At 30.2% G+C, this 537,584-nt stretch overlaps 34 protein-coding genes and 2 long non-coding RNA genes across 88 annotated transcripts in view; 17 read left to right on the top strand and 19 right to left on the bottom strand.

Moving 5' to 3' along the window:
* Simj (transcriptional repressor p66-beta simjang) overlaps positions 1-6,279 on the top strand; it is a 12,760-nt gene extending 6,481 nt beyond the window's left edge. For 8 of the 11 annotated variants that reach the window (XM_072909780.1, XM_072910055.1, XM_072910404.1 and 5 more), the window contains 5 exons: positions 1-270; positions 527-592; positions 1,187-1,617; positions 1,825-2,129; positions 2,296-6,279. The exon at positions 1-270 is cut by the window's left edge and continues 19 nt beyond it. In XM_072909780.1, coding sequence (XP_072765881.1) covers positions 1-270; positions 527-592; positions 1,187-1,617; positions 1,825-2,129; positions 2,296-2,555 — 1,332 coding nt within the window. In that variant the 3' untranslated portion in view covers positions 2,556-6,279. The remainder of the gene's footprint in view (positions 271-526; positions 593-1,186; positions 1,618-1,824; positions 2,130-2,295) is intronic. The other 3 variants (XM_072910194.1, XM_072910330.1, XM_072910269.1) reach the window with 3 other exon arrangements.
* Positions 2,788-10,959, bottom strand: LOC140675838 (uncharacterized). The gene is made up of 3 exons (XM_072910495.1): positions 10,686-10,959; positions 9,387-9,504; positions 2,788-7,670 (listed from the first exon to the last, which is right to left on the bottom strand). The coding sequence occupies exons 1-3, from the start codon at positions 10,842-10,844 to the stop codon at positions 7,480-7,482; spliced, it is 468 nt and encodes a 155-aa protein (XP_072766596.1). The 5' UTR covers positions 10,845-10,959; the 3' UTR covers positions 2,788-7,479.
* A 1,419-nt stretch (positions 10,960-12,378) lies between these two features.
* LOC140665218 (uncharacterized) lies at positions 12,379-19,011 on the top strand. 5 transcript variants are annotated; one of them, XM_072891074.1, is made up of 9 exons: positions 12,379-12,591; positions 12,671-14,656; positions 14,741-14,831; positions 15,657-16,310; positions 16,414-16,647; positions 16,758-17,134; positions 17,737-17,988; positions 18,101-18,287; positions 18,591-19,011. In XM_072891074.1, exons 2-9 carry the CDS (start codon positions 12,717-12,719, stop codon positions 18,624-18,626), a joined length of 3,771 nt encoding a protein of 1,256 aa, XP_072747175.1. In that variant the 5' UTR covers positions 12,379-12,591; positions 12,671-12,716; the 3' UTR covers positions 18,627-19,011. The 5 variants fall into 5 exon arrangements, with proteins under 5 accessions (XP_072747175.1, XP_072747149.1, XP_072747166.1 ...); XM_072891048.1 differs by having other exon boundaries at positions 12,671-14,831; positions 18,591-18,635; positions 18,817-19,011; XM_072891065.1 differs by having other exon boundaries at positions 12,379-12,557; positions 12,671-14,831.
* Positions 19,012-23,526: 4,515 nt separating this feature from the next.
* Positions 23,527-47,896, top strand: LOC140672217 (ATP-binding cassette sub-family G member 1). Its single transcript, XM_072904150.1, has 10 exons — positions 23,527-23,787; positions 32,205-32,663; positions 39,745-39,862; positions 42,120-42,315; positions 42,571-42,718; positions 43,382-43,621; positions 44,133-44,252; positions 45,121-45,384; positions 46,466-46,722; positions 46,912-47,896. The coding sequence occupies exons 2-10, from the start codon at positions 32,441-32,443 to the stop codon at positions 47,248-47,250; spliced, it is 1,905 nt and encodes a 634-aa protein (XP_072760251.1). The 5' UTR covers positions 23,527-23,787; positions 32,205-32,440; the 3' UTR covers positions 47,251-47,896.
* Positions 47,897-48,152: 256 nt separating this feature from the next.
* On the bottom strand, positions 48,153-58,675 carry LOC140672203 (uncharacterized). 3 transcript variants are annotated; one of them, XM_072904132.1, is made up of 12 exons: positions 58,508-58,675; positions 56,618-57,408; positions 56,328-56,533; positions 55,844-56,199; positions 53,243-55,743; positions 52,521-52,703; positions 52,125-52,424; positions 51,853-52,044; positions 51,360-51,473; positions 51,182-51,274; positions 50,912-51,034; positions 48,153-50,490 (listed from the first exon to the last, which is right to left on the bottom strand). In XM_072904132.1, the coding sequence occupies exons 2-11, from the start codon at positions 57,389-57,391 to the stop codon at positions 50,933-50,935; spliced, it is 4,821 nt and encodes a 1,606-aa protein (XP_072760233.1). In that variant the 5' UTR covers positions 57,392-57,408; positions 58,508-58,675; the 3' UTR covers positions 48,153-50,490; positions 50,912-50,932. The 3 variants fall into 3 exon arrangements, with proteins under 3 accessions (XP_072760233.1, XP_072760224.1, XP_072760241.1); XM_072904123.1 differs by having other exon boundaries at positions 48,153-51,034; XM_072904140.1 differs by lacking the exon at positions 50,912-51,034.
* A 1,826-nt stretch (positions 58,676-60,501) lies between these two features.
* LOC140672221 (ATP-binding cassette subfamily G member 4) lies at positions 60,502-71,009 on the top strand. Its single transcript, XM_072904165.1, has 10 exons — positions 60,502-61,368; positions 63,640-63,757; positions 66,962-67,145; positions 67,543-67,688; positions 67,817-68,055; positions 68,369-68,622; positions 69,153-69,321; positions 69,470-69,726; positions 69,933-70,087; positions 70,306-71,009. Exons 1-10 carry the CDS (start codon positions 61,236-61,238, stop codon positions 70,496-70,498), a joined length of 1,848 nt encoding a protein of 615 aa, XP_072760266.1. The 5' UTR covers positions 60,502-61,235; the 3' UTR covers positions 70,499-71,009.
* Positions 71,010-72,641: 1,632 nt separating this feature from the next.
* LOC140675104 (ATP-binding cassette sub-family G member 1) lies at positions 72,642-84,633 on the top strand. 2 transcript variants are annotated; one of them, XM_072909215.1, is made up of 11 exons: positions 72,642-73,095; positions 77,457-77,770; positions 78,492-78,665; positions 78,795-79,005; positions 79,318-79,434; positions 80,986-81,128; positions 81,206-81,374; positions 81,633-81,733; positions 82,471-82,626; positions 82,798-82,916; positions 82,997-84,633. In XM_072909215.1, exons 1-11 carry the CDS (start codon positions 72,930-72,932, stop codon positions 83,223-83,225), a joined length of 1,899 nt encoding a protein of 632 aa, XP_072765316.1. In that variant the 5' UTR covers positions 72,642-72,929; the 3' UTR covers positions 83,226-84,633. The 2 variants fall into 2 exon arrangements, with proteins under 2 accessions (XP_072765316.1, XP_072765400.1); XM_072909299.1 differs by lacking the exon at positions 72,642-73,095 and adding an exon at positions 73,150-73,512.
* On the bottom strand, positions 83,559-99,390 carry LOC140674894 (ATP-binding cassette sub-family G member 4). Of its 4 annotated transcripts, XM_072908852.1 has the most exons (15): positions 99,253-99,390; positions 98,983-99,095; positions 98,646-98,891; positions 91,150-91,455; positions 90,699-90,882; positions 90,319-90,442; positions 89,552-89,697; positions 87,317-87,440; positions 87,012-87,126; positions 86,630-86,758; positions 86,353-86,468; positions 86,040-86,208; positions 85,680-85,936; positions 85,416-85,549; positions 83,559-85,152 (listed from the first exon to the last, which is right to left on the bottom strand). In XM_072908852.1, exons 4-15 carry the CDS (start codon positions 91,370-91,372, stop codon positions 84,933-84,935), a joined length of 1,941 nt encoding a protein of 646 aa, XP_072764953.1. In that variant the 5' UTR covers positions 91,373-91,455; positions 98,646-98,891; positions 98,983-99,095; positions 99,253-99,390; the 3' UTR covers positions 83,559-84,932. The 4 variants fall into 4 exon arrangements, with proteins under 4 accessions (XP_072764953.1, XP_072765191.1, XP_072765023.1 ...); XM_072909090.1 differs by lacking the exons at positions 98,646-98,891; positions 98,983-99,095; positions 99,253-99,390 and adding an exon at positions 95,460-95,623; XM_072908922.1 differs by lacking the exons at positions 98,646-98,891; positions 98,983-99,095; positions 99,253-99,390 and adding an exon at positions 95,321-95,453.
* Positions 99,391-101,823: 2,433 nt separating this feature from the next.
* Positions 101,824-104,040, bottom strand: Rpl9 (ribosomal protein L9). The gene is made up of 4 exons (XM_072897422.1): positions 103,941-104,040; positions 102,655-102,793; positions 102,063-102,390; positions 101,824-101,972 (listed from the first exon to the last, which is right to left on the bottom strand). The coding sequence occupies exons 2-4, from the start codon at positions 102,790-102,792 to the stop codon at positions 101,866-101,868; spliced, it is 573 nt and encodes a 190-aa protein (XP_072753523.1). The 5' UTR covers position 102,793; positions 103,941-104,040; the 3' UTR covers positions 101,824-101,865.
* A 2,290-nt stretch (positions 104,041-106,330) lies between these two features.
* On the top strand, positions 106,331-128,339 carry LOC140671780 (carboxyl-terminal PDZ ligand of neuronal nitric oxide synthase protein). 4 transcript variants are annotated; one of them, XM_072903378.1, is made up of 12 exons: positions 106,331-107,321; positions 110,077-110,224; positions 114,449-114,520; positions 114,618-114,707; positions 116,294-116,355; positions 116,645-116,753; positions 123,754-123,961; positions 124,139-124,263; positions 124,707-124,892; positions 125,228-125,413; positions 126,572-126,850; positions 127,094-128,339. In XM_072903378.1, the coding sequence occupies exons 2-12, from the start codon at positions 110,117-110,119 to the stop codon at positions 127,580-127,582; spliced, it is 1,914 nt and encodes a 637-aa protein (XP_072759479.1). In that variant the 5' UTR covers positions 106,331-107,321; positions 110,077-110,116; the 3' UTR covers positions 127,583-128,339. The 4 variants fall into 4 exon arrangements, with proteins under 4 accessions (XP_072759479.1, XP_072759503.1, XP_072759489.1 ...); XM_072903402.1 differs by lacking the exons at positions 106,331-107,321; positions 110,077-110,224; positions 114,449-114,520; ... (1 more) ...; positions 116,294-116,355; positions 116,645-116,753 and adding exons at positions 117,801-117,913; positions 123,012-123,463; XM_072903388.1 differs by lacking the exons at positions 106,331-107,321; positions 110,077-110,224; positions 114,449-114,520; ... (1 more) ...; positions 116,294-116,355; positions 116,645-116,753 and adding exons at positions 120,883-121,438; positions 123,012-123,463.
* LOC140671802 (uncharacterized) lies at positions 111,980-118,391 on the bottom strand. Its single transcript, XR_012047793.1, has 5 exons — positions 118,139-118,391; positions 117,853-118,033; positions 113,350-113,490; positions 112,787-113,277; positions 111,980-112,162 (listed from the first exon to the last, which is right to left on the bottom strand). It is a non-coding gene; the product is annotated as an uncharacterized lncRNA (long non-coding RNA).
* A 151-nt stretch (positions 128,340-128,490) lies between the features above and the next one.
* LOC140671761 (transmembrane channel-like protein) lies at positions 128,491-142,038 on the top strand. 3 transcript variants are annotated; one of them, XM_072903348.1, is made up of 19 exons: positions 128,491-128,841; positions 129,040-129,191; positions 131,602-131,749; positions 131,922-132,171; positions 132,852-133,089; positions 133,756-133,944; positions 134,077-134,312; positions 135,066-135,257; positions 135,368-135,616; positions 135,679-135,748; positions 135,892-136,060; positions 137,404-137,736; positions 137,995-138,249; positions 138,738-138,841; positions 139,035-139,330; positions 139,539-139,718; positions 140,403-140,523; positions 141,123-141,463; positions 141,593-142,038. In XM_072903348.1, exons 2-19 carry the CDS (start codon positions 129,099-129,101, stop codon positions 141,726-141,728), a joined length of 3,600 nt encoding a protein of 1,199 aa, XP_072759449.1. In that variant the 5' UTR covers positions 128,491-128,841; positions 129,040-129,098; the 3' UTR covers positions 141,729-142,038. The 3 variants fall into 3 exon arrangements, with proteins under 3 accessions (XP_072759449.1, XP_072759458.1, XP_072759467.1); XM_072903357.1 differs by lacking the exons at positions 131,602-131,749; positions 131,922-132,171 and having other exon boundaries at positions 128,491-129,191; XM_072903366.1 differs by lacking the exons at positions 128,491-128,841; positions 129,040-129,191; positions 131,922-132,171 and having other exon boundaries at positions 131,632-131,749.
* An 89-nt stretch (positions 142,039-142,127) lies between these two features.
* LOC140671732 (uncharacterized) lies at positions 142,128-198,346 on the bottom strand. Of its 6 annotated transcripts, none has more exons than XM_072903311.1 (13): positions 197,901-198,346; positions 155,077-155,285; positions 154,032-154,595; positions 152,054-152,930; positions 150,967-151,815; positions 150,670-150,882; positions 147,783-147,988; positions 146,522-146,779; positions 146,203-146,358; positions 145,650-145,935; positions 145,334-145,565; positions 145,108-145,261; positions 142,128-142,755 (listed from the first exon to the last, which is right to left on the bottom strand). In XM_072903311.1, the coding sequence occupies exons 2-13, from the start codon at positions 155,236-155,238 to the stop codon at positions 142,495-142,497; spliced, it is 4,218 nt and encodes a 1,405-aa protein (XP_072759412.1). In that variant the 5' UTR covers positions 155,239-155,285; positions 197,901-198,346; the 3' UTR covers positions 142,128-142,494. The 6 variants fall into 6 exon arrangements, with proteins under 6 accessions (XP_072759412.1, XP_072759406.1, XP_072759397.1 ...); XM_072903305.1 differs by lacking the exon at positions 197,901-198,346 and adding an exon at positions 192,102-192,625; XM_072903296.1 differs by lacking the exon at positions 197,901-198,346 and adding an exon at positions 182,673-182,981.
* LOC140666410 (uncharacterized) lies at positions 184,462-185,777 on the bottom strand. The gene is made up of 2 exons (XM_072893577.1): positions 185,620-185,777; positions 184,462-185,162 (listed from the first exon to the last, which is right to left on the bottom strand). Exon 2 carries the CDS (start codon positions 185,045-185,047, stop codon positions 184,541-184,543), a length of 507 nt encoding a protein of 168 aa, XP_072749678.1. The 5' UTR covers positions 185,048-185,162; positions 185,620-185,777; the 3' UTR covers positions 184,462-184,540.
* A 15,248-nt stretch (positions 198,347-213,594) lies between the features above and the next one.
* Positions 213,595-248,665, top strand: LOC140662938 (uncharacterized). Of its 6 annotated transcripts, none has more exons than XM_072886719.1 (10): positions 232,101-232,329; positions 232,693-232,999; positions 242,158-242,247; positions 243,823-244,688; positions 245,099-245,370; positions 245,510-245,885; positions 246,124-246,650; positions 247,211-247,508; positions 247,576-247,701; positions 247,784-248,665. In XM_072886719.1, exons 3-10 carry the CDS (start codon positions 242,166-242,168, stop codon positions 247,940-247,942), a joined length of 2,706 nt encoding a protein of 901 aa, XP_072742820.1. In that variant the 5' UTR covers positions 232,101-232,329; positions 232,693-232,999; positions 242,158-242,165; the 3' UTR covers positions 247,943-248,665. The 6 variants fall into 6 exon arrangements, with proteins under 6 accessions (XP_072742810.1, XP_072742820.1, XP_072742805.1 ...); XM_072886704.1 differs by having other exon boundaries at positions 232,101-232,364; XM_072886695.1 differs by having other exon boundaries at positions 232,101-232,364; positions 232,531-232,999.
* Positions 248,666-249,054: 389 nt separating this feature from the next.
* On the bottom strand, positions 249,055-268,602 carry Ir93a (Ionotropic receptor 93a). Of its 6 annotated transcripts, XM_072886752.1 has the most exons (18): positions 268,347-268,602; positions 268,096-268,254; positions 266,885-266,980; positions 266,423-266,566; positions 266,094-266,317; positions 265,653-265,817; positions 265,295-265,462; positions 264,201-264,434; positions 263,962-264,135; positions 262,501-262,719; positions 261,421-261,568; positions 260,870-261,221; positions 260,444-260,575; positions 260,064-260,221; positions 259,793-259,970; positions 258,288-259,654; positions 257,276-257,724; positions 255,825-255,922 (listed from the first exon to the last, which is right to left on the bottom strand). In XM_072886752.1, the coding sequence occupies exons 1-15, from the start codon at positions 268,438-268,440 to the stop codon at positions 259,873-259,875; spliced, it is 2,565 nt and encodes an 854-aa protein (XP_072742853.1). In that variant the 5' UTR covers positions 268,441-268,602; the 3' UTR covers positions 255,825-255,922; positions 257,276-257,724; positions 258,288-259,654; positions 259,793-259,872. The 6 variants fall into 6 exon arrangements, with proteins under 6 accessions (XP_072742863.1, XP_072742897.1, XP_072742879.1 ...); XM_072886762.1 differs by lacking the exons at positions 260,064-260,221; positions 260,444-260,575; positions 260,870-261,221; ... (9 more) ...; positions 268,096-268,254; positions 268,347-268,602 and adding exons at positions 249,055-249,194; positions 252,160-252,358; positions 252,684-252,869; positions 253,195-253,406; positions 254,163-255,402 and having other exon boundaries at positions 255,636-255,922; positions 257,287-257,724; positions 258,288-259,900; XM_072886796.1 differs by lacking the exons at positions 260,064-260,221; positions 260,444-260,575; positions 260,870-261,221; ... (9 more) ...; positions 268,096-268,254; positions 268,347-268,602 and adding exons at positions 249,055-249,194; positions 252,217-252,358; positions 252,684-252,869; positions 253,195-253,406; positions 254,163-255,402 and having other exon boundaries at positions 255,636-255,922; positions 257,287-257,724; positions 258,288-259,900.
* Positions 268,603-271,109: 2,507 nt separating this feature from the next.
* On the top strand, positions 271,110-274,271 carry Dok (docking protein homolog). The gene is made up of 3 exons (XM_072905960.1): positions 271,110-271,661; positions 272,024-272,197; positions 272,305-274,271. The coding sequence occupies exons 1-3, from the start codon at positions 271,590-271,592 to the stop codon at positions 273,715-273,717; spliced, it is 1,659 nt and encodes a 552-aa protein (XP_072762061.1). The 5' UTR covers positions 271,110-271,589; the 3' UTR covers positions 273,718-274,271.
* A 93-nt stretch (positions 274,272-274,364) lies between these two features.
* Positions 274,365-276,736, bottom strand: LOC140673198 (uncharacterized). The gene is made up of 2 exons (XM_072905939.1): positions 275,711-276,736; positions 274,365-275,299 (listed from the first exon to the last, which is right to left on the bottom strand). The coding sequence occupies exon 1, from the start codon at positions 276,288-276,290 to the stop codon at positions 275,751-275,753; it is 540 nt and encodes a 179-aa protein (XP_072762040.1). The 5' UTR covers positions 276,291-276,736; the 3' UTR covers positions 274,365-275,299; positions 275,711-275,750.
* A 1,603-nt stretch (positions 276,737-278,339) lies between these two features.
* On the bottom strand, positions 278,340-286,175 carry LOC140673154 (uncharacterized). Its single transcript, XM_072905860.1, has 6 exons — positions 285,802-286,175; positions 283,960-284,114; positions 282,404-282,632; positions 281,196-282,259; positions 280,811-281,112; positions 278,340-280,612 (listed from the first exon to the last, which is right to left on the bottom strand). The coding sequence occupies exons 1-6, from the start codon at positions 285,869-285,871 to the stop codon at positions 280,540-280,542; spliced, it is 1,893 nt and encodes a 630-aa protein (XP_072761961.1). The 5' UTR covers positions 285,872-286,175; the 3' UTR covers positions 278,340-280,539.
* Positions 286,176-286,656: 481 nt separating this feature from the next.
* LOC140673163 (uncharacterized) lies at positions 286,657-288,427 on the top strand. 2 transcript variants are annotated; one of them, XM_072905881.1, is made up of 3 exons: positions 286,657-286,797; positions 287,078-287,250; positions 287,350-288,427. In XM_072905881.1, the coding sequence occupies exons 1-3, from the start codon at positions 286,657-286,659 to the stop codon at positions 288,425-288,427; spliced, it is 1,392 nt and encodes a 463-aa protein (XP_072761982.1). The 2 variants fall into 2 exon arrangements, with proteins under 2 accessions (XP_072761982.1, XP_072761973.1); XM_072905872.1 differs by having other exon boundaries at positions 287,078-288,427.
* Positions 288,428-289,643: 1,216 nt separating this feature from the next.
* LOC140673206 (protein CWC15 homolog) lies at positions 289,644-290,878 on the bottom strand. The gene is made up of 3 exons (XM_072905949.1): positions 290,711-290,878; positions 290,105-290,320; positions 289,644-289,762 (listed from the first exon to the last, which is right to left on the bottom strand). Exons 1-2 carry the CDS (start codon positions 290,876-290,878, stop codon positions 290,147-290,149), a joined length of 342 nt encoding a protein of 113 aa, XP_072762050.1. The 3' UTR covers positions 289,644-289,762; positions 290,105-290,146.
* A 388-nt stretch (positions 290,879-291,266) lies between these two features.
* LOC140673173 (uncharacterized) lies at positions 291,267-292,845 on the top strand. 2 transcript variants are annotated; one of them, XM_072905893.1, is made up of 2 exons: positions 291,267-291,449; positions 292,078-292,845. In XM_072905893.1, exons 1-2 carry the CDS (start codon positions 291,267-291,269, stop codon positions 292,585-292,587), a joined length of 693 nt encoding a protein of 230 aa, XP_072761994.1. In that variant the 3' UTR covers positions 292,588-292,845. The 2 variants fall into 2 exon arrangements, with proteins under 2 accessions (XP_072761994.1, XP_072762003.1); XM_072905902.1 differs by lacking the exon at positions 291,267-291,449 and adding an exon at positions 291,466-291,859.
* Positions 292,846-292,967: 122 nt separating this feature from the next.
* LOC140673183 (exosome complex component RRP43) lies at positions 292,968-295,065 on the bottom strand. Its single transcript, XM_072905913.1, has 7 exons — positions 294,919-295,065; positions 294,526-294,562; positions 294,316-294,453; positions 293,789-294,080; positions 293,588-293,708; positions 293,375-293,481; positions 292,968-293,236 (listed from the first exon to the last, which is right to left on the bottom strand). The coding sequence occupies exons 1-7, from the start codon at positions 294,933-294,935 to the stop codon at positions 293,133-293,135; spliced, it is 816 nt and encodes a 271-aa protein (XP_072762014.1). The 5' UTR covers positions 294,936-295,065; the 3' UTR covers positions 292,968-293,132.
* Positions 295,066-295,204: 139 nt separating this feature from the next.
* Positions 295,205-297,341, top strand: Fkbp12 (peptidyl-prolyl cis-trans isomerase Fkbp12). The gene is made up of 4 exons (XM_072905926.1): positions 295,205-295,438; positions 295,799-295,846; positions 296,188-296,374; positions 296,566-297,341. Exons 1-4 carry the CDS (start codon positions 295,402-295,404, stop codon positions 296,621-296,623), a joined length of 330 nt encoding a protein of 109 aa, XP_072762027.1. The 5' UTR covers positions 295,205-295,401; the 3' UTR covers positions 296,624-297,341.
* A 342-nt stretch (positions 297,342-297,683) lies between these two features.
* Positions 297,684-303,169, bottom strand: Stma (Protein EFR3 homolog stmA). 2 transcript variants are annotated; one of them, XM_072894785.1, is made up of 16 exons: positions 303,035-303,169; positions 302,840-302,916; positions 302,496-302,611; positions 302,052-302,214; positions 301,818-301,970; positions 301,598-301,704; positions 301,390-301,533; positions 301,189-301,267; positions 300,973-301,108; positions 300,543-300,814; positions 299,546-299,718; positions 299,051-299,411; positions 298,739-298,938; positions 298,509-298,608; positions 298,230-298,385; positions 297,684-298,062 (listed from the first exon to the last, which is right to left on the bottom strand). In XM_072894785.1, the coding sequence occupies exons 1-16, from the start codon at positions 303,039-303,041 to the stop codon at positions 297,910-297,912; spliced, it is 2,397 nt and encodes a 798-aa protein (XP_072750886.1). In that variant the 5' UTR covers positions 303,042-303,169; the 3' UTR covers positions 297,684-297,909. The 2 variants fall into 2 exon arrangements, with proteins under 2 accessions (XP_072750886.1, XP_072750890.1); XM_072894789.1 differs by having other exon boundaries at positions 297,684-298,047.
* Positions 303,170-303,480: 311 nt separating this feature from the next.
* Nnp-1 (Ribosomal RNA processing protein 1 homolog Nnp-1) lies at positions 303,481-307,128 on the top strand. The gene is made up of 7 exons (XM_072895821.1): positions 303,481-303,740; positions 303,920-304,143; positions 304,228-304,398; positions 304,490-304,672; positions 305,171-305,433; positions 305,530-306,493; positions 306,590-307,128. The coding sequence occupies exons 1-7, from the start codon at positions 303,503-303,505 to the stop codon at positions 306,818-306,820; spliced, it is 2,274 nt and encodes a 757-aa protein (XP_072751922.1). The 5' UTR covers positions 303,481-303,502; the 3' UTR covers positions 306,821-307,128.
* A 698-nt stretch (positions 307,129-307,826) lies between these two features.
* Scm (Polycomb protein Scm) lies at positions 307,827-312,228 on the top strand. Its single transcript, XM_072894482.1, has 8 exons — positions 307,827-308,186; positions 308,440-308,730; positions 308,819-309,054; positions 309,239-309,806; positions 309,949-310,137; positions 310,238-310,777; positions 311,296-311,450; positions 311,531-312,228. The coding sequence occupies exons 1-8, from the start codon at positions 308,159-308,161 to the stop codon at positions 311,663-311,665; spliced, it is 2,142 nt and encodes a 713-aa protein (XP_072750583.1). The 5' UTR covers positions 307,827-308,158; the 3' UTR covers positions 311,666-312,228.
* Positions 312,229-312,974: 746 nt separating this feature from the next.
* LOC140665539 (thioredoxin domain-containing protein 9) lies at positions 312,975-314,586 on the bottom strand. Its single transcript, XM_072891769.1, has 4 exons — positions 314,445-314,586; positions 314,068-314,246; positions 313,698-313,899; positions 312,975-313,611 (listed from the first exon to the last, which is right to left on the bottom strand). Exons 2-4 carry the CDS (start codon positions 314,242-314,244, stop codon positions 313,349-313,351), a joined length of 642 nt encoding a protein of 213 aa, XP_072747870.1. The 5' UTR covers positions 314,245-314,246; positions 314,445-314,586; the 3' UTR covers positions 312,975-313,348.
* On the bottom strand, positions 314,445-333,373 carry LOC140665544 (lysosomal acid lipase/cholesteryl ester hydrolase-like). Its single transcript, XM_072891785.1, has 14 exons — positions 333,335-333,373; positions 332,440-332,622; positions 330,969-331,149; positions 330,436-330,550; positions 327,373-327,616; positions 326,455-326,613; positions 325,516-325,740; positions 320,917-321,097; positions 320,384-320,498; positions 318,287-318,530; positions 316,764-316,919; positions 316,419-316,646; positions 315,553-316,301; positions 314,445-314,681 (listed from the first exon to the last, which is right to left on the bottom strand). Exons 1-13 carry the CDS (start codon positions 333,356-333,358, stop codon positions 316,146-316,148), a joined length of 2,211 nt encoding a protein of 736 aa, XP_072747886.1. The 5' UTR covers positions 333,359-333,373; the 3' UTR covers positions 314,445-314,681; positions 315,553-316,145.
* Positions 333,374-342,576: 9,203 nt separating this feature from the next.
* Positions 342,577-350,743, bottom strand: LOC140667551 (uncharacterized). Its single transcript, XM_072895616.1, has 8 exons — positions 350,416-350,743; positions 346,482-346,781; positions 345,966-346,395; positions 345,719-345,849; positions 343,831-343,957; positions 343,524-343,649; positions 343,032-343,359; positions 342,577-342,937 (listed from the first exon to the last, which is right to left on the bottom strand). Exons 1-8 carry the CDS (start codon positions 350,574-350,576, stop codon positions 342,780-342,782), a joined length of 1,761 nt encoding a protein of 586 aa, XP_072751717.1. The 5' UTR covers positions 350,577-350,743; the 3' UTR covers positions 342,577-342,779.
* Positions 350,152-355,904, top strand: LOC140667558 (uncharacterized). The gene is made up of 3 exons (XR_012047047.1): positions 350,152-350,191; positions 355,514-355,694; positions 355,780-355,904. It is a non-coding gene; the product is annotated as an uncharacterized lncRNA (long non-coding RNA).
* Positions 355,905-356,775: 871 nt separating this feature from the next.
* Positions 356,776-361,333, bottom strand: LOC140667543 (uncharacterized). The gene is made up of 8 exons (XM_072895603.1): positions 361,033-361,333; positions 359,924-360,223; positions 359,415-359,844; positions 359,168-359,298; positions 358,021-358,147; positions 357,701-357,835; positions 357,207-357,540; positions 356,776-357,112 (listed from the first exon to the last, which is right to left on the bottom strand). The coding sequence occupies exons 1-8, from the start codon at positions 361,191-361,193 to the stop codon at positions 356,955-356,957; spliced, it is 1,776 nt and encodes a 591-aa protein (XP_072751704.1). The 5' UTR covers positions 361,194-361,333; the 3' UTR covers positions 356,776-356,954.
* A 4,365-nt stretch (positions 361,334-365,698) lies between these two features.
* Positions 365,699-372,407, bottom strand: LOC140666769 (uncharacterized). Of its 3 annotated transcripts, XM_072894293.1 has the most exons (8): positions 372,030-372,407; positions 368,992-369,291; positions 368,483-368,912; positions 368,230-368,366; positions 366,976-367,102; positions 366,642-366,776; positions 366,129-366,465; positions 365,699-366,034 (listed from the first exon to the last, which is right to left on the bottom strand). In XM_072894293.1, exons 1-8 carry the CDS (start codon positions 372,188-372,190, stop codon positions 365,877-365,879), a joined length of 1,785 nt encoding a protein of 594 aa, XP_072750394.1. In that variant the 5' UTR covers positions 372,191-372,407; the 3' UTR covers positions 365,699-365,876. The 3 variants fall into 3 exon arrangements, with proteins under 3 accessions (XP_072750394.1, XP_072750402.1, XP_072750413.1); XM_072894301.1 differs by lacking the exon at positions 366,129-366,465 and having other exon boundaries at positions 365,919-366,034; XM_072894312.1 differs by lacking the exon at positions 365,699-366,034 and having other exon boundaries at positions 366,255-366,358.
* A 3,544-nt stretch (positions 372,408-375,951) lies between these two features.
* On the top strand, positions 375,952-458,412 carry LOC140666241 (sex-regulated protein janus-A). The gene is made up of 4 exons (XM_072893201.1): positions 375,952-376,059; positions 376,264-376,434; positions 455,311-455,438; positions 458,178-458,412. Exons 1-4 carry the CDS (start codon positions 376,023-376,025, stop codon positions 458,268-458,270), a joined length of 429 nt encoding a protein of 142 aa, XP_072749302.1. The 5' UTR covers positions 375,952-376,022; the 3' UTR covers positions 458,271-458,412.
* On the bottom strand, positions 379,470-441,474 carry LOC140663641 (phosrestin-2). 8 transcript variants are annotated; one of them, XM_072887964.1, is made up of 12 exons: positions 441,163-441,474; positions 440,885-440,965; positions 432,201-432,500; positions 431,465-431,652; positions 411,529-411,579; positions 405,317-405,452; positions 403,795-403,947; positions 393,364-393,511; positions 392,123-392,323; positions 391,567-391,730; positions 380,940-381,221; positions 379,470-380,127 (listed from the first exon to the last, which is right to left on the bottom strand). In XM_072887964.1, the coding sequence occupies exons 3-12, from the start codon at positions 432,288-432,290 to the stop codon at positions 379,837-379,839; spliced, it is 1,704 nt and encodes a 567-aa protein (XP_072744065.1). In that variant the 5' UTR covers positions 432,291-432,500; positions 440,885-440,965; positions 441,163-441,474; the 3' UTR covers positions 379,470-379,836. The 8 variants fall into 8 exon arrangements, with proteins under 8 accessions (XP_072744065.1, XP_072744074.1, XP_072744084.1 ...); XM_072887973.1 differs by lacking the exon at positions 440,885-440,965 and having other exon boundaries at positions 432,201-432,618; positions 441,284-441,474; XM_072887983.1 differs by lacking the exon at positions 440,885-440,965 and having other exon boundaries at positions 441,284-441,474.
* A 1,898-nt stretch (positions 458,413-460,310) lies between the features above and the next one.
* LOC140663244 (uncharacterized) lies at positions 460,311-469,077 on the top strand. Its single transcript, XM_072887302.1, has 7 exons — positions 460,311-460,388; positions 460,906-461,022; positions 461,398-461,508; positions 465,870-465,926; positions 466,574-466,780; positions 467,308-467,469; positions 467,683-469,077. Exons 1-7 carry the CDS (start codon positions 460,311-460,313, stop codon positions 469,075-469,077), a joined length of 2,127 nt encoding a protein of 708 aa, XP_072743403.1.
* Positions 469,078-537,584: the final 68,507 nt, after the last annotated feature.

The following is a 537,584-nucleotide window of genomic DNA, read 5'->3' as shown; positions in this document are numbered from 1 at the left end:
CCCTTGCTTAGAGGTCAACCTGCACCAAGCAGAAGTAGCAGTTTACACGCTCCGCCACCTGGCATGGTACTTCCTCCTACAGCTGGTCGAAATGCCATTCCGAGTACAGGAATGCCTCCTAATATGGTAATACCGCAACCTCCTCATCCTAGAGGAAGACCGCCTTCTAGTGTAGCGGCTGCGACTGTTTCGAGTTATCATGCACCGACAGATAGAACAGAGAGGTCCACGAAAGATCCAACACCTGCCCCTGCGCATCAAGTAAGTAAGGTACAAAAATCACAATTTTATTACATTTTTTAGTTATAAGTCTTAAATATAGCTTTAATAAAATAAGTTAAAAGTAGTTGAATCATCTTTTATCAAGTGTAATTTTAAGAAAACATTTTACTAACACTTTCACTGTTAATACATCACTGATACATTTATGAGCGAACGCTCTAACTGGCCGTGAAAGTGTTAAATAATTTTCTCTAATTAAACAACATTATATATAATTCATTATTGTGTTTTTCTAAACACAAAGCTGCTTGCTGGATCGCAAGAAAATAAAACCACCGCATCCTTAAGCACACCTGTGAATTCGGAACAGGTATATTCATTCGTCGATAAATTTGTAACGTCTTTCCACTTGTTGTGTGTTGTCTAAAAGCTATTAATTTTTTTTTTTACATTAATTATTAATTATGCCATTTTAACCTTTATTTCTGCCTATGCTTTTTGTTTCTAACAGTTCTTTATTAAAACAGAAAAACTACATGTAGAAAAGCAGAATATTATCTATAGTTTTTATTATAATATATAATGTAAGTTATATATAATACACAATATAACTAAAACACTAACACAATGATATCTATTTTCCTAGTATGTCTATGTTACAATATGAAGATATCATGCAAAAAAATTGTATTTGAATTATAATTGCATGCAGTTATTGAATATTTTAGTACGTACTGAAATATATGCTAAAATATAGTACACATCCATTTTATATAGGTGCTTTTATATAAACAAATATTGAGAAATCATCAGATTTATTTTCAGTTCAAATTATTTAAATACAACTCTTATTTTATACGTTTGTATTTTTTGATTTGTTTATTCTTTGTGCTATTAAAAGATTTAGCTGCATACACAGTAAGTTTGTTTATCAAATAAAATATATTCTGTATTTTTAATTTAGGAGAGAACAACGCGGGATGAGACACCTGCTCAACGTCAAGCAGCTGCCAAGATGGCCTTAAGAAAGCAGCTCGAGAAAACATTGCTACAAATACCGCCACCGAAACCACCGCCCCCGGAGATGCACTTTGTACCAAATCCCTCCAATACGGAATTCATATACTTGGTCGGCTTGGAACATGTAGTCGATTTTATAACGAAGGAACCGGCCGTGCCACCTCCTCCTGAACCGTTTGAGTGCTCGCAGTGTAAAACGGATTTCACTCCCGTGTGGAAATGGGAGAAACCTATGCCCGGTGGTAAGAAAGACAGTCCTAGGGGGCAACATGCTACCTTCCAACGACCGTCAGCGGGTCGCGATCCGAGAGTTATATGTGAACATTGCGTGACCACCAACGTGAAAAAAGCTTTGAAAGCAGAGCACACTAATCGGTATGTTTTTACATACATAATAGTATGAAACTAATACTCTTTCTTTTCTCATTATTTAATTTTTGGACAAAAGACTCGACAAAATATTATTTAAATGTACAGATAGATAATAATTGATAATTAAATTACAAAATAATAAAATGTAAGAACGATGCTATTATTGCCTCTCGTTTGTAACGCGATGCGATTTTATAATGCTTTTTACAGATTAAAAACTGCTTTCGTGAAAGCGTTACAACAAGAGCAAGAGATAGAGCAAAGATTAGCGCAGGCGGCATGTCCGAGTCCAGATCCTCCGGCACCGAAACCAGTTCCTAAGGCGGCCACTCCTACGAGAAGAGTGGCCACGCCGCCTGCGCCGCCGCCGCAGGTACCACCGGCGCCTACGTTAACGCCGACACCTCCAGCGCCAAAGTTACAAGAACATCCCCTGGTAAAACTAGCCGAGAGTGGGAAATTTAGTCCACATCATGCAGCTGCCGCGGCAGCCTTGCAACAACAATTGCTCAGAGGTAAGAACAATTTTACACAGCAAAAAAAGAAATTATAAAATTCTAATTTTATACAATAATAATAATAATAATAATTTGCGTAAAATTTTTCACACCACGACGTATATATTATTGTTACAATCTGCGAGATATCTCTAATCTCTTCACGCGATGGTTGATGTTACAGAATTGGCGAAGAATCCAGTACCGGCTATATCGCCGCATCAACCGCTTCCTGCTCACATGATGCCGCATTTTACCTCTATTTTGTACCCCTATCAATTAGCAATGGCACAGGCTGCTGGTGGTAAAGGTCTCGTAGAATTACAACGACAGGCGGCAGATCTCCAACGCCAGTATCTACTCGATATGATTCCGTCACAAGCGTCCCAAGCGCAAGGCAATCAAGCACCGCCGAGAGCTCATCCGCACAACTGGAAAACGTAACCGAACGCATCTAAGGGATGATGTAACGATAAATGCAAATAAATGAGACATTACTGAACCCGCGTGTAATGAAGGACTAAGGGAAATTAAGGGAGATCCAGTAAAAGTGCATCTGGAATGATTATGCTGTGTACCAGCGCTAATGTCTCGGTTAAGGTGAAGCTCAACTTGATACATGAAAGGGACGAGAGACATTCGTTAGTATTGTATAAAAAATAATAACCGTTGTGAATATGTCAATTGACGTGTAAGTTTATTGTTATTCTTTCTTAAGGGTCAAGGTTTTATTTCCGTCACCGAAACATACACATAACGTACGTACGATTTCGCAATCGTGGTGACGTCGTTATTTAGTGCAGATCATTACAAACTTTCCACGATTGTCCTTTCATTTTTCCTTTTTTTTCCTCTAATCTTTCCTGTGTACATAAGGCATATGTATACATTATTAGTTTTCGTTAATGTTGTTTAATTAAATAACATAAATATAATAATTGATTTAAACATGTCGACATGCATATTATAATATTAAATACGATTGCTTGGATTATAAACAACGCGGATTTGCCTGACTAGGCGCTTCGCGCCATCCCTCGCTTGCGCTCGATCATATTGCATCACTTCCATTCTTTTATCCGTGCTCTTCTTTCTCTTATCTTATTTACAAAAGCACAGAAGTTGTTATTTGTAAAGTAATACTCTCTACTTGTGCATTTTAACCTATTACATTTCTTCTGTGTTTTATTCTCTACATTTATTCTTACATTTCTTATTCTTTATTCCGTCGTTTACTTGTACGAGATGTGATATGTGATATGGAAAGCTGCAAAGTGCTCGTTCGCTCGCGTGACATAAGTTAGACAGCTCTTTGTTATATACGATATAATATAAAGAACCAAATAGACACTTGCAAGGCACTAAATAAACCAATAATAAGTGTAAAACGAATTGGATGGTTAAGAATAAATAGGGATAATTGCGGAGGCACGGAGAGTGTAACGTGAGATGACGGTAAACTGGAAAGGATCTTTTTAGGCCCTTAGATAGTTAAGACGATCTTTTTGCCGCTGGTTTCAACGAGTTTTTGCGAACCACCGGCAGTACCTGTACTATGTGTATATCTCATTATTTTCTTCGAATTGTATTTTTAAGGCGAGTTTAACGCAAAATAAGGCTGTAGCTATACACGAAAAAAAGAAAAAAAAAAGATGCTTGTAAGAAGACACGTGTGAGCAAGCCGGCATATGTGAAATGTATAGCAATTGTTTTCTCTCTCTATCTCTCTATTTCTCTCTCTCTCTATTTCTCTCTCTATTCACGACAGAATATGCATCGGTGAATTTCTAACAAAGAATGTCATTCGCGCGCATATAATTTTTTTTTTTTTTTTCATGGACGGTACAATCAAATGTTATAAAAATTGGGCCCGTGTTACGGTATGCGTGAGACACGATTTAACTTGGACTATTTTTAGACGCCGAAAATGAAACTCGCAGACGAATAGATTAATGAGGATAATCGGGGGTTTTTCGAGTTAAACGGCGCACGATTGATTTCATGTCACACATTCGGTGTAAAGATATTTAAAGAGGACTAGAGGAGAGATTTTTAATGAATAAACGAGAGTTTTTCGTTCGGTTTTTTTTTGTTTTTTTTTTTTTTTTTTTTTTTTCCGAATTGTTACAACACGGCGACCGCCGGATTTTTACGACGTCTTATACTCAAGTCTGCACTTGAAACGAGTTAAAAGTATATCCGGCACACACATTCTTATCCCAGTAATAACAATTAATTACCAGTCTCCTCTTTCCCTTTCCCTTCTCCACTAATAGTCTGATTTCATTGATTCTGAACTAACCGATCTTGGTCATACACATTTCCGAATCAATTAAATATATAGTACTATAGTCTTGATATTTCTTGGGGTATATGATACACAACTTAATAAACTAAAATAGCGCATAATCATCTCTCTTTGTACTAACGTGATAGATTTTGAACTCGTACTTGATATACATGTACACCATAATAAGTCTACGATCGCATAATAGATCAAGATCTGTGTTTTTTGTGTAAGAGAAAACGTAATAATATGTCGTTAACTAATTATGTATCGTCATCGGGGCACTACCGTCGTCGTCGTCGTTGTCGTCGTTATTCTAAGGTGAAATCCAGGAGCGAAATAGAAAGTATGACACAAGAATAAAAAAAGGAGGGAAGTGTAAATGTACTTCTCTGAGAAAATCGAGCAATACTTTGTATAATTTTAATAATTAATAATAATTGAACAATTATTTGAAAGCCGTCTTAAGTGAAAAAGGAAAAATGAAAAGTTAAAGTTATGAGTAACTAAAAAGTTTACACAAAAATCATATAACATTGATTAATTAAATATAAATATATTAAATTATATTTAAAGAGGGAAGAGGTATTCTCCAAAGTTATATAAACGTTTAAAGTAAATAAAAGTGAAATTTTTACAATTTAATTTTATATATTCTTGAATTCTTTTTGTTCTTTTGCTTTTAAAGAAAATAGAAATTAGTCTCATAAAAATAATGTAGTATAATATGTGGTTTTTAATTAAATTCTATACTGGGTCGATTTTTGCCATTTTTTAAAATAATTTGCAATTTTTGAATCTCTTAATTTTTTTTTTAACTTAACCAATGTTAGATAAGATGTGTATTCTCTCGAGTAATAATGAGATTTTTATATATATTACAAATTATATATATAAAAATATGTAAAATACACATTGATACGCATTTTTTTGTGAAGATATGTATTTACAATGTTAGCATATGTAAAACATACATTTATAAGTATATGAAATCGTTAATTATTATATCGTTAATCATTATTCGCTAATACATTCCAGCTTAATTGCTTTTAATTTTTTTTAGAAATATATAGTTATGCGTTCTAAAATTTGAAACAATCTAACGTAATTTCACGTATAAGTGTTAAAAATTTCGCGCAGAATCATTGTCAAATTACAATTTAATATTCAAAATTCACGAATTTTGTAAAAAAATGATTATTTTTGAAAAATATAAATTTAGAAATTTATTATCAAGTTTTTGTACATATTTTAATAAGATTTTCTCTTTAGACGGCTTTAAAATAAGATCTTCAATTCCGCAATCGCTTATGATATATTTTAGTTAAAACACGAAAGACTCGATATTGTGCGGAAAACTTGAATTTGAATCTGTTCTCCGTTGTATAAACGGAGATTGAACTTTTTCTATAAAATTCTCTCTAATGACGCGAAGATGTGCCTGATGTGTGACTCTTGAAATTACACTGTTTCAGTGGAAAACAGAATCATCGTCATTAAATCATTATCATATTATTCGGTAATCAGAGATCGTGTCTCGTTTTGTTAACGAAAAAAAAAATACGTTTCCTTCTCTTCTTTTCTAGTCTTATCTTTGACCTCTGTGTGGTGCTGTTAGCAATTAAACACTTTTCAAGAGTGCGAGAGAATTTTATATCCTAAAAAAAAAAAAAAAAAACCTTTTGCTACACGACGGAAACGAGGGATTGCGAATATTTAATAAAACTGGAATTCTTTAAGTGTTTTGCAAAGTGGAAAAAAAAATAGGAGTCAAGTCTTTGGCTGCACTTACGTTTTTTACGGGGACACGAACATTTTATGTTTATTATGACAGATCGAATCGTCAAAGACTGCATGTTATATGCGCACATATTTTTATTTTGTTAAAGAAAAATTGTTGCGAAATTTATACACACCGAGATTTTGGAACGTCTGTCTGAACAAAAAGCTGTGTCCTCTCACGATTTATAGAATTAGTGGATAAATAACGGATTACCGAATATTCTCTCTCTGGAAACTATACAAATAAAGCTTACCAATGATTGTATTAAAAGGTGATGTTTATTTATCTTTTTGTATTTGATTTATCTTTTTTATTCTCGGTTTTCTTTTTCTTTTTTTTTTAGATTAACATATTTCCGAGACTTTTGTTAATAGTATTTTGGTAATTGAGCTATGGTTGAAAAGTCCAGGATTCAGTGTGTTGCGTATCGTTATGATTATTCTTTAATTATTTAATGTCTTGCCAAGAATCAAAAAATGAAATGCTGCTATAATGCGCACGCGCGCGTAAACTTATGTATTTATACAAATTTATAAATGTACAGATGTGTACAAGTTTACTCTATGGATCTCGATATACATATTTTGATATGGATATTTAGCAAAAAATTTTTAATTTATTCATCTCTATGTATTGTACATGGAGACAAATTTTTTTTTTTGTAAATATCCATAACAGATATTTGTTTAATATTTCATCTATCACCTTCATTTTAAGATATATTTTACGAGATAGAATTTGGAATAATTTGCACTTTAAAGTAAGTTTTTATAAACGGCACTTTTTACAAATTTACTTTATAACAAGCATTGACTCTCATATATGTGTATAATATTTTTAGATAATTGAAATAGTTTATATACTTTTCTAAATAATAATTCTACGTATATCATTGTAAGTAATATCTCATTCCACAAATAATACAATATAAATGTTTATAGATTTATCATTTAATATCAATTTTTCAGATAGAATCAATTGCTGAATCCCCTCGTACGAAATCGTGCTCAAAGATGACTGGGTGGAACTAATCTAACGACTTTGAAGATAAATGCTATATTTAGAAACATGGCGTTAAAACTTTGGTTGCGCAATCTGTGTGATACTATTCAGTTGAGTGTCCTTTAATACCGGTGACATTCGGTCAGTTTGATTACGATCGAATTTTGACAATTTGATGACCGCGGAAAGAACAAGTCAAATAATTTTGCATTGCAAGATCATTGATGAGATGATCAGACCACCGGTAAACCAACTATGTATCACAGTTGAGATTGCCGGTAATCTTGATATGATCGCTAATTCTCCTGTCTCCTCTCGTACTGCGTTAAGCATTTCTTAAAGTGCTTCGCGCAGAAAGGATATAGCGTTGGATGATCGCATGTCCTGCAGGCTGCAGCGAGATGGGAACAGCATCTCAAGCTTTCACGGCAGCAAGAGGCCCATAAATCAGGACCGGCCGCGGCGCAATCGTAACAGAAACAGTCTCCTGCAATAAATTATCCACATAAAACACGATATATATATATATATATCGAATTTATTTATAATTCTATATGTCGTATATCCATTTTTTTAATAATTTAATTATAATTCAATTTATCAATTTGATTTATTCATATCAATTTATATATATAAATTGAATTATAAATAAATAAAATTAAATAAAATAAATATAATTAGAATATATATGTAATTAAATAAAATTAAATGAAATTGATAAATCTATGATTGATTGAAATAGAAATTTTACATGTGTGTATGTCTGCGTTTTTGCACTTAAATTTTAAAAATAATTTTGAAATTTGAAACCTTTTTGATATAAGATTTGTAATTGGAAATCGATACAATTGCGTCTCGATACTCTCACTGTATTACTTACTTTCCCCTATCAGTTATGTACAAACATATATATATATTATTTTATATTTTGCATATGTCATGTAGCACACCTGCAGTCCTGCAGTAATGTATAAACGCGATCGTTTACGCAGAATGTTAGCAAGGATTCAGAGAATATGAAAAGGAAAAGTTTTCTTTTTTTTCTTCTTGAATATCGTATGTACTTTTACCTTCCTTTGCTCGAAATCAAAATTGTACGCAATGAAAAGGCATACATTTGCGACTTTTTAAAATGACATTTGCGAGACAATACCTACTTCTCAATTGCACGCTTTTATGTAAATTAAGTAAAATTTAATACATACACATTTCTAATACAGGATTAAATAGAATAGAAAATAAAAAGATAGATTTAAGCGCGAGGTAATTTTTGAACGGATATAAAATATTTTATACTGTTTAAATTTTGTCATTTCTATCGAGGACCTAATAAAAAAAGACGTTATTTGCACACGAGATAAAATAAAAAATTATATTCAATTCTAAATTAATCTTTAGTTGGATTATATAACTCGTATAAAAATTTGGAATACGCACCTCGTATCGAGATATTTTATATAATACGACAGTAATATTCCTCACTCGTATAATATATATTTTTTGAGAATCACTGTTATAATTCGCCTACAACTAATCAATTACGTATTCGAAAACGTTTGTGTATGTGTGTATCGGCTGGTTATGATAATTAGACTTTCTAATTAGTCTACGCATACTTTGTGTGAGAGATCTTAATATTGATTGTCGCAATATCATTTTATACCACGTCTCTGCAACCACGTTATTTCACGATGTAATGTGCGTGCGTGTAATCGCCGCGCGAGCTGAATCGTCCTCATTTAAACGTATTATATAGAGAAAGGTGCAACGTGATATGCAGGTCTAAATATCGTACAATTACCGCGCTCTCTTTCTGAGATATACATCGAATTATCTCAATTATTAGATCGTCGAGGGAAATAGATTCTTTTAATTCTACCGTTCCATTCGTCTCTCCTCGGCAGAATTTTTTTTTTTTTCATTTTTAAAATAAACGGTAAATTTACAGATTTACAGACATAACATTTCTCTAATGATATACATGCGTATACTGTTTTTAGGGATGAGAGGCGAGGCATTAACGCTGCTGCGCGCAAACATATAGTCATCTGGGAGCGGCTATTGTCAAGGTCAGAATCTCTATTGTTAAAGAGCGAGAATAAGCGACATTTTTCATAATAGCGAGGAAGCTCGCTAAACGCATGTGAACCGCGGAATGCGGTCAGGATGTTTTACATCTATCTCGGGTGATGGGGGTTTTTACCTCTGGGACAGTCGACCGATCGGCGAGCCTCGGCCCTTCGGCACTCCAGACCCTCCTCGCCCATCGGACAGCTCGTGTACGACGCCTCGATAGTATTCTCGCCAAGTATCGTGTCGATCTGAAAATATATTTCGTCATCGTGTCACTATTTTATCGTGGAATTCCGTCGCGAACACTTGTCGTTATTTCGAAACTCCTATTTCGATGACAAACGCTAATTAATTCGTAAATATCTTGAGATTATTTTTCTACTTCTTAAATCCATTTCTCTAGTTCTAAATTCTTTATCGCATTTTTAGTTTTCAATTTAAAAGTCTTGGAAAGTTTGAACCTTTCTAATAAATGAATATATAAATATTGTACGACATGTGAAGTATTAAATTTTATGTATTAGATTATATCTGAATGTGTGGGTGCTGAAGAAAAATTTTTTAACTCGAAAAAATTTTACAGTGTTTTAAAGAAGTATGATGCATACAAAATGTTTTTTTATTACGTTTATTTTTTTTTTTTTTACGAGATTATCATCATTTTATAAAATTTCAATCTTTTTATTATCAATATAAAATTGCATATTGTAAGTCACAATATAAAATTTTAGTAAAATTTTTTTGAGATTAAGATTGAAGAATATACATAATTTTATTATTTATACGCGTTATATATGTAATTTAAGAAAAAAAAATTTAACAGTTTATGACTAATCGTACTCCATGACTATCGTAATCCATTGTTTCAGCATTTTTGTAAAAAAATTAATCGATTTAAAGTTGCCTGAAAAATATGCAATTTAAAATTAAATTGATAATTATCGAATAATTTTGTATATTGTTTGCATAATCAAATGCAATATGCTTGTATAATTTGTATTATAAAATATATTTGTCGTATATCATTATGTGCAACACGTAGAAGATATCGATGTGACAACTTTTCTTCCCATACAGTGCGCGTGATCATGGTGTCTATTTCTTGCGTGATGATTGCGTATCACGTGCGAAACGATTCGTTCGGAATTGTAAATTTTTGACTCGCGAAAGAAATTCCAATTTCATTTCGACTAAGTATTTCCGTCGCTTATGTAACAACAAATATAACAGATACATTTGCGATTTCTCATCTTGTGTAACAACTTGAGATGAGTCAATCGCGAGTGTTAAAGTATGATTAGTACTTTAGTATTTCGTCTCGAATTATTATAAAGTTTTATTATTATAACAAAGAGATATTGTATTTAAATAAAAAATCTTTAAGCTTCGCGATGTAGAAATTCCAAGCTTGACACATCTCGGGGCTTACTTGCTTGAACGCGCCCGGTTTGGAGAACATTTTCACCAGCTTCGCCAGCGCGTTCTCCGTCTGTTCCGCGACATCGGTGACATTCACGTCACCACAGTGAATCTCACGTGGCGGCATAATCGCCAGCAGGCAAAAGACAAATATGCATCGTCCGAACATGTTGCGACACAATGAAAGAAATAAAAAAAAAAAAAAAAAATAATAAAGTAAAGAAGCTCGGCAAGCTCTCGTTGAACGTTTGATCGCCGCGCGATTCGAAACTAACGACTGGCGGTCAGCTGGGAAATCGCCGATCGCCGGTGCGGATACTCGCTGATAGCACTCTGGTGGGGATATTCCACGTCGACGTAGAGAAGCATCGTCTCGCACAAAATCATCGCATATAAAATGCAAAATTTACTCAATCTGCGAGAATAAAAATAAATATTTTTTATCCAATACAAAATGCTTTAAGCGGACTACAATAAATCTATCTATTTAATATTATATATATTATTTTATGTATAATTTTAAATTCTTGCGCGCATTATTTATCGCACGATAATGAAAAAAATATGATAGAATGAGAAAAATAATATACATGTAAAGGATTTAAATCGAATGGTTCCGGTCTGAATGGTTATAAGATCCATTTCGGAAGATCAAAAGGTTGCATGGGATTCGACCAATCAGATCAAATTACGTTTACTCTCAATTTTCAGTGCAGTTTATATATGATCACTCGTTGTCAGATTAGCTGTCTCTTTTATTTTTATGCGTATATTCTAATAGCATTTTCGACTGAACGGATTTTAATCTAACTCTCGGATCAATTAATTACTATTTTATTATGCTTTCAAGTCTTTATTGACAGAGACAATATAATGATATGTCATTAATCGCTCTCAGAGCTACTTCGATCATGCCCCGATTAATTCGTTTTCCTTTTCTTCCTAAAAATAGAAATCCATAAAAAGGAAAAGGAAAGCGAATTAATTGGAGCTTGATCGAATAAATGATCCTCCCAGCGGTTAAACCTGCTTCAGTCAAAAACGATTGAAAATTGGTGATCTAAAAATATATATCAATCAGTGATCGCGAGCTGCTCACTTTTCGCATTTTCGTTATGTTATGTAAAATGCATAACTATTGCGTTGCCTAAAGCTGAAATCACATGGTGCGGAATAGAAGTACGGAATACAGAGTGCGTCATAGAAACAGCCAATCAGAACTGTGCCGCAATGTCTACTTAAGCTCTGATTGGCTGTTTCTATGACGCATTTTTTATTCCGTACTTCTATTCCGCACTACATGTGATTTCACCCTAAGGCTGAAATCACATAGTGCAGAATATATAATTTTTCCGATTTGACCAATCAAAAGTGGCTATCTCTTGGCCAGACTCTTATTACGGGGTCTCTAGTTATACTATGGTTGCAAGAACTGCAAAGAACGCTTCGGTGTCACTATAGTGTATGTACACTAGTGCAGAAAGTTTGACAATAAAGAACAAACCTCTATGCACAGATAGATACAATGTCACATGATTGGCTGTTAAATAGGAAAATTTTCGGCACTTAAAAAATTCTCTATTTGATAGACAATTGCACGATATGTATTAGGTTTATTCTTTTGAAATTTCTTGCACTTTTTTTCGTTTTTCTTCTCTTTTCTTCCAACCTTGAAATATATATATATATATATATATCTATCTTATTTTATTTTGTTTCAGTGCAGTTAAGAACGAACCTATTTAGTCCACCTGTCATTGTGTTTATAGTTAAAGATTTCATATATGTTGTGTTTTCTTGCTAGAATGTAGAACGATCCCTGATCCTTTTATAACGCGTTGAGACTTGTAACTGCTTGTAACGCCTTGGGTAAAATTTGATGGTTTGTGCAATTTATCGAGAAAATATTTGTATATGTACGTTTGTAAATTGCTTGTAAATTTTTGCTTATATTTTTTTGCACGGTATATTTATGTTTTTATTTGATTCTCACAGATACACATTTTCATTATAAGTAAACAATTATAGAGAATTGAAAACTATGCGAGATCAAGTTATATGCAAGAACATCTATGCAGAGGCTCAAGAGATAAAGAGACGTCTGTCGATTAAAGGACAGGACGTTGATGAAACCGTAATATGCGAACTTTTAGAGACCTTAGATCCCGATCACGAAACAAATAGGATGGAATATATTATCAACTTGATCATGGACAATCAGGATTCTGATTTTCAAAAATCTCTAGATGAAGCAGGATCGTCCATCAATAATGAGTATCAATCTGTAGTGCAAAGTGATACCAAGAAATTTCCTAAACTCGAAGCAAGCAATTCTTCTGTGAAAAGTACTGAAACAATTGATGTTTCGGATTCCGAGGATGATCGAGATTATTATTATTATGATTCTAATTCTGATGATATTTCAGTTATTGATAGACCTACCGCTACCTGTGCATCATCGTGTTCCATTTTGGACACTATGTTGAATCAAAATATAAGCAATAATGAACAAACTACAATAACTGTCAATATTGACAGAGCTGAAGTAGAATTCTTAGAAAAGAATAATAACGATAGTAATGATGTGATTTATATGGAGAGTTTTACTCATGAGAAGACTAGATCTTCTGAAAGTCCAAAACCAGGTTGCAGTAAGGATTTGGATGGCACATCTCAAAATCCTGAGGAATATTGTCACTCCTGTAATTACAATGAATTGCAAATAGATGCAAAACGAATACATTCTCTTTTACCAAATTTTGATTGTGATTTAATCTATAAAATACTCGAGCATAACCAGTTAGCAAAGAATCGTATTGAGCTTACATTGTGGGACTTGTTACCAGAGAGCAGACCAAATCCTCAGTTAACGTATAAATATAAGCGAAAATGCATGTCCTCCTATGAGTCGCGTTGCATAAAGTATAAAAAAAATTCTGCTGTTTTATTAGAGAAAAATGTGGCGGATGCAAAAACGATTGTGGAAAAGGAAGAACAAGCATGTGTAAGAATAATTTCTTCTGAAATAGAAACTATAGATGTTGAACTGAAAAATGAAGAATCTATGCCATTAATAAATAAGACTGATATAATGAAAATGTATATAACGGAAGATGCACTAGCTATAAATAACATGAATGATGATGTAAATAATCAAGAAATTGACACTTTAAATTCCGAGTTCCAAATTGGTGTGGCATCAGAAGCAAAGTTGAATTATTTGGATACCTTCACTGATGATATTAACATGTGCAAGATTGTGCAAGATAATTCAGAGAAATTAGATTCATCACAAAATGATACAAACAACGACGAATTGCAATTGCCTATGAATTTAGTAGTGCCACATAAGACAAAAATAGACAACATAGACTTTACAACCATATCAACTGCTATTCCAGGCACTGCTGTACCTAATACTGTTATGCCAAATACTGCTACGCTAAATGTTGTTGCGCCCACTACTACTATACAGAGCACTGCTGTTTCGAGTACTGCTGCCTCGAGCACTGCTGTCTCGAGCACTACTATGTCAAACACTGCTGTGCCAAGCATTGTGTCAAGAACTGGTGTATTAAGACCAGCAAGGTTTACAGTTGTTACAACAAGATTACCATTTACAGCAGTATCGTCATCATCAAAACAATCGGCTCCTATTTTAAAACCGCCAAAATTAAGTATAAGACAGGCAATGCAAAACCTACCATGTCATCAAAAAGATATAACAAACATCTATGAAATAGAAACTACGATTAATACCAAAAGTGAAGTAAATGAAGAAAAAATGCCTGAATCAAATAATGCATTTTGTAATGAAATTAAAGAACAAACTCGGATGTTTTCATCCGCAGTCAATCCGTATTTATTTCTTTCGCCGAACAAAATGGTAATGGTACCTTTAGTGAAAACGGAAGAAATAAAAATTCCTAAGGAGCGTTCTGTACCATTGATGAAGCCTACATCTTCCGCCCTATCATTGAAGTTAGCAAACAACAATCTATTTCTTGCACAATCAGATAGAAAAGAAGCATCTTCATTTAATAATTTGCAAAATTTCCATTTAAGAAAACAACATAACGACGATGAAACAAGTCATTTAAGACAGCTAGACGTTAAAAGCATGCTTCAGGCTCACGATGTGAAAAAGGAGAAACAGGTAAAGTAAAACATTTGTATATTGTATATATTGTATATACGATTGTGTATTGTAATTGTGTTTATTTAGGTTAGTTAGAAAAATTCTAAAGTTAGAAACTGAATTTTATTTGTATTTTATATATACGATCATTTTTAATCGATTTTAAACAAAATAATTGAGTAATTAATTATCGTTTTGCGAAAATATCGATGTTATCTATTTCGTCTATTTATTAAAATTTCGAATTCACCGAAAAATGTCGGAAATGTATTCTCGGAGGCAATATTTACAGTTTACATTCTCGCGATCTCTTCCGCGATTTTTTTCTTTAAAAGTTTAAGTACACCTAACCATAAGAATGAATCAATAACTAGCATCCGTAGCTTAAGAGCTTCGGATTCAATGAATGTTTGTTATTGGATGATTTTTAACGTTTTTTTTTTTTTTTTATTGGCTATGATTATGGTTATGGTTACGAATTTTATATACGTTTTCTAGTCTTTAGATTTTAGATGTGTTCCGGCTTGTTTGTTTAGCCGAATGTGTATTTGTTTCTTTGATGCAGTTTTGACAACAGTAAAATCCTGATCCAACGTCTTACAGTTAAAGATATCTAATGATAAAGCTCGAAAGAAGAAAAAAATTAATTCGTAATATTTATCTTTTTTTCAACTGCCCGAATTCGTATATTCTCGTTTTATAAACTCGTCAAATTCACAATAGATTCGTTTAATTATTTTCAATTAAACATCACAGTTTAAAAAAAAATAGGGATTTTTATTTATAGTTTTATTATTATTATTGATATAAATGAATATTAATTAATTATTTTTTTCTATTTAGAACTTTGTGTATGATATGGAAGCAACTGCGAATAAGCTTGTCTGCGCCAAGACAAATACAACAAATAATACTGGTCATGAGGAAATAATATTAAATGAGGCAGCTCGCAAAATATATTATAAATTAATACCCATGTTCCCGTCTGTAGATACTGCTTATATTAAACGACTGTGCCAAAACTACCTCATGGATGACAGACAATTATGCGATGAAACAGTATTGCAAACTTTAGCTGAATATTTGATAGATAATGGCCAAAAGTATCCAACTGTCAAACGACCAGAGCAGTTACCAGTTGTAAATAATTTCAATACTTATGACTTGAACGAGCAGTATGCCGATTTATTAGGAATATTCCCAGAGGCAGATCCTATGTATTTGAGAAAAGTAGCTGAAGAAAACTATAAAGATCCTGAGAAAATAAAAGAATTTGTCCAATCAAAATTAGAAAATCCAGATTATCCAACAAGAGCGCAATATTTAGCTAAAAAGAAAATTACAGAACAACAAAAACAGTATACTACAGACTTCAAAATACAACAATTCTTAGAGCTATTTCCAGATCCATTTTCTCATTTTGAAAATGCAGGTAGACAATGCAAGTTTAATCCACACGCAGTAGATTTTTTGAAGCAATATTTCAGTAAAATCAGGGTAATTGCTCAATTCAATATATATCTTGTATTATATAAATACATATAATAATAATATCAATAGAATAATAATACAATATTTGAGTGACCAATATTTTTCGTAGGTAAATACATTAGTGAATACATACAGTGAGAATTTACATAATTTAAGCCTAACTGTTAAGGCCTTAGAATTGTTGAGTCCTGATATGAAAACTAGACGAACTCATAGTAAAATGATGCTAACAGAAGATATACCACTTTTACAAGAATGTGCTTTTATACAACATAAAGTGGCACTTAAAAAGTATCTGACTGAATTAAAAAATCAAGAAGAGAAAGAGTTTCAGGAACTTAAAGTATGAAAAAAAAAAATATATATATATATAATATATATATAATAAAATAAAAGCAAAATATTTTTAAAGACATTATTTTTTATAATTACATATAAATTTTTCTCTTTTAGGCAAACAACGGATTAATTGAGTGTTTATGTTGTTATGATAATGAATGTATGCCATCAAAATGTTCTTCATGTGAAAACGGACATATATTTTGCGATACATGTATTGTAAAAGGTACAGAATTAGTTTTAGCAGATGGCAAGGCGCACGTTGATTGTTTATTAAAGTGCGGCAATCAGTTCTCATTGTCTGTACTTCAGCGAGTATTACCACCAACAAAATTCAGTATTCTTCTTTGTAAACGGCAAGAAGCGGAAGTAATGGCCGCTGGATTAGAGGGTTTGGTATCATGTCCGTTTTGTCACTTTGCATCTATACCACCACCTGAAGATAAGGTGTTTAAATGCTTAAATCCTAACTGCATGAAAGAATCATGTCGGTAAGTGTAATCTTGATGCTTACATTACATATTCTTTGCTATATTTTCTCAGATATTTATCTCTTTTTTTTTGTACGTTTTATTACTTAGAATGTATAAAAAGTGGAAATATCAAGGAAACTGCAAGTTTTTATTTCAGAACAGTTTAAAATAAAAATAAAAAGTTAAAATACACAATATTTTTTATTTTATAAAATACTTTTTTATGTATTTTAATGAAAATTTATGAAGAAACATATATGCATATATTATTATGTATATTTTCTTCAAATAATGTCATATATACTGCATTTTTGAAAGCACTAAGTTCTCAGTACTTTACTTGTTCTCAAAAATATAGTTAGAAATATAATTTTAGAAAAATAACGCAGAAATATGGGGATACCAGAGTTGTTCTACAATATCGATGAAAAATAATATATTTGCTTAATATAAAAGTTTATACATACTCTACGTCATTTATTATTTCTTATGTATCTTATTTTGTATTTATAAACTGCAAAACTTATATTAAGCAAATATATTGCTATGTTGGGTTTAATTTTGATTAGTAATGTAGCATGACTCTAGCATCCTCTTTATATATTGTTTTTGTATATTAGATTATGTAAGGAACTCAATCATATACCTCTTAAATGCAACGAAGTGAAATCAGATGTTGCACGTTTATACTTGGAAGAGAAAATGACTGAAGCTCTTGTACGGAAATGCTATAAGTGCGGACGAACATTTTTCAAGGAAGAAGGCTGCAACAAAATGACTTGTCCATGTGGTGCTCAAATGTGTTATATTTGCGATAAACCAGTAATCGATTATAAACATTTTCAAGGACAAGGAGTTCAAAATTCAAGTCTGTAAGTTTTTTTTAGTAATATACAATTCAATTTTTTAATATATGTTTGCAATCGAACTAATATTATCTCAAGTATACGTTTTTTTTACATTTTTTTTATTACATGTATACAGCTGTCCATTATGGAGTGATGATCGTCGTATGAACGCAGAGTCGGTAATCAAAGTGTGCCATGAGACTTTAAAACATATTAAGCAAAAAAATCCTCAAGTCGATATAAATGTTAATAATCTTTTACCGAAGCTACCGCCTAAAAGGAAAGGTCCCCATGAAGATGTTGCTTATGCCAATATAATGCCGGTACGTTGAATTCGAGATCTATGATAACGTCAATGGTTTATCAAGACACAAATGTTACATACCTAGAAAACAGTTTTTTCAAAGTATATTGAAAGAAAAACACGTCACATATAATTTTTTTGGGAATGCAATAGCTCAAAATAGGCCAACAGTTTTTATATACATACATGCAATATTTTTGTATTAAATCATTGATATATTAGGAATAAGTAAGATTTTAATTTCAATTCCTTTTTAAGAAGACTATTTTGTTTTATAATTGACATTTAGAATCATTTTTAATAAATTATCTTCTATTTTCAGGCACACGCTGAAAGAATTGCAAGACAAAATCCATGACAACTTTATGTTAGTGTTAAGAAAGTTATTAAAGAAGAGATAATTCGTCGATATTTTCTAAACTTTGGTTTATTATATATTCATGATTAAACATTTTCTTTTAAATACAATTTACAAATCTTTTTTTCACAAATTACTTATTTTATTATAATTATAGATAACTGCATGTTATTATATTTTTTGTTAACAGCTCTTGCTAGTCCTCTGCAATTATATGCATATTTATGATTACAAGAGTGTAAGTATAAAAAACGATATTAGATATGCAACCAAGTGTCATATAATTTACAAATTGAGGGATTGAAGGCAATAAAAATGTAATATATCTTTATGCAATTTGTGAAAGATGAGTTTTGAGTTTGAAACTTTAGACTGAATTGAAAAAGAAGAGCAAGAGTGGAAGGAAGGTGAATAAATTTTAACTTTTCTAATTCATAATAGTCAGATTTGTTGTGCAAGACATTTAACCTTTCACAACATTTAACATCGTTATTGCAAATGCAATTCCTTAATTTATTTTATTATATTAATTAAGTTAAAAATATAAAGTATAATAATATAAAGGAAAAAAATAGCAGAAGAAATTTTAATCTTAGTGATTTCATGTTTGTTGTGTTATATGTAAGAGAGATTGCAACATATTTTTTTACGAATTCACACCTGAAATATATTTGTTCCTATTTTGCAGAAATAGAGTTTATATTCTATTAACCAGTTTATATTCTATTAAATACCATTTTCTATCACAATTATTTTTGTCTACCTTTTAATTATATACATTTTACGTACGTATTTTCTAATATAAGGAAATACATATGTATAGTGTAATACATTCTTCTGTTTGCTGTTACATAATGGAATTGTTATTTTTGCTCTTGATGCTTCTTAATTTTCTTTTTCTTGCTCTTTTCTATTTATTTACTTAAAACAGAAAGCGAGTAGAAGATAAATAAAAAAATAATAGAATATCTGTGATATTTGTGATGTATACATATAATGCATCAATCATACGTGTTTTTTTTTATACGGTTTACAGAAATAGATAAATTTATACATAATTTTATACACTTTCTGATGTAAATAAGTTTTTTTAAATGACTGGGATATTTTAAAATATTGTATATTCTCTATATTCACGAAGATTAACATTGAAAAAGTCCCTGGGAAAAAAAATTGGCCATATATGGATTTTATCAATATCTAATCATGTCTTACCAAGTATAGTCATATATCATATATGATTTTTTTTAATTATCATATTATTATATATAACTACATTTGGCAAGATATACTCAGATATTGACAAAATCGATATATGGCCAATTTTACATGGACTTTTTTTTCCCGGGAATGCAAGATGAAAATTTTTACGTTTAAAATAAACAGCTAAATAAACCAATGTTGTCGTTTATGATTTTTAATCTTGGCTAATCAAATTTTCTGTCATTGTATTAAAAAAGCGCAGGAAAAAGCAATATTAAAATTGATTAAACTGTAAGAAACTACTGGGAATTAATTGACACAGCAATGATTATACTATATACATATATATATATATATATATACATAATAATTGTTGATGTGTGTCATTTAATTCCCAGTAGTTTCCTACACTTTGATTCAGCAATTTGTTTTTTTTTTCCTTTACGTTTTTTATACAATAAGATTTAATTTGCTAAGATAAAAACCATAAATAATAATTGGTTTATTTGATTGTTTATTTTAAACATCAAACATTTTTTTCTCATTAATTAAACTGTTTACTTATTTAGTTATTTACTCATCGATTATTCACACATTTTACTTTATAAAAGTTTCTGGATTCTACAAATAACTTACTATAAAATTCCTATAAAAAGTCTTCTCGTCATATATGTGAGAAGGAATATACAGGTTGTTTCATTTGACGTAAGATTAAAAAAGTTATTAATATATATAATTAATAAATAATAAATTATAAACTCATATAATTAAAGATACAGTTACATCTTATCAACTCGATTCAAAATCTCGTTGAAAATTCAGTCCATACTATTAGTAAAAATTATTTATGCATAGCAACGATAAATAATATTTAATTAAAGTAATGCGTTTCATATATTCGGAAGAAATTGTAAATATGTATTGTAAGTTACACGCACTTTTTTGCCGCAGTTTTTTAAATGTATTTATATGTATATATTCAATTTCAAAGATGTATTCGCATTAATAGAATAACGGATAAAAGTAAAATGCAAAAGTAAAAGTAAATCTCGGTCCTTTATGTTATTACGTACTGTTTATAAGAATAAGCAGTGAATGGAGATCGCATGATATATATATATATATATATATATATATATATATATATATATATATAAAGTAAATACAATCATCGCGAAAGAAGTTAAATTTTCGATCAAGTAAACGTCCTTGGTATAATAATGATAAATACTCGGCTGATATATGTGGATGTAAAGCCGGTTTCCTGAATATGTATAGCGATAAGACTGAACAAAGTTCTGACTGATTTAATACAGTGTACGAAATCGAGACTATTCCAGTACTTTTCCAACTTTCTGTCTCATCTCCATAAAAATAATAGATGTTTATAAATACTTATCTTTAACAAATTTATTTGTGTGTTGTGTGGTGCATTTTTAAGAGAGATCCAAACATTATTTCTATTTTTTCGGATGCTATAGATGATATCTGCATTTCAATTTGTTTTAAACTGATGCAATATTCGAAATATTACTTGGCTATTTGCGTATATTAAGACTCTCTGGGATGACTCTCATATCAAGTGACAATTTATTATATATAAATATATATTTTTTTTTAAATTAAGTATATATATTTCAAATGAAACACATATAAAATGACTCTCGCATTATAAAGAGAATTTATTATATTACAACGTTATTCACCCATTTTACTCCACACATTTTTAATATAAAAGTTTCTGGATTCCACAAATACCTTACTATAAAATTTTTATAAAAGTACTCTCATATATGTGAGAATGAATAAAATTTCCATGTTGTTTCAATTTAAATGCAAAATATATGATGATGTCCCTCGAGATTTTCGTTGAAGAAATATCGTCTTTAAATGATCTCAAGAATTTGCTATTAGCAGATTTTTTAATCAATTACAGGACACCTTGTATAATAAATTCGCGAGGATCACTTTATAGGGTTTTCATTTTAAATGATATATGCCACAATGTCTTCTAAAACTATGTACATTGACGATATCGAAAAATATTTTAGATGAAAATTGAATTTATATTTCAAGAGGAATACATTCTTATGTCAAGTACGTACGAAATTAAATGTTAGTTTGTACTCGCGAATACTATACTTTAATTGCGTTCCGATATCCATTGTCAATAAATTTCACTGCCTGATAATCTATAGTGTACATAACGTAAACTATTGAAAAAAAACACGATCATAACTGTCTTAAAATCATATAATTTTTGTTTGAAACATTTTTTAATATTACTAATTTGAAGAGTCAATTATTTCGAAGATATTCGCGTGCGTCATTTAAAATGAAACAACCTGTATATTTTCCTTCTCACATATATGACGAGAGGACTTTTTATAGGAATTTTATAATAAGTTATTTGTAGAATCCAGAAACTTTTATAAAGTAAAAAGTAAGTAAATAATTGAATAAGTAAACAGTCTAATTAATGAGAGAGAAAAAAATTTTTGATGTTTAAAATAAACAATCAAATAAACCAATGTTATTATTTATAGTTTTTATCTTAGCAAATTAAATCTTATTGTATAAAAAACGTAAAGGAAAAAAAAAACAAATTGCTGAATCAAAGTGTAGGAAACTACTGGGAATTAAATGACACACATCAACAATTATTATGTATATATATATGTATATAATATAATCATTGCTGTGCCAATTAATTCCCAGTAGTTTCTTACAGTTTAATCAATTTTAATGTTGCTTTTTCCTGCGCTTTTTTAATACAAATGACAAAAAATTTGATTAGCCAAGATTAAAAATCATAAACGACAAAATTGATTTATTTAGTTGTTTATTTTGAACGTAAAATTTTTTTCATCTTACATTAATTAAGCAATAATTTATTCGTTATAGTTATCAATTGTCTTGTAATATGCAGACATTGTTATCTTTACTACGTCCTGGATTTTAAAAACAATACTATAAAATTCGTATAAAAGCTCTCGTCAGATGTGAACGAATAAAAATATATACAGGTTGTTCCATTTTATATAATTATATTCAGATATTTATTCGTTAATATCTGACAAGAACTTTTATAAGAATTTAAAAAAAAACGTAAGTGTGTGTATATACAAGATACAGGATATCCGGTAATAACTGTATCACCTGTCATAGGTGGAGTGGTAAACTAAGAAGAAAAGTCTTTTACTATTTTCCGACTTTCGCAATAATAATTAAGAGATTAATTTAAAAAGATCGACCAATTCGTGCGAGTGTTAGTTGAAAAAAATAGCCTATTGTTCTGCAATTGCTAGACACACGGTGAAAAGAGACAACTCGCTGTTGTGCGGTCGCGCATGTCAAAATTTTGGGATGATCGCTCTATAAAGTAATAAACGACTAGATATGTACATATATACGAGCTGTGTGCGAATTAATGCTGGATTCTGGTGTCCTAGTAACCGCGAAACAATGGGCTTTCTTCTTCGCAAGCTAATACTCGCGCAAATTCGTCGATCTTTTTAATTAATTTTGCATTAATTACCGCAAGAAAAATGCAAAAGGGTAAAGGACTTTTCTTCTTGGTTTAACCCGCTCTACCTGCACACGAGAGGAGATACGGTTATTACCAGACACCCCGTATATTCACGCACACATGTTCACACATACACACACATAACATTTTTTATTTTTTTTTTCCGAGGAGAGAAACGTACAATTAAGGACTAAGATAGGGGGTTAATCAACGCCGAAGGAATTGGCTCGTTCTACGAGCCAACCACAAATGCACCACCAATCGTTATGAAGCTCGTAGAGCGTAGAGCGTTGTTCGCCAGCTGTTCGCCAGTCATCGGCGTGCTCTCGGCTATGACAGTCGCGCTTCCACGCAGACTAGTATTATAACGGAACAACGACCCCCCCGGTGCCTGGTTTAGATTCGCAACATCGCGTGCACTAGAAACCAGTACGTACACATCTATTTTCTCTGACTCTCACAGACACGCAGACCGCCGGAAATATCGATCGCCTGGCCATTGGCATAGCAACGGCTAGGTTTTGTGCACGTCACTTGTGACACGTCGTTTACGACTTCGAAAGAATCAACCGTATATGTATCACGACTTCTGATGCTCTTTTTCGCTTTCGCGCGAAACTGACAACGAGAATATTTTTATTACAAAGGATTTAATTAATATTATTATTTTCTAAATATATATATATGTGTGTTTCTCTCTTTTTTTCTATAAATGTCGGTGCGTTTTCATTAAGTTGCACCGCTTTGCTGCTTATACTGTGGAACGATTTCGTGCCACTGCATTTAGTTTGCATGCCGGAAATGACTTTTCAAATATGTATACTGTAACTTGCAACATGCATATATATATATATATATATATATATATATATATATATATATATATATATATATCCATCAAAGCACGTTACTCCCTCTTATGTCGACAAAATATTTTTAAAATAATGGAATATTCTAAAAAAAAAAAAATACTGTTTCTTACGCGCGGATCAAGATAATAGAATTCGGATAAAGACATTTGTACGCAGACTGTCGGAATAGAGTTCGAAGCCCTTGAACTTACTTGTATCGAGCAGCTTGCCAGATACCGTTGGAGTGTCTGACCGCAAAGTAATTTCTAGTAAAATTACGATGTGGGGAGTCATTGTCTATTATTTTTATGGTGTTAAGTTACAGCATAACTATGCATTATCCATTTATAATTATCTCTATTAATCAGAAAAGAGTATCGTCATGAAATCAGAATTGGCAATATGTAAAATTATTTTACATACATATACTGTATGCTTTGGATGCTATATATGTAGTACACGTATATACATAAGTATATATATACACATACAAGATATTTCAGAAATAGTCATGTAAACGTGAGTTCGGAAACGCTTCCTTTCCAAGTTATAAACATTTTTTATTTATAACTTTGGTCAGAACATTTTATTTAAAAAAATTGTTGGAAATAATTTCCTTCCGCATCCATGCCTTGCATCGACGTTTCATGGATTGTCGAAGGCGGATAAAAATCCAGGAATATTTCGTACTTTGTGAGAAAAAGTGATAATACGAAGTATCATAAGACTCTTTCCTTTTTCTATTTTTTTACTTCTAATAGGTGGTTCTACTTTTAATAGGAGGCGAATAGACAATCCATGAAATGTCGATGCAAGGTATGTTGTCTGTGATAAATAAAAAGTATGTGTAACTTGAAACGTTTTTATTTGAAGCATATTTATATGATTTTTCCTCCTTACATTGAGAATATATTCTCTAAAGTTTGGCCACCTATTTCTGAAACATCCTGTATATATATATATGTGTATGCATATTTGTATGTATATATGTGTATGTGCGTGTACGAATCTACATGGTTGACATTAAATTGTACATTGATATAAACCAGTTCTTTTCAAAACAAAAAAAAGAGACTTCCGCCTTTCGATTTTTAAATTGACCAATTAATTTTAACTAATAAGCTTTGAATGCTGTTCGACATTTATTTTATATGCTAAGCAATTTTTTTAAAAAATAAGTAGAAGAAGCTTTGCATATATATTAATTTTTATATATTTATTTTATTAAAAAGAAAAAAAAAATTGTGATGGAAAAATATGCAAAATATATTCCTGTACAAAGTAAGAGAGAAAGAAAGAGAAAAAAATTTATTCGTTGTTATTAAACAATTATAAAAATTCGTAGCAATGTTTAAGTAGTAATTTTTTAAAAAAGATTGCAATTTTTTGGAATTGAATACATGGAAGTGAAAATTCATGTCGAGAGTGTTTATTTTGTGAAAGTAGGACACTGCTTATTCGAATCTCTTTTCAACACTATCTCTCTCTTTCCTTCTTATTCACTTTCTCGGTTTAGTCGCGTTCTATTTCCGTTTTGAAATAACATAGATTTTCATTATCCTCGGCTATTACATGTTTTCCATGTAATAACTGAACGTTTTAAGAGAAAAATGGAAATTAAAAAGATTAAGTAACTGTTTTTTTTTATAAAAAAAACCTTTGTGCAATTTTTCCATAAAAGTTTCTATTGATGTAAATGACGTAAAACAGAATTGCGTTTATTTCCGCGCATTTAATTGCAATAACCTTCATAGTTATCGCGAGACGATAAGAGAGAAGGAGGACATTTTATATGGTATATACGTTATATATATATGAAAAATATTTTTATTTCCTTTTTACGCGATCACGTTTTGAATATCCATGAAAATATTTATAATATAAAGAAAATATAAAAATATTATTGATTCTTTAAATATATGTACATGTGTGTATCTCTCGATATATTGGAGAAAGTGAGGATTAAATTTTTATCTCAACATACATATTATTTTTCAATTCAATTAAATCGGAAAAAATTCACGAATATAATTATTTATCATTAATTATTTTCTAATTTACTTAAAGCAAAATGTGTGATAGCGAATTCGGAAAAGATTAAATTATTGCTTTTATTGCATTTGCTGCGAAGATGATTCAATCGATGAAACATTGTGTGCGTGTCTCGCATTCGCAATATTCGTGATATAAAACACATTAAGGATTGATTTCTTGAGATTTTGATAAGACTCGAAAGAAATGTAAATAAGAATAATTTGCAACAAAAGAAAAGAAAAATATGCGGATGCTCTAGAGCTCTAGGTCATGTAAATTTTACGCAATTCGTTTAATTAATTATGAGTGGAATTTGACTTCTCTCTTTATAGCTTAAAAACTTTTTTCAACTTTTAATCTTATATTATTTCGATAATATATGACCAATAAACAAGATAAAAGCAAGATAGAAAAAAAATCTTATCTTGAAAAAGATTGATGTATTTATTTTTGCATTAAATTATGATATTTGTTGTCCAAAATCTATTGATATCGACATATGTGATTTTATCCACACAAATGTTGGACGTTCTTATATGAAAGCCTGAAGTTTATAAGAAAATATAGGTTGAATCATAGAAACCTGACGATTTTAAAAATGAAAAAAATTAATGAAATATAACTTATTTTTAAATATTTATTTCTTTTTAGGTAACAATAGGATACAGAATGCCACTTGAATATATTACGTGATCTTATATTTAGTTTTTAAAACTATTAAAGAAATTTGCGAAGATGATTCAATCGATGACACATTGTGTGCGTGTCTCGAATTCGCAATACGTGATATAAAACACAGTAAGGATTAATTTCTTGAGATTTTGATAAGACTCGAAAGAAATGTAAATAAGAATAATTTGCAATAAAAAAAAAGAAAAATATGCGGATGCTCTAGATCTCTAGGTCATGTAAATTTTACGCCATTTGTTTAATTAAATATGAGTGGAATTTGACTTCTTTCTTTATAGCTTAAAAACTTTTTTCAACTTTTAATCTTTTATTATTTCGATAATATATGACTAATAAACAAAATAAAAGCAAGATAGAAGAAAAATCTTATCTTGAAAGAGATTGATGTATGTATTTTTGCATTAAATTATGATATTTGTTGTCCAAAATCTATTGATATCGACATACGTGATTTTATTCACAACAAATGTTGGACGCGTTCTTATATGAAAGCCTGAAGTTTATAAGAAAATATAGGGTGAGTCACAGAAACCTGACGATTTTTAAAATGAAAAAAATTAATGAAATATAACTTATTTTTAAATATTAATTTCTTTTTAGGTAACAATAGGAATACAGAATGCCACTTGAGTATATTACGTGATCTTATATTTAGTTTTCAAAGACTTAAAAGTCGTCTTTTTGGCAAAGCGAATAAACGTATTCAAAATATTTTCTCGGCCAATTAGAAACAGTTATTATTTAATATTATTATTTTATATTTATATTTGACATTGAAAACTTATTAATTAAAATAAAAATTTAGCTAAAATAGATGTCTAATTAACCAAAAGTTGACTTACAATCGCCATAATATTGACTGAAAATTGGCAAAAATATGTTGACTTATTGGCTGACCTACTATAGTCGAATCATTTGTCAGTTACTAGTCGACTATAAGTTGACATTCAACCATCAGACTTTGAAGTCGACTTTAGATTTCTTTTGTCGATTGACAATCAACTAATAGTCGACTTGGTGCTGTTTGGAACGTTTTCTGGTGTATCTGTAATTTTTTTCTGCATACCGATCTTGAGTTTGTTAATATAAGTATACAGGAAAAATTGTAGTTATTCCAAACAACACGGTGCAAACATCGATGCACCTGCGGGATAGATTAATACAGCAATCTAGGATAAATGTAGGGGACATTTGATAAATGAAGTTTTTTTTATTTTTTCTTGAAAAAAATGAATAAGATCAAGTAATATATACTCAAAAATGGCATTTTGTATACTATTTATGCATTTTGAAAATCAAGTTCTTCTGACTCACCTTATATGTAATTTGATACAAGTTATAATCGTAATTAGGCAGAGTATCTACGTGTATCTGTTTATATACGCACTCATTATCTTGAAATATACATAACAATTGCGAATTTGGGAATTGCCGAATCATGCGCGTTAAATGAAAGAGAACGAATCTTATGTAGGAGTTTGGCGTGTTTTAAGATTGCAAGTTAACATGAATATATTATATATTTTATTCAAACAGGAAGTTTCTCTCTCTCTCTCTCTCTCTCTCTCTCTCTCTCTCTCTTATTTTTTCTCAAGATGAGAAAGTATAAATAGTAATAAATTTCAACATTCCTTAATTTAAAAAAAATTGCCATGTTGAAAATACCAGACTCTATATGCTACTTTGTCTCATTAATTTTATAGTAATTTCTCGTAAGGTCACGTCCGCTTTGTGATGTCAATTTTTATTTACAACTTATCAGTGCTAATGACCGTAAAAACGAATTTCTGAATGTGAATGAACCATTGTGTTGCATCAGGTTTCCAAGATTAGCATAATGTGTAATCTGAGATCCTTTGTGCGTCGTGAATCATCTCTGACTCGGATGTTTTAAAGTCAACCTCACGGTATACGGATGACAATTCAAAGCTAATGTACGTTAATGTTATCACTGTAACGTGTAGAGTGATCTCGAGAGACTCTGAATTTATAACTTTCTGATGTATGTTTGTATTTGAAATATGTAACCGTAACTAAAGTCACGACTTTGTTTGTTTGTTTTCAACTTAGGTCTACTCCTGATGTAAATTTTGAAACGGATATCATTTCAAATATATAGTTTAAAGCAAGTAGTTGTTTTTAATTCAAAAATATAGTTTAAAGCAAGTAGTTGTTTTTAAGTTTTCTTAATCTTTTATGATCTAATTAGCTTATCGATAATGAAATTGTAGTTTAATACATTTCGCATTTTGTAATTATAAATTAAAAGAAAACATAGTATTAAAAAATTTAATATATGCACATAAGGATAATTAGGTTAATGATGAATTTATTTATTCCATATGTAAATATGAGTATCAGAATTTTTTTAGATTACATAATTTGTTTTATAAGACACATTTTTTATAAGACTTTTACTTATTGGAGAAAAATTTACGCAATTATCATTTTGTTTATGATCCTTATTACGCATATATAATAAACTGCATATTAAATGCAGTTTTGTAAAATATGCGCATAATTTTTTATAACCTTTATTACACATAGATTGTATATAATAAGCAGATATTAAATGCAATTTTGTAAAATTATGCGTGTACTAGTCATACATATACAGAAGAATTGTTTTTAATTTACTGATTACCTCATCTTAATGATCTTTTTTTCAAAATTACAATGAATATATTAACTTTTTGTGCTTGTAAAATTGTATACAATTAACGTTATAAAACAATGTTATTATATATTGTAGTTGCAAAAGATATTTAACGCGAATATCAGTTATATACGCTGCGTTTATCATAAATATATAAATTCTTTAATTTTTACATAGTTGCTCTTACATTGAGACTATAATGAATGATTTAATCGTCGCAAGTGGACAAAATGTCAGCTTTACAAAGAGAAAAAGAGAGAGAAGGAGAGAGAAAGAGAATACTTTTTATTTTATGACTGCTCGTGTCAGGAACAAGTTAAAATAACTCGATTTTAATTGAGAAGATGAAAAAATCGAAGTGTCAAAAAGTTCAACATTTATACGTTTATACGTTTTATTTATATAAGGAGGATAAATATGCCATTTGTACACAAAACACCCACAAATAATTCGATATCTTTTTTTTTACATACATTTCAACAGCCTGTCGGTGACTCAGATTTCTTTCTTGGTGTTTTTATTGCAATGCAATGCAATTAAGAATCAGACTAATAGTCTGATTTAAGCAAGTCACTTTTCCGCATGATACGGTCTTTATTCTTTGTATGTTACCGGCTTCTCTAGATTATATTCAATCGCTGGCGTAAACAATAAATAATATATGTCTTTACGTCAAATTATCAGCGTGAAGTTTCGAATGCGAATATCGTAATGTAATATATGTGACGTCGTACACGATATAAATTGGTCGTGTAATTTTAATCTGAAAAAGAGACATAACAAAATTGAAAAATTTTATTTTTATATATTTCATTTACAACGAACGAAAAGAAAAGTATTCTCTTTTTAAACAAAGAAGGAGAAATTATATAAATATAATAGAGCATTTATGTTTGTTATGTATTAGATATTTAACTCTTACTCCGTACTGATGAATCATTTTTGTCTGTGATTTTTCTAACAACTTCTCGTCAATTTCTCGAAAACAAATAATCATAAAATAATATATTTAAGTAAATTATTTTTCAAATTTTATTTTTCAAATATTATTTTAGTCTTTATTTAGAATGTTCAAAGAAGGTATATGTACTTTTTTCAGACTTTTTAAAACACTTTTACAGATTAATAAACTTATCGAAAATACGCTGACCCACCTGTACAGTTAGAAGGTGTCAAAAATAACAATACGGAGTAAAGGTTAAAAATAAAAAGTTAGTATGTTTAAAAATATACTACTTTGATATTTTTTACTCCTATGCAAACATTACACTAATACATAGTCTTGTTTTTTAAAATACATAATATTATATAAAAAATAAAAACCTCAACACAAATTAACAACAAATTTAAAAAGCGAGTGACAGTTTATGATAAAAATGTTTTATTGCAAAAACTTTTTCTTTGCTTTTTTAAATTAAGACTTGTTGTTTCAACAATTAACTTATTAGAAAGAATAATGCTCTTGAAAAATACAGAATTTTGACATTTCTTAAAATATATAGGTATGTTTAAGAACATTACACAACAATAAATACTTTACTAGCGACTGGATTGATTAGGCTCATATACATATCATTTTGTTCCCATAAGCTCACATTGATAATAATATCTATAGCATGTTTCTATAAACTTGCAAATTCTGGATTAATTTTCAGTATATTTCATAATTATTAATTATCTTATTAATCTTATTAAACCGAAATATTCTTTCCATTATTTTTGCTTTACCAAATAATCTTTATTTCTATTTTCCTAAATAGTGTTCAGACAAATGCTGTTTGCCTAGCAAAATAACATTTGACACAAATAAATGAATGCAAGCCATTTAACCAGCTAGATAGCATTTGCCTAGTTAAAAGGTATTTTTCTAAAATAACCATTTGCTTACGACATACATACTCCTGTAAAATGTAAATATTTTCTAGTATTAACATTGCGTTTCTCATATATATGTCAAATGTAATAATTATCAACTTTATTTAATATGGCAAGATATAGATTAGGCAAAATTATGTGATTAAACACAGTAAATGTTTAATATTCAGCATGTGTTCTCCGATAACCCTTGCAACAGATTTTGCAACGATTATTATATATATATTTTTTTTAACTACACAACATTTTAACAATATTTATTTATAATTTTTGACGCAACAAATTTTTTTCATTATGTACACATGTATGTGTATATACATATACAGAGTGTTCCCGGGTTAAATGGCCAAACTTAAAATATGAATTTGGGATCTCAAAACAAACAAAAATTTCCTCTAGAAGTTTGCTCGCAAAAGCTTCGTTCAAAAGATATCGATTTATTAAGTTACAGAATCTAACCATAGGAATGAATAATAGCGAAACAATCTAGGTTTATCTCTTTACACACACACACACACACACACACACACACACACACATATATATATATATATATATATATATATATATATTTGTTTAGTCAATCATCTTTATGCATATCATTAGCTGTTAAGCGATGATTATAAAATAATTTGCTTATAATAAGCTGATAATAATCAGTTGTTTATATTTTTTATACTTGAAAAATTATAATATTATAAGTGTTTTTCTAACACTGATGTATACGTTTCTGATTGCAGATAAGCTGGTAAATTATGTAAAAAGGGGAATAAAACGGCGAACAAATACAATAAAATTTGCAATCGTAATCGAACGAGAGGTTTAAAAAAGTGCAGTGAACAAACATGCGCGTTTAAAGCGAACCGAATGATACTTTGAGATTGTTGTGGCGTGATCAGTTTTCTTTCGAGTAGACTCGAGTGACTAGGGAACTGAAGCAATTTCGAATTTCGCATCGCGCATTGCCGTATTCGCGATGAGCACACCGACGCACTGTTCGCCCTCGCGATCGTCTCTGAGTTGCTGCCAATTTGACCGCATCAGTCAAGATGACGTGCGGGATCCGGCAATTATCGGTAACAACAATTATTTTCTGCAACAAGAGAAGCACTCGTTTCCCAAGAGGCCTCAGCTTGACTTGTCATTTCATGACATACGTTATCGCGTCAGAGAATGGAGTCTACGTAAATTTTCAGCTAGTGAGTATCGAGAAAAAAATAGTAATAATAATATATATAATATATAGAATCACATATAACCCATTAACTATTACTAAGCCAAGTTATTGTTTAAAATTTGCGATTGTGACGTGCATGACAATCTTTCTTTTCTGTTGAAAATCGATGATTTCTTTAATGCATATATTATACCGTTATATTATACATATATATAATATTAATTTGTATAATAATAATTGTGATAACAATTTCGAGTATACATATATTCTTTTTCTGACATATCATACAAATTAATTAATAATATAATATATATTATTTTTTTAAAGTTCTGACATATTTTTCTATTACACACGTACCACACATACATACTTTTCTGACATTATTGACATTTGATCCTGATTAGGTTATCGATAACACTGTAAAGTTAAAAATTACATTTATTCTTTTTTTATTTTATATCAGCATTAGTGTACAATTATTAGAAACATATTTCCTAAATATAATTTTATTATATAATTATATAATTTTATTATGTAATTATATATATAAATATAATAAATCCTACATATAATAAATATAATTTTACAATTTTTTAACGAATTTTGAAAAAAAGATATCAACATTAATGCATGTGTGTGGAGATTTATAAATGCATTTCAATTATATTACGATATTATTAAAGTACTACTATTTCTAAAAGCAATTATTAAATATATAATAATAGGCTTGAACTTTAGTCGACAAGTGAACAAAAGAGAGACGCAAAACAAGCAACTTTGAAAGAGATCTTTTTAAATTTATAATGGATAGTTGCACGCAAGTGAAAACAGGCTATTTTCTACACTACACGATAGTACTCGCAAATTATTCAATAACGACGATTTTTTGTGTAGTTTTAATAATTAACGTCATAATAATTACTATGGGAAAAATTTACATCGAGAAACGTGATAAATATGTATATATTAAAAGTTCTTTAAAACTTTTGAAATTTAAATTGAAAATCTTATTACCTATCGCGTTATTTTTATAAAATATTTGTATTGAATGCAACATTAAAAAAATAATTAAAAATAAAAAAGAACCGATCGCTTTAATAACGACAGTAGTATTGTAGAACTAAAGTGAGAGACTTTAAGAGAAAGTATTTGTAACATGCCACACGCTATATGACAAACGAAGAAAGTTTTAAATGGAGAAAGTATCTCGCTACGTGTTTTGAAAATATAACGAACAAAAGTAGTGAAATCGTGGATTAATAGCAATTCTCTTTATATCGAGATATTCCACCAATCAAATACATGGGTAATTCTGTTTAATATAATAGCCATCATTTTTAACAATTTTTAGAAATTGGAAGATTAAAAAAATATTTAGTAAATAAACAGAAAGAGATTTTTTACATTATTCAAAAATAAATTATAAATAGATGTTTATTTAAAATTACGATCATGAAAAAAATGATTGTACTGCGAAGTGTTAGATTAATTTCCAAAATTAGATTGCCGTGTAATGTAACTGTCATTTTTCTCGTTATATTGCTTATAAATTCATTTGATAGGGAGATGACGATGATCGTATATTATTGAAGCGTGTATATTATTTCCATAATGTGACTGCTCGCAGGATTTTGCATGACAACTGTTTGTCAGCAAATACATTAATAGCTACTTAAATCCACATTTATATATCTCTTATTCTATCTCGTTTTTACAGAAGACAGGTACATTAATTAATTACATATTTATACAGAAGAATATACTACTGTTACTTATGTGTTGACCCACTATTATTATTTTATCTAATAAAAAGTGATCTTTATTTGACATCTTTATTTTATATCTTTTATCTTTTTATCTCTTTGTTCGTAGAATGCTATTATTCTATTATTCGCGTTTTTACACTTGTTCGAAAATAAAATCAATTGATGATTGAAAAGAAAACTAATGAAGCAATTATTAATTCGCAGTTTTAGTAAGTATTTATTGGCAAGAATATTTACATAAAAAAATATATATAATACATATTAATATAAAAATTTATTTAATATTATAAGCGTATATAAAAATTTAAAAAAAATATACATATACATTTTCAAGTAGGCGAAAGAGAGAAACGCGATTCTGGTATATATATGTGTCTACTGACAATGAGCATGTGATTGTTTGTTTAATAGACAGTTTTTGTAAGACAAAAAACTAAAGGAGGTAATTTGCATGCGTTTTCAGAATATCTAGTTATGAATGAAGCAAGCACTTTGAAAAATACGAGAGTTGTACATTATGATTTTATTTATTTATATGATTGATATATTTTGATCGTCTCGGATCTAACGAGGGTTTAAAATTAAAAAAATAATGATGCAAAATTTAAAGTATATTTTTTTTGCTACATTGATTGCGCTAATTTTTAATAATATTATATAATAATCATATTAACACTATTGCTTTTAACTACAATAACCAATAATAAATTACGTTTTTTTTAATAAAGCTCTCTATTAAATTAATAAGGAATGTATAAAGACGTGAAAGAGAGCTAAACAAAAGTAATTTTTAAAAACAATAATTTAATATATTAATCTATTAGATGGAATAAGATTAAATAACATAATAACAACGCAATTAAATCAAATAATGAGCATGTCAATATATAGTGATTAAACGGCGGATGTTTTGGCTTGATTTTCTTCGGCGCAAAATGGTGTAAGATAAGAGTCAAAAGATTACAGTATTAGTACATTGAGATTAAGTCAGATAATAAATTTTTTATAAAAAAAAACATTTTATTATTCAAAAAAATAGTTTATATTGATTTATCATGGTTTATCATGATTTTTTTAATAACAATGTCATTATTTGTGCAATAGTACAGCGTTATTATTCCAAATAATACTATTTTGGGAAGACACCTGTTAATATTTGTGTATGCGTTTATAATCTTACGCAAGAATGTAAATATGATTGTTACGGTTAAAAAAAAACTGAGTAAAAAAATCTTATTTTTTCTCGTCGTGCATTAAACGTAGTATTACGTCGATTGTAACTCACGAATGATGATACCACATCCGCTATAAAACTTCGATGCATTAATCATGATCCGAGAAAGGAAGTTGTGCGTCATAGACAATGTAAAAGAACTATACAAAGTCTTGAGTTAAACTGTGGAGTTAAGTCTATAAAAATTTATCGGTTTATTTTGTAACGTCGTCAAAAATAGAATTAAACAAAGGAAAAAGGAAAAAAAAAAAACAATATAAGGTAATTGTCCTAGTTATAAGTCATTTAAGATTGATGCCTACAATTTTTTTTATGTTTAGAAAAAGGAGTATATCAAGTCAAATATATATTTTACATAATAATTCTCTGAACTTTTAGCTATTATATTTAATTAAAATAAAAAGGTTTTTATTTGTATATAAAATAATTATTTAAATTTTAATAACCGTCTATTGATGACGGTGAAATGAATTAATCATTAAACATATTTAAAAAGAAACATTATTACACCATCTATTAGTAAAATATCACATTTTTAACTTAGCTATAATATTGCAAAAGTATTAAAAAAAAATTTTTAACTGGCGATGCTTTTGTTTAATCTGCAGTGTAAATGTCAATAGTAAGAAAGACTACATATTTTGTAAATGAAATAAGTTTATATTTCTTTGCAAAATAAGAGGTATGTTGTTTCGCATTGCAATTGGGACAAAAAGATTATAAGTGACTTACAACTGGGACAGTTACCTTATATATATATTTAAAAAATATAGTTAAAATATATATATTCAACTCTGTATAGCCGATGTGACTCAAGTCACATATAGTTATATATTGACATTTTATTGATGTATAATGTCTTCTTGGTAACCATAATACATCTTAAATAGCGGTTATCAACTTTAATCTGTGATATCAAAGTAAATGTAAATAAATGTAATTTTGTAAATTTGTTGTTAATTTGTATTTAGAGATTGAAATTTGTTGATTTCACGTTACGTAAATTTTTTTATAGCCGCAGAAAAAATTCGGCCTAATTGCTTTATCTGTTTCTTGCATCATGCTTATATATATATATACATATTTTTATTTAATATTTAATTTATTATTTAGTATTTAATTAATATTAGCGCGAGAAAAGATTAATTTTTATTAACATTTATTTTTATCAAAATGTGTTATGTCTTTTCAATCTTTTATCATTCTTTTTTTAAACTGCTATTTTCATCACAAAAATTATATATATACTGTATGTTAATTTTTATGAGTAAGTGGAACAAAAAATTTTCACATATTTGAGCGACGATATTTATTCACAATGCACGATTGTAGCAAAAAGTTTTGTGGAGACATACTCTTTTATAGCTTTTATTATTGATGTCTGTCGTGAAACAACTTGCATGATTTACAAGCGAATAATTCAAGAAGCAAGCGTTGTGAAAAATAGAAGATTATATAGTTATAGTGAACTATAAAATATAGCTTTTGTATCTATCTTTTTGTAAAATAGAGTAGGAAATAAGTCAGAACAAGAAAGGGGTTTGAATAAATTTCGTTCGAACACGAGTTTCAAATTCGGGTCATTACTTTTGTTGGCCGCATGATGTAAGAAGCAGATGAATCAATTAAGTTTAAAACAACTTTGAGAAAAGAAAATAATTTTCTCGAAAAATATTGTATAGAATTATTTTATAGAATTATTTTTAAAAACAATAAGGCTCTGTATGTTATAAATTATATTGCAAAAAAGAGTTAATGAGAACCGAGCGGAAGGTCATGCATGCCTATTAATTAAAATGAAGATACACATTTATCATATATGCATCTTTATAACAAAGATGTGATCTCGAATATATGAAAAAAATTAATTTTTTATTAAATATATGTTTCAATCTTATCCTATTTCAGACTATCTTCGGTATTAGAATATAATAAAATAAATGTGTCAAAAACGTTAAAAATAAATAATACATTATTTATTATATCTTACAAATTTCTCTAATGTTTTTGACATATATATATATATATATATATATGTATGTGTGTGTATAGCATATATAGTATATATAATATATACACACACACATATGTATATATGGTATATATTATATACTATATGTATACATATATTAATTTTTTTAATATTTAGTATTAGTTGTGTGAAATATTTTTCGATTCTTTACTCAAACCTTAGTAATTATATAATGACAACGCAAATATTTATTAGATTTTTAATTACTTCACGATTAACGATGTATTGCCCATCGTACTGTAAATTATTCGACGCATGCTAAATTAATATAATTAGCCTTGAAAAATAATTAGTTTTAGGCTGTATACGTTATGTTCTTTTCTTTTATTTAGAAATTTAAATTTTTAGACCATTAGACAAATTAATGAAGATTGTTGGTTATTCAATCTATTAAAGCAGTAGGTAGTTCTGTGGTAATAATATACATACATACATATATATGATACATATTTGAAAGTAAACGTCGAAATGATATATTATGCGTGATTTCATTAAACTATAGTACATGTATGTTTGATAATTTCATTAATTCTTATTAATTCTTTTTTTTTTCGTGTAATTTTTTTTTTTTTTTTTTTTTTTTTGAAAAAGAGACAAATAAAGTTTCGTTTGTTCATTTGACATTCATTATTATATTACAGTTCTGTGGACATTATTGCGTACGGAGGGTATTGCGTAGGCGTAGCGTTACGTAAGATTCCGGTCGAGGAAAAACACAACTTCGATGCCATTGTCCGGTGACAATTACTGTACAGTGCGAAGAAAACGGCATTCGTCATCCCGCGCTTACGTGGCTGTGCTTCGCACGGGAGCGCTACGAACTATGAGCGAGCTCTTGTCTGTTATCAATTCATCGCGAAAACAGTTCAAGGTTTATTCGGATAAAACGCAAGGTTGAAAGAAATAATCGGATCGCGTTCTAGAAATGTTATCTGTTTTTGCACCAACTTTTTCTATTGTTCGTTCGTTCATCGTTCTTATCGAAAAACGAGGAAGAGAACACGGTTTTCGAGGGCGATTCGAATCTTGAGCTTATTTTTGGCTCTCTCTCTCTTATATTTAATGAGTAATTTATTTTATAAAATAAGATACACATAGATATTAAAGTAATATTGCGAGATTAAAAAATTAAATCTGAAAAAAAGATGACGAAATAATTTAGTTTTATATTTAATTTTAAGATGTAAATGTCAATGCGTGTAGGTACACGTCTCATATGCGTCATTTTGATGAGATCTTTACTAAAGACACTGAATGAGACAATGTTTTTCCCCTAATGGTAGTAAAGATTAATGCTTGTATTAATATTGATATTTGTGATGCATTACTCAAAATATATTACTGGTAAATATATATTGCATATGCATATGTATTAAACTGGGAATAACAACATCTCTTTGTCACTTATGCAAATTTTAATATTTCATAAGTATGACACCTTAATGAATTAATTATTTTGCAATCCACGCAGGTAGTAAGTGTTGACTTTTAATTTTGGAGAATCATACAAACTGCGTACAGTTCTAGCTTGAGAAAAAAACTGGAAAAATTGTTTCTTGAACTGTGGTATCTTTTTTGTAGCTGAACGAGGAATAGAATACTGCGCTTTTACATACATATGCTCACACACACACATACACACACGCGCATGGACTAATAATCTAATGACTAATACTTATATAATCGATAATTTTTTTGTAGATTTTAATCTCACTCACACACCCACATACCTGTGCTTCTCCTGTAACTTTACACGAGTAAATTAATCTCGTCAACGTTTGGAGTCAACGATCTTAAATATTCTTGAAATGATTGCGTTTACATGAAATAAAAAAAGAGTAAATCTTAATACAGTGTGTGACACAATTCACATAGATTTAAATTCATAATGTATCGATCGTGACACGTGTTTTATGCATTTTCTTTGTCTCATTTTTACAAGTCAAACAATAAGCTTAAAGAATTAAGTACTGCCTCGCATGCACTTGAGAGTAAATTGACAATATGAATCATCACATGAAATCCCCATGATGCAATCGAGCGTTGCATTTGTAATTTTGTTTTGTTATAGACGAGAAAGAAATTCTGCACGGTGTCAGCGGTGAATTTAAAGCCGGCGAATTAGTAGGTATTATGGGACCATCCGGAGCTGGAAAATCGACATTACTCAATGTTCTCGCTGGTTTCACGTAAGTATTTGAAAATAAATATATAATTTTTTTATCATAATTCTCCAACACGCACATCAAAGGCGTAACCAGGGGAGAGCTATAGAGGTTTGAGCCTTTCTCCACTCCCCCAGGCTTTTCCCAAGACTTCACACTTAATTGAAAAGCCCAAGAAAAAATTTTGTAATTTTCAATAAAAAATAAACGGTAGTCCAAAGATGTAGAAATATTTGGAGAAATATTTTTTAGCTGTTTCCTCTCCCAAGAAAAAATTTTGTAATTTTTAATAAAAAATAATTCCAAGAAAAAATTTCGTAATTTTCAATAAGAAATAATTCCAAGAAAAAATGTTGTGATTTTCAATAAAAAATAATTCCAAGAAAAAATTTTGTAATTTTAAATGCAAAATAATTCCAAGAAAAATGTTTGTAATTTTCAATAAAAAATAAACGGTAGTCCAAAGATGCAGAAATAATATTTGAAGAAATATTTTTTAGCCGCCCTATCTTTCCCTAAAGATCTGGCTACGCTTCTGCATAGTATTTTTAACGTATTCGATTCTTATCGATGTTTAAAGCTTTTGTTGATTAAAGATTAAACTTAAATGTCATAACGTGAAATTATATATGATAATAAAATCGAATATTTCCATGACGAAATAAGGCAGACATGAATTGAACTTGAGATAGTAATGTATACAGTCATTATTTTTTGTTGTGGAATGCGGTATCAAACTCACAAATTTATTAATGAGCGATCCGTCAAATTTAACAAGAGTCTAAACCAATCTTCCCTTGATGACATTACGAGATTTATCGCTTTCACAAATAGAATTTGCAACACTATATCGCGATATTTGCAATAATCAATTTCTGTGTCATGCGTATTACGTAATCGTGGTCATGAGTAATTGCGTTATAAGTATAATGAGACTTCTCTATCGCAGTAGAATATTAATTAAACGAGTTCAATAAGAACATGCATTGACTGAACAATTTCGATTAACTATTTTCTTGTTCTATTATTTTTTGTGATATTCCGTGACATTACATGAGACATTACTCGCGCTTCATAGAGGTATATCTCATGGAAATGCTCGTGCGTATCGCAAAATGATTAATCACAATATGCTTCATTAATTAGCATATATTTGTCACTCATCCTTTCAAACTTGATAAGTTTACTCCTTGAATTATAAATCTCTTTCTTATTCATTGTTAGTCGTGTTTGCTCAGCAATTTTTTGCATCCGTATGGAAATTTCTTTATGTTTCTTTTATATGTTTTACATCAATATGTAAAACTTATATTTTAACCTTTTATATTTTTTATATTATTGATGTCCCAAAGGTAGCACATGTTGATTTCGTAAACGTTTCCTAATTGTATATAATGTTAAATTTTGCAAATCTTTATGCATAATAAATATTTCTTATTACAATCTTTTTCTCTATCGTAACGATCTTTTTAAGATTGCTATTTCATATAATTATCACGGCGAATATATTATTCATTTGATAGAGCGGAATTGATTTAAATAATATTTTACAGAATAAAGTAGACCTTGATACTCACACTATAGATTATAATTATAAATCAACGGAAAATAAACGTTCAGGTATGATTAGCCTTTGCATCTCATGCGTCTCTCATTATATATATCTCTCATTATATATATATCATAAATATTGTAAATAATATAAGGAAAAGATTTAATTTGTGCAAAAAACTATTGATTGTCTGTACATTTTCTGTGAATATTATTTATGTTTTAATATTATATAATTTACGTAATTTTCTAGGCATGTTTTACATTTTAGTATGCGATAATGACTATAATGATAAGTTCGCTAATATATACATATATGTATAACAAAAAAGACTCTTTTCTAGAATTTTTTAACTAATACTTGACTTTTTGCCATAATTAACTAATAAATTAATTATACACTATATAAAATATTTACTGTTTTAATATTATTATACGCGAGAATCTTAAGTAAAGGTAATTGAAAAAAAAGTTTATCAAAATTAATCGCTTAGAAATGGCTGGCAACAATAAATAAGAGGCAAATAAAAATTAGATGCAGATTTATGTCGTAACTATATATATTTAATATAAATATTATATTCAATATAAACATGAATCACAAATCGTATATGTAAAAGAATAAACAGGCAATTTACACTTTTTTCCCTGATATAAGAATTATTTCCTGACAGCTTCCGTATTTTTCGTTAGAGTGGTATAATTATTCCTACATTAATTAAATGCGCAGAGTAAAAGGCATGAGCGGAGAGATTCTGATCAATGGCAAGGTTCGGTTACCGTACAGCGAACGATGGAAGAGGATGTCGTGTTACATACAACAAGATTCTATTCTACGTACGCGGATCACCGTAGGAGAAGCCATGACTGTGGCAGCTCATCTGAAACTCGGTTGCACAATCAGTTCCGCCTACAAACACACTCAGGTTCGCGATATATAATAATTAAACCACTCGCTTTGATGAGGGACACATTAATATGTATGTGCTGTTCGTCGTAACAGTTTTATTTTTTTTCTGTATCATAAAGAAAAAAATAAAACATGTTTATCGACTTTAGAAGGAAGATTTATATGTAATAAATCTCTGATAAAAAAAAGTGGTTTTTATTTCAATAAATTAATGTCTGTTGTTTTTTTTTTTGTCTGGAATCCTCAAATTTATATTTCGCTTATGTATTAGGTTTTGGAGTTACTGGAGATGTTAGGACTGACCCATTGCTACGATACGTTATGCGGGAAATTGTCGGGAGGACAAAAGAAGCGACTCGACATCGCTTTGGAACTTCTGACCAATCCGTCAGTATTATTTCTCGACGAACCGACGACCGGTGAGCACTAAAACTTTTCACATAAAGATGAATATATTTTTTCTTGACGATTTTACGACTTTGCAGCATTGTGTATAAAGAATATTTTGAAATAAAAATATAATTATAAATACAAAGAGAGATATGAGATGAAGGCTTAGACGAGAGATAAGAAAAATAATAAAAGATTCGATCTCTAGCAATTATGTTTAATAGTTAGCGGACGCTCGATCATAAATCAATGCTCATCAAATATTAATTACAATTAAAGATACATCAACAATTTTGTCTGCAAGAATGCGGCTAACAATAATTTTCTACGATGTGCACACACATGGCAATCTAATATTTCGCAATGATTGCAATGTAGCCATTTGCATCATAGTTTATAATACAAAAAGGTCGTGTGTGTAATTACGTCGTTCCGTGACAACCAAGTTATGGATTATCTTGCAATGACTTGCCTGGCAATTCGCGATGTGTGTTTTCAATTACCTCATTCCGCGTTTCCAGTTTCAATTATGCCGCGCTTGCTTAATATTATAATATCGTTGCGCGAACTTATCGAGATTGCATCATTCCAAGATCTCTTTATATCTCTGTGAGATAATTTTCTGAAAAAATAAATAAATAAATGTGCGTAGATGATTGATTTAATTAATTCTAGTTTAAACATTCTTTCAGGTCTGGATGCCGCCTCGTGTAGCCAATGCGTCGCTCTTATGAAACGATTAGCGAGATTAGAGAGGCGTACGGTAATCTGTACGATTCATCAGCCAAGTGCCTTGCTCCTCGAAATGTTCGATTCCCTATACGTCGTAGCCGCTGGTCATTGCATATACAAAGGCCCGGTTAGCTCGTTAATATCGCACTTGGCTTCCATCGGCGCCAATTGTCCATCTTATCACAATCCAGCGGATTTCGGTAAGTAGGACAGCCTTGACTGATAGTCGTTCAACTGATTGCGCGCGCGAGAAGCTGCGAGATCGAAATAAAAGGCATCTCTTGCGGATGAGTTATCGCTTTAAGTGTACACAAAAATCACGTATATCTATAAATTTTATAACAAATTGTACGATTTTAGAAATGACTCGACGTTTTGCAATAATATTTAAAAATTTTAATGTTAAAATTGCGGAAAGAATTTAATGTTGTTTTTCAATAAGAATAATTGTTTAAATATATTACTTTTAATTCTCACGTCGCGTCGTCTAATTGTGGATTTGCTTTACTATCGCGATAAACTTTTTATTCGACATATATCTATAAGAAGGATAATTTTTATATTTTATATCATGTACGAATGGGTTGATTATAAATATGCAACCGATATATTAAACTTGCGATTAGTATTCAATATAGCATATGGGCTGGCATAAATACCTTTGTTCGAAGAAACAATGACTTAAAAATTAACTGTATGCATTTATTTCAGTCCTTGAGGTGGCGATAGGCGAATATGGTATTTCGTTGGATAAGCTGGTAGCGGCAGCGGAAACGATGCAAGTCGATCAGAAGTCGGTCGCTTTTACCACGCCGCTGCTGTCTGAAGAAAGTAAGTTCTCCTTTTTTTAGAAATTTTATCTCCTCCATAAAAGAGAGTACTCAAGTGCGCGGATATTAATGTCTTGGATAAAGCGTTTATTCATGGAATCCATTATATACACATATATATAAACGTTCTTTAATTTGATTGATTATTCGCTCATAAAACGCTAAAATATTCGTTTGTAAAATGAGTGGATAAGTTCAAAGATATTTATTTCGAGTTTTTAAATATTTAATTATGTTAGTAATTACATTCTTGTTTATTGTGTGCGTGTTTTGATGTCAGATTATTTTTTTATGTCTTTTTTATATCTAGATTCGTAGTTGAAGAAATTTATGCAAATTAATATATGTATATGTATATATGCACAATTATATATAATATATATCTCTGCTCGCTAATAAGATATTAATCGTTTGTCTTTTTCTACACGGTAAAAAAACATTTTGTATTTTTGTTGAAATATTCTTGTGTAGAAATTTTTGTGTTAAATTTTTAACATACTCTTATGTTAATATAACATACTGTCGTTATATTATTTTAACTTTTCTGCATTGAGTTAATATTCACCGTTTCTAAGAGTTAAAACAACACAATTAACAAATAAATCTTACACTAATTCACATATTTGTGTTAATTTTTTACACATTATTTGTGTTATTTGTTTACATATTTGCCTTATGTTAAATTAACATTAAAATTAGAGTGGATAAATTGGGACACGAGAAATGTGTTAAATTGAACACAAAATTTTTTACCGTGTACGAGGTAATTAATTATCGGATATAGCTATGAAAAAAACCTATGAAAAAAAAATTCGTATTTCAAGAAATATTGTCAATGCTGATAATTTTTTTATATCCGTCATTTGCAGAAAATGCTATCAAGGAATCACCACCGCCTGCCGGTTTCCTAATGCAATGCTATCTCCTGTATAAGAGACAGTTGTTGTGCTTAAAAAGAGACTACACACTGTTCATGGCGCGATTGCTCTGTCACCTGCTGATCGGCATGCTCTTTGGATATTTATATATGGGAAGCGGCTATCGAGCTAACGGTATCCTAGCGAATTGTGTATATATATATGGGTCGTTACTACTCCTCGTCTATACCGGAAAGATGGCCGTCACTCTGGCCTGTAAGTATTAATTAACAATTGTATCTAAAACAATTAATTTGACTCTTTGATTACAGGCAAGTTATGATTACATATAATTGACTGGACTCTTCGTGTTGTCAGGTAGAATGAATTTTTTCTTCGCGAAACACCAAGTTGTGAATCGAAGAATATCAATATCAAATTTTCTTTTGAAACCGGATTTGCTATTTGACCTACTAAATATTTCATGTGTGTATGTGTGCTGTATGTGCACATGGTTTTAAAGATTTATAAATTTAATTGGATATTGAAAATGTCAGCAATTACAATCTACAACTAATCAAACATAAGTCTGCCTTTCGAAAGCCCGCGTCATTCGACGGTAATTACCTTCATCGTTGCTGTATTGACCGATGTAACATTCGGTGAACGTTCGTTCGACCGTATCGTACGGTCATTACACCAGCAAGATGTGGGTCAAGGAAATGCGAATATCCCGACATTCTACAACAATCGAATTTAGAGACGTTCGCTCAACCGTTAGTAATAGTATTTCTCATAGCGTTTCTTTATCGAAACGGGTTTGTACCGTTTTGAGAGTGACGCGATTAATGACGTGATAATTCTGCCTCTTGCAACTAATTGGATACGCGAGGCGCGAGTAACTTATATTGACGCGCGAGTCGCACATTCCTCTATGTAGAGATTTTTAATTCAAATGAATGACGAAAATACCTTGCAACACATATTTTAGGACGTGCGCAAATCTTGCAATTCTGTAGACGTGAAAGTCTATTTACATATTTCTTTCATTTGCATACAGAGAATACTCTCTCACGTGTCATGATTACTTTTGGTTAAAAATATTCTTAGATCATAGAATACATCTCATTACATTATTTCATACACACACGTACCATACACACACGTACCATACACACGTTGTATAAAATATTAGTTTGTTTTCCAGAATCTTTATTTCTCGACGAAGCAAATATGTTATTCTGAGATGTGATATAAATATTCAATTGCGCGTGTATCTTTAAAAAAATGAAGAATATCTATTTCAGGAAGATTAACGCAAAATACACAAAAAAAAAATCCAACTTATATGTTTCAGTTCCATTAGAGATGCAAATTCTCATGAGGGAACATTTTAATCGCTGGTATCGATTAGCACCGTATTACATCAGCATACTGCTTATCGAAGTACCTTTTCAAGTAGCGTGCGCTGTCACCTACCTTATTGTGAGTTACTGGTTAACTGGTCAGCCCATAGAGACGAGTCGTATAATATTCTTCATGGTAGTCAGCATAGCTTCCAGTCTAACGGCACAGGCATGGGGTTTCTTTATTGGCGCTACGACACCAATTAAGGTAAACTTATTTCGCCTTCGCAGATATAATCTGCGAATGTAACATAAAATCTGAATATTTCTCTGCGAATCTGCACATCTCTTTGAATCCATTGAGTAGTTAGATTTAGATCGAGTATGCGCTTAAATATTTAACTTTATTCACAGAAGAAAAGAAAGATATCTTGACCCTGACCTTGATTCTTTGCAGATTGCGGTCTTTATCGGCCCCATAATCGCGGTGCTGTTTTCCATTTTCGGTTTCTGCATGCGTTATGTGGATACCCCATTTGCGTTCCGTTGGATGTTCCACATATCTTATTTCCGTGCAGGCTTCCAAAGCGTGCTTTATAGTGTATACGGATTTAACAGGCAGGACTTACAATGCGATGACTTTTATTGTCACTACAAGAATCCCAGCAAGTTTCTCATAGAGATAGATGGCAACGACGTAAACGTGGTGAACAATCTGATACTGATAATTGGCATTGGTGTATTGATGCATCTTCTAACTGCCAGTGCGCTTTGGTGTAAGCTCAATAGGAGATGAGCCAAATACACCTCGTCAGTACAGTATTGCACGATTAATATGTAAAATATTTAGAGGACACTTTCTCTGAGGAGATTAAGTTGAAAATTATTAAGCGATAAGTGAAAGAATTGTCAAAAGAAACGAAATGATAATTTTCGCCTGTTTTTGTCTCTTTTTGCGTTCTATAAATATTTTCTACAAATTATTTTCAAGGACTTTTCAAGTTTTATTTAGTGAAATTAGATAAAATATCGGGATTCTTTTGTATTAGTCTCGTAACAAGATGAATTGCTAAATTAAAATCGATAATATATAAATAAGAATTAAAGGATCTAATAAGATTTGTATAAAGCCGAGTGTCCATGTGTACATAAGCTCGAGTGATATTGAAAGGCAAACCTGATACAGTGTATCTGTGTGTGAGCGTCGCTATTATAAATTAGTTATATCATGACATATTTAAAGCTTTAATAACGCGCTAAACAATATAATGTATTGTAGTACTAGTTTGTAAATTTTTATGTATATTTAATTCACGTTTTTGTAGTATTATACTTACGGATGCATAGTTATCTAAATTATCTATATAAATGTTAACATTTTGTTAAAATAAATATATGCATATATGTATATACTATGTATATATATGTATATAAACATATATTTGTATAAAATATATCTTATAAATGAAAATATCTTTTCTTTGAAAAAATATAAAACAGAACCATATTAACATATATTAATCATGAATTTTTGGTCTTATCAATAAAAATATAACCTTTTTTCGAAAGAATATAAAGTAGAACTATATTAACACATGTTAATCAAGAATTTTTTCCTCTGAGAAAAAGTGTTTATTATATAAAAGTGATATTTTTTAACATGATTAAAAAAAAAGATAAATTAATATATATCATAAATTGTTAAATTTCATTTAGTTTCTTATCTTTATTCCATCACTTGCATTTCTTTACGTCATTTCTACATTTAAATATATATCATTCGAATTCTTATACAATGTAGAGTGAATCAATTTCATCGTTCAATTTCAATTATTATAATTTAATCCTAATACACATTTGTGTTATTAAATCTTTTACTATAATATAATCTGTGCTATATAATGTATATAACTTATGTACATTATAATTTGTGCAAACATTACATGTAATTATAAAGTATTATTATCTATTAAGATCGTGATTAATTTTTAAAGATTAATAAAGATATGTACATATAGCTAGCAATGAACAATGTTTTGCATTAGTAATTTATAGTTTGAGCAACGCGAGCTCTATCGATACATATGATATTTCTGTGGAAATTAGCTTATACAATCGCAGTTTTGCTTTAAAAATTTGTTTATTTATATGACATATGTGATACTTTTTTTCTTATAGTCTATATAATAGAATTTACGTCCAGTAAAAGCATTTAAGCAATTACTGTAACTGACGAACTGACAAATAATTTATTGTAGATATTTATACGTCACTTTAAACTTAATTCAGTACGCGTATATCAAGATATTTTAATATATTCATCATTTTAAAGAGCACATACTAAATGGCTAAGCATTACCTACAGAATAATTACTTCTGTCGTATTAATAACAATTATAACAGTAATCGCAGTCTTGTTCGTTACTCGTATTAACGTATATTAACATAATTCTTGAGGATATTTTTTGTTGCTCGTCACATTTTCTTATATATATATAAACTGCACGCACACAAGTGATATCGAGTGATATTGCTATTGTAGCTTCTACAAGGAAGATAATACTGTATCTTTAACTAACTTATTCTCTCTTGTAGCTTTAAGTATTAAAATAAAGAATAAAAATAACGACTAGAAATAAAATTAGGGAAAGACTCGACAATGTAATAATTTTTCACAATGTTAATTACATGGAGCTGCAACAATTCACATGACATTTACTTAATACCCATATTACAAACTTTGTAATTTTTATATATATTATGCGTGAATATAAATTAAGACAAAATTGGAATAAATATCTTTTAAACATCTTTAAAACAACTTTATAATCTTTAATTTATCGTTTTCTCTCAGAAATTCTGTATGATAAAATAATAGCAATAAAACATAATAATCACTCTCCGAATCTTCAGAGTTTTATTGATTTCTATTTAGATTCTCTATTTTATGTTAGTGAAAAAATGAACTACTAACAAAATTCATAATTTTAAATATACCTCAAGAGTTTTATGAAAGATCGTTAAATTCTTTTTTAATCTTTCTTAATTCAGCACAGCTTATTGTTAAATATTTGATCTTGATAAACGCAAAACTTGTATAATACGATTACATTGCAACTCTATATACTAACATATATTTTTCTAAATCAAATAATACACTAATTATAATATCATGTCAAATTATTTACTATGGAAAGATTTATGTAGGTACTTGTATAGACGGAGACACAAATGCTTTCTCACATAAATTTATGCATATATCAATACATTTATATATTTTATATATACATATGGAAAATGCATATGCATTCCAATATGCATAAATTCATGTGAAAAAGTATTGATGACTTTCTGTACATTTAAAAAATATTTTGGCATTTCTTCTTCATTGATATATATTGTATCATTTTGTTATACAGTAGATTGTTGTATCATGTTTTAAATTTCTTTGATTTGTAACTTGATGGATTAAATTTAATGAATTGAATTTTCTGTATTGTAAAATGTGTTTTTGATTTTCAGATAATGCTTTATCACTTAGCAATGCCTAAATATTTAAAAAAAAAATTGAGAAACACATCATTAATGCACAATTTATTTAAACCAATTTTAATCGATGGTACCAATGAAAAAGAGTTTGATGATTATAAACCTATATAAGTTTTTATTTACAATTTAGATGTTTCCTTTCTGTAAAAATGAGAAAAAAAGTAGATTATAAACTCCAACTCTACTCAAATTTATGTCTCAAGAATTTTATTTTACTAGTTCTGGTTTTTTTTTTTTTTTTCTTTAACAATACACTTTTTAGTATAATTTAACTTCAAATCAAAAAAGTTTTGTCCAAAACTGCAATACTTAAATATCTTTCATTGGTGCCGTCGAAATAGCAGTTATGCAAATAGAGTACAGTGGGACAATTTGGAGATAGTGAAGTATTTGAATAATATTAACGTACGTGCTTGGAGAAATGCTGTATTGTTTGCTTGAGTGATGCGAAAGGAAAAGTCGAATGTTTATGCTTTGTTTAGTGGCGCTATAACAGTTATAAAAAATTTTAAATTAAATTTATTTTATTCAAATAATCCCGCCGTACCCTATTTTATATATATATATATATATATATATATATATATGTGTGTGTGTGTGTGTATATATAAATAATACTAATAATATTAATAGCTACATTGTACATAGAATACCCCTCACAATTTTACAGGCACAATACTGTAAATTAATAAATTAACATGAATGAAGCATAATTTTTATTCAAAACATTAATTAATTAAAAGAAAAATTATGTATAAGGAAAAATTAGAGTTTTTATGTTTATCTGACGAGTCTAAAATTGAAGTCGAGGAGAAGACACACAAAATTACAATTATAAGATATACTTGTTATGTCTACTATTTACAACATAAGATTCTGTATACTGCTTTTACTTAATAATTATTTACAGGTAAAAATCAAACTTTTCCTCAATCGTAAGCTTTCATTGTATGTTTCACTTTTCTTTGCGCCTCCGTTACATCTTCTGTACCATAAAGATGACATCGGTGCTTCATTTCAGTCGCAACAGACTTTAATAAACCAACAGAAAAACAGAGAAATAAACATAAGAACATAAGTGTTAAAAAGAAAAAGGATAAAATATATCAAAATAAATGAAATAAACCACGTTGATAGAGATGCTATCCATTATGATAGTAATCTCAGACTAAACTCACCAAACGAGAACGCACTCTTTTTGGCATATCTTCTTGTAAACTGTGAATTTCGTTGCGCTTTAAAACGAGTTGCGAGCCGTCCTCGAAAATCACCTAAACAGAAAAATTGCGCAATTCGTTATTAATAATTAAGCGATTAATAAATAATTAAATTTTATATTGTAATATCATTACTTACAGTAAACATTATCCGATGATTTGTACCTTCAAAGACACCATCATATGTTTGTCCATCTGTCCAATTTACAGTCACCGCAGCTCCGGGTGGCGGTGTATTTCCAGGATCATAATTCTAAACAGATTCCAGAATACAATAGATGTATAAAAAAATATGTCTAAAAAAATAATTATATGTATATATTTTAAAAAAATAATATTTTTATTACAATTATTTTAGAACATATTTATAATTATATTTATATATTTGTAAATGTATTTATATTTCTTTACAATTTTTTATTTTTATAACTAAAGAATAGAACAGAAATAAAACTCTTCAATTGTAGACAGAGAGAGAGAGAGAGAGAGAGAGAGAGAGAGAGAGAGAGAGAGAGAGAGAGAGAGAGAGAGAGAGAGAGAGAGAGAGAGAGAGAGAGAGAGAGAGAGAGAGAGAGAGAGAGAGAGAGAAATTGAGTTAATAATACGACAAAATAGAATGTACAAAAACTTACAATTATATCAGAAGGATATAAATCATCGCTGAAGCTGTTATCATTAAATGTAACCATGTAAAAAAGAATATCTTGAATAGATTCGACTTTGGCTTGATAATATCTGGTATTTCGATGTTTTGCCCAAACGATTTCACCCTGCCTTATCTGCGGTATTTTTCCCTTGCCCTCGTCGTGTCCGTTACATGTTACCTATGGATGACGTAGAGTAAACATTAATATTTAATCGTGCTGGTAATCGTCTGGCTTATGATTATTAGACAATGCTGTACCTGAAGTTTTTGCGAGTTGTATACCGGTATAATAAATGTGGCACCCGCTGCAAGACCACAAGAGGGATGAAACACGTTGGTACATTGATTACATTTCAGACACGCTCCGCCATCCTGTCCGCAGAAGTAACATTTCTTGTGACACGAGTCCGCCATAATCGTCAACACATTGATGGGATCTTTATTTATAGCATCCTTGAAAGTAGCTCCCGGTACCATAAGCGTGCACAAGATGTGTGCCCATCGGCTGTCGCTGGTACGTTTCAACGGACCGCCGAACATCGGGCATAAACAACACATCTAGTTTGTCGTGACAATAGAGCGAGATTAGACGAAACGCACGTTAACAAGATAAAGAAAGAGGAGAAAAAGTAAAACAGGTTTTTCAACACGTACTACATCGTTTCTACCGGCTTTACATCTGTCGCAGGCCCAATTTCGGATATCTGTAGGTAATATAGTTATACCGTAGCAGGACGCGTGAACAGTCACGTGGCACTCTCTACATCGCAGGAGTTTGTTGTTTTCCGGCTCCATAGCCTGTTCCTTAGAATTGGCCGCAAAAATACTGGCAGATATCTAATGTGCACATATAAATTATTTATTCAATATTTTTGCAATTTGTTGCGTATATTTATATTGAAGAAACGAATTAAGGCTCCCGAGTAGTCACCGTGGACATATTGGATCGTGACGTCATAAGCGAGAAATAAGTCAAATTATTCTTGCGTGCCATTTTTAAATAAAAAGATATTTCAATGAAACAATACCATAGATCGCTTTAGCACACTTGTAAGTGTCCGAAAACTAAGCTTAGGAATATACTATGTGGAAAGAACAATTTCCATTTCTTTAGAGAGCTGTCAATGGCCGCGATAAATACAAAACAAAAAAAAAAAATTAGACAATACAAGATAAAAAGAGAGAACAATAATGATTTGGTCATTTCTACCCCGTAGTTTATGGTTGTTGCCACCGTCAACTCAGAGTTTTCGGCGACTACTCGAGAGCATATAATTTAATAATTATTAAATTAATAATTTTTTAAAATATATAATTTAATATATAATATATAATTTAATAATAATAATTATTACATCAATAATATTTTTTCTTACCCATATCGTCGTGCTTTCAGGTAATGTAGTTGATTGGCAATACCTCCAATCAGGTGGCATTACTCTACTGTTTCCGCTCGTAGAAGAGGCAAAAGTGGCGCACACTGCACAGTGCGAAACTTGGGCGCTCCAATAATTATTAAACGCTCTCAATAGATCGTTATTCGGTATATTCGGGTAAATCATCTCTGAAATGTGTCCCGGTATCATTGATGTAACTGGTTGGGAATTGCCACTGGATTGCGAGACATCGGCAAATTGGGTTGACATTGCATCGATTTGATCTCTCGTAACTTCAACAGCAATAGTCGTCGTTTGCTTTTTCTTTGTTGTAGATTTCTTCGACTTTTCTTTGGATTTCTTTCTCAAGATAGATATTTGTTTTTGTTTCATATTAGATGGGGATAAATTCGGAGTATGAACCGCCTTTATTAAGTCCTGCGCCTTATTGTCGGATATATTGGAACTTGTTATATTTTCGCTTTCGCTAGGTTGCGTAAGTTCACTTACAGCCGGTTTCTTTTCGCTCGAAGAATGCATATTCGAATATATTGTCCCTTGTGTATTTGTAATTCGCAATAGAAGATCCGTGTCCGCATTAGGCAGATTATAGGTCAATGCAGGTAGGTCGATAGGATGGTTAACTTGTGTTCCGATGGAAGTACTCGCGACATTTGTTCGAGTCGTATTTATAATTGTGTTATTGTTCGACTTGTTATTCTTCATAGATGACTTTTTACGCGATGTTTGTCCTTTCTGCGACTTTTGGCGCGATACACCCTTAGTTTGTTTCGGGCTGTTTGGAACAGTTACGGATACAGAATTCGCAGTAGTCGATGTATCAGTACTTTGTAAATACGTCATGTTGTTATTGACAGGTCCAATTTGAGGATAACTACACATGGCAGAGCGTGACATAAACATTGTATTTGTCTTTGGTAACATAGATAACGGCGGTTTTTGAATATGAATAATGCCTTTATTTACTATGACATCAGGCATTTGAACCGGTTTAGGAGCAACTCTCGAATAACGAACATGCGGATTATCCTTCCAGAATTTTCTTGCGCATTCCTTGGACGTATCAATCGTAGACATTGGCTTGCCCAACGGTTTTGATTTCAGATTGCTGTATTGATTAAACGTCGACGGAGACAAAAGATTATTCAAAAACAAGGAATTATTACCTTCTGACTTAATAACTGGAAAAGTAGTAGTACCAGGTATGATAAACGAAAAATCCTCTAATTGTGGTATATTTTCTGGTGTATTATCATTTCCAATATGCGACACTTCTAATTCATTCTGCAAAATCGGAGGATTAGAATTTTGAAAAGGAGGGTTTGCGTGATGGAAAGTTGTATTTGGATAGAGTAATGAAGGTGGAGCATGTATTATATTTGTGGATGCAGGTTGCGAATCTGACAAAATCGTAATATTTGATATATTCATATCAGCAGTCGAGTGCAAACTACATGCAGCAGTATTTTCAGGCTGTGAAACCCTCGGTGATAAATGAGACGGTACACTTAATCGAGGTGCTTTTATCAGATTTTTATTTTTTATTGATCCATGTTTTGTGGACGTTGCAGTAGTTTTGAACTTGGCATATGTATTTTGTTTCATAAGAGTAACGTTTTTTGTACTTTCATTTTGATATCCAGAAGTTTTTTGTACTATAGCATCATAATTCCTTTTCATTGGACATTGGATTTTGCAAATTGTGTCATTTTTTATGTCTTTCAATAAACTATTTGTCGCTCTATCTTCCACTGTATTGTTTATTAACATTTCTGTCATCCCTTTATCGTCGTTACAGCCAAAGTTTGTTGTTTGACCACTGTTGGTTATATTTACGATAGTTTTATCCTTCATATTTGTCATACTGAGCTCATTACCAATCGAAATAATATTTCCAGGTAATGCATTAATTTTTCCTTGATAGTTAGATATATCTTTTACAGTATGAATACTATGAACATCAGGTAGCGCTATATTTCTATGTTGCACACTGACATTTGAACCATCTAAAGTCGATGTGTCAGTATAGAGTGATATATTATCATGTTTGGATTTATTTTTGTACATGTTTGAATTTATTTTTGCATGTCTCAATCTTACGTTCTTCTGCCCACTCAAATGCTTCTTCCTCTTTTTGATAGACTTGTCGACAACTTCAGGTAAATTTATCTTCAGAGGATCTTCTATAGGATCTTCTAAAGGATCATTTTCTATTATAATATTGTCATTGTAATTTCCTTGAATCACAGGAATTTCGTCGCTATTTTCCTGGGACATGTCTTCAAAAGTACTCATGTCATCAACTTCAGTTTTTATTTCAAATTTAACCACATCCTGTAGAGTAACAATTTTGTTGGCTTCCTTTTTAGATTTTGATTCAACCTTCAATTTTTTTTCTCTATTTCCGCTTTGTTTTCTCTTCTTCTTTCTGCTCTTCTTACGATTATAACCATCGTCATACACAGATGCCTCGTCAACATCTAAATTAAAAAGTATTTCATATCAGTAAAAAAAAAAAAAAAAAAGTGAACAAAGCTACACTGATTAAATTGATTAAAATAAAAATATACAATATTTTACCCATTTCTCCTGCTTTTAACCAAATATCTTCTAAAACTTGTAATTGTTGTTCATCCGGCTCATCTATTGGCTCTTCTATGTCTTCAAATTCGAGTAAAGCCTTTTTAATATCCGGAGGAATATCCGCACGATTCACTAACTCTTCCATATTAACACCAGGATGTGTGCCCATATTCTTTTTCTTATGAATCATATGTCGCTTATTTTTTGGTGCTGCATTCAAATAGCTCTGTGGCAATTGACCATTGCTATTGCTATTACATAATAAATCCATTTGTGATGGCATTGGTGCAGCAGTTTGTCTAGGATCCTCAGGATGGGGACCAACATCTTCACCACGTAGCCATAAATCATACCTACATTATCAGAATATCAAGTTATACATGATACTACATTATAGGCAGTATTTTAACATATATGTAATTCACGTTGTGTATATAATCATATAAAATTAAGTGGTCTTAAGCAAATATTATCTACATACCTTTCTGGTTGAAAGCGTTTGACAAACGTATCCATAGATATCTTGACCATGTCCTTACTGCAAGAACACTGCGTAGCTCTTTTCCCATATTCTACCCACCTAGGTGCCGCAAAATTAGTGGATTCGGCGCAATTAAATCCATGATTAAAACCAGCATGATAACCATATGGAAAGGTAATCATTATTTCTCCAGCTTCTTGCGTTATCTGTGAAAATAAAATAAAAGCTATAAAGTAACTAAGAGCAATATCTAGAATTTACAATTGTGGTATAGATGGAGAAACACTTACCTTGTTGCATGGAATAGAATATTGTCTTAATATTTGAGGGGATATGAGAGACATTTTGTGACGCAAAAAGGCCTGGCAACTCTGATAACTCGAGGGGAAAAATCCGCTGGCTAGTCTCTCTAATCTACGTCCATGTTCCGGAGGTATGGCATACCATGTTTTAGGCGCACCAAAATGAAGATAATTTATAGAATAAAGATCCATGTCCTCCGTGTGCCAGGCAAATGTGGTTTTCCACATTCCAAAATACAGATAAGCTGTATTGACGCCATCAATAGATATACCATAGTCTTTGTTAACATAATCCAGAATTGTCCCCAAATGATTGATATTCCACTCCTTTACATCCGGATCAGTTAAAGAACCAGATACATCCGCACCATATATTGGCGCTACATATGTTATGTTCTTCCAATATTTCCTCTCTAGATCCTCATAATCAAAGTGACGAGGAGTGGTATAACGTTCAGAATTGGCCAATTTACTATACTCTTGGACGGTCATTGATTTCTTTTGAATATTGATCTGTTGATAAAGGCCTTGCTTTCCAGTGACAACTTGACAGATCGGTGCTGGGATAATGAGATCTAGATCATTTAGGTCATAGCCCTTTTTCCTTGGAATCCATTCTGGTGGTGGTATTACTTTTGCCAAGCCAGCTTTATGAGCTCCTTGACTCTCCATATATTCCACATATTCTGTGAAATTTTTAAATTCTTCATATGTCGGTCGAAAGACCTGTATGCGAGGTATTCCTCTTGAATTATTGGCCATTGTTGAATTTATTATTGCTGTAAATGAAAGACAATTTTAAGTACCTGATGAAGTATATAGTAATAATTAAAGATAGTTTTTAAATAATTTTATAGTAATACTATAATTATTTGTATTTTTATAGTACTACCATCATTTTTTATCTTTTTGTATATTTTATATAAAAAGAATGTATAATATTTATATATGAAAAATTGTTCAAATTAAAAAAAAAATATCTACTTTTCCTCATCTCCTTTCTCAATATATTAAAAAAATATTACATCTTTTTTTAAAAGAAATTTTTAAGATATTAGATTTCACAATTTTATTCACTTCTCCCTGTAACTAGATTTTACATTATAAAAGTAATTAATTTGTTTTATTACTTAAAAAAATCGAAAATAAAAGTGCACCCCGTAAAAAAATTTATTGCTATTCTTCTAGCGCAATCTATATCTAGATAATACTTAATTTAAATTTGATTCATCTTAATTCGATTTGAATAATTATGTACGATTCGATAAATATTTATGTACATATATTAAAACACGTTTTTATCACGATGTATACAAACGCTCATTACGACGCGTTTCATTCATGGTTTATTATGTGATAGATACACGCAAGTAGTAACCATGCATCTGATCTGTCAGATCACGCAAAGTAATTGCATAAAAATATCAAGGAAAACAGACAACAGTTACATAGAATATAGAATTAAGAAAAAAAAACGCAAGAAAGTGAATACACGAGATTTTTTCCAGAAACACTCTGAAATTATAGGTATAAGTTCGGTGAAACGAAACATGAGGGCGGCAGAGAAGGAAGAGGAGGGGGAGCAGAGAAAGGGGATCCATAAACAAAATGGTAGTTATCTATTGTTACGGGATTCTCTCTCTCTCTCTCACTCTCTCTCTCTCTCTTTCGCGAGAGTAAGAATCCGTTCGACTCTCGATCACGGGATCGCGAATGTTAAATGTTTTGCGATTATTCCTTCTTTGAATCAGGGCTGAATCAAGGATGACGAAACAATAGCTCGATCGGCTCGTAAGCTCGAGGAAAGCCAGGACGGATAACAAATCGCCCTTCGCAGCGGGTGGCGATCGCTTATTATCAGGACAGATGGGTACTTACACACAGCCGATGTACAATCACCTCTCCTGTATCAATAGCATCGTCCGCGAGAGGAGAGATACCTCGCCGAGCAAAATAATCACACACAATTTTTGACACACGCAAGTTTTTTTACGTGCAGCGGATGAGCCGCCACAGCGTCGTCGTCGTCGTCGAACACACAGTGAGGTGGCGCTTGCGTCGGTTTCGCGACCGCTAGCGACATCTACTAACCGCGTGCGAAATTCGAATTTTCGCCATTTGTCACGTAGGCCAAAGCCTAACGAGCGAAATAGATGGAATATATATCAGACAGATATCTTCTGACGTGTATATCTTTCTGTACTTGAATTCGAGATAAGAAATTGACTTTACAATGATTATCACGTTTCCTGAATCACGCTCCTGCTGTCAATGGCCGATATTCATAGGCCGTTCTTATATTTAACATCATCTTAAGTCGTCCAATTAGATCGCCGGATGGAATCTTAAGAAAACATAAGAATGGACTATGAACACCGATCAATGATCGGATTAATTTGCGAATTCCATAGAATCTCGATGGAAACTCTAGCTGACAGCCAATCGCTACGCTCGACATACGTTGTTGTATGAATATAATATCAGTCGAATATGAAAGCTACGTTTGAAGAGACGCTAATATATATACTAGCGTGTTCTGTCTTTGCTTAACTTTCAGTAAGTAACAAAGATAAAACGAGTTATTAGCACAAATAGCATTTTCTTGAACCACCGACGAGATATTATTAATAGTATCTCGTCAGTGCCTGAACACGTGTCCGACAAAAGTCAGTTCTCTCTCGTATTGTTCGCAAAAAAGAAACTTTGCATTTTTTTTTTGCCACGTGTTTCGTCGTGAATTCTCTCTTTTAAAGAATTACCCTTCTTTGATGGAATTAAAGTTTGTCGTGACATTCTTTTTACACGTGAGACAAAGAAGACAGTGTCATAAGAATGAGATGCGCGCAGATGTTCTTGAAAATGATAAATCTTATCTGGACGAGACTTGACGATAACGCACAGCCTTTGATAATAGACAGATTCATGGATTTTATAATCGTTATATTTGCTTCCTATACAAGAGAACAATAAAATTTGATCTTTGACGATCTGTTCTGAGACTCGTTCTATTAGTTACGATGAAGTTGTGTGTGTCAAAGAAAGTATTGCGTAAGTTTTTCTAGTATAGAGACTAAACGCAGTCGCAGAAAAAAGCGCCTTACAGTGATATTAAAATAAATCAGATTTAAATAGAGATGCAGCGTTCGATCAATCAGAACGAGATCTCTGGAATTTTGGTTCTAATTAGTTGATTAAATTTCGGAGGGAAAGGAGATATATAATTCATGAAATGCATCTCCCTCTTCAAAAAAAAAAAAAGTACAACAATGAATAAACATATAAACGTAAATGCAAAATGACATATTAAGATTATCTTCCCAAAAACAAACATTCTCATATATTTTTAGCATTAAATTTTATAAAATTATAAATCCTGTTTATAAACGATTAACGAGACAATATGATATCTTTAAGACGAGAATAGCGAAATTAAAAAAATAAAAAAAAAAGATTCAGTTTATAACAGAACATTCCTATTGCGTGATATTTCCACTGTATACATTTTTGTTGTGTGCCCGTTAGATGCATTATAAAGATAAAAATTGATTTTTGAATTTTATGAAATTATAATCTCGTTTATAAAAACGCGATTAATGATGACATCTTTATTACGAAAATAACAAAATTCAACTATCAAAAAAAGATTGTTTATATTAGAACATTTCTTTCTTTTTATTTCGCGATATTTCTATTGTATAAATTTTTGTTGTGTTTATATAGATATATTACTGATAATAAAAATATCAATTTTTTCAAAAAAATCTTACGATTTCCTGTCATATTTCTCCCTCTCTCTCCCTCTTTCTCTCTCTCTCTCTCTCTCTCTCTCTCTTTCTCTCTGTATATATATATATATATATATATAGAAAAATATGACAGAAAATCGCAAGATATATATATATAATGTATATTTATATACAATGTGTCCCAGAATTCGCGAACATGGAATATACGGCGTGATTATTCGTGCTAGAAGAAACAACTTTTTCCTCTGGTAAAATAAGGTTTGAGCAATATTTTTTAAATGAGAGCAACTTAATACTAACGGTTGAATGACCGTAACCATGTGTCTTACGACAAACATTGATAGGACCTTATTTGAAGATTTTAAGCTCTATAAAAAAGATTTCATGCATCTTTATTTTAGGATTCATGGTTACGGAGATACGGTCACTGCTTTCATTTAAAAGGTAGTATTTAGATGCAAACATTTTGCGAGAAGAAAAAGTTGTCCCTCTTTTGACACGGACAATCATGCGGTGCATTCCGTGTCCTCGAATTTTGGGACGTCCTGTATATATATATATATATTTTTTTTTTTTTTTTTTTCACGTCGATTACAAATTATCAAACTCGAGCTCAGCGCCTGAGACACGAGCACAGGCGCCTGCGCCGCAGAACAGGTGGGCACTGATAAAGGCGCGGGTAGAATCGAACGGCGACGGGTTTTAACATCAGGCAGAGTCGGTCGACGGAAGAGAAAGCGGGGCGCACGAGGGAGATGTGAATATTACGTTACGTGCGCGCCAGGAAAACACGCGGCGAGAAAATTCTCTTTCTCTCTCGTGGAAGGTAGGCGGCAACGGGACGTGGAACGGATCGAACGATGAGCGGTGAGCTGGAATTTGCGGAGAACAGACGCGATCCGCGGCGTCGGTCGCGCACGGACGTCGACAGGTCGCTTTACCTGCTCTTCGAGGATATATCCTACAGCGTGCGTCGAGGAATTCTGACTAAGGGTACATATAATTTTCAATTCACTGATACAATGATGTCAAGCAAATTATATACAAATGTATGTATATGTATGTATATATATATATATGTATGTGCGTAAGCGAAAATATTTGCGCTAAGCAGCGACGTGCGTGTGAATATTACTATTTCAATAAATATTGTTTTTATAATTATTTGATCATAGAATATTTTGCTTTACTATGATTGTAAAAGAAATAGTAATGTTTATTCGTAATAAAATATCAAACTAATTCATGTAATAATGTACATTAAACATAAATTTTCCTGTAAAGTCTGCCTAACTTATTTGTATTATATATCATAAAGTGTACTTATATAACGCATGCATATAATTCATTAAAAACTAAAAAATAGTTTCTGTAAGGATCAGAGAGAGAGAGAGAGAGAGAGAGAGAGAGAGAGAATATTTAAAAAATAAATGACTCATATAAACATGGTTAACATAAATCATCTATGAAGGATTGAATTATGTACTGAATATGAATTACAAATTCTAACTAAAATGGTAACGCTATGTGTGGACGCTAACAATCTCAAAATGTATGTATATGATTACAACGTGTCGCATTTTTTATGTATGTACTTGCATTAATACGCATTTATACAACATAATAATAACACTTAATAAATCTTAATAAGCCAATACAAAAATAAAAAATTGTTATGATGTGCGTAAAATAATTTTTATATGTAAGTATATGAAAAAATCTATATATAATTTGTTCTGTAAGAAAAGAGTCAGGAGTTAAATTTTGCAAATAAAATCAAGAGCAATTATAACAATAACGATAAATTTTTCTAATATACGTACATATACAATATATAACGTAATTTGATAAAAAAGGTATACAAATCGAATTTCTTTTAAATAAATAACTGTATTTGTAAGAGAGAGTTCGCACACGGAAAAAATAACCTTCACAATCAATCATAACAAACGAATAATTGAAATCTTATCAATATTGATTTTAGACAATGTATTGATAGAAAAAATGATAATAAATTTCACATTCTGGCGCCCTTGCTTAGTAAGTATAAAAGCCGAGATAAAAATCTGAATGTGAATAATTGCTGTCAGAAATAAAATATAAAAAGACATATCAATCATTATCCTGAAAGTACTTAAAAAATTTAGAAATTGATAAGATATATGTACATGCGAGCTATTTATTTGATTTCGTTCCAAAGTGTAGCAAGATATATCGTATGCTTTATTAATCTTAAGATTCGGGTATTTAATGTATATATTTATACATCGTCAAGATTAAAAAATCGTTCTCTTAGCTGCAAAAAATTCTAAAAATTCCCGGAGATAATTCGAAATAAATTTATATATTTTTTTTCAAGAAAATAAAAGATTTTTATATAAATATTAACATTAATACAGAAAATATTCAAATAAAGATGTTACAATATTTGAATAAAAAACTTGCTTATTATATGTCTATCATTTAAAATTTTAAACCACTAGCAAGTTGGCAATATTAATCGAAATTGACAACAAAAATAACATTAAGTTCCTCAAGCAGAAAACAAAGTTTCCACGTTTAATATTCAAATTGATTAAGTATGACGTAGAATATAATCATTAGATCATATACTAGGTTTCGGATATTAATATAAAATTATTAATAATAAGTGTGAATCATGTATAAATCGATAAAATTAAGAACAAAAACAATACAGTATTTAGCTATTGAATTATTGAGAACGATTAAAAGCTATTGAGAATAAGTAGATAAAATATTATATGTATATATCAAAGACACATTACGTATTACTCACATTTGATATAAGGATCAGATTTTGATTCAAAATGTCAGTGCGTGTTAATTGCCATACTTACTGTTTTCTCATTAATTTACCGAAATTAAACTCTAAGCTAAATCAAGACTCGCGATAGTTCAATTAATATGGAAAGCGTACTGAGAATGAGAGGAGTATTTAACGGTTTTTTAATATCGATTACACATATATCAAGATTTGTCATTTAATTAAATTGAGAGAATTAAATGATCAATTACGATATCTTTATCGTAAATTGTTGTCCGAATAATATTATTATTCCATATTAATATAGCAATACACCGTTGTTTTTACTCGGTGAAATTTTCACCTCTTGGCAACTATTATTTACAATTAGATCGTATTTAAAACATTAATTATATTGTGAAAATATCAATATTATTATTTCGCGAATATTCCACATTATTTTTTTTATGTAAAAACTAACTATCTATTTTATTTCGTAGAGAGAAGAGAATTATTACGGGACCTTAATGGCGATTTTCGACCGGGTGAACTCACGGCCATTATGGGTCCTTCGGGTGCTGGAAAATCTACGCTAATGGATATCTTAGCAGGTTTTACGTAAGTATAAGCACTTTGTATACTACATTCTGGTCAATCACATGACAGGCGAAGAAACGTAATTACATACTTCTAAATCTTATTTTCTATACGTGAGATAGAAGGATGAGTTTGGGGGACTCGTTCGTTTATAATCATCGAATATTCAAAACAATGCGTGCATCATGTTAATCAATTTATATAATTAATATAGCGAGTTTATAGATATTAATAAAATTTGCGAAATTTTGTTCCTTTGCTCTCTTGTCAATAATTCAAGAAATACAATATAGAAGATAGAAGACAAATGTATCGAGAAAACAAGATCTCTTTCGTTCAAACAAATTAAGCTAGTTGAGTCCTTTCAACCTTTTTGAAGATAAATATAAATTTTTGTTAATATAAATGATAATATTAATTTAAATAATTTTGGCGCAATTTTAGTAAAATTTGTCATGTAGGTTTTTAGTAATAGCGATTTGGAATATAATGCAATTTAACATGGGCGCTTATGAACGAATTGACACCTTTTGGTACTGTATTAGAAAAGATAAAATTTTGAAAAAATTTACAATAAAAAAAGAAAAAATTAGGAATAATTTGAAAATTATCTAGCGTCCAGGTTTTTTACAATAATTAATTTTTCATGGTGAGCAACCAGCGCATGTCAATAGAAAATTGCACTCTGAAACCACATATTTTATTACCAAGGCTGTTGCATTCATTACGCGTGATAATTTGATATGAATTTATTCATCAGGCACTGAGGTGACTTTTTTTTAACAGCTTTGCTTGCATTTTATAACATAGGTCATGATATGCACATGTCAAGCGAAATATGTATGTCAATTAATGATTGAAAAAAGATTAAGAAATTCTAATAGTGTTTATTATCATCAAAATTAATTTTCAATTATAAATAGTAATATTTTTATTAATAATATTTATTATTTGTTTACACATTCTCGCAACGACTGGAATGACAAAATAATCTAACTACTTTAATAGTCCCAGAATGCAAATAAATGTCAAGTAAAAAAAAATTTAATAGAATGTTTTTAGCTTTTTATCGAACATGAGAATCAAAATGTTAATTCAAAAGACAGCCTTGCGTATGTAACGAACTGCGAGACTCGCATCTTATTACGAGTTCATCATTATCATTGTCGCTAAGAATGGATTAAGTACACATGAGAACGAATCTGTCGCGTGCGAAGTCACAGTACGCGTGCACCAATTGCAATTCAAGGTTGCACGTGGCATAAGTACTTTTGTCACTCGACATCAATGTCGAGGTGCATTTATCTATATTTTTGATGCATAGAGATATTACATTCTGCATAAATAAACTCGCGTGTTTATCTTTTGTTCTTATCTCGCTTTTTCTCTTGAACATTCTTATACAATCTTATTTTTCTCTTGTTTGAGTGTATCTCTCGTAAAAGGATGTATAATCAATTCATTATACAATTATATAATTAAAATATATATATATATATATATATATACACACACACATATATATATATATATATATGTATGTATGTATATATATATATTTACCAAATATATTTATCAAATTATTTAAAATTATATAATTGTTTTAATGATACACATATATATTTTATATAAATTATACCTGACAATTATATCGCCATTTATTATTGTTAGATATGTTAGAAGAGGTTGTTCTGCGTAATTCCCCGCAAGAATCAAGTGAAGAACGGATTAATTTAAGAGATATAAAAGATACAAATTAAAGTTTGATAATTTTAATGCTTTTTTTTAGGTATAATAAACTGATATTAGGAAGTTTACACGTCGTACTAATGTACTATTTAATATCTTCTGAATAGAAAGAAACTTTGTTTACATTATTTGGAAAATATCTACATGATTACGGATATTATGTTAGCGATTGCTTTTGCCTATTTTAAACAGTTCATTAACAGCTATCCTCGTGGCTAAAAATAAAATAAAATAAATATGTTATATCCAGAGCTTATTATTTTTTTTACTTCTTATTCCGATAAATGAATATGTATTTCTATTGTAAAAAATATTATTTATCGCATGCATCGGCAAGAGAGGCCATAAAATCAGTGAGATGTAATCTTTTATGCATATCTGCTAATTTGATTAGAATACGTTCAATAAAGACCACTTTTTTGTTTCGGCCGAAATCGAAAACAAATATTTCGACTTTTTCCAAATTTTGGCCAAAACGAAAACCGAAAATCAAAACTTTTGAAAGAATTTATAAAATATGACATGACTTAAAAAATCATTAAAAAAGTATATTTAAAAATTCTATATTCTTTTATAATTATTATATGTAATAATAAGCTTTATAATTATTACATATAATTATTATATTTAAGATATGCTTTTATTTTAGAATTTATTAAAGTATTTATTAAGTATCTTATAGAAATATAAATATATTTCTTATAAAAAGTCAACATTATTAAAATTATAAAATAAAATATGATATTGCATTTTCAACTTTTAAAGTTATAAATTACAGTTAATAAGACTTATTGTTTAATAGTTAAAGTTAAATAATTTTATGTTGTAACATAAAAATAAAAGTTTCTCGGCATTTTTGTCCAATAAATTATTATGTCTGCATATATCTGCCCAGCAGAGCTAAATAATTGTTCGTTTCTTTGCAGCATTCTGTAATTGCGATATGTACAGTTTCGGCTTACTCGCTGAAAACTCTTAATTTTGGCTGAAACCGAAATTAAGCCGAAATCTAGATTTTTAGCCGAAATTGACTGTAATCGAAACCGATACCGAAAGGACTCTAATTAGATTTAAATGAAGAAATGACAGGGAAAACTTTTACAAAATTCTCTCTCTCTTTCTCTCTTTATATATATATATATATATATATATATATATATATATAAATAAAAAATGAATTGTCTCATTAATAGAAATTATAAGTACATATAATTATTATTATTATTACATTAGAAGATATATATATATATATATATATATATATATATATCTTCTAATGTAATAATAATAATAATCATATGTACTTATAATTTGTATTAATGAGACAATTAATTTTTTTATTTTTATATATTACCAAATAATATAAACACACACACATATATATATAAATGTGAATATTGTGATGCACACACTTTAGGATATATACATATATATATTGTATATACAAGCTAATCAAAACAGATTATTGTGTCTCAGGACAATTTCGGTCACTGGCAAGATTCTGGTGAATAAACGGGAAAGAGATATGTCGGAATTCCGAAAATTGTCCGCCTATATAATGCAAAACGACAATCTACAACCACTTTTAACCGTGCAAGAAGCGATGTTAATCGCCGCCGATCTCAAACTTAGATTAAACCAATATCAAAAACTACAGAGGGTAAGTTTTTTGTAAAGTGTTAAAGGTACAATAGTATATTATTCATAAATGTAAGACCTTTCGTTTTGGTGAAGAAATTATCTAATGTGAGAGAGAAACGTATATATATATATATATATATATATATATATATATATATAAAATAATTGTTTTCTATAGTGATTTCCATTCCCATTGGATTATTTTATTAAATTTTATTATTTTAATAAATTTTTCACAATTAATAGATTGTATACGATTATAACAACGCTCTCATGAATCACGATAATGAATGGCTCAGCATTTTATTATTTTAATAACAGAATTCAATAAATCTTTCGCAATTAATAGATTGTATGCGATTGTAACAATGCTCTCGTGAATCAAGATAGTTAAGAGTTTATTAATTTCACGTCAGATCAACGAAATATTAACAGTGATGGGTCTCAACGTGTCTCGTTACACGCTTACCAGCAAGCTCAGCGGAGGTCAAAGAAAAAGACTCGCCATCGCGCTGGAATTGATCAATAATCCGCAAATCATGTTTCTCGATGAACCTACGAGGTACTATCGAATGTTTATCTCTCATGTTTTTATCGTGTATCTTTTGATCTACATTTATATCTATTTTATTAATCTGCGCGATTAACTTAAAATATTTGTTTTGATGTGTATTTCTTTCCTTTTTTCAGTGGTTTAGATAGCGTTACCTCGAAGCAATGCTTAGCGCTTTTGAAGCAATTAGCGCTAGAAGGACGAACTATAATCTGCACGATTCATCAACCGAGCGCGACGCTCCTCAATATGATAGATCATCTTTATGTAGTCGCTGATGGAAATTGCGTTTACACAGGCAGCACACACAATTTGGTACCATATTTAAGTAGTTTAGGATTACACTGTCCAACACATTATAATCCCGTTGATTTTTGTAAGTTTAAAATATTTAATATACATTCTATATAAAATAAATAAAAAAAAATGATATAGTGAAGATACATATTCTAATATAATTTCTTATTATACATATAATTAATATAATTAGAGAGTATTTTAGGAAAAAATTTTGCCTTTTAATTGGTGTTCAATTCACGCTGTGCGAACGATGAATCGAAATATAATTTAATTGAACTGTGTTGCATATAAGTAGAATATAAAAAAGCACTGCAGATAATTTTTACGCACGTAAATTGGCACGAATCTCTCATTATTATGTAGCTCAAAATTCTCTTTTCTCTCCATAGTGATGGAAATATGCAATGGCGATTATGGTTGTCACATATCTAAGCTAATGGAATCGATCGAGAATGGTAAGACTAATGCGTGGAGATCAACTTTTTATTTGAACAAAGAAAGTAGTATCCCGCAACAAAGTCCTCCTGCAAGATTATATTCTTTTGAAACGGAATTCAAGCAGACGCCGAATTATGCTGCCAGTTCCTGGAAACAGCTTGGCGTTCTTATCAAAAGAAATGCGGTTAAAATAATTCGCGATAGGGTAACATTGTTGAACATTATATTAGAACTTATTTATATCCTTGTCATATTATATATTACGCAAGAAAAAAATTTTATGTTTAGTTAAGTAAATAAATAAACAAAAAAGAGATTAATGAAATATAAAGAGATTAAAGGTATTAATATCATCGATTTATTAAAATCTTTTTTTAAATTTAAAACTATATTTATCATATAATTTACGCTTAATATAATGCTTTGAAATACGTAATGTTTGATATTTTCTGACACTGCTATTTTATTCAATTCAACGTTTTTAATTTTTCCAAGTGAAAATTTTTGAAATTAAAGATATACAAGAAATTTACTCACTATACTTGCTTGTACATAATAATTGTATTCGAAAATTTTGCATCAGTGATTTTTTGTCAACTTGTGTCGAATTATATTACATTATGCGAATACAATCAATTAATTTACGCGCATCGATATAATTTATTTTATAACACCCCGATAGAGTAACAGTAACATAAATTAAAAATTTCTTCTTTTAATTTCTTGTGTGTATAGGTCTTAACAGTCTCACGGCTCTTAATGAATTTGATAACCGCTCTGATTGTTGGTACTTTATACTTCCAAATCGGTCAAGATGGCAATTACGCTTTAGACAATTGTAATTTGTCGTTTTTCAACATTATGTTTCTGATGTACAATGCTTTTAGCGCCACAATGATCACGTGTAAGTTGTTTACTTGTATTTAACTTTAATCAATTTAATCTTAATAAGAGCGCGACAAGCTTTATATTTGATGTAATATTATACAGTAATATAAATATCTCTCGCTGCATCGCTATATAAACGTGATACCATTAAATTTTATACACAGTTCCTTTGGAATTACCGATACTTGTGCGTGAGCATTTCAACCGTTGGTACAAATTACGAGCATACTATCTGGCGAATAAACTGGCCGATTTTCTTGTCCAATTTATTGGCACGTTTATTTATACCATCATAATGTATTACATGAGCGGTCAACTTCCCGAAAGTAGAAGAATTGGACTATATATGCTCATGTGTTTTACGATTAGTTTGGTTGGTCAAACGGCTGGGTTCATAGTAGGGTCTGGTTTAAAAGTTCAGGTTTGTTTATTCGTTTTTGTTTCTTTAAAGTACTTTATTATCTTAAATTTGGATTTTTATTAAGAAAAATTTTTTAACAAATCGGAATAATATTGTTTGTTTTTTTCCTTTTTATTTTTATTTCAGGAGAATTAAAGAAAGTACGACTAAATTTATATAAATGCTACTTATATAATTTGTGTAAATTGAGGAATGATTTATTTCAGAATAGCGTAATTTTTGGACCATTTGCGATTATGCCGTTCCTAATATTTAGCGGTTTTTTTTTACGAATGAAGGATGCGCAACCCTATTTACAGTGGCTGTTTCACATATCGTTTCTGAAATATGCTTTTGAAGGACTCATAATAACGATTTACGGGTAAGACTTATTTCTCTTTTATTTTGATATTTTGACAGTCGATGATCAGTTAATACCTACGACATTCTCCTTTCTTTATTATTCTAAATTATATATATGTATATATATATATATTTTTTTTTTAAGATAAACGTATTACAAAAAATAAAATTAAGCTAAGTTTTTGCCTCTTAATAATTAACTATCGAAATATGAGAATATCATTTATAATATCGTAGCTACGATCGAGCGAAATTCAAGTGTTCGACAACTTATTGCCATTTTGCTATTCCCAAAATGATCCTCAAGGAACTGAATATGGAGCACGTAGATTACTGGTTCAATATGGCAGTACTGATATTGATATGTATTACCTTGGATATTGTGGCATACATTGTATTGAATTTAAGAGTTAAGAAACGTATATATTAGTAACGTATAGTTTGATTTTCAATTAGGGGAAAACTTTGTATAAGTGGTGCTAATATGTATGGCGGGCGACTAGTATAAATAAAAGAACCCAAGAGGGTCTAATTATTAAGACTGACCTAACTTATTTTTTATCGAATGTAACTAATTATATAACATGTACATTTATGTAATATATGTATATGTATATAATGTACATTGTAATGTACGTTATAAGCGTGTATAATAAACTAATAATTATATTAGATCATTACTACATTTCATAAAGGAATAAAATACTTGCATATTTGATTCATTAAATTCAGTTATAATAAACATTTTTAAAATTTGCCGGGCCATTAAAAGTCAAACGCCAGAGTCATACAGAACCGTAATAATACCTTGTCTAATTGTAATATTTTATTGTTCTAATCTAATTTATTCTATTTGATAAAATGCTAAAAAAGTAATTTTTTAAAAGAACATTAAAATTTAATGTTGTACAATAAACTGTATGTGTGTAATATGTTATGTAAGTATCTCATGATATAAGATTGTTTCATTGAAAAAATTTATCATAAAAACAACACATTATTTGCGATACAAATGTCATAAACGTATGCAAATTTATTGTAATTTTTAGTAAAAATCATAATAAATATTTATACATTTGTAAAAAATGTATGTTAAGTAAAAAATGAAACGAAGAATTTCTGCATCTCGAATTATACATCTCCATAAAACAGTTATTTATCATATTGAATAATTTAACAGTTTTTACTTTGTGTGACGCACAGTTTTTAACTCATAATATATATCTATATCTAATATTCTAACCTATATCAATTTATAATATCCATCTACAATACACCTTGTAAGTAAATTATTTAAGCGTGGATCCCTAATACGATTGAAAAGAAAGAATACAATTTTGGAAATTTTTTTTAAAGAAATTATTAAGCGAATCTCTTTGGAACTTTTAGAACGTTTTATTCGATATTTCAACATAATACAGGCATTTTTACAAGTAAAAATAAAGCTCTGAAGTCGAGTTACAGGCGCTCGACCTTGCTATCGATATGGTAAAATTGCGGGAAAAATACAGCCGCTAATTTTTATCTGAAACAAAAAAATCTAGAATTTTTTTATTCTTTATATAATTACATAGTTGATGAACTTCAGACTTTGATAAAAAAGTCAAATTAAATAATTTTTTTTATATAAGTAATACGAAATATTTTGGTAAAAATCACTACTTTTTCTTTATGGTCCCACCATTGCTATACATTTGCACTTGCGCTTAGTTTTATAGGTTCATCAACTATATAATTATAAGTATAAAGAATAAAAAAATTTTTGGTATAAAGTTTTACCATATTTTATTTACCAATTTTTAGTAAAAGTTTCTCATATCGGTGGCGAGGCTTTGTGGATGAGCGCCTGTAACTCGACTTTAGAGCTTTATTTTTACTTGTAAAAATTTCTGTATTATGTTGAAATATCGAATAAAATGTCCTAAAAGTTTCGAAGAGATTCGCTTAATAATTTCTTTAAAAAAAATCCAAAAGATCGGCTTATTTTTAGCGTTATACACAGAAAAAAGAATATTCTTATATTTTGACAATATATCTTTAGCTTCAAAATGTAAATCTTGAAATGAGATTATATTGCGTTCAACAAAGAAAATTTTTTTGTTGAAAAGACATTTTATATAGTTTAACCAAGAAAAATATATTCTTGTTATTTAAGAATAATTTTCTTGAATAAAGAGGAAAAAATGTTGGATAGAAAATAACACATGTTCAAATCGAAGATTATAATTTTCTTAAAGTTAAAATAATTATTTTATTCTTGAAATGACAATCGTAGTATTGAAATAAGAGTATAATACTGTTAATTTAAGATTTTTAAATTCTTGCAAGAAGATTATAAATTATTGCGTATATATGAAACAATAAACGCGTTCATATGAGTATATATAAATTTTGATTTGACACTTACTTTTTTTTCTGTGTAATTTAGAGATCCCCCTTTAAAAATGACTTAGGTGCGTCAATTAAAAAAAAAACCAAGAACATTAACATAACGATATTCTGTCGTTTCACGATTATTTATAATAGTAGTGAGTGCGTAAGTCGGTTCGTCGGCGGTTGATTAATATCCTCGTAACATATCCAGCAGTTGCGGCTGGGGATTCGCGAGTGATACTTCACGAGTGGATTCGCCTTTCGTTCTTTTAAAGCGCGACTAGAACTACATAAAGTTGCGTAACTGTAAACGAACAACAAGTCGTTCGAAAGAGCAAAATCGAAAGTGTGTCGCTCCTATGTTGGCGATAGAAGGAATTTAAAGATCACCGCGTCTTTTATCATATGCTCGCCTGCGAACTCTGTACAGTGTAAGCATTCAATTTAATCAATTGACGTAGCGGACGGTTAGTTAGGAACCGAGAGAGATGTTGGAAGCTAACGATAATAGTCAAAATGATGTGATGATCAAAATGCTCGACGACGACCGTAAGATCAAGTTAAGTGAGTCGGAAAAATTGGCACCTCCAGAAGAGCGAAAGTCACAACTGCGTATCGAATTCAACCATCTTAGTTATTCAGTTTACCGTAAAGGTACGTTTATTTTTACATTGTCCTATATATTTGTTTCTCTCTTTTTCTCTGTGAGAAAGTACCAACTGCAATTTCTCGTAACCACATGCTAACTGATAAATTTGTTTATATAATTTTTTGAACGGCCTTAGAGACGCTTGGTGTTGTGGCTTTTAAGCCTTATCTCTTTTATAGTTATCAGTTCGCTTTAACCTATCGTAAAAATATATTTCATATCGCGTTCTACATTTTATATATGTTTGGAAAGAAAGGAGACTATAATTTACATATTAATTTCGTGTACTACCATTTTACCAAATGTGAGTCTCATCTCATGATAATTCTGCACAATGAAACACGACGATTAGTGAAGAGAAAATTGCGAATCATTTCGATGTCACGTCGTTCAAACTTGCGACGGGAATGTCCTCGCTACAAGTAAGAAATTTAATTACAGCTGGTTCTTCCATTGATACAATAAAACAGTAACGAATTTTAATTGTATATTGATCGACTTCAAACTATTAACGGTTGAAAAAAAATAAGCACTTCTGCTTCTGACAATGAAAGATATATGGTACACCAACATAGTAGTCAGATAAAGCGTCACTTTCGTCACTGACGTACAAAAAATCAAATATAATATACAAGCTCTTTTTAAGATATAAAATTAAGTTAGAAAAATGGCGAGTAAGAGCAAACGCTGTAATTAGTGCGCAAATATTTTATTCTAACAATAAGTAACAAATTAATCTATTATACTAACTTATGGAAGAACACATCAACTCAACAATTTCTTATAATTAAATTTCATATTTAATTTTAACCGAGTGACTAAATAATAATGTTTAACTTTTTCTGAAACTTTTGTATAACTATTTGCTGGTGTCATTTAATGATAAGTTAATGTACAGTTATATACATTAACTTATCATTAAATGGGGCTTAAAAAACCCCAGGGTCAAGCACACTTTGACGTCAAAATATGATCAGTTCGAACCAAATATGACGTGATGTAATGACGTAAAAATGACTGAAAAATGACGGACTAATAAAGTAATTATATTAACTTTATTTTTAATAAAGTTATATAGTTATATAACCTTAAATAATAAATTTCACGTGTAATTTAATTGTATATATCATACAAACGCACGAGTTTAAGGAATATTTATAAGAATATTTATAATATTTATGTCGTACAATCTTCATATTTAGCCCATCATCAGCCACAAATTGTAAAAATATATTTTCATGCATATCTGTTACTAAACTTTTATATGTCCTATCAGATGTAGTATTGAGCGCTCACTCAACAAAACATTCAGCGAAATTAAACGCTGAGAAATAGAGCGATGTCACAACTGTTTTGTGCGCTGAATGCGGCCAAACAGACCGATGACATTTCAAGACGTTAAAAAGACGTGACTTTATGATTTTAGACCTATTAGTGACGTTTTAATGACATATTTGATCATGAATCTTTTCCTCTAGCGTGAACTCGTGAAAAGTGAAAAATTCACAAATATTGAATTTGTTAATGAAACTTTTCACTTTTCACAAGTTCACGCTAGAGGAAAAGATTCATGATCAAATGTCACGATTAAGTCTTAAGTTATAGAGGAAATTCATGTTAGGGCCCTGAGGTATAGAGAATTGTGAATATTAAAATTATACACAAAATTGTTTGAATAATTTAAGATATTACAAAAAATTAAATGAGTTTTTAGTTAAAATGTAGTAATACTTAGGCAATTTATAATAATGACTTAAGAATCATGATATTATGACGTTCTTTTACAACATCATTAAGACGTCACAAAAAAGATGTTTTAAATTAGACATTATTTGGTCACGTGACGTCATTGAACCAGAAATGACCAGTTTTCGACGTTAAAATGACATGTGCTTGCTATCTGGGTTCTCATCTGTTATTGTACTTTTGCGCTGAAGAAGGTCATAAAATTGACCGAAACGTTAGTATAATAGATTAATTTGTTACTTATTGTTAAAATAAAATTTTTGCGCACTACGTACAGCGTTTGCTCTTACTCGCTTTTATGCAAAAAATCAATCTGCTTTTTTTCTGGACAGATCGCGTATATATTCTCCGATAGATAAATTGCGAAAACATTTTGAAAACACAATAATAACATCATGACCTGACAAAAATTTCTTAATAATTGCACTAAGATGATCTCCATAACGAAACAGAATATTGTCAAAATAAAATTTTGTGAATAATTTTTCTCAAAAATTAATTTATAAATATTATGTATTTTAAATTTTTAATATATGGCAAATATTTCATTATAAACTTTAATACTTTATCACAAACTGCTTCACTTATCACGAATGGAATATCAACAATATAAATAAAAAATAGAACGTCATCAAAACATCGTGTTATCAGATTATTTTAAATCTCAAATGATCTAAACAAAGAGCTTCTAAAAATTAAATTCACATGAAAACCATTTTGAATCTTTATTTAACTATTTATTTTATTTATTTTACTATTTTATTATTCTTAATGCGTAATATTTTATGTTGCAATATTTTTATATTATTATTTAGAAAAATAATTGTGTATTTTTATAAACATATATGGATTAATGTGATTGCTTCATATTTTAAACATGATATAACTGAAATATTTTTCTCAATTATTTAAACAATTTCTTTCTAAATTTAATTTTGCAAATATATTGCTAAGATAATTCGCTATATTGTTATATAGTTTTGCTGAAATATTATTTAAAAATTAATTGCGCAAATAATTATCATTATTTTCTAAAAGATCAATACTTTTAAATCTATTTTTACAAATATATCTTTATATCTTATAATTGCAAATCTTAAATTTTATGCAAGATTTCGTCGTACAATTTTATAAATGTAGTTCTATGGGGGTTTTTGCGAGTCAATTCGCGTCTCTAATAAAGAGTATATCATCCGAGTAGTTTAGAGTAATTATTTGTTATGGAAATGTCAGTGAATTCTTAATTCGTTTATTAGAGCCATCAAAAAAATTTGTTTTTCTGTACCTCCATTTTAGTAGATCGTATGCATTTGAGATCTAAAAAAATCGTCAAAGTTATTCCAATGTAATTTTAATTTAGATGAAGAAGGAAGTGGATACCAGTTTTACATTTCGAGATTCGTGAATTTGATTGACATTTACGCGAAGCACTTTTTAGCCTTTTAAAATATAAAATTAAATAATTAATTTATTAAAGTAAAGATTTGCCTTGTAGAATATAATTTAATTTCTAAATTGTAAATATTACCTTATGTCGCGAACTAACTTTTTTATAATAACTGTACCACGAAAGTTTTATAGTGACATAAATATTCATGAAAATTTTAATTATACAGAATAAATTTTTACCTTAGCTTACAATTTAATTAATTATATAATGTCAAATTTCATTGTCAAATCTCGAAATATATTAGATTTAATAAATTACACCTAGCGCAAATCAACTTGCAAATTAAATTTGTTTTCTTCGAAGTAAAAATAAAACAAATAAATATTCCTGCAAGAGAAAAATTTATAATATTTATAATATTTATTATAATATTAAATTATAATAATATTTATAGTATTATATAAAAAGTTAAATTATCAGCATAAAATTGTTTACTATTATTTATATTCTCACATTTTTTTACAATTTGATTTGGAATTAATAATAGGTAAATGTACATTGTGTTATGTGATAAATATAAATCGCGCTGTAAATTTTGCTCTCCCGTTTGCTCTGCAATTATTGTGTTTAAAAAATATATACAATTAATTAATACAACTTCCTTGAGATAATGCATGCAAATAGTTCTAGAATCATTTTTACCCTTGGCTCGAACAAATCAGTCAAAAGCTGTTAACGTAATATTTTTCTAGAAATCTTTTTTGTTACTTAATAATTTTATTATAACTTTATATTTATTTATTACTTTTGCGCTAATTTTTTTATCAAATTATTTTCTATATGCTCTATTATTAAAACAAAAAAATCTTTTCTAATTTACACATCACATTCTAAGAAAAAGTTATTAGAAGATATTTCTGTTTTTCACTTGGTTACACTGACTCAACTTCTTTAAATACAAATAAATAATGAGCCACAAAATTTGTTTGTTTTTATTTATTCTATTATTTCAAAATTGATTAGATTTAAATACTAATAGGTATATATTATTGGAAGATAATCTACAAATAAATAGAAAGAGATAATCTTAATAAAAAGTAGCATTGATATCATAAATTTAGATTCATGAGAAACAAAGTATGTCCTCTGTTCATCTCCTCCACGTATTATACCTTACGTCTTTGTCGTTATAAAGTAACGAGTTATTAACAAAGAAATGTTTAACGATAGAGATAAAAAAAATGATCTTACACGATGTGACCGGACACTTTGAACCGGGAAAAATCACGGTGATAATCGGTCCTTCCGGTGCGGGAAAGACGACGTTGCTAAAAATCATCTCAGGCGAACGATGGTCAAACGTTAATGGCACAGTCGTTGTAAACGGCGTCGAACAGAACAGAGGAATGTTCCGTAAACAGATGTGTTACGTGCCGCAACAATTCTCCCTGATGCCATTTCTTACAACGAAAGAAACACTCTACGTAGCGGCTCGACTGAAGCTCAATGTTAAACAAAGCAAACAAGCGATTGCTCATTTGATCGTAAGTACGTTCGAGTACGATGAAAAAAATGCTAAAATACATTATTCGTTCTTCGAAAGGTAACTGGAAATTATTTGTCAACCATCATAGAATCTGTCTAATACAATTTAAAAAAGACACGGGAAAAAGAGCAAATTTTCTGCAATTTTTGGATGTTAAACATGAGTTGTTCGCGAATTAAACAGAATTAGAGATAATTAGAGAGAATTAAAGCATTTTACGCAGAGCGTTCCAATTTTTTGCTTTTTTTATCGCATCTTATTTTTCATATACAATTCATTTACAATTTTGGAATTTAGATTCCTCTAATTAATTTACAAAATTTTGCAATAAAAAATTTTTATTAATTTTAGAAGATAATGCATGAGTTATCCTTTTTAACTGTCTAATGTTTTAATGTGTTGCTAAACAAAACTTGTTCAACGCATCGTAAATTACATTAAAATAATTCTTCTTTGCAAATGCGATTGCAAATTTTTTGCAAAATCGTGACGTAATATAATAATAATTACAAGACCCGAAAAATTGTAAAAAAAAATTATCGAAAATGTCATTCTTTTTCTTGTATTTGAAAAAAGTTATTTTTTTGTAACTATGTAGAGTTACTCTATCGTTGAATCGATTATTTTTTTTTATTACTGTACACTCCGTGACCAAGTAAAATGCACATCAAAATATATCATCCACCGAAGATATTGAGTTTTGCTATTACTTCTGTCAGGTGAACGAAATCGCTAAGAGTCTCGGTCTATCGAAGTGCCTGGATACCCTGACGAACAAATTGAGCGGCGGCGAACGGAAAAGACTTTCCATCGGCGTGGAAATGATCACCAAGCCGTCCGTTTTTTTATTAGACGAACCGACAAGTGGCCTTGATAGTGCAGCATCTAATCAGGTAAACTGCTACAATAACGATCATTATACAAAAAACGTTATTCGATACAAGCACGAGATAAACTTCTTTTCCTATGTTTCATAAAATAATAATATTAAAATGTGGGGCGGGGGGGGGGAAATATTTTAGCTCATTAATGTGTTACATAATATGGCGAGAGCAAGCTGCACTGTGGTCTGCGCGATACATCAACCCAGCAGTCAAATGATTTCACAGTTTGACGATATTATGGTACTTGACAGAGGTAGATGTATGTACTGCGGTCCAAAGAGCGAGATATTGAACGTGTACGAAAATGCTGGGTTCAAATGTCCACGCTTTTACAACATAGCTGAATTCGGTATAATATAATGCTTTTGAGCCAGTTTGACGAATAATTTATTAGGAAAAAAAAGAAGAATTAAAGAAATAGCGTTTACTTAAGAATCCCAGTTTTGCGTATTTTTTTGTCATGTCTTTTTCATACAATTTTGGAATCTAGATTCTTCTGATTAATTTCAAAAATTTTTATCAATTTTAAAAGACAATGGAGTTATCACTCTTTTCCGTTATCTAATTTTTTAGTTAAATCTGCTAAGCAAACGGAAATGTGTTCTTAACTGACATTGAGACAATGTACGCAATAATGACTTACAATGTTCCCTGATTGCAGTACTCGAGGTAATAACTGAACAGAGAGATGGAGATTTGGAGCGTCTATACAAGATCTGTCGTCGTGAATATGAAAAGTCTAAATCAATAAACATACACGATAAATATCCTACGAATGGTAAATTATAAACGTAATATATATACATATATTTTTATATATTTATATATATAGTAATTATTTTATATATAGGCTAAAGGTGCCAATTATGAAATACTTTTTTTAAAAGCTTATATTTTTTTTAATTGTAATTTTTAACTCAAAAACTTTATGTGGTTTTATAGCTAGTACGTTCAAGTTTTACCACTAAAAAGCTTTATATTAATAGCTCAAATGTGTATTTTATTTGTTACAATGATTTTTCTTAGGTTTGAAGAATTCGTTTGTTTTTAAAAAGGTATCCTAATATGAGATAGTAAGGTTTTCTAATATGAGACAGTCTTATATTAGAAAAAAAAACACACTTTCAATTAAAAACCGTTTCATTAATTTTTTTATATAAATGTAACATCACAGGTACTTTCTATTATTAGTTAAATGATATAAAACTACAGAAAACAAAAGCTTTACTTTTTGCTACCAAAAAAAGATTATAAAATATTTTTAAGATATTTTTTATATCTTGTGTATATCTATAATAATCTAGAAAATTAAAATAACATATCTTAGAGATTCAAATAAAAATGTATCTTTCTAACAAAGAGCGCACAAAAATAAATTGCAATAATAATAACGTTTTTAATATTTCAAAAGAACAACAAAAAAAAAGTTTTACTTTTGGCATAAAAAAATTATATTTTTTAAATATTTTTTATACCATGCGTCTGTAAAATTAGAATAACATATCTTAGAGATTTAAATAAAAATTTGTCATCCCAAAGAGCACACAAAAAAGGTATTATAATTAACGTTTTAAATATTTCAAAATAAAAAACCAACAAAAAAAAAATAGAAAAAAATAGAAATTTACATTTTTGATAATTCATTATCTTACTTGTGGGAGAAAAATCCTAATATGAGGTATCTCATATTAAGAACTATATAAATCACATATATATGATAAAAGTTGCGCGTACAAGAATCTAAAGTAATGATCAAACACCAAGATATAATAATTGTTGCATTTGACGTTAATAACATACAATAAAAATAAATATGTTATTAAATTATGTTGTTTGCAAAACCGTCATACACTCGTCCGTACACGTGCGCTACGCTGCTGTTATTTACTTACGATTTCCCGGTTATCTATTATCAACATGAAATAGTAACATTTATAAAGAAAAGTGATTGCGTTTGTAAAATAATTGGAGGTCTCATATTAGGAACCCCTCTCATAATAGGCTACTTTACCCTATATATACAGTCATATCATCAATATAACATATTATTTAAACTTTTTTTTCTTGATTATCTTTACTATTTCAATAATTTATTTATCTCGTTTTTTTTATTAATGACAACATATTTTTTTGCCTTCGATGTCTGTGTAACAAAAATGTAAGTGTATTTTATATGTATTGTACATATATGATATATACCGCGTCAATTTCTATGAGCATTTCGATTACAATAAAGAAGTAACAAATTCAAATAAATCAGATCAAAAAACAAGATGAGAGAATATAAAGTGAGCGTGAAATTTCAAGCAATAATTATCGAATTTTGCAGAAACGAAATCGTCGACTTCTAAACATAATTTCGAAAGAGATGATGTACTTACATCCGCGAATGACACAAAACAAAGATTGCCAATGTGGCAACAACAAAAGATATTATTTTTAAGGGCTTTAATTTGCATCAAGCGAGACACAGTGAGTAAAAAGCTAAGAGGCGCAAACAGTTTGCTCATACGAAATTAACAAGCTTCTGGGATTGTTCAATCTTTCAGACCATGACAATGCTGAGATTCGCAGCACATGTGATAGTAGCATTATTATTGGGAATGGTCTTTTATGACTTTGGCAATGATGCGCAAAAAGTCAACAGCAACATAGCTTGCTTATTCTTCTTTCTGCTGTTTCTATATTTTGCAAATTCAATGCCGGCAGTGCAGATGTGTAAGTAACATAGATCCTTTTCCTAAGATTTTATACTCTTAAGTATAACATTATAATTTACGTGAGTTTCTCTTTCAAGTAATTAAATCAAAGATTCATTATTAAATTAAATATTACACTGACATTTTCCGAGTTAAAAAAATGAAAATTTTTATGGCAACGTTCAAAACTTGTATCGTAACAAATATTGTACATGAGTTTTATAAACGTTAAACCTTAAGATATATAAATGTTCTATTTATATCGCGTTAATTAAAGTTCCCACAGAAGCGGCAGTGTTTCTACAAGAGCATTTAAATAATTGGTATTCCTTGAGATCCTACTACAGTGTAAAGATATTAACGGATCTTCCGATGCAAGTATGTTTTCTAATAGAGTAAACTCGGGTAAGATGGCCATAATAGTTTTTTAAAATGCAAAAAACATACTTTTATTTTTGTTATTTTTTAATAATGTTTGACATATTATTTTCACTGAAGCTTAAATTACGTAATATTATCGAAATTAAAAGGAAAATATTTAATAGAAATTTCATATTATCAAAATAGTATAACATAAACATTGGCCATCTTACTCAACTTTTAAGGAAAAGAGGACCATAGTGACGGAAAGGTGGCCATAATATTTATGAAAAAATAGTGAAAACGAAAATAAAAATTATAGATCATATAACAATTTACATATCTTTATAATATGTCTAACGTCGATTACGATAGCTTAACTGTAATTTATTCGACGTTATAACAGTTTTTAGTGGACAAATGAAAAACTTTGCAGGTAGTCAAAAGTGAAAATATGATATAAGATTCACAATATCGTTATTTCGAATAATGTATGCATATAAACTACTGTAAATATCGATTTTCTTTGATAATGACTAAAAAAGCGCACTATATAGCGAGATTATTGAAAAAATTACAGCCTATGGCCATCATACCCTACTTTACCCTACATATATCTCGAAAAAACATATAATAATATTCATACAATATTTATATTGTTAATATTAGAAGTCACACATAATTGTGGACGTCTCTTGCTTTTAAAATCGGATAAAAAGATTTGTTTTATTTTTTTTTAATAATTTAATTTTTAGATACTTTGCTCCTCGTCTTTCCTGCTTATATCGTATTACATGACTGGACAGCCGATGGAGCCTGACAGGATTCTGAAAGCGTGGAGTATTGGTGTATTGATAACAATTCTTGGACAAACAGTCGGGATTCTGACGGGTTCGGCTTTCGACACTGAGGTGTTGCAACACATCTTTCGTATCTAATCTTCACAAGGATGATTCATTTACGATAACAATTAAGTTTATCAGAATCCATCAATCGTTTATCTAATTATCTGAATTATGCTGTTAATTAGTATTATATAAAAATAACGTAAGTAGGTAATGATGATTTATTTATTTTTTCAGATAGGTATTTTCTTAATACCGGCACTAAGTATACCATTGTTGCTGTTTGCCGGATTTTTCGTGAAGATAAATGAATTATCGGTGTACGTACAACCTTTAAGCACCGTGAGCTTTTTCAGGTGAACAATTAATACTTTTTCCTATGATATGAGTTATTTTTTTCAGGCAATTGGAAAAAATGCGCAAATTTTTATTGCAGATACGCGTTCGAGGGAATGATGCAAGCGATCTATGATCTTGATCGGCCGAATTTATATTGCTCGGAGATTTATTGTTACCTTCATTCGCCAAAGGCAATTCTTTCGGCGATGAACATGCCTACAGTGTCGTTCAACGTAATATTGACGATACTTGGCTTTTGGATATTCTGTTTGCATGTTATCATTTACGCAGTGCTTTGTTGGAAAATTTATTACGCGAAAAAGTGATGTATAAAATTAATTTTAATAAAAATGTACTTACACACTTTGCCTCTCTATATTAATCATAGAACAAATAGTTTTTCTACCAGTGAACAAAAGAGATAAGAAAATAAAAAAAAAGAATGTTAGGCGATGTAAATATGAATTTTGTGACATTTAATGGTTATAACACATAATTGATATAACAAATAACAACATAGTAAAATTTATTTTTTATAATTAATTTTATAATTATATTGAGTATAATTAATTAGATTAGATTAATTTACTAGATTGTAAATCATTAATATTGTGCTGTATAACAAAATAAATTAAATGTAACAATATTACATAAATCAAAATATCTTAAGTGAATAGGTATTAAAAACCACCGAGTTAACAAAGCTATCGAGAATATCAAATAGGCAGTTGGATGGACAAAACTTTTTCCCTCTCTCTTTTTCTTGTCTTATTTTTCTCGCATAAATGTGCATAAAATAATAAATAGCATACAAATATGTACTAATAATGATACGGCGATAGTAATAATAATAATAATAATAATAATATATAAAGTATATATAATAAGTTTACAAACTCTTGAGCGACGATTCACACAATATTTTCAAAAGATTAAAGTTAAAATAAACGATTAATGCATCTTACTAAATCAACATATTTTTTCATGATGTATGGAATAATTTGGAAATGACATTTTGATAATACGGTATTTTACGATTGTTGTATCAAAATTCTTGCAGAATATTATATAAATATACTTGATTAAACGTGTGTTTTTCATCTTAAAATTAATATTTCTGTGTCCTTGTCCGCATATTTTGCGTATCACGTTCTTCAATGTATCTTATCAAATATGTATAATAACATGATTCAGCTCCATTTGACTTATTTGTTTATCAATCTCGGGTGAATTAAAATCATCAGCTGTCATAGACGGGCTATAATAGACGCAATTAAATCCAGTTTAAAAAGAATATCTTACTAATTCACCATATTAATGTCACATATACGTCACCACGCACAGCTTTCTTACGCAGCATCTATAATATCACATTCGAGCAAAAAGATTAAATACATTGTATCATCTATTAGTTAATGTACCGATGCGTACGTACATCTCAATGAAAAATGTAGATCAAAGAAGCATCTATTGTACAGATGTCTGTTATTAAATGTCAAATAGCCGATCTGTCATTTTTCATTGAAATCATTATTTTCAATATCCTTCGGTATGCATTCAGAGATATGTCTGTATATATATGTACATACATACATATACGAGTCTACACAGTCTCATGTTTTCATCCACTCGCGATTATCACGAGATTACAATCTCGAGGATTTAAAAAAAAAAAATATATATATATATATATAAATCACATTTATATATATATATATATATATATATATGTATGTATAAAAAGATTATATATCTTAAAAAATTTATGGCACTCTCTTCGCTGTATAAATATCTGTTCGGGAGCAAATTTCGATAATAATAAAAATATATACGATCCAATAGAGACAAAATAAATGACTAATCAATTATTCAATTAAACGGAAAAAAAATATTCGGCTTTGACGAGAATATGATTTCATTTCAGAAATAAATTCGAAAATCAAGCACGTACGACTCGCAACCACGTGTAATTAGAATGCAAAAAAAAGATTGATAGTTTTATTTTATTGCGAAGATCCTTCGGCACATCGGCTTTATCGGGACGATGCAATCTTCCATCGTAGAAGCAGATAGGCACCACACCGTGTGATGATTAGTATCATGGTTAGCGCGATGATGTCGTTCCAAAATTGGTCCCCCCTCATACCGATGTCGGAGAGAAACTTGGAGGGATATCTATAGTGACAATACAACTCGCCTTTCTCTTTGCAATCTAGGATCGGTCTGTCCAAACCGTAAATGGCTCCAACAAAACTGTGAAAGAAAATAAATTCTCGTTCTCATAAGCATATAAAAACTTACGACTTTTTAAATCACCATCCATTGTATTAAATTATATACAAATGCCGTGCTATAAATATATAAATAAATTAAAAAGTTGAAATTATATAAATAAATTATTAGAAACATAAAATAATAACAGATATTGTGGATGTAAAAATAAATAAGTAATATATTATATTTCTGTGCTTAATAATTAAACACCAAATAAAGAATTTATAAAATATAATTCTTACCCTTCTAGACCATATCTTAAGTAACTGACGTAACTGCCCCATTTAAGGTAGTTTGGTAGATCGCGTAACGACACACCAAATCCGGCAAACATCATCAACGGTACTGCCAATGTTGGTCCCATAAATGTTCCATTCTAATAGTTGAAATGTTTTCATTAAATTTCATTTAGAGAATTAAATGTGATTTTTAATCACTCAAAAGTCTTATCTTGAATTACTATTATAAATTATTACAATAACAATTCTAATTAATTATTCACTCACCACGACGTTAAACACAGCGCCTATCATTAGACCGGTACCTTGTCCTATAAACATGATTAACATACTGACAGCGAAGAACATGAAAAATCGAATCAGTTCTAACGGCTGCGCCGACATAAGGTAGACGATTATTGAAAAAATGATGCAGCATATTATCGAAATTGGCACGTCGATCAACGTTATAGCGGTGTAAAATGCTTTCAAGCTGTACCATCTGTTGAAATGTTCCTTAAGTAAGATAGACATCTGCATCGGAACTGCAAGTCAGAGACATTTTTTTTTATATATTATCACTCATCCAAGTGCACATTTATCTTCATATTTTTATTTCCACATTTTTCGTACAAATGGCACACTTACACGTTACTATAGTGAGCATCATCGTCGTCATCATGTGATGAATCAGGATCGAGAAGAGAAGATTGTAGTTGTCTAAAACGCGAGCACCATCGGCGCCGGATCGCAGGAAGACCGAGCCCAACATTATCCCGACGAGCACGTTGACCGCGATGCGTAAGTGAGTCAATGTCTGCGAAATATATACAAATGTATATTCTTGCATATCTTCGGAAGAATATTCTCTCTTTCATTTTAAACGAAAGCCGCAAAAACATCCTTGCATGATCTTTAGAAACTGACTAATTAAATGGCTATTAATGTGCAACGTCCGTACCGTATCTCGTTTACACATGATAAACCCTCTTCTTAGCAAGATTTTGATTTGATGAGCGAGATTGGTCGCGTGCAGCCCGCTGTTATCTTCGAATCTATTTACCAAAGGGCGCGCCGCTGAAAGCGTAATGAAAGGAGTTAAGTATTATATATATATAAATGCTCTCTAAAAATGTAAATCAAATTAATGAAGCTATAACGTTTATATTAATTAATGCAGAAATTCCATCACAATTCATTGCATAGTTAATCGTTAATCTATCTTTCAATCTACCTACCTCTTAAACTTTTCGCATCCATCAGATCTGCTGGATTTTCAAAAAACTGTAAATTGCTTCCATTTTGTGATCCCTTTATCAACGTGTTTATTTTATCTTCGCCGTACTCTCCGCAAGCGAGTTCAATTACTGCAAACGCATATTTTACAATATTATTCTAAATAATATTCTATAATGAGTCTTATATATATGTATATATTTTTGCTTTCGATATTTTATATAAAGTCAAATGAGATGTGTAAAGAAACTTTTATAAAATTTTAAAACATAATTATATTACTCTCTTATTTGTTATTCAAAATTCAAAGATGTGGATTGATAGAAAAAATAAAATTGTCAAATAATTTTTTTAGGGAATTGTACTCTGAATTATTCTACGTACTGTAATCGGCTGGATTGTGATACATAGGACATGGTAGTTTTATGTTCTCCAAATAAGACAGCAGTTTGCTCGTCGTTCCTTGATACAAGCAATCCCCCTTCGCCAAAACATACACCTGTAGACATTTTTTTTAATGATTAATATATAAACATGATTTTAAAAATAAAAATTTCATCGCATACGTGATGTTCATTAAAACATTTGAAACATTACATTATTAATTAATTATATATTTTATGTATCTCCTTGTAATAATATTAAATTTTGTAATATAAAATACAGAATACATTTTATGTGGTACTCACTTGATCGAAGAGTTGAAATAAAGACGCACTAGGCTGATGGATAGTACAGATTATTGTTCTCCCTTGTCGTGCTAATATTTTCAATAAGTTTACGACTTGCATGCAAGACGAGCTATCTAGACCTCTGTAATAAATAAAAAAACAATGATAAATATAAAAATATATATACGATTTAATAAACACTTTTTTGGATTAAACCAGTTACGCATTATCGATCATATGTAGTTATTCATATACTTTTGTATAAATAAGTTGGAAAAAAATTAAATATTCAAATGTATATTCATATTTAATATAAATAAGCGCTAATGTTGAAACGCTTGTGTCAATTTAGCATACAAATCATTAATATATATGTAATATACAAACATCGTTTCTCCAACTAAGACGTAAAATAATGTAATTATCTGTAAATTAACGGTTAAAGCGCGAGACGAAATAATAAAAAATATTGCACGTATAAGAAAACCGCTAATTAAAAAACCGTGATAATAAATTATATTAAACGCTGACATTTTTATGTTAATTATGCTTATAAGTCGTTACTGTAATCTGTAAATATGCATCGAGTCTTTTGCCAGCCGAAAAGAGAATATAATTATTTCAAATAACGATAATCGTGAAACAAAATAATGAATAATTAAAGACACTGCTTAGTAGAGAAACCGCAAATTAAAAAAAAATGTGATAATAAATTGTTAAACGTATTGCTCAAAGTAATGAATACTCTCTTTATGTATGTTGCAAAAAGGTGTACATAAATCAAAGGTTAAATAGATAAAACAAGAAATAATAATACTACATCATAAACACGCTCATTAAAATTTGCGAATATAAATATGCAATTATTATAAAATATTGTTGATAATAAAATATTATTAATATTATTAAAATGTTAGATTATATACAGGGTTATATAATTGATGAAAAATCTTAATGGCAGATTCTTGAAATCATTTGGAGTCGATTTTTCCTCAGCGAAAATATCGAGGGACGTCATCATTTTTTGTAAGTTTCCAATTTTTATCATTATATATCTTTGTAATTAAGCCTTAAAATTCTATTACAGTAAACTCTATCTGAAATTAACTGAAAAATGTAGTTTTGATAATTTTTTAACTTCAAAAAGTTTAGTTTGCGAAAAGCGCCTTTTTTTCAATCGCTTATAACTCGGAAATTATTGATGCCTGGACATTTTCGCTGAGGAAAAATCGTCTCCAAATGATCTCAAGAATCTACCATTAGCAAGTTTGTCACCAATTACGGACACCCTGTATATACATATATACATATTATATATATATTGAAAAAAAAATAGATATTAAAAATATTAAATGATCCTTTCAAAAGCTAATATATATAACAAATATATATATATATATATACTACTGTCAAAAAGTTTAAGACCAAAAAATTTATAAATTTAATTTATCATTTTTTCCCAAAAAGTAATGCAAACTATTTTTACTTCTGCGGTATTATAATTCTATTATAATAATACCATAATCTTATAACTACTAATCAAAAAAGAAACAATCAGTAGAATGTCATGCTTCAGCGTGTAAAAACAAATAATTTTCTCGACGAGCCTAAAAAGCCGTCGTTAACAGTTAAGTGAACTGAAAAATCTTTATGGGAGATACTAAAGAAGAAATGAAACGCTATAGAGAATGAGACAATAAAAAAACTAATCGATAGGATGCCTAGACTTTGTTTGAAAGTTATCGAGAAAACGGATGGATTTTTTGATGAGAAGTGTTCAATGATTTTTCATAAATTAAAAACTATTATTTGTTTTCACTACTGTGTATTTCTTTTAAAAATAAAATTTAATTTGTTTATAATTTTAAGCATTTCTATTTTGTATCTTTTCCGTCATCTTTATTTATTACTTTGAACTTAAACTTTTTGGTATATTAATATATATGCAGGGTGTAAAGAAACTTGTACATATGGTATTAAAAATCGTTTCAGCGTTTTCTTAAATTTTCGAAATTTTCATGGTACTTTTTAACTTTGAAAACAAAACACTTTAGGACATACATTCATAGGATATTTTTTTAATAAAATAAGCTAAGAAATATACCTTTAAATTTTTTTATACTTAGTAAACACTCTACGTTATACATAACACTAGCGTTTGAAGAAACGATTATTTAATATTTTCGAAAAGAGTGTATAATAAATAAAAAAATTAGACGAAGTAAAAAGATCAATGCTACATGTCACGCTTACGTCGTCGGCTCGTCGAGGAACATCACCGTGGGATTATTGACCAATTCCAATGCAATGGACAGTCGTTTTTTTTGTCCGCCACTTAATCTACCGGATCTCGTATACATGTGTTCGTATAAACCAAGTGTGCTAAGAATTTCTTCAATCTGGAACATGCGTATAATTAATTAACTTATATAATAAACTTATATAATAAAAGACTATTTTCATCTCAATAGAGATAAGAAAAGAGATAAAGAAGGGTGGAGGAAGGAACGGAAGGGGAGAGGGAAAGAGAGAGATAAATAATTGATTATGTTTTGCCCAGTTCTGAATGAGTTTTTACAAAATACTGCGAGTGCACTTTAATCTAGTTTAAATCTCTTTTTTATTATAAGTTATATAACAAATAAAGACAAAAAAGTATGACAAGTATGTTTTTGTGCTTTTTTCTAAATAATAATAATTTAAATAATTACACAAAGTATATTTTACAGATTAGCACTCGTATATTCATGTATCAAGCGTTAAACAACGTAACAGATATGCACATGAAATCTCTAAATACATCCCTTCTAATGATGCATGTTCTGTCAAATTGATTTACATTCGGAATAAAATTAAAATCTGAATTATTCATATAATATACTAATTTAGAGGATTCCTTTATCTATTATATTACATTGCTATAATTTTTTAATTATTTCACGTAACATATGGTAAATTAAAGTGATCTGAGAGGAAGCATCTGTATGATTTTGTGCAACGATTGACAAATTTTTACTTACGATAATTTCCTTCTCGTGTCGCGTTGTTTTGCACGGTAGTTTTAAATCAGCAGCTACTCTCATATTTTCGATCACAGTGAGCAGCGGTTCCAATCGATCATCTTGTGTAATGTACGCACTACACCTAAGGCGTTAAACGGAAGTGAGTAAAATAAAAGAAAAAGACGCGCTTCACGCACAGTAATCAGCATTGATTAAAAAATATTAATAGACATCGCTGGTTTGGAAAAAAAAAGAGATACTAAATTTAAGAGAGATCTCATAAACTCAAGGATATCTATTAATTATATTTAATTATAGATATATATCTCATATATATTATTTATATTTAATTTATATATATATTAATAGAAGATCAGTACATATTGCTATCCACTTACTTTCGGAACGAGTTGAGATGCCGAACGCGACCATTGATTAATACAATACCATCCACGCCGGTTATGCGATATCCGGACAAGATGTCCAGTAATGTGGATTTTCCTGCACCAGACGGCCCCATCAAGGCAATCAACTTTTTGCCGGGCAGCCTCCCATTGATCCCGTGCAAAATCTCTTTGTTGCCTGAAATTTTCAGAATTTAAGATCGCTCGTGATGTAAAGGCGCTCGTGAATATTACAATTTCATAATACCCTTATTTAACTTTTATTTTTACTTGATTATTGCAATTAATCGATTGAATCAAACGTAATAATTTTTAAGATACGCATCAAAATTTGACACAGAAGGAAACGTCATTTCTTAATAAGCAATAATTACCGATACGTCTGTTTGAAAAAAAAAAAAGAAAAAAAAATATCTTTGTCCTGAGAAGGGTAAGAGAAAAGTACCTTTCCTAAAGCCAAGGTTCACCGTATAAGTGATATTCTCGAAGATGATGTCGATCGACTGTTTGTCATCTTTGTCATCCGTACGCTTAATCTGAGATTGCGTATCATCGGTCTCCCGTTTTATTTTGGACGCTGATTTAAGGTCGACCGTGCAAGTCGTTGGCTCGCTCGCACTGATTTCCTGCCGGTTACTCGCTTCGTGTATCAATACCTCCATCGTCATATGCGCTTTATATGCGTACCCGTTGAGTGACAGGGGAGATTATGCACGAACGGTCATCTGTTGTTCCAACGGATGCGGGCAACCTGGAATAAAGAAGAACGGGCAAAGTGTTAGAGAGCAACGGAAATTTACAATAACTGATAATCAAGAATGATAATAATCGTTTTTTATAGCATATATTATAATTATAATTTATAGCATATTTACGAGATTTGAATAGATTATACTATATGTCTTCATTTTAAAAGGTAAAAGCCAATTAAAAGACGAGGTCAAATGTGGTAACGATTTACGATTTTGCTCTAGGCAGTAAAGCTATACTAAACCTGTTGGTTTTTTTTTATTCTTTAATTGCCATATAATTACATCTTTTAGAATTACAGACAACTCGTGTATCGATACGTCATAACAGGGACAATATTATTCTGTGATTTGAAGAGGAAATCGAATATTTTACGGTTGAATCTTTTTGTCAAAACTATATAGAATATTACAACTTGTAGCTTTACAATATTAGAGCGAATTTTTATTGATGCTATAAAATTAATTCTATCTTTAGGATAGCATTAGTCACGTAAGTGAAACGTAACTAACGTGACTAATGATAAATTTGTACCAGTCTTTTTTTTCTCTCTTACGATTAAAGTACAAAAATTTTTTATCGATTAAATTAACATAGTACGTAAGTAACAAATGAACATATCATATAAAAATTAATACTTATTGTTATAGCCGAGATATGTAAATAATATAATTATTAATTATTAGGTAAGCATTGTTATTTATAAAAAATTTGAGGACAAAGTCTCATGAATCTTGACATCAACATATATGTATGAGTGTGTGTGCCATTCAAATATACATTAAATATTTATTAATTGACTACAAAGATATCTTTTTCTTTCTTTTTTACACAACGATATTAATAGTTTTAATAAAATATGGCCCTTTTTTTATTATTCATATAGATAAGATAATAATAATATGCACAAGTGTATTAGAAGGAAAATTCGCCAAGATATTAATTTATTACGTAATTTACATATGTGTTTATTTCTTATGAGCTCAGCAATGCACTCATTTTATGCGAGAGCAAAGGTAATTTTATATTTATCAGACAAATCTTTATTCCTGCGTTTCACGATTACACATTAACGCGAGTCTCATTCTGATGTACGATGCAGACACACAGATACGTACGCTAGTCGTCCATAACAATTTTTTATTTCGAAACAAGATTTAAAAGGGTTTGAAAGGTATAAAGGATTAAGAAAGATTACAATATTTTTATACGTATGTAAATGTAGTTTATTAAAATTTGTGCTGCTTTATAAAATAAAATTTTATCACACACTCAAGAAAGATAAAGAAGCCTAATTAAATTAAACAATACGAAAATGTGTGAATTTATTCAATTTATTTACATTTACAATCTAAACAAAATAGTCATAATATATTAAATAATTAGCAATTACATCTAATATTTAATTTTTAATAACACGTAAAATCACGTGAAAAGATATACTAAAATAAAAAATTAAATATTCTACTGTTGTCACCGATAGGAAAAAAAATTGAAATTTGCAATAGCACTCAACGATTATGCGGACCGTAATCTTTCAACAATAATCGACTTCGCGTCAACAAGATCGTATCACTTTAGCTACGGAGAGTACTAAGTCCAGTAACCTTTGATGATTTCATCGACAAGAGAATCATCAATCTTATCTAATCGTAAACGGATATATAAAATACTAAACTAATATAGTTGACTTTTATTAATATAGTAGACTTTTTTATTGAATTATTTTTATTCAATCTTCGCAGACAAGCCTCGTACTATTGCGAAATAAAAATCAACAGAGCAAGGTGATTGTTAATTCAGTAAAGAGTCTTTGCAATAAAGAAGCAGGAAATGAGAAAAGATAATTGATGAGTAGTACGTAGTTCGAGTTTTAGAATTGCGTCAGACATGTGTATTATCATCCACGCGCATGTACCGAAAAAAAAAAACTGTCACCAATCCGAAAGAATAATTTTTCATTATGCAATATGTCGTTTCTCCTATTCGAGCGTAAACTGTAAACTGCGATAAGCTAAATACGGAGCAAAATATTTAACTCACTACACGAGGTTATTTCGTAGGGTTTGACGTCATGCGGATAAAAGCAACGTATGAATCGCCGCTCGATTATTGACAGTAAATCATTTTATTCTTAATACATGTAATTTGCAATTATTTGCAAGAATTATTTTTAGATCACACGTCTTCATTTGGTCTCCATCAAAGGTTTCAAAGACATCTCTTGTTCTTTTCATACTTTTACAGGTGCCTTTTCATTTTTTCGAATACCTACATCAGAGAATAATAAATGTAACGAAAAATTATTGCGTTACGCGAGCAAAATTAATTTAATCTAATTACGCAATTTCCTTTATCGATGTCGACAAAATTTGTTAAAAAAAAAAAAAACAAAATCTGCCATTAATTTACGTCAAGGACGTAATGTCTCGGACGGGAGTCTCCCGAGTACAAGTTACCGCTCTAGAATGCATTCTAACAATAAATCTGTTGCAACAGCGAGGTGAAAGCAAGGTGGGATAACTTTTAAAAAAGGTACAGAGTGCACATGGCTGACGTATGCGTGTACTTGTTCGTCAACTTTTACACGATCGAGAAAGTGTTTACGTGCATGTTTATGTACCACATCATCTATCAAACGGAAAATGAAGTAGATGCATACGGCGACATACGGCGGTTACGCACTTTTCCCGAGTCATATCGTTGCAAGTCAAGTAAAGTGTCCGAGAGGAGAAATAGCTTTCTCTATGTTAAATTTTTTATTACATTTGCAACGCGCTATGATCGTCTCACTGAACGTTTTTTCAATTCGAAATCTTCAAAAAAATACACATTTGCGATATATGTAGATCGTGTCGGCAATGATAACGAAAACTCTATTAACAACATGTATTGCTGTTCAGATTTTTGATTAATTTAAAATTTAAACATTGAATTAAGTCAGTGATATAAAAATTATTACATAAAAAATATAAATTGAAAAGACATCTGCATCTATAAATATGTCTAATAAATATTCAATAGACACTTTTTCATCTATTTTTCACTTAGATATGTTACTGTTGCATTATGCAAATTGTTTCTTGCATAATTTTTTTTTATCACATCACGTTTAATGTAATATTTGAAGATTCGCAATATTATTTCCGCCTAATTATATAATAATTCTCTAAATAAAGACGATATATATAATAGTATAACGTCGTTATGTCCAATATATATTATCATAAAGTAACTATTAGTAGTGGCATAATAATTGTAATAATTATTGTGCCACGATTATGTCATAATACAGTAATTAACTTCAGTTTTTGCGAGTCCTTCTAACAATATTGTTGCAACAAACAGATCTACAATTCCACTTATTTTTTGTCATAATAAGTGGCTTATTAACACTGATCAACATTAATTGCAATGCTAAATGCAAGGTTGTGACTATTCATCAAGATTTTCCGTACATTATCTTTGTAATTGACGATTTAAAAGTTTGATTGAAATAAATTTCACTTTTAAAAAACTCGATTTTCTTAGCATCTTACGACACACTTTTATATCGCGACTCGTTCTTAGAGATTTTATAACTCAAAAAACAACTCTTTTTTTTTATTGATATACATTTTAATTTATTATGCAATACAAGCACTATGCGCGGAAGCACTTTTTCTGAAAATTCCAACATTCTAATGTTAGATAGATTAAAAATATGATTCTTGCAGTTTTGTGTGTACTTATAAAGACGTATAAAATGTCAAATTTTGCGAAACAAACTTACGATTACAAACGTTGATTAAGAAACATTAAGCAAGGACCGACAGACCAAGAATGAAATGTTTTTGATTGCGCACTTGTATAAACGTTTCTACTACCTTGGCACGTAAAATTCTCCGCGCGATGAATACAATATCCGAGAAGACGAACTTACACTTCGCGTCAAGGAAAGAACGAAACTGTTCGATGTAACGACAATAGTCGAATGTTAGTAGGATGCGAATTGCCAGTACTTACGGTCGCGAGACAAAGGAAGATATGCCCGGTTAAATGAATCAACGACACGCTGATCGAGTAGAAAACATCGCTCGTTATCATTGACGCGCATGTTTTGCGCCCCCTTGATAAAGGATGTCGCGAACGTCGGAAACGGGTGCACGGGCCATTATCAGCGCATCGAAATTTTCTCGAGAAAGCCTCTGTTCAAAAGCACCCATGTCCTCTTTAAACGTCACATTGACAGATAAGCAGCTGATTAATTGCATACACAGAATGAGTAGTCGCGTGCAAAGTTCACGAGAGAGACAGAGAGAGAGAGAGAGAGAGAGAGAGAGAGAGAGAGAGAGAGAGAGAGAGAGAGAGAGAGAGAGAGAGAGAGAGAGAGAGAGATCCGGACCGCGTGCGAGATTGGACTTTTACGTCTCTCGGGAAAATCGCTCGATTGCATTGTCACGTTTTCATTCGCGATGTATTCGCATTACACGAGTTGAGTGACTTATATTTATGTGTTGATAATGCCATTGTATGTTTTGTTCGATAAATTATGTTCCGCGCGTCATTAATGTATTTGTAAAATCGATTTTTTACAAGGAGCAAATTACAAGCTAATCTAATAAAGTTCCAAGACGCAAGAACATAGAAACAAAAATGTAGACTTTGATCCTGACGCAAATAAATATTCATTAGACATGATGATGTTACGAACTCCTTGATTCAACATTGATTTTATTACGTGGGTGCAGTGTTACATATGAATTCTTCCAATAATAAGATATTCCTTCAAAACAATAAGATGCGATGTTACACATAAAATAAGATTATACTTATATTAATAACATTAATAATTTTAATCTATGAGTAATTTTAGCTAGGAATATAACATGTATATTGATAACACAGTTGCACTTATTGATAACATAGTTACATTTATTGATAACACGCGAGAAAAAAATGACCATTTCTCGTGGATTTTTTTACGGCTTTCAAATTACTCCATCACATCATATTTTGAGAAATTTAAAAAGTTAAAAAGTTGTAAAAATGAAATAATTTAATATAGTTTATCATATATTATGATAATGTATGTATGTAATGTATTGAAGAAGTTTTGTTGCAATCAAAGTTAAAAGTACATTAAAAATATATTATTGGCATTCTTAGTCTTTAATTAATAGATTATGTTGGTTAATAAAATATTTACTATTAAATAGAAATCTATTAAAGTGATTAATTAAATTCAAAATTTATCAGATAGTTTTTTATGCTTATGCAAATTTGAATGTTTTTTAAATCGTCGAACGAGTCTGACGTCAAAATCAACAATTTAAAAAAGCCAGATTTGTAACCAATGTTGAAATTAGAAACTTCAATTTTTGCCGAAATTTACATATATTATACTTGCAAAATTTTCTACATTTATAATTTTAAGCACGTAGAAGAAAATGATAAGAGTTGTTTTAAAAACATTTGTAACAGTCTCCGGAAGAGTGTAAAAAATTTATAATGATAATCGTGTTATTTCTCACAAATTTGGAAATTGATATCCATTGATACTGGATATTTTTATCATAGATTGATAAAATATTAATACAAAGTACATTATAACATTTATGTACGCGAGTTAGAAATTTTTTATTCTCTTGAAAGAGGCACGTAAAATCGAACATTGTATTTTACGTCTTTAATATTATTCTAAAAAATTTAGAAATACGCAGAACGTTATAAAAATATTTAGAAACTTGATGAAACTTTGCAATTGCATATAATATTTTACATATATGCATGAATATATTCGTTCTAAATCGTTGACTTAGATAATTATCGTTCCATTCGAAAGCACATGTGTTCAGATATATTTTTAGCTGCTTGTCTCTTTATAAAAAAAAAAATTCTATCAAACGATCGAAAGCCAGCTAATTCCCCTCGTGCGGAAACACCATCAAAGGGACAATGACCTTTCGTTAGGCACGATTGCAGTAGATCGAGATCATTGAAGATTTATCTGGAAAAGAGGCTCATTGTTTAACGTTGAGAGTAATGAGCCTTTGAAGCAAAATGAATACAACTCAATAACGGAAAAAAGAAGCTATGTGTGAGTATTCACACTTTTTATTGTATTTATAATAAACAAGAGAACGATAAAATCGCTGTATTAATGACAAAAGCAAACAATAATTTGCCTGTCTGGATGACTGTGAAATTACTTGGCGTGACACAAGTCATGAATAAAAGGCTGTTGAATGAACAGAGTAGAAGAGAATTATTTCTTCGAAATGGGAAAAAAATTAAATTCTTACATCGTGGACACGCTTTTGACAAATTTGTGAATTGTATGAGATGTTGATAATAAGATGTCAATATTGATTTTTGTCACTTTTTAGGTTTGACTACGTACTTAACCTTTGAGATTTAACACTTGATGAATTTGATAGATATAATATCTCGACAGATAATTAATTCTACATAATATTTTTTCCATTGTTGTGCATAAATACACACACAATTTTTTCTTACAATTTATAAATATTCACATATAGATTGTGCATATACAAGTATGAATTACATATATAACGCAATATTCTAAAAAAAATATATTTATTAATCAAACCTTTCGCGCAAAAAATTTTTCTAAAGAAATGAACTTTTTGTCTCACATGAGGGACGCGGAAAGGATAAACCACTTAGTCTTTTAATGAAATGTCCGAATCAATTGAAGTCTGAATGTCACGTGGTCACACATTCCATTTTCACAATATTTGTCCGTGCATATATTTCATATATCTGGAATTTAAAGCAAATCAAAATTTCACGTGTTCATCGGAAGTTTGATAAGACAACTTGACTTGTAACTTTTGACATCTGCCTTTTGACAATCGTACTTCCAGCTTCTAATGATAGAGATAATGCTGCGAAAGCATTATGCGATATGCCTGACGCATCAAATGCACATGAAACTTACGATAATAAGTGAACGGAATGTGAAAGTGTGTATATATACATATATATATATACGGAGAGTATGAATGTATATATATATATATATATATATATATATATATATATATATATACATTCATACTCTCCGTATATGCAATATTATTACTCCATTTTGTGTGCATATATATATATGGAGTAATAATATTGCGTAAAAGATTGCAGAGTAAAATTGTAAAGTGCTCTTATTAAAAGTAACGATGTACTTACGGAACAGACTATAGAACACGTTCTTCAGAATTCTTTCTCACAACAAGACTCCAGGACGCGAACTGTCGACGACCGAGGATGAAGTACCGACTCGAAGACACCGATTCCCGCTTTTCTTCCTCTCTCTATCTCACTCGAATCCCCCACCCCATTGAATGGTCTGCGTGTTCTTTCAATCTTTCTCCTTTCTTGCGATCGCTGATGCTCCGGAACGTGTATTAAAATATTTGCACTTTAAATTGCAGTCTAAGGGATTTTTATTTTTCATTTATTTTCTCTCCAAAATAATATTCAAAAGCAAAGAAGATTGATGAATTTTAGAAAAATGTTATTCTACCAAAAGAGTTTAGATGATAGGAATTCCATTAACAGATAACACAATATGTGCTGATAAAAACAATTGTTGAAAACCTCCTTTGGATCGCCTTTATTCAAGCATGTATTGCAACACTAGAATAAAATTAAATTTTAGTACGACAATAAGTCTTACCCACGCGTGATAATCGTAATCATTGAATTGATTTATGCTTATTTGGCTCGTTATTTAATAAATAATTTATAGAAATAAATAAAAATATCTACATATGCTGCTATATAGTTTACTTACTTATAATTAAAATGATGATTCTATTTAATCTGACAATGTGAGAAAAGTTTGAGTAAAATAAATCATGAAAGATGCAAATAAGTGTAAAAACGACACATGTGTGCATTTTTATAAATTTTTGATGACACAATTTTCTACACACACACATACAAAACTGTCTCTCTCTCTCTCTTTTTACACACCATATGTATAGAATTTTTAGCATTTTGTTTACAAACAAGCTCTACTTGTCACGTTAGAATATTACTAAAGTTGATTAGAATGTTTTGAGGTCGGAGGTCGTCTGTACCTGTCGGGTATCAGTCCAAAAATTTTTGTATATCTATTAATTGCTATATATTAAAAGCACACATGATTTAGTGTACGAAGAACACAAAGTTTATTATAATATAAAAAAGGGAACAAAGATTGTTGCAAGATTGAAATCGAGATATACTGTGGACCGAAGTTAATCTTATCAACAAACTATATAAGTCCAAAGGTACAAATCGAATGTACAATGAGCGTTGATCACTTACGCAATGCATTCCGGTATTCGACGCATTGTTATTAACATAGATGTGCATATAGAAACAACGTGTTATACGACGTAAATAAAAAAAATTTCTTATAATTTTTCTAGTACCGCGAATGTCTTAAAGTATATTGGTGCTAATTGAAAACGAAAAATTAAATCTTTAGAAAAAAAAAAACGTGTAAACGCATTTTTTTATTTTACATTAATTTACATTAGCATTTAAATATACATAATCATTCTTTTCGAACAAAACATACTTAATGACAAACATTATTTAACAATAACATGTTATTTTGTTTTTATTCTTAATATAGATAATTTATAGTATCTTACATATAAACATTGTAATTGAGAATAAAAACGAGAAATTTAAATAAATTCTAGTCATATCGTAGTTTCTTAAAAAATGCACTCTCTATCATTTATTTGATCGTAATAATCTTTTCCCATTTTAACTTTAACGAGATACTTAATATGTTTTGTAATTTATCTGTAACACATGAGTTCTAACAGTACCGTGTTATCTTTTTTTTCCGTTTTAATGTTCTCCAGGCTATTATTCCTATGTTACATATTGTAGCAAAATTTAGTTCATTCTTTCCGTTCTCTTTAGCTTCTGTACTTTGGCTTTATTTGATCTTGGTTTATTATGCCACGCTATTGTGATATTATCGACGTATACATTATATATTACACTGATTTTTCAAAAATATTCTTACATTGTATGCGTAATCAGTAGTCAACGAATAGAAACGTGAAAGCCTCGATTGATATTGCGAGATCATAGAGAGGAACTCGGACTTTTGTATCACTCTTTTTGCTCTTTTATTCCTTTTCTTGAATCGTTTCTTGTTTTTCTTTTTATTAATTGAATAAAAAAAGTCTCTTATAATATCTATATCATAATGTATACACGGATTTTCTTATTAAATTCATGATTTGATTTTTACAATTATGTAAAACTGCAAGCATATGCACATAGGTTTTATAGTCCGTAAACAAATGCCTTTTGCGCGTGATTGAAATTTTGATTATTCATAGTTTTATATTTACAGAATATATTAAAAAATCGTTGAAGAGATTATTACATTTTTAAATAACGTACTACTGCAAAAATAAAATAAATCTTATGTCAAAAAGAGAGTAATCACTTTGTCTTACATTGCAAATGTTTTGTTTCCGCGTGTGAAATGAAATAATGTCGTTGATATCGCTAAAATAAATGCAATTCGTTGTAAACGATGTGATATCATTACAATAAATTGCGTACTTTTCAGAGTGACCGTTGACCCGATCTTGCATTTTTATCAAACATGCATCTATGTACTTCTTGTTGCAATTATTCTCCCTACGATCTAATTAATAAAAATGCGTCAATAACATTTGTACGTACACGTATGTATATATGTCAATTGACAAATGTTATTGACGCATTTTTATTAATTAGGTCGCAAGGAGAATAATTGCAACAAGAAATACATAGTTATGTAATTTAAATTACATAATATATATATATTTGCTTAAATTTATTACTAAACTTTGTTTTTTACTAAATACAATTATTATGTAATTTAAATTACATAACTATGTATTTCTTGTTGCAATTATTATAATATATATAGTATGAGCTTAATAAAATGCACAATAATGTAGTGTGAAAATTATAGGTGTATTTTTACTTGAATAAAAAAAATTATATATATATATATAATATATATAAAATTTCTAAACTATAATATACTTGAATAAAATCATATATATAAAATTTTTTTTATTCAAGTAAAAATGCACGCAATGCACTTAATGTGAGCACATTTCAATTTCTTTTTACATACATATATGAATGGATGGAAAAAGGAATGCCTTAATAAACAAATTTAAATGCATGTCAGATATATATGTTTGATATGTATATAAATTTGTTAAAACATTTTTATTACTGAGTGTACAGCTAAATCAAATCTATTAGGCTATCATCAATGGAAATAATAAAAAAACTGTACATTTATTATGGCATTAGGTCAATAATGATTAATATACATTAATTAAATTCATTGTTTAGGTATAATTGGAAGAGAAATTTTTCTCAAAATTTTTTATTCATCATCTTGTACAACCGTAGTTTTTTCAGATACGTATAGTCCGTCCAAGAATTTTCTTATATCTTTATTTTTCACTGTCGTTGACTGTTGGATAAGGGCAGCTAAAATAGAACCATATAATATTTATAAAGTAATTATTCAAGTTGATTTTTTCACATTTATTTATTTAAAACCATTTTCAAAGTATTTACCTGAACGAGATACGTCTTCTAACGAATTTCCTTCAATGATCAGCTCGTCCTTTTGTTTCCCAGAATTTGCAACAGTTACACCAGCTGCCATTTTAACACGGCGTATATACTTCTCGCCCAAAAAGTTACGAATTTCTATAACTGTGTTGTTTTCTGTAGTCACACAGTTGATAGGGAAGTGAGCGTATACAGCTCGCATTTTGTATTGGTAACCTTTGGTGACACCCTTAAGCATGTTCTCAATATGAGAACATACAGTACGAACAGCAGCTAATTCCTTCTTGGTTCCAAACCATTTTTCTACTTTCAGCAATCTTGGACTTATCATCTAGAATACATAATAAGAAAATATTTATAAAGTTAGATATATTACATTTTGATTTTGGCGTAAATCACAAATATTTCAGCTAAGAATGTGTCATTTATGAAAAATGAAGGGGAATCCAGATTATCATCATAAATAAGTATATATATTATTCTAACATTGCAATTAATCAGAGTAATTAATAAAAAAATCAATTAATAAAAAATCTTATACTAAGATATTATGTTGTGATATTCTTATAATATATAAACAAATTGTTTTGCTTACCCGAATATCGAGTGCGAGATGTTTGAAGGATCGTTTCAAAACACCTCTTGGTCCTTTTACAGTCACTAAACGAGACTTGACTGTAACAGTCAATCCCTCTGGGATTTTAACTGTTTGATTAGTAACAATTTGCTTCATTCTGCAAGTATAAAGAAATTTATATATAAACATAATTCTGCAATAATATATAACTATCATAATAATTACAGCTATAAATATAAAATATAATAAAAACAATAGTAGTGCAATCACTATTTGTTAAACTTTGAAAGCATCAATGTCATTTATATTATCAGTGAAAGAAAATTGTAAATATAATTAGCAAAGAAGATTATGTAAAAATATATTTTCTATTCAGCTTTATATGTAAGTGAGATTAAAATCTTTGTACAATTCTTTCTTTATTTTATGTCAAGATACTGTTATAAATACATAATAAAGAACAAGTTAAAACACAAAGTTACAATTAACACGCTAGCTTCTCTCAACCTTGTGTCTTGTTATGTTGCAGTTAAAAATTAGTATCTCTACCTTTGAGAGAAAATTTATTGTTGCGTTATATTCTAAAATGTAAAAAATTAAATATCATATTGATTCTTTGCCTAAACGAAATAGTTTGTCTCAAGCTTTCACTGTGGAATATAAAAGGAAAGATTATTTATACACAACATATTATACTGAAGGTACCAAATTTTGGCTGCAGTATTCAATGTGACATAAAGAGGTAAAGGAATGGAGAATGGGCATGGTAACTGTACATTAATATTCCTAACTTGTTTAGGTCAAAAACTTTTTTGGATTTTAATTTGTGTAAGAGTCTCCTTTTTTTAATTCTAACATAGCATCCAAAAAACGTAATAAAAATATACAATTGTGAGTGCACTGTTAAAACACAACATGCCTTATAGGTCGATAAAGTTTATAGGTTATGACAGGTTATTGGTTATAGTGTTTACATAAATCAAGATGAATCAGTATCAGTAATTGTATAATCAAAAATTAAACTATTAAACTTCTCACAAACTCATAAAATAATTTCTCATACATAGTGATTCTATTTTTCTTTTTATTTTTTTATTTCAATAGTACGCCAGCAACACCTCGGGAGCAAATTGTTGATAGATATAATCGCAAAGGTTATATCTCCCGTCGTTGCATATCATATCACAGCTAAAGTAGGGAGAATAACGAGTGCTAGGAATGCGTAAAAACAAATTTCATGCCTGACAAATCGACGGATTGCTACCGATTTTATAAAATATTGCTGCTGACAAGAATTTCCATACCTGCAACACGCGCCGTACAGTAACCGGAAAAGACCAAAGAAGATCGAGGCCACAGTATGTATACCAAAGAGAAAAGAAACTCATGTCACTAGAGATATTATGAATACCTTTCTCTAAAGGCGCCTTTTCATGCAGACGCTCGACGCTCATTTTTGGCGTCAAAACAGATCACGTGATCAAAATTGACGAATTGGTATTTTTACTTTTGGTCACGTGATGTCTTTTGACGCTGAAAATGAGCGTCGACCGTCAGCATGAAAAGGCACCTTAAAGCTATCTATATTTAATATATCTATGGAAGCAACATAGAGAGGTGTAATTTTTCTAGTTATATTTTAGTGACTTTCACGTCAAGATGGCGCTGCGCACGTTGAAAGACTTGTCCACGGTGAATGGAATTAGTCAAAATTTTTATTCTCTATTAGTTTTGTTTCTACTTTTTTTATGCTTTCTCTCAAATATTATTATTATTCAACGGTAGTCTGCTCTTTTTCGATAAGTAATTAGATATAATTTTGAAAAATGTCATTATATATATTATATATACCTAGTCGCATTTAAATATTTAAAAACTCCTTTTGATATTTTTATTTACAAACTCTAATCAAATGAATTAGTTATCTCTAATAATAATTGCGTATGACATATATATCAACACACGTATGATAATGTAACTAATATTAAAACACGTGACTCGAGAATAATAATCGTGCCACTTCAAAAAAAATCATTGCCTTACACGTTCTTCGGATGTTCGTGTCCGGGATATATTCTCCTTTCAAGCAAGGTAATCGTAAAGAGGCCCTCATACTCGAGGTGGAAATAAAAAAATTACGCGGGTAAGTGGTTTGCCCAGGTTCACGCATGCGCCTGTGTCAAGTACACGCTGTGAGTACACGCTACACGCGTATTCTGTCAATCAAGGAGGGACTGCTACGGGTCAGCTGTAACAAAAGTTAAAAGATCTAAATTATGTATATATTTCGAGATTCATAAATTTAACAAAAAGCATTTTTAACTTTTTAAAATATAAAATTAATAAAATTAATCTTTGATTTGAGGTAAAAGATTTACCTTGTAAAATTATAAAATTTTTATTCCATGAATTTTTGTATGTACAGTCCACCTATAAAATTTGTGTGATTCTACACGGCAAATCTTTACTTTATTCAACTTATAAATTATTAATTTAAAATTTTAAAAGATCAAAAGTTGTTTTGCACAATATGTTAAAAATTTATATGAATCTTGAAAAATGTATCAAAGATTCATTAACTTATTTTTACATATACTTGGTGCAACGTATTCTCCTTAATTTAAGTATTATATATTTATATATAATACTTATATATTAATTTGATAATTTATTCATATATACAATAAAATAAATGACACTTCTAACAAACATTAATACATTTTGAGAATTGATTTTAATCAGTATTTTAATTATATAATGGGAGATTATTAGGAATTTAATTATGTATTATTGACATTATTTTTTTTTATTTAAGCAAAAGTAAAATATATAAATATATAAAACAAAATAATTAGATGAGTAAAATCATATATAAAATCTACAATTCTTCTACGATTAATTATACTTTTTAAATATTTCATTACATATATATATATTTGACACATCCTTATCGATAAAAATACTAATTTTTCATCTACTGAATCTACGTGATCTGTTAAAGTAATTAATAAATCTAATATATTTATGCTTTCTCTCAAATATTATTATTATTCAATGGTAGTCTGCTCTTTTTCGATAAGTAATTAGACATAATTTGGTAAAATGTTATTATATATATTATATATAAAAGCTAGTCATAATTTAAATATTTAAAAACTCTTTTCGATATTTTTATTTACAAACTCTAATCCAATGAATCAATTATCTCTAATATTTATATATTACAAAACTCTAATCAAATGAATTAATTATCTCTAATATATATATATATATATATATGTCTAATTACTTGTACTACCGTTGAATAATAATAATATTTGAAAGAAAGCATAAATATATTAGATATATTAATTACAGAGATCATTGGTAGAAGAAAAATTAATATTTTTATCGAGAAGGATGTGTCAAATGAATTTGACATATATGTCAATGTGAAATTCATGAATCTCGCAATGTCTTGAGATTGATTAACTTTTGACGCAGCTGATCCGTGCGGTTCTTCCTTTCGATCGAGAGGAGAGGTAAACACCGCTTCCCCGGGAGCGTGGTCGGTCGCGGCGGTTCGCGACCTCGCACGCGAAGACCGTTCGCGTTCGGCTTCCGAACCGAGAGCCGAGGCAGTGCGCGCGCTGCCGCGCAGACCGGCTATATACAGGCTCGCGGTAAAGTCTCTCAGTGCGATGCCGGTACCGCGCGCGGTGGGGATGGCTCCTCCTCGCGTGCCGCGTTGTCCGTAGGTGCCCTACGCGCGGCTCACGGTGAGCGTCGTCGTCGTCGTCGTCGTCGTCGTCGTCATCGTCGTCGTCGTCTAGGTCGACGCACGCTCTCGCATTTGTATATATCGCGTTGTATGTCCGTTTTCGCGAGTGTACGAGAGAAGTACGCTCTCTCTCCCTCTCTATCTCTCTTTTTCGGCGCGACATAAAAATGTAAAGCGAGCGCGGAATCGAACGAAGATATAACGCCGAAGTGGTGCTCCGAGGTGCTATGCTAGTATAAATATTATCCTGCCGCTCGCGCGAAGAACAGCTTCTTTCTTCCTCTCTTTCCTTTCTCTTACTCATTCCCTTTTTTTTCTCCTCTTTCTCTCTCGGTCGAGAAGAATCAAGAATCCCCCTAGTCTCGTCGCGCGCGCGATGCGAGTGACTCGAGAGTGTCTCGTCGAGCTCGGTGTCTCGGTTCTTCGCCGAGTATAACGTACGCGAGTGATAATATTTCCCGTGAGACTTTTATTACACTTCTCAGTGACGTGCATTCGGGTCGTGCAGTATTATTCTCTGTATACTGTATACACATCCCGTGGAACGTCCGGTAAGTTTACAGCGATCGAGCCCCGTTCCTGTCATCTGTTTCCAAGAAGAGAGCAGGAGAGAGAAGGAGAGAGAGAGAGAAGGGGCCGCCTCTGCCTGTCTACCTGTTCGTAGGAGCGAGCGAGAGAGGCTGCGTGTATGTGGTATGGCTCGTCGTCGGTGGTTTTTCGCCGCCTTTATTACAGCGAAACCCGAATGCGTGCGCGAGCGTATCCCTCTCGTCTGACCGGCCTACCCGCCACCATAAGGCTGCGTTCACACATGCGAGATTGATTTTCCGCGCGAGGACTGTCATCCGGCTGTTGCTCGCCGAGGATACGCATTACCTCAGGTTAATGAGAACCAACGCCGGTCGATCGTCCAATCAGCTGTTAGGTAAGAGCTCCGAATTCTTTGTATTCCTTCTCCCTGCCCCCGCCCCCTCCCATCCTTTTTTTTTCCAAGTGTCAAATGAGTCCGTCTTCGAATGGCATTCCAAAAAGGACTCGCTCTCAAGACGGCCAAATTTTTCCGGTTCACCGAACTCGTGCGGGCAGAACACGTGGTTGCCCGCAGCGAGAGATCTTTGATCTCTCATATGCTCCTATGTATTATTTATAAATGCGACACACGACGGCACAGCTTTTCTGCTAGAAAAGCGTCAATCTATCAACTGTGGTTGACAGTCGGTTTTCGACCAAAATGATTTCACGAGTCGTGATTGTTCTTCCTTTTTTTTTTTTTTTTTTTCAATATAATTTACATAACGCGATAAATTATATATAACTTTCCTTTTTTTTTATCCTCGTGAATCTCAGTTTAAAAGAGTATGTGTACTGTTTAATATCATCTCGAGTGGTTCGTATCTAAAGTCTCGGAGGTTCGTAAACAGATGATCCGAACAGATCACTTTATATACGTATGCATCGCACGTGCAATCTCGCTGCGCGTCTCTGCTTGACGCCGTCAACTGCATCCGTAAGCGTTGTATCATCCTTTGTTCGACGCGCTGAACGACCGATATGAACGTCGCTTAGCCAGGTGCGCGTGCACAAAGGGGCATCCTGCGATGATGCGCGTCTCTCGCCGCTGCATCTTGCGGTGCAAGAAGCGATGCGCAGATTCTCGCGTGCGGTGTTCCCTGGATAAGATTTTACAAAATGCTTTGCAACGTTATACTTTTATTCAGCGATGCGCGCGATAACACGTGTATTTATTAAGAAGAAAAAAGACTCTCGAAGCTTCGGACAGAGCTGTTTACATGCGTATATTTCACGTTGAATGTATAATTTTTTTCTAATATTTTTTTTTAATAAATTATTGTGGCTTAAATGGATTATTAAGAAAGATAGGTTGTTCACTTAGGGTATCTATTTTCTGGAAAAAATACAGAAAGCCTAGAAAATTTTTAAGGATCTTTTTGTATTTAGAAAAATCATTTAGGAAATTCCCGTGAAATTTTATTGAGAATTTTTTAAAAAATTCTTTATCTTTGATCACTTTGCTCTCATATATTGCAAATAGTTGATAAGCCATGTTAATTATGTATATAAAATATATTATAAATATTGGGTTGTTCACTTAGGGTATCTATATTCTAGAAAAAATACGGAAAACTTAAAAAATTTTCAGGGATCTTTTTGTATTTAGAAAAATCATTTAGGAAATTCCCGTGAAATTTTATTGAGAATTTTTTAAAAAATTTTTCGTCTTTGATCATTTTGCTCTCATATATTGCAAATAGTTGATAAGTCATATTAATTATGTATATAAAATATATTATAAATATTGGGTTGTTCACTTTAGGGTATCTAGAAAAAATACGGAAAACCTAGAAAATTTTCAGGGATTTTTTTCTATTTAGAAAAATCATTTAGGAAATTCTCATGGAATTTTATTGGGAATTTTTTAAAAAGTTCTCTGTCTTTGATCATTTTGCTCTCATATATTGCAAATAGTTGATAAGCCATGTTAATTATGCGTATAAAATATATTATAAATATATACCTTTGTTTTTATATATTCAATGTTTTAACAAAATATTGAATATGCAGTGTACATCTTTTTTTATTATAATTTTTCTCGATAAAAATAATGAAAATATTACAGAAATGAATAATATTATCTTACGAAAATTATTCAAATGCTTTCAGTACATTTAGAAATTTAGCACTTGAAACTTAAGGAATATTTTTTGTATTAATGAAAAACATTAGAAAAACGCATACAATAAAAATGGAATTTTGAACAAAAATATCTGAAAAATAAAGAATTTTTTTTATAAGATTTAAACATCCTGTCGCTACACGAAGATATACCACGCTTTCTAGAGAATATTTACTATACAAGTATCTTAACTAACTCTATGTAATACTTTATAAAAAGTGAATCTTTATGAAAAAGAATTAGCAAAATCTCCAAATTATTTTCTACTCACGCTCTAATAACACTGTGGCAAATCGCGTAAATCGGATTGATATTTGAGTGAGCTATGCGCCTAGACGTGTGTTTCGTGAATGAAACAACATGTGTTTACGATAGGAGATTAGTACTTGCGAGTTATCATGTATCTTTAAATAAATGCATCGAAAATGACTACATACGCAGTTCGATCACGAATGTGATATTAGTCGCACGCATGTATCACGCTTGCTGTTTCGATTTACTTACTTTCATCTCGCCGACTCTTAAGAAACTGTTTATAAAAAAAAGAGGAGAGAGAGATTAAAGTATCGTTTTTCATAAAACATTCCAATTTTTAAGAATAAAATGTATACATATGATATATACATATTCTAAATTTTCTAGAATAGTACATAATATACATAATTTTTATTAACTTGTATTTATGCAAAGGTTATATAAATAGTGAGTATTCGAAAGAGAGAGAGGATCTTATAATACACGTTGCGAAAAAAATTGTGCGAAACGTCAAATATTTTTGCCATACTTAATTTTACGATTTGCAGTACACTTTTAGTCATGTAAAAGTTTTCACATATGTACATACGGTAGATTTTTTTGTAAAATTCACCGTTCCTCTATCTTGTTTTATTTATCCCATGAAATAAGCGTGGTCACTATATATGTACATAGGAGCATTTATTCTTACGCATGAAAATGTTAATGGGTCGTATGATTATAATTGCAGCCAGGCTGGACGAGCATAGTCGAATGCAGCTGGGCTCAGCATGCCCTCTAAGAAGCAGTACAACCTCGTACATAATGACGAGTACGACACGCGAATACCGCTGCACAGCGAGGAGGCGTTCCATCGCGGAATCGTGTTCCACGCCAAGGTAATCTGGAGTGATTTCTTATCCACTTCGGGTCCGCGTACCCTCCGCTCGCATTCGTTTTTCTCGCTTTCCGGTGAGTTTGTTTTCAGCACGCTCGCTGATCCGAGACGTACCTCTCGCGAGCCTTCCGTTTTCAGATCTCTATCTCCCATCTTTTCTAATTCAGTCCTGAGAAATTTCACTAAAGATATGGATTTTCTTTTAAGATGTAAAAAAGTGCTTATCTTCTTTAATAATATAGAAATTTATGATTTTTTCAAAAATATGAGAAATTGATTTTTTTTACTGATATTTAAACGTCAGTATTTTTTAATCTTCAGCTTCTTTGTTCAATAGGGATTTAATGCTAGTTCTCGTGTAATTGTTGAAATGAAAAGAAACTCAGTCTAGTTTTGTTCCCTAGGATATTTTGAAAATGCTAAATCTAATTTCATTAGAAAAAAATTAAAATAATAAAGTAGCATGAAAAATTGATGATTTTTAAAGGATTTTTTCAAGAATATTAGAAATTGGTTTTTTTTATTGATATTTAAACGTTAGTATCTTTTAATCTTTAGTTTTTTTTGTTCGATACGGCATGTTACTTTGCGTGTAATTGTCTGAAATGAAAAAAAATTCTGTTTACTTTTGTTTCGTAAGATATTTTGAAGATATTAAATGTAATTTCATTAGAAAAAATAACAAAATAGTATTATTTAAAAATTAAATATTTCAATTTTACTGAAACATTTCTTAAAAGTTAAAAAAATATTAAACATTAATTTTTTAAATTGTAATTAAAAAATTAATTTCTGTTATTCAAAAAAAAATGCTTAAGATCATCAATTTTTCATATTATTAAGGTAGACTGGACCCTTAAGGAATAATATATAAATTTATGAAACAGATTGTCGTTTTGCAATGAAACTAGTTGAACAATTTTATGTGAAATTCGTTCATGCTTGAATATATAATATCTGACTCTTTTTGCTTTTGTGCTATTAAATTGTTTCAATAATGATTAGCCGTGAATGTAAATTTCTAATTGCAAGAAAACTCTCTCATAAACTGTGCGCACTTTGAGAAAATAGTAACGGTCGATAGCGTCTCACGTCAGAGGAAAATGTATGTCGACTATAAACTTCATGTGCTTCATTCTTCCAACAAGCAATGGGAACGAAAGCATCTGTTTTTCCATGGTGTGTTAAAAAGGAGTTTCGCACTTTCCCTTTATTTTTTTTCCTTCGGTTCCATTTTGATAAAGTATTGCACTACATAGTATTATTGTACATATTAGTATAATAGACACACGGGGGGAGGGAGAGGAATGATCAATTTTAACTACACTGGGGCAACTTTGGGGACGGTAAAAAATACCGCACTACATATCCTATAAGCGAGTTTGTAAGCTGCATAGAGAGAGAGAGAGAGAGAGAAAATGTACGGTTAGTATCTCTGCGTGCTATTTCGCACACTGGGAACTAAAGGCCTGCGGCGATTTATTTACAACGGAGCTAAATCGCGAGTGGTAAACTGTACTTACATTAGTCACCGATGGGAACGAACGCGGGTTTAACGTGACGCAAAAAGAGGACATTCCGCCGCGACAGACACTCGGTGGTGGGATATATCTGACGTTTTCTACGTGACGAAATTCGAAAAACTCGCATATATATATATATGTCATAATCGCGATGGAGGGAATAATAATAATATTTAAACGTCGCCGCGCGCGTATCGATGGTGCAACAATTGCGACGACAGCACGATACCGGCGGTTTATTTCTGAACCACCGCGCTCTCCGTGTGACGTCATCATACATCGCGCACGTGTTTATTTCGGTGGTACTTCTCTTCTGGGAAAGGTTAAAGCTTTTTGTACTGCGCGTCGTAAATTGTGCACGCAGCGTGAAGTCGCGGATTTCTTCGCGTTTGGTTCGCGCTTTGGATCCCGAACACCTATCAAAGGAGAGATGGTTCAGAAAGCATCTAAAAGACTACATCTAAAAGAACACGGTTCTAAAGGAGATGTTCAAGTCAGCGTCTCTTGTAAACCTTCTCGGTTCATGAAACTCTGAGCGATATTTCATTCATGTTTTTTTTTTTTTTTTCGGTACAGTCTAAAAAAAATATCTTGAAAATAAGATTTCAAGATAAAACAACAAATGAAGCATGTTCGTACGTTGTACACAACGGGACGCCACTATGTCTGTATCGTAAAAGCGTCGGAGAATGTAAATTCAAAAACTTATTTTTTTTTTTTTTTTTTTTTTTTCATGAAAAGACCGCTCAGAATCTTATCCGAAGACTTTCAAGATAAATTTTACATAATGTACGTATATTTTGGCCAAGAAAAGACGTCTCTAAATTGGCTAAAGAAGTTGCGTTTAAAAGGATATTCGGTTATTTCGAGACATCCGATGTTGCTCATGTTTATTGTATCAGTTTTATTCACAAAATGTCTCTTAAAGTTTCATAAAAACATATATAATTTAACAAAAAATTTAATCCATTAAATATATTAAATTTAATCTAAAATTTTAGGATGTCTTCTTTTACTTTATAAAGTCTTTTAGAACTTACGTTATTTTCGAGAAACAATTCAGTTTACGTCGTCCTCTATGGCAGTTTATCGCAATCAACGTAGGATAAAGCCTCGAGCATGATTAACAATGAGTATCTCCGGTTTATACGCTTCGTGGAGACTGTTCGTTCTAGTAAAGCCACAATCATTTTAGCAATGTCAACAGCAGAAGAGAGTAAATGTAAATGGTACATGTGCGATGCTCCGGCACAGACAGACTTGTTTATGCAGTAACCAAAGTTGTTCGTCTCGTGTGCAAATTATTTGTAAATTGAATCTCAAACTTGTAAGGTGAATTTCACGTAATTAAACTTTTAATTAACGTACAATTTCACGTTAATTAAACTTACAATTAACATACAATGCGTTAGTAATTTGATTTTACTGTAATTCATGATTATGCCAACACGTAATAAATCTTGATAGATCTTGATCATGAAGTAAGATTTACGTCGTTTTTTTTCCAGGGTTTTTTTAACAGGACAGAGATCTACAAATAATATTTTTTCATACATTAGCGTTGATGTAAAAAGTACTTTTATACATCTTATCTAATTTTTACCTATTAAATTTTCTTTAATCTACTGAGGCACTTGTCATAAAATTATAAGTGAGTCGAAATAACTAATAAATTACGAATTATTATATTCAGTGTATTTTCGTTTTACTGTTAGAAGCCATTCCTCAATTTGGTTCATCTGATCTGAAAATTGAGCGTACCACGTTGTTATGGCTTGAGAATCCGATGCCTACATTTAGTGCTTAGTGGGGTATAAATGCAGATCGATATACTACTAGAGAATTTGTGCTATTAATATTCCATCAGCGTACTGTGCATATTTCTTACGAAGTTATAAAGTAGGAAATATTCCGAGGAAACAGAATTTCTCTCTCGATGTCTAGTATATTTCATATCGATTTTTCAAAGAGTAAAACTTTTTCTACGCGCAGACTGTTATATCGATAGATGAGGAATGAGAGCGATAAAATTTCGCGACGTGAAAATTTTCAGCTAATACGCCAGCACATTTTTTTCAGTCACCGACAAGACCAACCGCTTGTGTCACGCTGTTATCGATCGCAAATTTTTACGAAAGAAAGACTCTGTCGTATAAGAGCGTATGCGTGGGAGAATACCACGTGTACGTAGAATCTTCCTAGAACGAACACGTGGCTAAGACCATCGCTTCAATGGGGGAATTCTAAATACAGATCGTGTCAGACGTGTACACCTATAACGCTCCTCCCGCGCTATGATTATGGCAACCGCGTAACTGCATGTATGTTTGCGGTGCATGTGCAAGCGGGGCGGTTCGTGCCATCTTCGTTGAAATCTTACCACATTTCGTGATATTAAAGTCCCTAGAAACGATTAAATTTATTTAAGAATAAGAAATTATCTCTCACGTTCTTACAAATCCTTCTGGTTTAAAAAAAAAAAATTGTCTGGTGACAGTAGTCTTTTCAATTGAGGAACCGTGGTTGAAAGACTTGAGAAAATGAATTTTAATTTCTACAAATTAAAAGAGAAATAGATAAAAGAAATTTATCAAAGCGTATTAAATATAATTTACTCGAAGGAAAAGTCGTATTCGCTCTATTGTTTATCCTGTCTATTTTCATCAGTGTGATACCACTATACATTCTTCTTCGTATTTCAGTTCATTGGTTCTATGGAGGTTCCGCGACCGACTAGCCGAGTGGAGATCGTGGCGGCGATGCGAAGAATCCGCGTGAGTAATAGCTAATTAACCTAGTTACGGAGGGCACTATGGTTTAACTATATCTCCGTTATCTCCTCCGATTAATCTTGATTTGTTTGATCCGCAGTACGAGTTTAAGGCCAAAGGGATCAAGAAGAAGAAAGTGACACTGGAAGTCTCGGTGGACGGGTTGAAAGTGACCTTACGGAAAAAAAAGGTAAGAAATGTGTTTTCCATTATTATATAGGGGGTGTTTATTTGAAAATTTTCCACATCGTTTATTTTTTGATTGTTAATTTTTTTGCAACATTTTTTATACAAAAGTTTTGTGACTTTGAAAGGAACATAAGATGGTTTGAGCTTTGGTATGGATGCCAAAATTAGTGTGAATTAGGTTTTTAAATTAAACTACTCTAATTTTTTAAATATAAATTAAATCTTCGCAATATTTTCTGTGTAAAAAGTTATAAAGGTACGATAGCCAAAAAAATGCAGTTTACGAGATATTTCATACTTTAATTTGACATAATTTGACATATATATATTATGAAAAATAAATATTTCATAAAATATATTTATTTTTTGATTATCTAATCTCAATATTTTTATACGAAATAATGAGAGCAATTGGTACAAAAGCACAGTTGTTAAAAAAAATTACGTAGCTGCTTGTTGTAAATTTATATTTTTTCTTAAAAATAACCATGTATTTTCTTTATATCAATTAATCCCTCTCTGATTATTCTGTGTATAAAAGTATTGAGATAAGATTATCGAAACATGAATATTTTATAAGCTATATTTCGTAGTTTATGTCAAATTATATCTTATAAGCTTTTTAATTTTTGACCATCATACTTTTATAACTTTTTATGTACAATGCGAAGAATCGATTTATAAAAAAAAAATAGCATGGTTCATAAAAACTAGATTAACTTCACATAGCTTTGGCATCTACATTCAATAGCACCATCTTATGTTCCCTTCAAAGTAAAAAAAATTTTTGTAGAAAAATTTTCGGTCACAAACTAAACGGGATGGAAAGTTTTCAAATGAACACACTGTATATGTACATGTTAGCATAGGCTTAATAGGCTAATAGGGTTGAACGCGTTAACTTATTAACTTTTCACCGGATAAATTAATTCTCGCATACATGAGTGGATAAGATGAGTCTGCTAGACTCGCGATGGTATATCACACAATTTAAAGAAACGAAAGAAGAGTACAATTGAACGCGAACAATTTGAGCATGCGTTACAATAAAAAAAAAGTTTGCAGCGTTTTTCTACGAACGATATTCTTGCATTATTGTTATAAAAAGATTTTTTTATTGGACTCAGCTGATTTTTATTTCTTGTAGAATTGTAGTAAAAGTAAAACGTATCTTTTACATGATTTTTTTTTTCATTAAAGGACATCATAGGATTTTTCAAAGTGAAAGATGTATGTATATTCGTCCAGGAATCATAAGCAAAATCTAAAAAAAATTCTTTTTTGACATTTAACAAAAAATATTCGCAATGCTCGCGTAAGACGAGAAAAATCAGCGTCTTCCGCGAATGCCTCGAGAGAAAAATCACATACGTCTGATGACGCGCAATTTCGTAACAGTTGCAATTTATAACGAGAAATGATTTTGGATAAGCGCCACGTTGTATTCGCACTGATACACATGGGTGCCATATATTTTCGATACTACATCATATATACATCAGCAGATAGTAGTAATAGCCAATATTAGCTAAACAATATTCTCGAATGATTGCTATAATGACTCGCCATTTGCTATCGTTTTTGCAGAAGAAACAGCAGCAATGGATGGATGAGAATAAAATATATCTGATGCACCATCCGATTTACAGGTGAGATGGCGTAATTTTTTGCCATTGCCTCTCTCTCTCTCTCTTTCTCTCTCTCTTTTTTTTTCTTTTGATGAAACGATTTTATTTACGTTTATCGAATTGTTATAAATAAATATTACAATTGTATGGAACAATATATTGTAGATATCTCATTTTTGTATCTTTTTTAGTTAATAATTAATTATCGAGAAAAAATAAATAAAATTTGCATATTTTCTGTCAAAGATGTCGCTTGAAAATGACACAATTTTTGAATAAAACAAAAAGCGAATGTATGATTTTTTTTCAGGATATTCTACGTCTCGCACGATAGCCACGATTTAAAAATATTTAGTTATATCGCTCGTGATGGGAGCAGCAATACGTTTAAATGTAATGTCTTCAAATCTAGCAAAAAGGTAAGTCGCAGATTTTTATCCATACACAATAATAATTTGATTAAATCTTGATATCGAGAGATTCCTACATCGGTCATAATCTCGGACTTTGTAAGTCTGGATAAAATTATTTAAATCGAATGCAATATGCGAATCAACTATTATTTTGAAAGAGAGGATTATTTTTTATCTTTTTTTTATATTATTATATTGTACGTACAATACAACTATACCTTAAAAAAGTGAAAGTTGATTAAATTAAAAATCAAGAAGAGGGACGAGAAGAGAATATATTATATATAATAAGACTCAAAATATATACATATTTCATATTTAAATAAATGAAGAATTTATAGAATTTCTGAACACAATTAAAGTCGATTTTTCTCCTTTCGCGAGTCCATTCCACATGGCTACTAACCGGCATAAAATTACGTCGCGCACGTGCGTAAGTCGTACGTACATATACACACACACACACACACACACACACACACACACACACACACACACATGTGCCGCGACAATTCACGCAGCCCGCGTCGCCTGGCGCTTTATCAACTTACTTTATTGTAAATCTATAAATAAACGCCGGACTCCTTGGCGATCTCCTCTCGTCGCATCTTTTTCTCCGTTGTGGAGACCGTACTGTACGAAGGGAGGGTGGTCGCGCGGGTGGGGATCTCCGCGGGAGCTGCATCCCTGTCAAAGTAGAGAGAGAGCGTATTTTCGCCTTTTCGTGGGTGGAGGGATGGTGGCCCGGTGAAGTCTCGCGGAGTTGGGGGCGGAGGGGACGTATCGTTTTGTCGTGTATTTGCAGTAGCGGCTCGGTGCCGTTTGGCACCGGGTTATTAAAATAGTCCGATATAGGCCGGCACGATCTTTCGCGACGCACGCGGCTGGCGGTTTCTTAGATCCGGAAATTTCTCTCTATTAATGCTGCGAGAAAGATTCGCACAACTACGTGTATATGTGTACGACACGCACATTGAAAACGATATATCTTCTTTTGTTCTTTTGTTCCCGCAATAACTTTCGTATATGTAAATATCAAAATGTTTTAGAAAAAGAGAAACCAAGCTTTCAACATATTCGATACATTGCCTGTGCGTATACTTACGTGTGTGTTTGTGAAAGAAGGAAATGAAAAGGAGAACTTTGATTCACTCATTTTATCTCTTGTATGTATTCTTATTATGTAATATATCGTGCAGTTAAATACCCTCGATACTTATTGGATCGTAGAGGTCTTCCCTCATCTTCTTTGTTGATTATTTGGGGATTCCGGTCGCTTTGAAAATCTGGGTGAATCCAGAAATAACCAACGACTATAAGAGACGATATATCTAGGATGCCGCAGAAATATCCAGCTTGAACGAAGTTTTAAACTCGCGAGCGAAACTTACAAAAAGCTTTTACTGGTTCCCCTGTGTACGTTGATAGTCCTGTTTATACTACCGTCGACTTTTATATCAATTCTTCAGGCTACGACAATAGACATTGTTTACTCTTCCAATGGACAGAATTTCTATTCTTTGCCTTATCTTTTCCTAAGGAAAAGAACTTGTGTTTGAAAGTCTCCTTTAGAAGCTCTTTCTGCTCCTAATAAATCTATTCAATTTTATCAACGATATAATTTCATTTTATAATCACTCTGTATTAACACAACTTGCTTTGGACAGTTCGAAATATAATAGAATTTTTATATATTATTTATTGTAAAGATCCAAAGAATTTTTTCAGGCGAATTTGTTACGTTTGCTTATTGGTCGATACCGATTGGTCGGAGGGGGTAGGAACTATATAAGATAATTGCAAATTGTCACAGAAAAACGCTTGACACACGACTATATATAATTTATCGGTCGGGGAACAGGAGTCCTGACCTCGGCCGACCGTTAAATGACGTGCTGCACATCGCCGAGGTCAGCTATAGAATAGCGTTCGGCGCAAATTTCGAGCGCACGTCTCTCGCTTTCCCCATTCTCTTCAGTCCATACTCCGAATTTGCGCGTTCAACGTTCTTATGGAAAAGCAACTATTATGTGAGAGAAGGTAATATAATGCATCTGCAACATATAAATATGCTTATCTACTTTAACGGTATGACAAATTGACAAATTGATTTTTAGGATTTTGTGAAAGAATATTAAAAATTGATCTTTTTATTGATATTTAAACGTCAGTATTTATTTAATTTTTTTTGTTTAATACCGTATGCTACTCTTCGTGTAATTGTTGAAATGGAAAAAAAACTCAGTCTAGTTTTGTTCCGTAAGATATTTTGAAGATACTAAATCTAATTTCATTAAAAAAATTAGAATAACAAAGTAGTCTCAGAAATTGATGATTTTTAGAATTTTTTTAAGAATATTAGAAATTGGTTTTTTTATTGATATTTAAACGTCAGTATCTTTTAATCTTTAGTTTTTTTTGTTCAATACGGCATGTTACTTTGCGTGTAATTGTCTGAAATGAAAAAAAAATTCTGTTTACTTTTGTTCCGTAAGATATTTTAAAGATATTAAATGTAATTACATTAGAAAAAATTAGAATAAAGTAGTATGAAAAATTGATGATTTTTAGAATTTTTTCAAGAATATTAGAAATTGGTTTTCTTATTGATATTTAAACGTCAGTATCTTTTAATCTTTAGTTTTTTTGTTCAATACGACATGTTACTTTGCGTGTAATTGTCTGAAATGAAAAAAAATTCTGTTTACTTTTGTTCCGTAAGATATTTTAAATATATTAAATGTAATTTTATTAGAAAAAAATTAGAATAATAAAGTAGCATGAAAAATTGATAATTTTTAGAATTTTTTTAAGAATATTAGAAATTGGTTTTTCTTATTGATATTTAAACGTTATTTTTTAATCTTTAGTTTTTTTTCAATACGGCATGCTACTCTTCGTATAATTGTTGAAATGGACAAAACTCGGTCTAGTTTTGTTGCCTAGGATAATTTGAGGATACTAAATCTAATTTCGTTAGAAAAAATTAGAATAACACGTAGTATGAAAAATGATGATTTTTCGAATTTTTTAAAGAATATTAGAAACTGTTTTTTTTTTATATTTAAACGTCAGTATTTTTTAATCTTTATCTTTTTTGTTTAATACGCCATGCTGCTCCTCATGTAACTGTCTGAAATAAAAAAAACTCGATCTAGTCTTATCCCGTCGAATATTATGGGATACTAAACCTGATTTCATTAGAAAAAATTAAAAATAACAAAGTAGTATATTTTAGTATTATTTTAAAATTAAATATTTTAATTTTGCTGAAATATTTTTATTTCTTAAAAGTCAGAAAAATATTAAATATTAATTTTTTTAATATCGTTCAATTGATCAATTTCTAATTTCCATTTCTTGAAAGTCAGAAAAATATTAAAAATATTAAATATGAATTTTTTAATTTTAATTACAAGTAGAAGATTAATTTCTAATATTGTTTAAAAAACTCCAATAATTTTTCGTATGAAAAGCCAACTGCGCATTATGTGTCGAGAAAAGCCGCTGTAATACGCCTGCAAGATATAAACTGTATTAATATACATTTAAAGGAAAATGAAAATTGTACCGACATGAAATTGTACGACTGAATTGAAATAAGCGCGACATTAAACAGTCTCGCCAAGATTGATGCTTTGTTCTTAAAATAGTATTACAAAATTAAAGTTTAAAGCAATCATTTAGAACGATTATTTAAAGAATTATAGAATGCGATTGTACAAGTAACTCTCCTCAATACAATTAATTCGCAAGTATTCGAATATCTTTATTCTGTGCACATTGCGATTCTTGCGTCACAGAAAAACAATCGATTAATCTAGAATTCTTCAGTACATTTTTTCTACTATTTACAACATCCATTCTTTATTTGCTGTTCCAATTAAAAGAATATTAATTAAATAATTAATATTCTTTTAATTGGTTTAATTAATTAATTAATCAAGAAAATAGGTTTCGCTCACTCTTCATTGCTTTATTTGCTTTCATTGATTTAAAAAAAAATTATATATATATGTATGACGTTCGCAGGAGCAGCTCATGATAGTTTAAAGAAAATGGCTCGATTATTTAACTGTTAACGAGAGGTGAAAATATGGATTAAGAAAGAGACGAAGGGAGGAGCAGACAGAGAGAGAGAGAGAGATGGAAAAGTGCCATTGAGCGGACCGAAAGCGAGAATATTAATGCGATTATAAATAAACTCGGAGGAAAAATCCACCTCTGCACGTCGTCGTCCAAGAAACCGCGGTAGGAAGCCGCACGGTTAACTTCGGCTCTCGTTCTCGCGTTCCCCGTTTATACACGAGACGCTTATACACAAACCGTCTCTGTCTGCCTCTATTTTTCTTGCCTCCCTCTTTCGCGCGTCATTTCCTTCTTTTCCTTCCCTTGTCTCTCTCTCTCTCTCTCTCTCTCTCTCTCTTTTTTTTCTCTCTCTCTCTTTCCCTTTCTGGATCCCGTTAGATATCCCAATAGAATGAGTCGGGTGCGACGATGCGCCATAAAACGCGGACAGTCTCGATGGATCTCCGGTTCCCGAGGAAGTGATTCCGCGTTCCATCACGGAGATTAAATATCGTCGCAATCTCGCTCTCGGTGATTGATCGTTCGAACAAGAATTGAGAGATGCAACGGGGTGTGGGATCGTCTGATTACGAGATGCGATTACGGTAACATGACAGCACTCGGTAAGGGATCTGTGAATATCGTCACGATATGTAAGAGAATACCTTCGACGGAAGAAAAGAGAGGAATTTTCAATCAAACTTACAATTAGTGATACATTAAGATATGTGATACTGATATAGTGTGTGTGTGTGTGTGTGTGTGTGTGTCTGTGTGTGTATATTTGAATAATTTTTGTCATTAAAAAGGTAAATTTGGCAATATTATGGGAAAAATATTATAAATATATATTTGTGATAGCATTTATACTTAATTTATATTAATCTCATATAATGTATTAAATCTTAGATTATATGTCACATTAATTTTTTAATATCTCTCACTTTTTTAAAATGATAAAATATTATAAACATGTCGAGCGTTCATAAAAATTTCATCACTTTTAATGCCCAATATAAATCTTTTTTTATCGTGAAGATGATGTGGATATAAAGTCCACATGATCCAAGAATCTAGATAGAAGTATCTAGATAGAAATAGCTAAGTGAAATACGCATGTCTAATGTGTCACTTTTTCTTTTCATCTGTACATTTTTTCAAATCTGAAATTCTCGAATAAAATTCCTTACGTCAAAGTCGAGTCACGCGACGAAGAAATTGATAAACAACGCGCGTGTATAATATATGCGATATCGTCTTTGCGGAAGCGACGCATGCGTTTTCAAATTACGCACGATTTAATGGGGAATTTGCCAGATTGAATAGTCGCGTCTATTTATACAAATGAAAACGACGTACAGATCGTCGCCAACATTAATTATTTCAATCCACGAATAAACTTTTGTCTTTTTCACTTCAAGTGTAAAATATATTCGTGATGAATATCGCGTCAGATTTTGAGTTATGATCATCCTTTATCTACCTATCGACGATGCATCGTCATTATGCCATTACTATTGCAGCATTTGCAACGTCAGGGATAATGCATTTTAGACATTTGTAAATGTTTACTTAATGTAATTGGTGTCAGATATACGACCATTTCACTTCTTGCACGTGTCAAACATGTTACACGGAGATTACAATTTGAAGTTTGTATGTACAATTATATGTTTATATATAGAATGTCGGAGAAACATACTTTTCATATTTACGATATAAAAGAATCGTGATTTTATTTCTGAAATGTTATAAAGATGATTTTGTAATCAATGTGTATATGAGAAATGTTTAGGATAATTATTTTATTTTGAAAACATTGCGGAAAAATCTGCAGACTATAATAATAATTAATTTTTTTCATTATCATTGAAATTTTTAGACGTGAAATAAATTATGCTTTATTTGAAATGGAATTGAACTTTATTTTAACTTCAAATGGGAATTTTAAATTACGGAATTTTTTAAATTACAGACTACAATGAGAGAACTGTTGAATTAAAATGTCGCGACAAATAACAATCTCTCGAGATTTTGCTGTATTAAAATTTTTACGCTGAGAAAGAGAAAGATTGTGAGAAATTGACTAAAGTGAATCCACACCCTTAATATCTCATTTTGTGTCCACATTATATAACTGCGATTCACTCGATAAAATTTTATACCTGTTTACTCTTTCTTTATGACCTCGACAAGCTGAAATAGGTTCAAAGAAACTCTCAAAGTAAACAGTGAGCCTTTGTGACGAGAGCGTCGTCTAAACAAAGAAAAAGAAAATGTAGTTGGTGAGACCGCTGCCGGGATGGATGACAGCATCCGCAGCTGTGAACACGTGAAAATTCGAGGCGGATCGTGAGACGAGGAGATCGCGGGGAGCCATGCTGAAAAATTCGTTCAAGTCGGCGATGGCTTCGACCGAGTTGTCAATGTCAACGAGCAGCCCTAGCCCTGGCCCTGGCAGCCCTCTGGGCTTCGAGACGCCTAGGCCGCGCAAGAAGCTCTCCTTTAAAGAACCGGAGATCTTCAACTACTTGAAAATGCGCAAGCCTTCGGTGCGACCCAAGCTATTACACGCGCAAAACAGCGTCGATCTTAGCTTTGACGAGAATCCTTTCGAGGAGGAGAACGAGGATCTCGATGAGCTTGAGGTAAAGGATGCGCGCATCTATTCTTCTCGACATTTCATTAAAAAAAAAAAAAAAAAAAAAAAAAAACAATACCATTCTCCTATGATTTTATCGAAAGAACGAATCTCGATGAATAGAATTATTGATATATGACCGATGTAGGAAATTCACACAACGTAATAATATGTATAGTGATTTTTAAATCTGTAATTTTTATAAATACTTGGGTATTATAGTAATTTTACCCATTACATCATTATATTAACCAACTCTATAGACAAAGATAAAATAAATTAATCCTACTTGATTAGAGTCAAGCGATGAGGGTGGTCAGAACGGTCGGGCAGGCTTTCGAAGTGTGCCATAAACTAAGTATAAATAATACTACGGAGGATCGCGATCCTCGAGGGGACAAGGACGGGGAGAGCCACGGTGAGAATTATCACGGTGATGTTTACGAGGACCAAGACGAAATTCCCAACGAGCAATCCCAGCCCTCTCCGCCACCGGTGCATAAAGGTGAATAAAGCTTCTGATAATCTCCGATTTCGTCTCGTCATTAATTTCTTAATTTCTGAAATTAATGAGAGAAAGAATGTTAATGTAAAAAAATCATCTATCGACAAAAAAATCTCTGGCTTTTTTTAAACTTTCCATCTCTACATTTAATAATTTTTATCTCGATATTTTTTTCAGACATATCATTATTGGGGGATACTGAAGATTCGGTTCCCGAACAAACGTCCGTTACCTGTCTACTTCGATCGCACGATGGACCGGCGACAACGACCTCTACCTCACCGATCAGACAGTCGCCATCGGTAAGATTGATCATAATTAGGAACGTATCAAGAATATAGAGATTGGAGCGCGTGTGCTATTTTAAAGGATACTTTGCAAAGTACTTTGGCAGCTCTACGAAGGAGTCAAAGTCTTAAAATAAGATGGCTTGTTACCGAAAGCTGTTTTGCTCTACGGTAGCACATTGTTTATTACTTTCCAAGTTTATTTCGTCGGTACGGCTCATAAATTTTAAACCGTCTCCTTGCGCAATGATATAATTTGCTCTATTATAGATTTCAGCAAGATGCAATTCAGACGCATTCGAAACAACTCTTACGTCTACACCACGTGCTTCTCGTACTTTTTTGCATATTTTTCTGTCTTCATATCTTCTCCCTAGTTTAATTATAACTATATGTGTATATAGTTTATAGAGAGAGGTTTTTGATTTATTTATTTTTATTTCTTTTTTTTTTTACAGGGCACGGTAACTTCCGAGTGCGGAGGTTTATTGGTGGGTGGCGAATTAACAGCCCTAAAGCACGAAATACAGCTTCTACGTGAACGTTTGGAGCAACAGAGTCAACAAACCAGAGCTGCCGTTGCCCATGCGCGACTTCTTCAAGATCAACTTGCGGCAGAAACGGCAGCGCGCGTGGAAGCTCAGGTATAAATAAGTGAATCAATTACCAGAACGCATAAATATTTCGCTCAGCACTTGTCCCCACGTGATTCATCTCATTGTATAATCGAATATACAATAATTTATCAAAGTAGCGGAGACAAAATAATTTACTGTATTCGATGAGTATTATTTTTTTATTATTCTTTTTTAATGCTTTTTTTCTTTTTGAAATCATTCATTATTTAAAAAATGCCTGTCGAAATGGCAAGAAAATGATAAAAAAATACATGTTAATTTAATCTCATCAATTTTAACAAACATTGCGACAACTGAAATATTTCACTTGGACATGATACATGATTCTTCTTCTTGTTTAGGCGAGGACACATCAACTCCTAGTGCAAAATAAGGAATTGCTAGAACATATAAGCGCGCTGGTGAGCCACCTGAGGGAACAGGAGCGTGTTTCCGGTGGTCACGTCACCTCGCAGTCGCAAATACCGAGTACGCCCGCGTCCATGCAACAGAATGCGGCGGCTCCCGATCTGTCGAGCCTCGGCCAGGTAACGCTCTACCGAATTCCATGACACTTGAGTACTCTGGTGGAGCATGGAACCGAAGCACCGACTGATCGAGCGTTGCATCTCTCAATTAACGTTTAACAGAATGTGCATCTTGTATTTTTCCTTTTTTATTTCCCTCTCTTTTTTAATACCCGTTAACGCCACGTTTTTGTATCGATTTCCCTTACCTTTTTTAACTTTATAATAAAATATTTTATACATACACAAGTTTTTGTTCCGCACTCACTCACTTACACTACACTACACCGATTGCGTTCGAGAACGAGACTTGTTTTTTTTCTGTGCTCCGATAAATATTTAGCAATGCACGCGCTACATATGTTTTAGGCGTTTTCGTTTGGTGCCGATAAGACGTCGAAAACAACCGTAGCCTCAACTATTTGCATTGTTTGCGCGAGTATTTGCGCCTCGACCCTCACGGCGCAAAAAATACAAGTCGGAAAGCTTGCCGATACTAACATCGATAAAAGTCAAAGTCTTGTACAATGCGAGTGATTTGATTGACGCCGTGTGTTGCGTGTATCTCTTCTCTTAATTACTTACACGTTTAGATCCGAGGTATTTTATAGTGAGAAAAAAAATGAGATTTTCATCCTAAGATTAACAACTAATATAATAACAATTAAGCACCAGTATGACGGTGTTGTCTAACAGGTCTTCGCACGGGATTTCGGAGTACACGCTGCCAACCAATGCTAGGTAATGTTTTATTAATTATTATTTTACTTATTGCTCAAGATCTGTCGGTATAAGAACAAAATCTTAATTAGATATCGTGATACTCAGGCCCATAATTTCTGACAAAGTATTTAAGAATTGGAAGAGGTAAGAGCACAAATATATACAAAGGATAAAGAATATAAATATGAACAAAAAAATGTTTCAAAAAAGACTTCTTAGTTTATAACATATGAATTTAAAGATTCGCACACAAATTATTGAATAAATTAACAATTGAATATTCAAAATTGCAAACGTGATCGCATGTGTTTAAGAATATATATGTATAAATATAAAAATATAAAAATATAAAAAAAAAGAGAAAGAGACGAGAGAGAAATATTTGTCTCTTTCTTAAATATATCGCGAAAACTTTGGAAAGATCTTGTTCCCTAAACTGCGTCTTCTCGAGTGTAGTGTAGCCAACGGACCGGAGGTCAGGGCTCACCATGGGAGCTGGATCCACCGACTTTTCCTTACTGCTCGTATCTGCCGGATACGCTTTATTCCGGCGGTCTCAACGCCATGGGTATCCAGGGTAACAACGTCAACGCGGATCAATTGCAGTTCCAAACGCAACTGTTGGAGAGGCTGCACAACCTAAGTCCATTTCAGCCACAAAGATCGCCCTACAATACGCCGTCACCGTATGCGATGGGTCCAAGTCTGCTTTTACCTCCGTGCAGTGGACCAACGGTGAGTGTGATTCCTCGACTTCCTAGATTTGCCTACGCAAGCGTTTCAACTGAACAATCAAAAGAAACTGATTATTGAACAATATTTTTAACAGTGATCACAAAATTAAAGATTTATCTTAAGCGTCTTAATTTTTTGTTATGCTATTTGGAGAGAAAAGCAGGGGATCTTTAGGCTTAATGTCTGAAAAAATTCTATTACAAATTTTATTAATCCGCAATTTTTTTTCAATTCTGAATTTAGAATTCAGCTCAATTGTCCCCAAATTCAACGTCCTTGCGAGTCTCTCAACCGAACAGCTTCTCATCGTCGCCAATCATGACTCACAAGCTTGACAACTATGGAACGGATAATTCGGAAGCGCATCAACATTTCATAAAACCGTTGCCGTGTACCAACGAGAGGAATATAACTCATTCGATAGCCGATGTTAAAGGCAAACACCAGGAACGCTCGAATCCGCCGGATTCCATCGATATACCTCCGATAATCCTGGATCCTCCGCCGCAGGGCAGACGCGTAGACAGTACGGCTAAAAAAGCGAGTCCGAAGCAAAGTTCGATGGCTCAGAGTATGCAAGATAACAAGAATAATGCGCCGAAAAGTTTGGCGACCATCCTGCGAAGTTCGGGTCCACCGCCTTCTCGCACAACGAGCGCTCGATTACCTTCACGCAATGATCTGATGAGCGAGGTGCAGCGGACAACCTGGGCTCGTCACACGACCAAGTGATCGGAAACTATCTCATATAATAATGCGTTGATAACCTTTGCCCCGACAAAGGATACATTGTTCACATATATCCCGTTAGTTATAAATTATGAAGAAATTATTATATGCGTGGGTCGAGGACCTTTTGGTTTAAACGGATATAACAGGGTTTGCATTTTTCCTTCTCGGTCGCTCAAACTCAAATTTTCGAATAATGTATCTAGAGTGTAAAGTTTATAATTTTCCAGTGCTTGAAATTGGATGTTAGAAAAACGTCTGAATTAATTTTGTCAGAAAAGAAAAAAATTTCGTACTATATATATATATAACTTAATATAAATTTTGAGAAAGAAACTTTTACCAATAGATTACACAAACGTCGTTCAATATAGTCAATAAATCATTGTAGTGGATTTCTACGACATGTAAAAAAATCACAATTTCATCAGATTGTAAATTTACTTACCGAAGTAACATCTGTGGAGTGTTTGTAAAAATTGAAATAATAGTCGCGTTTCAGTCAATTTAGTGAATTTATATCTTATGCACGTCTCCCGTGCGTATTCAATGGGACGAATCGTGAATACGTACACTGATTCGTACATTTATTCGTGTCGCGACATATATGTAGCGTACTCCTGTGTATGAGAATCGTCATCTAGCAGACGAACCTGTGCCAAAAGTACCAATTGTGTCAAGAGAATTTATTTTCAGTATATTTTTAAGTAATGTAAATAAAAGAAAGAGAGATACGCGCGTGATCTCTCACAGAGTACAATACGTATTTATTTTCTTTTTCCATCCTTACACATGTATAGATCTAGCATAATATCGTGTCATAATTAGCTTTCATTTGCGTACGATTAAATTTATAAAATTAATATAATATTTATTACAAAAAAATCCGTGTGTAAACATACAAATGCGACCGTGATAATATTCTATTATGTACGATTATTCCACCCTCTTTCTTTCATTGACCTTGCCCTTAGTTTTATGCTGAATAACATCCGCACACACATTCACATTCACATACACATATGATATGATCTAATATATCATCAGAATAATAACGCGTGTTAAATTAGCGTGCGACACAAAATGCTAATGCGACAAAGAAAAATGCGTGCTTTTAACGGCTTTTAGCATGCATATGTTAAATGGCAAAACAACTATTCATTATCGTGAATGGTTTCTCAACCTTTAGCTAACAGTATGTCGGGAGATTGTCGCGCGTGTCGGATCGGATCGTTTCCGATAAATATTAAATCGAGTGTCAGGTTCTCTTTTGTAGATCTTATTTCATTTCTCGTTATGCACGTTAATTGATGATACTAATCAAGCTTGTTTTGATGTACTTGCGCAATTAGTTGATGTTCTCTACTCGACGAAAACGGGTCGAGAAAAAAAGTTTTAAGTTCCGGTTTTACATGCAACCAATAAGACCCATGTAATATATGTACTGTGATAATTTTTAGAGATATATAAATAATACAAGTATTATTACTCATCTGTGCAAATCGACTCGATTTCATCAATGGATCAAAAACCGATAAGTCCTGGTATTCTGAGGGTAGACAAAACGTCGCGCTCCTCCGAGTTTGGAGCAGTCTCTTCGTCGGCTGTACAGGTATTCCATTCTAATAAAAATTATTTATTAATATAAAGAGCGTTTTCGATATCTCTTTGATATCAATTGACATATTTAAGTTGTTATATTAAATTTTTCTAAAAGAGACTACAGAAATAAGAGATAGTTTTAAAAAAATAATTCTTTCATAGAGATAGCTTTAAAAAACAATTGTTTCACTCTCTTATTTCTTTTATTATTACAATTCTTTTATTATTTATAATTACTAGAACATTTTAAGCGCGCGCCATTTATTTTATGTATGTTTATATTGTGTTATATGGTTGTGTGTATGCTTCTATAATTGTGTATGTTAAAGTTAAGCGTTAAAGTTTCTTTTCTGCAATGCTAATTGATTGTTGAATATTTAATTTTAATATTTACGGTTGACTTTAAGAAAGCATTCTTTTTTCTTTTTCTTTCTTTCTCTTTCTTTATTTAATATTATATCCTTTCTTCTTTTTTTTCATCTTTTTTTTTTATTAATTTCACACAAATATAAATTACATATTAAATATACATATAATATCATGGGAGTTTATATATAGGTTTATCATATATAATACATACATATATATAATATATGTACCTTTTTTTGTGTGTTTCTCTTTTTCTCTTCTTCGTTTTTTTTTAGTTTTTTTTTAACTTTTCTTTAATTTAATTTTTTCACAAGTTGGCACATAAACTGTCAAAATTTGACAGCTACAGACGACACGTGCGAAGCAAGTCGCAATAACGCACTTGACAACGAGACATTGAGACAACCAATTAGCATCTTGGAAAAGAGACAATAATATGTAAATAACATGCCTTTTTTAGAAGAGGGATATTTTTTTTTATTATTATAATTATTTTATTATTTATAATTATAAGATTATAGCTATATATTAAAAATTAAGATAGTGGTGACAGTTTCTCTTCTTTGATGACCTTAGTCTTATTTCATTTGTCGTTTCGAATAATTATTACTTAGACAATTAGAGTTTTGAACAATTTTATAAATTAGAGCGAGACTAATCGATCGCGCGAGCATTAACGAAAATTACTGCCGGCGTGCGAATGATTTTCGTGGGATCGCGTGTAGCACGTATACGAGATAGTAATCACTCCCCTTGAGGAAAGTGATTACCTGCGAAACAGAAGGGTGGAGTCGCGTACAAAGAACGAGGAATGTATATGGCTTATTAAACATGACTCACACTTTTAGGTTTTTTTTCATAACTGATGCTTTCTGAACAAGCGCTGAGAATTGTAAGATTATGTTAGAAGTTCAAATTTGCGTAAATTTAAATTTTAGTTCAACGATTAGTTTATTATTCGATGGTTCAATATTTAAAAAAAATAAAATAAAATGTTATTCAATGTAAAATAAGATAAAGGCTCGTGATTTATCTAAATCTAAAATTACAGATTACCTGTAATATGTATATCTTAAAAGTGATACGTATAATGTATGTAGGTTAATTAAATGTTTTTTTTTTAGTAGAATATATATATATATATATATATATATATATATATATATATATAATATATTCCGTCAAAAATGTTAGAAAATTTTTAGAAAAATTTGAGGAGATAAGTTTTTGCCTGGATCTAATTTCTGTTGCTCATCGATGGAAAGAAGCGTTATATTTTTTACGAAAATAAAATCGTACTTTTTGAGAATCTAAGGAAGAAATATTAGATTGGCCGAAATTGAGAGAGTTAAGAATCTAACTATTGGTTTAACAAATTAAAAAAAAAATCTCTCTTTTTTTAAGGCTATCTGCGTGAATCATTAATATTGTACGTTTCTATACAATATATAGATGTAAAATAAGATGTAATACCCTTTTATTATGTTTGATCAAGTACGCAGGTATGTTGATCCAATTGAGTCATATAATATGTAGGTGTGTCGCGTCGCGTGCGACCTCGGATTACCTAGAAACACAAAGAGACGTTCCAGTTAAAATCGAAATTCTGTCGAAAAAGAATGGGTAAAGGGAAGACAATCTAAATCATAGGAAAATCCAGGATTTGGAATCAAAATTTTTTTAAATATTTCAACATAATTTATAAGCTATAAAGCTATGAAAAAATTTAAATCTATTTTTACTCTGTAAAAAAATTGTTCTTTTAAAAGAAAAAATTTGCAATATTAAAATTAGATTTATATCGAGCTTCGAGACGTAAACTAAATGCTCGACTAAGATTCTTTTCGTATATTTTTGTCTCTTGTCTTGAAATTAATAAACTTGATAAACAGCTCTTGCGAAAAAATTTATACGAAATAATTTTGACATAAAATGGGTCTCTCTCTCTCTCTTTCTTTCTCTCTGAGGTCGCTGAGCTCTTCATTACTCGCGTGACTGAAGGAGATTTATGATCGCTGTTCGAAGACCGTAATTGGTATCTTTTGCCCTAGGTGGGTCCGTCATCCCCGTCGCAATCGCACTCGTTGACCAGTCGACAGTCGGTTACGTTTGGTACCGTCGAGTGCCAGAGCGACGAAAATTCCGCGGAGGCAAATTCGCGGAGTTCCCGCGACGACATGCAGCGCATCTCCGTCGCCGGTTAGTGAAAATGAAACTGATACACACACACACACACACACACACACAGTTGCGCGAAATATATTTGCAGTTACGACAGATCTTACCGTGCCACTTTTTACCTGTAAATAATTTTTTTTCCGTATATGAGTTTATTTGCACATAAATAACTCCATCGATTATCTGCGACAAGCGATAGCCATGCGAGCGAATCCTACGAGTGAGGCCCCGCAGAATCAGGTACTACCAACGGAGAAGTCGACCGTGGAAGTTGACGATGGAAACGATAGCGAGGAAGATTACTCGGCCTCGGTGTCCGCGATCATACATCGACGGAATTCGTTGCGACGGCAGAGCCGAAGGAAGAGACGTCCGTCCTCTCCCTTTGGCGTCGACAACGTCGCGCGTCGTCGATCCTCGGCTTACACCACGAGCTCGGGAGAGTTAGTAAATAATACTGATCCTCGGAAAGTAAATCAAATCGTAATTCGTAAGGCTCGCTTCAGGCGTGATTTTATTTCTTTCAGAAATTCCGCGAATTTAAGCTGGAATTTAATTATTAATTACTAATTAATTAATTATTATTTCAATCCTTCACAGTCTCTGGTGGACCAAAGCATTCCATCACTATTTCTCTCCATCTATCACATCTATCAGATTTCTCCATCTTGTCAGGAATCATGTTCCTCGAATCTACTTCAACCGCATTCAATCATCTTCCTCTTCTTTTTACCTCTAGCATTCTATACAAGAAGACTTCCTTTATCATTCTTGCCTCTGTCATCCTTTTCAGATGCTCCAACCATCTAATTCTCTGCGCCTTTACGTATCTGATAATACTTTCATTATTTATGAGATTGTCCAGTTCGAAATTATATATCTTATCATATAATTTTCATCTTTATTGGGCCGTATATAATTAATTATGTATCTAAAAATTTCTTGCGAACTGCGAGATTTATTCAATCTGGCTCTAAACGTTTAATTTGCAAAATTGCAAGTTGTTATTATAGCGAGAAAGCTGATATTTAGCAGGTGTAAAATAAATAGAATATAAACAAAATATAGAACATATTTTACAAGTTTTAATAATTTGATCAAAATAAATGGATAAACTTGATAGCACGGTAATCTCGATGGAGGAGAGCGGTAACCAGGAGCAGATCTTTGAAAATCTCAATCTGCACAAGGAGGTCTTGGGCGGGGTGAAGCAACAGCCTTGGCCCCTTCGGCGTAAAATTAGGCTCGTTCGACAGGCTAAGGCCTATGTTAGGCGACACGAGGGTGCCCTGCAGGAGAGACTCGCTCAAAATCGCAACACTAAAGATGTCATAGCGCGTGTTTCGCTCTTCGTGACCAAGGTACATATTTCGCTTCTTTCCACATTAGTCCGTCATGTAAGATTTAAGAGTGTAACCGAGAGGGAGATCATTATAGATGTGTACATAGGGTAAATTCGGGTAAGATGGCCATAGTTTTTTAAAATGCAAAAAACACCTCTTTATTTTGTTATTTTTTAATAGTGTTTGACATGTTATCTTCACTGAAGCTTAAATTACGTAATATTATCGAAATTACAAGGAAAATATTTAATAGAAATTTGATATTATCAAAATAGTACAACATAAGCATTGGCCATCTTACCCAACTTTTAAGGAAAAGATGGCCATAATATTTATAAAAAAATAGTGAAAACGAAAATAAAAATTATAGGTCATATAACAATTTACATATCTTTATAATATGTCTAACGTCGATTACGATAGCTTAACTGTAATTTATTCGACGTTATAACAGTTTTTAGTGGACAAATGAAAAACTTTGCAAGTAGTCAAAAGTAAAAATATGATATAAGATTCACAATATCGTTATTTCGAACAATGTAGGCACATAAACTACTGTAAATATCGATTATCTTTGATAATGATTAAAAAAGCGCACTATGTAGCGATTATTGAAAAAATGACATGTAAGATGACCTATGGCCATCATATCCTAGTTTACCCTACATACCTCATTTCTTTTAGAAATGGCAGTATTTCCGACGTGAGCTAATCAATCTACAAACGTGGCTCGTGCCTTGGGAAGTCCGTATCAAGGAGATAGAGTCCCATTTTGGATCGGCCGTTGCATCCTATTTTACTTTTCTCCGTTGGCTCTTCTGGATCAACCTTGTCATCGCGGCGACTCTTACGGCGTTCGTCGCGATACCTGAAGTGAGATAATTTTAATTGATAGGGAAATTCTTTTCCTCGCGGTTTTTCTCGCGCAACTATATTTTAACAAATATATTTTTCTTTTCCAACGAGAAAAAGGAAATCACAATCTTTTGCAATGTTTTCCGCCAGATGTTGACCGCGAATGTGACGCTCGCCGGCCAGAGGAAGATCATGCTTGATGAGGAGAAAGCCAAGTCGAAGCATCTGTTAACCCTGTGGGAATTTGAGGGCGCGCTAAAATACTCTCCGTTCTTTTACGGATGGTACACCAATCAAGACTCCAACAGCAATTACCGACTACCTATGGCGTACTTCATCACCAATCTGGTCGTGTACACGTACAGCTTTGTCGCGATTCTCCGCAAGTACCTAGATCTCTTTTTGTCGTTAAATCTCATAGAGCCCAGCTTCTCTTAAAAAAAAGTAACATTCTTGAAATTTTTCATTCTTTAATTGTACAGAGTTGACAAAGACACATCCTGTCACCGAAAAAAATTATATTTCCATCTTAAGAATATTTCACTTATCTTTATAATATTTTTTTTCTTAAATAAAAACGTCAAAAAAGAATCTTTTTAATTTAAGAGAAAAATTCTCTAAAAAGTATAGAGAATAGTTCAGATATTCTTAATATGTAAAAATATACCGATGAATGAAATATTTTCCATATTTACCATTATTTTATTTAATATGTGAAATTAAATAATATTAAAATTAATAATTATTAAATAATATTAAAATTAAATATTAATTAAATTATTAATCTCAATAATAATAAAAAACATTTTTACAAATGAACATTACTATTTATCGAAACTTTGACAAGTTAAATGTACAATTTTTATTTAATTTATAAATAAGATATATCAAAAAAATATCACATAAAAAGGAAAATATATATATTCTTATTTATTAAAATTATCTATTAAGGGAGCTTATAAAATACATTTCGAGAATACAATTTTTTTCGGTGGTGTGCCACTTTTTTACAAAAAGAGATGCTGTGTATTTTTTTAAACAGATGTATTATGGAGTCGCTTCGTTATTTTTTCAATTAATCTGGCAATATATTCTTGTTGGAGAGTAACGAAGCGAGTAGCATAGATACCTCGTTTCAGAATGGCAGAAAATTCGCGTTTGAGCAAACTGACCGAGAAAGAGGACGAGTACGTCTTTTCGTGGAAACTCTTTACGGGATGGGACTTTATGATCGGTAATCCGGAGACCGCGCACAATCGTACGGCCAGCATCGTTCTAGGCTTCAAGGAGGTCCTGCTCGAGGAAGCGGAGAAGCAAAAGGATAAGAGAAAGTGAGTTATCATAAAAGTTTATGTGATAAAAATTGTCATATTTTCGAATTTTTTTCCCGTTAAAAGTTTTCGTGGAAAATCCTTTATTCAGCTTAATCCGTACTTTGTAGCTGGAAAATCATATCGATGAGGATATTCGTGAACATCACGGTGTTATCTTTACTCGCGTTATCGGCCTACGCCGTGATCGAGGTGGTTGGACGAAGCATGACGGAGATCGATTCGCATACCTGGTGGCGACAAAACGAGATCACGATCGTCATGTCGTTGATCACGAGCCTCTTCCCGATATTCTTCGAGATCCTCGGCTTCCTCGAGAGTTATCATCCCAGGAAGCAGCTTCGCATGCAACTGGCGCGGTAAAGTCGTCACTTAACTAGCAACGGAAAATACAAACGATACACTTGACTGCTCGTTTCAGGATAATGGTCTTGAATTTGCTAAATCTCTACTCGCTGATATTCGCATTGTTTCGTAAAATAAGCTCCATGGTGCGTAATCCGTGCGTATATATTATCGTTCGTAGAAAAGCCTCGTAGCATGTAGAGATGAAGAGAGGGTGTTAGTTGTGATTTTATCGATGTTTTACACGCAATCACAACTATAACTACATATCACCGTATTTTCTTCGCAGACACACGATCTTTCCGACTTCAAGCCGACAGACACGAATTGCGTGTATAAATTGGTGCCATGCGGTGACGAGCTGACGCGCACGCAACAGATCGCGACATTGGCTTTGGGTCTTGTTTTAATAAACAACGTCACCCATTCCCACGTTAAGAGGGAAATTACAGAGCCAAGTATGATGTACTTATCAAGAAATTTTCAATAGAATACATACACATGCTTTCAATTCAGCTTTGAAATCTCAAAAAACATTTAAGTTATCAATAATTATTATATTAATTATTAATTATATTATTAATATAATAATTATATCACTAATAATTATTAATTATTAATTATCGATTATTAATGATTAATTATTAACCCTCAAACTGAACACGTTTTTTTTGGCGCCGTAATCCTGAACGCGTGGGTAACTGGAGTTCAAGTTAATTTTTGTACTTCAAATTACTTAAAAAATTCTAAAAAAATTTACACATCTTCTTTCAAGTTTAAACTAAACGTTTATGTAGCAGAGTTAAAGAAAATATATTTTTAAATACTATATTTTTGTTATTTGTTAGATCAAGATTTGGAAACGTAGATGTTTTAATATAAAAATTAATAAAAATTTGAAAAAATAATTTTGAACAAAAAGGCTTTCAGGAATTTTTAGTTTAAAGTTTAAAGTTTACGAAAAAAAAATACTATATGTCCACGACTTTAAAAAAATATAATTATTTGAATGATCGAAAATGGGTAATTTTCAATTTTATAAAAAAATGTGTCTTTTCTGAGGAAAAATTTTTTTTTAATTTTCAGGTGATTTATTTAAAAGAAAAGTTAAAACAAAATGTAATTTACATTACAATCTACAGTATAAAAATTGATTAATACATACAACCTCTGTTTGTTGCTCGTTATCATTAACAAAAGCTACTTTTAGCATGAAAATAAATGAACACAATAGAAATTGAAGCAATTTGTTTCTTTTTTAGAGAGATTATCGTTGTAAATTTGTAACTTATTTTTTTTATAAAAAACGATTAACAACAAAAAAATATTATTTTTAAAAAATTTACTTATTCACCCTTTCTTATTTAATATACATAAAGCGAATATGTGAGTCATTTCTGTCCGCTTTAGATTTAGATTCACCAGCACTTTGCACTGAATAAACTGTTTAAATTGTTCTTTCAGTTATAAGTTGTCCCTTTTGACACAAATTTTTTTGGATAAGTTTCCAATCTTGAGATTTTATTAATATTTTATTTAAACAATGGATTAAAAATGGTACGGAGATGAAAGACCCACGTGATCAGTTTGAGGGTTATTTATACTTCAATTATATAGCTTTTAACTTTATGAGTGATACTTTATAAATTTACGACAATACGAAAAGAGATTATTCGGAAAAAATTAATACCAAATGTTTATTGCTTTTTACGGATATATTCTTCATTTATGTGTGACAATATAAAATATTCGCAACTTTGCCCGGCAAGAAATTTTAATAGGCACGATCATTTTTATTCAGCATTACCATCCGTCAGACAGGAAACGTTCTTTCTCAATCCCTTGCTGGACAGCGACACGTTATACGAGGATTTCAACAATACGTCCGATTATTCGAACGTTGAGTACGACAATGATTACCTGTACGAAACTTTGAATAGCAGCGACGAATCCTATTATGAGAAACAAGATAACCGACAAATAGACGAAGGTGGAACGTATAGCTACGACGCAAGTTCTACTGTAATTGCAAATTTTCTCACTGATCCGACAGTCACCGAAGATGTCTATATAAATTCTACTTCCCAGGATGAAACCGTGACGTCGACAAACATCGAATTGAACAGAATAAAAGGTATCTCTATCTTAAGTTACAGTCAAATTGTAAATTATAATAAAGCTATTATATTGTTTAAAATTTATTATGTAATCACTTGGAAAGGAATTTTGATTTTAATTTTGTCACATGTCGAGAATATATGTACATATAAATTTTTCAAATATTTTAAACTGTAGATAACAAATCAATAATTATACACATTGATAACAAAAATAATAAATATAATAGCTCTGTAATATATATATATATATTATAATATAATCGGAATTGCAGATTCATCAACGAAGACTGCCGATTTTACTGAAACAACAATGATTACTTCGTCGTGTTCAGATGACGAAGTGTCGCCTACTGGAAAATTTGCATCTTCAACAGTAGAAGTTACATCTGGAACAGTTACAACGATTAACTCGGAAAATAGCCTTTCTACTTTGCGATCAAACATACATACGGATCCACTTTTGAAAGAAAATTATACGGTGAAATGCTTCGAAAAAATCTGTACCACTACATCGTCGAAGAATTTAGGTAAACGTTTGTCAACTCTGTAACTACCTTACTATTCTTCAACACCGAAAAAATTATATTTTTATGTTAAGAATATTTCACTTGTTATATTTATAATATTTTTCTCTAAAATAAGAATCCTTTTAGTAGAGAGAAATCTTTCAAATCTTTTTAACATGTAAGATTATATACTGAATAGGATATTTTTTTACTATATTGTATCATTTAATATTGAAATTATTAATTCCAATGATGATAAAAACAATTTTACAAAGGGACATTTATTATTTAATAAAACTTGAACAAATTAAATATACAGTTTTTACTTAATTTATAAATAATAATTTTAAAAATATCATATATAAAAAAGAAAATTCTTATTTATTAAGAATATATATATATATATATATAAAGAGGGCTTATAAAGTATACATTTCAAAAATATAATTTTTTTCAGTGAATTTATCTCCGATAATTTAAGATATATAGAATAACTTTTACGCTTTCAGCCAAGTCTTTAGAATTAAATTTAAAGACTCTTAGAAAGTTGCGTCGATTGTGCTGGGAAACCATGTTTGGCCAGGAACTCGCCAAGCTCACCGTCATGGACTTGGTAAGTGAAAAAAGAAAAATGCAAGAAATTACATTAAAAATAAAAAATGTGCATATTATTAATGTTTCAATATTTAATTTGTCGTATATAATATATTATATATTTCTTCGATAGATATTTAATCACGACAGAAACACAGATGTACACGTGATATTTTTCCGATGGCTCATCCTGTTTCTTCTTCATTTCTCAGATACTCACCATATTAACTACCCTCAGCATGGATTTCTTCCGCGCCGTTTTCGTGCGTTACATGAACAACTGCTGGTGCTGGGACCTGGAGAAACAATTTCCGCAATACGGTGACTTCAAGATCGCCGAGAACATACTTCACCTGGTGTACAATCAAGGGATGGTTTGGATGGGCATGTTCTTCAGTCCCGGTCTGACGGCGCTAAACCTTCTCAAACTCGGTATCCTGATGTACCTACGTTCCTGGGCGGTTCTCACGTGTAACGTGCCACACGAGGTGGTTTTCCGAGCCTCCAGGTCAGTTCTGATTCATTGTAACGCGGTATTTGTTACAGTCACACTTTTACAGAGCACGTACACAATTGTGTGTTAATTAATTAATTTTAAATAAATTATATTTAAGAGATTCAAAACATTGTTATACATGATATAATATTATGCGCGCTCTGTCCTTTATCAATCATTTTGTGCATATTTCTATTCTAATACACTTTTCTAATCGCAGATCCAACAATTTCTACTTTGCGCTTCTACTGACCATGCTGTTCCTGTGCGTGTTGCCGGTCGGTTACGCGATAGTCTGGGTCGAACCCTCGTGGCATTGCGGTCCATTCTCCGGTTATCCAAAGATCTATAACTTGGCGACGCAGACTTTGATAAATTCGCTTCCGCAAGTGATTCAACGGTGTGTCTCCGCTTTTTTGTCAATTAATACTATTACCCATAGAGCACCCAAAAAATTGTATACATATTGCAACAATCTTTCATCGCAATATTGCAATATTGCAAAATCACTGCGAAATGTTGCTGCATAATTGCTGTGGGATTGCAACGTTAAAATGTCCGCCTTTAGGAAGATTGCAACGAAATATTATAGCAATATTGCAATATTATGAATTTGTATAAGAATTTTTGTTTCTGATAGATAAATATTAGAAGCATTTGGACACATAAAATATGAAAAAGTTGAACTTAAAATAATTGTTTGCAATAATATTTATCTAAGACATATTATATTATAAATTTACATAAAATTATATGTATATATATATATATATATATATATATATATATATATGTATAATTTATTATACATATATTTCCTATACGTTTTACCCTAAAAACATATAATTATAAAATTTTGATTTTGAAATTTTTCCGAAATATTTACGTTATGTTGCAACAACTGTACTGATATTTTGTGGATTTATATCTCTGCAATGTTTTTGAAATGTTTCAATGCAATTTGCAATATTGCAACGTTGCTGCAATGTATGTAATTGCAATAATCTGTGTTGTATGATTTATATATCATAGAAGATTTATGTACAGGGTAATCGATCACGAAAACTTGAATCCTCGTTTTTAGGTGTCTCGATTACGTCGCGTCGCCTGGTATAATAATACCACTGCTCGTCCTGATGACGTTAATTATTTATTACATGGCGTCTCTCGCTGGATCCTTGCGAGAAGCAAATAACGACCTAAAGGTGACAAGAATCAAAGGATATATTGAGTTGTTCAAACAGTCATTGCGTTTTTTTTCGATGATTTTCAAGACCGTTTATTTTATACAAAGAACTGACATTAATCAATGATATATTGCCCTGTTTGTTCGATGACCTTCTGTCATCTTTTGGTGAGCTTCATGGATCCCATTCTCGAAAAACTTCCTATCTTTATTATCCAAAAACTGATCCAAGTGCCTTTCAAATCAAATTGAAACTGATGTTCTTTAAGGGCTTTGTCACCATAAATTTAAGCAACTTGTCACAAGCCTGCACGTTCTTTCTTTTTCGGAAATAATAAAGTAAAACTTGGCGAAAATGTTCGTGTTGACTCTCTATTTTCAAAACGCTATAGAAAAAATAATTGTTCATCGTTTCGCGCACTTTTTTTTATGGAAGCTAAAAGTGTCAGCTATTAAACGCATTGGCTCATAAATATAACAATAATACAACTAACAATAAGTACAAATACAGTTAAAGCCATTTATCGGAAAAAAACGCCAATGACTTTTTGAACAATCCAATATTTCGAATGTGTTATATCGATAGATCGAATTGAGAAATATGCCATATTGTTCCAGATGCAACTGAGACACGAGCGTACAGAAGAGCGTCGTAAATTGTTCAAGATAGCTGAAAAAAGGCAGAATGTGGCCGACGCTCCGCTATCGAGGTGGAAAAAGATTCTGCCGGCGTTGCCGCAGGCAACGAAATTGCCTCAAAATTCGGAGATAACACGAAGGGACGACGTGCAAATCGCTATCGGGAACTCGAGCGACGCGATGGAAGGCAAAGGATTGACGAACATCAATACCGAGGAGGATTCGTCGCCTCAGAAACAGATCTCATCCAGTTGTAACAACGAAAAACAAACTTCAGGGGAGAATGATATGGAGTTAAATGGGACATCTTCCGACAAAAGGTACGACATTTTTAAAATAATTAAATAATAATTTTTAAAATAATGGAAAGGTTATTAAGCAAGTAAACCCCTTCTATACGAGTTTAAAATAGTGCGTATGTTAAAGATTAAATAATTTCTCACAAACAGGCCGATAAACTTTGTTGGACACTCTTGGGACTCGCAATCGAGCGAACAGAGCGTTATACCGGAAATCCAATTAAACGACGAGGAAATGGATCACGTGGAGTTGAATAACGTGTTCGAGGATCGAGAGACAAGCTAGTGAATTATTTATAAAAATATTAATAAAAAATCTGAATGTGTGTTGCAAACTTGTTTTTTCACCGTCTTATTTAACAAAATCTGATCGACTCTGAATCGTCTTTCCATTATTAGAGAAACATTTCGAAAGTTTGCGATAATATCTTTGTTATACTTACATTCTATTATAATTGTTGAAATACATGCAATAATATAATATATCTTATTAAATATCTTATAGTTATTATATTTATTTCTACAAACGTAGTATAAAATATATATAAATATTTATAAAATTGTCAATTGTGCTAATAACGATGTGAAAGTGTTATTTCTAAACCGGACTCGAGATGGATCATTAAAACAGCGCACATAATCGAACACTGTTTACGTAAAATCATATTTCGATTGAGCATTGGCATTTTCTTATAAATACCTCGTTTATATTAGATATCATACATTAGGTACATATATGTACTTAAAAATATTCATAACATTGAGTTACTCGGGCATTAATTATACGTAATATCAATGTATCTTACATATTTTCCCACATTAATGTCACAATGAACGAATTACACATCCTCGTTATCTCAAAATATATACAACGTGTATTATAAAAAGAGAGACGTGATAATAAGAGATGTAAACTGTAATTATACGACGAAAGAGTTATTATATTATTGCAATGTTTGCGTTATCTTTGTATTTGGATATTTATCCTTTTTTTTATACTGAATATTTAATACAATTCGCGATAGATACATATATGATGGAGATTGTATTCTTCAGCATTTTCGCGTCAAACGATTATGCTGTTCGTCCAGAAGCATCGAAGCCTCGCTCATAATTTTGGCAGTGGTCCTAACTAAGAATAATAATTGATACTCGTCTATAACTGTCAAAGCTGCCTTTGTCTTGACAAGAGCGTGGAGCACGTTTGCCCTCTCGAGATCGAGCCACCGTTGAAGCGCCACTTCCCTTTCCCGTGGACCACCGAGGGGCACGTCGGCCGGGCCCCATAGGGAAAATTCCAGCACAGATTTCACCTAATGATCGAATCAATTAATCTCGTATGAGTCTATCGAGATACGATTAAATAAAAATGAAATATATACAGTAAAAAAATGCTAATTTTAATATTCTTTGCATGTCCCAGAAAGTCCACTCTAAATTTTAAGTTAAAATAACTCATTTATTGTGTGTTATTTATTGACAAATTAAAAATATTAAGTAGTTACAATAACTTGCGTAAGAAATGTTGATAGAACATTTTAAAGTTCATGATTACTCGAAAATTTATTTTAATCTTTCTTAGAATGTTAAATTGATTTTGAAATATGTTGATTGTTTCAAATAATTGATTAATGAGGTGTTAAAAGCACTCCAAATAATATTCCGTTTCTAAGAGACGTAGATAAAGTGTTGAGTTATGAAGTTAACTTAAATGTAACACAGAAAAATGTTATAAAAATAATAACATATCAGCTGTATGTTAATTTGACATTGAAGCAGTAATCAAAATATAATAACACAAGAAAATTTTAACATATGGCCGTACAACTTTTTACTGTAACTTTAGATGACGAAAATTGAATATGTTCAATAAAATCAATCTATGAAGCAAGCGTGCAATTATTTTTGACATAATAAAATAAATTTATAGATAAATTGAAGAATCTTTTTGTACAAACTGCTTTACATACACGCACGGTAAAAAAAACATTTTGTATTTTTATTGAAATTTTCTTGTGTAGAAATTTTTGTGTTAAATTTTTAATATACTCTTACGAGGTGTGGCAATAAATCTTACGAGGTGTGGCAATAAAGAAACCGGACTTATGCTCTAACCCTTTATTGAAAAAAAAAAATCAGACAATTGAAATGTTGTTCCCTTCAATGTAGTTCCCTCCACGATCCCTACACCGCTCCATGCGAATTTTCCACTGTTGGAAGCAGTGCTGTAGGTCCTCTTGTGTTATGCTGTTCAAGAGTTGCGTCGCTTTTGCTTTCACTGCATCCACGGACTCGAACCTGGTTCCTTTGAGCGCAGACTTGACTTTTGGGAAGAGAAAAAAGTCGCACGGTGCTAGGTCCGGCGAGTACGGTGGATGTTCCATCACTAGAATGTCGTTTTTCGCCAAGTACCTCTTCACAGATAGCGTTGTGTGCCGGCGCGTTGTCCTGATGAAGAATCCATGAGGCATTCTTCCACATGTCTGGTCTCCTTCGTCGCACACGTTCACGGAAGGTATTCAAAACATTTTTATAATAAACCTGATTGACAGTCTGACCTTCAGGCACCCAATCAATGTAGATAATCCCGCGGATATCGAAAAACAATCATCATTGCTTTGTATTTGGACTTGCTCATGCGCGCTTTCTTCATTCTATTCGGATCTCTTCCAATGCATTGTCGCTTAATCTCTGGATCATACTCGTATTGAAAAATCCAAGTTTCATCACACGTAATTACGTTTTGGAGGAAATCAGGATCATTTTAAATATTTTCAAGAGTGTCAGCACAGCAATTCACTTGATGTTCCTTTTGCTCGGGTGTGAGGATTTTTGGCACCACTTTTTGGCAGCACACCCCTTTTTCATGCCCAGATCGTCGTGCAAAATCTGTCTGACAGTTTCCTTATTGATGTTGGTAAGTTCAGAAATTGCTCGAATGCTCAGGCGGCGGTCTCCTTGAACAATTCTACCGACTTTCTCCACATTCTCTTGAGTTTTCGCAGTGGAAGGACGGCCCGATTTTGGATCGTCCCCGACGTCTTCCCTACCCTTCTTAAACTTCTTAACCCATTCGAAAACTTGCGTGCGAGATAGACACTGATCACCATAAACTTCTGCCAACAAATTGTAAGTTTCTGTGGCGGATTTTCCAAGTTTTGTGAGGAATTTGATGTTAACACGTTGTTCTACTTTAGCACTTAGACAGAGCTCAGATACACGATCCATTTCTAACAACGGCCACGGTCAGACTAACCGCAGCGCATGCGTGAAACTTTGTGTGAGAGGGTAGAGGGGAGTCCACAAATCAATATTCCACCCTTCTCTTCGTCATCGACGTGGCCGAAAATGAGTAAAAAACTCAATCCAGTTTCTTTATTGCACACCTCGTATGTTAATATAACATACTGTCGTTATGTTATTTTAACTTTTCTGCATTAAGTTAATATTCACCGTTTCTAAGAGTTAAAACAACACAATTAACAAATAAATCTTACACTAATTCATATTTTTGTGTTAATTTTTTACATATAATTTGTTATTTGTTTACATATTTGCCTTCTGTTAAATTAACATTAAAATTAGAGTGGATAAATTGGGACACGAGAAATGTGTTAAATTTAACACAAAATTTTTTACCGTATATCTCCGGAATAAGTCCTCACCTGAGAAAGGGTGACCGCTTTCTCGCGTATCAGTAGATCCTGTACGAGGGGTAAATCGTTTGTCAAATGCAATTGCCGCAGTGCTATCAGAGCGCATTCGCACAGAGAGACTCGTTCCTCCCCAGGTTTATTGCTTGGGTCTATGTTCAATCTTCTATAAAATGGGAATTAAAATTATTATCAAGTTGTCATATCGCGAGAGATAATACTAAACTATGTAACTGACCCTTGCAGAAGGTACAGCCGATAGTAAACGTCCTCTTTGCAGAGTATAACGTCGTTAAGGGATCCGTTGATGTCCTCGACTCCACGTGCCTGAAGACTCTTCAGCGCGTTAACCAGTTGAAGAAGCACAAACGACGCTTCCCGTTTTGCAGCCTCGTTGCTTATGTCCCTCGACATTGCACCGAACGATTGTATGGTGGTCACGTGCATGCACGGGAGGACCGAAATCGTGGCTGAAATTACGAGAGAGAATTATAAGAGATTATTATTAAATATTCAAATTTTATTGGTCGCTGAAAAGCAACATGCATTATTACCTTCGACGTCTTCGTTGGCGGATGGTCGAATCTTGTCGAGCATCTCTTTCGGCGCTCCATCTATAAATTCTATTATAGGCGTCAGATAAAAATCTTTTTGCGGCATAGGCATAGCTAGATCGAACGTCATGCAGAGAGTGACGTTTTGATCGTTCCACGTCGCCGAACAAAATATCCTCCTGCCGATGGAGATGGACGATGTTACATCGATATTGAAGTGCTTCAGCTGTAGATTCGCGTTCTTGAGGGCACGCAGACCTGCCGGCAATTGTACAGCTTGATTTTCCTAAAATAAAAAACCACAAGTTAAAAATAATGATATATCTTATTTATTTTTTATTTTATTATTTTTTTAAATTATATTTATATTCTATTATTAAACTTGATATCTCTACAAATAAATGGAGATAACTTTTTAGGTTTTGAATAAAATACTATGTAATAAAATGCACACCTTTCATTCACGATAATCAATTATTTTTTGATTAATTATTTTGCTTTAGAATTTTAGATCTATTCTTTTCAAATTAGTTGGCAACAACAGGCCTGATACCTGTTCGAGAAATTGAGCGAGCGCTTCGTGATTCGCCACGACCACCGCACCATAATTGTCCTCGAGACTCCGATGAACGATGCTGCGTCCTCTGCGTTGTCTCAAACGACCCATCCGCGGCTCGTCGTCCTTCCAATCCTGATCCTCCTCCGCGCCCTTAATATAATTTCAAAGCTCTCAGTTTGATTACATAAAAGATTACATATATGCAAATTCGAACACTGTAAGAAAACTACTGCTTAAGAATTCAGACAAAAATGTGTCTAAATTCTTGGACATTTTTTTACAACTTTTGAAACCTGCTGGGGGAAATGCGTACCTCGTCGCCGGTGTAAAAGGTGTACGGTGCGTAAAGTTCGCTCTCGGTCTCGCTACCGCAATACGGCAACGAGGTCGATCTCACGAACGGCTGGTGATGATGAACCTTGGGCTCTCCGCCCATCGCGCTGCTGTCTGACTTCCTCTTGTAGGCGCCGCGGAATCCGTCACCGCGTCCACCGCCGTGACGTAGCTCGAGATTTGAATCGCATTCAGGTGAACTCGAGAGACACTCGTACACGTGGCTGTCGTTGGACGTCTGTTGAAACGCACGATTACATGTTCTGTATAGTTGTAAGTTACTAAGTCGCACTCTGAGTGGCAATATGAATTTTTATCTTCCTTTTCTACGTCAACTTTAAATGCTTATTTATTTTATAATGTTTTTCATATTTAAAGATATAAAATTAATAAAGATATAGGGTGTGTCAAAACTGAAAGATATATTACGTTTTTTTTTACAGATTCTTTGGCTATTTGAAAGTTATGCCTTCGAAAACATTAATAACTTTCAATTTATAAATAATTTATTAATAATTATTAAAGAAGAATTTTAATTTGAAATTTATAGTAACAAAGGGGAAACATGATGACTACTTCCTCGACATGTTTGCTAATGAAAAAAATCAATTTCAAATTGGCTAGAGAATCTACTGTTAAAAGTTCTCCGGAGCGGAAAACTTTTCTCTCAGTGAAACCCCATACAGCACAGATCATTGCAATTACATTGCAGCAACGTTGCAATATTGCAAATTGTTGTTGCAACATAACATAAATATTTCGGAATAATTTCAAAATCAAAATTCTATAATTATATTTTTTTAAGGGTAAAACTTATAGGAAGCATAAAATATGAAAAAGTTGAACTTAAAAGTTACATGTTCTTAAAATAAATGTTTGCAATAATACATCTAACTAAGAAATATGATAAATTTATATATATAATTTTATGTAAATTTATAATATAATATTTTTTAGACAAAAAAATTATTACAAACATTTAAGTTCAACCTTTTTTCCACTTTATGTGTCCATATGTTTCTGATATTTATCTATCAGAAAAATATTATTCTTATATGCAACATTAGTCGACGATTGCAGTAACATTGCAATATTGCTATAATATTTCGTTGCAATCTTCCTAAGGGGGGCATTTTAACTGCTGCAATCTCACAGCAATGATACAGCAACATTTCGCAGTGAATTTGCAATATTGCGGTGAAAAATTGTTTGAAATCTAGACGAGAAGGAGGATCTCTTACCGGCGAGTCGGAAGTGGATCTTACGGCCGCGAGGCCGATGTCGTAATCTCGTTGACGTTGATTCACCTCCGTGGCCGACGTAACGTCGTCGCTACGTGCCTTTCTGGGGACGGGCTGGGACACGGCACGGTCCCTCATACTGGCGGTACGCTGCGGTTTCGAAGGTGCCAGGGCGCTGCGCACTTCACCTGTAACATCCTCCGCTGCTGCAGGCACACACGTCCGCCATTCATCAAACGCCACGGGTTAGTTACCACAAGACACAAGGCATATGTCACGAAACTGGGGCCAGGCTATCTAGGAGGCTAACTAAGTTCTGATGCACGCTAAGATGCACATACATATATGTATCTCCGCACGTGTCGCGCACGAAATTGCAACGACAAACGTTAGTTCACCCATCCACACGTATCACGACTAGTGCTGTCAGTATAAACAAAATTATTTTTTTTTTTTTTTTTGGTATCTAAGCGGTTTTTTATATACTCAGCTAATAGTAACCAAGTATCGCTTCCAGGGAATGGATTAAGGTTATTCGAACACCCTTTTATAGAGACGTAAAAAAATTCTTTTAATAGAATTTTCATCATTTTTATTAATATAATGAAAAACTAACATTTCTTAGGTTTTTAATTTATTTTTCTTCGAAAGTAATTTTATTGAATTAATAACTTTTGAGACAATTTACGCCAAACATAACATATTCAATTCAAATAACTTTCAATTAGGTACATAACACGAATTTTTATCATGCATTTAATTGGAAATTATGTTGTGTTTGGTATCATTTGAATTATAAAAATCTCATCAATCTATTAAAATTATTTATTTTCAAGAAGATAAAGTAAAAAATAAAAAGAAATTCTCTTCTCTTCGGTATTTCTCTTTAATGATAATAAAAATATATGAAAGTTAAAAAAATTAAATTAAAAAAAAACAAGGCTTGTCGGTTCACGAAAAATTGTATAAAAACATTTTGTTTTTATCTATTTACATCTCTACTTTCCTGTCAAATTGATTTTTCCTGGTACACAATCCAAACATTTGTGGTCACAAAGTAATCTCAGATATCCGAATTCCGACGATTTTCGTCGCTGATATGAGTGACTCACATATTTATTCATGTATTGATAAATATCAAGAATGTATTTTATGCAGTTTTACTTTTCTGAAAGTATATTAATATAAATATTAATCGCGACAAGATATAAACAAACATGAAGAAATAATTACCCAACATTTAGGGAAAAAGAAGCTGAAATAAATATCTAAAATATGTATGAGTCACTCAAGTATTTCATTATTGTAGATAAGTCGTTCTTTTAACTAAATTAATTCGATCGGACGAATCAAAATTAACTGTAATTCTTTTAAATAAAGTGTATCTTGTACATACAATTATTTATTATTTCTAGCAGTACTGCTGATGTCATGTTCCAGCATTCGCAAATAATCGAGCTTGCCACATGCCCGAATACATTCGAGTAATATCCAGATCAAAAGGTTCAATCACAAATTGACAGCACAAACCACGCGAGGAAGAGTTTTCCTCGCCGACGAAAACTTTTCGACGACGACTGTATTATACGGTGTACAAAGTTTACAAAAAGCAGGATCACACACAGGACTCTTCGCAAGCGTACAACGTATACCAACGTCGTCCAACTCCTCTTAATCGATTTAAACTTTAAAGGGCGATGATACAATCGCAGTACGTGCAATATGATGCATGCGGCGTTAGTTGCACCCAGCTTCGGTTAAAAGGAATCCCTCGAGGTGGACGAGCAATGTCATACGCACCGTTACGTAACTAACGTAAAATGAGAGGAAAAAAAAAACGGAGAGAGACGTGAATATGCGGAATTCGCGGTTTCACGCTTGAGTGGAGCCGCGCATTTAACGTTATTCGCGTTAATGAGGGGACGGGGGGGGGAGGGAGACGGGGGAGCGGCACAGATGCGAAGGTGCAACGAACAAGCCACAGCATCGGTGGGAGGGAGGGAGGAGAACGAGCGAGACTTCAATGATCGAAAGAGAACAAAAAGACTCCCTAATTTTTTCTTTTTTTTTCTTTTTTTTCTTTTTTTTTTTTTTTTTTTTACATAATATACGTTTATTTCGGAAACACACAAAATAGCGAACTTTTACAAACAGCATCTTTTATATCGGTATAGATATAGATGTATAACAAGTAACGCATTCATATATTTATGACCAGCCATTCTCAAACCTTTTATCGTAAGTCTTATAATAGACGGATACATTATTTGCTTTAAGAAACAACTTTTTTGTATTTCGATCAATATTGCTCGATATTACGTTACGGTGTTGACGATACCAATGCTTGACAGTCAAATCTCGTCCAAAAGAAATAAAAAATAATTTCTTTCAAGAGAAAATATTTTTTCTCTTTTTTACAAAACACGTCATTATCGATATAACACATGTATCACAGAATACTTTCAAAAAATCAGAAATTTAACGTTTCTTCAGGATTTGAGAAGCGCACGATAGTTTGTATAAATAAGTTTTATATATTTTTCATTGTTAAAAATTAAGAAAAAAAAAATGTTGATATCGCGCCTGTCAAAATGATATTTTAGTTTCAAGCTTTCCTACAACTTTACTGGCAGGATCTAATTAAATGCGACGCGTTAAGCGAAAGATTATTTGTTCTCCCCGAAGATGCGAATTAAGTGCCGATCATCCACGGTACGGATCACGTGGCTCGATCGCTGTACCCGCGCAAGAGCAAAGAGCGACGTCTCTCTCGTTTTAAGAAGCGACTGGCGCGAGTGGGTCCGTGTGAGTATGGCTGTTAACATCGAGAATGATCCGCGGAGAGCGATTGTGATTGCTCAGTTGCACTGTATGGGCCTAAACTTACCCAGATTCGCGTAAATCGAGTCCGAGGTCGTCGCGGTCGTCGGCCTCCAGGTGGCTTTCGAGGACATCTTGTCACCCCTGTTCGGAGAAGCGACGTTCGCTGGTTTCACCGGCGGTCTGACCGGCTTGTTGGCCGGATCCAGCCTCGACCAATCCTCCAGGGACTGGTTTCTCGGCGGCGGTGGTGGTTTTCCGGGTCTCGCTGCGAGAGAGACTTGATGAAAAATTGTCTTCGTAATCTTGAAATTTTTTATTCAAATTACGATATCTAAATAATTCCTTTCTTCCGCATGCTTACCTGCGGACGACGGGGGAAACCGCGTTGGAGTCTTGGAGGCGTCGTTCTTCGCGCCGCAGGAATCCGTCTGATCCTCGCCGACGATTCTGGCGGCGACCCTGTCGTTCCCTACCACCACCTCGACCGCGGCCCCGTCCAACTCCAGCGGATGGATTATCTCCAATCGCGGTTTCGGTTGCGGCGTCGACGGTATCTCGTCGTTCTTCCCGCCTTGACCGACCACCACGTCCATATCCTTCCTCGAGCCCATTCTCAGAAATCGTTTCAGGGAGAAACCTCGTCGGTTCCTACCCCTCTTCTTCTCCTCCCGCACCTCCTTCTCGTTCGTCAGACTGTCCTGCGATAAGGATATCGTTCTTCTAGGCACGGACTCGACTGATTGCTTGGCGTCCGCGATCTCGTTCGTTGGATCTGGCAATTCGCAGACGGCCTTGCGAAATTTTGGACTGCACGAGGACGATCTCTCTCTCTTCTCTTTTTCGCGAACGACCGGGGAATCGGATTTCAGATTCGCCCCCGGATTCCTGGCGAACAGAGAAGAGACTGGCAGTGGGTCCTCCGTGGTCTCTGGCGGTCGAGGAGCCATCCGTCTTTTGTTCGGCGAACGTACCAGCTCCATCGTGGAAACGGAAACAGGAGTGATCTCGGGGAACTCCTCATCCGGCGTCACGTTCTCTATCTCTCCGTTATTCGAATGATTACTTGGATCCGGTGATGTAATTAAGGAAGTAGATAACGGTGGAGGAGCGGATTCTCCAGTGTTTTGAGTTATAGTCGAGCAAGTCTCTGATGAAATCCCATTCGAGATGTCCTTCTTCACTGAACGTCGAGAACTCATGTCCTGCGTACCTAGAGAAAGATCATAACATGCGTCATCATTATGATATAAAAAACGAATAAAGGAAATTTCTTACGTGCGTTTTTTTCGATTCATTTTAAAGATGAATAATTGAAGTGGAATCAAAGATGATCTTTCAAAGATTTCTGCTGTTATTTTAAATTAATCGAGAAATAAAAAAAAAAAAAAAAACTATAAGTATCTAAGAAATAATAAATGATTCATTTTAGACAAATCAATCTCTCTCACCTGGATTCTGAGCGGATCTACCGGCGACATTTTGCACCGACGGTGGCGGCGGTACATAATCGTTGGGAATTTTCCTCACCACAGTGAGGGGACCATCGTTCAGGCTCGCCTTCATAGAAAAGGCCACAGGCTTCTGCGGTACAGCAGGCTTCACTCTCGCGTCGTTATTAATAATATTATTGCCATGCAAGAAGGAGGTCCTCGGTTCCGTAGAAATCATGGTTGGTGGTGGACTTGTCGGTAACGCCGGCGGTTCCGTCACTTCCTCCTCGTCCGCTCTGCCATCCGGTTCCCCAGCAAGCTCTCGGCTGTTCTCGAAACAGAATTGCTGTTCCTTCGCGTCCCCGCCGATTTCGCGCACTCGCGGTGACGTCACCTTGCTGTCGTTGACGATTACCTTGTCATTGATGATTGCCTTGTCGTTAACGATGCCCATCGAACGATCGCTTTCTGGTGCCTCCTCGTCCTTCAGAGATGTCAAAGCGAGCTCGATCCCTTCCTCTTTTCCCTTCTCGTCATCTTCTCTCGGACACTCGCTTCTCTTCGTTTCCTTTATGCTCTCGCTCTCTTTTACGCTGCCGGGGAAAGGTATCCTTGACGGCGTCTGGGCTTCAGTCTTTTTTGTCGCTGAAACGTTGTTGTCAAGGGGAACATTTACGGCGTTTTTCTTATCGATCTTACAAAGGGACGAGTATTTTTGCGTCGTCGTTTCCACTGATGTTTTCACCGCATTGACATCCGTTTCCTTCCGCATGACCGAGATCATATTGGCAGAGGTGATCAACGGCATATCTATAATCTTTCCTAGTTCCGAGGTAGGCTTTTGTTCTTGTTCGTCCGCCCTTTTTCGTTCCGCTCCATTGAGTTTCTTCGCGGCCTTTAATATTAGAAACAAATAAATTTATATTAATCCTCAAACCTAACACGTTTTTTGGCACCATAATCCTCAACACATGGGTAACTGGAGTCCGAGTTAATTTTTGTAGTCAAAAAATTCTAAAAAAATTTACACATCTTCTTTTAGGTTTAAACTAAAAGTTTATGTAATAAAGTTAAAGAAAAAATATTTTTAAATACTATATTTTTGTTATTCGTTAGATCAAGATTTGGACACATAGATGTTTTATATAGAAATTAATTAAAATTTGAAAAAATAATTTTGAACAAAAAGGCTTTCACGAATTTTTAGTTCAAAGTTTACGAAAAAATACTATATGTCCACGGCTTTAAAAAAATATAATTATTTGAATAATCGAAAATGGGTAATTTTTAGGTATAAAAAAATGTGTCTTTTCTGAGGAAAAATTTTTTTTAATTTTCAGGTGATTTATTTAAAAGAAAAGTAAAAACAAAATGTAATTTACATTACAATCTACAGTATAAAAATTGATTAATACATACAACCTGTTTGTTGCTCGTTATCATTAACAAAAAATACTTTTAGCATGAAAATAAATGAATACAATAAAAATTGAAGCAATTTGTTTCTTTTTTAGAGAGATTGTCATTGTAAATTTATAACTTATTTGTATAAAAAACGATTAACGACAAAAAAACAATATTTAAAAAAAAAAAAAATTTTTTTAAATTTCCTTATTCACGCTTTCTTATTTAATATAAATAAAGCGAATACGTGAGTCATTTGTGTCGGCTTCAGATTTAGATTTGCCAGCACTTTGCCCTGAATAAACTGTTTCAACTTTGAGAGTTTATTAATATTTTTTTAAAACAATAGATTAAAAATTGCACAGACACGAAAGACCCACGTGTTCAGTTTGAGGGTTAAACACCATTTCATTCAGAATTAAAAACTTTCGATTATATTAATATTCTTTATACATCTGAAAACTCTCTTTATCTAATACTCTAAATATATCTAATTAAATATAGCTACTGTCTAATTTTACTTATATGCTGGAAATCAAAGAATCTACTCAAAATAGTTAACTAAAGAAATGATATTTTCATTATCACTTACCTCGGTAATGTTATCCAATGTTCCTCCGTCGGCGGACTTACATCTGGGGGGACTGGTTTGCAAGTTGAGCTTTCGATCGTTGGGTCTTTTGGCAGTGGGTACAGATTCGTCCCCGCCGAAAGGTGTGACGGACACCAAGAGGGTCGTCTTTCTACCGTCAGCGTCTCTCTGTATTTTTCCTAGCATCAGAGAAGCAAAGGACTTGGAGGGCGTCGTCGTCATCGTCGTCGTCGTCGTCGTCGTCGTCGTCGTCGTCGTCGTCGTCATCGTCGACAACGACGACGACGATTTGGTCGTGTCGCTGTCCACGACATCTGACAAATTCGCAGTGATCATATTGAAGTTCGTGTTCGCGCGAGTCAGGTACAATAACTCGCGTTCTTCCTCGCTGTCTGGCACCAGGTCCGCCGCCTTCGCGGACGAGTCGATCTCCGCGTCCCTCTCCTCCTCGCCATCGGAAAAGTCATCGCCGCCGTAACCGATCACCTCTATGAGGGACTCCGGGAAGCCGACATTCTTCTTGCGTTGATCCTTCCGGCAGATAGTTCTGCTACGAAGGATACTCTGCAACGATCAATCTTATTATTCCAGACGCATGTCATTGTCGAAACTAGTTTCGATAAACTTGATATCATTTCCGTTAATTGGACGTAATTATACAATAATTTCAAAACCAGTTTGTCTCCTAATCAAGAAAACTAGCGATAGTGGTGCAGTCTTCGTAGAAATATTGAATATTTTAATATTATAATTTAATATCATGTATCAATTTTTCAGATAAATATTTATTATTATATAATTAATTTAATTATAATTATAATTAAAATAATGTTTTTACATAGCATTATATGTAAATTGAGAGGTAAAAAAAAAGTAAATCGCGAATGAAAATACAGATATCACAGTATGTAAACAAAATATTTAAGACAATTAATACACTTAATTTTATGAAATACAATTTTACAAAAATACTATATTTTATATAAATAAATTTATATAATATACAGAAATTTAAGTATATAAGTGTAATTTATGAAATAAATACCTGTAGCTGAAGATGACCAATCTTGAGATTTGTAGAAGCCTTTTCGACGTTCAGTCGCAGGATATCGTCGGTCGCCACGTGTTCCTCCCTCGGCTTGAAGCAGTTGGAACAGAGTTCCTTCTTCCAGGCATTTTGCACGAAGCGATTGCATTGTGTGGACATTGTTGCCTCACCCACAGCGACAGCGAAAGTCCCGTTACATCATCACCCTGGAAATAGTAATCGTTCGATTCTCTCTTTCTCTTCGAGCCGGTGCAACGATCAGCGCGATACATTGCATTGGTTAAAGAACGTGATAGTGCATGAAAAGCTATTTCGTTCCGGATCACGAGATTGCGAGAGAGTTACACTTTGAATGTATAAAGCAACTCACTTTTTTTTTTTTATAAAGCGGTTTTTTATAAAAACGACGACAAATTTCTTCAGAGTTAAGCTAGGATACAAATAATTGACCGTCTATTCTATTCTATTTTTTAATTAAAACAATAATTGAATCAAAATTTAAAGAAAGTGGCAAAAATTTTTATTTAAAAGAATAATCTTTGTAATTATGATTAATGTTTTGTTTCTAGAAACGCTGAAGGCGATTACTTATTTTTATTTTATTAAAAATATTGGAACTCGCTATACTTTGTTGTAAAAGTTATCTTTTATTTTTGTTTTTTTTTTCAAATATTCTATAACACAATATATGATATAAAATTTGAATTATGTTCATTGCAATCTTTCGAAAGATTTTGAAAAAAGTCATTACTATACGAAATATTAATCAAACATTTGGCTAAAGCTTCTTCTTCAAATACGCTCAACGATAAAGTGTAGTTCCATCAACGAGCGATCGTGTCAGGTGGAGAATATTAAAATCAAAACGAAACGAGTGACTACATTTTCCTGTCCGCAGCCTCGGTCAGCGCGATAGTCATTGCGAATACAATCGGGACAATTGACTGAAGCTGCCCGGCCAGCTGAGTAATTGCTTTACTTCCGGTCTTGGTTTTATGTGCAACAACGATGGCCTCTGGCTCGTCATTAGCAAGTAATACTATATAAAAATACTGTACCATCACGAATCCTTTTTTTCACGAACAGTTTCCGGCACAAGTTTATGTAAAAACGGAACAAGAATTTATTTCGTGCTGCATATCCGTCATCTTCATATTTTACATTCTTTTTCATATCTCCTTCGTTAATTTCGAAGTTTAAGTCGCGAAAAATTCATTTTCAATTATTAATAATCTCGGCAAACTGTCATTTCTTTGTGAAAACAGACGAGTAAAAACCGACCTCAAGATTCTTTCACATCATTAGAGATTATATTAATTATTATATCAATTATTGATATAATTATTTACATCAATTATATCAATTTATTAATTATTATTTATATTAATATTTTTTCATTTAAATATCAAGGAATGACGTTTGAGAAACTTGCTCATCGTCATTGTCGACAAATATTCATCCCGGAAGCTGCAGATATCTATTCATCTCGTTGCGTTCTCAGGGAAACATCACGAATGTACCGAAACGTCGTGGACATGGGGACGTCCCATTAGCATGCGGTACTCGCGAGACCAGGATACGAGGTACCGTTGGCAATCTCGGTTGATCCGTTACATCTCTCGCGTTCTTATCCGGAAGCCTCTCGCGCGCGTGAAAATTTTGCGTCGTGGTCGCATAAAGATTGACGATGACAAGAGCGTGCTTCACGGCTGGATGGTAAATTTAAATTCCACGCTTCTAACAAAGCTAGAAAAAGAATTTTTCCAGCTGTGAACCACAAAAAGGACTGATATCACAAAAGGACGACTTTATAGCATCAACTCAGCATTGTATGACAGAATTGAGATCAAAGATAATCCTCTGACAAAAACTTTTACAGCTGCTTAATATTTCGGGTCCAGCCTTGGATAGAACGGCCGGAATTTATTTGGAAAACTCATTTTTATCATTTAAAAAGCAACGTTATTGTGTCTATAAAAGAATTTAACTTCTAATTTCTATATAATAAATACATAATAACTATACTCAAAAATTGCAAATTAATTGTGATTGGAGACAGAATTATATTTTTATATGTTATTTTATTACTAGTTTTATATTATTTTTATTTTATTATATATTTATTATATTATTATTTCATTATTTTTGTATATTATATACATATATTTTAAAGAAAAAAATGATTTCTTATCATTAGAGAGACTATACATTTTTAATTAAATTAAAAAAATATTTATTTTTTTGGAGTTAATTCAATATAAAAATCTCTATGTGTTAGTTTACAATATTTTTGAAATTTGATTTTAAATTAAGTCTTCTAATCTGTCACTGCAACCTAGGTAGAACAGAAAGTCACAATAATGTGAAAATATGTCAAAATGACAAAGAAATGATTGAAAAGTGAGTTTTTGTAGTCATATTCTCGTTATTTTGACGTCATTTGACGTTACTTTGATATTATCGTGACTTTCTATTCTACTTGGGAAATAATGCCGTTGCACGTAATTAAATTATGTTTAATGAAAAAAATAACACGGAACCTCATATATAATTGATAGAAAATTTCTTTCTCATTGAAATGAGATTTCATGCATTTCTTTGCAAGTTATTCATAAATATTTCTTTTTATTACGGTTTATAACTAAACATAGGTATTTACAAAAATTAAATTAAAAATTACTTATTGTTAGATAGCGTAATGCGATTTCAATCTCTTACAAAATTATAATGTTTAAGCGACGAAGAACTCGTGCTATTCTCTTTGTCTTGCGCAGAATTCTACCCAATAATTAGTACGCTTTATTTTACTCAAACCTGGAAAATCGTGTTGGAGCTCAAGATGAATAAATCTCTCACGAGCGACTCTCAGTAACCGCGGACTTATAGTAACGCCACTTTGCAATCATTACAAATTAACGGTTGCAATGTAACTATGTATAACGGTTGCTATATTGCGGTTATTATAAATTAACTTCCCCTATGTAACTGTACATTTCGTGACTGAGAGAGGTAATCCCTTCGCATTTGTACGTACGCAAAATGAATCGTCCGCAGAGTCTCCTTCTTGGAAGAGGTACGGTCACGAAGGCGGACCTCGACTTCTCTCATTCCATTCAGATGACGTGCCAAAGCGAGACGAAGGGCGAGGCCAATGAATTTTACGTATCGCGATACTCAAACGAACCCTAACGTGAAGGTATTCTCGTGGCTTTATTATTTTTTTCTCTACACAAAGTTTTTATTATTTTAAAAATCTGATTATATTATTTCATTTTTTGTAAAAATTTATCCTCGTAAAAATTCGTGATAAAGTTGATGCATTTACACAGTAAAAAGTTGTGCGGTCATATGTTAAAATTTTCTTGTGTTATTATATTTTGATTACTGCTTCAATGTCAAATTAACATACAGCTGATATGTTATTATTTTTATAACATTTTCATGTGTTACATTTGTATTAACTTCAACAATTTGTATGTCTCTTAGAAACGGAATATTATTTTGAGTGCTTTTAACACATCATTAATCGATTATTTGAAACAATCAACATGTTTCAAAATCAATTTAACATTCTAAGAAAAATTAAAATAAATTTTCGAATAATCATGAATTTTAAAATGTTCTACAACATTTCTTACAAGTTATTGTAACTACTCTTTCATGTAGTTTTTAATTAATTTGTATGTTATTTTTACATCACACTTAAAGTTACAATAACAAAAATAAATGTAAAGTTTTGTATCAACTACTTAACATTTTTAATTTGTCAATAAATAACACACAATAAATTGAGTTATTTTAACTTAAAATTTAGAGTGGACTTTCTGGGACATGCAAAGAATGTTAAAATTAGTATTTTTTTTTACTGTGCATTACTACGTGATATGTAAACGTCGTTTAGAATAGAGGTTTGACAACTTTCTAAGAATTAATTCTGAAATGCCAAATTTTCGAGGGTAAAAGTTGTAAAAATTAAAATAAAAATCACTTTGCGAGAAATTTGAATCAATTAGTTTGATTAAATTTCAAGTATATTCATCTGAAAAAAACAGTTCAAATTAGGTCAAAAGATTAGCTAAACATTATATCTAACATCATTTTAAAACAAGTTCTGATTTCTTTGAAATGATCTTCTCGTAAATTGCACCTTTACCACAAATTAACCAACTAATACGAGTACTCAATTGCATTAAAACGAATTCCACTCTGTTTGGAGTATCTTTACGCGGAAATGAGAACGTGGTGACAACGCGTATAGTCGAGCAGACGATGTGTGAATCATTCTGCACAAAGGAAAATGCTTAGTGTGTCGTGAAATAAATGTCGACTTGCTTTTAGTCTCACGTTATTTCCCACGGTAATGAGTACTGCCAACATATGTAGGAGATACGAAGCGAAATTATCACCCGCGGTTAGAAGCGTACACATATCTTCGCATATAGATACAAAAAAAGAAAGGAAAAAAAAAAAAAAAAACCGACGGTACGTCAGAAACCCTAATGTAACGAAAAAGAGTAATAACAAGGATCCTCGTACTCTTATCGTGGTGGAGGTAAAAAAAGTTATGCGGATATTCCGCTACGACGCTCCTTTTCGTGGTACTGCAATAATTACTGTTCATCTACCGCTTGATTGCGGGCATTAAACTCGCCCTAACCGTAAAGCGTCTGGGAATTTCGATGGAATTACGTACGTACGAAGAATTATACTCGCAAGAGAGGAGAGGAGAGGGAAACGCGGACCGTTCGTTCGAGATCGCAGGGTCGATTCGAACGTCGTCATTCGAGAACGCTCCAAAGGCAAAAGACTTAATGGGTCAAGTGCGAGGTAATAACTGGCTGGTAACTAGTCATTCGAGACGCGTATTAACGGCTCGGATTACATCATTTCATGCGAGATGGCCGCTTTGCAGATAGTCGCAATTGAAAAAAATTCATTGTGCTGTAATTTTCATAATTTCAAGAAATTAATTTGTATTTTTCATTTATATTTAATTTTAGAATAGAAAGAGAGTATTTGTGACGAATTGAATAATTTATATGTAGCTATTATAAATAAATAGATTTTTGTTTCATCATAAAATTAAAATTTAAAATTTTTTAAAATGTGACAATGACGTGAAATTATATATCGCAATTTTAATTAATTATAATTTTCTTAGCTTGACGTTTTTATTATACGTGCTTTTTGAAATATCCCTTTTAATTTTTCCGACCGCAACAGTTTTCGTTCAACGATAATTAAAGTCATGCGAAGAATCTGAATAGAAATGCAATTTACAATTTTGATATTTGAATACTATTTGCAAATTTTATAAACGAGTAGCTACGGGAATTGCGCTTGGCTACGTGCGCCATGTCGATCTGAGAAATCCCTGTCTAACAGTAAACCGTGCAACGGTTTGGAAACCGTTGTCACACGATTAACAATCTTTTTTTTTTTTTTTTTCACGTGACACCTGCATCGCGCAAATAAAGACAACCATGCTGAATTCATTCGGTGTTTGTGATTTATGCGGCAGCTTTAGAAAATCTATGTTCGTACAGTAAGTCTCTACAGACATTCATCTTAAATGAAACGCTATTACAATAGTGTAACGCAATCTTTTATGAATGCGATTATTATCAGCAATTCAACCGCTTTCTCATAAAATTACAGAATTATATAATTATAAGTAGAAATCTTTGATATTTCAAGTTTCTTAGAGTTATGTACGAGATCATTCCTGACATAAGTTACAATTTGAATTAAAATATTAAATTGTTTGATATCAAATTATTGAATTGAACGCAAAATTATTTGATTCATCGAATTGTTCTGTTATATATTTTACGCAATTTTTTATGAATGCGATTATTATCAGCGATTCAACCGCTTTCTCATAAAATTACAAAATTATGTAATTACAAGTAGAAATCTTTGATATTTCAAGTTTCCATTTCATAGAGTTATTTACGAGATCACTCTTGACATAAGTTACAATTTGAATTAAAATATTAAATTGTTTGATATAAAATTATTGAATACAAAATTATTTGATTCATCGAATTGTTCTGTTAAATATTTTATTTTCAATTGTCGTACAGTAAAGAATCTCGTTACATTCTAATGGATATATTGACTGTGGGGAGTGTTATCACGAAAGACATTTGACGACAATTGATATGCCGATCGACGACAATGCACGTCGCTATGCACTTTAGCGTAACTGCGTTTATCGAATTAACTTGCACAGGTGCCAACCTTACAAAGTCCAAAGCGCAATAATCACGTATCGTTGTGAAAAATACAACTTGTTAAAAAGAAAAAAAAAAAAAAAAATAATAAATTATTTAAATAATTCGACGAGGAAACAAAAAAAAATTAAATTCCATTTTAGTTTCAACGTTTTGACAAAAAAATGTCAAGCCCCGCTTTATTTTTAATATGACTCGTAGAGAATTTTTCCTTTTTATATCAGCTCGGGCACTTCATCTGGGTCATCTGACGGCTAATTACTCGCGTTTCACGTAATTACGCGAAAAATGAGAAGAGAGACGCTTACATTGTATATTTCCTGGCGCGATTAAATGGAGAACAGGATGTCTGCGACGGAAACAGCGTCGCGTTTTGATGTCGCGGGATTTCCCTTCCTTCCGCGAATATCGCGGATATCAGCCAACAGAGAGACGCCTTTACTCCGTTTCGATTGTATTTCAGTTTATCGTAGGATATATAAATGCGTGCTTATTAGCGCTGAAAGTGACGGAATTCACACTGACTCAAACTTAAACCGGTTTCCGATTACGAGACCCGAAGAGAATCGTTCTATTCTCAGATATACACCCTCTCGAGGTACTTTGCATTTCAAAATATCAATCTTATAATAGGACTTCTCTCCTCCCACGCAAAAAAAAAAAAAAAAAAAAAAGAAAAAAACACTGGATATTTTGTGAAGAACGACACAGGAACTCTCTCTACTGCAACATTACGATTTGTAGAATGTACGTATAGAGTGTTCGTAAAATACGAAATCAATAAAGAACTAACGGGACGTTTTGTGTAGAAAATAGCAGTACGCTTTGAATAACGCTAGGCGTAGTTCTCGCCGAAACAGGATATACATATTATTCGTTTCTTTGTTTAAAAAACAGGAATGGCTACGGTTGGCGTTTAATATTCGAACAGCTGGCTCGTTCGAGCCTTTCGAATTTCAAGGGCGACATCGCACCACGTGTAGAGTAATATTCTTTGTCAAAAGTCCTTCGATGAATGGGAAAACTTTTTAGCGCGAGGAGGCATAGGCCAATCTGAGGCACGTTTCCAGGGAAGCACCTTCGAGACGGAATAAATAATATCACGTGTTCACGTATTATCTCCACGCAGCTTGATAACGAAACTTATTATGTGTTGTTGTACGAGCGAGAAGGGAAGCGAAAAAGTTGCTGCCCGCGGTATCTGTGAAGCACAAAACGCGCGAAACCGATTTTATGTCCGCTTCTTTTCGCCGAAGCGACCACGGCCTCGCTTGTATTATGTATTACTCTTACCGGTCCTAAACGAGGTCGACCAGCTCCGACGAGGTAACCACACCTCCTTCGACTAGACTGTACCCGTGTGTATTTGATCCTTTTGCTCGAGATTCGATCGGGATACGTGAGGTAGGTGGGTACCCTTTCCACCGCATTCCGAATCCCAAGTTGGGTCAGGTGTTTTAATACGTTGCACAATATTGTACTGTCGATTTATTATATTAATTGAAAGAAGAGGTATCCTCGTAAAAACAGTGAGAAATTTTTTAGGGTTTCTTGACAAAATAATACTCTCTCAATATATAATGAATTATATAAAATATAAAATTACATATTTAATGTATAATTATAAAAATTATAAAAATATGTGTGTGCAGAAAGACGGTGTGATATCTATCTCTAAATATTTATTAGTTACGGTATACGCGTATATTCTCTCATTAAAGCTATGTGAAATTATAATGCAATGTTAGTTAAAATTATTTATTCCATTCCCAGTCTAGCGAACAAAAAAAAAAAATCATTATAATCTCGCTTTCGTTATTACGAAAGGGGGATTAATATTGTTATTATACTTTCATTTTTAATTTCTGCTAATATAAATATTCGTCTCTGAAAAGCGTTGAATTATGAAACTGCCGGTGTGCTCTAAATCCGCTCAATTTCTCGCCTTTCTTCCCGACTTTGCTATTCCGTAGAACGCCGAGAGATTTCTCGGCGACCGGCTTTCCACGCATTTTCGCAGTTGCAGGGTACATACGCATATAACGCACGTGGGTTACATGCAACATTATTACCGTAGGCTGCGATGAGTGCGCAACGCATCGTGTCGTAGATTGCACGCTTTATCCATATGTATGACGTTTCTTTTAATGTCGGGCTCCTCCTCTTTCACTTTGAGAATCGGAATGCGCAAAACCGTGTGTGGGTGATGCACGTGGATGCATAGTGGACTTTCCCTCGTAACCTTGCGATCGCCACCACTGGTATTATCGTTCCACGCCGCCTTTAACCACCGCGTTATCGTCTCGCTACGATTATTGTATCGTCGATATTAATTTATCGTGGTCCTGGTAAAATCGACGAAAGAAGAATATCGTACCGTTTATATACGGTCTCCTGATAAGATAACGTAAAGTCCCACAAATCTCGTTAAATGTCTTTAGATTATGTTTCAGCAACGACAGACGCGATATAAAATGTTTTCAGCCCAAACAAGGCTCGATTTCCAAATATGATGACCCACTCCTTATTTACTTGTTTTTTTTTTTTAATTTATTAACCATGTGAATCATCGCTTAGGTCACAATTATTTTTGTTAATATATTTAAACTACAATCTCTCTATATTTTTTGGCGTATTTTTTCTGATTGGAGGATCCAAAGATTTAGATGATTTAAATATTTTTGAAAAACTATTTATTATTTTTTATAAATTTCTACAATTTTCGATGTTTAATTGTTTTTAATTTTCATCAAAGTATTAGACTAAATGACGATAAAGTTTATAATTCTGTGATGTTTGATATTGTTTTTTTATTCGAGGATATATAAAAAATAGTGTAGCTCTTTATATCATTATCGAACATTTATACGTGCAACTTTCTTTTCAAGTTATAAATTCTTCTGGATGTGTCGCTTTAACTTTGTAGATTTCTTGATTTCATTGACATCATATTGAAATATTCTATTTTGCATTTTAAATATAAACGTTTGCTACATGTAATTATGCGTACGTGGGTCTGCATACTTGAAGCTACAAAATATATTTCCTAATAAATGTCGAATGAGCGAGGATAATTTAATTTATTTATGAGAGAACGTGAAGAAAGTAACCGTAAATAAATGATAATTAAAGATTTTATTATTTTACGATAAATTAGAATATCAACACTAAAGCAATTGATAAATATATAAAAATTAATTTACGAGAAATAAAATGTCGTCGAAATAGATTAACACATTTTCCAACACAAGTGATCAAAAGTTTCGTTTTAAGGTTTGCGAATGAAAGACATCCTACTTCAACTAGGTTGGGCAAAATGTTTCGAGCTGCGTCTCGGATCTAGTGCTCGTGTGATGCGCGCCAGATTTCTCAATGCTCATAGAAGGCGAACAGAGGAGAAGAAGGCAGAGTGTCCTCGATATTCCACATATATAGAGGAGAAAGAAAGAGAGTGTATTAAAGAGGATATATACTATATATGAATCAGCTATGTCAAAAAATAATACATCTAATACATTTCGAGATTCATTAATTTGACATTGCGCGTCATTAGACTTTTAAAATATGAAATTAATAATTAATTTGTGAGTTAAAGTAATGATTTGCCCTGTAGAATAAAAATTTGCATTTTCATAAATTTTTGTGCACAGTTACTATAAAAAAGAATTAGTTTAATATAAGATAATGTTAACGATTTTGAGACTAAATATTCTATAAAATAAATTTTTATTTGAATTTATAAATTATTAATTTTACGTATTTTTTTAAAGGTTAAATAAATCTTTATTTTAATTCATTTTATATTTTAAAAGGTTAAACAAACCTGTATTCTAAATTATATATATTTTAACTCAGAAATTAAAATTATTAATTTTACATTTTAAAAGTGCTTTGTTTAATTCATGAATCTCAAAATGTATTAAATGTGTGTATTAATTGTTGACGTAGATCCTTCTTAAGTATGTATGTGTGCTTCGCGCGATTCTTTCTATTCTCTCACATCATCGTATTTTGCTCGCTGTCATCCGGAAGCGTCTCTATAAAATAAAAGATGTTTATGTGTGACAAATTCACATCGAAATCAAAGTCCCGCTCGAGAGAACCATATTTACCGCATCTACATCATAAGAGTCCGGTCGCAAAAAACCTGACTCGACTGTCGCGATACCGTTTCTAGCGTAGCCGTGCTCTTTTCCTCCCTTTCTCTTTGTCCGCGATATATTATTAACGGTGTCGAATCTTTTCGTGTCACATATAATTTGAAATCTCAGTATAAGATGTGTCACATATAAATTTAAAAAAATATTATTAACTTATATAAAAACTGACGTTTTACATATTTGTCTATATTTAATTGAAGAAATTGTTCAAGATAAAAAAATTTCAATTATTATTCAGGATGTTTCAGAGTTAAACGATTATAAACTTGCATGTTCTCTAAACAGAAATAATACAAATATTTTATAAAAATAGATCCAGATTTTATCGAAATTTTATAATAAAATATTAAACATAAATAGTGGATTCGCTGTTGATATATTACGGTGTAAAAATAGCGATATTTAGGTATCTAAAAAGGATTAATTGTTTAGCTCCCGAGATTACCAGATCTTAGACTTTTATCTGTTTGGAAATATGAAAACGATAGTGTTACCGTACAAAGGTCGGCTCGTGATAGGAAGTGAGAGAATCAATGATGCATTCATTGAACTAAAGCAAGATAGATGAAATTTGTAGGATATTAAACGCAATTTTTCAACGATGTCAATTTCGTATTAGAAACTGCGATATTTAAAAATGGAAAATTAAACAAACTTCTTCTTTTTCAATGTAACTTGAAATAAAATGTTTCTGGATCTTTATATACGTAACATTTTTTCTCATTTCTATTTATACTGGCAAAGTTTAATCGTTCAACTTTAAAACAATCTATAACATATTGCGTATTATATATCATATACAATATATTGTATATGCAGTAAAATGTAACATTTTTTTATAAATAAAGTAATAAAAACATATTAAATTTTTTTATGTAACAAAATTATTAAAATATTGAGAAATATGATATTTCGAATTAATAAGAATAATTCTTAGTTTTATATCAAATTTGCCGACATATTTTTTTTGCATTTTTATAGGAAGAGTCAAAGAAAAGTCTTAAAGATTTGAATAAATCAAAGTTAATTTTAAAATTCTTTAAACTTGCTCAACTTAATCGTATTAGAAACTGCGATATTTAAAAATGTAAATTAAACAAACTGCTTCTTTTTCAACGTAACTTGAAATAAAATGTTTCTGGACCTATCTTTATATACGTAACATTTTTTCTCATTTCTATTTATACTGGCAAAGTTTAATCGTTCAACTTTAAAACAATCTATAACATATTGCGTATTATATATCATATACAATATATTGTATATGCAGTAAAATGTAACATTTTTTTATAAATAAAGTAATAAAAACATATTAAATTTTTTTATGTAACAAAATTATTAAAATATTGAGAAATATGATATTTCGAATTAATAAGAATAATTCTTAGTTTTATATCAAATTTGCCGACATATTTTTTTTGCATTTTCATAGGAAGAGTCAAAGAAAAGTCTTAAAGATTTGAATAAATCAAAGTTAATTCTAAAATTCTTTAAACTTACTCAACTTAATCGTATTAGAAACTGCAATATTTAAAAATGGAAATTAAACAAACTGCTTCTTTTTCAACGTAACTTGAAATAAAATGTTTCTGGACCTGTCTTTATATACGTAACATTTTTTTCTCATTTCTATTTATACTGGCAAAGTTTAATCGTTCAACTTTAAAACAATCTATAACATATTGCGTATTATATATGATATACAATATATTGTATATGCAGTAAAATGTAACATTTTTTTATAAATAAAGTAATAAAAACATATTAAATTTTTTTATGTAACAAAATTATTAAAATATTGAGAAATATGATATTTCGAATTAATAAGAATAATTCTTAGTTTTATATCAAATTTGCCGACATATTTTTTTTGCGTTTTTATAGGAAGAGTCAAAGAAAAGTCTTAAAGATTTGAATAAATCAAAGTTAATTTTAAAATTCTTTAAACTTGCTCAACTTAATCGTATTAGAAACTGCGATATTTAAAAATGTAAATTAAACAAACTGCTTCTTTTTCAACGTAACTTGAAATAAAATGTTTCTGGACCTGTCTTTATATACGTAACATTTTTTTCTCACTTCTATTTATACTGGCAAAGTTTAATCGTTCAACTTTAAAACAATCTATAACGTATTGCGTATTATATATGGTACACAATATATTATATATGCAGTAACCGATCTTTCTTCTTCATAATAATACACGTATTGTTCTACTTGCAAAAGAAAAGTAAAACGATTCGGGGAGGATGATACCGAATGACGCAAAAATACCATATGCTGTCTTTGGTAGAAAAAAGAATGCGCACCGAAGAATAATGATGGTTTATTTTCTATATAACGTTTAATCATATTATAGCATTTATGTATCGGTCCACAATTGCACTCTTTTTCTCGGCCGCGTTCCTTAATCAATCGCGATGTCGACCAAGTAGGCTATCTAGGCAGTTTTCCCAGTTTCTTGAAAGAAATCGGACACGCGTATCGTATCGCGATTTCTAGGATCATCGATAGACGCGCTTTCTTTTTTTCTTCTTCATATATGAAGTTCCTATAGCTTTCGCGTTCGATCGCGTAAATGTAATTCGATTTCCACGTGTGTTTTAGATCGACGTGTCGACTCTCTCGTCGGCTTCGTCCTTTCCTTTCCCGCTCTGACGGACGCGCGAAAAGAGTATCGACTTATTTGCGTATTTTTCGAACACGAGATAAAATATCGAAAGCCTTCCAGTTTTATCTACGACGACAATTTCCTGCCTTTCGATTCAACTTTCCTCTTCTTCCGATTCCGCGTTCCTTACGCTAGCGTCGTAAAGTCCGCGACTCGTGACATAATTAATGCAAAGCTTTATTACAGCGACCCGCATGCACGCAACCTGAGAACTTTCTCCCTTTCTTCGTGACTGTGTCTAACTGCCTCTTAAACGGAATGAGTCTCTAATAAGGCAACTTTTTTTTTTATTTCCTGGGATTATAATAGACTCGCGAATTAATTAGCGCGTCGTTTGTTTGCAATGAAAATTTGCAATTCTTGTGCAGTTGAACAACACCTATTTGTCGTGTCGTGTGACGGAACTATACCGCTTCTGGGAGCGATGTCCGGTGCATCTTTGCAATTTATTATCAAGTTAATATCGACGTTAAACCATTTCCGAATATTGTAAACTTTTTTACAACATATTATTTATATTGCTTTAAAATATATAAAAATATATAAAAATAAATTATATGCAAATAAAAGATGTAATATATGTACTGTACTGTACTGTATGATAGAACATAAAGTGAATATTTCAAGAATTGTTAAAAGACGGTAGTTAATGGGACTGTAATGGGTTTGTGCGTGACCGAACAACGTGTTATTTTCGACCGACAGACTGATATGACCGCAAAGTGGCACAAGGACTGCGAGATTTCCTTCCTCAAAGGTAGAAATCTTGTTCTGGCACATCCTTGCAAATCAATGGATAGCTGTAAACCGGCTACTTAGAAGATAATCCCGTTCCTTCTATGAAGTAAAAAATTATATTCTAAGAAATTATAGACATTTTAAAGCTTCCTATCAATTATTCTGTTAGAATATTTCGTAATAACTGCTGTAAAAATGTAATATATTTTTTTATAAATAAAGTAATGAAAATATAATAAATTTTTCTATGTAACAAAATTATTAAAATATTGAGAAATATGATATTTCGAATTAATAAGAATAATTCTTAGTTTTATATCAAATTTGTCGACATATTTTTTTTGCATTTTCATAGACAGAGTCAAAGAAAAGTCTTAAAGATTTGAATAAATCAAAGTTAATTCTAAAATTCTTTAAACTCGCTCAACTTAATCAATCGTTTGTTCTTTCAAATAAATATTTCAAACAATAAAAATTTTTCTTCATTCTTGTTGTAGAAACGCTTTATGAAGTGAACAAAGCTGAGGCTGTTACTGCGGTCGAAATGCTGCGAAAGAGCGCATGCACACAAAGCAATCCGAATGTGTGCAACGCGTGCCTTTGTGCTCGGATCGCCTTGAAAGTTTCAACGAGAAAGGTTACCGCTGTTTCACGCGCTACAAAAATCTAAATATCGTTAAAGTCGCTTCAGAAATACCAAAGACTTTTTCGTTTTAAGTGAAAGAACCAGTTGTCCGTATTCGAGCGATGCAACTTCTTCGCGACCATGGTATTTCTTAACTCTTTTGCTGCTCAAATTGCAAAATTACTTGTAATATTAACAAAAGAATTTCGCAATTTTGTAAATTCATTTTCTATGATTTGTACTCGTACATAGATAATTTGCATACATATTATTGTATTTCCTCTCCACTCGTACCCACGCAACTCACACCTTTTCATAACACAAATAAAAAATTATCATTTTTCAAAGATAGAGAAAAGAAATTTCTTGCATTACAAACGTTAAAATTACAAACGGTGTAATTGGAAAATATTTTTCATATCATCTTTTTATATCATTTTCTTGAAAACGGTAAAAATTAATTATTCTATGATCTATATTTAATATTTCAATTTAAACCGACACTAATCAGATGGGAATTATATAAATATTAAAGTGCAGCAATTTAAAAATTACAATTTTTGAATTATATGTCATCTATATAAATTAAAAAGATATAGTATTTAATTGCGCATCACGTTTATCATGTCACACTACGAATCATGTCAAACTGCATTTTCTAGATACTTCTTTTTATCAGAGTTTCTAATTTGAAATCTGTAACAGCACAGTTCGACAAGAGCTGAATAAGCAACGTTACGTCAACCGGTACTTGTATTTGAACTTCTGATGTGTCGACATACCACACCTTTAAATTGGTGTTTGCATTCCAGAGATTCTTTAATATATATTTCCCTTCGATAAATATTATTTAGGATAATAATATTAAATTTATTTTTTATTGATGAAAAGCAATGTTTGCAATTAATAGCGCTAAATTTTCTTACGTCACAACTTAATTCATAGATATTTAGCGACGTGACATAATGCACCCACGCGAATGATAACCATAAATAGCATCACATTGTTCTCACAAAGAATACTAATGCGATCAAAGAAAAAAAAAAAAAACACTAAACTTGGAAAATATCTGCGAAGGTAACGTTGTATTGCACGCAATAGATAGTCTTCTTACAATTAGTGACTTGCATAGTGATATGCCGCGTCATACAAGGTGATAAGAGATATCATCACATATCGACACATATGAATCGCGAGTCTTAATTCAGTTACATGTATTGATTCGAGTAATTCGTCGAAATTCAATTAATACGGAGCTTCGATGATTATTGAAACATCAGAATGACGGATTCCAAGAATTATAATTTTTACACCTATATACAGGGTGTTCGACAACAGATGGGACAAAATTTAAGGAGTGATTCTACATGATAAAATAAGACAAAAATCAAGAATAAAAAAATTGTTATAAAGGCTTTCTTTTTTAGTTAGAAATATTTGAAAGTTTATGTAAAAGGTATCTAAAACTCATTCAGTCGATGTAGCCTACGCACGCCAAAAATTTTGCGGATTACCATGCTTTGGGCATCTTTCACACAAATTTTCAATATTTATAATTAAAAAACAAAGCCTCTATCGCAATTTTGTTATTCTTGATTTTTCTCTTATTTTATTATGTAGAATCACTCCTTAAATTTTGTTCCACCTGTTATCGAACACCCTGTATATGTATATTCCACTTCTACGGAAAATTATTCCACGTTCAAAGAAATAAAAATTTCGGTCTATAATATAATTCTTTAAAACATGGGACAAAATTTAACAAGTAATTCTACATGATAAAATAAGACAAAAATCAAGAATAAAAAAATTGTTATAAAGGCTTTCTTTTTTAGTTAGAAATATTTGAAAGTTTATGTAAAAGGTATCTAAAACTCATTCAGTCGATGTAGCCTACGCACGCCAAAAATTTTGCGGATTACCATGCTTTGGGCATCTTTCACACAAATTTTCAATATTTATAATTAAAAAACAAAGCCTCTATCGCAATTTTGTTATTATTGATTTTTCTCTTATTTTATTATGTAAAATCACTCCTTAAATTTTGTCCCTGTTGTCGAGCACCCTGTATATGTATATTCCATTTCTACGGAAAATTATTCCACGTTCAAAGAAATAAAAATTTCGGTCTATAATATAATTCTTTAAAACATGGGACAAAATTTAACAAGTAATTCTACATGATAAAATAAGACAAAAATCAAGAATAAAAAAATTGTTATAAAGGCTTTCTTTTTTAGTTAGAAATATTTGAAAGTTTATGTAAAAGGTATCTAAAACTCATTCAGTCGATGTAGCCTACGCACGCCAAAAATTTTGCGGATTACCATGCTTTGGGCATCTTTCACACAAATTTTCAATATTTATAATTAAAAAACAAAGCCTCTATCGCAATTTTGTTATTATTGATTTTTCTCTTATTTTATTATGTAAAATCACTCCTTAAATTTTGTCCCTGTTGTCGAGCACCCTGTATATGTATATTCCATTTCTACGGAAAATTATTCCACGTTCGAAGAAATAAAAATTTCGGTCTATAATATAATCCTTTAAAACATTTCGGCAACAATCTCTTTCGACTTTCTATCCGCAATTTGGCGTTATGCAGTTGACGATGCGAGACTGCCGCGCCGGTACCATGCGCCTTCGCGTCCCACGTGCGTGTTTTATACACACACACACACACACACACACATACACACACACATACACACACACACACACATGCACGCGTGTGTGCGAGCGCGAGCTGCCAAAGAGGTCAATGCCTCTTTCTCCCGTTCATTTACCACGAACGTTCCGATCGCTCCTCAGTCCATGGCGCGAAATCGCAAGCGATATCGGAACTTTGATTTCGGTCATCGGGGACAATGAACCGTCCGAAAGGATGCCGCGGAGAACTTGCTCCTCTGCTAACCGTTTTAAATTCGGTGACATGTGAAAGCAAAGAGAGATATACGATTCGCGAAGGATAGTCGACGGCTGGATAGATAGATATTAGACGTGTCTTGACATTTTTACAAATTTCTCCTGTACATGTATTTCGCGCGTGTAAATAAAAATATGTTTTTTGCACATAAATGTGTAATAATGATATATATCATTATATCATAATGCTAATATATTTCGTATATAAATAAGCATGTTATAATATTTTTTAATTATTTTGTAAATATTCAGAATTTATAAATTAGTAACGTATAAAAACTAAGGTTGTAGTATGTAATGTGAATTATATATGGAAGCGTATAATACATATAAAGGCAACAAATAACAGAATCAGAACTCGTTCTCGATTCTTGGAAATTCCTTTGCAAATTATTCGCATTATCAATAAATTGATATAAATAACCACGTAACAACTAAAATCCATCGGTAAAATTCCGTGGCAGTATATATGTACAGAATATACTGTACGAATGCATTTCTCAAACAAATACACTCTAACGTGTTCTCGAAGAAAATCCGGGACCAAAGAACGGAGTATGGGGCAAAGTTCCGCTATATGTCAGAGCGTTTAGTATTGACTCTATTAAAGCGCACATATCGCCACGTGATTCGAAACATTCGCATTTTCCATTAAATCCCGTTCTTGAACAAGTATATATCCTTGGGTATATTTTATCTCGCATCTTTACACATATGTATTTAGACATCCATTTAAATTTCTCGTTCATTAAAATTTCCTCGGGCATAACGATTCAATTCTCTGACATCACCGTAGAGTAGGATGAATGAATTTTTTTGCAGATATCATAGCTCGATAGCGCGAAACGCTATTCGACGAATGTGTTCGTTAACTCGATTCTCGCGTGCATTAATTAGACACGGGTGCGGGTTAACAAGTTCCTCTCTCTATTCGGCCCCCGGTAATTAAGTGAAAGTTACACGGACGCATTTCGCGAGGTCCACGACAAGGTTCTACTTTCGTGTATCCCGGCATTGACACTGACAGTTGGTGAGGGGAAACGCATTCACGCCTTCGCGACGCATTCATGCGTTTATTATAGCTCGCCCCAGCGTTTCCTAATTTCATTCGGTCATGGCCTCAGTATTCTTTTATTAATCAAGTAGAAACGATAGATCGCGAGTAAATTAAGGTAATAAATAAATACATAAATAAATACACGAGGCTGACATTTTAAGAACGTGTTGGAAAAAGAAAGAATTGAGAACGGGGTTTGATTCTGTATTTGTTGCCTTTATATGTACTACTACATATAATTTATATATACGTGATTTGTATATTTATATATAATTTATATATATACTACAATCTGTTTTTATATATACTTTTATATAATTTATAAATCCTGAATTGCATGTTAACATTTGAATCGCTAATATTTTTTAAATATTTAAACATATTATGACACATTTATTATATATATTTATGTATATATGAAATATAATATCATAATGATATATTATTATACGTATCAAGTCGCACACTTCGAAAATTACTCAAAAAAAAAAAAAAAAAACATGGCGTACAGAGAGAAAGAGAGAGAATGTTTTCAATCATAATAAAGATTTTCTCGCGTGTAAACGACACTTTTACTGTATTTTTGAAGCTGCATCTCTTGCCGGAAGGCGCATCGCCGTTTCTATTTAAAGGAAACACACATTTGAACGATTATTTATTCACTGTATTTACTCGAATGGCTCGTTATTTTCAACAGCATCGCTCGATTGATGTTAAAGGCGCGGTGAAAAACTGCTTTCACTTGCTTTCCCGCCTCGATTAGATTTCCTCGCGATGTTCCTTTTGTACGTTTGCACGTCCCAATTTGGCTCTCCGATCGTTATGAAGTAATTTAATCGATTACGCTTGACCATCCGCGAAGGTTGAATCTCAGCCTTCGTCGAAGCATCTTTCCGAGAAAGCGAGGTTCTTAGTCTCTTTTTCATTCGCTTCTTTACTTAGCTTTTACTTTACGGTGTCTGACGTCTCTCATGTTTTATTTGCTTATGTCTATTTGTCGCACAACCATCTATCATCGTGTGTGGAAAGTACAAATTTCATTCTCGTCGTGATATTTCAATGCAACATCGTTATCTCTCGCGAATCCGATCATCTTCTTTCCGCACCTCATTATATATTAATGCGAAATAGCGAACGGTATTTCGACACGATTATATTCGAAGAAGAGTATAAACCTCAGTTATATGTATATATCATTAAATATTAAAATTTAATTATACATATAAGACTCTTTTTATGCTTTCTTGATTTATTGTCAGATTGGCTATATAATTTTATGTTACTCAATTAGCGATTCAATTCATAGATTTAATCTCAAGAACGTAAACTTAATCGTGTGAAACGTAGAATACGTGTTCGCTTCCTGTTCAAGAGAGTATGCGCTTCATATTTTATGGTAAAAAGCATTTCTTTCGTCTTTATTTGTATGCAATTTCTACTTTGTATCTATTGTTGCATGAGTGGTATGTGAATCCGTATTTCTTATAACATTATATTGAAAAGAAGAAAGAGAGAGAGAGAGAGAACTTGGACAGAGAGTCAATGTCCTAATAAACTGATTGTTTGCGGAAAAACTCACTACTATAGCAGCAACAAGTTTCCGATTAACGGCACAAGTCGATAATCCTACTATCATGAGAAAAGCTACGTTAACGTCGGTGAGTGAGATGACCTTTGAGCTGCATCGGCATTTTAAATGTCTATCTTGTACCCGCAAGAAAGCGAGGGAGATCGTTTCGAAACAAAAGCACGTGTTTTATTGCATCCATTGCATCAAGAGTTATCGTCCGGAGTTAACAATGAAACTATCTGTACTTTATGAATAGAGAAAAACCTAGGAGATTTCAGCAAGATATTATTTTACGAAATTATTTAAATAAAAAATAGTATTGATAATTTATTGACATACGCACAAAAGTCTCTTCAATTAATTAATGAACAAGATGCGTGTGTTTACTCAAGTGCTTGCTAAACAAATTATCAAATTATTAAAAATTGTTGTTCATTTTTTATAAACTTAAGAGTCAGATATAAAAAAAAAAACAAATTTTGATCAATTTAATGTAAAATTGTAAATTACAAACTAAAAGATGATAATACTAGCGAGCAGAAATAGAGAAAATAAAAATAATATTAAAATCTTATATTTATATAGAGATTAATACGAATACACATACTGCTATTTTTGTTTTTATCCGTTTCTCTTACGTTGCTTCAAAAGAGGATCATCGCGAGTGCATCTTAAAGCATCCGGTTGAAAAATTTAGGGAAAGGAGCAGGCCGATTTCTAAATTTAGAACTCGACCCGAAGAATCCTCTTTTCTATACATCGGAAATTGTTTCATGATGCGTTTCATGTTGCAGTTTATTTCTGGTATGCTGTGTATACTGTGAACCATATAAAAAGCAACCTTTTACCGTCGAAAGATTTTACCCTCATCACTCATGCGATAACATGAAAAAAGAAATTAAACACATTATCGATCCCTTCATCAGTTTTCGATACAAAACGATTAAAAAATTACAGAAAAAGAGACCTATACTTTTACTGAAATAAAAACTTTCTTTTAATAACTTTAAACCGTTACAAGAATAGCATTCTCTCGCTTAGTAATTAATTAATTTATTAGCATCCTATTATCTGTTACAGTAGAAATTTACAGTTTTACATATTTTAACGTACAATCATCAAAATTTTTAAAACTTATATAGTTAGTAAATGTCGACGTCTTAAGAAGGAACTGAACGAATCAGTTATGTCAAAAATTAACAAATCTAATTTTGAGACTTATGAATTTAATAATTTTGTTTTTAAAGACATAATTTAATAATTTTATTTTAAAAGACTAAAAGAAATATTGCGCAAAACGCAATAAAAAATTAATAATTAATTAGTGAGTTAAAGTAAAAGATTTGTCCTGCAAAATGTAATTTAATTTCAAAATCATAAATACTATCTTATATCGAATTAATTTTTTTTCATAGTAACTAGGATTAAATCTATGAATTATGTTATCTTATCTTGCCTTGTGACATTTCTTTTTGTGGAAGAAAGTTATCTGAGCAAGCAGAAAAAAAGTGTTACAATTATGCAAAAATTGTCATAAATTAGAAAATAATCTATAATAACGAAAAAAAATACTTTTTATTTCAATATTAATTTTATTAACAAAAGATAATTTTTTTATCTCCAAAAAATAACTTTTTACCTTCAAGAAGATCCCTCATAATGTGAAGCTTATATGTATATATAGCTTGTACGTAGATCCGGCACTGATAATAACTGTATCACGAAAGTTTTATAGTGACTGCGTACACAAAAAATTCATGAAAATAAAAATAATTAATTCCACAAAGCAAATATTTACTTGAACTCACAAATTAATTATTAATTTTATATTTCAAAATATCAAAAGTGCTTTGCGTAATGTCCAATTCATGAATCTCGAAATAGTATTAGATTTATTGCCTTTTGACGCAGCTGATTCGTCTAGTTGCTCCTTAAATCAAGATAACTCTCTTTCAAATCTAGAGAGAGATATCGCGACTGGAAAGCGTAGTACACGCATTACACGCCAGCCTTACAAGACACTCGATTGAAAGTTTGATCACTGATAGACGCATCGCGTGAAGATGCGTTATGTTCTTGTGAAACATCGCCCGCTCATGGAGAGCGATGATTAAGCAGAAGTTTCGCCACCTCTAAAAACTGATTCGATCTACGTAATTATTAAATTATGTGGCTTTCACGGCTAACATCATTCGCGCGCATTCGTCCTTCTCGCGGGTAATTAACACAGAGAGTTATTAATCTAATGAAAACGTTGCCACATACATGCAGAGTCCGACTAGTTCACCACCCAGGGTGAAATATCGATCCGCAACGTTGATCGATGCTAAATCATCTGGAAATGCACGATCCGTTTCGCCCAATTCGTGCAGCTGCGAGATCGGAATGCCATCGCCGTTAGCGGAACGCATAACTGCTCGCCAAGTAGTTACGTCACAGGACGGAGAAAGCATTACAAAGATATTTTATTATATTACGAAAAGAAGATGCAAAAAAAAAGAGCTCTAAAATTGTTGACTTTTCCTCGATCGCTTAGAAAAATTATTTAGCAAAACTTCTTTCTCTCTCTTTCAATTTTTCCCTATATCTTGCAAATGTCATGTGACGAATTACCATTACATTGATTTAAAATAAACTTAAGCTGTTGTAAATAAGAAAACAATAAAGGATGAGAAAAACTTTAATAAATTCTTTTGAGTTATTTTTTATCGCTATTTTTTACGCTATTTTTACAAAAAAATTCCTTGAAAGGTCTACGAAACAGGGCTACATTTTAATTATTATCATTGGAATTTATCTCGAATACCTGAGCCTACAATAACACATAAACGCCTAAATCCATACTGGAGACGGACATTTTCTTCTTTTCGAAACCTTCATTCAAATCTTTCGACAGGATATTTTATTACGATACTAGAAAAGAGAAACAACGACTGCAACGACTCTGTTGTTTCTCTTCTTTACAACGCGTGAATTCTCTCAGATATCGTCTTTAGTCGATTGAAAGAAACAATGCAGTCGCACACGGTTCTCGCGAGAATCTTTCCGTTCCATTTAATTCGTTCGTTACCAAAGGCTATAATCTCCCAATTAAAACAGATGTGAGTACAATAATTCACAGGTTTTATCTTCCATTACTGTCACATCTCAAGTCAAAACATAAAAATTTCGCGCAACTCTTGAGATCTTAGAGTAAACAAAATTTTATAATATATATTTATCTTTATGCTATTTTGTTTTATAATAAATTCATGCAAGAACAAAATAGAGATTTTTCGTTAAAAGTAGCACGCTTAGAGAATAAAGTGTACGAGACGAAATATGACAAATTAATTCAAGTGCTATTAAAAAGGAGAGATTTTAATGAAACGTTTCTAATTTTGAAATTTTTGATTGAACGCGTGACGCGATTATATTATTTCAGACTTCCGAATTTCCATACGTGTATTCACAAGTAGGTAAGCGTTAGGTTAGTAAACTCGTTGGATTTGCTTTCTGGGGTTTCACTATCTTCATTGTGGTGCACGAATGCGCGATATAAACAATGATAAACGAGTCGAACTTTCTACGCATTCGGTGGCTTCCGGGGCGTTTCTAGACGATGAGTAGAAAATCCCGACACGAGAAACGCAATGGGGCGTATATATATATGTATTAATTGAATGCACGCATTTCATTTCTATCGTCGACTGAAAGTCCATAGATTAAATCGTAACTCGTATGGCGCTCGCACTCTTTATCTTATTTAATTGACAGATTGCGAGTGATAAAATGAAGAAAAAAAAAGCTAAAGTAGGAGAAGCCCCAGCACCTTTATAATACACTATCGCGAAATTTTTTGCTCTGGAAGCAGAATTCTGCAAAATCAATCGTTCTTATCTTCTTCTATAAATCACTCGCTCTCACTGCCACTTACATTTTGCAGTAATTATATAGAAAGTCTGAAAAGAGGCGCGAGCGGCAAATGCATTATTAATTTCTTTAACGATACTACTAATTGTTCGAGTATGGATTCCTTTTTTTTTTTTTTTTTTTCCATAAACCGGAAACTAATCTCGTATATACAACGTGAATCTTCCCTCCACGATATTACAATACGGTAAATATTTTAGATTACAGTCACATACATTACAAACGTTTATTTCGATAATAATGATTTCTAAACCGCGAGTGAAACTTCAGCATTGTTATGCCAAGTCTATCGCGCGCGGTCATGCTTTTGCGGATAAAGATACGAGTCGTTTCCGTTGATTATATTGTTACAAGAGACAAGGAAAGAAATTAAAAAAAAAATAAATAAATATGTTAATCGTTATAAAAAAAAAAAAAATTTGGCAAACTGGATAGGACATTTTTGCACGTTCGAGGAACATTGGAATGCGTATGTAGAAGTTGAAAATGTTCCTTACGTAGCGCTATCGCAAGGCAACGTGAGACTTTGCATTCTACGCCGGTCGCAGTACGATGGCAACAGTAATAATATTCCGTATCGAAAGACGCAGAAAAAAATTTTACAGCGGGAAATTCTACTACGTGACGCGAATGATCTCGGATATAATCATCGTGCGTAATTGTTCGCGCATGCTGCGCACGCGTTTTCACTCGTACAGGATGTTTCTCAATCGTGTTTTGTGTTTTGTCAACGTGTTTCGAAAATTCTTAAACATTTCTTTCAAATTTTCAGCTCTTAGGAAATAATGTCCGAAGTATTTATTCATCTTTTCTCGTTCTGTTCCCTTGAGAGAGAGAGGGAGAGAAAAAAGCCATTGTGTGAAAAGTATTGGCAGTGTGATTGAGAAACATCTTGTATATCTATACATACTTATTGGTACATGACGTAGAAAGGAAGTCGTAGAACGCAAATTGCGTGTAATCTATTGGCGTATAAATCAAGTTGAACACTATACATCCATTATAAAATAATCCCTATATGAACAAAAATAATGTAATACCATGCAAATAGAATTACGAGTTACAAGTTTAATTACGAGTTTGACAAACGGGAGAAACAGAAAGAGAGAACGAGAGATTGAGGCAGAACATGGTACACAAATGACTCACGCACGCGGAAATCTGTTGGGAGATAAAACAAGTTAAACGTTATGTGTTCTGCCTTTATTGAGGAATGATTAGTGCGACTAACGTTATTACATTATATACGTAAACATAAATGATTAATTGTACGTTGATAAACGAGGACTATCATCTTGAAAGTCGGGGATTAGAGAGAGTGTATACTGCGCACAACGAAATTTGCTAAGAATAAATCAAGTTGAAGTTTATGCGCTGTCTGCGTAAAAACGTTTTTATGTAATAGATAAAAAAAGAGTTGAATTGATTAACCGTTTCTTCGATTTGCATAGATATATTGGAAAAAATTTATTATCCAATAAAGATGCATAACTGCAAATAATTCTAATCGATAGAATTCAAATGATTGAATATAAATAGAGCAATTATTATGACGTCAATAATTATGACTTGGTTTAGCAATGTGCAAACTGTGCTTAAAAAGAACTCGAGCGTTGCTGAACTCACGCGGTAAAAGAATGAGTAAGACGCTTAAGAGTCATCATGAATGACAGTACGCAGAATATAAATAAATTCTAATTTCTGACATGAATCTCGAATTTTTTATTCACGATTTTGAGTCACTCCTAATCGCAAGGAGAAGAATGAAAAATATTTATAACATAAAAATATTGGAGAAATCCGAAAGACAAGGTCTAATGGAGCACATATAACTTACATCAAAGTGTATTCGTTGTCTTTCTTAACTTACTTTATGTATGACAAACACATGACATATCGCAAGAGAGAATGAATTGCGGTAGCGGCGTGAAACGTGGTATTAAAGGAGCGATTTAAGGATTTATTCGTGCGTAAATCCAGGCGCACGTGCTTGTCTAACCATCGCGTGCACGAACGCGGTTTATTCGAAAGTAGAAGCCCTAAGTTTTATCACACATTATCACTAGACATTTTATTACAACGATGCGTAACACAGCGTGTCGCGAGAAATGCGCTCACGAAAGCCGATAGAAACACGAATAGTGAAATTTAAAAAGGAAATGAAATCAGACTTTAATTAATCATCGCAGGTATGAACGGAAGTCTTAAAACGCGACTGTTCTATCATTTACTTTTTTTTATATGTAGAAACTGTGCTGAGATAAAAAAAACGAAAAGAAGAATATTTATCTTATTTTATTACCATCTGATTGTTTTTTTATTATTATCTAAGTGTAAATTAAGAAGTAAAATTAAAGATTTTTAGAAAAAAGTGTAATATACAAAGAACGTTTAAATTATCTTTATAAATATAAATCGCGGAAAAAAATAAACAAGAACATTATATACATTTGATAAAAAATTAAATTGTACTACACTAATGTCAAGAATAATTAATCTTGCAAAAGGAAAAGAGTATAAAACAGTGAATCATAAAAACAATAAAAAATGTTAATTAAACAAATAATTCTAAGAATGATTACAGACGTGCGATAAAAGTTTATATATATTTTCACTTTAACATTTTTTATTGTTTTAACAAAATGATGAAATTTATGATACACTGTTTTATTCTCTTTTCCTTTTGCAAGATTAATTATTCTTGACATTAGTGTAGTATAATTTAATTTTTTATCAAATGTATATAATGTTCTCGTTTATTTTTTTCCACGATTTATATTTATAATAATAATAATTTAAACGTTCTTTGTATATCACACTTTTTTCTAAAAATCTTTAATTTTAGAATATTTTATACAAATTTTATACAGATATAATAATTTTATTAAATCTTAAAAAGATGTTCTTGTTTATTTTTTCATACTCTCAATGAAGTATCTAAGATATTGAAAAATTCATAATAGATACGAAGAAATAAAATGATTAGAATTTCTAGTAATAGACAAATAAATGACTCATATACTCTCTGATCGTATACACATGTATCACACTGCTTGTGTGATAAAAAAAATATTTTAGAATTTATTTATTGTATGATGCATTCTAACAATAGTTTTTGCCTTCTATTATTTTCTCATTAAACATATACAGAGAAACAACATCTTAAATGATCAGAATTATTATCGGTGAGGAGATAGTCATAATTCAGTAAAGTTTTTTTTTCCATCAGTTTACAATTCATATATACGTCGTGAACATGCTTATCTCATATTTGTCCTGGATTATATTGCGATTGCGATGTCTGCTAAACGAAAATTAAGAAAAAAAAAAAGGGAATACGAAATTTCCTGACTCGAAAGATTGAGGTTTCGGACTTGTAATTTCTCACACCAGTTTTCTCTAAAAAAAAAAAAAAAAAAAAATTACAAGCCGGAATATATCGTATTTACTACTGCCGATATATGTAGCGTATCAGTGTGAATCAAGTCCACAATTTAAGATCCGCTTTAGACATCCACAATTTATATGCGTAGCGGACCTCATAGAAATGCCAGACTGCTTGATTCGCTCCAACTCCGAATCCCTGGCGTATATATACTCGAATGCGAATTTTATAGACGGCTCTTTTCTTTTTTCTCTCTCGCAAATATAAAGGCTTTCGCGCTAATTGACAAGATGAACGAAAAGAGTCTTTACCTTGTCAGAAAAGATCTCGGAGATGGCATCCGGTGAGGCGCATTTCGCACGATAATCCCGTCGGTGTGAGCGAGCCCTCTTTGGAGTCACTAGATCGAAACACCGCACATAGAATAGGAAGGAAGAAAGGGGGAGAAAAATAAAATATAGAAAAGCAAGACGCCCACGCGATCGCGCGGCACTCGAGCCTCGAGCCGAGAGCGACTCGCCGACTGCGACTGACTGACTGACTGACCGACTCCTTCCTTCGGTCTTCGGTCTCTGCTACAGCCACCGCACTTGCATCAACACACATATACACGCCGTATATACGGTGGACTGGCATCCAGTACTCCCCGCTCGGCGAGCCTTTCGTTTCCAGTTCCATTCCAGAGCCGACCCAACCCGATGGCCCCCGGTGCCTCTTTTGTTGCATCTCGTTCGTTCCGCACGCGGCCCGCTCGGTCGCTTCCGACCGATGTTATTTCTCTTTATATCTTTATATATGGATCACTCTATATATGAGGATATATCCCTCGAAATCCTGCGAGTGCAATTAGAATCGATTTAGAGTCAATTTAATTTAATTTAATTGAGTAAATTTTTGTTTATCTGCAAATTAGTCACACCCAGATCTTAATTGTATGTAATTCAATTAGTCGTTGGGAATTATTAATATTCTATTATGTTCTTTGTTATCTGTTAGTATCTAAATAATATAAATATTTGTATTTGATATCTGCTTTCTAGTAATTTATAACTAAGGGGAAAAAATCATATCTTTGTTCAGAACACTTTTCGTTCGTTATAATTAAGATATAAAAAGTTTAAAGGTTAAATCAATAATTAATAATTTATAATACGATGGCGTTACATTTAATATAAAATGCTTAAAGGACGATATTTTATAGCTGCAACACCATGTGGTTCTATACTGAAATTTGAAACTTCAATAACAATCTTTGCTGCCTAAACAATTCTGACGCATCAAGTTGCATCCAAGCTCCTTCAACGCAATATGTGATACTAGAATCCACATAGTGCACACAATTTTTCTCCTCAGAAATATAATACAAGCGTAATAAATAGCGAGACATATAATTCCATAAGTCACCTAATTATCTGTTAAATTTCTTTGTGAAATTTAATTGTTATTTATTTAATAAATATCTATTAATAATTATTTGGTATTCTTTTGTGAAATTTAATAGATAATTAATGGCGTTCTTTTTCGATCTAATATCACAAGTTTGATCAACTAAATGAGATATAAATTTTTTTGAGAAAATTTTGACTTAATTATTTTAAAACCAAAATATCAAGAATCTAATTATAATAAGAAATAATCACAAATCGATGTGTTGGGTTTTAATAGCGAGCTTATATAGTATACAGTCAGTCAAATATCCTGTTTTCATAGCGTTTTTCATAGTTCAGTTGAACTGGAACGCGTTCCACATATTCGTAACTCAAGGTTACAGTTGTATCTCTCGACGTGATCTCAACTCACTCATCTTATAGGCAACCCAATATACCTCTCTGCAAAACTGACAATCATCCACTTGAACTAAACTCAAGCTCTTGTATTTTTTGAATACCTATATCATTATTTTTATCACAACAGACAAATGACGATGCGAAGAAAAGGAAGATACTGTCTAGAAAGAGATATTAATATAAGAAACTTAATATAATATTTAATCAATTTAATTTGTTAAATTATTTAATAAATTAGATTACAAAATAATTATTAATTAACAAATAATATAAATACTCATAATTATATACGCAAGATTAATATAAATAACACAAAATTGTATAATATCGTGTCGTAGAATAATTATAAAAGTTTTTTGTATAATTTTCAATATTTCTCTTTTAAATCTCTTTTATTGTACATTTAAATTCTCCGATACGATAATATTTTTTATTCTTTCATTTATATCTAGCTCGTTATTATCACTTATACGAAGGTACGAAGTTTGTTCCAAGATATCATATCCGATGTCCTGTTGCGGGGGATTCGCGTTACAATTTGCTTCATTTTCATCACTGATATCTAAATTGCTCAACTTACGCGTCACGTCGGGTCTGATGTGTACGGTAACTTCGGATATGTTTTCTCGTGTCGGGCTTCTATAATTATGATCGTAAATTGATATGGTTGACATGCCTTTGATATAATCCATATAATCAATCCCTGAATCCGTTGTAATTCTTAACGTATTGAGATTAATCATAGCGATGGCCTCCAAAGTAGCGTGCATTTTGTCCCGTTCCCACCTCCATCGCATATGTTTCTTAATTTCGCGACCCACTAGAATCATTTTTTTTCTCCTCGAAAGGCGCTTAATTTTTATAAACGGTCTCGGTATTCTCTTCATCTTCCCCATCATACGCCAAACAGTGTTCTATCGATCATTTAGCGACTGTATCAGCACTTTTTTCCCAAAGTCAATTTTAAAGTCACACATTTCTTATTGTTAGTATTTAATTTCGTTGAAATATGCCCTGCAAGCAAAAACCGCGTTATCCTAATCAATTAATTATGCAGCATGTGTATCTACTTCGATCATTGAAATTGTAATTATTCCGTCTATTATATTAGTGCAATGATTAAATGTAACTTTCTAAATCCAATTTTTATTGCATTTAATAATTTAGTTTCACATTTAATTACATTCAAGTGCAACAATCATTATATTTATAGACTTTATATTTTTTAATTGTTTAAAATTTAAAACATAGAGTCACATCGGCCACTTGAGTGGTCAATTAATTTTCACAATATTTCATTCAAAATTCAAATTATATCTCGATAAATCGACAAATTCGATATATCTCGATTGAATCGAATAAATGGTAGAAAGGTAGTTATCGTTCAGCTATCGCCACCTATAGTGGCTGGAAATATTATAACCTGTTATAGCGTCTACACCATCAGTACACAATATCAAAACGTACATACCTATCAAAATATCTGTCTTTGGGGATGTTGTGTTCAACAGATGTCGTATGATGGAACTTGTTAGATTAATTAACTTCTTGGACTAATGTTATGGAACGAATTTACGCAGTACTTATTGTGATCTACTGCAGCCACTGTGGCTGACTGCTAACTGTTGGAAATAGTATAGCCTGCCATCTATCCGTGTTTTGTTAACCATGATACAAATTCAGCAGTTATCACTCTATCATTTTGATACTGTATTATATATATTTAATAATGTTCGTATCAATTTAAAAATACATTTTATAAATCGTAAGCGTCACGAGAATCAATAATATTTACTTTGGATAATTCTTAAAATTGTAAAAAATCAAAATAAATTGAAAATTACATAAAAAGAGACGTAAGAAAAGGTTTATTAAAAAATGTTGAGAAATATACATTAGAATAATTGAATAGAATATTAATTGAGAATTATTTTTAATTTCTATTTATTAAAAATATTTCTAAGAATATTTTTATATTTCTTGTTGCTTTTGTCTTGTAATATTAGTTTAAGAAAAATGTTATATTTATTAATATTTAAATATTAAGAAGAAAAACTACTATGTTATTATGCGTAGAAAATTTTATAAAAATTATTAAGTTTAATTAATTTTGTAACGGGACAGTTAATTGATTATTAGAGAAAGAGAAAGAAGCAGATATGACAGACATTTTTACAACAGTTTTCAGTTATGTAGAACCTGAGATGCGAATTTCACGACAACACAACCACAATATAATTCGAGTATTCATTTTAGATGACCGCAATTATTCTCGGTCTCGCTTGCCGACAATGTGAAAGTTTAACAGACATCTAACAGACGTCCTAATCTTTCAAATGTTCTTTTATGGACATCTCGGACATTTTAAAGATTTTTTTTTTAGCATTTGTGTTCTCTAGACTAAAGTATTTCTCTAAATCGATAATATCTCAAAATAAAAATAAATCTAAAAGAAATTGAAAAATGACGAGCATATATTGTAAAATCCTGATGAAAATTTTAAAATTCGAAATGTAAAAAGGACAATTTCTATGTCTACTTTTAACGATGCAGTATATATTCCTGCATCAAAAATTGATTCAAAATGTCTAAGCCTTCACAATTCGATATTTCATGTTTTTTTTTTTTTTTTTCAAATTCTCGAAACAGTTAAATGTAATTATTTAACAAGCTACTTTATTTAAATATTCATAAAAAATTCTAGAATAAAATATGTTTAATAAATCATCTTTGATAACGATTCTTCGATAATAAAAATTGATTGTTACGTACAAAATATTTAAGAATAATCCATGTGCTAAAATAAAAAATAGTCCGTATGTGTACGACGATGGATTAATTTATTAATCTAAAATCGTTGAATAAGACATATACGTAGACAAGAGTAGAGGGAGCACTTCCGCGCTTCAGCCGCATCGGGCGGAAAGAATCTGCGCACGTGCACCGAGTGCGGCCGACCTGACCTGACTGGAAGCGAAGGGATGATCAATAACTTCCAGGATATATAAGGCTCCGTTCCGGTAGCGTGTAGCATCTCTTTGAGTTCACGTGATCGGTTTATCGCGCACCAACGGACCCCTTGGCCCACGATCGCGTTGTCGGTCGACTGCGTTTCAAATTGGTCTGTACGTCAGATAGCATCGGAGAGGTATTACATCTATACCTGGGTATACATATATAAGTGCTTAGCGTGTAAGATACGCACACCGATAAATTATACGAGATTTATCGGTCATAGTAATGTAAGGTCTCCTCCGTTCCGTTACGAACGATCTCGGCGGCTTAAAAGAAAAAGAAAAAAAGAAGAAGAAGAAGGAAGAAAAAATCGGGTAGGTACGACGATATTTACTAAAGTGATGTGCATTTCGCGATAACAGTGAGATAAAATAAGCGAGAGGCACAAGCTTCAATTTTCCATTGACGGATCATTAACGTTGAGAAGCACGTGCACGATCCGTCTGTCACGAGAAGTACGGTAAATATGATTAATCCTCCGCCTACGGAGGATTTTATATAAATTTAAATTTATTCCTAAAGGCACGCGTTTATGTAATCAATTACAAGAGCAAGATTTTACTAGCTCGTATTATTTTATGTGCACATCCAACGTCTCGTCAAATATTATAAAATACTTTGACTCGATTACATTATAAAACTTTCCAAGAGAGCGATCGATAATTTATATAAAGGTTAATTAAGTTGTCTGATATCGTAATAATATGAATCTGCAATCTACTATCGTTACTAAGATCTTATCACGATGCAAATACTAAGCCTTGCCGATATCGTTCGCGAACGGTTAACGTTAAACTGTGTCAGAAATATGAACATTCTTACGAGGCTTTGCGCACATCTCCACGAGCAATTGATTGACAATAAAGCAACGATTGCGATAATTACAACGTACAGTACTTCTGTTTTCGCACAATCGCGTATTTCCATATATTTCCATTTATTTTCCACACGTCTACTAAATATGCGTGTGGCATGGTGTAGGCCTCCTGGGGATTCCCGCCATGTAAAAAAACGGGAACGCGTCCGAGCACGGTACCTCCTGGGTGACGAGGAAAGCCGTGCTGCTCTTTGTCTTTTCTCTGCTAATTACCAGGATTCATTCATAAGGAAATCCGTGCTTTATTCTTTCTCATTCGCGATTTCTCGCAGCCGTCATGTCGCTCCGTGTGCAACTTATACACGATGACGTGAGGAGAGTGCGGCGCTTCGAGAAAGTCAGCACGGTTTTAAGCAACGCCAATTAATTCGAATTCGCGAGCGAACCTCCTCCATCGTAGATCTATTGTTTCGTAATACCTGTAGCGAGGAATGCTACACGAGTCTAGCGTTCCACTAATTTGGGCGCGGCTCTGCACTAATCGACTGTAAATAAGCTCTAAACAACCGTTTTTCCGCGAAATAATTACGTTACTCCACATCGCGTTTACGTTATCGTAATTTTCCATCGTCGTCATTAATGTACATAATATAATTCATATTTCTATTTTTTTTTTTTTTTTTTTTTTTTCTTAATTAAGATCGTATCCACGCTTCATATCATATTTTTTTTTTTTCTTTTCTTTTTACCGCAAAACGGTAGACGAGCGGAGGTATGTAACGTAACGGGGCACGCCGGTAAATCGAGTTTCGCCCGACTCGGTATACGACAGAAAATCTCACTTTAATGAGTGAAACCTGTATCTATTAAGGCTTAACGCCCGTCCGCGTTCGACCTGATGTTACCACGGCGATCGCCGACGCGATGCCGAGCGATTAAATTCACCGGCAGAGAAGCGTTTATTATCGTTATTGTATATACGCGCAAGTTTTGCTCACGATGTACGACGCATTGTTCGCGGGGAGAGAACGCAATCAGACTCGGAGGCGGTTATCTCGGCACTCTGAAAAAAAAAGGAAAAAAAAAGGAAAAAAAGCGGCACCGAGAGCATCTTCTCGCGCCTACTTACCCACTTATACCCAGACGTTCTCTCTCTCTCTCTCTCTCTCTCTCTCTCTCTCTCTCTCTCTCTCTGTTTTACAGCCCCCGTATTTCTCGAAAAAGTCCTCCAATACCCCTTCGGCCGCGCGGACGAATCTCTAAAAGACGCACGGTCATCGCGGCCGTCCCATTTCGTTAGCCTGTTTCCGTCGCTAATAATCTCCCCCTCGCCGTCGCTCTCGCTACTCACGATGATTGCGAAGAAATTATATTCGCGCGACGTGGCGGCCTCGAATGAAAATGACAACGGTCGGCTCTCGTGAGGAAGCGAGAATCTCGCCGGGGCGAGATCCGATAATCCTGATCGAAGATATCAACGATCCACTCGAGTGAACAAAGCCAGGATCACGAAGGGTCCTCCGTTTTCAATGCTTTTTTTTCTCTCTTTTCATACCAAAGAGTATTATAAATGCTAATATATGCACGTTTATATTCTATTCGTTTCTTTGCAAAATATGCATGCGACTTTAAGCTATGATTCGCGGTAGTACAAGATTTGATACAGAATTTTATTTTATCCTGTCGCATATAATGCAGAAATTAAGAAAATAAAACTATATATCATAATATAAAATATTAAATTATATAATTAATTGAAATAATTTTAATAATTTAATTATTTAAAATAAAGTTAAATTATATAGTTAATATTAAATAGATGTATTAGGATGCATTAAAAAATGAAAATCATATAAATATAATAATCACAATAATTATATAAAATTGTAAAAAGATTCATCTTGAATTTTGTATGACGAATTGCAAAGATTATTATCGTCCAAAACGAGTCTTGTATTATGCATAGTACAAATTTCAATTTAATTTCCTTACAAGTAATTGTATCTATTTGCGTGCGCTAGGTTCATGATATGTGATATTTAGCTTCTCAAATATTTAACTAACATCTGTGAAGTTATAGAGAGATTCTACGAATGCAATTTCGAGAACACGACCTATTATTAGTAGATGTATTAGACATTTGCGTGTGCATATATGCCTCTATTTCCTTCGAGTTGATACAAGCGACAAGCAATATAAACACCCACGTAACAGGATGCATTAACCTACTCAGGCAATGTATTATATATTACCAATCGATCCTCGAGTAAAGGGTACTTTAGAGTTGTCGCTATTCCTTTCATCTGTAAATGCTGTAGTCACTACTCCTAAATGCCATAGTATTCACAACCAAGTTCTGATTATATTTTAGCTAATAATAGATGTCATCTGAATTGCCTCTACAAATTCTGTATACTTAGCTATTGTAAATTTTCTCAATATGGAGATCGCTTTTTTTTGCGGCTGAATTTAGGTTTGTTGGACGAATTGACACATGCTGAGAACAATTTGTGTCAGACAATTGAAACCCTCTCTCTCTCTTGCCGGTTTATTTCTATTATCTGCGTGAAATTGTGCGGTTTCTATTAAATTGAGAAAGCCAAACACGAGGAATTCCACGTTTCCCGCCTTGAAACCGCAATAACGGAAAAGCTGATAGTCGTATCACGTTGTCATGTCGAGATAGTTGATTTTCCAAAAGACAGTTTAGTTTGCAAATCTAGTTTTGACAATTTCATTATATCCTTAAAAATAACACTGTAACGTGAGTCTTAGTGATATATCATACGCGATGTGAGATTTCTGTCTCCTGTAAATGAGTCAAATAAAAAAAAAGAAAATATGTAAAAATCGCGAAGAAAAAGAAGCGAAAAAATACGGCCGAAAAGTATGGTTTCGTGAAGCGTGTGATGTTAACGTTAGAAAAATAGACACGGAAGAAAATAAATATGCTCGTCCTCGCAAATACGTTCATCAGGCACGAGACGTGCAACGAATGCCTCGCATGTCCGTCTCAAGTGCGTGCACAACTTTCACCACTATAGCCATTGTCGCTGTCATCATACACTCACAAAGCACCGCATATATTATACATACATATATATATATATATTCACATAGGCATAGCTTTCGTCTTGTGTCAACGATAATTTATCCTTATCAATTCGCACAGTCTATGCAACTCTGATTAATTTACTTTCAGAGCACACGTTGAAGTATATATTAACCAAATATTTAAAAAAATAGAAACATACCCCTCCGCACTATTTTTCTTCTTCCTCTGTAGACGTAGACGTTATTTGAATCATTAATATTAATTTAATCAGCATTTATCAGCTACAACGTGTTGAATTCTCTCACAACATATGCGACTGTACGAAAATCAAATTATAACTGCGTTAACCTAAATGTCTGTACGCCGAAACGAGTGCTACGGTAAGATGCCAGTAAAGTGGGTAATATTAATTAGGATAAGTCCGCCGTTGTTGAATTATATGATTCCGAGTGGCCTATAATTGCTTCTTCTTCCGAAGAGAGGCGCAGTTGAATTAATTAAATTATCTTCGAATTAAAATTTAGAGAGCGTTCTTAAAAGTAATTCCTTGCATTATAACTTAGACTCACATCACACATTATCGCATTTTTTTACTAAATAAAATAATTAAAATGTTTTGTAATTATAAAATATTTCCTGTATTTCTATTCAAATATGCGCATGCGTAAATATGCGCATGTAATATAATGTACATATAATTTTCTTTACCTTTAGAATATATCTCGAAAACTTTATAATTTTATAAATTCAATTAAAAAACAATACATTTTTTTATATTACTAACTGTTTTGAAATTGTTCGCAGTTAAATTTCTTATTAATTTAATTTTGAAACAAATATATTTAATAAAAAAAAATAATTTTCAAAGAAAAAATATTCTTTCCAGATATAAATTTTTATAAAATATAAATGTATAAATAAATTAATAAATTTATAAATCTTAAACATAATGTTGAAATATTTCATACTTATACATTACTCAAATTTAATTTTGATCCGCAAAACTAAATAATTAGCTTTACGGAAAAAGACAAATTATAAATTAAATAAAGTATAAATTGCTCACCTCACAGTTACCTTATCGTCGATCGACGTTTTTCTATATGTTTCCTAGCAAATACACGTCTCATTTGATATCAAAATAACTTTATTTGATATTCAAATGACATCAAATGTCAAAATCGCAAGCGTTTGCTAGGTTTTAGCTGTTCTCATAGTTCTTTGCTACTCTTTTATGTTATTATATAACACTTATATAACACTTATTTGCAAAACACGTTTACTTACTCATATTACTAATCAATAGAATATGATAATTGTACGACACTTTGCACGGCATTTCCGATTATTAATCGCATACATATGATACGCCCTTTATTTTATATATTAATAATGTGAAAATCGGCTATCTAAAGCTTATATCTGCTTATTGAAAAATCACGCGATCAAATTTGCACATTGCTGTTACTAACAAATACACATCTTTGTTTTCAATTAATTATTACTTGTATTACAATACAAATATGAATAAATATACGAATCAACAATAAAAATCAATAACCATAGAATATATAATATCTCAAAATATATTATTTTGCTATGCTAATTATCTGCGTGAGAAATTTTGATAAAATAAATTATGTATAAAATATGTATTTAAAAAACTGATATACAAATACCGACTATTTGCTACTTGATTGACGAATATTAAACACAATTAACAACACACATTAATTATATACCTTAATTAAAATTAACAACAATTATATTCACTAATAAACTAAGATCTATTACTATAATTATTTAATACCAATAATTTTGTTATCATTCACACAATGTCTACCGCGTCTTTTGATACGTAACTGTTGTTGGCACAAAACGCGTAATTGTTTTTACCCGACTGTTTTGCTGTTATTCGTGCGACGAGCTCGATATGTAAACAGCGACGTGTGTCGTTTGAGAGAAGTACTAGAAGACGTTACAAACGCTGTAATTTGCTATGATCATTATATAATTATTTTTAATTAGTTTCTAAATAATTAATTTCCCTCATAATTTCCGACAAGTAGTAAAGTGTTTATCAAAGCAATTATTTCACACAATTGATTCATAAAATAAAAATTGAAGCGATAAAAGACGGCAATTATAAATTATTATTTTATTCTGATATTTACAGTGATAATTATTTCGAGAAACATACACTTTCGCAGATATTCATTTTATACTGCGATAAATATGGCAATAATTATGTACCTAATAATTACGTAATATCACTATTATTTAGTTTACATATCAAGAATATGTAAACTATCACTGAGGAATATTATGCAACATTGCTGGAGGAACTAAACGATGTTATTAAGACTAATCGGCCTGATTTGGCAAAGAAAAAAGTTCTTTTCCATCACGACGATACACCCGCTTACACGTCTTCAATTGCAGTTGCAAAGCTCCAGGAATTGCATTTCGAATTGTTACCACACGCACCATGTTCACCAGATTTAAGCCCCAGTAATTTTTACCTGTTTTTACACATGAAGAAACAGTTCCGTCGGAAGAAATTCAGTTTAAACACGGAAGTTATCACTGAGACGAACCTTTATTTTGAAAAGTTCCCGACATCATATTATTCTACGGGTATAAAACAATTAGAACATCGTTGGTCAAAGTGCATCGCGTTGAAAGGAGACTACATTGAAGAATAAGAAAAATTTTCTCAAAAATTATGTGTTTTTTTGTCAGCCCGAGAACTTTGCAAACTACGTACAACTTTCGTAACTGACGTACAACGCGTAGTTGTTGCGCACGATCGTTTTTTTATTATTCGCGTGAGATTCGAAGGTATAAACAGTGACGTGTGTCTCACATGCAGTATTTGATAAACTGTGATCGAGAGAAGTACTACGAGACGTTAAACACTGTGATTTGCAATGATCATTGTAATTAATGATTATTGGCTTGTAAATAACTAATTTCCGTTATAAACGATATGTAATTGAATCGTGATGATGCCTATCGAAGCAAATATTTCGATTGATTTATGAAATAAGAATCGATAAAAGATTACTTATAAATTATATAGTTTTATTTTGATACACGGTGTTAATCAATTCTTTAATTCTTACATTTTTTTAATATAATCTCGTATCACGGTATAATTTTATATAAATTTCTCACCAGTCTTCTCTCTCAGATAAAAAATGCGAACTAATATATAAATCGTGGGATCAAATAATTTTAATAATGTACAGCTAACGTATCGATTATTTATTTTTTAATGGTTTTTGTTTATTTCAAATTGTTAAAAAATTGTATTTTAAAAATTTAAATTTGTCTATTTTAAATATATTGCACGTGAATACAAATTATACTGAATGTCGATTGAATGTATATTTTTCGATAGCATATCTATGAGAATCTAATAATAATAATAAAGATCTAATAATAATTTAGTAATAATCTGCGTTATATTAGCTTCGGTTATATTTCGAATTCGCGTGTTATTGTTTTCTATCCCTTTTTTTCGCGTTTATTATTGTTGACGAGCGAGAGATTAATCGCGAGACAAATAGATATTGGTCGAACAGACAGAAGACTTTGGACGATATACGCGAAGTAACTGTAACAAGCGACGACGATTTATTTTATATTGTTAATATTATGCTTTAATATTCATTAATGATGTAACAAACATTAAGCATTTGTAGATCTATGATTTGTTAAAATATGTATATATTCTATTTAATTTAATCGTTTAACATTTTTTTAGATAATCATACAATAAAATAATATATATTTTCGGATACTTATCTCTATTTTTAATTCATACATTTATATATATGCATACTTGTAACATCTAATATAATAGTGATTTTAAAACAACAATTTATTTGCTAGCAACAACATTGTATGAAGTATTTAGTCGCGCAATTTTTAAGCAGATCATACAGCTTCTTAGCCGTGATTTTCGCGTTTTCCCCTGTCCCAATATAAAATAAAATGCACATTACATGTGTGATTAAAGTCAACAGTGTCGTGTAAAGTGTCGCGCGATTGTCATATTCTGTTGATTAGGATGCAAATAATTGTAATTAAATATGTTGTCGCGAGAGAATATTGTGTAAGTACCATGAAGAAGCAGTAAAGAAGACCAACAACAGAGGAGAAAGCGAGAGGAAAGGCATCAAGCGATGACAGAGCAATCATATGAAGTAAGTAATTTATAATTTTCTTTATCGTTATCAATACATGTTTTCCTTTTTGGTGATCCATTTTAAGTCATTGTGTGATTTAATATACGCACACTAAAAAAAATGATCTTACAGCTTCAACAAAAATTTTTTAGGTGTAAAAAATTAACTGAAACAGATAAATTATTGGCAAATAGTGTGATACTGCATATATTTTGCACCTAATTTAAATGACAGAGACAGAATAAAATATCTGTACTATTAGTGTAATTTAGACAGAAAATTTTTCTGTTATGCCTATCTTTAAGGCCTATTGTCAAGAATAATTATATTTGTGATTAATATTTGACAATGGGATCTAAATTTTCTAGAGGTATTGCTAGAATATTGCTGCTATAAATTCTATACGTGACAACGATATTCTAACAGATACAAAAAGTAGCGATAAATTTTAATTGAGTCATCTAGAAATTCATTTACATTGGCAAAATATTTTTCTGAGTGCATATAAACAACACAGAATACTTGAAATATTTTTAACAAAATATTTACATTAAAATTAAAATACATTTAGCAATATTAACTTTTTTATATAAATATTTCATATAATATTACATATAAAAGAGCTTAACAATTTTAAGATTTTTTAATTATTTGTTTAAAATTTAAAAATTTACATTTGTTATATCTTTAAAAATGTAGATTAAAGGAAAAAAATTTTTCCGAGAATAATGTAATCTTTTTATAAAATCTATTTGTTTAAAGAATAAATAAAAATCCATTTCTCTAGTTTTAATAATGTTTGCGGTTATGAAAACTTTTCTTTGATAAGTGACATAATCTGATAGTCACTCGTACTTTTCTCGGTATTACATGCTTATTTGGATATAATATTTATTTTCAATAATTTAATTTTCCAATAATTCTTATTAATACTTACTTTAATAATGTTTAAAGGTACAATCGTACAAATAGCTTTTGATGGAATTATCATATCAACGTAATATACCTAAAAAATATTATTAAATCATTTCGATTTATTTCAAGACACATTAGAATAATATCTCTCAATTGGTTGCGCCATGAATTTTGTGTGTGTATGTGTGTGTAATATGCGATACACCCTGTATATCACTAATGTAGCGCTTATGATTATGGATACGCTCCATTTGGCGTGTAATATTTCAATTAAATATTTCAATTCGGTTAAATGGGACAATAATTTTTTATCTTGATTGGTCAATTAAACGCTATTATATTAGTCTTAAGAATTATCACGCATGATCCGAGTTATAATTTAGGTTAAGTGAGAATAAATATGCGACCACAAATTAATATGTATATGTAATATGTAATATGTGCGTAGTAATCGTAGTATCGGGAGTGGCGAGATGCAAATCTCGGGTGCTTCGTCATATGTATTATGTATATTATACGTAGTTATATGTACAGTGTATTGTGTCGAAGGCGCCAAAGTGAGATAATTTCATCATGTTCGTCAACTTAGCGTATAGCTGCAACCATATGTACTTCGACCGTGTTAGCTGAACATCGTTAAAATAAGTATTAATAAAATTACCGCGAATAAATAAAAGCGTGTAATGTCGAGAAAGTTATTGTGCAATCACATCAGTAATGAAAACGTGCAATAATTCCGTCCATTTTGCGCAATCGTAATTGAAAGTACATTTTGTTGAATGTATTTATTATTAATTAATTAATTAAATGATTAATATTTAATATAAAAATATAATATATATTATAAAATATTTAATAATTATACTTGTATGTAGTATACATAATTTACAAATATATTCTGATATATATGAATAATATATTAATATTATGTTTAATATAAAAGAGTTTTTTTTCCTCTCTAATTTTTTATAAAACTCACATGTATATATTTTGTTTTCGGACTACAATTTTTTCAGTACACGGTTCCTTCGTCTCGAAATGCATAAGATGTACGAGTTTCGAAAAACATCGAATAAGAATTTTTTGACTACACTAAATTTACTGCTATAAAAAATTTCCAATTGAATTATACGATTCCGAGTGGCCTATAATTGCTTCTTCTTCCGAAGAGTGGCGTAGTTGAATTAATTAAATTATCTTTAAATTAAAATTTAGATTGCGTTCGTAAAAGTAATTCCTTGCATTATAAATTAGACTCACATCACACATTATCGCATTTTTTTATTAAATAAATTAATTAAAATGCTTTGTAATTATAAAATATTCCTGTATTTCTATTCAAATATGCGCATGCGTAAATATGCGCATGTAATATAATGTACATATAATTTTCTTTACCTTTAGAATATATCTCGAAAACTTTATAATTTTATAAATTCAATTAAAAAACAATACATTTTTTTATATTACTAACTGTTTTGAAATTGTTCACGGTTAAATTTCTTATTAATTTAATTTTGAAACAAATATATTTAATAAAAAAAAAAAATTTTTAAAGAAAAAATATTCTTTCCAGATATAAATTTTTATAAAATATAAATGTATAAATAAATTAATAAATTTATAAATCTTAAACATAATGTTGAAATATTTCATACTTATACACTACTCAAATTTAATTTTGATATGCAAAACTAAACAATTAGTTTTACTGATAAGAGACAAATAATAAATTAAATAAATTATAAATTGCTCACCTCACACTTGCCTTATCATCGATCGACGTTTTTCTATGTTTCCTAGCAAACACACGTCTCATTTGATATCAAAATAACTTTATTTGATATTCAAATGACATCATTTAATGTCAAAATCACAAGCATTTGCTAGGTTTCAGCTCTTCTCATAGTCTTTTGCTACTCTTTTATGTTATCATAAAACCCTCATATAACACTTATTTGCAAAACACGTTTACTTACTCATATTACTAATCAATAGAATATGATAATTGTACGACACTTTGCACGGCATTTCCGATTATTAATCGCATACATGTGATACGCACTTTATTTTATATATTAATAATGCGAAAATCGGCTATCTAAAGCTTATATCTGCTTATTGAAAAATCACACGATCAAATTTCCGCACTGTTGTTACTAACAAATACACATTTTTGTTTTCAATTAATTATTACTTGTATTATAATACAAATATGAGTAAATGTACGAATCAACAATAAAAATCTGTAACCACAAAATATATATCTCAAAATATATTATTTTGCTATGCTAATTATCTGCGTGAGAAATTTTGATAAAATAAATTATGTATAAAATGTGTATTTAAAAAACTGATATACAAATACCGACTATTTGCTACTTGATTGACGAATATTAAACACAATTAACAACACACATTAATTATATACCTTAATAAAATTAACAACAATTATATTCCCTAATAAACTAAGATCTATTACTATAATTATTTAATATCAATAATTTTGTTATCATTCACACAATGTCTACCGCGTCTTTTGATACGTAACTGTTGGCACAAAACGCGTAATTGTTTATACCCGATTGTTTTGCTGTTATTCGTGCGACGAGCTCGATGTGTAAACAGCGACGTGTGTCGTTTGAGAGAAGTACTAGAAGGCTTTACAAACGCTGTAATTTGCTACGATCATTATATAATTATTATTATAGTTTCTAAATAATTAATTTCCATCATAATTTGCGACACGTAGTAAAGTGTTTATCAAAGCAATTATTTCGCGCAATTGATTCATAAAATAAAAATTGAAGGGAAATACGGTGATAATTATTTCGAAAGACATACAACGTTTCGCGTACATTTATTGTATAGTGCGTTAAATATATTTTAAACGGTAGTAATTATATAATAATTATGTATTAAGGGTCGACAGGATCGACGAAAAAATTTCAGCGTCACTGTCACCAATATTGAGAAATGAATTCTCATTCAATGTGTTGGTGTATGTCTGCACATACACGCACGAACCTTATTGTATTTCAAGCAGACGAAGATGACGTTATTGTTTCTCATTGTCTCTTCTTAGCAAGCGGTGCTACCAACATCGATTCGTTAGCTGTATTTTAGGTACAGATAGCGATATTCGAATTTTTCGTGTTCAGCTTCGAAAAAGTTATATTTCTTTATGAATTTTTTTTAAATATAAAAATCGCAAGGTTCCTAAAGAGCCGTATTTTGCAATTTGATTCTTAAAAATTTATAATCAATTTAATTCGAATTCAAGGAGCAGCTACACCTGATTCGCGGTAATTCGCGGTCAGCAGCACATTTTTGGAAATTTTATTTCGACTTTTTTTTCAAAAAATCGTTCTTTAGGAACCTGCGAACAATGTTGCTGATTAAAATTATCATAATTTTATTGCGATTTTCTCTAAATTTTAGCTGTAATACGACAAAAACGAATCCGTAGTTCGCAGTCGGCCGATAGGAGTTTCCACAGTGCCTCCTGTCGACCCTTAATATGCTATATTCTTCGCGCGACAGATTACCGCATCTCTTGATACATATGAGGGTAGTTATAGACTTAAGAAATATATAGACCGAGTCCAAAGTGTCACTTTAGGCGCGGGGAGTGAAGCCTGAAGGGTGAGAGGAAATCTCTGTTATGGCCATTTTGGTTGATCATATATATAACGTATATGTAGACTCAGATCTATTTTCACGTCATATGACGTGATTTTAAATTTTAAATTGTTTAGCGATTTTATATGTCATCCGTCATTTTCGGGTTACCACAAATATTTCTATTATAAAAATATTTCTGTTATAAAAAACGGTGCTTGCATTACACACAACGCGTTTTCCAAAATATAATTAATAATATGCCTGATTGTTGGGCAAAAAATTGCAAAAGTAGAAGAACCAAAAAACGGAAAAATAAAATACAATTAGAATGGGAACATTCCCACGGCAAAAAAATTTTATTTCACAGGTATATATGTTTAAATATTATTGATTATTGCGTAAATATTATAAAGAGAACGTGGCGTCGTTTTGAATTTAAAAATTCTTTTTATTTGTCGGCTAGTTGGCGTCTAAGAAGCTAAGTTGCACTTATTATTAATAACATTAAATTAATAATAATAATAATTATATTAATAATAATAATAATAATAATAATATTAATAGTAATATTAATATAATAATATAATATTATTATAATATTAATAGTAATAATATATCCAATTCAGTTTATAATTCAGCATTCTTTCCAAGACGTTAAAATAGATTATTCCATGAAATTAGTCGTTACTTCGCCATTTTGGTTGATCATATCCGTTACAATAACCTTTCAAGTCCCCTTCCTCTATGGCTTCAACCCCCCTCAAAAGTCTACCCCCTTGAAGGGTAGTTCGAAAAGTTCTCGGCCTAACATATAGATGACGCCAGAAATATGAAATGATTATGATTTCTCATAAGTTTGATCCTATAGAGGGCATTGACGATAAAGCAATAGTAAAATTTCAAACAGCTACAGTAATTCCTTTGTTACGATCGAGTAAAGCAAGCAAGTTGTGGTAATTCTCGAAAAATGGATAAAATCGAATTACGTTCAGTGATAAAATATTTTGTCATAAAAGGTTTATCGCCAATCCAAATAAAAGACGAGCTGGATTCCACTTTGGAAGACTCTTCGCCATCGTATTCAACAGTATGCAAATGGGCTGCTGCATTCAAACGTGGTCGTTCGTCAATTTATGACAAGAAATGTGGTCGCCCAAAAATCCCTTCTGAGAAAATCATCGCAGAAATCCGCAATATCGTGTTAAATGATCAAAGAGTGACAACGATTCAGCTTGTTAACATTGCGAAGATCTCAAGAGACAGTGTTAGAAAAATTTTACGCGAACATTTGGATATGAAAAAGCTTTCGACGCGATGGGTGCCGCGTTTGTTAACGGTCGAGCAAAAAAGAATTCGGATGAACGTTTCTCAGGAGTGCTTGAACATATTTAAACTCGATTCAACCGATTTTCTGCAACGATTTATCACAACAGTTAAAATATGGATGCACTATACGCCAAAGACAAAACAACAATCCAACCAATCGATAGAAGCAAGTGGAAGTGCTCCAAAAAAAGCAAAAACAGTTCCGTCAACCGAAAAAATGATGGCGATTGTTTTTTGGGATTCAAACGGTGTCGGGCTTATAAATTATCTTAGTCTAGAAAAAAGCAAAACTATCACTGAGGAATATTATGCATCATTGCTGGAGGAACTAAACGATGTTATTAAGACTAATCGGCCTGATTTGACAAAGAAAAAAGTCCTTTTCCATCACGACGATACACCCGCTTACACGTCTTCAGTTGCAGTTGCAAAGCTCCAGGAATTGCATTTCGAATTGCTACCACACGCATCATGTTCACCAGATTTAAGCCCCAGTGATTTTTACCTGTTTTCACACATGAAGAAACAGTTCCATCGGAAGAAATTCAGTTTAAACACGAAAGTTATCACTGAGACGAACCTTTATTTTGAAAAGTTCCCGACATCATATTATTCTACGGGTATAAAACAATTAGAACATCGTTGGTCAAAGTGCATCGCGTTGAAAGGAGACTACATTGAAGAATAAGAAAAATTTTCTCAATAATTATGTGTTTTTTTGTCAGCCCGAGAACTTTGCAAACTACGTACAACTTTCGTAACTGACGTACAACGCGTAGTTGTTGTGCACGATCGTTTTTTTATTATTCGCGTGAGATTCGAAGGTATAAACAGTGGCGTATGTCTCACATGCAGTATTTGATAAACTGTGATCGAGAGAAATACTACGAGACGTTAAACACTGTGATTTGCAATGATCATTGTAATTAATGATTATTGGCTTGTAAATAACTAATTTCCGTTATAAACGATATGTAATTGAATCGTGATGATGCCTATCGAAGCAAATATTTCGATTGATTTATGAAATAAGAATCGATAAAAGATTACTTATAAATTATATAGTTTTATTTTGATACACGGTGTTACTCAATTCTTTAATTCTTACATTTTTTAAATATAATCTCGTATCGCGGTATAATTTTATATAATTTTCTCACCAATCTTCTCTCTCAGATAAAAAATGCGAACTAATATATAAATCGTGGGATCAAATAATTTTAATAATGTACAGCTAACGTATCGATTATTTATTTTTTAATGGTTTTTGTTTATTTCAAATTTTTAAAAAATTGTATTTTAAAAATTTAAATTTGTCTATTTTAAATATATTGCACGTGAATACAAATTATACTGAATGTCGATTGAATGTATATTTTTCGATAGCATATCTATGAGAATCTAATAATAATAATAAAGCTCTAATAATAATTTAGTAATAATCTGCATTATATTAGCGTCGGTTATATTTCGAATTTGCGTGTTGTTGTTTTCTATCCCTTTTTTTCGCGTTTATTATTGTAGACGAGCGAGAGATTAATCGCGAGACAAATAGATATTGGTCGAACAGACAGAAGACTTTGGACGATATACGCGAAGTAACTGTAACAAGACGACGATTTATTTTATATTGTTAATATTATGCTTTAATATTCATTAATGACATAACAAACATTAAGCATTTGCACATCGATGATTTCTTAAAATATTTATATGTTTTATGTAATTTATTCGGTCAACCTTTTTTTAAATAATCATACAATAAAATAATATATATTTTCGGATACTTATCTCTATTTTTAATTCATACATTTATATATATGCATAATGTAATATCTAATATAATAGTGATTTTAAAACAACAATTTATTTGCTAGCAACAACATTGTATGAAGTATTTAGTCGCGCAATTTTTAAGCAGTTCATATAGCTTTTTAGCCGTGATTTTCGCGTTTTCCCCTGTCGCAATATAAAATAAAGTGCACATTGCGTGTGTGATTAATGTCAAGAGTGTCGTGCAAAGTGTCGCGCGATTGTCATATTCTGTTGATTAGGATGCGAATAATCGTAATTAAACGTGTTGTCGCGAGAGAATGTTGTGTAAGTGCTATGAAGAATCAGTAAAAAAGACCAGCAACAGAGGAGAAAGCGAGAGAAAAGGCATCAAGCGATGACAGAGCAATCATATGAAGTGTATGAGTAATTTATAATTTTCTTTATCGTTATAAATACATGTTTCCCTTTTTGGTGATCCATTTTAAGTCATTGTGTGATTTAATATACGCATATAAACAACACGGAATACTTGAAATATTTATACCAAAATATTTACATTAAAATTAAAAATGTTTAGAAATATTAATTTTTTTATATAAATATTTTATATAATATTATATATAAAATAGTTTTACATTTTTAAGATTTTTAAAATTATTATTTAGTTATTTGTCTAAAACTTAAAAATTTATATTTGTTATATCTTTAATAATGTAGATTAAAGGAAAAAAAGTTTTTTCAAGAATAATGTAATCTCTTTATAAATTCTATCTTTTTGAAGAATAAATTAAAATCCATTTTTCTAGTTAATAATGTTTAAGCTTGCGGTTATGACAACTTTTCTTTGATTAGTAGCATAATCTGACAATCGCTAGTACTTTTCTCGGTATTACATGCTTATTTGGAAATAATATTTATTTTCAATAATTTAATTTTCCAATAATTCTTATTAATACTTACTTTAATAATGTTTAAAGCTGCAATTATGCAAATTGTTTTTGATGAAATTATCATATCAACATAATACACCTAAAAAAAATATTTTTAAATCATTTCGATTTATTTTGAGGCATATTAAAATAACATCTCTCTTTTGGTTGTACCACGAATTTTGTGTGTGTGTGTGTGTGTGTGTGTAATGTGGGACACACCCTGTACATACATTAATGTAGCGCCTATGGTTATGGATACGCTCCATTTGGCGCGTAATATTTCAATTAAATATTTCAATTCGGATAAATGAGACAATAATTTTTTATCTTGATTGGTCGATTAAACGCTATTATATTACTAGTCTTAAGAATTATCACGCATGATCCGAGTTATAATTTAGGTTAAGTGAGAATAAATATGCGACCACAAATAAATATGTATATGTAATATGTAATACGTGCGTAGTAATAGTAGTATCAGGAGTGGCGAGATGCGAGTCTCGGGTACTTCGTCATATGTATTATGTATATTATACGTAGTTATATGTACAGTGTATTGTGTCGATGACGCCAAAGTGAGATAATTTCATCATGTTCGTCAACTTAGCGTATAGCTGCGACCATATATACTTCGACCGTATTAGCTGAATATCGTTAAAATAAGTATTAATAAAATTATCGCGAATAAATAAAAGCGTGTAATGTCGAGAAAGTTATCGGGCAATCACATCAGTAATGAAAACGTGCAATAATTCCGTCAACTTTGCACAATCGTAATTGAAAGTACATTTTGTTGAATGTATTTATTATTAATAAATTAATAAAATGATAAATATTTAATTTCAAAATATAGTATATATTATAAAATATTTAATAATTATACATATATGTAGTATACATAATTTACAAATATATTTTAATATATATGAATAATATATTAATATTATGGTCAATATAAAAGCGTTTTTTTCTCTAATTTTTTATGAAACTCACATGTATATATTTGTTTTCGGGCGACAATTTTTCAACACACGCGGTTCCTTCGTCTCGAAATACATAAGATGTACGAGTTTCGAAAAAAATCAAATAAGAATTTTTTGACTAAATCAAATTTACTGCTATAGGAAATTTCCAAATTTTATACATATCGCGATTCGCACACGCTCGCATTTACTTAACAGCATCTCTAGTCTTGTTTTATCTCGTTCGTTTCTCACGCATAAACAGTGAACGATTTGTGAGAGTATCGTTAACTGTTCACCTCAGGGCAGGCATTTTTTTACAACGAGCGGCACTTAACGCTACAATCCCCGAAATTGCATCGCTGCACGCGAAAGAGGGGGGATTCGATGGTGGACAATCTGATATTGCCACAGACCTTTCTGTTCCTCCTCCCTCCATTCGCGTTCGTAACCTTGGACCTCCGATTTCTCCGGCAAATTACAAATCTTATTTTACTCTGCACTGTAAAAAAAAGTATATCAAATTACATAAATGTTAAGTACAAAATCATGGAAACGTATAACATTTTTATTAATTACCTTCTGTAATTATACACTTATTGATGTAATTCCAATAATCTGATGGCGCTAGGAGACTTTTGGTTCTCCTTTCCTTTACTGTGTAAAAAAAGTATGTAAAATTACATGAATATGAAGTGCAAAGTCATAGAATAGATAATAAAAAGATATAATATTTTCATTATTTATTCTTTAATTATACACTTATTGTAATGTAATTTCGTAATATTTTTTTGGCAAAATATAGTCTCAGTTTGTGATTACGCAGATTATCATCGAATAACCGAAAGAATTGTTTTAATGCAATCTAGTCAAAAGAAGAAAAGGCAAACAATCTTGCATCGATTATCGAAGCGCATTTTTATTTGCGCTCCTTCTATTTTGCAATTATAAACTTTCCGATTTTGTTTTCGCGAGCAACTCTCTCGCGACGTTCCGCAAGTTTGCATGCGTTAACCGTAGTAGCAAACAATAGAACCGGTCATTTCCGTCTCGCCGTGCGTCGCGCGCGCGCGCGCGCGACAAAGGCGCTAAAACTTAATAGCTCTTTCAATGCGAAGTTACGAAAGGACGAAAATTTTCATCCGGTGGACTCTCGATTTTATTGTCGGGGATTTTGCGTAATACGTTCGCGCGAGAGTGTGTAACTTTCGCTTCTTGGATTTACCTTCGCACGAGCATTCCCATTACGCATGTATATTCCGAAGAAATGTCACACGTGGCGGCTGGTCACGAGCACGTGACTATCAGCTGATCGGTAAACATCGGCATTTCCTTGCGGTTAACAATCGTACCGTAGGTTCGTTAATCACAACCAACTATTTTCAATATTTGACTGGCCCAGAAGCATACTTGTCACAAAAATACACACACACAAACTCGTTTTTCTTTTTTTTTACTGTTTAGATAAAATATTAGAAATGTGGGTTAGCCACACGTATGGCACTTAGTTGAAGCTAGTCAATTGACTTTGTTAGAACGACCCATCTTTTTTTCCATCTCACACCATGTGAGACTTTTTCAATTTCATAAATAACTTTTTATAAATTATCATTGGCCAGTAATTTAATTGTGTCGGCCGTAAACATTCTTAGTCTCCACAAGTTTTTCTGAAGTTTGTAGATAATCAAGGACATGAATTATTTTCAAGCGAACAAACGAGAAGCCGGTAATGGGCTTTAAGTTTGTCGTGTTCCGTGGCTCTCTCTTAGCGCGTCCCGAAATTCCGATGCATTAACGGTGGATCAAGGAATCCGAGGAATAACGGCACGCCGGCGAAAAGAGAGAGAGAGAAAACCGGAGAGAAGCAACTATAAATATATAGCTTTCTTTTATTTAAAGATAAAGAAGTCGATAGGGAGAGCGAATTAAGAGCGATGTGCCGAATGTCGTACATTACTTACGAGCGATCCGACGCCGCGGTTTTACAGAACGGAACGGAACGGCAGCTTCTCTCGTTTCCTACATTTTAATTGGCCGCGCGATGATAAATCCGTACATCTCTAATTGAACCTCGAGAGCGAAACGATGCGGTGCGATATGCGGCGGATATACCAAGTCAGACATCAAGTAAACGTCAAATAGATTTACAAGCTGAAAAGAAGTCGGAGCGCATCATCGTTATAAAAATACTATTGGCATCCAGCGGTCGATGTTGTCTCAAAAGTATTTGTATTGGCCTACAACATTATCTTTACTTGGATTTTTCCGCGAGAAAGATCCAAAATTTATTTTGTTAATTTTATTTTTACACATATGTATATATATATATTGCTTTTTATAATTATATTATTTTCATAGCTATAAATAATGTTTTATTAATTTTATTTTTATATGTAGTATACCTTTTTTTATAATCACATTATTTTAATTGCTATAAATAAATTTTCTTTCTTTTATATATATAAATATATATATATATATATATATATATATATATATATATATATATATATATTATGGATAGAATTACAATTTACAGAGCATAAGAGATGGTAAATTTTGAAAATTTCGTGCTTGCTGAAGCCAGACAATTAATACAACCTAAATGCTATATATATATATATATATATATATATATATAGTTTAACTTTCTAGTGGCCTAAAGCCACTGTTTGCTAAATCAACAATGTCTCTGTTTATATGGAATCAAAAATTGTAGGGTAAAGAGAGAGGATAATTCTGCCTCTATTCTTCTTGCGCAATTAAACATTTTCTCGAAGAAGCAATGAAAACGAGAAACTCTTGGTGAATTAGATAACTCGAGAAAAGAACGCGCGAAACGTAAAGCTGCAGTGAAACATACACAGTTATTCTGTCATAAATAAAGCCGAGTCGTTATTGGGACCAGCTATATGTTGTCTTTGCAAACTGGACACCTCGCTGGACTGACCCACTTCTTTGAGCCGGGAATACGATGAATGGAACAGAAGGAGGGAGAGCGGAGATCCCGATACAATGCGACTGGTTTTATACGACTGTCGAACGCAACAATCCTTATAGCTTATAACAATATCTGTTAATTTTACATTTTTAATATCGAGATCTCAACGATCTGTACGGAAAACGTTATACTAGCAATTTTTATTGCAACAAAGTATAAGAAGATAGGTAGCGACATCGTTTCTCATTTCTCGTCTCTTGTTGTGACATGAATAAACGTTCCAATTTCCGAGTTTTATCGTGCCAACTTTTTTATGAAGTTTGAACTTTCGTAATTCAAAAAGTTATAAATTATATATAGTGTGACAACAATAAGCAGAAATTCATGTCTTAAATTTTATATCGTCGTTAAATTTTATGTCATAAATTTTATATCAACGTAAAGAGAAAATAGGCAGAAATTATTATGTTTTATATGATATATATTTGTTATATTTTTTCGCGACTAAAAAAAAAGAAACATTAATTTTTGTCTCATATATTGCGCTAAAGTACATTTTATGGTTGACATTCTGCTTCCCAAGTTTAAGATAGAGGGAGAAAGAGAGAGAGAGAGAGAGAGAGAGAGAGGAATGAGAGAAAAACGAGCGGGCTACCCGACGAAACACATTCGCGGACTGTCATTAAAGTCACTGAGCCGTTTAAAAACCGTCTCCCGTCCATAAACCCAGAAACGTGAGTATTGTCTCTTCCGTTTGACCGCGGCCAAACTCTCTTCCTCGCCGTCAAAATCAGCTATAAAGCTGCCGCGATATAAGTGTACCGGGACGATTTGTCGCTCCGAAATACATACACTGTCGAGGTACCGGTTAATTAGGGACAAGGGAGGTAACGAAAAAGGCGATTGTGCATTACCCGTACGTTGCGAAAGAGAAAGAGGGTGGGAGGGAGGAAGATGGGGGAAGAGAAAAGAGCATCCGTTTTTCGACAGAGCTCTCTTTACCGGAGAAAATAAAGAACGTTACGCGGGATTGTGTCTCATGCAGACTGTATTATTATGCAGAGAGTCGACGACCTGCCATTATTCGTTCGCCCTGTCGAAAGTGTGTACATCCCAGGCGAAGGAAATCTGTTGCGAAAGAGTGTGTATCGTTAGCGGCGCGTCCTGATATTCCGCCGTCGATGTTGTTAAAAAAGAAATATCCTTCCTCTTTTATACCCTTTCCTTTGGTGCGCGTTGTTGCCCTTATAAACGAGTGGGCAATTAACGAGCCCGATACCAGTCTAACCAGTAATTTTGGGCATTTATCAGTGCGTAGTCCGGGGAGTAGTGGTGGGAGGGAGAGGGGGATAGGGAATCTTTCTAAGTTTCGTTGGTGTGGTGAGCCCCGGTTATACACCGGGCTAATCACTCGAGGTGCATGCATCTCCGACGAGGGAAGGGAGAGAGAGAGAGGAATGGGGAGGAAGGGGAGGGACGGGAAGGGCAACGGACTGCATCGAAAATGAGGCGATTTTCTCCAGGGTTCGAGGGGATGAGGGAGGGGGATCGTGTGTATTGCATTAATCGGTACCGGCGGCGGTTCCGAATTACAAATTGGATTTTACGATTTACATTTCGTCATGCATATATCATCGCGCGCGCAAAATTGGATTTAAAAACTTGTTTGCGCGACAAGTTTTTCGGAGCCGGGTTAAAAAAAAAAAAAAAAAAAAAAAAAAACAAAACAATGGAGTTTTGTTTGGGCGCTAACTCTGTTCCATGGTGAAATCGAGCCGTTCGTCTTAATTAATCGTGTCACCGCGTATAAAGTTATGGGGCAACAGCCCGATAACCCATTTAACGTTTTCTGGAAAAAAATCTCGGTTTCATCAGGCATTTATATGCATTTCCAGTCTGAATCGCAAAGCATATACGCGGCGAGAGAGCCTTTCCCGCTATTTGTCGGGATATCTAGCTCAACAATACGTCTCACAGCTCGCCTACGTGTGCAATTAGTCGGCGTATTTTAATACAAAGATGCGCACGCGCGCGCGTTAATTAACGCGAGCGTTTTCACGGGCAGAGAGGCTGTATTGTCGGCGAGAAGAAGAAAGTACCACTGTACGTTTGTTAAGCTACTTTGGCTGCAATTGTCGACTAATTAGCGGCGCGAGAATTAAAGCCGTTTAGACCCTAGTATATAAGTTTCACTCGCGATTAACTGCCCTTCATTTGCGTCTGTCACTCAATCATTTATATTAACTATACTTCTCTCTTTATCGTTATATAGAAAAGACTTTTCTCTCCCAATGATGACTTTATAAGCTATGACACAGTTGTCAATTTTTTTCATATACATTTCATAGACTTTTAATTTTGACCTTTAATCGTGTATATTTTGACAAAATCAAAATGCGGTTTTTTTTGCTATAATAATATTTAAAAATAATTTCTATGAGTTTTGAAGTTAAGATGTTCTTTTTATAAATATCATTATTTACAAAATTAAATGTTTGAATATTGATGATGAAATAATAGGAAAAAAATTATTTAAACAAATAATAGATAAACAAACAATTTGTATGTTTAATTTATTTTATAAGAGTCCGTATATGATATTTGTAATATTTCAAGCGCAATATAATAAACAAATTTGCAAAGAAAGAATTTGTAAATTTATACAAATGGCTTATTCGCGTGACTGCTTGGTTCATTTTTATTTGTACATTATTTGAATATAACTCATCGTACGTTGCTCGTCAAAATCTGTGTTTTCCTTCCGTTCTCGAAACGTCAGGCTGTCCAAATCACTGATCCGTAATACTCCTTTCCAATGACCCTGTTTCGCTTTATCGTGAGAGGCAAGATGAAGCTGAATCTTACGTCTCGACGAAAGCGAATTTAGTTGCAATACATGCTTGAGTTTTCCAGAAGACATCAAATCGATAATTAAGAATAAAGTCAAAGATCTTCTCTAATTAAGATATTTAACTTGAATAGAGGATAAGGAATGCAATTGTCTTGTTGCTTAATAACGATTTTATCAAGAATCAGCTCGATTAAATCGCATAAATCGTTTATTATTAAGTTAAAATAAAAACAGTATTCTCATTAGCTCGTTAGTAAAGGACAGTTATTTTTATAAAGAAATATATTTTATGTATGCATAAATTTTAATTAAGGCTCCCGAGTAGTCACCGCGGCCATATTGAAATCGTGAACGTCCTAAGCATATAAGCGAGAAATAGCAAGAAATGATACCCTGATTTATGTTGCGACTGACATGTAAATAAAAACATATTTCAACGAAATAATACTACCAATTTCTTCAGCACACCTGTAAAAATGTACGGCTGGTAATCCTTTCTCCTGACAATTGATAAATAATTGTAAATATTGAGTCCGAAATGAACCCTTGAAATGCGGAAAAACACGCGATTTGACAGTTGTCGAAAGGAGAGGAAAATGTTACTTTACACAGTTTATTCCTTACACAGCTTGGCAGCCGTACATTTTCACAAGTTTCATAAATACGTTGTACATCACAACACTAGCAAAAAGCAAATAATTATGACGTAGGTCGCAACATAAATTGGGCTGTCATTTCTCGCTTCTGCCATATTTCCCAAAAGAGAGAAAAAGACAGAACTTCTTTTTACATCGATTTTCTGTAAAATGACCTCGTTGTCGCTCGATAAACATGTATGCGATTAGGTTGAAACGATCATATTGTACAAAATTCGCTGGAAAAGTTCAGTGAGTGGAAAAACCTATGAGATAAATTCCGATTTTTATTTATCCAATGAAATAAACTGACAAAAACTGTAAAAATGAGTAAAATGTGACACTAAAATATATTTATGTAATTTTATGCAAAAAGATATTTTTTATTAATAAATCATACTAAAATCACATAATTTAAAAAAATTAAACTAATCAATATATAATAATAAAGACTTTTTTAAATGTGATTACTATGTGAAATACATTTTTAAAAGAAAAACTTTGAAGATATATACATATACATATAAATAATATTAAATATTATATTATTTTATATAATTTAAAATATAATGAGAAAAATGTAATAATAATAGAATTAAAAATTTTGATAAATCTGAGTTTGCGTGTATTGTTCAACGTTTTGTAATAAAAAAATAATTTATTTGCTTGTCGATTCTTAATTTATTACGGGGTTTTTATTTTAGATAAAGCTGAAATTAGAAAACATTATAAACATTTTAATTGATAAATAGAATATTGATAAAAAGATTTTCTATTTATTTTATTTTATTTCATTTTTAATAGGAAATATTAAAATTGAAGATAAATTTGATTTTTTTATAATTTTTACCACTGGCATGGATTTTACCCCAAAAAAATGTGGAATTTTGCCAACCCTGATATCCGATGATATTCCGGATGACATGCCTCGCAATTCAATCGGCAAAACGTGTTGCGGTTTTATTGGCGGCGTTTTCCCCGTTAAGTTAAGGAGGATCGTCCACGGCGAGACTCGCGGAAAACGATTGACGCGGAAGTAGATTGGCGGCCGACAGATACTAACATAAGAGAGAAGGCCGGCAGAGCCATGTCGGCCGTCGGCCCCTCGCCGACTGTTCTCTTCAGGAGGACGACCCACTTCGTCCAAAAGCGAGAGGGACGGCGATACCGGCTGGCAATTACGCGCATATACACTTATACAGGTGTATATACGTAAATACGTTCATTATCTCTCGCCTTACGTCGTCCTTCCCCCCTCCCTCCCCCCCCCCGTCGCGGTTGACTCTTCTCCGTTCGCGTCGCTGGTTGAACTGATTGCGACGACGAGGCGAGCGAAAGGAATTTCAGCAGCGGTTTTATCGTCACCGCCGCGTGTCGGTGGCACTCGACATGGAAAAAAAAGTTCTTCAGCATTTCATTTTATCACGGTTTTTTTTTTTTTTTTTTTTTTTTTTTATATATCAGCAATGTTGATAGTTTTTTCTTGCTGATTAATCGTAATCCGATACATAAGTATCTAACGGACGAGTTTCACCGATGGATTGTCAGTTTTTTTTTTTTTTTTTTTTTTTTCAATAGGGAAACCTTCGACGAGAGAATCAAGATTAAGCGTTCTTGTAACAATAAAATGCATTTTTCATACGCGGTTTCAGATCCGAGAAGATGACAGTCGGTGCTGAATGGTGTCGAGAACAGAGGGAAAGCTCATTTTCACTTCGTTACATAAAATGGCTGAAGAAGCTGAAGGTTTGAGAAAAGTAGTCATCTTTTTTATGTCGCTTAAATAAATTTGTTTATCTTGTCACAGAGATCTGTGATTATACGGCAGAATTATCAGCATTATCCTGTCGTCCACTCCCTCCCGTCGATGTGATTACAGTCTAATTTAATGGTAGCCAAAGTGGCACGCGAAACTTTCCTCAGGGTACGAGCCCGTATAATGATATCCCAATTTTCGCGTTATAGAGTTATAACGTTAGCGACCGCTAATCGGAGAGATAATGAAGGATCTCGCGCAAATGTCAAAAAACTTAATTCAACGTAGATATATAATATTAATCGCGATTCTCAAGAAATCGCTACGGCTGTGAGGGAAATTTGTCCTCGTGGAAAAGTGCGTGAAAAAGTGCACGGTTTCTCTGCCACGACGAGGACGGCCGTGTTGCGATGACTCCTCGAACGTCGTCGTCGTTTCCTATCCAATCGCATCCGGCCCGGCGCGGCTCCCATGCCACGATGGGGATCCATCTCGCCGATGGAATCCTGGCGGGAGACGACACGTGGTTGTTGCGCCTCGGCACGAGGCCGCCTGCCAGTTGCGACGGCTCCCTACTACTCTACCTTCCTTCTCGGCTTCCTCGTCCACGCTGGACGCAATGAGGCGATCCGCAAAGCGCGACCGGTAGTCGAACCGCGTGCACGCCGAGGAAGTGCGCGTACCACACGCGGCTGCGCGAACAATATATCGGCGAGACGTCGTCGAGACGGTTTCTCTCTTTTCTTTCAGACATCATCGTTTCATTTCGCGATCCATGTGTTTGACGGCCGCATCCCAGCTTGTCATGTGTATCGCGCGCGCGTGTGTCAGATCGTCTACGAATACGGCCGCGTGTTCGTAAGAACGATCGATCGGGGAAGATGGGCCGGGAATAACGATCGATCGAATGCCTTACGACTTACGATATAGACGACTGCACTGCGAGGAACGTTTAGCTCTTCGAAATTGGTGAGTCGATTCTCGAGATATGTCGAGTATTTATATAGAGAATCGAAATCACTCGTATATGAATCTCATTAGGAATTTGACGAGAGGTGACAGGTGTCGAGACGAGTTAAAGTTCCAGTAAATCCTTTACATCGGATGTTGTTGTAACATGTGTTGTTAACTCTAATTCTTACACATTAAAACGATAAAGTAGCAAATTATATAGAAATTATTTAAAAAAGAAAAGAAACGAAACTAACTCGACTTTTACTCGATGTGTAACAGACGAGCTTCGTGTATACTTAATTAATTCACGATCGTTTACAGTGAATCACGCGATGATCCGATGAAACGTGATGTAAAAGATTGGAAAGTTTTAATCTCGCAGTATCGATAGAAAGTCTCACCGCGCCTGACGCGAAAGCAATTTTAAGCGTTAATATACTTGCATCCGTGCGGATGAAATTAGTCTCCGGAATAGATGATCGATCAGTAACGAGCATTATCCGACTGCTAATACAAGAATTATCGCCGCTTCAAGAAGTAGGCGAGCGCGCTAGATTGAAAACAATATAATCAATAGCCGGAGGTTAATATTATTAGAAAGTTTCGATCGAATTATAAACGAATACAGTTTTGAATATAGATATCCTTTTAGACTCCCTGCAGATGCTAATATCTCATTTTGCGTTATTTTTATTTTTTTTGTATGCAGAACTCTTATTAATTTATATATTGAAAGAATAAAATCCAAAGTGAAGTTTGTTGAAATAATTTTAAATTCTAGTTTTTATTTTTTTGCTAAAAATTTATTGATTTCAATAAAAAAAGCATACATTATATAGAATATATATATATTAAAAAAAGAACACATAAAATAATGTAGAAAAAAATGTAATATATATAATACCTATTAATTTGGCAAAATTTAATTTCCTTTCTTCCAAATTTACTAAAATACACGTAAATTTTTACTATTAAATACTATATATATATAATCGGTAGTATGTAACGTTTTTTTATTCACGAATAACAGAACACTCAAAAAAATGATCTTGCAACTTGAACAAAAATTTTCTAGATGTAAAAAATTAACTGAAACAGATAAATTATTAGCAAATACTGTGATACTGCATATATTTTGCACTTAATTTAAATGACAGAGACAGAATTTATATCTGTACTATTAGTGTAATTTAGACAGAAAATTTTTCTGCAATGCTTATCTCGAAGGCCTCTTGTCAAGGACAATTATATTTGTGATTAATATTTGACAATGGGATCTAAATTTTCTAAAGGTATTGCTAGAATATTGCTGCTATAAATTTTATACGTGACAAACGATATTCTAACAGATACAAAAAGTAACGATAAATTTTAATTGAGTCATCTAGTAATCTATCTACATTAGCAAAATATTTTTTTGAGTGAAGCGTCTTGCTTTCGCGTCCATGCATTTATATGACTTTATTATATTATATTTTTTTCTACAAATGTTATATTGCACAATACACAGAAGTCGAAAAGTCGCGCGAAGAATTACGACGTATTTTAGAAGCCTTTACGACGTCTTTGACATTTGTCTTGATTGACGGAGGAGAAACGGCAGAAGAGGAAAAAAAAAAAAAAAAAACTGCGAATTCTTACCTCTATCCTTCTCTCTCGATTGATTCGCGAATTAATAGAGGAAGTATTTTATCAAGTTGCGGAAATGTGTATATTGCTCTGATAAAAAGTGGGAGAAAAACCTAATTCACTTAGGAGAAAAAATCCTTCGTGAGGAGAACGAGACGGTTTTTCTTCGTTCGGTTTTCGCGATCATGATCAATTCACCAGTGATTAGTCCGCCCGTGGCGGAATTCCTCGTGTGAATTGGGTCAAGTTGATTCCTTCTTAAAATAACCGTAACCACTTGCCGTGATCGAACACGCCACTTTCACTGATTAGTCGCGCGCGCTTCCTAAACACGCGCGCTCTACCTCGCGTCGACTCAGCCTCTCCATATATCTTAGGTGTCCTAGTCTTCTCACCCTTTACCGACTCTGGACTGAAACTAGAAATCCATTCACCGTTCAAGCGGGATTTTACATCGACTACGGAAATAGGAAATCTTTTCAATTTGTTTGGAACCTAATCTGTTTTCACGTCTTATTTATCACATTGTTTTTTTTTTAATAATTATTTTTGTTAATATAAAGTGTCAGAATCATCGATCGATGGTTAATTAATTAATTAATTAATTGACAAGCGATCAATTTTTTTATTAATGTAATGCTTTTAGTATATTTGTTTTGTAAAGTTTACTTAACTCTTGCTTGATTTAATTATATTAAAAGAAAATTTAATGTGCTTTCTTGGTTAATAATATAATATACATAATATATAATATAAAATTGCTAAATCTTTTCGCGAGAATGATTTTTGCACAAATTTTCATGAAAATCATTTTTTATCGAAGATCCATTTAGTCGGCAGAAGGTTAATAAAAAATACGTTACGTAAGGAATCGAATCTTTATGCTAATATATAATAGGGCCATCTCTCAGATGAAAATTTCAAGTCTAAAAGTGGACTGATTTTCTCGTGATTTCACTTTCGTCGAAAGCCACCATCATGTTAACGTCGTTGGTATAGTAGCGAGATGCAATCAATTATTTCAGCGAATATAGCTCGGAGATGCATTCACTTGCGCGCATCGCTATTTCGTTCTAGTTTCAAAGCATGCATATATGTGTGTGTGTGTGTGTGTGTGTGTGTGTGTGTGTGTGTGTGTGTGTGTGTGTGTGTGTGTGTCGGTTCGGAACAAATTAGAGCCGCTTTTGTTCGCGATGGATTTGGGTCTCTTTTCTCGGAGCCGAATCCGTTAGAGCGTTTCGCCGTCACGGTCCCTGGGCCATAACAGATCTGTCCTGCATACACCCGACTGTCCGACCCAAAAATCAAGGGATTAATCGCGCAAGGGGGAATCATCTCGGAAACTCGAAACGAAATGTGGTGTATTAATGTGCCATTTGTATGCGCTTTCTCGAAACGCGAGCGCGAAAGCCACGTCGATTAACGAGCCGCTGATGCTGATGTACACTCCGGCCGAATAAACGAATGCAGAGCATGAGAAATCTGCTGTTATACGCTAATGACGAAAATGTTGTTTGCTATCGTTTTCACGAGATAAAGCTAATTCACGATGGGTAATCGCGACTTGATTGCATTTCTACAAGTAACACCTTGCTTCTCTATCCGCGAAATTGAACGACCTATTTTAGAGTCATCCTACAGTAATAATAAACAATCGGTTAAGAAATAAAGTTTCATAAATGACTTGTAGCTTGTTTTAATCACTCGATAATTTTTTAGGCAATTTGTAGTCGTCTGTGACACGTGCTTGATCGCGCGCACGTGGCACACAATGCGTTTTTAGTGTCATCGTGAAAATAGATAAGTTTTACGATGTACTAAAAAACATGGTAATAAATCCACGACTACACATGTTTGTTCCTTTGTGTTTTCTCCCACGTTAACAACAGTAGGACAGTTTTACCGAGGCAGATTTAGCTTACAGGTAACAGAAAACGAGAGGAGATCCTGTCGGATATTTATCACGTTAGCATTATATTGTTAGTTGCATCGTCGCACGCGTATAATATACATGTAACGATGCTATAAAGTTTTCCTTTACGACGGCCGTAATTTTCTGCGATTGCAATTATAAATAAATTGGAATTAATGCGCGTTACCGTAGGCAGGAACTTCCGTGAAAGCAACTTCATTAGCGACGTACAACGATGCATAAAGGACGATGTTTTACACCGTGCTAATTCCACGAAAAACGTTAAATATTCGGATCTACCGTATAATTTCTGATCTTAATCATTTGAAGATTTGAAAAAAATTAAATATCGGATTAAATCGCGTGTGCAATGAGTACAAAATGCTTTGAAATACATTCACTCAGAAAGATGAAAAATTTCACATTTAATCTGGAAATATGTATATATACAGGACGTTTTAATTTTAATGATATATTAATATTAAAATAAGAATTATTCTATTTTAGAAGAAATGTCAGACTCCTGTTAAATTCTTGTGAATTAAACATTTATATATCGAGCAAATTTTATTTCAAGTGTTACCTGATTGCATAATTTTATTAAAGAATTCTTAAGAGACATGAAAAAAATATCACGCAAAATTAATTGATTCTATTAAAAAAAATATAAACAAATTCACTGATATAATCCTCACAGGTGAAATATTTCACATGAGCAAATTCCATTTGTAATCTCTCCGTTTGTTGTCTCTCCATTTTGCAATAATGTTTTATGCATGCATATAGCTTTCTTTTCGTGTAATTATACGGTCTAGATAATTAATTTTTCGATAGATAACGAACGAGCCGTTTAATTGCGGAAGGTGCCCCGCGAAGTTACAAATGTATGTCAATCGCGCAACTCGACTCGTTAACGCGGTTTCGAGGTGGTCCACTCTGTCCCGACGAAAATCGAGTGCAATAAAATTTAGTAACCGGAAACATTTACCATTGGGATCATCGCGGGGAAATAACGCCGCATATCATTAATTTTATTATACGGTTTCTTTCGCAGCTAATTAAAAGATCGAAATGACACAACTCGGTTCGTTCGTTTTAATGATTATTTATGTGAGATTCTGATTTGAGATTTCTTACGAAATATATCATTTGCATATCAAGAATCGGCAAATTTGCAGAACAAGCTGATAACGGTATAATATTTGCGGGGAGGAACGCTCTCTCGGAACGCATTATTATGCCGATATAGGATTGTCGATTAAACTCAAAGCGTGGAAAATGATTAGCGTACCGTCTATTAAATCCTCCGAAACGTATCGGCGGCGAACGAGAAATGTGTGCCGATTGAAAGTCGATTTCTAGGTGGCCCGATCTTTGCCGCGCCTCTCTTGCGAAAATTCACCTGCAGTAGCTGTAATATATCGTTCCGTTTGATGTTAATGAACCCTTTCAAATAATAATATAACAAGTATCTATCCATATATACCTTATATTACCGTCAGATTTACATTTCTCGCTGAATTTTTAGACAAGTGTTTTCTTACAATTTACAATTTTACATTTCAAATTTTTTAAGAACCAAGAGATTAACATTTCTATGCATTCTACACACAGAGAAATTACTATAATTTATGCGAATATATTATTATTTCATACACACACATACGCACATAATATTATACATAAATTGATGAATAAATTTTTATCAATTTTAGCAACACGAGTTTCATGTTTATCAAGATACGTGCAACTCGGCGCACAATATATGTGTGTATCGACACGAAATAGCAGACAAATTTCCTCGGGACATGACACGGGACACCCCATTGCCACGAGAAATCATATCCGTCGGCGTTGCCGCGACGATACGTGCGCGCGAGGTGTTAAAGTAGGTCACTTTTATCCCCTGTAGCAAACGATCGCGATCAGAGATTGGGATCGACCGTAGCCCACGGAGAGCCTGACGAACGATCGCATACTCGATATACGCCTTCAGAAAATTTACGCCATTGTTACCCACTGCCATTGTTCTCCGATGCGGTTCTCCATTTCAGAAATTGTTATTTTTTTTTTTTTTTTTATATCTCAAAGAAAGACCACGAATTATAAGATGTCGATAACGTCTTCCGGTTCTCTCTCTCTCTCTCTCTCTCTCTCTCTCTTTGTTTTGTAAATATTATCACGAAAGAAGAACGTGCCGTGCACGCCCGCAATTCGAACGAAATCTAGAGAGCCGATCCGTAATTTCGCGCGCTCGCTCGTCCGACTATTTCCGCGACTAATGAGCAGAGCCGCGAATAATGAAATTACGCTTGTCTGGGCAAGTAGCCCGCTCGTGAAGCGAGATTCAAACGCGAGTGGCGAGTCGTGGACGACCGAACGTGGAGAGGCGATAAGTTTGATCGCGAGGAAGATCGTCGTGATCGATGATGACAAGTTGTGTTGCTTTCATCGCTATCAGGTTGCGAGACCCGTTCGTGTCGCGCTCTTTCAAGTAATCGCTCTAGCGTTCGCAGTCTCGGTGTTAGTCTCCCTTCCCAACCCTCTCCTTTCGCGTCGTCAATTTTAATACGGACGTGATACGACACGAGCAAGCTGCTCCAAATGGCTACGCGAGATTTCTATCGCGACAAAACGGATCGCGCGCTCAGGATCTAATCTTGACGTACAACTGTCGATATCTCCCGTCGATGTAGACAAGACTACGTGTATATACGTATATATATATATGTATGTATGAGCTTGGTCAGAAGTATTAGGCATCCTTAAATTTTCTCTATTTCTTATTTTGTTAATAGTATATAAATATTAAAAAGATTAACAAATTTAAAAAATTATCGATAGCACTTTAAAGCTGAAATTTCAAGCTATAAAATGTTTTTTTTAATTTTTCGCCCAGTATCGACATGTCTGAAAAATGCAGATTTAGTTTCAAAATTATGTATCTTGGGCAAAAAAAATTATAGGAAAGTTTACAAAAAAACATTTTGTAGCTAAATTTTTCGAGAAAAATTTTTTTACCGAGTTGCAGAGTGTCAAAAATACAATAAAATTTTGAGAAACAAAACATGTTCTTTTTTAAATCACAGAACAAGGAAAATACCAAAATTTTTTAAATTACCGATAGCAACTTTAATGCGTTATTAGTACTCTGCAGCTCGGTAAAAAAAATTTCTCGAAAAATTTAAATCAAGTTCCATAAACTACATTTTGCCTACAAAATGCTTTTTTTAAAACTTTCCTATAATTTTTTTGACCGAAATACATAATTTTGAAACTAAATCTGTATTTTTCAGACATGTTGTCGATACTCGGCGAAAAATTATGACAGACGAAAAATTAAAAAAACATTTTAAAGCTTGAAATTTCAGTTTTAAAGTGCTATCGATAGTTTTAAAAAATTTTTTAATCTTTTTAGTATTTATATACTGTTAACAAAATAAGAAATATGGAAAATTTAAGGATGCCTAATACTTTTGACCATAGCTGTATATATATATATATATATATATATATATGTATGTATAAAGGCACGTGTCGTGAAGATGAAAATATTAGGTACACACATGCTGTTAGAAGACACGACGTTTTGCACGTCTCACCTTACGCGGTTTTACCTATACGTGCGCGATTATAATTCCTCTCTTTTATTTCTTTCTTTCTTTCTTTCTTTCTTTCTTCACTCCCAAGTCTTTTCATGGCGTTCACCCATCGACCTTCTTAAGAGAGATCCGTCGACTTTTCCATCGGCCTCGATCTCGATACACACTCGACGACGTGTGTATCTAAATGCGGGAAGAGCGGCTACGTCAACGCGCAAGAAAATATGTGAGGTCTAGGTAGATGACACGAGATAGATCTACAGATCGCGGATAGCATGCTTTTCGACGACGACCCCCTTTAAACGCACTTGAGGCGTTTTTTTAATTCTTAGATTGTGCAAATAAGTCTGTGAGAGACGTACGATTTTACATGTGTATCGCTTAAAAAAAAAAAAAAAAAAAAAAAAAAAAGATTGATTATATAAAGATGTACTCTCAATTAGAGAGCTAATGTTTGATAATATCTGGAATTAATTGATTATTAAAACTTGTAGATAAAATATATACACGCATATCTATGATTAGTTCGCTCGTCGTTTTCCACTTGCAATTAAATTAATTATATTTGAGAGATGGGCCTAGGGCGATAATATCTGACAGCAGTCAGTAGGCGATTGTGCGACACAGTGGGATTCGCAGCAGGATTTCGTGCCGGTGAATAATGCGCTGCCATACGAAACGGACAGTGATATGACACACAAAACGTGAAAATAAGGATGAATTGCAACGTTGTTGTCGGGTTCCGCGTGTGGTCGAAAGGTTTCACCAAGGTACCTCGCGAGCTTTCTCTCGGATGAGAAAAATTCAACCGGCGACTCGACAAAATTTCCAAATATGCGAGACGTATACGCATAAAAATACGCGGTAAAGCTTTATTACTTTGAAGACCTGAAGAGCGATTGAAAGTATGTCATATATAGCGCGACGCGCGAGAGGGGAAGGTTGGAAGAGGAGAAAAATTCACGTAAACCTCTTTCCGCGCGTGCGAACCGAGCGAATTTTCACTGGAATTTGCATTTATTAATGCCTCGCCAATTACACGATGCTCGCTAGTTATTAACGTATTTACGAATCGTCGCATCGACCACTTCCCTCGGTACTTTCACTGCCTCCATAATCATCGAGCGTGCATATAAGGCTGAAGGAAGTGCCATATTAACGTTACATCTAACCAGAACGAAAGTCGACAAACATCTGCGATGTACGCGTATCCATTGTCCCATATTCGATGTTTTATGTCCAGCGTCCAGCGCATCTTTCTACTAGAGTTCGCAAATTGCAGACACGCGCTTACATCGTGGAATTTGATACTTGATTTATATGATTATGTAAAAAAAATTTCTTTCACTTACTATAAACTCTGGGTGTAAGTATGTTTAATTTCCAATATTTTATTTAAGCGAAGAGAATATAAATTTGTCAATATCTATTCGAACGTAAAAAATTATGTATGAATTATAAGTACTCTTACGAAAAATATGTCCCTGTAAATATTAATTGCAATTCAATAAAATTTTCTGGATTTTTTTGCCTCCTTTAGATTGAAACAAATAGTGAGTAAAGGTTCCATTAACTTTAACGCTTGTAAGATTTATAGCTTACAATCAGCTGTTCTTTACGTATATAATTTTGCCTACATTTCCTAGAGGATTGACAATGATAAGACTGTTCAAAGTCATAGCTAGCGAATGCGTTAATGAAGTATGCGTAAACAGCGTTAGTTGAAAGCCGATTAACGTAAGACGCACGTGTCTCGCATGTGCATACATACGGCTGAGTGTCCATTCAGCGTCGATAATGACGACTATTATGTCTATACTTTCTCCAAATTAGCGGTAAAACGTCACGCGGCCACGCTCGCATTAGATAGGGTTGCGTCCGCGCGATTTTCCTTTTACTTTCAAAGCTATTGTAGGATGCGAAAGGAGAAATGGAAAACATTAGGTGCATGACAAAATATACGTGTGTATCTCCTAAAAGAGCACATTCTTGTGTGCCTAAAAGAATCCAGAAAAATCTACAAGAGTCTACTAATCCTTTAAATTAGCTGCGAAAACGATCTTTGCGTGCATCATAAATTACTATATTTTAATTATTTTATTGAAAAAATTATAAAATTATAAAAGTAACTACTTTATAATAATATTATTATTATTAAGTATTATAAATAAAATCTAACACTCAAAAAAATGATCTTGCAACTTGAACAAAAATTTTCTAGGTGTAAGAAATTAACTGAAACGGATAAATTATTAGCAAATAAATTAATTTTTGGCAATGGGACTTAAATTTTCTAGAGGTATTGCTAGAATATCGCTGCTATAAATTTTATACGTGACAAACGATATTCTAACAGATACAAAAAGTAGCGATAAATTTTAATTCAGACATCTAGAAATCTATCTACATTAGCAATTAATAAAATATTGTTTTGAATGAATAATAATATTTACAAAAATATTAAAATATAATAATATTATTATAAATTATTATTAAGTAACTACATTAAAATAATGATGAAGCGCACATTGTAAATGACAGGATTGAATGATCAAATGGATTTAATTTAGAATGCAAGACTCTCGACTAATTTCAAAAATTAATTTCTTGACTCGACTATACTTGAGGATTAATTTCTATCAAAATTTCCTTTTGCAAGCGATAACTTCCTCTATTTGCATTATAAATCGCCGCGTCCCACAATGAACATCAGATCAGATTATCGAGGATAAACATCTCTTCTGGGATGATAAAATCAACCGCGCGGCTTCCTTTCTATATTCGAACGAACGCCGTAACGTTTAAGCTTTACGCGTCTTCCCCGCGGAATAGATTACAATATATTATCGAGTCACAATAGCCAGATATATCCTTTACATTGGGTTATAAAAGATGGTCGCGCGCGAAGTGCGGATTCATGTTATCCGCTTTGGAGCGAGCCGGTTGACGTGATTTACGGCCCGCCCAAAAGCTCTTCGAGAGAGAGTCTCCCTTTTTTTTTTTTTCCGCTTCCTTCTCTCTCGAAAAACCCGTGACATAGATCCCGGGTACGACTTGGCGAGCAATAACTGCATCATCTTCTCTTCGATACAAGCCGACCGGTTGCGATATTCTTGAAACGCGAAATATACCGGGGACGACTCTCGTGACTCGCGATAAAACGAGCCGCGGTCGTAATTGCCGACACGGTCGAGCGTTTATATCCGTCCGCGGACGGATGGATTCCGCGCGCGGGACTTTCGTTGAGGATTAGTAAGAGTAAAACGTAAATGCTCGGGGGACATCGATTAACGGTAACGGTAAACGACTTAGCGCGCTCGCGTATTCCAGGCACAGTTCCCAGCTGCCAAGGCAGCTTGCACTGCCTGCCAAGCCGCTAATATTGACTTTCGCGACGACTGTTCTCGTGAAAAGCGTCCGATTAATCATTCCGATTAAGTGCCGCGATTAATTAAGATCGAACACGGAAGGAATCGCGACTCCAGGCGACGCGAGTGACGCAACTCGACTTGCTCGCGTTACTCGTATATATTATAATATCGCGGTTGGATTATGTTGCCTCTCTTAAGCCCTTGTCACACGATTATTCTTCATCTTGTCGGTATAATCTACTCCTTATCGGATCTCTTAGACTAAATATGTCGACGTTGCGAGACGGTTTATCTCAAACTTTTTGATTAAGAAATAATAAATGTGTTACTTCTCTCTTATATATATATATATATATATATATATATATATATATATATGTATATGTATAGATATTTTACATTTTCCGACGATATCCGACCTACAAATCATTCAAAAAAGTATTTTGCCAATGTAGATAGATTTCTAGATGTCTTAATTAAAATGTATCGCTACTTTGTGTACCTGTTAATATATTGTTTGTCACGTATAGAATTTGTAGTAGCAATATTCTAGCAATACCTTTAGAAAATTTAGAATCCCATTGCCAAATATTAATCACAAATATAATTGTCCTTGACAATAGACCTTAAAGATAGGCATCACAGAAAAATTTTCTGTCGAAATTACACTAATAGTATACAGATATAAATTCTGTCTCTGTCATTTAAATTGATTAAGTGCAAAATATATGCGGTATCACGCAGTATTTGCTAATAATTTATCTGTTTCAGTTAATTTTTTACACCTAGAGAATTTTTGTTAAAGTTGTAAGATTATTTTTTTGAATCGATATATTATAAAATCCTGTTCATCGATATTCATATATATTTATATATCGCTTTGATATTGCAAGAAAGATAATACAGTCTCAGAATTGAAAGAATTATATATTTTAATATTTTACTCGCGGTATAATATAATAGAGGAAGAGAGGAGAGAAAGATGTGTTTATGTGTGTGTACTAATAGCGATAGTCCATTCCGTAATTAAAGTTTCTCGCCAACTGTAATTCGATAGAGATGTGGATAAGGCGCCGTGTCACGTCGCCTCGCGTCGTAGTATTAACAGTATATTAACCCCTTGCCCTCCACAACTACCAACTGGGCTGGGTTTAAGGATTTATACGTTCCATTCAAAGTGTCAACTAGGAGGAAAAAAAATGAATAAGATTATTTATGAATAATTTATAGTTTAGATTATTGTATGTAAAATATTGTAAGTCTAAATATATGTAATATTTTTCTTATACAATATATAATTTAAATGTTTGCATATTAATAACTAATAAAAAAATATATATATATATATATATATATATATTTTACGCAAAGGATTAATTTTTATGTAAACAATTTTTATATAAACAATTTGATAAGAAATGAAAAAAATAAAAATAATAAATTCAGAAATGTAAAAAATTATTTACAATATAAAGTTTATGAAAGTACGCACACAAATACGTAACAATTTTTTTCAAAATTTTATTCTAGAGATGATTCTGCACTCAAAAAAATATTTTGCTAATGTAGATAGATTTCTAGATGTCTCAATTAAAATTTATCGCTACCTTTTGTATCTGTTAGAATATTGTTTGTCACGTATAAAATTTATAGCAGCAATACCTCTAGAAAATTTAGATCCTATTGCCAAATATTAATCACAAATATAATTGTCCTTGACAATAGACCTTAAAGATAGGCATCGCAGACAAATTTTCTGTCGAAATTATACTAATAGTACAGATATAAATTCTGTCTCTGTCATTTAAATTGATTAAGTGCAAAATATATGTAGTATCATGCAGTATTTGCTAATAATTTATCTGTCTCAGTTAATTTTTTACACCTAGAAAATTTTTGTTCAAGTTGCAAGCTCATTTTTTTGAGGGTAGATTTGGTTCAAGAATTTGGAATCAATTTTCTCCAAAGTGATATTTAATAATGTCACAATGTTGTCAGCTATATATATATATATATATATGACCTGCTTGCTAAGTTGGTTATCGAGATATGACTGTCTAGACATGATTGAACGCAAAAAATTAAAGTCCTCTATTATATTACAAGTAGTATGTCATCCTAACGTTCTCGCCTACTCTCGTATGCAAGAAAAATTCTCGTACGATCTAAATGTTATGTGCATAACTGTTCCACCCTCTTTTGTGATAGACATCGATTGATTAAATGAATATTAAGCACGGTATTATGCACTAGCTAATTCAAATGTTGCATGTTTGCAGTTGCTTGATACCGCTCTTTTTCACATTTTTCATACTTTTAAACATATCAAACGTAGATATGTATCGCGAGGTCTCTGAAGAAAATCAATAATATTTCCGAGAAAGAAAGCTGCGGCAAACATATTCCATTACTCATCATTCATGCGAATGTCCACCTTCTCCTCGGACGTTGTAAAGAGATTAATGTGGCAGGAGCGATTTTTCGACCGGTTCTCATTATATGTATATCACTTTGAATCGATTAGAAGGGGCGCACCTTTAAAAATTCGTGTTTAAGTAGCGGGGGCAGCGAGCCTATCGAGCGAGAATGCCCGTATGATAATAAGAATAAGATGCCATCCGCGATAGCGCCCACAGCTTTCGCTACCCCGGGACCATAATCACACTCGGACATATTGATGCATGGACCGGTCCCCATTCCACGCCCCGCATTAATGACAGGTTTACGGGCCGTCATTGAAATTTCGATCGATTACCTCTCCGTGACCGCTGCTCGTCGCTATAAAAACACACTTTCCTGCGCGCACGTCGGGAGCAGGAGGGAGGCAGGGGGGAGACTTTCCGGAAAGGTTACAGTCAATCGCGAGGAGAGATTTGGATTAATCTTATCTCGTTAATTAATCTGAAATATTTTCAGTTGCCCCTTGTTTGGCTCGGATATTTTTTATACATTATTTATACGAGAGAAAAAAAAAAAAAGAGTTGAAAGATGCGAAATCTTTCCCATATTTACATTACAAAGAGACACAGAACTGTTTATTAATATCGTGGAATTAGAATGTCTTTTCTTTTATATAAAGAGAAAATATGAGATCTCTTTTTCTGCAGTTATCCCTTCGCTTGATTACTGTAGTTACGCGTAATACGTGTATGATTGAACGCATTCGAAAAGGGTCTCAGTCGCAGACGCTAATTACGAGCTATACGGTACTCAATTCAGAAGAGGGGGGGGGGGAGGGGGTTGAGAGACGGATTAAAAGTTACGTTGGCCATGTCATTAGAGAGTGTTGGGCTCGTGTGTCAGCCGATAGAAGAGGGATTAATCATCCCATCGTTCCGTCTTGCTTATACATACATCCGCGGATCGCTCTCCGATTCTCTCTCATTCGCGACGCACGCTCTTTGGCACTGATGACTACCATCGAGACCGAAACGTTTCTTTAGGGCATAGCGGCAGTTCGCTACAGTCATTTAAGCCCATTGGACTGCAATCGATTCACTACGGAAATTACTCCTCAGTTAATAATGCCATCATTAACCAATCTCTTATGCTTGTACGTCTCTTTCTCTTTCTCTCAAAGTGAGGTACTTACGTGGCAAATTAATCACGCCCGGAAATAAGTATTAGAGCGAAGAATTTTATCGTATTTTCCTTTCCATAAAAAAGGATATTAGCAAATGACCATTGCAAGAATTGCATGATTATGCAATGTAGAATCAATTTCAAAAATTGCAATCTTTTTTTTCATGTTAGGATTCCAGGAAAAAATTGTTCAATCACAATCTAAATATTTTTTTAAATTATTCTCTGTTAGAATTCCTTCCATCTCGAGTGATTACATAGATTTTTCAATAAAGAATCATAAATTTTCTAAAAATCGTTCCATATCATAATTAGATATTCAAATTAAGTAATTCATAGATTTTATAAATGTATAAATTTATTAAATTTTTTAAATAAATAAAGTCCCTAAATGTAATCTCTATCAATAATATTAATCTTGTAATTAATTTAACATCAAAACTTATAAATTAAAAAATAACTATCAAACAAAAATATTCAAGCTAATAATTCTCAAAACAGTCTTAAAGATAATAAAATACATATAAATAAATTTATTATTATATTTTTTTTATAAAATAAAGCAAAGAATTTTATCGTATTTTCCTTTTCATAAAAAAGGATATTAGCAAATGACAATTGCAAGAATTGCATGATTATGCAATGTAGAATCAATTTCAAAAATTGCAATCTTTTTTTTCAATGTTAGAATTCCAGGAAAAAATTGTTCAATCACAATCTAAATATTTTTTTAAATTATTCTCTGTTAGAATTCCTTCCATCTCGAGTGATTACATAGATTTTTCAATAAAGAATCACAAATTTTCTAAAAATCGTTCCATATCATAACTAGATATTCAAATTAAGTAATTCATAAATTTTAAAACTTGAAATTAAAAACGTTTTATAGATTTATCTATATATACGTATATAATTTATAAATCATATTAATAAAAAAAAATTATCTATAAATATATAAATTTATTAAATATTTGAAATAAATAAATTCCCTAAATGTAATCCCTATCAATAATATTAATCTTCTAATTAATTTAACATCAAAACTTATAAATTAAAAAATAACTATCAAACAAAAATATTCAAGCTAATAATTCTCAAAATAGTCTTAAAGATAATAAAATACATAAATAAATGTGTTAATATATTTTCTTTATAAAATAAAATCTCATCCTTTTTATTTCTTTAATAAATATAATGAAATAGTCGAAATAAATTAATTAGGCGTGAAATTAACACGCATTAAATCAATCGTATACGTAACGTATAAGAAAGACAGACAGAGATTCTCGTTGACAACCTCCCTAAAAAAGATGCGAGTATATGGATCGCTTATTCCACACGTCTCGCTCCTCCTTATCCCGATTCGTCCGTACTTAATGCAGATAGGAATACACAGCAGCGAGGAGAAACCGCGTGTAAACTGGCCTTTACTTGAATGGGACACGGCTATTGCTCCTCGCGCCGCGCGTCCGAGAGAGTTACCGCTAATCTGTACTTACGCTCGACTGGTGTTGCCTCCGTGCTTACACGAGCGGATCAGCCTACAAACGGGTATCGGCCGATCGGAAATTCAAACAATTCCACGACAGGTTAATCGACTCATTAATCGATGGACAGCGCCCATCTGTTTTTTTTTTTCACCCATGAGTTTGTATTTCGCCTCAACGTTTTTCTTATTGATTGTACAAAAAGAAGGATACGTGAAAAAAAAAATATATATATATATCTACTGGACATAAGGGTGACATATTTTAAAGGTAAAAAACGCTCTTGCATCACGCTTATATAAAAACGCGTTGCACAAACGGACCACGTTGAGGACCTAACTTGTTCAACACGTTCGCACTTCAGTGAGCATCGACGGTGACCTGAACTTTCCACTTGTGTCGTGTCAGACACCGGTTGGTGACCACCAACAGGACCCCAAGTCAAATATAACTGGTGACTTTGTATAAGCGAAACGGTTTGCGGTAAAAGAGTGTTAAATCCGGATTATTCGGGATATAGCGAATCGAGCGTCGGATGAGACATTTGACCAGGACTCCTCTCCTGACGCGATAATCCTAGGATGATATTGTTCCAATAAGATGACAGTTCGTATCTCGCGCTAGTTAAAGGAATTTCCTTTGGTATGCCATCTACGCCACGACGCGGTAATCGACGGGGTAATCGAGGGTACTGAACGGGTTACTCGGGGATTAACAGCCACTAAAAATTTTCACCGTTCTCCTTTTTGGCGGAAGTTAAACTTCGATACTCTTTTTTTTTTTTTTTTTTTTTTTTTTAATTTTACTGGCAATAGAAATTAATAGATAATAGTCTCAGATTATGTTCTAACACGCTTATTACTTTTCAATATTCATTTTCAGCTAATCATTAATGTTTCATTAAACGTGATAAGCATAATTTTATTTATTTTAAATTTATATTTATATGTACTATAAAATTAAGAAAATATATATACATATAATTAAAAAAAAATATATATATATATATTTATCGTGTTTAATGAAATATCATTGACTCAATATTGAAAACATTAATGTATATAATAATTTATATATATAGTTCTTAATTTATGTAGCAATTTTGATTTTCATGATATTATGTAATTTCAATAATCGCGGCTGTTCGACGTACAAATCGCGTGAGTAGCGCAAATGATAAGCTATCTTATTGAAGTAATTCTTAAGACACAATTGCATAAACGTGATGTTGCAATTGATAAAATTGCGGTGCAATTTTCGAGTTCCATGCTGAAGGCGAGGATTTTATTCCTTCCTCCTCCATCGACTTGGATAACGCTACCGACGTACGTGACTACGCATCCGTTCATCCGAGGCGACAGATTAACGACGAATTATCGTACAATCTTCATTGACGAACTCATTTATGTGTGTGATGACACTCACTTAATTTCTCAATTTCTTCTTCACCTCTCGTATACCGTTTCTTGTCTCTTTCTCTCTGTTCCCCTCCCCCCTTTCTTTAAATCAGACTTTTCTCTCTCGCTCTCTGGCATCGGTCGCCTTTTAGCCACGTCTCGTTTCTTGCCACGCCACACAACCACAAGTTACTACGGGTCTTTGGGATGGAGAAAACGGTGCCTCGTATATATACATACGTTCACGTTTCCGAAATCGGGCTCACGCTTCTGCCGCTGGATTGTATACGTCTTTTTTGGCACGCATTAATTTTTTTGTTTTTTTTTTTTTTTTTTTGTTTGCCAAGTGTGCCACAATCGCTTGAGATTTTAATTGAAGACTTACGAAGGAGAATATAAATGTTTTCGAGAACAATATATGATGATGTGTAGGTATACATCGCACGCGTGACACCGACGCTTCTAGTATCATTATAAATAATAATTATCTCTTAATTCGTTAATATTATCTTCAGAATGGAGAAGAGAGGTGATGGGACACGGCGACACATTGTAATGCCTGTGAAGAAAAAAATAATAATCACGTGAAAACTCGAAGGAGTCACGCGACCTGCCGTTCCATCCTGCATGGTACGATCGGGCTCTATTATATATAACTATTATAAAATAACGAAAACAATTCCTCTCCCTTCAACAGTGGCATAACGGTAGCGAAGCGGAAGCTGAAAGTAACGCAGGAGCTCCTGCCACCCTTCCTTCTTCCTGGACGTATCTCGTGATATCGGACGTCCCGCTAGATCTGTCCATATCCTCCGTTAGAGTCTCCCGTTATCGATCCCTGTGTTTCGCGCTCGCGTCCGATTTTGACGTTCGATTTTCAATCGGCAACCTTGCGAGTAGCCTGAAGGCGGTGCACTGCCTTCAAGAGCATATGTATATACCTAGGTTTGTGGAAGAAGGTCGAGTGTGACGACGGTGGCGATAATAGTTAGCGGTGGACGAGGACGCGGTGTGGACGGTGCGGAAGAAGACGGCGAACGGAGAAAGAGTAAGAGAAAGAAAAAGAGAGAGAGAGAGAGAGAGAGAGAGAGAGAGAGAGAGAGAGGCGGGAAAGAAAAACAGGAGTAGAGAGAAAGAACGAGAGGGAGAGACCGGTGATGGCTGCGATGATGACGGTCAGTGGTTGTATATACCGGTTAAGCCGTTCAGTACCAGCCCGACGTCCGTCACGGCTAAACCTCAACCGTTCGGTTTCGTCGACCCGCTATTCTATTCTGACCTCGCGCATCGCAACGATCGAATTTCTCGTCCCTCCCCTCTCTCACCCCTCCTCCTCCCCCCCCCCGTGATCTCGTGCGATTTCTCGTCGCAAGCTTGAATTTCTGTGAATGGCACTTTGATTCAACTTGTCTATGAAGGATCAGGAGAAAAATTCAGACGAAATTAATCGTACGCCGAATAATTTTTAGGATGACCATCATCAGGTGATACACAGACTAATGCACGTGAATTAGAATTATCCAAATCATTTAGGAATATATATATATATATAGATATTTGTCGGTGTGCTGTAGAAGAATTCGGTGCCATCGTTGAATCTTTTTCTTTCCAAACGATTGCATCGTGCATCGTGCGTTTCTAATTCAACAGAATGCGACGGCGATCAAGCGATCATCGGCCATCTCGAGATCTATTTAATCGATCCATCGGATATTGACACAAGCGAAGAGTCTATTTCAGAGACCATTATACTTGAATTTCCACAATTTATTCAAAACAGTAGCGATATATATTGATTTTTTTTTTTTCAAGTGCACTCGAAAATTAAAATTTCGCCAAGATGAAGAACTAATTTTCGGCGAAATCGGTCCCAGCGGGCGGCGCCGAGGAATTCGTTGGTCCTGATCGTGAATCACGGTGAATCACGATGGTGGCTTCCCCGTCGCGTTTCGATCGTGTTCGTTCTCGTCGGAAATCCGTGGTTGTCGTTGCGTACCGGGATACAAGATGAATCGCGAGGATAGAAGAGAGTCGAAGTGAGCGCGGATGAAGTGATTACACGAAGACCCGTGGATTTACTATATCGCGGACCAGCTTGGTCCTCCGAGAGCGATCGAAGGTAATACTTCCGTTTAGAAAATAGCAATAGTACGAATTACAATTAATAAACACGGGATATTCTTTTGATAATTTTTTAATTTTTCCCTTGACACAAATATCGAGAAGAATCATCATTTTTTGTAAATTTCCAATTTTTTTCACATTTTTTGTAACTGAGTTTAAAATAAAAATTCCATTAAAATGTAAAACGCTTCACTTGGAATTAAATAAAATGTTTTTTACTTTATAAAGTTTTATGAATATTTTTTTCGATTATTTATAATTCGAAAATTATTTATGTCTCGATAAAAAAAGTCGTCTCTAAATTAGTCAGAGAATCTGCTAGTTAAAAGGATATCCGGTGTTTTGGAGACACATCCTGTGTATGTGACTTTCTTACAATATTTATGATATATATATATATATATATATATATAAACATTTATTTTATAAACACAATATTATATTGTTACTTTGAAAATAGCAACGATTATAATTAGTCGATTAATATCTAATATTAATTTTTTCTAGTTTTGCATTTACAAATACGTAAGGCCAATCATCGCAGATTAAGAAGGCTCAGTTATGTTAAAGGTTAATGCATCTAATACATTTCGAGATTTACAAATTTGACATGGCGCAAAGATTTTTTAAAGTATAAAATTAATAATTTGTGATAATTATAAAATTAATCGTTTATGATAAATATTAATTTGTGAGTTGAAGTAAAGATTTGTAAAATTAAAATTTCCATTTTCATGAATTTTCGTACAGTCTTTATAAAAAGAAGTTAGATATAAGCTAATACCATTTTGAGATTAAATTATATTCTACAATCAACTCTTATTTTAAATCATTATTGTAGAATAATTATTAATTTTATATTTTAAATTTATTTATGGATCTCGAAATTAAATATAACTTGATCCGTACAATTTCTTCTTAAGCAAAGTATAATACATTTTTCGTCAACTATGGCACTTATCGTAACATGGAAGATGTGTGCGTAATCTTCAGTCAGTGACCGAGACTCGACGACGAGTTCATGTCAAGTTCGACTGCAGAAAGGGTCGCGTTATGGGTAGCCGCACGATCGGGAGGCGTTAAAGCGTTATTACGGCTGCTGTGATCTCTGTGCGCAGCTGCTATGATCTCCGACAGTCGTTCAAAATACCGTCACGATGTCGAACGTGACTTCGGTCGAGAGCTACCGTCGATAGGTACCCTCGACTAGCTTTGCGAGACCGCGCGCGCATGTTGTGTGCGTGTGCGTGTTGTAAATACGTTCCGTAGTGTCGATGGGACGCGCGATTTCCAGTTATCCATTACCGTTGTCATACTTCCGGAACACTAGCTCGTCGCGTCCGTCATTCGTTGTCTGATTTACAGACGTCAGCGAGTTTCTCCCCTGCGTAAACAGCTTGTTTACACTGATCCTTCCTGCACTATTATATTAATTAAAAGTCTTTATTATAAGGCTCTAATAAGTGGTCGTATACTATACGAGACGTTTATAATTCAGAGGTCGAGTCTGTAATTAACAAGATTTTCTTCAGGCACACGTGAATAGGATCTCTACTTCTTGAGAAAAAAAATATGAAAAACTTAGAATTCTCAGGAATTTATTTTATACCTGAAAAATCAGAGAGTTCTCATGGAACTCTATCGAGACTCGGAGAATTTTTCAAAAAATTATCTCTGACAATTTTGCCCATATATTGTAAACAGTTGGCTGTTGAGTTGTAAACTGTATGTTTAATACATTGTATAATAAATAAATATTGAATATATATATTTTTTATTATATATATTTTTATTTTTTATTTGTAATTTTGTGATAAAGACGTGAAAATGTTATGCAAATAAAAAATATATTATTTTACGAAAGCTATTCAGATTTTTTTCAGTACATTTGCAAATCTAACACTTGAAACTTGAGTGGCTCTGTGTTTTTCTTTCGTGTCAGTGAAGAGCATCAGAAAACATAAATAAAAAAACCTATTTTATAAAGTTACATCAAAAAAATCTTCAAAAAAATATTCTTTTTATTTGGAATTTTGAACAACAATAGGAAGATATCAGAGGAAATTTTTAGTGAATTTTTTTACAAGCTTTGATTAGATACTCTGTTAAAACTCGATCTAGTTTCTGGAACTCGGCTCGCAGAAAATTCTCTTGCGACGTCATTAGGCGAGTGTTTTCAATCTGGATATCCGCCGAATCTTGGCACAGGATATCCTTCATTCGAGTAAAGTTTTTGAATCCGACCGGCATCGTCAGGGTAGTCTTAGACCGGTACCGGTACCGGCAACAGCGTAGCACGATCGTTCGTCTGCTCTTCGTGCGCTTTTATCAGACTGGCCATAGCGCTTCTCGGTCGGCTTCCTCCACGCAACGGGATGCTTGGATTATGGAAGTGCATCTTTTCAACATGGTCTGGCGTGTCCCACCCACGTGTGATATATCGCACATGACATTTTATCGCACTGCTAAAATATTGCCGCATTCTCTACCGTGCAATGAATTAATATGTCTTATCCCGTATTTGTAGGACCTCTCAGATGCAGGCAAATTGTACTCTAAATTATAAGTATCTTTTTGACAAAATGCGTCTGGAAACGTTTCGTTATTTTTTAATTTATCCAACGCATGCATTCGCTGCTTCTTGATTATTTGCGTAGAAATTTTGGTATATTATTTATATATTTATAGTGAAAGATTTTTTGAATCGACAAAACAAGTGTCTTTATGACGGCAAAATATAATACTTTTTGCAGTTGTCAATTTGAAAAAAATAAAATATTTTCAATAATTTTATTATGGAAATTTAAATGTATACATTAGACTTAATTATAACAGAATATAATATATAATTAAAAAACGAGATCTTGAAAACGTTGCATTTCCGCCAGGAAATTTTGCCAGGGAAGAAAAAGGTATTGCATTTTTTCTGACAAGAAATGAATTTTTCTGACAATGGTACCAATCTATGGTTCATGCCCTATTTATATGGGACATCCTGTATACTAGTTTGCGTACGTCATATACGACGATGATCGTTTGCCGGCCGGTTCATCGGCCACATGCTCGACTCGGTTACTTTACCGCGTAAAGTAAAAGAGACGACGTGGTTTCTCGTCGTTCCGATTTGCTCCAATTCACGCACTATCACGCACGTATATACGCATCGAGCTCGGCGTGTTATATACACATACATGTATATCGTGTGCGAAAAATATCATCGCATAATCCGAACGTCATCGCGCTTGTATAATCGCGCTTTATTTAATCGAAAGAAATCGCGTCTGCAGAGAAACTCGGGGAAACCTTCTCCCATAGCAACACACCGAATATTCTTACGTAGCCGCGGAGCGAATACTCGCCGAGCATTCTGTTACTCCCCCTAATCATCGTCCATTTCCTCTGCTGGAGGAACTGTTACGCCCGCTCATTAAACTTGCCAACGCCGCTCGAACGTACCCAGGAAAGACATAAATTAAATTACTCGGGAATTAAAGCGCCGTGCCGAGCCTAATTCACATGGAAGGGCGCGCACGCACGGTCGAGAGGAGCTCTCCTGAATCCCGACTCCCGACTCGCCGAGTCCGAGTCCGAGTCCGAGTCCGAGTCCGAGTGTTGCCGCGATTTTATTTCGTCGCGTTGATAACCATTCACCCGTAACAATTGAAATAAAACAATCATGATACCGCGCTCTCGGGTACGAGACTCGAACTGCAATTCTCGAAGAGTGAAATCATTTTAGGAGGAAAATTGTAGGAGATTCTCTGCAGATATACAGGAAGTGACGTAGGGCTATTGAAACGTGCTGTTTCAAAAAAAGAAAATAATGTGAATTAATATAATACACTAAAAAAATATTTTGCTAATGTAGATAGATTTCTAGATGTCTGAATTAAAATTTATCGCTACTTTTTGTATGGGTTAGAATATTGTTTGTCACGTATAGAATTTATAGCATCAATATTCTAGCAATCACAAATATAATTGTCCTTGACAATAGGCCTTAAAGATAGGCGTCACAGAAAAATTATCTGTCTAAATTACACCAATAGTACAGATATAAATTCTGTCTCTGTCATTTAAATTGATTAAGTGCAAAATATACGCAGTATCACAGTATTTGCTAATAATTTATCTATTTTAGTTAATTATTTACACCTAGAAAATTTTTGTTCAAGTTGCAAGATCATTTTTTTGAGTGCGCGATTTTTAATACATAAATTTATAATTCGTTTAACTGATTTATATAAATATTGTAATTTTTCAAAAATTTATTATAGAGAAAAACATAAATTATATAAATTATATATACGATGATTCAGAAAAATTGATCTTTCCGGTTCGAATCTTCTCTTCTTCGCGTGCGCTTTGAAACTTTTTCTAGACATTTATTTTCGATGCAAGAGGCATGCGGCCGAACGGAACGCGTATAGATCGCGCCAACTTGTTACGAACGAGAATCTCGAGATCCATTTGCTGTCGGATGAGAACGATTAAGCAGAAATGAGAGAAGAGACGAGTAACTATGATGACCGCTAGTCGTTACGGAATATTTCTTTGGACGGTGACGTGCGTCGGGAACGCGGTTATCGCACTGAACGTTTTTCTCGACAGGTTCTCGTAGATGCGAAATAACTCTAGACAATGGACACGTTCTTGTCTTTTATCCTGAGACAAGAGATTCGTGTCGTTTTTATCGCATTCAACCTCATTCATCGTACAATACCGTACCGTCTCACTTTGCGATTTGCTTCCGTATGTCTATCTTAATTATTATATTTTCACACATCTCTATTATTAATTCGATATTTATTGATTATATTTGTTGTATTTGCAACATCACAAAGCGTCTACTGTCTGGAAAAACATGAAGGATCTAGAGTTCTCACGGATTTTTTTATACCTGGAAGAATGAGAAAATTTTCATGAAATTTTATTGGAAACGTAGGAAATTATTTTAAAAAACAATTCTCTCTTTCATAATTTTGTTTTTATGTTATAATCAATCGGCAATCCATCGTTGATTCATCAAATTATGAGTTATGTGCATTTAAAATATATTATATATAAATATTTATCTATCTTTGTTTATATATTTATTGTCTTAACAGATATAAAATATACAGTACCTATATATTTTTATTGTAATTTTTGGTGGTAAAATAAAAATATGCAAGTGAAAAAATTTATCTTACAAAAATTATTCAGTTTTTTCAGTTCAAATCTATCACTTGAAACTTAAGTAGTGCTTTATTTCCTTTATACAAATGCATTAGAAAATGCGCACCATAAAAAAACTTATTTTACAAAGTTGCATTAAATGTCTGAAAATTCTCTTTACCTGGAATTTTGAAGGAAAAGCCTTGAAATATCAGAGAATTATAACAAAATTTTTCTACAAAATTTAGATAGACACTGAATGCGACGATTACATTTTGAATCACTAAAAGATTCAAAATTGTCTATTTCGCGGTGTATCGATATTTGCGTGTATATTCTGCATAACAAGCATGAAGAGTTAGGTACGTTTGATTTATACGGTGTCTCTTTCAAATAGTATGTATACATCTCACGCGTCACATGGCACGTGCCTGGGAACTGAGAAGTCAACAGAGAGAAGATCCTGCGGGCGTTACAAAATCTTGTCACGACCATGAATGCTAATGGACTCGTACACTTGACCGATTCGCCTTTTAGTCCAATGTTAGTAAATATATGATCGGAACCTACGTAAAAATTGAGTGATTAAATTTTTTTTATAACGGCCGTATCTTTCGTATTCCTAATTATTTTAATAAAATAGGAGAAATACGTAAATTTGATAAATACAGTTATAAATCACGCAACTTTATTAATATTTATTCATATTATTAAAACGGTAATACACACAGTGGTGCTTTTTTCTTTTTCTCTCTTTTTTTTTTTTTTTTTTTTTTTTTTTTGGAAAAAAGTTGGATAATTTAATTGCTGTATAAAAATATATTTTGTACAAATTATAATTCAAATTTATCTATCGTATTTAAATCTAAGACACAAAACTGCCTCATGCAAATTACCTGTATTACTTTCCTTCTAGAAATTCAGAGTTGTTACAGATATTAAATGTCACGAAAAAATTGCACACTTGCTCTGCTGTAAAGTAGCTTCAATACGCGAGACCTCAGACGTATTGCGGCTAATGGATGATCCGCTATTGATGGCGTGGCTCTTTTTGTATTATTGTACATGACTATAGCGGTCACGATGAAGAAGATCGATAAGCGCGATTTGAAATCCGCGATCACTGGGTCATCCGGCATCTCTTCTTGCTCGTCCTTGGTACATGTTCTGCCTCAAGTGGCAGCGACCGCAGCTACCGGTGGCAGTAAAAGAAGAGTCGTGGCCGGCTAGCCAGCGACAGTTCTATATTCTGCTTCTTGACCTTGTCCCAGAGCGGCCTCCGACGCGAACGCACTATCCCGAGCATGCAGAATAGACCTCGTAGATCCGATTTTACAGCGGCGAATTAGTTCGAGAAACCATGTCTATCGCACGTGTACTATCGCATTAAAATCCACTTTTCGTTTGGGAATGCAGCAATTTTTAGATTTGAATATAATTGTAAAAGAAAATCTTTTGCAGCCAAATTAAGCGCCGGCCTCTATTCGCATATCGGTTTTCTTTTTCATATAATTCTTATTTAGACACAAAAAAGAGTGCAGCTGCAAAAATAATATCAGAAAATTCCCATTATATTTTATAAAGCTTTAGACGATATATAAATATTTTTCGCGACAATAAAATTCAAAGTGTCATAATTTTACGTATGTATATCATGATATTTTGTGTAATGTTCTATATTATTCGCGATGTATTACATCATATTTTAATTGGAGTCAATACATCTCTTGAATAAACTCAAATCACTTGTTGCGAATTGTCTAAGGCAAGAAAAATATAAACAATTGACCTAATATTAATCTGTAGAGAATTTAATACATTTTATATATATATATATATATATATATATATATATATAGTAGTTTATATATTTAATAGGTTTTATATATATATTTGTTTATGTTTAGCATATATATTTTAATAATTTGTTTCGCGCCCGTGCAAAAGTGTAAAACTTAAATTTTTTACAACTTGTTTATATACATAAATCTAAAAATTTAGAATTTAAATATAGATATCTATGAATATCTGACGGGAAAAGAAGTATCCATTTATATCAGAATATCTGACATGAGCATCTATCTTCTCTGAGATATCGAGAAAGTTATTCGAGTTATATATGGGATATCTATATCCGCAAAAGTTACGCAAGATGCGACATGTCGAATAGAGTTCTGTTCAAGAACTATATTTGAAATAACCGTTTCCAAAGAAATTACAAAAAATTAAATTTTATACAAGAAAGAATTGTTCGAAAATTATTAGTAGAATGTTTTACATAAAAATAACACGAATACATAGCATATAATATACAAAGGTTTATAAATAATTTTGTAAATCTAACAAATTTCTCAAATTTAAATGTGTCTTTTATTGACGTCTCTTAGACTTTTGCGTTACTTGAACAAAAGAATTTTATATTTCAATTTAATAAAAAATTCAATAAAAAATACACATCTCCTTATAAGAATACAAAGCGATCATTTAGACGACGTAATATCGATGAAGATAATCGCGACGATAATGACGAAACAGATTCAAGATGACAGTATCCTCGATCGAACATTCGAAAGCGAGAGATGCTGCATCGATGACCTGGAATGCGGGACCAGAATTCGGTGACAGGTCGGGCCAGCTTTTTGCTCCTCGCGATATGTCTTAGCTTCGCATTTGACGCTGTCGCGTCACCAAAATACCATCATTGATCTCAGATTATTGTCAGCGAAATGATAAATTAGAAATGAGAAATTTCTTTTCTCAACTCATGAAATATTTTAACAGTTTTTATACTATTGTTGATAGCGTTCACATCGAATTTACAATTATAAATAAGTAAAGAGTTATATACTTTCTTAAATTTAATTAATACATTAATTAATTTAATATATTAAATTAATAATTAAATTTAAAGAAAGAAAATTAACATTTCATCATCAAACTATTTAAAAAACTGTAAGATAACAGATGAAAAATATAGAACCGAACAGCAGGTGTACGAGCGAGCAAAGTATATTTAAATTAAAAAACAATTTAAAAAATTATAAAACCATACGTTTCGATCCTCTTCAATCATCGATTAAATTTAATCTATAGTTAGAAATGGAATAAGTTTAAAAACTGCCAAATATATTTTAAATCTATATTTATGTTACAAATCTAGATATTTTATTTTAAATGAGTATCTAAAATAGATTTTATTAATTATGCACTTGTTCCATTTTTGCTCTAAATTTCTCAGTTATCTTGCATAATATAAATAGTGTAAAAAATATTAAATTTTAAATTATCTTTAATCAAATGTTGTGCTACCGTTTTATTGACGATGGAGATGTACAAATTATTATTTAATTTTAGCCTTGTATGTATATCTCATCTTGTATGTATATCTCGCTCTTAAAAGAAGACATCGCTAAAAGTAATACACGCTGTGAGGATTTGAAAGACGCATTTAATATTCCGGATGACTTCCTGTCTTTCGTAAGTAATAATATTATGTAAATTGAAACCGCTTGAAGTGACGTTTATAGAGAAATTATAAAGTTGCGTGTGATATCATCTATACGATACACTCATAACAATTTACTTATTCGTAGTTTCACTGAGAAATGAGAGAAAAAGCGCATTGTACATAAATATACGCGTGGGATGAAATACATCTCGTGCATTTCTGAAAAGGGTTAATATGAAAAGCGTGCATCAGCAACGGGAAAGTGAATTAGAAAGGAGCGCACACATACACACGTACCTATACACACATACATATGCACACGTAGCAGAACAATAGACAATAGACGGGACGAAAGAGTAGACGTAAGCGTAGATTTGCTCGCGCACATGCGCTCTCCTTTGACAGCGCTCTTGATAGAATTATAAAATCTACCATATAGTGTAGCAGAGCTGGCTACCAATCATTCTCGAAAAATGAAAGTCTAAATCAACAATTACGTAGACCAGGAGAACAACACATCGAATAACCAATGACATTTTTGTTTTCAGGGATCAGGATGCGGTGGATCGGTTACGTGGCCACGATTCTCTGGTGGTCGGGCATCGCCAGGTCTCTCAGCACGCTGAATCGAGGTCACAGTCAGTAATATACCTTTTGGTGATTTAAACGCGCTTCTCGTCGGTATCCGCGGCATCTCTCTGTAGTCCTTTCGGCCGCGAAACGCACCGACGCGACGCGTCTTCTCTTCTCTTCTCTTCTCTTCTCTTCTCTTCTCTCGTCTCTTCTCTTCTCATCTTTTCCGCGTGCACTTTCGAGCGAGCCGTTTGCAGCTGCCGTTCTTCCTTCTCTCTCTTTCTCATTCTTCTTCATTTCTCTTCGCTCGCATCCTCCCTTCAACGCAACGTCTCCCTCTTTCGCCCGAAGGTTCTCTCCTTAAATGTGTAACGCTTAATTGGAAGGAGAACTCGGTCAAGGTGCAGTCGGTCGTGCATGAGCGTGAGAAAAGAAAAGCGAAAGAAGGCGCTACTTTCTTTTTTTCTTCCCGATGAATTTCCGACCGAAAGGGAGGAAAGAGAGTTTCTTTCCCTGTCTCCCTATTATTTCTTCACCAGCTCATAGAGGTGCACAATTGGCCGCCTGCCGGCGAAGATCAGCTGTGATCTTTGACGGATGAGATGCAACGTGTTCGCGTGCGCGAAGAGAATACGAGAGTGCATTTTAAATCGGGTCGTACTCGCGATGACTTCGCTGTCAGACTAACAAATTGGAAATATCTAGCGGCATAATGCCAACTTTCACAATCTGTAATTTTCGTAACGAGAGACCCCCTGTCTCTCTCTCTCTCTCTCTCTCTCTCTCTCTCTCTCTCTCTCTCTCTCTCTCTCTTTCTCTCTCGACGAGAGTATCGAGAACGGTACAATTACATCGATCTTTCGAGCCGAACGCGAAGGTCGATGGAAAAAAATTGCTGCGTAAAGAAAAAAAATCTTCCCTCCTTTTGCGAGCTTCCCTCCGTAACATAATGCAACCGTGACACGATCGTGTCAGTCTCCAAAGCGGAGAAAGCGACTACATCGTGAAGCTACATCGCGCGCGGTGCGGTCGTAATTCACGTTACCCGAGTCTTGCCATGACTCGGTTAATGACACGGGCCCAGGTCTACGTACTCATCCTTCCAGCAATTAAGTTTCATTTTTTTTTTTTACGCGATCTCTCACAAGCACGCGTTCTTCGACAAGTAGTACACTTTCACCTGGCTTGATAGACCCGGCGAGATAGATCTCGGGTATGTAAGACATGTAAGACAGTCTAATTGTCATGACCTATCGTGTAGTATCAGCGCGACAGGACGTCACGCGATATTCATTCCTTTAGCGCATCTATCAAATTTAATGTATGTAATCTCATCGCCCGGAGCATGTTTCCTTTCACGATTCTTTCGAAGCGAGCGCACGTGAGTAGAAACGTCGTTAAATAATTATCAGCAGTGATAATGAAGGTTTCAATGCGTACGTAAAGTCCGATTTTGAATGCCGATGCGAAAAACCTAACGCGAACGTGAAATTACAGAATTACAAACAGCATAGATATTTCTAGTTTGGCTCTGAAAAGAAAAAAATACTGCAGTTTTTTAAGATTCTCTTTCTCTATCGATTATTAAAAATATAAAACACCTAGAGAATAGCACGATCTCTTGTGCATTTCACATACAGGTTACAAAATCAGTCCAAAGCCCTGCAAAGTGCCCGGTTCCGAGAGCAAGGAAGGCACGTGCATGTTCGTGTGGGAGTGCATCAAGTCCGAGGGGACGCACGTGGGCGTGTGCGTGGACACGTTCATGTTCGGCAGTTGTTGCGTCCACAACACGACGGTAAACACGATAAGCGCGTCTCACCATCCTCATCAGCAGCAGCAGCAGCAGCAGCAGGACGATACGACTACGAGTACACTTAGGCCGACTCTGTTTGGCTTGGCGGTGTCAAACGAGACCACCAGGCTGACCACGTCGACCTCCTCTCTCTCAAGCTGGAGTACAGCAAAACCGTCGAGCACGGCGAAACCGAGTCTCTACCAGCTTTCGGGGTCTCACGGCTCGACCAGGCCGTTAAAACCGTACTCGCACGGTGCCGCGAGACCCCTGCAGAAGAGGCCGCACGCGAAACCGACGTCCGAGCACGACGTTGATAGGCTGCAAACCCCCGCGGTGTCTGTCTCCGCGTCCTCCCCGAGCACGTGGACGGAAGACAGGCCGCAGGAAACGAAGAGACCCGGAAGTCATCACGGGAGTCACTCTCATCATCAGAAAACGAGACCGAACGAGGGAGCGACGAGCGAGAAACCTTTGTCCGTTCAAAGCCAACCGGGCTTCAAGGACAAACCGGAGACCCATAACACGCTAATAATACGTTTGCCGGGAAAGGAGCACGCCGACGACGGGGTCACTGGTTCGAGCAAGCCGGCCAAACCGAGCAATCAGAGACCGTTTGAATCGAGACCGGACGACGGAAAGACCGGCGACATCGATCTCAGTGTGCAGGAAACGATAAATCGGCCGAATGTCAATTCCGTTGTTGAGAACGTAAGAACTCTTTCACTTTGGACTCTAATTATCAGAATAAATTGATTTTTTGTGCTTCTGATGTATATATATTAATATTTATTACTTATAAGTTTCACGACGGAATATTTGCCTAATTTTCTAAAGACGTTTTTAATTGTAATTTTTGTTAATTTTAACTAATTGTGGCTAAAAAATATTTATATAAAGATGAAAGTAATTTAAATAGTAAGTGTCTTGTCTTAATGTAAGTCTTATATCGACGAGCGTTTTTCTTTCTTTATTTATTTTGCAAATCACTTGAGGATAAAAAGGCAATGCTTGATACAAGTATTCCTTCAATACTGCAAAGTATCGCCACTAACAGCAACCGCTATTTTTCGCGCGATGAAAGCACCATCGAGTTTAATGGAATATTGATTTTCCACCAGGAAACGGCAAAAGAGCCCCATTTGAATTTGAATTTCATACACACCGAACGACCCCACTGGGCAACCAAGCCAGCACAATCGAAACCGTCGTCGACGGATTTCCCGAAGCCGTTCTTCTCGGTCAAGACGACCACCTATCGACCGATCTCGATAAGTAGTCAGGCAGATCAGAGACCGAATTTCATCTCGAAACCAAACGTCTGGGTGTTGTCCACAAAAACATCAACAACAACGACCACCAGGCCGACTTATGTCAAGCAACCTTCCACCAGGTATGCAACTTGTCTTTGAGTCGTCGCAGACAGTGTCGTTCTGTATTGCAAAAGAAATTTGTAAAAAAAAAAAAAAAAAATCTAATTATTCGCGTCAATTACGTATCGGACATAACGTAAAATTTGTCTTTTATTCTAGCGCAGCCGGATCCATACCACAAACTTCTCATTGGCAAGTAACTACAGAACCGGTCTTCGTCACTAAACAGAAACCATCGTCGCTATCCTCATCATCGTCTTCACCGTCGTCGTTTTCGTCAACATCGTCATTTTCATCATCCTCGTTCCCATCGTCGCTAGCATTATCGTCCTCGTCATCTAAACCAATGACCGCGATTACTGTATCGGAGACTGTACGAATACCGTCTTTAGGTACGAGCTCTCATTTCTGGTCGAACAGCTGGACGCCACCTAGACCGTCCTTGAAACCGCACTGGACGGACACTCCTGGTCTTCAAAATGGACCGGAAACCTTTCCGTCGCGACCGAGCTTCAAGCCGACCGAGTCGCAACAAGTAAGTCCAAGTATTATATTTTCCCTCTTTGATGATTGTTGCTCGTTTATCAACATTATTCAATATCGAGATAATTATATATATATATATTTTGTTTAGCGTTTAATCGCGCAAATGTATTAATATTAAAAATATTTTTTGTCGAAATTCTTTCTTTGTCGAAATTTGAAATACTTTCCAATCAAAATATTTATTGTCATGTGATGAGATATTTATACGCACTATGCGCTTTGCGTAGAGCACGGAATATCAGAAACCCCTGGGTTCGGCGCACTACATAACGACGTCCCACTTGGAAACGTCAACTAGGCCACGACCCACGAAGAAAACCACAATGCTGAGCACAACGTTGCCGACTACACTGCCATCCTCGACAACCATCCGCGCTACAACTAACCCGACGACCGTGATGACGACAGTGACGACCACGACGAGTAGTACGATCAGTACTAGCACCACGAGTATCGTCACGACGCAAGGATCGAGCGAGCGGGAAGGGTCGACGGCGACGACCGAGAAGGGTACGGGCTCGGTGATGACAGTCGCGGCCGCCGACGAGAGCAAGAACATGCAATGTGGCATACCACCGTTGTTCCCGCGACCGGAAACGCGGATTGTCGGCGGGAAGGACGCGCCGTTTGGCCGATGGCCCTGGCAGGTGTCCGTACGTAGGACGTCCTTTTTCGGCTTCTCGAGCACTCATCGGTGCGGTGGTGCGGTGCTCAACGAGAATTGGATCGCCACCGCGGGTCATTGCGTCGACGAGTGAGTACTCGCCAGGTTTCTCTTTTTGTGAGAAATTTTTCTTATCGCTTTATTATCGTCAAGTCGCTAAAGTAACTGTCCCAGTTGTAAGTCATGTCTCAATAGTAAGTCGCTCTTGCTTTAAATATATTTTATTAAACAATTAATTATTTAACATATTTAAAAAGAAACATTATTACACCATCTATTAGTAAAATAGCACATTTTTAACTTAACTATAATATTGCAAAAAAATGTAAAAAAAAAAATAAGTTTATATTTCTCTGCAAAATAAGAGATATGTTGTTTCGCATTGCAATTGGGACAAAAAGATTATAAGTGACTTGCAACTGGGTCATCAATAGACGGTTATTAAAATTTAAATAATTATTTAATATACAAATAAAAATCTTTTTATTTTAATTAAATATGATAGCAAAAGTTTAGAGCATTATTATGTAAAATATATATATATGTTCGACTTATTATACTCCTTTTTCTAAACATAAAAAAAGTTATAGTCATCAATCTTAAATGACTTATAACTGGGACAGCTACTTTACTCGACCTTCGACTTTCAGTTTGTTGACGTCGCAAATACGGATACGAGTCGGCGAGTATGACTTCTCGTCGGTCCAGGAGCGGCTACCCTACGTAGAGCGTGGCGTTGCCAAGAAGGTCGTGCATCCCAAGTACAACTTTTTTACATATGAATACGACTTGGCGCTAGTACGGCTCGAGAGTTCCTTGACGTTCGCTGCGCACATCTCGCCTATTTGTCTGCCAGCCACGGACGATCTCCTGATCGGGGAGAACGCGACGGTGACGGGTTGGGGAAGATTGAGCGAGGGTGGAACACTGCCTTCGGTGTTGCAAGAGGTATAATTATCAGAGTCGTGTAATCTCTTTTAGCCCACTGTGCTACACATTTTTATCATTTTTTCAGGTTTCCGTGCCGATAGTGAGTAACGACAGGTGCAAATCGATGTTTCTAAGAGCCGGTAGACACGAGTTCATACCGGACATCTTCCTGTGCGCCGGTTACGAGACCGGCGGGCAAGATTCGTGTCAGGTAAGCGCGTGCGAATGATGAACTTACACTTCTGTCATTAAGAGAAAAGCATTTGATTATTCTTTTATTCTTTCACACATAGGGCGACTCCGGAGGACCTCTCCAAGTACGCGGAAAAGACGGTAGGTACTTTCTCGCCGGTATCATATCGTGGGGGATCGGATGCGCCGAGGCCAACTTACCGGGCGTCTGCACGCGGATCTCCAAATTCGTACCGTGGATCTTGAAGAACGTCACCTGATCTACTTCACGATAAACGTGACTATGTTAGACATACGCGAATGACAGGCGGGAACTTGGCGAGATCCATGCGCGAATAAGCGATTCGCAATTACGAATATATTGCTTCGCGCGATGTCGAAGACCAAGACCAAGTCGGTCATCTTAGATTCTTCTCGCAAATGAGAACGTGTCTTCTATCATTTGCATTTATTTATTTGTATTTACACTGCCGCTCACGAAATAACACAATCTGTGGTATTGATACATATAGAGAAATATACTCACCAGAAGTGAAATCGAATCATCGGATATACGTACTAGCGACGTGTGCGAAACAATCATAGCAATATACATCGAGAACTTGTATTTATATATAAATTTAAGTAAGGAAATAATATATATTTTCTCTAAGTTAAGGCTACAGTTAAATAATCGAGGGAAGTCTGAGTTGTAATAAAGAGGTCAAAGAAGTAGTCTGGCGAAGACTAAAGGGAACGTCGTTATCATTCTTGTCAATTTGCTTCGAGAAACGGATAATACGAGAAGTCGTGATTTTCGAAAGTATTTATATATATGCACCCCCTCCCCCCTTGCGACCTATATAAATTTATTACGATGTAAAAACTATCTGTTTGGTTGGAAAATTAGTGTTAATTAATAAATCCCCAGATACCTGGATTTCAAAACAAATAAATAAATAAATAAATAGATAAATTCGACTTAAGTTACGTCTGTAAATAAATCAGTGGAAATGCGAATTTTTATAATTGTCACAATTTTACTATTTTCGTAGTCTTTTTTGCAGTAAACGTATGATAGATATGTCGATTAGTAAAAAAGATGTATAAGATATCGCCCTTCTACTCGACGGGGCGAGATAACTCGGAACGTTCTTCCAAATGCTCAATCTAGCACATTTCAAATTACACTGCCTTTATTATCTTTATACTTCTTTATTTACAAGTAGGAATCTGTACAGAGCACAATGTTAATTGCGTGTACTTGGTAATAGTTGTGTGCGAGCTGAAGAAGAAGAAGTCTATACATTATAAGGTATAGCTATTTATAAGTATCGCCAAATAAACGAGTGTTTATTTAAAAATCTTAGAATATATCGTAAATTATACACGTCTACAGTATTCTTGAATTAAGCGGATCCTCCACTCGACCGGCGATTAGACTCACCGAGGTCTCGGCATCGACAATAAAATAAAGAAAGGGATGTAAAGCTGTAAAAGATACAGGTCCGGCTCTCTCGAACAGACCGTTACCTAAAAGAAAATTATATAAACTTATTATTATTAAATAAACTTGCAGAACGCCATTTTTTAATCATACATAATATTAGTAATATTTTTTTAAAATATATCTTATATTTTACATATTATAGAAGATAAAATAATAAATTATGCGCATTTCAGAGTAGAATCAACACGAATTTAGTAGAGTAGAATTTTGAAGAAATACTCTTAAAAAAAATCTGCAATTTATGAAATTTGTACAATTTTCTTTACAATTTTTTAATAGAAGTAATGCAATATTTTGATCACGCATAATACAAACCTTATTGTTTGTGCTACGCAGTGCAAAGGAGAATGTTTACATTGAAAGGAAAATGTTTAAACTAATGGAAAATTTTATATAAAAGGTATGTATATATATATATATATATATATATATATATATATATATATATATATAGAGAGAGAGAGAGAGAGAGAAAGGAGAGATAAAGAGAATTAATATGAGTGTGAATTTGTAAGACAAAAAACTTTTTTATTTTTTCTAAAATCAAGACAAAAAAAAATTATTATAGATTTTTATAGTTGCAAAAATTTTTAAATAATTGTCAGAACCTACAGTTTTATTTAAAAAATAATAAATTGGAAGAAATAATAAATTTAAAGAATAATAAACAAAAAATGTTTAGAGAGAAAGTAATTTTTGTCTAAACATTTTCTATAATATTTTATTTATATTAAAGAGAAAAAAAATATGAACGTAATATAAAAAAAAAAAAAAAAAAATCAAAATGAACAATTTTCCGTAAAAATGTTTACAATAGTAGAACGATTCAGAAATCCTCGATGAATATAAAAAGAGATGGCGCAAGGTCTTTTTATTGACTTCCTTTGCGGCCTCAAGCCGGATATCAGCAATTAAAATTCCGTAAACTGAACAACAATACTGAGAATATTTCTAAGAGTAATCGATAATTTTATTCATGACGGCGAGAAAATAGATGTTGCCTGACACACTACGTGTGTCCTCGAGGCTCGCGTCCTCGCGAATGCAGAGTGCATTTGCATTTCGCGAAGTTGTAGAAAAACACCATCAATCTTTGATAATTTACTTTACAAAAATCAAAAAAAATATCCTTACAGAAAAGCATCTAGCTAAACTGTCAATTTTTATCTTTCCCGAAGCAGCGACTATGAAATTGCAGTTATTCGTAATTTTAATATGACACTCTGAAGAGATAATGATCCGTGCTTGGCACAATTATCACGAGACTTGATTAGCTTAATTGCTTGACTCAACCTTTGTCCTCGGCAGTTTCGCAATTTTAAATAAGACTCGGAAGCGCGTTTCCATATAATTTTGGCAACGCATGGTAGTCTCAGTAATATTTTGAAGCATGGAAGCGGTTATTAAGAATAAGCAGCGTTAATGTAAGTAATGAAGATTTAGCGGAACGCAAAAAAGAAAGAGAGAGAGAGAGAGAGAGAACCAGCGAGCGCAAGTAAAAAAAGAAAAAAAGAGAAAAAGAGAAAAAGAGAAAAAGAGAAAGAAAGAAAGAAAGAAACCAAGCATCCAGTGTAGTGAGCAACCGCCGGCCGCCTGTCATCATCGGACGCGTGTTCACAAGTAGTACAATGTCGTCGCGCCGTCGTTTACAAATTATGCGCACGTTTCTGGAGAGCATTGGGGCCGCGCGGCGGGTCTTTGCAATTTCACCCGTTAATACCGGATATTGCGTCAACGTGATTACCTCTTGGAACATTACCTCCGCGCGCGCGCGCGCGCGCGCGGAGACTTGAGAGTCGAGGCGAATCGTTATTTGCGTCCGCTGTTGGTCCCCCAACAACTTAAATCACATGTACGTATTTAATGCGATTAACATCCGCTCACGCGTCTGCATCCGAGACAGGACGAATTTTTCGAACGTTAGAGATAAATTAATACTGTCACGCCTCGCGCATGTGATCGCGTAAAGCAATAAATCGCGTAAAAAGTTTATCCCAGATTGTACGGCAATGATCGTATCGATGTAAAGTAATGTCAGGATTCACGGAACGAAATAATAATGAATAATAAATTATCGTGAATTATATAGCTATCGAAAATATAAAAACTCGTAAACTTGTGATTAATGAACGGATACGCGGTTCTTATCCGATTACTGTACTGTATCATCACATTTACAAGCGAGAGGAAGCAACTCTCGGGGATAGCGAGAAGAAATACAATATGTAATTAAGAAATAAAGTATTATACTGTGGAAAAAGAAAAGAAAACAGAGAGGATGCTGGAAATTATACGCGCGAAATTACATGAATTGGACTCTTAAGGAAGAATTCTACCGATCATCTATGTAAAAACTTACTACATTCCAGTGGGTAGAATATAATTTAGAATGTAAGTAGAATAAAATTTAATCTTAAAAGAATGAAATATTATCTAATATAGAACTTCCTTTTTTATGATTTCATAAAAACTTTACATGAAAATTCATGAAAATGAAAAATTTAATTCTACAAGGCAAATCTTTGCTTTACATCTATGTAAAAAATTAATACATTTAAGTAGAATATAATTTAATCAAAAAAATAAATATTATCTTATTATAATTAAATGTTATCTAGAATTAATCCAAAAATAAATATTTTTTATAGTGATTGTTTCATGAAAATGTTATAGTGACTGTATAAAAATCCATGAAAATAAAAATGAATTTTAATTCTACGGAGCTTTAAAATCTTTAACAAAATAATTATAAATTTTATATTTTAAAAGACTTGTTAATAATATCTTGTAATTCATGAATTTTGAAATATATTAGATGTATTAACTTTTGACATAGATGATCCGTAGACTTCTTCCTTAAATTCAGGATGCATTAAGGAACGAAGGATACATTACGATTACATTACGTTTGGAAACGTTTACCGTTACCGGGATAATTGAAAGGAGATAGTGCGCGATAGTGCATGAAAAGCAAAAGTAAGAGAGAACCTGGAGGCAGATATCGATAATAGTCCCTTCGAGGTGGAACGACATTAGACGACTCACGAGAATGGGTACGGTCGGGTTTCATGTAATTCCTTATATTGACCCCTATACTCTGTTGCACGTCCCGGGCGTATACACCAAGGTCGGATGTCATGGGCGATAGATCGGCCAATCTCGGCTCGAACACGTCCACGATTCCCAACTATCAAGGAAGAAAGTGAATACAAAGCAAAAAATTCTTATTTTCCATACAGATACTTTGAAGAAATATTTCGAAAATAAATGAACGAAAATCAAATTGAAAAATTTATAATTATATATAAAATTATTTTATATTTTTATAATTTGTTATGAACAGTTAGTGATGAAATTTTGAAATAAGTCTTTGAAAAAAAAAAAAAAAAAAAAAAAACACCGCTGAAACTGCAGGAAACTACACGTGACATTGCTACGCGCGATCAGCTGATTGCAATTTGCTTTCATTTGACATCGACGTCGAAAAGTATGACGTATTATTCTCTGCTTACCCTTTGCAGAAATGACGTCAGCGTGACGAAACCGCGTAGCATGAACGAAGGTATCGTGGCCCTGACCCAAGTAGGCTGTAATCGCTTCCTCAACAATCTCAATGACTTCCCGCTGAGATCTCTCGCCAGACGGTGCGTGTCCGTTTTATCCGTCGGCATGAGAAGTATAATGTTGTACCGGGGATCCTCGAAAATATTAAGAGAACAAGATTTATTATACACCTATACTTTTGCGAGACAACTTTATTCGACAACAGTTTATATCTAATTTATCAAAATAAGTTGCGCTTAAAGGGACATTTATATAAATAGATTTTTCCTCTGCTTGTGCAGAATACAAGTGTCATGTATAATTTGAGCTGCAAATTATGATTAGAGTCGTGGAAGAAAGTGTTTACATTTTTCAAGAAAAATTCGAAATGAATGATTAAAGAAATTAAATTTAACTGAATTTCTTTTTCAAATTTCAAATAGAGTGAGATAGATGAATTGAAACTTTATTTAGACTTACATCTAGAGGAAACTCGAGCGCGACAGCGTGCAACGATGGGAAGTACGCGAAAGGCAGCACGGCGATGTATCTCGAGGCCGATACCGAGGAAACATCGCAACCGTTCACCAGAAACGATATCTCCGCTGAAGAATCTTCAGCGGGGGATTCGCCCGGGTTTACCGTGCTATACGATTTCCAAATCTCCAGGTTTTGCATCCAGATACCTTCATCTAAAAGATAACAGAATTCCGAGTTGGAGAACACAAAAGAGAGAAGATTTTCTATCCCAAATGTCACAAGTGCAATAAATATTTTACAAACTTTACATAATTTTTAGCATACACTCAAAAAAATATTTTGCTAATCTAGATAGATTTCTAGATGTTTCAGATGGAGAACACAAAAGAGAAAAGGTTTTCCATCCCAAATGTCACAAGTGCAATAAATATTTTACAAACTTTACATAATTTTTAGCATACCCTTAAAAAAATATTTTGCTAATCTAGATAGATTTCTAGATGTTTCAATTCAAATTTATCGCTACGTTTTGTATCTGTTAGAATATTCTTTGTCACGTATAGAATTTATAGCAGCAATATTCTAACAATATCTCTAGAAAATTTAGATTCCATTGCCAAATATTAATCACAAATATAATTGTCCTTGATAATAGGCCTTAAAGATAGGCGTCACAGAAACATTTTCTGTCTAAATTACACTAATGGTACAGATATAAATTCTATCTCTGTCATTTAAATTGATTAATTGCAAAATATATGCAGTATCACAGTATTTGCTAATAATTTATCTGTTTCAGTTAATTTTTTACACTTAGAAAATTTTTGTTCAAGTTGCAAGATCATTTTTTTGAGTGTAGTTTTATGTTTTTCTCTCTATTAAAACGTAAAAATTGTATATATATTTCGGAATTACATAATTTATTTACTAACTTAATCGATTAAAAGCGTGATGATCCTCGATCATACCTGGATAGCTAGAGAAGTATCCACGTGGACTTCTCGCTTTGCGTTCGCGTAGACTCGGCGACTCATCTTTAACGGTACCATCGTTCATTATAACTTTCAAATCTGGTCCCGATTCTTTCTTCATCGAAACAGCATTCTCCTTCAACGATGAGATCGTCTGATTATTCATAGAATCGGTGATCGCGGAGTCATTCGAATTTCCGACGAGATCGCTCGAAGCCGTCGTGCTTATCGCTTGCATAGATGATATCGTCGTCGTCGGAACAGACGCTGTAGCGTCGTCATCATTGATGATTGGCGTCATTGTGACATCACGCGTAGGACTAATTATCTCTGAAGTATTTCTGGCTGGTGGAGCGTCCATCGATGTCACATTCGATTGGGAAAAAACACTGTTATCTGTCATGATTTCGATAACGGAACTCGAAGTAGTTAAGTTTGTAGCGCTGGTTAAAGACGTCGATATCGCGGGAATTAACGAATTCGAGGTAACGGTATTTGCATCGGTGACAAACGTGTTATTAACAGGCGTCGCGTCGACGACAATCGTAGTCGGCGAAATATTTGTCGGTATCTCGTCCCCCATCGCACCGGCATCAGCAGCCGTTGTCGTATCTAGGCCATGCGGTACTTGAACATTCGCATTAGAATTTGCATTCTCTGCATTCTCTGTAACTGCATTAGGAACGATGGTATTCGCGACAGTTTCTATCCCAGCATCCACGGCGGCGACCGTCGAACTCTGATCGTTCGCGACAAGAACCGTGATCGGATTCGTTTGACTGTCCGCGATGACTGTCGTTGATGCTGGCTGAGTACTTTCGCCGAAAGTAACCGCAGGTAAGGAACTCGCCGTCGACGTCGACGTGCTTGGAACAGCTGGTTCGGTACTCGTGACTGTACTCGATTGCACGTCGATTACGTCCATCGTGACGTTTTGTTGAACAGCGTCCGCTGCGATCGTTGTTTCCGAGGGAAGAGTTGTAATGGTTAACGTCGTCGTCGTGTCCGGTTCATTTCTGGAATCCATTGGGATCGTTGAACCAACAGTAGAGGTTGGAAGTTCGAAGTTGGTTGTACCCGAAGAATCTCCCGTATTGACGGTAACGTTCGCTTCTTGCTCGATACTCGACAGATCGAAGCCGTAAAACCTCAGGATGTCTTCATACTCGGGACGGAGTCTGGTGTTCTCCCTGCTTAGAGTCAATCCACCCAGGAAGCCATCGGCATTGAGGTAACTCTTGAAATCGATATAATTTTATAAATAAGTGGAACTATATTCTAATTAAAATTATACTCTAATTAAAAGAGTTTGCAGCAAAATTATTAGCTTTATTTATCTATCTTATTTGTCATATATTTAATATTGAACAAAATATTAAACTGCAAAGAAAATTCGAGAGACGTGTGAAAAATTGAAGTGTCTTTCTTTTAAATATTTGCATCGCTCTCAGGGGGGGGAGGGGGTCTTACTCTCAATCGGCGGTGGATATCTCTGAGACCGATCCTGGTAACATCACGGGAAGGTAATCCTATAGCTTCAACGATCTGTTGACATCCCCTACCGGCGGATCCTTCGTAGAGCGCTGCCAATACGAAGGCGACTCCCGTGGGTGAGAACGCCACGTTTCCGTGCGTCGAATATTGCTGAAGAATCTTCACCCCGAGATCGTTGACAACGTCGGTGAGCACGTCGACCGGACGTTGCGTGTCTGCGCGATACCAAGGATCATACCTATAAGCGAACGCAAACGACACTGCTGCAACATAACAGCACAGTCAAAAAATTTAGAATTTATTTATATTATTATGTATTAACCCTCAAAAATTGAAAACACGTTTTTTTTGGCACCGTAATCCTGAACGCGTGGGTAACTGGAGTCCGAATTAATTTTTCTATGTACTCTAAAATTACTTAAAAAATTCTCTTTTAAGTTTAAACTAAAAGTTTATGTAGTAGAGTTAAAGAAAAAATATTTTTAAATATACTATATTTTTGTTGTTTGTTAGATCAAGATTTGGAAACATAGATGTTTTACATAAAAGTTAATAAAAATTTGAAAAAATAATTTTGAACAAAAAGGCTTCCAGCAATTTTTAGTTCAAAGTTCAAAGTTTACGAAAAAAAAAACTATATGTCCACGGCTTTAAAAAAATATAATTATTTGAATGCTCGAAAATGGGTAATTTTCAGGTATAAAAAAATGTGTTTTCTCTGAGGAGAAATTTTTTTTTAATTGTTAGGTAATTTATTTGAAAGAAAAGTGAAGACAAAATGTAATTTACATTACAATCTACAGTATAAAAATTGATTAATACATACAAGCCTGTTTATTGCTCGTTATCATTAACAAAAGATACTTTTAGCATGAAAATAAATGAACATGATAGAAATTAAAGCAATTTGTTTCTTTTTTAGGGAGATTATTATTGTAAATTTATAACTTATTTTTACAAAAAACGATTAACGGCAAAAAACAATATTTTTAAAAAATTTCCTTATTCACCCTTTCTTATTTAATATACATAAAGCGAATACGTGGGTGATTTGTGTCGGCTTCAGATTTAAATTCGCCAGCACTGTGCACTGAATAAACTGTTTAAATTATCCTTTATGTTATAAGGATAAGTTTTCAACCTCGAGATTTTATTAATATTTTTTTAAAACAATAGATTAAAAATGGCACGGACACGAAAGACCCACGTGTTCAGTTTGAGGGTTAATTACATATTGTCTAATCATTATAATTATATATTATATATATATATATATATATATATATATATATATTTTAATTATTAATTATACATATGTATTACATATAAAAAAATTAGTATTACAATTGAAGCCTTCCTCCGAATAACGCACTTCTTATCAATTATCCTTTTATTCAATGTAATCTTTTTTCATTCTAATCTCTCTAAAATGCAATTATTAAAAACAAAAATCCTAATAAAATTATAAAGGAATATTTTTTTCATCAGTGCAATAATATATATCTTTTTCATTTTCATTATTCCGATAAAGGACTACAATTCTCAAAGTTCGTCGAGGACTAGGAAGCCGGAGCTTTGTCAAAGTTATCCAAGACGCTAAATGGAATCGGAACGACCTTATACGTACGCTGCAATACTATGATCCAGTGCAATGGCTTTCCCATGGCGTTCTTCCGGTCGCTGCTACCTTGCACGCCGGGAGTGCCTCGGCGCCGGGTTCTATCAGGATTAGCCTTAGTCGTTCGCGCTCCACGTCGGAACTGGCTTGGTACGCTAGACTAGCGGCCGCCGAGGCCCCGAGGTTCGATTAAGGCCCGCTCGAGGCCCTGAGGTCTCGAGACGCGCCGCGCCGGAGGAGGCCCGGCTCGCACGAGCGAGGCCCGCTCTTCGGGCCCGCCGATTATTACCGCGACTTCCTAAGTGGCTAAGATCGTAATCCCCGTTAAATTGCGCACATAGCTTCCCCCCTCAACCAATTCTCCTTCCCTCCTCTTGTCGCTGCTCTTCTCCTCTCTGTATTCTTTCAGAAGCTGCTATCTTCTAGCGTTTCGTCACGAAGAGGATCCTAAGCATGCCATAAGCTCTCTGTATGTGTTTGCGTGTACGTGTATATGTGTTACATTCATTATATGCTTATCCATGCTTATATATGTTTATATATGGGTACAAGTACGTCCGTCACGTATATCAATTGATTTATGATTTATGCACGCTATTTTCTTTCGATTCACGCAATCTAATAATAATACTCATGTTATATATGTATGTCTATGCGTAGGATAAATATATACCAGTGAATGACCGGCCGAAGGACATTATTACATAATTTAATATACTCTATATAAAGTGGAAAGATTATTCCAATATCAAGTTTAAGCTCTACTGTTGATTAAAATAAAAAAATAAAAGAAATTATTATTATATTTAATTGCTTCGATAAATATTAAAAGCACGTGCGTTCACATTTGACTATATAAATTTTAATTAGATAAAATATTAATTTAATTAATTACATATTCATTTAATTAACTATTAATTAAAGGTAATTAAATTAATAAACTATTAAATATTAATTTAATTAAAGATTCTTGTGAATAATATTTCGTAATAACATATACGAATATTTACGAATTCGTCGCTGGTACGTCGACCCTGTTCGCGACATTGTTAATCGGATGAGCCGAGCTCTCTCTCCTCTCTCTCCTTTGACCGATCGGCGATCAGCCGCGATCCTCGCAGATCACGAATCTTGGAAAATATGCGGATATCGCGCATCCGATAACGGTAGTATTACAGATAGCGGCACGAAGGCGCGGTGAAGGCAAAGCGAGGATCCGCTTTCGACTGACCCAAAGTGGGAGGATCTCCGCGAGTTAGAGCGTTATGTAATAATGCCACGGTGACTTTTACCCGCCGCCACGGGTGGTTGCTTAATGTGTGGAATCCGGGATCCGCCGCGCTAACAATGCAAGATTATTTCGCCGAGCCATTTTACGCCGTGGGATTCTCTCCTCATCTCCTCATCGCTCGTTTCTGCTTCGCTCTAAACCGATTATTATCATTATATATCGATATAACATAGTTATATTTAATTAATATCCTGTCGTTCGCCGAGCATGCATGTCGAATCGAAACGATTTCCAAAAAAATAAATGGACGATGATGCGCGATTCGCTCCAAGTCTTAAATCTCTAATCACATCCGTTTGCGAGCGATAAGAGAAATGAATCTGTCAATCGAACGTAATTGTATAATAAGGAATTAGCTGCTACTTTTTTGGATTTTTTTATTTTGTAGAATACCTCGAAAGAGAGGGCATAGTTCACGAGCAATTAACGCCATGCGATCCTCTTCTCATCTCTATCGCTCGTTTCCGTTTCTCTATCGGGTCTAGACCCGATATATCATTATCATTATCAGTACGGAGTTATCGTGTTGTTGTCTTCTGCTTCATATCGTGATATTTAATTAACATCATATTGCTCACCGAGCGTGCATGTCGAATCGGAACAATTTCAAGGGACGAAGTCGATGATGATGCTTGATGTCCGATTCGCTCCAAGTCGTAAATTAACGATATCCGTTCGCGAGCGATAAGAGAGATGAATCTGTCAATCGAATGTAATTATACAAAAAAGAATCAAAACTGCACATTTTTTATTTTCTAGCATGTGTGCTCTTTCGAAAGAGTGTATAAATTTAGAACCAGCATTCGGTTTTGAGCACTTACGATATACTTTAATATAATTACTTTAGATGTAATGACAGATGTAGAATTTACATGTAATTGTATATTTTTATTATTTGTATTTTTTGAAAAATCTATTTCTCTTGTTGTTTCTACATTGCGTAAATACGTCTGATGAATCACTTCTCTCATTGAGAATAAAACTTGCACAACTTTATTAATAAAAAAATGTGTGTTTTTATAGATATTTATTTATTTACGAAGAGTGTTTTCTCTAATGCGCTTCATCTCCCCTATATAGAGAAATCTGTAACAAAAAAAAAATATCGCAAATACAGTTTACATGATTAAGATATGATCATCGCATAAGAATTACTATACGAGAACGATCCCTGTAATTTTAACTCTAGGATAACCGATAATAATTATTATCGAAATACATTACAGAGGTTCTACAAACGAAGGTAAGGCTGCTTTGAAGGAGATGAATAGCGTTTAATCTAATTCCGATGTTGTGGATCGAACTCAGGAGAGAAAAGGTTGAATCAATTTGCGTCGCTTCGCTACTTGACGTTTGTGCCAGTAAAACTCGCAGCACAGAAGAAATATCGAGCTAGTCACGCCTGAAAAGAGCGAGATAAAGGAATTGTATCCTCTCGCGTGTTATTATTATACTCTTGGAATGTACGCTCGTGAGGAAAAGAAATGTACGTTACCCATAAAAAGCACGAAAAATATGCCCTGCATATCCGCCACGTTTACTTTACGTTCTTCTACGGCTTGATTGGCAAAGATGTCTGAACATTTGTCTTTCATCGGTATTTGTTCTGTTATCCATTTATTCATCAATCCAGACTCGTGCATGCGATGTAATCTGGATGTTCAACAAAGTTGATGCAAATTAATAGAGATTCGCTAGGTAATTATTATCAAGGTATGCGACTAAATTTATATTGATATTTTTTGACATTATAAAAATTTATGATAAAATTATTTGCGAAAAAATTCAAAAATTGTGAAACTATACATATAAAATTTATGTGTGCTACGTCACAAATTTAATTTTCTATAATAAAATAAATTAAAATTAAGTTACTCTGTATTGATGATATTTATATAAGGGCTGTCTCGTGCAATGATCATCGCTATAGGTTCGGCCATAAATTCGTCAGTGCTCAAAGAAAAGGAGCATTCTCCAGTTATTAACAAATTGTTTCTCATCAAAAATCTGTTTGGACAAATCGTGTCATTGTCGTCATTTTTATCGCTAATTTGTTCTAGATATTGATATGGAAATAAAATATTTAAATAAAAAGAAAAACTTTTATATGTATTCAATCTTTGTTTAAAAATGTATAAATTCTTCAAAAAGCCATTTATAGTCTAACATAGAATTGGTAAATTTTTTATACTTATATATACAATATTACTTTTCATCTCGAAAAAGAGAGAGTTTTTTCCAAGAATGCGTAAGTACATTATAAGTTATTCACAGGACTTTAATTTAAAGTTATAAGATTACCTCAATGTGCTTCTCCAGTCGATCAAGGCGTGCTTTCCCGCCTTTACTTTCTCGATAATTTCCTCTTCTTGCGACGCGTTATGAATCTTAGCTCGCTTCAGCAGAATATGATACTTCTTCTCCTCTGCATTTTTTAGATACTCCGCCAGATAACTGCCATTAGGGAAGCTCCAGGTTAGTGAGTTCTTATTAGCGAGGAGAGCGTCTATGGTCAGAATGGCGGTGTCCATATTTGGGAATGTCAGAAATGCGACCAAACTTCCGGAGTAAGTCGCTACCAAGATCATCACGACCAACCACCAGATACCGACCAGCAAGCGAGCGCTATCGGAATAGGGTAAGTACATTCCCCCTAAAATCATTCGTGTACGCTTTGTTTTTTCTCCCTCGAGAAAATATAATTTTTTTAATTTTAAATAAATACAAGTTTTCTTTCTTCGACAAAAATGTCGAGAAAAAATGTCCCGTGAAAGGATAAAATAATTTATAATAAAATCTTCAGATTGAAAAGAAACTTGGGTCATATAATACAGAATAAAATGAAGTATTACCTTGCTGAAGAAGGGCACCGTAGATGTACCACACACATTGCCAGGAGGAGTTGAGTCCCGACGTCTTTACGCTGCTCGGACTGTACTTGTGAATCAGGTATAAGCTCGGGCCCATTATAATAATGGATGCTGCGAGGCAGGCCCATGTCTGCAAACAAAACTAACCCACTTAGAAGCATGCGCTTGTTACAAGCGCGTGAAATAGATCGAGTAACCGAGTGCTGGAAAACAATTCATAGGCCGTTCGATGGGTAACTGCTATCTGATCTCGACTTGTAATCTCGCGATAAATTAAAAAAATTTTTTTTTACAAATAAAGAACGTGATTTTATAAAAATACTACATTTATATCATTCTCAGTTTATATGTAAAGTAACATTATTATATTTATTTCTATGTAATATCTTACTATTTTAGAGTAAATATTATTTCTTTCACCTTAGCATATAATTTAAATATATTTAAATATATTAAGAATTTATAAAGAACGTGATTTTATAAAAATACCATGTTTATATTATTCTTTATTTATGTTTAAAGTAACACACATTATTATATTTATTTTTATGTAATGTCACTATTTCACGGTAAATTTATATTATTTCTTTCACCTTAGCATATAATTTAAATATATTTAAATATATTAAGAATTTGTAAAGAACGTGATTTTATAAAAATAACACGTTTATATCATTCTTTATTTATGTTTAAAGTAACACACATTATTATATTTATTTTTATGTAATGTTACTATTTCACGGTAAATTTATATTATTTCTTTCACCTTAGCATATAATTTAAATATATTTAAATATATTAAGAATTTGTAAAGAACGTGATTTTATAAAAATACCACGTTTATATCATTCTTTATTTATGTTTAAAGTAACACACATTATTATATTTATTTTTATGTAATGTTACTATTTCACGGGAAATTTATATTATTTTTTTCACCTTAGCATATAATTTTTAAACAATTTTAATGCAATTTTTTGAGTGTTTATTGCACTGCATTTATGTGTTTGTTATACAAACTTTGTTTATTACAAATGTAGAGTAGTCTAGCATAAATTATACCTCCTTAGCGAAAGGCGCGGTGAACAGCAACGCTCTAGAGAGTTGATTCGGCTTCGCGGTCAGAAAACTGTACGTCTGCATAAAGATCGGTAGGGTGAAATTAATGTCACCCTTTCCACGATTGTTTACAGTATAAGCGCAGGCTGCAAGGAAGACCTTGTTCTCAGTGACCATATTTATTATTTCTGGTGACATATCTCTCGTCGTTGATGTTAATACCTTCAAACATGAATGTTAGTTAGGAATATTAATGTCACACTGTCGTATTATAGCATACATAAATTAAATAATTTTATCAAAGTAGATACACAAAGACCTTGTATCTCCATCCTCACAATCGAATTAAGTCTATAAAATTAACTGTAAAAATTGCACAGCTTCATACGTGGGATAAACGGGGAGGAAACTAAAAACAAGAATTTCGGAACATAAATCTAATATATTAAACAAGAAAAATAATTTAGTTATTACTACCCATAGATTCGAGCATAATCATGATTTTGATTGGGAAGATGTGAAAATTTTGGATAGAGAAAGTTTTTATAACAAAAGATTGAGGTCACTCAGAGATGATATTCATTAAAAGACAAATAAACAGTATAAATTTGCAAACAGACACAGAATGTTTAAACTCTACTTATCTAAACATTATACATAAATTGCCGAAAATCTAACGAATCTGAAAGACATTGTTTGTTATTATTCATGATTTTAAAGATATAATTGACTCTTTATAGTTAAGAAATTTTGGATCAATTATATAAGTTACAATTTAACAAATTATTTCTTCTAAAATTTTTTTTATTAATTAGCAAAATTGTGAGTTGATTTTTAATTATTTCAATACAGGTTTCCAACCTATTATTTTTATTTTTAATTTGACGAGTCAACCTGTGTCACTTCTTGGTCTACTAACCAAAGGAAGAACACATCTATTCAACAATTTCTTATAATCAAATTTCATGTTTAATTTTATCGATTGACTAAATAATGATGTTTAACTTTTCCTAAAACTTTCGTATAACTATTTACTGGTGTCATTTAATGATAAGTTAATGTACAGTTATATGGCTTAAAAACCCCGCGCTTTTTCTCATCTGATTTTGTACTTTTGCGCTGGAGAAGATCATAAAATTGACCGAAACCTTAGTATAATAGATTAATTTGTCACTTATTGTTAGAATCAAATTTTGCGCACCAATTACAGCGTTTGCTCTTACTCGCCATTTTTCTAACTTAATTTTATACCTTCGAATATGTTTGACACTCGTCAGAAAGCACAGAATCTACAGTTAAATTCAAGTTACAGCGGTTAATATTATCTCGAGCATCTCATACATGAAATAAACACTTGTATGCATAATCATATTTTTATATATCATTTTTCTATATTTTAGATTTTCCATCATCATAGTGAAGGCTAGCGTTTGATGAAACATAAGTATCGTTACATAAACTTACCATATTGACATTAGTCGTGTTCTGAGTAAACATGATGGTCCGATTGCTCGCTGGGCTGAACACAGAGTAGGTAAAGTTCAATTTTCTCGCCAGATATTTGACGATATCGAAAATCAGTCCGCCGTATTCTTTTTTACCAGAATTTGTTAACGAGATGATCTGCCACGGTGGATTCTGAAAAAGGACGCGAACTTTATGTCATTATCGGGGAAGGCTTATGTCATCATCTTTATACCTACGTGATATGTAGCGATCGGTAAGTTGATCCCTCGAAATCCGTGCACAATATGCGGAAAGATGACGTCTGTCAGATTCATACCGAGAGTGGGAGTCCACGTTCCTGAATCTATCAAATGCGCCGAGCTCTTGCCGTGAACGAAGAAGCTGCCCCACGTTATGGCCGAGGCGAAACGCCAAAATAGACATCTACCGCAAATGCCGCCCGTGGAGTAAGTATCTTGGACAAGTTTTGTCTGCGAAAAAAATCGTTGCGCGAATATATGGAGCCATATAATAGAGCTCAGTTCAAAAAATATTTTGCTAATGTAGATAGATTTTTTTCTAGATGTCTGAATTAAAATTTATCGCTACTTTTTGTATCTGTTAGAATATCATTTGTCACCTATAGAATTTATAGCAGTAATATTCTAGCAATACCTCTAGAAAATTTAGATCCCATTGTCAAATATTAATCACAAATATAATTGTCCTTGACAATAGGCCTTAGAGATAGGCATCACAGAAAAATTTTCTATCGAAATTACACTAATAGTACAGATATAAATTCTGTCTCTGTCATTTAAATTGATTAAGTGCAAAATATACGCAGTATCACAGTATTTGCTAATAATTTATCTGTTTCAGTTAATTTTTTACACCTAGAAAATTTTTGTTGAAATTGCAAGATTATTTTTTTGAGTGCTTTCGACCAGAATGATCATCGATGATAGAAATATAATTCTTGATGTTTTTCTTTTTGACCCATTTTTTTCTTAAAAATACACAATGTGGTTTGAGTGTATATACACTCAGTTAATTTTTTAAATAATAGAACTAGAAAAATGTTCCGATTAAAAATTGTTTGAGAAAATCTCTATGTAATGACTTAAATAACACAATGTGTTGTTTTTAGATAAAAGCGAAAAAATAAAATATCTCTAATTAAAACTATCATGGACAACATTAAATAAGATAATTTTAAGTTCTTCACTCAAATTCCACGAATAATCTATGTGTATATAAATTGTTCATTCAAAAAACTATTAATTACGAGATATTATGTTGATGTCATCCATATTTCTAAGCGTTATCAAATAGTCATGAATATACGAACCTTGATAAGTTTAAGAATCTCTCGACGTCTTTCGCGCTTGTTCAATCGGATGATTTCGAATTCCTCATTGGTTACGTGATTGTATAATTCTATTTCGGTCATCAACGATAATTGTAAAGCATTAGACAAAGCCGTAATTAATTCTTGGACATAACACATTAAATTGTTCTGGAAAAAAAATATTTTCTTCAAAATCGAAAAAAAAGAGAGAAAAATGACATTTTTTTTAGAAAAGATTATCTTTTTATTAATCAATCTACATCTTCGATAATTATTCATTGACTATTTAAATCACAATTTTATTTTGGACAATTGAAATATGTACACATAATCAAGCAAGAATAATTGGATAGATTACATTGCAATATGTGCTGTTGTCCGTCGCGTTATAAATGTAAGCCACGTTACTACCTTCTGACAATAGGCTGATGAAACTAGTAATATTTGTAGAGTTTCCTATTACAGTATCAGTAATGACATATAACCATTGACTGTCAGGCTGAACCATATTTAACATCTTTGCCTAAATAATACAAAAATAAATTACATCCATAATGTATAAGGCTTTCATTGTAAATAAATATCACATATATTTGAAGTATGTTACATATAATTTGTAAGATTTTATATTAGAGATGACTTTACGTTCAAAATAAATTTTGGAACATTTTAATTTATTTGTATACCGAATAATTTAAATAGTCATGTAAATTTTGGACACCTTTATTTTATTTTTTGTATTGAATAATTTAAATAGGCATTTAAGTATCAAATAAGACTTTATGCACGTCTTTCTTACAGCTTCCATAACGTCGGCCGCTGTGTCTATCGTGACGATTACGAGGAAGCATTTTCCCAATTCGTTCACGTGAAAATTCTCAAGCATCTCTTTTATGTAATATCTCCTGTTACGATCAGAATTAGCATGTTTAAACTCAAATAGTGACCTGGAGACCAGATTGAATCTCTTGTTTGGCAGTAAGCTCGATATAGCTTTTGTGACTTGGTCGATCGTGTCTCTATCTACAATGCATCAATGAGAAGATTTTAGGGGAGATGCTGAGAAATGATATGTAAAAGAAGAGAGTAATGTAGAAGAGAAAGATGGATTAATTATTAAATTGTCACCGAAAGTATCATCGTGTAATACGTTGATGTTATTCCAGAGCAAGGCGTCAGCCATCCTGATATCGAAGAAAATCTGAGACAGTTCTTTGCCTGGTGGTATCAAAGGTACGCTCACACCTTCGAGTAATCGTGGACAATCTTGCTCTTCGAATATAAAACGAATGATATTTGACAGTTTCATCTTTTGCTATTTTGTGTTATTTAATAAAGCACACGGCATTGAGATTTCTATGTAATAAGCAATTGAGTCAGGCAAAACGTATCACGCTGACGTAACAGAATCTCTCTGTGGCGAATGAGATAGTAGATAACGCAACTAAAATAGCGAGATAATAGTATTTGCGAGTAACGTGTGTCTTAGTCACCGGTTGTAATTGTAGATGAATATATATTTGACCTTGTGAGCGGAAGAAAAATTTTTTACGCACTCTTTTTTTTTTTACGGACAAATCTTATACGTACCTGTTATCGCTAAATGCACGATGTCGTCCTTACGCGCTGCATTGTGTAGACTCCATGTTTGAGAACAGGTTGCCACGGATAGAAGCACCGTATAATCTTTACACATATATTTAACATATGTTAAACACGGAGAAATATTATTAGATTGATGTAAAAGATTTTTTCATTTTAAGATCTGTGCCCAAAATAAAACATCCAGAATTTAATTTTTCAAAGGAGCGATTAAAAAAATTTCTTTTTATATGAGAAAAGCGTATATTAAACCCAGTAGCGATAACTTTGCTTCGATTTTATTATAATATCTTATTTTTAACTGTGTTTAACAAATGTAATGAATTTTTTTCTTCAATAATCTCTTATTTATTATTATAATCTCTTATTTCAATTAGAGATCATCTTATTCGTGTGGCAAACTTTACAAGGAGAGTTATTTTGATTACCTAATATAATGTGAGATTATGTATTGATCGTATCACGTGTAATATTTATTATTCAAACAGGATCATAAAATATTCTGAAATATAATAGATTTATAACTCATAATTAGAGATGTAAATAAAAAATTAAATATTTTTTTTCATATATATTTATATTATATATAATATATAATATTTATATATTTATACATATAAGCTTTACTATCATCAAAGAGTACCAAACTCTCTTACATTCGGCTTCTGCCAATTTGCAATTCATAAATACAAATGTCTCATAAACTAAAAATTAATGCTTTAATTTTTTTGTATTTCTTTGAAAATAATTTTAATGGATTAATGAGATTTATATGGTTAAAATAAAAATACAGCACAATTTGAGTATAATTTTCAATTAAATGCATATTAAAAATTTTTATTATGCATCTAACTGAAAATTATTTAGTCATGTCGTGTTTGATATAATTTGTCGCAAAAGTTTCATTAATCTATTAAAATTACTTTTAAAAAAGAAAAACTTTATGTTTTTATTATATTATCAAAAAATTATGAATAAGAAAAACAATATTATATTAAAAAAAAAGATAAAATCAATGATAAAAAATCAAATTTATTTTAATGGAAAAAAAAACATTTTTTCTTTCGCAAGATGTTTTCCTATTAGAAAAAACCAATTTTTTCGCATGATACTCAAGGTACAGTGAACATATTATAAAGTAGACGATGTAATAATAATTATCTTTGAAATTTATCTGTGACGTGCATTCGCACTCTTACCTCGAAAACTATCTATCTTGGTGTCACGAAAGATGTGCACGTCGATGTCAGCCATATGCATCTCTTCTCTCGTGATGTTCGCGATCAAGTTGTAAATGTTTCGAACAACCTCGCGATACACGGTTTTATTATCAAAGAGATTTTTCTCGATAACGACCGCTGGACCGAAGGAAAAATTTTTTTCTTGTTAATATACCATATACGCCATATAAATTTTTTTTTTTTTTTTTAATAAAGAAAATTATTCGTACCCATCGAGGCATTGGTAGACATCAACGATGGAAAGTCATTGAAGACTGAATCAACTGAATTTAGGATCCACGCGAGGAAGAAGACGGAGATCATGTCTATCAAAAATTGGATTGAAGCACGTCGCGCCAGTCAGTCGGTATATAAGAGAGGACATTGTTTAATGATATATGAGCTCATTACTTTCGCCGATCCATTATTATCGTATCAACCGGAACTTCGTCGGCCAGAACGCAATTGTAGACTGTGCGCACTTGTATAGACTATACTATCGTACCGAGGGGAAAAGGTCGATCCTTGAATAACTTATTAAGGCACGATCGAATCTCATCGCGACTTAAACAGAAATGCATCATTGGCCTATATGGGCGAGGCTACAAATAAGCCTTGCGAGAAATTGTTGTGGGAAAATTAACTTGATCGATTTTCTCCTATTAATTCTTATCGATAATCCTACTAATTTTATTTGAGATTCGTCAGTTAAAGATTTATCTATACAATGATATACATATTTCACATCGATAAAATAAAAAACCTTCTAATTATTAATATTGATTTGTTTGTCAAATATTTTGATTTGACGACAATAATTATATTGCAGATTTCAAATGTTATCTCAGGTAGAACAGAAAGTCACGATAATGTCAAAGTACATCAAAATGACAAGAAAATGATCGAATTATAGTCGAAAAGTGAATTATTGTAATTATGTTCTCATCATTTTAATGCCATTTTACTTATATTATCGTGATTTTCTGTTTTATCTGAGGCATCTTATTATTCAAGCAGATTATTTTTTTTAATAATCACTTTTATAGAATTCTGTGCCCTGGAATAACTTTGACAACAACCTGAAATTCTCTTCAGGAATTTTTGTTACCTAAAAAAATTAGAGAATTTTCAAGGAATTTTATTGGTAAGCTGAGGAATTCTTTTAAAATTTCTCTTTGATAATGCTTTTATATTGTAAACAGTTGGCAATCTGTCGATAAGCCAAGTCATGAATTATGCATTTAAAATAAATTATTTATTTAGTGTTTATATAATATCTAATAATTTAATATTTTAACAAAATATTTGATCATATTCTTCTTATTGCAATTTTTATTGATAAAAAAATAGAAATATTATGCAAGTAAAAAATGTTTATTTTATAAAAGCTATTCAATTTTTTCAATACATTTGCAAATCTAGCATTTGGAAGAATCTAGTGGACTTTATTAAACAATTTAAATTTATAGTAATGTCTTTTATTTAAAATTTGTGTTACGTCATGAAATATTTATAAAGAAATAATTTGAAAATCGTAGTATCGCCCTGCTGCAAAATTGATAAGATGCCATTTGCCATATCTATAAACAGAATTTTATAAATATAAAAATTTTATAAATATAAAAATATGAGAAGAGAGTGTAATAGGTTTTTATATTATTCGGTTTTATTACATTATCCACACAAAATTAACCGATATCTTACGGCGGAAGGCAAAAGGCGAGACGGGAAAGCGTTATAAATGCGCGTTGCGGTCTACCACTTCTCTCCGTTCGATGTTGGCACGTGATAAGAACGTAACTCATTGTCTGCATTCTACATTCTGTAAATGCCTACGCACATCAGGAATGGAGGGAACGCGAGTGTCACCGAAGATATAATTTCCTTGAAATTTTCTAAAACAAATGCATTTATATCCCCTCATTTTAGAAATATTTTACATATTTATTATTGTTTTCAACATGTTGACGCGTAAAGAGAAATTACAATACAATTTCAACAGATATAAAACACAGTTTTGATTTTAAAATCCTGAAAAAGAAAAAAAAACAAGTCTTCCAGGAAGGCGTCAGTCAATATCTCTGTCTCTCTCTTTCTCGCTTTATCTGCGATCTAAAGAGACGGTCGATTCAGAAGGGACATTTCGTCGCTACCCGTGGACGTGTTCAGACGCGTGTCCTTTATCTGGAGATCTTATTTTGAAGAAATTTTCCCTCTTAAAAGAATTCTGAAAATTATTTTTTTACATTTTATCTGTCGATGGTCACATTAAGCCCGATCCTTTTTTTGGGTCAAGACTAGACTATTTTAAATACCTACGCAGAAGAAGAGAAAGATTCAGTAGGGACCAGAGATGTGCATTATTTGAAATAAATGCCTTTACAATGGAAATGTAAAATGTAAAATGTCTATTTTGTATTTTGCATTTAAAATACATATTTTCAAAAGCCATTTTACATTTCCATTTCAATAGTTTTCAATATCCATTTTCTATTTCAAATACATTTTTTTGCAAATTCAAAAATTAATCGAGATATCGATAATATTAGTTGTAAATATCAATAAATGGACATTTATGTCAAATAAATCCTAGATTAAATATTTATTTCATGCAATCGTGTATATCACGCAGAGTGATGCTAAAATACAGATCTAATTTCACGTAAAAAATAAGAACGGATAATATAAGATCTAATCTAATCTAATAGATAGATAATAAAAATAAGAATTTAAATATGAATAAATATAAGAATATAAATATTTTTAAAAAAAGTCATTTTTATTTTAAAAAAACCATTTTAAAAATGTCTATTTATTTTCATTTCCTATGTTAAATGGATGTTTAAAAATTATTTTATATTTTGCATTTTCTATTTTAAATAAATTTGGATACCCATTTTGTACATCTCTGGTAGGGAGCAGACGCGCGCGGCGATTCGAACGACGTCGTGCGTGCGCGGCGCTATCGCGGTGCGTGTGGCGCGGCGGGGGGCGGGGGGACAGTCGGGGACATCGAGTGTGCGAACGTGTCGGTAGGAACGGAACGAGAGTCGGGAGAGGAACGCGTGTGTGTGTATGTTGTATGTACAAGGAACGTAACATCGCACATCGCGCATCACATACGGCAGCGTACTCAGCTGTGGACGTCGTGGTCGCCTTCGCGTTCCCGATCGAACGGGTTGCGCACCGTTGACGTGCCTCGTGTCTCTCCATCTCGTCAAGTGTCAAGCGTCGAGCCAAGCGTTAACCCATACTGTCACTTGTCGCGCACGCGAGCGAGCGGAATAATCGCGCCGTCGACGACAGCCCGGGGAGGGTAGGCCGACGGAGAAGACGAGATCGAGAGAGTGTCTCGTGGTGAAAGTGGAAAAAGTATTGTCCATTCCTTTTCCTTTACGCGCGAGAACAAAGAATACGCCCGCCAGGTCGACGAGGAACACTCTCCGTGCCGATGAGCCCTACGATCGCCAGCAATGGAGCCCGAGGAGCCTCTGATGCAAGGGATTCTGCTGTTACCGCCGCAGGGAATGTTGGGCCAGCTCAAGGTTGGTCTCCCGCGCGCAAAGATAATTCCGCGCGGACGCGATACGCGCGATAACGCGCGTCATTCGTCAACGGCTGTTTCGTGCTTCTCCATTCTCTCCTACTCCTCCACAATTTCCTTCTTTTTTTTTTTTTTTTTTTATTTCTTTATTATTTTCATTATGTTTTTTCTCCCGTTGAAGTACGCAACAGGTGCACATGCGCGACACGCTCGCAATTTCTCTAGCCTTTGGAACGGTCGTTTCAAGAATGTATATGGAGGAGTAATTTACAAAATGTTTTGACACTCTCTATTATTAATCTCTATTTATAATAGGAAAGTTTCAAACAAACGATGTATACATAGAAATCTATTTGTTTCTAGAAAACATGGCACAAGAGATTTTGCCAGCTGTTCAGAACGAGCAACTATGGAATCAAACGTGTCGAGATCTATGACAATCAAGAGGAAGCGATATTACAGTCCCACTCTCCACGCATCATCACACTAGATGCCTGTATAAAAATTGCACCGAGCAATCAATCGCATGTCTTTATTGTAAGTATCAAGCCTCTTCCCTTTTGTGTTTCTGTACACGTCACTGCTCAAACTTCTTCTGTTAGTTTTCTCTTGAATAAGATCATTTATATATTTGTTTTACACAGGTGGTGACTAAATCAGGAATACATTATTTTGGCTGTTATTCGGAAAATGAGATGACTCATTGGATCACTGCATTCCAGTTGGTCGCTTTCAAAGATAGTGTGTCGAATCAAACTATAGAAGAAAACAATGATCTGTATTGCACTACTGGAGAAGGTGTATTTTCTGTGAAAGTTGTAGAAACAGATGCATCTAAGCGATGTGGACTGGAAGCAAGAAATTATACATTAGTGGTTGCCGTAGTGGATATGAAATTGATGGATGGTGACATTGTGTTATTCACATGGCCATATAAGTATATAAGAAGATACGGATATAGAGATGGAAAATTTATCTTTGAAGCTGGAAGAAAATGTGAATCCGGTGAAGGTTCCTTTCGTTTGGAACATAGCAGCCAACAAGAGATCTTTCGATGCATATATTCAAAAATGAGGTCTATGAAGAAACTGTTAAACGAAGAGAACAATCCAAATATAGAATGCAATGATGCTCAGTATCACGCAGCTTTGTCTATGGAAGCTGGCTCCAGAGCGGCTTTACCTCCTTCTTCGAATAACTCTAGCAATTTAATTGAAATGGATTTTCCTACGCCGCAGAGTTCTCAAAAACCATTGACTTCATTATCAAGTATGGATTCTACCACTTCGTCAAGCAGATCGATAAGTAAGTCTAAACCTGCCAAGCCACCACGAAAATACTTTGGTAATTTACTGGAGAGGAAAAATCTCGAATCGGAATTTTTAGATTTACCCACGTGCGGGGAATACAGAACATTAAGCCAAGCTAATTCGCCGGAATTATCTCACAAGTCTGTCGGCGAGGAAGAGGAGAAACACTCGTACGATCTAGTAGAAATAAGAAACAACGCATGGAAGACGCACGGTATCGATAGCGTGCATCACACCGAAAGGGTAAATTCGATTTTATCCGGAGAACGAGATAAAGAGAATGATAATGATGACTTACAGTATGAGATCATGATGCCGATACGGAATCATGATGCGCCATTCCAAAATTCATGCAAAAGTAAGTGCGGCGATTCCACGCCGTCGGTACAAAATATCACCAAGACAGACGAGTCGGATTACGACAAGTTGGAGCACTTTGGATCCGCAACGAAACTCGCTCCAAAATCTATATACAAGTATACGAATTCCTCGCAAAGCATACATTCCAGCATATCTCACGGGGAAAGTTCTAATCTTATTAATTCAGCGTGGTCCAATTACGATATCGTCGAAGATATGTCTGCCGTTAGATTAGCCGACGACAGTCATCTGGGTTACGGAATTATTCGGAAGAAAACGGATCCTTCCGAGACGACCTCCGCCGGTGGTAGTGTCGCGAGTGGTCCACAACATAAGGTTTTCAACAACAGCGAATACGCAATTGTATCGAAACCAAAAAGGGTATGAGATACACAAAAACGTCCGAATATCCTTTCAAAGTATTACGGTCGTGCGAGAAATTCTCTTTAAACTTACGTTTCCAAAATTCTTGTTCTCTTTTCTAATTAATTGTAAGGATATGCGTGAAGAATATGCTAGTCTGTGTCGCGCGTCTCGCGTGGCTTGAGTAAATTTATTTTTCGCTTTACAAAATTACAGTGTAAAATTATTAACGATGTAAAAATGATGCAATAATACTTTTGCCCAGTATGTTTATTTGCTTTCTACCGTTCATAGGGATAGAGAGAAAAAAACCTAGTCTTTTTATTAAAAATTTAAACATTTAAAAATTTCACAATTGTGCCTTTTTTACTTGTGAGAGATTTTATATTGTTATTATTATAGCACGCAAGGCTCAGTGTGATTAAGATTTTATCTAATTGCATTTGACTGATTTATGAAAATACATGTGTATAGTGCCTTATATATAAAAATATTAATTGATGCCAAATTGATACAACTAAACTATCGTAAACATGTGCATGCACGTATTAAAATCTATCGATATTTAAATATATATATATATATATATATATATATATATATATATATATATATATACACAAATATATATATATATATATATATATATATATATATATATATATATATATATTGGTGTACTTAGAGAAATTTGCTATGATATATATTTTATACTTAAGACTTTAATTACAATTGAAACTCTATTGCTTCTACTCTCTATTATTATACTCTACTGTTATCACGCTTATTATATAATTGCTGCTATAATATGGATAATTCATGATTATATCTTTGTTATTTTTGAACAGACGAATCATTTATTCTACGCAGACATATTATTATATAGACTTAATTTATATTTGAGTAGCGCAAATTTTCTATATATAAATGTAAATGCTCTAAACACAAATGCTTTGTAAACAGATAGATCATCACAATTGGATAAACTCTCGCGTAGATATTTAACATTATGTTGCTGCGATTCTATATTAATATATTAATTTATATGCGATATATTATAAATTAATATATCGCAATGAATATTAGTGTTTTTATTAGCGATAAAGTCAGCTTACTGTTTTAATTTAGATAAAAATAACCCTCTGAAAATCACTCTATCAGATTGGAATAAACTTCAAAATAATATTATCAAGAGTAAACCAAAAATTTCTATCGCGTTTCTATTAATTAGAATATTACACATTTAATATGTACATATAAATACATATATATATATTCACATTAATATAAGGCGATAATTGACAAGCTACAGAAATCACTATTATTCATTTATGTAAATTAATGACTGCAGTCATTTGCAATAATGGCATATATATAGGAATATAAATAACTAATTATCTTTCATATATATTTTTTTATCTGCAGAGACTTTTTTTACAAAATTGTACATAGAGAAAGTATCATAATGATTTCAAAAGGAATTTGTTAAAAGGCTGTTTGTAATATGTCCCTTGTGCCAAACTAATGATCTGCCATTGGTAGGAATATTATTCAAGTAATATATAGGCAATTATTAAGATAAGAGTCGCGTCGAATTCAACGAATTCTAAAAAAAAAACATGCATGATATATTTTTTAAAACATATATTGTTAAACTATATTTTTATCAAATATCTTTAATAGAAGAATGTTTAAAAAAATTTGTGCAAGACATGTACAAGGTGATACTTGGTGCGACCTTGTATTTCACATTTCTTCCATTTGTAAATGTCTATGACAAAATTTGTATCTACAGAGAGATAAATGTCATGACATTTTAAAGTAATATTTTCTTATGCAATATATATTTCGACTTGTACATGTAATGACAATTATCTAATTGTAAGTATATAAATTAATATATTAGATTCTTTTTTAGTCTTTAGAAAAATTTACATACATTTTTAATTACATTTATCAATGTTACATGTACAAATGTTCGGATTACACAAATAAATTTGTAATAAATTTTACATACTTATATTATTGTATTGTTTTAACACTGTTAAAACAAGACGTCAACTTTCTTTCTCCTTTGTTACTTCGATTTTTTTAATTTTATCATCGCACTCATTGTTTGAGTCATTTGTATCGCTAGCGTGTTTCTGATGTAACTTGAACTCTTCGTTCACAACAGCCTCGAAATATCCCTCTTTATCGTCTGCTATCCTTCGTACAGTCTCTCCTTTCAATGCCATTAATTTCTCGATATTTGTTTTAGTACTTATTTCAGAAAACCATCCTAAATTATCAGCAATAAGATGATTGTTCTTACAACCGTTGCATCTCACTATTACTACACCCTTATTATACGCCAACTTGGATATCAGCCTGGTGTTTCTTGTGGAGCATTTTTTACATGTGAACACCAATTTCATTTTTCCTTCCAGCTTACCCAGCTCCTTACGACTGCTGTCGTCTTCGTGAAGAAGACGACTCGGATTCCGGAATGCTCCGACACCATTTTTACATACGATCGGAGTGCGGAGATGACGTACGGAGTGTTGATTACATGCTAAACTTGCAGCGAACTGTAACGCTCGCCGAATAGAAAACATATTAAACTCGCTTTTTTTTTTTAAACACAAGGTACACACATATATAAATGTATATATTATTATATATATTACATATACATGTATATATTATTTACTTGAAAATTATTCTTTTCAGTTTCCAACAGGTTGCGAAATAAATTTTAGGTTATGCTCCTACTTCTCTGTCATTTTTATACCTCAAAACGATGTTGGTGGAATATCGTAGAAGGATGACGAAGGTAAAATCTGACATTTTTTTGATTTCAGAGATTCACGTTTAAAATTGATTGAAATACAACATTGCCGGTTATATGTCAAAATATTGCCGGTATTGTCAAAAGTAACTCTGCCAATTTTTTTCGTGGATCTTGCATCATCTTGAATGCGTTCGAAAATCCTATTCTGAGTGCATTCGAAAATCCTATTCTAGTAAGATGGAGCAGTTTCTAATCGACCAATCAGGGCAAAGAAATCTTTGCTTAAACAATAACGGGTAAAATTTCCGAACGCATTCTTATACATACTTTTTGCGCGTCTCCTCGCACCACTTGTAATGATCTTCGCTAGAAGCAAATTTTTTGACGTGTAGAAAAACACGTGCTTCGTGTAGTCTCATAGACGTAGAAAATATTAAAATATTTCAATATATAAAATAAATAGTTAAAATCTTTGACTGTTATTATTATAACTCATATACAATTATATTTATTAAATAAATGTATAATATACGATATATTAAAATGTTTCATTATAAAATATTTCCTGCGTTTATGGGTAGTTGTAATCGCGTAAACAGTCTTTTAAAGCAAAACCTTGTCATCGCGCGGAGCGCTGAATCTTTAGAATCCATTCATATTTATATTAAAAATGGTTGAAAACAAAGTTATGAAATTTTTGCCAAATTTTCCTGGTTCAAAGGAAGGTCCAGTGATCATCTGGGGTGGCCTTTGAACCGTCGGTAGCATTAATATACGAATGAGCTGATCAAATCGATTATGTTGTTCGGAGCAATCATATACATTCCTTCTTTAAATCTTCAAATTTTCATATCTAATTACTTTCCCTTTTATCATGATTTAAAACTGCTCATATTTTTCCACTTCACATAGAAAGTCATATATATACTTCTTGTCTGGACAGCATTCATTTAATTACTTTTCATGGCCGGCATTTAATCATCCCTTTAAATAGTGAGTCGAGGCTAATAATTTCAAAGAAGAAGAGAAATCGACGCGACTGTGTGTCTACTGTCGTTCTGCAGTTTTGCTTAGTGCTGGCAAACATATGGCACTTAGACAATAAAGAGAATATGATTAACCAGCTTGGAGTAGTTGACCTAATTCAATCCCGATGTCAATTTCAGCACGCCAGAAATACTTAATAAAAAGAGTGGATGATCCCGCATAAATTCATGTTATAACTGAAAGACAAAAGGCTATCTCTTGATATTACATTATATTTCAAATAGCAATAACTCTACCTGTACTGTTGCAGCACGCTTTCTTTTGCGTCGACTGGATTATTCTTGGCAAAGACAATAAAAGACAAAGCACTTTATTGAGTGCTTATAAACGCGATTGCATATTATGCTAATTCACCTTTGTATTAATATATGCAATATAATGTTTCTGTATTATATATGTAATATAACAAATTATATGTATATAATATGAAAACGAAAAAATGATTAAACGTATATGCTTATCAATTCATGTACGTGCGATAGCAGAACGTGACACGAATCATTCGAATTCGCGTGGAAAAAATTGTTCAAATATACTTGTGTATAAATATAAATAATTTTATATAGAAAAAAAAGTTAATAGAAACAATCACAATCTATGCATATTTTCACGTTTCATATTTTTTTCTTTCTCTCAAATATTTAAAATATTTAAATTTATTATATACTCTCAAATATTTTAAATATTTAAGAGTATATAATAAAATAAAAATGGGAAACATAGATTCATTTACAATATATATTGTAATCAATCGGAAATATAGTGCATGATCAATTAAACAACATAGATTCACTCACAATGTATTGTGATCAATCGGAAGAAAAGATTTATTTGCTAATCATTTGTATTTTTATAGTATCATGAGAATAAGAAGTTACAAGAGGTTTCAAGAAACCTAAAGAAGTTTCACGTTACAATTGCAAAGAATTATCGTTCGGATGTTCAATGTTGTGTGAATTATTAGAGAGAATGCATAAATATCGTAATACTGAAATAAAAGCTTCTCGGTGCTGTTCTTATCCAATTTTAAAAATGCCGCAATTAAGTTCAAACTAAAACACAGCTTATGTAATCGTACTTGTATTTATATGTACTTCTTTTGCTCTCTCTTTTTCTTTTTCTTTCTCTTTCTCTCTCTCTCTACTCGAATTATAGATAATTTACAATTAAAATACTTCTTACAAATTTTTTTCATTTTTGTTTACTCGCCTAATGTCAACACTTCGGCACTTTCCAGTCTTTGTTACTTTCCGACTTGAATGTTATAATATGTAGCCGAATTTTCTTTTTTTATACATATATCTACATAGTAGCAAAGCATAAGGAATCACAGATTCTTCGATGAATGTAAAGTCAATTTTGTTTCCTATCAAAAATTTGATAAAAGATCAGTCACTCACGTATAATAATCCTTTCCGAATAAAATATTCTGACAAACTGAGGCTTTGATAAAACTTTGAATAAAATAAAAGAAAAAAAAAAGATTTAAATCTTTGGAACTTATACTTTGCTAGAAAATATTATGTTCAAAATAAGAAATAAAACACATTCAAATAAAAAGATGCGATTTCATAAAAATATGTATACATATACGTTGCTGCGTAAATGCGTCTATCATCAGAGACTCAGATTAAAATGATATTCGATATATTTGGTTATCGTTCAAGAAAACATCTAAGAACTATTTCGAACGATGTTTCGAACTCCGTTTCTTACTCAACGAGGAAAATCATTTTAATCACGAGTTTTATCAGTCCCTGATATACAGATTTATAAAATATCGGCAATTCTAAATTATAAAGTTAACAATCAATTTTTGGATATTTCTATCATCAAGAGCGAGATCTGGAATAATACATTAATACTCTCCAATTATCCCTGGGAGCATGGCGCTTATTCGTGCTCACAAAAATTCATCAAATACTTTAATAATACATTGTTGGTGCCGCGCGCGTAGGCAACTTATATATTTATTATTAACAAATATAATAATTTATATATATATATATATATTAATGGAAATATATGTCGCGCGTTTGTAGACATTCCATGAAGGAATGAATTTCATGACATGACTTGTTACACATTTTTTATGACTCTCTCCTAATATCATATACATATACAGATATGAATTTATTCTACTTTTTACAGTAAAGATCTATTGTTAAAATTTGTATAATTCCTTGAATGTAACGAAATTTTTTTCGTTCGGCGAATAAACTAAATTAACAAAAGAAAAAAAAAATTTAACAAAGAATAGTAAAAAGTGATGACATAAGAGAATGTAACAACGATAATAAAAACAGCGATAGTAGTAATACTGATGCAGTGTGGAAGTTTGCGTAATTTTACTGTAAAGTTTTTCATTGGACTTCTGATCGATTTATTTTGGATTAAGAGGTTTCACTATAAAATTTCACAAACTTCCATTTTTTGATGGTAATGGTTGGTGCATTCGACGAGACGCTATTAGCATGCTCCTCTGTCCTTGTCCAACTTTAGTAAGTAACAAAGCCAGAACGACTTTTAGCGCTAACAGCGTCTGTTCGAACTCAATGACAATAATGATGGCGACAATTATGCTGTATAATTATGGCGATCACACTATAGAGGATGTCCCAAAAACTGGCAGTTTCTCTCAAATGTTACATAGAGAGTATAGAGAAGCTAGGGAATTTTTGGAAGACTTAAACTGCCATTGTATCGAAGAAATGGAAAGATTTGTAAAGCTTTTTAAGAGAGCTCTCTTTATATCGCGATAAACATTATGTAGGAAGTCTGTATATTTTTGTCTTGAATCTTAACACGATGCAAAAATTATTATTGCACTGACATTCAACCAACGATCTTATCCGAGAGCAGAAGCGCAATAATTCTGGGACACTCTGTATAGATAATTTTAATAATTGTGTACACATGCATATACTGTGTTGTGTGTATATGTGTGATGTATGTATACGTCTGTTGTGTGTGTGTATAATAATCTTATTTGCGCATTTAAACATTTTTCTCTATTTTCTTCATACTTAGTTTTCGTCAGAAGACCCACTAGAACTTTCTGGCATAGTGTTAAACCAATTTTCACGAGCTCCGGTAATCCTAAATACAAAGACATTTAAAAATCTATGTAAGAAATTTTCCATAATATGCATAATTCATCTTCTCTTTTAAGTATTGACATAAATATAATTTTTTGTATAAATAATTTCAATAGAGTTTATAAATAATTTAATGTATCAAAATAAAAAAAAAATGCTATGAAATTGTATAACTCTATATTGATCAAATATATATCACCTTGTACGTTGGCGTGTACTCGTCGGCAGTGTAAGAGAAGTTCTATAATACTGTGGTGTGGCACTTGATGTTGCTTCGTCCGGTCTTCTGTGTAACGTCATGGTTTCATGGAGAGAGGTGACTAGCTCGTCTTCATTATCTAAATAATAACGAGAACCTGTTGCACTTTTGCAATTCTCGCACTCGCTTCGGTAGTCGTCTGTGTCATCGTGCAGAGTCGGTAACGCTTGCATGCTGCACGTACAAGTCATTGATTCGAAACTGCCGCTTGCATTCATCTCGTTAGCTGCACTCAACGAAGGCTATAGCAGATGAAATTTCATATTTAATAAATGTTGCGTCTCTCACAATGAGATTGATATTACAATAAATGATTTCTACATACCGTGTAATCGCGAATCTTCTTCTCAGACACGTCTGCAGTGTTTGTTTTATATTGCGCTTCGGATTGCGCTACTAAACTGGACGCTGACGCTACTGGAGTATCATCCGTATAAAACGTGTCCACATCTTTGGTAGCATTTTTGTAGTTGTTCGGGCAAGCTGTGGGCAATTGCACGGAATGCGACAAGCTTTCGTGTGGCGCCGCAATGTTGCTCGGTGATAAGCGGAGATAGTCCTTCGCCGAGCAATCGGTCAAAACGTCCTTCGCTCTGCCAGTGATGCGAGATGTTAACGTTCGAGAGATTGTGCGATGAGAAGACACGTCCGAATTTGACAGAGTCGCCGATATCGTGAATGCCCCAGCACCACTCTGACGAGGAAAGATCGTCGTGTGCTGGCGATAATTCTTGGGTATAGTAGAATGCGATATCGGTAATAGTGGTTGTTGCGTACTAGCGTTATTCATCCCAGATTGTTGACTGTCGTTGAAACTAGTCGTACCGATCGACGAAATGGGTAAATTTTCGTATGTGTTTGTTCCCATTGTGAAATTGGTGGTAGATGTGCTCGTATTCAGACCAACGTTAGTGGATGTTGCATTGATATTTTGGCTAACTGGTCGATAATTGCCAGACGCGTATGCGCTGGGACTAGGAAGCGGTCTGCTCGACGAAGACATCAGGGGTGTGCTTATATGATTATCGTTGGATGAGGCTTGAGTGTTCACAGTTAATTCATTTTGTGCGTCCGCGACGACCGACACGCCCGTGTGATTGTTAATATTCGGCATGTAATTATCGGAAAAGTTCATCGACAATAACGTGTGCGGGTTCATCGATAGCAGTTGTTCCGCCCTCGCAGCAGCGATTGCTTCCTCGTAAGGCGGAGGCGCCTCACCGCGCGGAAAGTAATTGCTACCAGGTGGTTTCCATAGTGAATAACCTGTCCCGCAAGATATGTCATCCATGGGAACCCCATGAGGCAACCCTCTGTCCAGATATCCCATATTGCTTAAGCTTCTCTGATCCTCTCCGAGTTGCCTATTTTCTCGTCCCGCTACACAAACTAGTACATCATATATTACAATTTTTATAATATTTTGTAATAATGTAATTTATTTTTGTTTTGATAGTAATATTATATTGTTATACATCTTAAAAAGAAATTAAAATTTAAAACTTAAAACTACATATAAAGACATTGCGTTACCTTGTATTTTACGTTGACGTAGACGATGTATTAGAAAGAATAACAAACTCAGCGAAAATATTGCTGTCATAAAACTGGCTACTGATCGTAAACCTATATCATAATTCGCATTTCCGTCTATTGCGTTAGTTCCTGTTCCATCGGCTTTGTCGTTAGATATCGACAATGTATCATCCAAGCAAATAAATTCGCAACAGGTATCACCTCGGCGAAAAGACTTGCAATTCTCCTATATTGTGCAGAAAATTAACTTTAATTTAACTCTTTAACTTGTACAAAGGATATAGCCGGATAAGCATACAAAAAGTGCCCCCGACTAGTTTTCGGTCAAATAATACTTGGCCTGTCATTTCCTCACTGTAAAAAAAATTTTCCTCAAAATTTCAGCTCCTTAACTTTATTATTTTCCGAGTTATCGAGAAAAACGTCATTTTCAGTTTTTATTTTTCTTTTCTGTAAATATTTAAGATAATCCCATATCGATTTTTTTCTGAATACTTATCAACAAAAGACAAAAATATTTTCTTGTTAATCTCGAATAAAAACTCGATTTTTTAAAAAACACTAAAATTAAGAAATGGCCTTTTTAACATGATCCTTTCGAGGTTCAATCATCAAACTTTTAGAGAATATTCTTTTTATATGTCTTAATACTTTCACATTTTTTCAAATTTTTTGGTGCAACATAGTAAAAGAAAAATAAAAATCTATTTTTTATTATTTTTTGCTAATAGGACGGAAAATTATTTATTTTTTTGTAATAATTATAATAGTAATTATAATAATTACAATAGTTATAATTATACTGCAGGATAGAAATATTTTTTATGCAAAAACAATTTTTGCAAATACAACTTTTAAATAAACTTTTAAATTGTTTTTGCATAAAAAATATTTCTATCCTGCAGTATAATTATAACTATTGTAATTATTATAATTACTATTATAATTATTACAAAAAAATAAATAATTTTCCGTATTATTATCAAAAAATAATAAAAACAAAGATTTTATTTTTCTTTTACTATGTTGCACCAAAAAATTTGAAAAAATTTAAGAGTATTTAGACATATAAAAAGAATATTCTCTAAAAGTTTAGTGAGTGAACCTCGAAAGGAACATGTTAAAAAAGCCCTTTCTTAATTTCAATCTTTTTTAAAAAATCGAGCTTTTATTCGAGATTAATGAAAAAATATTTTTTTATGTCTTTTGTTGATAAATGTTTAGAAAAAAATTGATATGGGATCATCTCAAATATTTACAGAGAAGAAAAATAAAAACTGAAAATGACGTTTTTCTCGATAACTCAGAAAATAATAGAATTAGGGAGTTGAAATTTTGAGGAAATTTTTTTTTTACAGTGAGGACAAGCTAAATGTTATGTGAAAACTCGTCGGGGGCATTTTTAGTGTGCTTATCCGGCTATAGCCTTTTATTGAAACTTTTAAAATGTAAGGCTAACTGCTTTAATTGCAATATTTAAGATATAACATGATTTAAATGCTTTAATTACAATATTTAAGATATAACTGTTAATAGTACATAATAGTACATACCTCGAGAAATTTGCAAATAAATGCTTTACACCATTTTGGATTGCCATTATCACAAACACAAAAAGTACATGGTTCAGGTCCAGGAGTATAATAGATACCATTTTCATAAATGTGTCCACTTTGATCTTTACAAGCAACTCCACTTTCTGCGTGTACTATAAATATTGAGACATATATACTCGATATTAAGAAAAAAAAAAATAATGAAAAAAACTAATAGGTGCATAAGTAATTATTTATTTCTTCTATCTATGTTATTAAACGTTTATTTTTTTTAATAAAATATTCTATAAATCAGAATGGCTTGAAATGACTAAGTAAGAATAGGATGTCTACTTATATCTTGTAAAAAAAAATTCTCCGAAAATTCTTCCAGTTTTTAAAGAAAAAAAGTCTAGATAAAAAAATATTTTAAAGATTTTTTTGGTGAAAGTTTCTAAAATAAAATTTTTATTGTATTTATTTCCTAATATTTTTTATTTATGACTTATAAAAAAATACAAAGCCTTTTAAGTATCAAGTTAGATTTGCAAATGTATTGAAAACTGAATAGCTTTCATAAGATGAACCTTTTTCATTTTCATAATATTTTTTTTTATTACTAAAAGTTACAATAAAGAATATATATACTGTTTATATTTAATATTTTGTTAAGACATTGAAAATTGATATAAAAATAGAGATAAATATATATTTTAAACACATAATTTATAATGTAGCTCATCGACGTGTACTTACAACATAAGGGCAAAATTATTAAAAAGAGAATTTTTTAAAAAAGTCCGAATTCTAATAGAAATACCCGAGAATTTCAAGTTTTCCAAGAAGTAAACACTCTGTTAAACATGTGAGACTAATTTCTCATAACATAAAATCCTACTTTATTATAACTCTTACTCCATACTGTTGTTTTTGGCACCTTCTAACCACACAGATGGACCAGCGTATTTTCGATAAGTTTATTAATATGTAAAAGTGTTTTAAAAAATCTGAAAAAATTTATATACCTTCTTTGAGCCTTCTAAATAAAGACTAAAATAATAAATTTGAAAAATAATTTACTGGGATATATTATTCGTTTTTGAGAAATTGACAGAAAAATCACGGACAAAAATAATCCACCAGTACAGAGAATAAGTATTAAATATTTCCAACTAATCATTTCTAATTAATAATTTTAAATATAATTTAATTTAAATCTAATTTCTTTTGATCAGAATAGCTAGGTATAATACTTGTTCAGAATAGCTATAATACTTGATCAGAACAGCTATAATTTGATGAGAATAGTTACAATACTTGAAAAGACGAGCATACATACCACATCAGGACACACGCGCGTACACGCATTATAGTTACAATAAGCGGAAAAAGGAATACGAAATTAAACATACACATAATTAAATTCATATTAGGGATTACATTGAAAATTCAGATTTAATAAAGAAATTTAATCTAATTTTAATTTCAGCTCTTTTTGTTTTGATTAATCGAACTGTAATCTTTAATCTTTAATTCGTAGTCTGATACAGGCTTAATTTTTTTACGTTTAATTTTCCGTATTCTTTACTTCGCGCTTTGTGAGCCTTAATGCATAGCATATACAACTTGCCCCATTTTTCTGATAACCCTCGAGAGTGTCCGACTTTAATCGAACACGCGGACACAATACGCGAGCGTTCGCACAAAATCGATGGCATTATAAATAAAAGGTAAAATAGAGCACGCAGAGATGTATGTATGTATATATATATATATATGTGTGTGTATGTGATATATATATAAAATATATATAAGTGCACACATACATACATACATATCGCGATCGTGTAATGAACTCACCCTTGAGGCGAGCGAGGGTGAATGTGAGGACTGCATAACCGAATAGGTTACCGCTGCTGCTGTGCCTCATTCTGCATCTGTTATCTCGTCATAGCTCTGGTGTGTCCCGGTGCGCGGCGATCCTTCCCTCCGGCGATTTTATTAATTCAATCGGCGTCGCGCGAATCGTCGATGTACCAATTTGCGTGTGTCTTATACGAGATCACATCTCGCCTCGCTCCGAGGACACCGTCCCGTCGCGTCCGCCGAGTGGGAACTGGCAACAACGTTCACGCGCTAAACTCACTTGACAGCTACATCTCTCCTGATGATGATGACGTATTTAGGCGCGTCTAATTATCTATCTCGAGGCCGCGGCAAAACTCGAGCGCGATTCACGCACAGCGCGACTCCCGGAATGATCGATTAATAAACGGACGGGCTGTCTGTCTCTGCGAGCGAAATATCACGATCACGCTGGCGCCATCTTCGGGTAAAATTAAGGGAACAACAGTTTTTGTTTTTGGTATGACGAAATTTATTTTATATACCTACAGTTGATAAAACAGATCTTGAAAAATGTCAAGTTTCTCCCCAATGGATTCTCTTTTGTAAATTACCCATATGTTTATGTTGTAAATATATTTCCAAATTATTATGTACTGTTACCAAATATAAGATGGATGTAATAAAAAATATAATCTACCGCTAATTTGAACAGAAGAACAAGAGTATGTACAACGATATTGAGATTGCTTGCGCGCGAAAGACAATTTATATTTTGCTTTCTCGGCGTAAGAATATTTTTTATATTTTCTATATGACACTTTTTGTAGCTCTCTCTCTCTCTCGAAGAAGAAGAAGAAATAAACCACCATGGCTACGAATAACGATGAACTTGTGAATGTTGAGGAAGAGATTGTTAAAGGTGAACAAGATGACGTGTTGGAAAAATATCCACGATCAAAAAAGGAAAGAATACAGAAAAAGCCTCGTTCGAAGGCGTTGAAAATGAAAGTAATCTGATATTTTGAAATTTTTATACGTACGTGCATATAAAAAAAAGTATAGTAAAATTAATAAGGATTTGTCATTAATCTTATTTTATATATGTGCTGCTTTGTATTATCAATTATATTATCAAGTGTCTTATTTTTTTTCTGTTCACTACTGCACTTATTTTTTTTTTTTTTTTTTGCAAATGTACTTCTATATAATAATACATTAATACATTTTTATATAATAATTATTATAACTTCATTATTAATTTATTTTATATATTTATGTAAATATTCAGCATGATGTACCACAAGTCACTGTGATCTCTGGATCTCTTCGCATCGAAGAATTAGCACGACCGACTAAACTACGTGCACTGATGACATTGAAAGAGAAAATATCAATATTGTCGCCAGCATTCGTAAATAATCTTATTAGAATCATTGAGGCTGAATCTTGCTTAACTCCAGAGTACATATCAAATTTAATTTTATATCAGAAAGACTATGCTGAATACTTCTTTAATTCTATATTTCTAAGAATTTCTGACAAACTATCAATTGCTTGTAGAGAAGCGGCGCTAACTCTTCGCCGGAAGAAACGTGAAAGGAAGAAGATAACACCATTTTCACCGCTCATGAAAAAATGGGTGAAAGAGATTACAGAAGATATTGCACATACAACAATGTTAGACAAGGATGCGACAATGTGTCAATATCTAATGGCTGCACATTTTGTCAAGAGCATTCTTAGGCATCAATGTGAGTTGCAGAAGAAGGATATTCACGAAATCGCAGCTGTGATATTCAAACGCTTAACATCTCTCGATGGATACACGACAGATGTTCAAAATGGAGATCGAGCAACGCAGCAAATGCGCTTTTTAGCTAATATAGTAGCTTGCTGGATAGCTGAAATACTTATTGAAGTTGCTGAAATCCATGAAGAAACTCTAGAAGAATATTTGAAAAAAAGACAAATGAAGATGATAGAAGTGAATGATAATAATCTAAATAGTGAAAATGAAGATTGGAAACAGATAGATCAAGAGAAAGATAAAAAAGAAAAAGAACAAATAGAAAACAAATCAAAAGAACAAGAAAAAATAAAGCAGTTGAATGACGAAGTGAAAACTGAGAATGGAGAAAATATAGGTCAAGAAGAAGAAAAAGCAATTGAGCAAGAAGAAGAAAAAGCAATTGAGCAAGAAGAAGAAAAAGCAATTGAGCAAGAAGAAGAAAAAGCAATTGAGCAAGAAAAAGAAACAAATCCTTTGAATAATCCTAGAAATAATCCAAATACTGAAAATGAAGATTTGAAGCAGATAGATCAAGGGAAAGATAAAGAAGAAAAGAAACAAATAGAAGACAAAGAGCAAGAAGAAAAAACAAATCTGTTAAATGAAGAAATGAAAAAGGATGAAGAAAATATTAAGGAAAAACAGAAAAATGGAGAAAATATAGATCAAGAAGAAGAAGAAAAAGCAAAAGAGCAAAAAGAAGAAACAAATCCTTCAAATAATCCTATGAATAATCCAAATAATAAAAATGAAGATGGAAAACAGATAGATAAAGATGAAGAAAAGGAAGAAATAGAAGGCAAAGCAGAAAAGCAAGAAGAAAAAACAGAACAGTTGATGGAGAAGTGAAAAAGGATGAAGAAAATGAAAATATTAAGGACAAACAAAAAAGTGAAGAAAATATAGATGAAGAAAAAGCATAGAATGAAAGAGAGAGAAGAGAGTAAAAAAAGAAAAAAAGAGACAACGGAAGAGTAAAAAGCAATAAAAGATTATTAGCAAACAAAGCTAATGATTTAGAAAATAATTAAAAATGCTTGGTAGAAATGTGAGATGATCAGAAAATACTTTTTTGAAATATAAACAATAGATTGTGGCAAAAAGAAAATGGATTATTCAGACTAAAAAAAATATGCTTGAGAATCATACAACTGTGAACACAGATGCTCAGATGCAAGTGAACATTATTGTTATTATCAATGCAGAAATTGCCAAAATATTCATTTTGATTTATAGCTTTTTATTCTAGTTATGTCATTAAAGTAGAAATTTACTATATTTATATAATTTTTTTTTAAATTCTAAAAATAAGTTCAACAAGATGTACTCTATTTAATGCTATTTTCACCTTGAAACACATTATTCTTCATCTCTGATAGAAAATCAGGTGATCAAAAAATATTTTTTTAAAGTATAAACGATGGATAAGCAAAGAAAGTAAATGACAGAAAATAAGGATGAGAATGGTTTTATCTTAATTCAATATCTGTTTGATCCATTAAAACATTTCAAAGCAAAAATAGCATTTGACAACTGATAAATATAACAATTATTTTGAGACAAAAGCGCCAAGAATAAATAATAAATTTGCTTTAGAATAAATGATATAAGAATATAAAACATAATAACAATATACAACATAACCTAGCGATTTATAATTTCGTTCATCTGATTATGACTTCCAGTGTAGCAAATGTGTAACTAGATTTTCAGAAAATATTTTCCTGGATTTATAGAGCTTTGATATCGTAAGGCCGCTCTGGAACTGGTTATACTTAACCGATTCATTGCGCGCTGTCCAAAGACCGGATCGCTACCAACATACACATGCATATGTCACGCATACTGCTTGAAGGCGTAGATAGGAATCGCAGGAACGAAATGTCAAAGTGACGCGGAGAAAGGAGAGGGCAGAGCAGAGATTGGCAGGAGTCTACAGTCGCGAGAGATACAAAACTTTGCGGAGATCTAGAGGGAGATGGCATTTATGCAGATTAATCGCCAAGGATATAAATACTGTACCATGGTGTAAGAATGTATAATAATAATAATGTAAGAATAATACCATGTACTGTACATTATTTAACCAGGTGTACCATGTGCTCTAGACAGTTACAGAATCAAAGATTTCGGCAACCGAAGACTGCACTCTCCAACTGACTAACTTTTCTTTCAAGCATCTATCTATGGAATGAATAAATCAATGTTTTCTATAAATATTAAGGAATCTGAATAGGACCAAATTATATCAAATACAAGTATATTATTTAAATAATGCATTACATTGTAATCTTTCATCAATAGTTTTGTTAGAATTGTTTTATATTTTTTTCACATAAATGTAAAATGAAATATGAGAAGAGAGAGATTCTACAGTTTGGATCATCTTATATATATATAAATATATATTGCAATTAATTTTTCTGGAAGATACAAAGAGAGAAAAAATATGCTTTTATTCAATATGTGTTAAAAAAATTATTTACAATGTATGTTAATGCTCAATTCATGAATTATTTAACGTACTTCTCCATAAAAGAATCATTGATGAAAACTTCATGTTTCTTTTTAGGTCGGAACTCGTTCGGAACGCGCACAATTTTTGAAAACAACATCGTCGTCCCATCGTCTTCGTACTTTCATATTCACTCTTCCACTTTGCGAGGAATAATTCAACAAAGGATTTCCAGAAAGAATATTTTCCATGCATATCCTTTCTTCTTCCTGCCGTTTCTCCATCTCCTGTAAAATTGAAAACAATACTTTTTTTTATTTTTAGCAAAATATGAATGTAAAATAGAGGGATGAAGCTACTAATTGTAAGTCAAAGTATTTTACATCATGACTCAACAAACGTCTATTTATTACTTTTGACATTCTGTTACTTTTATTTTCTTTTTCTTCTATTTACTTTTTTTATAAATTTTATATATCTCTCACTTCTTACAATAATATAAATAATAATTGTATACATAACAAGATATGAGAAGAAATAGATCTGCTGAACTCTTCCTTACTGTGTTTCAATTATAATGTTTCATCAAATCATACATGTGAATTGATCTATCACGAGATTCTTTTCTGCATGGTCTCAGAAAGCACGAGATATTTACAAAATAAAATTTTCTATACCTTTCTAGCTTCTTCTGCTGCTTGTTCCTTCTTAATCATCTGCAGCTTAGCCAAGAGCACAGCAGTGTCATCCTCTCTGTCAGAATCCGATTTATCATCGAGTGTCTCATCCGCATCTAAGCTGGCTGTAGGAACTTGATCTAGCTTCTGTCTTTTCGCACTGGACATAGTAGATTCTCTGGAAGGTTCAATGGCACGACGACTCGACCCTTTATCCTTTTCTCATTCCCTTTCCTCCAATTCTTTCCTAAAGTCACGATTTCGCAGTTCCTCGACCGTTCCCTGTCCATATTCTCTGCAAAGAACACATTAATTGTAAGTAAAGAAAGAAAAGAAAAAAAATCTCGCAATATAACCTCAAAATAGTCTCCGTTAACACGAGCAACTTTCCACGAGGATTTTACATTTTTGTATACCAAAATTTATGCAACTAGTTTATAAACAGGGCATTAAATAAATTTTTAAAAAATTTATTACGACCCGAACATGTGATTCCCTCCACCCCTCCCGCTCACCTCTACTTGAGCTTCGTGTGCGATGGCAAATCTCTGCTGCTATGTATATTGTTTGGAAATTGCGCTCAGGTCTTTTTCATCTCGACTCTGCCCTCCTCGGGCGGGCTCGAATGTCGGTCTCGCTACAGTGGTCATATTTTTCTTTATCCGCTATATGTATAACGCACGAGCTAAACGTCAACCTGCGAGTATCGCCATCTGGGCTGTGTTCAAAAACATTACTCGTAAGCACACTACCACATATCTGTCCTTGTTTAATTTTCAGTAAGTGACAAAGATAGAATGACACTTTGCGCAACCGTTGATCTTTGATATGAATTGGATATTTTGCATATTAAATTTTTGATCGAAGTTGGATCAGGATCAAGTTGCGATGATTCCGAGTGTCCACGCGGTCCACGCCATGTGTTTTGAAGCATGAGAAATAACGTGTTTGATGGTCACGTCATATATCGATCAAACTAACAATAAGTTCTTTCAAACAAATAGGATGAAAATATTCGCAAACGTGTGTCTAGTGAAAATAACGAGGCAGCTTCGCAGCGACATTAGTAGCACTCTATAAAAATATAAAAAAATAATTATTGTGATTTATACAGTTAGCATATAAGACAAATTACTGATTGCGAATATGGTAATTAATTAATTGATTTAACGAATTTTTACTAATTTAATATATTTATCACTTTTTATTAATCTTATATTATTTTTATTCTAATTTATTAAAATTATTTCTGATTTGTTTGAGAAAAATATCAAAATTATTTCTTTTCTGTATTTTTTTAAGAAACTATTTTATATTTATTTCACTTTTTTCAAGTTAATGTTTCCTTAATTCTATTTTTCTTACAGGCATCCACATCCAAAAAGAATGCTACTGGTGCTGTACGGAAGAAAAATACAATAAAATTTGAACTAACAGAGGAACAAAAAGCTGATGTAAAAGAAGCTTTTGATTTATTTGATCCAGATGGTACTGGAAAAATTGCTACTAAAGAACTTAAAGTTGCTATTAGAGCACTGGGCATTGAACCAACAAAGGAAGAACTAAAAAGGCTTGTAACAGAGGTTGATCCAGATGGTCTTGGCAAATTATCTTATGAAGAATTTTTAAATATAATGACAGTGAAAATGTCAGAAAAAGATTCAAAAGAAGAAGTATTAAGGGCTTTCCGCCTTTTTGATGACGATGATACAGGGAAGATATCTTTCAAAAATCTAAAAAGAGTAGCAAATGAATTAGGGGAAAATCTGACTGATGAAGAAATACAAGAAATGATTGATGAAGCTGACAAAGATGGCGATGGAGAGATATCCCAAGAAGAATTTCTGAAAATTATGAGAAAGGCATGTTTATATTAGATTATTATTGAAGTATATAATGTGCTTTTAAGTTAAATCTATGTTCTATTCATATATCTAAAGGAAAGACTGATACATATATTAGCACAATTATATATTTTTATCAAAAATATTTTTTTATAGTATTTGTGTGAATATATTCAATAACATGCTATGATAAATATATTAAAATAAAAAGTACTATACAATATTTAGTACTATATAACTGTACAATATTTCTTTTAACAAATAATCAACTTTTGCTTTTTATGCTTTTCTAGAATTTTATTCCTTTTATTTTTCTCTTTTTGGACATTATTTGAAGTTTATAATAAAATACAACTAAAAAGAACAGATTTATATAATAATCATGAATATTTTGACATTTAATAATTCTTAATATAAAAAATAACAATGTGCCTCCATTTAATAATACTTAGTATAAAAAATGACATTGTATACACACGCACACACATACTCTCACACACACGTGCGCATATATATATATATATATAGTAAAATAAAACAGTTTTATTAAAGTAAATCTACTTCTATATTGTCCATGTTTAGTGTTGAATTGCAGCATTAATTACTGATCTGATTGACTTTGCTCTTATTTTTGTCAATTCTAATCCTTTACAAAGTAAATTCTGGGAGATAGCAGTTCCACCTATATTAAAATTATATTATTGTTAGACAATTTATTATTATATGAGTATATTATGGTAGTTATTAAATAATGCAAAGCTTATTAAAGTATAAATAATATTCAGTCTACTATATTCTATATTATAAAAGCAGAACATACCAGGTTTATGAATATAACAAATTTCTTCTTCATCATCCATCACAATAGAAAATTTTGCCAATGACAAGTCTTCTTCATCATCTGAAGGATCAGCTAGCAACAGTTGTCTATAAACAAAAAAAAAATTGAAAGTATAATTGTAAAAAAGATAAATTAAGAAAATTTATATATTCATCTATTTAAGGATATTGAGTTGTAATAAACTTAACTGACTTTTCAAATATTGCAAATGATGCAGAAACTGGAAGTGTTCTTACAGTAAATGCTTTCCTATTTTCTGGATTTACAACAATTACTCCTGTTTCTTTGTTGTAATTTACTTCAGGTAGGGTCACTGCAAAGTAAATTTTGTTTTAAATACAGTAATAAGGGAAAAAATTGAAAATAAGTGTTATCATTATACATTGGACTTACATGTTTTAAGAGCTGCAATCACTGCTGCAATACAAGCGTCTATAACTGAGCCATTATAATTTAGACATAAGATATCGCAATACAAGACCCATACTAATTTATTTTTACAAATGCAAAGATCTTTTAAATCAAGTGCTCTTGAAGTGCTTAATATAATATCTATTAATTTAGAAAGCACTTGTGCTTGTTCACTCGGTGGGCCTGGGCGAAATTTTGAAGAACACAGAGGAGATAATTCTACATTTGGTACTATGTAACCATGGTCTGGATTTCTTTTTGGTGTCGCTAACTCCTGAAATATATTACAATATATTGAGATATTGCATATTTAATTTACTTTTTATCTATAATTTAAAGATTGTTAAAATCCTTTAATATAAATTTTATAGAAATTACATAAAATTATATAAAAACAAGAAATATATATCATCAAATTTAAGTAACGTAAATATCAATTTTAAAGTACAAAAAATTAATTATTTAATTCTCAATTATATAATGTAAAAAATATTGTGAGATATATTTACAGCTTTAATACCACAAACTGCACTTGTGTCACCCAATTTGAATATTGCTGAGCTGTCTGCTTGGACAATTGATGAAACATTTATGCTTACTGGCCTAAATGATATGAATTTTCTACCATCTGGCCGAATGCCTTGTTCCTGAAAATTTCATTTGTTTATAGAAAATTTTTCTATATCATCGAATTCTTAAATTACATACAAGATACTCACAAGATGATCTGTTAAATATTTTACAGGATGAATCGTTCTGCAAATATGTTTAAATATAATATATATTTTATATTTGTATATATTTTTTATTTAATACATGTATTAAATAAAAAAAAATATATGTATATTTATATTTTTATATTTATATATATTTTTTATTCAATATATTAAATAAAAAAAATATATATATATAACTGTTCAAAAACAAGATAAAAATTATAAATTCAGAGAGTGTATCTCTCTATTTTATGACCAATTAGTGGAATATTTCTTTAAATATATTTTTACGTTTGCTGGGTGGCAAAGAAATAAAGCCTTTTTCAGAAAGAATAGGATACATTTTTTACTTATTGTGCACATTTTTTAAGTTTATTTGAAGAATAAAATACATACTTGTATTGTAAATCCATTTGTCCGGTGCGTTATATTTTTTTATTAACATTCGTTATGTACGTATTGTTTACTGTCACATGAACCACGTGTGACCGTGTGTCCGGATCCGGACAGGAGACAGGAGTGATTACAATTTGTACTTTTTGTACGGGACTGTACAATACGCTTTCATGGCTTATTTTCATGGCTTTTATTTCGCTCATTATGTCTGAGCCCTAACGATACCATTTATTTCGGTAAAATATATACGTTGTTATGCTACACGTTACTACGCATGCGTCTGAAAATCCCACGATCTGGAATTACTGGAAATCACTGTCTGTAGGCTACGGGTTGCGGGTAGTATTGGGTAGTGTCATTTTATGTGGATTCTGTTCTCTGTTCCCGAGTAAAGTCGGTTCGATAAACGCGACCAATTCTCGCGCGAACCTTGCTGCTTTGAAAAGAGAATTTCGATCGTCGGGCGGAAAGAAATTCATAATCATGGGCGTGGATGTCGAAGTTCTGAGTCCCGGTGATGGTAATTATAAGTTTCATTTCGTACGGATTCACTGTATTTCGTTATTCCTGTCTCTTTGGCGAACCCTCTCCCATTTTGAAATGATCCTTCCATGCCGTATCACGTTTCGATGATTCCGAAACTTTTAGCGTTTCCCTCAATCTATTCCCTTAATATGTTTTATACACAGCCTAAAAGGCCGCTAACAAACATCATTTATTCCGTGTTATAATTAAACGCAGCCCCCTGTATTCAAGTAAAATAGATTCTATACTGCAAAACAACTTTTCTCTCTCTCTTCATTTGTGCTGTTACAAATGCTCTCAGACACATGGTCGACTTAATTTCATATTTTTTTTACGAGTTACTGTGTATTTGCAGGTCAAACCTATCCAAAGACTGGGCAAACAGTAGTTGTACATTACACAGGTGATTATTTTTATGTGAATACAATTAATATTCTGAATTTATATAATTTTATAATATTGTGTAGTATAATAATATAATAAATTATATAATAATAATATATATGTATATGTGTATGTGCATATATATATTTCAGAGCTGTAAAAAAATTGCTTAGATTTATTGCTTTATACTTATATAATAAGATAAAAAGATTACAATATTATACATTTTTTTTCTGCAAATAATTTTGCATATATGAAATATTATAAGATTAATGATTTTAATTTAATATGTGTATGTGTATATATATATATATATATATATATATATATATATATATATATATATAATTTTTTTTTTAGGTACTCTTAACAATGGAAAGAAATTCGATTCTAGCAGAGACCGTGGTGTGCCATTTAAGTTCAAAATTGGAAAGGGTGAAGTAATCAAAGGTTGGGACCAAGGAGTTGCTCAAATGTGTGTTGGGCAAAGGGCCAGACTAATCTGTTCTCCAGATTTTGCTTACGGCAGCCGGGGCCATCCTGGAGTATATCCTTTAATTCAAAATAATATTATAAAATATAGAAATAAATTATAAAAAAAGTAGAAATAATATTATAAAGTATAGATATAAAGTATAGAATAATCAAACATTAAATAGAATTATTTAATGTATTATTCTATATTTGTTTATTTGTTATAAGAAACAAACAACTATATTAGCCTTGACAGAGACACACTATTCCGCCAAACGCCGTTCTCATCTTTGATGTGGAGTTACTGAAGGTGGAGCCTTGAAATACCTCTTAGAATGTACCAAACTGACCAAATGCATTTCAATACAAACAAAAAAAAATAAAAACCTGCATCAAATTGTATCATGTTAGTAGTCGTTGCATGGCATATCTTGTGCTAATACCTTAATTCAGTCACTCAGACGTTAAAAATTACAGTGAATTTTTGGCAATATAAAACATTAAAATTATTTTAGCATTACATGGAAATAATATGCACAATTCATAATATCAATTAAGTTGATAATATTCAAACATCCTTCTATAAATGTTAAATTTTAAACATGTATACTAATGTGTGTAGTTTAATTATCAACTCTCCAAGAGATACTATTTAACTTCTGCACGTCACTTAAAATCGACTAATTTTGTTCCTACGATAAGCAGTTGAATAAAGAGGCCTTTCCCAAGTATTCTCCAAATATATAATGTAATTTGTGTTTATTCCATTTACATATTATATTTGGTTTTCGAGTATTTTGTAAAATCAATAATGTTAAAAAAAATTCCATTAATAATTAACAATAGAAGTTGCTGGTTTTGTTGTCAAGTACATATATTTTTTTTTCATGGGTTGGCTAAATAAATTTGAAGACAAGTATTGGAAAGAATAAATACACGTTATAATAAAACTTTTTCAATTTAGTATACACATATATGTTTTAATATACATGTTTATAAAATATTTGAAATAAAACTTTCTATAACTATGCTACATAATATATATCGTGTAATCTTTTAGATATGTTGAACTCTTCTCGTTCCTAATCCTAAAAAATATATATACAGTAGATATTTGTTGTTAAAAAAAATTTATAATATTAGTACTGTATTACATTATTTATTGATTACACCATTGCAACATTATCTAATGTTATTGAATCCATCTACAATCTGTCAATTCCATAAAATGGCTATAATAAGAAATGTAAAAATTGTTTTTTTTTTTTTTGTTTTTTTAATATATTACTGTGACATATATATAGGTATTGAAAAATATTGAAAAAATATCTAATCTCTGATCAAATACACTAGAGGGAAGTAGAGAGAGTGAAGATAAAGAATTTATTACATACACACAATTCAATTTATTAACTTCAAAAAAATATAATATATATATATAACATAAAACAAAAAAATTTTTTACTCTAATTTTTACTATATACATGAGGTAATTTTTTAAAGGTTATGAACAATTGCTCTTATTGTAACATGTGCGAGATCTACAATGCAACGCTAATATTTGACTAATATTATTCCAACAATAATAGTTCAATATACAATAGTGATTTAATATACAAACAGCTCAGGAAAGTGAATTTCATAAGATGGAGTTTGACTTGGTTTAGTATCAGTTTGTGGTCCAGTTGCAGAAACTGTGTTGCGTGGTTCAACAGACAAAGTATTAAATATTTCTGATAATTTACTCTGTAAAACATCATGCTGCAAATAAAAAAAAAGATTAAATATACTCTCTAGTTTGAAATAAGAAAAAATATACTTTTTCTAGTTTGAAATAATTTTTAAGATATTACATATATTACAGATATTAGAATATTACATTTTTTTTAAAGATTTTTACTTTATTCTTAATTAATATACTTTTATACCTTGGGTTGTGTTTTTGACACTAAATCTTGGAATGGGGCATTCCTGAAAAACTGAGAAAGCTGCATTCGTTTCTCTTCTTCTATTATATGATTATTATTATTTTCTGTCAAGATTCTTTTCATGCTTTCAAATGTTAGTTCTTCTCCAGGTAATTTCTGTGAAAAATTAATTAAAAATAAGAAATAATATAAAACAATATAAGTAAAGTATAAATGATGATAATTGTTAGATACATTAGCGGAAATTTTAGTAAATGTTAATATTTTCAATTTTAAAACCTTTTGTACACTGGGTGATGAACCTCCACTATCTAATTCTGGACCTCCAGAATTGATATCAGCTAATGAATTTCGTCCAGCACTGTCAACCCAAGAATGCCTAATAGAGAATATTTAATATATCATTTATATATAACTGATGTATAAAACAATGTGCCCTGCTTTTCGATAATATTAATATTTATGGCTAATTATTGAGTGCTATTATATTATTATAATAGTTATATCACCTATGTTGTAAAGAATTACTACTATAACCCGAGCCTTGCTGGAGTTTCCCACTATCAAGACCAGCTCCTTTTAAACATTCACTGACAACAGTTTGATCAACCAACAGAGTTGGTGTTAATCTGGATGTCAGGGTAGTATCATATTGTGATTGTAAATCTGGTAACAAATGCGGGCTATCTTTTCGACGTGCGTCCACTACCTTAAAACGGATTTAAATATATCCAATTAGGTAGTTTTTTAACACATTATAACTTAAAAAAAATTAAAAAAAAAAGAAATCGTGATTAGAAAGAAAAACCTCAAACACTCACCTTTTTTGCATAGTCCAGAAGTACAGTGATATTACAGACGTATGATATTAAAACTAATAAACTAATAACTATTGCGTGTAAGTTAAATTTAAGTGAAAGACTAATTTGACCACTTGTTAATGCTAAATCTTGAAGGCTCAATACCAATCTCAATAATTCTAAGACAGTTTCTTCAGAAGCTAATTCAATGGCAAGTAATGCCAATGTAGTATAAATAGATTCTACATTTTCTACAGAATTACTAGACAGTTCTAATGATTCATACAATGCTAAATATATTTCGGGACCATGTTTTCGAATAAAAATCACATCAGGTCTAGATGCTTTCTCAATAACAAGACCAAGTTCCACTACATTCACACTGAAAAAGAAAGAGAGAAGTTGATTAGCCAAGTCGCAGCAAAGAATCATAGATAATCGTAAATAAAATCGTAATAAATTAAAAAAAAGCAATATTAATAATTGTTTATAAATTAATAAGAGATAAAAACTTACGTTGGTTTAGCAAGTTTCATAATATTTAGGTGTCTGTCAATTAGAGTGTGGAATATTTTTTGTACCAAAAGCCTCATTTCAGCATCTGCTGCTAGTGACATTCTTAACAATGGGTCCAAGAAACTGGGTGGAAATGTCGTGTTCAAGTGAATAGTTTGGTATTTGGTGCCAACCTATATACAAAGTATTTATTATTGACTTGTTTAAAAGATCGATAAAAAACTTTAGAAACATTCAAATTATAATTTTATTATAAACAAACTATTCATTTTATCGTAAACAATTTATTTCAATCAAATCAATATATTTCTACTAATAGAAGTCGATTTTTTTTTATTTTATTTAAAACAAATATTTATTTAAACGTATTTGTTTTTCTGTATATTACCTATCAATTTATCCAATTCAATCAATAAATTAATTACAATTTGATTATATTCATGATTTTATACAATAATAGTGTCCCACAATCAGTGGGCACTGACACTGACAGCAGATCTTGAATGGTTTTTGTCATCAATCTGCTGTCAGATTCAATTTTGTTGTATCTATATGATATTATTACAGTTATATTTACAAGACATCGATTATATTTTATAAGATAATTAATTATTAACATTGAATACGCACTATGCCAATGACCGACAGTAAGATAAATGTATTATGTATAATAATTTTACTGATTTTAATTATATTATGTAATATTTTGCTGAGATTTAATGAAAATTTTTATTTGGTGTACACGAAAAGAGACAAGCGAATTAGAGTTGGTAGTCAATGTGTTAAGAAGATATAAAAGATCTATCACATCATATAAGAAATTTGATATTTGTATATTAAAAATAAAAAATAAAAATATTCATATGATCAAATTGTTGATAAGTATATACATCTTTTTTTTCTGATTCCATCAGATTCTTTAAGCAGAGAGAGTACTAATTTTTAATTAGTTAACTTAATTATTCAATTTTTAATTAGTATAATAAACGAGTTTTACCTTTAATAGCGATTTTAAAAGTATGCTTTGGAGTAATACATCTCCTTTGCCAACTGATACAATACGATCTGGTTGACTATATGGAACTTTACTCATAATAAACATCATAATTTCAATTTTCTGATAATCTGGAAGATGATTTGCAAACTCTCCAAGAGCATTAATGAGGGCTTCTTGGTATAACTGCTCATCACTGCTTGATGATTGATTTCTTGTTACACTTACTCGAAGATGAGATAATAAGGAATTTATAATTTCTAATACAGACGGTCCTAAAAAAATGCATATTGTTAAAAGAGATTAATATTAAGATAATTTCCGTTTTATGTTCGATAATTATGTTTGTAAATCACTTATGTTTGTAAATATATATTAACTGCACAATTGAATTTTATACTGTGTATTTAATTTCATCATTTTATGTGCTTACCAACACTTTCACCTGCAGCAATTGATATGATTTTAGATAAGGTATGTGCTATGCTAGTACGAATTTTTGGGGACGATTTTGAATGATCGTCGAGATGTGTCATTAGGGCTTCTACTACAGTATAAGAATATTGTGACTGAAAAATATATGAAAGAGAAAAATTGATTATTCAATATTCAATTATATATTACAATTAAATAACATTGTTACATATACCTGAATAGAAAACATAATTATTCTAAAAGTATGAATTGCAAAATAATTAGGCACCCACAACTGATGATTATCCAAGTGTCTGCAAATAATGAGCCTTTTATTAATATCTTATAAAATATAGAATATCATATATGTATATATATATTCATATATATATTCATATATAAATTAATCCTTCAGAAAGTTATCTCTTCTCTGTACCTTAATACAGGTCTTATGACACATCTAATATGACCAAATGATGCACGTCCAATCAATTCTCGCATACAAGTTTCCGCAAATTGTGGCGGATCCGATCGTTCCTCGGTTGGGCTATCTGGCGTCGCGTGTTCCTTATCAACGTATCTATAAATATGAGTTCATTGTCGATGTATTTCATAATTTCATAATTAATTTTTTTCTAAATTACCTTGAATTTTGCATGTTATATAACAATGATGGCACAATTTTGTCCATATGTACAGGTTCCCAAATATTTTCGACTAAATCATCAGACAGAGTTTTTCTCACAACACCCTGTGTAACAACATATATAATTGAATATATAACAACATAGACATATAATTTGTAATGTGCAAGTCACTGTGATCTAAATAAACTGACATTTCATGGATAGAGTGGCATCATACCTGCAGTCCTTGAATACCAGCAAGTCTAATTTGCTTGCGTATAATAGAATCATCATTATTAGAATGGCACATTGCAGAATATTTTGATACAAAGAAGTCATAACGTGTATGATAAGAAGGTGTGTCTTCTTCAATATTGGCAAATCTGACAAACTGTAAAGTAAAATTAATATATTAATTATCAAATAAAATTAATAGCAGAAATGTTTGACTTTATCAGGGAGTATTACTTACAGACTGTGTTGCAAGAATTTGTAATTGAGGATCTGTGGATTCTAACAATTTCTGTACCATCTTCAAGAAGCTTTCGACAAATAGGTTCAAAGTTTGTGCATGACAAGCCACTAGGAGCTGATCCATTGCTTCCATAGCAATTACAACAAAGCCATTTCTTCTCCTAGAACATAAATAATATTTATCAGACTTGATCTTGTTTCATGTACTATTTTAATCACAAACACATGACAAGCTAGTATATTCAGTTACTGCCAGTCATGTTTGTAAAAGTCATTAGAACTAATTTTTGTATTTTTTAAGTAAAATGATTATATAAGATCTAGATATTAGATATTACAAATATAGCTATATATATTTGATTAGATATTACACTACTATTATATATATATATCAAATTAAATACATGTGATGAATTTATATCATACATTTTGTATAATGTACCTGTAAATATCTCTAGAAGCTCGTTGGAATAAGTACTCTCCAATTCTGTCTAATTTCTCAGGGCTGCTTAATGAATAAAATGTTAATTTTTCCATATTATTTTTAATTAAACCATCCTGAAAATTAAAAAAATCCATTAATACAGTTAAATGCGAAATATACATAAATGTAAATTTTTGTGTGATGCAAATATTTCAGATTCAAATATAAATAGAATTTTAAACAGAGTAATTTCTAGTGTCAAGGACAGTGTTTCAATATTGATTTATACATTTATATATCACAAGCAAAGCTAAAATATACGTGACAGAAATTAAGGAAGATGAAAAATCTGGAAACCTTACCTGAGGATTAACCGGAAAGATATTGTCAACAAGCCTCTTGTATCTCGGACGTAATGCAGCACAGCACCAACAACAACCTAATATAAAGAAAATAAAAGGATATATTATATTTCATTGTCCGATATTATAATGCAAGCGGCGATTATTTTCGAGTATTTAGTAATAAACTTCGGTAATGTAAATTATTATATTCACCGAACATTTTTTGCTGCAAATTTTTGCCGTAAAGTGATTGAAAGTGACAGCAACCGTAATGACAGTTGTGACGCACACCTCACACCTACGAACGCAAACGAACATATGCGATCATAGATATATAAAATATCATAAGGTACATAGATAGATCGTTAAGGTAATACTTTATGAGCAGATAGCAGCGGCAGCATTTGTTAGTAAGAAACTAACGTAAATGACGCACTTCCGGCGCAAGTTCTTGCTGTATGAAATTTATTGCAAATCAACCAATCACAGTAAAATATTTTTACTACGTAATAAGAAGACTGACCAATTAGAGTAAATATTTTTACACGTGGTAAGAATACTTGACAGTGATTGGTCGACTTGCTTACGATCGGTAGGATATAAAGCTCGATCTATATTTAATGTATCTATGGTTCATACGAACTAGAAGAAGAGTTCGTTGGCTACTGTTTATTACGAAAAATGGCGGTGAGAAAACAGAGTGCTCGTACACGTGTTTTGTTACGAAAAGATATAACGAAGATGAAAGACAAGAACAAGATGCGACCCATAGATACTAAAGCTGAAAGTAAAAAGAATTTACTTGTCGCGCAAGAAATTAAAATGGCGCGACTATTAGCTAATAATGATAAAAAAGTAAGGGATAAAGTGTTAAAAAGAATGAAGAAGTGGTTAACAGTACGATCGCAAAGCTCGTTTGGTAAGTATTTATTTCATTGTTTGTACATAACATTTTATTAAATAGATTGTATAATTTACGTACAAATAACTTAAATATAAATATTTTATATATGTATGTATTTTAAAATTTAATACAATACTTTATGCTTTTATATTATTTTATTATTATATTATATTTTAATATTATATTATTTACAGTTTTTACAAAAGCGGACTTTATGAGCTTGTGGAAAGGTCTGTTTTATTGTATGTGGATGTCTGACAAAATGTTGATTCAGGAAGAATTAGCTGATGCAATTAGTAAACTTGTACATTGTTTTGATTCGGAGGATAATATTTTACTTTACACTAGTTGTGCCTTAAGGACACTTGCTATCGAATGGTTTGGCATAGATCAATATAGATTAGATAAATTTGCAATGGTACTTTTATTATTTTTCTTACGTTTTTAAGATAATACTTTAAATATATGCAAATAATCTACCTATTTATTTTTATTCCTTTAGTTAGTTAGAAGAATTCTTCGTCAAACATTTGTAGTCTGTAGAGATAAAGCATGGGATATCAAATGGGTGCAAGAATTGTCACAAATGTTCTTACAACTGTTTTTGCATTCAAAAACTGCTTTGGGATTTAATTTGCATATGACAGAAATATATTTGGAAGAACTTGGAAAGGTACTTTAAAAATTTGGATATAAGATTTTCAGTTTCCAATTGTTTTGTTTAATCTTTAATAAAATATTGTTATTTGACATAATTGTTACAGGTTGGCGATGGGAATATACCAGAAGATGTTGTCCATGAATTTATTAAACCGTTTGCTGTATATTTAATGACAACAGATGATGAACGACAAATGAAACATATTATGCAATATGTCTTTAGATATTTAATATTTCAATCAGATGTAGGTTTAGATTATACTGAGAAATTTAAAGCTTGGAAAAAAGTAAGCATAAAAATATAAAAATATAAAAATATTTTCTAATATTTAATGTAACACTTTTCTAATGCATAGTGTTTTCAAACCTTTTAATCATTGATTTTTGAATGATTGATTGGAGTATTCTAAATTGAAAATTTATAGTACTTATATATAGTAGTTTTTAAATTAAAAGCCATTAAAGTTTACAAATCATATAGCTAATATTTTGCATATTTAAGCATAGTAAAATAGCTAATTGTGCTAAGAGTGAACTAGCTTTATTGACAAACTTTATTGAAATTATAAATAATAATAAATAAGATTTGTAGTAAAAAATTTTTTCCTATATATACAAACTACATTTATACAATATATATGGATAAATGACATGATGTTAATCTTAGAATGTTCCAAGAAATCTCATAAAAATGTCCAGTAATTTTGAAACTATATATATATGTGTATGTATGTATGTATGTATGTATGTATGTATGTGTAATATATAAACGTATGTATAAATAGGCTGGTTTTCCTTGCACACATGTGGATAATATGGAAAAAATTGAAATAGAAGAAAATGCTGATAATGAAAATGATCAGCTTTTGAAAAGTGAAATACAAAATAAAAGTGAAAAAGTTTTAGACCCAAGAGCAGGTAGAGTGGATGTGGAACTGCCACAAATACCCTTTAATGCTGCAAAAATTGTTAAAATGCTTTCGACATATTATTTTCATCCAACATCTAAAGCAAAATCACGAAGACAACTTTCAAGACTTCTTGACGAGTACGTATTGTACTATTTGGCCTTAATAATTTATCAAAATTTTTTTATATGTATTTTGAATTTTACTTCCTTTATAAAAAAAAAATATACTTTCAGGTTTAAGGAATTATCAGAGGGAAAAATGCCCCTTGGAGTAAAGAGAGTTAGATCATACAAAAAAGATTTGAAGAAAGAAACGAGAAAAGCTACATTGCGCCTTCTTCAATTTGAGAAAAAAATGTCTTCTAATAATATTAAAAAACAAAAAAGGAAAAGAAGTGGAGAGGCTGTCGTTAGCGATATATCTTATGATAATCTAGAAAATGGAAATGACTTAGAGTTGAATTCTAGTATAGACACTGTTGATTCAGAAAGTGAATCAATTGATACAACTGTGAATGCAAAGGCTAATTTGAAGGATACAGATGCAGATATAATACCACATAAGAAACAAAAAAAGAAAATAAATAAAGAGACTATTGCTAGTGATACATTTTTCCATGATAACTTAGAAAATGAAGATCATACAGATATAATGTCACATAAAAAACAAAAAAGGAGAAAAAATGGAGAGGCCGTCGTTAGCGATATATCTCATGATAATCTAAAAAATGGAAGTCATTTAGAGTTGAATTCTAGTACAGACACTATTAATTCAGAAAGTGAATCAATCGATACAATTGTGGATGCAAAGACTAATTTGAAGGATACAGATGCAGAAATAGTGCCATGTAAGAAACGGAAGCGTAATTTAACATTTGATAAATTTGATAATAAACATGTAATTAATGAAGACAAGAAGAAACCAAAAACAAAAGAAAAATTGAATAAAACCAAAAACATTAAATTGGTAAATGATCAGGTAGATGATTTGCTTATGACAGATAATAATATAAAATGTAAACCAAAGAAAAAAGTAATACTTAAGAAGCGTAAAGACCAATGCACTTTTATCTCACCAGTGTCAAAGAAAACAAATTTACTCAAAGAAGCTAGGAGAAGTAAGAAATCCTCAGTTTTAAAACAAACAACGTCAGAAAAGAATGTTATACACAATAATCAAAGGATGCTATTGAAAGATGTAAGTAACAATATTCTGATTTTATTTCTTTATGATTGATATTTTTATAGAAATACATTACAAAAATTATATATAAAATTATTTTTTTTATTATAGGAATTATCAAATCAGACAAAGAAACAAACTAATTTAAATAATTCCTTGGAAAAGAAAAAAGTAGTCTTCAGTCTCTTTCGAAATACTGCACAACATACATCAGAATATCTTCAGCAAATTCGTAAAAGCCCAGCTATCCCTTTTGATGCAAACAAAAAACCATTAGCTAGTGTATTGAAACCAAGCCCTATATCAAGTCCACTCAACCCATTCTACAGAAGAAAAATATGAGTTCAATTTTAACTTCCTGGAAAGTCTCCAATTTGTAAACACCATGAATTGATTTTAAAATTAATCAAATTGTTTAATGATATATCAAACAATTTTTAACGTTATAGACTAAAACTTACGAGTGATCGAACTAAAGTAATAGAAAATTATATGTATATTCATATCTATTGTATATTAGCAACAATTTTCATAATTTCATAATCATATATGATTGTTTCTAAAATTTATGTATTAATGTTCATATGTCATTTATTCAATTTAACAAAATAGTAGATTTAAAATAAATGTATAGGCAATTTCAAATTAAATGTTAGTGATTTTATTTCTATTACAAATATACACCTTATAGTCACACATAGAAATATAAATATGAATAACAATCTAATTTTGATGCAATATATATCTAAAAAGTTTAAATCTCTAGTTGCTCAGTTAAATATATACATTATACACAAATAAGATACTTCTATAATAAGAAATTTACATGTTTTAATAATTATTTACATTAATTTATATAAAGTTTTGTAGTATAATTTATAAAAATAATTTAATTTACATAAAAAAACTTATTTTTTGTACTTTTTGCTAAAAATTAAGATTTACAAGTCATATATATATATATAGTTTAATAAACTTTTATAGTCTTGTATCTAAAAACATTTTTTTGTTTTTATATTTTTAAGAAGTATTTTTACATCACAATTGTTTATAAAAAAATTTATTAAAATCTAAAGTAATAACAAAAATTAAATAATCTTTGATTATTCTCTGATATAAAATATCCATGAATATTAAAAATAATACGTATATATATAATAAGTAGCATAGAAATTTAATTATATTCAAAGGAGATTTATTAATTAATATTTCTATCAATGTGATTACATGTTCAATTGATCGTATTGAAAAAAAAATGCCCACTTCTCCAATGTGCAGAGCGTCGCAATCTTTGTAAATGAGCTTGAAAACCTCCATTGTAAACGAGCCTTTATGCGCGATTGCGCGGCCAAATTGAAGCAATATGGCGGACTGACACAATAACTTATAATGCGGGATATATAGATTATTTTGATTACACGCTGTATACTCTGGCAGCAGATCAAATTACAATAAATAGAGAAGTCCGTAAGGAAAAATATTTCGTCTCGCGTACGAGTGTGTTAGCAGTGGTGATCCGGTGATTTCCCTTCGTGTAAGATTTCATCGCCATCTCAATCTTGCGGCGGCTTCGAAATTTATTTCTATATTACATACGTAAACATGATTTTAATTCTCTGACTGTACTAGCTAGCTTTAGTGGCGATTTCACTGTTAATCGTTGCCCTTATATGTCAAAACATGTCGTCCACGCAGAACAAAATGCGAGGTAAGTGAAAATATTTGCAAAAATAACCTTGTTAATTCTTGCATTGATTATTCATATTTCGCTGAATCTCGTTATTACTTCATCTCATTGTTATTTTATATGTATATGTATATATGTATATATATGTATATATATATTTTTTATATACATATATGTATATATATTTTTGGCTATACATTTTGATTAACAGATATAAAGAAAATGTGAAGAAAAAGTAAATTTTTAAGTAAATTTGAATATTTTTGTTATACAGGTCCAGGTAGACCACCAAAATCAAAGAACTCTTGTACATGGTGTGGAGAGACCAAACAACCATTGAAATATGTTCTCCCTACTCAGAATGGCAAAAAGGAATTTTGTTCGGAAACATGTCTGTCTGAATCTCGCAAAACTTATGCACGTGGCGCATGTGTACAATGTGAGAATGTAATCAGAAATACACCTGTTAGATTAGAACAGAAGGATGGTCCGACAAAAGATTTCTGCTCCTCATTCTGTTTAAATGCATATCAAAAAAAGGAGAATCAAGCTGATACAAAGAAAAGTAAGCAATTATATATTTTTTTTATAAATCTGAAAAAAATATAGTGTACTTGTATAACAATATATATATTTATAATAATGTGCAACAGGCAATAGGGATACGGCGTCACCTGCACAGTCTCCTGTTCCATCTGGATTACCGAGCAGCAATAATGTACCATCGACTACACAGTCTTATACAAATACGAATAATCATACAACCATATCTCATTCGCCATCAACATCTACTGGACCATTTCAATATGAAACCTATCAGACTTTTGATTGGGATCTTTATTTAAAAGAAACAAAGAGTACAGCAGCTCCAGTTGAATGTTTCAAACAGGTACAGAGAAATATAACATAATTTGTTTTATATATATTGTATTATATATAAAATTTGTGACTCAATGTACTAGGTTTTATTTTTCTAATATAAAAATTAATATAAATGAAATAAATATATCTTTTATCTTTTTTTATTCTTATAGAATAATTTAAGATATAGAATTGATATATTTTTATTTCAGCATGAAGTGCCGCCAACAAATGAATTTAAAATCAATATGAAATTGGAAGCATTAGATCCACGAAACTTAACATCAACTTGTATTGCCACTGTAGTGGGTGTTCTTGGGCCTCGGTTGAGATTAAGATTAGATGGTTCTGATAATAAAAATGATTTCTGGCGATTAGTCGACAGTAATGAGATACATCCGATAGGTCACTGTGAAAAATCCGGTGGAATGCTTCAACCTCCGTTAGGCTTCCGGATGAATGCTTCCAGCTGGCCAATGTTCCTTCTAAAAACGTTGAACGGTGCCGAAATGGCACCGGCAAAAGTATTCAAACGCGAACCAAAGACACCACGTTCTAATACGTTCGAAGTCGGACATAAGTTAGAAGCTATTGATAAAAAGAATCCTCAACTTATCTGCACCGCAACTGTCGGTGCAGTTAAGGATGATATGATACATATTACATTTGATGGTTGGCGCGGTGCTTTTGATTATTGGTGTCGTTACGATTCTCGAGATATTTTCCCCGCCGGTTGGTGCTTTAAGAGCGGGCACCCGTTGCAACCACCAAGGCAAAAATGTACGGGAGAGATTGAATATCATTTTCAAAATTAATCAATATATCATAGATATATATTTCACATACTATTATGTCTAGTACGTTTAAATATTTACAATTTACATTTTTCTATCAATAATTTTTATAATTTTAATTAATACAGCAACAGGTCCCAACAGATTTAAGTCCAGAGCTAGTAATGTTTTGTTAGTAATGGCAGTTTCTGGAAATAATACTAGCAGAGAACCAGCAGTCGCATTAGTAAGTCCTGCAGGTTCCAGCGCACCACCACAGCCAGCTACAGAACCTGATACTAGTACAGCCAATACAAAACCACATACACTTGAAAATGGTTAGTAAAATTCAACATTAAACATATTTTCAACACAAAGATAATAAAGTATATGTAAGAAGAATAAGACTCAATATAATAATGTGATTGTATGTTGCAGTTACAATTTATGTCAATCATAACTGTTCCTGTGGGCCATATTTTGATCCTCGAAAAGTGAAAGCTATGCCAGCTCAATTTGGTATTGGTCCTATACTAAATGTTGCAAGAGAAATCTTTCAAGCATTTTTAATGGCAGCCTTGAGTCCCAGGCAAATGTTGAGTTTGTTAAAACGTGGCGAAGGTGAAACCATAAACTTGACTCTAGAAAGTAAACCTGCTTCTGTTAGATTACCGATTTTTCTGGAAGAAGAAGACTTTTATGTGTATATTAGGCGACAACTTGAAAATCTATGTGCATGTGAACACATGTTAGTTAGAAGAAAAGAACCTTGCAACAAATGTCCTAGTACGCAACAACCACAATCTACTAACAGTGATGAAACAAATAACATCGTAGCAGAAAAAAGAAGATGGTCATCGTCAAGTCAACAAAACTTAACATCTACTACACAGCAACAACAGAGCACTGTACAAAGTACAAATGATTCGACGGTATCATCTCCTACAATTGCAAAACAATCTCGCAAATCTGTTCCTGGTAATTGTTTTATATACATATACAGGGTGTCCCATTATAATCTTTTCAGGCAATTATTTCCCAAATTATTTGTTTGAGACAATTTTTTAAATAGAAATTACTTTGTCTGGGAGATGCTTCTAAGATTTTAAAATAACTTGTATTATTATTATTTTTTTTTTAAATAGAACTATATATTTTCGTTTAGTTAGGCATATAGATCATTCTGAGATGAATTCATTAACCTATGATATGTTGATATAATGTGGGGTATACTGTGTTTGTGTGTGTGTGTGTGTGTGCGCGTGTGCGTGTGCGTGTGTGTGTATGTGTGTGTGTGTGTGTGTGTGTATATATATATATATATATATATATATGAGACATGTGTGTGTATAGATATATATTTATATTATTATTATAAATATTTTTCAATATCCTAAAATATATAAATATTCTATCCATTTCATATGGAATTAATTGATATTAAATATTCTCATAAAATGGAACACATAGTGATTCAAAAATATATTTACATTTAGAACTCGAAGCAGCAACATCTACTACTCAATCTGAATCATCTGCAAATCGCATTCCTTCCACTGAACCAGCAGAATGGACTATTGAAGATGTGATACATTATATTGCTATTACAGATCCAGCACTAGGACAACATGCAGATTTGTTTAGAAAACACGTGAGTTAAATACAGAAATGTATTTTTATATCTTGTATATCAAATGATTTATTGTAAAATTAATGATTAATAATTTTTAGGAAATTGATGGCAAAGCTTTACTTCTTCTTAATAGTGATATGATGATGAAGTATATGGGACTAAAACTTGGGCCAGCACTTAAAATTTGTAATTTGGTTAACCGTATTAAAGGTAGAAGACATATGCTTATGTGATTTTCTCAGATATGAATATTTGTATAAAAATAATCTGCATTTCAATGGCTGGATTATGTTTTCAATAATGAAAACAAACTAAAACATAGGTTGTTACAAATGATGTGAATATACAATGGTTTATTTTCGGACTTATCATGTATTGACATTTTTAGAACTTAATTAAGATAAAGATAATTCAAAGTTAATTTTTGAACTCTTGTCGAAACGTTGTTTTATTATTTCAAAAAGGTATAAATTTGCATTAATTAGTTGTAATGCAAATATTTTTGTTAATAAATTTACCATTGCCCTATGAGTATTATATATAGATTAGTCTAATTCAATTCCATGTACGTAGATAAGCAGTAACTGGTATGAAGCTGATATACTTACATATATATGACCACAAAAAATAATATTTCCTACACTTTGTAAATAGTTTCATGACTTATCTTATTTTACAATTTTTAAAATCATATATCTGAAACATATACAAATATATATATTGTACAACAAATTTGTCTTCTGGTACTTGCAAATTTGTTCATGATGTTACAAAGGATTGAAAAGTTTTTCTAATATTTTACTTTAGTTTTTATTGTTACAAATATATGTTCTCTTCATTAATAAATTTATTTGACATTTTGAAAAATTTATTTTGATGCAATAATCTAATAAAAGCTAGGTTAATATTTTTTTCCTTGTAAAAACTGTGTGGATAGATTATAGATTTTTGTAATATTATAATTTAAATGTAATTTTTATGATGGTTGCAATTAAATACACAGTTATTTTTCAAAGTTATAAATACAATAGTATGCTAGTTGTTTTTCTTTATAATAAAATTCTTCCTTTTTATTATAAAAGTAAATTGCAAATATATATTCTGAAATATTTTAAATAAAAAAATTAATTTGATGTATATAATTCTCTTATCACTGCAATTCTTATTACTGTGATATTCTGGACGACTTGTATAGCAATCTCTTGTTTTACAATATATTGCAGTTTATATATAAAATTAGTATTTTTCTATATTCTATACATTAATGTCAAAAATCTAATTTAATTTTGTTTTTGCTTTCTACTGTAAAACATAAAGTGTCATGTTTCTCTCATTTATATAAAATCTTTAAATATAAGTAAAATTAAACAGTTATGTTATGGTTTATTTTATATTATTTTATTACTATAATATTCCAAACATAAATTCACTTTAGAAATATTTTTCTTTTTTTCCTTTATTTAAAAATTTTCTTTACTATATAAAAAATAAAATATGTATTTATATATTAGTATTTTAAATTATGAAATATAACTAATACAATTGTTATAAAATAGCTTTATTTGAATACAATCTAAATTACATTTTGTGTGAGAAGTGTTCAATTTGATATATTTATTATAAGTTTATATTTTGATACAAAAATAATTTAGAATGTGTTCCTAGATAAATAAGCAAAAATAAAAAATTTAGTAATAAAAATTAATACTATTTATAATTCTAGCTATTGTGCTATAACTAAATAATCCCCAGATATCCCCAAGTATGTCAGGATACAGAATACATCAATTTTATTATAAAAAATGTTAAACTTACTAAAGAAGAACATAGATTAAATAAAAAAAGCATAATAATTAAATTTAGTGCATGAAATAAATGTGAAAAATATGTATAAATTTTCATATTTGAATACAGCTTTAATCATCATCAGATTCATCTGAACTGCATCCCTTAATAGTCTTGGGCTTTGAAGGTTTAAATATAAATGACTTTTTGCCAGTTTCTGAAGGATGTAAATCATCATCATAATTAATTACACCAGATTGTGCAAGACGATGCTGCAATGTTTCTGTAGAAAAATCATCGCAGTTCCCTAATTCAGTAAAGCCTACAATGTAATCTTTAGTTTTACCATTCACAATAAGTGTGATTGTAGGTATAATTCTAATCCGTAACCGTTCTGTAATGTTTAAATATGCATTATTATGACACATTAAACATACTATATTGTTATAATATTTAAAATAGATATTTTAATAATAATACCGGTTAAAAATGGGCATCTTTCAACATTTAATTTACAGAATCTTGCTTCAATATGTTTTTTTGCAAGAATCTTGAAATGATAATCTACAATTTTACATCGTGGAGAATCATCTTTATAAAATAAACAGACTATATTTTCTGACTTTTTGGATATTTCAAAAAATTCTTTTTCATCATATATCTCCATATATTCTCCGTGACCCTGTAATAATACATATATAATTATATATAATGCATATATTTTAATATATATTTGCATGTCTTATTTAACACATACATTATATATATATCATTTCTTTTTAATATAATTTATTATTAGAAATTTAATAATAGTTATAATGTATATGTGTTATATATCAGGATACATTACCAAAGTCAGCCAATTCTGTTTTTGTTTTTGCATTTGTTTTAGTTCATTTAATCTGTGTGCACGTATCTTTTCATAATCACTGATATCCAAATTATCTAATTTTTCCAATTCCGCATCCAACTGCTGCTCAACATGATTGGCAACTTCTATGACTTTTTGTTGAAGTACAGCCTCCATTTCTGTCAATTAGAGTAATATTTGTATATATCTATTAGATTTACACCAATATAATAAAAAAATAATTATGTGAAATAAGAAAAAGATAGTATCTTTAAAAGCTATTAACATGTGTTAAAAGGTATTAAATGTGAAATAAAAACAAAATTTTATTCCTTAATGCAATGACAATTTTTCAATTAATTCAACTTTTGACTCACTATTCTTTTCTTCTTCCTCTTTTATGGGAATTTCTATGTTCTAGCGAGATGAAATTTAATTCACTGTTCACCTCCAAAATTTAATACATTTCCTAACCATATATGGTTAAGTGTCACTGTTCGTATGACAGCGATGAGACGAGAGGAGCGACTATGGTGATCTCTGTCGGCCGGTCGTGAGAACTACAGATTCATAGTTTTCGGATTACGGCTTACGGCCAAAATGCAGAGAAAAATCTTAAAATAAAATTATGATATTCATAATCAGCAACATCTCCAGGCTGCTAAAAAGAGAGCGATGTTTTGGAAAAAAAGATTAAAATAAACTCTCTTTAAAGTATATTTATGTAGTAAACGCGAATTAATTATATATATATTTTTTAATATGTATAAAAATATTATATATAATATATATGTAGATATTGCAAAAATTGTGCTATATATAATTTCTTATAAATCAAAGATTAGATACATTACAATGAGTTTTAAACAGTTAAAAGTATTTAAAATATTAATAACACACATATTAATATAACATATCCTAAATTTTAAAATTATCAAAGATAACTTTTAGAAAACATTTGTATCTTTTGCTTGTATATTGAAATTATTTAAATTGTATTTTATTTTGTTTATATTAAACAATAAAATTAAATCTATTCAAATTTTATTTAATGTATCTGTTGATAAATCGGACTAAATAAAAATAAAATATTATTTGTTTATATTATTATGGCATATATATCTTTAACAATAAGAATTAGTATTCAAGTTTCCGTTTGTTATTATGTCCTATAGAACTCTACTATTATACTCAACTCTAAAGACTATAGATTAAATTTCTATTGCAATATATATGACTATAATTATGACAACACTTTGATATGTTTAGTAACTATAATATTAATCAGTTATTTTAAAATAATAAAAGTATTAAAATAAAAATAAAAATTTACTTGTACTGTTTGTACCTATGACATTTGAATTACGTTTTATTTAAATTTTTCACATTTTATTTGTTTATATTTATTATATATTTATATAATAATATAATAAATAAATAAATAAATAAATAAATATATATATATATATATATTTAGTAACTCACTTTAAATATTCAGATTGAACATGATGGCAGAAGTACAATTCTATAACATTTAGCTATAGTAAATCGACATTATAACATTGTAACACTACTTGCTATGTAATATTAGAAATATAATTTACAATCACGATATCCAATAATTAAAAAGATCGTAAAAACATATATAGTAAAAAATAATTAAGAATTTTATAACTTATTCTTTTATTAAAAAATATCGCTTACATACTTATGTAAGCAATATGCATATGAATCTTGCACATTAAATCCTTAGTGATGCGATTGATAGCATTCATAATCGTTAATGGAACATATAAAATTTATTACAATATTTTTTACGATTAGTAAAGGCTTATTTACGCAATATATATTTATAAGCAATTATTGTTTTGGCGAATGACATATCCTTGCACTTAATCGCAATGATCTGTCATCCTAAATCACCGACCGGCACCTTGGCTAATTGTAAGACTCCTGCGATACTCCTGTTATACTCAAGATTACCAATCGGGCAAATGTCATCAAATTTATCACTAAGAATTTAAAGTGCAATATTTATTATTTATTTTGATTGTCGATGTAATATTAAGTACATCGAGTTAGAAATTTTGCTTTCTCATAATGTTGAATACTCTCTCGTACACAAATATGGGTGCATTGTCGGACCATACAAAATCCATGTGACCAAACTTGAGCCGCGGTATCCTGTACATAGCCACTACATTAGGCAATGCACGCTTGAGTTTAGACACATCCTTGAAAACATAAAATTTTGTGAATTATGAAGCATGATTTTTCTTAAACTATTGATTTGTACACAATTAAAATAATGTCTGCTACGCATTTTATCTGAACATGCATTTTTTTATTACCTCGGGATTAATCAGCAAATCACCAAGGCCATAGAACAACGCAATTGGAACCTTAATATTTGTCAAATTGTAGTTCGGAGGTAGTATTGTGTGATACTTAAACAGATTTTCCGCGTGACCGTAATCGTATTGGCAAAATCTGTTCGATTTATATATTTGAATGTAATGTAGAAGCGTTTTAGCCGAGGAGCCAGCTGGATTGTAATTCAAGATAATAGGCAGTAAAGTCTAAATAAAGAACAAAAATATATATTCAAAGTCTAATCTGATTGTACAACCTTAAAATGACCTGATGATCGAGGTTTCAATCGAAGTTGTATTTCGATGGCGAATCACTATACTTACGTAGTCAAACCATTCCTCGTCGTAACCAATGATTTTAAACATTAATTTGGGACAAACCCTCCACTGGAAGACATTCCACCTGCAACCGTACTTCGAAACAAATTTCCAAAAATCTCGCTGCGTCATAAATTCATCGTGCAGAAAATGTCGCATAAACTGCAGTTAAAAATTTTATATCCATAATGTAATTCTTTTTTGTTTAAGTTTTAGCTATGTTTTTGAGAATAAATAAATAAACAAATTTTTAAACAATTTTCTATCGAATTGAGATAATTTAAAATTTTAGGAGATGTTTCGATCTTAATTTTAATTCATGAGAGAACATCTTGTCAAAATTATAATTGTATATGGCAGAAATGCGCGAACAAGATAAGCAAAATAAATAAAAACATTAATTTTTCAAAACCAATTTTTTTTTAATTTTAAGAAAAGGTAAAAGAAAAAGTTTTCGCATTAATATTTAATTTATAAGAGATAAATCTTTTTTTGAATTGTGCTACGAGAAATTTATTTATTATAAAAACAATCAAGATTGGGAAATAATATGTTATTTGTAATTGTTATTGTTTTTAGTACAATAAAAAAATTTAATAAAATTTAACAAAAAAATTCTATTTCAAATTAAATCATGTAATTTTTATAAACTTTTGCATGTAAAGGATGAATTTAACTCGTAAAACGTGGCAAAATATTGAAATTGTTTAAATTAAAGGTGCAAGAAAGATAATTTTGATTATAATTATAAATCTTTAAAAAAATACTAAGAAAATCTTATTTTAATTTATTTATATAATTGGAGATTTGTTATAAAAATAAAAATTGCAATGTTTTTGAAAAATGTTTTTATGATTGAGATATTAAGATTCCAAATTATCAAACTTATTATATTTATATTAATTATATGTCGATATTAATATCAAAATTTTATCGCTTTTCTTATATCTTAATATTGAATATTAGAAATATAAATATGTGTATATGTGTGTGCCATGCATACAATTTGGTTTTATAATAGAGTCAATAAAAGTAATTAAAATTGTAAAACCTTATTACTTTGCTGAATAACAATAATAAAATATTTTTAACGACTGTTAAAAAGTAACGATAACTTCTATAAAGTTACTGTTCCAACTTTTTTTTGAATAATGTATAGAATATTGTATTGTTTGCATATTATTTATTATTAATGATTTTTCGAAATTCAAGTAAAATAAATTCCATGTAAAATTAGCTAAAAAATGTAGTTTTGTATTATCTCAGACTACTTGTAGTTTTAATGGCTTGTAATTCGAAAATTATTTAGATTCTGTTTATTTACGCTAAAGAAATATTCACTTTAAAGTTTACTGTTTAAAAATCATATTTGAAAAATATTTATGTGTTTATATATATGTATATAATAAAAAAGGAGATATGAAATGTTTCTTTTTTTGTTTTGGCAAAGGAATATTGTTTTGTATTATTACATGATAATATAAACAAAAGAAATTATTTTCTTATTGCATTAACGTATATTACTTTACCTTATACATTGTCCCGAAGGAAGTAAGATGTATTAACGGACTTGTCATTTGGCCTATAAAAGCTGCTGGCGCGAAGCTGATCATTATTTTCACCTTTTGAGCGATCATCGGTAATTCTGATGCCATTATGTAAAAAGTAGTTGTGCCCATGGAATGACCGATGTACGTGTGCAGTGGTTGTGATCTCATATTCGTGATATATGTGATCATCGCGGGTAAATCATAAATGCCCATTTCGTGAAAGCTGAAATGAAAAATTAGATCGATATATAATATTGTCACACATATGTTATACACTAGAGCCTTGACAGAGACCGTACAAAGCTCAAGTTATCTTTACTTCCATTAAATTTAAGTCTGTAGAAAGTTTACACGATTATTTCACACGAAATTAATCACGAGACTTGCATATATTCTTTGTACTGTCCTTGAAATGGCTTATTAGTGCATAGAAGAGATACAATATTCTCTTTCGAAGTTCTAGTGCATAACAATAATAAAATAATAAAATATATAATAGACTTATGTACATAATGTTTGTACATAATACATGTGATTAATGTATGTACATACGTATATAATATACAGATTAAGATTTGCCGACATAAACTCTTTACAGTTTAATGTCTCGGAAAGTATACATTGATTTTAAAGATTTAAGTTTTAGATTTTTTTGAATAGTATGGATCTGATGGGCCATCAAACGTGAATGGAAGTTGGCTTTTAAATCCTACTTATATGGTTAGGATATAAGGATTAACTTTAAAATTTAATGAGAATGTCTATATAAAATTACATTTTTGAACACTATGGAAGAAACAACTTAGTTAATTCGAAATATTTTTTATCAGATAATTTTATAAAAACATATGACGGTTTAAAGTTTTGACTTATAGCTATTTGAGATGCGAGAATAATTACACAAAATCAACATCACACATTCTAATTTACTTAATGTATAAAATGTTGAAAATATCTTCTATGGATTTATAAACATTTACATATTTATCCAAATTGACAAAGAATTCTTAACATTCAATATTATTTTAGAAGTCCTTAAAATGTAAGTGTTATTAAAAGTATTTATTTTTTTTTTATGAAAAATAAAGTTATGTTTGGACCGCCGATAATGGAAAAAAATATGAAGCAAAAGGAATATTTTGTTCATTCGGATAAATAAGTATTTACAACTTTATAGAGAACATTTTAATCATTTAATAAATTAAATAAATCAGTTTAAAATGTTGTGATTTTAATTTGATGTGCTTATTTTCATGTTTTAAGTAGCTCATAAGTCCAAATTTTAAATTGTCATATTTTTTCATAAAAACATTTGACAAAAAAATGTTTCGGATAAAACTAAGTTGTTTTCTTCCATAAAATAAAAAGATGTTATTTTGTATAAAAGTCCTGTTTTAAAATTTTTAAGTTTAACCGTCTCATTCATACAACTAGATGGTTTGGAAACCATCTCCCACTCATATTTGAAGATGTATCAGACTCCTACAATTCAAAACTTAAATCTTGAAAATTAATGGCATTATTCGAGATATCGAGTTGTAAAGAGTTATATGAATCATTTTGTATAAAGTATTTTACATAGATTGAAAATTATCGTATTTGTTGTAAATAAAAGCAATTTTTTTTTGGAAAAATTTCTGGAAATACAATATTTTCGAGAGATTTATTGTTCATGTTAATACAGTCATGTCAATATGTTATTTGTTGATTCTGTCTTTTGATATTTTTGATATATTAAAGATAAGATATCTCGAAAAAGATGCAGTTCCAAAAATTTGAAAAGGGAAAAAAGTTTATTTGAAAGAAAACAGTTGTACCAGTCTGTAATTCTATTTAGAAAAAACCTTATATACTTATACTACATATATAGAGTCTCTAGTAAAGTACAGTTTAAACTGATTGTAATTATATATGATAATATAGACAATAGTCACTTAAAAAAAGTATGTATATACATGTATATACATAAGTAAGCGTATACATAAGTCCATTTATTTGTGTATTTGACGCCAAGTTAATTTCGATATCGTTATTTATCATTTTTGAAGTATCATTATTTTTATTTTATGCAAATACCTGAAATCCCAAAATTTTTTGTAACTCGGCGATAGCGAAATATGCGCCCTCGAGTAGGTATTACCACGAAAATTGCCTAACCAAACATCGTAGCCTTGATCCGCTAATAAATAAGCTAGAATATAAAAAAATATTTATTGCATAATTGTATCTGATATTACATAATTAGTATATACTCATGCAATTTTCTCACAATACATTATCACATGTTAATTTAGCTTAATCATTTAGATTAAGATGGTGGACTAATTTATGCATATACTATTCATTATCATTCGATAAATTATATAAACAATTTTAAATAATTTATTTATGTAATTATGATATACATATGTATTTGTGTGTGTGATAAATTTTAAAGTTGTTCAATAAGTAAGAAACATTAGAAGTTATATTAAATGTTTATTTTTAGAAAGCTTTTTTGACATGTTTGTTGTTTAAATTTGAGTTATTTAAGCGCTCATGCAATAGAAGAATAATTTATTAACAATAATGTTTTAAGATATCTTTTAAAATTGATTAAAGAATTGTACCAAGTGCTTTATTTTGGCCAAGCATGACCCAATCGGCAGAAGTGCATAAGAAAGCGTGGTTTAACAGTACGGGTAGAGAACCATTGTTACCGGGAATACGATGTAACGTCAAAATATAACCGTCTGTCGTTGTTACAACATGAGATTCTACGGGATAACCGGCTCTTTTTATCATTTCCACCTAAAAAAAATCAGTAAAAATGAAGTAATTCTCAAATTTGATCTAAAATTGAAATTTTATGTAATATGTAAAATGGATGCATAACAATCTTTATTTTCTAAATATTAAGACACCTCTGCATTAAATTATTGTATTAATTTTGCACACACACACACACACATTACTTATGATTATCTTAATATAAAGAATAGTGTTACAAAAGTGGGTATAAAGTTAAATAGGAATATTAATTATTTAATTAAAAGTGTTTAATTATTTCTAAAAATTACAAATCGGGGTTCTTTCGAATGTGTAAAACTTGATAAAAATTCTGTCAAAGATGAATTTGGAGTTAAATTTTTGGAGAAAGTCTCTTTGCAGAATTAAACTTTTCTTTATATTTATCTTTTGAATCAATTGAAATTATTTTGGCTATGTCACGATATTATAATATTAATATATAATACATGTATATAGGCATATTTATTCTTAAACAAAGACTAGAATGTAGATATTATCAAAGAGTGACATACTATTATAGCATATATGTATATTTCACATGATATTTTAAGACCAAAACAGAAAATTTAATAGCAATTAAACAATATTAACAATTGAATATTGAAATCGGCTCTAAAAATAAAGCAAAGATACTGAATAGTACTATAAATTTAATTGACAAAATTAAATGAAATTTTTGTGGAATTTAAATTTTATTTGCGGTATAAAAGTGTTGAACATTTTCTGATAACATTGAGAAAGTCAAGTTAATCAAAGTTATGAAAATTTGTAATTCTCGTTTTTATGAACAAAATACGCTTACTTACCGTGCTGAGATTTACATCGGGATTAAATTTGAACGACAGATTCGAGTTTATCAACGAGAATACTGTGTCTTCGAACACATTTGGCTCATTGTCAGATATATTTGTCGATGCTGAGCAAAGAAAACTGCAGAACGACAGCAGACATACGATTGCGATCAATCTCATCATGTTAATGAATAATTCAATAGGCTATGAAAAAAAAGAGAACAATGTGAGTATTATCAGGAGTATCAAGATATATTATTAAAAGAAAGCAATTAAGGCAGTTCTGAAAAGGTCCTTATCAAAGCTCCACTAAAATGACCTCATTACTAATAACGAAAAAAATTAAATTAATTTGAGAAAGGCTCTACATTAAAACATTAAAGCTAGTAACAAAAGCGTAACAGAGCCAAATATCAGTAATATTAATTAAAAAACAATGTAATTTACATATTATTAAGACTGACTAACTCCAAATTTTTAGGTATCTGACTATAATTTTTTTGCAGTATTTATATAATGTTTTAGACTATTTCACACTTTTTTGCGCCGAAAAAAGCTTGAAAAATCAAGCCGAAACGATCGGTCATTATTTATATTCAATTTACTATGTTTTTATTGTTTAATTTTAATGCTTAACCAATTAATATTGCATTGATATACCTTGTCTCAGCGACCGTTTGTGATATAATACACTGTTTTTTATTGTATGCCTTAATGAGAAATTTATTAAAATTACATTATTTTTTGGAGTGAGAGAGCGTTTTATCTATGTTGGCTTTTTTTGTTGAATTTCATGAAAAATTGATTAAACACGTAAACCACTACACGCTTTACACATGATTAATACATGATTATAATAGTTACATTTTGATATAACACAAAAAATTGAATTCAATATTATATATGACTAAATCATATTGCGTCAAATTTCAGATGTAATTATACATGTAGAAGCAAAATATGATTTGAGATCAAAACGTTATAATCGTTGAATAACAAGGTGAAGATAATAGTCGAGCAAGTTATAATTTCAAAATATTACGTAGGTCAAGACAACGGGTAAACAAAGGAAGCTTCTCGATTCGAAAACCGTCAGATTTAGCGAAAAACAAAAATAAGAATAGCGAGTGCGCCTCGGCGGTTCTGTCATCGTGAGCAGCTTTTCTTCTTGTGTTTTAACTTATTTTAATCAATATACTTTTTTATTTATTTTAATAAATATAAAGTAATCTGACTAAGAATTTTCATGTTCTCATTTACGCATTTTTATATGGCCAGGACATATGTATATCGTCAAATTTTAGACATTATTATATATATATGTATAAATCTTATATAATTACATTGTCTCTCGCGTACTTCTTATTATAAATAATTTGCTTGCAATTAATTTCTTATCAGCTGAGAAAGAAAAGAAGAGAGAAAAATTATTATCATAGTCATTATTGTATAAAAATAAGTTATAAACATCATAAAATACACAAGGAAACAAACGGAAGAAATCAAGGTTAAATATATCAATAATAAAGGCTATGAAAAAAATACAAAACGAGGATGACAAAAAACACGTATCAACAGCAATGTATTAAATGTAACAGCCGATTTATCTATTAAATATCACAAGTGTATCTAAATTTCTAGCATCGCCGGAGGCAATCATAGCATCTTCCGAAATCAATAAAACGGTCTATTGAATTTAGAATTTAGTCCTCTTTTTCTCTATGTTTCTCTCTTTCTCTCTTCTTTTTTTTTAATAGCAACGCGCAATCACGGCCGATATGCAAAACGCAATGCATTGGAGTTAAGTATTCTCTATCTATGAGGAAATTGCTTGCAATCTCGCTCGAGCGCTTTCGTTCCATCCTATTTTCCCTTCATTTATAAATCCAATAAACTCGGTTGGCAAATTTAGCTGTAGCTACGCTGAAACGCGTCAAGAACTCGTCTACCTCCCCAGCAAAAAAAGAAAGGTCACTTACTTAAGTCGTAATGATACCGTCGGCCTGGACGCTATCTTGGACGCCTGTTCTGGACGATTAATCAACTGGATTTTCCTGAATCCAGAAGAGCTTTTAGCGGAAATTTAAAGACGTTCGATCTGCTTGCTCTCGGATCGTCTTCTTTTGTTGATCTAGTTTCTCGTGATTCGTAGCTTATAAGGCCCACCTCGCCAACATCCCCTCCTTAACTTTCAAGTTTCTCTTTTAGTGGCCTGACAACTAAAATTCGGCAGTTAGCGCAAGCTGCGCGGCGGAGATTCGGAGATTTTTCCTTCTCGCAGACTTTTTTGCGCAGGGTGTCGGGGTCTATAGGCCAACTCGATGGCCTAATCGAGAGCAGTAATCGTCCTTGGAGGTGGGAGAGCGTTTTATCCATGTTGACTCTCTTTCGTTGCATTTTATCAAAATTGATTAAACACATAAACCATTACACGCTTACCTACACATAATTATAATAGTTATATTTTGATAAAACATAAAAAATTGTATTTAATGTTTTAAGAACATTTCTAAAATAAATGCACCATATATATATATATATAAATAACATCGAGAGTGTCGTAACACGAAGAATGATATATACTTATGGTGGGACGAATTATTTAAGAAAATTTATTTGATATCGTTATTCGTCTGCGACAGCATAAATATGCAATGACGAGTGACATCTTCAAAATGTATCTATAAGTTATGATAAAGAAGGAAGACTACAAATTGCAAAAGGCATCTTGTGCAGATAGATGCACTTGTGATATTTAATAAATAAGAAAAAATCTATATTATATGGAAACTTTATATACCTTGCATCTTATAACAAAGCTATATATTAATTAAAATAATAATTATAAATACAGAATTATTTAGACTGTACAACTATATTTAGACGGTATTTCTATCAAATTCTAAAACTGTTTTTTCTTGTAAACTTGCAATTTTGGATTTATATTTTTATGTTATTAAACCCTTGATGTATAAAATAGTATTATATATTTTAAGTATGTTATTAATTATTTTGTTTTTTCATTCTGTCTATATTTTATCTCTTTTTGCACTATGTTCTATATTTTTTATATATACTTTATAGAGACGACAATAATCTTTTTAAACTACCTAATATATATAATATGTCTCAAAATCTGGAACACTGATGATTGCAGAGATTGGTGAAGCAGAGTACATGACCTCTCCTTGTAAGACTCTTGCGATACTCTTGCTATATTCAAGGTTATTAATCGGACAAATTTTATTAAATTTATCATCAATAATTTAGAGTGTAATATTTATCATTTATTGTGATAGTCGATGTAACATTAGGTATATCAAGTTAAATTAAAATAAATTTTCTTTTTTTATAAGCCTGAATACTCTCTCGTACACAACTATGGGTGCATTGTTGGCCCATAAAAAATCCAGGTGACCGTATTTTGGTATTTGGTACATATCCATTACATTAGGCAGTGCCCGATGGAGCTTAAGTACATCCTTGAAAAGATCAAAATTTGTGAATTATCAAGCATAATTTCTTTTAAACTATCTTTCCGATTTTATATACAAAGCTTGATTTATACACAATTAAATCAATTTTTGCTACACATTTTATCTGAACATGTATTTTTTCGTTACTTACCACGGGATTAATCAGTAAATCATCAGAGCTATAGAACAACGCGATTGGAACCTTAATATTCGTCAAATCGTAGTTCGGAGGTGCTATTGAGTGGTACTTAAACAGATTTTGTAGACCGTAATCGTATTGTCGAAATCTGTCCGATTTATACATTTGAAAGTAATGCAAAAGTGTTTTAGTCGAGGAGCCGGCTGGAGCGTGACTCAGGATGACAGGCACTAGACTCTAAATAAGAAACAAGAATATACATAAAATAAACTCGGGTAAGATGGCCATAGTTTTTTAAAATGCATAAAACATGATTTTATTTTTGTTTTTTTTTTAATAGTTGTTGGCATATTATCTTCACTGAAGCTTAAATTACGTAATATTGTCGAAATTAAAAGGAAAATATTTAATAGAAGTTTTATGTTATCAAAATAGTACAACATAAGCATTGGCCATTTTACCCAACTTTTAAGGAAAAGATGACCATAGTGACGGAAAGATGGCCATAATATTTATAAAAAAATAGTAAAAACAAAAATAAAAATTAAAGGTCACAATTATAACAATTTACATATCTTTATAATATGTCTAATGTCGATTATAATAGCTTAACTGTAATTTATTCGACGTTATAACAGTTTTTAGTGGACAAATGAAAAACTTTGCAGGTAGTCAAAAGTGAAAATATGATATAAGATACACAATATCGTTATTTCGAACATTGTATGCATATAAACTACTGTAAATATTAATTATCTTTGATAATGATTAAAAAAGCGCATTATGTAGCGATTATTGAAAAAATTACAGTTTATGGCCATCTTTTCCGTATGGCCATCATACTCTAGTTTACCCTATATTCAAAGTCTAATCTGAAGCATGATTGTATAATCTTAAAATGACGTGATAATCAAAGTTTTGATCGGAGTTGTATCGCGAATCACTACTCACGTAGTCAAACTGCTCCTTGTCGTAACCAGTGATTTTAAACATTAATTTGGCGCAAACCCACCACTGGATGAAATTTTCCTCGCAAACGTACTTCGAAACAAATCTCCAAAAACCTCTTTGCGGTATAAATTCGTCGTGGAAAAAATGTCCCATGAACCACTGCAGTAAAAAATTTTATCCATAATGTAATTTATAATATTTGTAATTTTTTTGTTTAAGTTTTAGCTGTGTTTTTGAGAATAAATGAATAAATATATTTTTAAACAATTTTCTATCAAATTAGGATAATTTAAAATTTTAGAAGCTGTTTCGATCTTAATTTTAACTCATCGGAGAACATCTCGTTAAAATTAAAATTTGTACATGGTAGAAACGGGCGAAAAGTTGTGAAATAAATAAAAATATATGTATATTAGTTTTTTTAAATCAATTTTGTGAAGTTTTAATAAATACTAAAACAAAAATTTTTTGCATTTATATTTTATTGATAAGAGATAAATCTTTTTATGAATTTTGCTGCGACAAATTAATTTTTTTTATAATTTAAAAAAAAATTTTTTTTAACGATTTTGCAACTAATTTCTAGTAAAATAAATTCCATTTAGAATTAGCTGAAAAAAGCATAATAGTTTTATATTATTTCTTTTACTACCTATAATTTTAATCATTTGTCATAATTTGAAAATTATTTAGATCTTGTTTATTTACGCTAAAGAAATATTCACTTTAAAGTCTGTTATTTGAAAATTATATTTAAAAAATAGTACTGTAACGTGTTTATATAATAAAAAACGAGACATGAAATGTTCCTTTTTTTTGTTTAAACAAAGGGATATTGTTTTATACAATTATTATATGATAATAAAAACAAAAGAAATTATTTTCTTACAGTATTGACGTATATTATTACGACTTTACCTTATACACTGTCCCGAAGGAGACAAGATATTTTACCGGACTTGTCATATGGCTTATAAAAGCTGCTGGTGCGAAGCTGATCATCATTCTCACATTTTGAGCGATCATCGGTAATTCTGATGCCATTATGTAAAAAGTAGTTGTGCCCATGGAATGACCGATGTACGTGTGCAGTGGTTGTGATCTCATATTCGTGATATATGTGATCATCGCGGGTAAATCATAAATGCCCATTTCGTGAAAGCTGAAATGGAAAATTAGATTGACAGTGTATAAATAAATAAATAAATAAATATATATATGTTTATTGCTGTAAGTAATAAAATATATAAAGTATATAATGTACGTACATAATGCATTATAATTAATGTACATACGTACATAAGATATCTTACATAGAGTGAACACTATCGTATCTGTTGATAATAAAGTATACTTTTCTTTTGTCAAAATTTCTAGCAATGCATGATTTGTAAAAGATATTATTGTTTGTGGCAATATAATGCATTTGTTAATTATTTATTCTTTTTGTAAAATTTTTACTAATTTTGATATATTAAAGATGAGATATCTCGAAAGCAATGCAGTTTTGAACAGTTAAAGAGAAATAAATGTTTATTTTTTGCCAAGAGGATAGTTATATCAGTCTGTATTCTATTAATATAGGGATATGTATTTATATTATATATCCCCTATTTTTTATATAATGAGTCCCTGGAAAGTTGCTTTTTAAACAGATTGTAATTATATTGATAATTGTAATTATATAGACAATTGTAATTTTAACTTAAAAACCTATATATTTATACTTCGACCGTATTAGCTGAACATCGTTGAAATAAGTATTACTAAAATTATTTTTAGTCGTGCAATTTTTAAGCAGTTCATATAGCTTCTTAGCCGTGATTTTCGCGTTTTTTCCTGTTGCAATATAAAATAAAGTGCACATTGCGTGTGTGATTAATGTCAAGAGTGTCGTGCAAAGTGTCGCGCGATTGTTATATTCTGTTGATTAGGATGCGAATAATCGTAATTAAACGTGTTGTCGCGAGAGAATGTTGTGTAAGTGCCATGAAGAAGCAGTAAAGATGACCAACAACAGAGGAGAAAGCGAAAGGAAAGGCATCAAGCGATGACAGAGCAAACATATGAAGTGAGTAATTTACAATTTTCTTTATCGTTATAAATACATGTTTCCCTTTTTGGTGATCCATTTTAAGTCATTGTGTGATTTAATATACGCACACTCAAAAAAATGATCTTGCAGTTTCAACAAAAATTTTCTAAGTGTAAAAAATTAACTAAAACAGATAAATTATTAGCAAATACTGTGATACTGCATATATTTTGCACTTAATCAATTTCAATGACAGAGACAGAATTTATATCTGTAATTCTATTCGTGTAATTTAGACAGAAAATTTTTCTGTGATGCCTATCTTTAAGGCCTATTGTCAAGAACAATTATACTTGTGATTAATATTTGGCAATGGGATCTAAATTTTCTAGAAGTATTGCTAGAATATTGCTGCTATAAATTCTATACGTGACAAACGATATTCTAACAGATATAAAAAGTAGCAATAAATTGTAATTGAGTCATCTAGAAATCCATCTACATTGGCAAAATATTTTTTTGAGTGCATATAAACAACACGGAATACTTGAAATATTTATAACAAAATATTTACATTAAAATTAAAATATATTTAGCAATATTAATTTTTTATATAAATATTCCATATAATATTACATATAAAATAGCTTAACAATTTTAAGATTTTTAAAATTATTATTTAGTTATATTTTTTAGTTATTTGTTTAAAACTTAAAAATTTACATTTGTTATATCTTTAAAAATGTAGATTAAAGGAAAAAACTTTTTCCGAGAATAATGTAATCTTTTTATAAAATCTATCTGTTTAAAGAATAAATAAAAATTCATTTTTCTAGTGAATAATATTTGAGCTTGCGGTTAGGTAAACATTTCTTTGATAAGTAGTATAATCTGACAGTCACTAATACTTGTCTCGATATTACATGCTTATTTGGAAATAATATTTATTTTCAATAATTTAATTTTCCAATAATTCTTATTAATACTTACTTTAATTATGTTTAAAGCTACAATCGTGCAAATTGCTTTTAATGGAATTATTATATCAACGTAATACACTTAAAAAATGTTATTAAATCATTTCGATTTATTTTGAGGCATATTAGAATAACATCTCTCTTTTGGTTGAACCATGAATTTTGTGTGTGTGTGTGTGTGTGTGTGTGTGTGTGTGTGTGTGTGTGTGTGTGGTGTGTGTGCGTGTGTGTGTAATGTGGGACACACCCTGTATATGCACTAATGTAGCGCCTATGGTTATGGATACGCTCCATTTGGCTCGTAATACAGTCGGACCTCTTATCTTACGACCCTCTTATGCTATGAAACCTCTTATCCTACGACAAAAAATCCTCTCATGCTACTACCGCGAAAGGGGAATTATACCCCCACTTTCAAATTTTTGTCGTAAGATCAGAGGTTTAAGGGGAAGATTCCGGACCGAAAATGTAAGATAAGAGGTCCGAATGTATTTCAATTACATAAATATTTCAATTCGGATAAATGGGACAATAATTTTATATTTTGATTGGTCGATTAAACGCTATTATATTACTAGTCTTAAGAATCATCACGCATGATCCGAGTTATAATTTAGGTTAAGTGAGAATAAATATGCGACCACAAATAAATATGTATATGTAATATGTAATATGTGCGTAGTAATAGTAATATCGGGAGTGGCGAGATGAGAATCTCGGGTGCTTCGTCATATGTATTATGTATATTATACGTAGTTATATGTACAGTGTATTGTGTCGATGGTGCCAAAGATAATTTTATCATGTTCGTCAATTTAGCGTATAGTTGCGACCATATATGTATGTATACATAAATATATAAGTAAGCGTATACATAAGTCCATTTATTTGTGTATTTGACGCCAAGTTAATTTCGATATCGTTATTTATCATTTTTAAAGTATCATTATTTTCATTTTATGCAAATACCTGAAATCCCAAAATTCTTTTTGACTCGGCGATAGCGAAATATGCGCCCTCGAGTAGGTATTACCACGAAAATTGCCTAACCAAACATCGTAGCCTTGATCCGCTAATAAATAAGCTAGAATACAAAAAAATATTTATTGCATAATTGTATCTATTATTACATAATTAGTATATACTTATGCAATTTTCTCACAATACATTATCACATGTTAATTTATTTTAATCATTTAGATTAAGATGGTGGACTAATTTATGCATATACTATTCATTATCATTCGATAAATTATATAAACAATTTTAAATAATTTATTTATGTAATTATGATATACATATGTATTTGCGTGTGTAATAAATTTTAAAGTTGTTCAATAAATAAGATACGTTAGAAGTTATATTAAATGTTTATTTTTAGAAAGCTTTTTTGACATGTTTGTTGTTTAATTTTGAGTTATTTAAGCGCTCATGCAATAGAAGAATAATTTATTAACAATTATGTTTTAAGATATCTTTTAAAATTGATTAAAGAATTGTACCAAGTGCTTTATTTTTGCCAAGTATGACCCAATCGGCAGAAGTGCATAAGAAAGCGTGATTTAACAGTACGGGTAGAGAACTGTTGTCACCGGGAATACGATGTAACGTCAAAATATAACCGTCTGTCGTTGTTACAACATGAGATTCTACGGGATAACCGGCTCTTTTTATCATTTCCACCTAAAAAAAATCAGTAAAAATGAAGTAATTCTCAAATTTGATCTAAAATTGAAATTTTATGTAATATGTAAAATGGATGCATAACAATCTTTATTTTCTAAATAATAAGACACCTCTGCATTAAATTATTGTATTAATTTTGCATTACTCATGATTATCTTAATATAAAGAATAGTGTTACAAAAGTGGGTATAAAGTTAAATAGGAATATTAATTATTTAATTAAAAGTGTCGAATTATTTCTAAAAACTACAAAGCGGGGTTCTTTCGAATGTGTAAAACTTGATAAAAATTCTTTCAAAGATGAATTTGGAATTAAATTTTTGGAGAAAGTCTCTTTGCAGAATTAAACTTTTCTTTATATTTATTTCTTGAATCAATTGAAATGATTTTGGCTATGTCACGATATTATAATATTAATATATAATACATGTATAAAAGCATATTTATTTTTAAACAGAGACTAGAATGTAAATATCATCAAAGAGTGACATACTGTTATAGCATATATGTATATTTCACATGATATTTTAAGACAAAAACAACAGAAAATTTAATAGCAATTATGATACGAAGATAAGCTCTTAAGTTAAAAAATATAACACTGATACAACTTAATGACTAATAAGAGCAAATCGCTGTTCTTGGAGCGCAAATATATTTATTATTAATTATAAAAACACATATAAAAGGAAACGAACGTTTTGGTCTACTTTAAGACCTTCTTCAGCGCTAATTACATTCATAATAAACCGTGTCTGTTGTAATCGAAAATATTTGTTTACCGATAATTGTTGACCGATAATTGACTAACGTTTTTTCGAAATTTAAATCAGACACTTAATGTGTTAATAAAATTATGTAAACAAATATTTTTGATTACAACAGACACGGTTTATTATGAATGTAATTAGCGCTGAAGAAGGTCTAAAGTAGACCGAAACGTTCGTTTCCTTTTATAAGTATTTTTATAATTAATAATAAATATATTTGCGCTTTAAGAACAACGATTTGCTCTTATTAGCCATTAATTTGTATCAGTGTTATATTTAATAGTATTTAAACAATATTAACAATTAAATATTGAAATCGACTCTAAAAAATAAAACAAAGATACTGAACTATTACTATAGATTTAATTGACAAAATTAAATAAAATTTTTGTGGAATTTAAATTTTATTCGCGGTATAAAATTGTTGAACATTTTCTGATAACATTGAAAAGCCAAGTTAATCAAAGTTATGAAAATTTGTAATCCTCGTTTTTATGAACAAAATACGCTTACTTACCGTGCTGAGATCTACATCGGGATTGAATTTGAACGACAGATTCGAGTTTATCCACGATATATCGTCTTCAAACACGTTTGACTTAGGTATCATATTTTCCGATGCTGAGCCAGGAAGATTGCAGAACAGCAGCAGACATACGATCGCGATCAATCTCATCATGTCAATGAATGATTCGATAAGCTGTGAAAAAAACGGGCGATATGATTTTTTCGGGAGTTTTATCAAGATAAATATATTATTGAAAAAAAGCAGGAAACGAAAGACCAAAATAAATATGATTGTGTGGAACTATTTTTTACACGTTACTTTAGAAAAAATATGATCAGATATGATGTAAATAAATAATTAATAAATATGATCAGATGTAAATATTTATGATCAGTTATATTATGAAAAGATCTGAAAACAAGAAATTTTATATGATCATATACATATAGGATAAGTCTGGGGATGATGATCATAGTTTTTTCTAACACTCTCAATTGAAAATCTTTATGATTAAAACAAAATTGATTTCAACGTAAACTTTTTTTCTCTTTATAATTAAGAAAACAAATTAGATTTCTGATAATATAACATAAAAAAGTATTACCATCTTATGAATAATTATAAATAAAACAAATCCGAATATAATTGTATAAAAATAAGATCAAATTTCGGATATTATTATACGGGATGGGCCAGATAACCTGTTACAAGCTATTTTTTCCGAAACTATTAGAGACATAAAGTTGAATTTTTTTTACATTAAATAACACACAGGGGCTGACTACTTTGTGTGTAAAAAATCTTGGGGGCTCTTAAGGGGGTAAAAAAAGGGCTTGCTCATTTTCTAAATGGAACGGGGTACAATTTTTTTATACTAGCTGTTATCAAAATTAATAACATTTACTTGAAAGATTTTTTTATTGTGCATTGTTAAAGAGTTATGGAAAAACTCAATTTTTTGTCATCATCAGACTGGCTGCTGTGTGTCTATGGATGCAGGATATGTCAGAACGGAGAACTCTATATTACGGATAGCTCCAGTGTGATTCTAGAACAATACGTTTGGTACCTCACTAGTCAATTGGTAGCTGAACTATGGATGCTAGCCCAGAGCCCACAGGATTCTTCTAAAGAACACAAATATTCCTCATTATTTCTCGGACAACAGTCAGTACTTTTGGCGAATGACGCTTAGCCGATAATAACGTGAAACCGGATATCTGATCGGATATCGGATATTTGCCGGATATTCTAGACCGGTTCTAATTGTTAGAAATATATTGTATAAGTGATAATATAATTATTGGAAAATGGTATCGAATATTGCAACTGCGGAACAGCCAATCTCTCGAAAATGTTGGATCGAAAAGAACTTGTAGACGAAATTATGTTTCGTCTTTCAGAACTCTCATTAAAATAATTTTATTTTTTATTATTAACCCTTACTCCGTACTGATGGATCATTTTTGTCTGTGATTTTTTTAACAACGTCAATTTCTCGAAAGCAAATAATCATAAAATAATATATTTTAGTAAATTATTTTTCAAATTTATTATTTTAGTCTTTATTTAAAATGTTCAAAGAAAGTGTATACATTTTTTCAGATTTTTTAAAACACTTTTACATATTAATAAACTTATCAAAAATACGCTGACCCACCTGTACAGTTTGAAGGTGCCAAAAATAACAATACGGAGTAAGGGTTAATAAAAGTGTAATAAAATTTATAAAGCAAAGTAGAAAAATGTTTTAGTTTTGGAGAAAATAATAAATAGTAATAGTAATAAACATAAATTTCTTCATACTTGATGAGCGGTTAGGTTAGCAACGAGGCTCGGCATTGTTGAAAATAAACCTTCAAAAAGCTCACACACACGAGATCTAATAAAAAATAATTAAAAGTTATTTGTTCCTAAAGAATTCGTGATCTCGAACCCTGCAGCAATGGCGTAAACTTTTAAATTTTCAATATAAAATTTCGGCCGGATATATTGCCAGATACAAATGATATTCGGATATCTGATCGGATGGTAATAAAAGGGCTGGATATAAGATACCACATCCCTTGAAGTTGAAGATTGAATCACGCATTTGAAATGCGTTTGCAGTGCACTCTATAAACTGCATTTCAACAGTTGCAGAACAGTCGCAAACGCAGCGTGGCGGTTCTAGAAACTACAACGCTCATATTCGTTATATAAACGAAATCAGTGAGACTCCAATAAATAACGTAAATAAATCTGTTTCGAGCTTTTTTGAGTGTTAAATTTTTTCCAATGGCTAGAATTATAAACTTGCCTGACGAAATAATTCGTGTTTTTCTGGAAAACAAAAGCATCGAAGATGTCCTGAATTTTAAGTCCACGTGTAAAAGATTCTAGGGTATAACACTTTACAATAAATTTTGGGAAAAGAAATTTTATTTAGAAGTATTTTTATTTATAAATTTTTAATATTAACATAAATTTTTAATATTTATTTTATTTGGATATCGCGCTTATAAACTGTTTGATAACAGTATAATTAATAAAGATTACAAGATTAGTCTCGGAAAAGTTAATAAGATAACAACATGATAAGTTTACAATGACTTATAGACTGAAATGTTTTTTATTAGGTTTCTAAGCTCATTTCTAAACGTTCACAAATATTCCTTTATGCAATTCCTAGTGGCAACTTATCTTATTTTTTATGTATAAATTACACAACTTTAAGGAGCCCAAAGTTGCAATTTATACGTACAAAATAAGATAGGTTGCCATTAGGAATTGCATGAAGGAATATTTGTAAACTTTTAGAAATTAGCTTAGTTTTAATTAGAAATTATTCATCGTGTTTCATGCAGAATAATTGCAGATGAGACTCACATTAGTAAAACGATAACAGACAAGATTAGTACGCAAATCGTTTCGACGTTTGCGTAATAACTTCATGTTCAAACTTATGGCGATTGCTTTGGTCTCTGGGCGATTCTTTTCTTTATAAAATCGTTTATAACACTTTTTAAACGACATAAACACCTTTGAATGACTTAAACACAAATATTTTTCATAATTTTAAATGTTTCTGTAAGCATTTTGTCTAGAGAAGTTTGACAAGAAATTTAATTACTGCTCGTTGTGTCATTGCCATGATAAAAAAAGTAACAAATTTTAACATTTATTTTTGCATATTCGTCTTCAAACCGGCTATTAACGATTGAAAAAATAATAAACATGCTTTTGAAAGATGATACTACAAGATTTCATAATAGTCAGACGAATAGCGTCATTTGTACAACGTACAGAAAATCAGGCTCCCTTTTTCTAAGCAGATGGTGTATGTATAGTGAATTCTATTTTATACCGGATTGACTAGTGTCGTATTTAGAAAATCTGTTGACAAGAGGAAAGCAAATACTATTTCTTTCTTTATCTTACAGTTTTTATCTTCTTTTATCTTTAGTTGTTTTCTGATTGAACGGTTTTCTTTCTCTAATCTTTCCTATTTCGATTTTTTTGTTTAATAATAGAAAAAGATACAGATAGTACTTACTGCCCTCTCATTTGTCGTTTTTTTCTATTTGACTAGTCATTCCATAAGACAGAGTTCACTGTATTTTTCTAAAAAATTTATATATATTTTAGAAAGTATATTGGCTAAAATTTATTAGTGATATTAGTGACATTGTATAATATAATTGTTGAGAATTTTTTGTCTTAATTTTAGGTGTCCTACTGTGAAAAAAATATTTAATACAGAGAAACAAAAGAAAATTTTTGCAAAATTAAATTTTGAACAAGAAATAAGAGCGAGCATAAAATATATCAAAGACCTACAATATTATGTGTTTCTATTGTCCGGCAATAACTTGTGGGATAATGATAAAAATAAATTGAAATATTATCTGAGTTCTAAAGTTAAAAATTATATTACTTATTATTATGTTTTGAATGATCTAAATAGAATCGTTGCTACACAAGCACGGTAAAGTTTAAATAACTTGAACATTATAAATTAATGAAATTATTGTACAATTAATGTGTAAATATTTTTCAGGCAACCCGATTCCAATTTGACAAATGCATATTACTTTGACGTAATTCTTCGATATCTAAAACAATATTGAATTCGATATCTAAATCAATATTACCCCCTGCGATTTTAATGAGCTTTGAATATATTGTAGTCTAGGTCAAAATAGGAGACATGTATTATAAAAAAATCGGTTTTGTATTTCTGAGCGAATACCGTCAAAACAATAAGAGATATAAAATATCATATATTTCGAAATCCTCCTTCCTTTCTTTATTTGTTGAAAAATCTGATTATGCAGTTTTAAAGTACATTAAAAACTATAAAACTCTTATTGGAAACTTTTTTTGATATCTCTTATTGTTTTGACGGTATTCGCTCAGAAATATAAAAACCGATTTTTTTCAAGAGAGTGTTTTATTCCTTTAACGGCCGTAAGAACACATAAAAAAAATACGTGTCTTCTATTTTGACCTAGACTACAACATATTCAAAGCTCATTAAAATCGGAGGGGGACACTTCCAACCCTTTCCTTGTGAGAGAGAGGGTTAACAATATTTTTTTATATAATTAAAATTAAATTAAATCAAAAGTGTAATGTAAAAATAATAATGTGTCATGTGTAAAAATATAGATAGTATTGAGAGAATGAAAAAGGTGAATTAGAAAATAAGCGGAAAAAAAGTACGACATACCAAAGATCGATACGTTTGATTACTAAATTAATTTGTGGCTAAGAACATTTATTTAATTTTAATAATAGAAATAGAAGAAAGATTAAGTTGACTTACAATTTGAACTGATTCTCTCGACACATTTAACCATGCGGTTGAATGAGGTGTTTTAATTGCAGGTGGCTTTGCGAGAACATACACAAGATTATGAGTACTTTATTTTGCAGAGTAAAGTTGAAGTTCGAGAATAATTTAGATGCTAAAAACCAAACTTATGCTGCGCTATACTGTTTTGAATTATACTGCGTACGGAACTAGACTGACATACATTCTTGCAAGTTTTCCTTTCAGTATCTCTTTTTCTGGAGGAAAAGTTCCCTCTATAGTCGATGATTAGTTTACGATTGTGCAGCTATTTTTTTAGTAAATACTTACGAAATTGTTGTCTTTCATGGTCTAAAGTCTAAGTCAATATGTTTATCAATGACAAGTTTAGATATTTTTTGTGTTTTATTTATTTATAGAATTATTTATTTGTTTTAGAATTATCTCGTCCGGAAAGCTTCTCTTGTTTTTTCTTTTTGTATATTAATTATTGATTGAACGGATTACGAAATAATGTATATCGTGACATTCCGTTGATTTTCTGTAATACATATATCGTCGATCAGACAATCACTGTCATAACTCCACCGAAGGAAGGAATTGTGAAGTCAGAATGACGTAACATATAAATAATTTTATAAATTTTTAATGATAGAAATGTTATATGTATATAATTATTAACTAATACAACTATTTTATTAGACATTTTAATTTAAATATTTTAATAATATTTGAGGAATATTTTTATAAATCATATAACACAAGAATGATGTAAAATTGGTGATTTATGCAAAGAAAAACGGGTGATTAATTTTACAAATAATATTTATATAAATTAATAATATCTATAAATATATAAATTAATATTACTTATTTACTGTCGACTACAGAATGACTATCATTGATCTAATTTGTCAGAAATTTTATTTATAAACTGTATAAATATATTTGTAACTCAATTATTATTATTATTGGTAATGCACAGTTATATACATATTATATACATATTTTATATAATGTCAACTCAGAATATGCATGTGCATATTCTTAGTTATGCATATTTTATAACTCTATATGCACACCATATATATTTATATGAAGATATACAAAAAATACAATTTCTTTTTTTATACTCACGCAAAAAAATAATTTTTAACAAATTAATATCATATTAGATACATTTGGATTAAATTAAATACATTGCATTTGGATTTTTTTAAAATATAATACATGTTTTTATAGATTTATAATATTATCTAATATAAAGAAGAGCTACTCGAATAAAAAGGTGACATCTGATGCGACAATAAGATTTGACTGCTGGTAATCGTAGCGGGACGTAGTGCTAGATGAAGACAGGGATAGATCCAATGCAGAGCAATTACTCGTTGAACTGAGTCGTTTTTGAAGCAGATTCGGCGTCAATGACGTTGGTGATGAATGATGGAGACTAGGTGACCGAAAAGAAGGTGATAATGTGAAACTCGACAATTTCGGTTAGATAATGGGAGACGACGAGAGCTCCTTGCTATCAGCTGGTTTTATCGATTAATGATATTTATTAATGTTTTTCAATTAATAAATGTTTTAAGTAAAAGTTGTATAATCTGGAAGAAAGTTTAATTATAAAATCAATTTTTGGAAAAGGGTAATTTTAATACTGATAGTACAAAATATTCGCAATGTTATATTTCTATGAGTTTTCAATAGAGAAATATAAATAATTACGTGTTTTTGGAGACGTCTTAATGTCAGATTATATATATAAGAGTTTGCTATAAAAAATAAGCTTATTTAAGAAATGAAAAGTAACTTTCATATAATTTAAAAAATTAATTTTTTCAAAAATTGATTGTTACTATTATCCTCTTCCAGATTATAAAACTTTGTTTGAAACATTTTTTTTCTAAAGTTAAAAAAACTTAAACATTTTGAAGGATAATAAAAATAAAACAATTAATATCTATCTGTACTATAATTTTTGGCAACATAAATATAAGTAATTGTGCAAATGATTATAAATTAAAATATGTGTATTAGTAATTTTTTTAAGTTGGACGATTGTTACTTTTTTCAAAGTGTATTTTTAATTAGTGTATGGTTTTAATTAAACACGAAATTATTGTTATTACACAAAACTTCATACGAGATACTATTAATAATAATTTCTCATTTTTTGTTTAAAACTTAATTTAAGTTAAAAATGAGATGACAAATTTACATGCTCATGTTCGCATTCATGTAAGTATTTTACTTTCTAATGTTAGGGGTAATTCTATTTATATATAGTGTTAACATTTGCGGTAATCTTAATGTGATGTAACACAATTAAATTAATTTTTTGATGTTACGTAACTTACAAAAACTACTCAACAGCAATAGATATATGTTATGCTTCACTTTGCATAAGGTATTTTAGGATGTTGCGTATCATCATTTTCATTTTCTTCATACATTGTTCAATTTTCTACAAAATTTCACAAGAACGAAGCGGATACTTTATAGTAAAAAAAATACATTATTGTATCAACGTGAAAAATGAAAAATAAGGGATCAATTATACAGGGTATTTCATTTTAATTTAGCCTGCCATCCAAAAAAACTTTTATTTTTAATTTATTGGTAGAAAAAAATACTTTAGATAAAAGTTTTTTGGTTTCGAAGAGAGACTAATTGTAAGATAGTATTATTGATTTGACCTTAAGTATATCAAAGTTATAGGGAAGTAAACTTTGTTCTTCACATGGAATCATCCTAATTTTTTATATAAATTACTTCCTAGCAATATTCTGCGTAAAAAGTTATAAAAATATGATAGCCAAAATTTCAATAGTTTACGAGATATTTTATATTTTAATTTGACATAATTTGATATAAATTATGAAATATCTCATGAACTATCGAATTTTTGGCCAACTTTTATAATTAAATTTATATTTTAATATATTTTACGCAGAATATTATATGAAGGATTGATTTATGTGTATAAAAACATTAGAGTGTAATTATATTAAAAAAAACAAAGATTGATCTCAAAGATTGACATTGGCACGTACAAATTTAAATTAATGGCACTATCTTATGTTTCCTTTTTAACTAACCAATTTTTTTGTAAAGCATTTTTTCCTACAATCAAAAATTAATAAGCTTTTTTTTAAATAGAAGAATTAAAATAGGACCATATATAAATATTTGTATATAAATATTTAATTTCTAATATTATATATACAGGGTGTTCAATGAAAAATAACTAAAACTAATTACTTGTCATTTTTAAACATATATAAGGAGCAGAAAAATTAATATTTTCTAACACAAAATATTTGGCAACTTTACATGTATATGAATTAAAGACAATCGGAGATACTTTTATCATTTAATAAACATTTATAAATATATCAAAAAACAACAATCATAATAATATATACTTAAACATTGCATAATCAAAATTGGAACACAAATCAAATCTCTTATATATATATATATATATATATATATATATATATATATATATATATATAATTGTGCAATATATATGCAAATGTGCAACATTAGAGTAAAAAAATTGAAAAAAGGCATTGTTTTGTTGTAGGATACAAATTATATTATGCTTTCGATTTATAGTAACATTGTATGTTTATGTATAAATACTACTTTATTCAAACTTTCTTATGTAAAAATGCAAATTTTTCAAAAAGTTTCAGTTTCTTATCTCAAAATACATAAAAAATATGTAATTAATATGCATATATTAATAATAATATTTATATTACAATATTCTAAACATATATAGGGTGTCCGGTAATTACCGCCTCACCTCTCTAGGACAGATAGAGCAGATCAAACTGAACATAAAAGTCTACTATTTTGCGATTTGCGCAATAATCATTAAAATATTAATTAAAAACGCTTAGCGTATGAGCACGCGCCGTATATAGCACTTAGCATATACTCCAGGAAGCGTTTTGCAGACGTCTACTATAGGTGTCTCTTAAATATAAATCAATAATAATCAATAAATATCCATAATCAAATAATATCCATATATGTATTATATAATAATAAATTGTCAATGTCTTTCGATTATAATTCATAAACCATACATTTCTGGAGATATATGCATATAACATTTTTTTCTTATTAGGTGTGCAAACATCCTATCACCTCCAAAGTTTGTACAAGTATTTTTAAATCATTTTATACAAAGAATATATACAGAATAATATGTAACATGTTTTTGAAAAATATTTTGATACAGTCTAGTGTAGTGGCTAAGGTGTATAAAATAAAATTTTACAAAAATGTACAATAATAATTAATAATTTCGATAATAATTGTTCTAATATAATTACATAAAAAAGCAAAATAAAAGACACAATGTTTTCAAAATTCAATTTTTACGGCTCAAAATATTGTACATAGAATATATAATTTTTAAAAAAATTAAAAAGAAGACTTATACTTAATGTTTATAGCATTTAATTATTCCAAATAGTTATACAAACTGCCAAAACTTAATTAATGTTTATACAACGGACGAAGTGTTCAGTAATTTTTCAGTAAACTGTTAAATATGAACAATACTGTTTCTCTTACCATAGATGCATAGAAGCCGCATCTTACAAATACTCATTTTTTCCATCATATTTTCACAGGAAAATCAGTATGACCTTCTATTTCCGTCGGCATAACTCGATTATAATGTAAGGAAGGCGATTTGTAAATAAGAAAAAAAAAAACATAAGCCACATACCGTTAAATTATTTATTATTATGTATAAAAAATAATAAATTTTATTAATAATTAATATTTTATATTATTTTAATATTTGATCATTGCGTATTGTTTGAAGGTTATCGTAATAAAGTTTTTTAGCAAAGAAAAAATTTAATCTCTCTTATACAATTTTGAAAATATTTCGACATAACTACAAAAATATGCAATAAAAATGATAATTTTTATTTTAAAAAATCGAAGTTTTACCGAATATTATTACCTGTTACTTTCTCTTTGTTATTTATGTTTTAACGGGTTTTTTATTTTCTAAGTTACGTCAAGTCGACTTTACTTTAATTTTGCAGTAATGTCCAATATTTATCTAAACAGATTAAGAAATTAATAAAAATCTCAGAGAAATAAATCGGTTTTTAAAAAAGATATATAAAGATTAAGAAACTCAATTTTATAGGACATGTGTAAAAATTAAAAAAAATTTTGTAGCTTTATATATTACATACCTTAAAATAATTTTATATGTATAACTCAGAATTTATATTCAGCAAATTATTTATTTTTTTTTTACAAAAGGGAAAATAAATTTAATGTATTCTGGTCATATTTTCAAATGCATCTACTTTTTATTGAAACAGAGAACTCTTAAAAAACAAAGAATATTTTATTCTTCATAATACATTGTCTTTAGTGTACTTTAATTCTTACGATTTCTAAGCGAATCATAATATCTTAATAAAAATGTTTAAAAAATGTCTATACATAATTTTAATATTTTTACTACAAATTTCATATTTTAGTAAAATTAACTCTTTTGGAAGCTCTATTGGAGACTAACTGATTCAAGAACAGCGGCATAATCCTTTGAATAAATTCTTGCCAGCCATTCATTTGGTACATAATGAGTGCCTTCGAATCTACAAAAGTATCGTCCTATCTCTACATTATCGATCCATTTTGGTGGATAGTGGGAAATAAAACCTAAAATAAAAGAAAAGATATATATTTTATATTATACGGATGAAAAATATTATAGAAGATATCTGATTTATAAGAATTCTATGAATATTCGTACGTTGTGGAAAATAACATAATTGATCTTTTTCGGTGAGAATTAAATAATGTGGTTCATTTTGAAATCCCACATAGCTACAGTTGTGCAGATCACTGGTGTGGCTGCAATATGGGAATATTGAGTAGAAAGACTCTTCTACGAGTAAATATTCACATTTAAAATGCCAACCAATTATCACTCCAATGTGATTATTATTCCTTTCAGTCGGAAAACATTCCATAATGTTGAAATGATAATCCGCTAAATGTTGTACAATCATACCAATTGCATATTTGACTTCGTGAGTTCTTACTTTTGGCTGTTTTTCTTTTAACATATCAAATCTAAGCTGTACATACACATGTAAAAAATGTAATAGCAGAATTTAATCGCTATGTTATCAAGCGGTTTTTAAAAACAAACTATATTCTAATTTAAATTATAAATAATTGTAATTATAGTTAGTATAATTTCTTATGTATTATAAATAGTATACAATGTGCAATAAGTTACCGTTATTGGCCTTATGAGAATATAACGTTCATCACTTAATAATCTACTCAGAATAGATAACTCCCACTTATTTCTTTTAAGATTTATTTTTGATAGCTTATCATTTGTGAAAATCGAACTTATCATCTAAAAAAACAAACATGTTAACACAATTTCGATTATAAATAAGAAGATAAAAAAGTGTATTACTTATAATTATTACTTCTAAAATATATTGATTCATGAATTTAACATATCATTCAGATTAAGATTTAAACTTGATTGTTATTTTTATCAACTAAAGCCAAAATTAATAAAATATGCCAACCGATGGAAAACAAAATGGATAATGATTTATATCATTATATGTCCCTCTGATAATGTTTAAAGGGTAATTTTGAGATGATTTCTCGTCGACATAAAAATATTCAGCATTAAACATATTTTCTGTATTACTGAAAATAATAAAAAAATATATATTTATGTATACACATGTATGTACATAATTATACTTACGTATGTGTGTGTACATGTATATACACATACATATATACATTTTGTATGTCATGTATACATACATATACTTATGTATATATCATGTACACATACATATATCATACATAATGAGTATTTATTGTAATCAATAGCAACGATTTCTGTAACACTGGCAATAAATTGATTAAAAATATTGCAAATGAATTTGTTTCAAGTGACAAACTGTATTTTGAAAAATTATCAAAAAGATTTGACAGTAAAGGTTTCTTTTCAGTAAAAAATAAAAGAAGAGTTACCTAATCTTATAAAAAATTATACAATTTTTAAAAATAAATCATTTGTCATTCTACGGATAAAATTATTTTATTATTTTGTATGTATTTAGAGCAAAACTGTTCTCTATTTGCACATTTCGGCCAGATTTTGAGGCTCACGTGCGTAACTAAGGAGAGCGAACTTCACCTCAGGTGCGTCCATATCATAAATGTAATGTGGCAATATTATATTACTTTGAAAAATTTTTGATTATTATATTTTGAAAAACTTTTTAAATATTGCAAAGCATATGAGTACTTAATAATAAAATAAAAATAATTTTAATTATTGATAAAATATAAAATATAAAAAAATTTTTATTGAAAAACTTTTGCAGTATTATTAGAGGAGTATTGCCACATTACATTTGTAATATAAACCTAACCTGAAGCGAAGTATCACTCTCCTTAGTTACGCGCGTGTAGCATTTCGTTGTTAATGCACGAAAAGAAGGTGGAGAGGCGAGAGGTGTGAGCCTCAAGATCTGGCCGAATGTACAAATAAAGAACAGCACTGATTTAGAGTATAATTTATGTAGAGTTATCTAAATTAATAAATAATTAAATTAAAAAAATAAAAATGTTACAAATTGATGGCTAATAAGAGCAAATCATATTTGCGCTCCAAGAACAGCGATTTGCTCTTATTAGCCATCAATTTGTATTATTTTTATTTTTTTAATTTAAGAGCTTCTCTTCATATCATAATTAAATTAAATTAAAAATTTTTATAAATAAAATATTATTCAAAAAATATAACTTTATTAAAATATTTCTGCTAATACTAATCTTTTTGAAAAATAACAAATAGAATCGGACTGATGATCGCATCTTATACAAGCGCAACATAACATCAGAAACCTAAAATTATAATTACAATTATAATAACCTAAAAGTATAATTCTTTTAATACATGTATATATACATGTATATATATTTGTATGAAATTTTTAAGCTCGTATAAATGAATACATTTTATATTTAAAATCTATTAAGATAAAAGTGTACATGTAATTCATATAATAATATGAATAAAAATTCTGTTATTCTATTAATTATTTTTTTAGTTTATTTAAACACATAAAAGTGTTTATGTGTAAAATATAATTTTAAAAGTCAATTTTTATATAAGAAATATTATGATATTGTTTCATTAAAACATATCAAGATACCTCTGATCTTTTATTAAAAGAAAGAATTTTTGATTATTTCTCAGCGTCTATGCATTTTGATTATTTTTGTTTTGTATATATGTATGTATGTGTGTACGTATGAATGTGTATATGCATGAATATATATATATATATATATATATATATATATGTATTTATGCATACATATTTATATGTATACTTAATTTAATGTATATTAAAAAGATTCTAAAACTAAAATTATATATGTACTTACTATTTTGGTTTCCACGTAATTACAATATTGTTCAACCCTAGTCCCCGCAAAACGCAGCGTATGCCAAGTCTTCTGGCTACGCTGTCATATATAAAAGGTAATAATAGATACTCTCTAACACATTCTGAAATCTATGTGATAGATTAAAAAATTTATATTAAACATTTATAAAATATATAAAACATAATTATACTCGCGCATAACCAACTATAATTATAATTTAACGTAATTTAAATAATTTACTTACAAAATCTATATATTTGTCTTCTACATCAAATTTCAAAAACTCATGGTTTTTTAAATCAAAAAATATAAATTCCTCAAGTACATTCATAATTTGTCTTGCTTCTGTTTCATTCCAGTAATTATCATTGATATTGTTGTCTCTCCAAATGAAAAATTGATCATCAGGTGTCGAGAAAATTGAATGAGTTGGATATATATTTTTAAGGCGGGATAGTATTTTTTTTGCAATAATATCTAGCCATGTCTTTATGGCCGAGTAAGATACATGTGGTTGAAAATATTGTATCGCAATGGTAAATAGCCGTTCGAAAAGCTGTTTTTCTTTTGGCATATTCATTAATTTGTCTATCTTGTACATTACTCGATGTTGCTTTAGACGTCGAAAAAATGTACTATGGTCATATATAGTTGTTAAATTACAACTTGATTCCCTATATATTTAAAAATATTTAAATATTAATTGTATTAACTTTAATTTATAATAAAAATTATATTTGTTTAATTTATAAAATTTTACCATAATTGTTTTGCAGAAATAATTCTATTCAGCTCGTCTACAACAAAATAATAAAGCGTAGATTTTTTAGCTATAGTACACAGATAATGTTCAAGTGAGAAATACAGTTCAGATTTCAATATTTTTATTGCACTATCCGATATGATATTCTCGACCATCACAGTTACCATATGCTGTAATTGTTTTATTTTAGTTATATATTCTAGAGATAATTTTATTTCTTTTTTAAAATCTATTTTAAAGTCATTAAAAATTTTCTCCTTTTTCTCTTTGTTATACTTTTTTTTCGCAGTAGGACACCTATAATTAAAATAGAAAGAAGTTTTTAAAAATGATATCAACTAATGGTACAATATAAGCAATAAATTTCAGGCATATAAACAAACATATCTAACAGACATATAAATATTTAATTAAATACATATTAATATTTTGACTAAATAATAAATTAAAAGTATTATAAATAATATCAATTTTATTATTTAACAGAGAAATTATATTAATGTTTTTAATTAAATAGTAAAATTATAACAATAGTAATGAATAATAACACACACATCTGTACATATAATGCGTTATCGAGAGGCTTCTGCTGCGTTAACCTTGCATTATTAGGGTAAACTCAGGTAAGATGGCCATAGTTTCTTAAAATGCAAAAAACGTACTTTTATGTTTGTCATTTTTTAATAGTGTTTGACAACATATTCACTGAAGCTTAAATTATGTAATATTATCGAAATTAAAAGAAAAATATTTAATAGAAATTTTATGTTATCAAAATAGTACAACATAAGCATTGGCCATCTTACCCAACTTTTAGGGAGAAGATGACCATAGCGACGGAAAGATTACCATAATATTTATAAAAAAATAGTAAAAACGAAAATAAAAATTATAGATCATATAACAATTTACATATCTTTATAATATTTCTAACGTCAATTACGATAGCTTAACTGTAATTTATTCGACGTTATAACAGTTTTTAGTGGATAAATAAAAAAGGTAGCAGGTAGTCAAAACTGAAAATATGATATAAGATTCACAATATTGTTATTTCAAACAGTGTATGCATATAAACTACTGTAAATATCGATTATCTTTGACAATGACTAAAAAAGCGTACTATGTAGTGATTATTGAAAAAATTATAACCTGTGGCCATCTTTATTGTATGGCCATCATACCCTAGTTTATCATAAGTTTGTCTTTAAATGATAATTGAATAAAAATCGCGTAAAAAATAAATGTGTTGGAATTTTGATTCTACACATGTGTGCTATGCAAATGAGATTAAAGCCTGAAAAAATATTTTAAAATAAAGAAAATATTTAAATTTTACAATCTTTAAATACATAAAATTGATTGCATGTAATGCTTTATAAAATTGTAAAAACTATAAAATTTTAACAAAAAGTTTTAAGAAATGATACGGTTTTAATATAATTTTTCCAGGATATATCATTTATGAATGTTTTAAAAAAAGTATTTTGCATAAGATGGTTCATTTTAAATGATGTATTGATATTTCTCTAAAATAATATCTTTTCTTAAAAAAATGTTTTGTGCAAAAGTTTTGTGACTTCGAGGTGATAAGATAAAATAATGCCATTGATTTGACCTTAGATGTGTGTGTCAAGGTGAGGTGAAGATCAAGCGTAATTAACATAAACTATGATATATCTTGTAAAATATTCATTTTTGATTATTATTTTGCTTCAATATTTTTTCATGTACAGAATAATGAAATGAATCAATTGGTGTTTGCAAAGAAAACACATAGTTGTCTTAAAGAAAAATATGTAACTAGTTATTGCAACTTTATAGTTTTTCCTTAAGACAGCTATGTGTCTTCTTAACACTAATTGATTATTCTTATTAGTTTGTGCATGAAAATATTGAGGTAAATAATTGAAAATTGAAATTTATAAGATATTTCACAGTTTATGCAAAATTAGGTATAATTATGTCAAATTAAAGTAAAAAATATCTAGTAAACTATTAAATTTTTGACCATCATACCCTCATAACTTTTTATGCAGATATTGCAAGAAATTGATTTATATAAAAAGTTAGTAATTTAGAACAATGTTCCTTCTCCATATAATCTTGATACGTGTATAAGATCAAATTAATGGCACCATCTCATGTCTTCCTTTCTAAGTCACATCTCTTTTGCACAAAAATCGTTTTTCGGTGGAAGCTTATTTGTTTTTGAGAAATATTAATGCGTTATTTAAAATTAGTCATATAATTGCGTATCATTTTGAAATAAATAAAGAATTATTGTATATTGAATAAAATGTAATTATTGAATATTTACATAAATGTTTTTAAGTATTATTACACAAATAAAGATTTATATATACCTTTTTATTATTATATTTTAACATTAATATACATAAAAATGGTAACAGCATTCTGATTTGTACTTGTTCGTGTTTTACATCATAGAATAAAAAAAATATCTTTTTAATTATATGAAATCGTAAGTCTCGTAAATCATTTATGATAATAACCTTCTAATACACTGGTAAAAAAGTTTTTTTTAAACCTATTTTTTTAATAATTTAATTTATATTTAATAGGTTAATTTATTTAAAAATATGATATATATTTTAGCATGTAATAATCAAAAACAGTAATAAAAAGAAGTAATTCTTATGCTCTATAATTTATTAATGAAAGGAAAAAGTAAAATTATAAGTTACGATAATAATTACATGCTATGAGCAATAACAAACTATTCTTATCATTTGATTCATAGCTAAGAATTGATCGATTTATTATAAATTATCGAACCTTTAGACATTAGGATAGGGATTTCAAATTTATTGAAATTTAAGAATTTTGATTTTTTATAATTATATTAAAGTGTAATACCATGAACAAGTTCAATGTGTAGTGAAGCAATAGGCATATCTTATGATAAGATAGCAACATAATAACTTTATATTTTGGCTTTTAGTAAAAGTATTTTGTTGAATGATAAAAATTGGGGTAATAATTCAGTATCACTACGTCACTTCAAAAGTTGATAAAATTATACTCATTCGACGCGTTTTTATATAAAATGAACGAATGTGGCAGAAAAAATCGTCGCTCTGCCCCGCGAAGCGAGATATTAATTCTTAAAGATATCAACTTTTGAAGCTAGCTGTCATATCGACTTAGTGTAGCGACATGGCCTCTGTAACAGCACGTGATGCATGTGTGTAGTAAAAAGCTCAAAATTTGAATGTTAAGATCATTGGAATCGAAGGTGGCTTCCTATAAGTAAACACTTACTCGAGATTTAACTCATATTGTAAACTTTTATCTTGAAACTTCCACGCAGTACTGTCAGCCTTGGTAGTTTTCAGGCCGTCAAGTTTTGTTATTTTTTTTTATTTTCACTGCGTGGAAGTTTCAACATAAAAGTTTACAATATGAGTTAAACCCCGCTTCACACAAAGTCGCAAACCTATGTTGCGTGTTTGCATCTTCAGTTTAAATTTTGTGTAGTGCTAAGTTATTACAATGCATGCGCATGTTATTGCATAGCATGCGCGCGTGACTGCAGCGCACGGCCATCTCTGCGTTCGAATTTTACTGCCAGTACTAAAAATCTATAGTTTACTTTACATACACTATACATTTCTTAGTACTGGCAGTTACTGGCAGTGAAATTCGAACGCAGAGTATGTCGCTACATGAAGTCGATATAACAGGTATCCTAGCCTCAAAAGTTGATAACTTTGATAATTAATATCTCGGTTCGCGGGACAGAGCGACAATTTTTTCTGCCAGATTCGTCCATTTTATATAAAAACGCATCGAATGAGTATAATTTTATCAACTTTTGAGGTGAGGTAGTGATACTGAATAATTACCAAAATTGGATATGTAAAATACAAAAATGTTAATTTTAAAAATTTACAAATAAAAAAATTACCTCTTATAATATTTCTTTTCCCAAAACTTATTGTTCAGTAGTATATGGTGGAATCTTTTACACGTGGCTTGAAAATTAAAGACATCCTCGATGCTGATTTTCTTGTCTTTTAGAATTATAGTAATCACTTCTTCGGGCAAGTCTGTTATCTTCTTGGTCATCGTGGAAAAAATACAGTAATGCACATAATAGCTTTCAATTGATGTTAATTTGGCTTCGTATTATCAATTATATTTTTATTTATATATATGAATGTAAGAGCACAGCTATTGATCTGAATAGTTCCTCTTCTTTTACGTTTTGACGCAGTTGGACACATCCACTTACTGCCATCTGTTGTTGTGAGTTTCCATCTTTCTGTTTGTATGTGTTTGTGTGTGTGTGTAAACATCTATTATGTAGTTCAGCTTGTAAATGCATTCTTCTTCGACACAAAGGCTTCAAACTATTATTTGACTGACCAATCAGGATAGACAGTCGACAAAGATTTTTCTGTTCTAGGTAGAAGCTTTCTATGCGATTGCTTTTCACTATACTATTGAGATTTATGATTTATTATTTTTGAGACTTATGACTTACGATTTAACACATTTCTTAAAATAGAGATTTATAAAAATATTTGTTTTTACTAATAAAATTTAATATCAGTTTAAAAAAAACTGTTTATTTCGATAGAGCTATAAATATTAAATTTTTATCTATTAAGATAAAGATACTTTCTTATATGTTTGTGCGTTCTTCCTTTTTGGACGCAGGTAACACATCTGGTCTTTTCTGACAAATAGGGTGTTATTGAAAAACATAAATTTATCGCTTACACATACAAATTCGATTAAAAATTCCTAAGGATTATACATTTAAAAAAATTTTTTTGCCAGTATATAATTTATATCTTTGACGTTTTTTTATTTATAATAAATAATTTTAGCACTCCGTTCAAAAACTATTCGATCTCGGAGTATACCCCTTGCCGCTATTATGATTTACTCGGCACTCATTATCAGAATAGTGTTTTCAAACGCAGTCTTGAAGATCTGAATGGAATGTTATACGGTCAGATCACAGCAGGATTCAAGCAAGATTGGTATAACCCCACACTTTTTTTGGACAAAGTCCATAATAATGATAAAAACTATTTTTTTCCATTAAAAATATTAAAATAAATAGAAAACCTTTTTATCGTCATTTTAATATTTTTCATATTAAAGTTTTATCTAAGATAAAAGTCGTAATGTAGGATAAAAATAAATTAGTTTTTAATAGCAAATAAATTAGTTTCTTGTTAGAGATTGAATAGTAAATCGATCAGATATGTAGTAAAAACAAATTTTTAATTTTACTAATATTATATTCTTCTTATTAAACTAATTATTAATATAAAATTCAATAACATTTTTATGTCTAATTTTTGTTTGATTTTATTTATTAATTTGAATAAAAAACTTAATTATTTTCGATTTCATTTTTATTATTGATTTTATTTTATTACAGTATTTTCCACTTATTGAGCTTTTCCGACCAATCCTGCTTTCGAGAAAGATTGGAAACTTTTACCACCTAATAGCAAGATCAATAGTAAGCAATTTTAAAATTTTGTATTTGTTTTAATTCTTTTTGTTTTTCTCTGGATTTTATAGTTTGGCAATTTTTCTTTTACCTTCTATATGCAGATTTTGCAATATTTCGTATTTACAATAGGTATTAAAATTTTATATTTTTAAGATTTTTTAAATTAATGTACTTTAATTACATTATTCTTAAATATATTGCAGTTATTCGTATTGCAGTTAAACGCAAATTCCTATTTCTTATTAATTAATTTGACATTATGATATTTTAATATATTCTTGATTTCAAGTTGAAAGTAAAATCTTATAATCTGTACAACTCCAACAATTTTAAATTTTTGAAATCCTATATTTACAATATATTTTAATTTTTTATTTACAATAATCTTTTTCAAATTTGTTTAAAAATTTTAATTTTTTAATTTTTAACTATATATTAATAAGTTATACACAGATACGGAACTTTGCAATAGCATCCCTTCAATATGCGTTAGACGAGCTATCCTAAATAACGTGAGTGGAGGTAACGATTTAAGCGAGTACTCACATCTATGGGCGCAATGTGTATGCTGAAATTTAGGGTGGAAACTTTTCTTTCTGAGATACATCCAATAGATTTTCCGAACGACTCTACCGTATTATACCTGTTTTTGAACGACGCCGAGCCTCTGAGGGTGTATCCTGGTGAAGTTTCCGAACGCAGTTTACAAAGGTTAATTTGTAGTCTTTCATATTTGTGTATATATAAGCACATAAATGTTATATGAATTGAAATGATTAAATAACGTTCATTGGGAACTCTTTTGTCCATTTTCTTCCACAATGGCTTTGATAACATGCTTGTCCGATAAAGTGATTATTATTATCTTGAAAAACAAGAAAATCAGCGTCGAGGATATCGTGAGTTTTCAAAGCACGTGTAAGAAAGTTCCAGCGTTTAAGACTGAGCAATAGATTTTGGGAAACAAAATTTTAGCAGAGGTACTCTTTTATTTATAAATTTTTTATATTAATTGGTTTATTTTTCGTCCATCAACAAATCACTTTTGTGAAAACAAATAATCAAAAAATAAAGTTAAAGTTATTACGTTGTTACTTTATTAATTTAGGTAGTAGATAATCGATTGTTGAGCTTGTTCCTGGTGTTACAATTTAATATAATTATAAAAAAGGATCAAGAATTAATAAAATCATAATCTTAACGTGGTTAAAGATTCGATAAGTCATGATAAGTCGATCAATTTTATGCATCACGTAATAAGGATAACTCCGTATTGCTTGCAGTTTGTGACTCATTGTTAGTAGATTATAATCTCGCCTTTTCTTTGCCAAAAGCTTTATTAAATTAAGAGTATGAGAGTTATCCTGGGATTTTTATTATTGTCTTTGGTTAGTATATTCTTAAAAATGTTTTTTTATATAAATTATTTTAAATTATTAATCCTAGCTTTCTACATCAAGGTCTGTATAATCCCAGTAAAATTCAGCTCCGTGAACTTAGCCCTCCCACTTTGACATTTCGAATATTTCTTAATTTATATCGTTTGTAAGTCGTTTGTAGGTGATTGTTAGATTAATTTGAACGTTTGTTAGATTAGACTTTTGCTGCAAAATAAAAAATAAAAATAAGCGTTAAGTTAGCCTACCGTTTTTTAATTTCCATCCTATTTAAGTTTTACAGATGCTCAATCGATGCTGAATCGTTTGTTAGACACAAATATATTAATTAGATCGTTTGTTAGATTGTCGTTTATTAAATAAAAGCAAAAAATCATTTGGTAACTTTTTAGGCAAATGTCCGTAAAGCTTTTATTTCAATTTTATTTAAGTTCTGCAAAGGCTCAATCGAGGCGGAATTTTTTGTTAGACACGAATATGTTAATTAGATCGTTTGTTGATTGAGATTTGTCAATTTCTTACGACTAAGGGCCGCAGCACAGACTCTTGCATAATGCATATACATAAGGAAACTGATTGGTCTATAAACACATGCATAAGGAATTCAACCAATCGAATTCCTTATGTATATGCATTATGCGTTATGCAAAAGTCTGTGCTGCGGCCCTTAGGGCCCGAGCGCACACACTTCCATAACGCATAAACAAATGCATAAGAAAACTGATTGGTCTATAAGTACATACATGTATAAGAAATTCAACCAATCGAATTCCGTCTGCATATGCGTGAAGCGCTTATGCAAAAGTGTGTGTTTCCTGCTTTAGGGCGACTGCACACAGGACGCTGCAACGCTTCCCGCGCGACGACAGCCGACGCGATAGCCAATCAAAATGTCGTGTTTTCGGAAATAAATGGATACATAACTTCCGCCGTGCGTCAAAAGTTGACTTAATCCAACTATTGATTGGTTACCGCTTCGCTTTTTGCCGCGCGGCAAGCGTTTCCGCGTTTTGTGGGCAGAAGCCTTAAGAGACTACGCATTGAAGATTGAAATTAAAGATTGAAGATTGAAATTTGACTAATCAGGACAAAGCAATTTTAATTCCTTTTGTTCTGATTAATCGAATTCTAATCTTTAATCTTCAATCTTCAATTCTTAATGCGTAGTCTGATACGGGCCTTACGGCGTTTGCAGAATGCCAGGCAACAGGCAATAGGAACAGGAAATAAAAAATATCATGCCTTTATGCAGGATTTAAACTGTGTCCAAAGTATGACATCTGATATCCAGTAACAAAATTTGATTTCTAGAGACTCTGCTAGAGACCCTAAAAATCAAATTTTCTCATTGGATATCGGATGTCATACTTTGGACGCAGTTTAAATCTTGCATTACTGGCATTTTCTTGTGCATTATGCTTTATGGAAGAGTGTGCGCTCGGGCCCTAAGTCGTAAGAAATTGACAGATCTCAGTCAACAAACGATCTAATTAACATATTCGTGCCTAACAAACAATTCCGCGTCGATTGACCCTTTGCAGAACTTAAATATAAAGTTGAAATAGAAATTTTACGGACATTTGCCTAAAAAGTTATCAAATAATTTTTTGCTTTTATTTAATAAACGATGATCTAATTAACATTTTCGTGTTTAACAAACGATTCCGCATTGATTGAGCATCTGTAAAACTTAAATAGAATGGAAATTAAAAAACAGAAGGCTAACTTAACGCTTATTTTTATTTTTTATTTTGTAGCAAAAGTCTAATCTAACAAACGTTTAAATTAATCTAACAATCACCTACAAACGATATAAATAAAAAAATAGTCCAAATGTAAAAGTGGGGAGGCTAAGTTCACGGAGCAGTAAAATTCTCAAATTTACTATTTAGAGAATTTTTGAGTGAGAAGTTGGCAGCCATACGCTTTGCAAGCTTATTGTTATATTATATATTTATATATATTATTATGTATATAATAAAATATATATAAATATTTATAAATATTATATATTATTTATATATAATATAATTTAATATATATTAAATATAATTAATATAATATTTATTATATATTTATTTGATTTAATATGTTAATTATATAATTAGAGTTTAATAAAATTTTAATTTAAGGCTTAATTACAAAACTATATAATGACAAAAATTAGAAACTTGCAAAAAATGATGACATCCCTCAATAATTTCGCTGAGGAAAAATCGACTCTAAATAATCTCAAGAATCTGTCATTAACAGGTTTTTCACCAAGTACAGGACACCCTGTAGAAAAAATTGAAATTTAAAATGGAGGAAAATGTAAGTTTATATAAATGGATACAATATTTAAATATTATTTTTTGAGACAAATATATATTTAATATGCTATTGCATTATATTCCAGAAATTCTTGTATAAAATTATAATTATTTAGATGTTTTAATATCTGGAGGAGTAAAACTATACGACGTTTTAGCTACAGCTATATTTTGACCGACAAAATGTAATTAACCTCGTTTTTGAAGAATGCAAGTTTGTTATTTATCAAGATTTAAATTTATATATAATGACAGATAAAGTTTGATTAAAAAACATAATTAAAATATTGAAATATATAACATATTCAATATTTAAAAAAATTATACATAAATATAATATAAATATGATAAATATAAATATAATAAATATAAATCATATTATATATATATATATATAACTCAATTTTAATGTAAGGAATGCGATTCGTAAATAAGAAAGAAAAAAGATAAGCCACATATCGTTAAATTATTCATTATGTAGAAAAAATAATAAATATTGTTAATAATTAATATTTTATATTATTTTAATATTTGATTATTGCGTATCGTTTAAAGGTAAAACTTTATCGTAATAAAGTTTTTTAATAAAAAAAAAATTTAATCTCTCCTATACAATTTTGAAAATATTTCGACATAACTACAATAATATGCAATAAAAATGATAATTTTTATTCAAAAAAATCGAAGTTTTATCGAATATTATTCCCTGTTACTTTGTTTTTGTTATTCATGTTTTAACGAGTGTTTTTTATTTTGCAAGTTACGTCAAATCGACTCTACTTGTTTTTGCAGTAGAATCCAATATTTATCTAAACAGATTAAGAAATTAATAAAAATCTCAAAGAAATAAATCGGTTTTTGAAAAAAGATACATGAAGATTAGGAAACTCAATTTTATAGGACATGTGTAAAAGTTTTATAAAATTTTTTAGCTCTATATATTACATATCTTAAAATAACTTTATATAACTCAGAATTTATATTTAGCAAATTATTTACTTTTTATAAAAAAAAAAAAAAAAATAAATTTAATGTATTCTGGTATTTTCAAATGCATCCACCTTTTATTGAAACAGAAAGCTTTTGAGAAACAAAGAATATTTTATTCTTCATAATACATTGTCTTTAGTGTACTTTAATTCTTACGATCTCTAAGCGTATCATAATATCTTAATAAAAATGTTAAAAAAATGTCTATGCATAATTTTAATATTTTTACTACAAATTTCATATTTTAGTAAAATTAACTCTCTTGGAAGCTCTATTCGAGACTAACTGATTCAAGAACAGCGGCATAATCCTTTGAATAAATTCTTGCCAGCCATTCATTTGGTGCATAATGAGTGCCTTCGAATCTACAAAAGTATCGTCCTATCTCTACATTATCGATCCATTTTGGTGGACAGCGCGAAATAATACCTAAAATAAAAGAAAAGATATATATTTTATATTATACGGATGAAAAAGATCATAGAAGATATATGATTTATAAGAATTCTATGAATATTCGTACATTGTGGCACATAACATATTTTAGCTCTTTCCGTGAGAATTAAATAATGTGGTTGATTATAGACATTTGATCCACTGTTATGTTCACAGATGTGCACATCATTGTTTTCGTCCCAATGTGAGACTATAGAGGACTCTTTTATCAACGTAGATTTACATTTAAAATGCCAACCAATTATCACGCCAACGTGATTATTATATCTTTCAGTCCAAGAAGAGTCACCAATGTTTAAATAATATCCCGCTAAATGTTGTACAATCATACCAATTGCATATTTGACTTCGTGAGTTCTTACCTTTGGTTGTTTTTCTTTTATTAACATATCAAATCTAAGCTATAAACGTGTAAAAAATATAATAGCAGAATTTAATCGATATGTTGTCAAGCGGTTTTTAAAAACAAACTATATTCTAATTTAAATTATAAATAATTGTAATTATAGTTAGTATAATATCTTATGTATTATAAATAGTATACAATGTGTAATAAGTTACCGTCATCGGCTTTATGATAATATCACGTTCACCGCGAAATAATCTTCTTAGAATAGATATCTCCCACTTGTAACTTGTAATATTTATTTTTAATAACTTATCTATAAATATATTTCTGAATATCCACTCTATCATCTAAAAAAACAGACATGTTAACATAATTTCGATTATAAATAAGAAAATAAGATAAATTTATTATTTTTATTTCTTGTTATAAAATATATTGATTTATGGAATTAACATATCATTCAGATCTTTGTTATTTTTATCAACTAAAGCCAAAATTAATAAAAATACTGAAATTAGTAAAATTTGCCAACCGATGGAAAACAAAAAGGATAATAATGTATATCATTACATCTCCCTCTGAGAATGTTTAAAGGATAATTTTGAGATGAGTCCTCGTTAACATAAAAATATTCAGCATTAAACATATCTTCTGTATCACTGAAAATAATAAAAAAATATATATTTATGTATACACATGTATGTACATAATTATACTTATGTATGTGTGTGTACATGTATATACACATACATATATACATTTTGTATGTATGTATATATACATACACTTATGTATATATCATGTACACATACATATATCATACATAATAAGTATTTATCGTAATCAATAACAACGATTTCTGTAGCACTGGCAATAAATTGATTAAAAATATTGCAAATGAATTTGTTTTGTCAACTGACAAATCGAATTTTTAAAATTTATCAAAGATTTGACAGTAAAGGTTTTTTTTCAGTAAAAAATAAAAGAAGAGTTACCAAATTTTTTAAAAAATTATAGATTTTTAAAAAAATAAATCATTTGTCATTCTACGAATAAAATGACTTCATTATTTTGTATGTATTTAGAGTACAATTTACATAGAGTTATCTAAATTAATACATAACATCAGAAACCTAAAACAATAATTATAATTATAATTATAATAACCTAAAAGTATAATTATAATTATAATTATAATTATAATAACCTAAAAGTATAATTCTTTTAATACATACATATATATATGTATGTACATTTGTATAAAATTTTTAAGCTCGTTTAAATAAATACATTTTATATTTAAAATCTATTAAGATAAAAGTGTTCATGTAATTCACGTAATAATAAAAATTCTGTTAATCTATTAATTATTTTTTTAGTTTATTTAAATACATAAAAGTGTTTATGTAAAATATAATTTTAAAAGTCAATTTTTATATAAGAAATATTATGATATTGTTTCATTAAAAAATTTCAAGATACCTCTGATCTTTTATTCAAAGAAAGAATTTTTGATTATTTTTCAGCGTCTATGCATTTTGATTATTTTTGTTTTGTATATATGTATGTATGTGTGTATGTATAAATGTGTATATGTATGTATGCATACATATTTATATGTATACTTAATTTAATGTATATTAAAAAGATTCTAAAACTAAAATTATATGGGTACTTACTATTTTGGTTCCCATATAATTACAATATCGTCACGCCATTTTTTCCGCAGAACGCAGCGTATGCCGAGTCTTCTGGCTACGCTGTCATATATAAAAGGTGATAATAGGTACTTTTTAACACATTCTGAAATCTATATCATAGATTAGAAAATTTATATTAAACATTTATAAAATATATAAAACATAATTATACTCGCGCATAACCAACTTTAATTATAATTTAACGTAATTTAAATAAATAACTTACAAAATCTATATATTTGTCTTCTATATCAAATTTCAATAACTTATGGTCTTTTAAATCAAGAAATACAAATTCCTCAAGTACATTCATAATTTGTCTTGCTTCTGTTTCATTCCAGTAATTATCATTGATATTGTTGTCTCTCCAAATGAAAAATTGATTATCAGGTATCGAGAAAATTGAATGAGCTGGATATATATTTTTAAGGCGGGATAGTACTTCTTTTGCAATTTCATCTAACCATGTCTTTATGGCCGAGTAAGACACATGTGGTTGAAAATATTGTATGGCAATGGTAAATAGCCGTTCAAAAAGCTGTTTTTCTTTTGGCATATTCATAAATTTATCTGTCTTGTACATTACTCGATGTTGCTTTAGACGTCGAAAAAATATACCAAGGTCATATATACTTGTTAAATTGCAACTTGATTCCCTAAAAAATATTTAAATATTAATTGTATTAACTTTAATTTATAATAAAAATTATATTTGTTTAATTTATAGAATTTTACCATAATTGTTTTGCAGAAATGATTCTATTCAGTTCGTCTACAACAAAATAATAAAGTGTAGAATTTTTAGCTATAGTACACAGATAATGTTCAAGTGAGAAATGCAGTTGAGATTTCAATATTTTTATTGCACTATCCGATAAATTATTCTCGAACATCACAATTACTAAATGCTGTAGTTGTTTTATTTTAGTTATATATTCTAGAGATAATTTTATTTCTTCTTTAAAATCTATTTTAAAGTCATTAAAAATTTTCTCCTGTTTCTCTTTGTTATATTTTTTTTTCGCAGTAGGACACCTATAATTAAAATAGAAAGAAGTTCTTAAAAATGATATCAAATAATGTTACAAATATAAGTAATAAATTTCAGGCATATACAGGGTGTCCCATTTTAATTCCTGCAGTCGAATATCTCGAAAACCAAGCTCGGAAGAGAAAAATGTTTTAGGCAAAAGTTTTTTATTTCGAGGGGGCCAAAAAATATGGTGCCATTGATCTGACCTTGAAGAGTCATTTGAAGGTCACATAAACGTCATGTTTAATTTTTTAAGTGAGACACCCTATATATTATTACATATTCTTGTAGCTGATCTCGAGAGCTTTCCAAAACATTATAATCAAATGTTTTTTCGTGAAGTACTTTTTGAGTTATAAGGCTTCAAAGTTGCAATATTTTGACATAAAATATAAGATATTTCGTAAAATATTAATTTCTCGATTATCTTATCTTAATAATTTTATGCACAGAATAATGAGACGAATCAATTGGTGTAAAGAAAACACATAGTTATCTTTAAGAAAAAATCTGAATTTGCAACTAGCAGTTACACATTTTTACTTTAACATATATATGTGTTTTAATTACACCACTTGATTCGTCTCATTATTTTGTGCATAAAAGTATTAGGGTAAGGTAATCGAAAAATGAATATTTTACGAAATATCTTGTATTTTATGTCAAAATATTGCAACTTTGAAGCCTTATAACTCGAAAAGTACTTCACGATAAAACATTTGATTAAAATTATTTTGTTGAATGATAAAAATTGGATATGTAAAATAAATACAAAAATGTTAATTTAAAAAATTTATAAATAAAAAATTACCTCTGATAATATTTCTTTTCCCAAAACTTATTGTTCAGTTGTATATGATGGTATTTTCTACACGTGCTCTGGAAATTGACGACATTTTCGATGCTGACTCTCTTGTCTTTCAGAATCATAGTTATCACTTCTTCGGGCAAGCATGTTATCTTCTTAGTCATCGTGGAAAAACTACGGCAATGTACACAATAGCTTCCAATTGATCTTAATTTACTGGTTTCGTATTATCAATGATATTTTTATTTATATAAAAATGTATATGAATGTAAGAGCACAACATTCCTTGTACTAGCTACTCGTACTTCTACTAGCGATTGATCTGAACGGTTTGTCTTCTTTTACGTTTCTGACGCAGTTGGACACATCCACGCACTGGCATCTGTTGTTATGCGTTTTCATTTTTCTGTATGTTTGTGTGTGTGTGTGTGTATGAACATTGTCTTTTATGTGATTCAGGTTGTAAATGCATTTTTCTTCGACACAAAGGCTTCAAACTATTATTTGACTGACCAATCAGGATAAACAGTCGGCAAAGATTTTTCTGTTCTTGGTAGAAGCTTTCTATGCGATTGCTTTTCACTACTATTGAAATTCATGATTTATTATTTTTGAGACTTATGACTTACGATTTAACACATTTCTTAAAACAGAGATTTATAAAAATATTTGTTTTTACAAATAAAACTTAATATCAGTTCAAAAACACTGTTTATTTCGAAGGAGCTATTAATATTAAATTTTTATCTATTAAGGTAAAGGTACTTTCTTTTATGTTTGTGCGTTCTTCCTTTTTGGTTGCAGGTATCACATTTGGCCTTTTTTGACAAGAGGGAGGTTTTAGGGGCGATTATTATGCCCGCGCTCCATTGTATTATAAGTAAAGATACTTGTTAATATTTTTAATTTACGATATGTACATGTTACTGAAAAACACAAATTTATCGCTTACGCATACAAATTCGATCAAAAATCCCTGGGGATTATAAATTTTTTTGATTTTCTTTGCCAGTACATAATTTATATCTTTGGCGTTTTTTGATTTATAACAAATAATTTTGGCACTCTGTTTAAAAACTTTCAGGGTGTACTCTTTGTTTCCATTATGATTCACTCGGCACCACTCATTATCAGAATAGTGTTTTCGAACGCAGTCTTAAAGATCCGAATGGAATGTTAAACAATCAGGTCACAGCAGGATTCAAGCAAGGTTTATAAAATTCCACAATTTTTTTGGACAAAGTCCATAATGTGATAACTATTTTTTTCTATTAAAAATATTAAAATAAAGAGAAAACTTTTTTATCGATACTCGTCATTTTTATATTTTCTATATTAAAGCTTTATCTAAGATAAAAGTTATAATGTACATTAAAAACAAATTAGTTTCTTATAGCAAATAAATTAGTTTCTTGTTAAAGATTGAATAGTAAATCGAACCAGATCTATATTGAAAAAAATTTTTAATTCTACTAATATTATATTTCTTTTTATTAAACTAATTATTAAAATAAAAGAGTGATAGGAAAAAAACCTGTTTTTAGCCCATTTTTTGGACCTCGAATTTCAAACTTTTTTTATGCCAAATAGTACTATATGATGGGATATTAATCCCAGAGAAATTTTAAGATGAGCATAAACACGGTTCCGAAAATATAAAGGGGTGAAGGTGATGCTTTCTCATAATCTATGAAAGTATACGAAACTCTTCAAGTGTCCATACCAAGAAATAAAATATATATAATGAAGTGAAACATATCGTTTTTTATGGATTTTTTTACGCCGGATTTAAATATGACCATTTTTTTCGAACGTGAACAATAGTATAGTATTTCAACTGTGAGACTTGTAAATGAACTTGTAAGTGCGTCATGTAGCAAGACTCTCTATCAATTTGAGTATTTCTTCAATAATTGAATTGCATCAAAGACTTGATTAATAGGTGAGTGATAGTGATTAATGGGAACGTATTTTCAGGGTGCTTTATAAAGCACCACCCGCATAAATAAAATAGCGGTGAATAGTAGATTGCTCATTCTCTGAACAATGAATCGTAGATGATCCATTCAACAGAAAATACCCTCAATATTACGTGAACTTCACGCATTCTTCCTTATGCAATACACCCTGATTGGAAATCATTTCTTTCATCCCCTTGTATCTCCGGAATTATGCTTATGCTCATCTTAAAATTTTACTGGGATTAATGTTTCATCTAATAGTACTATTTGGCCTGAAAAAGAGTTTGAAATTCGAGGTCCAAAAAATGGGCCAAATTTGCCATCACTCTTTAATAACATTTTTATATCTAATTTTGTTAAATATCATTTATTAATTTTAATAAAAAAACATAATTGTTATTGATTTTATTTTACTGGTATTTTCCACTTACTGGACTTTTCCGACCAATCCTGCTTTCAAGAAATATTGGAAGCTTTTATTACCTATAATAAGATCGGTAGTAGACAATTTTAAGTTTATATTTTGTATTTGATTTTATATTTTTTTTTCTCTGGAATTTTTAGTTTGGCAATTTTTCTTTTAATTTCTATACACAAATTTTGTAATATTTTTTATTTATAATAGGTATTAAAATTTTATATTATTAAGATTTTTTAAATTAATGTATTTTAATTACATTATTTTTAAATATATTGCAGTTATTCGTAACGCAAATTCCAATTTCTAATTAATTAGTTTAACACTATGATATTTTAATATATTCTTGATTTCAAGTTGTATCATATATATATGACGAAACCCGCAATAGTTAGTAACAATTCTAAAAACTGCTTTTTTACTGGCTTATTGATAAATGTGTTTCTTTTGTACTATAATCGATATCGTTTTAGACATTGAAAAATTATGTTTAAGTTATATATATATATATATATATATATATATATATATATATGTGTGTGTATATATATATAAGATGATTTAGAAATATTTTTATAAACTTTGGAGATAAGTTCTCTAAACCTAAATAAGAAAAAAAATATTATAACAATGTCAAGAAACGTTTGATTTATGAGTTATACTCATAAGATTATATTTGATGATAAAAACACAGTTGTCACATATTACTTCAAACTAACATACATTTATAATTGATACATGATCAATGTAACAAATCTTTATAATTTAATTTTTTATCTGTTCACAATTTTTTCACAATAAATGGTTAGAAGATCCTCTTACTTGCTTCAATACATGTATGGACTATTGCATTCCTTCAGACTCCACGAAGCGTTTTGCAGACATCTACTATACGTAGGTGTCTCTTAAATATAAATCAATAATAATCAATAAATATCCATAATCAAATAATATCCATATATGTATTATATAATAATAAATTGTCAATATTTTTTGATTGTAATTCATAAATCATGCATTTCTGGAGATATGCACATAACATCTTCTTCTTATTAGGTGTTCAAACACCTTATCATCTCCAAAGTTTGTACAAGTATTTTTAAATCATTTTATAGAGAATGTATATAGAATAATATGTAACATGTTTTCCAAAAATATTTTGATATAGTCTAGTGTAGTGGCTAAGGTGTATAAAATGGAATTTTACAAAAATATACAATAATAATTAATAATTTCGATAATGGTTCTAATATAATTACATAAAAAAGCAAAATAAAAGTCACAATGTTTTGAAAATTCAATTTTTACGGCTCAAAATATTGTACATAGAATATTTCTTTATAATTTTCAAAAAAATTAAAAAGAAGATTTATACTTTATGTTTATAGTAGCATTTAAATATTCCAAATAGTTATACAAAATGCCAAAACTTAATTAATGTTTATACAACGGACGAAGTGTTCAGTAATTTTTCAGTAAACTGTTAAATATGAACGATACTGTTTCTCTTACCATAGATGCATAGAAGCCGCATCTTACAAATACTCATTTTTTCCATCATATTTTCACAAGAGAATCAGTATGACCTTCTATTTCCGTCGGCATAACTCGATTATAATGTAAGGAAGGCGATTTGTAAATAAGAAAAAAAAACATAAGCCACATACCGTTAAATTATTCATTATTATGTATAAAAAATAATAAATTTTATTAATAATTAATATTTTATATTATTTTAATATTTGATCATTGCGTATTGTTTGAAGGTTATCGTAATAAAGTTTTTTAACAAAGAAAAAATTTAATCTCTCTTATACAATTTTGAAAATATTTCGACATAACTACAAAAATATGCAATAAAAATGATAATTTTTATTTTAAAAAATCGAAGTTTTACCGAATATTATTACCTGTTACTTTCTCTTTGTTATTTATGTTTTAACGGGTTTTTTATTTTCTAAGTTACGTCAAGTCGACTCTACTTTAATTTTGCAGTAATGTCCAATATTTATCTAAACAGATTAAGAAATTAATAAAAATCTCAGAGAAATAAATCGGTTTTTAAAAAAGATATATAAAGATTAAGAAACTCAATTTTATAGCACATGTGTAAAAATTAAAAAAAATTTTGTAGCTTTATATATTACATACCTTAAAATAATTTTATATGTATAACTCAGAATTTATATTCAGCAAATTATTTATTTTTTTTTTACAAAAAGGAAAATAAATTTAATGTATTCTGGTCATATTTTCAAATGCATCTACTTTTTATTGAAACAGAGAACTCTTAAAAAACAAAGAATATTTTATTCTTCATAATACATTGTCTTTAGTGTACTTTAATTCTTACGATTTCTAAGCGTATCATAATATCTTAATAAAAATGTTTAAAAAATGTCTATACATAATTTTAATATTTTTACTACAAATTTCATATTTTAGTAAAATTAACTCTCTTGGAAGCTCTATTCGAGACTAACTGATTCAAGAACAGCGGCATAATCCTTTGAATAAATTCTTGCCAGCCATTCATTTGGTACATAATGAGTGCCTTCGAATCTACAAAAGTATCGTCCTATCTCAAAATTATCGATCCATTTTGGTGGACAGCGTGAAATAAAACCTAAAACAAAATAAAAGATATATATTTTATATTATACGGATGAAAAATATTATAGAAGATATCTGATTTATAAGAATTCTATGAATATTCGTACGTTGTGGCAAATAACATATTTTAGCTTTTTCGGTGAGAATTAAATAATGTGGTTCATTATAGAGATTTGATCCTTTTTTATGTTTACAGATGTGTACATCATTGTTTTTGTCCCAATGTGGGACTATAGTGCACAATGACTCTTTCATGAACATAGATTTACATTTAAAATGCCAACCAATTATCACGCCAACGTGATTATTATATCTTTCAGTCGGAGAATGTTGGTGTCTATTAAAATAATATTTCGCTGAATGTTTTACAATCATACCAATTGCATATTTGACTTCGTGAGTTCTTACTTTTGGCTGCTTTTCTTTTAACATATCAAATCTGAGCTGTACATGTGTAAAAAATGTAATAGCAGAATTTAATCGATATGTTTATAAGCGGTTTTTAAAACCAAACTATTTAATTTAAATTAGAAATAATTTTAATAATATTATAAATAATTATAATTATAGTTAATAAAATTTTTTATGTATTAAATAGTATGCAATGTGTAATAAGTTACCGTCATTGGCTTTATGGTAATGTCACGTTCACCACTAAATAATCTTTTTAGAATAGATATCTCCCACTCATAACTTGTAATATTTATTTTTAATAACTTATCTATAAATATAGTTCTGAATATCCACTCTATTATCTAAAAAACAGACATGTTAACATAATTTTGATTATAAATAAGAAAATAAAAAAAATTTATTATTTTTATTTCTTGCTTATAAAATATATTGATTCATGAAATTAACATATCATTCAGATTAAGATTTAAACTTGATTGTTATTTTTATCAACTAAAGCTCAAATTAATAAAAATACTGAAATTAGTAAAATTTGCCAACCGATGGAAAACAAATAGGATAATGATGTATATCATCCCGTCTCCCTCTGATAATGTTTAAAGGGTAATTTTGAGATGAATCCTCGTCAATATAAAAATATTCAACATTATGCATATCTACTGTATCACTGAAAATAATAAAAAAATATATATTTATGCATACACATGTATGTACATAATTATACTTATGTATGTGTGTGTACATGTATATACACATACATATATACATTTTGTATGTATATATATATATACATATACTTATGTATATATCATGTACACATACATATATCATACATAATGAATATTTATCGTAATCAATAGCAACGATTTCTATAGCACTGGCAATAAATTGATTAAAAATATTGCAAATGAATTTGTTTTGTCAACTGAGAAACCGATTTTTTAAAATTTATCAAAGATTTGACAGTAAAGGTTTTTTTTCAGTAAAAAATAAAAAAAAAGTTACCCAAATACTTTACAATTTTACAATTTAAAAAAAATAAGTTATTTGTCATTCTACGGATAAAATTACTTTATTATTTTGTATGTATTTAGAGTTCGATTTACGTAAAGTTATCTAAATTAATAAATAATTAAATTAAAAATATTTATAAATAAAATATTATTCAAACAATATAATTTTATTAAAATATTTGTGCTAATACTAATCTTTTTGCAAAATAACAAAAAGAATCGGACTGATGATCACATCTTATATAAACGCAATATAACATCAAAAACCTAAAATTATAATTATAATTATAATTATAATAACCTAAAAGTATAATTCTTCTAATACATACATATATATGTATGTACATTTGTATAAAATTTTTAAGCTCGTTTAAATGAATACATTTTATATTTAAAATCTATTGAGATAAAAGTGTTCATGTAATTCACGTAATAATATGAATAAAAATTCTGTTATTCTATTAATTATTTTTATAGTTTATTTAAATACATAAAAGTGTTTATGTGTAAAAAATATAATTTTAAAAGTTGATTTTTATAAAAGAAATATTATGATATGGTTTCATTAAATAATTTCAAGATATCTCCGATCTTTTATTCAAAGAAAGAATTTTTGAATATTTTTTAGCGTCTATGCATATTGATTATTTCTGTTTTGTATATATGTATGTATATATGTATGTATAAATGTGTATACGTATGTATGCATACATATTTTAATGTTTACTTAATTTAATGTATATTAAAAAGATTCTAAAACTAAAATTATATAGATACTTACTATTTTGGTTTCCATGTAATTACAACATCCTCCCATAACCACCCTTTTCTCCGCAGAACGCAACGTATGCCGAGTCTTCTGGCTACGTTGTCGTATATAACAGGTGAGAATAGATACTTTTTAACGAATTCTGAAATCTATATCATAGATTAGAAAATTTATATTAAACATTTATAAAATATATAAAATATTATTATATTTGCGCATAACCAACTTTAATTATAATTTAACTTAATTTAAATAAATAACTTACAAAATCTATATATTTGTCTTCTATATCAAATTTCAATAACTTATGGTCTTTTAAATCAAGAAATACAAATTCCTCAAGTACATTCATAATTTGTCTTGCTTCTGTTTCATTCCAGTAATTATCATCGATTTTGTTGTCTCTCCAAATGAAAAATTGATCATCAGGTGTCGAGAAAATTGAATGAGCTGGATATATATTTTTAAGGCGGGATAGTACTTCTTTTGCAATTTCATCTAACCATGTCTTTATGGCCGAGTAAGACACATGTGGTTGAAAATATTGTATTGCAATGGTAAATAGCCGTTCAAAAAGCTGTTTTTCTTTTGGCATATTCATGTATTTATCTGTCTTGTACATTACTCGATGTTGCTTTAGACGTCGAAAAAATATACCAAGGTCATATATACTTGTTAAATTGCAACTTGATTCCCTAAAAAATATTTAAATATTAATTGTATTAACTTTAATTTATAATAAAAATTATATTTGTTTAATTTATAGAATTTTACCATAATTGTTTTGCAGAAATAATTCTATTTAGCTCGTCTACAACAAAATAATAAAGCATAGAATTTTTAGCTATAGTACACAGATAATGTTCAAGTGAGAAATTCAGTTGAGATCTCAATATTTTTATTGCACTATCCGATAAGTTATTCTCGAACATCACAGTTATCATATGCTGTAGTTGTTTTATTTTAATTATATATTCTAGAGATAATTTTATTTCTTCTTTAAAATCTATTTTAAAGTCATTAAAAATTTTCTCCTGTTTCTCTTTGTTATACTTTTTTTTCGCAGTAGGACACCTATAATTAAAATAGAAAGAAGTTCTTAAAAATATATCAAATAATGATACAATATAAGCAATAAATTTCAGGCATATAAACATATCTAACATACATATAAATATTAAATTAAATACTTTTTAATATTTTAAATAAATAATAAATTAAAAGTATTATAAATAATATCAATTTTGTTATTTAATAGAGAAATTATAATAATGTTTTTAATTAAATAGTAAAATTATAACAATAGTAATGAATAGTAACACACACATTTGCACACACAATGCGTTATCGAGATGTTTTTACTGCGTTCATCTTGCATTATTAGAGTAAACTCGGGTAAGATGGCCATAGTTTTTTAAATTGCAAAAAACGTACTTTTATGTTTGTCATTTTTTAATAGTGTTTGACATATTCACTGAAGCTTAAATTATATAATATTATCGAAATTAAAAGAAAAATATTTAATAGAAATTTTATGTTATCAAAATAGTACAACATAAGCATTGGCCATCTTACCCAACTTTTAGGGAGAAGATGATCATAGCGACGGAAAGATTACCATAATATTTATAAAAAAATAGTAAAAATAAAAATAAAAATTATAGGTCATATAACAATTTACATATCTTTATAATATTTCTAACGTCAATTACGATAGCTTAACTGTAATTTATTCGACGTTATAACAGTTTTTAGTGGATAAATAAAAAAGGTAGCAGGTAGTCAAAACTGAAAATATGATATAAGATTCACAATATTGTTATTTCAAACAGTGTATGCATATAAACTACTGTAAATATCGATTATCTTTGACAATGACTAAAAAAGCGTACTATGTAGTGATTATTGAAAAAATTATAACCTGTGGCCATCTTTTTTGTATGGCCATCATACCCTAGTTTATCATAAGTTTGTCTTTAAATGATAATTGAATGAAAAATCGCGTAAAAAATAAATGTGTTGGAATTTTGATTCTACACATGTGTGCTATGCAAATGAGATTAAAGCCTGAAAAAATATTTTAAAATAAAGAAAATATTTAAATTTTACAATCTTTAAATACATAAAATTGATTGCATGTAATGCTTTATAAAATTGTAAAAACTATAAAATTTTAACAAAAAGTTTTAAGAAATGATATGGTTTTAATATAATTTTTCCAGGATATATCATTTATGAATGTTTTAAAAAAAGTATTTTGCATAAGATGGTTCATTTTAAATGATGTATTGATATTTCTCTAAAATAATAGCTTTCGTCAAAAAATGTTTTGTGCAAAAGTTTTGTGACTTCGAGGTGATAAGATGAAATAATGCCATTGATTTGACCTTAGATGTGTGTTGCAAGGTGAGGTGAAGATCAAGCGTAATTAACATAAACTATGATATATCTCGTAAAATATTTATTTTTTGATTATTACTTTGCCTTAATATTTTTTCATGCACAGAATAATGAAATGAATCAATTGGTGTAATGAAAATACATAGTTGTCTTAAAGATAAATGGTTATTGCAAATTTATATTTTTTTCCTTAACACAACTATGTGTTTTTTTTACACTAATTGGTCATTCTCATTATTTTGTACATAAAAATAGTGAGGTAAGAAAATCGCAAAATGAAATTTATAGGATATTTCATAGTTTATGCAAAATTAAGTATAATTATATCAAATTAAAGTATAAAATATCTAGTAAATTATTAAATTTTTGGTCCTCATATCCTCATAACTTTCTACGCAGATATTGCGAGAAATTGATTTATATATAAAATTAGTAATTTACAAAAACAAAGTTCCTCCTCCATATAATTTTGATACGTGCTTAAGATCAAATTAATGGCACCATCTCATGTCTTCTTTTTTAAGTCACAACACTTTTGCATAAAAATCGTTTTTCGGTGGAAGCTTATTTGTTTTTGAGAAATATTAATGCGTTATTTAAAATTAGTCACCTAATTGCGTATAATTTTGAAATAAATAAAGAATTATTGAATATTGAATAAAATGTAATTATTGAATATTTGCATAAATGTTTTTGAGTATTATTATACAAATAAAAATTTATATATACATTTTTATTATTATTTTTTAACATAAATATACATAAAAATGGTAACAGCATTTTGATTTGTACTTTTTCATGTTTTACACCATAAAATAAAAGAAATATCTTTTTAATTACATAAAATCGCATTTATCGTAAATCATTTATAAATAAAAACTTTCTAATACACTAGTTAAAAAGGTTTTTTTATTTAACCTGTATTTTTAATAATTTTAATTATATTTAATAGGTTAATTTATATAAAAATATGACATATGTTTAAGGATGTAATAATCAAAAAGAGTAACTCTTATGCGCTATAATTTATTAATAAAACAAGAAAGTAAAATTATAAATTACAATAATAATTCGTCACATGCTATGAGCAATAACAAGCTATCCTTATTATGTGATGCATAGCAAGGAATTGATCGATTTATTATAACTCATCGAACCTTTAAACATTACGATAGGGATTTCAGATTTATTAGAATTTAAGAATTTTGATTTTTTATAATTATATTAAAGTGTAATACTATGAGCAAGTTCAATGTGTAGTGAAGCAGTAGGCATAACTTATGATAAGATAACAACATAATAACATTACGATTTGGCTTTTAGTAAAACTATTTTGTTGAATGATAAAAATTGGATATGTAAAAAATTAATACAAAAATGTTAATTTAAAAAATTTATAAATAAAAAATTACCTCTGATAATATTTCTTTTCCCAAAACTTATTGTTCAGTTGTATATGGTGGTATTTTCTACACGTGGTCTGGAAATTGACGACATCCTCGATGCTGACTCTCTTATCTTTCAGAATCATAGTTATCACTTCTTCGGGCAAGCATGTTATCTTCTTAGTCATCGTGGAAAAAATACGGCAATGCTCACAATAGCTTCCAATTGATGTTAATTTACTAGTTTCATATTATCAATGATATTTTTATTTATATAAATGAATGTAAGAGCACAACATTTCTTGTATTGTAGCTGCTCGTACTTCTACTAGCGATTGATCTGAACGGTTCGTCTTCTTTTACGTTTCTGACGCAGTTGGACACATCTACTCACTGGTATCTGTTGTTATGCGTTTTCATTTTTCTGTATGTTGTGTGTGTGTGTGTGTGTGTGTGTGTGTGTATGAATATTGTCTTTTATATGGTTCAGGTTGTAAATGCATTCTTCTTCGACACAAAGGTTTCAAACTATTATTTGACTGACCAATCAGGATAGACAGTCAGCATTTTTCTGTTTTAGGTAGGAGCTTTCTATGCGATTGCTTTTTACTACTATTGAAATTCATGATTTATTATTTTTGAGACTTATGACTTACAATTTAACCCATTTCCTAAAACAGAGACTTATAAAAATATTTGTTTTTACAAATAAAACTTAATATCAGTTCAGAAAAAACTGTTTATTTCGAAGGAGCTATTAATATTAAATTTTTATCTCTTAAGATAAAGATACTTTCTTGTTTATGAGTTCTTCCTTTTTGAACACAGATAACACATCTGGCTTTTTTTGTTGAGAGAGGGGTTTTTAGCGGGAAACGTACGGGGTTAGCGGGGTTTATTATTCCCGCGCTCCGTTGCATTCAGTTCCGCATAATCCCGGTGCGCTGCAGGATATCCATAAAGGATTTTCCCTCTTCTCCATTAGTGGAAAAAAGAAAGTAAAGATACTTGTCAATATTTTTAACTTACGAAATATGTGCATGTTAAGTTTAGCATTTTATTTTTTATTAAATTATTGCATATGTTATTAGTTTAATTATACAATGTTATTAGTTCTAAATATATATTAAGAAATTATAATTAAAATCTAGACATTATATCTTGAACGTTTTACTTATTTTGAGTGTTGAGTATCACTGAACACTACGAGTATATTAGAAAGTAAAAAAAATGTATACAGGTATAGAAGTATAAAAATATAAAAAATAAAAAAAAAATTTCGAGATAACTATTTTGACAAACACAGAGAATATGCATTCTAAAATTGTGATAACTAGAAGTTTAAAAATAAGGACTTTTGATATATTTATGTGAGTACAAATGTGTGTACCTATATATGTAAGAGTATGTATAAGTAAAGTCGATGTAAACAAATATTATAATAAGCGCAAATAAATGTCAAAAACCAGGTAAAGAATGAAATAAAATATATAAAGAATATAATATTAATATATAAAATAGAATATATACTAATGCAGTCGGACCTCTTATCCTACGACCCTCTTATGCTACGAAACCTCTTATTCTACGACAAAAAATTCTCTCATGCTACGACCGCGAAAGGGGAATTATACCCCTAGTCCCAAATTTTTGTCGTAGAATCAGAGGTTTAAGGGGAAGATTCCGGACCGAAAATGTTGTAGGATAAGAGGTCCGACTGTAATATAAAGAATATAATATAAATTTAAATCAGATAAATATAAGAACAATCTTTCTAGCAAAGAGACATTAACTGAAACGAGAGAATTATTATATAAATTATTACACTAGAGATTTTAGAGATTTGCTCAAACAGCGAAAGCTAAAAAAACATATAGTTTTTCATTTCAATTTCAATTTTTATTATAATTTTCAATAAAAACATTAATTATTTATAATTATTTAAAAATATATTGAGAATCACGGTATCAAAAGAACTTGTGCTAAGTATATTTTATGTATTAAAAATGTATCTATTTTACTTTTTTTTCTATAATTTATTTCATATTAATATAATTATTTTATTAAATAAACTTTAATGCTATTATAAAAAAAAAATGTTGTTAATTTTTTGTTAAATATATGTTTAAAATATATATTATTAAATACTTACACAATATTTTGTCAGTTCGACGAGACACGAGTAGATGTGCTGTCGATCCAACGATAATGATACGAATGTAATGACATACATATATGGATTAATTAAATTTATATATTAAATAAAGTAATAAAAAAGTATTTTTTATGTTTATTATACAATGACGATGTAATATGTTTATTTCGATATTTTTATAATAATTTTGATTAAAATTTTTATTATTTACTACAATTACGACATAAAACTTTACTGTAATAATACTGCATTACTATATTGCTGTATTATTGTAATAAGTGTAGTATTATTCTAATAAGACCGTTATTCTTTTATTTTTATAACCGCGTGATTACTTATAGTAGTTTAAAATTATATTTTTTAGTGCATTATACATAGATTTGTATCCAAAATGATAATATGAAAATAAATAAATGTATTTATTATTGACTATTTTTTGTTGGTTTAAAATTCAAATTAAAATTACCGTTAATGTAAGAGGGAGAATAAATAAGATAGAAATAAAAAGCTACAAGCATTAGAAACATGATTGCAAAATAATAATAAGTCAATATAAATTTAAAAAATCAAACATGTCGACACCGAGTTATGCTGCTGCATTAGATATTTATATTACATTTTTGCAACAAAATGTTTATACGTTATCGATTAGCTATTAGATAGAGAATTCTCAGAATTTTGATAGAAACTCTAACAATTTTCTATTTGATAGCGCAATCACCGCATTCAACAATGTTGACAAATATTTAGTAAAATAGTGAAAATACTTTTATACTGTATCCATAATTTTGATATATTATTAGACACTCTTTCCTGCGCATGTGTATAATAAATGTGGTATCAATAAAGTAGTTAATAAATAGGTGCATTCCACCAAGAAGATACCAAGAAGTCACCGAGTTATACAATTGAATATATTAGTGTATTAGTGTTTGATGAAACAATATAATTTTCGTTCCTAGTTTGCACTGATATAAATTTTTTTCTCAATATTAAATAAACTTAAATAAACATTTTAATTTTTAACGCACAAGCGTAAAGATATTAAAATAATATAGACTTAGAGAAAAAAAAGAATCTAATAATAACAATTAAAAAACATATTTTTAATGTTTCTACAGATAGGATAAATTAATTTTTTAAACTCAAAATTATGTATACACATATAATTATGTACTAAGAAAATTATGCATTAGTTAAAATCGGATACTTATTTATAATTTTCCAAAAATCAGTTTAATATCTGAATCTTTTGTACGAGAATTAGAAAAAATAAACTGATAGATAGTTATTACAATGTTACAAAAAAAGTTTGCTTGAAAGTTCTTTTGCTTATTGCTATCATGCCGCTATTTATTTCGTTTTTAAGTTTTTTTTTACTTAAGTTTTAATCATCAGAAACTATATGAATTTTGCATATATATATATAAACACGGATAATAAGACTGTAACATCTATTTCTTTTGTTTAATTTTTATTCCATTTAATTTGTGATTCTCAGTAGATTAGATATAATCGATTTTGATTTATTCGGATAATTTTTATTCGAATTAAATAACTAAATTTAAATAATTTGTAAAAAACTTATTTATATAACAATTAATTTATAAATTATGATTCTTTAGTTATGTTTTATGGCTCTTGGTATTTTTTTTATTTTATTAATTTTGTGAGAAAACTTTTTCAAATAAAGAAAAAAAACGAGATATTTTTATCGTTCCTTAAAAACTTTTTTGACAGAAAAGAAACGTTTCCTATATACGTGACTGTAATTGTCATTAGGTCGCGCATGCGCAAGAAAGGAAGCGTGCCTATAGACCTGTAGCTCGCCTGTCGTCCGTCAAACAACATTGCTCTTCTTGCACATGTTTGCCCGGCACATTATTTTGAAAAGATTTAATAGTAATTACGATGAATATAATATTATATGTGTATTGAAATAGATATTTTAAGCTATATTAATTTTTTGATTTAGTTGTGATAACAAAAATATATTATAAATACCATACGATGTGTAGATATAAATAGAAATAGCTCATTTGTTAGGTTATGTTATATAAATATGTCTATTTTTTATATGTTTATTATTATATTTATTTTTTGCAGGTGTGATAAATATACAACGGTTTGTTACAATGTCCGATTTATTGGACAAAGTGCTAGATGTTGATATTGACGGTCATGGAAGATTTAAATATATCTTAATCAACGTGCAAGATGATGTTAATAAAGCTAGTAAGCAAATCGTTAGAGGATATGCAAGAGCTCAGTGGCATGGTAAGTTTGATATGCACAATTATATCTTGTATATTAATTATATTAATATATCAAAATAGTAATATATATATATACCAAAATAATTTGACATTATTATGAAATATAAGAGGCTATATAATTTAATGAACTTAATTGGCGATTAATCTACCAAATAATATATGCACTTTATTAATATTATTTTGATAATATAGATAAAATTATAAGAAAGATTTGGAATTATTTATATATATAGCTAGAAATTTTGTTGAAGACAATTCTATCGATTGGATTAATGCCAATTAAGTTAATCAGAGTTTGTTAAAATAGCTTTAACATATATTGACAATATAACATTTTTATAAATGAAAATAAGTTGCATTTATAAAATTGTTATTATTTTATGTTAGAATAAAAGGATAATTACTTACCAAACTCATTACCTAAATTTTAAGATATAGATTTTTGTTGCTGATAATTTACTATGTGTTTACATACTTTTGAGAGAAAATAAGGATGATTTCTAAGTAAGTATAAAAAATTGAAAGAGCTATTCCTTGGCTTATTTTATGAACAAAATGAACATATTTTGTGTAAATGACATAAATTTGATATGCATATATATGATTTTAAGAACTATTTTTCAATACTGATGAAATATTTTTAGATCCATCAAGGGCACTATTCATTTTCGAGTTAACAACTAAATCAAAGAATCATAAGAAGCAGTTTTTGTTGAGTTTTAGTTCAAGATTTAAAAAAATTTTTCAAACTTGAAATAAACAGTGATATATTATTCTATTATTAAAAGAACTTAATATAATTATATACAAAAGTGTCTGGTGGATCTAAAAATGTTTTATTAATACTGAAAAATGGTTTTTAATTCCACAGGTATCTGCACTTTAGGACAGACTTTCATAGGACATTTTCTTCAAAAAATAAGAATATTCTCTGTTCAATTTTTTGTTATTTAGGAATCACCCTGTATATAATAATCCTTGTATATGTGAGATATGTTTTATATATTACAATACTAACTATACATTATCAGTATATTTATGAATTTATTATTTACAATTTTAAAGATACACTTTATACATCTTTACATATTTTTATATAAATGAAGAAAGAGAAAGAGAGAAGCAGAATAGAAATAATATTTTTAAAGATGTTAATATAATCTTATTTGATGTTAATATAATCTTATTTTAAAATTTATTATTGTGACGGATTTTTATTAGTTACAATAATTTGTTATTTTTATAAGATTGGTCAATACAATACTTTCTTTAACATATAGATATGTGAAACGTACTATTATCATTAAATAAAATATTAATGATAAGTTCGATTAAATATTTAAAACTTATATAAAATTTAAAAAATTGTATATATATTTTTATAATCTTCTCATATACATTATAAACGTGTAAATAATTAATCCTGATTTTCAGTTATAATTATATTAAATGTTAATTAATAATGATGCCAAAATAATTGGATATTATTATGAAATACTGCGAGTCATTTTGGCTAAAATTTAATTAACTTAATCAGCGATTAATCTATTAAATAATACATTTTGTTAATATTATTTTAATAGTTAAATTTTTGTTAATACAAATTTTATTTGAATATTCTTAAAAGTTTTATTTAAATTATCAAAATTATTTATTTAATTGTTAAAACATTTAATGTTAATTAAAATTGTTAATTACAATAGTAATTTTTTTTATAATTCTCGTTTAAGAGTTCTGCTCTCATGGTAATGATATTAAATTTTGATATTTGAGTGTGAAAATATAAATTATTACATTATACATTAAAATTTTGCATATAATTATTTTTTTGCATATTGATTTGTAAGCATTTGTAAAATATATCAAAAAAATTTCTTTTTTTGTGATTTTTAAGTAAAGAAACATAATTTAATCTATACATATATGTGTCTTATATTTTTTATCAAAATGAACTCTATGTTGGAGTTAATTCAAATGATACATAATTATTAATTTACAAAATAAAATCATTAGTATGGTTTTATGATTTAAATTTATAAAAATAATTATATGCAAAAAGAATTAATTTATTTTAAAATATAGTACAAGAAAAAAATATATAAAAATATGGCTGCAGTATAAGAGCAAGAGTCTTAAAAATTAAATTTATAATTATTAAAGGACATATACTATCAAAAATTTTTAACTAGTTATAATTGGACACACATATAATCTATATATTGATTATTATTATAATATAAAATGTATATTTATATTTTTTTTTTTTGGAAAAATATAATTGATATTTTTAATTTAATATTATATTTTATATAGCTGTTTTTATATATGTAAAAAAGATCATATATTAATTAAGTTTTATATATATAAGAGTGAACACGTATGTGTTTTGCTCATTCTTTCATGTTTTTGAAATTAATAATCGCAGAATCTGTTCATAAAATTAAGGTGGCAGTAGGAGGTTTTTCATATGTTAAATGGAGGAAGATATAGACACAAAAAGTTTAAAGCAATTTACATTCACGAGGTTTTACGTAATTAGCAATGTATAATTTTAGTAGATTATAAGAATATATTACATATATATTACATTAATATTATCCAATATTGTATGTAAATATATAGGAATATATATCTCTTAGGATATTTTTCCTTCTTGCAGTAAAAATTTTAAAATATTTCCATATCTCATTATAATATTATATTCAATAAAATTTATCTTCTGTTACTTTAAATATGACTTCTATATAATACTCTAATAGCTTGCAATTTCACACACTTAATTACAGCAATAACATTCATTTACATAAATGTTTTTTTTTTTATCGAGAGCGATCAAATTTTATCATAATCTACGCCATAATACGAAATCAGTACATGGAAATCAATACATGAATATGCACTTTTTGTGCATACTCAACAATTAACAAACTATGGTTACTTAATTAATGTAATCGCTCTTCTGTAAAATATTTTTCATGAAAAGTTGTTTACTGTTTTTAAAGATTAGTTGGATAACTTCTAATTCTTGCACTTTTTATTTTCATTAAAATATACGAAATCCACATTTATTTTTGTAATCATTAATTGTGAGAATTTATAAGATTTGCTACGCATTATTCATCTTTCCATCTGTGCAAATATTTTTACAAGATATTTTTTTTTCCCGAAAAAATAGAAGGAATTACAATGATGTAAGAGAGTAGATATCATCTCACTCATGTGATGCTCTGAGATTTTGGCTCATTCGTTTCATTTATTAAGAGGCTCTTCTGAAGCAGCACCAAGCTCTCTGAATGGTAACGCTGAGTCTGCATGTCTTATGGTTCGAATTCTTCACGGTCTTCGTATCGTTGATTTTCTTGACAGACGGCCGCGACATCGCGTCGCCTCGTTGCGCCTGCTCTCAGATGCTGTCACTTTCTTCACAGTGTTCTATCAAGTCCACGTCAGTCACTCTCGATTCCTTTTCCTGCTCTTTAATAGCTTCTAATTTATTTTCCTTATTCCTGTGATTATTGCTATCCTGTTTGCTTGATCTCTCCTTAATTTCGTTTATACTCTTTTCAAATTGTTTCGACGGTTCTCGGATAGGAGACGGGAATCCTACGAGGTCCGGATCTGTGTTACTGTGCGTAAGCGCGAACGGTAGCTTCAAGGAAACTTCACCGCCCATCGCTGAGATTAACAGTTTGACCTTAAAATAAATATCAAGTTGAGATCTTTTATGAAATTTTATTTTGATATCTCTTGGTATCATTTTGCTCATAATATTGAATAGATCATTATAAAAAATAAATCAATATTTTTGAATTAAACGAATCACAATATGAATTAGAAAGAATTAATTGATTTTTTTAAACAAAAGAACTGATATGGCTGTAATAAAACTATAACTTAAATTCCACGAGGCTAATAAGAGTCAAATGCGATATATAATAATGTTTTATAGAAAATTAATTTTTTCTTAAACTAACTGGCACAGGACACGAATTTTTTAAATGCAATATCAAATAATTAAATTAATCTCGCTTTGAGATTTATTTTCAATAAATCCCTTTTATGAAGTATAGACTAGAAAAAGTGTGATTTTGAAGTGTGTAAAAGTAATCGCCCGCTAAACGACAGACTCGGATTCGATTCTTGATTTAGCCATTGCGTCCTTATATTTTTCTAGTCTATACTTTTTTAAGGGAGCCGCAGAAGGTTTATTAAAGATAAATCTTTCAGTGAAATTACTTTAACAACGTGATATCGTATCAAAAAAAGTTTTTTGTTCTGTACACAACCATTACATTTTTTAATCTTAAGACAAATTAATTTTCTATAAAATTTATACACATTATCATTGCGTTCGGCTCTTATTGATTTGGAAAATTTAAATTGTAATTTCTTTTTATTACACATATCTCTTTTGCAATAATTCAATTTTCTGGAATTTTAGTATTAAAATAAATGTTCTTAACATTTTTATGTTATATTTCCTATTTTTTCATTAAAAAAAATTACCTTTACATAATAAGATACGTAAATCGCGAAGACATTTCTGTCATCAGCTGTGTTCTCAGGACAAACGACTGTCGATGCCAAGGTTGCTCCAGTTCTCATGTAGCTATCTTCTAAGGCGATCCAATTTTTGGTTGAACCTTTAATAGGTCTGAGAGTGTAAGTCTTTTTCAAATTACCACCTGGACCCACGGGACAGCCTTCTTGCGAAGACACAAGGGCCACAACGTTCTTGAATTTGCCGTTACTGAACATACAAACATCCACATGTTGTACGACAAATACCTGAAAGAAAACATTTTGTTGTATAATAAATATATATATATATATATATTAGGAAATAAATTTTAAATTTCTGTAACTATAGATATAACTTATTTATTATTATTTATTTTATTTTATAATATTTATTATACACACACACACACACACACACACACACATACACATACATAATTCATGTGTGTGGTATAATATAAACGATTTTTTATTAGAATAATATTTCGTAAGATACGTTTTTTGCTTAGCTAGGGAGGAGAATTCACTTTTATTAATTAATTTAATTGATTTGTGTAGAGAGAGAGAGAGAGGGGGGGGGGTATAAATTTGAAAAAGAAATCTCTATAAGATTACGATAGTTTATTCGCTATAGGATTATTTGTATCTTTTTGCTTCTTATATGAAGTATATTGAATTATATAGCATGATGTTTTTTTATAGTTTATAAATAGGTTTGAATGTGTGAAAAATAACTTTTCTATTGATTCCTTTCTGTTTGGAGAGAGAGAGAGAGAGAGAGAGAGAGAGAGAGAGAGAGAGAGAGAGAGAGAGAGAGAGAGAGAGAGAGAATATTGCTGATATTTTTATATTATTGTTCCTTCTTTACGAGGAGGCAAAATATATATTGAAAATGCAATATATTTTTATTTATATTATTTATTATTTAATATTAATAGAATTAAAAGATTGCATATACTAAAATTTTATATGTATAAATTTATGCAAAAAAAAAAGAAAATAAAACATCCAAAGAAAAATTGATTTATGTAGTTATATGTATAATAGAATATTATTATATATAATTATATCAAATTACAATATCAAATATGTTATCAGATCGTTTAATTATATTTACATCTAACCATATTATATCTATTTTTTTAATGTCTGTTAGTCGCCAATTAATAATTTAATGTATTCCAAATATCTTTAATTAAATAAAAAATTAATATAATGTAAATAATAAACTTTGGGTAATATTAAAATATAACGATTAAATATATTAAAATAATATTTGAATTTTAAATATTAATAATATTAATATTTATTATATATTTATAAATGTTAAATATATATACACATATATATTAAAATATAATTTAATATAAAACTGTATAACTGTAATAATTTTTATACAGTTATATTAAAATATTTATAAAATATAAATATATTTTTATAAATTAAGTTATTAGATTATTAAGTATTGCTTTACGTGTATTTTATGAAAAGAGATATTAGATGCAGAATCCGAATGTAGAAATTTATATTTGATTGACACACACACATGCATAAATCTATAATATATACATATAGTATTAAAAAAAGTCAAAATTTAAAAAATGAATATAGTTGAATGAAAAAGAAGTTCCATATGGCTTTGTAACGTTCTGCACAAAGTAAAATCTATTTCACATTGTCAGGTGCTTTAAGTGCAAAACGAGATCTACAATTGTTCAGTTTATAACGTTTAGCATTAAACGAAGTTCATACGGTACTAACGTGTATGAAACGATCTATAATTACACGATTTTATGGATTTGCAACTTTCTTGCGTAAATTGAGGTAATCTCACATTGTTTAATCCTCTTTGGTTTAAAAAAAAAAAATAAAGAGAGAAAGAGCTCTTTCGCGAGCACTAGATAATGTGAAGTAAATTTTGCTTCATGAAAATTCTGAAGTAGATATAGATTCATTTCACGTTGAAGCATCACCGGATGATGTAACAATAATTTTTCTTTGAGTAGATAATTATAAAATCATGTGGAAATTTGATCTCGTTTTTCTCAGTTTTTAATTTTTTATTTAAAAATATTCTCTCTATAGTCGAATTTTTATTTGTTAATAGCTCTTTAAAAACAATTAGGTTCAAAGTATTGGGAGAGAAGGTTTTCCTCATATAAAGGATTTAGTTTAATATAAAATCATCATATAAAATTATCATATTAAATTATGATAAATTATTTCTTAATATTTATTATGTGTGGGCGCGGATTTTTTTAAAACAAAATTATCATGAATCTATTTTTTTTATCTCTATATCATACATGTAGATCACAATCAATGAAGTATTTTATTTTATAAATATTATATAATTATCAATAAATCTAATATTTAAATTACTATTATAGACATTAATTTATTTCGCTTTGTGATACGTATTTCCGTACAATGAAATTCCGTGCAATGTACGCAATTGGCAGGTCGAATTTGATCCCGGACACTCACTTGTTTAGGATATTTGTTATTTGAGTAGGCCGTCTGAAATGGCATCCTCGTTGACGACGTTCACACATACGATGGTTTAAGTATGTCTGTATCTGTCTGTGTCACTTCCATAAAACGTATGCAAAGCAAAATTTGGACGCATATATTTATGTGAAAGGCTTAGTATTGGACATAATTTACCCAGTAAACAGGATGCCCGCAATATGCTAGCAGATTAATTTTCCAAAAAATTTATAGAATTTGCTAGCAAATTGACATCAACTGTATTTACATTATATTTGTATCAGATTACGCATTGAAGATTAGAATTTGACTAATTAGAACAAATTTTTAATTAGAGTTAAAATTTCTTTGTCTCCTGATTTGTTAAACTTCAATCGTCAATTTTAATATTCGATGCGTAGTCTGATACGGGCTTTAGGTACATCTATTTACAGAGTCTGACAGCAAATTGACAGAAACCGAACAGGATTTGCATTTTTTAGTCATTTAAATGGAATAGTGATGTAGATCTATATTTGAAGACTTTTAATATTTGATTCGATAGTTCTTTGGCATATGCACTTAAACAGGCATTTACATATATGTATATTTATATAAAGTGTTCAGAAATGTCAAAAATTGTGTGAAAAACGAATATATAAATGGCATTGAGGTTTCATATTTATTTGCAACTTTCTATGTGAAGTGAGATTTATCCTACGACGCTTTCGTTACGAAACGAGATTTATATCTCGTACTTTACACCTAATTCTATGGTTCCACATAAATTTGCAACTTTTTGCGAGAAGTGAAGTTTACTCTGTTACACACTGTACTTAAGTTTACAGGATATCTACTCCCTGGAAAAATATGAAAAACCGGGAATATTCAGGGATTTCTTTTGTATCTAGAAAAATCAGAGAAGTCTTATGGAATTTTATTGGGATTCAGGGAATTTTTTCAAAAATTCTTTTTTTAATAATTTTACTTTTCATCTTGAAAACAGTCAGCTGTGTGTGTGAAACTGGCGTCTTACTTCGTGGAAATTCATTAAATATTGAGAGTTTTGGCTTTATTTTTAATAAAGTATTTTTCTAGAATTTTTGATAAAATTAAACAAATTGTTCTGAATATTAAAAAAAATGGCTCGAGACAAACTGAGGTGTCAAGTTTGCTTTGTTTGCTGATGATTTTTTTTAGCATTTCTTATCAGATTTTAGGCACTTGAAAATCTTACGATAGGTTTACAAAAAGTTTAATTAAACAATTAAATCGTTCGAGATACTGGACATACTGACAATGAGACGCTCGTATCTCCGCTCGTTTATAATAAATTAATTGTGCATATGTACAGAAGGTGTCATGAATACCTTTATAAATGAATTTACGCATATCAATACATTTATATATTTTATTAGAAACTTATTAATTGAATTGAGAGTTTTGACTTTTAATAATTTTAAGAAATCTCGATATATAGATTAAACAAATAGTGCTGGCCATTCAAAAAATAAGCTGGGAAAAAATTGGGACAAACTGAGGTTTACGCTCTATCTCACTTTATTCTTCGACAAGTCAATTTTTTTTTAGCATTTTTGTCAGATTTTAAGCACTTGATAATGTTACAATAGTTCTACAAAAAGTTTTATACGTAAAAATAATTAGAATATTATATTAGATAATTTTATAAATTAGATCGCCCGAGACATTGGACGTAAATGAGATTTATGTTATACTAGCATTTCGATATCTAATTTGTTTAATAAATATTCTAACAATTTTTACGTATATTTAAAACTCAGAAAGTATAAGTGATTGCAGAACAATACAAGAAAAAATAACAAAATCTCATTTAAAGTCGATAGAACATTCGAAATATGACCAGCGTTTTATCTCATAATCAGTACTTGTATGTTTGGTGTCTCGACCAATCTAATTTGTTTAATAAATATATTGTAATAATTTTTACGCATAGAAATCTCTAGAAATTACGCATAAACCCTCTCTGGAAATTAAAAGTGATTAAGAGTATTTTGTTTAAATACTTAATGTCTTAACGTAATATTGAAGTACATACTTTTTGTATCTTTTAATGATAAAGAAGTAAAAATTTTATATAAATAAAAAATTATTTTATGAAAGTTATTCAGCTTTTTTTAGTACATTTATAAATCTAGCATTGAAACTTAAGCTTTCTTTGCATGAATTAAAAAAATTAGAAAATGCATGTAGTAAAAAATTTATTTTAGAGAAAGTTATATTAAAAAGTTTTGAAAATATTCTGTTTACTTCGATTTTTAAACAAAAATACTTAAAAAATCAGGGAATTTTCAGGGAATTTTTTACAAGATTTGAATAGACACTAGTTTAAAGATAGATATTAAAAAGAGAATTAATTTTTAAATAATAAACAATATGAAGTATGGATTTTGATTTACATGTATAGTTACAAATCCTAGAATTGTACAAATATAAATCTTATTTATCAGTTTTTATTTTTTCTGCTTTCTAAACAATATTCTAACAGTCAGATTTGTATATAATATTTTAATAAATAATATTTTAACAAATAATGAGAGACAATTAAAATGTTTTGAAGCTCATGATGAAATCATGGTCTAGAGTACATATGTAAAGGTTAAGATCACTGAGGCACAATAAAAATGTTGCTTATCATTTTTTGAAATAGAGGTAATATTGAATTTATTGCCGTTTTAATAAATTGTTATTTTTATTGATGAAAAATTTAGGTTAAGAGTTTCTGAAATGTTGAAAGTTAAAAAAGTTGAAATAATATTCATGTGTGTATATAAAATCTTTCTCTTTAATCACTGACATTATTTTGCATTTTCCATGTTATACTGTTGCATAGTATTATTACATAACATTTTTTACATTTAATTTTCGAGAAACAATTATATTCAGTTTATTATAACAGTCACTGTCATTGGTAATAATAAAAAAAATATATAGGCATCGTTTGGTTTAATGTTATAGTACTTAAAATTTGATATTTAGTATTTGATTTTAGGATTTAATGTGGTGAGTTATTTATTGCGCAACGAAATAGCTCTTTTTTTATGTCAATATATTATATAGTTTAAGAGTCAATATATTATATAATTAGAATAATTGTCTTTTACATTATATAAATATTTGTGGTAAATATTTTATATAATATTTAAAAAAAAAAGATAAATTCCAAAGTTTTTTATCTAATAAATTTTTGTACTCTGTAAAAACCTGTTAATGGCAGATTCCTGGGATTATTTGGAGTCGATGTTTCCTCAGCGAAAATATCAAGGGTCATTATTTTTTGCAAGTTTCCAATTTCTGTCATTACATATATATCTTTGTAATTAAGCCTTAAAGTAAAATACTATTAGAGTCAACTCTATCTGAAATTAAGTAAATGTAGTTTTGGTAATTTTTTAATTCCAAAAAGTTTAGTTTGCGAAAAGCGCCTTTTTTTCAATCGCTTGTAATAACTCGGAAATTATTGACGCCTCGACATTTTTGCTGAGAAAAAATCGTCTCCAAATGATCTCATGAATCTGCCATTAGCAGGTTTTTCACCAATTACCCTATATACATATATTTATATAAATTTGTATGCATGTGTCATATAAGCAACAGCGTTTTTATTAAGATGTTAAGGCAGTCTCATTGAGATCAAGTGTACCTATGGGATATGAACGTTCTAATGAGCTTATTAAATTTACAGAAACAATTAACAGGATGAATAGCATGAATAAACATTTCTCGAATAATTAAGAGATGAGACTATTTGATGAAAGTAATAAAAGTAAAAACATGTCTATTTTATTAGTTTTTTTATTAAGGTACGATAATTACTTTGCTCGGATATTTTTCTATGTTTTTTTTTAGGGAACTAAAGAAGTAATATAGTATAATATAATATAATATAAATGAATCTCAAATAGAGATTAAAAGTATGTGGTATTATACTATGTATAATTTGTGTCCTATATGCAACTATTTAGTTTCAGAAAAACTAATTTTTTCTGAAACTTTTGCATTTTCATCCGGCATACTTATTAGTCTGGGGAATTTAAGTCATATTTTTAAAGTGAGAGCCTTAGGAATTCTTTATTTAATATACATATAAATTTTTATGTTTGAATGAATATTACATAAAATCTAACAATATGAACAATTTTAATTAATATATGCACATATAATTTAATTTACATTAAATTTAATTATAATTATTAATAATTTTTATAGAAGGATTTAAAAGAAGAGTGACAAAACATGTCTTCTCTGATACGTATAATTAAAGAATGTTCGAAATAGCGGATTAATTTTGGCTATTTTCTTTGATTCGAATAAATTTTAGATTAATAATGTGTCTATAATATTTTCTGAAAAAACATAGAAAATCTGTTCTTATAAATTTCTTTTGCACCTGGAAAAATTAGAGAGTTGTCATGAAATTTTAGTGGGAATTTAAAAAAAATTATTTCTGATAATTTTGCTCTTATATTGTAAGCAATCGAAAATCTTTTGAATAAGCCAAGTTGTTAATTATGTGTTTAAAATATATTATGAATGTATAGACATTTATCTCTGTTTATATCAATGTTTTAACAAAATATTTCATATGCACAGTACATATTTTTTACTGTAATTTTTAGTGATAAAAAAATGAAGAAATTTTACAAGTAAAAGTATTTATCTTACGAAAACTATTAAATTTTTTTAATACATTTGCAAATCTAGCAAACTTAAAGGACTCCGTGTTTTTTTTCTATCAATAAAAAGGATTAGAAAGAGTATACAATAAAAAAACTGATTTTAGAAATTTGCAGTAAAAAAACTTTTAAAATATTTTCTTTATTTAGAATTTTTAATAAAAATATCTGGAAGATCAAAAAATTATTAGAGAATTTTTTTTACAAGATTTGAGTAGACACGTTAATTAATTGAGGAGCAGAAAAAGGTGGCATAGAACTGTTTTATAATTCTTCCAAAAATTTTCTCATAATTAATCGTCAAGCAATTGTATAGAAAATCCAATCGATTGATCCTTTATGAACTACTATCAACTTATTATTTCCTCTACGTGAAGATTAAGTTTCTTCTCTCTATGTTTTATTATGAAACATTATTACTTTTACGGGTAATTTTATTACACTTGTGGTATCTGACGCTGTAGAACGGAAAGTCGAGAAAAAAGCAAATGGAAAAATGAATGAAAAACGTATATGTTTCATAGGGCAAGAGATCAATAGAGTTCTTGTACTTTATCACCAGACGCTGTAGTACGGAAAGTCGAGAATAAAGCAAATGGAAAAATGAATAAATTGGAAAAACGTATATGTCTGATAGGGCAAAAGACTAATAGATGAATATCAAATCCTTGAAGAGCATAAAAAAGCAATTAGTGAAATCAAAATCCGAAGAGGCACTCTTCGAAATATCGAGTGCTATTTTGATAATCGTTAATTGCGAACGTCCCATTCCACAAGTACAATTTCGTATTTATCTCAGCTATAGTTATAATTTATCGTTTTGGAATGGAAAAAAAATTGATTGTTTGAAAATGATGAGATCAGGTTGGTGGTGAAATCTCTTGCATTGTTGAAAAAAATAAATGTTTTTTAATTAATATTGCTAATTGATCATTGCGATTATGCGTCAAGAATTTTTAAACAATATGAGTATAACATAACGAGTTTTTAAAAAATAAAAAATTGTACAAACCAAATTGTACAAATTGTTGATTTTTAGCTCTACAATAAATAATTTTTGTTATATTATTGTGTTATAATATCAATATTATTATATAATAATATTCCAATATAAAGAAAATAATCCAATAATAAAAAAATATAAAATAAAAAATTATTAAATATAAAATAAAAATTTATTTTTAGCTGTTCTTGTAGTATTATGCTTTTTCATTACTTGTGTAATCAAATTCTCATCAGATGTAACTAAATCACTAGTTGTACTACTTAATTTTAAAATGTATAGATTATATTACAATATATTTATATCAACAGACCAAAATCTCGCGTCAAATCAAACACGCAACAAGCAGCAACAATAAGATTGATCGATGTATCTATATGTGAGCTGTCCAGTTAAGAAGTATCTTAAGATTATTCGATTTATTAATGGCTAGCCGATCGAGTTTTTAATAAATTTAACAAATAGCTTGAGACGGTCTTACCTAATAAAATTCTCTATTTTTGTTATTCTACTCTACGTGTTCTATAAATACAGATATTAGGAAGTAAAGTGTCAATGTAGATTTTCGTTTTAAGAAATTTTATTATTATCGTTGTTATGATCTTTTGGCATTATTTCTTCTATTCAGATTTTTTCGTTACTGTTATAATCCACCACAAAATAATTTTGACAGTTATAAATGATAAATATTACGAGATATATAATTATGTAAATAAAAAAAAGAACGTATGAGGAGAGGAATATTTTTAAAATATAAAGTATGCAAATTTTAAATATTAAAAATGGAACACAAAAAAAAAAAAAAACAAAAAAAAAAAAATAAGAGTAAAGATGGATAGTTTTAAGATAGCTCTAACAGCCGCATAAACCTCTTAAAAGAAAAAAAATCTGCTTACGAGACATTACAAGTACACTGAGTGTAAATCTCTTTGTCTCCCCCTTCTTTTCTCTCAAAGTTATTCCTCGGAACTCAATCTTTTTTCGTACAACTCTTTTGCTTTAACGCGAACGTCTTCGCTTGCTTTTTCTCTTCTCATTTACGATCCTTCAGCCTTTTCGCATCCAATTTTCCAGCTTTCCCCGAACTCGAATTATCTCCGAGGTCTCCCTTATCCTCGGCATCCATCATAATCCTCGAGGACTCCTATCTTCTTCCTTTTCCACAATAGCCGCCAATTCGAGCATTCATATTCGTTTGATTTCAGAGATCTTTTCACAAATGCACTACTCGAACTCCTTCCTTATCATATGGATCTCGTCCCCGCGGATGCTTTCTGCATCTGACTCTGTAAACCTCGAGGATTTCAAAGCTGTTCTCAGTCAGGTTTCTCCGGAAATAATCATCCCTTTGATCTATTTCAATAGCCATCTTCGTCTAGAATTTCTGGAAATTCTATTCCCCTTTCTCTCTAAATTGAAGAACTATCTTGATACAATTTCCTTCTTATCTAAAGTCACTCATTCACTTACACAAAAGGTGTTTCACGGATCCATGTAATATCAAATCTCATGTATATGACATTTATATTTACATCATTTTATATTACTTATACTTTAAAAAATTTTTTGAACATGATATATAACAAATGTTATCTTTTTAATTATGAAAAAAATTAATTTATTTAATGAACCATTTAATTAACCATTTAATATGGTGAAACCCTCCTATCCCGAAATTGTACTTTGTTAGTCTTATTTTAAGTAATAAACATAAAATATCTTTATTTAAAAAAGGATCGCCAAGTAAAATACACTCTGAAAGTAAAATATCAGAGCGACCCTTCTGACCTTCTGATCGTTGTCCTGTTTTCGGGCCTTTCAAATCGCTCTACTTGAGGTGGACGCGCTTTTAAAATGTCTGTTCCTTTAACCCTCTCTCTTAGTCTGGACGTAACCCGTGCATGAAGTTATTATGAGAAAAGTTATGTGGGTGACAATTCATACTTTATATTTAAATATGCATTGAACAATAAACGATGTAACGTTTCTTTATACAATGCGTCGTTTGATTTGTATGAAAACTTGGCACTCTTTTTATCTTTTTTCAAAATATAATTTTTTAATAAATATACGTCACGCCTTTCTTTACTTTTTTTCATTTATTATTCATCATATTTATTATTCATGGAACCCTTTGTATTAGTGAAATATATTTATATGAGCAATGCTGTAATATGTGTGCGTATTAAAATTACTGCTGTAGTACGCAATTCTATGAAATGATGATAATATAAATTTTTTGTAAAAGTAAGATCTCAAAGTTAAATAAATATATTAGAAATTTATTTTTATTTTAACTAAAAAATCAAAACAATTTAGAGAATACATTTCATAAATCACTTCTATGCTTAATTCTTGTCACTTAGAATATCTTTGTTTGATTGAAATAGAAATGAATGTGCCTACATAAAATGCAATTTTATACCTTTATTCTTCTTACGGATTTGCTACTATTGTTGCTGACATTGATGTGGACAGTGATTGAGTCTCCATGAGCGTAAATCGCACGATCTAGTCTTGCTTCCAATCTGATGCGACCGTCACTTAATAAAAATGGTTTTTCCACCGCTGCATGTGGTCCTATATTTTCTGCAAAAATAGAAGCAAAATTGCAGTTCATACATTCTGATTTGTATTTCGCATTTGTGAGACAGACTAGATACGTTTATCAATAGAAATTTATTGGTGTGTTTTTCAATAGGTTCGCATCAAACTAGAGACTACGTATTATTTGAAGTGTCAAGTGTCAAATTCTATTTTATGAAGTTTCGGATATAATTATGGTGCTACTATTACAATATTATATTACACTAAAGACTTGTGACAAATTTTAAAATAAATATATAAGAGAAAATATATATATATATATATATATATATATATATAAATAATATATAAATATTGGAAATAAAAAGAAAAAAAATTTAACTTTGAAATCTATGTAATATCTACTTTTATTAAACACCGCGATCGCAACCAACCATCATCCTCGATGATTTCGTTTTCTGCTAACTCCACTCTTGTTTTGCATTCTTGAATTCTCGAGCTGATCGATGGCACTTGAGACGGAGGCACGCTGTATATAGTTGTCGAGGGTAAAGGCGGCTTCGCGGTTTGCTGGATCACCCGAATGCCCATTCTGACCGTGGTTTTACGATGCAATCTCTCATCTGCTCGCTCCGCTAAAATCCACCACATGAAATATTAATAATACGTGGGATGTAATAAAGGTGAAAGCTGGCGCTAAATGCGAGTCAAGCCACAAATTCAGCTTTAGAAATAATTGAGCAAATCTTTCTAGAAAAAGAAAGCACTGGAATTTATGCTATAAATTAAAATTTTATCTTCTTATTTTTAGATTTGAGCCATTTTCTTTTTTATGAAAACTGATAATGATCCTTTATATGAAAAAGAAATTGAAGATTATGTGATTAATTAGTAAAACCAAAGTTAGCAAAAATTAATCTCTGCATATTGCTAAAAAGAAAGAAATTCAACAGATATGTAATAATAAATGTGAAGAATTCTTAAAAATGATAATGATAAGAATCAAGCTTTCTAATATTTATGATTTTTATGATTTTTTAAAGCTTTTTCTTATGGAAAAATGATTAAAATATGATCGAATGTTTTTGCTTCAACTTTTACAATTACAAGATGAATAGAAAATTATTATTAAAGACTTAAGTAGATTATTGATCAAATAAATTTCAGCTATCAATTTTGTATTATCTAATGCAAACGTCAAATTCTACTTACATATATTTGCATATTTACTTTGAGATTGAAAATACATCTCTTTCATTTATATCTTATTTATTTTTAATAAATCAATTTTTTAATAAATTAAGTTTTTAAATAAAAGTCAACTTTTAATAAATATAGTTTTTGCAGAAAATACTTGTTTGTGCCATTGAATAAACCTTGTTATCTTCTTTCGTTTAACTAAAAAAAATGTAAACATGAAAACAATATTAATACATAAATTATTTTACACTTATTGAATTTTTATAGATTGTGTTAATAATGAAAAAAAAGTAAACTGACAAAAATACAGGTAATTGTAAAAATTAGAAATCTAATAAAAAAGAGTGAAGAAAAAAAATTTTAATATTTACATATTATTATGCTAAATTGTATTTTTCTTCCGTGATCAAAGTAAATTCATCGAAACAATAGAACAAAAGTAAAATTTAAGAAAAATAACTTTCTTTTTACTTACCGACATAAGCTTTGACATCGTAACTAGTACCTATAGGTGCACCATTATATTCTTTAGCTGGTACCAATTGTACGGATGGTGGGGCTAGTGGTGTGATTTCCATTGTAAATGCGTGAGCATTAGATCCTAATCTTTTGACAAGTGCTTCCTATAAAGAAAAATCTTGGCTTAATGCACAAACGTCTCATTTTAAATGCCCATATCAAATAAAAAATTAGATAAAAATAAAATATTTTGAGAACAAAAGTTTTTTGATTTCAAGAGTGAATTATTTGATATCGTCATTTTTTCAAAATTATGTCAAAATTACCCTGATCTTTTGTATAATACTCTCCTCTTTTTTTTTGGCATATTCTTGTAAGTGATGTCGAAACATTATCAAAGATGATAGAAGATTTTATTTTAATCTCTTTTTAATATTTTGTTTCTATCTAGTTTGTAAGAAATTAGTTGGACAGATTATTCGGTGACTAATCAAAAGTTTGAGATTATGCAAATTACCGTATTGTGTCAAGATTTAAAATTACATCAGGTTTAAGATATAAAAAAGAACTTAAACTTATATTTATGAACTTATTGAAAGATAACTCACAATGAAAAAACTTGTCCTTCTTTATTTAAAGCATTTAAAAATTTTAAAAAAGTAAAAATATTTTTAATACAGTATAACATGAAAACATGAATATTTTAAAAAAGTAAGAATATTTTTAGTAAAGTGTATGTGTTTCAAAATAACATAAAAAAATTAATAAATGGTGTTTTGTCATTGATATTTATCAATGTTTTTATTATATTTGTGTAATATATTACATGCACAATTTTCGTAAATGTATTGTCGTCCTAATTGGTTTTAGATGAGTAAATATTTGTGGAAGATGATTTTATATCTATGAACGCATAAACATATGGTTCTGTTCTAAATATTATTTCTATTTAAAATATTATCAAACTCAAACGTTATTAATTAGTTACTTGCGATTAATAATGCTTGATTTTCATAATATCTTGAATAGAGATAATATTTAGACTAGAATGATACGTTTATGCATTCACACAGATATAAAATCATCTTCCACAAATATTTACTTATCAAAAACTAATTAGAACTAGCGAGATATTTTTGTGGGCGTGTGCGTATGCATTTAATGAGTTTTTCTTCGACTATCTTATTTCAATTTTCATGTTTAATTTAAAGAAGAAAAAATGTGCTTGTCAGATTTCTACGAGATGCAAAGGTTGCCAACATTTTGTAACTTTTTATTCAGGGCAATTAATTAATGTATGACATTCTTTTAATCTCAGTACAATTTTTGCTGAAGGTAGACCAAAAAATGTACGTTAGTACAGAATATTTGGTGTTTTTTTGTATTATAAAAAACTAAATTTGCGCACTAATAATTGTGTCTGACAAGGAGAGGTCATGTACTCTGCTTCACCGATTTTTATAAAAATTTTTTTGTGAGTAGTTGTCGTCCAATGAAATTTTTTTGCAAAACCATTTGATGCACTTCTCCGAATTTACAGAGAAAAAAATTCATGAAGAAAAAAAATAAGAAATAAAAATTTAACGCAAAATGTACGCGCAATTTAAATGCTCTCATAAAGAAAGACAAAAAAATAATTTTATAATTTAATTAATAATTAACAATTATATATAAACATTAAAAAAAACATTATTTATTAAAAATAATTTTACATTTTATTATATCCATAAATTGACCACGTACTCTATTTCACCGATTTTGATGTAAATTTTTATTCTTTATTTTTTTTCTTTGCAAATTCAGAGAAGTGCATCGAATGGCTTTGCAAGGAAACTTCATTGAGAACTATTCATAAAAAAATTTACATCAAAATCGGTGAAGCAGAATACATGATCTCTCCTTGTGAGTTCTTAATTACGCTTTTTGTCGCTTAATTATTATAGATTTTGTTTTGAACTGAAAGCATCGGGCGATATGCAATGAAATTCTTTTTATGCGACAAGTTTCAAACCTATGTGAAATATAATTATAGATATAGATATTTTGCACTGAAAGCAATGTGAATGAAGTGGATTTCGCTTCGTGCGAGTGTTTGTCTAAGTATGCGTATGCATACGTAATAATATTTACGTAAACTATGGTTAATATTGAAATGTTTATTGCTTGTTCAAATCTCGCTTTGAATATATTAAAAACTTTTTAATAACTAATAGTTAATAGTTATAGTTTTTTTAAACTTATTTTATTTTGAATCATGACTTTGACAATATGTGTCGAGAACAATAAAATCATGACTAGATATTATTTTTTTTATACAAATAATTATCTTATAAAAATTAAATACATAAGAATCTTATTAATTTGTTGATATTATTTATTTTACATTACATTATTAAAAAAGGATTTCTATTTATTGAAACATGAAATTCTTTCTTGAGAAACCATTAAAGATGCAACTATTTTGCGACATTTTAAAAAGTCACAAGAGCTATTTTTTTGTCATTTAAAATCCGAAATATGCTGTTTTATATTAAAAAAGGTAAAAACGAAACTTTTTTTACAGGTTTACACCGCGTTTTTGCCTTTTTAAAAATAAAACAGAATAATATGCCGAAAAATGTTTATTTTTATCCTTTTTTATTTGATTGTAACTTTTTAAGAAGGCTCAAAATAATAATTTCGTTATTCTTGAATTTCGACTTATTTTGACTTCTTCAATTCATTCTCCACATATTGGTGCGTGAGTTACGAAACTATGTGTATACATATATATATATATATATATATATATATATATATATACATTATATATGTGAAATTAAAAATGTGTTAAAAAATATAAAAATATATTTTGAATTATATGTAAGTAAGTTATTTTTGATTTATAAATAAACATTGTTATTTAACTCACTGTTACGTAAATGAACGTAATGCGCGTATTCAGTGATAAATTCTATGCAACAATAAATATCTTATTGATAAACTGATCAATTGATGTTATCGTGTCATATGTCATTAATCTATAAATAATATATTGTTATTATATTTGACTGTTTTGGGTAAATGTATCAAGTCGATGTGGTTAATGTTGAACACATTATCTAAAAGCTCTTATTTTATACAATAATATTTCCATGCTGATTTAGTCTCTTGTATATTATGTATTTTCATGTTATAATGTTGATTTTTTGAAGTTTTGACTTTATTAAATTGATTCTAGAGTCGAAAATCATTCTCTTAGAGTTTATTGATATGCACTCACATTCTGATTGACACACTTTTTGTCTGCGAGCGCAATCTTGTATGGAAAACTTCGAGCGTACAGAATTTGATTCGTACGACAGAAAAGGACCGATGTAGGTAATAGAAAAGGACAAGCGGCATTTTTTTTAAAGAAAATTTTTACATTGAATCTTTGCGTCATATAACTGTTTATGATATATGTATCTAGAATAATAGCATTTTTTTCTTGATACATGTAATCAATTATCAAGCCATCGATCAATTAAGAATTCGATCAATCAAGCCGTAGTGAGATTCTATTGAATCTAAGATCCTATTAGATTTAAGGAGATTATTATCTAAGGTACTCTCTGAATTGAGCGATTCACGTATAGATAACGGGCGGCCTGGCTGTTGTACGTATAATACTGGCTAGCCACCAGTGTCTCTTATCTCGTTTAATGATAAATTCAATTAACTTAAGTAAACCATTAAATTGTTATTTAACGTCATTATTAAATATGTCAATAAATTATTAAATTTTTATTTACTCTTAAAAAATTTTGATAGGCTATTTTCGAATAAATTCTTTATGCAATATATTAAGCATATTCTCTTGTGATATCACAACTTTTCCAAATATTACTTTTACGTTTATAAAGTATATTTTTACAAACAATTTTTGTTGTTGTTGCTATAATTGTTGATTATATTAAACAAACGATATTATTATAATTAAAAAATTGTCTTTAATACACTTTTATTACATTTATTTACATTATCACATGCGTCGTTTAACAAGATTTAAGAATAATAACCGATCTTTTTGAAAATATTACATCGATAAAAAAAATAATTGAATTCCACACACATATATAATTATAAAACAAATTTGTTTAATGCAAGAATTTTTTTCATTTATAGTTATATTTATTTAACCTATATAAAAGTCTCTTCCGAATTCTCTCACGAATTACAAATCATCCAAAGTTATTCTTCTATTTATAAAATTTATAGTAGATATTTAATGTTGACCCACAATATATTTACGATAAATAATGGTTGGTTCTTAACTGTTTTGCTGGAGAAATATTTATTCTAAATTAGAAATATATTTCTTAACACAGAGTAATAACATTACTTTGTTTTATTGCTATATCCTGCTTTCACACTGTTTGAATTTCATAATTTGTGAAAATATATGTCGCCCACGTAAACACATTCTCGCCCAGAATCCCTATTATCTCTCTCTCTCTCTCTCTCTCTCTCTCTCTCTCTCTCTCTCTCTCTCTCTCTCTCCCCCCTCCCTCTTTCTCTCTCTCTCTCTCCCTCTTTCCTTTAGTATACTATGTTGCGTCTACAGAACACCTGCGCACAGGTATAATTCCGAGCCATCTGTGAAGATAGCAAAACCAGTCCACGCTGTCTTCTCCTACGAGCTCAAGGATTCAAGACAGAATTGACACAACACATGCGCAAACACGCGTAAAAATGAAATGAAATGAAACAGATGATACATAAGACCAGGCTCGATTTCTGCTGACAAGGTTGTAAATGTCAAATTACATCGTTCCACCTGATTGCATGGAATTCTTTCGATTTTTCAGTGCTATTATTTTAAAGTAAAGTGCAAAAGCTATGCTATTGCGAACAAAATATGTACAATGCATATCTTTCTATTTGAGATTGAGATAGATTTGAAATATCAAAGTATAATTTTGACTTTTTTTAAAGAAAATTATAAGTCTAAAAAACATTTGAGTTATTAAAATAAATTTTTTAGGGTCTTTATATATATATATATATATATATATATATATATATATATATATATAAAACATTCAGTATTCACATACATAGTACGCACAATACTGATTGTGAGTAAAAAAGTCATAGTAAACATAGGTCGAAAATTCAATCGGTTCAGAGAGATATATAAACAATTTTGTATATTACTATCATGACTGACTTATTGGCCTTTATGTATTTCAGTGTTTACAAATCGCTCAGTGTTTACAAACGTTCATTCTGTGTTTTAGTATTTATCAGAAATTGTTTCGTTATATAATGTTTATAATACAGTTATATAATGGTTGGTATGCGTTATATAATGATAACTGAACTATTTTACTGGTGAAATCATTCTAAAATATGTATAGAATTTGAATGCGAACATTCAGAACGCGGTTTGTAAACACCGAGAACGTGGTTTGTAAACGCTGAAACTTGTAGAAGCCAATAGTCGTGATGGTAATATACAAGTTGTTTATATCTATGATGCGATTGAGTTTTTGATCTATGTTTACTAAGACTTTTTTACTTACAATTAGTATTGTGTATATTATTTACTATATGAATACTAAATGATTTTTTAAACACATGCACGTGCAAAAAAAAATTATTTTAATAACTCAAATGCTTTTTAAACTTATAATTTTCTTTAAAAAAGTCAAAATTATATTTTAATATTTCAAATCTATCTCTATCTCAAATAGAAAGATGTGTGTGCGTGTGTGTGTATGTGTGTGGGCGCGCGTATGTGCGGGTGTTGTGTGCATGTGTCTTAAATATAAACTATAATAAAAAAAGATTTCTTTATCATGTAATGTCATACATGTATCAAAGCAAAAACGATTTATTTAAATAAATTTTAGCAATCATAACTTTAATAGAAATAAAATAATATTCGAACATAAATATATTAGTATGCCGATGAAGTTCTTCTTTAAAAGATTGATCTGATCTTACACGCAGGAAGATAACTAGCACTCATGTTTCTTTATTACATATAATGAATGCAGCATGTAATTAATAAACTAAAAGTACAAAATTAATATACAGAATGTATTCCAAATATTTAATAACGAAAAGTTTGTGGGCACAATCAAAAGAAGAGCTCTGCATTTAATGAAATTATAAAATTTGCAAACATAAATATTGCAGATTACGTCTGTTTTTCAGATATTTTTCGTATTTGACTCTTGTATTTTAATTTTCAATTAATTAATAAAGAAGTAAATAAATGTCTAGAGATACTCCAGCGAAAACTCAAGTTTTTTTTAAAATAGTAATCAACAAGGTTATTATTAAAATAAATGTATGAAATAACTATTCATTATATGGTCTGCAATCTAATACGAATTAAAAGACATGGTGTGTTTTATTTCAAGTTACGCATTTAAACAACGAAACAAATCGCGTATATGCGAATCACCCAGTTGAATCTTGAATCATAAAATCTTAAGGCCGATCGAATTCTTATTAGGCTTCTTCGAGCTCGAGTCTGAATAATATAACTGCTTTTGTTTTTCTATAACGCAAATAATATGATGCAAAGTTTCAATATAGAAATTTTCATTTAAAACATACAAATAAAAAATACGACATATATTATCAATTGTATGTGTGCGTATGTCTCAAGTATATAATATTAATTATATTTGTGTGAAGAAAGATACTTTATTTGAATAAATAAAGCAGATTCAAAAATAATTTTCTTATTAGTATTGTGTAACAAGTCCAATTCTCTCTTTCTCTCTCTCTCTCTCTCTCTCTCTCTCTCTCTCTCTCTCTCTCTCTAGCTATAAATTTTATTGTATAATATCAATATTTTATTTTCGTTCTCACATAAAATGAAATTGAATGCAATTCAATTTCTATAAGCTTGTGCAATTATTATAATAAATGTGATACACTATTTTGTCATTTAATTAAACAGAATAAACTATAATTTATTTTTATGTGTGTGAATAGTAATGTAATAGTACTATAATAATAAATTAATATAATATATTTTTTTATTATAATTTATTTTATTGCATATTTCTAAATAGTAAAACAGCACTGTTATTATATTTGGTATTATTTTGCATTTAAAAAAAAAATTCACGATTTATTCAAAGCTGAAAGTAAGTTTAGGACAAAATTGCATACTATCGATCGATAATGCCGAAAGCATACTAAGGGGACTATCAAACAGAGCTCTTAAGAGAGTAGAAAATACGTTAACCGTGATGAAGGAAAATCTGAAATCCTCGGCAATCTCGTGTACGCAGTAAAACCACTCTCGCGGAAATACGGCCTTGACCCTGACCTGAACGATAGAAGGTCTCACAGGTCTTTCGGCAGCAATTATTTATTGTGTTCTTCCTACGCAAGCATTTAATAGTGAACATGATTTTAAAAAAAACTGTTACATGCGCTTTATACCTATTATTTAACGCGTATAAATTGTGCAAGATGACTTTCGAAGATCGATTCAGGAATAAACGCGACTCACGCGAAAAATAGTTTCATCTTTCGAGATGCATCTCAATGCGATGAATAAAAATGTGTTTCAGATAAATGTGTGTCGAAAATATATGATCCAATACCTAATGCAAACCGCTACATCAGGAGAGCAATAAAATTTTAAAGATTGATTATGATTATCGAAAGGGATTATGCGACATTGAATATGTATGTGAAAATGAATAAAATAGTATTGATGCAAACAACTTGTTGTCCATTATAAAGTAAAGGAAAACATTTCGGTTTATATTGAACGTTAAAGCGCGTCACAATTTCCACGTGTACAGTATAACATTCTCCTTTACAACCAATTTCCAGATCAAATACATAAATCGCAATTATAGTCCATTATTTCCAAAAACACAATTAACGTAATTTATAATAAATTAAAAAAAAAGCTTCACAAAAGTTACACTTTTACAATTAACGTATTATGGTCAATATCTCTTTCTTTTTTGTTTTTTATATCATTAATCTTATCTCTTTTCAAGTAAATGCAAAATGCAAAATAGAAAGATCATACATCATATAATATAGTGCAATAATAAAAGTTAATTAATAAATATTTTTATATATTTATACAGACATGTGCGAAGTCTGCACAAAAGGTCTGACCCATAAAATATCCTCAAATTATTTTCTATCAATTTCCTTGCTCATATTTATTAATTTATATTATAATTTATAATTTATAATCTAATTTATAACTATATTAAAATATTAATAAAGTTAATATTTTGTATGTGTGCACGCACATACACATAATATTACACAAAATATTAACGTCATTATCATTTTAATACAATTATACATCTATTCCAAATAATTAAATACATTCAAAAAATTGAAAATAATTTAAGATCCTATGACAAAATTAATTTTTTGTTATTCTCATTCTGTCGTTATTCTTTCATTATTTTTTCATTATTCTTTCATTGTTCATTATTCTTTCTATTCATTGTTCATTATTCTTTCGTTAAAAATGATAACGTACATCAAAATAATATGCATTGTGTAATTGTATACACGAGAAAAACTGTTGATATGGATTATAAGAGGAACTCTCGAATTCTGAATACTATTGAAAAATACACGGTCAAGTACACTGTAGATTCATTAAGAATATAATTTGAAAGTTTCAATTACAATATTTACATAAAAATGCATATTGATTCAACATTCTAACCTATTCAACATAATTGAGTATAATATTTTTTAGAGAAGACGAATAATATTAATACAATATTAATATTTTTATTATATTTTATATATTTTTAGATGTGACTCACAAAACACAATGCTTGTTAAATAATATTTCGGAAAAATAATATATATTATTGCCTGGAATATTTTTAAATTATAATTATTTATTTTATTTATATTTATTCTGCATATATATATATATATATCTTTATTTATACTAATTTTGTTGCTTTCACATAATAATTTTATTTTTTTTTCAAAAACTAAATCTAAAGAGATAAAATCTTATTTTCTCTAGAGAGAGTCTTCCATGAATGTTTTTTATACTAAAAAATATGGGAAAAGATATTCTCACTGCTTAATCGTTATTAGTGAATTTATCACTATTTTTTTTTTTTGCTTTGTTCGTAACAAGAATTTTTCACAGGCTTTTGACATTGATTACGTCTTCATTTTCACAAAGATTTTTGGTCTCCTTCGATATCTACCCTTGTCAAGAACTTCTAAAAGTTATCCACAAGTCGACACGTGTCTCTATATTGACAAAAAGTAATCAAAGGATCTATTTTGTTGCTCATATCATTGCGATGAGTTATTACTAAAAGAAGTAGAATTAAGATGTTCATTTCTTTTATGTCATATTAATTTTAAATGTCTATAGGACGATGAGATTTAATTGGGATAAATTACTTATATGTAGTTTCGTTTGGAAATGTAATTCAGATACATTTACGAATAAATGTAATATTCCATTTTCACAATTTTGATATAATTAATAAGATTCAGGCTCTTTCTCAAAAAGGCTCTTCCTCAAAGAGAGTTTCTAAAGCTCTTGATAAGTTAGGAAAGCATTGTGATGGATTATCAAAGACTACAAAGGTTTTATTGTTAAAATCACGTTTGCAATTTATTATATATAATTGTCTTATGGCGGTTTTTATTAATTTTATGCTACATAAGTATATATAAAATTCAAACATGCTACCATAATTAAATGTTATATAATATATTATATTTTTATATACATATAAATAAAATGCTATATAAAAAATGTTATATGTATGTATGTATATATTCATAATAAATATTAATAATAAATGTAGGTGTAACCTACTGTATTAATTCAAATTTATTGTATATGATAAACTAAATGCGTGACAACGAATATTTTAAACATAGGTTCTCAAATCGTATCGATACGATTTAAAAAATTCTATTGTGATGCAATGTAAAAACTTGATTAGTTTTATAAAAGTATAGATTTAAATTTATAATAATTTATAATATTTACTTAAAATAAATGTGTAAATATTCTAACATATTAAAAAATATAAAAATTCAGAATAACACCACATTCTTAAATTAATATTAGCCACAACTGTAAATTTACATCAATCCATAAATCACATCAGTTATATCTAATTTTTTCAAATATTTGGAAGCAGAGTTTTGAGAAATAGAGTGCTAACTTTATAGAATGGTATCCAAGTTTGTTGTATATTTACTCTGTCAAATTTAAAATGTAAGATTTTATAGAATGCGTCATCATAAAGTGATGAATTTAATAAAATTTATATAGAAATAATTATTATATTATTGTATTTATATAGAAATAATATTTAATAAAAATATGAATTTTTTAGTATCGCGAATATATTAATCTGATTAATATCTACATCTAATATCTAATATCAATATTCCTTTTTAATTATAACATTTTGTTGTTACTAACTTGTAAAGGCGTTGTACTTTGCTGCTGATCAGATCCTGCGTATGGTGGATATAATTGGGCTAAACACATGACTGCTTCGTTGCAAAATTTTAGGCCCATTACTTCTTCATCTTCTCTTCCATAACGGAAAGTCAATGTAACTTGACCAAACACCTGCAAAAATTACAGTTTAACTTATATTTAATACGTATTTGTTTTAATGTGTATTTGTAATGTGATCTATAGACGTGATGTATAGCTGATATATATGTGTATATATATATATATATATATATATATATATATATATACACATATATATCAGCTATATATATATATATATATATATATATATATATATATATACACACATATATATCAGCTATATATACAGGGTGAGTTTTTTATCTTGAGACATTTATAAATATCTGAAGAAATACGTATCGTAAACGAAAAACCGCGAAAAACCCCCTCGAAACCATATAACTTTTGTCTCAAACATTTTTTCGTACGATACGTATTTCTTCAGATATTTAAATGTCTCAAGATAAAAAACTCACCCTGTATATGACACAATCGAGTATACATAAATTCTTATAGGGTAAAGTAGGGTATTATGGCCATAGGCTGTATATTTTCTAATAATCGCTACATAGTGCGCTTTTTTAGTCATTATCAAAGATAATATTGTAAATATCGATTAACGACTAAAAAAGCGCATTATGTAGCGATTATTAGAAAAATTACAGCCTATCTTTTCCGTATCATACCCTAAAAAAAATATTTTTATTCTGAAAAATAGCTTGAAAATTTTAATTACCACGAGGTAACTAAATTATATCATGCGTTGTTATATAAAAGAATTGAATATATCTAGAATTGTGTGCATGAATTTTCAAATATATATTATATCTTGTATACAAAATAACTTAAAATAAGAAAGAGAATAAGTAAACTTGTCGAAATTTTGGAGACAAATACAATATTTGAATATTTATTTTCCTGCATTCTTTACGATTTACAATTAGTATATATAGTTTGCAGGGCGATTTTTAATTGTATGCGAATTGTATGCGATTGAATTAACATGTTAAAGTTTTATATTTGACAGCATCAAGTATATTTGACATTATATCTATTGAATAAGAATTTAGCAGGATTATTTACAAACTCGAAGACATTTTTGGTACGATCACTGAAGAGATTGAGTGTATATTTGAATAGTATTTTTCAAAATATTAACTCTTTTAAAAACGTTTTACACTTTTGAAAACAACTTTGTTGCCGAAATATATCATATAATTTATTGCGGATCAATTTCAACCGCGAGTGATAAATTAATAATGTCATCTCTCGACAGTTCACATTTGTTATTGATAGAAGGCATCAGAAAGCTTTTAACAAAACAATGTTATATCGGAATTTTGGAAATTACGTGGCACTATAAATGGCTGTCGATTATACGTTATAGGAACGGCAATAAAAGTAGCATTTTTTTAAAGATAAATATTAATAATAATTGTTTATATTTTATTTGCCTTACCTTTTTTTCCTGTAAGTAGTCGGGATCGACCAAGAGAACACCTTGAAGTTTGTCGATTTTGGTTTCACTGACAATAAGATCCCTACTGGCTAGGTAAAGTGTCAATTTATTGTTCGGTGATAATTTCTTGTATACTCTGCAGATCAGAAAAGGTTCCATATATTAAAGAAAGATGAACTTAAAGGTCATATGCACTCAAAAAAATAGTCTTGCAATTATAGTAAAAATATTCTGGGTGCGTAAAATTAACCGAGATAGATAAATGATTAGCAAATACTGTGATACCACGTACGTTTTGTACTTAATCAATTTAAATGACAGAGACGGAATTTATATCTGTGTACTATTAGTGTAATTTGGATAGAAAATTTTTCTGTAGTGTTTATCTTGTTAAGGACAATTATATTTGTGATTAATATTTGACAATGGGATCTAAATTTTCTAGTATTGTTAGAATATTGCTATTATAAATTCTATATGTGACAAGCAATATTCTAGCAGATACAAAAAGTAGTAATAAATTTTAATTGTGACATCTAGAAATCTATCTACATTAACAAAATATTTTTTTGAGTGTGTAGTTATCAGATCTGCGCGAATGGTATTTTGTATAAAATAATAGAATTTTTACAATTCCTTCTTCATTCTATGAAAAGAAAAACTTAAGCCTCTTGGAAATAGAATGTATGAAAGTATCTTATAAATTTATTTATCGAATTTAGAGCTTGATTGTGTATATATTTCATGATGAAGATATATGTAAATTATATAAATAATTATATAAACAATGTTTAGTATTTGACAATTTACGTGTGTTATACGTATATTTTGTAAACTTAAGGTATAAAGTCAACTACAAATGTAATACACAATAATATCACGATTCCATAATCTAATAAAACTTTTGACAAAATTAACTATCTTAATGATATCGAAAAAAAATTTGAAGTCTAAGATGCAATCTATCAATTAATTCATCTTGTGTTGAAATCTCTAATTTTTTCGAATTGTTACAGTTATTTGGAATTTAAAATGAGAGATTCATTACGTTATGTTTATTTATTATTTATCAAGCGGGCTCATTATTATTTATTAATTTTATCGGAATTTTGTCTTCCTGTTCTACTCGATATCAACTATATTCATTTATAATAGCACATATCGTAAAATACGTTTGCATACATTGGACGAATATGTTTATTGCCGTTTAAATGCACAGTCGATTATACATTATTACTAATCTAGATATGTGAAGGTTGTATTTGATCCCAAAGCTTTTTCACGAAGGGGTATAACAATTCTAGTATTTTATTATCTCTATTATTTAATACGCAACAATTAACTAGAATTAGTGATTACGAGCTAATTTATTTGAATAATCATTTGTAAATTAAAATATGATTTTCGTATTCTCTTGAAATGATTTGCCTGCAACCGTATACATTTGCTTTTCAAATCTATTTAAATATATTTGATGTATTTAAATATCCATAATTATTTAACATACATGATATTTGTAATAAAATTAGCTGTAATGAATTTAATAATGGTTATTTGATATTTCAGTTGTAAGATTCACAAGGATTAGTTAAACCGTTTATCTCAAACGCTATTATAATTAATTAATAAGGGTTAAATCTCAATCGCTGTTATGATTACATCAATATGCATCCGAGAACGGTGAACCATGATTAGCTTAATGAGTTTCTGTTAATCTAACATTAATCCCAAAGTAAATTCTAACAATAAGTAATTTTCGTGTAGTTATATAAATTGTACATCACGTTGTCTGAAATTGTTATCACATTTTAGTGTTTTTAATAACTTTTTTTCTCAACGCGATTATATTTCTGACATGTAGAACAAAAATATTAAAAAATGAAATTAAGAAATTCAAGAAATTTATATTGTTAAAATTGTGTACCTACTTCTTTCTGTAATTATATTATTGATAGAGATATTGGCAGATGAAATTAAAAAATTAACATCTATGATCAATATGCGATTGGGGGTTGTGTATATATATATATATATATATATATATATATATATATATATATATATATGTGTGTGTGTGTGTGTGTGTGTATATACGATTATATCATATATTATAAATATCTTTAAGTATTATTTCTTTTTTAATGAAAATGTCATTTAATGCAAATGTTAATTAATGTAACTGTGTCTTAAACAGCATGCATCTCAAAGTATCAGCCCAAGGCTTTAATTAAACTCTAACAGAATTCACTATACAACGGATTGCATTTCTTTCAGAGAGAGGAGCCACATTTTTAAATTAAACGAGTTTGAAAAACACTACGCGCATTAATCAAACTTTAGCCAATATAATATCGGAAAAAATATTTGAAAGATATTTACGATGTACGAGGCATTAAAAGATTTATGACGACCTAATCATATTTCGTTGAGATTATATTAAATCTCTTTTCTCAAAACTTCTTGACTCTCTTTTCATGCAAAGCATAGAATTATTCTTTGCTAATTATATTTATTATATATATATATATATATATATATATATATATATATATATTGATTACACAAATATTATTCAGAATATTCGGGCAGTATAAATTTTTCCAAATTTTAATCTTTATTTAATTGTCAAATCTCAGACTCTGTTAACGCAATCTTATGTATTGGGTTAATTTTGGTTGATGATGACGTTTTCTAAACATTTTATCACATATAGAGGCATATATAGAGTCAAATAATATAATATAAACGTTTTAAAGCATAATATACATGCAAAATATGCTTTAATAAAAAAACTTTCTAAAGAGCATAATGCTTGGCAAGAAAAATGTGTTAAAACTTTTATTTGAAATAAAAAGCTTTTTGTGATACTACTACTGAAAATAATAATAATAATAATAATTTTATGTGACTTAAAACCGCTAATTTTCTTTCATAGAAAAAAATATTTTTTTTCCTAAAAAGTTTTCTGTGTCATTGATAGTAATTTACTCTAGAATGATAATCTAATTCCAAAGGGCGGAACTGAATGTAATTTGATGTATATGCGGCGTGGTGTCAGAAATGCTTTAACACAGGAATTTATGCATATATCGAAACACATGCATTTTCCATATAGGAAGATGCAAAATATATAAATGTGCCAATATGTGCATAAATTTATGTATTAAGGCATTCCTGACGCCGATTCTATTTTTGTTGGGATTAGAAATTCAACATATCGATATTTTATATACATATCAGCAAATATTTTTAAATGTGTTTATCCATATCGACGAAACGTTATATTCAATGTGAGCGGTTTTATATGAAAATCCCTGGTAATATAGGTTATAGAAATATACGTATAATCTCTGATATTAATATATTCTTTTACGTTCGAATTTATACTATTTTATTATGTTGTGCTATTTTCATTAGCGTATAAACGAAATTATTATAAGAGATTTTCTCGCTTTAGTATAAATTCATTGTATAAATATCGTCTCTCTAGATTTTATTTCTACGAATTACTTCACACACAAACACAATTGTAGAGGTTCAATAATACTTTTTCTTTTCTCCTCAAGCTGATTATAAACACATGCATACAGAAAAATCAGGTCACGGTTTTCTCACGATTTTAATTATTCAATTTCCCAGCTTCTAATGACATTAAGAGAGACACAGTGTCTGGCGCCAAGTTTAGGTACTCGGTGTGTATTTTACGCGATATAATGCGTATTATACTAGTTGAGAGTACCTTGAATTATCGGTCCTCAATAACAACTAAATTAATCGAAGTTTTAATAAGCTTCATCGAAAGCTTAAATATTTTATATTACGAAAATATTTTTACATTTGTTCTATGTATATCTTATAAATGGAACATATGATGCAAAGTTCTTGATATGAAAAATGTTTAAAAAACGTTATCATCAATCAAAATTATCTCAATGTGTTTGTGTAGAAACGATGTACGGTTGAGATATTTGATATAAAATTGCACGTGGCTTTGAGATTTGACAAAATTTGACAGCTCTGAGATTTGATAATTAAATAAAGATTAAAATTGGAAAGAATTTATATATTCTCGGGATATTCGTAATAATATTTGTGTGATCAATTTTATAACGATTTATTTAATGAGTGAATAGCAATACTTGAAATTAAAAAATATGAAAATAAAAAAAAATATTTAAAAAATATTAAAAAAATATCTATTTAAAACAAACATGTAACGTTACTTAAAAAATTAAACATTATATATTTCTTTGTTTTAAAAGTATAGTTTACATTTTTCTTCTGGATAGCATTTGCAGATAGTTTAATCAGGTAATTATTTTGTGCATATTATTTTTTATATACACACATCACATCCAAATAGTATTTATTACAAAAATAAATTATCATTGTGTACGTATATATATTTTAACGTGTGCAGAATAACTTGCGTATACTCTCATACGTTACTATACTACAACATAATTTGTGTAATATGAAATTTTATAAAATAATTTGATTTGTTAAAAAACAGTTTAAATTGTGAGGTGATTATATGATTTAATTATTCAAAAATGCTGTATAAAAGAAAAATGTATAGCTTTACTTTTTTATAAACAAACTTTCTGCAATGTTTAAATTAATAATTTTGAACTCTCTGTATACTTTTATTAAAATAATTTTAATTTTGCACAACTATATGATTATTACCAAATATATTTATATTAAATATTCCTTTACATGTATTTAATATTAAATGATATAACTTATAAATTGTATATCAAAAATAATTTTCTTATAAAGTTGTTATAATAAAGAAAAGAATGATATCTTTAAAATATCTTCACTTTTTTAAAAAAAAGGCCAAGTTTATTGCGTTAATTATTGAAAACTATTATATTGTTACAAAAAATAATGTTATTATATAAAAAGAATAAGTTTTTTTATTATTATATAATAAAAATCTACTCCTACAAAAATAATGACGTCAGTAAATTGCGCTAACTAGAGTAAAACAAACTTACAAAGTAAAGTATAAAAACACTTGGCATGCCTCCAGGTTGCATTAAAACATATTGTCCCACATTTGTATTGTTCAATGTTTCATATTATGTAGAAATTATTTATATATAATACAAGCATTATTATATTAAATATTTACATTTTATATATAAAATTTTATAAAAAACACATGTGTGAAGAAAGGTATATAATAATTTACGAGCCTTTATTAAAATTTCAATTATTTATGAGTACATGTACATTTATATATTATCCACATATATTTTTATTCATATATGCACATTATATACATTACCTACATATATATATATAATTAATAATAAATATATAATATATAATAATCTAACAATATAAAATAATATATATATAATTTAAGATAATATACAAAATATTTAAAAGGTTTGCGAAATATTATTAAGAAAAATATCAAAATAACTTATATTTGTAAAATGTATGCATCTTCTAATGTGACTTGGGCAAGCGAAATTTTTATATTTGCTTTGGTAATTTGTTTCATTTCAGATGTAATTTATTAGTATCATTATTTTTGTAGGAATAGATTTTTACAGTAATAAAAAAAACTGTTTCTTATATAATAACATTATCTTTGTAATAGTTTTTTTATAATTGACATATAAACTTGATGTCTTTTTTTAAGAAGGTCAGTTTTTAAGGATATAAAGATGATATAGAATATATTTCGAGTCACATTAATTTTTTACTAGAGTCTCACATTAATGTTTTACTGTAGCGATATTATAGATAAAACAACGCAAATAATCATAATGAGTGTTTTAATAGATCTCAACATTACGAATTTTGATGCTTATGTCTTTATTCACAGTAGTTATTTTTGTCACACAGACATGATTTATTAAATACATGATGTATTAAAACATTAAATTTCAACTATGTAAATTAGAGAGATTAAACAATTTATATTTTCTATTATCTTTAAGAAAAAAAATTATATATATTTTAATAATATTTTTATAATTATTTATAAATTTAATAAAAAAAAGAGTATATAAATTTTATACCATATGCGCATGTGCGATATAATATGCTAAAATACTTTTTTAGACTACTTTAGAGTTTCTCTTCAATAATACAAAAATAGGCTATAAAAAAATTATAAAACAAAAATGTGTGTATATGTACAATTAATTTCGATTCTTGTTTCTAATTGATTGACATTTTATTGACATTACCTTTGACTACTGAATGCAGAATCCGATATGTGATCCGGGCTTGTGTCTTTTCTGAAATATAGAAGAAACGAATTACTTATTAAAGGATAGCATTTATTTTTAACGCGAACAATAGGAGAATTAGATTAAACTTTGCAACTTTCTGATAATATCCTGAAAAAGTTATATAAAAATTTATATTTAGAAGATATGACATTTACTATTGCAACACCATTAACGTAGCGTTCATGAAAAATCTCAATTGTTAACATTTCGCTTGCTAACAGTAGTATCGTACAAGCTTATTTATTTCTTCCCTATTTCTCGGTTGTTCAGTGGAAAAGTTTCATACGTTACGTTATACTTTTGCAGCAAAATATTTACATTTGTATTTCGATTTTTATTTGCCACTCTTTTTTTATCTAAAAGAAAGTGGTTTATTAAACACTTTAAATTCATTGACGAAACAATTTAATCTAATATTTTAATAACATAGAAAAGAATAAATATTTTTTTAAAAATTGAATAAGTCTTCCTTGGTTTGTAAATTCTTTTTTTCTGTTTCTAAGATATTCTAATGCGCTTTAATTTTAATTATAAAGAGTTAATTTTTGCTATATTTTTATATGAAAAATTAATGCTGTAAAATTGATGCAAAATTATTCGGAGCAACGCACAAGCGATACTTCAATTAATAAGTTAAAATGTGGCTCATATACCGTAATTGTAAGTTATGTAGGTTTGTAATTTGTGACTATTTTAATTATCAGCCATAATTATTCTAGGTTGTATAAAATAATCTTTTGTGTTTCACGATAAATGAAAAATACTTCCAATCAATTCAACAATATTGGAAAATATTTTTAATAATGCACTTCTTACTTTAATTTTCGGAGCTACTTTCTGATTGTTATTAAAATTATAAAAATTGAAATATTTAATTACGAAGATAGAGCATGGAAAATTAAAACATTTTAATTTAAACATATCTGTTACGCGTATTTAAATAACACATTAATTAAATTTTGTATTGATATTAATTTAAAAAGAAATTGTTAGAATATTCAGAGTGAAAAAATTAAAAGTCAAAATTTAATAATATGAAAAATTAAAATCTTGTACAAAAATGTTTTTTTAAATAATAGGACGATTTTTTTATCAAGATACTATAAGCAAAATATAATTAAGTAAATTATATTGGATATTATATTGGATTGTAATATACATATATATATATATATATATATAGTACATTTATGCATCTTAAAAAAGATAAATAGTTTGTCAACTATTTTTGCAATGTTTTTTTGCATCTCTTTCTTTGCTTATAATAATTTGGGTCATACTATTTTTTATTATGTTGAATAATCATATGACAAAATTAAATGATAATGTTGTAAGAATTTTATTTTTAAATAAAATAATATATTTTTCATACACTTTATATTAGTGAATAATATACAATTAATTATCAGACGTATATAATTAATGTCGTTCTTTTTATCACAATTAAAACATTATGTACAATTGATTATACATATATTCCGGAGAAATGATTTGAGAGAATAAAATAGTAGTATTACTTTCTCTTAACATCCTTTTACTTAATAACTAGTTGTAAGCCAGATGTAGTTTCATGTTTATATTATTTCATTAATTTGATTAAAAAAGAGATTATTTATCACTTTTATTTTTTATATTTGATATACTTACCATCATGAATCTTTTAAAGCAGCTAATATTCAATATTATAATCAATTTTAATAAATTCGCGATTCTGTTAATATTATTATACAAATATTCAGATTGCTTCAGGATTCTAGCAGTGGAGAAAGCACAGAGCAATGAAGGGCTCTGATTGAAATGCGCATAATGTACACAATAAATGAAAGTTACATATAATATTAAGATCACGTACAAATTATGAAAATAAAAGCATTTTAAAATGCACGTCGAAATTGGCACATCGCGCATAAACGTGTACTACATACATTTTATAATGAATATGACGGATTAATTGCATATATTTCAAATGTTTAACTTTTTCATGTAAAATAACAAACGTAGAGCAGAGATTTTAATGGACATTTGGATTAATACTTGCTGAAATAATCTTAAACGAAATCTACAGAATGTGACAGACATTTCATTATTAAAATATTATAATAAAATGTTATATAAGCCATCATTGTGGAAAATATATAGGTATCAGTATTTTATTATATTTATAAAAAACATTTATGAGGAAATCGAATATTTCAATGCAGTAAATAGATTTTGTATATCCTTAAATGTACAACATAAACACACTTAAAAAAGCAACAATATAACTTTATTATTATCTATATCTAGGGTTTTATAATATAGGAGCGTAAACTCGAAATCACACTTTATAAGAGTGAGAAAGAAAGGTTTAAAATTCGCATATATGATACATAGGAATGTCTAATATTCCTGTATTCAATTCCATGATTATTAGGCCAATTAGTATGCAACTTTGTTTGATACAAGACAATATCTTACTTCTTTTTTTAAATTAATATATCTCTCTATGTTATGAAACCTGCATTTCAATTAATTGTCAATCAATTAATACATATACCTATTAGATTTATTTTATAAACAGAGACATGTATGTGTGCACGCACGCATGCGTTTAAAATGAAAAAAGATTTTTAATGAAGTTAACTTATAATATATATATTTTTTTATCTTTATAAGGAAGTTATAACAAAGGAATTATAATAAATTAAAAAAATATATATATTAAAAATATTTTTTTCAAATAATACGCTAATAATACGCAAATAAAAGCCACACGCAGGAATTATAGCGAAAAAAAAGAAAAAAATCCTTATGTAATATTTAAAACCGTTTAATGTATGTTTTGAATTTTTTTTCAAGATTATACACGTTATGCCAAACATATATGTGAGAATGCTAATTATATTCTGCTGTGTAACATGTGAATGATATGTTATATTTCTAGTACATTTGTAGTATATTATATTTTGCGCCATTAAAAAATTAAATAATACACTAAAAAAAAAATGATCTTGCAACTTCAACAAAAATTTTCTAGGTGTAAAAAATTAACTGAAACAGATAAATTATTAGCAAATACTGTGATACTGCATATATTTTGCACTTAATTGATTTAAATGACAGAGACAGAATTTATATCTGTACTGTTAGTGTAATTTCGACAGAAAATTTGTCTGCGATGTCTATCTTTAAGGCCTATTATCAAGGACAATTATATTTGTGATTTACATTTGGTAATGGGATTTACATTTTCTAGAGGTATTACTAGAATATTGCTGCTATAAATTCCATACGTGACAAACAATATTCTAACAGATACAAAAAGTAACGATAAATTTTAATTGAGACATCTAGAAATCTATTTACATTAGCAAAATATTTTTTTGAGTGAAGTGTAACAATTGAGTTTATCTCAGTTGCAGCACTATCAGTCGCAGATTTCAAACTCAATGCGATTAGAACAATCGCACGTCTTTCTCTCGTTTGAATTTTAACATACACCGTGACATTAACGTCGGTCGTTTCGCGTTGCTACGACGTCTATTATTGGGCGCGGTTTTACGAGCAACGCGTGGCAATGCGTCGCAGCGGTATAAGTCTTGCGGCCAGGTGCAACACGAAAACAAACACCCGTACCTATAGATTTCTGCATAATACCGTGAAGAACGAAATCAAAGCGCGAAGCGGATGAAATAAACTTTTTATCGATGAAAACGTGTGCAACGCTATCGAAATATAACAGCGCGATTGTGCCAAGAGAGGCTATTTATATATGTATACATATCTTAAGTGTGACACGACATTTAACGAACAAATTAATAAGATTTATATAAAAACTTAAGTCTTAAAAATCAGAAAATTATGAACTTGTTTCTACTTCCTAATTGTCGTTTTTTAGTCTTGTTCTTTCAATAAGTAACACTCAAAAAAATATTTTGCTAATATAGATAGATTTTTCTAGATGTCACAATTAAAATTTATTTTTCACACCCAGAACATTTTTGCTGTAATTGCAAGATTATTTTTTTGGGTGAACAAAGACAAAAAGACACTAGGCGACGTTCGAGCTTAAAGTCGATATTCATAATCCGTTCTTATACTTAAGATTATTTTAAGTAGTATTTTAGGTTGTCTTCAAACTACGTTCATCCAAAAATCCGCTGGCTAAATGGAATCTTAAGACTTCATTTAAAATGATATAAAATATAAGAACGAAATATGAATATCACCTTATTTGACGGCAAGGTGGAGATTCGCGCTTCTCTGATTTTTAGAATTTTAATAAAAATTCAGTAGAATTTTCTTAAAAAGAATTTTTTACAATAAAATATAACTAGGGTATCTACTAAAATCTAATAAAGAAAATTGTCTAAAAATATTTTCTGATCTTCCAGGTATTTTTATTCAAAATTCCAGATAAAGTGAATTTTTAAAGATTTTTTATGCAATTTTTTAAAATAAAATTTTTTATTTTTATGCGTTTTCGAATGCTTTTAACTCGTGCAAGGGAAAAACATACAACTATTTAAATAAAAACATAGAACTATTTAAGTGCTGGATTTTGTAAATATATTGAAAAAGAAAATTAAATAGTTTTGTCATAAGATAAACATTTTTTATTTGCATAACAGTTTTATTTTTTTTTATCACTAAAAAAATTACAATATAAAATATAAACTGAATATTCTATAGTTTGTTAAGGCATTGAATATATAAACAAAGCTAGTTGTATATTTATAATATATTTGAAATACATAATTCATAATTTGGCTTATCAACGGATTGTTTACAATATAAGAACAATAGTATCAAAGAGAGAATTTTTTTTACATTCCCTGAGCTCCAATAAAATTCAATGAGAATTTCCTGATTTTTTTTTCAAGTACAAAATAAATCTCGGGAAATTCTGTTTTCCATATTTTTCCGAGAAGGGATGCCTTGTATACCATATTTGTATATATATATATATAAAGTTTCTATGTAATGATAAAAACAAATATTTTACATATATCTTTTTTATATTATATAAATTAATGTATAGAAAATGCATATCTAACACATGCAAGTATCATAAAGAAATAAATGATATTTAAACCTGATGATTAAGTATTGTTTGTGATAACGTGTCAATGTTATTTGATTTATTGCGGATTTCTATGGGAATTATTTTAATTAAAATTTCGTTAAACTACCATCTTTTAGTGACATACACGTAATAGTATGTCAAGTTCAAAAGTTCAATAATTTTACAACCAAGTTGCAATTTGAATCGCGGTTGATGTATATCGGAAATAAAAAATAAATCCCGTAAGGACCAAAAACTGTCATATTTCCCTGTGGGTCTCGTCAAATGACCGATATTTCAAATCCCTCGTCACGCGTTTACCCGACCGTTTTCATATTTTGCTCATGCTCGTATATTGGCCCTGGCAGATTACGGTTTATTCAAGCGACGATGTAACGCGATGAAACAGTTAAGTTACCGTCGCATGTGGCCTTGGTGACAACGAGATTTTCGGTTAAAATATCGCTTGTAATCTAGCAAGATCGTTGCGGATGCAACACTATAATGAAACGACCGCTGGTTATCGCTCTGGGAAAATAATTTTCTTCTTATCGTGAATTTCCATCTCACATCTTTCTTATTTCAAACGTGCTCTGAAATTATGCAAATTGTTCTTTACATCTTACATTTTTGCTTATATTTTATGTTGTACGATAAAATTGAATGTTAGATTCATGAAAGAGATATAAACGGAACTATACTTTACAACAGACAAATAAGGATAATAAATGGAGTTATTTTCTTACTCACATTACATTTCATACTTTGTTTCGTATGGATGTGAGTTCTCGGGCGTTTAGAAATTTGAAATTGTAGGAAAAATTAGAAAGGATAAAATTTTTCGGCATCGTTGAAGCAGCCAGTCAATAATCTTGTCGCGCTTTCACATTTGACGGACATACAGTGTATATAAAGTTAAATGTGTCGTATTTGAATCTATCATCGTTCATAAATTGTCGATGTTCAATCTCTGTGAAACAGTTCGTATACTTTCACAATTTTGACCATGATATATGATACTTATTGTATCATGATTTTGACATAATTCTGACAATGGTCTGCTAACGTCATAGAGGTCGATTTCCATGTCGGAAATTCATTGTTTCACGTCCAAATGACGTGCAATCGTATAACGTGAATCGATAAATGCGCTACATTGAACTGGAATGCATGGGACGCTCTTCCTGGTAAATGGACTGGGAACGATGCATGTTACATTTTAATACATATCATCGAGAGGCTCCCGTCGATATCTCGATGTGCATTACATACAATTCTATTGCGATTATTTGTTTAGCCTTACGTATTCTGTCATTGTTCGAGAGGGCACTTTATCCTTATAACAATCTCGTATTGAATTTTTTTCATTCAGTGATTTGATTCAAACTCTAATAGAGTGCACTCGATTAGCAGTATATATAAATCTACTTGAACTCTCGAGATTCAAGTAAGCTTATAATTGAAAAGCTATACTAAGGCCTTTTAATAATACTTTAATGCAATATATTTATCTAACATTATTATATATCGATAAATTCTGTGCGATTATATTATATGTGAATGCAAGTTGTATTTTCATCAGTTTTAATCACTTGTCGTTTCACAGTACGTCCGTCATAAAATTAACGTATCGTTAACTTACCTTGAACCAGTTAACAGAGTCAGATCAGAGTCGGGATATAAATGTTTGAAGTATTATACTTGTACGTGATATTTTTGATTGTAAATCACACTCATCGGATTGTAATTCACAATCGGATTTGTTCTCATCAAATTTAAATTCTCTCAATCCTATTAAAAAGTCTTTTTTCCCTTAACAATAAGGTTTTCCATAGAAAGATAAGAAGATAGTTATTCATCAGTTTTTATCCTATTTGATCCTATAATCATTAAATCCTCTTTATACTAAAGTAGCTTAGGGAAGGAGCCAATGACATAAGAATAATACTAAAAAACTAATTATTTAATAATAATAACGCAATATTGAATTTTCTTCTAAAATTGATGATTGATTATATTGGAATATTTTAGCACATTTTTTGCATAAAAAGATTTTACTGCTCCGTGAAAAATAAATATTGGGTAATGAAAACGGTAGATTGTGAATTTTTATGTTATTAATTTATTTGACAGTTAACGTATTGATATATTGATTGAAAAACACTTCTAATAAATAAAAAATTTTTATAAATGGATGGCGAAGCGTTTTGAAATATTGCCAATGTATGAATCTATCAATCATTATTATAGTACTTTTTGTATTAAAGAGATAACGAGATAGCCCTTCGAACATTATTTAGGTTAATGAAGTAGCAAACAATCGAAAACCCATTAACTCGATAGAAGCTTTTAGCGTCCAGAACCACAAGTTTCAGCAAATTGTTTCTAAATTTTACGTGTCCTGTATTTTGTCAGAAAAGATCAATCTCAATTGTACTGTAAATTTATTATGTAAATTCAATGTGATTAATAAAAATCCGATATTTGATATTATTTATAACAAGTATTTTTAATATTTAATTGTCATAAAAAATATATTGTTTATATTATATATAGAAACTAATATTTTGCAAATATTTATTTTTATTAATATAATTAGTATAGGGTTAGCCAAAAAGACCCCACAATTTTCAAAATAAAAAATGAGACTTAAACATTTATTTTTTATTACGTAACAATTTTTTTTATATATTAACAAAATCAAGGCCAATATATAGGTAAAACTTATAGACATATCAGATAAGATGGTGCAAACAACGATGCGAAACCTGCGCGATAGACTGGAATAGTGTAATGTAATAGGATAAATGACGGATATTTGACAAATGTGTTGTTTAAAAAATGAGTAAAATGAATAATAATAAGTAATAGGTAATATATTCAAATGGCGTTATATATCTTATTGTTAATGTAACAAAAAAATACAATAAATAAATATTTAAAAAATAACAAAAAATAAATATTTAAGTTATATTTCATCTTTTTACTTTATTTTGAAAATCGTCAGATTTCTTTGGTTGATCCTATATAATACAATAATCTATCTATGATTTATAATCGCAAAACTTGAATAAATGTAGTTATTTAAATATGAGTAAATTAGGTGATACAATGATTGTATATATTATATTTAAATACTATAAAAATTGATATATCTTGAAATTTAAGCGTTAATTGTAGTCGAGATAAATTTGTTATACAAAAAATTGTTTATGACTTTGTTAGAACGTTCTTCCAGATAATAATAAAACTAATAAGTTAATATAATATAATAATTTTCCGGATGAATTACTCTTAATGTGATATCTGACATCGCTGAAAATGTATAATACGTATATGTGTATAAATATATAATATATAGTTGATATATGTTATATATATTCTTCAATTCATATATTCACATATATTCTTTTTTAATTCATAATGTTAAGTCAAAGTTTCCTTATTCGCGGAAGATAGGTATATTCCGCAAATATGGAAAACCGCAAATATGGAAAACCGCACATATGGAATTTTTTATAAAAACCAGGCGTCTCTCCATTGAGAATCAATTTTCATGAAGAATTCATTTATGATAGAATTGATTTTAACCGCAAATATGGAATTTTTTCTTCACGAATAAAAAGAGTGTTTATCTCGCGCTACTAACAAATACAGAAAATACTGCAAATACAGAGAAAACCGTGAAACTTTGTAGGATTATAATAGAATTTGACGTAAGGCCTACGGGGAAATATATTGAAGAATAGATGTACCTTAAAGAAAATAGAGTTGATAAACGCATGAAAAACTGTCATAAAAGTTATTGCAAGGTTAAGAGTGATGACACTATCAAAGCAATTTTCTTTTGTGAACATAATGGAAAAGTCATCCTTTCTTCCATTTACAACTATGGGTAAAAGAAATGGTGATTCAGAAATATTTTTACCGTATTTCGAAAATTTGTTATTTACTTTTTATAATTATTCATTCAATGATTAAGGTATGTCAGATTTTTAATTAATTAATAATTAAGCTGTATGTATGAGATCTTTAAGATTATATATGTTTTCTTTTTACTTGAAGGACATTTAATATTAGAAATACTATTTTTCTTGATATAAAAATGTGGTGATTTGAAAAAATTAATAATAGAATAAATAATATTAAAAAATTGATAGTATATAAATAAAATAAAATATTTAATCAATTTAAAAAATGTAATTTGCGTCAATCCAACTTGTATATGACATTTTTTTATTTTTATTTATAGTTTACTCCATGCTCTGTCAGAGAGTAGTATTAAAAAAATGCTCTTCGCTATCTATTTTGCGTTGGACAGTCCTGTTTCATGTTTGACTTTTGCGATCTCGTAAAATACGAGACCCATAATTCCAAAGCTCCGATCGCGGTCTTTTTCTGGAAAATGTTATAGTTTTATCTCACCTGTCAGAAGCATTCAGCTGGAATATTGGTTTATATTTACTTGTGTGCATATGTACATAGATACATACATACATTCAATAAAACAAATACATATTAATGTCTCACAGACTAAATACAAAATATAATATTGTAGAATGTAGAATCATGAACGCTTGTAACTACCTTCATGAGTTTTAGTTTTATGAAAATTTGTATTATTAATTTTACTTTGTCTGTTTAGAAACATAATGTTACATTATCCGTGAAGAAAATATTCTAAAAATATTTTGAAAACTATATAGAAGTATACTATATAGTTTGTATTTAAAAATTATATTTGCATCAATTTATTAATTTATGGATCTAACATTGTAAATAAAACACAGTACTATGTCCTATGTAAAGCGTGCAATGTAGTTTTTATATTTTTTAATGAATTATTTTGTATATTTCGCCACACACATATATAAGCGTATATTGAATTATTAAACAGAATATTGTTACACTAAATGTACAATTTTGTTTAAATTACCATAAAAACTTATGCAGCGAATAAAACTTTTATTAGACGATATTGATAAAGTTCGATTCGTACATCTATCTAGAATGAAATGCATAGATATCAAGTTTTATGAAGAGAGTGTATTAAATTTCTACATATATTTAATATAAACAAAAATGATGAGAACATGCGTTTTACAAACCTAACACGTGTAAGTTTATGTCTAAGTTTTAAAATAATTCTTATGTCAAATAATTTTTATTTACTTCAAAAGATAATAATTACATACATTTAATAAAAGAATTAAATGTAGTATAGTTAAATGTAGTATATATAAATTAGTATTTTATGCAAAAGATATTTGATAAGACGCTCAATTACACGTCGCGTATTTAATAATTTTATTCTTATTCTAAATATATGTCTAAATTAAATTTTTTATGTTTTTTATTTATATTTCTCATCTTAGCTTTAACGATAATAATTGTCGAGTGTATTAACGTTGCTTATGTCAGTAAAATTTAAGTGACCTTTTTTTTTTATTAGGAGAAAAAATTTCAAAATTCAACTTCAAAATTTTGAGGTAAACAGAAAACACATTAAAATGTTATTTTTATTATCAGCATATTATTATTTTTACAGAATTATTAGAATTTCTTTTATTACACATAATTGTGTAACTGGTATTAAATTACTTACATCTTATGATGAGAAAAGAAGCCGAAAAGAAACGAGCGAAGGAGATTATAATCTGTATGGCCGCATCAATTCAGAAAGGAAAAAATTATGTATTACATGTTTTTTTAAACATATATTGAATGTAATATATGCTTCATTGCAAATATATATATATATATATATATAATGAATGAAGAGCATACATATCGAAAGTGTTGAAGCACTTTCATTATTTTTGATCGTTAATTTAATAGCTAAATCTTTATTATTTCATATTATTATTTATATATTATTTTATTTTATATAATTATAGATTATTTTATTTTAAATAATTATTATTTCGTATAATTATTTTATATATAATTATTTTTATTGTGTCTGAAAATAATGCGCATCTTCATTATATAAGAAAGTATTAATAATGCATATTTTTATACATTATTGTGTTGTTTTATGTAACATGATAATATTCGTTTAAAGGAATTTTTTTTCTTGGAAAATATATAAAGACTGATACTCTATCACGTAATTTAGAGATGGAATGACAGTCCAGTAATTGCAAATGGTACGATATGGTATGATATCGCATTTCAACATGCTGATGAGATTTTTCATCAAATAGAACCGGCCTTACCCTTGACCGCACGACGCGTGACGTTTCTTTTATGAAGCGCATGACTTTGTGTTACTCAATATTTTCTGCATTTTGTAACTTTTTCATCCTCTATATATATATATATATATATATATCTTTTTCTGTTGACTAAATTTCTCAGATAATTAATTTTGTTACTATTAAACGGGACTATGTGATTTAACTAATCAGTTGATTAATATATGTATATTTGAAGAAACAGAAATATAAACTCTTAAAAATTAAACAATTCTTGTAGAAATAAGAGATCTTTTTCTTTAAATCGAACGCAGTATTATCTTATTGAAATATTTTTCACTTCATGACATTGACATGCCATCTCCATATTTCTCGAACGAGCGATTTTCTTTATCTAAGGATGATCATCTAACTGACATCTAGTGGTGTTCAAGCTTTAATGCTAAAAATCATTCTCTCTCAGTCATTCTTATTATCATTTCGCTTTCGTTTTCAACGAGCTGTCGGGAAGATTCATAGAGATATTTTCTTGGAAAGAAATAAGTCCACTACTTCATTTAATGTTAGCAAGCAATTTCAAAATGCATAAAAGGAAATAATATCTATTGCATTTGTAATTAAAAAAGCTTGATATACATATGCTATGTAATATGTGTTATATATTATATAAATAATTGATTAATTAAAACCGAATAATATTTGAATTACGATTATTTTATAATATATATTATATATAATATATATAATTATAATATATAATATAAACGTATATTATTATATTATAATTTATCTGCTGTAAAAGTGTCTTAAAACCTGGTTATTTTAATACAAATTCTCTGGTCAATTTGAGCACGTTTTTTCTCAGTGAGAAATATCAAGGCATCAATAATTTCTGAATTATAAACATTTGAAAAAGAAAGAAGAATTTTTCGCAAACGTTTGAGAGTTCAAAGATTAACAACGCTACATTCTTTAGTTAATTTAGGTGGAGCTTACTTTAATAAAATTTTTATTTAGTTACTTAATTACAAAGATATATAATGCTAAAAAATGGCAACTTGTAAAAAATCATGATTTTCCTTGATATTTTTTTTTAGAAAACATCGTCTTCAAATTAGTCAGAAAATCTGATACAATTTATTAAAAAGATATTTGATGGATTGACACCAACTGTTATATATATATATATACAGGATGAATCTCTAAAAGTGAAACTGAATGAAACTTATGAAACTCTTATTTTTCAACAATTGTTTGATATCAGACTTTTAAGTGAAATCATTAAAATAATTTCAAAGACATTTTGTCAACAAGATCCAACACAAAAAAGCTGAACACTTTCACATTGTTCTTTTATTGTAATATCACTACTTCATATCACTAGGTCATTTTACTTGTCAAGAGACCGCCTACAATTGTATAATACAAAGTATGTTGTTAGTTAAAAAAATTAAGGTATTTTTGAAATGACCTTAACATCTTCGCTTAAAAAAAAAAAAAATTAGCTTCGTCACACAATGTTCGATATCAAACAGTCGCTAGAAAACAAGAATTTCATATCTCGTCCAATTTCAGAAATTAGCCTGTAATGATTCAACCTGTATAGTTACATTTTCTCTTGTTATATTTCCTCTAACTCTTGTTGCATTGTTACGTGGATTAATTTCGAGCTGAACTTAATGTGAATAGCGTGACAACATTTTGGATTCAAAGAATAATAAAGAAGCTTACGAGCTATTGAAAAGATAAAAAATGGCTCAAGTCTCTTGTGGATTGCTTTGTATATTCTGATGCCACATGCAAGGCACATTCTATAAATCTTCCGAACGTTTTTCTTGTGCATTGCGTGTATTTCACGGGCACATAAACATCAATATAGAATCGGACGTAAAATACGTATAAATACGTAAAGTAAAAGAGAGCGAGAGCAAAGAGGAAAACTGTACAAATAAAAAAACATCTCAAGGGACATTCCGCTATCTATATTTCACAAAGCGCGATGAGGAATTCGTATTGAACGTTCTCATAACGTTTTCATCTCGAGTAATGTTTATCTCAAGGCTCTTCGAGTTTCAAGCGTACAAGTGTTTATGAAGGGTCTGGTTAAATTTTAATAACACATTCTATGAGGATAAAAAAATTTATACATGTAGATATGTATCCTGAAAAGCTTCCATTTTGAATTATATACTTCTTAAAATATTATTATCAATTCAAATTTCTCCTACAGTTCACTATTTTCAAAATAAGCAGTGCAAATTAAATATTTGTAAAAAATACAAGACCGTTTTGTTTAAAGTTTTAAAACAAAATAATATCGGAATATTTAAATATACAATCGGCTATCGATAATAATACACTGTGTGAGATGTATATTATTGCTTACAAAGAATATTTAAGGCATTTACATTAATTAAAATAATTTATTTTGTGTAGTTTACGTTAATTGTAATAATGATAATAAATATCAAAATTTAAAGAAATCTGTTATTGAAAGCTTTTTTTTTAACATGTGTTATTTATGAACATTTATATCCTTATAGATATTAGCTTTTATGAAAATTCGATCTTTCATATATGTAAAAACACTCTCACATATATAAATCCACTATTTTTTTCAAATTGATAATTGTACAGCAATTGATCTCTTTAATTATATGTGTATAAAAAAAAATCGATAAATATGTGAAGATGAGAAGATTCAAAATTGAATGATTTCTTGATATATTTTTGTCAAGATCATGACTTTAGTAACCTTTAAAAGATTTTAGCCGTCATATGTAGTTTTTTTTTTATTATACAAAGTTAAAAAATAAATAAAAGTTGACAAATAAATTTTGAATGTATAAATTGACACATGAAAAAAAGAATATTGATACACGTTTTATATAGATGTTACTATTCATACTACAAACACTAACTTATTGTTAGACAAATACACAAATCTTTGTAGACCGTTTCAAAATATCGAAAATTGAAAAGTAGAATGTAAACGAGAAAGAGTTTCCATGTCGATTTGCAATTTTTCATTTCAACCAAGGTTTACCACATATTGGTACATTCAATATGTGTTTGCCGAGGGCTATAATTATATGCTATGGTTTCACATGGATTTGCAACTTTCTGTGTACGTTGGAGATTTACTTTTGCCTGCATATAAACTTTGCTTCAAGCAAAATGTTAGTCTATATGTGGATATAGGTGATTTTTGCTCGCTTCTTAAGTTTTTATTTTTATAAAAACTCTATACATATGTGTAAAGATTTATAAATAAATAAAGATTTATTTATATTTTTATTTAAATGTATGTGTAATGATAATTATGGATAATTAATGATAAGTATGGATAGTAACCCATAAAATGTGACTAATAATGAACTTTTTTATTGTCAGTCAACGCGCGTTCAAGTTTTAATTTGCATAAATCTTTGCTTATTAATAAGTTTTTTAATAAGCAACGAGCCACGGCTAAAACCTTTTAAAAGTTACTCAAAATCAAAATCTTGACAATATATGCCAAGATCAAGTGAGGTGAATCTTTTCAACTGCATATTTTCTAAAAATTTATATTAGTTTCTTCGAATTACATAGAATGTGTGAAAAGAAACTATATATTTATATTTCAAATATAAAAAAGAAATATTTATCAAACATTATTAGTAAATTAGTCGTTTTTCGCAAAAAAGAGTTGGGAGTGACGAGCATGCAAACAAGCTTCACTCATCTTGTTATCGAAAACTTTTTTCAACTCTTCTAATGATATGTCTCTAATGAGGAAAGAAACTAATTTGCTAATAACATTTGATAAATGTTTTTTTTAATGTTTGAAATAGATATGTAAGTTATTAACATTCTATAATGGATGCCTAGGTTTTTTCTAACTTTTTTTAGTGTTAACACACGTCCAATGCCAATATTTTACATTTTGTGTAATTTTATTACAAAATTACACGCTCTAATAAATATTTATATTCTAAAACATGTAAAATATAACTTGTATACGTAAAAAAGGAAAAATTTTTGTTGATAATATATTACGTAATATTTTGCAAATTTTCCTATCCACACAATTATTACGTTTATCAAGTTCCTTTTGATATAATTTTATTTGTTAGTTTGTATAAATATATAAAAATAAAGTAATAATATTCTGTGTTTTATAAAATAAAACATAGAATTGAGATATAATAACTAGAATAAAATGATAGAAACTATGTTGCGTGCGTAGTTGTGTTTTATTCTTTTATAATACGTATCTTTTTGAAAACCTTGCCTTTTATTCGATTGCTTCTTTCATAATCAGATTCCTTGACAATACACACGAGGTTTTTCACACGTGTATTATATCATGGTGTTTCGATTGAACTGATCTTGAGATACACGCTTGAATTGCTACAGGAATCTTCAATATATTTCATTTCCAGAACGAAGCACAAAAAATAACCTTGTTATTATATACATAAGAGTATTTTCTCTTGGAGTTATTACATGACACTTTAAAAAATCAAAATTATTAAAATGTAATTTAAAAATATTAAAAATTATTTTAGCTCTTTCAATTATTTATAACTATTATTATTGATAAGAAAATTCTATATTACACAAATTTAAAAATAAAAAATAAAGATGTATACATCTTTAGCAATTTTAATTTTGCCGGTTATATAGATATAATTATAATTGCCTATTTATTTAAATGTACTGCTTATTTTGTGTGTGTGTGTGTATGTAGGCGTGCGCGTGCGTATGTATAATCTTTATTATTAAGTTTTTAATAATGAATTGATTCATGTTTTCGAAAAGAGGTGCGCGTTTTTAATTTTTTTTTGTTTAACTGTTTAAAACTGGAAATTTGTATTGGTTTTCCGTAACGAGAATACGGTTTTATCTTGCATCTTTTCCTTTTGACGATGTTATTATGCTTGTCGATATTGGGATTGAAATTACGCCTATTATATAAATCTACATTTCGATGTTTATTGCCGTTGTTCCATTGCAAGCGTTTAGTTTATGATGTATAAGATTAATACAATGATGTAAACATATTAAACATGTATCGAAATTGATGAAGCGATTGATGAATAATTATCAACAATAACGATGATGTATTGAGAGTATTACACAACTAACTTGCATTTTGCCAATAATTATTTTATCAATATCGGCTAATTAATAATTAAATATGAAAATTCATTTCTCTGCATATTACAATTTATGTAATACGATTATTGTTTATATTGCTTGAAATTTATAAATATTAACTTAATGAGAACATCCGATAATATTTTAAAGCGCAAATGGTTGGCTTGTTTTCAGTAAACTACAATGAAATAATGAATTTTGATGAAAATTATATTATTTTTTTTATATTATTATATATATTATTTATATATTATTTATATATTATTGTATTATTATATTTGTTATATGTTATTTTTTATTATTTTGAATAATAATAACATTCTTAAAGTGTAACATCCGTAATGAAAATTCAGAAATTTTCGCTTGACAGATAGATTTATTAATATCCCATGAGGGCTCCAAATCTCATTTGACATGACATGATGTCGACATTCATCGGATTCCAAATTGAATTAAATTTTATTGATTGATTGCGTAAATCACATCCGCGTCTCCAGATTCAGAAATTGTGTACATTCAATCATTTATATTGAAATTATTTTAATCAATTTTAAATGTATGTGTGCGTACGTATTATTACACTACCTTCCTTTTTAATATAACGTACACGATTGTCGACAATATTGCGCAGGAAATCGTATACTCGTTCAATTTCGTATTGCATTCAACAAGTTTCATTTTACTCGGTTATAGGATTTCATATAACTACGCATGAATTAATTAGCTTGTTATAATTAATCAGCAGCTTATATTGTATTTCGGTGGAAACGCATCGACGTTTACTAAAGAGATTTTGTAAATTAAAAAAATGATATAATTTACTTTTTCCAAAAAGAAATTTTTTATTGGAAAGATATTTTGGATACGTTATTTAGATTAAAAAATTCCCTTTTATACACTTATATATATATATGTATATACTTATTGTTAATTATTATTATAAAGTTTTCCATTTATCATTTCCCTCTATTTGCAATAATATTTAATGTCTATTACATCAATTAATGTATTGTGGAGATGAATATTATTAAATATTATTAAATATTATTAATATTAATATTATGAATATTATGAATATTACCTTATAATCTCTGGGATTTTAATCTTTTGTCATTAAACGTATTATTTATTTAATTTAATTATATTGACCTACTTTATGTAAATTTTTTAATTTTAAGTCCAACGAATAAAGAAATATATATATATATATATATATATATATAAAATAATATTTTGTTTATTTATATATATATAATACTACAGAGTATTAAGAACTAACAATTTTTATAAGTACATTATATTATAGTGCATACACACACACACACACACACACACACACACACACACACATATATATATGTATATGCACTATAATATAATGTACTTATAAAAATTGTTATTTCTTAATACTGTGTAGTATTAAATATATAAATAGCCAAAATATTATTTTATATATTTCTTAATATATATATATATATATATATATTACACACATACGAGCTCAAAAATATTCAGTATTCTTAATAAGTTCTCATACTGTTAATATTTATACATATATTGAAATACATCTGCTGAGCTCGAGATTGAATCTAAAAAAATTAAAAATAGTAATTATTTTTTAGCACAAAGTGTGGATTCGATATAACATTCGTATGCAATTATACATATGTAATAATAATCTGGATATTTGTATTCAACATTTTTATCTTGTCTAAATATATTTAATTTGTATTACCTAACTGAATGAAAAACAAATAGTTTACTCTTTGCTTTATCTAATAATATTTAATGAAAGAAGAAACTTTTTTTCAAAAGTTTGAAACAAGAATGAGTTGTTTTAACAATAAATATTGTATGAAATGTATAAAGAAACTCTTTTGAAGAATATTTAAAATCAAAAAAACATAAATAAATAATTTACTGTTGACTTATTCTATACAACAATAAATATTGATTAAAAGAGATTTAAGTTATTAATATTTCTATATGTGAACACAGAAATGAGATAACAATTCGTTTATTTCAATTATTAAATTAAGTTCGCTTTATAATTACAAATTTCATGAGCAGACTATTGAAATTTAATTAATCAAGTAACATGAGATGTAAGTACGTAGATATGAGATGAATTTATGATTTTCAGGTCTTGCGGATCTTATACTGCTATAATACCTTCTTGAATTTCCCTAGACGATCGTTATAACACAAAATTTCAGTATAAAATTGTATGTAGAATCTAACGATAAAAACTGGCCTTATTAAGTATTATGTGCAACAGAAATCTTTTTTTTTAATATAAAGTATTTAAATAGACGTTAAATTTTAAGTTTCGTAACTTTAATTATAAAATTATATTTAACAAACAATATTTATTTTATTGATAGAATTGAAATAGAAATTTAAATTTTTATTGATTAAAAGAAATGTCGATTAAGATTTCTTAATGGAATATTACATTATATATGTTATTTTTAAATTAACCTTATTAATTTCACATAGTTTAAATCATTATTATGACGTTTGATATGTATATTACGAAACATTTCACGAAATTAATTAATGTTGTCTAATTACGATTGTGATATAATTGATACCTTTGTGGCATAGTAATACGAGTTATGTATTATTGACTCAACACGCCCCGAATTTATATGTAACTTGATTCTATCTAATTAATCATATTGACACATAACGCTGAGTTATATTAGTCTCATATTCGCGATCGTATAATATAGTGAATTACATCTTTGAACGATGTAATTTCCTATGAAGTTTTGTCATAAAAATGTCGCTTATAGGAGGAGTTTGCAATAGCGTCTGCGTCTTTTCTTAAAAGCTTTCTTGGCATCTTTTTAGTCTGTCCTATTTGTTATAATATTAATCGTAATAATGTTATATTACAACAATAACATAAAAGATATTTTTGACAAAATGTTTAAAAATCAAGTTTGTTATAAAAGACTTGGCATGTATTACTTTATTATTAGATAAAAAAATTGAAAAAATTGTTTATAATTTATAATTACAAGTTATTTTGTTTTCCAATTATTAATTAAAATAAAATAAAATTGTATAAATATTTCAGAATCAATTCAACAATTTATCTTTTATCTTCCAAAAATCGCATGTAATCTCAATAAACACACAGAACACAACCCCCTCCTTCTGCTCTTTCAAACAAGTTTTAATAGAAATCTCTATCAGAAAAATTACGCACATATTTCCGATTACAAAAGTGCAATCTATCATTTCTATATTTAAATTTTCATATCTAAAATTAAATAGTCTTTTATTATAAGCAAAAATATGACAGATACAACAATTAAGACAATTATGTACTTTCTTCGATCTGAAACGTCATGTTGTTGTTCCCGTCTTTGTTTTTACGTGTTTTTGTTGTAGGTTGCATGTTTAACGCGAATACATATGTTTATATGTAAAAGAGTCTTGTGTCGTAAATCTCTCCATCTTTACCTAACTAAAAGCAAAAGAAGGATCATGTTCTTACCTGTCGGCTTGCGTATCGGTTTGCTGTACTTGCTCCTGCAACTGTGTTTGCAAGCCTTGCGCTTGATCCATTTTGATGTCCTTCTTATAACGATCTCCATCTTCTTTTTCCTCTTCTTCTTGTTCTTCATTCACCGTCTTCTCCTCTTTCATACCGCAATTATCCTTTGTCATGTTCTTACATTCAACCTGCACAAAAAAAAAAAAAAAAAAAAAAAAAAAAAAAAAAAATTTCAAGAAACATGTAAATCTCGCTAATACGAGAACGTATACAAAAATAGTTTCTGGTATACATTGATTCAGTTTCTTAATAGAAACACAAGATGAGATAAATAATTAGAATTTATTATAAGAATATGGTATAAGAATAAAAATTTATTATAAGAATAGCAAAAATTTATATTGTTTCTGAATTTTTTCGATCGGAATATTAACAGAAAAAAAGAAAGCAAAAATATTAGATTAGCTATTGTAGATTTTAATATTAAATTTTTTAATTTTATGAACTACGTTTTTTTTTCTATCAGTTATTAATATTTCAAATTTCAGTTTATATGCATATACATGTTTAACATGTCTCTGTCTGAAAAATATCTGCTCTATCTCATACATCATTGATTTTTTTCAATGTAATACAGTCTTTTTACTGATAAGAACTTCCAAGCAAGGATACTTTTAATTTTTAATTCTTTCACTATTTGTTCGAATTTCTATGTAAAATTAATCACAATAGTTACTGTGTGGGGATATAGTGCTTCTCGTCGCTCCTCGTCCTCAGATCGTATCACGGTGGCTTTCGGCGCGACATGGCTGTCGTTCTCCGCCATCTCTTCGTCCTTTCTCGTTTCAGCGCGGCCACAAAGGCACAACAGGCAATACACGATCACACACACACTCAACTCTTGATTTTGTTCACGTATGTACACCACCCTATCGACTTTGACCCAAGTCTTTTCTGTTCGTGTTTCGTTCAGACGTTGGGATACCACATTTTCAATACAGCTCCTCGTTCTCACGGAACATAATTTTACAAACGGCTTGTTCGAAATTTTTATTTCAAATGTAATCCGTAATGAGTAAATTCATTAAATCAAAATATGGCGAAATATCATGACATTATCGATGATCTTTCACGTGAGAGGAAATAGGAATAACCTGGACACTCAAGTAAAAGGGCATGTGTCAAGGTCTCGCGAGGATTGATCGTTACGATCGCGTTCTACTATTAGAGAGAAACTATTGCATTGGGTGGAAAGTACGGTAGTTTACGAAAAAAGTCTTCCTTCTACAAAAGTTTATATTGCTTTTTCTTTCAATCATTTAAGTATATATTTACAAAAATATGAGAACAAGAAGTAAATAATTCGAAGAAATAAGAGGAGGAATTAAAACTTTTATAAAAATAGATTCCAGTGAATTAATTTACTTGATACAGTACACAATTTTAATTAATAAATTAATTCATTTCAACTATAATAACTATGCTTTGGCCTATGTTTACTTTTTGTAACAATTCCTTTTGTTATTTTTATTCTTTTTAACAACATATAAAAAGCATAATTAAGAAAATATATAATGTTTTTTTTATAATAAATTACATTTAGTGTATAAGATAGTAAAGATAAATTTTATAAAAAAAAATTACAATTTTACTTAACAAATTACTACTATTCAATGAATTTTGAGAGAAAAAATTTGGTTTTGTAATATTTATATTTTATTTTTTTATATATATTTTATATATATATATATTTTTTGTCATATCTATTGCATATATAAGAAGAATTATGCAAGTTTGATTATACATATTATTAACTATATAATTTCAAAGTAAAATTTATATTTTGACATTTAATTAAAGTTAGAAGGAAATAGCGAATAATGTGCACTCTGAAAGGACTTATGAAATAATACTTGAAAATCAGTTTAAGAGAATTATACAAAGAAATTTCTTTTATGAAGGTTAATGAAAGATAATATAAACTTTTTTTATCACTTGAATGCCAGATAATGATACTTTTTCACAATTCTTTCATTAATAATTGTCTTCGTATAAAAATTAAATACATGGAAACAATACATTTATACTGTACTAATTGTACATTTTCAGATAAAACTATTCCGGTGCCCGTCAAATTTCGAATTTCTCAAAATAAATTATATTTAAATTGCTCAGTTCTTACGAGCGCATATATACACACGCGCACGCACCCACGTACGCACTCAGGCATAACATAAATTTATAATATTGTTTCAATTTTAATAAACAAAATTAAATTGTACCTTTTACACAATCAAGAATTTGTTTATAGAAGAGTATTCAGAGTTATGTATGTAAGCATTTTTTCTCTTTCTTTATATAAGTTTAATTCAAAGGATGAAAACATACATTTTTAGAATTATTTTATATATTATTTTATATATTTATAGGTTAGATGTTTTATTAATTATATATATATATATATATATTAATTCAACAGAAAAAAAATTTTTAATTATTTTACTGTATAGATTACATTTTTCGAAGCATTTATATATATATATATATATATATATATATATATATATATATATATAAATGCTTCGAAAAATGTAATCTATACAGTAAAATAATTAAAAATTTTTTTTCTGTTGAATTAAACTCAATAAATAAAATTATATTAACGATAAAACATTTAATCCAATAAGAACAAATAACGATCGAAATTGAAACTATTAACGATATATTTTGCCGCGAATCGACGATCTTCGTGTGATATGTGATGTTATTTGACATCGAATTTCGTGTTCAGGTCGAAGAAATCTATCGATATTCATGAATGAAATTCGTATTCAAAAATATCTAATGATGATAATACCACGAATTGAATAGTAAAGAGTTTCCAGCGAATTTAATTGCATGCTGTTGTTTAGATAAAGCTTCCAAACCTATCTGGCTATCCTTTGTAACTTATCTCCATAATCTGTATATTGATAGCAATTGAAGACACATGCTGCTGTTGATAATAATGTCCGATAACGAGTGCAATATGTCACGATTGTGGTTAACAATGAGAAATCATGGAGAATACAATAACGATTATAATATTGCAATAGCGATTATAATATGCAGTTTGAATGATATTACAATTAATGTTACGATTAATGTTAATGATGTTTCAATAATAAGATGTTTATAAATATACACACGCAATTAATATAATATACAACATATTTAAATAAAAGATATTTGTATGTACACACACATACAGTAAGTGTATTTTAAAATAATAAAAAATTATGAATATTTTTTGATAAAATTAAAAAAATGGCAAAATATTAAGTAGATATTCATGAGAAATAAATATATTTTAATTAAAAAATAATATTAAAGTATATTTTAAAATAATAAAAAATTATAACATTTTTGATCAAATTTAACAAAAATGGCAAAATATTAAGCAGATATTCATGAGAAATCGTGGAATAATATTATATGTAAATCGCTTTAAAACTGAATGTGTCAACAATATACGTGTATGTATTAACAAACTTCAACATTCAGTGTAAAATTATTCAGACTATTTAAAGAACAAAATTAATTTGAACCTAGTTCAGTTTGTAAATTTAATACGTGAAAAATATGTAGAGCACATAAAATGAACAATATTTTGTGTTACAACGAAATTTTAAATGACGAAAAGCTATAAATAATGAAAAAGTATTTTTCATTATGCGATCTATTTCATCATTTGATGGAATAATATTTTGACAGGAATTACATTAAAAAGATTTTCAATTTCTATTTTCCCAATTTTTTAGCAGACGCATTTTTATTTATTTGTCAATTTTTAGTTTCGTCGTAAGCTTGTACAAATTTTTCTTTCCTCTGAATGATTTATATCGTCGTAAGAAAAGCCAAAGAGAAAATTTAAACGGTTGAGGTAACACAGTTGGCTCTGAAAAGCCTGCAAAAATCATGTGGAATAATTTGGCGTCTAGCACGTGACACGGTTCGATGAGCTCTTCATCAAATGTGAAATTGTGGCTTTTTACATCTCTCTTAGCATTCTTATTCAGTTATGTCCCGAAATATTTCAAGATATTAATAGTTGAGTATATTTGAATATAGTTCTGATAATCATATTATGTATAATTATTTTTATTTTATTATTCTCGAGATTTTCTTTTTTTTTTATACATAAATTTGTGAAGAATTAAAATTTTTACATCTATCTTTTATGAAAATACATCAACACGGCGCTAGTTAGAGTTAATAAATGAGCACAGACTTGAACAGAGTTTTGGTAAACGAACTTTGTTCAATTAAATTTACGCAATATTGTGAACTCTCTTTCAAGTTGATAAGAATGAAATATTAGCTTTTGTAATATATACCTTTGGTGTGTATGTATTGATCAGATTTATTGAATTATTTTTGACATTATATTTTTAATTTTTAATTTTTATAATAATTTTTACAATATTTTTTATTATGTAAACGTAGATATAGAACATCTAATTAATATATATGTATCTCGGAATATTGTAATTTGGCAAAAAGAAAATTACTTATTTAATACACTTTAGTTTTGCTTTTTTTTGTATTTATCTCTTTATTTAAGTGTTAGTAGAAAATAAAATATGTAAACAATACTAAAGGAAAATCTTCTTCAGCATCTTTTATTCACGTTATGAATGATTCAATACGCTTTCATCACATATCTTGCATTATACTCTCAGTAAATAGTATGATATTCGAAAGAAACATAAAAAAAATGGAAAAATATACTAGATACCATCGGACAAAAAAAAAGAATCAAAATAGCTTAGAAAACCAATATCGATGATAACAATCATATAAAAATCCATTCGTTTTAAATTGCACAAACGAAAGAAACGACAACAAAATTTTTCATGAAAAAATTTGTCGTATTCGAATTTTGTAATTTTTTTTTCTACAAAACGTAATGCGTACCGTTAATTATTTGTTAGCGACAGTTGTCGAGTTTTCGATGAGCATGCGGATATCAGAATTATGTACATGTATATTACGCATTACTATAAAGCGCCGTTTGCGACTACACTGTCGCTCGAGAGTTTCGAACTCGTTCGAACAACTTTTCCATTGTTGTTACTAGCGGCGACGACAATATGGAAATATTTTTACATAGTTACGGTAGTTCGTGTACGTGACTTCACTCTATAATGATTGCAGTACTGAACGGTGGGCGATAACTTTTCGAAACAGCTGTTTGTACTGACATTTGTTAATACTTTTAGGTAAATTACTGAGTACTAAACGATGAGTCGAAAGGAGATAATGATATAATCTTTTGAGACAGAAATGACAGAAAGAAAACAATAATCTTTCAGAATAAAGTTAATTCTTGTGAAAGCTGTCAAATTTAATCAATAAATATATCATCAAAAATACATAATGATAATTCGTTGCCTAATACAACATATAAAGTTACAAGAGAGTGTCTCTTTAAATTTTTGAAAGATTTATCGAGATGATATTACGGGAGGGTGTATTATAAGATTAGATGTTGCAGATAATCATTTATAAGCGCTACAGTAGCATGAAAGGGGAAGAGAGAGAGAGAGAGTGGACCAAGATTACACAGTGCATTGTTAAGCTTGCTTCGTTGATCAAACGACTTAAACGATTAAGTCACGCGATATATTCGTAAAGCATTTCTAATTGTAATGAATTTTGCGCAGAAATTATGTCTTTCGTTTAAAATGATGTAATGTAATCTGCCAGCATAAATATTTAATACGCGTAAATTTAAATTTTAGCATCAAGGAATTTTGACAACTCATCAATATTTAAGTAAATCACGCTGTAAATTTTTAAATGTTGATATTCATATTATCGATAATTGTATAATTACTATATATTATAAAAGCATTATAAATCTATGAATTGTGAAATTGTAAAATTATATTTGTTTTCATTTTCACTTAAAGTATTTTATATTTTGTGTAAACTATTTTAAATATGCATAATAATGGAAATAACAATAAAACGCTACAAATATAACACCATAATAATAGCTTCGACTACGAAGTACTAATTACACAACTAACATTCTGTTGAACTCAAGGTGTTAAATATCTAATCCAAGAGTGCGAATGGCCCTGATCCGTATCGATCGGTTAATTGCTATTCTATCTACCTGACGAGTGTCGTTCAAGCTTAGCAGGAAAGAATTAATTTTCCTTTTAACGATTTTCTTTGAACAAAAACGAAAAATGTTTATTAAAGTTTCTCGTCATTTGATAAGTTAGTTTTTTTCATTTTTGAAACATAAGAAGGGAGCGTGAAATTGAGGTAGAAAAAAAAGTTTTGTAGCAAAGCTCGTTATTCTGTTGAAGAGCACAGAACAGATGCTACGTTTTCAAGACTGACATTGGCCTCTGTAGGAGAAAAGAACAATAAATCAGAGTTCGAAGATTAGACGAAGTACGCGAAACTATTTCTCGTTCGTCTTTACGTTCGTATCCCAGATATGTTATTCGTTCCGGCTGTAATCTACTTCGACCGTATTATCCTTTTGTAGAGACTATCAGCTTTAAGATAGCAGTTCTTTCCGACGCGCAGATTTTTCACAATTTTCATCTGCGACATTTTTATTTCGTATTCTTATCTAAATTTATAGAAAAGCACCGTTTATCTGTAATAATAGCGCACACTTTATATATTTATTATAATATTTATTTATAGATGTAAATGATTAATTTATGTATATATTGTATAAATAGGCACTAATTCAGTTAAATAATCTAACAGACTGCTATTAAGTAAATATTTCTTGAATTTTAAATGTAAAGAATGTACAAAAACTTGTATTATATATGTACATAACAACTTTATCGCGTTAACTTAAGTTGAGACTGGACTTTATTTTAACTGAAACTTGATTTAAAATTTACTTGGAATTGTGTTAAAGAGAAAATTTTATTTAAACTTTGTTAAAATATTTGTAAAGTAAAATGCGAATTTCCGAATGTTCTATTAATGCTAAAAGGCTCTTAACAAAATTACAGTTAATTTCATAAAACTTATTTTTTATAGTATATATTTTTATATATATATCGTAGATATACTAGCTAAACCTTATAAATTCTTAGATCCGTTCTTAAGTAGAAAGAAAAGCTTTATGCGAATATGCTTCCAATCTTCACTTGTGTTTAAAACAGTAAACGTTTTAGCTCAAGCTCGGTTTAAAGCTTTGTTTACACTGACAAGACTTAGATTACGTAATGTTTTGTAATGTAAACTATATCTCATATTGTTGATTTATTATTGATTCTATAACTTCGTCACTGCATAATTATAGAAATTGTTAAAACGACTTTACATAGCTGAGCAAATATTGATTATGAATGTTCTTAATTGAAATAATAAATATTACTAATGAGATGCAAATGTCACATTTTAGCCATGGGATTTTTAATAACTCGCGACTATTAAAGACTAGGAAATTGAATAAACTTAGTAAAAAAGCGCGATAAGCACTTGTTTGATATATTTTTTTTTCAAGATACACAAAAGAAATTAATAATGAGAAGTAATAAATTATAGGGGTTGATGGAGAGTGAGTTAAATTAGGTTGATATTAGATAGTTCTTGTTAAAGTTGTATTAAGGAACAAGCAAATTTCACCGCATGAAGTTGATTTTAACTGTACATACAAAATAACCACAATCAGTAAATAAACACATCAGATTACATACACTACAATGGAGTATTAAAATGTTTGTTCTAACGATGATTAAAAATTTTGGAACCATGGTGTAATTATTATCGCGCTGCTTTGGTAATTATATATTTAATATAAATCTTTTTTGTTATATAAAATACATATAATATTCACTCTTAACAAAGAGACATATTAAGTCGAAAGTATCGAAGTATATTATTGAGTCTATTCTTCCATTGTGAGTTTTTTGCGAGCAGCTATTATCATTGAAATATCTATTCGTTTAATATAATGCTTATGAAGAGAACGAAGAAAATAATACCCTCTTTCCAAGTTCACAATACATGTTGAACGCCGATTGATTTGTAAATATTGCGTATTTTAACAACTTATAGGTTGTTCGAGAGAGTTACTTGAAAAGCTTAGCAGTGAGTGATTTTATTTGTTAGATATAAATTTTATATCAAATGTGTGTCTTGAACCAGAAAAAACAATTGTAGCACACTTGTTTTAAATGATTATCTTTTATTATATAATTTCATAGATTAAGTGAAATGTTTTTATATCCATCTATATATAATTCATCAATGCATATTTTTACGTGTTGACGGAGATATCTTTTCTTAATTTAAAGTTTTGAAAAATTGAATTACAACAATATATGACGTAAGAAAATAAATGACGTGCATTTTAGAGATGAGAGATATTCCTTATAGTATATATATATATATATATATATATATATATATATATATATATATATATATTCTTGAAAAAATTCAATAGATTAAATAATTAATAAAAAATTAAGAAAATTTGTAAAAATTAAGAGAGAAAAATCCATATATTTAGAAAAAACAAATATTTTCATATAAGAAATATGATGAGTAAGTAAATACGAAAAGAAATGAAAATAAAATTCTTTTTCATATATCTATTTTAATGTTCTATTTATTTTCTATTTATTATTTGATAATTTATGATATAATATATATTAATTTTATGACATAATTGCTTATTAAATGAGAAAACAAGAGAGAGAGAGAGAGAGAGAGAGAGAGAGAAAATTTTTTTTTGTTTTTAGTTAATTTAACATTATTTATCATAGTAATTGTTTTTTATCTAAAGTTAATTTATACAGTGTAGTATTTATTGGCATTTTATATATACTATTCATAAATTATTATTTATTATTATACATATTTTATAGTGGCAATATTACGTATAGTTTGGGAATTTCTAATTTGAATTTTAAGGCTTTTTATAGAATATTTTAAGTAAATAAAAAATATCAATAAAACTTTAATTCTGATTTTAATACATGAAAGCTTCGAACATTATTTACAAAGAGGTTGTTTTCAAGAGTTTTTCCCGCTTTAAACATGAAACGAAAACCTTATTAATATCAATATTAAATCATTTGATACTGTCGGTGTGAGAAAGAGAGAACGAGAGAGAAATGGATTATTCATAACTTGCGATTGAAGATTAATATCACTGACCGTATGAAAAAAAAAAAAAAAATATTCGTTGCATGTATGAACGTTTGAAAAGCCATTTCATTTGGGTGAAATCTATTCTATTGGAAAAAAAACGCGATCGGGCAAAATTGATGTATTAATGAGAAAGAAACCCATCGCGATATACAACTCAATTCCGCGATTATTCGGGGCGCGTATAATGCATATTTTGCGTGAGCTGTTTCACTTATATGCGAATATACATACTACCTACTAAACGACGTGGCGTCGAGATATCACCTCCGTCGAGCTACACCACGATTGTCAACTCAGCAGATCACCTTTGTGATACTAAAGTCGAACGAGTCGGGTCATAAACACTAAAGTCGTTTACGACCACATTGATCTTCCCTACGGAAGAAGAAATGCTTTGTCGCCTTATTTTTTTTTTTTTTTTTTTTTTTTTTTTTTTTTTACACACACACATAAACGTAGATTTTTCTCATTCCTTTGTTTTATATTAAATGTGAAAAATCTACGCTTATTACATATTGACTCAGTTATTCGTGATTCTCTGAAAAAAAGTCTTCTTCAATATTCCGTTGGAGTGAAAATTTGCATATGCAAAAGTATTTTCCTTCTCTCGCGTATTTAAAAAATTCAGCTCACCGAGGTGATGTCTCTTTCGATATTTCCGCTTAATCTTTCTTTTTTTTTTTTAAGTTTTTGCGTGACGCTTTTTTTCTATTTCTTCAAGACGAAAACGCTTAAAAACAACACACACGTATTCTCGTGCGCGGACTTGTCACTTGTAGGCCGTGAAAAGTAGTAAGACTCGACGTTGCGTCCGTCGTGCAGCACGGTTCGCCGTCTACTGGCGCGTCGCAACGCTAGGCGTCGCGACGCCTCTAGTCGTGACGCGTACGACGCACCTCCAACTAGTAACGTGGCGATTGACATCGTGGTTAGCAAATAAAAAAAAGTGCGAATTTACATCCGATCCCGTATTGACGTATCTTTCATCAATTTATTACATTAGAACCGCCTGGAGCGAATCGACACTGATAGACAAATGGTTCTCATCAACCTGGAAGCTATACCGAAACGATCACATTAACGAGATGCGTTGTAGTAAGTGATTAATTGTATGCTATTGTTAATGTATCTCTCTCTCTAAGATGTATTCTAATGGATTTTTTCTTTTTTTTTTTTTTTGATTGATTATCACTTGTACCCATTATATTCATTATATGTAAAATGTATCAGGTAAAACATGTTGGTATGAATTTTAACAGATTTATGCCTCAATTTTTACGTTGTAATGTTATATGGAGATTTTAAATTTGAGATATAATGTAAATTTTATATATTTTATTTATTTTTAATATTTCTGTTTTGTTAGCTCTACTTGTTTAATCAATTTGATACGGGAATATTAATTATTTTTAAATATTTAAATTATATTTTGTTTATAAATTATGATTGTTATTTGTGCCCAAGATAACAAATATTTTAGAATTGCGCGTGAATAAATAATACGATTACAAATTATGTTTTGTTAATTGTGTATTGTGGTTGTCAAAGTTGATTAATATTTTTTTTTTATATTAAGATGTTGCCCAATTTGAATAGAAATAAGAAATCTAACAATATTATGTTAGGAAACAATTGTATATACAGGGTGTTTGGTAATTGGTAAAAAACTGTTAATGGCAGATTCTTAGATCATTTGGAGTCGATTTTTCCTCAGCGAAAATATCGAGAGACGTCATAATTTTTTTATCATTATATATCTTTGTAATTTCAATTTTTATTATTAATATATCTTTGTTCTTAAATTAAAATTTTATTAGAGAAAACTCTATCTGAAATTAACTGAAGAATGTAGTTTTGGTAATTTTTTAACTTTGAAAAGTTTAGTTTGCGAAAAACGCCTTTTTTCCAATCGCTTATAACTCGGAAATTATTGATACTTCGACATTTTGCTGAGGAAAAATCATCTCACGAATCTGCTATTAGCAGGTTTTTCACCAATTACCGGACGCCCTGTATATATAGTTTACAAAAATAATTTATAATATATAATTATCAGCTAATTGTATAAAGATATATGTTGAGTTAAAAAGAACTTTAATTATTTTTACGTTGATGATATAAATTTTTTATCTAATTATTATTTAGGACGTATGTATTTTATGACAAAAGTTTTAAGAGATATATTTAGTAATAAGCGAATTTTGAAATTTGTGCTTCCCAAAGTTAATGTGCGTAAAGTTCGAGGTCATGCTTTAGTGAATCGCGTGTCTGCGATTAATACCAGGGTCAACGAATATCACAATGCCAGTAAATCGGCTTTTCAAACTACCGTCTCTATTGATAGCAGAGCACATTCTAACACGTATTTATTGATCTAAATTGAGAACAGTATTCCGGTTTTCTGAGTTTTTCACAAAAAAAAAGAAAAAAGTATCAATAAGCGTACATGCTATTATAAATATATGGATATTATATAAATTAATACCTATGTATATTATAAATTACACTTCTTTTCTGAAAAATGTTATTTAATTACAAATTGTTATTTTTGTATTGAATATATTTGTTTGTATAGTGATATTTAATTTTCAACATAAAACATCTCGATTAATTAGTGAGTTAATCAAAAGAGTTAAAACTGCACGTATTTTTTTTATTAAAAAAAAGCTATATATATATTCTTTACATTAATTTATTTCTTGTTATTCTGCGTATAAAATTAAGATTATTGAGAAATAAATATTTTATATTTTATACCAAAATATATTAATGTATAAAATAAACCATCCAATTTTCGACCATTTTATCTTATAACTTTTTATATTGAATATTCTGAAAAAATCAATTTATATAAAAAAAATTAGAGGTTCCATTAAAAAAATATATAGTTATATTTTTCGAAGAGTGCAAGAAAAAAATAGCTGTCAAAGTAGTTTTATTATAGAAATACTTAAATATTTCTATATCATTGTTTATCTTTACGCAGCAAATTAATTAAGTCAATGTTAACAAACCTTATAAAAAGATAAAAATTATACTGTTTATTAAATAGAAATGTTGCAGTTTCTTGTTAGATTGTAAAAACTGCTTTCTTCTTTACATGCAACTTTATATGCTTCAATATAACCGTATTATTTCAATGAGCTACTTCATGCTGTGCTAGTTATTTAGTACGAAAAAATGAGAAAAAAGAAATGCTACTACAACGGGCAATGAGGATGGTCAAAGAACATCGTGTAATCAAAAGGCAGCAAACGGTGTAGGACTGCAAAATCGTGTTTGTGCATTCAGCGTAAATAAAATGGAAATAGGTGAGGTATAAAATTGACAATACACTTATAACGATACATGCTATACATCACATGCTAAATAACATGTAATCGATAAAGAATTCAACTTAAATAATAGGTATGCATTTCAACGTTTATTTTTACCATGATCTGTAAGATTGATTAGAGAAAGATTTAAATTATAAATATTTTAAATCTTTTATACGAAAATTTTATTAAAAAGATTTTAAAGTATAAAAATTGCTGATTTAAATAATTACCAAGAAAGATTTTAAGATTTACAACTTTAAAATATCTCTTTGAGCCAGAAGTTTCTGACATCATAGAGCCCAAAGATTTACTGCGTCATACTGTATATACACGTTATGTGCATACGCACAGTTCTCAGAGTTATGACATTGACATGACCGATAATGGACAGCATATCGGTGTTCGGAGCATATATCGAACTATTAACTGATTATTATGAAATATAAGATATAATGTTAATTTTAAACCAAAACCTAAGTAATTGGAACCGATTAATTAGGTGTATAAAATTATTTATACATGCATAAAAAATATAAATATATATACTTTTAAATAAAACTATTTTGTGCTCTCTGGAGTTAAGTATGATATAAAATTATTTTAGGTTTACTTATATTATAAATCTAAAAAATAATTAAAATTGTTTAGGTATATTTTTAATTTATATATATATATAAATTATACATTTATACAGGATGTTTTAATTGATGTAGTCGAATATTAAAAAATGAAAGAATGTTAGAAAAAAATGTTTGAGGCATAAGTTGTTTGAAATGAAAAGGGGAGAAAGTTTAACCTTGAGGGTACGTATCAAGATTATATGAAGATTAATTGTTTTTTTTTTTTAATGGAACCACCTGATCTTTTTACAAAAATTGAATTTTTATTAATTTTCTGCGTAAGTTTTAAAGATAAGATGTAAATAAAATAGTTAGAGATATTTTATATTTTAAATTGATATAATTTTGCATAAACTATGAAATATTTCGTAGAATATTTATTTTTCGATTATCTTACGTTAATACTTTTATGTACAAAATATTGAGAGAAATCAATTGATATAAAGAAAACATATAGTTGTTTTTAGGAAAAAAGATGAATTTGCAACGAGTAGCTTCGTATTGATAAATTTTTATATACAAATACATATAATATATATAATTTTAGAAACTGTTTTATTTAATTATCTGTGTTATTTGAGACCAAATAATTCTATTTAATATTTAAATTGGTGTTACATTTTGTACACGTAAGATCAAATTTAACATTTCTTTAACATTTCTTAACATTTTTTTAACATTTCTTGCCGTAATTATTATTATGGCAAGTTTTAAAATTATTTTACTACTTTAGCCACAAAAATTTGTGTTTTCCTAATCCCTACGTTTAATTGGGTTGTCTTTCATTTTACCTTGAATTGAAATGCAGTTCTATAGTAGATGAATTAATTTATTATAAACTTTCTCTAGTAACTCGACGTCCTTCAAAACTTTAATGCTTTTTTTGGTTGAATTAAAATTATTTACTGTGAAATGCTAATTTTTTCTGGATTTTTAATGATTTTATTCATTTGCATGTAACTTATTAAAAGAGTTATTTGAAAAATTGATGTGACATAAAAGTTGACTAAAATTTAATTAGAAATTTGATAATCAGAATTTCTATTTGTCATGGGCTATTTCCGTATTTAATGACTTCATAAACAAACGTTGTTTTCCATTCTTCGGAAACTAGGCTATGTCTGACAATCGTGACAAGTAACTCATCCAAAAACAAAGGCGAAAACCGATAGAATGTCAATCTGTCAGAGTTTCATGATTCTAGTTCGCATCAACTTCCTATAACTTAGGATTTGTTTTACAGTTTTTGACTTTGAAAACGAATATTTCACTGTGGTCATATTTTCAGCTGTATGCTATCGGATACGTGTACTTTTTTTTTTAACTTTTTTGAGTTGAATGTTTATATGCTTCAAGTTTTTTTCTTGTTATTATATTAAACGGTTTTTAATCAAAAATTTTAAATATGTATTAATATTAATCTTTTTACGAATGTAAAGATTGTAAACAAGCTTTTAAATCGTATTTTATATTATTGTAAAGGAATTGTCATTTATTAATAAATAAATTTTTTTATTTCTTTAATATAAACTTGATACTGCGTATCTTTTATTAAACAGCCAATAATTATTTTAGTGAGTGCCTGTTGCGTATAGCTTGATATTCAAGAAAGGCTAATAAAAACTCGAAGCTTTTTGACGGTTTCTTTTATTAAATTACTAATTATAATAATATTAAACATTAGTCTTTTTCTAATTATTTATTTTATAATTTTCATATTTTTTTAGCGCATTAAAAAATTAATATTGATGTTTCCATTGTTGAACAACCTATATTCTTTACAATTGGTTGCGACGAGATCAATCATGATATTCCTTTTTCAATTGTGAGGACTGAGTTAAAACAGAATAAATAACGCTGCTTTCATAGTCGACAAGCTTTTCACTAATTACAAATTGCGTTCTATTCGCACGAGTTTAATGCGAACATTTTTTTCGAAACTTTGGTTTACTGTTTTGAGCCAAAATTCAATTGCTTAAAAATCTTATTCGCTGAATTATTTCTTTACTTAACTTGCAAAAAGTATTTTATTAATATAAATTAGAGATGATAAATATAATTATATAATTATATAAATGTTAATTAAATACGCTAATTAATAAAAATAATACAACTTTTATACAAACTCTGAGAAAGATTCTAAAAATCTTTAAAAAGATACATAAAAATATTTTACATGTTTAAGTTACTTTATCGCATAATTTTTAACCGAAAATTTTTTTGTATATTTATTTGAAACTTTATTGCAGATTTTTTCAGATTATTTATTTAACAAATTATATGTATAATGTTCTTAATAACTTTGATATTCAAATTCTTTTACTTTATTAATTGTTGTTTAATTAATTATTGTAAAATTATTGATACTCTTTTATATGTATATTTAAATATTCTAATTTATATTATATAATGATAAATAGATTTTATATACATATATATATATATATATATATATATATATATATATAGAGAGAGAGAGAGAGAGAGAGAGAGAGAGAGACAGAGAGAGAGAGATGACAGAAATTCTAAAATATATATTTAAATATTGATATACATATTGAATTATATTAATCTAATAGAAATTTTCTTCTGTAAAACAAACATACACTCACACACTTGTAATATATGAACAAAATGATGTCTTAAGTATTTATTCACCAACTCATTTTATACAACTGGAACATTCGATTATTTCTATTTGAACATCAGATATATCCTAGATAGAGCAAAAAATCACGATAATGTCAAAGTAATGTCAAAATGACGGGAATATAACTACATAAACTTATTTTTCAATCATAATTCGATAATTTTCTTGTCGTTTTAACGTACTTGACATTATCACTTTATATCATAACTTTATGTTTTGCCTGGAATAGGAATAATAATCTTTTATTTGATTCTTAAGGCAACTAAGAGAATCATTATTACGGAGACTTATACATTTTTCATTATTTTATAAAATTATATAATTACACTTAAAAAAGTTTTTTTTATATCCAGCGACATTCTTTTATTATTACATCTCTACTTAAACTCGAATCTTTTTATGATAATTACATACTTTGCGAGTATTTTCCAAAAACATATAACATCGCAAAAGTTCAAATAAAAGTTTTCATATTTTTTCATTTTATTATAAAATATTCTTGGTGATAATAAGGTAAATGAGAGAGACTTTGTGATTCTTGCTGATATAAACTCTACGTTGTATAAAACCAATTAATTTTATCATTACATGTGTGCAAGATATAATACGCTAAATTGGTCTTGCGATTTTAATCGTCAGTTTTTTTTCTGTTCCTATACGTTTCTGTTAACAGAAACTAACGAACGAGCGCCTCACAAATATGAGCATATAGCATACCCACGATTTGTTTTCGAGATTAATTGAAATTTTATCAGCGCAATCAACGTTCTGAAATTGCTTTTTGATGATAAAGTTCTCTATCAAAGTAATAGCTGTAAAATAGTTTTTTTTTGTCATTTTTGACGTATATGCAGCTCAACAGATAAAAGAAATAAAATTAACTCATTATATGTGCTTTTTAAATGTTATATAATTTATTATTGTTTATCTTTTCATTCTGTAATCGAGAAGAGTCTATAATAATTTATAAGTTAAGTCTAGAATAATTTATAATTTAAAATAAGAAGGTAAAAAATAAGATAATTTATAAGGTAAAGAATGTGTTTATCTCTAAATATTATTATAGTATATAAAAATTAAGTAAATTATAAATTTTCAATATTAATAATAATATAATAAATATAATTGATAATAATATAATAAATGTAACTTATAATATAATAATAAATAAAAGCTTTTTCTTGCTAAATTTCGATGTTATTGAAAGCAATTAATAACTATAGATTGTTATTAATATGCAGTTGGAAAATTTCAAATATCTCGCGAGTTATAAATTGTGATCAATTATAAATTATATCGTAATATATAATATATTGTAATTTTTATACATGATTTGCCACGTTATATATATTATTTTTATATATGCTTTGCTACGCTATATACATAAATGATTTTTATATATAATTTGCTACAGGTTTCTTAATTGCTATTTTTATTTTACCCTCGACATAATGAATAGCGGTAATTGCGACATGTCGTTACTTACACTTCGTTAGATGTGATTTATGATCACGGTTCACATTTTGCAGAAAGAGAGAGAGAGAGAGAGAGAGAGAGAGAGAGAGAGAGAGAGAGAGAGAGAGACAGACAGAGAGAGAGAGAGAAAGCATACATCACGAGCGATGATGTGTCTTAATTTCTCGTCAACGGTTAGAATCTGGCACAAAACCATTTGTTCAGTTTATATAGAGTAGTTGAATGCTCGTTGTTACTTCAAACAATCCGCATTGTTTCAACGAGAAGTATTTTTCTTGTAAAAGTTAATTCTAGTAAATATCTCAAAGTAAATATTGGGAAGAAAAAATCGGAAAATTTCAAGTGATGTTGACTTTATATCTTGTATGTTATCACGGAACACACAGGTGAATTTATATATTTTGTGTCGATTTTTTGTTTTTGCATTAATTCAAATACGATAATTTTGCATGTAAGCACATACATAATGTATAATAAAAACCTTAGATCCAGTTTTCATATAGCCTAGCTTTTAAGCTTGTTAATTAGTACATAGTTGTCATCTGTCAATTATTAGTTAATTATTAAAAAAATTTAATTAAAATTTAAATTCTTGTCTACAATTTAATTTAAAACTTTCGATTTTTAATTTGTAAAATTCGAAGTTTATAATTATTACACATTTATTATTACAACACATGAATTATCTGCAAGATACAAATTGATCGTCAATCTCAAATAACTTCTGTTAAATAATAGTAAACATTCTTTGTTCTCTTCTTCATCAGAGTGATTTATGATGCTACATTATATATAATCGCAGTTTTCCTCTTGTTTTTATTACAATTTGCTACTGCTACTATTCTGTAATATGGAGTGGCGTATCTCAAAGCTCCGGTTGCAATAACGAGCGCAAATCAGTCATAAATCTATAAAAGCTAAGCGTTAAAATCCCAAGAATGAAATTGTCTCTCTTTGCTGTAAATTGCATCTGTCATCAGTAGCTCTTTTTGTAACGTTTGATTTATATTTCAGTGATCATCGCTTGTCTTTAGTATTTTTTATAAATCAATCATATGTTCTTCTTTCATAAGAATATTTATTTAAAATTATTGTAACATATATACTAACATACATTGCAGAATTTTTTTTATATATTTTATTATTTAAAATTTTTTTTTAATACTATAGAAATTTAATATTTAATATTTTTTTAAATATTATAGAGAAAAATGTAATATTCTTTTCTACATCATTATTTTATCTTTTTTATTCATATATGTCTAAACTATTTTTTTTTCTTTTTTGAGGAACATTTTCAATTTATCATTTTAAATTAATTTAAATTATTAAAAGAATTAAACTACCAATTAACTTACCTGAATTGAGAACATTATGTTTGAATATAATTATTTTCACACACATACACACATATGTATCATACATATACATATGTATGATAAGAAATGTGATTTAGATATGATTTAGATAAACATATTTAAATATTCTCGACTTCTTTGGGCTTATACCAATTACAATTCTCGTTTTAATACCGAACACAGTTGTCAGAGATCGGATTATATTACAGAGAAAGAAAGAAAGAGGAAGGAGAGAGCAGTTAATCCGAGCTTTTTTCTGTCTATGCTCGCTTTGGTTGACATTATTGTATTTAAAGAAAAATGTCTTTAAAGTATGAAAACAAATTTTAACATATTTTATGCTTCAATGTATGTTAACATATTTTAGTATAACATACTAAAGATATCTTCGTCAATCATTTCACGCGCAACTCTGCAGTCATAATCAGTGCAAATTCGCTCTCTGTGGCTGCAGAGCTTTCCCCATCGAGAGAAACTTACGCAAACTGATTAACTCCTCATGCGTTCCTGTAGTTTCTGCTGCGGAAGTCTATACACTGCTCTCCTTTCCGTTTAATCGTCTACGTGTGAATGTGTATATATTGTATGTGTATGTACGTATGTTGTGTTTATATATATTATATATTGTATCAGTCACGTAGTATTTATCTTATGTTATACTGTGTTTTGCACTTAGTGAGCTACCGGTTCTTGCTTTTAGTGCCCACTGAGAGGTATATCTTGTATGTATCATTGATTTTTAATCTGCCTTTACTAGTATTGTTGATCTACAGATTTGAAGACAAATATTTAAATTCATGCAAGATTTCGATGTTCGTCGAAAGAATTGCCGCTAAATTGAAAAACGTATTATTTCAAATAAAAATCGTCATTTCTTTTAATTATTCATTTTCTACATAATGTTTCATATATATTTTTTTTATATTTTGCATCATCTCTTTCTGTCAATAATAAACATACATATATAGTTACCAATACTAACTCTCGTGTACGTATTTTACTTTGATATGATATTTGTTTTTTTCTTCTTTTTAATAATAAAGTTTTTTTTATGAAAATTTCAATCTTAAGTTTTTTTATTATTTTTTTAATTATTTGTTTATAAAAATAATCAAAAAAAATCTGTGTGTGTGTTATCATAAATTTATCTAAAAAATTAATACAAGTGAATATAAGAATGTTTACAAGAATATCATTTTATTTAAAATCCGATCCTCTCTACTTTTTATTAGTTTTCTGTCATGAAATATATCGACATTGGTTATCCTCAATCCTTTTTGTCAATATCAAGTTTCCTCTCCTCTAACAGATTGCTTATAGTTTGGTTAGCAAACTTCTCAATAATGTTAACAAATAATAACCGAAAACAACCATAAAATACTAATAAGAGATTTTGACGTTAGAAAAGGATATAATCTACTTAATTAATTTTTGTTAAGTTTATATGTTCGTACTCTACTTTACTTTAAATATATAATGAAAAAAATCTATTTATTCTCAAAATATTTCTGCACGCAAATTTTTTCCAAATGTGACGTGCGAGAGAACAAGTCAAAAATTCAATAAGATCAGAAATTAAATAAACATGTAATTTATAAAATTTATTTTACATAGCTTTACATTTTAAGGGGATTGCATAAATTAGATAGAGTTGGTAAACTTTTATATTCAATCTTCCATGTGAAAGATACATAGCATTTTTTTCGTGAGCAGCAAAATTGAATTTTATACAACGCGAGCAAAAAAGAAATATATTGAGCTTTTTTTATTTTACTATGTACTATAAAAAAAAGATATTTTATTTAAAATGCATAGAATATTCTATTTTAAATTATTTTATTAAAAGAAAAACTTTTAGAGAGATTAATGTTTTATCATTATATATTTAGAGTTAGAGCATGTACATTCTTCGTTATTAATTATACAGGCTATATTTTTATATGTAAAAATAAATAACGTTTTTTTTTACGTACCTGACAATTCAGGTTCTCGCTAGAGAGTAATGCTATTTAGGTTGTCTTTTAGATAAAATAATTAACGATATTTTTTACTTAGCGTGACGAAAATCAGTTTAGCGATACATCTATATATTGTTACAGAATAATGCCGTTCTTTGTTCACATTCAAAGATATTTCTCCATTTGTACTGATTTTTATGCCCTGATTTCCAATCATTTTCCATTATTTCTCGCCTTTATGCATTTCCGAGGAAACTTCGCATATACATACATTGCATTACCTTCACCTTTCGTCCTTGATTTTATGCCTTGAACTTTGAGAGGAGAATTCCTAATGGACACATAGTCTTGGATGGACAAGAATCATGCGCTTTTCCATAACAGTCAAAAATGCATGAGTCTTGGAATAGAAAGAAAACAGCCACTTCCGATTTTAGATTTTGTCGATTTTTTATTCCTTCTTTTCTTCAACAGATACACATTCTTATTATGTTAGTTTCTGCAAACATTAAAAAGACTTACTATATGATTTTATCAATATATTTAAAAGTAAAATAATATATTATTTTAAAATAAGATATATATTTGTAATTTACTTATGATTTTTAATTTATATTTATATTATATTTCTACCGTTTCTATCGACCGTTATGTCACAAAGAAGAATTCGTAGTAAAAGAATTGTATCAAGCATGCAATTTCCATTTACTATGCATCTTTCTTTAGCTTCTTGGAAATCGTTTTTATCGAGACCTGTTTTTTACGGAAATGGAAGATCAGTTTTTTTTCTACAGAATCTTTTATTCGAAATATCGCTTGTCTCCTGAGGCAATAACAGGATCAATTCAGTACTCATGTTGCTTATTGCGAAACAAGTTTGTTGGATTAAAGGTGGAGATTTTTCGTTTAAAATAACCGAATAGAAGGAACGAAAAAATTCATGGAACAAAGAAATATGTATATTTTGTAATCCTTTTTAGGCACTTTGCGTGTCTAACAATGTAATAATGAAAATCTAAAACATCCTTTGAGAACGAGATTCTTTGAAGTTGCTTTCAGAAAACGAAACTCCTGAATCGTTTTTATAGAAAGCACTTTTCTCGACTTCAAAACTTTTATTATCGTTTTTCTCTAAAGTCTTATTTTACCGACGGATATGCACAAACGATATTATATCTATATTAAATCTTTTCTTTTAACCTTTTTTTTTTTTGCATCTTTTAAACGGATGTACAAATGACAATTTGATTGATTTTCGATACTTAACACGCGTGCGGATTTCGATATGTATATTCAAATGAGGAGGAACATTCGTGCAACTGAGTTTGCTGAGAGATGTGCTATTTGCGATAATATCGATCGCGCAAAGATCCTCGGGACGGGAGTTCTAATTAGTATTCGAGATGTATTCCGACTCGCGGCTATTTATACGCGATCACGAACGAGTCTGCAAGCATTGAGGAGTAGACGATGGGACACGGAAATCGCATAAGGGAGATATCTCTTGTCGATAGGAAATGGGAATAATGATTTATTGACGTTAGAACTTCCATTTATAATGTATATAATATTTTTTATCTGATCTTGGAAGGATTCGTTATTTAAATGCAGTAATTAAACTATTAACACTTTTATCAATTTTTTATCAATTATTTATCAATTTTTTTAATTTTAAAAAATTAATGAGTTATACAAACATAAGATATATATTTATCAAAAGTAGTCGACATAGAAATATTTTTCTTATAATTATAATATATATTATATTATATATTATTTAAATATTATACAGGGTGTTTGGTAAAGATTGAATCAATGTTCGTAGAGCGCATTAAACTGAGCAGAAAAGTCCGTAATTATTTTCAAAATAATTATTGAGAAATTAATTTAAAAATATTGACCAATATATTAACGATCTGCGAAAAGAGACAGCCCGCTGTCACGCGGTTACTATGCATGCGACTAGCAACTGCGTGACAGCGGGTTGGCTTTTCTCGTCACGTGATAATATTCACACGAATTGGTTGATATTTTTTAATTAATTTTTCAATAATTATTGGGAAAATTGCAAAATGGTAGAGGACTTTTCTATTCAGTTTAATCCGCTCACGAGCGTTGATTCAATCTTTACCGGTCACCCTGTATATTTGGTAAATAGGCGCGTTAAATGTTGGACACTCCATTCATGTTCAAATTTTACCTTCGACACAACTTGTTGCTCGCTAGCAAAATTAAAAAGAAATAACTTTTAAATATTAGCACTTTTTATATCTTTGTTGTCTTTTTTTTGCAAATTTCACATGTTTTTATAAAGTTTATAATTTTATTGTATCTGATGGCGATTAATTTTTTTTTTTTTTTTGTAAAGAACAGTTTTGGAGAAAGATATATTTAACACTTTTTTTACATCTTTGATGTTTTTCTTAAGACAGATTTTATTACTCACAATCAGTGACTTTCTCAGTTTGTTTAATACTTTCACGAACTAACAAGAAATCTCTTAGAAATGTCTCTCTTCAATTTTGATAAAACTTACAATTAGTGGATTTGTAAGAGGGTGATAAAATATTTGATATGTATTTTTTAAGAGATGTACAAATAATAAACCTGAGTTTTATAACAATATTTTTTATCAGCCAGCGTAACGTCAACAATGTTAACAATAACAATAACAGTATTTTTAAAATAACAAGATTTTTTATGTAAAAACTAATTAATTTTTACACTATTAGCTTTTGAAATTCTGTATATTTTGCACATTTACGGAATTACGTTATTATACTTTGTTTAAGTTATAATTGAAGAATGAAAATTTGGCCGATTTTCGAGAGTAGATTTCACCTTTTAAACATGTTTGGTTATCGGAAAAAAATATCGAGTATTTTGATCCCTTTTACAAACCTACCAACTTTTATTAAAATCGAAGAGGGACACCTGGGAGCTTTTCCTTGTAAACATTATTATGCCTTACATTTATTCTAATAATGAAAATACCGATATGATGTTTGTGTACCGTTTTTACAATATTGAGATTGCAATTATAGATATAAGTTTGTATTAGCAGTTGTACAATCTCTCTTTATCATTCTTACTCATAACTTTAGATATCAATAAACTCTCTCTTAAACAAAGCATTTACGATACACATTTTCAGAGGAAATTTTTTTCTTATTTTGAAATCTTAATTTATATTTTTAGTTGGGACATTTAACTCTAAAATTTCTTGTATAAGTGGTAAATAAAAATACTTACTTTAAAAAAAAACCTTTATGTTTCAGCTGATATATTCGATAAGATTGATGAAGAAGTCAAAAAACACGCTGGTTTGCGGGCAAATTGTGTAGGCGGTGGAAGAATTGAGCACGATCCTGATGAAAAAACTATCAAGGTTTATGGATATTCGCAAGTACGTTTCAGAATATTTATCTTTAATTATTTTTACGCATTTTTTAAATTAATTTAATTGATATAAAAATTATACACATAAGATATATGAAAAATATTTAAAATACCTAGATTTTTAATTATTTTTAGTTATGTTTAGTTTAATTTAGTTGAATTTTTATTAATTAAATTTTTCATTTATCGATATATAAATAAGATTGACGATTTGCTGATGTGAACGTAATCCACGTCTAACATAAGTGATGTGTTTAAATATGAGCAATGAATATTATTGAATATTACATTGTATCTCATAATGCATATGATTAACGGCACAGATATTTTCGCTTCATATGGCTGCTCATCAGCTTTACGCCCACGAAGCATCAAACTTTAGCAGATTAAATTTGCCCTGTCTAAAAGTTCATATCTCACGCAATCGAATGGAAAGTTATATGCGTTTTACCAGTTGTACGTATAGATCAAAAAAACCTTAGCGCTCTTATTTTTAATATTTTTTTTTTACATTACATAAATGTGAGTATATAAACATAAACAAATATATGTATATTGAAAAGTATTTCAAATAATAGAAAAATTATACAAACAAAATATTAATAGTATTATATATTGTGTTTTTTCTTTTTAAACTAAATTTAAAGGCTATATTAGACATATACAACTGGTATATTTAAAAAATAATCAGTAATTTAATATTGAAATATTTATCTCTTATATTCAGAAAATGCGCTACAAAATTTTCACTATTTAGTATAATTCGCAGCAGAATGCTTCGCGAAGCGTATAAATGCCGTAAACCTCGAAGGTCTGATCGATCTGATCGACCTTCAAATGTAAAATTGCAATTGCATTTACGTAAACTCTCGGAAATGTTCCTCGTCCAGTACTTCCGTAGCACCGCTGGATTTTATGAGCGGTATTATTTCATTTACGATAGTACACCTCATAAGTATGATATGAATCATTTATTATGGGCGAAAACGTACATAAGTTTTTATATTGTCACACATATAATTCATTTTTATATTGTGCTAGACGCAGCTTTAAAACTATCATTTTTCTTTTATTTATGAGTTCTCTTACATTTTTATTTGAAATAGAATTCTTTTATGCTTTTATTTGAAATAGAATTTTCTCGAGGCAAATTTTTATAACAACGTTATATCTTTTACAGCTTATGATTTTTTAACATTACCTATTGTGATTAAATTTTCGATAAATGTTTTGTTTTATTATTTTATTTATTTGACAAATAAATATATAGTTATAATGTTACAATTAATATTAAAAATAGAGTTACATTAATCTTTAATCATTTGTTTTTAAGTTTTGCAAACTGCTTTCAAATATAGTAATATAAATATTACCATGTATTGAGATGATTGCAAAAAGTCTGTAGAGATAATTTTTGCTATTAAACTGTAGCTTATGTAAAAATAAAAACGATTAGTCTATTTTTTTAATAAATCAACAATCTATTTAACAAGTACAACTCTATAGCTATTTCTAAATGTAATGTAAAACCATTTCAAAATAAACAAAGTTATATTATTTATATTATTTTTAAAGAATTATTTTATATAGAGAGCGTTTATAAAAAATAACAAGTCAATATTTTATATTTTTATAAAGCAACGGAAGCATTTTAAATCCGATAGTTATCCGATAGTTTAAACCGGAATTCGTTATTCACTTTGGACAGTAAATAATTTGTGTTATGAAAGACGTGCAAGATTGATAAGGAAATATTTTTAAAACGAAATGAAAGAGAGATTTGAGTGCATATTTAAAAAACTGAAGGTAAAAGCGTGAAATATATTGCAAGTTTGAAAAAGTTCTTTCTAAATTCACGTCCGAGATAAAGCAATTTTAACACTCTGTCTTGAATATTTCGTTTTTCTTATCATTCATAATACGAACAATGAATGTGTATTTCGGACTCGATTTCTAAAAAAATATCCTGAATGGAAATAAAAAAAATAAAGTGGATTTTATGAAAATAAAACCATTCTTACAACATTGCAAAAGTTAAATAAAAAAAACAATGATATTATTCTAGAAAAAATTGAAATCTAATAGATATTAAACTATCTTATAGACAGATTTAAAAACTGCAAAATATTGTATAATTAGTGTCACTCTTACTAGGCAAACGATTTTTATCTCATATATTAATATTTTCATTATTAATGTACAATAGTTTTTGATATTTCAGTGTGAGATCTGTCATATGTGTAATTAAACATAAATATTAAAATTATTATAAATACAGATTTAAGTTGAGATATATACTTACTTACTTTCATTACCTAATGCACTATTTTTTACTTTCAGAATTTGCTTTTATTCGCTTGTGAAGATTTTTTTACTATTATTCGCTTTCTTGGCGTATGCTTTATCATCAAAGTTTTATACAAAAGTCTACACCTAAGAATTTTATTTTTCTTCTTTTTATTTTTCTTTATTTTTCATGCGCAGAACCAACTCAACAACTGTATTAAATGTCAAGCATCTTTACGTAACTTTAAAGCTAAAAATATAATTTAAAACATATTCTTGTAACAATCACTGACAGACACACATACACAAGTTATTATGCTAATTATGTGACAAATATTTTTATCATTTGAGTATAATAAAATTGTTTAAATTTTGTTGTGCGAATATCGGATATGACAATATTTGATATTAATTTTGATTAGATGCATCTATGTTAATTAATTATTAATTTGATTTACAGGGATTTGGCAAAGCTGATCATCAAGTATCAGTGGAGTTACTGAAGAAAAAATATCCGGACTATAACATTACCTGGTCAGACGAAGATTACTAATCAGAAAATAAATAATGACGTATATTTTTTTCGTTTTTTAACTTAACAAATGTATAGTAATAAAAATTAAAACATTTTGCTTTATGTATTATTTATATAAAATGTACGCATATTTGAATAAAATTAAATGGCTCTAATCGTCTACGCAAGTTTTATAAAATGATATATTATTATACACATATAAGAATGTAAATTAATTTAATAATTACCGACGAAATTATTAATTTGTATCTTTTTTATATTTTTACGTACAAATCTTTTTGATAATATCATCTATATTAATATTTGTTATAACTTTAATATATATAATTAATAAAATAATTATATATATATTTTTTATTAAAAATTAATATAAATATATACTAATATATCTTTATTTATTTTACATAATATAAAAATTATTTGAAAAATATATATTTCTTAAATTATTAATTTAGATAAAAGTTTTCTGCTATAAATTTTAAAATTATGTTTACAAAAATTATTTACATGTTATCTACATAATACTTACATGGACATTTTTTATGCAAACATATAAACTATATAAACTACTACAAAAATTAAAATGTCAGAGTATGCAAAAAAATAATAATTATATTATAAAATAGAGAGAGACAATTTTTATAAAATATAATGTATATAACATATAAATATAAATTAATGTACATAATATAATATTTAAATAATTCAATAATATACAATATAATATTTATAATAATTCAATAATATACAATATAATATTTCTTTCTTTCTTTTAACTCTAGGAAATCCAGGAATTCTTTGTTGATTTTTTGTAGCATCATAAAATATTAAAATTGTGTCGTTTTATTAAATCATGTACAATATAAATAAAATATATTTAATAAATTATATTTTATAGATTACTCATTATTGACATATAGATGATATGTAACATACATAGACTGTTTTAAATAAATGTCCAATCCTGCGTCTAGAAATTTGCGTTATCAACTATCGATAAAAATACACTCGTGAAAAAAATAAATATATTTTAGTTCTTGTTAATATAAAGGTGGAATATTTCAAACAATATTCATCGACATCGACAACATTATTATTAAAGATAATAAGTCACGGATACATTATTGCAAATATCAAGTGAGCTGAATGAAAAGAGGAGTATTTGAAGAGTACTAACGTTATCATCAATCGTGACTACTCTGAAGATAATTACATGAATTATTTAAGTTTTCTTCAATAGTCACGTTAATACCAGTAAAATTGATAGTTTTTTAATAGCATTTTGTTGCCAACGCATATCAATATATGTATTTCAGTAGATTAGTAAAGTAATACCGGTAATAATATATATTTAGTAGATTTCTACTAGCACCGTCAAGCTGCTGTATCAGGTCTTGTTTTCCTGTTATAACACTAGATGACTGTATCATGAAGTATAAGAGATTGTAACTGTGTGTAATTATATCTTATTAATATATATTTTACACATATGCTTGAGATATTAAAAAAAATACACACACACACATATATATATATATATATATATATATATATATATATATATATACATACATACGTGTATGTAAGTAATCAAAATTTATTTTTATATTAAAAAATTATTATTTAATTTTGAATAAGCTTACTCAAAAAAATGAAATTAAATTTTGATTTAATTTAATGAAAAACATATATGTATATAAAACATCTGCTTTATTTTTTTTAAGAAAATTTTATTAGAAAGCTAGACAATATTCAAAATCTAATAGAAATTTCAATCTTAAAATAGTAATTTTTTTTATATAATGTTATTTTGTTAATTTACTTAAAATATTAGTATTTTTTCTAACTATGATATAAGTATCATATTTACATATTTATATACGTCACAGAGTGTAAAGTCACGATACCTTAACTTTTGCCCTACCTAGAGATTCGAACAGTTGAACCTAAACGAATCGATGTTCATTTCATAACAAACGCCGTGTGCTTAATCAATTTTGACATATCAGACGCCCGATAAAGGCGTTGAAAAATTTCAAGTTACTATAGTATTTAACAATGTTTTCCCGAACCGCAAAATCAGTTGTGAAATCCCTTACGTCATGCCAGATTCACAGTGATGGAAAAAATTTTAAAGTATTTATGATTTCTATTTAAATTTACATATTAAAAATTTTATGATAGTTTTACTTTATATATTTTTCTACACATAAATACACGTATATTTGAATTATTACATAGACTTTAATTTTATTTTCTCTTTGATATACCTATATATATATATATATATAATTAAAAATACTTATATGTAGATTGCCAGAGAAATCAATCAAATTCTATCAAAGCTATCAAAAAATAGTACAAAACTGAATGATCTTTCGTTGTACAATGTGGCGGCTGTTAATAAACCATTGCTGAATTGTAATGGAATGTACAATTTTTATGACAATCAGCTATTTCATATCGTAAGTTGCTTATCACTCACAATTTGCTTAAAAAATTTTGCATAATTTGGAAATCTCTCTCTCTCTCTCTCTCTCTCTCTCTTTCTCTCTCTCTTTCTCTCAATATAGGTATTAATAAAAACAATTTTAATTAAAGATAATTATTTTTATGTTTAAAAATAAAGAAAAATAATTATTTATTTAAATAGTTACCAGAAAGCTTAACGACGAAATCCTGTTCGGCCGAAGTCAATCAACCAAATGCAAGAAAGATAAACGATAATATTAATTTAAATCTTTCTAATCATCAAGAAGATAATGGAAGGGTAAAGAATGTTTTAATTATATCTTAATTATAATTATAGTTATCATTTATTTATAAAAATTTTATTATTAATTCTATTAATAACAATAGAGAGAGAGAGAGAGAGAGAGAGTTTTACAAGACTTGTGTGTGACATATGTGTAATTGATTCATTAGTTCTAAATATCATTTACCATATCTAAATATTGAAAGCTTATAAATTGTCTTTTCTATTTTTTTTCACATAGAACTTACTTTTATAATTTTTATTTAAAATCTCAAATATATTACACACATAGTTTCATATATCTATTACAATATATAATAATACATTAAACATAAAAAATATTGAAATAATAAATTAATTCGCATATACACATATATCCTTTTTACATAGAGTCAAACAGAAAAACTTGTGGAAGCTTTGTATCGTTTACCAATAGCTGAAGAAGTTTCAGCATTAAACAGTCCTTTGATGCCTTCTGAGAAAATAATATCCAAGAGAGAGGTAAGAAATAAATAACTCTAATGTATCTATAAAAGTAAAAGAATTTGAAGACTTCAACATATACATATATACTTTTTTTCGTAGCGAAAATGTTTATTTAAAATGCTAAAATATGTGCTAAAATAAATTATAATTATTACTATTAATTTTTACTATTACTATTAATTTACACACTGATGATTCAACATTGTTATTTATATTCTCTTTCTCTAAAGAATTTTGAAAATACATTATAATAGAAATATATATTTTTTATATATGCATGTAGAGTAATGCTTAAATTCTTATTAAAGATTAGTTAATCTAAAGTTTTAATTCAGTTTAAAATGATTTAAATCTAAAATTATTATCACTGAATTTATATAAAAAAAAGCAAATGCTCAAATCATATTAATTGTTTTATATTTAAATTATGTGTACGTAGTCTACTGTACTATACAAAATTATAAAATTACAAAATTATAAAATTAAAAAAAAAACATACATTTTAATGATTATTTAATCCTTAATGATTAATTTGTTTTTAAAATATTTTATGGAGATAAACGTTTTTATGTATTTGAATATACATCTACATAATATAAAAAACGGAAATCATTAAATTATACAAATATAAGGAAAAAAGTGAATTCAGCCTTTCTATGTTTTTTAAATATAAACATAGAACAGTTAAAATTATTAAATTATCAATTCAATATTATATGTTTATGAGAGTCCTTTAAAGAACGATCTTATGGATTGAGAATATCCATCTATTTTCAATATTAATATCTCAATTTCAAAAAGTGCGTTTATTTCAATAATTATCGTCACATAATTTTGTTCGATCAACTATCATTTCACTGATAATAAAATAGAACAATAAAAATTCATATTCGCATTCATATTTCGTATTCTATGGTCAACATGGGAGATCATGAATGAATGCTATTTTCAGAAGACACTGTATTTCATTGAAGAAATTATAATTTCATACACATATTATCCAAAATCTTTACAAGCTATTTCATGATTCATCACATGAGCAACAATTTCTTAGACTCTTGAAATTGTTGAAGCTTCGTCATTACCTTAAATGAAATAAACAATGCAACAAGACAAAATACATGCCTCTTAAATATTCTCAAATATTTCAATTGTTAAGCAATAAAAAGTTTAGAGAAAAGCATCGATCTGTCAAAAGAAGCAAACTTTTTATTTCAAAGAAATATGTTTCTGCAAAGTTTCAAGCGATTAATGTATTAAAGAAAATGAATAAATCGAGAAAGAATTCGATTATAGAGAAGGCTTATAAATATTTTATTATTTTATCATATTTATTAATATGATAAATAAAAATTATTTTGCAATATATACATGAAGAATAATCGCATTTCATATAATAAAAAAAAATTTAGTTTCGAGATTTAGCAGTTATAAAGATACAATTTTAGAAGAAGTAGCATTTGAATTAATTGATATTGTTTAAAAAAAATAAAATATCTATAATAAAAATAAAAAATGGCACTGACGCATGATAACAAAGTCTAATATAATTGTATGCTTCTTCAATATATTTTTATACTAATGTTAGAGTATGTCTTTGAAAAAAAATGATGAATTGAAATAAATTGAAATGTTCTGAAATTTTAAATCTGCTACTTTAAAAACCTGAAGAAAAACGCACTATGAACATATATGAGACGATAATTAAATTTTGAGAAGTTACAAAAAAATATGATAAAAAAATGTAAATAGATGTTTTTATACAAAGGATAATTATTTATCCAAACAAAAAAAGTAGTAGCATTATTCAAAATTAATTAAAATGTAATAAATAATTAACAACAAGTTATTTATATAAATGTCTTAAAATAATGATTACAAAAGCAACAGTATCACTTGAATATAAATAATACAAATAGAAAATTCCTTTTTGACAGAAATTAATACAAAATGACATTTTATTAAGAATATTTCTATAAAAATATTGGAATAATAATTTTTCGCGTACAAAGTTTGTATCTTATTTTGCTTGCAATGTTATGATCATAAAAAATAAAATTTAATAATACTAAACATGTTGTATGTTTAAAATTTATCATAATTAATATTTTAGGAAAGTTTGCCTTAACGAAAACATATTATACGTAAGGAAATAAAATGCATTAAACATGCATTAAATTTAAATAATTAAAATTACAATTTCTTCATCGTTTTTAAATTCTATCATAATTGACGGGTAAATTTGAGAATAATGGTTTGATGTTCCTTTCTAAATAAAATATAGACGAAAATAAAGAACAAAATAAAATTAACGAATCTACAAATAAAATTATAATCGACCCTGAAGATATATTGACTTATGAAGGACCTGAAGGAACTGACCTTGAAATCATCTCTCTGCAGGCGAGCAACGCATGCAGTAGGATGTATCCTTACGCAAGAATCTTGAATGAGATGGATCATAGCAGTATGAAAACCTGGCAAAGAGATTACTCAACTGCCGTGATTCGCAAGTGGTTTCCTGACTTGACGTGTCCCCTATTTGACGAGTACGATATAAACTTCATTTTGCAACCAAAAATCTCGAAGATGTATCGATCGATCAAGAAAAAGGAAATCAATGATTCATCCTGGAATAACTATCAAATGTTGTCCACATTGAACTACAATAAAAGACTGGCAAAAGGATTAATGAAGAAACTTGGAAACATAAATATAGATACAAGTGGTAGAACGGAGAAATCGACCAATTACTGGATAATTCCAGCAGCATCATTAAACAAAAAACCGAAGCTGTTATACGAGATCTATAATCACATTAAATTTCCTTCATTAAATTTTATAAATCATAAGAGTAAAAATACTCATGAAATAGTCGCATCTAATAGCAATAACAAGAGAACAATGAGCGATATGTTAAATATTATTGAAAAAGAAAATTGGATTCAACAAATATTCTTCAAAATCAAATCTATATTTGCAGACCTGAATGCTAAAATGCTATCATATTCGACAGCTACATTAGATTTGTGTTGCTCGGAGAATACGTTTGTACCAAATGAAAAGATTCAAGTTTCTGACATTTCTAATAATATAATTCTCTTTACATCAAAAGAAGATTGCGAATCGAAAGCAAGTTTTCAGAAAAAGATAAAGGCGTTTTGTGCGCAGCAAAAGAAATCTCTGAAGAAAAAAACAGACAAAGATGATATTTGTAAGAAAAGAGAACGATCTTGTACAACGTCGGAGAGAAAGTGTCAGAAGAGAGAAAAGATGTATGGGAAAAAAGAGATAGATTGCTCTAAGGGAAAACGAACATGCAAGGAGCAAATAGTAGTTTCTTGCAAGAGGAGAAAAAGTTCTTGCGATAAAGAAGATGTCCGCGATTGCCGTAAAACTCGAAAAGTAAAGCCTCAAGAAGATCGATGTAAACAGAGAAAAAATGATAACTCTAAAACAAAGGAGGATCTTTGCAAAAGACAGCATTACATGAAGCAAGAGCAAACTTCTCATAAGCCACAGGAAAAAGATCTATGTAAGAAAGATAAGAAAAAAGAGATCGAGAAGCCTGATTGTTCAGAAACGAAAAAAATTAAACCATGTGAAGAAAAAGAAAAAGCTGATACTTCTAAAATAACAGAGGATCTATGTAAAAAAGAGAAGAAAGAAGAGAAACCTGATTGTTCGGAAATTAAGAAAGTTAAACCATGTGATAAGAAAGAGTGTCCACCCGTAAAAAAGGCTCCTGGTTGTCCAGAAAATGAAAAAACAAAAAAAAATGATAAAGGCTGTTAATAATATTTTCTGAAAAAAACGAATAAATTATTAAACATCGTAAATTGAAAATACTTTTCAACAAATGTTAAACAATTTATTAAACCCTTCGTTTTAACATAAATTATTATATTTAGACAAAAGATCAATATCATCGAATTTATACAACCTCGACGAATGTGAATTGTTTTACGATAATTAAAAAAATAACACTATTTTTTTGTAATATTAAATCTGTAAAATATATTACAGCTTTCTCTTGTAAATTTTGTGGATAATAAATTTATGAATAGTAAATGTTATATTTGTAGAACTATGCGTATTTTTTATTATAATATTATATTTTATATAAATATGGACATATATATCTATATATATGTGTGTGTGTGTGTGTGTGTGTGTGTGTGTGTGTGTGTGGTGTGTGTGTGTGTGTGTGTGTGTGGGTGTGTGTGTGTGTGTGTGTGTGAGTGAGTGAGTGAGTGTGGGTGTGTGTGGGTGTGTGTGTGAGTGAGTGAGTGTGAGTGTGTGTGGGTGTGTGTAATACTATTATAACTATTCTAATTAAGCGCTTGAATTATGTCATATCGTGTTTCTCGTTACAGTTACAAACAAAACAAGAAAGTTTGACTGGCAAGCTTCGAGAATGTGGAACAATTAAAGTAAGTTTCCAGAACATTTATTATTTCATTTTTTCAACATGACTTAATTCTTTTGCTTTTTTTCACATTATACATCGTTTCATCACCATATCAATTTTATTCAAAAGAAATATAGAAAAAATATTAATATAAATGTGTCAATACAGAAAGAATGATATATTTGGTACATTTTAATTTATATTATTGTTTTTTACTCATAACATTGCATGATTAAATTTAAAAAATTATAGAATACAAAAAAAAAAAATAAAATTAGAAAATCGGAAAATGCTTTGAAAAATTGATTGCTGTGGCTCCACCTCCCTTCTGCCTCTTTTTTCGTCGAAACCGACTATTTTGTATCGCTAAAAATCTTATGAATATATGGCACATACCGAACATAAATAATGAGTAAACATGAATTTTATGTGTGATCGTCTCTCCGTAGAAAAAAAAAAGATATCAAGTTCATTACAATTTACGAGAATTGAAAACGGAAAATTGATAGAGTTTAGTGAGATTTGAGACGATAAAGGTTCTTTATCAAGCATCATTTCACATGAACAGTTTATGGGAATCAATTTCGTCTCAATCAAAGATTTTTAGCAAGATCCCGATTCAACATTTGATGATAAAAATCATTTTAATTTTTCTTCTCTCCATAAAAGCATGCTACCAATTTTCACCGCTGTGACGATCATCATTTTGAGGAATCAAAGTTATTGTACAGTGATAGACTGGGCAATGACGATTACTTTCCGCAAGGCGAAGAATATGAAGACGAAATTGGTACAGATGATCATCAACTGGGAGAAAAAAAAACTCTTAGCAAGAAATCGTCGCATTTTAATGATGAATATGACAATTTTGATTCGGCGAGATTAATGTTTAAAAATAACAAAAGCATCAACTGGGGACCATTGACAAGATTTGTCACGCATATGCATTCTTTAAGTACTAAATCGACAAATACTGAAAAAATAATGACGAAGAATATTTTCAACAAAGATACTGTCAAAAATTTCCAAATTTTAATTGAGAAACTAACAAAATTTTCGTCCTGAATACAATACAATAAAGCTTGGAAACAAGAAGTAACAAAAGAAAATTATCAACAAAAATGATAATATTGAATCGATGAATCCATCTGGTTTTACAAAACAGAAGATCCTTTCACTAACATATTAAACTGGCTAGCTTCCTCTAATATTATTCATAAGTTTTATCTTTGTTGAGTCATTTCTGTTTGTCATTAATGTTTTCGTGTTTCTTATACAAGGATATACAAAACGCTTTTGTTTTAAACGCTAAATTCTTTAAAGGAGGGAGGTGGGCCAAAAATTCGTCAATACTAGCGGAGGAGAAGAAGTACATAACAATCCTCCACTTTAAAACCTAACAGGCAGTCAGTGGCAAGGAACTGCGATTAGGTGAACCAGACTGTGGCGAGGATTCACCTAGTCAACCAAAAAGGAATCCATGTGGACCACCTGAGGGCCCCTGTCAACCTGCTGAACCACCAGGTTATCCTTCAAAACCGAAATCTAAAAGAAAACCATTTTGTGTAAAATGTCCACCCAAGAAACCATGCAAGAATGACAAATGCTGAATCGCGTCAATAAGAGACAGAGGGTACGTGGAGGCATTAGCGGCTATCGTAAATGTTACACCGTAAATGTTTACTGGAAATTGAAAACTTTACTATTATTTTATTTTTAGAAAAATAATACAAAAATATATATCTCTTTTTCTTTATCTCTTTTTTTCAACTCTTCAGGCTGTTAAGAAACTAAAATTGAAACAAGTAGAAGCATTTTTAAAACGTCTATTGAGACCTTCTATTGGAATGTTGGAGAAATATTTTGATTCGAGAACTCAATGCGGCTTGAAGTCTATTTTGGAAACACAAAGATTAGAATTTAATCGATGGAATCATAAATTTTCGATGAAGGTGTCTAATTCAACATTGGTTTGTACAAGAAATTTTAGTACTTGCATGAACAAGCCTAAAAATATCTTTATAATGCGTAAAGCATTAAATCGGCTTTCCAAGGAATCGAAAAGATATGTTTCAAAGCATTCAATCATGACAGAATATAACCAGGTCTTTTTAAAGAAACCACCAACGGCAAGGCCACTTTCGATGGTAGCATTTTCGCCTTCTTGTTTATCATCTTTCAAGTCGGTTCCGCCAATAGAAAAATATATTATACCGTCCCTATCTTGTTATCAAGAATCCATCAATTTTAAATGTCGAAACATGTTAAGTTCTCCATATTCTCCACCCTGTCCTACTGCACGTCCCAAACCCATCAAGAACTTGCCATCTTTGAAAATTTATAACAAATGTCCATCATTGCTGAAAAACTTGAACTTTTTGAAATTACAAAAGAACAAAGAGATATTAACTTATCGCGGTCCTTCCTATCTGGTTTCTTTGCACAGACTTCATAGACGAGGATTTCATATCACTTCATTCTGTCTTACTGATTCAAGTTCTGGCAAATCTTCCACTTGCAAGAAAATGGAAGAAATTTGCAAGTTAACCGAAGTGAAGAAAACGAAAGAAAGCGACCGAACTTGCGATAAAAAGAAAGACGACATTTGCAGCCAAAAAAAAGTTAAGTGCCAAGAGCCAAAGGAAACTAAAGCAGAAGTTAAATCCAAATCGAAGACAGAGCAAAAGATCGTGGATCCTGTATGTAAAAAAACTTGTCTCGCGACAGGCAAATGCGAATGGCCTCATACTGTCCCACCACCCAAGATGCAGTATATCAAGGTGACGTGTCCGCCACCAAAGTTTATGAAACCTGAACCGTGTCCGTCAATATCGAAACACTTCCAAAACAAGGATGATGAACTTCACACAAAGGTTAAGAGGACCAACTTACAGAAGAACAAGGTTTGTGCTTCACCTCCATTGCCGAAACCACCATTTCCACCCATGGCTCTTTGTCCTTGTCCGCCGCCACGTAAAATACATCCTGGCTCGTGTCCATGTTATGAGAAGAAGGAAGCTCCTAAACCATCTCTGATGAAACCATGTCCGTCGAAAAAGAAATATCCATGTCCTACTAGCACACATATTTGTTCTATGCAAAAGAAACCGTGCAACAGCTTAAAACAGCTTAATAACTGTGAGCAAAAAAAGAAAAAGAAAACGCCATTATAATATATCGAACAAATACTGTGTAAACACAAGTAATATGATATTTGTCTTCCTCTCTCTCTCTCTCTCTCTCTCTCTTTCTCTCTCTCTCTCTCTCTCTTTTTAAATACATAAAAAGTTCACGAAATTAAATAAATAAAAAAAGAAAATAATTTACATTAGCCAAATTTTTACGTGTATCAAATAATTTTTCTAATCAAAGTTAAACGCGTTGAGTAAAATTAAAAAGTAAAAAATGAAAAAATTAATAAATAATAAATAGGTAAATTTATATAAATAGATGAAATAATTATGAGAGAGAGAGAAGGAAGTACAATCATGGAAAGCATAATGCATTCAGAATTAATGAGAACGAGACTAAAGTGCGAAAACAATGATTTCTGCGAGATCTATGAAATTAGAGATTCGCTCTCCTGGATCGATAATTGTTAACAATTTAAGGCTGACTCGTTCATCTTCTGTCAATTCTGCGATCAATAGTGTATTCATTTTTTCATTTAACGATATTATTTCATCTCTGAATTTTTTTTTTTTTTGAAAAAAAAGCACTATTGATCGTGAGAACCATTTAATGCAAGGTGAACAAACCAGCTGCTGGTGCACGTTGCTTGTCGCGTGACTAACGGGTTATCTATTTTAAAATTATACACTGATAATGTTAAAACACATACATGGATGTTAGTTTAACATGAAAAAATTCCTATAAACATTAGTTAAAGTTAAATGAAGGTGTATATAAGAATACATGGAATTAAATATGATTTGTTTTTCGTTAAGATATATTTATAAAAAAGATTATTTACTTGATATAACTCGGAAAAAGAAGAGTTAAATAAAAATATTTCATATTTAAATAGAAGATTTTGTTGGTCACGCGGCATTCGACGTGCATTTTATTAATTTTTTTAAAGAGAAGTTCAAGTCTTAAATTCAAATAGATCTCGCAGCTAATTATACAAACAAAATGTTATTTTAATGTATTATTTTTATGAGCAATTTTATGGATTGACCTTTATTGCAAAAAAGTGAACGATTCTAGTTCTAATCTCAGATTAAGATTAGAATTTCTCATTAATAAATTTATGGAACAAAAATTGAAGAAATTCCTTCTCTCTCTCTCTCTCTCTCTCTTTCTCTTTTGTTTCTTTCTCTAGTATTTTTTAGTATAACTAAATTCTTGTAACAAACTAAAAAGTTCTTGTTTCTTGCCAGTAAAATAAAAAAAATAAAATAAAAAAGAATTTTAAAAAAGTGTACGGAAATCTTTCTTTAGTTTATATATATATATATATATTATATATTAAGATTAATGTAGCTACACACAAATTTAAATAATTAATTATTAGTTCATGGTTAATTTATCAGCTTATTAGTCAATCAGTTCATGTAAATAAAATTTTGTTTCGAGTTTCTTCAAATGCAAAAGTGTAATAATGTAATAATTGTTTCCAAGAATTTGACAAGGAGAGATCTCTCGATAAAAGCTTTATATTGTAGCTCTACCTCTGTTCAGGAATAGGTCGTATCCATCGCTGCGCGACGCGTATAGATCGGAAATAGGGGGCGGAGAGGACGGGGAGGGGGCGGAAAAGGGCGAAAGAGGGTGGTTGTAAATAGGAAATCGATTTCTACCGTTGGAGATCGGTTCCATCGTTTGATTCGATATCCTACGGATACCTACAGTCTGTATACGCGATAATAATAGTAGCTATACGTGCGATGCCGGCCTTTGTCGTAACAATTTCGACATATAAGCGTCTATGGGTACGTACGGATGAACGCACGCTACTCGGGGAATCGGCAACGAAAAGCCGCTTCGTTACAATAATATCGACATTTATATACTAGACAGGGGTTCGTCCCGGAGGAAGTTCGACCGGACGGTGGAAAGACGAAAAAGGACCTTATCATTTTATTATTGGGGTGGGCAACCCTCGTTCCCGGAACGACGCTTTACTTTTACCTTTCATTGTCTGTCCTTCGACTCGGCTTCGACGCTCTCTTAAAGGCTTAAGCGCCGTTTCCAAGCGCCCTTTAGGATAACTCAGCCTCTTTTTATCACGCTTTCTGATTATTAAGATAGGAACAACATCGTCGCATTAATGTTCACATTTGTGAGTACCGTATGTAATTTAATTTTGTTAAAATTTTCAAATATATATAATAATTCCATATATGATATTTATTAACAAGATTGCACAAAAATATAAGCATTTTTTATTTTTAATAAAATTGCACTTAGAAAATTGTTAATGTTCAAGCTACTTTAGATTTAAAAAACATTTTAGCAACACATTTTACTTGTTTGCAACCAAGCATTTTTGCTTAATTATTAAAAATCATAGGTTAAAATAAAATTAAGCAAAAATGTTCATATACGCTATAGATCAATTCGGCTTGTTAATTATCGAGACTGTAATAAACAAGAAATATCATATATATAATTTTTATATGAATATTATTTTTTAAAACTATACCATAGCATTTTAAAAATAATGTGACTTTGTTTGACACTTTTAAACAGTCTATTAAATGTATTCAGAAAATAATACACGGAGAAAATTTTATATTAAAAATTACTATGATATGTAATAACTGTGGACCATTAGGAACATTCCAAGTTAAAATGTTATGTAAAACTGTGAAAATTTATGTAATTTACATAAAAATTCACAGTTATTATATACCATAGTAATTTTTAATATAAAGTTTTCTCCGTGTAGTAATGACAATGTATCTATTTGTGTAGTAACTTTAGCACTATCCAACGCCAGTATTTCAATGTCAATTAAATATTGGGGATGACACATTACGTATCTATGGAAACTGATACTTTAATCGAGGCGGGGCTAAAGAAAATTGTTGAGAATTTTGCGTTACTAACAAGAGAGAAAATTAAATTCTTATCTCGGTAATTAAGCAAAATTCATCTATAGTGTATATACACATTTTTTTTAGAATAAGTTTTTAGAATACATTGTAGAAGTTTAATTCACTCGTAAGACATTCTATATATATATATATATATATAATGTATGTGTGTGTATTATATATATCAATCGGTAAGAATCATATATATTGTATGTATATGTGTGTACGTATGTGTATATATATATATACATGTACATATCAATCGCAAGAATCTAAACAGTTTCAATCGCGCGCGCGAAATCGCTTTGAATGAGAGTTATCTCGCGCTCGCGGAAGCTCTTCTCCCACGGCGTTCTCCTCGCACCAGATTTCACCGGTGCAAGATATCACGAGCGTTATTGCGGGCGTTCACCGTGATTGGTTGGATTCGAGGGTATCGTCTCTTTTTCCACCCTCTCGGTCGACCAATAAGTGACGTTTCCAACCGAGAAAGGGTGCGGAGGGTAGGGAGTCCGAAAGGGGAGGGGGGGGGTTGGCAATTCGGCGAGAGAGAGAGACGGGACGCGCGATGTTCCAAGAGGGTTGTCGAGAAGGGTTAGGGGGGTAGAGGAGCGAGAGAGGAAGGACGAGACGGAGGAGGAGAAGGAGGAGGAGACAGGAAGGGGAGAAAATTTCTCCCGCGGTGGAAGAGAGCCGGAGCGGGCCGGGTTTCTCGGTGGAAACAAGCGGGATGGATAAACTTTGGAGCGACTGTCCCAGAGGCTGATGCATAATTCAGGAATCGTCACCGGCGAGGATATTGCCAATTTGGCGTCGATGAAAATACGATCGGATTTGTGTCGGCTACCGCCCTGGAATGGGTCCCGCTCGCTCGGCCCCCCTTCAGCTCGACGTCCAGTGAATTTAACACCTTCGCCCGACCACCCTGCCGTGCATAATTGCATCGCGACCAATCCGCGAGTATACACACGATCGCCTCTCTAATAGCGTTCGCCGTTTTCACGCCGTTTCCGATATGGACGGAGTTAAGAGTTCTGTGACATCGCGTCGGACAAATTACGACCGGCTTTATCGTCGCGCGGCGCCTTTTGTGTGACAGGTATAATAACGAGCGATGGAACGCAATGAGATAAATTTAGAAACAAATTTCCTCAATAATAATTATTATTGGTTAATAAATTATATGTATACAACTTTATTTCAAATCTTCAATATCGAGCAATATTATATATATAAATGAAATATTAATTTGCACTTAAAATAATTTCTAACATATACAGATTTATATATATATATATATGTGTGTAAAAAATATTGCATATATAAAATTCATTATTTTGATACAAAAAATTAATATTTAATATTTGATGTAATTAATCCCGTAAATTACGTCAAGTTTGATATAAATCAATGTTTGTCCTGAAAGATTTTAACACAAAAATCGAAATAAGCAATGATAGAGCATACGATTTCTTTCTAAATTCGTAAACTTATAGCTTAAATTCATAAGCAAATTATTTTGAATTTTCAAAATGATGATGACACATTTCTGATACTGATTGATGAAAGATTATCGGTTTTTCATGATTTTTGCCGCAAGAATTTTCAAGGGTGATAGCCAAACAAATTATGTAAAGAAAGATCGTCTGACATTTTCCACGGTTGCGGGGACAATGTATGGCATGAAATATTTATAGAAAAGGGGAAAAACCGATGTATATATATCGAGGCTCGATGAAAAGAATACATTGCGAATCGATTCAATTTGTCAACACGCCGTTAATTGCGTTATTATGCCATTCCTTTGTGCACGGAAACGCCTCGATCATCAATAATCTATAAAAACTTGACGTTGATAGCAATGAATTGGCGAATGGAGGAAGAATTCACGGAGATTATGAGAGACTTATGATTTCCTAATGTGGCTTATTGTTAGATTAATGAATGGACCGAGTTTCATCATAGTCATAATTGTGTTGCCGGATTAGTATAGAGGAGAAATATAGTATAAACTATATTTCTCCTCTATATTTTTTGAGAAACAAAAGGATTTATGAAAGCACCATAGTAATCATCAATTTGTGAATTCTTAGAAGAAATAAAATTTTTTTACAATCAAAAATGTAATTTAAAAAATAAAAGCATATCTTGAAATTAAATTTATTATTTTTTTTTTGTTAAAAATCTAATCTCTTTAATTACAAAAGAGATTATTTATAAGTGTTTAATAATAATTATTTCGACAATCTCTGTTCATATTAGGTATTATTTTGCTGGAAATTTTTTAAGGAATTTCTTATTTAAAGAAAATTAATAGGCAGAAGCTGGAAAAAGAAAAAAATAAATGGGGTGGCCTTGTAAATTTATTTCTTAGGTGGACTTGGCCACCGGGTACCAGAAGGCGGGAAGAGTCGAATATTTATGATACCGGATGCGCAAATACGGTGAAACTTTCCCGTATCCGGACTAACGAAAACTTTTGTCGGTATACGCCTGATGCTTTTCCTTTTTTTTTTCTTCAATTCGCGACCGCCAAGAACACGACGCATTTTCTCGTATATACAAAAATATTTAGAATATGATAAACGTAAAGATAACTGTAAAGATACACGTAAAAATAAATGTAAAATTTTGAAATTATATAAATTGATTAAAAGAATTCTTTCAGGTTACATCAATTTAAATTACTTATTTTATTTCATTTTTTAACGCAGTCTCTTTTTCGAATAATATTACAAAAAAATATTAAAAATATTTTTCTTGAGTTGTTAAAAGATTCTTAAGAATTTATTATGTAAATATTTCTCTATATTGTTTATTGTAAAAATATTAATGCGCGTTTATTACATACACAATTTATAATATACATTTATAAAAAATATAAAATCTGTTTAAAAATATAAAATTTAACTTCCTACGTTTCGGATAATGATCCCACTTTGTAGCACGGGTTTTCAAGTAAAAATTCGAGTTATTTAAGTTGTCAAAGTTCTTGCATCGGTCCTATTTACGCGGAAGGATCCACAGAAAGAAATTTCAAGCGAAGAAGTCGCGCTATCGGACCGGGGGTTAAATTAGATTTCGTACTTACGAACGTTGCAAGAACCTTAAAAGAGGAGGTAAGCGGGGACAAACATCTTCCTTTTCTGTGCCTCTCGACAGTCTTGTTTGTTTGTGTTTTATTTATTTCCCGTGGTCCTGTAGTCGAATCGACTAACTTGTTTGTTTGAAGACTCTGCTAGCTTTTATAATATTTTCTCTACAATTTCGCAGACTTACAACTAAAACGAAGAAAATTGCGGCTGAAATCAAAGAAATATATTATTTGATTCGTAAAGTTTTTAAATTATCGATACAATTTTTTATATTATTTTATATTATATTACGTCTATTATATCATGTAATTCCGCGTCGTGAGATTCATCAGGAATTATTTTATTTTACAGACCTGCTTTATTTTTTAACAAAGTTTATCTCTAACATCAAGACTGACGATTTAACTTATGATTGTAACTTTTATTTTTAATTACAATGATATGAAAGTATGTGAACAGCAATAATCAATTTACTGTTGAAACGATAGGTATAGTAAAAGTTCTTTGAACTTTTCACAGAAACACGATCCCAAAGTCTATTTCTCTCTAGAAATGGCGACTAGAGGGTTTAGTACTCTCGAAACGTAGCCAGAAGAGTGTCGATTTCACGATAGTTCGTGGGACCGGGCTTTCGATGACTTTGCTACGTGTCTGGGACGAAGAAAGGGTGCGCTCGCGAAGAAAATTTTAAGGACTCAATTATTCTCGACTAGTAGTGAAGGCGAGAGGTTACCGAAAAGAACCGTGTGAATAGCTGTCGATAACAATAGATGGTACTCTTGACAATAAAACAGCAAGTACTCGCACTATAAAGATCATGCTGTTGTAACCTGCATAAATATACAGTTGTATCCAATGTTTCCAATAATAATAATGTATAAATAATATTATTGCGCGGCGCATTTAAAAGCCGTTTTTCATATTAATTGTTTCATTGTTTAAATTAATTTTCTTTTGTTTATTCGATTTTTATTGTCGAGTTGACATATGTCTTAAAATAACATTTCTGTTTGAAAAATAATAATTTATCTCTGTATGTATTTTATAACAAATTAACTGACAATGTGAAAAGTATAAGCATCGACAGGATGATATCCGCGATATTTCCTCCTCAAGCTCATCCGTCTTTCGAGATTATCGATGACGTTTAAGCTTCCATGCTTCACATGTGCATTAGATCGTATAACGCATCGATCGCCCTTGCCGCTTCATTGGCTCGCTATTAACCCCTTGATATTTAACCCCATAATTAGCGCAACTTCGCCTTCATAGTGATCCCATGTGCATTCAATATGCGAAAAGAGCAAGACCAAACAGAAAGTAATCACTTTTTTTTTTACATTTTTTGTACATTTCTTTTTGTACAAACACAGATAGACGTACGTGCAATTATATGATAGCTCACACAGTTTACAAAAATATTTTGTACAGGATTTTTTTATGTTTATGGTTAATTGACTGTAAATGCTGCGTGTTTATTTGACCCACACAATGCATCTGATATCGTACAAAATATTATCCATACGCGACTGATATATTGGATGACTCATCAATAAATTTAGGATACTAATTCTTCCGTCGTTAATCTCTCAATTTTCCGATCTAGTAATTTATTTAAAAATATTACATTTTCTGATTGCACAACAGAAAATTTTGCGTCGCGCGTCTGGCAAAACGAGCGACGTGTGAAAAGATCGGAGACGGCGAATACGCGTTATGATACCAGTCGACCTGGCAAACTCGCGCACAACCCCTCCGCTGGGGTTTATCTCGCACTGTGATTTCTTGATTAGCAGCGGGTCGACTGGTTGCGGTTAACCGTTGTTAGGTTGTCACTCGATTGGTATGCATGGGCTGGGATTCGTGCCCACCGTACCAGCCCCCGAGCCCACCTAATCTTCTCCTACACTATCGGTGGAGCCGCGAAACCAACTGGGAAAAAGCGGGCAGCTAAATTTACAACATTAGCTTTTCGTCAACTAAAAATTAAAGCTATGTCTGTATTAATTATTAGCTATGAAATTTTTTAAATAACAAAGTTGATTTGTAGGTATAATTTATTATAAATGTGTTATAAATAAACAAGATTGTAAAATATTATTAGAACATAATTTTATAATTAGATTAAAAAAATCTGGTTTCGAATAATATTTTTACGTCAAAATTAAGAACAGTTATTAATGAATCACACTAATATATTACATTTTTCTAATATACGGTCATGTTTACACAGATTAATTTCAGCTTTTATATTACATTTTAATACGTTTTGTTTAGAAAACCAATCTATTTTAACCCCTCATTAAGGGTGGATTCTTTAAGTGTTGATTACTTCGATATAGAATTACTAGAGAGTGTCAAATTTTCTGCAACCGTCATTTTTCAGTACTTGACTTTATTCTAACAACGTGCCACTCGTCGACCACCCCTCATCGTAACTCGCATTACACAACAAGCGTAAGGAAGTGAGGAGGTTTACATAATGTGTGACCACCCTTCATCACTCTTTACCACACAGTAGCGCGAACGAGACGTCGAATAAGAGGGACAAATAGAAAAAGTATATCGAAGAGTTGTGGTCTGCACGAATATATATATTCACCCCTTCTCAAGAGCGAAGGCAGAGTAGGAGAGAAAGAGAGATTGAGGGGTTACAATTTCCCATGGATAATGGCAGTTTGATTACCCCGTGACGCCGTGCGTCCTGTTAAGTGGCACGTCGAGCCATAAATGGCTGACGTGGTATAAAAAAAAGAGCAATAGTCTCGCTGTACGTTGCTGGGTGGTTCACTCGAAATTTATTTCACGGACGTTATAGCAGTATAGAAGTGAAAATAAGAATGTAAAAATTTTATAAAGTATATATTCTAGCAACTTATCATTTTGTTGGCATTTGTGAAAAAATATTTGCAAATAATTATTAAAGTATATTATATACAAAAAATATATAATGTTTTCATTCTATTATAATAATATTTTTTGATTTTATATTAATATATATAGTTAAAAAAAAAAACATATATTTATATATATATGTACATATTATTGCAAGGACATTTTTTTATGATATAAATATTAAATATCAATTTAAAAAACTACCATAATGTAAAATTGAATTTTGTTTTATTATATTTAAAATTATAATATTACATAAATTGTTCGTAATTAAATTTCGTGTGTACAAACGTAACTTTATTTTTTCTTTTTCACTCACCCGGTATATAGAACCAAAATGCATGTTCTTCTGAATCGTTACGTACTCAACTGTTAAATACACTATCGAAAGATTTTTCATTCATGGATCTCGAACGCGTGCACTTGATTTTTTTTGATGATACTCGAAGGTCGCAATTGCTAGCGATCAATTTGTCGGCACAACTCTAGTGTTTCGCTTGAGATCGAGGGTTTGCCATGGGATCATAAGGACCCGTGAACCAACTCGAAGTGGAAATAACAATGCTGCAACTCCTGTTCGTAAATTCAGTACGTTTCGAACACATTTGGTTGAACGTTAGCAGCGTGTGTTGTGTTAATTACTTACTAAACTCTACAATGTAACGAGGGAATCAGTTTTCATTTTTAATACAAAATTAAATAAATTGAGAGTATACGAGACAAGATAGATATTCGAAATATAATTTTGACATTTTTTTTTCAAAAAAACAGAAAAAATTTGAAAATTATAAATAATAAATATAATTATATAAGAATAATAATATAATAAATATATAATATAATAATATAATAAATATAATATATTATACATAAATATAATATATAATATATAATACATAAATATAATAAATATATATTTAAAATATGAGAAATATATGTAATTAACAAATTATTTATGGTTCTCTTAATATGTTCATATAATCTATGAAAATTACATTAAGAGAAACTTGTAAAATGTAGAAAGAAAAGTAACTGCAATTTATAGTATGGCTTCAATTTAAGGACGGAAATAATTCCGTTTTGTAAAAAACCATAATGCCGTCAGCGCGAGAAATAGCGAAGCTATTTTTGTATAACGGTACATTATGTGCTAACATAATGCAGTAAATATGGAAAATATTTACTATCGCCACGATGACCTACTGACAGCGAAAAGTCCACGGTTGAGAAAATGAAGTAAATTCTTCCACGAGGTTTTCATTCTATACATATATCAAAGATAATATTAATATTATACGAAAATATGTTGTTGAAAAAATAATAAAGAAATAATAGAAGAAACAATAAATGATAGAAATAACTAATCACTTAAAAATATTGTTCGATATTCCGTAAAAATAAAATGGAGAATATTGAATAGCATAATCTTAAAATATGCCTGCAAAGAGAATTGAAAGAATGAACACTGCAATATAACAATACTTTAAAACTTTTATTCACGATAGCTCTAATAAGTTTACCCGTTTGTGCACGAATTTTTTGACATCCGCTCCGCAATAAAAGCTATTGGCGAACGGCGGCACGTGTCGTCACGTGTCGTTGATTACGGTCAAACCTCGATTTACTTCGGCATGTCCACGTGTCCAAATGAGAGCAACACTTTGAATAATATTTACGTTATATTACACGGGGTCGAAATCGAATCCCCGCGAGTCACGGTGTCTCTATATTCTGTAATGCATAAATCAAGAACCAGGGGGGGAATGGCATTCCTCCTCGGGTGTATTACTGTATTACCGTAACACCTCACTCACTCAGTTGCTATCGAATATTGGATTATTGGATACGTGTTGAATCGACCGTCGCGCGATAATGATGGCTTTGAGGCCGACAGTATGGCAGTAATGGCGATATCGTTAATAAATTGCCATGTGTGAAGAGAAGAATAAGTTTTTTTTTCGCTTAAGACCCTTTATATGACAGTTGCAAAATTAAAATAAAACTAATTCTTTAATTTTATGTCCATTGAAATATTTGGAATATTTTTTAAATATGTTTTTAAACATATAATCATCAAAGACTTTTTTAAAGAAATTTTTCTCTAAAAGTACTTTATATTGCTTTTGATCTTACAAAATATTTATATCAAATTTTGATTGCATTTTTTTCTTTTACTTAATGAACTGTAAGAAAATTAAGTCAAAGACAGAAAATGAAGATTTGATATAAATATTTCATAAAAGTATCAAAACGATATAAAGTAGTCTTTGAAAAATTCATTTCTTAAAAAACATTTGATTGTTATGTCTAGAAAAAAATTTTTTTAAATATTCTTAATATTCCAATAAACATAAAATTAAAGAATAAATTTTATTTTAATTTATTTGTCATATAAAGGCTTATAAAAAAAATTCTTACTTAAAATTTTTTAAATTTCTAATTGCTGTAACATTAAATTAAAATAGAGCAGTATACTCGTATAAGATATATGACAATATGTTTTCACAATTCTCCCGGAAAATCGTGTCGCGCCAGTGAAGAGACTTGTCACGGCGCCAGACGGCGAAATAATGATGATTCGAAAGGGAAATGCCTCGAAAATCCACGACAAACTCGGTCGTTGGTCTGTTTCGTGTTAACTATTCGGTAATCACACGACACGTTGTCCATTGCGCGTGAAATCTCATCTCGAGGTACAATTTTTTTATCGTCTTTTACGTACGCTTTTACGGGCGTCGGGGCACAATGGATGTTATCCAACTGAATGGAGTCTCGTGTGACTAAAAAGGTCTTTTTTATTCATGTGAAATTATAATCAGGGGATAGAAAACTCTGCGGGTCACTAACACGATAATGACTGAGAAAGTATGATTATGTTTAGATTAATCGTTTTTATTGATCGTTTAGATTAATCGTTTTTAAATATGAGGTTTATACACACACATACACATACACACACACACACACACAGCGAAACACAATATATACTTCGATTTAATCGTTATTAGTTGAACAAAAAAATAAAAAGCACACAGTCATTTTTTATTTCTTTTAATTTTCTGAATTTATATATGTATATACAAAGCTCTCTTAATATTAAATTCAAAAACAAAAACAAATATAATTTCTTATAATTTTTATCCCAAATATATCTTTCTCTCTCTCTCTCTCTCTCTCTCTCTCTCTCTCTCTGTCTCTCTTTCTCTCTCGTATCTCTCTATCTATATTTATCTAATAAATAAGTTGAAAAATTGATATTTCTCATTGCTATTTTAAAGACTTGTTTTTAAACTTTTATATTTATATTATATCTAGTAAAATTTTTTTAAATCATAAAATTTGAATTATCGATATCATTATAATTGCCATGATTCGATGAACAGAAAATCACTTCATCAATATTCAACGAGAAGACACAGTTTAACTCGATGCAACGATTCATGTAATATCGAAAAAATGAATAAAAAGATAGATAGATAAAGATAGGTAGACAAAAAGAAAAAGTGACACTAATTCAAGTACCGAACTATCATTCGAGCGTTGAGTGCTAACTGTGGGTTTACGATATGTCGTTGTCGTCATTGAAAAGGCGTGAAATCACACTGCAAATCCGGAATATTAATTCCAAAAATGTACTAAAACCGCGCTAAACTGCCGCAGACAGAAAACGAAAAATCGCTCTAGCGTACTATATAAAAATTTCCCGCTGGTGCTCTCGAAAAGAAAGCGAGAATGACGGCTTCGAGTTTGACAGCAGAGATGAATTCTCGATGAGTTACAAAATGAATCGTCGCCAATTAATTTTAAATGATGACCTACCCGTTTGTGCGATGAAAAATGATTAAAGAGTCACCTGCAAGACTTTTTTAATTCACTTTCTTCAAATACACTTTTTTATGCTCCAAAGCAATTGCAAGTTAAAATTAAAGAGAAGAAATAAAAAAGGAATTTTTATTAGTACTCTTTTATTTAAATCTCTTTTATTAAAAGTTTTTTTTTAAATACAGATATTTTTTCAAATTCTTTAATAATCCAAGAATTATCTCTCTTTCTTAAAATTAGAATCTAAAATATATAGTACATTCATACTATAAACGTTTGAATTTAAAATTAACTACAATAGTTCCTGAAGCGAATATATAATTTATCACTTTTTTATCGTATGTTTAAGCAATTTCCTTGGAGTTGTTGATGTCCGGACGATCGTCCATGAATTGGAAAAGTGAAAAATGAGCTGCCGACGCAAAAAGCTGTTATAATTCTTTTGACATATTATCGAGTGTTTCCATGCGTACGTCGCGTAAACGTGTTATGCTTGTGACTAATCGTTCGTCTTTACCGTTAACTTTCCGCGCTTCACATATGTATGTGAAAGAGAGAAAGATAATGGCAATTCGAATAAATAGTTTCCACCTTGGCAATCATGCGTTCGCGGTATATTTTGCATAAGCCGTGTTATCTATGTCAGCCCGATGGTGCCCCTTTGGCGAACCGAGGCCAAACGAAATCAATCATTTCACTGGACAGTAAGATATCGCCGCTCGCTGTTTTGCGACGATTCATCAAGGCGTTGTTGCAAAAACTTTCTAAGGAAACGAAGGTCTGACCGTCTGACACGTCAAATGTGTGTTTCGACTTTCTAAATCTACTAAAATAGCAACGCTAAAGAGTTTTCAATCTAGTCTTAGGTAGATAGTCACCTAAATAGTGTCGCAAAAAGTAAAAAAAAAAAAATAAAAAAAAAATAAAAAAAAAGAAAGAAAATGTTCTTCGACAATCCTGAATTATATGCAATGAATTTATAGTTTCTCTTCTGTATTTTATATAAAATATTAATATTATTATTGATTGGGGTAAAAATAAATGCGCACTTAATGGACATTCTTTACGTGTGGGGATATATGCGAAAGCTTGGCGCTTTTTCGAAGGAAAAGTTGATCGTGGCCGAGGAATTCGATACTCTGATCTTCGGATCGACTCCGCACGACCACACCTTATACCTTGAGAATCGTCAGAACGTGACTGCTGTGAGTGCCGAGCTCGGTCAGTCATGATATTCATGGCTTGAGACCTCTCCTTGGGGCCGGTATGGCGACCCGATATCCCGCGAGTTATTTGATCTGAGAACGAGAGATTTGAATATTTCGGAAAAAGAGCTTCATGTATATTTTATTTTCCCGTTTGTCCGACCGCGAGAAGCAAATATGTACGAACGTTGTGGGAAGGAAAAAAGCAGATCGCTATTTTTCGATACTCCACGAAGCCATATAATCACAAATGTCAATGATTTCCCTTTGAAGAATATAAAATAAATTTATACATATGTGTCTTTATTTCTTTATGTTAATATCGCGTTAATTAATCGCGGCAATCTCACGAGCTGCTAAATACAATGCTGCTTATAAGTAAAAAAAACTGTTTAGCACAACAGTTTATATAATTATATATTTTTATATAATAAAGGTGTATATAGGATGTATCAAGTGTTTTTTTTCAAAAACCAAGGTTTCCATTAAAAAAATTTCTTACAAAAATTTTGTGACTTCGAGGGAAACATGATGACATTAATTTGAGTGTAGATATCAAGGTTATGAAAGTCAACATTGCTTTTTTAAATGGAACTACCCTAATGTTTTTATATAAATCAGTTTCTCGCAAAATTTGGCATAAAAAGTTGTAAGGGTATAATAATCAAAAATTGAATAGTTTATAAAATATTTAATACTTTAATTTGACATGTAATTTTATACGCAAAATAATGAAAGAAATTAATTGGTGTAAAGAAAACACATAGTTGTTTCAAACAAAATATCTAGGTGCTTATATGTATATTATTATATTCTTCTTATTATTATGTAATTATTATTTATATTAACTTATAATTTTGTGTTTAGTATAATTAAACCAATAAAATTTGCATTTTTAATATCTTCAAAATTATAAAAATTAAAGGAAAATTACTCCAACAAATATTACTTCAAAGAAAGAAGGCTATTGTGCAATATTTTTTTTATTGCTAGAATTGCATTCCAAGAAAATCAAGTTCATTTTTTGTTTTTTTCCAAATGAAATATTATATCTTTACAATATTCTTTGATAATTTTTAAGATAAATACAATAATCTTATATAGTCATTCAAAGTCAGTTATTAACTAAAAGTCGGTTATAAAAAAATAATTTAAAAAATTATGTAACGTAAAAAATATTCAAAGTGATGACCTTCAGTATTAACATAATGTACTTTTGTGTCGAAATTGTCGAAAGGTTCAATAACTTTCTAATGATTTTTTAACTACTGAGATACAGTAATGTTTTTAATATTGACTATCATATGTAAAAATGTTATAATAAATTATTATTTTAAGAGCAAAGTCACATGGCAAGCTAAAGACAATAAATGACATTAGTAAATAATAAATGAATCAACTGATTCATATATCATATATCCATTTGAAGAGCAAGTTGATTTGATTTTCTTTTATGAGAAGGCTAATGTCAACAAAATTCAGTGAGAGCTAAAGTTTCATATGCTGAACAATATTTCATATACACGCTATTAAATTAATGAATAATAACAATATACATATTAATTAAATAATTGTATTATATTAATCGTTAAATTAAAGCTTGTTTAATCATTAAACTCGCCATTTAAAAAAAACACTGTATACGCAGCTAATATATATAAGAGTGTTTTTCTCATGTATTTATTTTTTTAATATTCTGTAATTTTCGAAGATTACTCTTTTGGAAGCATAACAAAATGCGGGACGTTATTTTTTTTCGACGAAAAGCATACTGAAATTATGCATTGTGTGTTTCTCCTAGACTGCTAATCTCATGCAAAATTGTGAAACCACGTGCGTTCGCACTACGTGACAGACGAAACGCGGCTGATTGAATCAAGTCGAGGATCTGCACGCTCCGAGGAGATCGCCGGCGCGGCGCAACGTCCATATGGCGCAACTCGACGATGGATGGATGCATTGTCGATGGATGCACACGCGTGCACTATTTTGGGGAGCTCAGGGTGCGGTCAGGATTTCGTGATCTCCGGTTGTGCGCTTGCGGCAGGTGCATAATGCCCGCTGCGGTTCTTGACCACCACCACATTGACCAGCAACCGTGGTTCGATCCCGGTGGCGATTTTTTCATTCGAGTAACAGATTTCTTTCGCCGGCGATTAGGCATATGTTCACTAGGTGAACATCTTTTCCGCAAAAAAGAATACAATAGGCGGCGGCGAAGGGTGAAGAAGCGAGATGAGAGAAGAACATCGACGCTCTCTTCTACTCCCGACAACACATGACGGCGAAACCGCAGATCGATTTCGGTCACAACTGCCGTTAATTCGCGCCGGTTTTGTTCACCCCTTTTTTTTGCGCCGATAGCACGCGATCGCTATTACGGGATCCTGCTGTCTACGCGTTGTCTGGGCGTGTGTAAAAATTCATTTATAAAGAATATTAAAAAATGAGTATTTTTAGAATTTTTTTGCAGATTATGAGATATTGATTTTTTTATATGTGCTTTTATTAAACAGTTTGTTTAAACAGTACGTCAGTATTTTTTAATCTTGGATATTTAGCTTATTTTGTTCGATACAAATCTACATCGCTGCTTCTCGGGTAAATGTGTGAAATGAAAAAACTTAATCTAGTTTTTATTCTGCCGAATACTGAAATACTGAATACTCTTTGCATTAGAGAAAATTGAAATGTAACAAAATAGTGCCATTTTAAAATTAGATATTTTAGTTTTGCTGAAAATTATTAATTTCTTGAAAATCAAAAAAATGTTAATTATTAATTTTTTAAAAATTCTAATTAGATGCAGTCCCTTAAAAAAGTATTGTCTTTTATTTAAAAAAAATTAAAGTAATTTATAATTTTTTAAAGATATCCATCGATATCAATTTTAAAAAAGTAATTTGAAAAGAAACACGTTTCAAATTTTACAGATCTACTTCAAGGGCTGCATGATCTTCAAAGTCTATTATTCTGTAAACTTTAAAAATTTTTTAAATTTTCAAGATTAAAATTTTGAAAGATATATTTTTTAAGATATCGCCTACTTTGAGAAAGTGTAAAAAAAGAAACATCATTTTTTCGATTTTTTAAAATAGACTGAAATTTTATATAACGTTAGCTTTGATCTACTTTCGATTCTAGGAAAAGAATTAGCCAAGAAACCAATTTAATAAGACAATTAACAATCTAAAGCAAAGATAAAAAAATGTCATTGGACGTCATTTATGTGAAACATTAAGACTTTTATTTAGTCTAAAAAATATAGCTTTTAGGTTTTATGTGTATGTATTATGAAATTAATAAAGAGTATAAACGTGTGCCAATACAGCAAGCAGTCTCTGATATTTTAGAACGAACAGAATCTCTTTTTCCTTTGGCGAACATCAATGTCACGCGATTTCGCCGAGGGCATCCGTGTCGTACGCCCTTTACACGGCCATTTAGGCTTTCTTCGCCTACTTCCTCACGTGCAACGTGTCTTGGACTAACAATTTTATGCTCTCGCATGGGCATTCCTTTCTTTCTCTTCGAGCTTGCCTCTCGTTAGGTGACGTCGTCACGAACGCGCTGATGTTTCTGACGGCGCGATGAAAGACTGAATTCGTTAAACAATCGCGCCCGCCGCCATTGTTGTTGGTTTTCTGACAAAGTTGGTTTCCTGAGTGCCATTCGCATTTTAAACATCGACGTCACGCGAGAGACTCATTGTATTTCCACGACGCAAGGGAATTTAGTTGCTAACAATTTGCTCCTGTTTCTGCAATCAAAATTGCTGTTTGTCTATTCTGGTTCTAGCCTTTAGAATTCCATATTCTTATATTTCTGTGCTATAATCGAGACGCATTAACAAAAGAGAGCTTTTATCCTTTTATTTTTTATTTGTTTTTTGCTTGCATGATAAAAGCATTTATCGACCACACTTAATATTTTTTTTGCAATGTATATGTATGTGTGTGTGTGTGTGTGTGTGTGTGTGTGTGTGTGTGTGTGTGTGTGTGTGTGTGTGTGTGTGTGTGTGTGTGTATTTGTGTGTAACATAATTATTTTACGTATACTACAATGAAAAATTAAATAGTTTTTAATTTATAATGTTTTGTATTAATTATAATATTTAATTAAAAATATATTTTAATAGGAATATTATTGCAATTGTACATACAATATATACACAATATAAAAGTATACTTTTCTTTTTATATGGTATATGGTATAATGGTACATACATATGATGCAGAAATAATATAAACATAATGAAATGTATAAATTTTTTTGAAACGATTAAAATATAATTAAATACTTGATTATTTCAATCTCTAATAAAGTGACAATCTTGGGTATTGCAGTATATTAGTTTCATTAACCAATTATTTAACACCTTTAAATAATTTTGCTGCACACGCCTCGAGATCCTTAATTAACACAGGATCGTCGTTTGATTAATCGCACAAGAGTTCCGTAAAACTTTCGCGAACTTCTTTGAACGGCGAGTTCTCAATCCCTCCGACGCGAGTAACGTCCCTAATATAATCCCATCATCTTCGCGTTTCGCATGTCATACGAGAGAGTGTCGCTAATTTTAATATTAAAACGCCTACATCAAACGATACCCGCTTGTTTCCAAGTACGCGCCGTGATTCAGATTCGAAATCGTCTCCACATACAGAGTAGATGGATGTAACGACACTTAAGCGAGAGCTTTAAGTTGCTCGTATGCGGAGAAGTTATAATTTTTATATGTACAATAATCGAGAAACATACAACAAAATTAAATCAAAAAATTTATATCGATATTAAATTTTTTACTCTAACATTTTATTAAAAAAGTATCTTATGAAAAGTTTTATTATTAAAATTAAGTTTTGATTATTAAAAAAAAAAAAAAGTATTTTATTATAAAATTATTTTTAATTTTATTAAAATTTTTTGCAAGTAAAAATAATGTATCTTCTAAAGTACGATTAATCAAATAATACGAATTTATATCTCGTTTCTCGAGTTTGCTATTATCCGCTTTATGAAAGATCAGGAAACATCGATTTATTTAAGAACGGCATACCATTATCGGATATCTTTCTTGGCTTCCCCGAAAAGGCTTACGCGTAGTTCAAGTCAATCGCTGCAACTAGCGATGCTCTCAGCATCACCGTTGATGATCATAAGATCTTCGTGTCGGTATGTCGGAAAGTTTCTAGCAAGCAAAGGATGATCGTCGGTCCTTCGCAGCTTCCCTTTCGCGCACCTAGGAAACTAGCAGGAGGAAAGCGAACGGTGTTTATTCGTGTGCGTGTGGGTATGTGTGTGTGTGTGTGTGTTGTGTGTACGCGTACTCAACGAGGAAGGGTGGACTTTATTTGAAATTCATACAGCGTATAGCGAGCGCTCCGCTCGCTCAAAGTGAGTCAATATCAACAACCTTAGCTGTTTCAAAGGCGCCAAAGCGCACTACGACGATTGTTTTCAGTCTGCGATTTTGGATTATTCGGTATCCGAGGCACGGACGAGGCGTCTAATCCGATATCAAGTGTGGAGTTCTCAATTTCCGTGCGTTTAATGTATCTTAAAATATTGTTCTAAAAAAAGATAAAAGAGGAAGATACGAAACACACACGTCAGGTGCAGAAAGAAATATGCAAATTTATATTTATGTATAGTAAAGTACATATTGATGTGTAAAAATTTTTAAAAATAAAAAGTTATTAAACACTATTAAAAAATTAATTATTTAAAAACAGATGTAAGATCAATAAACTAACCAAGTAATTAATAATATATTCGGTTCTATAAACGCGCAATTTAAGGTTTAATTTGTATAAGAAATATTTTATAATCTACAGTTTAAAAGAAGTTATTACATTAGGTATGCAAGTCGCATAAAACAAATTGAAAATCAAAATACAAAATAAGAACTCACATTTTGCATTTTTACACAAATTTGTAGATTATTTCGATGTTCTCCAGTAAAGTTGTTCAACAATATAACCTTGATTTAAAATTTATTTGTATTATTTTAAATTATATATATATAACATCTTAGATATGAGACTAAATATTTATTAATATAAATTATAATAAAATATATGTGTGTGTATATGTAAATATATATATATATATATATATATATATATATAATAAACAATATGTATTGTTTATATTTTAATGAGTCAATAGAAGAAGAGAGAATTTAAAATTGTTAATAAAATTTGCTTTTTAGTTGCATCGAGTATAGATATTAATTTATAACTTTTAATATACTTTTTTCCGTGAACGTAATAATTCTGCGTATGATATTTTAAATTAATTATCTGTAATTTTATATGTAAGAAGATATCCACCTTAAAAAGTTATGTTTTTTCCCATAGACGGACTTAGAATCTTGAATCAGTCGGATCATTTATATTTCATTTCAGCTCAATTACACGCAACGACGTGTTCGATTATGGCGATAATAATGGAATGATTGTAGAAAATAATCTTACGGAGAAAGAGTGGACGAGGTGTATTTCGTGGAAACGCATTACACACTGAGGACGATTACAGAGGCAGTTAATTCCAGGATTTTCACCGTGATAATCACATGTCCTTGGACTCTTACGCATCCCGTTCTGCTTATTTTTATAATTTACTTTATCGAAGAAACGATTGCCTGGAAATGCGGAAGATATCTTTCTCATGATATTATCGGCAATTAGACCAATTAGTTCACGTGTGAATTTTTGAAAGGCTAGATAATAAAGTTATTTGTAGTACAAAAATTCAGTTTTGTCGATATTCTTTATGAATTTTGTTCAACACAATAATGACATTTAAAATTTTTAAATACATAGTTTTTTAGAGAAATACAATTAAATAAATAGAATTTATTTAATTTAAATTTTATATAATAACTTATTTTTTGTTCATCTCATTGTTTGTTCATCTTATTATTCTCTCTTTATATATTAATAAAATTACATTTTATATAGATATATAAAATTTTCCTTTACATATTTAAATAGATTCTTTTTACAATTTCTATTTTTAGCCTATCCAAATACACTCATGTCTCCTTTCAAAAATATATAACTCTGCTTTTTAAAAAAAAAAACATGTGTGAAACATATATAAAAACACAGATTTTCAAGAATGCTCTGGGACATTTGAAATATTTGCAAATATATTTCTATAATTCTATATATTTTATATATTGTATATTTCTATTCTAAATATACATTTCTATGAATATATACTTTTGTGAAAATGCACTCGTTTACTCAAATCTAATGTCGGATGATCGCGTGAAATCAAACCACCGTAACTGCAAAAGCAAACTGCAACGGCACCTGTCTGATGATAATAATAACGATGCATAATAATAATAACAACGCACGGCTGAAATGTTATTAATTGTAATACTCGAATGAGAGATCGTGATTCAAAACCAGCCGTACAAGATCGTTGATTGACGAGATTTCGATAAACTCCTTCTCCCTTCTACTTCTCTTTCTCTGTCTCTCTTACTTTTGTTTCTCCCTTTCTCTCTCTCTCTCTCTCTCTCTCTCTCTCATTCGCTCCTTTTTTCATTGGTTAAATATATACATACATACGTGTCTTTTCATCTTCCTCCGTCGTCTTCGTTCGTCCTTTCTTTTTTCCTCTCCCTCTTTTTCGATCGACGCATTGCTACACTAATGACGACTCGCCGACGATGCAATCGGTGCGATCGGTGCAATCATGATTTTGTTCATCGATTGCAACTTGCTAGGCTGTGCCTCCTTCGCTGCCTTATTCACCGGTGCGAGTACGCTTCAATCGAAATGATAGGGCAATCGGTCGCTGTGGTTAAGGAAGAGACTCGCTTATATCGTAGCACGGCGATGCAGAAAGATGGATATGAAGATGAAAACCAGCTCCAAGAGTGGCCATTAAGTTTTATCAGGCGTAACTGTGGATGAAATGATGACGGAATCGCAACCGATCTTTTGATATATCTCCAATATATATGTCGTCAAGTTACCGTTAATATTTACATACCTAAAGGAAACAAACTGGAACTGTGTGAGTGGAATGGAATTAAACTCTTATATAATTATTATAAATTCTTTTTTTGCGTATATTGTACAATTTATAAAATTTATTTTAAAAAAGGGAAAATTATTTTTTGATGAAAAAATGGATTATTATATTTAGTTAGTAAAAGACAATATTTCAAATTAAAACCTGATTAAAATCAATTTTAACTCAATCACAATTCAACTTAAAAATCGTGACAAATATTTTGTTTTCTTTTTTACTTTTTTTTATTTAAAAAATACATTTTCTTATATATAATTATTATCGTTTTATCTTATCATAGTACATTCGTATATGCAAAATATTATATTGTATATTAGTATTATTTCTTTCATAAAAGATTAATGTGTAGTTATAAATCGATAAGAGAGATCGACAAAGAGAAACTAACATCATCAATTTTCGTTATCAAAGATATTATTTAATGTCGCATCACACGATTAGTCAGATAGAGAGAAGTTGGGCATTTATTATAGATGGAATAATGGTCACATTTTTATAATGCATATATGAATCAGAAATCGTGCGTAGCCTTCTCGGATAATAGTCAAGGAGAAGGAGATATACGAAGAATGGCAAGGAATGGTATGAGTAATTGGTCTCTTCGTAACAATCATGAAGTATCAGTAGTGATGTTAATGATGGGGCTATATAGGACCTCGGAAAGACGGTGGAAGCATTGCAATTTCCGTAGGATTGATAGTCAACGAGAGCATCATTTTTCTAACTGCGTCAACTACAAAATGATCGTAATCAACTGTTCAATAGATTAGATCTGTTGGATGCTACAATCAATGCATCGGATAAAATGATGAAGAGATCATAGTTTGATCAATGAAGATTTGACAATAATACATAGATTTAAACGAAAATTTTAAGTAGTTATAAAATATATATATATATATATGTATATATTAATATAATAATATATATATTTATATAATAAAATGTAATTTTATTAATATATAAAGAGAGAATAATAAGATGAACGAGCAAGGTTTTATTCTTTTTTCATATATATATATATGTAAAAAGAAGAAAAAATCATATACGAAAAAATCATACATATTTTATCCATAATTAAAATTCACATTTTAAAATATCAAAGTATTAAAATTTACTTATTAAACAATGAGACACAGTTTTCAGATTTAAAAATATCCAACAAACTCTGATTATATTATTTCCTAAAATTACTACCTCTTACAAGCACGCTGGTAAAAGAAGCGACTAAAGGTGTTAGGAAAACATTCTCGTCATCCGGCTACAAATTTCAATCGATTAAAAAGCCGTAAACCAAACACGACCAAGTTTAACACGGATATCCTCTTAAAGAAATTCTCCGGTCTCGCGTGGATCTAAATAGAGCCATGATTAGTCGAGATTAAGGCGAGAAACTCTCGTGCAGACGAATACCCGTAGCTTGTTAAGATAAGGTGAATGCCATATATTAACTACGTCCTATCTTTCGAAAGACACAGAGCAGTTTAGACCTTTTGCTTTTCTGGTCGTTTGCTCGTCGTGAAAAGGAAATGTTTACGAAGTATCAAAAGATTAAATTAAGATGTACAAAATTATTAAAGATTATACAATATAGATAATTTGTTGTAGATTATATACAGCCAAATGTCTTTCAATGTATTTTCTCAAAGGATCTTATTTTCAACTTATAATAAAGAATATATACAAGATAATTATATTTTGTTGAACATGTTGAAAATGTATTTTTATATATAATTGTATTTTCTTATCTTATCTATATAAATGCAAGATATAGAAAAAAATAATATGTCTTTCAAAATTTATCGAATTTGAAGTGTCAGATCGATATTTCGAAAAATAAGTACTTTGTTGAATTAAATTATTGAAATATTAAGATTAAATTATTAAAAATAAGAATAAAGGTTTGTACATTTTTTTTTAATTTCAAAAAATTTTTAATTAAAAAATATAAATTATTTTGGCTAAACTTATTTTTAGTCTGATCATTATTTTATTTAATAAATTTAAAATAACATTATTGTAAATATTTCGTTAATTTTATATTGTACATAGTATATATCGACGATTATTTTCTTGAGCGGATCTACGAACAAGCTATTATGTATACCATTGTAAAACTCCTATAGTGCTGTTTTTCCATTTCATCCGCTGATTTACAGACACTGCGTCTGATCTTCTTATTTGTCGATTTACGACTTTGTCGACTTTGTTTGTAAATTTTTTTTAATTTTACAAAATTTTTAATTAAAAAATAAGAATTATTTTAGCTAAACTTATTTTTAATATTACGTGCCTATAAAATTTCATCAAAGTTAAACATGGAAATCGCACACGGAAGTCTTATCATTATTTTATTTAATAAATTTAAAATAACGTTATTGCAAATATTTCGTTAATTTTATATTATACATAGTATATATCCACGATTATTTCCTCGAGCGGATTTCTACGAACGAGCTATTATGTACACTATCGTAAAACTCATATAGTGCTGTTTCTCCATTTCATCCGTTGATTTACAGACACTGCGTCTGATCTTCTTATTTGTCGATTTACGACTTTGTCGACATAAATTGTGGATGTATGTTTTATATAGCGGCATGTTCCATGAAAATGGCATGTCGGTTGTCACTTATGCGATTTCCTAATCTCACATTCTATCGTGTGAATGTGAAACTCTGTTGCGAAAACAAAAATAAAATTGGACGGAAAAAATATATCAGTGCGACGCGTTTGAAAAGATTGCACCATCGATGCTATATGTTATATTAAAAAAAAATCACGTACAATATTTCATGCAAAAGCAAAATTTGTTTATTTAAACAAATGTAAAAATGTGTTTTGTTTCTATAAATGACATATGAATAATATTTAATACGATAAGTGATATATATTGTTATATAATAAATATATATATATATATATATATATATACACACACATTATTATAGTAAATTTTCGATAAAAAAAATATCAATTTTATTGCAAATATTAAAACAGTACGATATCAATTACTGCACTTTTATGGGCGAAAATTTATTTTGCAGCGTTAATTGTCCGCACGTCCAATTCTCGCGGTAAATGATTTATATGGTAAAGGTTTTTGTTCGAGTTATACCAAATGGCGGACGTAGAAGGTGTAAAAAAAATAATATTTGGCAGAAATATAATGATAACTCCTTTGCAAGCAAACGAAAGAGGACGAGATAAACCTACGAACAAAGTACGATTACCGCTTGTCATGCTGGTAAACGATACGATGCATAAATTATATGATTTAAATATTAAGCATAAAGATTACGAAAGTTTGCCACAATAATGTATTTTACAGCAACAGTAGAAAGAGTATATTTAATGATTATCATAAAAAATTATTATGCGGCATATATACATATATACAATATTTATGGAATTGTTTTTAGCTCTTACTGTACAAAAAGTAATTTGCCAAAGATCAAACTCTCTGAAAAGATCCGCTTAAATCGAGATAGTCATGTACTCTTAGATGCACATCGTAATTATTAAAAACTTTAATTATTTATTAAAAAAGTAAAAATTTACTTTCATATACACACACAAACGCGCATTAATTTGTGTGTGTGTGTGTGAGAGAGAAGGTTTCTCGAAAAAATATTAAAAAAAAAGATTAACAAATGTTTGGAAGTAAATGAATATTTTTGAACATTTATCGTAATATTTATTAGAAAATATGTAAAATTTTGTATTAACATCCATAATCTTCAAATCATTAAAAAAATATTGTTTATCATAATTCTTTTATTATATAAAATACGAAAAAAACATTTCAAATAAATGGTGCCATATTAAAAAAAAAGTCTATTTAAAAATACATAAATTTACATGCTATTCTATATTTAAAGATAAAAGATTATCTTCGTTAGCTTTTTTTTAAAAGCTTTGCGACGGTACTCTGTCAGCTTAAAAAGGCCTTAACAAACCAAACTACCTACATACAAAAGAAAATTCCTTACTATTTTTAATAATTTGGAATAAAACATCTTTATGTAATACATTCTGTATATAAACATGTACTTAATAGACAATAATACAATCTTTGTAATAGAGCATTCAATTAAATAATACCTCGAAAGGTTTCACAATTTCACACACACATAAAATGTATAACTTTCTGTATTAATTTAAAATGTGAAAAGGAAGCTCTACATAGATTTACAACTCATCAAATAAAGCAATGTTCAATCTACTGGAAGACTAGAATAGGTGGTCGAACTCTCATTGCACCGCTTCAGAAGTTTTGAGAAGGAGGAGGATTCGATCCTAAAGTCCGGACCTTACATGGAGTGACTTTCATCTGTTCATTAAAGTGTGATTATATAGAAACGCAGAGAAGACAATGATGAAGTGCTAATAAGAGTTGAAATTTCAGTTTGGCGGGTACTTTGAGGGCATATTAAAGTTTGCGCCGGCAAATGCTATGACAAATGCCGCAAATCAAATGACGTTTATATTGAAAAAGTGTATATGTAAGTAATTTTTATGTATAATAAAATGTTTTACTCGATTCTTATTTTATTTTGCAAACTTAATGGAAATTTTCGAATAGCACTTCGTATTTCCATTATTTAATGCTAGCCTTTTTCGTGGAAATTTTGGGATTGCGAAAATTTTTATTCATCTTATTAATTATTTATTTATCAAGTTTTTATCACAATTTTATTATATTTTGTTATACATGGATATTGTTATATATATTTTATCGTTTTATATACACATATATTAGTGAATTTTTAATTTCCGTTTCAAAAACGCTTTCAACTTTAAAAAATTAATGATTAATAAAAGTAAGAGAATAAATAAATATAATGTGCTAGCCAATGAAAGTAAGTAAAAATATCGAATGGATTCTTTTTATTTTTTGAATCTTATATATACATTAGATATATCAGAGTATAAAAACGTTTAATTTGTGAACAAGTTTTCGATATTGGTCTGTTAGTAGGTTCATAAATTATTAGCTACAAGACCATGTAGCGAGATAAAGCAACTGTTCGATGTGTTTCATATACTTTTTTCAAAGCGATAAATTTTCAGCGGGAAATTAAGATATCCAGTCGAAAGCACTAGATTAAATCGTTTCTATTTTTATGAGAAACAGTTTAGTTTGCAAGATTTGTCAGTGATTGATGTATTTTATATAGTTTTAAAGATCATTAAATGTATATATTTCATCGCGTAAAAAGAAATTACTGACAATATTTTTTTATTATTTTTTGTATACTATTTATTTTTTTTTCTTATTGATTATTTTTATTTTCACTTTATCACAAAAATAATAATAACAATTATTATTAATTAAGAATTTATTAATTATTAATTTTATTATATATACTTTACATATTAATACCTATCTATTGTTATTTTATATATATATATATATATATATATTAAAATATTATAATAATTAATTAATGACTAATTGTATTTATGTATATTTTCTTTACTTCTTATTGTATATCGTTATAAGTACGTTGTAATGATACTAATTATTTTTCTTATGTCACTTTATTACATTAGTCTACAGAAAATATTAATCACTAAAAACGTAATCATTGACTAATAAATTCATCATTATATTAACCGAGTTTTTTTTTCTAAACTACGCCGTTTTAAACGAATCGAATTATCTACCTTCTAACTCTGCAAAGTCATGCAAAGCAATTGACACGTTCTCAATTCCGTGGAATATGGGTTATACGTACAAAGCATTATGTAAGTAAACACAAAGCGCGAGAAAACATACTTCCTCACTTCCCGCGACATCTGATAATCGAACTATAACTGTCCTGTCTCTCTTTTTCTTATATTATCGTTCATTATGTCACCGCACGACTATGCGTATCACCGACAACATAATCGCCGTGATTATCTTCCCTCGCATGCTTCACCGATTGTCATCGAAAGCTCATCGTGATCGCTTCGAGGACGATAGAAATTCCATCTGTGAACATGATACGTGCACATACACAAACGATCTTTAATAAAATAATGGCGTGAGTACCTTTAATTATCTACGAGGTTACATCCCTACTAATCAATAAGTATACTTCAAGTGTTGTTAAGAAAAAGAATTTCTTGTAAAATACAGTCACTTATTTCTATGTAATGTAGTATTTTTTATTTCTTTTTAGCACAATATTTAATTCTTGAGATGTAGAATTATTATACATTTACTATTATTATTATTTATTATTTACAGTACAAGGGAAATAGAATATTACTTGAATATTAATTGGTATCATATATGTGTATACATATATGTATATATATATATTTTTTTTTTATTTTATTTATATTATTTATATCTACTACATAGAAAAAAAAGTAAGTGTCAAATCAAAACTTATGTACTCATATGAAGGCGTTAATTTGTTTCATATATACGTAACAATTTATAATCTTCTTAGAAGAATTTAAAAATCTTAAATTTCAACAATATTATAATCTTATTTCAATACTGCAATTGTCATTTCAAGAATAAAATAATTATTTTAACTCTAAAAAAATTATAATCTTTGATTTGAACATGTGTTATTTTTTATCCAACATTTTTTGCTCTCCATTCGAGAAAATTATTCTTAAATAACAAGAATATATTTTTTTTGGTTGAACTATATAAAATGTCTTCATCCAAACAAATTTTCTTTATTTAACGCAATCTCATTTCAAGATTTACATTTTGAAACTAAAGATATTGTCAAAGTAAGAATATTCTTTTTTTTTCTGTATATCGAAAGGGAAAGAAGTAAGCGTTACATTTCTTTCATTTTTTTTTGTTTTTTTGAAACTTTTCTAGAATTAATTTTCATTACAATTCTCTTCAACATGACTAATGTTTCATCGAAGATCAAGTATCGCGAGAAGTATTTTATTTTCTGACAGGTCATGAAACGAACGGTGTTTAATAAAAATAACGATAATATGAGCATTTCGTGTTCTACGAACGCGTGCTAAGGAGACCTATGGATCAATTACCTGCAGTCCATGTCTCTGATAACCAAGCTGCATCAATCATCCCCTCTCTCCTTCCTTCTCTTCACTACCTTTGCTCCATAATAAAGATGAAACCCTTTATGGAGTCCCCGTAGCCAAAAGAGCTGTCCTGTGCCTGTGGCCAACAGACTCGCCATCAGCAGAAGTCTGAACGAGTCGAGTCTACCGAGTAACGGATCATACTTGTCGGATTTTTATGAATGTAAATTTGAACACAAGCTACGCAAACCAGTAGCACGCTCGTGTAGATGCTCCGAGTTATTGGCATTTGCATTTGCAATGTCTTTCCTTGAGTGTTATATGATTATTATTATTATGTATAATCTCATTGAATAAAAATATATTAAATATGATTGATTTTAATGTGGAAAGAACGTATCAAGACTTCATAAAATTTGATTTATGTATTTATGAAGATATTATAAAGATATGTATATAAAATTACATTTTAAGGAATTATTTTACTGTCATTCGTAAAAATCAAATAAGGGTTTTATAATTTAAAAGAGAATTCTTTTTATCGTATTTAAAAAAAAATATAACATCTGTTACAATCGTTTACGACAATGTCGACGCGGCTCTCTTGATTCGCGCAATCGGCACAAATGTACGAATAATATACAATGATTACGAATAATGACCGGCGGAGAGACCACAATGCTGCGGTCGCGCGGGCAATCATAATCGCGGATAAAAACTGCCGCTAACAGGTATTTACGAGCCCCGGCCGGAATCAAAAAGTTGCGGATACGGCCACGCTTGCTCGCCTCGCAATAATTGACTCGGCAATGCGTATAAACCGCAGCATGGCGGCCGGACGGATAATTAAGTAACAATTAGACCTCAGGTGGGCGAACGTAGCCAAGTGCGGCCGGCGAGGGAGAGGGTACCATAGCTCCTGCTATACCTCCTTTGCCATATGGACAGATGGGCACCATCGTGATCGTCTGCGTTTCAGCGATGGTTCCGCGCGTTTGATGGTCGATCTATTGTATGTTATCATGGGCTAGTTTTATTAATAATTTTCCTTTCAAACTGTGAAACAGACAAGAGACAATGAGTCAAACTGACGTCGGCAAAATTAGTTGCGAGCGTTAGAAACGGAGTGGTAAAAAATTTAATAATTACAATTAAATTATATTAAATTGAACTGAGAAAGTCTTTATCTGCTACATTAATTTTTTTTTAAATAAACTTGAATACTTTAATTTTTTTAATAATTAATAAATTTGTAACAGTTAACATAACAGTTGTTTTGCATTTTTTGTATTTTTATTTTTATATAATAGCTTTTTAATATACATAATTAATACATATATAAATGTATCTATATTTGATTAATTTGGCAATTATGCATAATTATTAATATTTTTAATAAATTTAATAAATTTTATATATATGTACAATATATAATATTTAATTGTAATATAATAATAATATAATAATATAATTATATAAATATAAAATATAATTTTATTATTAATTTTATTTATGTAAAATTAAAGATTCGATTAATGAAATTTGTCACACTAACTATTTGCATTTAGTAATTATATAATAATAATCAATTAATCAAATTTATTATAAAAATGTACATATGTATACATATATGCATATAAATATTGTATATACATATACATATAACACTTTTCTTTGGTCTGTGAAATCTCTGTATTGAGGCAAATGCATTGCACTATTAATCTATCATCGATCAAGGAGTCACTTGAATAAGATGACCAAAAATTTTATATCAAGGCTTCTTGAGTCTGTTTTCCGCCGCTTCTTCCTGGCTTTTATTTTGCCTCTTGCGTTCCGGCTGCGCGAGCTGTCGTTCTCTCTGCCTCTCCCCTTGTTTTTATTCCTTTTTTTCTTGATTGTTGTTATTACTATTCGTTAGTCGAGTGAGCGTTCGGCCGCGAAAATACGGCACCACACGCCGTAACCACAACTTCCTCTATATTCAGCTTCTCTCTGTCACTGGTTTAAAGCCATTTGCGCTCCATCGATGCATAGTTGGTGAATAAAAAAATGACACGAGTAGAAATACGATATTATAAACATTATTATGACAGAGTGTACTTAAATTTTGTATAAAAATTCTCTAAAAATGTTCTCTTTTCTTTCAGGTTTTTTTTATTTAAAATTCCAAGTAAAGAGATTTTTTTCGAGATTTGTAGGATGTAATTTTTAAAAATAAGTTTTATATTTTTAATGTATAGTAACTTGTAAGTTTAACATTTAAAAAAATATTTTTTTATTGTGTAGGTTTCACTCATATAAAGGGAAAGAGCCATTTGAGTTTCAAGTGATAGATTTGAAAATGACTGAAAAAAGTGAATAGCTTAGACAAACATTTTTCACTTGTGTAATATTTTTACTTTTTTATCATTAGAAATTACAAAAATATGTAAAAATACTGGATATATTCTATAGACATTGAATATATAAAAGATATATATATATATATATATTTATTTATTTATAGTATATTTTTTAAATATAATACATATATAAATTTCTGATTTTTTCAAGTATAAAAAAGTCTGACAATTTCAAGATTCGAGGAGGCACCCTATATAATTATGTCATTAATATCGTTTTTCAATGTACTGTTAAATCTTATTGTTTGATTTCTTCTTTTGCAGCTTCAAATACACATACACACACACACATAAATAAATTTAGATAAATTGCTATGATAGAGTAGTTTCATTACATTATCTGCTTATTGAAACTTTTTTCTTTCTTCTTTCTGAAAATGAGGAGAGCCATTAGATATTCCTCGCGCAATCGTTCAAATGTCAAACGTCGTCTGGATAATATCACTGAACATGACGCGAAACGTTCAGGGAGAGCATAGATTGTCGCGCGCGGTAAATCGAATGTAACGCGAATGAAATTTTGCAGATTCGCTTTCGGGAGGAATTTTCCGATAATTCAATATAATAGCGGCGCGCGCGCACGAGCGCATGGTAATTGGTGTTAACGAACACGCTCTGTCATTCACGACGGTGAAAATGACCGCGGACCGAGTGAAGCGTTTCCGGCTCACTCCGTGCTCACTTCCGCGATAGAACAATGGGAGCGCTTAACGCACCGGCGAAAGTCGTTAGTCGGTATTATATGTATATTCTGCATCGGCAACGATATGCGGTTAATCTAATTCTCTGAAAATCGATTAATATATATTTCGATGAAAATGATGATGTCCCGATTTCATACGCTTCTCTTTTCCGTTAAATCATTGGCTTGTATAACGCAAATTGCCAATAATTTTGATAAATTTAATAAATTATATATATTTAATTATATACATATAATATATAATTATAATAATATATGTACATAAAATTTATAATTATGTATTATATTTATGTTAATAAAATCTTTACTGATAATTTTACATAGATAAAATTTATTAATTTATATAATTAATTATATTTATAAAATTAGCGGCAAAGATTATTATTTTGATAAAATTTATTACTCTAAACATTTGAATTGGTAATTATATATATAGTGATTAGTAATTATGCATAATAATCAATTAATCGTATTTATAGTAACGTGCACATATTTATATAAATATATACATATGTACACCCTTTTTTATTTTATTTTTTCCAATCATAAAATATTATATTGAAACTTATTTCAACATAACATTTTGTTGCGATAATGAGTATACAATTTGCAGACTATTTTGGAGACAAATATCAACTTTGTAAATATAATTTTATCTAAAAAATTAAAATATTTTTATAATTTTTTATCTTTACCAAATTTGCAACGATTGCTCGAATGATAGAAATGTAATTTAATTCCTGATGCAATATTTTGTAAGATATCAAACAGTCGAGTGAAAACTCTCTGTTTGTTGAATAATTCACTTCTGAATTAGAATATCAAACAGATTAAAAAGTAAAGTTATTATTACATAATAATGAGATCTTTCTCAGTTTCACGTTTAAAAAAATACCTAATCGATGTTCATATATATAAAAGTATGATTCACACGTCTGACAGGTTAATATAATTTTCCAAACATCATTAATCGAGCTGACTGTAAAAACATAGCATGTCGGATGAACACTTTAACCATCTGTCGCGTCGCTCCCTCGATGATACGGTATATTATTTTCCGCGCCAAAATTCACATCATTGTAACATGGTTTATGCGTTCTGGCTCGCCGCGGGGGAGTGCATTCTTCGCGTCTACTTTTTATGTTCTTAATTTGAAATAAAAACGGATAGAGAGAACAAACGGCCGCTACCGTGGAGATCATCAAAAAGTAGCTTCATTCTTAGGTAAGCATGTGTGTGAATGTCAATGGCCAAAAGCGATCTCGAAATCTGCAGCCAAAGGCGCCGCGGGCGGGGAAAAAAAACAATGTCTCCAAAAATTGGACGAAATTAGTGAAAATTCTCTAGTGGTTGTATAGAAGCTGCTCGGGCTGAGATCCAATTATAGCCGATTCCATTCACATATACCTTTTCGGCAGCCTCCCCTCTGGGCATAAAGTCCCGAAATCTCTTTTTAATGGTTACAGTGTTGTCCGTCGATTTCAGTGTTTCTTTGTCGAAACCCGCATCGTATCCGGCACAATTCCAAATGAAATCGAATGAATCGATGTTTCATTCATTCAACTATCGTTTTCTAAATATATACAATACGTATAATGCAAATTTTAGATTAATCATATGGAGAAAAATTGTTATATTTTAGAATAAATTACAAAGAAATTTTTTTTCTCGTAGACAACTATATTCAATATGCTATGCATTTTTTAATAATAATAATATTAAGTCAAGATTGCGTAAAAGAGAGAAAAAGAAACTTTTTGTCTTTTACTTCATAATATTTCTAATAATCGATTGATTAACATCATTATTTAAGCCCGCATAAGTTAAATTATTTTTAATACACTAAAAGAGATTATAAAAAACGTAATAATATTTAAAATGCATTCTTTTCACCTATTAAATTTTTTGTACATTAAAATTAATTCTTTTACAGATTATATGTCTACATTAATTTGTATTGCTATTGAAAATATAATTCGTTATATTATGAATTTCCAAGGAAATAAAATGTTCGCCAGATTAGGGAAAAAAAAAGATAATTTTTTTCTTGAATATAAACAACGTCTGTATAATTGACATTTAAAAAAACGTTTTTATTATACTTTGCTATCAATGAATCAGAATGTTTATGTTCTATTTGTATCACAATTATATTAACGTAATGATGAATATAACAAATAAATGAGTTATTAAAAAATAAATCAATATTTTTAAAATTACGGACAGAAAATTAAAAAAACAATTGATTTCAAAATTTTATTTAAGTTATAATTAAAAAAAATGGTACTGTGCATTTTAATGACGTACTTACATCTAATTCAGCAAATAAATATGACATAGTGAAAAATGTCATATACTGTACAATATAATAATAAGTAATTACAGAAAGAAAAAAAGAGAGAGAGAGAAAGAGATAATAATTATTACGCAACTTAGTATATAAAAGCATTTATAAAAATATTTAAACTTATGTCCAATAAATGTCAAAAAAAATTGTATGATAAATATTGTAATAAGTTTATTGTAAAAAGCACGTTACAATACTCTCTAATATTATAACTACATTCTCTATTATACATATATTAATATTGTATGAGTACAAGAAAATAAGCAATGACAGCCTATATCGGTCATTGAAATTGATTATTTCTCGATCTAGCAATGTATCGAATGGAAAACTCTCTCTCGGTGGCGAAATGGTGCATTTAAAAATCGATTTGCGGTTACGAGGGTCTGTGATTTCGGTCGATAAATTAACGGCCCCCTGTCAGTCCTTGTTGGTGATTACCGCGGATTTCCGTGCGAGTTGTATTTTACCAATTTTCTCGATTACCGGCATGGAAAGCCCCTTAAGTGACCGCCTATCAGGCTAACCTTCGAGGGTTCCGGGTCGAGGTAGTGAATTATCTTGCCTCGGCTCTCTCGAACGACTTTCCTCGCCTTTCTCGAAGAGATATCCCGGAAACAATAGTAATTATAGTGACGAAATACCTGCAAACTACCTTTATAAACGAAATCTGCCGCCTATCAATCGCTCGTAACAGGTGCTATATTCACCTGCTAGAAATTTCCAGGGCGTTAAATACAGGTTCGGATATTCTCTTCAAGAAAAAATTTATAATTGTAGGAATTTTCCTATTTTTTTTATTAATTTATTTGTATCTAATGGGCTGTGGAAAAGAAATATTATTTCTTTTAATTTTAGGATTGCATTTGTTTTTGAATTAGTGAAAAATAAAATTAAATAATTTATTTCAAATTTATTTTTATAACTAGAGAATTTAAACTAATATAAAAAATTTATTAACAGTTTAATTTTTCACCAATTTAAAAAAAATGTAAAATTTTGAGATTTCAACAAATAAAATTTCTTTTTTTTTTTTAAATTCAAGAAATTAAAAAAACTTGAGATAAACAATTTGTGCGAGAAAGAGATAATTGATGTAAAGTAATAATACACAAAAATACAGGAAGTTTTGCTGAATGTAACGAGAATGATAGAAACTTTTTTTTTATCATTCAATATTTGTCAATAGTTGTAACGGAATTTCATATCAAGGTTTATGAATAAATCACACGAAATTTGATTAAAATTGTGGACAATTACAACAAATCCGTGCGGGTGGGCGTTAATGAGCGTTACCGGAAGTGTTGCCGCAGGGAGGGGGACACCGGGAGGGGGGAGGGGAAGCAACCTTCTTCCCCGCAGCTTCCGGTTTGCTTGGGGGCTCCCTGCAGAAGGGGACAGAATGCGCCGTTGGCGTACTGCGATAAAATCGTCTAATTGTTTCGCTAAGCGTATGTGAATGTCCAACACGCGTACAGTCAGCCGCACGCAGAGAGTGCCATTGCGTGCGTCACGTTCGTGGTGGTCGGTTCGTTTTTCAACGAAAAAGCAGTGCCGATTTAAATAGGCTGGCATAATATTACGCAAACCGGTATTTCATAGCTCTATAATGGACGGATACATTTAACATCTCTCAAATTAAACAGCTTTATTGTTAAATCTGAGTGATGTAAATTTTTCAAAAATATATAGTTACGTTAAAATATAAATATACATTTATGCATATACACCACGTGGATTGAAAAAGAATCTTTGTCACGAAAAATAATTTAAATTAATTAAAATTCAAAACAGTAGAAAATAATTGGACGTAGTAAAAGGATAATAACGATACAATTATATTTAATAAAGATATAATAAAGAAATATAAAACAACATTCGTTATTGCTCGGTAAACATTATTTATTACGAACATTGGATTTAACATTAAAATATATAAGATAAGAGGCGATCGTGATTCCTTGGCAAAAGTCATATTTTTCTTACCTTATTTTTTATATATCTGAAAAAAGTTCGCAGTTTACGATAATTTTTATCGCGAATAGATACGAGTAAATAAATTTCAAGTTAATAAACTCAATATCAATTTCATTTAACGAAAAGTGTGATAAGCACTGACGAGTATATTTCGCGAGATAAGAAAAAGATTTTCCACAAGTCTACGCCATTGTACCGAATTAGCTTGCTTCTTGGAGCGTGGAGTGTATAATAATTACCGCAACTAAGTAACGCAACTCGAGATAAGCTTCTCTCGAAGAACACTGCAGCAATGTAATGGCACTATAGTGCTGAATGCACGCATGCTTAATGAAGATAATTTGTTGAAATCATTTTATCCCACATTACATGTAGCGCTATACGTACTGAGAAGAGGCGAAATTATACAGCATTCCTTTCATATTATGTCGCGCAAGCGATTTTGAGTGATTTGAAACGTTGAATAGGAACTATATAATTACGATAAAAAGTGTATATCATACTATATAATGACATACATAGTAATATCTCTAAATACTATAATATATAATTTTCATATTCCACAAAATGTTTATCCATTAGCATAATTTTACATGAAAAACATTATTTTTTAAATAATTATGATGTAAATATTTTTACGAGTGGCTTATTTTACACCGGTTATTTGAAACGTATATCAAGTACTATACTGGCCAATCATAGTAATTCTAAAAAAAACTGACTGTGATTAGTTAGTAGATGTATTAAAATATATTGGGAGGGGGGTGTAAACTGGACCTTATATTATTATCTCTTTAAATATTATTTATATATACAACATAATATTATGCAATTTTGTATATTTATTAAAAATTAATAATTAATTTAATAAAGAAAAAAACTCATGCTGACATGACGTGTCTCCTTGTTTGTGTTCATCTCAAAATTAATAACCATTGTTTTTAACTAAGTGACATATTTAATTATTCCATCATTATGTTCTACCTTTAAACATGCCCCATTGGATTTTTTCATCTCTTTCTTAATTTACGTTTACACTTGAAAAGGACCACAACCATATGGTCGAAACGTCGTGTAAATAAATTGAATAATTTTGGCTAGTCAGGTCGTTTTTAATTAACCCGTTGTTTATAATCAAATACTAGCGACTTTAATAACTTATAATTTTAATAAAGAAAATATAAAAAAAATATAAATATATATAAAATTTATAGCTTGAAATAATCTTCTAATTTTTAAAAATTTGAGAAAATTAGAAAACTGAGATAATTCAATTGAATTTAGTGACAGAGTTAAAGTTTGAAAAATAATTTTAAAATAATATAAAATGTCTAAAAACTTATACTTTAATTTTTATTTTACGATGCAAAAATTTGATCTCACTCAATGTTAAATAACATTCAAAATAAAACTCGACAATAAGATTATTCTGTTGTTAGGTTCGATATATATATATAAATAGAGATTTAAATATAAATAAACCGAAAAATAAAAGATTCGTAAGGAAAGGTGGAAGGGCTATGAACATAATTAGAAGTTGTACCTTCTTCGTGGTAACGATAAGTCTTGGTCATTATTTTCGTGTTTAGATAACTGGCAGAATGGATCATGAATCCGTGGGATCTTTATGGTTGCTAAGAGGACAGAACATACACCCACGGTTATTCCAACTGACACTGTCCAAAGCGCCTGTAAATACCATTTTCTGAAACAAATTATATACTATAACATTGATCTGACAGCTGCACATAGTAGTAAATACGATACATATTGTTATTCTATGTTCGATAGAATAAATGATAGGATATAAGAGAAAAAACATAAAATTATGTTTGCAATGAATAGTTACAAGTCTTTCTTACCTTACCAGTGAATTCTTTGTCAATTCAAATTTGATAAAAGTATCTTTTTTCATAATTTCTAAACTTTTAACATGAAGAGACAGAAATATTCTTGTTAATAATAATGGTTTCCGTCTATCTAAGCCTCGATTGTCAAAATATTTTAGAAATAAATTATTATTTACTTGTATCTATATTTTTAGAATAATTCAACTTGTGAAGCAATTTTTTTTGTTTAAAAAATATTTATTTTTCTTGAGAAAAATTTTTATGATTACTCAAAGAATATCGCACTGTCAAATACAGCATAACTTTCATCTTAAACCCTTTCAGTTCGCCGCGCGGACAAGCAAAAATAGTCCTATCCACTTATAATAGATAGATCGCGAATCACACGAATTACACCAATCATAACCGTAACGTTCCCTCTGCTCTTAGAGACTATACGATGCAACTCCTTTGTTTCATCTCGGGACCGATTTGTATAGGCACTTCGAAGGCTTCGTTCCCATGCGAGATATATAGAGGCGGTGCAATCATTATAAAAATTAAACGACGTTCATGCGATTGATTATTGAAATTACATATCATTCGAGCGCGCTCGCCGTTTCATCGGAACGTTTCCCCCTGTCGGTGAGTGGCGAGAAGGGAGAAGAAAGGAAGGGGGTGAAAAACAACAGAAGGAGACGCAGGTATCTCTTGATTTGTGATCGTGTATATGTACGCATGCTCGTATTGATGTGCGAAGACGAATCGAGTTTTATTCGTGTGCATTCGTGGACCTTAATAAGTCGTTTTCGAGAGATAATCCGCGGCGGGTGTGTCATTTCATTTCTTGTAATTTCGTGCTCGACGCGCCGCAGAATACTACGTATGTTCCATTCTACGCGCGCGTGTGTATGTATCTGTGTATGTGTAGTTGTAACATATACTTGTGAGAGTACTTCTCTCTTTTAGGGCCGACCGTACTAGTGACAGTAATGCAACTGCATGCGTTGAAACTGATATGCTTCTCTCTCGTCGTTTCACAAAAAGTGCTAAGAAATAAATGTACATTTCTTTTTAGTTTACTTCTCTTTTCATTTGGTAAATTTTAAGTTAGAAAAAATAGGAATATAAGATAAAGTGAATATTCGAGACGGACACTTTTTAAACGTTTCTTTAAAAAATTAAATTATGTTTTCATTTTATGTACAGATAGTAAAAAAATTATTATTGATTTATTATTTTGTTATATTTTAGAGAATGATGTTAAATGTTCTGTGTACGAGATCTGCGTACATATTTGCGCAAATACGATTTTATAATAAACTTGTATATGTATAAGATAAAGTGGATATTCGAGACGGACAATTTTTAAACGTTTCTTTAAAAAATTAAATTATGTTTTCATTTTATGTACAGATAGTAAAAAAATTATTATTGATTTATTATTTTGTTATATTTTAGAGAATGATGTTAAATGTTCTGTGTACGAGATCTACGTACATATTTGTGCAGGTACAATTTTATAATAAATTTGTAAATATTATATTTAAATAAAGTAAATTTTTAAATACATTCAAAATACATTTATCGAGGTCTCTTTATTAGTTAAAAATATATAATTGATATTTTATATTTCCATTTTCTCTGATAATGTTTGTTTTATAAAAAAATTATATATATATTATCGATACTAATTTATTAATTTATTAAATAAAAAACGGAAAAAGGCACAATTAAATTTCCTGTTCTCTTCTCGTTCCTCCATTCTTATTCTCATAACTTCTCTTCTCGCTTCGAGGCATCAGATTACACTCATTCAGTGATTCTAGTCGGTCGTTTCTTTTTTTCTTTCAACTCTTCATTGAGAAAAGGACCACGTCTCGACCTCTCTTCACTCTGCATCTTCCTCTGATTTCAAGTTGTCCGAAGGCATCTCCATCGCTCCCGGAAAGCCTTTCATTCAGTTGTTCTAAGATTCCAAATGTATGGGAGGACGAAGACAAGGCTCGGCTGGATCGAAAGGAGACGGAAGGAGCTAAAAGAAATGCGTCCGATGGTTGCAGCTGAAAATTAGCTGGATGTTGTACCTGTTTCGATGTCCGTCCGCATCCTTTGCGTGGGACGACAGACCTTAACCTGGCGCCAAGCGGTTCTGTCCAAGGGACCTTTCTTCGGACTTTTATTTGGGGGATCGCTCGCGTGACATAATGAAAATAACGAGCGTGCGAGGATCAATAATTTGACGGGTTATAAGAAAGAAAAAAAGGAACAATCGATGATTTTATCGTAATTCTGATCGTTCCTTTTCAGCCCATTTGCATGCTCGAAGCGTTTATTTCCATTCATAAGACCTACAAAGCGTACAATAATTTGCTGCAAATGTGTATTGTGTTATGCACTGTGAGCACTCTTTTTCCTCTCATTAAATATTGCAGTCTTTCGCTTTCCTGATAAATATTCATAGAGTTAGGTCTATATTTAGGGCGAATTATCGGAGAACTTTTAAAATGTAATATATACGGCAAACGATGAATTTCTGATAAAACTCGTTTTGCGCAAGATGCTTTTTTATATATTTCTCACTCTTTCTTATTTATTTTTATCTCCTCTTGTTCTCTCTCTTTTCTTCCCCTTCTTACTCTCACCCGAGCAGTTAAGGTAACATATATACCTGACGCCAATTGGAATACGAATTAGGACCGAGTTAACAAATTGATCCTCCAAGCTAGTACGTAAACGCCTGGTTTCCGCGCCCACGCTTCTCCGAGATAAAGGCAAGCAAGGTGCAATCTTCAGCCATTCCCTAACCTGTCAAGCTCTTAAGATAAGAAAAATGGATGATAAGGCTCAATTTAAAGTCTAATAAAAACACGAAATGCGTTTTAGCAAAATTAGATTAAACCGATACTGCGGATAAACCAAGTCCCTATGATAATTAATAAAATATCCACATAAAGTTATTGCAAAGTTATTTTTTTAATATTATTTTTATGTCTATAATATCGACATTTATATATGTGTGTACACATGTATAAAACCGCATAATAAAAATTATAAAAATTATAAATAAAATATATGTTACATAAAAATAGTTCAATGAATTTCGATTATTGTAATACATTATAATTTGTTTTTATTATAGATATAAATAATAATAATAAAATTAAGAGTTATTTTAATATTTAATAAAATGCATTAGAATTCCGAGAAGTTTCATTATAAATGAAAAGACTCCGTCTTATAAGCGGTGAGCCTTATTGGATTTCGTTTTTGTTCATTATACGCGGAATATTCAAATAATATTACACGATGCATTACGAAAATATCCGACATCATTATTCCACGAAAAATGCGTATACTCGAGCGATAATGTGTCGATTATATACCGAATAGTTATGCAATGAGTCAGCCGAATGAACTTGTGGTAAAGCCGATGCGAAATTCTTGAGAAAAAGAAGATCACAAGAGTAGAGAGGTGGTGTAGAAAGATATTCACGAAGAAGGGAGTAACCAGCCTGCTCGCTCTCTGGCTGGCAGGGAGGGAAAGGAAAGATCGGGGGAGCAACTCAAATTAAATGCCCTTCGAAACAAAAAATGATCGAGTAATGACAGCGCCGGGGCCCAACAGTGGCTGCGAGTATCTCTCTCGGTACGTGGACGGTGAAGGGGGAAGATGGGGAAGACTGTGTGATTACCTTACCCATCGACCAATAGCCGTGCTCAGAGCGGCCATCATGGTCCAGCGGAGACGTGCAATCACGCGGTTCTCTTCAGCATCTCCGACGTGGAGACGCGCTATGGTTTCGTCTCTTGTACCAGCACGTATAGTTATAGTTACAACTCGACGCAGTGCTTTGAGCTTGTAAGAATCGGTCTACGGCGAGCGGAATCTATGCACGTGTAAGATCCTATTCCTCCGGGCAGCTGATGAACCGGCGTTAATCGCAAATCATTCCCTAGGAATAATTCCAAGTTACAATGAAATATGCCAGTGCATCGTAGCATAGATTTTTTTACGTCGGTATGATAAGATCACTCAAAAAAATATTTTGCTAATGTAGATAGATTTCTAGATGTCTGAATTAAAATTTATCGCTACTTTTTTTTTTTGTATCTGTTAGAATAGTTTTATCACGTATAGAATTTATAGCAACAATATTCTAGCAATACCTCTAGAAAATTTAGATCCCATTGCCAAATATTAATCACAAATATAATTGTCCTTGACATTAGGCCTTAAAGATAGGCATCACAGATAAATTTTCTGTCTAAATTACACTAATAGTACAGATATAAATTCTGTCTCTGTCATTTAAATTGATTAAGTGCAAAATATATGCAGTATCACAGTATTTGCCAATAATTTATCTGTTTCAGTTAATTTTTTATACCGAGAAAATTTTTGTTAAAGTTGCAAGATTATTTTTTTGAGTGATGTACATATTTTATAGACAGAATCTTTTGTATTTGAGAAAGGTTTAATTAAAAAAACAAACGAGAGATTAATATTAAAATTTTTTTTTTAAATCTTGTAATTAAAAAGCTATTCAATAACTCATATAATTTATCGATTATTAGCATATCATTGTTGAAATAGAAATGCAAAAGGAAATGTTGACTGCGTTAATATGCGTACATTATGAGGTATTTACTCCTTGAAAAACATGGAAAACCTGGAATTCTCGGAAATTTCTTTTATCCCTAGAAAAATCAGAGAATTTGCATGGAATTTTATTAGAATTTTTAGAGAACCTTTAAAAAAATTCTTTGATAATTTTGCCCTTATGTTGTAAGTAGTCGCCATTCCGCCGAAGCCAAATTTTGTGAATATGTATAAAATATATTATAAATGTGTACATATTTGTCTTTGTTTATATATATATATTCACTATTTTAACAAAATATTGAATACGCAGTACATATTCTCCATTGTAATTTTTAGGGATAAAAAAATAAAAATGTTATAGAAGTGAAAAATATTTTAGCTTTTTTTCAGTACATTTGTAAATCCTGTATTTGAAACTTAATTGGCTCTATTTTTTCTTTAAGTGAAAAGCATTAGAAAACATCTAGAATAAACAAAGTTTACTTTAGAAAGTTGCACCAAAAAAAATCTTCAAAATCTTCTTTTTATCGGAAATTTTGAATGAAAATATCTGAAAGAATTTTTTCTTTTACGAGATTCGAGTAGACATTCTGATCATAATGTTTCGTAGGATTAGTAACATTGGTTTCTGATCCGATGTGACACGAAATATCATGAAATAGTAAAAGACAGCCACGGAGAAAACGGCGACATTTTGACAAGGCGTCACGTGGTTGCGCAAAAGTAAAACTAGATAATGGCCGCTTTCACGTGCTGTAGCCTCGCACAGTGGCGTGCCGAACGTACGTAATGTAACAAGTCCGCCTTATCTGAGAGTCATCGCTGGTAAGCAGCGTGCTTCATAACGCTAATTACCAGCTTCGGGGTTCTCAACCTCGGAACGGCGTTGATTGAGCGTTTCCAGGCGGTTAAGAGGTTTCTAGCCTCGCAGGAGAATCACACGTGTGATGTATGCGTTACAAAACTACATCAGCATCTTTATAATTACACGGAGAAATTACCGCGAGCACACATAGTTACATTAAATGCAATCGCAAATTGTAGACAAATTTTAGAAAATTTTAGAAAAAAAATATTTCTCTCTCAAATAAGTATTACTTACGTGACAGATTTTTATTGGCTCTTTCCTTCTGAATCAAAATATATTATATTTATATTGTATCCTTATATCTTTTATTCTTAAAAAAATTTAAATATACACTCTAATCTAGAATTACAAAATTATAATAACGTCCTCCAAAAGATGTCGTTTTTTTTATTGATATAGTTTATGTAAATCGAACTCTGTCATTAAATTTAAATTATTTTTAGAATGCAATTATTCTTGTAACAATTTAATTACTAAAAAATGCCAGCTGTTTTTTTTTTTTTTTTTTTTTATATAGAAGATAAAAGATCAAAGCAAGAAATTTCACTGAAAGCATTAAAGATATATGTTATAACAACGATACAATTTAGCAAGAGTCTTCCTTCGATTATACAATCGATTGAATCGATTTGAATTGCGAGCACTGCTCTAATTTGAGAAATAGAATGTTTTAGAGCTAACTGACAATGAAAGCCGCGATTTATGAGAGGGAGAAGTGTATTTTTACTTTAACGATAACACTTAAGATCGTGTGTAATTGCATCCTGTCTTTAAGGCCCGTCCACACCATAGTTCCTCGCATCTCTTAGAAGGATCTCACGCGAGATTCTCGCGCTCAATCTGACGCACTATTAAGTACATTATGCGCAACTTACGCAGGAACGGATGATGACCTCTCGTAGTTTGAAACGAACATAATTTAAACAGAAAAATACCAGAGACGAGAGGTACAAAAGTTTTTATATCTTGCGTAAAAAATATAATATAAATTTTTATTATTTATTACTTTTACATATACATGTGTACATACAATGTATGTATACACGTAACATACACACAAACATGCATTAAACAATTTTAAAATGTTGAGAAATATTTTTTTTAGAAAAAAACTATTCTGCCTTTAATAATTGAGAATTACCCCAACAGCTTACAGTTTTATTATTTTGAATACAGATCCGTTCCTGCCTTTTATATGGCATCACATATGTACATACGTGTTTGTGTCGAATGTTGTGTGTATGCGCTCTCCTATCTTCGGCTCATCGCTGCAGATTTCACTTGGCGCTCGTGTGAAACGTGGATAATGACGAGTACGAGTCGAGGTAGGATAGCCGGCGCTTAATAACTCGTTAATTATCGTTTTAGGAAATCCGCGCGCACATAGTCGAGGCGTCCAATTACTTTACGTAACTCCCGCGCGTTCATTTCTCCGGCGGTCGCGGTAATTGGTTTAATTGCGTTTCACAAAGAAGGAAGGATTCGAAGGAGGCGGGAATGTGGCGACTCTCTTGACGAGAGTGACAGGAGGAAGATCTCTCCTTATCGTTTGTTTCATATAGAATACCGCAGTACCGCTATGATTACGAAATGCTCGCGATTTCAATTAATTAAAACGAAAGATGAGGAGTTTATACAAAATTGAATTTTTAAAAATGGTCGGTTAGGTTAAAAATTGGACTGAAAATGATATGTTTAATTAAATTGAATTTTTTTTTTTTTTAAATATACTTAATATATTTTCATTTATTTTTGAAAATAAAAAGTATTCAACTTTTAATATAACATATAAATCTAATACAGTTTTCTGTTTTTATAACTTCTTTCTTGTTAATTTTATGTTAAATTAAAAATATTTTGATATAGTTTCCCACGTCACACTATAGTCATTTAAAGTTAATTGGTTAATTCACGTGGTTAATCACTTTTTACGGAGAAACATTTCTATTTCTGATAGAAACCTGACGCAGATCCTTGATTAGCACGATTAAATGAGTCGCGCACATGAGGACACAGAAAATTCCTCCGACCAAGGACTCTCTTAATGATAACTCCATGCGATACTATCTTACAGGAAGTCGTGAGTGTGTTTCGCCGTCGACCGAAAGTAATAAAAAATGTTAAGATACGCAACAATCGCGTGATACGAAAAAAAGGAAGGAGGTCGACGAATCGTGATCAAAACGACCGTCTTAATTACTTTATAAGGTTCTTTAATTTTTTGCTTATAATATTTTGTCTTGGAGAATGAACAAGATCTCCAAAATTTAGCTTCTTTTTTTTTTTCATCTCCAATTATTTTAAGCCTGTCTAAAATGTCTTATCTGATTTTAAAAGTTTTGCTAAAACATTATTTTCAAGATATTACTTGACAGGTTTTTGCATGCATTATATATTATATAATTACAATGTTATTTTCATGTGTATTTAGTTTAAAACTCATTTTAGACATTGTGAGAAAATTTAAATTCAAATAACGAAATCTTCTTCTATCAAGCAACGTGGTAACGTCACGATGTCAAATGCAAAAAAAAACTAGATTTGAGCATAGAGAATTATTATATAGACGTCGAGGCCCAAGGTTTATTCCGGAATTTTACGTTCAAAAAACTTTCAATTAAAATATCTCAGAAGCTAAAACCGTAATAAAAAATCTAACGGCACTTTTGTGGTATAATATTGATGAGCTTTCGATTGCGACCAGTTCGAATAAGATTGATGCAGTCAATCCTGAGATATATTAATCAAGATTTCGCGAAGAAGGGACATTATGCTCTTTAGAGATTCTTGATATTCCAATGTATTTAGGTAGTTCTCTCTGTGTTTTTTATTTTTTTAAACCTTTTGTTGAGTACAAGTTGGAATATTTTTTATACATTTAGCATATTTTTTATCTTCGTAAGGATTTTTGGGGGATTTATAATTTCATGTATCACAATAGAGTAAACACAAAAATAAAATTCATACACATTCAAACTTATATAAAATGTTATTTGCCAAATAAAAAAATTAGTACATATAAATATTTATATTTAATGTATAACATTTTATAAAGTTTTATATAAAAAAAACGTAAATATCAAGAAAAACATATAATGGCTCATAAATTTAATAAAATTTGATTAAATATTTATATATGTATATATATGAATGATATAATATACACATAATACACATAATACATTTAATATAAATATATGTAAATATATATATATATATATATATACATATATATATACATATAATAAATTATAAAAATGTATTATATTATATAAAATTATTTATACATAAAAATATAATATTAATTATATTATATATTATATAATATTTTTTAATAATAAACAATAGTTGACAAAAGTTTGTGCACATTTTATGTTTAAAAAAAATAGGCCATTTTCAAACCGCAACTTGGCGAAAAATTATCGTAGACAAAAAATTAAAAAAAGCATTTCAAAGTTTCAACTCTTAAATTTTAAGTATAAAATAATACATGTAAAGAACCAAAGTTGTATTATAAGTATGCAAAGAGCCAAAGTTGTGTTATATGTATACAAAGAGTTAAATTTGTGTTATATTGGAGTAAGAAGTTAATAATGTTGATAAAGTTGATAATTATATTTTAGTTTCTACATATTTGATAATTACATTTTAAATCTATAAACTAATAAAAATATAATTTACAATTAGTTCCATTTTCCTTAATATAGCAATTAAAATAAATTAATAAAACAACAATAAATAATCGAAGTACATACAAAATAAATAAATAAAACTTTAGCTCTTTGCATACGTATAATACAATTTTGTTTGTTTACATATATATATACATAAATATAACTTTAGTTCTTCTTTGTATGCATATAACATATATATATAACTTATTGTTAGTTCCACTTAAATGAAGATATAAACCAAATCACTAATAAAATCTATAAATAATAAAAGCTACAATAAATAAAATAAATGAAAAAAAAAAGTATTTATTCTACTGAACAAATACAAGTAAGTACAAGTCTGGTACATGTTTTGTATATGTGGATCTTACTTTCCTCCCTTATATTTTTATTCCTCCAGATTACACCCCGGAGATAACCCGATAGCCTCGATGCTTTGTTGGTTTGTTCTTTTACCTCTTCTGTTAAATACCGATCACTTGATGTCTCCACGTCAAGGTAGTTGAATTTCATGACTTGTTGTATAATGTTGTCATTAATCACCAGTTTGCATCTGATATTGGATATCGGGATGTTACCATCAATTTCGTTTTTCGGAGAGATATTTTCATATTTAAACTCTCCGCCGATATTTTGAATCTGTATAGGAGTCGTCGTTGTAGGTCATCCTCATTTTCTTCCGTTAGTATCGCATCATCTGCATAACATAGTCTCTTTAACCTTCCATCCTCTATTGCTTTCATTTACGTCCTGGATTATTTGGTCCATTACAATGTTGAATAGGATTGGGCTCAGGCTGTCACCCTGTCTGATATCTGTTGCTATCGGCACCTCTTTGGTTAGTCCGTTCTCTGTCTTGACTCTTGTTGGTGTATTCCTGTTTAATTCTTGGATTATTCGGATGTATCTATTGTTGACGCCATTTTTCTGTAGGCTTTTCATTTTACTACATTTATTATATTGCAACTGTATTCGGTCAAAAGCTTGTTTTAGATCTATGAAATAAATGAACGTTGGTTTGTTTGTTATAGTCGCGATGGATTTTTCTATAAGTTAATGGAGAATAAATATTGCATCTATCGTCGACTTATTCGGTTTAAATCCCGGTTGTTCTTCACTTTTTATTTTATTCATGATTTTTTGCTCTATCTTTTTGTAAATAGTTTCGATGTGGAGCTTAGCAATTTTATTCCTCTATAGTTAGCAGGAATGTTCTTAGCATCTTTCTTGAAGATTGGAGTAATGATGTTGGTTTTCTAATCTGCGAGCACTGTTGCAAATGATCTTTTGATACAATTTCGTAATTTTTTTCTCGTTTGTCAAACAAGAAACACAAAATGTTATATATATTTTTAATTGCAAAATTGGCCAATTTTAAAAATAAAATCGATTATTTGGACTTGACAAGTGGCCATTTTGTTAATTACTTTTTTGCTGCTTTGTCAAATGATAATTACATACATATAAAATAAAACGCCATTTATCTCGTAGAGACTTGGAGGCTAGATATCAATCAGTGATCAAAGAACTTTGCGCAGTATCATAATATGACGGAAAGCAGGCAAAATTTTTAATAAAAATAATTTTAAAAAATTTTAATTATTTATGAACATGTAATAAAAACAAGTACAAAGTTTTTAATTAATTTACTATAGTTTTGCTAGTAAAAAATGCAAAAAAGTCGATTTTTTTAATAAAAAAAAAAAGAAATTCTTGTCTTAAAGTGGGATCTTTTCTGTAAAAAATAAATTCAATTTAATTATATATGGTTATATTTTACATAGATAATTTGTCCTTTATTGCAAGATAACTTACGTAATAAAAATTAAATCAGAAATCTCATAATTAAATCTTTTTCATTAATACTTAGAAATGTGTAATTTTTTTTCATAAATTATTAAAAAATTTTTTTTAAATATAAATCTTATAATAAAATAAATGTGTTAAGAATATAACGTTTTTCTTTAGAAACTTTGATACCAAGTTTATTTCCGTTCACTAGTTACTTATTTTACGGTATTGCAACCTTCTTGAAAACTCGATTAGCACCTGATCACGGCGTGCTTAATCGACCCTTATTGACCTTTACCATCGTGCAAAACGAGTATTACGCTCTGATTTGTCGTTCGCTCGCATCCTTTCGAGCCTTTTTGTCCTTTTTTAGAGCAGTACGAGAAGCGAGAGGTCTGTGATAAGACGATTACTCATTTTGATCTCGATTTTGATCGATAATTAGCAGATTATATTGTAATTATGGACTCTAATAAATTCGAAAAACCTAAAGCCTTGAAGTGCTCATCTGGCAATTCTCGTGAGTGATAAATTAAATAAATAAATTTTCGCGATGCTGACGTGTTTATCGAAGGTTTGTTAACACAAAACATTTTTTACGAAAGTATAAAGAGAAATTTTTATTTTTAAATTATATTTTATTTTAAATTATATTTTAATTTTCTGATTTAAAAAAATTATTTTTATATTGTAAAACATGAAAAAACAATGAATTAGAGTACTATTGCAATTTTTTAATTTCTTAATAAAAAATTTACTTATATACAACATTTTCTCTAACTTTTATAAAGAATTATATCCTCCGATACTTATAAAACCATATATTTTCTTACAATTTTTTGTTTAAATTCTATAGTTTATATAATTTTATAAAGCATTATATGTATATGCAATAAATTTTATCTACTTAGATATCATAAAGATTTAACATTTTTTTTTTTTTTATCTATTCTATTCTACTTCTTTTCTTTTTATTCTTATTTTAATAACAATTTCACGTGCTTTTTATTTTTTTACTGAAAAATATTTTTGCTGTTGAATTTTCAAGTGCATCTTTTTTTAAACGCAGTTTAATGTTCATTTGAGAGAAATTTATACATAACATTTTGTTCATCATTTAGTTCAAATGCTAGAAAAATCATGTAAATATAGCTAAGATGAACACTTTGCATACATATATATATATATACAGGATGAGCCATAACCAGGGTAACCTGTTACAAGCTACTTTTTTGCGAAACTATTGAAGATATAAAGTTGAAAAAAATTTTTTTACATACCAAGTAGACAGCTCATGTATGCCATTTAATGTAAAAAATTTCAAGTTTATATCTCCAATAGTTTCGGAGAAAATAGTTTGTAACAGGTTATTTGGCTCACCTTATATATATATATATATATATGTGTGTGTGTGTGTGTATATATTTGCGATCGCGATTATTTTTTTCGGGTGTTAATAATTTGACCAATGGAATTGACCCGCGGCACACTTTCGATCGATTGTCGATTATCAATCAAGGATTCGAAAGTGATTGGGCGCTAGGCAGAAATCGCGCCAAATTAAACGACACGAAATTATCGCGAAAAAATCATACAAAGATCAACAATACGATCGTATTCAGCCTCACACTACAATGATAGAGGAGAAGATTCGGAACGGAGGAAATTGAGAATGATCGAAAAATCTGAAAGTCAATTTAAAACAATTAAATGTATAATATTGAAACAATAAGAAATATAAAGATGTGTAACACAAGTGCGTATAATATTAAGTGAAATATAATATAACGAGCGTCAAGGTTACGCAAGCGAGACTATACCCCACGTGGCAGCGGCGTGCGCGATCAAGCGTGCGCGATCAAGCGTGCGCGAGATGAATTACGTGCGGCTCGAGAAAAAGGGTAGCGCAAAAACACCCCCGGCGTAATAAATACCATGGTGTTTTCTCAAAATCTATGTCACCTCTCACTCGCTCTCCATGTGCGCAGCTACGCGCGATGGATCGCGAATTCGCCCGGCAAAATGCAGCGAGATGATGAGAGATCGCGAATCGATATTTATAGTTGAGAGTTACAATAGACACGAAAGCGAAACGCGAGACGGTTCTTCGGTCGTGAACAACAATGTTCACAAAAAATACGCGAGTACTTTAGGACGCACTAACATCAATAACAAACAAAACATTATATAGTACATACGAGTAAAATAACGCGACAATGATTACGGCTACAATGACTAGAGGCGCGGAGAAGTCGCGGTCTTGTAACAAAAGCATGGATGGATCGCTCCACCAAAAATACCAAAAGATAATTATATTGTTTATATTTTGTTTTTGAATACTTTGATAGATCTGGAAAAAATCAGATATTAATCTATTAAAAGAAATTATATGAAGAATATAGTGTAAAAAATATAGAAAAGACTCGCACAATTATATTGTTTAAATATTTTAGTGGCAGGTTCTTTAGACACATTTTAGGACGAAAAGTTTAATACAAAAATGTCGAGGTTACAATAGTTTTCAAACTGGAAGCAATTATATTTCACGAATGATAGGGCTGAGATTTCGCGCTCTCAGGTGCGGCAAAATAATAAGTGATAAAAGTGCTCCTATAAATAACGCTCTTTTCACGATATTATGAATATTATGTTAGCACTTGTTATTTTGCCGTACCTGAGAGCGCGAAATCTCAGCCCTATCATTCGTGAAATATAATTGCTTCCAGTTTAAAAACTATTGTAGTAGCCTCGACATTTTTGTATTAAACTTTTCGTCTTAAAATGTTCTAAAGAACCTGCCATTAAAATATTTACCGGCATTTTCGGGACACTCTGTATATTTATATAAAATATACAATTACAATAATTAATTAAATTTTGTTATTAAAATTAAGATTAGAACGTTCTGAAATGTTGTAAATAGAATTTTAATAAAAGGCAAAGAAGTTTGCATTGAATTCAATTGTAATTATTTAAGTAGTGCGGAGGAGTAATACGGATGATGCGCAATGTGAATTTTAAGAAAAACTTTATACATATAAGTTGTGATAAAATCTGTGGAACTGATACAGCATAAATACCGCGTGAAAAGATAACAAAGAACAACGCGAGAAGCGCTCCCGGTCTTTTTTGCCGGCGCGATACAATTTAATTCGCTCATCTTTTATTCCGCGCTTCCGCTCATTTGGCATTATCCTGAATCGCGAGCGCGCTGCAACGGGAGCGCAAAGTCGTGAAACAATCGCGCGATCGCCCGATTTCGGATATTTATACATTGCCGTTATGTCGGCGATTTACGGGCGCGGGACTTTTGACAACCTCGTTGCGACCTAGTTGTGCATGAAAACTCGTCAAGACGTGTGTATGTGTATATGTGTGTGTAATGGGCACGCATTAACATTAGTTACCATAATACTTCCGTAATTCATTCACATTAACACCGGCCAACAAACAAGCATATGATTAAAAGCAGCGCACCGGAAAAATCGCAACAATAAGAACTTGACGTCAGAAGTGACGCGCAGATTCCGACTGATGATAATCATTTGCGGTAAAATCCGTGTGTAGAAAAAATATATTCTACAATTACGGCGATAATTGAAACGTAATCGCTCAGCTTATTCAAGATATAAAAGTCAGATAATGATCGAGAAGTTAAAAATGACTATAAAAGTAAAATCTAGACGGTGTACGTTTAGAGTTTAATATTAATCACAGTCTTTAGTAATGGAATAACTAAAACTCTCTTGTGTTTACATTAGACGATTCTATAATAATCAAAGTTTCCGTTTCATTGATAATAAGAGATTTCCTGCATGTTTGCTTTACGTAACATAAGTGTCAGGAAGCGTATTTATTTTTTTTTATTTATTAGGAGACTGTTTATTATAATTAATAAATTAAACTGATTATTAAATCTAATTTCCTTATTAATGTTTAGTTGATTATTTAAAAGTTTTTTCATTTAGTTGTTATTAATGCTTATTAATGCTAAATTTAATATAAAAAATGTTTCAAATACTCGTTATCGTATTTATATATTTTACACTTAAAAGAACAATATTATCGTAATTTTAATTAAAACGTTATGTAAAGAAATAATAATATTTTTTACTTTAATATACAGTTCCATTCATAAAAAAAATATTAATGTTTTTTTCAATACGACCAATTTTTGAAAAGGATAAAACTCATGGAAAAAGAAAAAAAAACAAAAATAATACATATATTAGAATGAGCGAAAAATTATTGTGATCGCTTATTATATGAAGATAAGAATCTTTTCTACGCAGAAAAAAAGTAAGTGTCAAATCAAAACTAATATGAACGCGTTCGTTGTTTCATATACACGCAACAATTTATAATCTTCTTAGAAGAATTTAAAAATCTTAAATTTCAACAATATTATCATCTTATTTCAATACTACAATTGTCATTTCAAGAATAAAATAATTATTTGAACTCTAAAAAAATTATAATCTTCGATTTGAACATGTGTTATTTTTTATCCAACATTTTTGCCTCTCCATTCAAGAAAATTATTCTTAAATAACAAGAATATATTTTTCTTGGTTGAACTATATAAAATGTCTTCATCCAAGTAAATTTTTTTTGTTTAACATAATATAATCTCTTTTTAAGATTTACATTTAGAAACTAAAGATATTGTCAAAGTAAAAGAATATTCTTTTTTTTTCTATGTAGAATTACCAATAAAAAATAAAATTGTGTTCTAATTTTTTTATTGTTTAATCCTGAACAAAATTGTTCCATGGTATCTATCTCCTTTCCCCCTTACATCCTTAAATTAATATTTACAAAAAATACTTATCTATGCGATGCTGCAATTTACTCGGTCGAGATCGTCCTGAACGCAAACCCTCGTCCTTCGAATAAAACGTTCATCAAAATTTCGAGCTCTATGGTCCCGTGCCGTCGATTAACGCCACCCGACGATAAATCACAGTCCGTGGCCTTTTTCTTGCCCTCGTATTTTCGGCACACTCGTCCCGTGCGCCGGCGATGCCGACATTATGTCGGTTTTAACGGCGTATAACGCTCTTAACAAGAAGATCGCGTGTTACGCTCGTGTCCCTCGACAATCAAGGCGACTAAGGTGCGTGCGTAGACGTGATACAGAGTGTCCCAAGAAAGAAAACAACGTACCTCGTACCTAAACACAATACCTTGCTAGTGGATTCTAGAGTTAACTGTATGTGAATAGAATCGTAGCAATAAAACTCTGATGATTATCCATGATTATCCATTATTATGAATGGCACAGTCATGTAATCTTGTAGATTACATTACAATCTAAGAACGAATTCATATTTATTTTTTGCACATTTAGTTCAGTAATCGATAAATAGTTTTTTTTTTAATAAATTTGTCAAATGTTATTATAACCTTTTTTTTATATATAATGTTATCAAATAGACAGCATATATAAAAACAATCATACTATAGAATGCGTCAATAAAAATGTATGGAAAAGTACTAAATCGAAAATTAAAAATAAAATCTGGTCACTCATAGTAACTTCACTTCAAGATAGGTTTGTTGCCGAAGAAAAATAAACGCATTTTACCTAGAATTTTCGCAATACGTCATTTTGACACGAAACATTGTTACGACGTCGAGCGTTATCGAGGTGTGATCGGATGCGTTTTAGCGTGTCGTGTATAGTTAATTTATTCCCTTTCAGAAGAAGAAGAAGAAGAAGAAGAAGATTACCGAGAGAAGAAAGAGCGGTGCACCGGAAACACGATGACGTTTCGCTCCTCGACGGACAATGGCGCGCCGGAGGAAGTAATTCGCCGGAGGACTTAGTCCGCGGTGCTGTTTAGACTTGGGGTGTTTACCAGCGTGGTAGGGAGCATTGTCTTGACAACTTAGCGGTTATTTTACACGCTGTTAGCTCGGTAAGCTAGCCCACCGAGTTTACCGCTGTTTCTATGCTAATGAGACCCGAGGCCGGCCGGCTAAGACGCTAAGACGATGCCAGAAGAAGACGAGCGAGAACCAAGCTCCGCTTGGAGAGGAAGGAGAACAACGACCCTCTCCGAGTTCCCTCCCCCAGCTGTTGGTGTCTCAAACGGCTCGACGTAATAACTGAAACTTCGTTCTATTTACGCGAAGCAACTCCTGGCAAAACGAGCTCTCAGGCAAGTGCATGTGCTTTATACGTTTGACGTTTGTCGGAACTTTGCTTGTACTTTGACGCCTCATCCCTCTTTTTGTCTTTCAAATAAAACCGCCTTTTATACTTCACCTTTTACGAATATGTTGGTGAGCTAATCCAATTTTCGTGATGGATTAGTATTTTATATTAGCATGAATGTGTTGTAGAAATATGTATATATATATATATATATATATATATAATTACACATATTATATAGATAAGAAATATATAGAAATTTTTTGCATAAAATTAATTAATCGATATCAAACCAGTTGTTTAAATATGTATTTCTCCATCATACTAAAAACTTTATTTTATTTTTGATATCATACTAAAAGAAAGATATACGTACATATATTTTGAAGTGATTAAAATTCTTGACTTGAAAGCATCTTTATTCTAAACGTTCCATCGAGAATCAAATACAAATAATAATTAATATCGTTATATCTGTGCTTTATTTATTTTTGACAAAAAAGTAGCATCAATAAAAATGGAGAAATTTTAAAATATTGAAAATATAATAATGTAAGGTAAACTCGGGTAAGATGGCCATAGTTTTTTAAAATGCAAAAAACATACTTTAAAAACTTTAGTTTTGTTATTTTTTAATAGTGTTTGACATATTATCTTCACTGAAGCTTAAATTACGTAATATTATCGAAATTAAAAGGAAAATATTTAACAGAAATTTTATATTATCAAAATAGTACAACATAAGCATTGGCCATCTTATCCAACTTTTAAGGAAAAGATGACCATAGTGACGAAAAGATGGCCATAATATTTATAAAAAAATAGTGAAAACGAAAATAAAAATTATAGATCATATAACAATTTGCATATCTTTATAATATGTCAAACGTCGGACAAATGAAAAACTTTGCAGGTAGTCAAAGTAAAAATATGATATAAGATTCACAATATCGTTATTTCGAACAATGTAGGCATATAAACTACTGTAAATATCGATTATCTTTGATAATGACTAAAAAAGCGCACTATGTAGCGATTATTGAAAAAATTACATCCTATGGCCATCTTTTCCGTATCATACCCTAGTTTACTTTACATATACAGTCGGACCTCTTATCCTACGACCCTCTTATGCTACGAACCTCTTATCCTATGACAAAAAAATCCTCTCATGCTACGACCGCGAAAGGGGAATTATACCCCCACTCTCAAATTTTTGTCGTAGGATCAGAGGTTTAAGGGGAAGATTCCGGACCGAAAATGTCATAGGATAAGAGGTCCGACTGTAATAATAAAATATCACGTAACGTATTTATTGTTAGATTAACAGAAGTCAATTACGTTTATTTTTGCTATTTCGCGTGTAGGTATATTCGCGAGTAAAGAGACGCAGGCAATTTCGAATGAAACTAATGCTGGGAGAGAGAGGCTGTTTACCCGTTGTAACTAGTAGCAAAACGAGCGCTTGGGAAATGCGCGCACGTAACTGGTTTACACATATCTAGCTCGCTGCTCGTGCATACCGATATATGTGCCGCATAGGTGCGTGCAGTGATACGCCTATAAAGTAATCTAATACCTACGGAGCGAGACGAGCAATGCTAGGTAACTAAAGCCAGTATCGAGACTAGGTGCTGCTTACGTGAGCTAACTTCTAGTAAGACAAGCCCTTGGGAAATACTTGCCAGGTCGGCGCGTTATACCAAAACTTACATTTTGTCCCTGGATGTGTCCTGGAATTGAGCTATTTTTGTTGATGCGTAGTTGCATTCAGAAATTGCATCAGTACAAGGGATAATGGCTCGCATTAATATTTTCAACGAAAGAAACTCAGCTTTTCCTTAGATGAAATAAATCTTTTATAAGATAAATATAAACCAGATATGTTAAAATGAATTAATGAAAATAATATTGTTAGATTGGCCTTTTTACTGAATAGAAATTTTATATTTGTCAAGTGTCCCGACATATCGTTAGTACTAGGATGAATCAGAAAATAAGGTTAATATTGCGACCTTTATTTACTATTTATGTACAAATTGAATTTATAAAAGTCATAATAAAAGGGAACCTTACTTTTTGATTCACTCTAATATATTCGAGAATTAATCCTTGATAAAATAAAACAAAATGCAAAAGACATACGATACTGATTCTTTTGCTTTCATCCAGTTTTTTCTTCCCGACTACTGTTTGATGTAGGCACTCTAGGTCCTCGTTTTTATCTAATTTTAACGCGGTACAATCTACCCTCCGTTTTGTACAATCTAATTCGAGAACCAAATCGGACTTTACGATCGATCTCGAATGCAGATTCGTATGCCGATTCCTTGGCATTGACTCGCACGACCTCGAGCATTACAGTAATGGTCGTAACCGCCTTAAAAAGCGGTCTCGGGCGCCATCGAGTGGTATAACATGCAAATTGCCGGTTGTTCGATCCAGGAGGGAAACCCTCGGATTTCTCGATTGGCTATTCGAGCACACCGTGTGCCGTTCCGTATATATTTTGCCCGGGCGAGGAACGACGGGCTGGGGGCGGAAGGAGTTACCTGGACGATCCGTGAAACCATAGGAAATTGTACGATCGTGCACCGGGAAATGATCGTCGAATTCAGGGAATCTACCGGCGCGCTCGGACAGATCAAGGTTTTCACGAGAGAGTAACATCGTGCTCGCTCAGCCGGTTATCACCAGCCATGTCAAGAAGCTACATGCCTTCCTCTTTTCGTTTCTTCCAGTTGAACCGAGCTATTAAAGGTCAGCGGCAGATTACTACATACGTACGTGCGCAAGATGCTTTTGCTTTAAACTTCGAGAGTTGCAGAGATTTCAAGATTTTAGCAAATTCCGGGGAAAGAAAAATAGTTGTTAATTATTAAAAATAATAACAGATATATTTATATAACATTTTTAAATTATGATTGATAGTTTTGTTCCTTCTTTAGTGACTTGATGATATTTATCAGTCATTTTAATTGTAAATTATTTTCTATAATAATTATATTTTTATAATAATTATTAGAATCGCTATTGGAAAATATATTATGTATATAATTTTATCCAAATGAAGCTATGAGTATAAACTGAGATGTGAAATTGTTAAGCTGACAAAAGTGCGTTCGCGAATACGACGAACTTGTCGACGAGTTACGGCACCGGTATCAGCCGGATGTGCGTGTTCCCCGCAGGATCAATGGATTTGCGGGCGAAGAACAAAGGGTCGCGACGGAGACAGAACATAGAGGGAGAGAGAGAGAGAGAGAGAGAGAGAGAGAGAGAGAAAGAGGGAGAGTAGTGGCGGATGCGAGACGAAGAGGAAGCGAGCGGGGCCACAAAACGGGAGTAGATCCACCTAGTGATAACCGGACTGTGGTCGGAGACCCAAGAAAAATAACGAAATTTAGCCGGAGGCCAGGCGCAAAGCGATTAAGTCCATTATACAGTTTTATCAGCATGAGAAAGATCTAATAGCGGCACCTCCGTCCCCACCATCGTCCGCTCCCCTCGTTCGCCGGGCTAATTCTCGCCCCATGTGGGAGCACCCTCTTCATGCATGTACATGCATAGGAACCCCCTCGATGTGTCATAACGCGCCGCTTGTACTCACATGTCTTTCTGTGTCGAACGTTTCGTAATGTACGATGAAAAAGAGAAAGAAGGAGAGAGAGAGAGAGAGAGAGAGAGAGAGAGAGAGAGAGAGAAAAGAGAGAGGGCGTATTAGATGTGTGAACAAAACGCAATGGCGTAAATCTTAAAATTTGGAATAATTTAATTTTATTGATCAAAAACAATACAGTATTTTATTTATTTAACTTATTATTACAAATTTGATGTATTCTTGAAGTTTCAATAATTTTTATTTGATCATTATACTCTCTATGTATTATGTGTACATATTGTTTATCGTAAAAACTTTGTCATACATAAATATATTTACATTATAAAATTCTTTATTTATATTTGTATTATACAAAAAAAATTATTCATTAGTTTATTGTATAAAAAATAGTTATTTATAATTATTCATAATTATTTAACACCTTAAAAATTAAATTAATAATTTTTCAAATACTATACATCAAGTAATATAACTTTTTTAATTATTTAAGTTTTGAGTTGAAGTTATCTAATCGATATTTTTAATATCCTTTTAATCTACGCTTATGTGGACTTAACAATCGACATGAAGGAACACGGTAGTATATGTAACGGACGGGACACGCGGTATAACGAGGCCTGCAACCCTCAGCGATCGAAGCACCTGCAGGAAATCACAACCCTCGAATGCAAATATTATCTTAATTGCTATAGAAAACTGCCGCCATTAAGTTAGCGTGGAAACATTTTTTTCTACCATCTACCGTTCTAACGAGTACGACGTGCGTTGTGATTGAAGCGGGGGTGAAAAACACCACCGCGACTTGAGAAATTGATGGTCAATTTCTCAATACGAGATCTATATGCGATACAATCAATAATAAATTATGATATAAAGAGTTTTATTGTCTGAATAACAACGTTTGATTTAATAAATGATAAAAACAAAATTCTATATTAAAACTTGTAGTTCTTGTAAACAAATATTCTTTTCTTCATTAAGTGACATTTATAATTACTTTATTATATATAATTTTCTACCACATTATGTAATTATATGACAAAAATATTTTAATAAAAAATATATTTATTTATATCTAGATTAAATTAATTCTTCATTAAAGACTGCAATTAATTGATTAACATGAAATTATTTTATGCTAGATTCCATTAATATATTTTATATGCAATATATTAATGGAATTATAAAAAATCTCCACACATAAAGAAATTACTATATAAATTTTTTTCACTTCCACACACATGCAAACATTTTACTTACTCATACGTTCGAATTCTTTAGAATGATAAAGTTGCTGGCTGTGAAACTGAAGACGTAATGTCGCAAAGTGCTCTTTACCTAGGTTTCAAGGCACTTGCTCGCTATCAATGCAAATTGTCCGTAATGGAGGCTCTTAGACGAAATCCGATCTTCTCGGGAATGGATAATTTGCGAGTGTCACCGCTCGTAGTAACTATCGCAAATCGCGCTGCTCCGAATCGAGAGAGATACTTAATTCTTAGACTATAGTTGGAAAATTGACATTATACCTACATTGAAGATAAAAAAAAAGATAAATAAAATATTGACTTTGCAAATATACATAAAACATTTTTCAATTTTACAAATAATCTACATTAAAATTTTTAATTAATTTTTAATAAAAGAAAAATTATTTTACACCTCTTAATATCTGTTTTTTATTTGTATTGTTTTTTACTTTTTAGAATTATTCTAATATTCTAAAACATGTATATACATTGTCCTATAACTTTATTTTTATTATTTATTAATATTTAATGCTATTAAATTAAATTAAATTGTCAATATTGAATATTGAATATTGATACTATTGATTGTTATATATTAATTGTGTGGCTATGAAAAGATTTAATAAAAAAAATTGCTGCAATATATACATTATTTTGTTAATTAATGACTATGGTGTACTATAACACTGTATTTCATAACTTTCATTAATATTTGAATGTAGGTACAATGTGTTAACAAATCCATTTCATCAACCACGACGGCGGATTGCCGATTTAGAAATGCTCTTTGAGCAACATCCGCTTTGGAAGTATATACTTCCTACCGTCTAGCCTTTTTATACAGGACTTAATTAATTTCTCATGCACGCCTTCATATAGAAACTCGACTGTCTTGTGCAATTTCGTGCGTAATGAGTTGACGCAAAAGATATTAACAAATCGACTAGCTATGCATCTCTTAATTGGCCATTGACTTTCCATCTGATAGCTCATTATTCGTTGAATTAGTAATTATGGGCTGTTATACAATCACCGAGTTATGAAATGTAATTTATTGTTAGTCTTCTATAACTTGACGGTTAAAAAATCTCTGCGTTATATATTAATAATATATTCCAACTTTATTTATTTATACATATATATTCTTATTTAATTATTTCTCTCTTATTAGTAATAATTAAATAAGATTATATATGTATAAATAAATAAATCTAGAACATATTATTAATCATATAAATATATATAATATAATTCAAGCGTGTAAAAAAATTATTTTTTTCATTTATATATATAATTATTAATATCATATATGTATTTTATTAGAGAGTAAGAATTCTTATTTATCGTTATTATACACAATTATGTTAGAAAAAACCAGCTATACTTAAAAATTCTTGAAATATTTAATTAAGACACAATTTTAATCTTTTATTTTACCGTGATAAATCAACAATAAAGGATTCAACGAACTCGGGCTTTCGTACTGATAAGAAAAAGAGACTAAATATTATATATTAACATTATATTACATTAACACATTTTATAATATAATACATAATTACTATTTTTTGTATTCTGATATTTAATTTCATAGTTTACATAGTTTACATAAAAAGGTTCATATAAACATAATTTAGACAATTTATAAGTCACTTATGTAAATGTAACTTTAAAATCCACGGTACAAGCCTGGCGCAATCTTTTTATTTCCGGCGTACGCTATTAAGACTTCTCGATTAATCTTCGGCCGGAACGGTTTCTCCCTCGTGCGCCAAATTTCCGTCGTTGCATCCGTGAGAACGCATTACGATCTTAATGAGCACTTAGCATAACAAACGTAAGATCAGATCGGGTTGCTAAGCGGAGCCGCACACGCATCGACGATGAGCAAGAATGCGCGCGAGCGCATCGGTGGGCTCTACCATAAGGGAAACTAGACGATCGTTCCGAGCCTCATAGATGCAACGATCTCGCACGTGCGTATATGAGTCTGTTAGACATAGCTGATCAATGATTTCTCGCATGCATTTAACTCGTATAAATGCCAAATTTTTGATGTATATAAATCTTAAGATAGATTAACATGTATACCAAAAAAAAACCGGGTTCAAAATCTTGACAGTTCTCATCTATTCATGCAACATTTCTCACGCATGAAAGATCACGAATGATTTATTATTGCTTAGAAAATCTCTAATTATTAATAAATTTAATCTCTCTGTCGTAATACCAATTATTTAACCATATTCAATATTATAAAATAAAATATGTAAATTATGTAAAATATTATTTTTAATCCAGATATACATATTTTTTCAGCGTATAGTGTACTTAAATCTTTTTTGCTACTCAACATTTAAAAAAGAAAATATCTCTAATCAACACAGATCGTGTAATTTAGAGTGCTTATTCAAATCTTATTTAAAAAATTCTCTGATTTTCCAGACTTTTATTTAAAACTCCAGTTAAGTAGAGCACTTTAAAGACTTTTTAATACAACTTCCTAAAATAAATTTTTTATTTTATGCATTTTCTCATGTTTTGTGTTTTCTAATGTTTTTTAATCATACAAAGGAAAAATACAAAGTCTTAAGTTTCAAATATTAGATTTCTATTGAAAAAATGGACTGAAGAAAATTGAATAACTTTCATGAGATAAACATTTGTCACTTGCATAATATTTTCATTTTTTATCACTAAAAATTACAATAAAAGCATAGATAACTATATATTTATATTTTAAAAACACATAATTTACTTGGCTTGTCGACAAGTTAAAATATAAGAGTAAAATGATCAAAGAGAGAATTTTTAAAAAATTCCGCGAGTCCCAATAAATAAAATTCTCTGAATTTTCCCAGGTAGAAAAAAATCCCTGAGAAAATTCCAAAGAGTAGATACCCTTGTGTATACAATCCAAGTAGCCAAAACCGGAGATGACGTGGAAAGCGATCGTTGGAAGCGGCCTCGCCGCGATGCGCATGCGAGCGCCTCTCGACTTATGGAAGTTTAGCCGTTAACTTAACCGGCGTTTACCTTAATCTAAGATCAGCTACGCGGCCCAAGCCGTGCTCCACGCGGTATAATATATGGCCGTATGAATATGCATTGGACACGGTACGAGGTCTTTGCCGCGTGCGTGTGCCCGAGCGTATGTACGCCCCGCGTTGACGTGTTTGCCCACGCTCACTTTGCTGGTACACACGAGCGACGATACGCTTTACGCGGTGCACGTTACACTCGTGCGTATACATATATATATATATATATATATATATATATATTGTTTGTTGCGTGTATGCGTATGTGTGTGCACATATACGCGCGCGATTCAGTGATGTTGCTGTCGATCGGTGTGTGCGCACCTGTCTCTCGGTGTGCAAGAAGCTCGATATGCGATTATTACTTTGACTTTAGTTTACAACGTAATAACTCCGACATTCTGCAAAAAGTATTTATGGAAAGCAGATCTCGCGAGGAAAAACGAACAAATATGCGTGTAATGTCATTAATCATTCAGCTTTCAGTGCTTGTTGCACGATAATCATATATATATATATATATATATATATATATATATATATATATATATATATATATGTTATTATCTGAGGCGTCGTTATCAGACAGTTTGGGAAAGGTATTATATTCATACAACTCTGTGTGTTATTTATAGGAATCGTTGAGGAATTTCTTGTATTTTGTCTCCTTTGTCGTGAAAATGGAATTAAATTCTTGCAGAAATCAAAATTTTTGAACCTTCAAAAAGAAATTCAGTTGATGATTGTGATCATATATGTATATAAATTTTCTTTCTTCTATAAAATCTACTTTTTACTAAGTTTCGGGGGAGATTCCAATAACTGGCAATACAATAACAAAAAATATTTTCTATAGATACTTTGAATATATTAGGATTAATCATAAAAATAAAAAATTGTTTATCATTATTTTTTGTCGAATTATTAATAAAAACAATATATTTAAGTAAAAGTAAAAGTTCCAATACAACAAAAAAATTGGTTAAATTTAATATTATTTTTATTATTATATATTTTTCTATGTAATTAACAGAAATATTTAATAAAAATTAGACAAGGCAAAGTTAGGTATTTGTAGAGAAAGTATGGGAAGAGGACATTTACTTTTGACTGAAAATGATGCATTTAAAGAAAGCTAATTGTGAATCTCTTTCCGATATTATCTATTGTTATTATTTATTTAATAAAATTTGTGTACATCTATGTTATATTATTTAAATAAGTTTAGTGTAATTAAATTTATCAGTTTCTAAAAATACATTGATTATTTAAAATTTTTCACGACATAGACTGTCGTGAAAAATTTTACACTTAAGTGTAATAAATATTTTTATATCGACATTTTTTTATTTCCCGTGAGATATTAATAATAATGTTTATAATTCAAAAGCTATTGCGCTCTAGGACCTGTTGCATTGTATTTTGCTTCAAAAGACATAATTAATTGTAATAAAGATTAATTGTTAAATTATCTCGCCAATGTTATCGGTACCGTATTTTTTACTTATAATTAGTTTACATTCGATGAATAAAAAATACATCCCGGTACGAGAAAATAATGGGCGTTTCGACGGTTAGCGAACGAGAGCAGAGTGCGATATTTTCGTGGATGCGTGTGGGAGTAATTTGTGAGTAGCGTACGCGATAGGATGTGCGGAGGTCGAGCAAGTAGAAGGTGTATTCTTATCTGGGCGAATTTTACGAGCGTTTTAAAGGACCGTTAATTTCAGGACTTTTATCGTATTCGTCCTGGGCCTCGTTCGCTCAGGCTTCGTCCGCTTTTAACGACAGCTGCTGAAAGCGGATTGTAACGAAAGTTGAGCATCGATGTTACACTGCCACGTTAAATTAGCGACTCTCTAAATCATCGAAGCGAATTTACGGTCGAGTTAGATCGGTCGGTTAAAGATCAATGATAAATAAATTTATATTCGCGTGGTGTACGCTTTATATGCAACATCTGTCAGCTTCCGATTGTTTACATGACATGAAAAATACTGCGTCAAACGTTTTATCATTTTAACGATGAGATACACACACATACATATACAGCGTGTTTTTCTTTCAATATGTTTTATAAAAAAATCGAACGCAAAAAATTGACTTTAATTTCAGATACTTAATATTATTATAACCGGAGTCATTTTATTGGTATCTAAAAAAACATTTAATTATAAATTTCAATTTTAAGAATGTATAAATAATTATATAATTAAACAATCTGTATTAATAATACATTATTATCTTTTATAAAAAAAGAAAAGAGAAAAAGGAGAGAAATCTTTTCTCTGTGAAAAATTAATAAAACTTTGATAAAAAAAAAACAGTGCAGATAAGATGATGTATATGCAGATTATGGAAAAATGTTTCCTGAATACGTTGAGCTTAAGTTTATACATTGTTTCAAAGTGACTGAAAAATGCCGTCCAACCGGAGCGTCTGGGATTTATGAGGCTTAATTGACACGTTGATGGGAGCAGTTTTAACGCTCTTAACTTTTCACTTCGTCTTTCTGACCAGGTTGCGAGACTCAAGTCGCATCCTCATGTAAATTTAATGACGTACACGTGGATGTTACTTGTCCAGGGTATTAACGCAATACATCCATATTAAATCTTCAAACGGCGTTCCGTGTTGAAAAGTTCAAAAAATCTCGAGATTTCCAATACCTGCTAATAAATGAATATATAGTACACTTTAACGATTATTATTCTCAATTTTCATGAAATTGTATATGACATTCTATATATACATTATCTGGATCATATTCAATCTTTTTTTCCGTATGGGTATTTTTTTTCTTTTCATACATTATATGTATAAATAATTATATAATTAAACAAGTTGAATTAATAATACATTATTATCTTTTATAAAAAGAGAAAAGAGAAAAAGGAGAGAAATCTTTTCTCTGTGAAAAATTAATAAAACTTTGATAAAAAAAAAACATTGGAGATAAGATGATGATGCAGATTATGGAAAAATGTTTCCTGAATACGTTGAGCTAAGTGAATTAAAAAATATATATAATTACATATAATTTATAAAATAATTAATATAACAAATAATATTTAATTAAAATATATTGCGCAAACAATACATACGTATATATATACATATATACATATATTTACGAAAAGATTTAATGTATGATATGAAATAAGTAAAGATTACTTGAGATAATAAACTTTATGCGATATCTCATAAAATGTATATTTATCTTTCTAGGTTTATTTTAAAAAAGGTTTCGTGTCCAACCTGTTTTATAAAAATAAACATAATAAATCAACCGTATTTGGACACAATTTCAGAATCGTGTATATATGACATGTTTAATATTTATGTTATGATTCCTTCATTCATCATAAAATAATATCATCATAAATTGACTTTACTTTATGCCACGTGTTCATAAGCTTACATCACGAATATTTAGACGTTATAAGATATGAATTTAAGAATATAAATGACGTTTCCTGGTAATTAACATCGTGTTTTTTTTTTACACGTTTAAATTGCATTCGCAAATTTCTATGAAGATTTCAGTAAGCTAATTACCAAGCGATAAGTGGGTTCTTTAACGATGTTAACTTTTCATTTCGTTGCCTCACGATTGCGACACTCGTCACTAATTTTCATGTTTAATTAATGAGATGTGTGTACGTACATACGAACGCATCATCTTTCAGACGCACCCATGCAACACGAACACGCTTGTTCGGTACATCCGCGAAGGAACAACGTCTGCAAAAGTGCGTGTAAAACAAAGATGCGTGTAAAAAAAATTATCCGCACACTTTCTTACCGAGTCACCGACTTTCGTGTTGAGTCACGCTTTGCCGATCGTATTATAAGCTCCGTTAATTTCTTCCACAAAAATGAGCTATTCCGCAAACCGATTCTGAGAGAATAATTTTTTATTCATGATGTACAAGAAAATTAACTCTTGTTAAAGAAAGAAACAGATCAAACGTTTACATAAGTTTATAAACTTTCGCATGTGTTTTCGTATATTCTATCATATTACAATGATTATATTTTACACATATGTTATAAAAAAGTCAAGTTATATTCCGTTATTTAACTGTAAAATTTACATTGCAAAATATTTAGCAGTTCAGTATTTAAAGATAGTTATTTTCTCACGTTGCGTAGTTATAATACACCATATGAGAACCATGTGTAAACATAGTCTTCTGTAATTAAATGATGTCATTAGCTCAAATTTCTATATGCTTCTATTATTTTTGTATGTGTATGTGCGTACCAACTCCGCCATATCTAATTCTCTATTTCTCGATTCTGCTAATGTCAGAATAATTGCTCGTTTCATTGTACTCATGTAACATCATAACTGCATTTGTGACACAGGCAATTTTTTTCTAGATTTAATACTTCTTTTACAATTCTTTGTATTGTAATGTCAGATATTTATTTCCGCCATTATAACTTTTTCTTAATTTCGAAGGATTGAAGAAATATAATTTAGATCATTTTGAATGAGCAAAAATAGTTGTTTTATTTTTAGTTTACAGGTTTTAATTATTAAGACGATTTAAAAAAAAAAAGACAATTTTATGTTTACGAGTAATTATTTATTGTATAAAAAAACGTAATTATTCATTTGATACAAATTAATTTATTTGTTAACACGCATAAAACTGCGAACACTTTAAGGTAGACTTCTTTAAGATAGACTTTCTTCCAACAATTACAGCAATATCGTTTTTCACATCGACATTTTTTTAAAAAATTAAAAATGCACTTATGTGTTATGCAAATTTATTCAAACCTCGATTACAAATTATGCCGTCAATTGCAATGATTGTGACGTATAAAATGTCATCACTCTTAAAAATTTTGTGATATCTATTAGAAAAAAAATACCATTTCTAATCAGATCGTTACTATTACTATCAAGTTTCACAATTTAAAAATATTCCAGCGTTACGATTATTCTGATTGACCTTATCATGGCACAATTTAACGCTCAACGTCACTCTGCGACATTGGTAACACAGCCAAGTTAATCAACGCGCTTCTTTGATATGCTTAACGAGCCTCTTCTTGAGTCTGGACGACAGGGGAGGGAAGAAAAAAAGTTCACGTAGCAAAAAACTCACTCGCTCGCTCGCTTGCTCGCCCGGACTTCCGAGCTTCGCTCGTCGCTCCGTCTCGTGAATTCGTAAATTCGTGGAGTAACTTCGTCGGAGCTGGAACCACCCTTCTCCGTTTCGATGGCACTTCACCCCTTCCAGGTGGTCTCGCTGGACCTGCTGCCTCCCC

This window comes from Anoplolepis gracilipes, chromosome 1, assembly GCF_047496725.1.
Source record: "Anoplolepis gracilipes chromosome 1, ASM4749672v1, whole genome shotgun sequence".
Classification (NCBI taxonomy): Eukaryota; Metazoa; Arthropoda; class Insecta; order Hymenoptera; family Formicidae; genus Anoplolepis; species Anoplolepis gracilipes.
Note: the sequence above shows the minus strand (reverse complement) of the source record. Positions and strands in the feature narration are given on the sequence as shown.

Coding starts and splice junctions, on each gene's coding strand:
- LOC140675838 (XM_072910495.1), bottom strand. CDS start 10,844: ATGTTCGGACGATGCATATTTGTCTTTTGCCTGCTGGCGATTATGCCG. Junction 9,505..10,685: donor AACCGGGCGCGTTCAAGCAA/GTAAGCCCCGAG, acceptor ATATATTTTCAG/ATCGACACGATACTTGGCGA. Junction 7,671..9,386: donor ATCGGTCGACTGTCCCAGAG/GTAAAAACCCCC, acceptor AATTTATTGCAG/GAGACTGTTTCTGTTACGAT.
- LOC140665218 (XM_072891065.1), top strand. CDS start 12,717: ATGCGAGATCAAGTTATATGCAAGAACATCTATGCAGAGGCTCAAGAG. Junction 16,311..16,413: donor AATATTTCAGTAAAATCAGG/GTAATTGCTCAA, acceptor TATTTTTCGTAG/GTAAATACATTAGTGAATAC. Junction 17,989..18,100: donor GGAGTTCAAAATTCAAGTCT/GTAAGTTTTTTT, acceptor ACATGTATACAG/CTGTCCATTATGGAGTGATG.
- LOC140672217 (XM_072904150.1), top strand. CDS start 32,441: ATGAGCACACCGACGCACTGTTCGCCCTCGCGATCGTCTCTGAGTTGC. Junction 42,719..43,381: donor TCTCGACGAACCGACGACCG/GTGAGCACTAAA, acceptor ACATTCTTTCAG/GTCTGGATGCCGCCTCGTGT. Junction 45,385..46,465: donor GATGGCCGTCACTCTGGCCT/GTAAGTATTAAT, acceptor TATATGTTTCAG/TTCCATTAGAGATGCAAATT.
- LOC140672203 (XM_072904123.1), bottom strand. CDS start 57,391: ATGGCCAATAATTCAAGAGGAATACCTCGCATACAGGTCTTTCGACCG. Junction 51,474..51,852: donor TATATCCTTCTGATATAATT/GTAAGTTTTTGT, acceptor GAATCTGTTTAG/AATTATGATCCTGGAAATAC. Junction 51,035..51,181: donor AAAGAGTGCGTTCTCGTTTG/GTGAGTTTAGTC, acceptor GGTTTATTAAAG/TCTGTTGCGACTGAAATGAA.
- LOC140672221 (XM_072904165.1), top strand. CDS start 61,236: ATGAGCGGTGAGCTGGAATTTGCGGAGAACAGACGCGATCCGCGGCGT. Junction 68,623..69,152: donor TTAAAATAATTCGCGATAGG/GTAACATTGTTG, acceptor TTGTGTGTATAG/GTCTTAACAGTCTCACGGCT. Junction 70,088..70,305: donor CTCATAATAACGATTTACGG/GTAAGACTTATT, acceptor ATAATATCGTAG/CTACGATCGAGCGAAATTCA.
- LOC140675104 (XM_072909215.1), top strand. CDS start 72,930: ATGTTGGAAGCTAACGATAATAGTCAAAATGATGTGATGATCAAAATG. Junction 79,006..79,317: donor TTACAACATAGCTGAATTCG/GTATAATATAAT, acceptor CCCTGATTGCAG/TACTCGAGGTAATAACTGAA. Junction 81,734..82,470: donor TAACGGATCTTCCGATGCAA/GTATGTTTTCTA, acceptor TTTAATTTTTAG/ATACTTTGCTCCTCGTCTTT.
- LOC140674894 (XM_072908852.1), bottom strand. CDS start 91,372: ATGACGATGGAGGTATTGATACACGAAGCGAGTAACCGGCAGGAAATC. Junction 85,550..85,679: donor GCGCTGTGTTTAACGTCGTG/GTGAGTGAATAA, acceptor TTCAACTATTAG/AATGGAACATTTATGGGACC. Junction 85,153..85,415: donor TTAAGATATGGTCTAGAAGG/GTAAGAATTATA, acceptor TTTCTTTCACAG/TTTTGTTGGAGCCATTTACG.
- Rpl9 (XM_072897422.1), bottom strand. CDS start 102,792: ATGAAGCAAATTGTTACTAATCAAACAGTTAAAATCCCAGAGGGATTG. Junction 102,391..102,654: donor ATCTCGCACTCGATATTCGG/GTAAGCAAAACA, acceptor TATGTATTCTAG/ATGATAAGTCCAAGATTGCT. Junction 101,973..102,062: donor AGAAGACGTATCTCGTTCAG/GTAAATACTTTG, acceptor GTTCTATTTTAG/CTGCCCTTATCCAACAGTCA.
- LOC140671780 (XM_072903378.1), top strand. CDS start 110,117: ATGCCCTCTAAGAAGCAGTACAACCTCGTACATAATGACGAGTACGAC. Junction 110,225..114,448: donor GAATCGTGTTCCACGCCAAG/GTAATCTGGAGT, acceptor TTCGTATTTCAG/TTCATTGGTTCTATGGAGGT. Junction 116,356..116,644: donor ATGCACCATCCGATTTACAG/GTGAGATGGCGT, acceptor ATTTTTTTTCAG/GATATTCTACGTCTCGCACG.
- LOC140671761 (XM_072903348.1), top strand. CDS start 129,099: ATGGATCAAAAACCGATAAGTCCTGGTATTCTGAGGGTAGACAAAACG. Junction 133,945..134,076: donor CGTTCGTCGCGATACCTGAA/GTGAGATAATTT, acceptor GTTTTCCGCCAG/ATGTTGACCGCGAATGTGAC. Junction 135,749..135,891: donor TTCGTAAAATAAGCTCCATG/GTGCGTAATCCG, acceptor TTTTCTTCGCAG/ACACACGATCTTTCCGACTT.
- LOC140671732 (XM_072903311.1), bottom strand. CDS start 155,238: ATGTCCACACAATGCAATCGCTTCGTGCAAAATGCCTGGAAGAAGGAA. Junction 146,359..146,521: donor CCTTTTACACCGGCGACGAG/GTACGCATTTCC, acceptor AATTATATTAAG/GGCGCGGAGGAGGATCAGGA. Junction 142,756..145,107: donor AAGCGGTCACCCTTTCTCAG/GTGAGGACTTAT, acceptor TTCGATCATTAG/GTGAAATCTGTGCTGGAATT.
- LOC140666410 (XM_072893577.1), bottom strand. CDS start 185,047: ATGATGGGGAAGATGAAGAGAATACCGAGACCGTTTATAAAAATTAAG.
- LOC140662938 (XM_072886709.1), top strand. CDS start 242,166: ATGCGGTGGATCGGTTACGTGGCCACGATTCTCTGGTGGTCGGGCATC. Junction 244,689..245,098: donor TCAATTCCGTTGTTGAGAAC/GTAAGAACTCTT, acceptor ATTTTCCACCAG/GAAACGGCAAAAGAGCCCCA. Junction 247,509..247,575: donor TGCCTTCGGTGTTGCAAGAG/GTATAATTATCA, acceptor TCATTTTTTCAG/GTTTCCGTGCCGATAGTGAG.
- Ir93a (XM_072886752.1), bottom strand. CDS start 268,440: ATGATCTCCGTCTTCTTCCTCGCGTGGATCCTAAATTCAGTTGATTCA. Junction 266,567..266,884: donor CGTGCATTTAGCGATAACAG/GTACGTATAAGA, acceptor TTATATTCGAAG/AGCAAGATTGTCCACGATTA. Junction 264,136..264,200: donor TACCGATCGCTACATATCAC/GTAGGTATAAAG, acceptor GTCCTTTTTCAG/AATCCACCGTGGCAGATCAT.
- Dok (XM_072905960.1), top strand. CDS start 271,590: ATGGAGCCCGAGGAGCCTCTGATGCAAGGGATTCTGCTGTTACCGCCG. Junction 271,662..272,023: donor GAATGTTGGGCCAGCTCAAG/GTTGGTCTCCCG, acceptor ATTTGTTTCTAG/AAAACATGGCACAAGAGATT. Junction 272,198..272,304: donor ATCAATCGCATGTCTTTATT/GTAAGTATCAAG, acceptor TGTTTTACACAG/GTGGTGACTAAATCAGGAAT.
- LOC140673198 (XM_072905939.1), bottom strand. CDS start 276,290: ATGTTTTCTATTCGGCGAGCGTTACAGTTCGCTGCAAGTTTAGCATGT.
- LOC140673154 (XM_072905860.1), bottom strand. CDS start 285,871: ATGAGGCACAGCAGCAGCGGTAACCTATTCGGTTATGCAGTCCTCACA. Junction 284,115..285,801: donor CACCCTCGCTCGCCTCAAGG/GTGAGTTCATTA, acceptor CAATATTTATAG/TACACGCAGAAAGTGGAGTT. Junction 281,113..281,195: donor AGAAGATTCGCGATTACACG/GTATGTAGAAAT, acceptor CATCTGCTATAG/CCTTCGTTGAGTGCAGCTAA.
- LOC140673163 (XM_072905872.1), top strand. CDS start 286,657: ATGGCTACGAATAACGATGAACTTGTGAATGTTGAGGAAGAGATTGTT. Junction 286,798..287,077: donor CGAAGGCGTTGAAAATGAAA/GTAATCTGATAT, acceptor GTAAATATTCAG/CATGATGTACCACAAGTCAC.
- LOC140673206 (XM_072905949.1), bottom strand. CDS start 290,878: ATGTCCAGTGCGAAAAGACAGAAGCTAGATCAAGTTCCTACAGCCAGC. Junction 290,321..290,710: donor CAGCAGAAGAAGCTAGAAAG/GTATAGAAAATT, acceptor TCAATTTTACAG/GAGATGGAGAAACGGCAGGA.
- LOC140673173 (XM_072905893.1), top strand. CDS start 291,267: ATGTATATTGTTTGGAAATTGCGCTCAGGTCTTTTTCATCTCGACTCT. Junction 291,450..292,077: donor TGTGTTCAAAAACATTACTC/GTAAGCACACTA, acceptor TTTTTCTTACAG/GCATCCACATCCAAAAAGAA.
- LOC140673183 (XM_072905913.1), bottom strand. Junction 293,709..293,788: donor GATTGCAGCTCTTAAAACAT/GTAAGTCCAATG, acceptor TTTACTTTGCAG/TGACCCTACCTGAAGTAAAT. Junction 293,482..293,587: donor TCATTTGCAATATTTGAAAA/GTCAGTTAAGTT, acceptor TTTTGTTTATAG/ACAACTGTTGCTAGCTGATC.
- Fkbp12 (XM_072905926.1), top strand. CDS start 295,402: ATGGGCGTGGATGTCGAAGTTCTGAGTCCCGGTGATG. Junction 295,439..295,798: donor AGTTCTGAGTCCCGGTGATG/GTAATTATAAGT, acceptor GTGTATTTGCAG/GTCAAACCTATCCAAAGACT. Junction 296,375..296,565: donor AGCCGGGGCCATCCTGGAGT/ATATCCTTTAAT, acceptor ACAGAGACACAC/TATTCCGCCAAACGCCGTTC.
- Stma (XM_072894785.1), bottom strand. Junction 302,215..302,495: donor GCTTCTAGAGATATTTACAG/GTACATTATACA, acceptor TTTATGTTCTAG/GAGAAGAAATGGCTTTGTTG. Junction 299,412..299,545: donor ATGAAACTTGCTAAACCAAC/GTAAGTTTTTAT, acceptor TTTCTTTTTCAG/TGTGAATGTAGTGGAACTTG.
- Nnp-1 (XM_072895821.1), top strand. CDS start 303,503: ATGGCGGTGAGAAAACAGAGTGCTCGTACACGTGTTTTGTTACGAAAA. Junction 304,144..304,227: donor GATTAGATAAATTTGCAATG/GTACTTTTATTA, acceptor TTATTCCTTTAG/TTAGTTAGAAGAATTCTTCG. Junction 304,399..304,489: donor ATTTGGAAGAACTTGGAAAG/GTACTTTAAAAA, acceptor TAATTGTTACAG/GTTGGCGATGGGAATATACC.
- Scm (XM_072894482.1), top strand. CDS start 308,159: ATGTCGTCCACGCAGAACAAAATGCGAG. Junction 308,187..308,439: donor CACGCAGAACAAAATGCGAG/GTAAGTGAAAAT, acceptor TTTGTTATACAG/GTCCAGGTAGACCACCAAAA. Junction 308,731..308,818: donor TCAAGCTGATACAAAGAAAA/GTAAGCAATTAT, acceptor AATGTGCAACAG/GCAATAGGGATACGGCGTCA.
- LOC140665539 (XM_072891769.1), bottom strand. CDS start 314,244: ATGGAGGCTGTACTTCAACAAAAAGTCATAGAAGTTGCCAATCATGTT. Junction 313,900..314,067: donor AACAGAATTGGCTGACTTTG/GTAATGTATCCT, acceptor GTATTATTACAG/GGTCACGGAGAATATATGGA. Junction 313,612..313,697: donor AAGATGCCCATTTTTAACCG/GTATTATTATTA, acceptor TAAACATTACAG/AACGGTTACGGATTAGAATT.
- LOC140665544 (XM_072891785.1), bottom strand. CDS start 333,358: ATGCACAATAAAAAAATCTTTCAA. Junction 332,623..333,334: donor ACAATAAAAAAATCTTTCAA/GTAAATGTTATT, acceptor TTTTTTTCACAG/CTTATCGAATCATTCATTGA. Junction 316,302..316,418: donor ATTTGCTGATTAATCCCGAG/GTAATAAAAAAA, acceptor TATGTTTTCAAG/GATGTGTCTAAACTCAAGCG.
- LOC140667551 (XM_072895616.1), bottom strand. CDS start 350,576: ATGACCAAGAAGATAACAGACTTGCCCGAAGAAGTGATTACTATAATT. Junction 343,958..345,718: donor ATTACGTGGAAACCAAAATA/GTAAGTACATAT, acceptor TATTATTTTCAG/TAATACAGAAAATATGTTTA. Junction 342,938..343,031: donor ATTATGTTATTTTCCACAAC/GTACGAATATTC, acceptor CTTTTATTTTAG/GTTTTATTTCCCACTATCCA.
- LOC140667543 (XM_072895603.1), bottom strand. CDS start 361,193: ATGACTAAGAAGATAACATGCTTGCCCGAAGAAGTGATAACTATGATT. Junction 358,148..359,167: donor ATTATATGGGAACCAAAATA/GTAAGTACCCAT, acceptor TATTATTTTCAG/TGATACAGAAGATATGTTTA. Junction 357,836..358,020: donor ATCCTTTTTGTTTTCCATCG/GTTGGCAAATTT, acceptor CTGTTTTTTTAG/ATGATAGAGTGGATATTCAG.
- LOC140666769 (XM_072894293.1), bottom strand. CDS start 372,190: ATGACTAAGAAGATAACATGCTTGCCCGAAGAAGTGATAACTATGATT. Junction 368,367..368,482: donor AAGACAAATATATAGATTTT/GTAAGTTATTTA, acceptor TCTATGATATAG/ATTTCAGAATTCGTTAAAAA. Junction 366,777..366,975: donor ATCCTATTTGTTTTCCATCG/GTTGGCAAATTT, acceptor TCTGTTTTTTAG/ATAATAGAGTGGATATTCAG.
- LOC140666241 (XM_072893201.1), top strand. CDS start 376,023: ATGTTTGCCCGGCACATTATTTTGAAAAGATTTAATA. Junction 376,060..376,263: donor TATTTTGAAAAGATTTAATA/GTAATTACGATG, acceptor TATTTTTTGCAG/GTGTGATAAATATACAACGG. Junction 455,439..458,177: donor AGGTTTATGGATATTCGCAA/GTACGTTTCAGA, acceptor TTTGATTTACAG/GGATTTGGCAAAGCTGATCA.
- LOC140663641 (XM_072887964.1), bottom strand. CDS start 432,290: ATGGCGGAGAACGACAGCCATGTCGCGCCGAAAGCCACCGTGATACGA. Junction 405,453..411,528: donor TCTGCATTCAGTAGTCAAAG/GTAATGTCAATA, acceptor TCTGATCTGCAG/AGTATACAAGAAATTATCAC. Junction 380,128..380,939: donor ACGTATCTTATTATGTAAAG/GTAATTTTTTTT, acceptor ATTTATTTTAAG/GTCAAACTGTTAATCTCAGC.
- LOC140663244 (XM_072887302.1), top strand. CDS start 460,311: ATGTTTTCCCGAACCGCAAAATCAGTTGTGAAATCCCTTACGTCATGC. Junction 460,389..460,905: donor GTGATGGAAAAAATTTTAAA/GTATTTATGATT, acceptor TTATTTAAATAG/TTACCAGAAAGCTTAACGAC. Junction 461,509..465,869: donor AAATAATATCCAAGAGAGAG/GTAAGAAATAAA, acceptor TTCTCGTTACAG/TTACAAACAAAACAAGAAAG.